This window comes from Corvus moneduloides, chromosome 20 (genome assembly GCF_009650955.1).
Source record: "Corvus moneduloides isolate bCorMon1 chromosome 20, bCorMon1.pri, whole genome shotgun sequence".
Classification (NCBI taxonomy): domain Eukaryota; kingdom Metazoa; phylum Chordata; class Aves; order Passeriformes; family Corvidae; genus Corvus; species Corvus moneduloides.
Genome location: NC_045495.1, coordinates 692622 through 1258817, shown reverse-complemented (window position 1 = coordinate 1258817; position 566196 = coordinate 692622). Strand labels below are relative to the sequence as shown.

The following is a 566196-nucleotide window of genomic DNA, read 5'->3' as shown; positions in this document are numbered from 1 at the left end:
TGTCCCTGACCCTGTCATCTGCAGTCCCCAGCACAGAGACCTCACTGACACCCTACAGATGCCCCATCACGGGCTGTGCTGCACAACCCGCTCAGCTCCCAGGGAAGGGACAAGTCTGAGCTGTCACCAGGCTGCAGAGCGAGGCTTTGGTGTGGAAAGGACTCTTCTTCCACCCGTGGGCCCCCTGCTCCGAGCGCAGCGAACGTGAACCTGGGCATCATCCAGGAAGAGATGCTCTGGGGCTGTTCAGCCTTGAAGGGGATGGATTGCAGGGCATGGATTTATCCCCATCTGGTGTCCACCGCGTCCGGTCTCACCCCCCAGGTGCACCTGGGCAGGGCTGGCAGCAGGTGGGCTGTGCTGGCAGCAGTGTCAGCACCGGGGACACAACGGGGAGCCCCCATGCTGCCCCTCCAGCCGTGTGGGTACACCCATGGTGGGGATGTCATCCCCCTGGGGACATCCATCAGCCCAGTGCCCTCACCCAGAGCCCCCACCTGGCACAGGTGGAGGAGATGAGGCAGGAGCTGGGGCCAGCACACAGAGGGGACAGGAGCCACCCAGGACCTGCTGGGCCGGGGCGCAGGGTGGGCAGGAGGACACCCGGCAGCAGCGTTTGTCTGTCACGCCGATAATTAATGTTTCTCCCTTACACTTTGCAAATAACTCGCGACTCTCTTTGTCTGGTGATAAATGGCCCCTTTGAAGTTCTCCTTTCTCAAAAGCAAAGCAAAGAAACACTTTCATAATCCGTCTTCACCTCCCATCCTGTGCTGAGGCTCTGCTGCTCTGGGGGGGCACTGGGGGGCTGGTGGCCCCTCACCTGCAGGTGGGACCCCCCTGGGGCTGCTTGGTGTCCCCTTACTCTGCCAGGGGGACAGGCAGTGGGGCTCAGGACCACCTCAGCTTGTCCCCTGCCCATGGCCATGACAATGTGTCCTTCCGCACTGGTGGCCTTCCCACCACATCCCCTCCCCAGTAGTATGCCCTCAGCCCACTCTGCATCCCCCCAAAACCCCAGACCCCTCATTTTCAGAGGCTGGGAACTTCCCTCAAGCTTCCCAGGTCTTGAGCTGGAGGGGAGGGCTGGAGCTGGGCAGCCGTGGGGTGCAGGGACCCGCTGCGGGGTGTTTGGGGCTGCAGGGGTGCGGACGTGACCCAGCACCCCCCGTGAGCCACACACAGGTCCCCCTGCAGCTCCAGCTCACACTCAGGTTCTGCTTCGCTGCCACAGCAAAACAAGTTCTGCTGGGCTATAAAAAGGCGCTGGAAGCGGGGCAGGCCGGGAGAGCGGTCGGAATCCATGCCAGAGCTCTTGCAGGTCGTCACTGGCTTACGTGTCAGGGCAAACAATGCTATCTGCCCATGGGATCGCGGCACAAGGAACACCACAACAGCGGCCCAAACCCCAAACACGGGGTCACGGGGCAGAGCCAGGCAGGCAGCGGGTCCCCGAGCAGAGCTGGGCTGCCCCGTGCCCGCGGGGACCATCCCACGCGGGGCTGTGCCCGATGGCGAGTGTGGCACTGGCCCAATGGCTTCTCCCACTGCACCCCGATGCCGGTGCCAGGCAGGGTGGCCCTGCCGGCCACCGTGTCCCCGCAGGGGCAGGCAGTGCACGGATGCCATTCTGCTTTGCCGCGCGTCCTCTGACTCTTTATTAATTTCAAGACAAAGAGGAGGGAAGCGAGCTGGAACCAGCGCGGAGGTGGGGTTGTTTTGTGGGAAAACAAAAGCAGCGTGGCCAGTGCCAAGGCCCAGGGGATGCTCAGGGTTGGAGGAGCTCCCTGAGGACAGGGCTCCCAAATTCGGGGCAGCTTCAGTGCGAGTCCCAGTTGCACTACAGGGAGGACCCAACCCAAACCCTGGCCAGCCCCACCGTCCCACGTGTCACCCCATGGCTGTGGGTGTCTGTGTCACTCGGCCCTTCGTGTGATGATGGTGGTACCAGACGTGCTCTGGGCAGGGGCTCCCCACTGGTGGCTCCCCAGGCTGAGGGCAAGAGCTGCCACAATGGAACCAGAGAAATTCAAAAAGTTCCATGAAAAGTAAAATCCAGCTCTCCGCAGGCAGCGCAGTGAGGTGCAGGTGGAAGAGGGGTTTTGGAGCAAGGAAACGCTGTTAAAGACTGGCAACAACTTCTCATTTGTGGCAAGAGCCCCCCATGGGCACAGCCGAGCTCACCCCAGCCCCTGTCGCAGGTGAGACCCCCACTCCAAGCACATTTCTCTGCACCGAGTGCCCTCCCTGGGAGGGTCCAGCCCCAGCCCCCAGCAGGGTCCCTGCCGGGCCGTGGGGGGAGCCGGGAGGGCAAAAATCAAAAGCAAATTGCGGGAGTCAATGGTGCGGAGCCGCGGGCGGCCTCAGCGGCTGCCGTGTGACTTTGATTCCCCTATCATAACCCCGAATTAAAAATTCAAGCAATTACTTGCATGGCTTCCCCCCGATTAGGCTGGGCCTCGCGTTCATTAATGCGGGCGCACAGAGAAAAGCCATTAAGGGCGGGTGGTGGGGACGGTTTCGCTGAGAACAGTTCCGCTCCAGGAAGGAGCTGGGCCAAAGCCGAATTTCACACATCTCCGAGGCCGCCCAAGCACGGCCGGGGCCCTGAAAGCCGCCTTTGTCCCCCTGGCAGTCTCTGGGATGGGTCCCCATGGGATGGGTGGCACGCAGAGGTGCATTGCCTGGGCAGGCAGCCTGGTAAAAGCATCAGCCCAGTGGCGGCAGCGGCGAGGGGACTGACCCGAGTCACGGCGATGTTTCCGGCAGCGCCGAGCTGGTCGCCCCCCAAAATATTTACCCAGCCCAACCCTGCCGGTGTGGGAGCGCACGGGGCAGCCGGAACGGGGGTGGCTGTTGAATCACCCAGCCCATCGCAGCCCTCCGCACGTGGGCCAGCGCTCGAGCAAGATGCGGCAAGCCTCCCACCCTGCAAGCCCGGGTTTATGAGCAAATTGCAAGTTCCACATAGTTTTCCCTCCCATTCCAGTGCAAACGTTTCTCCTGCTGCTCCAGGAGCGGGGACTGGGGATGTCACCTCCGGCAGGACTCCTGCCCAGGCTGTGCCCCCCGTGCCCCCGCGGGAACCCCCGCCCTGCAGCTGCCACCGTGCCAGCGTGCCGAGCGTGCCGCTGCTCCACCGCTGGGCCATCAAGGAAATCTGCTGGACTGAAAAAATACCAGCACGTCTAGACTGAAATACCAGTCTGGGCTCCCGGGGAGCCAGAGGACCCCCCCGGAGCAGCGTGGGCTCCCTTTTCGCGGGGGTGGCACAGGAAGGCATGACCCCAGGGACAATCCTGCTCCCCGGGGCTCTCCAAATCCCTTTAGAATCTCTGTCCCCATCCCCGCTTGGCGCTGCGGTGCCCAGAGCCTTGGGGTGCCCACGGTTTTCTTCCACACTCCTTTCCTCCTTGCCCACACCCCTCCTGCTGGGACCCCTCCTGCAGCAGGCTTTAGCCCCCGGGAGGAGCGTGGCCTGGGAGCGGAGGCTGGTGTAACAGCCAGGTCAGGCCACCGAGGGTCGGGCTGTTCCCAGATCCCCTCGCCGGCCGCCGCCTCCTCCGTGCGGGCGCTGCCGGCTCCATCCATCAGCCCGAGGAGGAGCGCCGGGAGGCTGCAGAGGGGAGAAAAGGAAAACAGACAGGATAAAAATCACCGAATTAGCGGGTCCCAGGGAGGGACGGGCTGCGAGATAGCGCGGAGCCATTTTTTATGGGAGAGACAGCAGGCATGAACTGAGCATCAGCCTCTTCCCTTTGACCCCGCCACTGGAAGTCACCTCTGCCTTCGCCACTCCATTGCTCAGGGGCCGATGTCGCTGACACCGGAGCCACAGCCCCGGGGGCTGCGCGGAGGGAGCACCCGCCTTCCCCGGGGCCAAAACCACCGGCCCCAGCCGCGGCCGCGCACCGGGAGGGAAAACCTTGCGTTATCACCCGGGGAACGCGCTGTGCTCGGATCCCGGCGCTGCGGCGCGGCCTGGGGGAGCACGGGCTGGCGGCACCCGTGTCCTGTCGGGGGACCCCCGTACAGCCTGCCAGGGGACCCCGCGACCGCACCGAGGGGACAGCCAGGACCCCGCCGAGGACACGGGCAAGCGGAGCCGCCGCTGTGGCCACCGGGGCCGCGCCCGCCGTGCCCGGGGACGTGGTGCCACCTCGTGGCCCTGTGACCGGGGCCGCTCCCGGGCCCGCCGGACACGGAGGCGGCTGCCTTGGGATGCTCAGGGCGCAACAGCCGCAGGGTCTCCAGTAAATCAGTCTTTGCTCCCCGGTCGTAGACACAGTTGTTGGAGTGAAGGAAAAAATTAATTTAAAAATAAAAATAACAATCAAAAAAGCTCGGTGCAGGCGAGGGGGGTGTTTAACAGCCCCCAGGGACGCTGTAAGTGACCCACTGGGGTGGTCCTTGCTGGGTTGCCCAGGGCAGAGCCCACCACCGCAGGTGTCCCCAGGGGAACCCACGGGGCTGCAGGTGGGCGACAAGCCCAGGGAAATGCTGCCTCGGGGGCTGCTCGGCCGCAGGAGACATCCCCGGGCTGGGCACTAAAGCCCTTTTGTTTTCCCCACCCAGTGACCCCGCGGAAGAACAGGCGGATTGTCTTTCAAACGGAGCCGATGCGGAGCTTGAATGTCCCTTGCCACCTTGGCTATAAATCATCCTGCATGTGATAAGGTAATTACCTTCTCCTTGGAACTATTCATAGGAAAACCTATAAAGGGCCTGGCTTGTAAACACAACAATAAAGAGGCAGTACAATAAAACCTTGGCCGGGGTGGGGAAGGTGCTGCCTTTCCCCGGCCCCGAGCACCTCGTGCCCCACCAGGCCCCGAAGGACAGAGGCTGTGTCCAGCCCTGTGGCCCTCACTGGCAGCAAGGGGTGGCACAGGGCACACACAGCCCACGCTGCTCTGGCAGGTACCAAACAGAACATCTGACACTGAAGGGACGTGTAAAATCATCACTGACCTCCAAACCAGGCAGGAGAGCACAGCCCCAGCTCCCCCAGAAGCAGCTGTGGGGCCATGGCCAGGCACAGCCGAACCCTGTAACTGACCCCACACAGAGGCTTTTTATTTGTTACCCAAAGAAATTTGGCCTCACTGCCACACCTGCCCCCTCCACGTGTGTGTCCCCAGCAATGCTCCTGTGCCACACAGCTCCTGATGGAAGGCAGGTGATGTTTATCTCAGCTTCAGAAGATGCTGACTGGAGTTAGTTCCACCAGCCAGAGCACAAACCAGCTCCTGCCTCTCTGCTGTCCCCTGGACCTGCACCCCTTTGTCCCTAGAGGGTCACCTAAGGGTGATGCTCTGCTGGGAGTCACAGCAGCTCCCATCTGCATCCTGGGGTGCATAAAACCAGAGATTCCTCCGTTCAGAGAACACCCTGACACTGGATGGGGCTGCTGGAGTACACTCAGCTCAGGTACACCCTTTTCTCAAGTCCCACAGCTGCCTCAGGACCAGCATCCCAGCTGGTACAGGACAGAGGCAGCTCTAGAGATATCAGCAAATTGGGAAAGAAATCCAGGTCGAGTTGTGCTTTCAGTGGCCATGGGACAGATTTCTCCCCAAGGCAGTGGCAGGTGTGGGAGCTCAAAGACAGGTACAGGTACAGCTGCAGCAGCCAGAGAGAAAAGGAGCAAATGAAGCTGAAGTGCAAATGTGTCACTTGAAGCAGCGTCAGGACAGGGCCCAGCAGGGTTGCTCAGCTCTGCCTCCATCCCAGGGTTTCCCAGCACTGGCACAAGCCTGTCTGCACACACCAGGCTGGGGCAGCAGCAGAAGTGATCCCTGGCAGAGAACTGGCCCCATCCATCCACTGAAAAAGGCTCCATTACTCTGGGAAGTTGAGGATACTCTCAGCACTTGAGGCCTGCTGCAGCCAGCGTGACGGTGGAAGAACAAAGCAGATGAATTTTGTATCCCCCAGAGGTTTTACGACAGGCAGGGCTTGCCCTGAGCTCTGTTCAAACATCCAGCCCGGGGTTAGGACAGCAGGCACTTAACTCTGAGCGCCCCAGAGCCCTGCTCATTCCTGGAGGTGCCGATTTGTCCCCAGCAACATCAGAGAGCTCAGTGCTCCCCCGGCTATCAGCAGAGTAAGCACAGAGCAAACACAGAGTAAGTAACAGCAGAGGGAAGGAATGGAAGGGGACAGAACTCCAGAACCAGAAACGAATCCATGTGCTGTTAGAACATCACTGCACCTCCCACAGAGGTGCTTGAAGAGCCAAAATTCCAGCCTTGGAGAACCTACTTTGAATTTTCTGCCTTAGGCAGCATGGTACCATCCAGCTGGAAACAAGGAATTTTGATTTTTTTTGGAAGACAGGATGAGTGGAGGCAGCAGGGAGGCAGAGGCCAGGTGTATGACACCAGGAACACAGACAGGTAAAGGCAAAGGGTGTTTGCTCTAAGCTGTTCTTCAAATATTGGAGTATTTGGGTTTATTGCAGGAACACAAGAGTGACAACATTTGCAGTGGCTCTGAAAAACAAAATTCTTCCAGCCCCCTGCTTTACAAACATGATTCTGGATCCTGCAGCAATAGGAACAAAATGCTTTGAGATAAGCTGAGGGAACAGGCAGCTTTACAAAACACACAGAGGAGGAAAAGGCGTTTGTTTTCCAAGTGGCGATGCTTTGACAGCGAAGTGCACAAACCAACCCCGGGGAGGGCAACGGCAGAGTTCACCAAACACAACAATAAAAAATGATAATAATATAAAAATGATGTCCTAGAGGCATTATTAATAAATTCTGAAATAAAGTATTTAACATCAGCAGCAGGAAGCTTTTCCTCTGGATGCCCTGTGCAAGGGGACGCAGTTCGGCGCTCCCTGTGGAAGTTTTGGTCACTGAAATGGGCGTTTCCTTCAAGCTTCTGTCAGTTCCGTGGCATTGGTGTGGTTTGTCAGGACATCCTCCAGGTACAGGGACACTCTGACCCTCGCCTTGCCCTGCAGCTCTCTCTCTATCCCACTGAGATGGTCGATGGCTCCCTGCAATCCTCGCTCCCTCTCCCCCAGGTCCGTGTGCGTTCCCGCTTCGCTCTCCTCCCCTGAGGACCTCAGGTACTGCAGCACGTAGGGTTTGATGGCCTCCCCGTGGTCCCTGAGGCTCCCCCAGATGAGGGGCAGGTCCGTGCTCCTCGCCAGCCGCAGCAAGTGCAGCAGAGCCCGGCAGATCTGGGTCCTGAGGCTGGAGCTGTACTTGAACTCCAGGAAGTCCTCGGCGTCCTCGCTCCTTTGCAGGGCCACCACCAAGGCACTCCAGATTTGGCAGAACTGCTCCGTGGAGCCGTAGCATTCCCTCTTGCTGGGGATGGACAGGGCCATGGCTGACTTGATTCGCACTTTGAAGTTCTTGCAGGACTTGACTACAGAGGAAAGGGCACTGAAAGCTTGCGTGGCCCAAGGAGCCTCTCCTGAAAAAAAAAACCAAAAAAAACCCCTTTTTAATCAGCCAAAATATGCAAAACTATAAATGTCTCCTGAATATTTAATGAACTGACATTTATTGAATTTATTGTGGTTTAAATGAGAGAATCAGGGGTCATGAAATGAAATATGAGTTAAAACAGTTAATCTCCTGAGGTTTTACAAGAGGACATTTGGCATTTATTCCCATCTATAATCCCACCCTCACACTCTTGCCTTACATGGCAGATCCAACTGAACACAGCAGTTACACCTGCACTGGAAGGAGCCGAGTCTGTTCCACTGGGAAGAGTCCTGGAAAGCTGTGAACCCAGACTCAGCTCCACTGGCTTCCCCCCTTCTTCTCTACCCATTAGGAAACGATCTGATCAGAACCACAAGAGCCGAGGCAGCCGGGGCAGGGGAGCAGGCTCTCACCGAGAGGCAGGGCAGGGTTCTTGAACACGTTCCCCAGCGCGTAGCACGCGTTCCAGCGCACCTTCATGGTGGCCTCGCTGCCCACCGTGGCAATCAGGGCCTGCAGGGACTCCTCGATGGCTTCCCTGAACCTGGGGTTGGCCACGTGGCAGGGCTGCAGGAAATGGAGCACATTCCCAAGGGCACGGACAGCATTGCTCTTTACCTGGAACACACAAAAACCTCCCCAGTTTTCGGGTTGTGGGCAGGTCTTGTCGAGCCTGCTGTGAAATCATCTCAGAGCCAGCAAGGAGCACAGCTGAAATCACACTGTGTCTTCCTAAATGCCACCAGAAAGATCATTCTCTGCAATGGCCACAATCCAAACCACAAATCCCTATGTTGTGGAAAAGCCCACTCAAATTCCCTGCAATTCAACCAGCCCAGGAAACCTCCAAGCACCAGCCCCCAGGGGAGGATCTGAGCTGCAGCTCCCCCCAAACGTTGGGGCAAAGAGACCCAAAGTGCTTTTTCCTTGTGTTTTTTTTTTAAATCCAAGAGTTAACTACACCAACTCCACCCTCCTTCCCTTCACTCTTACCTTGTCTCTGTCCTTGGATGCTTCTGTTGCAGACCGTAACAATTTCAGCAGCAGCAGATCAGAAAGTTCCTCCTGGAAGCTTTGTCCCATGGTTTCCCTGGCAGGAGAATCACCCTGTGAACACCCAGCTCGGCTGCTCCATCCCCAAAGATGTGATACAACCCTTTATAAAGGCCCATGAACAAACAACCTTCACTCTTTAGAAGGCTAATATGTAAGACAGACCTTTCTGCATGTGACCACTATGTTTATTAATTTAAAACCAAACTATCAATGCAAGAAAGCTGGTTAGCAATGGTTAAGTCTGTAATAAAAAACAGAGGGCAAGGAATTGCTCAGGGGCAATTCTGTAGCAGGAATATATGATAACTATTTTCCTGTTAAAAATGTAACAGTAGGTTAGGCTTCCCTCAGTCTCTGGCTTGAGGAAGGGTTAAATATTTATTAATTTTACTTCTGTGTTACGTTGAAAGTAAAGGAACCACGTAATTACACCAAGCAACACACAAGAAGTGGAAAACTGAGAAGTGAAAAGTTTTAAAGAGCCTCTCCTTAGAGTGACAGGACAAGGGGGAATGGCTTCAAGCTGAGTAGGTTTAGAACAAATATTAGAAAAAACCTCTTCCCTGTGAGAGTGCCCAGAGAAGCTGTGTTGCCCCACCCGTGGAAGTGTCCAAGGCCAGGCTGGATGGGGCTTGGAGCAACCTGGGATAGTGGAAGGTGTTCCCACAGGGATACAGGATGCTTTAACAGTGTCACATACTGGCAGACACACAGGCAGAGGGTGGTTAAAAAGAAGTATCAAAGCCAAATTCTGGCTTTTTTTAATGTTAAGTATCACAGAATCATTTTGGTTAGAAAAGCCCTCGCAGAGCATCGAGTCCAAGCTGCGCCCGATGCCCCCCTTGTCCCCAGCCCAGAGCACTGAGTGCCACCTCCAGCCCTTCCTTGGACACCTCCAGGGGTGGGAACTCCAAACCTCCCTGGGCAGCCCCTTCCAATGCCTGACCACCCTTTCCATAAAGAAATTGCTCCTGATGTCCAACCTGGCACACAGCCTGAGGCTGTGTCCTCTTGCAGACCAGTAGGTCTGGTCTGTCTGACGCTTTGGGGCAGGGAGGTGTCACCCCAGGGCAGGCTGTGTCACGTACATGTTGATGATCAGGGTGTCTGTGAGGTTGCCCAGGGACCAGGCTGCCTTGGCACGGACGTTGGGAGACTTGTCATGGAGGGAGTTCAGAATGGCATTTGCTGTGTCCGCCACAAACATCACATCCTGTCAAAGCAAAAAGTGCTGCGAAGTTACAAAGTTCTCAAAACGCAGGTGATTTCCTGAGTAACACATTCTGGGTTTTGCAGGGAAAATGAGACCGGGACCAGCTCTATTCATTTACTCTTCTTTTCTAGGTGACACCTCTTAATGAGCTCATGGTGCTCTCTGCAGCTTTGCCTGACCTTTAATTAACAGTCCAAGCCTGAATGCTGACCAAGTCCACCACTCTTGGGTAGCTGCTGCTGAAAAGCTCCCATGTATTATTTAATTCCATTGGTGCTTTAGTTACTTTGGATTTTAACATAATTACATGGACTGCCAACCTTACACTCATCAAATCCCACTCTCGAAGTAATTGCTTCTCCAAACTCCCTGTTGAGCTGCCTGTCTAATCTTCTCTTCTATGGCACACTACATGTGCCTATGGTGAAGAATTTTCTTTCCAAATATTTTGGAATTAAACTCCAAAGTCAGCTACTGCATTTTTTTTTTAATTAAAATCATTCACTTAAGGTTACATTGTAAAAACTAATCTTCCAGCTCAGCCAAGCTAAGATGATATTTTGTAGAAAAAAACCCCAGCTTTTTTTGTCTAAATAAGCTTTATTTCTTGGCTTTAAGCAAAACTGAAGGCTTCACATTAAGAACTTGTTAAAATCATAGAATCCTGAAGGTTGGGAAAGACCTCTAAGACCGAGTCCAACATTAAACTCCAGAGAGCACTGTACAGCTCATCCCTCCATCCCAGCTCCACCTCACCTCTCGCAGCTCCTCTGAGCCAACCTAACCCCTCCAGCTTCCATCCCTCAGAGCCTGAGAAGATCCTGACCTCCCTCCTTTTCCTCTCACTTCTGCTTCACCTCCCTGCACTGATTCTGCTCTCACACAAAAGGCAAGAGCAGGTCTGGAGCCAGGAAGGAAATATAAATACACTACAGACCAAAAGTAAAGATAATTAATTTCAAAAAAATCCATGTTTCACATCTCATGGCTCACCAAACCCATTATTAAATGGCTCAGAAGAAGGGAATGAGCTGGCTCTGACCTGCCTGAGGCACGGGAAGAGGATGTAGACTCCCAGGGCACGGGCAGCAGCAGCTTTCACCAGGGGGTTCTCGCTGTGGTTCAGGCCCAGCAGCAACGTGACACACAGGATCTGCTGGTCACCCTGCAACGAGGAGCAGAGTGGCCATGGGGGGACTGAGGAGAGCTCTGTTCCACAGGGACACACGAGTACTCTGACAGACCCTGTATCTGAAGGAGCTTCCACTCAGAGCGTGCTCTAAGTGAACTGAGTGGTGTTTCAGGAGCCCACCCAGGGACCAGGAACGCTTCCAGCACACAGGATCTCACTGCTGTTAGGTCAGACCACGAAGGAAACCAAGATATTAACTCTGATCCAAAGCAGAAGGAATGGCCCATCAGAGGGAACACAGAGAGGATGGGCTGCTTTTGCCTTCCCCCCCTCTCTGCCCCTCATTAACCAGGACAGGCAGGGTGAGCTCAGCCTGGGCAGGTTGTCAGTTCACCAGCCCATGACAAAGGGTCAGAGTGGGCACTGACTTGACCCCATGTGGCCACAGGGACAGGAGAGTGGATGGGATCAAAGTACAGGGGGATGAAGTACACGCTGTACTTGGAGAATTCCAGAGATACTGCTGGACCAGCAATTCCTGGGCAAATGAGATCTGGCAGAGCACTCCCCAACAACGGCACAGTGACACAGAAGGAGCTGCACAATGCAGGGGGGATCCCCTGCCAAGGCTTTCATGTTTAAAAGCATGTTTCATGTTGCAAAGGGGAAAAACACACATGCAAATGGGTGCACAACATCAGGCCCTGGCTGTTGGCTCAGCTGGCTCTTCAAAGAATTAACCAGCAGAATAACAATCCCCCAGCCCTCCCTCATGCCATGAAATTCTTGTCCTCCATCTCCTGTGCATCATTGCCAAGGCTGGGTATTCATGGCAGGGCCAAACAGCTGCTGTGACCCACAGTTTAATTGTTCTGACAGGATGATTACTCCCAACATTGCCTTTCCCAGCCTTCAACAGTCACAATGTTCAAGAATGTAAAGGAAAAGAAAAAATTCAGTGAGGTTTCCTTACTCTCTCCTGGTAAGTTTTAGGAAGGCTTTACACTGCTGTGATGTGGAGGACAAGGACAAAGCCTCAAAGGTAAAACCACCACATTTAAAGGTGTGTTCTCTTACCTGCAGGAGGCTGAAAGCCTCTGGTAAGATAGAGGAGAGGGCATCACAGGCACTTGTCTGGAGAGTGGCGTGGGGGGAGTTCTGCAGAGTGCCAGGTAAAGGGCCATTTAACATCATCGTCCAGAAGGTCACAACCTGCAGGAGAAACAGCCAGGTTTATCTTTTAAACCAGCAATTACGCCTAAGTTCTTGTCTTAAAGATGATCATCTTTAAGAAATACTTAGAGCAGGGAGCATAATCACACATGGAAGGCGTTACAATTGTTTGGAGCCTAAAATAGTTAGCATTCAGAAACATTTTAAAGACATTTCAGTACTGCTATCAAGTAGCTGTTCACTGAGTTATTTTTGTTTCCTTCTCAAGGCCACATACCCTGAAATTTAAACTGCACTAAATAGAGTTGTAATCCCACTCCTGAATCCACACAGCTGAGTGTTTTCATTTGCCTGACAATTTACCTTCATAGAGAATAACAGGAACCTGATGCTACTGAACACATTTCCTGGCTTGTAGGCTCAAAACTTAGCATGAGCCAAAACAATGTTTAAGCTTGCCTTCTGTTCACAGAAGCAAGACTTAAACAGGCCTGTATTACTCAGCTTCTGCAAACTTAACCAACAAACAGCTAATGAATTTTTCTGAATTCACATATATTGTGGTTCTGGCCACTCTCCTCCCTGCACTTGTGAGCAGCCAGAAAATGTAGGTTGGTTCTTTAACAATGCAAATTCACCAAAATTCTAAAAGTTTTATGCAGCAGTAATGACACATGCAAAATCAGTGCTGTTCTTCCAGCTCTCTGAGCTACAGCAGGCTGCAAGAGCTGGGAAGAGGAGAGGCAAAGAGACAGGGCTAACATCATGTAAAAGAAATAAAACCCAACACATCTGTCTACAGGCAGGAACAACTGCCAAATTACTGCAGGAAATCTACAGAAACTGTCCACACTGGCATCCATAAAGCCACAGTCTGAGTCCCTTCCTGCTTCCCTGCAATTATTTATCTGTGTCTGTGCCAGTGGCTTTGCAGAGTCCAAGGAAGGAGCTCACTGAGGTGGAATCTCACACTTACCACGCTGACAGGCACCCTCTGCTCAGGGGCAGTGGGGGAGTCGGGTTTGTGCTGCTGCAGGACACCTGTGCCCAGCTCCTCCAGGAGCTACAAAGAACAAAAAGCAAGGAGGTTTTCATCAGGGGTGACTCAAGGACCATGAACTACAGAACCTTCACCTAGGACTGCATCTACTCACCCAGGGAACAAAAATAAAAGATTCAGTACTGGTCTGGACTGTTCTGTCCCCGCTAGGACTGAAATCAGAGGAAAAGCTTTTCCTACATAAAGTCTCCAGCTAGAACAGCATAACAAATTACTGCACAAAGAGGAAACCTTTGGGTCACAGAGTCCAGTCCCTGCACCAGCTGATGCTCAGTCAGGGAAGGACCAGTGTTGTAGTCCTTGCATTTCCCAAGCTTCCTGGTGACTCAGCAGAGCAACAAAATTCTGCTGAGACTTCAAGACTGGAAGCTGAAGGTGCATTTCTCCAAGTGTCAGGGTACTGCATTTCTACATCACACACACAGATGCTCTGAATATTCATCACCACTCATCTGCATTTGCAAAGCACACAGACAGATAAAACTGACTTGGTAAAACAATGTTGATGTGTCCTCCTGCTCTTACTTTGGCTCCATGGAGCTGAATAGATGGATCCATTTCTTCCATGCATCTGCAAGCCACTTCTCCAAGTTCTAGGAAATAGCTCTGAGCCATAGGGAAATAACCTTTCACAAGAAGAGCCAACACCTAAACGCAGACAAAAGAAATTCCATTCAGCATTTTCCCCTTCTACCCAAAACACCCCAAATACACACTGAAAGGATGTTAATGGGCTAATCAACCCTGGCACCATATAATGAACTCTGATGTAACAGATACACCTTGCAGCACAACTTCCAGAATACTAGAGCTGATTAAAAGCCTCCCTGTTCCATTATCTTGTTCAAAGAAGAGCCAAAGAAGCACTATCAGATAGCAACACCATGAATTATTTACTGCGAGGGCTCCTGTAGCCAAAAAAACTAAGAGCAAGACATTCTGTACCTCCTGTAAAACTGCTGCTGCCTTCTGTGAAGCCAGATTTAACAAGTATTTAGTGTTCCAGAAAGAGTGAGACTTCTTGGGATGCATGTTTCAAAATCTACCCTTTGCTGTGGCTACATGAATTAAAACAAGGCATCCACAGGCTCTCCTTGAGTTGCTCCATAGCTCCTTGCAGACTGTTCTCTGACTGCAGGGCTCTTCCCTACTGTTTTCCACCAAATCGTTCACTTGGATTCTGTATGGAGTAGTTTGCATGGGGAAGACTCATAGTCTGCCAGCACACACCCTCAAATACTACTTAAAAATACTGAAGATAAAAATCAGAGGCAGATGAACTTGCTGCAGCAGGCTTGCAGCAGGACAGGCATGCTGCAGCCAGGGAATCAAAACATTTCCCTTTGAGCAGCTCAGCCCCACTGCACCAGCAAAGGCTTCAGCCTAAATCTCCCTGAGAGAGCAGGGAGCAAAGGGAACCCACGACAGAGGGAGGCAGCTGGATGCTGAGCCAAGCCCCCCGTGCATCCGCCCCACCTGCAGGGACTCCAGCCGGAGGGGACACGGCTCGTAGACGCTGGACAAGGACGGGAAGTTGGCGTCGCTGTCGGAGCAGGAATCCTCCCTGGGCAGGACAATGATGGAAACGCACAGGCGGAGCAGCCAGCACGGCTCTGGAGCCGCACACCCTGCTGGGCTGTCCAGAGGGCTTTCCCACGGCAGTGCTCTCCTGCACTGCTCCGAGGAGACGAAGCGCCGAGGGGTCGCGCTGCCGCTGCTGCTCAGCCCCGAGGAGCTGGGCTGCTGCAGAAGCAGCTGCACCTCTGGCAAAGGTGCCTGGACAGAAACTATGGCCCCCAACAATGTGAGGCTGGAAACTCGAACGTTAACATCTGCAAGAGACAATGGGGGGGGAAGAAAGAGCAAAAAAACCTCCATTAGAACCTCACTGACAGCCCAGCATCCTCCCTCAGCAGTTTTCAGACAAGATAGATTGCAACATATGAACAGCCACTGCTATTGAATTATGAATTTATGGAGCACAGAGGAGGGGAGGAATATAACAGAGAGAGGATGCAAACCTTTGTGAGAGATGTAGGGCTTGATCTGGTTCCACACCCTGGTGAGCAGCCCAGGTTTCAATCGGCTGTAGGGTGCATTGGAAACCAAGTTTGCAAGGCACTGAAACACAGAGAAAGGTGCTGGTTACAATGTCAGCCTGGCCTCCAACAGGTTTGTTTTTACATTTGTAATTTAGGTCACTCAGGCAGCTCATTATCTGAGGGCACCTGAAAAAAAACCCACCCCAATTATCTGCTGTGTGAACACTGGATACAAACTTGGCTCCTAAGAGCAAGGATTTAACTACTGTGACTTGGCATAAAGACCAAGGAATTTCGATAGCCCATGGGAGGATTTGTCAATTTGGATCGCAGTTTTAAAGCCAATGTGAGCCTTCAGAATCATTTCATAGGTTAATTCAGCTTCAGAAAGACTAAAAAAATGCAGGAGAAAGAGAACTGTGCTGAAAAGAAACCCCAAGACTCTGTATGGAACTCTGAGGAACCTGGTCTGGTGGAAGACGCCCCTGGCCACAGCAGGGTGTCAAAACAAGGTGATCTTTAGGGACCCTTCCAACCCAAACCATTCTGTGATTCCATGACTCTGCAGGATGACTCAGCCAATGAAGCTCTGGGAGATGACAAAGGTCTGTTTGCCACCACCACCACCTCGCTCTTCAACACCAGCTCTGTGCAATCTTTCTTCAGGACTTAATCTAGAGACCAATGTCACCCCTTGGGAGCACGTGGCACATCTGCAGTGCAGTTACCTTGACGATTTGTGTCAGTGTCTGAGAGGAGGACTCTGCCACCAGGGCCAGCAGCAGGCAGCGGTGCAGCTCCCGGATGCTGGAAGCAATAGTGACAGAGAAGGGAGTAAAAGCTCTCTTGTGGTCATTGGCATCTTCAGCCACAGAGAGGAAGTGCTTAGAACCTTCCAGGAAGGCTGAGAGGACTTGAAGAGCACAGGCACGTGTCTGAAATGATAAAACACTTATGTTACCTTTGAACAGATGGAGAATTTTAAAATATATTAAATCCTCTCTAGAAAGAGAAAATTCAACTCTAACTTTTTTTCATAACTTAAAGCAGTACAGAACCAATCCTTAGTTTCCTTAGCCAATGCTTCCTGTTTATTTCTTGGGGTGCAGTAGCCAAATACTTATTGAAGGACAGAGAAGACAACTCCTAAGATTAACAGAGGAAAACACAACACTTTTTGTACTCAGAAGTGCCTCACCTTTGGAGAAGGGTCCTTTAGAGCAATTGTCATCAGGGACACGGACTGGGGGCTGCCAATACCAGGGGCATCAGGAACAAATGCTGACCAGTAGCCATAAAGAACTCTCTTTTCTATTGACTTTATAGTGGAGAGGAAACAGGCCAGAGCCCCTTGGCGAACATTGGCTTGGTAGGACCTTAAACACAAACAAAAAGATTAATGAAAACAGCAGCGACAAGGGATGGACTCCACCTCTTTTACTCGTATTAGTGGTTGGCTGTGAGAGGAAACCTTTTAGACCAAGAACAGGAAGAACAAATTTACTTCCAAACCAACACAAACTACTGCCTTCCAATTTTCTTGTATCATCTCATAAATCAAAAGGGAAAGTGATTTCCTCAGCAGTTTTGATGAAGAACAAAGGGTCCTGTGGAAGTGTTTTATGGATCCCCATGTTTTATGTTTATGTGCACAACAATCACCTCACTTTGCTCTGTATTCCACCCTCGGCGTCGGAATACTCCGACTCACTGCTGCTGATGCGTTTCCAGCCCGTGGGATGTGAGGACAGGGGATCCTTCCCAGCAGACACATCCGATGCACGAGCCCGAGGATCCGGACAAGGGCTGCTCTGCACATCCCCCAAGTGCAATTTCAGCATGTCTGCTCCCAGGACTGACTCATTTCCTGCATCCCCCGAATTGTCTCTTCCTTCTTCCCCAAACTCTCCCTTCTTTTGTTTCCCTTTGGACTTTTTTCTTCGGTTCTAAGAAAAAATTGATTTTTTTCTTTAGTCAATACTTAACAAATACATAAATGCAGTTACATGTCTGTGCAATACTCTACACACAGAAACAGTCTGTGTACTCTCTGGTATCTGAATTTTTAAATTCTGCTTATTAGTAGCAACAGTCACAAATTTTCAGTAATACTGAAGTAAGCAGTTTATAACTGAATAGCCTCAAAAACTAAGCTTTGGCTTCTTCATTGGTAAAATAAAATATATCCAAGGAAACTTTTATCTAAAAATCATATTTCACACTAAAGTGATTAAAGAACAACACTAAGTACTTCTGTAGTTCTTTCAGATGTACAGCAGGTATTCAACACCTAAAAAAAAACAAGTCAACATGACTAGATAACTTTATTTTCTCTAATGTCTTTCAGACAATCAGTAATCCAAAGTATTTATAGGGTTAAAAAATAACCTGTAGAAGGGTTAAGGAGAACAGATGAGGCAAGAAATCAGTCTTAAATGAACTTGACTTCCCTAAGAAAGAGTCAAGTGTTAGGAGAGAAAACGTAACTTATAAAATCAAAAGCTTTGGCTAGTTTGCACGCATCAGTCCCGTGCCTGCAGGCCAGGAATTCTTGGCTATGGATGAATAATTGTTGCACAGAGCTAAACTTGGGAAAGCCAAGCTCTGCAGAGCCATTTGTTCATGTCACCAGAGTCCCCAAAGCAATTTTACTCAGTGCAGAATTTATAATCAATACCTTTGAAGCAAAGAATTAAATGTACCACATGCTCAGGACACGAAGAGCCACCAATATCACGACAGGTAAGACACAACCACAACAAACACACTGCAGAATCAGCTTACCCCTGTGTGCTTAGAGGTGGCTGGTTCTGACTGCTCCTGCTTGACAGGTGACCTTTTATCATACTGAGGTAAGGGAGCAGGGTACAGGGCTGTGGGCACCTCTATGCTCAGTCCTGGCAGCCCATGGAGCATGCATTTCTGCAACAGGAACACAAGTGTTAGCATTCTGTCCCTTTCCTGTGCACAGATTTACTGTACAGCCACTCAGGTGAATTCACCAATTTTCAGTTGTGCTCCTTCCCCCAGGTCTTGCCTCTCCCATATGTAAGGCTATGCAACATCTGAAATACATCTACATCTAGAAGGACTTCAAGTATGTCAAAAAACACCAAGTCTCCCATCTTCCTCTCACATTCCTCTGTGGGAAGTGCAGTGAAGATGCTGTGAGAGAAACTCAATATATTTTTCTTTACATCTCACACTCCATTTCCCCCACACTCAGGGTTCTCTGCTCCCTCTTGCTCATCCCACTGTTTCCCACTTAACAGCATCTGGAACCTCCCAGTGTCTGCCTCTTTCTTCAGGTGGATTTACCTTTAACACTGCCAGAAGAGCTCCAATTTGGTCAGTTTGCATCAGTTTCATCTTCCCACCGTTGAGAAGCGACTGGACACCTTTCAGTGCACTTTGCAGTAACTGAAAACAAAGAATTACTTACTTTTCCTTCCCAAAACGCTGCAGGTTCACATCTTCCGAGCAACTTTCTAGGCAATTACAGTTTTGCTCAACTGGGACAGTAATATGATAAATTGTAAACTGTTAAAGCAAAATCTCAGTTGACAACATTCCAAATTCCACATATTCCAGCAGCTCCATCTCCTAATTAGAGTATTTTAGACAATTAGACTGACACTTACCATGCAAAACGTGATGTCATCCACATCAGAGGTTTTTGAAGACTGCAGAACACTTAGGAAAGTTTGAAAACAGACACTTCTGTAGGACTCATCCAGGTATGGCTGTCCAGGGACACTAAAATTAGACCAGGAGGAGACACAAGGTTGGTTTACAGGTTCATAAAGTTACACAAAGTCCCACCCAAGCCCTCTGTCAGCCTGAAGAGCCCCAGATAGATGGATGGCTGATTGAAAGGGGCCAGTTCTACCATACAGAGAACAAAAGGAAACCTTCTGCACAAAAAATTAGACAGCACAACAGCTTTTCATTTCCTCCCTCCACTAACCCCCGTAACATTATTTCTGGAAGACTGAGAGTTTATGGTTTTATGCACAGATATCTTGGAACACTAAAGCTCTGCATTTCAAATTCATGGACCTACACCTTGCTGGCCCCGTGCTGGCAGACACACATTCTCTAAAGCACCTGCAAAGGCTGGTACACACCTGAGACACAGGTTTGCCATGCTGCGCACAGCCGCCCTCCTGAGCTCCACGTCTGGCTGGGCAGGGTCACTGAACTGCAGCAGGAGCCCAGCCTTGCCCAGCAGGTCCGGGAGATACTGAAACAAACCACTAAAAGTCATTAGGGGTCAGTGCTCCTCCCTCAGCCTCCTGGTTCTTGTGTTTGGGAAGTGGCTGGAGCCTGGCTGGACACCAGGTGCCCACCAAAACTGCTCCTCAGATGGGCAGGGCAGAGAAAATATAAGGAAAGGCTCATGAGCTGAGATAAGGACAAGGAGAGGTCACTCACTGATAACCATCACGGGCACAGCTGACTTGAATTAGTGAAAGTAGTTGGATTTATTACCAGTCAAAAATCAAAGCAGGATAATGAGAAATAAAACAAACCCTAAAAATTGTCAGCTGCAATTTCAGATCCCAGAGACAGATTATGTTTATAAAAAACAACATAAAAAATCTTAATTCCTTAAGTCCTCTTATTCTGTATTAGGAAAGGACAGGGTTGAGCTCAGCTGAGTCCCAGTTTATGGTCTCTTCCCAGACATGAAGCTAAGCTAGGAACAACTGCTGCACCAAACTGCTGCCACTACATGGGCTACAAGCCCACACAAGCTGGCAGCTCCCAAACTGTGAGCATCACCCCCCCATGCTCAGCCCAACAGCAGAGACTGCTTTGCAAGCTGCCACGAGCTGGTGACAGCAGGAGGATTCAGCATTTCAAACACTGTCAGCTGCAGCAACAAGGAGCTGCACACAGGATCGATACCCGAGAGCCTCTGCTTTGAAATGGCGCTGAGCTAAAGCCCTGATCTGGTTACAGGATGGATTTCAGGATCCTCAATGGAGCCTGTGGAGTTATGTGCAATTTGAAGCTCCCCATGTTCTTCCTGCCTGAGGCACAGGGTGGTTGGTCTGCAGGCTAAGCCTGTGCCCTTCTTTAATGGTGATCACTACAGCTGCAGCCTGCAGGTACAGAGTATTCCACATGGGAATAATAATTATTAATACACACAACTGAAATTCAACTTTCCCATAAATATCAGCCACTATTTAAATGGGATCTAATCTTAGCACTAAAGGTAACACAACTTGAGAACTTTTTATTCTTTCTTTCAGGAAAAAAAATAAAGTAGAAACAGCAGCAGTACAAATATTTTTGTTGTTACTTTCCCTTAGTTTGTAAGCTCACCTTCTGACACTTAGGCCCATTATTGTAAACAAGAGCTGCTAAGGCTTGCAGAATTTCAACATGTGTCCAGGAGCTGCACTGCCTCAGAGCAGAGATGCAGTAGGAGAGAAGGAAATTCAAGTTCTGCTCATCAACCATCACCTGTCATAACAGAAAAGGCCAAGGTAAACATCATCATGTACTGCTGCAGTCAATAAACCCAGAGCTATTGGTCAGATTCGGGTGATCTGGCTGTTAAAATCACACACCAGCAGAGAATCAGCTGACAAAAAATGGATACATCTGCACAAGTGTCCTAAAATCAAGAGTACTTCCCATGGTGAATCACTTCTGACTGAGAGCTGGTTTTATGAGGAACCATGCTAGAACCAGATCATAGCCTCAGCTGCCCAAAAATAACTAATACTGTGAAAATCCAAGAAACTTTGCCTGAAGGTCGGCTCCACAGCCCTGGAAACGACAGAGCTCCCCTGGCTTAGTGAGGAACAGGAGGGACATGGCCAAACTCTTCCTACCTGATATCTGTTGAGTAAGTGATGGATAAGCTGACAGACTTTGCTGACAAGATGTTCCTGATCAAGGGGAACCAACTGACAGGCTTCAACAAGCACAGCACAAACATCCTGGAAGAGAAAGCCTCCGTTTATTATTTAGGGACTACAAAGACAATAATAACGGCTCAAGGAAAATATTAAGTTAGATCAAGGAACAGAAGAGGATTGCCCAGAAATCAGTTAATTCCAAAGTGCAAAGTAAGCCTGCTTTGGAAATAAAATGAAAACAAGCCAGTGTAATAATGAAGTACTGTGTGTTGCCAATGGAGCAGCATCTATACTGCACATCTAGAGTGCTCAGCTTTGAATGGCTTGCTTTAAAGTTTAAAAAATTACTATTTTTTCAACATCAGACTATGAAAATTGCCACAGTCCCACCTATTGGTGTCACCCACCACCTCCACCCGGCAGCGCTTTGGCACAGGGCAGCAGAGCTCAGTCACCAAGGAGCCGGAGAAGGGACCCGGGCGTGGGCGGAAGAGCGTGGAAGGTGTGCGGGAACATGCTGCCCGGGGGTGGGCACAGCGGGAAAAGCACCGACCCCGCGTGTCCCCCACACCGGCACCCGCTCACACCCGCCACGCGTGCGCTGCGAGACGGGCACGGGCACGGCCGAGGCCGCCTCCTCCTCCTCCTCCCACGCGGGCACAGCCCCGCGCCGTGCGGGCGGCGGCAGCCCCGGAGCCGCCGGAGCCCCCATCCCCGCGGTACCTGCGGGCCCGGCGCGGCCGCGGGCTCGGGCCCGCAGCTCTCCGAGATGAGCTGGTCGAAGAGCAGGTGCAGCTCCGTGCGGCGGCCGCCGTCGGGCCGGGCCCGCAGCGCGCCGAGCCGCGCCAGGCAGCGCCGCAGCGACCCGGCCGGGCCCGGCTCCGCCGGCTGCCCCGGCCCCGGCCCCGGCCCCGGCCCCGCCGCCGCCGCCATGTCTCGCCGCCCCGCCCGCGCCGCTATGGCAACCGGAGCCCTTCCGGGGCGGCCGCGGCTACGGCGGCCGGGCGGGCCCGGCAGTGCTGAGGGCCGGGGCGGGCAGGGCAGGGCCCGCGGCAGGTGGCGGTGCCCGCCCGCCTGTGGGACACGGCCCCGGCAGCGGGCCCGGGCTGTTGGAAACAACAGCAAATGTTCAACAGCAGAGTCACCCAGGGTGAAAACGCCCCCCGAGAGCGACCCGGCGCTGCCAAGGCCGCCACTGAGCCGTGTCCCCAAGTGCCACATCCACGTGGCTTTTAAATTCCCCCAGGGATGGGGACTCCACCACTGCCCTGGGCGGCTGTGCCAGGGCTGGACAACCTGTTCCGTGAATAAATTTTCCCGGTATCCCGTCTGAACCTCCCCTGGCTGTAACCCGAAATCAGGGCTGCTGTGCTGCTCCTGTCCCGCAGCCCCGTCCCAGCTCTGAGCGAACCCAGCTCAGGCCAGACACAGGACTGCCATCGTGCAGCACTGGGGACACTGGGAGCGCTGGGGACACTGGACCACTGGTTGTGAACAGGAACCCACTCCCCTTAAGGTCATTAATCAGATGGGATCTTCAGCTCACCGGCATGAACATCTCGCTGACAGGTAACATCAAATGAAGCTAGGCTCCTGCCTTTCCCTGTGAGCAGCATCTGGGAAGAGCAGCCAAGGACTGGAAAGGCCTGGTTGATGGGGACATTCACTCGAACGGGGCTGAGCCAAGTGTTCCTGCCTCGCTGTATGTACATGGACTGCTGCCAACACTGCATCCACATCACCTGGGAAGGAACAGGAGGGCTCCAGGGCCAGGACACGGTGCCTTTTCCTTCCATGTCACATCCAGGCAAAGCCTTACCTCTGGTTTACCTTCCTTCCATTTCCTTATCACACTGACCACCTTGAGTAAGAAAAGGACGTTCTGTGTCACCAGTGCCATGGCCTTGGCATCCTTCTGTGCCCTGGGCTGGCTGGTTATGGGTAATTGCTCTGCTCCTTCCCTTTATCGTTCCATTTATCCTGTGCTGTTTGTTCCTCAAAAGTCCCTGAAGGCCTCTGAGGCAGGCACATGGAAACACAGTGCAGAGACAGCCCCAGGCACGTTATTATTGTGCAGGGATGATTATCATAGAATGACAGAATATCCTGAGTTGGAAGGGACCCACAAGGATCATCAGAGTCCTGAGAGATTTTAGAGAGCTCTGTGCCAGCCCAGCCCGGACATTGCTCCAGGGAGAGCAGCTGCTTGAGATCCTGTGAGTGCTCTGAGAGGCAGCATAAGAAAGTGATGTGGCCACCTTCACTATTGATTTGAGATTTCAAGCCCAGGAATGTCAGTGTTGCCTCCCCAACTTCTCTACTCTGCATAAATTCATACCAAACTCACACTCAGGGACCTTTTTAAGTTTTGTTTCTTTTGTTACCGTTTTATTTTGTGATTTATTATTTTAAAAACTTCTTAATACATATTTAAAGCTCGCTCTTTCTTCTTTTCCTTTTTAAAATGGTGCTGAAATGTGCATTCTGACAGCAGTCCCCGCTTTGTGAGGCCCCAATAAATCCACGGCTGACAGTGTCCCATGGGTTGTAAAGCAACAAAACCAGCTGAGAGCAGGGTAAGGACACTGTGGGTTTGGGGAATAACTCCACTGAAGCCAGTAATGTTACACGAAGACATTTTTTGCCAGTACCTGGCAATGTTCCGGGTTTACTCACCCCTCCAAATCCCCCAACTGCAGCATTCAGCAGTGGCCAGGAGGGAAAATAGCACAAGTCCTCCACTGTTAAACGTGCAGTGCTACTATCATGCAAATCCATCTGGTTCAGCAGCTCTAAGCAGACTTCAAAGGACAGAGAAGTCATTAGAATCACAGTTCAAAGAAAAAAGTGAGCAGCTGGTCTAGGCCATCTGGTAGGGGACATAAAATGGTCTCTTTCTTCTCCAGTCAGTCTATGAAATTTTCATTAATTGTAGGAACATCTTCCAACATTAACCAACATCATATTGTTAAAAATGTAAGTCTTAATAAATCATCAAAACGGATGTCTTAGGGAAGCAAGGAAGCTGCAGTCTGCTGGGGTCTTCCCTCCGCAGCAAGACACCAGGCCGTAATTACAATTTTAAGTTGGTGTTTTCAAAGCAAATTAGTGGGAATTAGATTCCTCAGCGCCTTTGAAGGCCTCAGGGAAGAATGTGGACAGGGTGGTTCCCTAGGCTGCAGAGGAATCTCCTTCTCTATTGATTTCAGGAGCCACTTCTGGCATAAAAACATGGAGAAAATGTCCACCCTGGGCTGCATCGCTTGGGCTGGATCCCAGTAGCTGGGATGGGGGCCCACCCCAGGACACCTGAGCCCCTGAGGAAGACCAGGAGAAGTTTAAACAACCCCCAGCTCCCTGCACCCCCAGCAGACACCCTGTCCAAGAGGAATTCCAGCTCTGGTGGGGTGAGCACAGCTCAGCACAATCCTTGTAGTAGCTGCTCTGATCTCAGGGTCCTCCAGAGCTCCTGGAAATTGATATTCCTGTTGAATATATGGATGACTTCCCTGAAATTCAGGCAGGTGGTTTGAAAATGCAGGGATGGTGACAGTTGCCACAGGGAAGCCAAACTGAACAGGAACCACAGGACAGCTCCAGGAAGTGGCAGGGCCCTGCTGAGCCTGAAAACATGGTGACCTGGAGCTGCTGCAGCTCTCCTGGCCTCCTCCTTACCTCTCTCACTCACCAGCTGTGTCCTTTCTCCAAAAGGCAAACTGGAGAGTTCATCTTAACCTGACCACTCTGGGAGCACAACTGGCCCAAAACTCAGTGGGCAGTTCCAGGGGTTTCAAGCCCAGACTTTCCAAGATGCCTCTTTCCATTAATTCTGCCTTTGCTCCTCTTTCCTGTGACTGCCTAAATTCACTGACTTTTTACTCCCTACCAGCTGGATTTCAAAGCAGATGGGAAACACCTGAATGTAGAAAAATCCCAATCCTCTGAGGTGTCCCAGGGAGGCCCTGGGGTACCCACAAAGGTGCACACGCAGGTACCCCATCCCTGGCAGGGGGGTTCAGCCGGTGCCTCTGCCTGCACCATGCTCCACATTTCCCATTCTCCAAAAGTATGTGCAAATTCAGCCCCTGGTACTTAGCTGGGTGTCTCCCACTGCCTTCCTGGCTGTTTTCCCAAGCTTTGGGCCAGCTGACGGGACAAACAGCACTGGCTCCAGCCTTGTTTGCCACTGAACAACAGACACAAATACTTGAAATACTTTCCTAATCTCATTTTCTCATGCAAACAACTGCTGGGATGTCAGATATGTTAATCCAAGGCAACAGCAGAGATGGTATGTGCAGTTTGGTGACGGAAGAACCGGGGCCAGGGAGCATTCACAGCCCCTCAAGCCTCCCTACACACATGGCCCCATCACAGGAAGGTGCCCTGTGCTCACACCCACCCCCAGCCGGGACCCCACACCTGGGTGCAGGTGCCCTGCTGACTTAGCCAGTGAGGATAATTCCCTCCTGCAATGAGGGCCATTGAAATTCCTTACACATGGAAACATCCATGGCCTGGGGTCACCAGCCCTCCTGGGAAGGGGGCTGAGGATTCCCAAGCAGTTTTTCCTGGAAGGATTGCTGGCTTTACTTGACTGTGAGCTGGGATTGCAGTCACATCTGGTGAGATTTTGGAAGCCCTGCTACTGCCTTCCCCTTGCACTTCTCTCCTGGGCTTATCTCCCCAGAGCTGGCAGAGGCTGAGATGTTTCCATGTGTGCCTTCCCCAGGAGATGGTGGGGACCTGGGGGACACTGTTGAAGCCTGGCTGGTGGCAGCACAGCCTGCAAACACCTCCCCCTCTGTACAAAATAGCGCAGACCTGCTTTTTTAGCGTACACCCAAATCTGTTTTTATCCATTGTGTTTACAGAACAGAGGCATTCAATTAACAAAGAAAAGCGACCCACCCAGCCCGAGAGGGGTGCAGGAGCAGGGGCTTCCATCGTTGCCGGGGGGCTGGATCCCCAGGAAGCTCCGTGAGCCCTTGGGAAGCGGCTGCCATTGGAACAGGGACCACGGGACCCAGAGCTGCAGTGACCTGCTGGGAGCTGGAGCGCGCTCTGCTAGCACCCTGCCAGGGATGCACACCAAACATGAGCTAATCCGGACAAAAATAGGAGTGAAATCATAATTCAGATGCATAATTCATGTGCATAATTTTTCTTGCTGTATATTCTCCTGGGATGTATTCTAGAAACTGCTTTCTTTCCCCTCCCCTCCCCTGTCCTTCCAAAAAGTGCCGTAGATGCAAATCATTGGAGGCAGCAAGAGGTAGTAGCTTTGCTGGGTTACTAAATAAATGCTAAATTTGTCTGAGTTTCTAGCCTACATCTTGGCAAGTGATGCAGATTGAAGCTGGTGTAGAGACACGCAGCCTTGTGATAATCACAGGATTTTAATTGCTTTCATTGTGAGCCCTGGCTACTGATTGTATCTGCATGGAAAACTGTAACAGTTTGCACTTGCAAATGCTAAAAATGTTAAACAATAATGGCAATTAAGAGATAATTATAGTTATTTTGAAGCAAGGATTGTAGTTAAGACTCCAAGAAGACATCCCAAACGAGCAGGAAGCGTTGCCCTGTTTACTGCACAGGCTTCAAGCTGCTTTTTGTATGATGTGAGATCCACCAGATTTAATTGCTTAATGATTTTCTATAAAATATTTAAGTACCACGGTATCTTTAGCCAGCCCAGGCTCTGTCTGAACTGCATGTGTCAGTCTTGCTGGAGGATGGAGGCAGTGTCCGAGCCCTGGTCTGGCACGCACTTGCTGAGTCACCCAAAGCTTTTCTTCTGCTAATGACAGCACAGAAAAGTTCCAGGGGCTCCCCCCCAGCACCCCTGGGTGGGCAGCCTGTGGAAGGGGCCTCATGGGTGCCCACCCCTCGGTCCCCCATGGTTTCAGAGGGAGCCCTTGCAACATGGGTCAGGATTTCCTCCATCCAGGCTGACCCACGGAGCAGCAGATGCTTTTGGCCAGGTCACTTTGAACCCTCTGAGAAAGCAGGGCTTTGAAACCCAGCTTTAGGAAGAGGTTGTGTCCTTGTCGGAGCGTTCTGGGCTTTCCTCAACAACAACAAAGGCATTTATTTTTTTCCAGAGCCATGTTCTGGGCCGGGTGCCAGCCGGCTGTGTGCAGGCTGCGGCGAGGCCCGGCCTGGCTCCGTGTCAGCCCCCGGCCCTCCCCGCCGGAGCGGCCCCGGTAGCCGGGCAGGCAGCGGGCGAGCAGCGGCAATCTGCGCGGGATGGGCGGGAGATCACACCCCAAACCTGTAATCAAACCCTGCGGGGAAAGGGAGCCCTGCAAGAAGGGATTTCCATCCCTCTGACTCAGCTTAGGCAGCACGGGGCTGAGGCTGGGGTCACACACGCCTGGCTCAACCAGTACAGCCAGGGGAAGCCTTTCTCCAGTGCCCTGCTCACCCTGGCCAGGGTAAAACGTGGGAAAACCTCTTCCCGAGGGCCTCAGTGCAGCGTGGCAGGCAGTGGGAGCACACGTCCAGCGCTGCAGATTCCAGCCCCGGTCGGAGGGTGTGTGGGACTCGGCTGCAGGAACAAAGGGCGTCTTTCACTGGCTCACCCCGCACAGGGCCGCCGAGGCGAATTCCTGGGATGCTTTTACGGGCTGCTACCAATGCACAGGCAGAGCTGGGCTCCCAACAATCTCCTCCCCCTGAAAGCACTTCATTCACAGCCGGGCTGGAAGGACGTGAAAGAAAAGGCCGTGCACATGGTTAAATGCAAGGGGGCCCGAATGCCGGGGGGTCAGAGCGCTCCCCAGGAGCCTCCCTGCCCCAGGCTGGGAGCGAGGGCACGGAGCCCAGGGGTCTGGACAAGCAGCCGGGCTGCAGCCAGGCTGCTCCGCAACGGCCATAAATCATGGGAGAGGCGTTAGCAAGGGAGGGAACAAAGGACATGGAGAGATGCCATGGCATCTGGCAGGGAAGGACCGCGGCGGCTGCACCAGAGGATGGCGTCTGAGGAAAGCCTCTGAGCCAGCCCAAGAGCGTCCCGGCCCCAGGAACGAGAGCCGGCCCTGCTCTGCCTCTCCCCAGCCCAGCCCTGTCAGCATGGGGCATGTGGGGACATGGGGGATCATAGCCTCCCACCTCACCCATGGCCCCACAGCGCTCCTGGGATGCCTGTCCAGCACTGCCCTGGCCCACTGCTGATTTTTCTGTCGGGCCACAAGGAGCTCTGGCACACTGGCTCCAAGTCCCCACCACCAGGACGGAACAACATGGCCTGCAAAGGCCACTACAGCAGCCTGAGTCCACGGGCAGTAGGGAACATGCTGCACCAGGCCTGGATAAAGCTGTTCCTTGAGCTTAACCCAGGGCCAAAGCCTGCTGAGCAGCAGCTCAGGCTGCCACAGGGGAAGGGACAGGAACTGGAGTGGGGTCTTCTTACCCCCTATTCTGGGTGCTGAGCCCACCAGTACTCAGAGCACCTGCCACCACAATCAGAAGGGCTGGCAAAGGCACTGACCTGATGATAAGCAGTTATTTGTCTCGTTGGTAATGAGTTATTACTCAGCCTCAGCTAGACACTGCCTTAAGGAAGGAAACATCTGATCATCTTTTAATAAACACAGTTGGCTCCTGCGAGGCTCCTGCAGCTCCTGTATCTATAAAGTGCTCCAAGACACATGGCTTCTGCACAGACAGAGCTGCTGTGAGTCACCGTCTGGGAAAGGGTGTCAGGATCCTTGCTCAATAAATAGAACAAAGGAGGGAAACCTCGGGTGGGCAGGGATGGCACTGCCCTGCTTCCTTCACTGTGTGCCACCGTCCTCCTCAGGATTTACCCAGCACAGGCTCAAAGTGAAATAAAAATGATTTCCATGTTCTCTCTCTTCATCACTAATCGCCTGCAAAAGCACTGGGAGAAGGAACAGGTCCACTGGGTACTGGGCTTTCCAGCGACAGGCTCTGCTTCCACGTGCCCGGAGCGTAACACTGCAATGCAATGCTGCAGGCTGCTTGGGAGGGAAGGACAGCACTGAGCTGCAGCCTGGGTGTTCCCACAGGAGCAACTCCCAGGCCTGTGCTGCCACTTGTCCCTTCCCAGAGTCCCAGGTGGTCACAGAGACGGGGAAGAACATTGTGCCAGGCAGGCAGGGAGCAAGGCTGACACCTTCTCCCATGGCTTTGCACCATGCTCACTCTGCAGAAGAGTGAAGCCCAGGCAGTGTCTAGTAGCGATGCCCACAGAGCACAGCTCCCCAACCCCAGCCTCTCTGCTCTCCAGTGCCACACAGCGCTGCTTTTATAAGGCACTTCCACATCTGGAAGAAATACTCTGCATGAGAGATTGAATGACTTGGCTGGTAAGAGAGAAAACAATGTGACACTCTCTCTCGCCAGCCACGAACCACACTGTTCCCTGCAGCAACTGCACATCTGCAGGCACATCTGCACCCAGAGCTCACCCACAGCAGCAGCCTCAGAGTCCTCTGCACCCAGGCACTTTCTGAGCGCTTGTGAGGCAGGACAACATAAACTGAGTTTACATTTCAATAGCATTTTTGCCCAAACACATCTGGAAGCAGTTTCTTCCTCCAGATGTTCCCCCTGCAGATACATACCTTCCACTCGCTGTCCCAGATCCAGATGTTTCCAAATAGCTTGAAACTGAGCAGCCATCCTGGGAACAGGCCCTTGGTCTCTCCAGCACAGAAACAGTTAATGCTCCGAGGCATCATCCAGGACACCTGTGCCTGGTGGAAACTGGAGACAAAGTGGAACCCAGCAATGGAAAAAGTCAAAGCCAAGAGCCTTGTCAGCTGCTGGGGAGCGGGAGGGGAGGGAAGCGGGACACAGCTCCATGTTCAAACCTCCCCCTGCTCTCAGCTGTGTAGAGGGAAGCACTGCTCAAATTTAGGCAGTTTGTGTCTTCCAGGACCCCAGTGCTACAAGGAAGATGGTTTAGGGGAAAGACTGCTCTGTTTCACTGCCTAGTTCCTGAATGTGAGCTACAGCTCCTTTTCCTCAGCCTGAAGCAGGATTCCTACTGCAGTGACACATCCAAGGAAGCACCAAGCCCACTTTGTACTTGTGTGTGTCAGCTCCAGGGCACACCATCCCTCCAGCCCTGGCAGGGCCTCCCCATCCCACCAAGGACCGATTTTCAGCAGTACCACAGCCCCTGGATACATGGCTGGAATGGAGATTTCCCAGCTGAAACTCAGGCTGGAGAAGTGTTTCACAGCAGGTTTGGATCAGCAGCCTCCTGTGCTGCAGCTGGGGTTCAGGAGCCAGTTTCTCTGCCTCTTGCTTTGTCAAAGGGCCCTGTATACCAAGGGAGCTCGACTAGCCCAGCCCCACATGGCTGCACATTTCCTTGGAGCCACAGTACTGACCCAGCCCGAGCCAGGCCTGGAATGCAGAGCCCCAGCACAGCCCAGCTGGCACTCAAGCCCAGCAATTCCACTTCCAGCTAAAAGGCTGGGGCTGCTGAGAAAAGAGCATCACTGCCAGCTCCCCTAAAGTAGAAACCACCCCTGCTCTGGGGCAGTGGCAGGTGCAGGCTGGAGCAGATGGCCCGTGTGTAACAGCCGTGCTGCTGCCTGCGTGGAGGGGCTCGGCGTGAGTCACGCTGCTCACGCTGCTGTTACTGTGCCACAGCAGAGCTGTTACACTGCTGTGCTTGGGAAGAGCCCACAGCTTTTCCAGAATATCACGGAGGCCACAACCCCAAATTTAGGTTGCATCAGGAGCAAGATAACAAGCTGAGGGGGTTGTTTAAGGGTAAGCCTGCAGCCCCCACACTGTGAGAGGCATTAAACACATCAGATGCAGCTCTCAGCTTTCTCTCCAGCACAGGGAGGAGGCCTGAAGGGAAAACCTACTTTCGTGGGAAGCAGGGAGACACCTTCCTGTGCAGGAGCCAGGACACCAGCTGCTGTACCAGCCCCTGGCTGCCTGAATCCATTAAGAGGTCAGCTCCAACCCATTCAGATCCAGGTTACTCAGCACAGAGCATCCCCTCAGGGTGCAGCAGGACACAATTCCCTCAATCCCTCCCTCTGGCTCAGCCTTTGAGTAGAGCTGGAGGTCAGCACCAGCACAGAGGGGCCACCTAAGCTCCTCCGGTCATTTTTCCCTCCCTGACCCTGCCTTCTTTGGGTCATCAGCATCTTCCAAGGCAGAGAAATTGCTGCTCACCCTCTCTGGACAAGGACAGGCTTTGCTCAGGACAGCTGGTAAGGAAGAAGAAACCAGAGGCTGTTTAAATGTGTCAATTCACCTTTAATGTTTGAAAAAAAAAAAATGGTATTTGAGCAATTGCAGTTATGAAGGGAACAGATCTTGCTCCACGAGAGACCGTGAACAGACTCACATTAGACTCATGCTTGGAAAAAAACAAACCCAAAACGTTCTCCTTTCAGACCCAGAGTGGAGTTCTGAAGAGACAAGACCACACGAGTGCCCCAGAGAGTCCAAGGCACATTACCCCAAGTGCAGACATTTCCATCAACATGAACTTATGACAGCTACATTCTTTCTAGTTACAACTTTGTTCTATCCATAATACAAAATTAGGCATACTTTGGATTTTGCACAGAGACAAGAAGGACTTTTACTTCAGGAAGTCATCAACCTGGGTCACCAAATCATTTCACAAAGAGCTCCCTTCACTCTGCCCTTTGCCCCCAGCAATGATTTATTCCCAACAGCAAATTAATCTCAGAGACACAAGCTGGGCTCACCAGCCCAGTGGTATTGCCAATGCATTAGTCAGCAAACCAATAATCAGAGCTTATAACAAGCACCAAGGATTTACTTGCCATCACACAGCATTTCTCCACACCCAGATCAGAACTTCCTGCAGCGTAATCCCGAGTCAGTACGTACTAAGACAACATCACTGCTGAACCTATTGGAGACCAAGACATTTGTCTGCCTTTGAAGCAGATGTCACATGAGTTTCCTTCACACAAACATCACATGTAAATTTAACTTCTTGGTACTGTGCTTTAAGAACAAAAGCAGATATCAGAACATGGAGGACAATCCTCCGGAAATAGCTTATTAGCTACAGAAAATAAAATAAAAGAAAAAAAAAAAAAAAAGGAAAAAAAGAGACAGTGGCCACTTACAAGTCTTCCACACGACTAGCTTGCTTTAAGGAGAGCATCAAGTTAAGGCAGTGTTGAGACAACTGGCTACAAACATGCCGAATAGAGCTGTTGTCAGTAGTCACCAATTTGATATCCCACTCCGTTGCGGGGCCAGGCCACGTGGCTTTAGAGCTCAGTATCAAGGTCTAAAGACTTCAGCCACAGGATGCTGCTTTCTGCAACAAGCAGGAACTCAGAGGCTGTTTTTGAAGCCTTCCAGACCAGGCTGAGTTGCTTACTCAAGTCTAGGTCAATGTTTCAGCAGAGCCAAAAATACAGCGAAGGGCACTGAGCAAGAACACCGAGGGGTGCCAGCTGCAAGCCTGTATCACAGTCAAAGGTGGAGTTCACCTTGGGTGTGGAAGCCACGTCACCCAGAGCCACCCCACCAGCTTTCAGGAAAGGTCTAAGACCTGCCCCGAGGGTACTGGGAGAGCCAGCTCTCTACAGTCTGCAGGGTGGGACAGAGGCTCACACTGGCTTTGCTCCTCTTTGCAAGATTAACAGTCTAACAGGACTCAGTAAGGAAGTCAGGGGCTTTTGGCCTGCCCAAAGAAGTTTTCCCAGCCTCAAAGAAGGAGTTACCAGTGAGGGAGCTGTTGTGGAATAGTTTTATTTCTTCCCACGTAAAGGCCATTGTTTAAGCATTTACAGGTTTCCTAGTGCAATACAACCAAAAAAAGCAGTAACAAAAAAATGCCGCCTTCTTCCCAGGCAACTAAACAGAAGTAGATTTTTACTGCAACATATACACATTAAATATAGTATACAGTCCATGCAGCGGCATAGCCATGTTAGAGGGAGTCGTGGCTTCAGCCATCAGTGCATTACAGTCCAAATTTCAATCGCTCCTACTTCCTATCCAGACTTGAAGAGAAGAATTGCAACCTGACCCAAGTAAAAATAGATGAAGTGCTTTGTCTCGTGTGTTACATAGCTGCCAAAGTTTCTGCCAACAATGCAGTGCCAAGTTGGGTTGTATTTCTTGTCAAATTCCTGAAGAAAGAGAAGAGAGGCATTAAGGCCAAGAAAGCCCACATGAAAATAGTTCTAAGCACAAATTCCGAGCTGGTTCTGTTCACACACTATCACCTCTCCTCCCACCTGCAGCATCTTGAGATTCCCCACTGCAAGACACTATTAAATTAAGCAACCAAACCTCTGCACTGGATTGTTTGAAGGATTCAACACAAGCAAAACATCTTCTGAGCCTTGGAGCACCATCAGCCCTGGGCAAGAAGAGCAGATGCAAGAGCTCTCCTTGGTACAGCCCTGTGTGTAGGCTAATCAGGGGAACAATTCTCCTCTCCCATTCCAAACCCACTCACAAAAAATGAAAAAAGGTTTTGGCATGTCTGCTCTAGCAAGGCATCTGAGCTTAAAGGTCACCTAAAAAAAAAAGGAAGGAGGAAAAGCCTGGCTTCTGCTATTTGGGACTTTTGTACACAAAGGGGAGAAAATCCACATTGAAAATAAGCAGGCAGATTCACAGGCCAGAGAGCACAGAGACCCTCTGACAAGAGGTCAGAAGTGAGGAAGCTGACTGCTGGCTCAAGAATCTTCTCCTACTTAGCATGCAGGATAAAGACCATTTTCCTCCCTCTGATTAACACACCCAAGAACACCCTCCCCTCCCCTGAGACAGAGCCAGAAGAACAGACTCAACATCCAAGATTAAAGCCAGTTCTAGTTCTCAGACAGCAGAAGAGTTTGAGCTCTTTGCAGGTAACCTTTGAAGTAAGGAAAAGGCTTTCTTGCCAGGTCATGAAGGTGCATCAAATTGCTTCCCTCCTCCCAACACACTCATGAAATAAAGGCCAACTTCTTTTTGGATGCCTTCTGTTGCACTCCCTCCCTTTACAGGCTGCATTGCCCCAAGCACTTAGAGCTAAGTCATGCCTCAAAGAGATCTGAGAAGACAGGAGACACCTTTTAGTCCTTTGCCTTCAAGCTTAGATTACAAGTAAGGCCCAAACACCAGCCGAAGTGCCAGGACTCCACTGCCTGTGAAGTCACATTTCCCTCCTCTAGAAGCACTTTGCCTGACCATTCTGAGAAGCTGCTACAAGGGGAACCAACAGCTCCCCAGGTACCATCAAGCATAAGACTTAATTAACAGGCTCCTGCAAATGGGGAGACAACCTCTTCACCAGCCAGGGCAGCTGCTTGCACTGTTTCTATCAAAGCCGCTTCCACAGCCCCAGCACAAGGCCCATCCTCCTGCACAGCACCCATCCCAGAACCACACGTGCACTGCTGCCCACCAAGTGAAACATCAGGATGATCCCACCTGCACTGGTGCTGCAGCTCTGTGGAGCAAGTCCTAAGCAGAGGCAGCAGCCAGCCCTTTCCAGGCTGGCAAATCCTGAGGGACAGCACTTGCAGTTTGCTCAGAGCCTGCCAGAGCTCTGCCATATCCCTCCCCTGACCTTGGAGAAGTCACTCCATCCTCTTGAAAACAGCAGTAAAGCAGCCAAGAAGCCAAGTATCTTCTCCCTCCCAGCACGCAAGCATGAAGCCTCAGCCACTCAGCTCCTGACAGACTCGGGAGCTTTGGGAAGTCGCAGCCAGCACAGCACCCTCATCCCGGAGTTACCTTCTTGATATATGCTGCAATGTCCTTTTCTATGTTGTACTTCTCCATGGCCTGTGTAGCACAGTCTACAGCATCCTGCTGCATGTCCTCGGACATGTCCGCATTCTTGATCACGGCCTTTCTGTCAGACATCGTGAACCTAAGGCAGAACATAGATTCCTTTAATCCCTTCCCAAACAGGAGATGCTTCCTGTGCATTAGAGGTTGTCCTTTCCGTGCAGGCTGCGTCACAAGCCGATACTACAAACCCCTGTTATGGCCAGAGTGAGTTTATCGGGGTTGCCTACAGCACCCCCAGGCCAAGGTGCCCCTCACAGCCAGAGCACCAGTACTGGCTGGAGGTTAGATCAGAGACACTCCAGCACCACCACCTGCATTAACCACACGCAGGAAAAGCTTATGTGTGGGAGGAGACGGGATCTGCAGAGAGCCACAGCCCTCCTGTACATTAACAGGCTACAGCCAAGTTTGCCTTCCAGGTGTACCAGTGTTTTGGAACATCCTCCGCTCAGAGCCTTGCAAGCAACAGATCCCAGACTGTCTGTCACTGGCACAGAGGCTCAGGAAGCACATTCAGAGCAGCAGTGCTTTTATTCTACCCCATCCCAGGTGTCACAGTTCCTGCTGCTAGTTTAGCCTGGAAGAAGCATTATTCCACATTCAGCCGTCATCATCCCCTCAACTCCCTGCCGCTCCGCCATGAAATCCAGCCTTCAGCTGCTCCCACAGGACAGAGCCAGTCTGACAAGCCAGAAGCAGGTTAACACCACACCGCAGCCTGGAAACAGGGCAAGTCCCACCAGAGAGCCAGAGCTTGGCAAAGCCCTCCTTTTCCTGCCCCCTCCTCACCCAGGAACCACAACGCAGATGCCAAAACCAGCATGCTACTGCAGCCCAGGACTTGTAGGAAACTGGGAAGTGCTGTTCTGGAGTGAGGTGTGCAGCCCACTTCGCTCTCAAAGTGCTTTGTACCAGCCACTGCAGCCGTTAGATCTGACATGGCCTTTCCAGTGAGGTGTTCAGCACTGGGAGGTTTCCAGCACAATTCATATTATCCTAAAAAACTGGGATTTGACGATTCCAGCACCGCAGTTTTCCTTCAAGCCCTGGAAAAGGAGCACCATGAAAGTCCTGCTCTGGTCACCACAGCCCTCATTCCCGTTCCCCACTCAAGGGCTGGGGAGGCACATGTTACCTGGGGATCCAGGTGATTGCACCAAGAAGGACACAGCTGCTCACCTTGCAGCAGCTCTTACCCCAGCACATTAAAACTTCGTGGAAATAAGCTTCTTAATGGCAAGGAGTGCCTCCAATCAAGCCTGCTGAGCACCATTAAGTTTCCTAAATCCTTTTACAGCACTATAAGTCTTGAGTGATACTACCAAGCATGTTTTGAAACAGTGAAACTACACATTTTTAGCTCTGCTGTGGAGTGAAAAAAATCTGCTGCAATGATCACTTCCTGGAAGAGTCCCAGAAAACTGAAGGAGTAGCTTTGTTACAGCAATTAAAGGAGCTTGCTACCCAGAGAGAAAGAGAATCCAGTTACATAATTGCAGCCCTCTATTACAATACTTCAATTCTTCCCTCTGCCTTCGCTTGAAGACTTCTATTGCCACCTTAATTTATACAATTTAGATGTAGTGTTTAATAGAGCACTGCTATTAACACACACTAACAGCATCGGGAGGAGTGACAGGAACTGAGCTCCAATGCCAACAGAGAGCACATGCCCCTATCACAGCGCTGGAAAAGCCACTTCCTGGCCGTTTGTTCCTTCCCATGCTGTGGCTACAGCCAGTGGGGGTTTGCCTGCAGCCCAGAAGCCGAGGGAAGACACAGCTCAGAACAGTCCAAACTGCCTGTAGATTTGGATTCACCACCCAGGAATCTGACAATCCCTTGGAAAAGTCTTCTGGGTGTCCAGTCCACAGGAAGAGGGAAGCAGCAGAAATCCACTTGTGGGTCATTCTTCCAGAAAAGCTTCTTTAGGAAAAGAGAGCAAGCAAGCCCTCACACACACCAGGCCTTCACACACCTGCACTGCTCAGAGAGTTCAGAGGGCACCTGCAATTGCATAACCATGCACAGAGTGACCTGCAAAAGGCACCTTTCCTCCTCATTGTTTAGGCGAGGACCATCCCAGTGCAGGCCTGTGCTGCCACGGGCGACAGCGCCAGAGGAAAAAATGATTATCCTTCAGAAGGGCTGCACGCGCTGGCCAGGAGGCCTTCCCCAGCATAGCACCCTCCCCTGCACTGCTCCAGGGCACAGCATCCCCCGTGGCCAACCACAACAGGGGCTGGCAGTGGCTGTGCTGCTGGAGGGAGGGTCTCCTGCACCTGCCACAGGAGTGTCACACCCTGCACCCAGCTGAACACCAGAGAGCAGGGCCCCAGCCTCTGCTCATTCCCTGGGGGGTTACAGGGCCCACCCTCCCAGGCAGCCCAGCAGCACCACATACACATCATAACTCTAAACCACAAGATCACAGGTGGCCCTCGGGGTCTTGCCACCCAGTCTGGCCCTCTCCGAGGAAAACCACAAAGCCCCAGCACCCATCTCAGGGCAAGATGGGCCTAGGAAGGGGTAACAGTACAGCTTCAGCAGCCACTCCTTCTCCCCAAGGGCAGGATGTGGTCTGTGAGGACGAAGACCACAGCCCCAGCTACCACTCCAGGGCAGTATGAGGCCTCGGGAGGGAAATCAGGGCCAAGCCAGCACCCAACCCTTTTCTTATCAGGATAGGATGAGATCTTAAAACGAGCATGAGTCCCAAGCCCAGTACTCCAGCAGGACAAGCTGGGGCTTTGGGAAGAGCATGAGACACAAGCCCCCTGGTAACCACTCCTTTCCTCTCCGGACAGGATAGAGCCCTAGAAATGAGATGGGGCTGAAGCCCAGCATCCACCACCTCCCCCATGAGGACAGCATGGATCGCGAGGACGGGAGCAGCCACCGCTCCCCCACCAGGGCAGCACAGATCCCACGGCTCGGAACGGGGCCCAAGCCCAGCACCCACCGCTCCCCCACCAGGACAGCATAGATTTCGCGACTGGGGACGGGGCCCAACCCCTGCACAAACCGCATCCGCCACTCTGGCCGAAAAGGGCCCCTGGGGGGGGTGCGGCACAGCCCCTTCCCCCACAGGACTCCCGGGAGCCGGAGCCCTGCGTGACCTTCACGGGGGGAGCTCCAGGGCCGCCCGAGGCCGCGGTGACCTTGCCTGGAGCGGGGCCGGCTCCGCAGCGGCGAGGACCCCTAGGGAGGGGCGGGCTCCGATCGCTCCCCAGAGCCCGGTCGCGCCCGGCCCCGGCAGCGACCTCCGCCCTCGGGGCGGTCCCGCCGCCACCCCGCACAAGGAGCGACCAGTACCGGGCGAGGCTTGGAGACCCCCGGTCCAGCGGAGGCATCGCTCACCTTCACAGTGACAGGGCCACCCCGGGAGGGCGAGGCACGGCACCGAGGAGGAGGTGTGAGGAGGCCCGGCCGCGCTGCCTCAGCCCGCTCCGCTCGGCTCGGCGCCCCGCGCGCTCTGCGCCCCGGCGCCGCGCCGCGCTCAAATACCGCCCCGCCCGCTGCGGCGCGCGGGCCGCCGCCACCCCATTGGCTGCGCCGCCCCGCGCGCCGCGCACCCATTGGCTGCGGCGCTGCGCGGCCCGCCGCGCCCGGCCCGTCCGCCCGCGCTGTTCTGCCTACATCCTGTTTCATCCCACAATGCCGCGGGGCGGCGCGCGGCGGGAGGGGCGGGGCCGGGGGGGCGGGGACGCCGTGAGGGGCCGGGGCCGGTGTGAGGGGCCGGGGCCGTGGCCGGTGTGAGGGGCCGGGGCCGTGGCCGGTGTGAGGGGCCGCGGCCGGTGTGAGGGGCCGGCACCGGTGTGAGGGGCCGGCGGTGCCCCGGGGGCTCCGCTCCTCGGGCCCTGATCACCGAGGGGGGAGAGCTTGATCCCCTGGAGCGGCTGATCCCTAAAGGAATCTTTGTTGCCATAGAGGGTCATGATTCCCCTGCGGGGGTCCCCTCTGCTTTGGGGACCCCGATTCCCGGCGGGAGCCTGAACCCTCCTGAGGGGAGCTCACTGGGTTGGGTCACACACCAGAGTGTTCTCGGTCAGAGGGCTCAACCTCGGTCAAACCCAGTCCTGTCTTGATGATGAGTTGCAGCTTTGCACCTCAATGGCACCTTTCACCTGAGATCTCCAACCTGTGATGGTCATGGATCTCCTGAGCCTTGACACGTCCTCCCACAGCAGCACATATTTCCAGCTGAAGGGCACTAGCGGGAGAGAGGGACCTGTGAAAGGTCCCTGAGGTTGTTAGCACCCCATTTGGGACAGATCCATGTTCCCTGGAGCTGGGTGACATACCCCAAATGTCTAGGTTTTCGGGTCACAGCAGGCAGGTGCTCAGTGTCCCCCACAGGACTCAGCATCTCCCCAGGCACATTTCCCACTCCTGAGCACATCAAAAGTGTTCCAGTGTTTCTTGGGGTTTTCTTACAGTGAGCAAAGCCTCGGGAATGACCAGCTTTCACTAAACTGCCAGCCCCACATCCTGTGAGAGTCACCGCTTTTCCCCTGGGATGTCTCAGGGCATCCTGCCAGGTCCTTTTCCTGCCAGCCTTGTTTTGTGTGGGAAAGCTGATAAAATCCCAAACCCTGGTACTGTGCCGCCGAGAACTGTGCCTGCACACCCAGAGGCTGGGGTGACGTGTGGCTCTTTGAGCTGCTTCACCGTATGTTCGCCCTGAGAACCTGTGATGTTCCACAGACACGTGAAAGCCAAGAGGGGAGAACAAAACCTCTCTGTTCACACACCTGCCCATGAGCTCTCGGGATCCTGTGCTGGGCTCGGCACTGAGGGATCACCAGCCCGGCAGGACTCTGGCACACAGGTGTGACCCCGATGTTTTGCACACTTGGCTTTCCTGCCCAGGGGTCCCGGCACACAGGTGTGACCCTGGCATTTCAGACACTTGGCTGTCCCACGCGGGGCTCCTGCCCTCGGTAGCCGTGCTCCAGGCACACGCCTGGACCCCGCTGCTCCCGTGCGCCCGTCTGCCAGGCTGGCCGCCAGCCAGCTCCCGTTTTGGTTGCTCCATTTCACTCGAGCAGCAGTGCCAAGAAACCCTTTGTAGAAGCTACCTGAAGAAAAACCCAGCAAATCAAAAAATCCTGATTCCCGTGCTGCCCCCATTCTCATTATGCAGTGAGAGGGAGACAGCGCTGCCCAGGCTCAGCTGCTTCTTAACAAGACCAGTTTTAATTGCCCGCATGGCCTTGAGAACCAAGAAAACCATTCCAGGTCCTGAAACCTCCCTGATTTGATTGCTGAATGAAGACAAGCTTACAGCTGGTAACAGCACCCAGGGGACAGGCTGGATTCCTTCCACGAGCCAGCAGCCCCAGAATGGGCCGATCCCTTTTGCTAATGAAATGGGTATTTCCTGGTGTGACCTTTGCAGCCTCTGAGATACTGGTCAAAACTCCCAACAGCAAATAAAATATTTACTGTTCCTTAATGGGTCCAGACTTGAGTTCCTGCTTTAAGAGAGAAGTCAGCAGCACAAAAGCAAGTGAGGATGAATGAACACTGCAGCACCCAGCACTGAGGTTGTACAAGCACGGGGGGGACAAGGCCATGCCCGGGCAGGTGACACAGTCTTGTCCTGCCCGGCCAGAGTGGGCCAGCTCCCCAGACCATGCTGCTGGCCGTCGCCACACGGCTCCCGGAGCGCCTGCCCACGAGGGCAGCCGGCTCTGCTCAGGTTCGCTGCACCACGCTTGGCTGGGCTATTTATAGCTCTGCCGAGTCTCTGTTGAGGCAGCAGATCTGAGCCTTGTGGATCTGTTTTATGAGCATCCCAGACCGGGCGGCGCAGAGCCTTGGAACGGAGCCGCCGTTCGCATCGGGGAGGTTTGTGCTCTACTCTCAGTGCTGAGCCAAGGCCCGGCAGCTGATGGGGCTCGGCAGGTTTTAAGGCCAGAGGCAGCTGCTGGGCGATGCTTATCCTGTCTGTCCCACCCAGTGGGAGCCCCGGGCTTTCCCATGAGGACTCCCACTACAGAATACCCTAAGTTGGAAGGGATCCACAAGGATCATTGGGTCCAACTTTTAACCCTGCACAGGACATCCCCAAGAGTCACACCATGTGGACCTCCTGGTATTTTCCCAGTGCAGAACCAGCACTTCTCTTCATCCTGTCCTGGAGAAGCCCATGGGCACCTTCAACCCAGGGCAGGAGGCAGCTGCCCTGAGGAGCAAAGGGACAAGGTATCAAAGGGTGGCCCTGAACCCAAATGGTGACAGTCTATAGTCCCCAGAGCTGGCTCCAGAGCTGGTGGCTGCTTCTGTAATCCTAGTGTAACCCTATCCCAGTTACATCCTGCCTCCTCCCAAAGCATCTGCAGCAAGAGGAGGTGGAGGAGCCCTGCTCCTGCCTGGCTCAGTCCTGCTCCTTGCACTGGAAGGAGTGTGGCCTTGACAAAGAAAGTGCTTTGAGGATAGATGGAGGGAGATGCGTTCCTGAAGAGTGACAAAAGGCATTTGTTTATAAATTCCTCTGAGTGGACTGTGTAAAACACTTCACAGAGATTCACAGGAAAAGGGCCTGGCATGACAAGCAGTTTGCCATCTAAGGCTGTGCTCCTCCTGCCCCGTGGCCACATGTTTCCCCCGGGATGTGTTTCCAATCCCAGGCAATTACAAGTAAAAAACCACAGACTTTGTGCCCATCTGCCACAAGAAATGCAGAGGTCTGACATCTGAATGCAGGGCTGACAGTGTGAGTGTGGCTGCAGCATTCCTTCCACCAGCTCCATGTCCATGCTGTACCTCTACAGAAACATCCCCCACAGGAAATTTTTCTTATTTAACCTGAACTCACTTTGATATGACTCAGCCCGTTACTTCTGCTCTGCCCCGCTATGGATGTGGCACACCGACTTATTTTATAGCACAGATCCACAGCAGACAACAGCTGAAATGTCACCTTCATCTCCTGTCCCTGCAGGAATTCCTTCCCTCTCTTCTCCTCCCACGTGTCTCCTGCACCTCTGCTCCCCTCCCTTCTCTAGGCTCCACCATCAGTCACTCTCTTTGCCAACAATCAATAAAAACAACAGCAGCAGTAAAGCACCTTCTATTAATTCCCCTCTGGGTGGAATCGAGGGTGTGGGCACCCTGGAGCAGGACTGCTGCTCCATCCCAAGGGGGATTTGGCCATTTCATCATATCCACAAAAGCCCTTGCTCATGGCTGCAGCCCCCCACCAGCATTGTGACTGCTGGAGCCGGGTCCCTCCACGGCACAGCCCCCCAGGGCTGCCCCATGTATTATTTTTTACCAGGAGTCAATTGTTTTGGCAAGTGTTTTGCAAAGCGCATTCCGGAGGGTTTGCTCTCCATCCTGGGCTGCTTTGATCAATCTTGTTTGCGAAGCAGTTTCCAGGGCCCTGGTTAATGTACGTTATTATCTCCCTGAATCCCTGCTATTGAACCTGATAAATCCCGTGGAAAAAGAAATAGCCCTATAAAAGGAAAGGCTCTAAAACCTCCCGCGGGAGCTGCCACCGCTGACGCGGAGGGTTTGGACACTATGCATGGTCCTTTAACAGCAAGAGCAGCCCCAAGTCCCCTGATTTATTGCCTGATCTGCAAAGGCTTTCATCCCAACGTGAGACCAGAGCGCAGGAATGCCAGACCTGGGACTGTCCCCCTGGTTTCCCAGCTGGGAAGAGGCTGCATCCCTGTAACTGCTGTGGGAGCAGCTGGGTAGTGGGTGCAGAGGTTGAGGTGTCCCTGCCCAAGGAGAAATGCTTCTCTGTAGGGCTGGATCACACACTCCCCAGCAGCATCACACACCGGGGCTCTGAAACCCCAACGCTGTCCCCAAAGCCAGCACGGCCTTTCCCTGGCTCCAGCGTGCAGGGAGCCATCGCTCCTTGTCTTCCCAGGTCTGTCCCGGAGCAGAGGCAGCTCTAGTGTGGCACCACGGCAGGGCAGCCTGGGCTTATCTCCAAGGCAAACGGGCTTAAAAATGCGACAGGCTATAGACGGCTTTTTGTCTAAACCCTGCGTGCCACAAGGCAGCACGTTCCTGCCATCCCACAGGCATGAGAGAAAACACTCCACGACTTGTGAGCCTTATTAATATGGATTCAGGTCAGCTGCTCTCTGCAAGTTTTTGCGAGTGACTCGCGGTGTGCAGTTCATGCAGGATCCATAAATAAGGATGTCTCTCTGGAACCTCGGCAGGGTCGCATGAGCACAGGGATGTAAGAACTGCCTTAGTGTATGCAGGGGGACAAGGGGTAAGAAGCCACCCAGTCCTCTGTTCCCAGCTCTCACCACCCTAGCCCAGGCTCCTGGACCGGCTGGATGCACTGAGGGCTGGCAACTTCCTTTAATCTGATCTCTTCTGAACAGAAAAACAGGTTTGGAGACAACATAAACACCGAAGGAAAGGTCACATCAAAGCCACATGCTCTGTGACCATGTCTTGTGGCTTCACTCCCACAGTGGGCTGTGCAGGGCCCCGAGTCAGCCATGGGGCAGGGGTTGGGGACACAGACTCGGTGCTTGCAGGGCCAGGGCCAGGCTGATGGGTAACTTTACTTTGAGTTTCTCCATTTTTCTTTTTCTGTGCTCCCTCTCCTTGGGCTGGTGCTCTGGCACAAGCCCTACACCCAGCGTGGTTTATCTGCAAGGCGTCCTGCCTGCACATCAAAGGCTTCCTACATTTTTAAGGCTGGAAGGGCTGTTGTGATCATTTACTCCACCCTCCTGTGAGCCACAGCACTTGCCAAAGCTGGGTTCCTGTGGTCACACAGAGCACGGTGCTGCCGTCAGAGGAGCTGGGAGGTGCCAAGACATGCTGGTGGCTTTGGGCTGGCTGCAGGGTGGGGGTTCCTGCTGCCCCACCTCAGCACATCCACGTCAGCCACGTCTCCGTGCCGCACTCCCTCCACTCTGCCATACTCCTTGCTCCTTCTTCCAGCCACGGGCTGCAGTCCCCAGGGCAGTCCCTGCTCCGGGAACACACTGGGTGCTCACCAGTGAACCTACTGGGAAACCATGTGCAAACCACTTAGTGCTCATGCATGCAATGATTGAGCAGTCATGCACAGGCTGATTGGGCATTTGTATGCCAAATAACGGGCGGGAACTGCCCGGGTGCTCATGCACGCCCTGATCGGGGCTCATGGGCACGGGAATGAGCCATCCATGGATGCGCTGACCCAGCTTCTCTGCAGGACTGACCCTGCACTTGTGCAAGCTCTAAGTGTGAACCTGTGCGTGCTCATGCAGGGTCAGTTAGGATGCTGATGCACGGCCTCCTTGGGTGCCCAAATGCAAATTATCTGGGCACTTGTGCATTCCCTGATTAGGCACACATGCATGAATTAATTAGGCACTGCACTGCGTGTTCACTGGGAACAAGTGGAGCCCAGCACAGCGACAGCCCCACACAGGGCAGGGAAACCTGCCAGCACCGAGCACGGGATGGTGTGGCACCAAAAATCTCTGCTGGCTCCCCCAGCGTGTGAGCCGGTGGCTTTGCCTCCCCAGCAGCCTTGCTGGCATACGCCAGCCGATCTCACACCTTCCCCCGAGCTCCCCAGGGCGTAGGAAGGAGCTACTGCTGTACAGACAACTTAAACCCTGTTCTGGCGCAGCTTAAATACAAGAATCTCCAAAAGCAGGAGACAAGGTCTCCACTGTGTAGAATAATTTAGGTCAGTCTCACTTCTGCAATGATTTATTTAAGCTTTAGCAGTTCCTGGCCCAAGTGAGGGAAAAAATGAAGGAAAAAAAAATAGAATCCCCCGTATTTACACTATTTTTCTGTAATGTTTATCTTGTGGAAGCTACAGCCTCATCTGCCAGCGCTGCTTTAATCCAGGCCTGCAGACATTTCCACCACACACTCACATTTCTTAGGATTGTGCTTCAAATTGGAGCAACTTGCTGAGCACAAAATCTCAGCTGTAAAAGCTTTCGAGTGGTTGCTTCTCCCTGGAAAGTACGTCCCATCCTTCGATCACTCTGAGGCTTTACCAGGAATGCTCTTGCCTTCCTGCAATCGAAAAAACAGCCATCTGAGTGGGCTCAGAAGCAAAGCAGACAGAAACAGCCCCACTGTGGTACAACTCCACAAACCACAGCCAGGGAGTGGCCTGGGAAAGCAGGGCCCGCATGGGTGTTGGGGGCAATGTGTATTTCAATGCATACAAATGTGTTTATGACTGTATATTAGCAGGTGGGTGCTCACGGGCTCACCCTGGGCTGGCATCACTGAAAGCTCCAGCCAAACCCTCTCCCATCCTCCTCACCAGCCTGGTTGTGTCGATGCTCTCACCGAACTCTACAGAAGGTGCTGCAACAGTTGATCTGATCAATAAATACACATTTTATACAATCCTTAAGTCTGTAATATCTCTCTGTATATAAGAGGCCATGAGGGATTTTGTTTTAATTAGAGGAATACTTAAGGCTACTCTGCCTCCTGCTTAATTGGCCTTGGAAATGCAGCAGGAAGGGCTGTCCTTGTGCAGAGCACTTCTCCGAGCCAGCACAACCCAAAGGCTCAGGAGGGCACGAGGGCAGGAGCAGTGAGAGAGGGGAGTATAGCCCATATCCACCTCCATCCAGCATCTCCAGAACGAGCCAGGAAAACTTCTGTCTGGAGCTGCAAGTGCACCCCATCCCCTGCTTGACACCCCCAGGGTGGAATTACTGGGCAGGGTCCAGCCCCATCCCTGGTCTAAGGAGATCGTTATCGTGGATACACGGGGAGAGGTGTCAGGAATGCACTTCATGGCCAGAAAAGAGCAGAGGCTTCCAGCCAAATATTGCCAAAGTTTGCAAAGGTGGTGGTTTTCTTACGGGAATGTCACAACTGCTTAGGTCCCACGGCCCGGAAATATTCGTGGGAGGAGAGCACAGCTCTGCACAGACATGTGGCCTTGGGAACAGCCCTCGGTGCCCTGGGACAGCTCTGCCTCCGTGCTGGGATCCAGGCCAGCCTGTGGTCAGCCACCAGCAGACACACCTGGCTTTGCCATGGAGCACCCAGAAGCCAGTGGATGCCAGAGACATCCAACGCCATGCCCTCAGCGTAAACCACCAATGTAAGGGTCTGGAAGGCATATTTCCAGCTCATTCCAGTCCCACCAGTGCCCAGGGGCACTTCAGCCCCAGTCCATCACAGTGCTCAGCTCGCATTTAACTCCAAGCAGACATGCAATCAGTTTGGGAGCAAAGCTGTCCTCTGCCTGGGAGGATAGGGAGGAATAAAAAGGGGAATAATAAACAAAAATGAGCCCTAGAGGGAAAAAACTGCTCACTGACAGCATTGATGCTCTCGGAGCAAACAGAACGGGAGGCGCTGCTTTGTGCTCGCCCTCGGCCCGGCAGCACAGGTATTGTTTGCTGCTAACAGCAAAAAAGCCTCACAGGGATGCCACACGTGTGTGTGCGTGTGGTGAAACCCTCCGGAATGGGAAGACGAATGACAAAGCAGTGAAGTCCTTGGTATGCCAGGACATTATCCAAAGCCTTGGATTTATGGTTAACTGGTTCCCATGGAGGAACTGCAGCTTTTACTGGTGCTGCAGCTCCCTGCCCTCGCCAGCCCAGCTGTCCCAGGCTCCTCCTCCCAGGCAGCTCCTGCTCTTTCTCACGTGTGATGTTTCAGAGGATAAAAATGTTAATATGCTTCTTGGGAAATGATCAAATTAGTATCCATCGTTCATGCTCTAAATGACAAAGACCTGATATTCCTATTTACAGCCCTCAAGAAACTGCACCTAAAAGGCCTATTAGGAAAAGGAAAAAATAGGTTGTATTTCTTGTTTAGTTGGGCTACTGTGGTACCAGCAAGTCCAGTATCACACATAAATCAAATTGTCTTGTTCTTTCTTTGCCCTGCAGAGCAGAGCGCAGGACAGCTGCTGCTGGGCCTCCACTCCTAATTTCTGACAGATCTTTTAACCTGCTCATTCAAAAGCACTTACTTTGCATCCTTCTCCTTAAGAATTAATGGGATATGAACCATGAGGTTTCCTAGATTAGGAATGTCTGGATAATAAAATGCTGTGGAACAGGATTTCCAGTGGGAGCAGAATTCTTTCAGCAGCACCTGAGCACTGGGATCAGCAAACTGCTCCGGACCTTGGTGGCTGCTCCCACCCTGGGCCTTTTGTAAACGTTGAGTTTATTTTTCATCGTTTATTTGCCTTCCATTGAGCTCTGACAGGAAAAATATATGGCTCGATGTCCCTCCCACCCTAGTCTCTGTGAGTTTTTGTTTCACATGGTTATCACAGTCCCTCGCCTCTTCCAGTGTTTACATAAAAGTTACAGCGCCCATGAAACAGCTCCAAAATCTTTTATTTGTATTTAAAAATATTCTGCTTGAAACCAATTTTAATGCATTTCTCTCTCGTTGTAGTTCCTTGCGTTAAATAAAACCAGCAAGCCCACACTGATACCACAGGGGCTGCATGGTGCTGAAAGCCCCAAGCCGGGGAGGGAGCGGGGACGTCGGCACCGCTGCCAGCGGCTCTCCACGGAAAGCTAATGGAAAACCTCCCTTTAAAAACCACTCAGGCCTGGCAAATTTGGGTTATTTTTGGAGAACAAAGAGATCCAGCTCTATCCATGCTCCCGAGGCTTGGCTCAGTGGCATGGCCCCCACAGAGACATCCCTGGGATGTGTAAGTGCAGAGCTCCCACTGCCTGTGGCTGAGCCATGGCCCTGCGGTGTCCTGGTGGGGACAGTGACAGATGCCACATACCAGATAAGAAGCTATCAATACCTCTAATGGACAAACCCTGTTTCAGTTCCCTGTGTCAGGATGGCACCGTTCACTCCGAGTTGGAACACAGGGGGTGGGAAGGGAAGTGCCAGGAGGAGCTGGTGAGCTCCCGTTGCCGGTGCACTATGGCAGCGGCTCCTCGCTGGATCCTGGTGTGGATGGCTCAGCCGGCTGTGTGCCACATGCCTGGAGTGTGGAATGCATCGAGGGGAAAGGAGGCAGCTCCAGGAAATGCACAGGGAAATAAAAACAGCAAAAGGAAAAGGAGCAGCTGCGGGGAAACACTCACTGCCCAGACCCTGCCAAACCGCGAGGTTCCCTCTGGAACGAGCAACCCAAATGGATCTGCTCCTTTCCACTTATTTATTCCTTAGCAGGAATAAACGTTAGCAGGTTTATTTACACTGACAGTTTGCATTCATTTTCCTCCCTCTCCACGTCAGGCCTTGGAGCATCCCACCAGGCAGGGAGAGGGAAGAGCAATGCAAGCAGCTGCTGCGATATTCGGTGACAGCAGGAGGCAGGGAGCAATGGCAGAGCTCTGGATGAACAGAAATATCTTCCCAGGGAAATAAATCCATGTAAATGGATTGGGGGGGCTCATTGAAACTTTCTGGTCCGTGCTAACTGCTGCCCCTCTCCCTCCCAGCCCCAGCCATGGTATGCTGGCATGTGGGAATCACTGCAAATCCAAGTAACATGAAAACAAGAGAGCAGAAATCACAGCAAACCCATGATTTTTATTATTTTTAATTTTTTTAAATGAACCTTTTATTGCTACCAACCGGACAAATAACCACACGCAATTTAAATGATTCTGCTTCCCTGTGCCCCGTGACTCTGCTCCAGGGACCCTGGATCTGAGCACATCGGGGGGCCAGCTGTATGGCGTGGCTGTTCTCATGAAGGAAAACAGCAGGGTTTTGGAAATTAAAAAAATGAGCATTCCCAATCCACCTGGGACGATTTGAACTCCGGTGGTGTTACCGCTGCTTGTCTGGCTTTTCTCCTTTAAGTCTCCACCCGTGTGTGTCCTTTTGGGCTGGCTTCCAGGAAAAATTCCCACTGGCAGTGTGCTGTGTTTTCCGTTTGCATCCAGACATGCCCCAGCATGTGCAGAGGAAATCTCTTTGCTTAGAGATAAATCTGCATAAACAGAACGAGCTCTGTCACCATCCACTGCTATGGGAATTATTTTCAAGCTTACACACACTTTCCTTGTCTTATTTTAAACTCAGAGTTTCTCTGAAAAATCAGACTGGTATTTCTGCATCTTTTTCCTACATGCAAAACAGTAAGTTTGATAACTTTGAGGCACTATTTAAAATGGAACACACACACACACACACAAAATATCAGCTTTGTATTTCACCTCCAAAGACACAACCTGTGTGGTTTCAAGTTACTGGTGAAATGCCAAGGAAACCCCTCCAGCAGCAGATTCCAAACGACTGTTACAGGAGGGAAATGGCAAGTTTGGACAATTCATTGCTCAGTTCTCAAAAAAAACCCCAAGTTACAGCTTCAGATGCCTCTTTAAAAAATGACCATTTTCTCCCAAACAATCTGAGCTTTGATGAACTGTTATTTTGCAACACAGTAAGATTAGTCAGGACTAATCCCAGCTGGATAGCTCTGTAGTAAGGATTAGGAAAAACAGGTTCTCTGTGGCAGAGCTGGGCGATGACAGGCCGTGGGCCACAGCCCCAGCCCTGCAGCTCTGCTTGGGAAACCTCCTGCTTCCCAAGTTTCATCAGGAAGAACAATAAGCAATGATGTTACATGGGTAATATTTGCGTTATTCACCAATATTCTCCCCTGGACAGCCCTGGTTTCTGCTGCTCCCATTTTGAGAACAAAACCTTGCCATTTTACAGTAGTTGGCTTCTTATTTTTTTAGCAAGATTATTTGCCTTTGCCTTACCAGTAATTTATTTTCTACATAACTTATTAATTCCCCACATATGTTTTGCTAGAAAGCCAAAAATGACTCGGAGAAATAAGTATTCTGCAGTATATCCAACTAAACACTCCACTGATAACACAGAGCTAAGGAAGGTAATGAGGAAGAAAACATCCAATACTTCTATAAAGAGACACTTCATTAAGGTAATTAAGAGACTCATTTAAAGCAGTTATGAGGATTATTAAGACACAAAAGAAATTATGCAACAGGGTTTCCACCAACCAAGCAGACTTACCATTGGTCTGTGATGCCTTTAAGAATAACTTTCAGTGGTTTTAATAAGTTTTTGAAAATAGACGTTCATTTCTTGGCAAAGGATGGAGTTTCCCTGCACCTGGGAAAAGCATAATCAGGATCTTTGTGGGTTTTTTTTTTTGTGGGGAGAGGACTTGTTGGGTTTTTTATTTGCATTGGGAGGGGCCTTACAGCTCACCTGGTCCCACACCTGCCATGGGCAGGGACACCTTCCATTATCCCAGGTTGTTCCAAGCCTTGGCCAACCTGGCCTTGGACACTTCCAGGGGTCACAGAATCCCTGAATCGTAGGTTGGAGAAGACCTCCCAGATCACTGAGTCCGGTCCTTGGCCCCTCACCACCACCCTGTCACCCAGACCACATAACTGAGTGCCGTGTCCTGTCATTCCTTGGACACTTCCAGGGTTGGGAACTCCAAAAAGTGTTTCTGCTGAGCTGGCGAATAACTGAACAGCTTGTTAAATTGTGAATAGCTTGTTAAATAGTCCAAAAACTCCATTATTTCCCCCAAATCACCCAGTGAAGTCACGTAGAGCCGTGCTGGAACTGCAGGGGCCGCAGTCACTGCTCGCTCACCGCGTTGTGTTCCACTACAAAGAGAACTGTGAAGCCCTAAAACTCTGTCACAGATGCAGAACATCTGCAGGCAGTTGGGAATTTACCCTTTGCCATCCACTCCTGGTGAAGATGGGCTCTCTCACCCCACCTCTCTGCTGTTATTTAATCCCTTGGCGGCTCAACAGGGATGTTCCTTGTTCAAAACCCTGGAGCAGAGGCATCGCTGCCCTTCCACCTTGAGAAAAACGAGCAGCATTTGTAACAGTCACACCTGTCATGATGTTACACTAAAAACATTTCCCTGTCAGCCACCGATTGCTGTTTTTCCAGAGGAATATGCATTTTTCATTAACGTGAAAAATGAGGGCAGCGTGATGGGCGCCAAGGAAGAGGCAGGAGGCATTTTTCACAATCCCTTAATTAACTCATGAGCCTAAAAGGGTTTCCTCCACACTCCAACACTGTTTTAACCCCTCATGGTGGTTTCAGTGACTGAACCTCTCCAGCACCACGGAAGTCTCCTGTGCCGATACAAACAACATTCAGGGATCAATGAGAGACACCTAGATTGCATAAGATCATTTATTTCAATAGTTTTTAGCACAATCTCACCCACCTTTTTGTATTATCTTGTGGACTGGGGCACACTGAAGTGGTTTCTCACTCTAAAGCTGCTTTAACACATCTGTGAGGGCTTTGTGGCAATGCAGAGTACTCCACTGGTTTTTAAAGTGGCTTTATTTAAATTATAATTTTATAAACATGACATAGTTGGATATTGTTGCCTTGCTTCTTTTGAGTCTGTTTTTGATGTGACCCTACATTAAACCTTCACGAATGCACTATATAGAACACCCTTCTGCAGCAGCACGAGGCCCTCAGCAGTGTCCTCAAATGTATCCACCTGGGATGCGACTTCGCCTCAATTTCTAACGCTGTTTGCTCCTCCGCTTTTATTAACTTACACACCAAGTCAAGGCCATCCTTAGAGTTTGTTTCGCCCAAGCTCACCGTGCTCAGCTGCGTCGGACGCAAGAGCCCCCAAGATCCGTCATACGGGTTCAGCAATGGGAAAGCACACCGTGAGCGAGGGAGAAACCCCAAACCCAACTGATTTAAACCCAAACTCCAGTTGCTGAGGGAGATGTGCGAGCTCGGTGCCCACCTCGCTGAGCGGCTGCTGCCGCTCCCTGTGCCCCCGGGGCGGCCATTTTGGGTCAGCCGCCGTCCTACCCCCGGGGAGCGGGCAGAGCCCTTTTCCGCACCGTCTGCGAGGCACGGCACAGCGGGACGGAGCCGTGAGCGCGTCCCTGCGGCCCCTGAGCCGCGGCGGGGACACCGAGGGGACATCGGGGGGACACCGGGGGCACAGAGCGCGCTCCCGCCCCCGCCGCGGTGCACTGTGGGACGCGCCTCGCGCTTGGCGCCAAGCGCCCCCGCCGTCCCGCGCAGGGCATTGTGGGGCGCGCCCTCCCCGGCCGGGCCTAGAGGCGCGGGACGCCGCACCGGACGTGACGTCACGCAGCCGCCGCCGGTTAAGCCGCCGCCGGGAGACGCGTCTTTCACCTGCCGCGGGCACGGGAGGTTTCCCACGGCATAACTGAGCTCGCCGCGCCCCCGCGCCCCACGGCGGCGCCACCCGCACGGACTCGGCCTCTCCGAAGCGGCAAGAACCGAGGGACTATTTTGCGGTGAAACCGCGCATGCGCGGGGCGGAGGAGTGAGGGCGCGGCGGAAGACGCGTGCGCTGCTGCTCCGCCGTGAGCGCGGGTGGTGCTGCGGCTGGTGCTGCGTCCCGGGGTGAGATCGGTGCGCGCAGAGGCAGCGCGAGCGGAGCCGCGGGCGCCATTTTGAAGCGGCGGTCGGGGGAGGTGACGAGCGCTCCGAGAGCCCGGCCCGGCCCCGCCACCGCCGCCCCGCGCCGCCCGCACCGCCCCGCGCCGCCGCAAACATTGCCGACCTCGCCATGTCCGGCGGCGGCGTCATCCGCGGCCCGGCCGGCAACAACGACTGCCGCATCTACGTGGGGAACCTGCCCCCCGACATCCGCACCAAGGACATCGAGGACGTGTTCTACAAGTACGGCGCCATCCGCGACATCGACTTGAAGAACCGCCGCGGGGGCCCGCCCTTCGCCTTCGTCGAGTTTGAGGACCCCAGGTGAGACCCCTGTGGCGCTTCGCTGGGCTCCCCAGCCCCGAGGGAGCCTCCGCTGCCCGCCCGGGAGCAGCGCCCCGCGCCCTGGGCCGCGCTAACGGGGCCGCTGAGGCGGCGGGCGGGGAGAGGCGGGCGGGAAGCGGGAACAAAGGCGGGGGGTGCGGCGGCCGCGCTCACCGCCCGCCCCGTGCCGCCCGTAGGGACGCGGAGGACGCCGTCTACGGGCGGGACGGCTACGACTACGATGGGTATCGCCTCCGCGTGGAGTTCCCTCGGAGCGGCCGCGGCACCGGCAGAGGCGGCGGCGGCGGCGGAGGGGGAGGAGCCCCCCGGGGCAGGTACGGCCCCCCGTCCCGGCGCTCGGAGTACAGAGTGATAGTCTCGGGTGAGTCATTGCTCTCTCTCTCAGCCTAAGTACTCCCCCAGGGTCCTCCAGGCGCGGTGCTGCTGCGAGCTTCCCCTTAAAAAGCATCGCCCCGTGTGCTTCGGGAGGGGAGGAGTGGTGTCTCCCGGATGCTGAGCGCTCCTCTCCTTCACTGTGCCGCTGCTGCTGTAACTACAGGAGGTGAAGCTCTAATCCGGTTTTAAAGTCACGTTTTGGTTTTTCTGTAGGGCTGCCTCCAAGTGGAAGTTGGCAGGATTTAAAGGATCACATGCGTGAAGCAGGTGATGTATGTTATGCTGATGTTTTCCGAGATGGCACTGGTGTCGTGGAGTTTGTGCGGAAGGAAGACATGACCTACGCTGTGCGAAAGCTGGATAACACTAAATTTAGATCTCACGAGGTAGGTATCACACTTACTTTCTTTGGCCAGAATTGGATACAAGGGGCTTAACAGTAGGATTTGAAGGTAAGGAACGTGTGGTGCTCACTGTTTGGTTACAAAGCAGCTAAATAAGTGTGTGGTCAGGCTGGAGATAAGACGTGTAAGCTCTGCTGTCTGTCCCGGCCGTAGTAACGCTGTCTGCAGTCTGTCAGCATGCCTGAAACATGGCCCTGAAGCCTCGACGTTTCAATCGAAAGTTCTGTCTATTCAATAGGGAGAAACTGCCTACATCCGTGTTAAAGTTGATGGCCCAAGAAGCCCAAGCTATGGAAGATCTCGGTCCCGCAGCCGTAGTCGTAGCAGGAGCCGTAGTCGAAGCAACAGCAGAAGCCGCAGTTATTCCCCAAGAAGAAGCAGAGGATCTCCACGCTACTCTCCCCGCCACAGCAGATCCCGATCTCGTACATAAACATCACTAGCTCTGATCTTTTTGTAGAACCCCATGTTGTACACAGTTTTCCTTTACTTAGTACAGTCTTTCATTATTTTTTTTAAAATTCCAACTGTTTTACTCGAATTGGCTGAAGTGTTGAATTGCATTCTTGTGTAAAATCCCTAGTGAGTATTTGCTCCTCGACACCGACATTCCCCTCCTGTCTTTGGTAAATTGTATTTTAATTGCTGTCAGTCAGGATTGTTCCGGTTTAGTTCTAGTTCAATACCAACATTCTTGGAGCTGTGGTATTGCTGTGTAAATGTCTCAGTGTTCCGCTGTGGTCGAGACGAGCTGGGGATGTTGGGATGTTTGTGGCTAACTTGTCTCTTCTGGGGGATCTTACATTTTATCTTGCCTTTTCGTGTGTCTTTCTGTAGACATATCTGAAGAGATGGATTAAGAATGCTTTGGATTAAAGGATTGTGGAGCACATGTCAATCATTTTAGGATTGTCAAAAGGAGGATTGAGGAGGATCAGATCAATAATGGAGGCAATGGTATGACTCCAAGTGCTATTGTCACAGATGAACTTGGCAGTATTGACCTTATACTGAGAGACAGGGGAATTGAGGCCGAGCACATACGTGTCCCCACGTGTCGCTTCAGGCATGTTCTCGTGACCGCAGGCTGCGATTGCTCTTCTCTTTTAAAACTTCATTTTCCGGGGGGGCAATTGTGGCCAGATCCCTGCTTTTGTAATTCTCTATTCCATTCTAGTTTTTTAAAGGAATAACCGGGGCCGGGGGGGGAGTATTGGTTTATTTCGTCCCACAGCGTTTGGTTACAAGTGTCCATGTCCGTAGTATCCGTACACTTGTAGTAGAACTTGCAATCAGAGTATAATATCAATACTGCTAAAATCTGCATGTCCTCTGTGTGACTGATACAGCGTGGCTGTTGCATTTTTATAAGTACCAGAATGAAAGCAAAATAAAAATGGCAAACCTAGTGGGGAATAATTTAAGTCTCAGCCCTGCCCCCTCAGACTAATTCACGATTGACTCACGATCCGTGTGAAAACACCGATTGTTAACGTTCCCTCCAGCTGGGAGTGCAGCTGTAGTCCAGCCATTCCATAGTAGGTGGATAGACCGAGCAGTTAAAGCTTTTCCAGTTTAGTAAGACCATTTTTTACAACCACAAAACCTCGTACCCACCAATGCGCTGAGTATGTTGGCATTTCCAGTTGACATATTGTAAATATTTACAATGTTTCCTCCAAATAGTAATTAACATTTCTAAAGAAATTATCTGAGCATCACCATTGGAAAGTTTGTTTTGGGGAATTGATAGTTATTACTGTACATCTGAATTAATTGATGGCAAACATAACTGATCATTCCCCAGAATCCTATTTTTTCATTACAGTATCTAACTTTTTGCCTCCTCTTTTTTGGTTTTGCTGGTTATAAAGGTTTGGATTGGAGAGGGCTCACTGGATCCCAATCCTTGGAGCTGGATCATTGGATTCAAATCATAATGTGGATAGGATAGGGAGGCTGAATTACAAGGATTCATGGAGCGGGATCAAATTACCAGGAACATAGGAGTGGATTCCTGCCCCAACCAAACCGCATTCGTGTGGATTTTTTTATTCAACTCAATTGGCTATTCCAAAGATATTTTTTTTCCTATTTTTGACGATTGGAGCCCTTAAGATGCACGATGGAGTTTTGCATTTTTTTGGTAAAAGGAGCAAAGCGAGGACCTGGAGAGGTACGCTGGAGCAATCTCCTTGGAAGGATTCAGCACGAGTAGATGGTAAACCTTAAAGGGGAAAAAGGGGGGTTTGTTTAAAAAAAAAAAAAAAAAAAAAAGTAAATAAGTCATTTCTCTAAATTTAAAGACCAAAATTGGAGTTAAAGATGGCGTAGGTTTCAATTGGCAATTGCTTTTTTTTCTTTGACAAATAAAATTTTTACAAAAACACGCCCCGTGTCATCGTTGGTCGCGGAGTCTCGTCCTCGCCCACCGCCCTTGCGTTGGGGATCCGGACAAAAGCCTTTTGTGTGGAACAGAGCCGGAGTGTTCCACAGGAAGCGTCCATGTTTGAGCTGCTCCTCAATAAAGGATCAGTTCCCTGGGAAATGGGTGGAATTTAGTAGTTGGGGAAGGGAAAAGAATGAGTTCTCCATGCTTAGAGGGAGTGTTAATATGAGGGTTGGTGGGAGATCACATGGGGAAAATGGGAGATTTATGGGCTTGTCCTGAGGATGAATGGGGGGCAGAACTGCTCTCTCTGACCACGACTGGTGTGGGGGGAGGAAACTGAGCAGGAGCTGGGATCTTGGTGTCATCCCTGAGCCGTGGGCACTGGGAATTGCACCCCTGTGGCAGCCGTGGCCCGGCTGCACACAGCGCCTTCCCAGGTGGAAGGGGATGGATGCCCAGAGGAGGCTGGGGCCCTGGGGACCGTGGGGTGACTGCTGCCAGAGAAGTTTGTTGGGATGTGGGAAACGAGGGCAGTGGGGGCTCCAGGGCACACGGGTGTGAGCTGGGAAAGCAAAGGTGAAGTTTGACTCAAAAACCCCAAACTTCTGGGAACTGATCTGTTCCACCACCGGTGGTGAAGGAAGGTGAAAGCGATTTGGAAGGGTACAGGCGTGCTCAGGGTGTTTCATGAAGGGAAACCTGCAGCGTTAGGTGTGCCAGGACTGAGGTGGAGTTTGGAGAGGATCACTCTCCAAAGGACCCACGGGGAGAAGGAGTGAAGGACCCCAGGAATCACCATCCTCACTTTGAAATACAAGCATTAGTTCTGACCCAGGGAGTCCAGGCAGAACTGGTGGCTCTAAGCAGGTTCACCAGGAGCTCAGCAATGTGTGGAGCACCAATTTCAGGGGTAGTTCAGCCAACTATGATGTGGAAGTCCCTGTACAAGGTGTGTGCTGGAGGTGCAGAAGGCTGTAACTCGGATTTCCCTGTACAAGGTGTGTGCTGGAGGTGCAGGAAGGCTGTAACTCGGATTTCCCTGTACAAGGTGTGTGCTGGAGGTGCAGAAGGCTGTAACTCGGATTTCCCTGTACAAGGTGTGTGCTGGAGGTGCAGGAAGGCTGTAGTTTGTCAAGCCTGGTTCTGGCACCAGGGAGCCAGTGGGTGCAGGATGTGCTCCAAGTCTCACCTGTGTGTGGATCAGCTACTGGAGCAGGAAATACCTGAGGATTGTTTGCTCCTGCGATTATCTCAGTGGTTTGGATCACCCTGTGGCTGCCCCGGGAGGACACTGACTCCCAGGAAGAGGACCTGGGAACACAGCGTTCTCTGTGCTGGGATTTGTGGAGTGTCACCTTCCTGGAAAGCTTCTGACATGGAGTGTCACAGAGCCGGTGGGGACCACACCTGTGCCAGAAGGCTGCCATCCTCCCCGCAGAGTGGCAAGGCTGCCTTTCCATTTCACCTGGAAAATGGAAGGGAATGGAGCACTCCTGGGTTCTCTCTCTCATTTTGGCTTCCCCCCCCCCAAGGGGAGAGCTCGGGTCACTCCAGCAGAAGCTGCTGGTCCTGTTCCTGCCCCAGCATCATCCACTCACTTTGTTCTCTGTGTCCCTGCTGTGGTGTTTGTGAAGCACTTTGAGATCCTGTAATAAACCTGTTCCCAGTGTGGAGCCCTTGTGCTTTCCACCTTTTTTCTCCTAAAATTGTCAGCCAGCAAACAGCCAGCCAGGCAGTGCTGGGGCAGGGAAGCCACAGGGTGAAGCAAGGCTTTCCCCAGGTGCCCTCTGTTTTAATTTCAGATTCTGATCCAGCGTGTTCCGCCATCCTCGGGGGGAACATCATGTTCTCTGATTGACATAAAATAGAGGAATTAAATTAATATCTCAGAAATGTGCTGTGAACCAGGTTTGACAGCGTTAGGAGAAGTTAACTGGAGGAGGCTGTGCCTCCTGACACACTCTCAGTTTTTAATTATACCACATCATGAGTTCATTAATGTTGTGACAGAGATGGTGAGGAGTCGGTGAGTTTTGGGAGCAACACTCCGGCCTGGCACAACCCGGGGAGCTCGGTGCCATCTCTTTTGCCCTTCAGCTTCTCCAAGGGTGAAAGTGAATCTGAGTAAGTGCCTGCTTGACTTCCCCCGTGGGGAATCTGCTTCCAGGCAGGGCCCTGGGAGCCATCCGCTCGCCCGGCTGGGGCTGGTGGGTAGAACTGGCATTGATTTCAATATCCTCGTGCATTAGTGGGAACGGGCTGGCTGCAGGCAGGCAGCTCTCGGTGGCTGTTCCACCAGCACGTCTTCCGGGAAGGTATTTGCTAGGATTTCAACAGATGCCAACCAAGGCACCAGGTGTCTTCTTTATGCATGTGTTCTTCCTGAAACTTAAGAGTTTTGAGAGTCCATTCTCTCTAAAGAAGGTGGAAAGGGGTAGGGAAATTGAATTGCCTTTGTTAAAGCAGATGGGGACATCCAAATGTAACCCCCTCTCCTAAATAATTTTTCCATCCAGAAGCAGGCGAGTTTCTGCTGCACAGCGAGCAGGCAGCGTTCCCTCCCCGGTGCTTCTACTCGGCAGCACTGGATGAGCTCCGCCATTCCTGCAGGGAATCCGCCTGTTCCGACGCTCCTGCGCTTCCGATAGTGCCGCTTTGTTGGTACAACTGAGGGCGATTGTGCGCCCCGGGGCTGGGTGGCCTCTCTGTGCCGCCCTCGGCCGCGCAGCTGCCCGGCAGCCCGGCCCGATACTGCCTTCTTTGTGCGAACACTTCGGGAAGCGCCGTGGAAAGAGAGGGAATCTCTCCTCCTTAACTGCACATCGTCCCGATAGCCCGTGCTTAATAAACTCATCACTAGCTCCGAAATAGAAACGGTTAGAAAACTTGTGGTTTCTCCCAGAAACCACAGTTTGGGGTTTTTTTCTGTTGTTTGGTTGGTTGTTTTTTTTTTTGTTTCTAACAAGAGACTTCTGCTTTAGAACAGGGGATTCTTTCATTGATCTGTTTGCGTTGGTTGTGCCGTGAGGTTTCTTGTCCTGATACCAGCAGAGTTTTTAGCTGTGCAGCAAAATCAGAGTCATTTCTAGATTGGCTAAAAACAGCCCCAGCTTTGGTGAGAGTCCCCCATGCCGAGTGCAGAATGATCCTCACTGCACCTGCACGGGAAGAGCAGTTCATCTGGAATTGCAGTTGGAGTGGTTTCAAATAGAAAGCTGAATTATTAGGAAAAATGAAGATTCCAGGCAGCTCCCTGTGTAATAAACTTTCCCTAAAATCCCTCTCCCGCACACCTGAAGGTGAGTCAGCGCTGTACCCACCCGCACTGCGTGGTCCTTGCAGTGCTTTGTCCTAGCCCGGCGGAGCTGCGGGATGGGATGGGCACAGAGCCTGCCAGAGTCATGGGACAGAACGGGCACGGAGCCTGGCAGAGCTGCGGGATGGGCACGGAGCCCGGCAGAGCTGCAGAACAGGACGGGAATGGAGCAGGGCAGAGCTGCAGGACGGGGTGGGCACCGAGCCTGGCAGAGCTGCGGGATAGTCCTGGAGCCCGGCAGAGCCGCAGGATGGGCACGGAGCCCAGCAGTGCCGTGGGACAGGCGTGGAGCCTGGCAGAGCCATGGGACGGGCATGGAGCCTGGCAGAACTGCGGGACAGGACGGGCACAGAGCCGGGCAGAGCCGCAGGATGGGCTGCAGCCTCTCCTGGCCTTCCCTCACCTTGCTCCTGGGTGCTGAGGGGGACCTGGCTCACCTCTGCGTCCCCTCCCGCCGGGCGGGCTGGGTGGATGTGCCGCTTGCAGAGCCATTAACATAATTTTATGCACTAATTTGTGTAATCATTAAAGAGTCGAGCAGGGCATTGTTCACATGAGTAATTACCTCTATATTCTAATAGCTCTAATTCATCCCTTTAGTGAGTTTCGTGTTTCGGTGACTCAGCCACGATTCACGCTCAGGGTCGTGTATTTTTTTAAGAAATGCCCGTTTCTCGCATGACTTGGTTGCCCTCTGCGCAGATGATGACGTGACAGATCCTGACGAGCTCAGACCACGCGGATGCCGACCTGGGAAGATTTGCCAGCGTGGATCCGGGGCTCTGGGGCCGGCTGGATCCCACGGGGTGTTTGACTGGCTGGGAAGCTGCAGAGAGCAGCTGCCAGCGGAAATTTAAACATGAAAAACTTGGCAGTTTGCTGAACTCTTGGTATTTTCCTTCTGACAAAGGGCAGGGCTGTATTTTTGTAGTGATTTTTTGATACCAGATGAAACATGGGGAAAAGAATTCCGCTGTGCAGACTCTGGATCCATTGATTCTCCATCCTCGCACGTGCGTGTCTTTACAGTACACAGGGTGCAGGCAGAAGGGAAGGCACGGCGAGCATCATTTTCTGCCTGATTTGCAGGATGATACAGGATATTTTCCCGAGGGCACCCAAATTAATTTGAGACAGAGCTGCCTGCTACCACCGAAGGTTTTGTTTCCCCCTTGGAAACACAGAGCAAAGTTGGTTCCTTGGCCAGTGAGAGCAGGGATGCTCTGCCTGAGGCTCCTGCCAGCGCTGCATGCTCATCCCTGTGGGATCAGCTGAGCGATGCAGATGAATGCACAAACATTGATTATTTTGGAGACAATCCATAACTGCCAAATGAGATTAAACACCACCCAGGTCCTAGAAAAAAATAAAAGTAAATAGCAAAGAATAAAGAAAATGGGGCATGGTGTTGGCAAAGGGTCCTGGGGGACCATCCAGCCGAATATTAATCCCTGCCATCCCCATCCCTGAAGGATTTCGGAGCTCTCTGCTGCTATTAATCGCAGCAGCCCTGCAGGGAAGGTAATGCAGCATTATCCGTGTTTTCCAGCTGTGGCTGGGGAGGAGGGAAGCAGCCGGCTCGGCTGAGCTTTGCCGTGTGTCAGTGAAAGATCAGGGATTAGCGTTAGGATTTCCTCGCTGGCTCGGCTGCTCTAATTCAGTGGTCATGTTTTTCCCTAAATGCACTGACCTTATGTGCCTGCTGCTGTACATCCCGTGCCCGGGAGAAGCCGGGGCAGATGGTGGAAGGGGAGCAAGGCAGGAGCGGATGTTTCCCTGCAGTCCTTGGCCCCGCAGGAATTATTACTAAAAATGGTCACTGGTGATTAACCGGAGCAGTGCGCTGCTAAGTAATTGGTACAGGCTCTGGCTCGGGAAGTTTTTAAATCAAACTGGGAATGTTTTCCTGGAGAGCAGCAGAGTTCAGCAGGTTCAAAGGCAGAGTGCTGAGGGCAGCGCGGGGCAGGGGGTGAGCAGGGGTCGGTGAGCACCTGCCAGGAGGGCTCTGAAATGTTCCATATGAGACAGAAAAAGCTGCGTGTCTCCTTGTCTCTGTGTACACCATGTAAATCATAAGGACACAGAGGAGCTGTGGCTGCCCCATCCATCCCTGGAAGTGTTCAAGGACGGAGCTTGGAGCAACCTGGTCTAGTGGAAAGTGTCCCTGAGCATGGCAGGGGGGAGGAACTGGATGATCTTCAGTATCCCTTCCAGCCCGAACCGTTCCACGATTCTCGGATTTGATATTAAACGCGGGCAATCCCCACCATGTGACATCAGTGCCCAGCCCTGCGCACCCCCGTGTGCGGCAGTCCCGGGGTGTCCCCCGCGTGTGTCCCCACAGTGGCAGCGGCAGAGATGATGAGCACGGGCAGTGACCCTGCGGGCCGCACCAGCAGCATCCCCGGCGGGGCCATCGAGGGGCGGCTCTTCCGTCGGGGCGCAGATGACAGCGGGCGTTCTATGGGAAAAAAGTTGTGGCGAAGATCACTAAAATAACAACAAAAAGCCGCTGGGTGCCGGCGGCGTGGGGCAGCTGCGGCGCTCAAGGTGCCAAGCAGAGATTAGCCCAGGCACGGCCGAGGACAAGGAGGTGGGAAGAGATAACGGCACTTCCCGGCGTGCGGCCGCAGGGCTAAACATAGCCCAGGGCTCGCTGTCCCTCCCCGCCGGAAGCTCCGAGCGTCTCCTGCCCGGCCACGGCGTGTGCTGGGCCCCGACGGGGCGTCCGACGCGCGGGGGAAGGCGGCCAGCCCCGTGCCCAGCCGGGGAAGGCGAAGCTCAGGCTGCCGGGAAGCGGGAATCCGCCTGCTGCGGCACCCCGGGGACAGGAGACACTGATGGATTCGCAGGGGTGGCAACGATTAGGGAGGATGAGGAAATCCCAGGAAGGCAGGAAGGGTTTCCCATGGCAGGTGCGGCAGCGTGGCCGAGGGGGGACAGGGGGTGTAGGAGGTGCAGCAGGGAAGAAAGAGTTCGGGAGCACTGCAGGGAAGGGAGTGACCATTGCCGGGCAGTTTGCCATGGGAGTGCTTTCACCAGGGGATGCTTAAAGCATGGAGTAACCGTGAGGCTTTTCCTGCCTGGAGGCAGCACGGGCATGGCCCGGTCCTCGGGGAGCCCTGGGATGGTGAGTGTGTGGTGGGAGCTGACACCCAGCTCCGGACAGACCCAGAAGTGTCCCTGCTGTCACAGCCATGTGTGGCCCTGGCACCACAACCCCACTGCCCTGGGCATCCCTCTGGCTTCTCCAGCTTCCCTCCCTCCCTCCTCCTGACACATCACTGCAGCAAAGCACCTCAGAGTTGGGGGCTAAAACCAGGAAAGCAGAGCAGGGAGCAGCACTCAGCCATCCCTGCTCAGTCCCACTGACAACGCTCCTTCCCCTGCAGCAGCTCCTCGCTGCTTCCCCACTGATCGCAGTCCTGCCTCTCAGCGCTTCAGCCGAGCTGGCTGGTAATTTCCTGCATTCTATTTCCCTCCTTTGAAAAGTGGAGCGATCTTTCAGATGCACTAATTACGAGAAGGCTCCGGAGCTCTCGGCAGTGGCAGCGCTCCCGCCGAGCCCCGGGGCTGGCTGGCGTGGTGGCCCTGGCATGGCACGGGCAGGGCAGGGCAGGGCATCACTGCCATCCGCGAGGGTGGGATGGAGGCCGTGACTGTGGGCAGCCATCTGGCAAGAACTTTCCCTTTCCCTTTCCCTTTCCCTTTTCCTTTCCCTTTCCCTTTCCCTTTCCATTTCCCTTTCCCATTCCTTTTCCCTTTCCTTTTCTGTTCCCATTTCCATTTCCCTCTGCCTAGTAAATGGGTTGCCTGTCCCTGCAGCACCTTCCACCCTCATTTTCCTGCAGGTCAGAGATGCTCATCCAGCAGGTTCTGGGCAGTGGGAGACCGTGGGATGCTCTTCTGAGGCTGCTGGATCATCCCACGGTTCCTCCCAGCAGGAACACTCTGCTTGCACACCTGCTTCCCGCAATGCAATTCACTGTCTCTGTTTAGTGTCCCTGATCGCTTTGAGAGGGAATTGAGGCTGCAAAGAGAGAAACCAGAGAAGACAGAACTTGGGAAGCAGCTGAAGGGAAATTGCCTGTGGGGAGCACATTCTCAGTACCACCAGCGCAGCTTATTTACACTCTCGAGGGCTCTCCAGCCCCACAGAGCTGTGAGATTCAAAGCCCGCTGTGTCACTCAGAGCATGAACAGAAAGGGGTTCCTCTAAAGCTGCAATATTTGACCACAGTTTCTATTCTAAGTGATGCAAGCACACGCTGGCCCAGCAGAAGTGGAGCAGGGACTGTCAGCAGGGGCTGGGGCACGCGTCGTGCTGGCATTGGCAGAGCACGGCTGTGGCACCGGGGGCAGCTCCGGTGCTGGCCTGTCCCTGGGAGGCTCCTCACAACCAGCCTCGGCACTGGCACTGGAGGCAGGAGACACCCAGCAGCATTCCCTTCTTTCCTAACAATGTGGGAAGTGCCAAGGCAGAAGGAGGGAAGATTTGAGCTTGAAAAGGCAGAAAAGCGCAGCCTCGGGACGGTGGTAAATGGGCCACACGGTTCCCAGTGCCCTAGAAATTCCCTGTGCGCCGCACAGCAGGGTGGCTGCTGATGCTATCGCTGTCCCAGCTCCATGACTAAGGGAGCTGGAAGGTATAAATTAAATAACACAACACTTCAAGCCGCCTGTTATGTGGGTTTGTCCTAAGCAGTGCTGCTTTAATTAAGATGGAGAGCTTACAAATCTAACCTTTGTTTATTCTGCTTTGGGGCATATATAATGTAAATATGTGTTTTCAAACACTGCGGCTTTTTAGACTTCCAGTTATAATTCTGGGTAAAGGAAAGTTCGTCAGGTTTGGCACAGACTTGCCCTTTCTAAATAGAGCTCCTGCGAGTCCTTCCCCCCGGGGACTCCCAGCGCCTCGGCTCGCTCTGCTCCCAACCCAGCTCTTGGCTGCGGGATGTGTCGGGGTAAGAGAGGGGCTGGGAGGGCCCAGCCGGGCACTGCCGAGAGGGAAGTGGGTTCCAACTCCATTTCCCTCTCGTCTGGCTTAGCTGTGAGTCTCGCAGGTTTTGTTCCTGTATCCCCTCTTGGTCCTTTAGCTGTGAAAACAAGAACAGAGTTTAGCCGGCTACGTGCTCGTCGGGATTTCTCCGATGAGTCAGTGATACGCTTGGGTAGTTTTCTTAGCCTTTAATTGAAGTGAGTGTGAGCCCTTAACAAAGAGCTCTCCCAAGTCTCCCTTAATAAGCGTTAACAAAAATAACTGAGCGACCGGGAGGGAAATAACCAGGGGCGGCAGTGGTGTCCCCTCTCCTCAAACGTGGGGTTCCTCCGGGCTCTCCTGGGGGCAGTGCCGGGGTCGGAACGCAGGGCAGCACAGGGACACCCTCCGGCTCAGCACACGGGGTGCCGTGGGGGTGATCCAGCTGGTCCCACACCACGGCTGGGAAAAACATTTGGGATGAGCAGAGACCATCTCCAGGCGAGCTGGGCTGGTGGAGTGCTGCACTGGCAACCCCCTTTGGCTCCTTTTTCTGGTCTGTTTTTCTCAGTTTGGAGCTTCTGCAGAGCAAGGGCAACGTTTTGCAGTTTCCAGTGCTGTGCATCAGCACAGAGCTCTACTGTGGTGCAGACAGGGGAGTCAAAATCAAGCAGGCTCCAAATTCCCTGAGGCAGATGGACCCTTGGAGCTGCAGGTGCTCCCAAGCAGGCTGGGCCGCTCCAGGCAGCCAAGCCCCTGGGCACGTAGTCACAAACTTCCCTCTGGGGTCACAAGACTCAGAAACTTTTTTGTTTCAAATGCAAACACGTTTTGACATAACCACTTGACTCTGGCGCTGGAGTTTCAAGGAAAAAGCCTGAGAGGCGTGAAAGAACCGCAGGCATCTCTCAGAACAGAACAACGACTGTTTTGCAACGCTCTCGGAAGGTGAAGAAACGCCTCGGGAGGGGCGAGGACCAGCCCTGCAGGAGCCAGGTGACCTGCCCAACGCTGCTCAAAGCCACAGCTGAGCCGGCGGGTAGCGACCCCCGCTGAGTGTCCCCTGGTCCCTGCTCTGTCCCCACCGTCCCTCCTCCCTGCTGCGCTGGGTTTCCCCGAGCTGCGGCTTCAGGACCGGCCTTTGCATTATCTGTAACAGGAGACAAGAAAAACCACCCGGGTGTCCCACACGGGAGGAAGTCACAGGGGCCAAATTTAGCCCTGCACGCTGCAGCCAGGGCGCCTCGGCTGCTTCTTCCCACTCCCAGTGCTGCCGAGGCCTCGGATGCTCAGCGGGGATCCGAGCCTGAGCAAAGAGGATTGACCAGAGCTGGGGGAAAATAAAAAATAAAGTGCTGTAAGCCTGTTCTCATCTCCCGAGTGCCAGGGAAGGCGAGGGGAGGTCGGGATTAAAACCCCCCCTCCTGTGACAGTGTTAAACCTGCCACACTCAGGTGTCAAAGAAACGCTGGGTGTCCCTCAGATGCCACCTGAGGCAGGGCACAGATGTCCCCTGCATCCTTTCCTGTCCTGGGAGCACCAGGGAGGTGCACGGAGCCGTCCCTGGGCCCCGTCCTGCTGCCTGTCAGGGACGTGCTTGATGTATGTAAACACATAATTAACGGTACGTATGTATTTAATTGCTCGTGGCTACGATTTGCATGCGTGTGCTGCGCCGAAGATGCCTCAGGTACGGGCGAATCCACTCAGCCGGACCGGTGGAGGTGTGCGGGGCTGCGCAGGGTCACCGCATCGCCCGAGACCCCGCGGCGGCAGGGCCAGGGGACACGGCCCGGCCCGGGGGAGGCTGCTGGGGCCCCGGGCTGCGGGACGGTGACGGGCCCGGCCCTCCTGGAGCCCGGCCAGGCGGGGTGCGAAGCAGGGCCGGCCGGGGAAGGCGGCAGCAGCCCTGGAGGGATGAGGGTGAGCCCGGGTGGGCTGAGGGCGAGCCCGACTGTGCCGAGGCGGTGGCGGCGCCGGGCGACCCCCGGGGCGACCTCGAGTTCACACCCCCCCCCCTCCGCCTCCGGCGCTGCCGCCCGCCCGCACCCGCGGGCGAAGCCGCCCCCCGCCGCCCCCGCGGCTCCCTCCCTCCCTCCCGGCGCGGCAGGCGGGGGCGGCGGGCGGGCGGGGAGGGGAGAAGGGGCGGGCGGGCGGCTCGGCGGCCCCGGGGCCGGGCCGGGGCGGGCGGCGGCGGCGGCCCCGGACACCTCGGCCGCTCCTCCATCTTCTCTCGCCACAGCTCGGCTTCCCCAGCCCGGGACCGGCCCATTGCCAGCCCCGCGGGGGGGGCGGCCGGCCCGCCGCGCCGCCCCGGCCCCGCCGCCCGCGCCGCCGCCCCGCCGCGCCGCCCCGGGCCCGCCGCCCGCCCCGCGGCGAGGGGAGCGGCGGGGGCGGCGCCGCGGCCGCCCGGGCCATCGCCGCCCCGCCGGGGCGCCGCGCCGCCGCCTCCCCCCTCTGGGCCGCAGTGGTGCAGCCCGAGGTTAGCGGAAGCGGCCGCTCGGCGCTGCCATGTTGAGCCGCCGCCGCCGCCGCCGCTTTGTTGTCGGCTCCATGTAGCTGCGGCCCGGGGGAGGGAGCGACGGGGGGACCGCCCGCCGCAGCCGCCGCCGCCGCCGCCCGGGGCCGCGCCGCCCCCGCCATGGAGGCCAACTGGACCGCGTTCCTCTTTCAGGTGAGGCCCCGCGGCGGCGGCGCTGCCCGCGCCCCCCCTCTCTCCCTCCCTCCCTCACGGCCGCGGCCCCGCCGGTCCCCGCCGGGCCGGGCTGTCACTCAGCGCGGCCGCCCGGCCCCCGCCCGCCCCCGGCCCGGCCCGGCCCGGCCCGACCCGGCCCGCCGGGCAGCGCCTCACCGGCCCCGCGGCTCCGCTTCTCCCTCCTTCCCTCCTGCACTTTCTCCCTCCGCCGCCGCCCCGCAGCGCGCTCCCTTCCCGCTTTCATTGCAAACCACCGATATTCATATTTATATTTTATTTTTATTTTCCCACTGTAAAACATGAGATCGCGCTTTTTGGGTTTTTTTGTTTGTATTTTTTTTTTATGTTTGCTTGTTTTTCTCTCCCCCCCCTGCCCCCCGCCCAAAAAGAAAAACAACAACAACAGAAAAAAAAAACCCCAACCAAAAAAAAAAAAAAAAAAAAAAAAAAAAAAAAAAAAAGCAACCCCAAGCTTCCACCGGGCTCCAACAAAACCCCGATGGAACAAACGCCGTGTCTGGGAGAATAAATTAATCCCTCTTTAAACAGCCTGACTCAGGGCCGGCTGACGAGGGAGCTTGTTTTCTTTTAAAATAGGACGCGAGCGGGCCGGATTTCTGTAAAAACTGGCGAAATCCTAACGGGAATGGGGAGGAATAGGGACGGTGGAGCGTGCAACCCCTCCCTTTGCTAACTGAGTCACAATTTTCCCCCTTTCTGTCGGTGAAAGACTGACTTAAAAACACCGCTGTTTATGTAATTCCGAAGAAAATCCAATGTACCAGAAAAAAAACTGAAAAAAAAAATTCCTCGCCTGGCTTTTGTGAGGCTCGCGAGCCCTTTCACGCCAGATTGTTTTCTCCTGCTTTTTTTTTGAGCTGGAAAGCATAAAATGTGTGATTGCAGCAGCAGCAGCGGGGGGGGTGGGGGGGGGAAAAGCGCCCAGCACATCACCTTTCTCAAGGTAAAATAATCCTCTTTGCACATTCCCGGTCGCGGCCGCTCGCTTTCTCACTGTCCTCCTCGGAATTAAACCCAAACCCAACCCGTGACACGAGTTTGAAAACCTGAGTTGAATGAATAAATCCGCCAAGAGCGAGCACCATTCCTTTAGAGAGGAAAAATTCGTCCCTTGCAAGTACCAAGGGATGAGTCACTCGCTCGGGTTCTCTGCCTCCGAAAACACGCCGGGAATGTTCCGGGGAGCCGGTACCGGGAGCTGGGCTCTGGGTTTTCCGCCTTTTCGTGATGGATGCGGGTGATGCCATCGAGTTTGGCTGAGGTCTGGTGAATTATTTCTCACTCTAGTGGGCAGTTGTGATTCGCACGTAGGAAACTTCACGCTAAGAAGTTAATCTCCTTAGTTGAGGGCCATCTCCCTCCGAGCCGGGGCTGGTTTAGTGCCTTGCTGCCTCCCAGCTGAGTGTTTTCCAGGGGAAATTTTTCCTAGGCTGGCAGGACTGTATTGCAGCAGGCTGAGAAATGCCAAGTAATGCTTTCAAGTACGTGTCCAGCTCCTCGCTGTTCCTCCGTGTTTTTTTGAAGGTGCTGAGTTTTGAAGTAGTGATGTCACTCGCTGATTTAGGAGTCGGCTTTGCTGCTTTTAATTAAGGAGTCAGCAGTTCACTTTCCGAACGTGCGACTCGGAAGCATCTTCATAAAACTGTGACGTGGAAATTTTCCTCTGATTTTTTTTTTCCCTCCCTAAATAATAAAGCTTTCAGAGCTCATGATAAATGCTGAATATTGTTTCTTGAGTGGTTTTGTTAAAATCAGTGATGTGGGGTGTGGGCATGCCAATGCACCCAGCAGAAAGCAGCACTGAGGTAGTCCTGATGTGACTTTCGTTTTTCTTCTTCCCATTCCCACAGCAGCATGTCAGCCCTGATCCAGCTGATTAGTTAAAACTAGTTAAAAAGCGTGGATTTAAAAGCCTCTCCCTAGTGTCAGTTAAATAACAAATGGAAGTGGCTGAATATTCACACTCATTCTTCCTGGGGGGAGTGTTAAACCAAGTGTGTGTTCCAGCTGGGACAGGATTCCTAAGGGACAGCTTAATATGTGGAATATAAAGTTGTAATTTTTAGCCAAATGTTTTTAGAGGAGGGTTCAACGTTTTAATTTTAGTCCTGTAGCAGTGGGCTGTGCGACTGTAAATCGCTCCTTCCAAATAAAGTTGTTTGATTGTTTTTAGGTGGCATCTTGATGAATTGTATCCCTTTCTAAAGAACCAGTCATGCTACTGAATAAGGAGTTCTTGTTTGGATCTTCTTAGTCCCCAAAATGCATAGTTTGAAAACCACTTTTAGTATCTGCTTGGGAAGTGAAAGTTGTATCTGTTAATGTGAGGAGGACTCATCCATCAGATGGAGTGTTCAAGATATGACTCATGCTAATTTGTTGCTCTCACATTAAGGCTGGAGTACAAAAATATTTTAGCCTCTGGCATTGGAAGTTCACAATGCCACATCCTACACTCCGGGTCACGAATTGCAGGGTTTTTTTGTTTACTGCCCCCCCAGGAGAGAAGGAATTAGTGACAGAACAAGGGGATTTTGCACGAGAGCCTGTCCCAGGCCATCAAAATATCCCCAGATTGTTGACGTGACGTTAATGCTGGGTCAAGTAAAACCATGGTTGGAGCCTGGATAACTGCGCCTGCCAGAGGCGTGCAGCAGGTGCTGGCTTCCCTTCTCCAACAGGGAGTTAAAAAAAAATGCTGCCTGATCCTTTTTTAAAAGGCTTTAACGGCCCTTGGAAACTGAGGAACACGGCTCGTGGCAAAGGGGCTGCGAGGAGCACGGCACTGCTAATAACGCCGGCTCCCTGGGAACCAAGATAAGCAGACTTACATAAGCAGCAGCACCATAGCCTGTAGCTTTGTGGATATACATTGTTTTATGTCTGCTGTCTCCATCGGATCTGTAGGAATAAGTGCATCATTACCTTGAAGTGCTGACCATTCTTTGAGGCTTAAAAATATCCATAAACTGCCCAAGTTTGAACCTTGTCCAAAGGATTTGGGCTCTCCATTATCCGATCTGCTAGCTCTGCCTTTGAAATTGTATCTCTGGAACTATCATTAGGTGCTCTGCAGTGTCTTCTGGTGCAGTTTAACATTGTTTAACGCTGATTTGAAGTTGTAAAACATTTCAGGTTTTTTTTTAAGTTAAAATTGTGTTGAAGTGCACAACTTGCTCAGTATTGTGCTGTCAGTGTGTATCATGCAGACTCTATTTTCATGCAATGCAGAAGTGTCAAAACCTCTTTAAAAATGTGGAAAATAAATAGTTTAAAAATCCAGAATTGTCACTGAAGTCAGGGAAAAGTTTAATGGAGCTGCTGGAGCTTGTGCCATGCCCTGATTTAGTAGCGTCGCCTCCAGGAGAGTTCTGGATCCAGCTCTTCGGCAATCGCTCCCTAAAATAAACCAGCCCCTTGGGCTGTTGTTTGAGGTGGCTGCTGTGGCCAGGCAGGTGTGGTAATATCCAGCCTACCTGTTGCATCCCGAGCTTCGGCACAGATGGATCTAAAATGCAGATACTGATGGACAGCCTGGCCTGGCTCCTAATGATTCCTACAAGTTTTGTCTCCTGTTAATGTTCGGAGTCCAGGCTTTCTCCTGTAAACTGTTTTCCTGTCAGATAGACTTGGAGTGTTCGGGAGCTTGTATTCCTTCCCACGTGGGTTAGTGTTGGTATCCACCCATGGCTTTTATCCAAAGATCACCAGCATCACGCTCCCAAAAAGTGAGATTGGAGTGATGCAGGGCTTGTGTGGGGCAGGAGCTGCCCTGCAGCAAGGGAGAGATGCTCTGGGGGGGGCCTGTAGTCCGTGCTGCAATCCAGACAGGCAAAGCATCCAGGGTACAACTAGGAAAAAGGCCCAAAGTGAGCTTCTAGAAATACTGGCTTGTCCAAAGGACGCGTTGAAATGGATTCCCAAGGGAAGAGCATTAGCCTGAGTGCACTTCCTAGCACTGTCATCCCCAACAGATGTAAAAGTAGATAGGTCGGGGTCGTGCACCAGCACAGTGTTTTATTCAGCTCTCGCAGCTTTGAGTCATGTTATTTTGTGAGGAAAGCCATAGGAAAAGAGTCCTGGAAGGCTGCAGTACTGATCTAATGGGAATGCAAGTTTCCCCAAACTCAGCTTCAGGCCTGGCACGCTGCGTTAATAACGAGCCTGATTTAAAACTGGTCTGATGAGACCAAGGCACATCTTGAATACAGATGCACTTAAACTGGCTTAAGGTGCTGGAGTGATTTATTTTAATGCTCCATTAGGCTGAATTGGTCTGTGTGGTTTCTAAACCACATTAAAATTGTATCTGCCAGGGTTTTGTCCCAGTCTGACTGGATGAGTTTTAATAACAGTGTTTCTGCCTTAGAATAACCACGCGTGGTGCAGCACAGCCCGTGGCAGGCAAGCTGCAGCTCAGCTGAGCGGTGCTGGCTGCAGGCCCCCCCTTCCCTTCCCTGTAGCTTCTGCCACTGATTCTGTAGTGCAAAGTTAGTTGGTATTGGCTGCTTTCAAACAGCTCTCAGGGTTTATTCCAAACACCCCCGAACCGTGTTCTCCAGCATCTCTAGACATCTCCCAGTGTGTATCGATCAGCTTCTCTTCCCAGCACAAAGTAGCTGCTGACAAAGAGAAAAAGGCCGTGCCGCTATTCTTGTTAGTTCCAGATGCAGAGAGCACAGTGGTCAGTGGATAAATGCATCAGGAACCTGCTAAATATAGAGATGTGGCTTTAGACAGCTCCCGATTCAAGTTGCTTTGGTTTCAGTGCTGGCACAGGGGTATGAACACACTGTTTAAATAAGACGCCTTATCACATCCTGGCTCTCTGTGGCTGCAGTTCAATTCACTAAGCTCGGCTTAAAGGTGAGGCATTATTTTGCAACTCCTGTCAGCACCTTCATCCTCTCCAGAGATAGTCCTGAGATGCCATCTGATACGATCATTAGCAAAATGAGTTATCTGTTATGTAAAGATGAAATGCTGTTACTAAAAGATCTGACAAGCACCTAGTCTTCCATGAAAAGTTGCCCTCCAGAAACTTAATAATTCTTAATAATTGTTGCACTGTGTCCTACACTTACCACAGGACCTGCACAGCCAGGGCATTTACAGCGTGAGCGGTTTATCTTGTCCAAAACCAGTGTTATGTAACCTTCTCCTGTTGTTCCTTCCATGGCTTTTGGTCTAGAATGTGCTTCCCTGTCGTTTGTAAATGTTCTCACCAGGCCAGAGTGAGCACCCATCCAGAGAATTTAAGTGTGAATGTTTGGTTTTAGGCACACGAAGCCTCCCATCACCAACAGCAGGCAGCACAGAACAGTTTGTTGCCTCTCCTGAGCTCTGCTGTTGAGCCGCCCGATCAGAAGCCGATTCTGCCCTTACCAATAACGCAGAAACCTCAGCCTGCACCAGAAACATTAAAGGATGCTATTGTTGGGATTAAAAAGGAAAAACCTAAAACCTCCTTTGTGTGCACTTACTGCAGCAAAGCTTTCAGGGACAGCTACCATTTGAGGCGTCACGAGTCCTGCCACACAGGGATAAAGTTAGTGTCACGGCCAAAGAAAACTCCCACCACAATGGTGCCCCTTATCTCGACCATCGCTGGTGACAACAGCCGGAGTTCACTGGTTTCGACTATCGCAGGCATCCTGTCCACAGTCACTACGTCTTCCTCTGCCACGAACCCCAGCAGCAGCGCCGGCGCCACGGCGATGGCAGTGACGCAGACAGTGAAGAAGCCCAGCAAGCCCGTGAAGAAGAACCATGCTTGTGAGATGTGTGGAAAGGCCTTCAGGGACGTCTACCACCTCAACCGGCACAAGCTGTCCCACTCCGATGAGAAACCCTTTGAATGTCCCATTTGCAATCAGCGCTTCAAGAGAAAGGATCGCATGACCTACCACGTGAGGTCTCACGAAGGTGGCATCACGAAACCCTACACCTGTGGTGTTTGTGGAAAAGGCTTCTCAAGGTACCATGTAGCAAATCCCAGGCATGCTCCACTGTTGGCTTTTCATGAGCAAGGAGAGGGTTAAGCTATCGTAGTGAGGGGCTGGGAGAACCAAACCTCTGAGGAGATTGGTGAGGAGATGAGGAGCCTTGTCTGCCTTTAGGGTGAGAGAATCTCCATCTGAGCAAGGTCAGCAGTGGCCAGAAGTGGTCCCTTTTTTACGAGAGTTGTTTGAAATGGTTTCTTGACCTCATCCAGGTCCCGTAAGACGTGTGTCTGTGTCACTGGGGATGTGCACAGAGCCCCTTTGCCAGCCTTTGCCATGGTCTGTGTCCGAATGCAGCAGGGCAGGTAAACTGTCACCTGATCTTACAGCAGGGTGGAGAGCACTGACAGAGCACAGGGGGGCTTGCATTGCTGCCGGCTCTGTTTGTACCTGTGCTTGCAACAGAGAAAACTTCAACCTTTAGAGCTGTTGCGCTCTCACCTTTACACAAGGTGTGACCAGACGTGCCATTTTCAGGTGTGTGAGGAGAACAGAGTTAAGTTTTAAACTGCAGGTTGTTTTTAAGCTGTGAGGTGTTGCAGGTGAAGCTCGTGGTAGGTGAGGGGAAGGGATTTATCCTGGCTGTCAGAGGGATGGGGGCTGCAGGGAGCAACCAGCGCGGTGTCAGCACTGCTAACCAAGGTGTCCTGACTTTGTGTTTGTAACTGTGTGCACTTTTCTCCTGTTCCTCTCTTTCTTGCAGGCCTGATCATTTAAGCTGTCACGTTAAACATGTTCACTCAACAGAGAGACCCTTCAAATGCCAAGTAAGGGCTAAAATGGTTTATTAAGAACAATACCTTATTGTGTCAGTACAGCTCAGGTGAATCTTTCCAGAACCATATTTGCTCCTGGACTTTTGAAAAGCAAGTTTAGGAATAAAGCCACATCCTCTACCTCACCACAGCGCTGGAGTTACGGTGGAACTTTAGAAAGATGCTGTGGCTGCTTTTTTTAGGAAGATTAGAGGGTTTTTGTTTTCTTGGAGAACAGCGTAGTTGCTCTGTTTTACCATATGCTTAACTTAGTAGTAGGATTGTAGCAGCATCCTCAGCTCAGTGCTCATTTCTGGGGTAGTGTGTGCAGTGTGTTTCTCAGCATGTTCAAATCAAATCTCTTTCTCAGCACATCTATTTAAAATGGGTGGGAATGGTTGATTCTGGATCTGTTATTTTGCTGGAAGGGGAAAGCAAGTTGTCATAAGTTGATGACTGAGTCTAGGAAAAATAATTTGATTGCCCTTGAACAATTAACTGTTTTGCTTGGAATATCCATGCTTATTCCAACCTGTGTTTTAGTGACTCATCTTATTAAATAAAAGCCTTGGGTAAAAAGAATAGCGTTAGGAAAAGGTTTTGTTTCCTTGTTCTGGATGGGAACAGAAGTACTTGAGCAGTGTAAGGTACCAAGTTCATATTTGTACAGTAAAATTATATTAGAAACCAACTTTGCCTGTTGTAGGCATTTTTATAAGCTCCCTCTTGCATTGGTGGGTAAGGCAACCCGCTGTTTTTAGAAAGTTCAAATAGTACAGAGTATGATTTTTGTCCTGATTGCCTCAGAAATGAGTTCCATTCTCAGTCTCTGCTGAGCAGTTTGGTTTCTCTATAAATACGGGTAAAACTTAATGTTGTCAATGCACTTAGGATACCGTTAGGACCTGCAAGGTAACGTGGGCTCCCAGTGGGCCTGTAGGTGATGCTGTACTGCTCTGTCTGCACCTCAAGTGTAACTGTTGTCCTTCATCTAGACGTGCACTGCTGCCTTTGCCACCAAAGACAGACTGCGGACACACATGGTGCGCCATGAAGGAAAGGTATCGTGTAATATCTGTGGTAAACTTCTGAGTGCAGCATATATCACCAGCCACTTAAAGACACACGGGCAGAGCCAAAGTATCAACTGTAATACCTGTAAACAAGGCATCAATAAAAGTAGGTGAACGTTTTACAAACATTTCTAATAACAGTGTGTTTGCGAAGGGAATTGCCTTTGATGACATTAAAATTCAGCTATGTGTCTGTCAGTTTGGGTGGTCACACCTCTTAAAAGTAGATATTTAGTAACAGAATCTGCTTCAGCTCAAGAATTGGCATGTGTGGAGTTGGTTTGCTGCTACACTGTGCTCTTATCCCTTAGGAATGCCCTGCAGTTCATGACAGTGACCAATCTCTTGAAGAAAAGAGTTCCAAAATTTTCTCACCTTTTAAGTTTAGTACTACCTCCTGAACTGTGCAGGCCTAAAAGTCCAACAGATAGTTTGGTGATTTTAGACTATTTAAGAACTGCTAAGACCTGCCAGGTTTCAGGTCTGAAGCCTCATCTAAAGCTCATCAAAATCAGGAGAAAGATTTCTCTTCTTTCTCTGGGTTTTGACCCTGGGGCTCAGTGTTTCCTCCCTCAAGCTGTAGCTGACAGGAAAAGGATTTAAATCCAGCCCTGATATGTTTTAGGCATCGATGGCATCTGACTGGTGGTGTGCAGGAGGTCAGATGAGATGTTTCTAATAGCTCCTTCTAGCCTTAAACTCTGTGGAAGTGCTGCGGTCTGGGCCTGGGAGTGCCTAGCAAGCAAATGAAGACTTGACTTTCAAATTTTCCCTATTAAAATACCTGTAACTTAAGTTAACCCACATGGTTAGTAATATAAAACGGGTTTTCAGAGGAATCAAGAGGCAGAAGTAAGGAATGTCTTTGGAAACTGTGTCCTTAAAGCCTTTTAAACTGTATTAATTTACAACATCTTTGCAGTTCCTGTTACTCCTGGATAATCTGAAGGTACTGGGAATGTCTGAAATGCCTGATTGTTGAGCTTAGTAAGAAATTTGGATGTGAAGTATTTTTCAAGGTATAAGGTTACAACTCTGGCTTCCCAAGCCAGTTTGGTGGTGCTAAGCCAGTTCACATGAGGCATTTAGAGCAGTTGTTAGACGTGGAAATGATGAGCTGTGCTGTGGCCAGAGAGTAGTGACAGGCTGTTCTGTGATGTAAAGGTAAACTGAAATTTTTAAGTCATACTTGCAATAGGAAGTAAAAAGGCTTTTCTATTTTTCATTTTTAAGCTGGAGCTAAAGTTTAGAGAAAGTAGAATCAGCTTGAGTTATAGAGGACTCATTGGAGTTTTTAACTTCATTCTTCCTAAATACAAATACATTTTTGGCAGTTAAAGTAGATGTTCTTGACTTACATTTGGGTTTTTAGCTCTTGGAAAAGTAGTTTTATAAAGCACAGAATTAATGATATTGTTTTAAACACCTCTGTGGTTTCGTTCTTGGAATCCTGTGAGATTCCACATGCTCTTTGTAGAAGTTGCCTTTGTTATCTCAGCAGAAAGCAGAGTAACTTTTCAAGGTGAATTTGTGTTCTTACTTGATTGGCATAGCATGCATGAGTGAAGAGACCAGCAACCAGAAACAGCAACAGCAGCAGCAGCAACAGCAACAACAACAGCAGCAGCAGCAGCAGCAGCAGCAGCAACAACAACAACAGCAACAACAGCAGCAGCAGCAGCAACAGCAGCAGCAGCAGCAACACGTAACAAGTTGGCCTGGAAAGCAGGTAGAGACCCTGAGATTGTGGGAAGAGGCCGTCAAAGCGAGGAAGAAAGGTAAAACAAACCAATATTGACGCATTTGGGTTTGTGAGGTAGTGGAGTTTACAGTCATTTGGGGAGTTTAAGGTGTCAGGAGGGATGTCTTACATGACAGTTTCATTCTTAGAAGTCACAGCTAAGGAAGAACAGGAGGAAACAGGCCCCAGATCAGGCTGTTAAATGACTTGCTCATGACTTGCTCCCTTGGTCTCTGTGCTTGCCTGTGTCCTTGGAGCCATCAGTTACAGAGGGGAGCTTGTGTCTGCTCCAGGGCAGGAGTGTGGGCTTTGACTTGCATGTGGCTTTTAGCTGTCTTGGTGCATATTTGCCCTTGTTCACTTGTGTGCACACACATACACACACCCCCTGTCCTTGCATCAGCACCAGTGTGCAGCTGTGTGCTTTCTGTGTCCTATTCATCTTCTCTCTCCCAATTTATTCCATCTGCTCTATCATCATATAACTGTATAGTTTTCTAGACTTCAGATAAGTTTCTTTCTCTGTTGCTTTTTTTTTATTACAAAATGAGCTAATCGGTGATCCTTTTCTCATCAGTGCTGGCTCACTGCTCACCTCTACCTGTGCTGCTGTAATTGAAGTGGAATTGCTGTTGTTGGTCATTGTGTCAGTTTGTAGAGAACAGTTCAGTGGTTTTAGGATATAGTAGTTTAAACTCTTCTGTTTCTGCTGCTTATTTGTTTCACAACAGTTTGATTACTAATGCCCATCATGTGACTTCATGGATTACATGTTTTAGAAGTTCTTAGTGACCACTGCTTATTGTTTTTCACTGGCTGTTTTTAGGAATGTTTTTGACTCACCTTATTTTTTTCTCTTCTCCTAACCTTCCTTTCAGTTTCTTCAATCTGTTTTTGTTTTCTAGGTTCTTGTTTGTGTTTTAGGCTGCTTGCTTCCTTTCCCCTTGTTACGCCAGTAATTGAATTCTATGATCAGACAGTACAGAAACAGCTTATTCATGTTAAAATGTAGTGATAACAGAAACATTACATATCATCAGGCCACTAAATAGATAAAGGAAATGGTGTCAGATTTAGGAAATCACTGAGAATTTTTTTCTGCTTGTTCTTCCCTGTGTCTTGTTTCCTTTTCCTTTCTTATTGAGAATGTTGAATATGCTTTAACTTAATAGTGTTTTGGGGCAGGATGGGGAGTGAGGGAGGTGGGTGGGTAGCAGTGGTGTCAGACTGGTGCTTTTAGCTTAACTGAATTGGGGAAGGAGCATGGGTGGGATGTGTCTTTGGGTGTGACTATGCTTGAAGGTGAAGTTAGACCAGTCAGTGCCATACCTGAGCTGCTCTTTCCATGCTGGTTCTCCTGTGCTAGTTCCACTTGTGGTGGCTTTACAACACTAGATGGGATTTTTTTTAGTCTAGTACAATTTATTTTCACAATTTTTATTTTTTTTTTTTTTTTTACTCTTTCCCTTCCTCTCCATCCCTCCTAGCTATGGACTTTGAAGAACCAACAGTAACCCTTGAATGGGGCTAATGTTGCTTTCAAAGTTACATTTGCATTGCCCCAGTGGCAAAGTGGACTCTTTGCTCCTGGCTTACCTCTGACACGTGGGTGTAACTGAGCTTGGGGTCCTGCCCTGCAATTGTGGAATCAGACACGGCTTAGTAACGTTGTTGTAGAGCGTATTTTCCCCGGTTTCTTTAGCAGCCAGCCCTGCCCTGTTCCCTGTTTCCGGAGCCTCCCGGTGTGGGTAGCCGGCAGGTGGTGCTGATGGATGTGGAGTGATTCCCGTCCCCCCCGCGTCCCCCCGGCCGGCCCCGCTCCCCAGCCCCGGCCTCCTGGGTCTCCCTTGCTCTGCACTTCAGTCCTGCTTGCTGCAAACCCACCCCAAAACCCCCCAAACCAACATGGTGTGGAGCTGTAGCTTATGTGAAAGCTGAGGAGCTGATGGGGGTTGAGGGATGTGCTGCTGGGGTAGCCTTGAAGTAGAGGTACTGTGAGCAGTGGAGCAGTTTAGTAGCAATAATTAAGACTGAAATAAGCAGGTAAATATTGAAACGAGCTTTGCTTATCAGTCCCTAATAATGACTTTTTAAAACCTTCACAGAATGTCAGTTCACCTTTGAGAAGGCTATAGAGTACGTACCATTCGGTATGTACACTCTCTCCTCTATTTCTACTGTTCCTCTTGGGAGGATTTTTTTGATTGTACAGTACTGTTTTTATGAACATGGAAACCCTCTTGCTAAGACAACCTCACTTGACTTCTCAGGAAAAAATACTGAATTGAAATGACCTGCATGAGAGTTTGTATTTCCTGTAGGCTATAGAATGTTAACAGTTTTAACTTACTAATAATACCTAAAGAAAATTATTCCAGAATTTGTACCTGTTCTTGTTTGGTTTTTGGGTTTTTTGTTTTGTTTTGTTTTGTTTAAATCTTGTCCATGGTTTTTTTATGTGTTAAAAACTTTTTGTCTTTTTTATGTCTCATTTTTAGAAGCTGCTAACTTGTGCCAAACCTCCACTGCTGCTACTACGCCTGTGACTCTTACTACTCCATTCAATATAACGTCCTCTGTGGCTTCTGGGACTATCACAAACCCAGTCACAGTGGCAGCTGCAATGAGCATGAGAAGTCCAGTAAATGTATCAAGTGCAGTTAATATATCCAGTCCGATGAACTTAGGGCATCCTGTAACTATAACCAGTCCTCTGTCCATGACCTCTCCATTAACGCTCACCACCCCGGTGAACCTGCCCACCCCGGTAACCGCTCCAGTGAACATAGCGCACCCCGTCACCATCACGTCCCCCATGAACCTGCCCACCCCCATGACGCTGGCTGGTCCCCTCAACATAGCCATGAGACCAGTGGAGAGCATGCCTTTCCTGCCCCAGGCCTTGCCCACCTCTCCTCCCTGGTAAACAAGTTCTAAACAGTATTAAAAAGGATTAAAATGGAATCCTTACCAGCAGTTCTTTTTTGGGTTTTGTTTGGTTGGGGTTTTTTTTTTTGTTTTGTTTTGTTTTGTTTTGTTCTGTTGGGTTTTTTGTTTTGTTTTGTTTTAGTTAATAATAAATTCAGACTAAGACACTGGGGCAACACCATCAGAGACCACAATAGCATCTTCCCCTTGATTTGGCTCACATGGTTCAGGCTTGAGTTTCACTGGAGCACTTCATTTAAATTAAGTTTTACCTTGTAGCTGACTGATGCTGAATTAGAACAGATACTTATTTGCCAGAGTTTAAAAAAAAAAAAAAAAGAAAAAAAAAAGAAAAAAAAGGTAATTAAAAAAAACAGTTTTATGTTTTATCCCCTCAAATTATAACTTAGAAAATTATTTTAATCTGAACACTAGCAAAGACCCCTCTGTATCTGTGACAGGGTGGATGGCTCATTTTAACCTGCCAGGCAAGTCCACTGTTTCTGAGCTAGTGTAGAACCTTTGTCTGTGTTGATGTTTTTTTTTTTTTATTTTTTTTAATGAGTAAATGCATTACAATGTTGTCATTAAAAAAAAAATGCATTTTTGGAGAAAATATGCATTTTACCTTTGGGAATATGGTAATTTCAGGCAGCATTCCCTATGGGAAAGGTGATACCAGCTCTGATATGCAAAGCATATGATAACTTATCATTCTAACTTCAACATATAATAGGGATTGTGACCTGATATTTGGAGATGTAAATATTACCCAACATATTACCCTAAGGGAATAGAGCATTGTAGTCAACATTTTTTAAAAAAAAACTGTTATTGTTTGGTGAGAAACAGCCATGGCTGACAGAAGAGGAGTCGAAATGTATGTAAACATGGTCTCTGAACAGTCAGACCCCCATGGGACTCTTATCTAGGAGCAAAAGGAGTGCTTGGAAACTTAAGGAAAATTGCTTTAAGCTGGAAGATTCTGGAGGCCCTGGGTGTGATTTTTATGCCCTCTGCCTCCCAATCAGAGCCTGCTGGTGTTTCAGCAGGGGACAGACGTGTTAGTTGTTCACTAGAAGTTTTGTCTTATATTAAATTGTATACAGTTTTTATTCTAACCACTAACTAGGTAGGATGCCCCTCCAGGACAAGCAGAGAACGTCTTTTAATTTCTCCCCTATTTCTTAATCAAGTGTTGTGCAAATCTGTTCAACTTTGTAAATATTTGCAAACATCATCATTTTTACGTTATTCTTCTATTGTGTTAACACATTTCTATCAATTTGTGGGAGTTCTGGGGTGCTGAGCTGTCCAGCCCAGAACTGCTCATAAATGGTCACACATGTTTAAGCTACATGTGCTTTTTTTTCTTAACCTGTTTATCTGTACATAAAGTAGAAAGCAAAGTCTAGGGAAACAGATATACTTTTTAGACTATCATGTCACATATTCACATTTTTAAAACTTTGTTTAAAAAAAACAAACCACCCTAAACCCAAGACTCTACATTAAATAAAAAAAAAAAAAAAGAGGAAAAAAAAAAAAGAAATTACAGTTGAGATGTTTTTATCTTTATGAAGTTGAGAGCTCTGGAGATTAGCGTGTGCATTTTCACAGAGTGCTAGCAGGACTGACCAGTCACACTGGACTGCTTCCGTTCCTCCCCGGCCGTGTCCGTGCGAGCAGTGATTGCCAGGCTGCTGGCTCAGGTGACAGGTATCTGTATCCTTACGTGAAACTGTTCTAGGGGCTTGGACTACATAGTAAAACAAAAACAAACAAAAAAAAAAAATAATAGAGCTTAGTGTAAAATAATTTTATAAATGATCTTTTGTACTTTAGGACATCAAATTGTACAACTTTTGTATATATAAAAGCTTAGGAACTTTCTGTTTAGCAGAAAGGAAACACATTCCTACACTTTTAATGTATATGTTTGTTATAATGTCCATGTAAACATATGCCCTATGTTTGTGCCTTTTAATTAGTTTGTCTCAATAAACAAAAATGTAGAGAAGAATATGTAGCTATGACTTTGTTACCACTGTTCTCACTCCAGGTGTGTAGAGGTCTTTGTTTTGGCCCTGTGTAGAGCCCGGCGTGCATGGCCGGCCCGCCAGCGCATGTCCCCAGCCCCGCTCCCCCGGCCCCGCTGCCACCACCACCACACCGTCCTGCATGTTGGGACCTGTAGTTCCCCAGCCATCTCTGTCACCCCTGGCCACCACACCACCTCGCACCAGTTTCCCAAAGTAGGTATAGCCTTCTGGGTCCGGGTAACCACAGTGATGACCCTTAGATGAAATTTGGGTATCCCTGAGCTTACAAAAAAAAAAAAAAGAGAAAAGCATTAAAAGCCAGTATGAAAATGTGTACTAGAAGTGGTTATCTATGAATTACTTACAATAAACAGGTGTGAGACTTAATTGTATGTTGTCAATTACTGCAGTATTGACAGTGGGTCCCTTGTACAGCCAGCTGTTATTTTTATCCCAGCAGTGTAGCAGTAGAATAAACACCGGCAAGGAAATTTTTCACCGTGACAGAGGCTTCCCAAACCACTAACCACGGTGCTCTTAGCGTGGCGTAGGAAAAGGGCTGTTTCCTTTCTATTTTATGTTGGTTCTGCTCGACTGTACCTGGTTTATGTCCACAAAGCTGCATTAGCTAATTGTCGACCTGTTTCATTTGTACTTGGGTAAACATTTGCTTTGTACCGTGTATTAATGGGTCCGAGGTGTGCTCCTCCGCTGTCTCAGTGCGGACATTGACTTCGCTCTGTAACGCCATCCTTCCAAATACATTAAGCTGTTTTTCTGACAAACAAAAGCTACCTGGTCAAGTGGTTTATACGACGTGCATGCTCCCTGCTAATCGATGTCCGTGCCGGTGCCGGCGCGGCCGGGGATCCGCTGGCACCTCGCAGCGCCGCCGAGTTAAGGCTCTAAGAAAATGGTGGATGTGAAGAACAGATGCTCCTGTTACACCGAGTTAGTTTCTATGCAGCTGATGCGCTTAGCCTAGTTTATTTCATGGAAACTTTTAAGCTGGATCAAATCCAACATCCAGGGAAGCCTATTGCTGCCGCTGGTTCGAGTGGGGTTTATATCGAGCCCATTCAGGTCTCCGATTGCAAGGAGTTCAATAGGGGGTTTATTTTTTTTCCTTCTGAAGTTTCCGTAAGCATTCAGCGTGAGGTGAATGGCTTAGCACCGGCTGAGAGTTTGAAAGTTGAATTTTGCCTTGGAAGGATATGTGCCGTGGAAAGTCAGAGCAGTCAGATGGAGGGCACGGGAAGGCGTCCTCCGGGCAAGGAGAGCCGCGGGGAAGCGGCCACGAGGACGTAAGTATTCCAGCACAGCCACCCATGCTGCCAGAAATGGTGCACATGGTATAAAGGGGCAGTTCTTCTCTTTATTTGGAACACCCCAGCACTTCCAGAGAGTATTTGAGGTGAAGGGAAATTTGGGATTCAACCTTTTTTCAAAGAGTTACACCTGAGTATTGTAAATTGGGCAGGTTCTGTTCAGTCAAGATAGATCAGAGAGAAACACGTTTTAGTCTCAGTATACGAGTTTAATTCTATTAGCCCTTGTTCACAAATAAAACATTTTTTTTCCCCTCTTACAACAATTTTTTTCCTTAGAGAGGCAGAAGAAAGAAGTATTTAATGTGTTTGCATTTGTCCACAAGAGGTTTAAAGAAAACCACCCAGACCCCAGTAAGCCCTTGAGCTGCAGCAATCCCAGGTTACATAAAGGGGCCGGGGCTGCCGAGGATTAGCCGGGGCATTCCGGGTGCTGATAAGCCTCCAAGTTCTCCTCGCTCTTCCCTCACTTTTATTTTACAAACAGCCACTCTGAGCCGTATCCTGAAAACTGCCTGGGGTTCATTTTCAAGGCTGTCGGGGTTAGATTCCCACCAAAGAGAGAAAATTGGAATTTAAAGGACCCTCAGGTTTTTAAAGCATCGAGCAGTGTGGTAGTTTTTATCTCAAGGTCCCTGTACAGGAGGTGAGTTTTTGAGAAATGAACGACAGTTTCTCACTGCTGGGCCCTTCCAAAAACTCCTGCCCTGCTTCACTGGTAGCTTAGTTTATCCATCTCAAAAATAGATTTAACAGTATTTTCAAAAGGCAGCTATTAAAAGCACTTCAAGTTTTTAAATGCCATTGAGGTTTCAGTGCTTAAGTGGACCTTTTAACCAGTGCTTTTTAGGAGAAAAAGTGTAAAAATAAATCTCTTTGTCTGTCAGAGAATAAAATAAATTAAACCTGATCCCCTTCTACGTATTTGTATAATTCAGCATGTTTATATTTCTTGCTTATCTTTGGATTGTTCGCTCACAGCTCCCAGCGCAGCAGCCAAGGGATGTCAGAGGAACTACGTGCTAATTTTTATGTCAAGAATAGCTTTCACCTTTAAAGGCACACAGCTCAGTGGCTGTTTTCTAATTACAAAAGGAATGCCAAAGCTTCTCCCACGAATCCATTTTACAGCTGTGTTCAGATTGGACTGTCAGCCCCTGGTTAAAATTGAGTGCTGAGGTCCTGACCTAGAAACAAACCTTTTTTGGTATTGGTTTGGAAAGAGTATTTCAGTGCTGGAGGAGCTGAGCTAGGCTGTCCAGCCAGCTCCCTCCACGCGCCTGGCCACAGCCTCGCACCGTTTCATCCGACTCTGCATCACCCCGAAGCCAAAACCAGGACCACTGGGCAAGCCAGGCTTATGATTCTTAAAAATAATAGATATTTTTGTTGTCGTTCTTCAGGTTTCTGGACTAGTCTAGTGGAATGTGTCCCTGCTCTTGGTGAGGTCTTAGAATGAGATGAGCTTTGAGGTTCCCTTCCAGCCCAAACCATTCCATGTTTCTATGATTTTTAGAAGTCCCAGCTTTTCCTTTAGGGAAGCATCAGGGCTTTTTAGAAACCAGACGTTTGGCATCTGCAGTCACTGGTTGTGTCAGAGCACAGACGTGTGCTTTCCTTGCAGAGCCTTTACAATCACTGCCTCGCAAACCAACCCATTTAGTAAAAAATAGGGCATTTTCAGGATGCGTGAAACATTTTGTTTTCCAGAGAAGTCAGAAATACTCCATTCACCTTTTCACCCAGTTGTTCTCACCAGCTGTCAGGACAAAACCATTTCTGTTCTGTGTTTTCTGTGCAAGGTTTGTTTTCCAGGGAATTACCAGTTTTGTTGGAATTGGCTGAATTAAATTCACTATTTTAATTCTTCATAGTTGTGTATTTCTATGCCCATTTCTTTTTAGCTCCTAGCATCATTAGCAGCTAAGACCCATATCAAAGGGATGTAAAATTGCCTGTTTTCCCTGAAACAAGCCTGGATTAGGAGGAGATTGCAGCCACCAAAGCTCACTGCAAGGCGCTGTGCCTCGGAAGAGTCTGATCTGCGCTAACTTGGGGAAGAGAATGATGTGGCACATGTTCGGTATGCGCTGAAAACCGAAGGTTTGCCTCCAGTATTTCCACTCTTGCTCTGTTCCCTGTCAGAGCCTTCCAGATCTTTACCCAGGATCGCTCAGCTCCCAGACACAGATGAAACGATGGAATGGGACAAATCTCAGCACGAAGAGCTGTCCTGTGAGAGCTCTGGACCATTCCACACATGTGCTCAGGCTCCAGCACCCACAGCTGTGCACCCAAGCAGTCTCTGGCTGTGGCAGGGTGCTGGGGGAGGCCGTGGTGCCCAGAGGTGTGGAGTTCTTCCCGCAGCACGTCTGGAAGGTTTGGAGAGCCACGAGGGAAGTGGAGGCTCTGACCTGCTGCCGTTCGCGGTCTTTGGTCTCTGTGGAACGGGAAGTGTTTGCCCAGTGTAAACGGGCTCCTGTAATTTGTAAGACGAGATCGCTTCCCGTCCTGAGCTGTCAGCCAGAGCGTGCTGTACGGGGACGGCTGTTTTCTGTCTGCTCCAAGTGATGCTTGGTTATAACCCGTCTGGGATGTTCAGCTGTGGGGCAGCAGTGCTGTCTCCTCTTCCTTACCACGGGACTGGAGGTCCGGGCTCCAGGAGCCTGGAACACTCCAAAGGTGTGGAAGAGGCTGAGAGCCAGCCTGGAGAGCTGGGATCCGTCCGTCCGTCCGTCCATCCATCCATCCATCCATCCATCCATCCATCCATCCATGGGATGCTGCTCCCTCCACACTGGCCCCCATCCATCCATCCATCCATCCATGGGATGCTGCTCCCTCCACACTGGCCCCCAGGCCACTCAGGGCCGGAGGTGCCGACCCCAGGGCTGGAGGCGTTGGGGAAGCCTGGGGACAACGGGGGGACCCCGACCAGGGCTGTCTCACCTCGGCTGGCGGCGGGGCGCGAGCGGTGCCGCCCCTCGATGCCGCCGGCCGGGCCGAATCGAGCTCCGCGCGCCGCAAGGGGGGACTCCGGCCCGGGGGAGACAGAGCAGTCCCGGGGGAGACACAGCAGTCCCGGGGGAGACACAGCAGTCCCGGGGGGACACAGCAGTCCCGCGGGGACACAGCAGTCCCGCGGGGCCCCGCGCACCCCCGCCCCCTCAGCCTCTCGGCGCGGCCCCGCTCGGCCCCGCTCCCCGCGCCCCCCCGGCCCGGCCCGGCCCCGGCCCCGGCCCCGGCCCCGCCGCGCCGCCCCCCGCTGCCGGGCACGGCCGCCCCCGCCCGCCCGCCACGTACGTCTCCCGTCCCGGCTCCTTTCCATGGTTCCCGGCGTGACTGGAGCCGCCCGCCGCCGCCCCCGCAGCGCGGCGCCGACCGCCGGTAAGGGGGGCGGGCCGGGGCTCTTTGTGCGCCGGGCCGGGCCGGGCCGGGCCGAGCCGAGCCGAGCCGGGCTGGGCTGAGCTGGGCTGGGGCGGGCGGTGCCGCTCGGCCTGCGCGGGTCGGGCCCGGAGCCGCGCGGGCCCCACCGGGGCTGGGGGGGAGCGGGGGCGCCGCCGGCTCGGCCTCCACCGGGGCCCGGGCGGAGCGGCGGCGGGGCTGGGGCCGGGGCCGGGGCCGGGGCCGGGGCCGGGGCCGGGGCCGGGGCCGCGCCTGTTGCGGCCGCTCGGCCGCCCCTCCGGAGCCGGGCCGGAGCGGAGCGCTGGGGGCCGCAGCCCCGGCACGGCCCCGCCGCTGCTCCGGCTGCTCGGCTCCGCCGCGGGCCTGCGCCGGGCTCGGGAGGGTCCCGCGTGCGGAGCCCGTGGGCCGGCGTGGGGCCAAGGGTGCCTTCCCCGCCTGGGGCCGGGCGCGGGCCGGCAGACTCGGCCGTGGGGCAGCACCCGCGTCCCGCTCAGCCCCGGAGCATCGCCGGTCCCCGAGCGTGACCCCTCCGTGCGCTGCGGGTTTGGTGGGTTCCTGCTGCTGGACATCGTCCCTGTCCCCTCCGCCGCCTTCATGGAGCAGCACACCTTACGCCCCACCATCCCCGCCATCCCTGCCATCCCTGCCGGATGGGTCATGGCTTGCTGCAGGAATTGGCGGGGCCCTGGGTTGCCACAGCAGTGGTGGTCACCTCCTGGGTGACCAGGGTCATTTGTGAGCCCCCGATCGGGTGCCCAGCTCAGCCACATATCACATCCTCCATAAGGATGGAGGGCACCATCCTGCCAGGCTGATCCTCACCTGGGGTTCCCATCCAGTGGGTTGTGGACAGACAGCAATGGAGAAGGAGTCAAGTGCAAGTCACCACTCAGAGCAGTGCTCTCCTGCACTGTCTCTCAGGCGGGTTGGAAAGGCTCTTTTTTTATTATTTTCTTAAAAAGCAGTGGAGTCGCACCTCCTCCTCACACCTCCTCCTGCTGCTGCCACTGACAACAAACACGGGGGCTGGAGCCGTAAGGATTTCCATGAGAGAACCACCATCCTGGGCTGACCCCGGAGGCTGCCGCTGGGGCTTTGCTGGCGGGGCTGCCCCGCGGCTGGGGAAGCTGTGGCTTTCCACACATCCTCCTCCTCCTCCTCCATCTCTAAGAACACAGGCTGAAGCGGCATCTGCTCCGCTGAGAAGCTTTTTGTGGTTTTCACAGAGGTTTTCCTGTGGAAGTGCTCAGCAGGAGTGCAGCACTGGGGCAATGAGACCCCAGGGGAGCCCTCTGGGAGTGGAGATTGGCTGGTGCTGGTGGTGGTAGTGGGAAGCTTTTGGTGGTTGTCATAGCAGAGGAGACCCTGCCATCACCTCCTGGTAGTTGTGCACTTGTGGCTTTTCCCACAGGTGGGTGGTTGGTTATCCAACCACCCTGTGGTGAGGATGTGCCTCATGCTGGCAGAGCCTTGTGCACCAGTCCCTGGCTGTCAACAGCCCATCCCTGGTGTCAGAGCATCTGATAGCCAAAATTGTTTCCGTCAAAGGTGCCCATCCTCTTCCCAGCCACAGAGTTCCTGGGAAGGCTTTGACTTTTCCAGAATTTTATTGAAAATGAGCTTTCAAATGAGAAAAAAAACGAACAAAGCACACCGACACCTGACCGTGTTGGTGGCGTGGCCGAGCAGCTTTGCCATGGCGTCCGTGCTGTGGTTCCCTGAGCCCTGGGAACAGCAGCATGATAGTGAGTGCTGGTGCTTATCTGCCTGCAGCAACACCCTCTGCGGGGGCACAGATAACCAGACATGCTGTGGCTGCTGGCATTCAGAGTGGGATAGCCAGGAGGGGATCCGGAGGGCCATTCATGGTCAGGGTCTGTGCTGTGAGGGTAAAATCCTGGAGTGAGACCTGTGGGGAGGGGGCTGCTGCCCTAACCCTGTGGGTGCACTTGCCTGTGGGGTGCTTGTGGTCAGAGCCGGGAGGCTTTGGGGCAGCACGAGGTGATGGTGGGGATGGTAATTGATAACTGTAAAATACGGAAAAAAAATTGAAATAATAGCACAGAGCTCCTCACAGGTGTGTGAGGTAGAGATGGGTCCCTCTGTGCCGTGGCTGTGGTGGCAACATCTCTGTCACCATGGCCAGGGTGATGGAGGGACACTGGCTGGATCCTCACTGCTGCTCGGTGGCACTGGGCTTGCAGCAATGGTGTGGGGACCAGGGTTTGGCTGTTCTGCCAGTTCCCTGGGGTCAGCACGGGCGCTGGGTGGGCACAGCAGCGAGCGAGACGGTCCCTGAATGGAGAGAGAAGTTGGAAGGACAAAGCCACCCACCCAGTTGGGTGGAAAGCTGGCTGAAAATAACAGGAAATGAGAACAGGGGGAACATCTTGGTCCAGCTCTTGCACCACTTCCGACGGGCGCGGAGCAGCTGCTGCCTCTGGGCGACAAGCGGCTGCGGCTCCACTCCTCCGTCAAGCAGCCTCACCAGCGGCGTGTCCCCACCGCTGGAACCGCGGGTGTCACCGCGCGTCGGCCACCAGCCACCCGCTCGCCCTGCCCCGGGGTGCCCCGGTGCTGGCGGTGCCGGGGGGACAGGCTGCGGTGCCCCGTCCGCGGTGCCCCCGGCCCGCCCCGCCGGCCGCCTTTGATGCGGGTGAGTGGCAGGTCCATTGTGGCCCCTTTGTGCCTCCCTCGGTTCTCCAGGTCTGCACAAAACCTGCCATGGAAACCAGAGCCAGCCGCTGCCCCAGGAAACCCGCAGGCGCAATTAGGTAATGCAAATAGGAATGCAAATTCCTGCCTCGACTTCCAGGGCTCGCAAAGTTGTCCCTGGGCCACCGATGTCCCCAGGCCACTGATGTGCCCAGGCCACTCGAGTCCCCCCCATCTGTGGGGATGGGGAAGGTGTCGGGGCAGGGCCTGACAGGCAGAGAGAGGGGGAGTGAGCTGCTTTTGGGGTGCCTCACGCCCTTTTCCGTCTCCCCGTGCTCGGTGGCAGCAGAACCGGGGCATCTCGACCCGTGCTGAGCTGTGACTCATAGGTGACAATATGACATTGATATTTTTTCCATCCTCTCTGTTGCTCAGCGACAAACAAACAAACAAGTGTGTCTTAAAACCCAGAGTAACTGCCTTGCAGGAGCTGTCCCCCGGCTGGTCCCTGGGGTCTGCCGGGATCTCCAGGGGTTGTTTTGGGGAGGTAGAGCTGTCTCACACCCCTGCTCAGAGGGTGTGAGCCTGGCAGAGGGAAGGCAGGCTGCCTATGCAGTGATGAGGACCCTCCTCACCAAAGCACACCGGGAATAGATGGGAAAGGAGATGACATCCACCCACAATTAACTCCAGGAAGCACAAACTCTTCAGGTCTTCCTTTCTAGGTGGCATTTACAAGCACTGGAGACTCTGGCTCTTCCTCAGGTCCCCAGAGCAGTGTGTGTGTGGAGTGGGGATAATGGGGCTGAGGAAGATGGAGAGTGGAGCAGTTAAGGGCGGATGCTGATCTGAGCTATTCCCCTCCCTGGAAGGAAGCAGTAAGGTTTTCTTTTCCATCTGCTGGAGGAGCCATAACTCAGAGCCAGGAGCCAAGGTTGGCACGTGGAAGGCATCATCCACAGCAATAATCCTGTGTGGGGAATGGCAGATCCTTTATGCCCTGATCTGGGCCTAGTCTACAGCTGTGCTGCTTAAAACCGAGCCTTGTTGATGGCTTTTATTTTTCCAACCTACAGCCCCTGGGTGCTTTGCTATCGGTGGCTGGAGTGGTGTGGGATGTGCATTCCCATTAGTGGTACTTTTTTGCAGCCTGCTTTTATTGCTGGGAAATGAGCTCTGACTCCTGGAAGTGGTATTTCTTCCTTCTGCCTGACAGCTGGTCGATCCCTGCCCTCGCTCTCTCTTCCCCAGGGAAGGCACACGCAGATGGGCACACAAACACTCCGGGATGGAGCCTGGCCGCTGTCCTTGGCGTAGGAAAGCAGGGCTGAGCGGGGGAAAATAGGGAGATAGCCTCCAGAAAATGGAGAGAACGGTGGCTGGAGCTCTGCTGATGGAGATGGGTCACTGGGATCATGTGCTGGGGCTGTAAGGCAGCAGTGGGGATGGGGGACAGTCTTTGGGGAGGATTCCCAGCTCCTGGAGCCTAAACTGTTACTTCTGAAATCCTGGTGGCTTTTAACCTCCCTGGCTGGTGATTACCACGATCAGTGCAAATCAGCTGGGATGGGATGTACCTGAATTAGTAATGCAAACTTAAAAATAATGAAAGAGAAGCAAGATGGGATTTTGAAGAAGAATGTGACCCGTTGTGGTGGCTGGGTCCAGCACGTGGCAAAGGGGCAAGGAGCAGAGCCACTGCTCAGGGCCTGGTCCCTTTGCCACCCAGAACACGGCTGTGCTGGCACAGGGGTGACTCTGCTGCTGAGGAGACTGAGAGCTTCTCTGAGCCTTGGCCTGGCTTCAAATCCAGGTTGGTGTCCCGTGTAATTTCTGTGATGTGCTGTGACGGAGCAATCTCTACATTCCTCCTTTCAGGGCTTTTCTCCGCCCCACAGTCCGGATTGTGCCGGGATGGAGCAGCCTGTGCTGGTTGGCAGGAGGGGTCTGATGTAGGGCCTTAATTAAATACCTGTCCCTGGTGAGGTGTAGCCTTTCAAGCAGGTTCTCCTCTGCTGAGCAATGTCACCCGGCACGAGGGAGGACAAAAGCCTGGCGCAATTACAGTGTGACACCGTGTCCCAGGACAACGAGGGTACAGCAGCGCTGGATTGTTGGCTCGGCACTTTCCCGGGGTAGCTTGCATCAGCCATATGGCTTAGTGACTCATAAAAAAACCCTCCTCTGTTTGTGACTTAATTAGTCCCTTTCTTCCCTGGCTCTTGGCTCGCAGTGGTGAGCACGGTGCTGAGAGGCTCTGTGGGATGAGCGGGGCTGCGGCTGGTCCTGCCCTCACAGGCTCATCCTGGGTGCCAGGGATGGCTGACCACAGGGTGGCCGGTGCATGCCAGGTGGACACCAGGCAGTGACACTTTGTGCCATGTATTACTGCCATGCTGTGGTGCAAGGGGCTGGGAGTGGGGGAAGCAAGGCGGGAAGCCCTTGTTCTGTCCCTGGGGACCCCAGAGGCTGTGGACACGGTGAGGGAGGTGCAGGACCTTCCCACCACGCACATGGTGTGGAAACCCAGGGCCTTTCGTTCTCCCTGGTTGTGGTTGGGTCCCCCAGGGAAGGGGGATCACAGCAGCCACTCTGTGATCACCTTTAAATCTTCTCAGCAGCCCCTCTGCCCAGGGGCCTGTCCTGGTGAATAATTCACCGTGTGCCGGCAGGGAGAGTTTTACTCCACTAATTTTGTTTCCATAGAAACTCGTGCGGTCTGTGCTCCAGAGCTTCGGGTGAATCAATACAGGATTTTTCCTTTGCACAGTGAGTGCCGGCCCTTAAACCCTGATGGCAGGAGAGCAGCCACCGGAGATGCTGGAGGCTGGGCCTGGTCTGCACCGCCTGTCCCTGCCTGTCCCTGCCTGCCCCTGCCTTTGTGGGATGCCCAGGGCCAAATCCTGCAGAGATGCTCTGCACCAGCCTGGGGCAGAGTCAGCCCAGCCTGATCCAGTATGTTCCTGCTATGCAGAGAGATGGAGGGGAAGGAACTGCCTTTACTCAGGCTTTTTCTTCCTTTTTCCCTCCCATCCTTTAATTTCCGTGACTCTTGACCTATAATGGCAAATTAGCAATTGGAATCAGCCACACTAATTATCCAGGGAGCGGGGTTGGCCCTGCCCCCAGCCTGGGTTCATGTTCCCCCACTCCCCTTTATCACTCACTGCCCAAACCTAACCCAAAAATTGCCCAGCAGCGAGTCCTCCACATGCCCTGCCCTGAGCCCAGTCCCCAGGGAATGCCACACACCTTTGTCTCCACAGGAATTTTTATTTTCTTTCACTCCCAGCTGCTTCCCGGCGCTTTTGTGCCGAGCTGGGAGCACAAAGGGAGAAGAGGGATAAGCAGTTAAGGATGGGTTTGCGTGACATATGGCGCTAGGGCTTTGCATGGCGACTGTGGCGAGCGCCGGGGGGACACCAGCGGCCACAGGGGTGCCTGGGCTTCCCTCCTGCCAGCCTTGGGATGGGTAAACTGAGGCAGGAAGTTTGGGATGGGCGCAGGGCCATCCCGTGGGACGGAGGCAGTGCTGGCATCCGGCCGTGGCGCGGTCGCGTGCGCCGTTCCAAAGCTCTGAGCCGATCGTTCAGCTGGGCCGTGTGTGTTTGATGTCGGCGGTGAAAGCCAGGGGAGGAAAGGTCACCGACTCCAGCCACCTCCTGGAATAATCTTATATCAGCCTCTCTGCTTTGGGCAGCCTCTTGGATCTAATTTATTACATGTTGGTGCAAGATAGAGTTGAACAGAGTCGCAGTTAAACCGTACAAAGGGATGCTGGGTCACTTTAATCGCTCACACTTGCTTGACCTATTTTTTTTTTAATCCCTTCCTGGAAACCTTATTTCATGTTTGAATTCCCTCAACTATTTTAGGAATGTCGTCCTACCAAGATCAAATTACCTTCAATGAAACCAGTGCAAGGCGGCCTCGCAAGGCAGGCGACTTTTGGATGAGGATCTAGTGCTACCTCATTAATGTGGGCTTAGTTTGGGGCGGGGGCTGTGGTCCTGCCGTGGAAAACGTGTGAAAGCCAGGGATTAGCGCTGCACAATGCCGAGGGGCAGGGGGGTGGCTCTGCCTCGCTTGGCACAGGGGACTGGGGGCACCAGGACCCCCTGGGAGCCCTGCAGATCCCTCTGCATCCCGGCACTGGCAGGGGGAAGGTGGGTGCTCTGGGTGCTGTGTGAGGGGTCCCCGGTGCAGCCCTGCCTGGCTCTGTGGTCCCAGCTGAGTGTGTCCCCCCCAGTTTTATCAGAGTGTTGTTGTTTTAGGATCCAGCTGGGTGCTGTGGAGGGCCGAAATCTGGTCGGCTCACAAAGGGCTCCTATAAATCTGTCCAGGAGGAGGGCATGGCCGGCCGTGGTGGGAGAGCAGTGGGTGCCCCGAGGCAGCGGCAGCCACTGCAGCTCTGAAACGTGGATATTGAGTGTTCAGAGTGCTGCCGTGTCCATGGGCTCTCCAGTAAAGCAGTCGGTGGAGAGCGCCTGGGCAGGAATGCTGACGGTGCCGCGTTGGGCTTGGGATCACTCCATGGCTCTCCCGGTTCCTCCGCACTTGCTGTGGAGCCAAGAGGGGAATTTCCTGTTGCAGAGAGGTACGTGCTGCACAGGTTCCCAAGCAGGGCTTACTTGTGCTCGCCTCCCTGATTGCTTTTGCTTTTGAAAAGGGCTTAAACCCAGCCATTTTAATATGCGGTAGAACAAGTATTAAAGGAGATCCTCAGGTGCTTATTTGTTTCCATGAAAAAGGATTTGCTCAGAGCAATTTTCCCAGGCTGCAGGCCCAGGAGGGGTGCACAGCATCCCCTGAGGCAGAGAGGAAGGTGACAAGAGGATTTAGGAGAGACTGGTAGGGACCCATCCTGCACATCCTTGGCATGTTTGGTGGTAGAGAATAACAATTTCTGTTCCTGATCATTTACTTTTCATCCCAATTTCAGTCCTGTTATAATCACACCTGTAGCTGCCAAGCAGTCACGTTCCCAGACTTCTCGTTCCCACATTGAGCAATCTCTTTGCAGGGGCCTGGCTGCAGCAGAACTCAGCACATCTGCTCTGGACAGAGCCATTATTTCTGGTTTAACATCCCTAAGTTTTGAGACTTCTTCCAAGAGTCTTCCCTCCAGAAACTGGGGGGGCTGTCAGCCGTTGTCTCCAAATAATCCTGTGCATGGAAAGGCTTCTGCACATCTGCTGTGCATCCCCAGCTGAGGCACCAGAGGCCTGGGCTTGCAGCCACCACGGGATGAGTGGCCTGAGGGTTGGGGAGTGCAGGGCTGGAGGGACCCAGCAGTCGGTGGTGTCACCCCCATGCTGGCTGCAGGGCGGGGTCCCAGCTCCAGCGTGTTTTCAGGGGTGATCTATGAACACAGCGTGGCAATAGCAGGGGAGAAGGGGCTGGGCAGTGTTTGAGCAATCCCATCTGCTGTCTGAGCTGCAGCAGACACTGGGGAAGGGAATATTCTCGTTTGCACTTGGTGCCAAGGCTCTTCCCTGAGCAGAGAGGGCTGCAAGCGATCAGTCCCAGTGCTTTTCCAGCTGCTGGCTCCTCCGGTTGGGCTGTGCTCCTCGCAGAGCCGAGCAACTGCTGCTTCCAGCACGACATTACCGGTCTGACCGACCCCCGGGATTATCCAGCTGCTCTTCCCAGGCAGCTGAGGGCTGGCAGCCTCCTCTTTACACCGTGCCTGCTCCCAGAGCTTCCCCTCGGGCCATCTCTCCATGGGAAGAGCCCATTTCTGGGAGGTACCGAGTGCCTGCTCAGGGGCTGGGTGAGAGCAGCCGTGCCCAGGAGGGATGCCAGGAGCACAGGAGGATGTGCCTCCCAGGCTGTGAGCATTATCCCTCCCCAGGAGCCTGACTGAGGCGTTCTCCTGGCTCTGGTCTTGTTCTTGGCTCTGGTGAGGGTGGATCTGAATTGTGCAAGTCATTGGCAGCTTGGGTGGGAGAAGAGCAGGGTGAACCCCTGGGCGGGCAGAGGGGACCTGCCTCCCAAAGTCAGCTTGTGTTTGGTTGTATTTTGTGGTTTCGAGGGGTGACCTAAGGGCAGGAGCTGCAGCCAAAGGTGTGCCAATGCCTGAGAACAGTGTGCAGTGAGACAGCAGTCATGCAGGTGTGTGGGAAAGTGTCCTGTGCTGTCCTGGCTACACAGTGACACCAAAACACAGCATTTTCAGTGCCAGCCCTGTCCCAGGGCATGAAAGCACTTGGATAAAAGCTGGTGTGGATGTGGCATCCTGGCAGCCCTTCCTAACCCAGTGCTGGCTCTGTGCCTGGCCCCAGCCTGGCACTGGGATGTCACATGGCACTTTCTCCGTGGTACAGGTCAGTGCCAGCACAGCCACCACTGCTGGATGTGGAGGAGGCTCAGCTGGGGTGAGCCAGGACAGGAGGATTTATCCTGTGCTGCCAGGGCTGGTGGGGCACGGGGATGGTGCCAGGCACACCAGTGTCCCCGCTGCTGACTGGCTGCTCTCTGTGACCTGTGGGACAGGGACACATGGACCAGGAGCTTGCAAAGCCTTTAAGCTCCTCCTGTGATGGAACAGCAGAAGGGCGAAGGATTATGCCTGTGCCTGGGTTTGGTGAATGAATAACAGCATTCAGGGTCCTTTTTGCAGGATAACAGGGCAGGAGCTATTGTCAGACAGGGAGAAAGTTGATCAGGCAGCAGCCATAAGAGTCATCACAGCCTCACTCTGCAAATGGGGCACGAGGGGAAGAGGAGCCCAGCCCGTGCCCCAAGTGCGCCTGTGCCCGCACATGGGCTGCAGACACCAACTTCTTCTTTCCTTTTTGGGAAATCCAAAGGATTTTGCTTTTCCTGGCATCTTCCCAGGCCCTCACTGACATCACAGAAATAAGGGCCAGGAACATGTTGAGCCCCTTCCCCAGCTGTCACAGAGGTCTGGCTGCTGTCCCCACTGCTCACCTGAAGACGCTGCTGCAGACATGCAGGAACTGGGGAGGATCCTCGGAATACAGCTACCTGTTGATCTTTTAAATCAACTCCTGCCAACAGGACCACTTGCTTTTCCCTGGATTTTAACTCATGCTGATGTAGTGATTTGCACTTCTCTGGATGAGCAGCAGGACTTTGAAAAAAATAGGTTTAAAAGCCTTCAGGGCACATGAACTGCCCTGGTCTGTGCCACAGCACCTGCAGCACCTTCAGCTGCACCTTCGCAGCAGCCCCTGCCAGCCCCAAATTCCGGGTGTATCTCAGGGCAGGGAATGTCCCAACACATTCCCTTGGGACTGTTTGAAGCCAGATGTGCAGCAGAGCCTTTCTGGTGTATAAATGTCTTGTTCCCATCCCTAATTTTGTTGGTCTTCTGACCAGAAGATTTCCGTGGCTCTGCACGTTGCTGTGCTCAATCACACTACCCAGCACTTCCAGGGAGTTGTCCCTCTCGTGCAGTGTTGACTAACACCTCCCCAGAGTCAGTGTTGGCAACAGGAGCCCAAAGGGCTGGCAGGGGGATTGCCAGTGCCTGGCACAGCCATGGCCCTCGTGGTTACAGGGGAGATATTAAATACACACTCAAAGGTCAAATGCTGGGACACAGAGATTCCCCAGCCACAGGTACTTTGGTTACTTTATAGAGATCTGGGGATTTCCAGCCTGATTTTGAGGGCTGATTTTGCTGTTTGAGGTTTATGGGCTGGCACAGCATTGCTGAGCCAACAGTTCTCCACAGAAACTCTCATGCCCATATGTGCATTGTGTGTGTGTTTGCAGTGTATCCAGTATACGCTGTGTCCCCGTGGGTGTCCAGGCTCGTTCTCCATCCTCTTGGAGTAGCCAAATCTCGTAAGGAGGTGTGTACCCTGTGAATGTGTTACAACTCAATTTAATACGTGACTAAACCAGCCATGCAATATTGCAATTAAAGTATAATTCCAGAGGTGTGAACAATGCCGGCTCTTTGCTGGGAATGAGTCAGGGGAGCGGAGGAGGAACCAAGCAGCAGTGTTTTATTAATTGACTCCAGCGGATTTATTTGTCCTCAGTGAATAGAGCCGGGCAGAGCTGTCGGAATTGTTCCTGCTTCACTTGCACAGTGCTGCTCCATGCCTGGCTCCTGGCAAGCTGGAGCAGATCCTGGGGACTGAGAATTACTGGGATGGAGACAGTTCCTGGCTGAGTGACCAGTTAAATGGATATTATTAGTGAGCAGGAGCAAGCTGGGGGCTCCCAGTGCTGTTTGGAAATGGCCCCTTGTGCCTGACAGCGATTCTCCTGCTTCTTTTGTACGGGTCCTGTCCTGCGTGGGAGCAAATGCCACGGGAAGGTGGCACTGGATGGCCCCTGGCACCATCCTCAGCCCGGGGACCGAGGTGCAGCAACTGATTGGGTGCTGGTGTTTGCACGGGGCTGCTGTTGTAGTGCATCCAAATGCAAATGCTTCCAGGATTACAAAAAAGCCAGGGAAGGAGAGCAGAGCGTGCCTGGAGCAGGAATCATCCCCGTGATTCCTCTGGTACCGAGCCAGAGCAGTGCTGTCCCTGGGGATGAAGTTGGGGGTTAAGGAGCGTGGCAAAAAGTGAACTTCTCCCCAAGTTCCTGCTGAGCTCTCCATGTTTTACAAGTGTGTTTCACTCTCAGCAGCCTCTGGGAGCCCCTGGAAACCCCTTGGAGCAGCTCAGGGCTGTGGGCTGGCACAGGGGCCGAGCACTGGGGACATGGCTGTCACACACGGTCTTGCTGGGCAGGGGAGAGCCTGGGTGACCTTCAGAGGTGACTGCTCCTCTTAATGGCTTGGAATCTGATTATGCCATTTTGCTAAGAAATGTGCTTGGCACGTTCTTCTGCATTAAATACCATTTAGGGACAGTTATCCTGACCTCTCTGCCTGCTGCTTAGGAAAAAGCCTTTGAAAATGATATTATGGATCAAAAGTGTTCCTGGGGTAATTCTGTTTCAAACAGTGGAGTTAATCCAGAACTGAATTTGGCCCTGCATTTTCAAACGAGAAGCAGTAGCTGTATAATCTGTTTATGGTTTTAAAGTGAATGTTAATCTTGGATTTGTTGGCTTTTCCAAAGGGTTGATTTGCCGTGCTGCAGAGCATTTTAGCCCCCTGCTCTGACACTCTCTGAGCCGACTCCATGTTTTATTTTAAAGAGTGATTTTGCTGTGTTTATAAATACATGTCAAACCTGGAAACGTTAAATCTGGGCAGCCTTCAGCAGTGGAAGTAATGCCATTTTTCTTGCCTTGCGTTTTGTTGGTACAGCTCCCGGCACGGCACATCCACGTTCCGGCGTGCCGCGCCCGCTGCGGGGGATGGCACAGTCCCGCAGGGATGGGTGGGATGGAACCGAATGTCCCCTGTTGAGACGGGGGAGCCTCTGCGTGCTGTCCCGTGGGTGACTTTGTCCCGTGTCCCCTCCGCAGGTGGGAGGATGCTGCCGTGCGCCGGGGGCTGACGAGCGGAGCCGCCGGCCGCGGGGAGCGGGAGCCCCGCCGCCCACCCATGGTCCCGGCTGGCAGGAGGGGCAGCCCCCCGTGAGGAGGGGCACGGGCACAGCCGGGACCGTGGGCGCCGAGCCCCCGCAGCCGCCCCGCCATGACGAGCCTCTTCCGCCGGAGCAGCAGCAACGGCGGCTCCCGCGGCGGCTCCTCCGCCCAGGAGCTCAACAACAGCCGCCCCGCCAGGCAGGTGCGGCGCCTGGAGTTCAACCAGGCCATGGAGGACTTCAAGACCATGTTCCCCAACATGGACTACGACATAATCGAGTGTGTCTTGAGAGCCAACAACGGCGCCGTGGACGCCACCATCGACCAGCTCCTGCAGATGAACCTGGACGGCAGCGGCTGTGACGACAGCTCGGACTCGGAGGACAGCATCCCCCCCGAGGTAACCTGCGTGGAGATCCTCTGCTGGGCTCTGGCTTCCACAGCCGGGTCACCGTGAGTGGGCACCTCAGTCTCATCCTGCCTCCTCCTGCCTCCTCCTGCCTGGGCACAGTGCTGCTCGACTGCTGCAGGCAGGCAGAGGTTTGAGTGCCCGGTTCAGCCAGGCTGCTGCACCCAAGATTGTCTTGGGCAGAGCTTCAGGCTGAAGCCAAAGTGCTCTCCCACCTCTCTCTCATCCCAAAACCCAACAGAGACCCTTCTGCTGCAGGCAGGCAGAGGTTTGAGTGCCCGGTTCAGCCAGGCTGCTGCACCCAAGATTGTCTTGGGCAGAGCTTCAGGCTGAAGCCAAAGTGCTCTCCCATCTCTCTCTCATCCCAAAACCCAACAGAGACCCTTCTGCTGTTGTCAGAAGGACTCCCCAGGGCTGTGTGCATCCAAGGATAGCACCTTCTTCCCTTGAAAGCAGCACCTTCAAACTCCACCAAACCCTGCTGAGTGCAGGAGGTCCAGTGCCAGGAGGTTGCCCGTCCTCTCTGCAGCAGCATTCAGCCCGTGCCATCCCTGCTTTGCTGCTGCACGTGGGGCCCTGGCCCACTGCGGAGCATTTCCCTGTCCTGCCCTCACCCCATCCTCTCACCCTGCAGATCTTGGAGCGGACCCTGGAGCCGGACAGCTCAGACGAGGAGCCCCCTCCTGTGTACTCCCCTCCCGCCTACGAGAGCCAGGCCTTGGGCAGCCGCTACCCCCGTGCACCGCCCACCCCCCCGCCCAGGTGAGCCCCAGCCCCGCACAGCTCCCGCTCCTGGGGCACCCTGTGCCAGCACACGGGGGGCAGGCTGCCCTCAGCTGGCCCTGGCACACCGTCTGGCCCCAGTTCGTTATAGGGTCGAGTGAGACAAAGCCAAGGGAGATGAATGAAGCTCACAGCTGGCTCAAAAATCCCTGTGAGGGCTTAAAACACGAACAGCTGAGGGGCCGGAAAGCCGCTCCGGCAGCATGTGGAATGGCAAAAATCAGCTCCTGGGGGCGGGGAGCGCTCGCCTCCACTGGAAAACACCAGGTGCTGGGTGGCCGGGCCCCGCGCCGGCTCCTCACCGCACACCTCGGCTGGCTTCACTTGTCCCCTGGCAGCACCGCTCTGGCTGTAGGTGTGGGGCTGGGGGACAGCAAGTGTGAGCCCCGGGCACCTGTGTGCCAGCCCCTGCCCTCTGTGCAGGCTGGGTGTGGCATCTGGTGAGAGGCGTTTGTCAGTTCCGTAAGCAAATCCCTGCAGTGCTGGGGCTCCACCGGGCTGGGTTTTGGGAGTCTGAGTGAAACAAGGAGGAGAAGGAAAGCCCAGCGTGCAGAGTTGCAGGGCAAGGCTTGAAATGCAGCTCCCAAAGATTCCAAACGCTTTAGGAAAGCCTTTTGCTCTCCAGAGCTGATGCTAACGCTGCACATTCGGGGATGTGCTGGGGTTTCCTGGTTCCCGAGACCACTGGTGGAGCTGGGCAGGCTCTGCTGTGCCAGGCACTGCTGTGCCAGGCCCTGTGCCCCGCTGCCATGGCAGGTGTTGGTGGGTTTCTCCCTCGCCAGAGGTGCTGCCTGTGCTTGCCCCGCAGGACGGACGTGCCAGGCCCTGGCAGCGCCGCGGCGCCCGCGCACTACAGGAACTGGAACCCGCCGCTCCTGGGCAACCTCCCCGAGGACTTCTTGCGCATCCTGCCCCAGCAGACGGCCGGCACACAGGTGAGGCTCGGCCACCCCTTCCAGCCTGGCTCCGTGAGGTGGTGTGGAGCACCATCCCAGTCCTCAGCCACCCTGAGCCTGCAGCATCAGCACTCTGGAAGCATCTGGGTACCAGGTGTGCACTAAACCGAAAGTTTTGGAGCGTGTCCTGTTCAAGAGACTGAAGTGGGCAAGGTGTCAAAGATCTCTCAGCGAGGCTTTGGTTTTTTTCCTGCCATTATCCCAATGATTAGTGCCAGAAATGCCACTTGCCATAAGCACCTTATATTTTCAATTATTTGAAAATCTTGCCCACTGCCCTGGTGAGGAGCAGCAGGACCAGTAATGCTCCTAAGGAGAGCAGCACTGCCAGGGCACTTGAGGGCTGCTGCAGTGGAATTTGGGTGGGAAACCTAGTGCAAGCCAGTGGATTTGCCCCTGGGAAATCAGAGTCCACGTGTACTCCATGGTGGTTTTAAGCCACAAGGTTTGCGTGCCAGCAGCATCCCATGGGGAACAAACAGCCCCAACACATGCTGGGCACCCAGCTCAACTCCAGGCAAGCCACAGTTTGGGGCATCCCTTGGCCTTTTGCTAACACAGGAACCCCTAAATGGGTCCAGCACCCTCCTGCCATGGTGAGGGGCTGGGGGGCCTGCAGGCACCCTGATCCTCCCTCCCTTTTCGTCTCCAAAGGCAGCCTGCCACGTTTTCATGAATGATTGCCCTGCAAGTTGAGCTTCACGGGCTCTATTACCTTTCTGGGAATAGGAGCATGCCAATTCATTTGGGCTCAGGGGGAGGAGAAGAGCAGCTGCCCTTTTCTTTCCCCAGTAATTGTGTGCTTTTGCTTTTTATGGCTCTCTGGGAGCAGCTACAAATCAGATAAATCTTGTAGGCAGGGATGAGGCTGTGCTGCAGCGTGCGGCTGTGCTGCTCCCCAGGTGCGAGGCGTCACGTGCCTCGTGCAGGGATGTTTGTCAGCGGGACATTGCAGACTCTGCTCTTTGGAGAAGGGAGATAGAGCAGCGATGCTGCTGAGAGCCTTCTCTTACCTCCACACCAGGTTCTGCCGTGGCACAACCACATCCTTTAGAGTTAATCTGTGCCAGCCTGTGCTCTGCAAAAGGAGCTCCAAAAGTTTGACCCATGGGATGTCCATCCCCTCCGCCCTGTCCCCCTTCCCAAGGGGCAGAGGCGGTGGTGCCCTGTCCCCCTTTGTCCTTTTTGAGGGCAGTGCCCTGGGCTGTGGGGCAGAGGAGAGAGGGACCCCTCGGGGGAGCAGCAGTCGGTGGCCATCGGGGCTGGGGGAGCTGCGCTGTAACAGAGGGGCAGAAGGCCGAGCTCAGCCCGAGGTGCTGCTGCAGGGACCCCCGAGATCACCACCCAACCTGTGCCATTTTTGCCTCCGCAGGGCTCCCACGGCTGCCGGCAGCCCGTGCCACGGGGGCTCGTCCCTCGGGGCCAGGGCTCCCTGGAGCAGGAGCGGCGGTGGAAGCAGTACCTGGAGGACGAGCGCATCGCGCTCTTCCTGCAGAACGAAGAGTTCATGAAGGAGCTCCAGAGGAACCGGGATTTCCTCCTTGCCCTGGAGAGAGGTGAAAAGTGCCTTCAGAAACTTCTGCTTTTTGGGTGTGTACCCTGCTGTGACACTGGCTGCTGGCAGCACTGCCCTGCCCGTGGGATCAGGGCTTGTGCCAAAGCAGAGCCAGTGCAGGATGGGGCCAGGCTGGTGGTCCGAGCTGCCCACATGCCCAGACTCCTGCTCTCCTCCCCCTGCCCACCCCTCTGCAGCACGTGTGGCAGAGCCCAGCAGAATCCATAGCAAGGGGCTTTGAAAATGCCCCCTGAGCCCTCCACAGCTGTGCACCCTCTCCAGGTGCTGGCAGGCCTGAATTGGAGAGCAGTTTTGCCATGATTGCTCCTTCCCTGTCACCACACTCCTTCCCAGTGAGCTGGTTGTTCGTCCAGTGCCACGGGAAGGGCTTGGGTGTGGATGGTTTTACTGCCACTGAGCACAGAGCTGCCCTTCCCTCCTTCTGAGCCTTCTGGCCAAGGGCCCAGCTCCCTCAGAGGTGTCGCTGGTGCTTTGCAGGGTCCTGGCAGCACCATCACTGCAGGTGGCAGGAAAACCACGGGTGTGCTCGTCATGTGCTTGTGGTGGGTGGGCAGTTCCTCTGCTGCTGCGGGCTCCCACCGAAGTGCTTGTGGTCGCTGTGCTGAAGCAAAGCCCCAGCTCCCTCCCTTGCCACCAGCCTGTCCCTCGGCAGCCACGGGGCCGTGAGGGGAGAGGGGAGTGGAGCCATGTGCTCTGCCTCGAGGGTCTGATCGAGCGGGCGCTGCGTTTTTTCTTTTTCAGATCGATTGAAATACGAGTCCAAAAAATCCAAGTCGACCAGTGTTGCTGTCAGCAACGACTTTGGTTTCTCCTCCGTATTATCAGGTAACTTCCAAGACACACGGGAGCATTGTCTCTCCGCAGCAGGATCCCCCACAGCCCCTGCATTCCCATCCCTCTGCCCAGCTGCCTCCAGAGTGCCTGTGGAGGGAGGAAACTGGCTGATCCCTCCCTGCTGCCCTCCCAGCACGGGAGAGGAGCTGGTGGGTGATGGGTGCTCCTGCCCTCCCCACGTGGAGGTGCTCCTGCATCCTGCCTCCATCCATCCCTGCCCTCCCATGGCCGAGCTGGAGCAGAGGATTGTGCCTGGAGGCATAATGACTGTTCCCGGGTAATCCTGATTAACCTTGGGAGCAGAGCAGCTGCCCAGAGTCAGAATTAGAGCCGGTGTCTGTCGATGGCCCTGTGCAGGGTCGGGTGAGTCGCAGGGGCTGGGCAGCCTGGCAGGGCTCCAGCTGGGCTCACGGACCCGGGGAACAGGGACGTGGCTCTGCGAGTCTCTGGTCCTTGTCTCTGCACCCCTGGTCCCAGGGGTTGTGTCCCCATCCAGAGCCAGCCCCACGTGCCAGTGCTCTCATCCCACCTGCTCTCTCCCAGCTCTGCCCTTTGCTGGTGCTGGAACTGGGTCATGGGAGTGACTTGTCCTGAGCCCCCCCTCACCATACACGCACTCCTGGTGACCAGGTGTTTGCCTTCCAGGTGACGTAGCTCCCTCTGTAACCAACGAGGCCGGCAGTGCCGTGTCCGATGATGCCTTATTCCGAGACAAATTGAAACACATGGGAAAATGTGAGTCGGTGTGCAGGCCCCGTGCTGGCAGCAGGATGCCTGGCAGGGCTGGAGGGCAGCTGGGAGTGGGGTGGGCAGGGGGAGATGGCAGCAGTACCTGGCACTCTCCCAAACTCATCCTTTTCTCTGGGAAGTCACAGCCTGCTTTTGCCACCACAAACTAGACCGAGGTCCTTGGGCAGCCTGAGCTGGGCTGCAGGCAGGGGTGACAGTGGGAGGGGTGGGTGAGGAAGATCGTGAAAACCCCAGCAAAAGGGTAAAAGACCAGCACCTCCTGCCAGGGACCAAGGTGTCCCTGTCTCCCTCTCCGAATCTGGCAAACCCAGGGCATCACCACAGGGTGCCAGGGTGTGGGTGGCTCTCACACCCCTGGCCCTGCCCATCTCCTTCCCATTGCCCGTGGCAGCTTTGGGAAGGGTTTTTGGGTGAGACCCTCACCTGGCTGCTTCCTTCCAGCCACACGCAAGAAGCTGTTTGAACTCGCCAGAGCCTTCTCTGAGAAGACAAAGATGAGGAAATCAAAAAGAAAACACTTGCTGAAGCACCAGGTGTATCCTGAAAGGGGCTGGGGAGCTGTGGGGCAGGGGGGCCTCACTTGGGTGCTCCTGGGGGTTCCCCAAGGGCAGCTCTGTGGCTGGAGCGTGGGCTGGGAAGGGCGATGGTGGTGCCACGGCCACATCCTGGCTCCACAGCCGGTTTTCCTTAGCGGAGGGCGCAGGATGGGGACGGCGGCTTCCACGGCAAATCTTCTCGACGATGTGGAAGGACATGCCTATGGTAAGGAATGCTGTGCTGGGTGTGCTGTGCTGGCTGCCGTGGTGCCTGGCCCCAGATCACCGCAGGGCTGGCTCAGGTGTGAGTGCCTGGCAGAAATGCCCCTGTGGGCCAAAACCTCCGTCCAGTGTTCTCAGGCGAGTTCTGGTAGAAACTCCCCAAGTCCCACTGGGAATTCTCTCTCTGAGCAAGGAAATCCCTGCCCTGGGGAAAGCTGGGCTGCCTCCCCTGGGGCTCCTCCTGGAGCTGGGACTGAGGTGCAGTGGTGTCCTGGTGTGGAGGTGGCTACAGCCCCCGCCTGCCTCTGCCTTTCAGATGAAGATTTCCAAGCACGGCGGCAGCAGCTCCAGGAGGAGGAGGAGACGCCGAAGGAAGGGCAGTAAACGGTGAGAGGCACCTGGGGATGGATGATAACTTCTGTGTGAATGATCCAGCCTGGCTGGAGGAGGGGCCACGTGCTTTGGGCTGTGTCCAGAGTGTGTCCTGGTGGGGACAGGCCCCATCAGTGGCCATGGGTGCCATGGCTGGGAGAGCCCCTGGTGCTGTCACTGTGTGGCTGAGGCTGAGCACATGCTGTTCTCCTTCCCTCCCCTTCCCCTCCCTGCAGGTCCCAGCACTGGGGTTTCTTGCTGGCACAGGATGTGCACGAGGCTTCATCAGGAGATGGCTGGAAAAGGAAAAACCCACCCAACAAATCACCCAGATTTTGGCTGTTCCCCCTCTGCTGCTGTACTCCTCTGAAGTACAAGTACTGAAGTGAGGCACAATGTTTTCTTACCAGTGGTTTGAAAACAACTTTTCCTATCGAGCAAATCAGCCAAAAAGGAAAAAAAAAAAAGGAAAAAAAGCAGGCAGCTGCTGCGAGCGGCTGCGGAGGAGCCAGTGGAGCTCGGGCTGGGGAAGAGCAGCCCCGCCTGCTCTCTCAGCCGGGCGGCGGCGCAGGAGGAATGAAATCAGTCGTACTAACGAGGATCCATTCACACGTGGGGTCTGCTTGGCCGGAGCACTCCTGAACATATCTGTAGTGGTCTGATGTAACTTTACTCTGCGCACACCGGAACAAAAACCACGTGAGAAAGGGAAGCTAACAGCCGTTGTCTATTATTGCTAGGAGTAATGAGCAGAGATTCAGATCAGGTAATAGTCAAATAATATAAATTGTTTATAAAGGAAAGGCCTTCTTTTCCTAGGCGTTTCACTTTGAATTAAACCTTTGCCTTCGGCATTGCTACAACTGCCTTGAAGTTGGGACGCTTTGTGCCGCCACAGGGCAGCACCAAGGGCTGGATTTCACACCGGTTTAACCCTCACTGATGGAGCAGGACATGTCCCGCCGGGTGTGGGGTGCTGGGGGTGGTCCTGGAGCCTGGGAGCTCCAGGGATGCCCCCGCTGTAGGTAAGAGGCAAAGCCCAAGCCGGGGGTTGGCAGGGCTGGTGGAGGTGTTTTCAGCACGAGAGGCTGTACAGGGGCTTGGGGGCACTGCTGGGTTTGGTGCAGGGCAGGAGCAGAGCCCCTTCCTCGTTCTCGCAGCACCGGAATCCTGCAGCTCGGGGAGATGCTGTCAGGCTAAAAATAATTACATAAACAAATTCCTCCGCTGTGTAAGTAATGAGTGACGAGCGTAAAGTCAGAATTCGCTCCCGCCAGCACATTTTCTTCTCCTTTATCGGCACAACGTTCCCTGCCAAATGCAGGAGGTGGCTCTAGACGTGCCTGTTTCACTCTCTGGCTCCCGCCAACCAGCACAAATGTTGCAGGATTGGAGCTGCGAAGGCGGCAGACGCAGAAGCCCCAGCCATCAAACACTCACGCAAGTGTTTTCCCTGCCTCTCCGCAGGGTTTGGTAACAAAAGTCCCCATTGCAGGCGCTGGCTCCCGACAGGCTCCTCTTCAATCCCAACGGAGCTCGCGTGCCTTTGAAGTGGACGCCAAGATTTCCTCCCCCGCGAGCGCTGCAGCTGCTGCACCTGTTGAGCGCTGCTGTCGTCCCCTCGCAGCCGTGGTGGGGATCGGGGGCATCCCGTGAGCTTCACTTTCTCCTGGCTCCTGGCCAGGGGCAGGGCTGCTTCCAGGTGTCCGGGGCTGCAGGGTCTGGTCTGGGTGATGTCTCCATAGCACAGACGGGGCTCTCCCGCAGCACCAGTACTCAGACAAGTTCTGGGGTGCCAAGGACCAGGGCAGGATGCACTGGGCTTGGAGCACCCTGGGATGCCAGCAAGCTTTGGGTTCCTAAAATCAAAGCATCAAAATTCCCACCCCACCCAGCCCATACCAGTTTTGGTGTCCACTCCTTTGGATTGAGGAGCGTGCCCTGAGTCCTGGCAGCCCAGTGAGTGACAGGTTAGGGCCATCCCAACCACGCTGGCTGTCGCACACCATGGGCAGCACCCCTGCTCCTGATAGTGTGCCTGGCTGCCAGGAGGTGCTGGAAGGGCACAGGATGTCCTGGGCTGCTCTGCCCTGCCCAGGGTAGGATGTGGGTCTGGAGGAGCACCTGCCTCAGGGTGCAAGGGGCTAAGGGTTAATTGGGGAACGGAAAATCCTTTAGTCCCTGGGTGGGACTTTCATTCTGAGGGTGGTGGAGAGAAGGAGGGGCTCCTTCCCTACCCTCTGCTGGCCCTGGGGGCCGTAGGAGGCTGCCGTTACTCCTTCCCAGCTCTGCATATTTGGAAGAAAATCAAACTTGGAAGCGGATCAGCTTGTCACCGTTCCAGCTCCTCTTAGCTACCGAGGGCTTCAGTCCCAGCGAAGTTTCCATGAGCGCAGGAAGCACCAACGGGCGGGAAGGGAATTCTGCTCTCCCAGACGAGGAGGTGCTGGCAGGAGGGCTGGCCCGGCCCCGGCTCTCGCAGCACCTGCCGTGCAGGGTTTGAGGACGGGCTGGGTCGTGCCGTGGCTGCGGGGATGGGCTGAGCTCTCCTGGGAGGCTGGCACAGGGCCACAGCTCAGTCCTGCTGCACTGCTGGCTTCAGCAGCAGCCGGGGAAAAGAGGGGACACTGTCCCTCCTCTCAGCCTGCTCGTTAAGTGACACGTCCTGAGTCACCTCTGTAACCCAGCCAAGGTTTGCTGGTGGAGCAGTCCCAGACCAGCAGCTGCCTCTGCCTTCTGCCTGAGCACATCCCCGAGGTGCCCGGCACCCTCTGCTCCCACTGAGCCTTGAGAAAGGGACAGCAAGGAAGGGTGGCCGGGGGCTGTGAGCTGGCACAGGGCCCTGGGCACGTCTTGGCCACCACCACCCAACAAGTTGCCCTTAAACATCCCAGGCCAGGCACAGCCTCTGGATGATGTCACTCTGTAGCCGTGTCAAAATATCTTGGAGGCACAAAGTATCATTTTAATGGAGAGGGAGAGGGGTTGTTTATATGTCCTGTAAAAAACAAAAAGTCAGGTCTAAGGAGTGGAAAGGCCACAAACCCGGCTTGGGAGCCAAAATGCATTTCTTACATAAAAATGTACAACTCTCAGTGATGTTTGTATCATTTCTCTACAAAAAGGTTTAAAAAGAACAAAACAAACTGATCTGTGATGTTTGTGAGTGTGGCTATTTTAGAATTTATTTCCATACGTGATTTTTTTCTTAAAGATGTTTAATAGTATTTCCTATAATAAAGTCCTGTTGTACTCTTAACACTGTATATTTTTTAACACTGTGTATTTTTCTACTCTTTACAGGGGGAAGAAGAAAGAAAGGGGGCTGGGGAGGGAAGGGGCAGCTCTAGCCCAGCTCCAGCTGTGCCCCTCAGATGCAAATGCCCCAAATCTGCCCTGGTTTGCTGCCTCCCTGCTCCTGATGGGGCTGGATTTGTGTCCAGTGATTTCCTCAAGAATCCAGTGACCCATCACTGGGGAAGCAGTTCCTGCTGTGGGCAGCCCTGAGGGGCAGTGGCAGGGCCGGGGGGCACACGGAGCATCCCCCTCCCTTGCAGGGATGGGACAGAATCCACCTGTCCTGTGCCAGCTCTCCGGGAGCAGCTTTCATTTCCTGTCAGGATTGGAGCTTCCCAGTCTCACGTGTGGCTTGGAAACCTTCCGTGTGAAAGAAGAGCCTGGAAAAAGTCACGGCATTCTCGCCTTAAATATCAAAAGCATGGAAATGCTGGAGAAACCCTGGCTGCTGCCTTGGTGCCGCAGGGAGCGCGGCGGGGAGCCAGGGCTTCCCGAAGGGCCGCAGAGCCCAGTCCTTGGAGCAGCTCAGATGCAGCCCTGGAGCAGTCCCAGCCACTCCCTTTGGAATTCCTCTCCTCCACAGGGACGGGGGTTTTGCCCTCAGACCAGCGTTTTAAGGAAGGCAGCGGCTGAGAACAGCGCAGGGCTGGAAAGCGGTCAGCTGAGGATGGGGCTGGAGATGTGCGAGCCCGGGGATACCTGCTGGCTGCCAGTCTGCCGTGGAAATTTACTGCCCCCTTCCTTCGCCAGGCTGGAAGATGGAAGCAGAGATGTGTTTTCCTTCCCTTCAGCTCATTCTCAAGCTAAGGGCTGCACCTAGTGCCCAGGGCTGCTCCCAGCCGGGAAAGGCTGCCTGCAGCAAGGCTGTTCACACCGGGCCTGGGGGGAGCCGCTGGATTTTATAAACCGAGGTTAAAAGCACACGGCGGGACCCTGCGGTGGCCACGCCGTGTCTGCTGCAGCCTCCTGAGCCCGGCGGGCAGGGCTGGGGCTGTCCGGGGCGGGCTCCGGCCACGGGGCAGCCCCAGACAGGGCCTGTGCACACCCCACTGTCCACTCGCCGAAAGTGCTGGACTTGGTGAACCTCGAGGTCTTTTCCAACCTTGATGATTCTATGACAAGGATCACCGAGGCTGCCAGAGCTCCAGCAGCGTTCGGACAGCGCTCTGAGGGGTGCCCAGGGCGGGGCTGTTGGGCTGTCTGTGCAGGGACACGAGCGGGGCTCGACCGTCGCTGTGGGTCCAGCTCGGGATGTGCCACGATCCCGTGAATCCGTGACATGGCGGCAGCAGCCAACAGGAGACGAGGCTCCCGCGAGCCCCGGGACTGCTGGCGCTGCCGAGGCTGGGGCTGAGGGTGCCGGGGCGCGGCCGGGACGGCGCCGGGGCGGCCTTAAACCGACGGGGCGATCCGCCCGCGCCGCCGCTCGGCCAGCGGCTGCCGCCGCCTGCGCACCTCCTCCCGCTGCCGCTCGGCACTCGGCCGCGCGCCCTGGCGGCCGCTCCGGTTCCGGTTCCGGTTCCGGCTGTGGGGCAGCACCGGGCCGGGCTCGGGGCGCTCCGGGGGCCCGTTCGGCGGGGCCGCCATGGCCGGGAGCCGCACGCAGAAGATTGGGAGCGTGTTCAGCCGGTGCGGGGAGGAGGGTTCATCCGGGGCGGGGGCCGGGGGATGCCGGCGGTCCCGGTTCTCCCGTGAGCGCGGCGTCCTGAGCACCCCCCGCCGCCGCTTGTCCCCCACAGGGCGCGGAACCTGGTGCGCATCGGGATCATGGAGAAGCCGCTGTGGCTGGACGTGTACGCCGCGTTCCCGCCGCTGCGGGAGCCCCTGTACCGAGTGCCGCGGCCGCGCTACGGGCGGGTCACGGACGCGATCCCGCCCATCCTCTACCGGGAGGACCGAGAGCGAGCGTGAGTCCGGCCCGGGCGCCGCCGATGGGCCTGTGCCCCTCCGGCCCTGCGGGCAGCGCAGAGGGCTGTCCCCGGTGTCACCGGGAGGGGACGATCCGCGTTGTCCCTCGGGGAGCGCTCCCGAATCAGCGGCAGCCTTCGCTTCGTGGTTCGCGGGGCTGTTTGAAGTCAGTGGGGTGGGGTTTGTGCTGTTCCCTGTGTGTGCAGTGGCTGCTGGAGGCTCCTCTGCGGTGGGAAGGGCAGATCCCTGTCGGGCACGGAGCTCCAGGCTGGGTTACCCCGCTGAGAGGGAGCTGCTCCGACCCGCTGCTGCTGGTGGTGCTGCTGGTGCTGATTAACTGGGCTTTATTAATACAGTAAAAAAGCTGGAACAAACTTCTGCAGAATCCCAGACTGGTTTGGGTTGAAAGGGACCCTCAAACTCATTCAGTCCCACCTTCCACTATGCCAGGCTGCTCCAAACCCTGTCCAGCCTGGCCTTGGACACTTCCAGGTGTTCATAAAGGTTCTTGTGAAAAGGAGAAATAGTGTGAATGCTCTTACTGCCCACTAAATTAACTGACTGTGCTGTTGTCTATTTACTCTTGATTTAGCTGCAAAAACCAAACTCTTTCCTTTTCTGACCAGGAGATTTTACAAAGTTTATGGCAATGGCCCAAGACCTTTTGACCTGACACGGTTAAACTTCAAATCTACTTGCCAGAGGTAAGATGATAATTAAACCAGGAATATTTCTGAGACTGTCTCTTTCTCCCTGTTCATCAGTGAACCAGAACATTACTTGTGAGTGTAAAAAAGCAATTTTGCAATCCAGGTTCATTGAGAAATACAATGAACTGAAGGAAGAAGGGAAGATTGAAGAGGAGAAATTGTTTGAAGAAACAGGAAAAGCCCTTTTGGCCAGTGGGATCATTTTACAGAGAAGAGGAACAGATAAAGTGAGTATTAAATATCCACAGAGTTGCTTGGCTGGTGGATGGAGAAAACTCCACTCCCAGGCCCTTAACGGTGTGTTGGTGTGAATTAAATCTGCAGCAAGGCAGTCACACACTTTGCTCTTGGCCATGAATGTGTCTGGCCAAGGTTAAGGGACCTGTGGGTCAGGAAAGATCTTGTTCTGGTGATGAAATGGATAATCATTCAAACAATCCATGGTGTATCTGTAGAAACCTTTTGGAACTTTGTATGTTTGTTGTGGCATTGTGAATTTTCCCATCTTTTAGCTCAAGGTCAGCAGCCTCTCTGGGAGTGTCCTGCCCTGGTGACACTGTGTTGTACCTTCATAATAATCTCAGCATGAATTAAACTTTTTCTGGGCACACAGAGGGCCGTTGCTCTCCTCAGGCACTCTTCAGAAGCTTTTCCCACCCTGTTTTATGTGTTTTTCTGTCCTTCCCTGCAGGTAGCACAGCAGGAGCAGCAGGATGCTGCATCCAGGGATCCTGCCCTGCACCTGCAGCTCCAAACTGTGCTGGAGGAGCTGCAGGAGAAGAGGAAGGATGGGGAGGAGCAGCCACCAGAGCTGGCAGGGACACAGAAGGAGAATCCCTCTCCCTCCTGACAGCCCTGCTGTCCTGTGTCACCTGCCAGGAACCAACCCCCACCCCTTGTTTTGGGACATTTCCCTCAGGGAACACACCTGAGCATCCTGGTGCCCTCCAGGCTTGTGCATGTGACACATCCTCCCCTCTGTCCAGCTCCACATTGACAGAGTCACAGATAACTCTTATTTTTTTTTAGGGTTCATGACGGTTTTCTGAAGTCAGGTTGGAAAATATGAGTGAAAAAGTGGAAAATTAAAAAATTTTCTTTAAAAATTGGAGGTTCTGCCTGTTCAGGTGTTTCATTTGCAGTAGCAAAGATGTTTCCTGCTGTGGGAATGGCAGATCCTGTTTGATGTGTTCCAGCAGCTGTCTGAAGTGTCATCTTTTTATAGCTGATTGGGGAAAGGTGCTATTTATAGAAATGGCATCATATGCTCTTCCCATTGCATCATTTGCTTAAATCCAGAGCGGGATGAAGTGTGGCAGTACCAGATAATTGGGAGCTTTGCAGGTTTTTAGTGACTCCTAATGAAATTGGTCACCTTTGAAGTGTGAAAATGGGATGTTCCAGCTGCTTGCTGAGGGAAAGGTGATGCTGCTTAGGAAACAGTCACTGGAAATTTGGCATGAGAAAAACATAAGGAAATAACAACCAATCTTCCTGGGATTTTGAGGGAGTTCTTCCCATGCCTGCAAATCCAGTGGCTGGCTGATCTTTCATTAAACATTTTGGCTTGGGCTGTGTGAAAGACAAACACTGTTTGTTTTGCCTCTTTTCATTTCTGATTTTTTTGTGTTTTTCTTCTGTCTGTTATTCTTTAAAATACCAAACTGCCACCCCCTTCCCAGCAGGTGTAAATGATGTCCAATCTCTCCCTCCCTGCCCAGTTCAGTGCTGCTGCTGCTGCTGTGTGTGATGTAGGAAAGCTCAGTGGCAGGGAAAAGCAGGATGTAAAAATGCTCGTGGTTTGGCTTCTGTGGTCAAACTTTATTCCTAGTTCTGCACTGTAGCTCAAGAGGAGTGCAGGTTTTCTTACAAAGAGCAAAAATCCCTCTGTTTTAGCAGTGATCCATTTCCAGATTGAGCAATAACATGGAATTTAGAGCCCTCACAGAGCCTCGGGCTGTGCCCTGAACGAGTTGCTATGCAGAGCAGGTGAGGAGAAAGCTGGAATTCGTTTTATTTTGTGTTGAAAAAAGTCAGGGGGGTGGCTCTGGGGGCAGATCCCTCCCAGCGGGACCGGCCTCCCTAAGTGGGCTCAGCTGGGAGCCCTTGGATTTGCCCTCAGGCACAGCTGAGGCCTCGGAGGGGTGGAGTGAGAGACCCCTCAGGCGTTTTTCCTCCCCTTTAACACCTGGGAAGTTGATGGTGACCAGCTGCAAACCATTAATTACCATGACCACAGGCGATGACCACAGGTGAGAGGGTTATAGGGTGATTGCCTCGTGCCCACGGAGCCCAACCACGATTCGGGAAGTGCAGAAAGCCTTGGATTTGTGGAGCAGCCCCGTGCTGGGAGGGTGCAGCGATGCTTCAGCTCCTGCTCGAGCAGTTGTGCCCTTCACTGGCGGGTGCACCCCGTTGTTCCCAGGCAGGTACGTGGCCAAATGTGCGGGAGAACCTGGAACTCTGTAAGGGATCCTCTGTTTTCAGTGGAGGGGAGAGAGAGGGGGAGGAAGGAGTCTTCCCATGGTGTGAATGTGGGAATTCCCTCTTGGAAGCTCCAGGGCAGAGCCAGCCCTGGGCCGGGCAGGGGCAGGCCGTGGTTGGAATGTTTAGCGCCGCGGATTTGTTGTGTCTGGTGGGTGCCAGGGAGCCCACGGGATAAGGGATGCGAGCCGGAGTGTTTGGCGCAATTAACATAAAACCAATTAAACCCACTGAGTTCGAACAGCGTTTGACGGGCTGGGAGGGAGGTGCCGGTGGTCGGGACCTGCTGGAACTCAGGCACTTTAATTAAGAGGTTCTGGGCAGCAGCCGGGGGCCGATTCGGCGCTCCCGGGGCGTTTCCCCGGCAGCAGCAGGCGGTGTGAGGGGTCGGTGCGCAGCCCCGGCCCCCGGCGCTCCCCGCTAGGTGGGAGCCGCGCTCCGCGCTCCCGGTGCCGAGCGGCGGCCGCGGCCCCTCCCCGAGCCCCGCCCGGCAAGGGGGGCACGGCAGCACCGCCGGGCTCCCGCAGGAGAGGGAGAGAGTCCGAGCTTGCACCAGAGAGTATTGGAGAAAGCATCGCGGCTTCCCCTGGGAGCCGGGGGAAGCACCGAGGGAATTGCGGTGATGGAGAGCCCCGGGGTGCGGGGATTCCTGCCCTGGGGAAGGCAGAGTTTGCTCCTGGGCTTTGCAGGGCTGTGACCCTCTCACTTGCCCTCCGCAAGGACGGCTCCTGCGGTCCGGTAGCGGCCCCACAGCCGGCGAAGCCCCGGCTGCCATCGGAACGCTCGGTGGCTGCTCGGAGAGAGGCGGTCGCTGCCATCCCACATCCCGTCCCAGAGTGTGACCTTTCCTGGGCGAAATTCCTGACCTTCCTCCCGCGGGGCGAGTGCTGCGTGCGGCAGCTCCTCTCGCTGATCGCCCGGCTATTTTAAGTGACAGTAAATGCCGAAGTATTAGTTACACGGTGCCTTAATTCCTGAGCCATCAAAGACGAGACAAGCGCCGGCAGTGACACCTTCCTCAGCTCTGACTGCCAGGCTGAAGGTTTTCCAAGGCCAGTTCCTAAAAACATGGGCTTCACCTGAAAGTTTTAGGGTGAAGAACTGCCTGCCCTCCAGCAGAATGCAGGTACATTGGTGCAATGGATGAGTGGAGGAGTCTGCTGGTGGTGATGCAGCATTCCTTAGACCGATGTTTTTTCCCAAACAGTGCCAGTGCAGGATGTGTCCTGCTGGAACGAGCACCTCCAGGCCCACAGATCAGGGCTGCAGAGCCGGGCTCTGAGCTTGGGCACTGTTTAAGCCCACAGGCAGCTGCCCCCAGAGCCGTGCTCAGCCCCTTCACGTGCTCCTGGGTAATGGATTATCCGCTGGTATGTGTTGATGGCAGGGGAACTAAGGATTTAGTAGGATCAGGTCTAATGTCTGGAGCAGCCAAAATAATTCATCAGCTTTGCTGGAAAAACAGGTGATCTGACCTTGCCAATGCCAAGCTTCCTCGAGGCAGATAATAAAGGGTTTAATGTTTAAAGAAGGCTCCACGTAAGATATAAAATTATTGGTATTGCTACTCTGTAGAATCCTCTGGGATTTGCCTCTGCCCAGCCCTGCCTGCACACACACATTTGGTCTTCAAACCTGCCCTGTTTTGAGCTTTGGAATATTCCAGAGATCTGTATCTGTTAGAAAAATGGATGTGGAATCAGAGCAGGGTGCTGGCTCTGATGTGCTGTGTTTCCACACTGAAGAGGGGATGGCGCAGAGGTGCCTCGTGCTTTGCAAGACCTGGGCAGTGTTGGTTCTGCCACCTGCCTGGTTCTAAATTAGAGCTTTTTAATGGTTTGGGATTGGTGCTCTTTGCAGTGTTTTTCTGTGCAGCCCCAGCAATGTCCATGGCACAGTAATTCCTGGCCCAAGAATTCTGGGATGTGTAAGATGCAGGACAAAACCCCTGGGGAGGGTGAGAACAAACCAGTGAGAACAGTGGGTTGAGCTCAGCAGTGGCTGAAGAAGCTGCTGCTGTTTTACCAGTAAATGTTAAGTACTGGCAGGACCTGACCCCCTTGTTGGTCAGTTCTGACCCAGTGACGGCAGCCACGGCCAGTTTGGCCAGGTCAGCTGGTGGGGCTGAGTCCCTGAGGGATCCCAGCTGCGGGGCGAGTTCACTCTCGAGCACTGCAGTGCATTTAATGAACATTTTGACAATCCTTCCAGGAAGGCCGGGCTGTGCTGTGTCCCACAGCTCAGTCTGGCTGTGAGGGGCCCGCTCTGGAGCGTGAGGGCTTTGCTGGCAGAAAGGGATGTGTCGCCCCAAGAAACCCCTGTGGCCCCATCCCGATGAGCTCTTGCCTCGGTGTCTGCAGTGGCGCTGCTCCCCTGGGGCCAGTGTCACTCCATCAGAGCCAGTTGCTCCCCCAGCTGCTCCCCTGAGCCAGGGATCTGAAATCTCCCGTGGACACAGCAGTGATTTGGGATGTCCCCCACTGCTTCGAGGCCCGGAGCATCAGCGATGCTGGAGGGGTCCCCGCAGGAGCCCGGTGGCTCAGCTGCCCTTGTCTCTGTCTGTCCCTGTGCTGCTGCTGCCTCTCTGCATATTGCAGGCTCATTCTGATGTGCGCTAATGTTATTATCCTCCAGAAATTGAAATCAAGTCTGAACCTATAATGTTTCACTGGGAGGGAATTGGGGTTATATATTCCTGTGTACAGCAGCATTCTATTTCAGTCATAGCATTTAATTATGATTGGTGTGTTAGTGCCCACCAGAGCATAACAAATTGTCATTATGTTATTCTGCTGAGTCTAATTTAATTGGCAAGTTGTCACAAAAGCAATTATCCATCATTTATTTTGTTGCCATAACCACATCTTGGAGAGCACCTGCTGTCTGAAGTGGAAAGGCTCTGCAGTCTCTTGGTCCTGGATTTCTTCCACTTGCCTGACACAAAGACACCATTTCCTCTTATTTAAAAATATGTTTCTCATTTCCCAGCGTGGGCTCGTGTGCAGGGCTGGAAATGCCAGAGGAAATGCTGTGTGCAGGTAGTGCCCTGTTGGGACATCCTGGGGCATCGATGGTCCCCTCTGGACACCTTGGAGCCCACCCAGGGCAGTGTCTGGGGGTGGTGGTCAGGTGTGGGAATCTCTCCTCTTCTGGAGAGCTGGGATGAACTAAGGAGAGAAAAGAAAGCTTGAAATGAGGCACTCCCTGCCTGGAGTAAATAAAGCTCGTGGCTTCTTGCAGCTCATTTTGGGGAAAAAGGGAGAGGGGGGGAAAAAAGGCCCCTGAACTGCTGGTGGTTTATTTTGGTGTATAAGTGGACAGAGGTGGGTTGAGTGTGCACAGAGGTGTTTGGAGGAGCAGGAGGGCTGCAGGGGCTCAGCCCTGGCACTCGGAGCCTGGCTCGTTCTGGAGCTGCTCAGTTATGGAACAAGCACCTGATGTTTGACATCGGTGGTGTCCATCACCAGACTGCTCCCACCCCGGCCGTGTGCTGCTGAGGGCAGCCCCGCTGGCTGGCATGGCACAGGGCACCCTGTGGCACCTCAGCTCCCCTGCCTGCCGTTCCCTGGCTCCCAGAGCTGCTGGAATCCGTCCCAGTGCCAGGCAACCTGGGCTGCTCTCCACTGAGCAAGTTTCAGATAAGGCATCTGGGCTCCCAGAGAGATTAGAAGGCTGGCGAGGGAAGATTAGTGGTTTCTCATAATCCAACAGGCAAAGCAATATCAGACTTCCCGAGACCAACCCCAAACTGCTGATTTTCTCCTTCCTGAGATGGCACGTGGCTGTGACCTGTTCGCTTTTCAGATTTTGGAGATTGCATCCCAAAATCCTGCAAGGCTAATGCAGACTCATGAACTCAAAGCCTGTGACTCACTGTGATAAATGAGTAAATAAATGAAAATCTATTCTGATGTCTGTATTTCTGTGAGTTACTCCCCTCTCTGCCCTGTCTGTAATCTCTTCCCCTCTGGTAGTTCTGATTAGCTGCTAATGGGGAAAGATGATTTTGTAGTTAAAGCACAGAGAGAGGGTTTTGTTCCTAGTTCTGCTTTTTTTTTTTAATTTTCCCTTCCATGCCTTGATTTCCCAATCTGTGGGCCCAGATACTGTTGATTTAAGATGGATGGTGTAAAGTTAAATTAATCCATATTTGCAAGCCAATTTGTTTCAAAAGGAAGGTACAGTGACTTGGAAAGGAGGAATCATAAATTTTCCCTCCTGGTGTTCTTGAAGTTGAGCGCTGTCCTTGTCTTGTTTCCCAGCAGTGACATCCCAGTGTTGACCAAGCACTTTGCTCACAGTCACCAGGAGAAAGTCTGGGGGTCTGCAGGTGTCCCTCCTGTGCCTCTCTGGTCACTTCCCAGTGCTGGAGCTTCCCCCTCTTCCCAGGGCTGGCTGTCATTTAATCCAGCAGTGGCTCTCAGCAGAGCCTGGGAGCTGCTGGGGCAGGTGAAGGGTGCAGGGTTAAACTTGCAGCGATGCCAGCAGATATTTGTGTGTCTGATTTATGGGTGAAATTCCCCGGGATGGAGGAGGCATCGTGAAACGGCTGAGTGTGATAAATAACTCATTGTAATGTATTATTTAGCAAATTATAATGAAAAGCAGAAAATACACAGAGGGGAGCAGACAAATGCGTTCCCCAGTTGGCAACTTACTGATGGTTTAGAGCCAGGAAACGGATATTTAAGAGGGTTTGGGAATTTCCATGGCTTCCCCTACAGATAAATCACCCTTCTGCAGATGTATTTATTGGGTGCCCTGCTGCTGGGTTTGATGCTGGGGGAGGAAATCACTCCAAGAGCTGGGGAGAGGAGGGGACCCGAGCTCCTTGTCCTGCCATAACCAGCAAGAGCTGTTACCCACTTGTTCCCCAGGAGGGAAATCACCTCGATTCCCTTGATCCTGAATCCTAGAGCTCCTGGATGCTGGCAGGAGGGACGGGGACGGTCCCAGAGCAGCGCGTTTCTGCTCGGAGTGAGGCAGGAGCGCTGTGCTGCCTCTCCGGAGCATCCACCCGGGTGTGTGTCCCTGTGGGTCGAACCCCAGGTTTCCCGGGCAGTGTTTTCCCAGCCCGCTGGCTCTCCAGGTTTCCCGGGCAGTGTTTTCCCAGCCCCCTGGCTCTCCAGGTTTCCCGGGCAGTGTTTTCCCAGCCCGCTGGCTCTCCAGGTTTCCCGGGCAGTGTTTTCCCGGCTCGCCGGTGCCGGCCCCGCTCCGGCGCGGTGGCACCAGGGGGTGCTGCCTGATCGCGCTCGGCGCTGCCACCGGCACAGCAGCGAGAAGGTGACTCGGGTTTACCTGTTTGTTGTTTTTTTCATTATTATTTCAGTGTGGTTGCTCCCATCTCCTCCCCGGCCGTGACAGTGCTGTGGCGGGGGGTTTCCCGTGGCTGCGTGCGATGCTCTCTCTGCTCCGTGCTGTTGAGATATTTAAAAATCTGTGGTTTAGTGAGGGGAAAACATCCCTGTGTGGATGACGTGTGCCTGCCGGCCTGGGACCACGGCAGGGCTTCTGGCTGGCTCAGACCCCTCCACTGGAGACATCCCGGGAGGTCCCCGCTGGGCTTTTCCTTGCAGGGAGCAGCTGCCCTTGGCCCCGTTATCCCTTGGGTCTGCAGGAAGCCCCAGACGCTTTTCCAGCCGATCTGGAGATGCCTTGGCAGGAGCCAGCGCGGGGTTTGAGCGCTGAACTTCCAGCCGGTGCCCAGCCTGGGGCTGCCAAGGTCTCCTTTGGGCCGGGGCCGCCGGATCAGCGCGATCTGTGGATTGCCAGGGCCGGCGTTATCGGCAGCACAGATAGTGTAGGGGCCTTCAGTTGTACAGAGAGGAGGAGATAAGAGACTTGGAAAGAACTTGACTGGGTGACTAAGATAAATTTACTGTACTACAGGAAATCGAAATGTGAAATAAAGATCTCAAACAACTGAAATATTTAAAAAGATACAGAAGTTGGGCGCGCGTGAGAGCCATTCCGAGCGAGCCGGCTCCCGCCGGGACCGTCCCTTATCAATCCATCACCGGCCTGGCTGAATTTTATAAAAGATAATAGGGTGGAGGGAGAATTGAAATAGAAACTATCCATTACCGGCGGCTGAATGACAGGTTCTCTGTGCAAAATAAGATCATAATTAACAGGAGGTAGGCTGAAAGTTTTCTGCTTTCTGCTGCTATTTGTTGTCCTTGCTGGCTCTGCGGGGCAGGGTGGGCACACGGGGGGCCCTGGGGGAGTGTCCATAGTGCCACAGCCTCTCCTCCAGGTACTTTCCGTGTGCCTTTATTGAGAGCCTCTCCAAAACAGCAGTTTTAAGAAATGTGCTCGATTTTGCAGTTCCTTGGGTTAAAAAGGTTGCTTGGGCTCCACCTTCTGCTGGTGATGGCTCTTTATTTTCTCAACACAGGACCCCAAAAATACAGCCGAGATGACCAGCCCCACTCTGTGGGACACAGGGAGGATTGGAAAAGTCACATCTTCTTAACCCCTTTCTTTGCTCTGCTCCAACCCCCGTTTGCAATTTCTCATGATTAAATCCTCATGAACATCAGCAGGAGCCAGGTTATGTTCCCTGCCTTTAAAATGTCCTTCAAACCATAAAGGCTCGGCTGAAAACGTTTCCCAATGTTTTTCCTCCTGGCTCATTTAATTGGGAAGTAGCGGCAGGAGCGCTGCTGCCGTTACACCCAGTATTGAGCAATGTGAAATTGCAACGCAAGGAGAGGAATTAGTGGAGCACTTGGAGTTGCAATGAGCATAGATTGGGTGGATTGGAATGCTGGGAAGCTGTGAGCAGGCATGGAAGGAAGCCTGACAGGGAAATCATCTATAAAGGCTAATGGAAGACCTGAGAGAAAGGGAATAGCAAACCTCAGGCTTGTGATGCTGGGAAGGAAATCATCCTCATTTGCCTGTGTTTAGTAACCCGAGACGTAATTAATGACGTGAGAAGGGACATTTGAAGGAATGTATCTTGTGCCTGTTTCGAAAGGGTTCCTCCCTGTGTGTGCTGTGTTATCCTACAGCTGGAGGCTGGGCTCCAGAACCTGCTGCAGGTTTGGGCAGCACACAGAGCAAACTAAATCTCCATCTTCCCGGGGTTTTGCCTCCCCTGTGGTGTCACAGGAGTTCAGAGGGTGTCAGGCAGATCAGTGAGAGAAAGCTGGGGTCAGTCCATGACCTTTGTTCCTCCCTTCCAGGGAGGAATCCAGATGGTTCCAGAGGGTTGGAACTAGATGATCTTTAATGTCTCTTTCAACCCAAACCATTCGGTGATTCTGTGACCTTGAAGCAGAGCAGTGATGGGGTCCCAGCCTGTCTGGTGCTCCACGAGGTGATGTGTGAATACAGCCCGCCATCTGCCCGTCGCTGAGAGGGCCCAACAGGTTGTCATGCAAAACGCTGGAAATGGCTCATTTCTGAGATGAGATGACTTAAAAATGCCCAAGGTAGAGAAAATGGATACATCATTATTGCTATCTCCATCTCTGCCATCACCCTGTGCTGGAATGTGCTCCAGGACTCGGGGATCAGTGCAGATGTGTGGGGGGAGCTGCCGAGCTGCCCGGTGGCATTCAGGTTTGGAAATGAGGCAGACAGAGCTGGTGCTGCTCCGGCACATTAATTGGGTGGTAACCTTTGCATAACCTTCAGAAAACCTTTGGCTGTGTGAATCCACAGCCCAGGGCACACGTCCTCCCGGGATGCGTGGAGCATCACTTGGGGTTTAGGTCCTTGGACTGGGGGAGATGCAGGGACCTGTCCCACCCAAAAACTTGTGTGACCCCTAAACTGTGCTTCCACATAATGGTCTGGTTCAGTTCTGCTTCCCGGCAGAGCCGGGGCTGGGCAGAGCCGGGGCTGGGCAGGGAGACCCCCGTTCTCCCGCAGCGCTGCGCTGGGGCTGAGCGCTCTGCTTTGCGGAGGGCGCAGCTGGGGCTGCCCAGCCCGGAGCGCTGCTGTGGCAGGAGCCTCGGGCCCCCCCGGCTGAGGATGCCCCGCTCCGGCAGCCCCGGGGGTGCGGCCCCCGCCCCTCCTCGCCCTGGAATCAATCCCAGCGCCGCCGCCGCCAGATTGCCTTGTCTGTTCCAATGATCTTTAACTCCGCTTTTCCCCGAGCAATCAGAAGCATTTTCTCTTCGTCCAGGTGGTCTTTTCCCATTTTGCTCTCTGCAGTCCCAGCACCCAGGGCAGTCACATCTCATCACGCCTTTTCTCGAGCCATTTGTACCTCCAGGTTTTTCTGTTGCCATCAATTTAGTGGCAGCCTCCTGCTCTGCTCCCCCCGTGCCAACCGCAGCTTCTGTGGGGATGAAACTCAACCTTCAGAGCCTCAGCAGAAGCAAATGCAAATCCCCTGCAGCCCGTGCCCACCTGCTTTTCATGCAGATGGGAGGGCGGCTCCCCAGCTTCTTTTGGGAGAGTCAGTCCCTTAAAAAAACTTTTTGCTAGAGAGACTGTTAGAAAGCAGAGGAAAATGTGGATTTTTAGGAGTGGCTTAGTGGCTGCTGAGGAAGTAAAGACTGTAAACCTGCAGTAATACTGCTTTCCCAAAGGTTGGATAATAATAGTAATAAATGGATATTAGGAAGGAATTCTCCCTGTGAGGGTGGGCAGGCCCTGGCACAGGGTGCCCAGAGCAGCTGTGGCTGCCCCTGGATCCCTGGGAGTGTCCAAGGCCAGGCTGGATGGGGCTTGGAGCAGCCTGGGATAGTGGAAGGGGTGGCACTGGATGAGCTTTAAGGTCCTTTTCAACCTAAACCATTCTATGATGATATGATAATGATAATATGTTACATTAAATATCAGGCAGCATCCTTTGGCTGCCTTTCCAACTCCCCGTGTTCTGCCCTGCACACTCTCTCCTGCTCACCTCTAAGCACGGTGTTCCTGCTCATCCCTGTGTGCTGGAGGTGATCTCTGTCCCCTCCCCATCCCAGGGGAAGACATCCCAGAGCCCCTTCTGCTCCCAGCCCCTTCTGAGGTCCGTGTGAATTAAAACAACAGCTTTTTTTTGGTCCTCAGCTTGTCCAGGCTTCACCCTGGACTAGAAATCGTTCAGCAGGAGATTGCAAAACACAGGATTGTCTGTGCTGTGTATCAATAAAAAAGAAAAATATAAGGATATGGGAATAAAAGGTCACTTAATTGGGAGTGCACCCTGTCGCCCTGCACTGAGCATCGACTCAGCAAAACACTTTAAGTGTGTGATTAAATATAAACTCTCTCTTCAGCCCCTCGCTGTTCAGTGGAGCAGTTTAGCGAGTGCTGAGGCATTTGCTGAGCAGGGCTTTGCTGTCTCCCTGTTTTTCCTTGGGCAGAAGAATTAAACACACGTCAGTATCACCTATTAATAAGGCAGCAAGTAGCCACAGCAGCCCTTGTGCAGCGCAATCGAGCTCATCATTTTTCTATATAGGAGCAATTAAGCTGCACCAGGAGGCCGATGTCTTTATATCATCACCTAATGGCACTGCAAAAGTATTCCAGGGAAGGAGAGGGGGGAAAATCACATCCATATTTAATTGGCAAAGTTATCACCTTTGCTTCAGAGCCCGAACTTGCAGTCCTTGTGGCCAAGTTCCAAGTCAGATCTATTTCCCCTGGCTGGAAAGCAAAGAAAGTGTCCTTATATTATGCTTCTGCAACAAAATACCGCTTGAAAGCTCGTGAACGTGCTCCCAACTGCAGTAAATAACTGATGGTCTCTGCTCTTTGCAGCAAATGAAGATATCTTTGAGCTGTTAGACTCCTTTCGGGTTTTTTTAAGGAAATTATTTGTCTTATTATTATTCTCCAGCCCCATGCTTGCCTGTCAGATTACATTTTTTTATTGCACTAAACCGCAGAGCCATCTGGAGCCCCTCACATCCTGCTCTCGGTGCCGGAGCGCGGCAGCGTGGGCCTTCCAAGCTCTTTCTTTTTATGGCAAATTGTCCAGCCCGTTGTTTCCATCCAGGTGTCCCCTTGGTGGTGATCCCTTGGTGTTTTGTCACACCCTGTCCCTCAGCCGTGCGTCCCCGGGGACAAGGAGCAGCCGTGGCTGTCTGCCCTCGGGTGGGGACATCCATCGCCCTCCCAGGGGACTGGCTCTCCTCGGCCAAATCCTTCATTTTCCAGCTTCTTCATTTCATTCTGTGAGCCCTGAGGTCTCCTGTCGGGTTGCACTGAAACCTTTTATTTCCTTCTGCCCTTCTCTCCTCACTCCTCAGTTGAGCTGAGCCCCGGCTGGTAATGGAGCCGGCTGGGTCCTCAGGTGCCACAATGTGCCTCGGGACTCCTGAGCCACCTGTAAGTGCCAGCAGTGTCTGATGGCTTCTTCCAGGGGCTGTCCCTGTGGCTGTGGTGGAGGTGAGCTCCAGCAGTGACAGTGACAGACTCACAGCCGTGGTGGCAGAGCAGGTCTGGCCCTTGTTTGCTGACATTGGGAATAGTTGGTGGAAAAATATCACCAGGAACGAGTGGCCACCTGCCCCTTCTTGGCTTGACCACCAGCCCTCCTAAGCTTTGCCGTGCCCTGTGGCAGGGGGATGTTGCCTCACTGTGTTCTGAAGAGGCAGAGAAAGAGGAAAAGAGAGAAAAAGGAGAGGAGAAATATTGATAACTTCCATCTCCTCAAGCCCAGTAACTAGTTTTTGTCACTTCTCTGCCACTCCAGCTTCACAAAGCCCCGTCTCTGTGAAGATTAATTGATGTAGGCCACTCAACCTATTTTCAAATCCCTTTCAGTTACCATTTAAAACCTTCTGATTTATTTTTTTTGATAAAGTCACCGAGGCTTTTTATGGATTCTCAAATGATTGTCCAGCTTGACAAATTGGATTCTTAAAGCTGGTTCTTTCAAGAAAAGGATGTGGTTTGACAAGACAAGAAACAGCTCATCTTTGAGACAGGGGGATAAATAAAAAAAAAAAAAAAAATCCCATTCTTCGAGTCAGGTGCTGCTCAATGGGTGTCTTGCTCGTCACTGATAATCTTATCTGGCTGTGATGGGAAGGGACCCACACAAAGGGGCCCGGCCGGGCTGGAGGGCTGATATGCCGCTGATTAATAGGTCTGTCCAGGCGTGCAGAGCCTCAGGAAAGGTGATTAATGCCACGTGGGACGAACTCCGACCCCCTCCCCTCCCCGGCACCGCTCCGGGGGCAGCTCCTGCCGCCGGTGATGGATCGGCTCCTGCTCCTGCTCTGAGCCCCGTGCGGGGCGGGGGGCTGCCCCGGCTCGGGCTGCGGGTTGTGATGTCGCGTCGCTCCCCGTGCGGGTCTCCCTGATGGAGTTTTTGCTGTCCAGGTTCTCCTGGGTGTCCAGGGACTCGTGTCACCCCAGGCTCTGTGAAGTTCACATCTCTCGTGGGGACGGGGCAGAGCAGCTGTGGAGGTGAGCAAGGTGCTCCTGGATTTTATGACCCCAAACAGGGATGTGCCTGCAAGGCTCTGCGTGGGGCTTGGTCCAGCGGGAGCCGTCCCTGTCCTTGGCAGGGCACACGGAGTGAGATGAGCTTTATTGTCCCTCCCAACCCACCTCGTTCTCTGGTTCTGTGCCTTCCAGACCTGCTGGCAGTCGCTGTCAGTGTCGCTGGGAGTGCAGGGCCACCGTGGGCCGTGGTGGCAGCACGACACGGTGCCACCCTGCTGGCCTTCGGGAAGGACAGGGGAGGAGCAGGGACCTCCTCGGGGCTGCCAGGAGCCAGAGCACACGGTCGTGGCAGGCAAGATAAGATGCAGTCCCTCTCTGTTTTAGTAAGGCTTTTCATTTTTTAATTGACTGCCTTCACTTTGAACATTTCCCACCTGGCAGTTACTCTGAATAATGGAAATGCATCACAACTCCGACCCGCTCTCTGCATTGAGCCACTCCAGGTGATACTTTATATCTTATTATGGTTATTTATTATGATGTCCAGTTTGGTTCTGTAGCAGAGGGAGATCATTAACCTCTCCTGCAGTAAAGAGAACTCGCTGTGTTGTTTTCAAAGCCATTAAAGCTTTGAAAATGCCTCTTTAAAAAAAAAAACCTGAAGAACCCACAGGGCTGCATAACAAACTGCTGACACAGGCTGGTGAGTGCAGGGGGAGCACAGACCCTCCCGCTGGGTCCCACGGAATTGCAGACGGAGCTCGGAGTAAGGAAAAAGTTATTTGCTTGTTAGAAAACACACGTGAGGTGCTGGGAACCTGGAGGCAGATTCTGATGGTGCTGAGAGAGGAGGAGGTGGTCTCAGGAGGGGTGGGAGATGCCACCTGGGGTCTCCAAGGACACATGTCCTGGGCTGTGTGTCCCCCTTTCCACAGGGGCCAGCAGCTCTTTGGGCTGATGCAAATTCCCTGCTCCTCCACGAAGGCCCATTAAGTCCCCCAAGGGCTACTCACACCTCGGGGTGCTGCTGTTTCCTGCACTGCTTTTTGGGGGCTTCTTCTCTGCCATGCCTTGATGAGAGCCAGGAGCCTCCTGTACAGATTGCTGCTCTCAGAGGCTGCATATGGTCCCTTAATATCTGTTTTTGGTCACTTAACATCTATTTATGTCCACCTAATGCCGTGCCCAGATGTTGCTGCTGGTGGGGCTGGGGGAAGCTCTCTGTTTTCCATGCCTGGCTGAGGTCTCAGCTCAGACAGGGCTGATGGCTGGACACACAGCTCAGCTCGCTGGGAGCTTTCATCGGTCATCTGGGGAATTTATCTGGAGAGAGATAAAAGCAGATGCTGTGTCTCCCACCTGGGCAGGCAGCATGTCCCTGCTGGAGATGTGTATCCGCTCTGGAGATGTGTTTTGCTCAGGACCTGGAGTGATCCTGATCAAAATCCTGTCTGCAGCGGGAGGGATGCTCACGTCCCACAAAGTCACCTTGTCTCCCGTCCACGCCGTGTTCCTTCACACCCAGGAGATCCTGAAATAAGATGTTCCCCATCTCCATGTAACCGCAGGCTGCTCCAGTGTGATGGCTGCTGGTGATAAAGCCCTCGTAGATGTCCCAGTTTTTGGAAGCACATCGTGCTGGCCATATGGCTGGGGAATACGGAGGCTGCAGACATGATGGGATGCTAATGAATCAGTGGTGTTATCTGGCCTGTCTGTGCCTCTCAGAACCAAGAAAAAATTGTTCATTAAGCTCTTGTTGAAGTGCCATCACGGAGAGAAAAGCATCTCTGGATTAAAAAAAGTGCAGCAATTCCTTGTTGTTCACTTCCTGGGTCTTCCAGGTGCAATTTGCTCCATTGGAGAGCCAGGAGATGGTTTTCCCGATGGCTCTAAGTACATTGCTCATGCTCTGGCTGCACAAAGTTGCTCCTGTAGCTGTGATGCACCTCGGGGAAGGTGAGTGTTTGCTTTTCTACTACACACGCTGTGACCCGAGGCGATATTGAGAATTAAGTGCTGTTTTCACCTCCCCCAGGCAGCTGTAGCTCCACTACCAGCTTGTAGCACCTCCATCCCTGCACCCCAGGAGTTCTTTCCCATGTCAAATGCTGCCTGAGAATGAGTCTCATCACAGGCTGAAACGTTTTCACCCCACCACAGGCATCCTTGGCTGCAGGAGTGTTTTTGGCTGATGCACCAAGGCACTCTGGGTTTGCAGAGACCCCACTGGATGGTGTGGAAGCTGAGTGACCCCTTTTTTCCCCAGGAGCCTTCAGCCTTGGGTGCTGGGGCAGGCTGGGGTGGCGCTGCTGCTACAGGGGCTCACGGAGGGGAAGAACAGGAGCTGGAGATGAGAAAGGAAACTAGGCCAGAAAATGCAGCAGATAGTTTGCAAAAGGATGATCCAAGCAGCTTTGATATGGATATGTTCCCTCGCAAAGACACAGCGCTGGAGGAGCTCTTTATCAGTGTCAGGAGATGACAAACGACGGCGGGGGAAAGTCACAGGGCTCGCTGCAGCTGCAGCACCTTGGAAATGATGCAGGTACCGGCACTGCTCGGGCCCGCTCCGGCCTTAATTAATCACGGAGAGAAAGGATTGTCTTCTCCTCCGGTCTTTTTATAGCACGATAAGCGAGGGAGGGAAGATGAGGAAGAGGAAAATTGCATGTGGGCACATTTGGGGAGGATCATCCCCCATCCCTGGCAGTGCACCCGGGACAGCCCTGCTTGGCTGGCAGATTTGTTGGGAAAAGCAGGGCCTGCCCTTGGGTCAGGTGGGGAGTGGGGCGAGGAAGAGGAGGGGAGGCAGCAGCAGTCGAACAGGCACTGGGAGCTGGAATTGTCCCTGCAGGTGCTGCCGGAGCCCAGGGTGGCACAAACCAACAGGGCAGGTTAAAAAAGAAATTTAAAAAAGAGGAAAAATCAAACCAGAGTTTCTTACCGTTACCTCGTCCTCTGGTTTGCTTTTTTTTTTTGAAGAGTTCCCTTGAAGCCTTGTCTATATAAATGTTGAATTATATGGTTCTTTGACTCTTTACTAGAAATTGCTCTGAATTACTTTTTTTTTATATAATCTGTTCCATTTCCAGCACTCTGCCATATCTTGCAGAGGAATATCTGGAGCTGTTGACTGGCTCATTCTCCTGCTGCCAGGCGGCCTCTAATAAAGTTGCCCTCTGTTCCACTGCAGGGCAGCAATCTGTAATGAAAATTTTATACGAGTGGATGGGAAATGGAGTTGGAATCTGGGTTTCAAGTATGATTTCGTAATACTCCAGGCATATACATATATATATATATATATATATATATATATATATATATGCACGATGGGGGATCTGGAAATAGAAGGGAATACTTCCCAACAATCGTGTTTTCCTTAAACCCCTTCCCGATGGGATCACTGGGAATGCTGGTGGTTCAGACCTCCCCCTTGGAGCCCTCCTGTGATGGTGTGAGTTTGGGAAGCAGAACAGCCCTGATGCTGTACCTTGAGTTTCTTGGGCATGCACTCATTGCTCCCATGGAGTATGGTTGGAGCTGGTGTCCTTAGAAGGGGAGCACCAGCGCTTGTCTCCTTCCCCTCCCGTGTCCGTGTTTAAATATTCCTTATGGTGCTTCAGGCACTGTCCATCCGTGCCAGGCCCTTGCTGGGGATGCTTCCTTGCCCTTCCCTGTGTGTTTCCATGTGCTGGTCATCCAGGCAGGTTCCCTGGGAATGGGGTCCCTGCTGGGATGGGGCAGCACCAAGATGTGCCCTCATGGTGATGCTTCCCCTGGAGATGTCCCTCCCTCCTGGCACGGAGCGATCGCCGTGACCGCGTCCGAGGCCTGGGCTGGGATCTGGGCAGACTCTGCTTCCCAGCCGTGGCTGTTTGAATATGGCACATCTATGCTAAACACGCAGCATCAGCCCTCTCTGGGGCTGATCAATATTTAATGTGGAATTTACAAAGATTGACTTGAGGATGCGTTTAAAATTGGAGCTTTAGCCGTGGGTGGCAATTTCCGAGTCGCAGCAGTGGAGTTTGATTATTTAGAGAGATGGCATTTTGCACATTTAAAATAATCCTCAGGACCGCGGGGCTGTCGCAGCCCCCTCTTCCCCTAAACTGTTGACTTTCCAATTGTTTTGTTTGTTGATGTTCAATATTAATCACCCCGGCTGCTCGCTCGGCGCCCGGCTGGGCTGATGGGCTCAGGCAGCCGGTGCTGGCGGCTGGGGCGCAGCTCTTTTGGGGTTTGGTGTTTTGCTGCGGTCCAGGAGGAAAAGGGTTTTGGGAAGGGAGACCTGTGGTGTGTCCGGTGCGCCCTGGCTGTCCGTGCTCCATGTTGGCCGTGTCTGTGTGCTCCAGGCTGGGAGCCAACACCCTGCACGTGCCCCTGCAGCACAGCTGGAGTGTGGGGACTTGTCAGTCCATGGGCTGGAGCTGTGAATGATGGATCCATGGAAGCTGAGTGTCCAGGGGTGCAGGTGCAGCCAGAGTTCCCCTGCCCTTGGCTGTGCAAAAAGCAGTTCAGGCTTTCTCTTGAGGCAGTCACAGAATTGACCCTGAATTCAGCCAATCTCTGCAGTCCTTGTGAGGAGAAGGAAACTCTTGTCATCGTTCATATGGAGGGTAGAATATATTTCCTTTCCTCCCCATTATCTAATTGTTCTACTGAGACTTTGCCCTATTTGATTAAAAAGCTTGAAAGCAGCTTGTTTCATGTATGGAAAAGAAGCACAACATACGGGAGTGACAGAGGTGTTCACAGATCTGAATGTTTTTACATTAAAGAAAATTGAAGTGGAAATACTTTGCTAAATGCACAGGTGAGGTGTTGGTGAGGAGCTGGGGGCACCCATGGGTGAGACCTCAGTGTCCAGCCCCGCAACCATGCGAGGGCACCAGATGTTTTATTGAGAACTTTAATGTTGGTGATTTTCTTCTCAGCCCCAGACCCCCCTCACTGCCTGCACACCCCAGACCCCAAATGCCACCACCAGCAGTGGGACTGGTGGGATCCAGCCACGGGTGGGATCCCTGTGGGTGGGATGCTTGCTCTGATTTCCTGCAGCAGGCCCCTGCTTTCACACCAAAAATAACACGTGCAAAAACCCAAGGACTTATTTCCCTTCTCCTCCCCCTTCAGATGGAAGCACAACTATGACAAGTGTTCTGATGAAGGCTGAGGGCGCCCCGAACATCTCTCCCCGTGCAGATTACTATGTAAATCAGCCACTTAATATCTCTGCTTCCCTCTGCCGCGCTGTGTGCCGGGCTGGGGACGTGCTGGGTGACAGCCCTGGCCCGTGGTGGGTCACACCCTGCCACGTGGGCCACCACAAAGACGTTCCCATGGCGTGTGCAAGGCCTGGCTGATACAAACCTGGACAAACGAGGCACTTATCGGCCTTTTTAATAGTGAATTCTGGTTTTTTTCCAGCACCTCTTGCCCGAAAAACCAAGTTGCCAGAGCTGGGTGATGAAGGCAGCATCCATGGGGATGCTGGGGACAGGAGCTGTGACATCTCCGTGGGCTGACACCAAAGCGCTGCAAAGTTTGTGATCAGCACTCGCTGCACATCTCTGCTGTCCTGGAGGAGGAGATGCTTTTCCCACTGCCATGGAAGAGGAGGCGCTTTCCCCCCTGCCCTTGCACCGTAAAACTCGTGTTTCCCAGGTAAGAGGGATGCTGCTGGCTCTGGGTGGCTGCAGGGGTGGGAGCAGGCTGGGTTTGTCCCTGCCCAGCTGGCACCTGAGCTGTCTGTGCACACTTCCCTTCCCTGGCTCTGGAGATGGAGAAGGAGGGAGGGTTTGATGGATGAGCAGAGGGAAATGCAGATTTATGACATGTGTGATCTCGTCTCCTCTGGAGCTGGGACTGGAGCAGGAGCTGTTGGGGCTGGGGTTGCAGCGCCAGAGGTTCAGCTTTGGGATGCTCCCAGCAGCTCCCATCAGAGCCAAGGGTGTGCAGCCCCTCCAGCAGGACCCCACCTCAGGCTGCCCAGGTTATTGAATGTCACACCTCTAATGAGAGCCGTGCATGAGGTCACTGGACCCAGCTGGTCTGGGCGGTCCTGGGGTGGCTGTGGGGCCAGCGGTGCCTCCGGTGCCATCCTGGCACAGCCAGCTCAGATCTGGCCTGTCCCCCCTGCCTGGGGTCCAGGCATTAACACCCCCTTTAACACCCCTCATCACTCTCCCAAGCAAAGGCCGTTTGTTTCTGTTGGGTTTTAATCTCCCTTATTTTGCTGCTTGTTCTGTGAGAAGATTGAGGCAGCAGCGCTGAGCTGCGCTGGGGTCGTTACTGCAGAGCCGTGATGATGGAAATGGCTTTGGAGTAAAGACATTATTAATGAAGATGATAAGCAAGGAAGGAACACCACGCTCGTGTACCTGAGCTCGCCTGGGTTGTACTTGGCCAGCACATCCATCTCCTGCTTGTATTCATCCATTTCTTTAAATGCCTTCACGGGTGATGTCAGCCTGCCTGGCAGTTCTGTGCCATTTAAAAGAACCAAAACAAATTAACTCTAAAAAGTTTACGTCTGAAATGGTGCTGCTTCCCAGCTCCTGGCTCTGAGCGAGGGGGAAAGCACTCCTGGGGATCCTGAGAGAACTGCTCCTGGCGGTTCAGCCGTGATGGGATGGAGCTGAGCTCCCGCTGCCCTCCCAGGGCACATGGCACGGCCTTGTGCCCACCGTGGGGGCCAGGATTGCTGCTTGTCCAAGAGAAATGCAAATACGGGACAATCAGCCTCTGCAGCAGCGAAGTGGGATGTGATGAAATCCAATCAGTTAATAACCCTTCACAGCCCTGGGAGAATTGCAGATGAACGTGCTTTTAAATAACTTTTTTTTCTCTCTCACCAGAATTACTCCCCCGTGTTTTTTTCTGAAAAAAACCCTCATTTTGGTTTGTGCCGGGCAGAAAGGGCCACCGGCTTCAGAGCCCAGAGCCAGGGAATCTCGGCAGAGCTCTGCCATTGCATCCTCCCGCACCGTTTTGCCTCCTGAAAAGGCACCTCCCTCCTTCGGGGTGGCCCCCTGAGCCTCCAGCTGCTGAAGGGGGGTCCCGTGAGGTTCCCACCTGCAGCCCCGGAGCTGCTGCCCCATGGAAAGCCGCAGGGAGCTCCAGCGGCTGACGCGGGGATGAGCGCTGCAGGAGCAGAGCAGCTCAGCAGACTGAGCTGATGAGCACGAGGAAGAGGAGGCTGTGAGACCCGGATAGTAATCAAGGCTAATTTGTTGATTTGCCATCCGGAGTAATTTCTTGCATTATTTTTTTCCCCCTATACAATTTGCTGGGGGAGGGGGAGCGCGAGCTCTCCATCCTCCGCCGAGCCCCGTCTCCCTGATTAGGGGCTGTCGGGATGATTGATGGGTTCTTGCCGGGGAAGGTGAGTCCCTGCCCCGTGACAGCTGGGTTGACAGCCCGGCGGAGACACGTCCCCACCAGCACCCTCCTCTTCCAATAGCTGCACGTCCCCAGCCTGGACGGTGCTGGGCTCTGGCTCCAGTAGCTCCTGCCAAGGTCACATCCTCCGAAACGCCGGTGTCCTCCCCAGAATGGCCCCTTCAATCCCCTGGACAAGGATGGAGGAGGAGGAAGGGGCATCTCCTGGGCAGGTGTGGGTTTGTGTGGAGGTGCTGGATGCTCCCCTGCTGTGCAAGGGTTGTGGAGCCACGGTGCTGCCGGGAGAAAATACCATAGACTGGGAAAAAAATCTCACTTAAGTCTTTGCAAAGCCACAGATAATGCACTGTGAGAGTGAACAACCAGGATGAAAAATAATTGCACTCCTATTTTTCTCCAGCTTCTCTTATCAACGACTTTATCACCTTTGGTTTTATTTTACACCTTATTTAGACTTTACTGTAATCCCAGCTATTTCACCATTGACACCTCCTTAATACCTTGTCTAACACCTCTGACACCTCTGGCTAATGCCCAGGCCCTGCTCCAGCACAGAGCAGGAGCAGAAAAGAGCCGAAATGGAGAGAGGGAAAAATTATTTACTACCCAGACTCTGTGAATAATAACCTCTGAGGAGGAGGTGGAGGCCAGCCCTCCCCGTGCAGCTGAGCTTTGCTATCTGCCACATCCGTCTCCACCTGCCCATTCCCAACCAGCGGTGCCGTGAGTGTTCCGCAGGAAGGAGAAGTGAGAGGACTTACTGTTCCTGGGAAACAGCAGCCTAGAAAGGCTCAACTTAGTGAACTGATGCAAATTAATTCCTCTCACTTGGACACCCTGTGCCAAGCCCAGCCCTATTTGAAATATTCCATCTCTGCGGGTCCTGCTGGCATTGGCAGCTCTGCTGCCAACCTGAGTGTCCACTGCTGGTCCACTGGGTCTGTGCACAGCAGTGGGGCTGGGGCTTCAGCCCTCATGGACAGCCCCGAGGGTGCTTTTTGGGGCTGATTCTCCTTTGGTGGCTGGGGAAGGTACCCACTGCTTTGTGGGGACCCCTCCTTTGCTGTGGGAGCTGCTAAACAGGTCTCATCTGTTCCTGGTTTTCTGGTGGAAATGGTGAAGGGGCTGCTGGGGCTGCTGCTGGGGTTGCCAGAGTCACAGAATCACGGAATGGTTTGGGTTGGAAGGGACCTTAAAGATTATCCGCTTTCACCCCCCTGCCATGGGCAGGGACACCTTCCACTATCCCAGGGTGCTCCAAGCCCCGTCCAACCTGGCCTTGGGCACTTCCAGGGATCCTGGGGCAGCCACAGCTCCTCTCGGATACCTGTGCCAGGGCCTCCCCACCCTCACAGGGAGGAATTTCTGCTTAATATCTGACCCAGTGGTTTCCAAAAAGTTTGAATTTCCTGACCTGGAAGAAATCTCACTGAACTCCAGTGCTGGGGATAACACAGAGCTCTGCTGAGGTTTTTCCTTTCCCCTCCTCTCCAAGCCTAAAGACCACAGCTACATTACCTAGATTTAACTACCCATTACACAAACTATATCTCTAAAGCGAGGGATATGGCAGCTTTATTATAAGTTTATTACATGCTAATTCAAGCAAATAAATTTGCTCCAGCTGTGGAGCAAAGGAGATTAATAACCTCGAAGATCACTTCGCTGCTTTGATGAGTTTCTTGAACAGAGTGGAGTATATTTAGGAAGAGCAACTAGATTAGTCAAAAAACCCCTTTAATTATTAGTGACACTGTGCAAACTGCTTCCTATGAGTGGAATACCAACTACTTAACTCCCTGACCTTATTATTCAAATAAACACTCCTTATTATAGCGACATGACTTGCTCATCAACACATCAGATCAGCTGCCTGGGTGGGGATCTCGGGGTCCCCGCTGTGTCGGCAGCCACCAGCTGGGCTGAGTGAGGGGTATAACGACCCAAAAGGGTTTAAAGAACTTCATGTGCCACACAATGAGCAGAGAAATGGCTTTGCTGGAATGCTTTTGGCTCTTGCTCCTTCCCCTGCTCAGGATACTGGGTTTTGTTCTGCAGTTAGTTTAGATTTTTCTGGAAGTGTTTAAATCTGGATGTTCTGAGCTGCCTCAGTGTTGCTGATGTTTGAATGTGTGGTTTGTAGAACAGCCTTGGAGGGGACAGTGGGGTTGTTCTTGTAACTGTTGGTCCTCTCCCAGTGGTCGTTGCCCTCACGTTTGATGGGATCTGGTGCAATTCTGCATTTACTAGTTTGTCTTCATTGGTGGCATGCTGGAGCTGGGTGAGGATTTTTCTGCCCCTTTCATAGACAAAAAGGCCAAGAAGGGCTCCCAGAAATTACTACAGATATTGTGAAAATATACATGGGTGTTTGTCAAAAAGCAGGTAATTGTCAGAGAGACCTCCGAGTGCAAGGGGTTTAACCCTGGAAGTTTTTCTGGGAGCAGGGAGCTCCCTGGGATGCTGCAGGATCCTGGAAATGGTGGTTTGGAGAGGAGCAGAAAGCGAGGGCCGGCACAGCTCTGCAGCACCCGCGGAGCTGTGGGGAGTTTGTGCTCCCACTGGGAATTTGTGAATCCCACTCTTTCGGGTGGCAATCGTGCAGTTTCGCTCATGGCCACTTGGTAGCTGGAGAGGAGGATTTGTGACCCTGTGCCAAGGCCGGGAGGGATCAAAAGGCACCTTCTGCCTTCTCCCAAGCGGAAGCATCCCCGGCGCCGCCTCCCGCGCCCTTAAACCGCAGCAGCTGCCCTTGAGCCTGATGGATGCGGGCGGCGGCTCCGGCGGAGCAGAGAGGACGTGGAGCAGTGATCCGCAGCACGAGTTGCTTCCCTTCATTCGCTCTGGTCCTGCTTTAGCCACGGGCCCAGCCGGATTCGGTGGATGCTCAGGGGACTCGGAGCCCAGGGGTGTCTCTTTGTGGGTCCCCAGGGTCTGTCAGCCGTCTGGGGAGGACAGTGTGGGTCCAACCGCTCTTACAAAGGCAGCAAATCCAGAATATTCTCCTGCTCCTGTGCTTCCCGCTCCCCTGTCTCTCTCCCCCAGCCCCTCTGCCTTCAAACAGTTTCTATTCTATGTAGAGCAAGCAAAAAATGATGTGTTAAATACAGCCCGGGCTGAAGCTCTGAATCAAATCAATCAATTCCTTTTTGATTCTCCGAGCTTTTGAATCCTCAGCCCTGCTGGAGGATTCTTAGCACAAGAATGGGGCTGAAGGAGCAATCCTTTCGCAGCGCTATTGACTCAATTATTTAGCCTCTTGATTTTCTATGAGCGGCCGCGCCGATATTCTGATTGCTAATGGCAGAGCATTGTTCGTGCGGCTCCGGGGCTCGGCTGAGCAGCGGCGGCTCGGGCTGGGCCACCGCCGCCTCCCCCTCGCTCCGGGTGGCATCGGCGCCTCGTTTTATTGTGCCGGATGCGAACCGCAGCGCGCAGGGATGTGCGGGGCTCGGCGTCCCCCCGTGGGGACCCTCCGCTGGGTTACGGCTGTGGCCGGGCCGGGATGCGCCGGTGACCTTCCCGTGTCCGCCCCGCTGTCATCCCCGCTCTGGGATGCTCCCGGCGCTGCCGGATCGATGGGGCCGGCGCGGCGCAGAGCGGGGAGGCTGCGTTTGCACCGGGTCAGTGCTGAGAGCCCGGCCGCGCGTCCTTCGGGCCGGCGGGTGCGGGTTCGTGATGCCCCGGCGGCTCCGGGCCAGGGGGTGATGCTGAGCCCGGCCCTGGGTGCTGCGCCCCTCCACCTCCCTTCAGCACCTCAGCGCAGCATCCTTTGCTGTGTAACTCAGCCACTATTGGGGCAAAGCAGGACAGGGGCAGGGACGGGACCTGGGTTCGGCTCCACCTCTTGTCAGGAGGGTTTGGAGCCCGCCGCCCAGCCAGGCTCACTTTTTCAAGATTAAAGAAGAGGAATTCCCCACCCATCAAAAGGTTGTGAAAGGACGGATAGGAAGCACTTTGGATCTCTGGATGAAAGGGGCTGAGAGGAACAAACTGCTGCCTGGCTTTGAAGAGGCAAAGCCCTGTATAAATCCTGTGCAGTTTTATTGGTGGCCCAAATGCGTTGCGGGCTTAGAAAAGGCAAAAGCAGGAACTTATTCCTGCTTTTTATTCTTGCTGATGTTTATGTCACATCAGAGCCCGCGCTGGGTGCTCTGTAGATGCAGGAGGTGACAGATCCCTGCTGGGTGTCACCAAGCGATGGAGACACTGCAAGTGCAGATTCCGTACTCGCTCCCGTCTCTCCGCGGCTGGCGCGGGCCGGGGTCACCCGGTTAATGCACGTTTCAGTCTTCATTGGCTTTTTAACTAGTTTTTAATCAGTAATTATTAGCGAGCAGGAGCGGTGCGCGGGCTCCTTTCACCCCTCCCGGGGCGAGTGCCGCTCAATGTGTCACAGCAATTAGCACCCGGTGGCGGCAGCAGGCTAGGGGCTGGACACTGGCACCGGGACCTCGGCTGGCTCCCAAGCTGCCAGAAATGCAGCAGTGGGTGGGAATGTGCCCAGGTTTCAGCAGCCCTGGCCCTGTCAGGGTTGTTAATGTTGGGAAGGTCAAGCTGGGGACCTGGGCTTGCTGCCTCCGAGGGATACAGTGGCTTTGGGGACCAGGCTCTTCCACCCATACTGGAAAGAGACTTTAATTTCACAAGGGCATGCAGTGATAGGACAAGGGGAATGTCTTCAAGCTGAAGGAAGGCAGATTTAGATTGGATATTGGGAAGAAATTCTTCCCTGTGAGGGTGGGGAGGCCCTGGCACAGGCTGCCTGGAGAAGCTGGAAGTGCTCAAGGCAAGATCGGATGAGGCTTGGAGCAACCTGGGATAGAGGAATGTGTCCCTGCCCATGGCAGGGAGTGGAACTGGATGGTTTTTGAAGTTATTTCCAACCCAAACCATTCCATGATTCTCTGATAAGCTCTGTTTGCCCTGCAGAGCAGTGGATGCAGCCAGCCCGGCCCGTGGGAGCTGCTCCGTGCTAATTCCAGCCGTTGCCGTGGAGGTAAATAGCAGGAATCAGCCTTTGCCTAATGCACAAACGGAGTCAAGTACTGCTGCCCTTTGCGAAGCGCTAATGAATTGCAAGTGTCTCTCCTTACCCAGGCGCTGCCACCACCTCGTGACCAGCTGAAAACTGCAGCCCTGCGCCCTCGACATACGGAGCTGCTGGAATCGCTCATTTCTGATGGTATTTGACATAATTGAATACAGAATGGTAAAAAGGGGTGGGTTTTTTGGGGGTGGGTTTCATCACCATCAGGGTTTCAGTGCTCTCAGGCTGGGTGGCATCTGGGCTCGTGCCACCACAGGGACTGGTACCCAGTGGAACAAATGAGCTTTAAACCCCTCTAATTTATTATTCTTTATTAATAATGAGGAGGCCCTTGTAAATAGCCGTGAAAGGGAGTCCTTAAGCTCATAATTAATAAATGCTGGCTTGGTTTCTCCTGCTGAACTGCAGTCTCGAGATGTGTGATGGGGGATACGCGGCTCTGCTGAAGAGCAGAGGGTGCTCGAGTCCTCCAAGCAGGTTAATAAACCCGGGATTTACTCCGAGATTCGGGACAGCCAGGACAGCTACCTGTGGCGTGGGATACGGCAGAGCCTGGCGGACAGGACTGGGGGCTCCTGGGGCAGGGGTGCAGGATTGGGGGCACAGGATGGGATGTGGCACAGGGATGCAGGAGCTCACCTGCCCCGTGGGTGCCACAGTGGGGCTTGGTGCCCAAAGACCCCCCACCTGGGCCACTCTGCACAACCCCAGTGGCCCCAGCTGCCTCCTGAAACTCACTGTTACAGCTCGGCCATAAATGTTTATGTCAGGAGGGAGAGGAAGTAAATCACATTTATCTCCCTTGTTTTCTTTATCGGGGCACTAATTTGACAAGGAAGGAAAATTTTTGCTTATTTTACAACTCTGATTTTGGCTGCAATTTGATTTCAGTAGCTGGGAGGCGAACACAAAATCTTATTTTTATTCCAGAGCTGGTATAAAAATTTACATTTTGACACCGACCCCCACTCCCATTTCAGTGCTGCTACAGCGGGCCCGCGGGCTCTGCACAAAACACATCACCCACGTATAATACACTCATAATTCACTAATGTTTGCTGAATGACAGGGTTAAGTGGCTGCTATTCCCGGCCTCCCACCACACTAATGTACTCCAGACCCGCGCTCCTTTTCTTCTGGATTGCAGTCAAATCGTTTCCTGCAGCCCTCGCAGTGGAAGCTCCTTCCACCCCGAACAAACATGACTTCCGAAATTATTTTCATTTGTTTTTCTAATCTAATTTTCCCCTCGGTGCTCCACTAATCATCAATCCCATTAAGGGCTTGATGTGTTGACTGCTTTCCAGAGAGCCCGTCCTGCATCCTGCCGTGTGCTGACCTTCACCGGCACCGGCCGGGCTGAGACCCCCGGAGCCCCGGCACGGCCGGACGCAGGCGAGGGAATGCAGTGGGAAGGTTTGTTGGTGCTGCTGGGGCTGGAGCATCCCCTCCATCCCTGCCCAATCCCACAGCCCCATCTCTCCAGGAAAGGGACCTGTGTCATCCTGGAACACTGTGAGTATTTACAGGCTAAAGGAGGGGTGGGGGGAAAGTTGGCTCCGCTCCAGGCCAAGAGCCAAAGGGAAACAGCCTCTGGTGGAATATCTGAGCTGAGAGAGGGTGTGAAGCCACAGAGAGCGTGTCACTCCCATGAGGAAAATACACAGCAAGGATGGGGGGGACTGGGAATTTATCCAATGGGATTGGGAGCACATGGCCACCCACTGCCCCTCCTGGAAATAGGATTAGTGCTGATGATGCCAAAAATGTGCCTGGCAGGGCACAGGATGAGGGATCAGCCATGGGGAACTGGGCAGGGGGACAGGGACAGGGCACGGATGTGCTGCCCACGCTGTGGGAGCAGGAGGAGTGACAGAGGGTGATGGGTTTTGGGGTGATGGAGCTGAAATCACCCCCCAGGAATAAATAATCCCCCCTGACCCCCCAATGAAAGGGACTCCATGGATCTGTTCAAAACAGTTTATTGTATTTTTTCGTCAGACAAACACATTGATTTCTGGACCACAGTAGAGGATGGAAACCTTTCACAAACTTATTTATTTGAAAATACAAATATAAAATTATACTTTCCACATCTGTGATGTGAGAGACCCCCATCCACATAGTATTTTACAACAGGGCTTCAGAAAGCCATACACAGAGACCTGAAAGATGCTTGATATATATAGATACATATATATATGTATATATATAAAAAAAAAGTCACTACCAAAGTTCTCATCAGTTCATACTAAAGTATAAAAGGAAGGGCTAGGCCTGCCACTGTGCCATAGTTTATTTAGGTACATTTATGACCACCTGAAATGCTCACTTGCATCCTAGTACTGATGGGAGTTCAGACCTCGTACGACAGAGAATGACGGGGGGTTGCTACCTACGACGGTCACGCGACAGACGAGCCCAGGCGGGGTCTGGGGCCGACCCCGCTGCCCGCCAGGCCCGCCCCGCTCGGACACCGAGCTCTCCACACAACACAGTCGGACTGCTGGGGGGCCGACAACCGACCACGAGGATTTGCTTTCTCAAACTACTTTTTTTTTTTTTTTTTTTCCTTTTTTAAAATTATTATTATTTTGTGGTTTTTTTTTTTTTTTTTTGGTAATTTTATTACAGTATTAAAGTATTGCTTAGCTTACAGAATCTCCTCACGTAGTGTTCGCACGCGGCAGCGGGGTCGACTGGATTCTGTACGTAGGAAACTCTACAGTGTCTGTGCGCAGACCGGGATCTGCCGGTGTGTCTTCGATGCATCCTGTCTCTTCGCCCTAACACTAACCTCAGTTCTCCCTCTCTCTCTGAACTATGTCGCTTTAAAAAAACAAACCAAACCACTAAAAAAAAGAATTCAGAAGATTCCACCCAAGAGACATCGCTATAGCATAAAAGACAGCTATGAGTTAGTGTTGGTTTTTTTTGTTTTTGTAAACAGTTTCATATGCAATATCATACAGAACCATGGCTGGCCTTCAGTAAAAATGTAGTAAACTATATTGCTTTATTATTGATTATGTTGCATTGAGTGAATGGCAGAAACGAAACAGGAAGGGACGTGTGGCTGGAGTCGCTAGCCCTCATTCACACTACGGATGAAAGCAGCATCCTAGGCTGCCCAGCAGGGAAGAAAAGAAATCCCAACACCTTTCAGGTCGTTATCACCCACAATTACCCAATGGTTTAACTAAGCCTAGCAAGATGTGTGACATTCACCAGCAGACACTGCTGTACAATGGAAAAAAATCAACTTACAGCAAAGAGAGCCATGCTACCTTAAAGTCCAAGCTACAAATTCAACTCAAAATGAACATTTATGAAGTGTAAGAAAAAATAAAAACCCCAAAGGACAGATCAGGCTTCGCTTTAATCAAGCCGATCACAAAGGACTTGGGTTATTCGAAGGGGGAGGGTCCCAAGCTCTTGTGGCTCCTCCAAAATGTCCCTGGTGTTTGGGACATGGCCCGTCCCACAGCACAGCCGGGCAGGAGTGGCCCTGCGGGCCCTTTGGATGCCCAGGTCACCCAGCGTGGTGGAAATCCCTCGTTTTGGCCACCCCGGGGGTAGCGGGTCCGTGTGAGAGATCTGGAAAGCAAAGGGCACCGTCCCTCGGGGTGCCCGCACAGGCTGTGGGCTCTCCATCCCTGGCAGTGCCCAAGGCCAGGCTGGACACTAGGGCTTGGAGCAGCCTGGGACAGTGGAAGGTGTCCCTGCCATGGCAGGGGTGGAACTGGACGGTCCTTAGGGTCCCTTCCAACCCAAACCATTCCATGATTCCACGATCCTTCGCTCTCTGGGCTTGAGCAAAACAAAGGTGCAGCTGAACCTTTGTGCTGAAAAATTTACAAAAAACCCCCAAACAAACGAAGAAAAAGAAAAAAAAAAAATCCTCCAAAATGGATTTCTAGATGAGTGGGGGACTAACGTGAACCTTAGTCTAGGTAGCCACATCAAAACATCTTGGATTCCACGACATTTGTGCTATGGGCCACTGGGACTTCTCAAAAGGTATATAAACATCTAAAACATATTCACACAGATTAGCAATTTCTTCTGAGCATTCTTAAAAAAATATGTTTTTTTTTTTCTCTTAGTAAAATCGTTTTAATATACCGTGCCTCCCTCTTTTAAAAAATAAATTAAAAAAATCCAGTTTTGCATATCTAGCATTAGCATTTAAGGTAGTATGGCACATCCCCTTTCCAAAGTCAAGGGTGGGGATCTACAAATGCCTTAAGAGTTTGCCAGCATTTTTAACATTGTGAGACCTTTGGTTAGTTGAAACCGCATCAGATCAGCAAAAGAAAAATAATAAACAAGAGAAAAAAAAGCACAGAAAGAAAAAAAGAGAAGAAAAAAACAAAAGAGGAAAACCTTCCCAAAATTATTAGCATTTTTTTTTTTCTTAAATAAGAGAAAGTTCTATCCTTACTGGTCCTAAATCTGAATAACTACATCTAAATTTTTAACCTTAATTACGATACACCTACCAATATGTACTAGAAGAGGAAGAGAGAAAGAGGGGGGGAAAAATTCACTACACTACCATCAGGACAGCACTCTTACAAGATAAGCCATTTTATACACTATTAACATACAACAATGATCAACAAAGAATATTCTATGAGGTGACAGGGAATGGAGAGGAAAACCAACTGGTAGTACAGTACATCATCAACATTGACAAAATAGCAATAAAAAATTCCCTGACGGCACATTGAATCGCAGGGAATTTGGTTTGTCTTTTTTTTTTTTTTTTTTTTTACCTTTTTATTTTTTAAAGAATTCGGTTTTATTTCTTTTATTACTTGATCAAGTCTCAATATTTAAAAAGCGTCCAGCATTTTGCTTAAACCTGGTTGTTCTGAAATAAGAAAAAAACCTAAAACATTACATAAAAAGCATGATTTTTTTTAAAAACAAGAAAAACAAGGTTTTCTCCTTTCGGTTAGCAGTATGGTGCCTTGTTTTGTTAAAGATGCCTTGCTCTACCTTGTCTATTGAATGTCTACATTAGTCTACTTGTTAGTAAAATTTACAAAAATAGGAGTGCAGCAGCTCTTTTTAACAAATGTCGCATTCAGTGTCTTATACTGGCTGTACCTAAAGTACCAAATTTATAAACGTAACAATTTAAAAAAATATTAATAAAACTTGTCAATATTACGTTAAAAAAAGAAGAAATATATCCACACTACAGTATGTTCTTAATGCCACCTACCATGTTGTACTTCTAGTTTGCTGTTGCAGGCCTATTTACCAATATTAAAAAAATTAAATTAAAAAATATCCTTCATAAGTTTCCTCCCCCAACAGAGGACCATATATATAACAGCCAAATATTAAACATGTGCAAATAGGAAACTGTCAGTTTTTCCCCTACCAGTCACAGTGCAATGATGTTTTATACTTTATTTCTTTTAAATTCTGTTTACAACTACAATAAATTAAAATCTTCCATTGCTTCTAGGGTGAAACTTGTAGCACTGAGGTATTCCCAAAAAAAAAAAAAAAAAAAAAAAAAAGAAAACAAAACCAACCAAAGTTGCTTTCTAATTTGTTAATACAGAAAGTGATGGATAATAAAGGAAATCATGCAAGCTGGACACTGCTCTGCCCACACGGGGTGCCCAGAGCAGCTGAAATGACTGGACAGCAAGTTGATCTAGTTTAAAACAATGACCAAAAAAAAAAAAAAAAAAACAAAACCAAACAAAAAAAACCCAAAATAAAGGTGTGCTTTGAACCGTAAATGCGTTGAGTAGGAAAAATCGTAGCTTCTTGATCAGTTTTGGGAAAAGCAGGTTTTAAATTAAAATAAAAATACCACTAGACTGTTCCTTTGTAAGCTGTGCACATCTGAGAGCGAAGCTGCTGGTACGAACTGGGCGAGCTGGGAGGGTCCCACAGCATCACAACCCCCCTGGCCAGCTCCGGCAGTCGCTCTGAAAGGCTACAACTTCCTTGTCTTTTTTCATCCATTTTCATAGAGAAACTGCCTTAGGCTGACTCCATCACAAAAATAGGTTTGTATTTCTCTTTCTTAATAGTTTCTATGTAGTTAATGGAATTGTATTTACAGCATTTTATTATTTTTTCTTTTTTTTTTTTTTCAGAATTCACAATTTCAAAAAACCTTATATCACCTCTTTCAACAAAAAAAAGCACTTATATAGAAAAAGGACGCGCAAAAAGTTTGTCGCCCTCGCCTTATTGCCGAAAATAGAGAGAATTAGAGTAACCAAGACGCCACAAAGGAAAAGAAGGGCCAGAGAACCTGTTGCTCCCCCCTCCCCTGCCCTGCCAGCCCCCCGTGCTGCACCCGCCGCCGGCTCCGCTCCCCCCGCCACCGAGCCGGGACCGGCGGCCGAGGCTCCTGTCACCATCTCAGCATCCTTTAAGCAACAACAACTACGTAAAACAGAAGGGAGGAGGAGGAGGGGAGGTGGGAAAGAAAAGCAAAAGAAACCCCTTAATATAACAGTTACACTATGGTTAGGCTCTCGCTACATACACAAAGAATTCTGACTACGTGGCTACGAGACTATGTCAAAAACGCTACGAAAAAATGTGGGTTTGGAGAGCTTTAAAAAGAGGGGGGGAACCCATCGAGAAAATAAAACGAACAAGAAATGGGTTTTATATACATACTTTTAAAAGCTGTTGTTTTTATAGTACAGCAGATTCATGAGATGATGAGAGAGATTTTAAACAACCCAAGTCCTTCGAGTGCCACCTCCAGTTTGCGTTGGCGGTGATGATGATGATGATTATGATGATGATGATGTAGTGCTCAAAGTCTGATGAGATCACCCAACCGTGGGCCCCTTCAGAAACTTCGCCCCGTCTTGCCCGGACATCCAGAGAGACTCTGCGTGAGGAGAAGGTGGACACGGACACGGGAGAGGGACAGTTAATTGAGGCCAATTAGGATTTTTAACAAAAAAACCCCAAAGCGTTTGCAAACACTTTGCGGCCGCAGCCTGCTCCGATCCACCCCGAGGGAGGATGAGGAGGGACTGGCTGGAATGCTGAGGTGTTCCCAGGACGGCCCCCATGGGAGAGGGGGTCTCATGTATTCCCTGCTCTTATTTCCAGCTCCATCCCAGCTAAGCCTAGACTGGGGGCTTAGCTGAGGGCTGGGCTGGTTTAGGAACAGTAAAATGTGACTGGATACACAGCCAGGACAAAAACTGTTCCTCAGGCATCTGTTACGCCAGGAATTTACACAGCTTTGGTAAAATGAGTTTTCTCTGAAGTACCTGGAAGGTGACAAGTTTTACCTGGGCACACTGCGGAGGCCAGGATTTATTTTATACCAGAGCTTCAGCCTCCAATGCTCCATCCCTGCTGCTGCCTGAAGCTGAGATACATAATGTATACAGGGGATATAAGTATTTAGGGCTTGGTTCTGCAGGCAGCCGCTCGCGGGGCCGGCCGGGCAAGGATGCTCCCTGGTCATTTTGGGATGACTTCCAAAACCCATCCCCAAACAGCCGTGCTCAGGGTGAGGCCCCACCAGCATCCTGCAGGGATGTGGGAACTGATCCCTGCCCCCAGAACCTGCACCTCAACCAAATCCTGCCCTGGGGATGCCGGGACAGCTGGGACCAGCCGCTGCCACAGGAATTTCAAACTCAGTGTTCCTTGAGGAATTAATAATAAGGCTCATTTCCTCCTCTCAAAATCTATTTTAATTAGTAATGAGCAACATTAAAAGCACTTTGTTTTTAAGTCGTTAATGGTTTGAGTCTCAGCGCTGGCCAGTAACTGATGGCTGCAGTGATGGGCTGTGGTAAGTGAGGAGTGATTACAGCCCATCAATCTGGCGGGGCTGCCGTCACCGCGCGTTATTAGCCTGAGTTATGATGTTCTGCTCAGGCTCCAGCTGGCCTCGGGTACCACCTCACTATTCCAAAGGCTGACGGCCCAGGAAACGTGAAGGATTCTGACAAATTGATCGGTGAACAGACACCGCTACGTGCAAGTAATAGCTGGGATTAAGCAAGAGTGCTTATGGCACTTTTTTCTTTCCCATAAAAACCACTCCTTGGAGGAGCAAATCAATTGACAGAACAATTTCAGGTAATCTTGGGGGTGTGTGTAGAGATGGAGGGTAAACAGAAACCCCCTTTATCCACTAGTGTTGAGGTGTAAATCTATTTTTATGTAGTTTAAAGTCTCCAAATGTTTTCCAGTTCCCAGCCCCTTGATTAACTTTAATTCTAATTTCATAGACTGATTTTTGAACGCAAATGATGTGACACTGATCATGTAGTGCTGGGCAAGAGGCAGGGAAATAAAATCTGTCACATCCATTCCATCTGCCTGTCCGGGCTCGGAGCTCTGGAGGTAAACCCATGCCATTTAATTGGGCTAACTTCTGTTTTTCATTGCATTTTCTAATCTATTCCATTCCGAGTGTTAAGAATATTTGTTTGCAAAGATGAATATGCCAAAGGCCAAATAATAATAAAAAATAAAAATTAAACATTTAATTAACTCGAGCTTAGTTCAAAGGGTAGGAAACTGGCAGTGATCCAGGGTTGCGGTGCTCAGGTAATGTCTTTAATTTAATTTGCTCAGGTTTAATTTTTTTTTAATCTTGATAATTGCTCTATGGTTACAAGTTACAATGTTATCTTTTAGCTGTAATATTTGGCACAGCACTTAATTAAGAATGATGGTTTCTCAGTAATAAAGCAGTGGGGCTCAGCTATTTTTAAACCAGTGCGCTGGGAGCAGATCTCTGATCCCACTGGGATTCTGGCTGCTGGCACTGGGGGTGATTCCCCACAGCTTTCTGGGTTTTCTGCCTCTTCAAATTATTGCATGAAGCATCATGAAGATGACAAAGTGACTTTTGGGGGTTTAGCTTTGGATCTGTCTTCCAGTTTCCAACCCGTGAGGTTGATTTGAGTAACACAAATCACAGAAAGGAATGATTAAAGGCCAAGGAAAGACGAAATGAAGATAAAAAATTGTTCACTTAAAGTAAATATAGGGGAGATGGTAGTTCAGCACAAAGTACAAATGGGATATACTGTAATACCTCCAAGTGAGATGGCAACCAACCATGTGTAACGTTTCAATGGTATCCATTTGTAAAAGCCGTTGCAATCAAAGGTCCCTAAAATTGTACAATTGTTAAGTTCATCAGTGCTCTATACATGGGAACAGCTGATTATTAATTTTGCCAAGAAATTATCAAAGGACTTGAAAGACTGTGTTGCCAGCATGAATAGGGATTTCCGAGAGCTGTTCTGGTCACCAGGTGTGCTCAACCCTATGGTCACCTTTCCAAGACCATCATCTTCTCATTCCCCCAGGTGCAAAAATAAGCTTTGGGGTTTTCCCTTCTTTGTTTTTAAACCAGGGTTAGTAAATGGAGAGTGTTAAATAAATATATATGTAAAAAAAGCTATGGGGTTCTTTGCAGTTATTGGGGGAATTAAGAGGCTGCCAATCTGCAAGTCAATTATAAAATGGTTCTTTGGGAAGTGTTAGTGCAGACAAATCTGGATACCCAGGCTTGGACCTGGTGTCCTATCACTTGAAAAATCAGGATGTTGCTGAGGCCGAAGTGCCCAAGTTTTCAAGCACAAACAGGTCTTCAGGTGAAAAATAAAAATAAGAGGTGTTTTAAGTAGTGAGAGGTGGCAGTTTGAACTGATGTAGCTCCTTGCAGAGCAGTAATATTCCATGTTTGTGCTAGAATTGATCCACAGGGATTGTCAAATCCATGGTGTGACCACGGGAGGGGCAGGCACAGGATGGGAATTGAGCACACAGGCACGAAGGGAGGCAGAGGGTTGGTTTGTCTTTTTTGCAATGAAAGTAACAGTTTCAGGAACTTTGTCTGCACTACACTCCAGCTCCCCCCATCCAATTCCATCAGGGAGTGAAGTTTTCTTGGTTTGAGGGACCTTCGGGGGAGCCTCTGCACTTCCTCATCGTACAGGAGATAAAAACCAACTCCTGCCCGTACTCCAAAAAGGGCAGGAGCCCCCGCTGCAGTCTGTGCTGGGGTGACAGCGGGGCGGAGGCCAGCCCCATTCATGCTCACACACAGTGACACAGCCACGTGCAGCCTTGTTAAGCCAATCTCTGCCCCTCATTAGTGCGATCGCAGACCCAACGCGGCGTTAGGAGGCACCTCCCGGTGACCCGACAGCCGAGCGGGACACTCGCTCGGAACCTGCGGCTCTGAGGGACGGGCAGGGATGCTGGAAGTGACCCCAAAGGTCAGCAAACAGGTGAAGGGGAGCAGGACATGTCCTGTCCCCCTGCTGGGGTCCCATCAGCCAAATTAATGAGTTCATTTTGCTCGTTTAGTGGGAGCACGGACTGCTGCTCCGTCTGCCAAAGGGCGCATCAGCCAGGAGGGGGAGCTGGGCCGATATAAAGCCCATAGGGATAAGCAGGGATTTAAATCCCTTATTTATTAAATATTCCCCTTTGAGACATGTCATGTCTGGCTGCAGATGGTTCCAAGGGAATGTCTGCACCAAGAGAGGTTCAGGTTGGCTATTAGGAAAAATTTCTTCACTGGAAGAGTGATGAATCTTTGGAATGGGCTGCCCAGGGCAGTGGTGGAGTCACCATGCCCAGAAATGTGGCAATTTGTGATATGGTCTGGTTGACAAGGTGGTGATTGGTCAAAGGTTGGACTCGGTGATTTTGGAGGTCTTTTCCAACCTTAATGATTCCAGCTGGACTGTTCTGGTAATCAGTGATGACTGACTCCGTGATTCCAGCTGGCAGCGGGAGCGGTGGGTCGGGCGTCGCTCGCAGGTTCCGGCAGCGAGAGGCCGCGCTCGCCGTCAGGCCACCACCCCCGAGCCCCCCAGAGCCCCCTCCCACCCCCAGCAAGGAGCCCCGGCCGAGCACGGGGTACTTACGGCGATGCCGTGTCCGAAGCCGGAGCCCGGCTGCGGGCTGGCGGCGCTTATGTAGTTACCCACGCCGGAGTCCTGGCTGGCCGTGCCGTAGAGATCCGCGACGGGCCCGGGGCTGTTGGCCCCGGGGAAGCCTCCGGGCCGCGCTGGGTTGGAGCCTGCCGGGGAAGCGGGTGCGCCAAAATTCGGTTGAGCACTGTAGCTATTCAAGACTGGTGTGCAGAGAATAAAGCTGGGTATGAGGCCAGACGCCGGGCATGCACCGGTATTACAAAGCCAAACACCAGAATAAACAGCCTAGGCCCAATTCTAACACTTAACCAAGGCCATGCGAGAGGAGAGCAAGTACTGGAGAAGAGTCAGCCCGGACTACTACGAAGCTTAGAGCTCCAAAAATATATATATGGATATATATAAAAAAAAAAAAGAACAATCATTCAACACACTACTGCAACCAGAGACTGGAGGTGCTCATTTTCACCAAATTATCACAAAATATAATAGGTATTTTTCAACATCTGACTTGATGCTCATGCAGTAGTAACAAGTTCTCTAGGTCTGGGCACGCCGAGACAGCATTCACATCCCATGCAAACTACAAAGGAACTAGTTTGAGACTACACATTGTGGTAATATTGATATTAAAATGTTGACAGCAAATAACTTGAATCACATCTAGGAAAATCGTTTTTTGGATCCATTCGATACTTTTGGAAAAAACCTGCCCTTTTAGATCAGTAAGCTGTAGAAATAGTTCAATAGTTGATTTTTTTTTTCTTTAAATGATATGGAATGGAACAGTTTGGATTTTTCTCTTTTAAATATGACCAAGGAGAGTGTTGTTTTATTTAGTTTTTTTTCCTTTTGATTTGGAGAGCGAAGACCTACCTTCGTCTCCAAAACCATGCTTGGGACATCAACCAAAATTAAACAAATTAAATAAAGATCAAAAGCAAAAAAGAATTCCAGAGGGTGGATTACAACTCACCTCCTAATGTGGAAGTAAAAGAAAATTTAATTTTTTTCCTCTCTTATTTTTTTTTTTTGAGAAAGAAAAACAATGTAAATAAGAATGATACTGAAGAAGAAATTTAGATATCAAAGCATGTTAGATGGTCAGGCTTCTGGCATTTCTCACGGCTGCTCTTGGATGTAGAATTTATGAGGAAGAAGTTTCAATGGGAAAGAAAAGTCAGCGGACTGGGAGGAGCTGGATGGAGATGGCTGCGGGAAGCTGGAGCTACACCTGGGTGGTACCTGCAAGGTCCCTGGGGAGCACAGGGAGCCTGGTCTGCCCACACCCACCGGTGCCTCACCGTGTCCCCACCGCGGGCAGCGCCGGGACGCAGCGGCCAACGGGGCTGGACGTGGGCCCAACACCGCAGCCTGACCCAGACCCCACCTGGGCACCCGACCCCACCACCTCCATCTCCAGCCTTCCAGGCTGCCCCAAGACTACTTCAGCCTTTTCCTCTGGCTGCAACTTCCCACGATCTTCATTAAACACTAGAATGGGTTGTGAAGTCTGGTGGCCTGGAGTGACCCCTGCCCACGGGTCAGAGCTGCATGGACTGACCCCAGGGTTCTCCTGGGCCTGGAGACCAGCCTGGAGCCAGCCCCGTGCTCTCACCGAAGCGCTGTGGTGGGCGCAGTCTGGACATCTCCTGCCCTGGCCCCTTCCCCTGCATCGCTCACCCAAGGGGTCCCCAGCTCTCGAATGAATGAATGAACTGGTCAAGCAAAGGGCACCCGGCAGCTGGTGGCTCTGTGGTGACAGGGAAGTCAGTTTTAGACAATAAATGATTCACCACAGCTCTGAACCGGCAGCAGGGGAGGGTAAGTAGGACATCTAAGCTAGCAAGTTAAAAGAAATAAGGCATGAGAGAGTAAACAGATTTTGGACTTCGCTGGCAAACAAAGAGCCTTTTTTTATTATTAAAGATTAAATGTCAAGATAACATTTGGCCTTCTCACTCGTGAAGAAAAATATCCAGCTGAGATGTTCCAAAGCCCTTTATTACTAGAAGCCAGCACTTTTCCCCCCTTTTCTTCCCTTTGGTTCAATAAAATGGATGTGAATTTTCCTGCCAAGTCACACAGAAAACCCAGTTGGCTGCTCCAAGCGACAGCAGGACACGGCACGGCCAGGGGCATCCTGTCAGTGAAACACTCCTGCAAACCCCACAGCAGCGCCAGAAACCTCCAGAACAACAAACTGAGGAGCCAGAGAGACTCTCCGTCCCCCCACATCCCACCCCAGCCACTCTCATGTGCATCTCTTAAGACTGGAAGTAAGGCTTTCACACCTGCAGAAGAGCTGGCAATTCAGGTAGGTAACGAAAAGGATAATTTTTCATCTACTGACCATGGGTTCAACACCCCACACTGCTCACAGGAGGGAAAATGGGCATACCAAAGGCTGCTCCACTGCCTGGGAAGTGCTGTGTGGAGGCTGGGACGCCCTGGCATTTCTCCATGTGGTGCCTGAAAACCTCCACAGAAAAAAATGGAAGCTTTTCCAGAGCCAACACTTCGCTCCAGACCCAATAAATGAGACAGAAAGCTCCCACAATTAGCAGGAGGCTCAGCAGCCTCAGAAAGTCGTATTTGAATGATTTGCTCAGCCATGGTTAGCTGCTAAGTATTTGTCTTCTTCCAGGAGCTCAGGTGAGCTTTACCTTTACCATCACAACAGCAAAGGGACCCTGAACAACTTCCCCAACATGCAAATCCTGATGTGCTCTGGCAAGAACTACCTGGAAACAAGTTTGTTTTACACAAACCTGGAATACCCTGAGACTAAAAGGAAGAAGGAAAAATGCCTGCAATCCTCCAGACTACAGATACTGCATCAGGAAAAAAGTTAACACTTTTTGGAACCTGTGTTGTTATGACAGAATTCCTGATGTTGGAGCTGGCAGAAGTGGTCCATGGCTGCTGTGAACTGCGGGAATTGCAGAGCACTGACATCAATTCCTTGCAGGCTGGAAGGAATTGGAGACTCTTCCCTGGCCACCAACATCCCATGGCAAAAACAGGAATTGGGGCAGATGTTTGGAAGCTCGTTGCTGAAAAACTGTCAGGGGATTGTGCTGTCCATGGAGGGGGGGGAACCACTGATTGTGTCCTGATGCCAAGACCAGGAGCAAAGCCTGACCTGCTGCCTGGTCCCAGCAGAGGCACTGGCTGAGCTGACCACGAATCCCCTGACTCTGGATCCATCAGACTGACTCAGCATTGCCTGGGAGCTGGCAGGGCCATCTTCTCCCCTTCCAAGAATTGCCAGCACTCAGGAAGCCCTGGCAGCAAAGGACCCATTTCAGGTCCCATTTCACGTTGTACAGGAAGCCATCCTGCACCGGGAGACTTCACAGCTCTGAGACTGTACCTAGGTGCCTCCAGCTCAAAGGCTTCCTCTATGCAAAATTTACAATCCCAAGTGTCCCCAGGAAGCCCTGTGATAGATCAAGGTCAGGAGAGATGTGGAAAAGATTAGATGTGCCTGCAAGTCACAGCCAACCACCTTTTATCTTCAGCCCTGGTGATCCTCCATCCTCTGGGCTGCAGAAGCTCCTTCCTTTGCCAATGGAGATCAAGGGCCAGCAGCCAGGAGCTCTGGCAGTGATGGAACAGGGCAGGTTAATGTCTTGCTTGCTTCACTTTCAATTTGCTGTGGTTTTTCTCACAGAAAAGACTCTGAGCCTATGAATTTTGATCAGCAGGTGAACGTTTGCCTGCAGGCCAGAGGGATGGGCTTTGGGGAGCCTCAGGCCTACTCTGCCCAGTGTCACAGTGGCTTGGGGAGCACTGAAAATCAGCAAAGGAAAGCAAGATGCGACACAGAATGTGATAAAAAATGTGGGTTCATAAAGCAGCCCCAGAACAGGCTTTTTTTAATGCCAATATTGGCACTGGTGGAGTTGGGAGCTGCTGTGCAGGGCTGGCACAGCAAGAGCTGGACCTCTTTAGGCAGCGAGGCTGCTTTATTACCAACCCATCCTTCAGCAGAACGCCTTTATCCCCATTTAACATGCGTGTGAGATGCCTCTCCACATTCAGCCAAGTGATTTATGTCAAGGAGCCAAGAGCTGGAACCCAAACCAGCCTGGCAGCCCAGGCTGAGGCAGGAGCAGGAGGCTTCAGGCTGAAACCAGGGATGCACATCCAGAGCCTCCTCCTGCAAACTGCCTTGCTCACACAGACCCTGCTCACACGCTAATCTGTGTTCAACAAGAAAGGTCACTGCTGAAAGATAAACTCTCCCTCGATGAACTCTTGAGAAATTTCTAAGTCAGGATTCCTGCTGACATTTGCCTTACGAGCAGCGTTACACTAACGAGGACCCGAACGCCGCCGGGCCGGAGAGCGCGGCTGGGCAAAGCACGACAAGCTGGGAGCTGGAATCCCACCCAAATAAACTCAACTCAGCCATGGATGAGGAAGGGGAAGAGGGAGGGAAAAGGAGAAGAAACATGAGGATTTTGACATTACTGTCCTACAAGGGGAACTCACACGGTACTGGGATGACAGTCAGGCCCTTAGGGACTAGTAAATGAGACCTGATGACAAAAAAAACCACTTAGGCACCACTAAAATATACTGTATTTCAAAGAAAACAAACCAGGGGCAATCTGGACAGAGGACTAAGACAGACACTGCATGGGAATCATTGTCCCCTGCACACAGCCCACATGGAGCCTTGGTGACACCATTCCCTCTCCTATAGCACCAAAACCCAAAGACTTAAACACCACTGCAGGGGACTCATAACAAATATGAGTATTTCAAAATTTAAAAAATATCCAGATGAAGAATGGTACAGAGTGTGTGTCTGCCTTCCCTGCCATAGTGCACAGATGAGGAAATCCTCATGAGGGCAAGAAATCACCACAATTCACTGGATTTCCTCTTTAAGCAGAGGCAGGATATTCCTTGTCCCCAGGCAGCCATGCATGGGGGTGAGCAGCTCTGCAGGGGCAGGGGAGCTTGGCATGTGGGGTTAAAGTAAGATTCACTGATTTTAGAAGTCTTTTCTAACATAAATGATTCTATGATTCTCATCAGAAATTAATTTCTCATCTCCTGTCAAGCACATCCTACAGCCAGAGCTGGTCATCTCCAGCCCTTTTCCCGTTCAAGACCCTCCTTGTTCCTGCCTTGTCCCACTGCCCCCAGGGTGGATTCCTGTACAAACAGGTTTCTTTGCAACTTGTTGATCCAGCGCTCTAATTTCTGGATGACTCTCTCATCTGCCATAAACAGCCACGCACAATTTGGCAGGCATTTCTACCATCAATGTTTATGATAATAACTAAACGTGCTTGAAAGCAGCAGGAAATTTTCAATATAACTATCATTAAGACAAAATGCTTTAAATCAAAGCCATTACCCACCACCAAGACTCAAAGCTCACAAGATTAGTCTGTTTTTCTATCTTTATGAAAAATTCATAGAACATGCTGCAAACATCATCTTCCAGCTCGAAGCAGTAAATGATATAATAACATCAAATGCTGCCGACAGGGATGGGAGCAGGCAGGGCATGGGGGGCACTGGGCAGGGCACTGAGCAGCCCAGCTGGGACAGGGGACTGCCCCACAGCCTGGTGGCATTTAACTCCAAAGCCAGGTTGGAGCAACCTGGTGTAGTGGAAGGTGTCCCTGCCCACGACATAGTGCTGGACTAGATGGTCTTTAAAAGTCCCTTGCAACTCGACTTGTTCTAGGATTCTATGAATCTATGCATTTGAGTCACTTGGGTCCATTTACTGCTGGATTTTAAGAGAAGACTGTCACAGAAGGAATATCACCTGCTCCCAAGCATTCCAGCCTGCTGTGCTGCCTCTGCAACCACCCAAGCACAGCTGCCAGAGAGGACGCAGAGCAAAACCACAGTGAGTGGTGTGGGGACAATCCCACCTTCCTTGGGGACCCCGAGTGTCCCAGAGCGTGGCACTAATGGCCACGCTGTCACATGCATGACTAACAGAGCAGCACTCACAGCGCGACGCTGATACTTTAAATAACCAGCACAACTTCAGCACTGCATGCAAATCTTACATCATTAGTGCTCAGAGCCTTATAAATATAATTAGCAGCACTGCACCCATGTTACAGATCGCTTGGCCAAAGCTAATTCTTTGTGCAGTCAGGGCTGAAGTTAATGGGAGTTTGTACCTTGCTTTTCAGAGCTGCTAACAACCAGAATGTCATTTACCCGGGACTGGATGTACAAATTAATTCCAGTCTGAAATAAGACATCGGTGCTCCTGGTTCTCAGGGGCCTGTTCAGGCTGCAGGAGTGCACTGGCACAGCACTGAGAAAAAAAAGCTCATATTCAGGCTCTTTTTTTCTATACCAATCACCTCAGAGAGCTCCAAACCCCTTCATTTGTGGTCAGGTTGAGCCACTGGAAGCATCGCTTCCTTGTGTCTGAGCTTTTACAGAGTGTGGCTTCTGTCGGAGGCAGCATGTGGCACACCTCGAACTCGGATCAATGCTCCAGCTCACAAACGTCTCAGAAATAATGACCTGGAAACACACAGATATTCTGGAGAATAACAAGGTACAAACAGCTCCCAACTCGCCGAAAGAGAAAGTGGGAGACAAACCAGAAAAACAAGTAACGTCACGATGAGAGGTGCCATGTTGTACATCTCTCACGGGGACCTGCGTCCCTCTGTTCCTGCTCTTCCCAAGCAGACTTGAAAAGCAAAGTCTCTAAGAACCCTGTGGCAGACACGGCTCCTCTGCAAGTGTGAAGAGCTACAGATGACAGCTGGCTCAGTCCTCACTCTGGAAAATCAAACGCGAGCGCTGTTCCTCCCCTGTCACCCCGACACGCTCCATAATGGGGAGCAGCCAGGTTGCCCCAGGTTATCCCTCTCCTGCAGCTACACTGGCCCTGCAGGGAAAAAGGAAAATAAAACAACTGTCGGGCTCATCAGCAAAATAAGTGGTGATGAGGCTGAGACACACCGAGATCTGCCCTAACAAGGTACTATTTGAACGTTATTTTCTAGCTGCAGTCACACTTTCAAAGGTTGTTCTGCCTCTGCAGCCCCTTCGGAAACGGCTTCACACATCAAAATATCGCAGGGTAATGACAGCAAGCAGTGGGTGGTGAGCTGGCTCCCGGCAATTACTGCTGGAAGTGAGTGGGAACCAGGAGGGAGGGCTGAGTGCTGCCCACCCTCCTCCAGATGGGCACAATGGGGTGATAATGGCACCTGGGATCTTGTGGCAACTGCTCCTGCTGCAGCCTCAATGTCCTCCCACCACTGCTCCTCCAGCCACGGCTCGACACAAACCAACTGCTGAACCACCTGAGATGAGCCAGGAGCAAGAGCTGGGCAGCTTCCACAAGCCTGAGCAAGATAAAAATTCACCTGGTGCAGGTGTTTTACAAACCCACTGCTGCATGTGAGCCCCTGCTTCTGCTAAGTACTGCACTTAACACATCCAAGGCATCCCCCACATCTGGAAGCTGCTGATGTGCACCAATTTGCAGAAGAAAAGACACAAAATTCAGCACATTCAAGCCCGGCTGTTCTAATTCCTGCAGTTATGCAGCAGGACAAATAACTGCACTTTGCAGCTCAGCTGTAGTTTTTTGCCAACGATCAATATTTATTGCCTAATCCCATTTTCCATACCGTGTGTTAGTGGTGTCACTTGCGCCGGGCCGAGTGCGACACAGAGGCCACACAAAGCTTCGCCTGTAGGAGCTGCAGTCAGGGAGCCAGCTCTTGTCACAGCCTTACAAAAGGATTTCCTCTCGAGCGGCTCATCTTTAATCATTATAAAAGCACAGAAGTTTAATCCATTTTTGATGTAAGCGCTAATAGCTTTGTGTCCTTGAAGTTCAAAGTGGTCTTCGTGCATGTCGCTAATTAGCCGAGCAAGCAGCCATTCAGCTTCCTCTCATGTTTCTAATTAGATCCTTAACAACAAACAAATGTCGACCTTACAAAGGCTCTGCTACGATTCCCTCCATTAGTTAAACAGTTTGGGAGGGATGCAGTTCTGTGCATCCACAGCCCCCCCAGCAGAGGATCCAGGGCTCTGGGCTGGGGTATTTGCCCATAGGAGAGGTTCTGCCTTCCTGATGGCGTTTGCCAGAGGTGCCGAGCACCCCAGGGATGATGCAGGAGCAGGTGACCACTCCTCAGCACCCCCATCCCAGCTCTGCCCTGCTCTGCTGTCCCTCCCTGCGGGCATGGGATGTTCACCAGCTGTGCTGGAACTCACAAATAAACCGAAGGGGCAGATAAACGCTGTCCTGTTGTCTTCCTAACTGGTTTCTGCCAATTTAACTGGTTTTACCGTTAATTCAAAATATGATGTGATTACTGTTTACATACTTCATAGAATCACAGAATGGTTTGGATGGGACCTTAAAGCCCATCCAGTCCCATTCCTTGTCATGGGCAGGGACACCTTCCACTATCCCAGGTTGCTCCAAGCCCCGTCCAACCTGGCCTTGGACACTTCCGGGGGGGGACAGCCACAGCTGCTCTGGGCAACCTGTGCCAGGGCCTCCCCACCCTCACAGGGAAGAATTTAATCCTAATATCCAGGCTAAATCTACTCTCATCTTTTTACTTCACATCAAATGCTTGGGACTGTTCGTTACACTCTTTTTTGTCGATCCATGTCTGTAACATGCCATGCTGGAGTCATTTCAGCAGCATCACGCTTGTCCTTGCCTGTGCTCACGTTTTTGGGCAAGTTTCTTGCTCCAGCCCTGGCATTTATCCAAGGGGGATGAATGAAGAGCTGTCTGCATCAGGACCTGCTGCTGCCGGGTTCCTCTCGGAGCCCTCGGCGGGCTGCGGGCGCTTGCTGTGTCGCAGGCGCCGACCCCAGCGCTGCTCCTGCTGTCTGTGCCTGCACATGAAGCTTTAACACTTATTACCACCCATCCAACTGGCAAATAAGAGCTAAAACTCAGATGCTGGGATATCACAGACCCCTCTGTAAGAATTTTTCCATTTAAAATGAAAGAAGAGCTGAGCCAGGTGATGCCGGCGCCTTCACCTCGCGCCGAGGAGCACGAAAGCTGCTGTTAATTTTACCATGGGCAACCACATCTGCATTAATTGTTTACCACAGCCCGGACAGGTCTTCTATTAATATTAATGAGTAAGAGGGAACAAAAGGCCCCTTTATTTTTAGCCTACTCTAATTGCGTAGTAATTACTCATCTACAAAACAAATGAGCCGAACTCCATTGCCATAGCAACAGCAACTCCGGCCTCCCACTGTACCACATTAACTGGCTATCACTCCTGTAATTTGAAATTGAAGCCTTTTGTACAATAACAGACAATACAGGAGGAAAATTAAACCAAAAACGGGTCTTTGTTTTGCTGCATAATTTAAGTCATAGTAGCAGGAGGGTCTTGCTTGGGGGGCACCTTCCTGTTGCCAATGGGCTGGGGGGGATGCTCAGGAACACGGGGGGTTACCCCAGTAACAGAAGAGGCATCCAGACTGCAAACCTCCAGTCCTGTGCAACCATCCCTTCCTGGAGGAGGGTCTGCACCAGGCAAGCTGCTGCCCAGCACATGGTGCCTGGGGGAGAGCTGGTGGCACCAGCCACACTTTTGGCAGCTGACACCTCAACCCCTTGTCAGGGCACGGGGTTTTGGGCTCTTTTAAGCATCAGGAAATGCTCACAAAGGCCCTAGCTGTGTGAGTTTATTATTTTTAAAAAGCTCAGGTTTATATACCTGCAGACTCATTTTGCATTCTCTGGCAACTTCTAACCCACTGCACTTCTCGAGCTCACACAGAGCCAGATGCACACCAACATCTGCTGCAAGGAAAAACTACTCTGCTCCTCTGGCAGTTTTCTGTTTCAGAAAGGAAAGAGGGAGAAAAAACACCACTGTAATTATGTATTTACTTTTAAAGCATTTGGGGAGAGAATCAGCATGAAAATACTGACAAGCAGTGTGTCAGTCCAATGTGCGCCGCCTCACAGTTAGCAGTTGTTCCACTAATGAGTACCAGCCTGCAACTGCTGCTGGAGAGGCAAGTTACCCTCAGCTCCGGCAGTATTTACCTGTTTAGGGACTAAAATGCATCGGACACCATCCTGTGCTCGAAGATCTCATGCACTGGAGAGCACGTGCTGAGACCCCACTTCAAACTCTGCAACAACTCATCTGCATCTTGTGGGGAGCAAAGTCTAATTACAACAGCCAACAGCTCTGTCCTCCAGCTTCTGCTGGGAGAAAGGGAATAAAACATGAATAATTGGCTGTAGTGGGGCTTTGGAGGGTACCAAAGTTGTTTCAACCCCCTGCCATGTGCAGGGACACCTTCCACTATCCCAGGCTGCTCCAAGCCCCTGGACACTTCCAGGGATGGGGCAGCCACAGCTTCTCTGGGCAACCTGTGCCTCACCACCCTCACAGAGAAGAATTTATTCCTAAATAAAACAGCTCTGGATGAGCATTCTGAGGAGCATTTTCCCGTGGAAAATAATTCTCCCAATGGAAAAGACTATTAAAAGTTACCCGCTAAATTTGCTACAGATTAACTTCAACTGCAGCTCAGAGGTGGTCACTAATTGCACTGGAGATGATTTATCAAGTGCACAAGATTTTCTATTACAAAATTATTGATTAAAGCTGATGTATTTTAACCTCAATAGACTTCAGCCCAGCGCTCTGTCAAACACCGGCTGCTGTGGCCAAGGTCGAGCAGCAGCAGCACCAAATTGTTTCATATCTACTGAATTTTCTCCCTGGCACTGCAGGAAGAAGCTCAGTCCCTCATGGATAAAGGAAGATCCAAAAGTAGCATCCTACAGTAAAACAAGACACAGAGTTTCTCCTGCCTGGAGCCTGTGCTCTGAAAAGGACCTGTGGGATTCCCACCCTGGAGCAGCACAGCACTTCTGAACTAAACAGAGAAGACCCCCCTTGCATTATTATTATTTTTATAATTTGGGGTAGTAGACAGACAAGTAACTGTAAGGCTCCCAATATTGTCAGTAACAAGGCCAAAACCACCCATGGGACTGCAGAGTGGCTCCTCCAGAGTGCATTCACCACCCAGGGCTGCTCTGTGCTGGGCCTGGCTGATGAAATTCCTGTTTAAACCAGGATGATTTTCCTTGTTTCCACCCCTCCCAAAAGCCCCCATGGTGTGAGGTCCCTGCCTGGCCACCTGCCGTGCTCCCCAGCACATGCTGCCTCTGCCAGGGAGATAAGCAAAGGATAAAATCCAATGCAGCCATTAATTTCCCAATGCATCACCCGCCAGGCTCTGTCACATAATTACTGGCAGTTCCAGTGGAGTGAGAAATTCCAGCCCTTGCTGCTCCCAAGTGGTCCACTTGTTAGGTTCTGGCTTTTGAGATTACATAGCCTGGATTAAATTTTATGTACTTTTATAGAGGAGAATAAAAAAGGGAGAGCAATTCCACCAGAGCCACCGTGCCGCAAGGGAGTCCTCCCAGCAGGCTGCAGAAATCCCAAATTGGTTCATGGCCGGATCTTTGAAACGCTCCTCCTGACATCTCCACGAGCCCATGGCAGCTCCTCTCCCCCGCACACACAAACCAATCACTGTCCCCCTTTTTATAGCCATAATTTGCTAACCTATGAGTAGATTAGATTTTGGAGCACCTTCCTTAAGTGTCAGACACGGCTTCCTCAACCCCATGCAATTTGTCGCTCTGCTGGCTTTCAGACACACTCCTCACTTCACAGGCACATAGAACAGCGGGGCCCCCGTTTCCCTGGAAGATCGAGATCCGAAGGGGACCTTATCCCTGCCTTGACACACGAATGTTCAGCTCCCCGGCAGCACCAGGGGCAGCTCAGCTGGCCTCGCACCGTGTCAGCCCCAGCGCTTGTTAGCTTGATTTACTCAATGTCCTATTAGAGGTAAGGAGCAGATAAAAATTCTTAATTACACTGGAAAGCCCATTCTGGATATTTTATTTCCTTTGAAAGCCCTTGATGCCTTAAGTGCATTAATGAGTGTGTGGCTCTGCCCAGAGGAGCAGGGAGATGCTCCCACCCAGCACAGCTGGTTTTGGGGGTGGCCAGGGCGTGGGGAGGAGGGGAGGGGTGACCACACCACGCAGGAGCTTTTCTGCTCCCATCAGGATGTTTTCTGACAAGCAGCAACCTAAACAAATAAACCAAAGCCTAATTCGGGATCTCAATTACCATCTGTTGGATTTACTGACTGCAGCGCCGTATCTGCGTTTTCCAAGTTTAGCACAGAAACCCAGGCAGGAGAAGCAAAGCCACTGCTGGCTCATGGCAGAGAGGATGAACTTGCCTCGAACTCCTCATGCTGATATTTATGAAATGTTAAATCTTCATTTAAAAATGTTCCCTTAAGCTGGGTGACATGGCAATGAGTACGACCCATCACTAGCTCAGAGTTTCTGTTGCATAATAAGATTTAAGGTTTATGACCTACAAACAATCGCTTGGTGGCTCAGGACAGGCTGCGGGGAGCCGCCTCGCACACACAGAATTATTTGGATTCCCAAATGGAGTGATTTGCGTGTGGCACATCTGGTCTACGACTGCCAACAAATGAGTCTATGGGCTAATATGGACGAGTAACAGGCTGATGGAGAAACCATGATTGTAAAATGATTTGAAAAATATCTTAAGTTCTTTGGGATACAAAATAAAAAGAAGAGAATGCAGGTATAATCAGCATTTCAATTCCTGAGGGGGGGTTAATTTGAAAAAAAAATAATGTCAGTTTTACTATCAGCATAACAGCACATGTTCTTGTACGGAGGGTGTAGGTTGCCTATAGCCAGCTTCAATTTAAACTTCCAGATAATGGGATTTAACGAATAGGGCTCTATGGATCCAAGCCGTCAGCAGCTCTCTGCTGTGTTATCCCTATGCTTTCAATCAGACTAAGGCTCTGCTTTTATCTGCCACGCTCGTTCACGTTGATGGTGCCTGTAATATCAACTCGACAATGCATGTTCTACAACTACATCTACTGCTACCAGTACGACTACTACAGTGCATGCATTTAGTTCAGTCCCACAGATACATACACTCTAAGAACAGGCAAGGGGAGATGTGAAATGTTTTACGGGACGACAGGTGTTTTGTTTTTTAAGTAAGGGAAATTAATATAAAACATCAAAAGAAAGAAAGTGTACAAAAAAATAGAGACATTTCTCAAGAGTTGATATGAGTCGTTTCTTGAACCATTTCGTCCGAACAAGCAAAAAACATGCAACCAGCTGCTACTAACAAGAAGCTGGACACTGAGAGAGGATTAATAGGTGTGGACAAACCTTCCCGCTGAGAGCGCTCAGAAGAGTGTTTGAGAGGAGGTGTGCACGTCCGAGTGTAAGAGAGGCCGGAAAGTTTGCCTCAGAGACACCCTCTCTCACAGCAGCCCCAACCAAGCAAGAGAGAAAACAACAAAACATAACTGCTCACACTCACCATCAAGGTCAGTAGCTCACGTTACGAGATTTGTTATAGCTGGCAAGTATAAAGTCCAGTAAGGGGTTGTTGGGGCACAGGGCTCAAAGGCAGCACTGGCAAGCCGGGACTGGGGCCCAAAATCCAGATGTGCCGGGGGTGGGGTGGAGAGCAGCCCCTGGTGCCGTGGCACTGTGCTGTCCCACTGCGCCGAGTGCTGCCGGCCGGCTCGGCGGGCAAAGCCTGCCCGAGGGAGCTGGGACAGGGCTGGATTAGTGTGGCCTTATGGGTTTTGTCTCCAGTCCTCAGGGAGGAATAGCTGGTAGCAACAGATTGGGAACTGGAAAAATCTCAGGCTTGTCAATGAACCAAAGAGGAAGGAACGAAAACCCTCTCCTGACAAATTTTCCTCGTCTCGTTCTCCTGCCAGATGAACCCCTCCCATGTCAAATGCAAGAGAAAAATGTGCCCCCCCATGACTGTATTTTAAAAAAAGCATTTACACGACAAAAATGTTTTACACGTAAAATATGTCAGGTGGATTCAAAAGAAACGTGACACTGATAGTGAAGTTGTCTAGGAGGAGTTTGCAGCATTCAGACTTTTAACTTTGCTCGTTTTCCATGGCTCAGGTCCCAATTCATTAAAAAAATACAAGAATGGGTGAGGTTGTCAAAACCAGTGGAGGGATTCGGCAGCACAGTCCCACCCAGAGCGAATGGATGTGGCCAGACCTCTGTCTGCTGGAAGGACCTCAGCTATCACCTCATCACTGGGATGTCGAGTGGGGACGTGATTGACGAGCAGCTCCACGGTGCTCACCCTGCCGGCACGCGAGCAGTGACGCGGGACATGAATTTATGGTGGCACTGAGCACGAGGACAGGGACACATCCCTTTCTGCTGGTTGTAGGACAGACCTGCTGTGACACAGAAGAACCTGTTTATCTAGCAAGGTCAGCTGGTGACACGCTGCCGTAGAAAAAGAAGGGGCGAGGGCAGGGAGGAGGCCCTGAGCAGGTACCTGCCCTGGTGGGCTCCTTCTGCTGACACAGCACACATGCAGGTGTCCCAAGAGGAGGAACGTCACCCCAGGGACAAATCAAGGTGGTCAGTGCCCAGGGGCTTGGAGTGAGAGGGCTGCAGCTTCCTGGGGAGACCAAGACACGCATCTGAAGGTGGATGCTCTCTGCGGGTGCTCAGTCTCCGTGCTGGCACTGATGCCAGGAAGGTGGGGAAGATCCGGCAGGACGGGGCCGGAGAACAGAGAAGGTCAATTTTGGGTGAGCTGTGGGGGCTGGAATGCTGCTGAAGAGGCAGCAGTGATGGGGGACATTGATGACATGGACTGTCATCAATGCTTTCCAGGAACCTCCTGAACAACGTTTGCTCTGTGCTGGGGCCACTCCAGCAGCCCTGGGCAGAGCTCTCCCAGTGAGCTGGTGGTGGTGGGACATGCCTGCCCAGGTGTTTCCCAGCTCTTTCCACTTCCTGGCAGAAAGGGACCAGTTAGGGCCAGCCATGCTGTGCTCTGTGCTTTGGACCAGGCACACGTGAAGGAGGGCTGTGCGAATTTGTGAAGGAAAAACAAAAACCCAACTGAAAAGGAAAGACGGAAAAAACCCCAGCCATTTTTCTTGTAATGAATCGGGCCCGTACACTGCAGCGCAAGATCGATCGGACTCCACTGCTCCTGGATACAATTCACTACCATTGCTGATGGAGTGGCAAACCCAGGATGTCCCTTCCGAAACCAGCTTTGGATGGAGATGACTCTACAGAAACCCCCCCGTTCCCAGACCACGGCTTGGTGCGGATGTGAGCGGGGCCGGTGACAAACCCACCTTCCTCCTTGAGACCTCGGGGCTGGGGGTGGGACGGGGGCTCTTTGGATTCAGTTTTGGGGTTTTGCCAGTTTTGTGCACGCAGGCAATTTTGAGGCTTGAAAAGACACTTTCAAACACCATACTGCTCTTTAAACTTGCCAGAAAGGGTGTTGTTAATTTAGGGTTAGATTTAGTTTCGTATTGCAAGTTCAAATCAAAAAACAAAAAAACCGAAAAAACAAATCAGAAAACCCAACAAAAGAGAAACCAAAAAACACTCAAATTAAAGACAAATGATTTCCAGGCACAGAATTGATCAATGCTCAGTTCAGTTGTAATGGGCACCAAAAGCACTCCGATTAAAAAAAAAAAAAATAATAATAATAATCAGGGAAGCAACGTTAATCCAGCCAAACCCTCTGTGCCTTGCTAAGGGGCAACTCACCAGGTCTGTTTGCACGTAAAACAAAACCTGAAGGGCAAAACATGAGGAAGAGGCAGAAACAATGAGGTCTGTTTTCCTGGAAGCATATGCAAAAGCAATCTTGGGTTTTGTTTGGGTTTTTTTTTTCCTCTTTGGGTTTGTTTTTCCCCCTCCGTGCCGGGGCAGTAGGAGAAGCCGGGAATTGGGGGATCCCCACAACCAGGCTGGCAAGTCACCCCTTAGGCGCTCTCTACATGCCACAGGATGGAACTGGTACAGAGAGTCCTTTGTAGCCTGCAAGCAGTGCCAGTTTGCATGGAACGGAGTTCTCCTGGTGTCTTTCTTTGGCCTCCATGGCATCAGGCTCTCGCTCGAGACACACCTGGGCCTGCGCCTACCTCCTACTCCCTCACGCAGTCAGGGCTTTTTGGGGAGAGCTCGATAACCCACCGGCACTGCCGGAAAAGCCACCGAGAGCCCCCAGCTCGGCCATGAGTGAGCTGGGAGGTGCTGCCAGCCCCGTGTCCTCTGAGAGACGCCGGGACGGAGGACACGGGGCTGGCAGCGGCTCCGTCCCGGCAGCGGCTCCGTCCCGGCCTGCGTTGGGAGCCGGGGCGGCTGCCGAGCCCATGGCTCACTGAGGGCTGCTCTGAACTCTCTCACCCGAGCAAAGTGCTGATTCACATGTTCAGCAAAATTTAAACCTAAGGCAGTAACGGCAATTGGCAATGATTTATTTATTTATTTCCCTTAAGGGGAAAAAAAAAGGAGAAGTTTTCAGAAGAACAGAAGAAAAGCTTTGTCGTTCCCCATGGAAGCAGCGGGGTTGGAGCAGGCAGGGATGGTGAACTGTCAGCCATGTGCTGGTGCTGAGGGCACGAGTGATGCCATCCCAAGGGACACAGTCCCTCACCATGGGGCTGCCCCGTGCTGGCCATGGTGGAGGAGGTGACAGTGGCTCTGGGCACGCGCAGGAGCACCCAGAGCTGCTGCCACTGCCTCAACCCAACCCCAGCTTCCTGTGAGCAACCAAAACTTTTTTTCCAAAACCACAAATTAATCTTTTTCGGGGTGTCTTTCAGAGCCTCGAATTTAAACCAAACAAATAAAGAAACCAACACAATAAAGGAATAAAGAAAGAAACAAATTGGAGTATCTACCCTGGTTTTGGCAGTTCTCACGCCAATCTCCTGCAGGTGCTCCAGCCCCCATGGCCTCTGCTTGTAGTTTGGGTTTGGGTTGGGATTGATTACTTATTTTTTCTCTAATTTTTTTTTTTTTTTTTTGATTATTTGTTTTCAGGTCCCCAGGATAAGTGTGAGGAAAATCAGAGAAATGATGGAGAGCTGCAGCCACACAGAATACCGACAGAGCTTTTACCTGACCCTGCACTCTCAGGGTTTGCTCTTCCACGGGCCCCCCTACCTGATCCTCTTGCTGCTGCCACGGCTGCCGCTGCTACTGGTCCATAAGCCGCTGCCGGAAAACCTGGCCGTGGAGAAAAGGAGAAGGGTAAAGACAGAAGCCAGCGGGTACCGCGAGTCTCTGCGGGGCAAAGGGTTCCGGAGCTCGCCATCCCGGCTCTCCGTGCCACCAGCGGCCACTGTGTTTGGGACGAACCGAGCCCTTGCCAGCTGCCCGCTGCCAGTGGTCCCTGCCAGCACAAATCCCCTTGGCACAGGAGGAATGGAGCTCCTGGCCACGGCACGCCGTGGAGCCAAGGAGGACAGGCTGGAGGCAGAGCCTGTAGCACTTGGCTTGTGTCTCCACACTCCCGCAGGAACGGGGTCAGCCTGCTCCGCCAACGACCCGGGAATTCTCTTCTGGGCTTATTTGCAAGTGATAATAATGTGCTGGTCTATAGACAAAGCAGTAATGGAAAATATGAGGAGGTCCTCATGTCAAGATCACGAATTTGCTGGGATCAAGCACAAAAAATTCAATGGAATGTGGTTTAAAAAAGAAAGAAAGAAAGAAAGGAAAAAGCTCTTGAAAGCAAACCAGCCGCAGATCAAGGAGCTCTGTGACATCCCCCCTGCTCCAGGGAACCGAGCCCTTGCAGAGGAATGGAATGCTGCCAGCAAGATTGCAGATTTAATGTCTTTACTTAATTAATATTCAGAAGATCTGCCAGAGACTCTGACTTTCAATATGCGTATTTTAAGAGGGCAATGGCAAAGTCCAGGCAATCAGCAAGAACCCCAAACCCCAAAGTCAACAACTCCAGGGAGGTTCCTGGTCTCTGGGAGCTCTGACTGCTCCTGCCACCCAACAGGACAAGCCTGGGGTGGGCACCACGACGGAACCTGGCCCTTGAGCGGGCACCAGGACCATGATCACAGCTGCTTTGCAAGGCTGAAGAACCACAGGAGAACAACTGAGGCACTGAGAAAGAGAAGAGTGAGCCTGAGAGCGAGAGTGCGAGCCCAGCACGCTACAGCCCACTACCTTCAGCACTATGGCGCAGCTACAGCTCAGCTACCACGGCAAGGAGCAGAGAACTAGGCTAGAGTGACTTGAAGCTACTTAAAACATCAATCAAAAAAAGACATACTTGCATTTAAATATGGTAATAGGGCTGTTGGGGGAAAAAAAAAAATAGCACAGGTGAAATGTATGCAGAGGATCCCCAGGCTGGTGCTCCCTGTGCACAGAGCCCAGCACTGCAAAGCCAGCCCTGGTCCTCCTGGTGAACCTGTCTGCTGGTAACTACTACAGGCTCTGTGGAGTGGGATGGGGGGGAAGCACATCCAGACTGGGGGCTGCTGTAACCAGAGTTAAACCCGAGCGTTAAATTCCCTCTTGCTGGTGACGGAGCCATCAACCCTGGGTGGGTCCCCCGACATGTGACTAGGGCTGGAGTGAGAAGACTTTAGTGTTAAGAGTCAAATCAACCTCCAAAGAGCAAGGAAAGCATCTGCAGGACAAGGGCTGAGGCTTTGGGGCTTCATTTTCATGCAGAGCCATGGCTGGGCCAAGCTCCGAGCTCTCCCCCTGCGGCTCAGGCAGGAGCAGAGCTGGCACCAGCCCCCGTCCCTCCTGCTCTGCTCCCTGCCCACCACAGCGCCCGGTCCAAGAGCAGTGTCCTCAGCGTTCCCATGGCACCTCCACGACCAGCTGGCCACCCGCAGATCTCTCATTTGGAGGCTCCAGGGGCTCTCTAAACCATCCGTACGGGATCGGAGGAGCTGTGGACTTTCCATGGAATAAAATGCCTCTGCCAAAACCAATCAAATACCCTTCAAATCACCAAGCATCCCCTGAGAACAGCACAAAAAACAGGGCTGGAAAGTTTGTTTCTCTTGTTCAGCTGCCAGGGACGCTCAGGATCTATTTGAAATGCAGGACAAAAAGTTTTGCCATGCAAAAGAAGAGTGAAATAACAAGGGTGGAGAAGGCACCCCATGGTAAGAGCCCAAACAAAGGCTCCGTTATTGCATTCCAGTGGACAGATGTGTGAAAAATTAATCCCTCCGCCCCCGAAGGAAGCTTTTATCCCAATTCTGAGATAAAAGCATCCCTGCGACATGGCACTCCAAACAGCTCAAGAGTGATCGCTGCTCGCGCACTGTGCGGGAACGCCGCAGGGGCCGCAGGCGGAGCAGCCGCAGCACAGGCTCCAGGAGCGGGAGATGGAGACAGGGATTGATTATTAACATTGGCAAAGCCCTGCTCACTGATACACTCACAGGATGGCTCCATCACTGAAGGATCCCCAAATCAATCTGACCTACTGAAAGCCATCGATCCCCTGCTAAAATGCTCTTTGCCAGGCCCCCCGTCCATCGGCTCGCTCAGCTGGGAACAGCTCCCCTGTCACTGCTGTCGAGCCACTAATGCTGTGTGACCTCCCACCACTGTGCCAGCATCTCTGTGGTACCTCTGTGGCTCTCTGCTCCTGACCCCCTCAGCAGTGATGGGCATCTGACACCATCCCACTCTGCCTGATGGGGCTCCCAGCACAGGGCACCGGGAACGCCTCCGAGAGCTGGAGCAGGGGACAAGGAGAACTTGTAACCAGCAGTGTGATAACAATGGTCCAGTGCCACTGTTTCCCCTCAGCAATGCCTGGGAAGTGCAGGCATCTCCAGGAGATGGCAGTGGCTTTGGAGACTGCTGCTGTAGGGTGCCAGCAGGCCCTTTAATCCCTGCACCTGCTGCTAAGGGGCTCTCAGGCTCCCAGTTCATTTTTAAGAAGCAGCTTGGAGGTAACTGGGTGCCACAAATGGGTGCCTGGACAAGAGTGCCTTGAAACCAATGGAAGCATTGATGGCAGCATCTCTGGATCCCACCCTGGACAAGCAGGAGCATGGCCTGCATCAGCCCCACTCTCTCCGAGCCCTCTGAAGTCACCTGGAAAATCAAAAGAGCGGAGGGAGAGATCAATTCATTCCTGGTGTTTGTTTAAGCACAAAAGATCCCCGTGCTTTGTGTGCCCGCTGCTCCCAGCTGCCCAGAGGAAACAAGCTCCCAGAGCCATTCCAAAGGCCAGCAGTGCCCACTTCAGGCACTGCAATTAGAAGGTATTTTACAATAAACGTTTTGCACTGGGCTCACACACTGTCCAGGAAAGCCCTGAGGATTCACAGCAATTTCATGCTCTCTCATTGCTCGGAATGAGCCAAAACCCCTGTTCCAAGTGCAATTTTTCACAGATAAATTTTCCTGCTTCCTGCATCAATAGTTTCACTTTAAATAGTGAAGCAGCAAGGGAAGATGGACAGATCCGTGTTAAATTCTTTGCCCTGAGGTCCCACATTTAGTCCGTGGCTGGTGTCTCTCCAATGCACAGGTGAGTTTGGGAGAAGGGGGATCCCAGGATGGCATAGCCCTGGAGCAGCAGGTTTGGGCTGGAGCACACAGCCCTGCTGTCTTGCTCTGGGTATTGAAGTGGGAACACAGGATTTAGCAGGTTTTCCAGGGGCTTTGTGAACAAATCTGGCGAGCGCGACGCTGCCTGAGCAGGGCCAGGCTTCACATGGGCTCCAGGGGCTCACCAGGTCTCTGCCCTGCTCCATTTCCTGCTCTGGTGGGATCATTCCTTCTTAAATCACTGAGTTCTCCTGCCCTCCAGCCTGGGTCTGGCTACAAGGCAACCACAAGGGAATAACACAAGAACCATTTGTCCCCCTTCCTGATGCCAGGACCCTCTTCCTGCAGCTCCGGCTCTAAGAGAAGTCACTGACTCCTTCAGTCCTGCTCTGATCAGCCTTTGAAGACCCCAAATACCTTGCATCCCCAAAGCACACACAACCCTATCCTCTACAACCAGTCAGACAATAAGAATCAACCCAAAAAAAGGGCACAAAGATCATGAAATTAATTCTTACATAAAAAAATATCACGCAAAGGATTTCCTCTGTTTAATGGCCAAAGCACTTGGGCACCTGAGGTCGCATGTTCAGACCTCAGCAATGAGCAAAGGGATTTAAAATAAGAAAATGGAAGCCGAGATGCTCGAATCACCACCTGACTTCAGAAAATAGCCAAAATCATAGAACAGGCATGGAGAATTAAATAAAAGCCATCAGGAAACTGCAACTAAGAAGCAACCCCTTTGGGCTGTGTTCACGGGGTGTTTGCAGTGCTCACACGTGAGCTGCAGACTGGTCTGTGCAGGGTGTTTGGGGGTCCTTGTGCTGAGGGGATCGAGCTCAGAGCTCCTTCACACCCCAACACTTCACCTCTTACACCCCTGGTGCTCCCCAGCGAGCTGACCTGAACCCCGGCCTTCCAGGAGGGTCACTTCATCTCCCAGGAAAGAAGTGCAAAGGCTGGAATATGAATTCATGTGCAGGCTGAGCGGGGAGAGGAGCCAGGGAGCTGATCCCCCCTTTTCCAGCGGCGCTCCCAGAGCTGATCCCCCCTTTTCCAGCGGCGTTCCCAGAGCTGAGCCCCCTTTTCCAGCGGCGTTCCCAGAGCTGAGCCCCCCTTTTCCAGCGGCGTTCCCAGAGCTGATCCCCCCTTTTCAAGTGGCGTTCCCAGGAGCTGATCCCCCCTTTTCAAGCGGCGTTCCCAGCAGCTTTGATCAGCCCGAAAAGCTGCGCCAGGCTCACAGCTGTCATTTCAGATGGGTTCTCGCTTGCATTATTCTTTCCATTAAGGCAGTGTTATCCTCTTTGGAGGATCTTTAGGCTTCATTTCAAAAGTATCAGAGACTCAAAACCATGAAGCAGAAGAGCCTGGTAGGTTTTTTGTGAAGGCAGGCAGGCGTGGGTCCAATTTACCGGGCAAAAATGTCGTCTTTAATGGTGAGCACACACAAGGGAAAGCTCCATCCCAAAACAATCCCTTTATGTTTAAAACCTTCATCTTCCAGGCTCTCTGTCTCACACTCCCCCACCCTTTCTATAAGGAAACACAAATAAGAAAGAACAAAACCTGCTACTACTCCAAGCTTTAAAAGAACAACTCAGTGCTGAATACTTAGAGAAGAACATAACACCCACAGAAATCAAATGTTCCCTAGAACTCATCAAAGATGGGGATTCTACCAAATCATTCACAACTCATTACCACGGTTTAGTAGCAATTAACTCCTCGGGATTTGATTGCAGACTCTATGAAAGCTTTCTCAAAGTCCACAGGAATGTGGGGCAGCAACAAGCCCTGCTTGGAATGTCCTGTATTTCCCACCAGTGACCCTGGTTTGTCTGTGAGGAGGTGGGATAGTGCCATCCACACCACAGCTGATGAACAGGACCCAGCACAGCAGGGCAGATCTCCAGGGAAACAGGGCAGTACTTTCCTACGGTTTTGATCAATTCTGTTAACACTTTCAGCATCTACAAGCCTGCTCCGAGTCCTCTGTTGCAACAGCCCCTTAAGTGCTTCCCTTTGTCTTTTTCCACTGTGTTACATCAACCTTGTTAAAATCTATTTCAGCAAATTAGGGAATTTCAGCCAGAACCCACCATGCATCACGGACCCTCATCCCACAGCCCCTGCATCATCCAGGGCCCAGCCACACGTGCAAGGTCTGTCCCATGCCCCCCAATGTCTGTTTGCAGATGGATGTTATGATGAGCAAATATTCCCATTGTGGAATTCCAACAGAACAATAAATCCCAAATATAGTTAACTTAAAATTTGGCACTTCCACTTTATATACAGTAAATGACCCATTTTTCAGCTGTTGGGACTCTCAGGCCGTGGGTTTTAGGATGAGAATGGTGCATTTCTGCCCAGTAATTACTTTATGCATCAGCGAGACAAAGCCTTGTCTGTCTCCAAATTATCATTCTGGGGCATTTCAAGTGCAATAACCCTTTTGCAGTTATTTCACTATACTGAAAACTGGGAAACTTCTTAAAGGCAAACAGTTTGTTCTAAAAAAACCTATTTATTCAAAAAACCACAAGCCAAGAAGCAAAAGCTGGCAGCTGATTTAGGTTATTTACTCTACTTAAAACCTGCTCCTACCCTACAGCAGCTTCAGGGCTCCACTTCTCAAATGTGCCCTATGGAAACCCCCACCATCCAACACTCAGGCCCAGTATGTAACTGGTAACGTCCCTAATTAGCAACTGGCGAAACCCAGAGAATTATGAGAGAATCAAGTGAATGGATGAAAGAGAATCTCAACCACACCATTTCCTAAAAGCAAATGGTTCTGTTTAACACGAATTGATTGCTTCCATAAAAGAATTTCATAGAACGAGAGTCACAGAATGGTTTGGGTTAAAGGGACCTTAAAAACCATCTCATTCCACCCCCTGCCATGGGCAGGGACACCTTCCACTATCCCAGGTTGCTCCACTACACCAACCCAGCCTTGGACACTTCCAGGGATGGGGCAGCCACAGCTTCTCTGGGCAACCTTTGCGAGGTCCTTGCCACCCTCACAGGTACGAATTTCTTCCCAGTATCCCATCTAACCCTGCCCTGAGGCACTTTGAAGCCATTCCTGCTTGTCCTGTCTCTCCAGGCTCTTGTAAACAGTCTCTCTCCATCTTTCCTGTAGGCTCCCCTGAAGTCTTCTCTTCTCCAGGATGAACAATTCCAATTCTCTCAGCCCTTCCTTGTAGGAGAGGTGCTCCATCCCTCTCATCATCTTGGTGGCCTCCTTTGGACTTGCTACAACTTATTTTAAAGGCCAAAGCCAAACATTTACCACAGATTTTTAATCAACAAGTTAAGTATAAAGGAAATGATGGCTGCAGGGGCAGGAATAACCCAGGAGCTCACTGGCCCCACGCTGCCTCGCAGCACAACAGCTCTGAATTTCTGCATTTCAGTCCCCTGCTGCTGGATGAACAAGGGCAGGTTAGATGGAACCACATTAAGGCACCTATTTGGAGTTCAGCAACGTGGCACTGATTTGCTTCAAGCCTCATTTCTGCTGCTCTGATGGTAAAGAAAATGAGCTATTTGGTTAAGCTGCTTGTCTCAATTTTTATGAATGATCTAAACTATCTGGGTAAGTATTATTTAAAGACAGGTCCTTAACGATGAACAAAGGCATAAAAAGAACTCGTGTCTGGAGGCTGAAGCTGGAAAAATTCAACACAAAGAGGCAACTTCATAAAAGAGAAGGCAGTAAATCACAGGACAAGGTTATCAGAGGGTGGGGTACTCTTCACCACTCATGTGCAGCTCAACCAGCACAGCCATCGCTGGCAGACAGGGACTCTCCCCGTGCCTCACTGGGCATTCCATAACCCATACTATGAAAGAGGTCAGAGGGGAGGATTGGGATGCTGAGCCCAGAAATCTTCAAGGCATTGCTGCAGCAACTACGATCACTGCACCTGGACAAGGCAGGATGCGGAAGCTCCTCAATGGCCAGCTGGAAACCCGACTACTAAAACATTCACATTTGAATGTTTTTGTGCTATAAGGAGACCAATCTTGTCAAGTTCTTTGTAACCTCAGCTTCAATTTTTAACAGCTTTAGTCAAAAATTGTCTCTACTGAGGCACAAGGCAGGAACGCAGGGGAGCTGTCATGCTCCGGCTGGCTCGGACACGGAGAATTCCTTACAGCAGGATGTGCATTACCAGACTGTGTTCCTCCTTCTGCAGGGTTATCCATGTTTTCCTCCACACACGGGTGTTTGTGTTACGCCTCTTTACTTTTGTGAGTAATTGCTCTCATTAACCCTCCCGGTCACTGCAGCTGTGGCCTGTTCAAAGCTGAAACCATCACTCTGGAGCTGCAGCATCACCCCAAAACACAAAGAGCTCTACAGACACCCGCAGGTTTGGAGGTCTCTTCCTTTTCTCTCCTCTCTGCCCCTTCAGGATCACCCATTTTCAGGGCAATGAACCTCAAGTTTTAAAGCCTCAAACTGCAGGCACAGATCAGTGAGCAGCCGAGAACAGGATGATCAGTGTTCAACGTTCAAGATGTTCTTATTTCTCAGTTATTCAAGTTGTAAGTGGAGAAAAATCTTATGAAGGACCTGGGCAGTTTTGGGCCTCAGCCAGACATGGTATTCAGGGAAACCTCCAGAGCAGCCTCACACTGAGGGGATGGGGCAGGAAAAGGGGGACAGGCTCCATTTTCACCGGCCACACTCTGCTGCCATTGACAGTGCTGGGCGCTGGACCATCAATACAGACCAACAGCTTCTCTCTGGAAAATCTCACATTAAATCTCATAACAGGATTACTTTAAGGGGTAGGGGGAAATAGAAGGTGAGAAAGGCCTTTTACACAATTCTCTGCAACATCAAAAAACTGCAGCTTTTCTCAGAAAAACTGTGCCTAAGAGGCAAAGGTGCTTCAGTTCTGCTCAGACTCAGAGAACAGCTCTAGAGACCATTTTTTCCTGCATCAAAATACAATCATCTAAGCAGAACTTGAAGGAGAACCTTCTGAGTGGAGATATATAGGCTCTGCTATATTAATTTCTCAGTTTGCTGTCTACAGTTCCAGCTGCTCCTCCCTCCAGGGATGTGCCTGTAATGGGAACGATCCCTCGTCAGCAAAAGAACACCCAAAACCTTAATTTTAAACCAGGTCCAGTCTATAGCCTGTTCTCAGGAATGGAGGCTGAAACGGAGAGGTGGGAAGGGGTAACTCAGGTGGTTCCAACAGATTCCAAATGCACTCTGTAAACCAGTGATGCCATGCAGATGCAGTGATGTGTTTAGGTGAAAACAAGGCATGCAGCACAGGGGAGAGCAGAGCAGATTTAAGCAGGTAAGAGAGGGTTAGACAAAGGAGTCAGAAACATCTCCAGCTTCGTTCCACATCTCTTGCTGTTACAAGGCTTAACTAACTGAACAATTTAAAACAGGTTTCACATTTCCTCCTTCTATTTTGCAGCTGCCACCAGGTTCTCCTTTTCTGAGTGTTACGTTTGATCATTCCAGTATCACGACCAGACAAATTTTGCTCCCATTAGTAAATGTTCTACAAGCCCTACACCTGTGTAACAGTGCTCGAAGAGTGTTTTACAGAGCTGACCCCTATTAATACAGACTTCATCTCTCCCTGTGGGTACAGAAGCCATGTGTAGGCAGCACTTTAGAATCACTTTACCTCAGCAGAGTAGGAAGTTGGGTGCTCAAATACAGGGAAATGTGGCTTGGGGTCGATGAAGCACCACACGCCCCAGGGCTGGGTGTTTCACACCAATGCACAAGGGACAGAGGGAATGGTTGGCTTTTTGGGATGCTGCAACCACACCCTTTTCCTCCCATCCCCACTGCACCCCCCTTCGAGGTTATTAATCAAGGGGGGACCTGAGCAACAGAATTTGCTTTGGGGTGTCCTAAACCCCAGACACGGGAATCTCCTTCCCTCTCCTCCTGTCAAGACACTATGACAAAGAAGCCTTAAGCATGACATAGTAATTCCCCTTATCTTTGGCACCAGTTCCTTTTCCTGACCTGGAAAACACCTATTTTCTAGTTATTACCTCCTAGGTGAGCACCACACGTAACTTTACACAGGATACCTCCCTGCCCAGCACTGATGAGTGAACACTGTGGGACTGGCTTCAGGAGAGAAACTGAATTAAGCTCAACAGAAGGTTGGTTTAAATGCTCTCATAGTAACAAACAAAGCCCATCAGTCTGAGACTTTGAACCATCTTGTGTTGCATTTCCACTGCCCCAGGCACTGCAGGAGCATGACCCAAGGCTGAGCTCATGGCCTTTGCAGCACCAGTATTAATAAGCAAATATATTTCCCTGAGCTCTGCAAAGTTTATGAAAATATTTGTTTTTCTCACCTCTCACCATATACAAAGGTTTTAGTAAGCTTTAACAAACAAGCAAACAAACCCTTAATTAAAATAAATAATTTAAATTTCTGACCTGAAGGCTTCTACGGAACTTCGACAACCCCCAAACACTCAGGTGATGATGGGAGAAAATATAACTGGGATAAAGACAGTGCAGGAACATCCTGCCACAGTGCTGGAGGACCAGTGGGGATGCTGCAATTTCCTCTCCCCCCAGTTACGAGTACATTTTGTCTTTTTTTGGGTGTAATTTTTGCTGTAAACACACCTCGTATGTAACTGTTCCTCTGCAGGTTCTTCAAACAGCGGGTCACACGCTCTGAGTGATGGTGGTTTTATTCTTTTATTCAACTGTCATTGGTACTGGTTATTTGGGGCATCCAAACCAAAATATGAAAACTGCAAGCTAAGAGAGCAGCAACACAGCAAATCCGTTGTAAACAATTTATTATTATTTTCTACCTCAGTTACTTACAGGAAAAAAGTCATAAAAAAGAAAAAAAAAAAGAAAAAAAAAGAAAAGCACAGATGGACTATTTACAAAAAATGAGAAAATTCACAATAGCTGAAATGTTTGCAAATCATGCACACTAAGACAAGTTCACAAAAGCAAAGCAATTCATAGCAAAAAAACCCAAACAAAATAATAAGAAGCCATACAGATTAAAAAAAGCTATTGCCTGCAGAGAAGTCAAAAGAAAACTACCCAAGTATTACATCAAGCATCTTTAATGAAATGAACAGCACAGCCGTGGATTGTAGAGCCTTTGACACCGACATTTTAAACAAGTGGATTAACAAACATTAAAATGCATTACAGTTCTACTGTAAGCATGCAACATACTTCTCACAAACTTATCATCAAGTGGGTAGAAACACTTCAAGAATGGCAGAATTTAAACAGAATGTGTGTTTTCTACCCGAAAGTCCAGAATCTGGTCTTGTTAAAGCCAATGGATGGAGGTTTGCAGCTCTCCTGCGATTTGGGTGGAGATGAAGAGGCGCGATGCAGCTTAAGCAGGGAAAGCTTGGCCAGAATTTAGGAAATTTGCCCATGATTTGCAAGCAAAGTTTGGAAGGAGAAGCAGCTGCAGGCAGTGTGCAGGACCATCGCCGGTCAGAGTTGGGATCAAAGAATCAGAGAAACCCAGAATGGTTTGGGTTGGAAGGGACCTTAAAGCTCATCCAGTTCCACCCCTGCCATGGGCAGGGACACCTTCCACTGTCCCAGGCTGCTCCAAGCCCCACTGGCTCTGGGAGCAAGGCAGGAATTGCTGTGGGGGGCAGCAGCTGCCTGAGCCCCTCTCTTGGTGGCATCTTGCCACGGCCCTGGTGTGATGGTGGCAGCTCCCAAAGAGCCCCCAGGCCAGAGGGAAGGGAAGGAAGGGGACACATGTGGGCCTGTGACACCACAGGGTCACACAGCTGCGGTAACTCAGCCCTGCGCTGCCAAGGGCCCAGGGACAGGAGACGCCCGTCTCGCTCCACCCTGGATGGGATTTGTGCTACTGCTGGACGTCACCACGTTAAAAAGCGCCAATCACTCTCTTTGGGGCTGTTTGTGAGACCAAATCAACCCAATCATCCTTCTTACTTCGTTGATAAAATGATTTCTAAAAAGTTTGTGAGAAGTCATGCCTTCGGAACGCCCCTGACCCCATCCTTGTGAGTTACATTCCAAGTGGGCATTAAAAACTCATAACAAAGCAGAGGAAAAAAAATAAGAAAAAAAAATAAAAAGCAAACTCAAAGCAGTGAGGATATGGAGCCTTTAAAAAAATAAAAATAAAATAAAAAGTCCAGTCAATCAAACCAGCCAGTAAGAGCAGCAATTTTTCAGTGGACATTGATATTAAACATGGACCACCCAGGCTTTCTCTGTCTCTCTCTCATTAGCACTGTAGTAAACCCCGATTAATTTGTTATGCATCTTTAAGAACTAGTTGATAAAAATTATGTCTTGTGAAATCGGCAAATAGTCTGCAAAGTGAAATAAGAACAGAAATTAATAGATTAAACTGAAAAGATAAGTCCCAGAAATTAAAAAAAAAATAAAAAAAGAAGAGACACAGAAAGGGAGTGATTGCAATTAAAATAAAAAAAAAGAGGCAATGTACTGCATGAGGAAGGGCTGGGAGGAATCATGGGATGGGAGAAGATAGAGCAGTCGCCAAAGGGTTGCGTGTCTTGCCCCTGGAGCCCGGGGCTGTCCCATGCCATAGGAAATGGTGGAGATGTGGGAGAGGATGTGGGAGAGGACATGGGACAGCCCGTGAGGGGACCCTGCCCACAGCTCTGACACGGACACGGGAATGGGAATGCAAACAGGTGCCTCATGGCATTTGTACCTCGTTTCACTTGGAAAACAGGAAATACCGTCAGGACAGTTCAGTCAGAAGGGAATTCCTTTTTCTGGCTTTAATTTACTGAAATAGTAACTGGGCAGCACAACCTGCACAGGGACAGTGCCTGTGACAGCCCTGTGGGGTGACCCCGGCCCGGCCACCCCGCCCAGCCGGTGGATGGAGCATGGGCAGGTGCAGGACACGACTGGGCTGTGACAAACGCTGCCAGAGCTCCTGAGAGCAGCCCAGAGTGTGACTGAACATCCTCTGTGTGTCTGTACTGAGGCTGCACCACCAGCGCGTTCAGGGAGGGAGGCAGAGGAAGCTCTCAGACCCGGGATGCTCCTGCAGAAACAGCCGAGTACTTCTCCCTCCAAATCACGACACTGAGACTTTAAACCTGACAACTTACTAAAAAAGCACATTTCAGATTCCCTTCCACCAGTTTGCAAGTGCCTGTCTCACACTCCAAGCCCTACCACAGGCCCCACTGAACTTCTGCAAGTGCCAAAATGCACGAGAGGAAGGGCTGGCACATCCCTGTCCTTGAGTCCTGCCCTGCTCCTGGAAAGGCTCCCTGGCACTGAGCTGTGCTCTGTGGCACTGGGCTCCCTGCCCCAAACACCTGCTTCAGCGAGGGGGGCACCCCATCCTGCTGCTGGACCATTCCTCACACCACGCCTCCGGCCAGGACGCTCCCCACCCCGCACGCTCCGCCGGGTTGTGATTCTGGAGATCAGAGCCCCAAATCACCTGAGAAACTCCCAACAACTCTGGAAAGGTTCTGATTGCTGCTAAGGAATAATTGATCCGAGCAGGAGGAGAGCAGGGGCAGAGCTTTGGGGCAGGGGAACTCAACAAGGTGAGACAGGACCCTGAGCATCTCCTGGTGCTTCCTGGCTCCCCTGGGCCCCACCATGGCCCACAGCTTTCCACATGGATTCTTTTTCCATATTCAAGCTCTGCAGGAGACTGAAAATAACCAGGCAGTAACTGGAAGTCCTGCTTTGATAAAAATAGGCCCTTAATAAAAATACATCTAAGAAGGGGTCGAGTCAAAGGGTGCCTTTTCTGTCAGCAAGCAGACACATTCACTTTTGACATGTTTATAATTAAACTCATCTAAGCTCTGCTGATTTCCATCATTAAACCTATCAAAGGTGTCTCTCCTTCAGTGCCTTCATACAATCAGCTGGCACACAGAATCGTGAGGAGTCAGAGTGTGAGACAACACACAAACACTTGCTGAAGCCTCCTCCTCACCTCCAGCTCCTGGCTGCAATCCTGCCAGACCACACTCTCCCACTGGTTCCAGCAGAACCAGAAGTGGTGTCACCTGGACCTGGGGCAGCTGCCTTGTCCCCACCAGCACCGTGTCACCCTGGCAGCTCTGCTGTCTGCCTGACGCCCCAGTTGTTTCAGACTTGGCCTGGTCCAGGTGGGAAGACGTAGCACTGGTGGGAAGAGGTGGCTCAGCTTTCGGTAGAGCCCTGGCATTTGTGACTTCAAATACACAAACCCTCACAGTGCTGTTCCCCTTGGTGTTATTGATCCTGCAAAAACCAGCTGCACAATAACCCCATCACAAGGACACTGTGCATGCTACAGGTGACAACAATCCGTATTTTCCCAAAGCAGAGTGTCATCCTAATGACCTAGGACTGAACACAAGGCTCCACATTTGCCCCAGTGCGCTGCAGGTGGAGCTAAGCGTCTGTTCACATCCTCACCCATCCTAGAGAACCTTCCTGTGAGGTGCTGGTTTTCCTCCTGCCCCTCCCTGCTCACTGCAGGGGGGTTCACTGGGTGTCCCCGTTACCCCAAGCTCCCACCCCTGTGCTGTGAGCCCTGAGGAGTGCGTGACCCTTGGGACAAGGCTGCTCAGGAATTCAGGAGTCTCCTAACCATGGTGGCCAGGTGGGGCTTCAGCCACAAACACAGCAGTGCTGCTTGGCTTGTTCCAGCTGCTTGGGAAAAACCCGGAATGAAAGAAAACTCCCTGTCCTGTGTGGTGCCAGTCCCACTGCGGAACACGCTGGAAAGGGCAAAGGCTTTGCATGGGCTTTGTTGGATGCCCCATCCCCGGAAATGTTCAAGGTCAGGTTGGACGGGGCTCTCAGCAACCTGATCTAGTGGAAGGCACCCCTGCTCACTGCAGGGGGTTGGACCTTTGAAGGCCCCTTCCAGCCCAAACCATCCTATTCTGTGGTTCTACGATCCGTTCACCCCCGAGCCCGCCGAGCGCCCCAGTCCCGGCCCAGCGCGGCAGCTCCGCCGAGGGCAGGGGGAAGCGAACCGACGCCAAAGCACAGCATCACCCCACGGCTGCTCGCTGCTCCTGGGGAGGAGCCCCCGAGCCCGGCACAGAACACGGCGAGGTCGGACTCCGCACTCCAAAAGTGAACGTTCACTTACCACAGGCCAGCACGGGAAGGTGTGTGCGGGTCCCTGTGTGCGTGTGCGTGTCTGTGTGTAGCTCTACAATATCTATGAAAGGAAAAACCCATCAAAGGGAGGGTAACAGCTCTTCAGTGATCTCTCTTGCTTTTATGTTTTAATTTAAGAAGTTTTGTTTTCAAATAACCAGTACCAATTTATACATTAGGAAAAATGTATTGAAAGTATGTCGCTATAAATGTCTATTTTAAAATAGTAAAAAAAAAAAAAAAAAAAAAAGAAAAATTGCTGTTGTGTGAGGTGCTCCCTGCAGACTTGCCTGTCTCAGCTTGCAGCTATGGACTTAAAAAAAAGGAAAAAAACAAAAAACAAACAAACAAGAAAAAAAACCCAAAAAAAAGAAGGAAAGAGGGGAAATAAAGCAAATCTGCAAATGAAATGTACGTACCTGGGAACTGATAACTGTAACTTGGGGCAAATCCAGGATATCCTCGGCCATATGTTGCAACAAAATTCGGGTAACCTTGATCACAGAAATGTAAAAAAAAAAAAAAAACAAGAGAGAGAAGTTTGAGGATTAATGAAGGGTTTTTCTGAAGGGTTTTTTTTTTTTGTTTTTTAATACAATGCACAGTGACAGGGAGAATGGGTGAGACCTAATTTTACAGAAGGTATTAAAAAATCAGATTTATTCTGCTCATGCCAAACTGCAGAGAGGTTTCATCATTATCCTGGATAGAAACATCTCGAGCTGCCGGCGCTGGCCCAGCTCTGAGCAGGAGCCCTGTCACTCTGGTAATTAACATGCACTTTGGTGTCTGGAGCCCAAGGACTGTGCATACTTGTTAGCTGGAAGAGTAAATGCCAAATGCTAAGGCTAAACACATAACACGGGTTTGCTCTGACATTTGGAGAGCTTACAATGAATGTACTTTGCTTCAGAGCTATTGACAGTTGGAGATTAAGGTAGTAGTAATTCTTTATCCCGGGAGTGTGAAGGACAACAGTTAACACATCAAAGAGTTGGAGGCAACAGCAGCGACGAGCCAGGGAGTCAAAGAGCTTTTAATTTTTCAGGAAAGTAAAAGGAAGCTGTGTGAGGTGCTTCCGAAGGCCCTTTCTGAGGCAGAGCAGCGGCGCAGCCGACCTCGGGCTGCTTTGGGAGGGTTATGAGGAGAAAAACCCACTTGAGAGCATTCTGTGAATAAAACCACCTCAGTGAAGGCACAAAGTGGCAACTCTGCTGGCTGGAACAAGCAGCTGGAATATGAGGGAGCAGGGCCCGGAGCGAGGGTGCTGATGGGCACTGGTACCAGCCTCGGGTGAAGTCTCCCTGCGCCACACGGTGCCTGTGTGCCAGGACCAGCCAGGCTGGGCAGGGGGCCTCACTCTCTTGTCTGCATGTGCTGGATGTCCCACTGGTCCCTGGCCATGCGTGGGCTGGCAGCAGCCACGGGGTCGCACACTGTGACACCCCGTGTTTTAACCTCCCCACCCTTACAGAGCACAGCCATTCTCTCTGGTCCCACAGTGGCTATTTGCTCTGACCCACATGGCCAATGTCCCGAGGTGTCCTGTACACTCAGAGGGTTTCCTAAAACTCTAACCTCACATTGATTCTCAACCTTTCCTCGCTCAGTTTTCTTAAAAACAGGCACCACCCCGTGCAATTCCAGTGCACTAAATACCGCAGAATGTCCCCACTGAGCCTCAGAGTCACCCAGGCCTCTCCAGACCAAGAAACCATCAGGAAAAGTTTTCTCCCGCTGTCTGAAGTCAGTGGGAATCTTGGCAGCAGCTGGGCTGGAGCCCGGGCACATGCTCAGCAGCCGAATGGCTCTTCTGGGGGGCTCCTATCTCTGCTTTTATTTATCCTTTAATACACCCATCCATCACCCAGCTCTTTTCCTGCTGCAGCAAGTCCCTCCATTTCCGATCAGATTTATATATACGTACAGCGTACTATTAATCATAATCTAAAACTGGAAGATAAAAATGCTTGGATGAATTCTGATTATGGGATTAAGCAGTGCCAGGCAAAGGCAGCCCTATGACGCCCGGACAGCACGTGGCGCTCAGTGATATGTACACACTGCTTTAGCCCTCCTTTCACAGCTCAACAGCTGGATTCCCTTAGAAATTAATCACCTCTGTCATTAAATCAGATCTTTCAGAGTTAAGCTTTACAAACCTTTTTTTCCTTTCCTTTTTTTTTTAACAACACTATTGATAAATGGATTGTTTGCTAAGTACATAGTGCCATTAACACCACTGAAAAATCGCTCTGCGGCGTCCGACCGCAGCCCCTCTCTCCTTGCCAAGAGGAAGAATTCAGTTTATTCTGATTCAGGCAATTCTGAAGCAGATCTGTCAGCTCACAACTGTCAGGGCACAGGGACTGACATGCTGGGCAGCACCTGAGCTCTGCAGGTGTGGTACCTGTGGCCCCAGCTGGACTGGCACAGTGGGGGGATGGCAGCTGCCCACAGTGGTTTGGATGCCACCTCTTCTGCTGCCTGCCCTGGAATGGCCCTGCCTCTGGCCCCAGGGCATGCCTGCTGCAGCCCTCCTGTCCCTGGCCAAACCTGGCTGTGCCTGATGGCCACGGCACCAGCCAAGCTGCCCGGGGGCTCTGCTGGCACCGCCAGCACTCTCGAAGTCAGGCAGATGAAATCATAAATTTGTAATACAACATTACTTCAATTTTCCTCTTCATTTACTGCTGCAGTGCCCAGCTCTGCTCAAACGACTTGAAGCCTGATCCTCGGGGGACGTTGCCTGGCTGAATATCAATGGTGCTTAACGCCACACCCACGTGGATCCTTCATCAGGCCAAATGATGGCCATGCTGACCTATCCAACACTCCCATTAGGTGCCATCCTCATCCTGCACTGGGCACCCAGCAGTTGGTTTACTAGCAATGATCAATCCCTTGAATTATCCCCTGTTGCTAGACCAAAAATCCAAGTTTTGACTGCATCACCTCCTTTAGAGCAAGACTCTCCTGTTCACGGAAGCAGAACTCAAACCAGCAACCAAACCACTTTCACACCACTGCTTCCACCCAGCTCCTGTCCAGGCTATGGAAGTGTCTTTTCATTTTAAAATTTGGTGATGGGGTAGACAAAACTCATGGTCAATATGTGGGAACACTGAGCACAGAGACAGGGGACCTCTGCAAAATTAATTCAAATGCTCCAGAAAATGCATGGAAGTTGTTGTCTCCAAGTGTTGCTCTGAGTTGCAGCTGCTACTCCATTGAACAGTGTCTGGTGGAAAAAGGAATGACTTTCTTTGAAGGGCACAAGCTTCTTTTATGCATGAGCTCAGCCTACCTAGGCTGAGCGTGTGCAGGAACACAGAGCCCTGCCAGAGACCTTCCGAAATCCGTGTTCCACCACACATCGCTCCCGCACTCTGCGGGTGTGAGCTTGGGGACTGAGTGCTCCCACCTCTGGACGGGTTTGCAAGCTAAAAGGAGCCAAATTTTAACATTAAACACCAGGAAGATGCCCATCACCAGGAGAAATGAGTGCTGTGGGGCCCAGCTCAGGGTCACCTCCAGAGCCGGGTGTCACCGCTGTGGCTGCGGTCCCAGACACAGAGAGCAGCTTCAGATGGGAGGGGAGATCTTCTCCTAATGTTGCTCCTCCGTTGCTCTCTTCTTTCCTCTCTTCAAGTTTTCAGGCACAGACCTGAACAGAGGGCAAAAAGCCGTGGGACAATGCTGGGACACCCACGTGCCCTTGGGTGACCAGGCTCCTGACCCGTGCACCAAGGCCAGGAGCCAGCGTGAGGCTCCAGGCACAGGGTGAGTTTCTTGGTCACCAAACTGCTCCACTCAGCCAGACACGTGCAAGGGGGCACACGAGACCTGTTCATGAGCATCCATGGGGCTGGGGAGCAGCTCTTCCTGCTGGCTGGGCTGACAGGGAGATCAATGGAACTGAATCTGCTCCACTCTTTATGCAGAGGGGCTCATTAGTGCTCCTCCTCTCCCTGAGATCTCCCTGAGACCAGTGTGTCCCACCAGCAGCCTGAGCCCCAGACAGCCCAGCAGCTGTCCTGGCACAAGGTTCAGCCTTTCTTGACTCTCCCAGTCAAAAAATCCTTTCAGAAGAACACTTTAATTTTGCTCCAATCAACCAAATCATCACAGAAGCGGCTGCCTGCGCACCTTTAGACCCCGGCTGCTGCAGGCTCCTTGGGGAGGCTGTGATTAATGAAAAAGACCAACTTCCTTAATAGCTTTGGAGGGAGTCGCTCCCCGCTCCTTCCTTTGGGTTGTCTTGTGCGTTCGTTCCTCCGATTCCCTCCTCTGCCCATCAACAGCAGCTGGAGAAGGTGACCTTGAGCAAGGGCCTCTGGAAACAGGTATGAAAATCCTTCCAGAGCAGCCCCAGTTGCTCTGGTTCAGCCCAGTTGCGCATGAACAGAAGGAACAGGGTAGACCTGACCCAGCCTCGTGAGACCCCATGGAACACTCGGCAGTGATGGAACTCTGTGTCTGATTATTTGATGGGTTAATTATGCCCCTCTTCCTGCAGGGATGGGCCCTGAAGCCTTTGAAACCGGGGGTTTCTGATGGCCATCCAGCAGCTCTGCTCTCCTGTGCTGCAATTTCCTTGTTCAGCACTTAATTATTTAACACAGTGCCACTGTAGCAAGCAGGAACTTGGAAGATGAAAAAGCAGCTCGAGTGGATAATGAAGCATCTGGCCTTCAACATGCATCAATCACTAGAGCTCAGCAAGTTCCCCCGATCCGAAATGCAGGGAGAGCAGTGTGGGATCGGCCGGAGCCGCACTGGTCAGGGTGACCCAGCCCCCCAGTGCAGCAGGACCAACAGGTCCAACACGTGCCCCGTCTCTTCCTCTGTGCAGTTCCACTCACTGAGGGCTTCTTTCCTTAACTCTCACAGCTTGAGATGATCCTTTTCCAGAGAGACAGCCCCAGTGGGAATGGACTCACACTGCACCCGGGGGCTGAACTTTCCCTTCAGGACACTGGGGTGGATCCAGCTCCACTCACTTTGCGCCCAGCTGCAAGGAAAAAGGCTGAGGCCATATGGTGAAGGATGATGCTGCTGTGGATTTTCTTGGCTTCCCAGGGTGACTTGGACTCTCTCCCCCTGCAGCCAGCACGGTGGCACACAGACCTCCACACTCCACCTCCACCACCCTGACCTCAGGCAGCACAGGTGGAAAAGGAAGAGAAAACGGCAGAAATCAAGTACATTAGCTCAGGCGCCCGGGGAACACACAGGTAACGAAATCACAGACTGACTAGAGCAAGATAAATATTTTAGGCATAAAAAGTGATTTCCAAACACTATGGGGCTGGGTGGCAGTGGAGCGTGGGGACAGTGAAACAGATGATCAGCTGCAATAACCCGATTACACATCCCAGAATGGATCGCTCCAGCCACACGAACAGAAGTACTATTAATTCAGAGATAAAGCAAACATGGCAGGAAGTTCTTCCGATCAAATCAAGCAGTGTCTGGTGTCAGACACCTCAGCATAACAGCCTGATCCTTGCAGGAACAGAGTCCTCTGACTTGACGCCCACCCCACGGGCTCTGGGGTCCTCCAGCATTTCAGCCAGCCCCTGAATCTGCTCAGCAGAGCTCAGGGCAACCCAGATTCCAAGGCTGGGCTTTGTGCTCAGTTTCTGTGATCATCTAAACCCAGGACAGGAAAGTCAAAGCATCCCAAAGGGGGACACTGGCCTGGGAAAGGCTCACTGCTGCCTGGGGACACCTCCAGATGCCCTCCCATTCCCACATGCTTCATGGACACAGGAGGTGACAACTGAGGCAAAGCCCAGGGACACAAAGGGAGCAGAAGGTTTAAAATATATGGTGTTTTACAAAAAAGTATTGGCAATGGATTAGCAGCGTTTTGGCCGAGGACAGAGTATCAGGGGTTGTCACATTATTTAGAAAGAACTATCTAGGCAGAAACAAATGAGAACCAATTATAACTAAATAGACCTCGTGCACAAATAGGAATTTGCCATTAAATATCATTTATCCCATTTAATTAGTATTTTCTGGACACAATACTCAGGACTAAAATACCATTCCATCTCCTTGAAACTTGTAATTATTGTTGCGACCTGTCCTGTTATGCATCCCCCCGCTTCCTCCATCCATGCCATTTAAGAACCAGCAAGATTTTCAATTATCTATGCTGAACTGTCAAAGCTACCTTTAAAAGAAGGGGAATAATGTGTGACTCAATTCCTCTAAAAAAGGGGAGAGATCATTTTTAGTCAGAATGAACACACTGCATCTTTCATCATTCTATTTTTGCAAGTAAGAGTAAAACAGGCTATTTAAAACATCCATTTAAATGCAAATTTTTTATATTCCAGGCAGGGGGGGGAGTTAATCATTTACCACAGACAGGATTATTTTCTTCACTCCACCTCTGCTAAAGTTTCAGCCTGGCACCCACACAGGTGCAGGGATTTGCTCACCCCTGTGGCTTAAGGGTTTGGAAATCAGGGAGGCAACACAGGCTCCAGAGTGGTGGCTGCAGCACTTACCCAACATTCCCATCCCTAGCATAAAAGCGTCCATGGTATACGGCAATCCACGTGCCCTTCCTCTCGTCCCTGGTGGAAACATCACTTCTTTAGGTTGTGCTTTCTTACATTCTACCTATTGAGCAGAAACATGTACAAATGAGATGCAAATGAATTCCATGTAAATGTCAAATGCAGAACTGATCTACTTAAGGGGGGGAGGTTTATTTTTAGCGTCTGCCTCCCCACACCTCCTCCCGCTCAAAGGTGAACTTCCAGAATAGCGTAACCAGATTTAAAAGAGCAAACGTGTGTGTCTCTTTAACCACCCACTGCAACCCCCCAAAGATGACAGAAGTGCTGATTTAAGAAGTTCCTTGTTCCTGAAAGGGAAACCGGCACTTGGGGGATGAATGGAGGGAAGGCTCCAGCATGGCTCCATGGCAATCGATAACAGAAAACGACTCCCAGTGATCATTACAAAAAGCTCCTTTTAAAATAGGAATAAAGAATCAATATTTCTACCCAGCAGAAAATTTCTGTAAACCCTACTAATAAAGGATCTGCATTCTTTCACTTTCAGTTACTCCTGCTGCCTTTGGAAGTTGCTCAACACCACTGGAACCACGTGGCGATTCCACCAATGCCCTGTGAGACAGCAACTCAGCCCTGCTGCCAGTGGGATCCCCAGCCACCCTCTTCCTCCCAGGGAAAAGGAGAAATACAGCACTTCTCCATGGTTTCTTGCTCGGGCACTGCCATCTCACGCCCCCAGCAGACGGCCCCTGCGCTCCCCTTGGCCCTGGTGCTACAGCTGCACCAGTCAGCTGGTTTGGAGCTAACTGGAGTCATCCCAACCCATTCCTATGTGGCTCCACAGCTCAGTCCACGCTCTGAGCAAGAGGGTGACATGCAGTGGTGCAGCCCAGCACTGCAGGGGCTGTGGGGATGCATCGCTGGGCTGAGGGCTGAATCCACAGGTTTGAGCTTTGTGCCTCTAACTTTGTTCTTCTGATTTTCAACCAGAGCGTCATTTAACAGGAGTTTGCCAAGATGACTCCTCCAGTCAAATGATGGGGGGAGCACCAGGAGTGTGTCATGTCACTTCATTTCACAACCACATCTCTTGGGAGGGCCACTGCTCCCAATGCCACGACAGCATTGGTTTACACCTCACGGCCACTGGCGCTGCACAGTCAGGATGATAAAACCCATCCAGCCTGGATGGATGGACAATTAACAGGGAAATGAAGTTTGGATTAGCACCGTTAGAAACAATAACCTGGTAATTAGCTTTTGCAACCACAACCCAGCCCACCGCTGCTCTCTGTGAGCCTGGCACTGCTTCTGATTTCCACAGCACACAGGGATACAAAGGCAATGGCAGCGAGCTGCAGAGGGGTTTTAAGCAGGATTAAAGGCGAAGAAAAAGTCACCAGTAGGAAAGAAGAATAATTCCTAAGCCTCTGTAAACAAATATACCCCATACAGAGGGCAAGAAGATTCTCCATTATCCAGACAGTCTCTCTCCTCAAGGGAAAGATGACATGTGGGATACAGGACTGGGAGCGTGGCCCTGCTCTGCTGTCTGGGAAAGGGACTGACTGACCCCAGCCCTACCAGCTCATCCCGAGGGGACTGTCACACTCCCCAGGCTGCAGTGTCAGACCATGAGGTGCTCTGGGAGGCTGCCCGTGCACCATCCCATCAGCAAACAGGGACAATGTCAGAACAGGAGTGAAGCACCACAACAGTGGATCCACGGGGGGCTTGGATGGTGCCTCTTCATCAACAGCAAAAGCGGAAAGAAAAGGGGCCTGGCTACTCTTCTGCCAGAATCCAGCCCTGTTCTTATGGGGAATGGGATGGAAATGGCCACAACCACTCCACAGCCACAGTTACTGCAAGGGGAAAACCCTGGAGGCGGCAGGGATGTCACACATGTGACAGGACACGCAGTGAGGCTTCTCCAAGAGGGAATGTATATGGATGTGAGTCAGGGCTGAGCTCCATACTGAATTGCCCTCGAGAGCTGCCCGATAAGGGTCTTTGTACACACATCTGGACCTCACTGAAACTTTCAGTTCAGCATTTCTGGGCATCTTAATAATTTCCAGATTTTTTCCACCTCCCCGTACAAAGATGTGCTGCACTTTCAGCAGCCCAACAAAGAAAGGTTTAACTCTAAGGCAAAAAAAAAAAAAAAAAGAAAAAAAAGGCAGGGAAACTAAAATTCACTATTTTTGTTTAGTCTAGTTTGGAGAATTAACCTTACACTGGGGTACTCCTGGGTCAAGCGGAGCAGTCTCAGCCACGGGAACCCAGGAGGGCTGAGCTGGGGAGTGAAAAGCCTCTTATACCCAGCACAACAAAACAGGCTGTCAGCTCTCAGCCCAGGATGTCTCACAAACCTCTGGTTAACAGCTTTCCAGGGAAATCAGGGCTATTTTGAGGAAAGCAGAATGAGCAATATCCACAATGCACAAACCCCCATTGAGCCACCCAAAGACAAGGGGACTTTGTCGTGCCAGCAACGTGTGATTCACAGCCTGGTGGGCTCTGATCACCTTGGGGACAACGTGTCACTCACACCATGGGCAAGCTACACCACGCAGCAGCAGAGAAGTTTTAAGCTTATTTTAAAAAATGCACTGAGTCATGGTTCTGTTGATCTACCAGATTATTGATCAATGACTGGGGCTCAGAACTAAAGGATCTGGAGCAGGCCCTGGCACAGGCTGCCCAGAGAAGCTGTGGCTGCCCCTGGATCCCTGGAAGTGTCCAAGGCCTACAAAACCTGCAAAATCCCACCCCAAGAAGGAGGAAGAGCCACAGGTGCTGGGCAGTGTCACGGCCTGTTCTAGAACAGCCCAACATTTCTGTCAGTTGCTCCAGAGCCTGGCATCAGACCTTGACTCCAGGCTCAGCTCATCATCTCCCTCGCCAGCACTGTACCCAGGATGAGAACTGAGTCCGCCACAGTGGGATCTAAGGGAAAATAATTACTCCCATCATGTTTCTTTTCCAGCTTTTACTTTTCCTTAGAAAAACAGGTGTCTCTCTGCAAAGCAGCCTGCTCCTGTCAAAGGAACAATAATCCGAGGACAGCTCGTTTGGGTTTATTGTCCCCCTGCAATGTTTGGAGCATCTTTGGCCTCCCACGTAAATTCCAACTTCCATTTATTAAATACCTCGCTGGCATTTTCTTTTCACTGTCCCACTGCTCGTTTAATATTACATTTGACATTCTAAGCTTTACGGATGGCAACAGAAGCAGAATGGATGAGCTAAAAATAGCCTGCCAGGGAGGCTGGAGATGGAAATAGGCTGGGGAGCAGCCACCCCGCTGCCCTTTGCTTGCCCCCGTGCCTGGGGAAATGACGGCGTTCAGGAGACGAGGAGCAGCGAGCCCAGGGTGAGCCCGAGCCCACCGAGCTGCGGATATCCCAGCTGAGCAACCTGGGATGGGCACAGGGAACTGGGTAGGGATGGGAATGAGGACAGGGCGTCCCAGCCACAGCTCACGGAGCCACTGCAAACCCCATAGCCTTGGGCTGGGGCTGCGAGAGCCCGTCCCCTCCACGGCTCAGGGACAGAGAGGGACACGATCCAAGTATGACATGACCCCAACAGTGCCCCCAGCCAGCCGTGTGCCACCCCAGGCCAGCTGTGTGTCACTCCCAGCTCCCCGTCACACGCAGCTCCCCCCGCAGGGGCTGGGATTCAGCTGCAGACACATCAGCAAGGCGATGACTCAGTCCCAAGACAGGATCATGTCTCATCCCCTCGCTCGTGGGCTGCTTTCAAAATCAGTGCTGAAGGAGTGACAAGAAGAGAACACCCAGAGATGGTGGCACCTGGAGGGGGCACTGAGCGGGCACAGGAGTGGGAAGGGGATATTTTAATTACCCAACAACAAACACCAACACCCAAAACTGCTTCTCTTGCTCTCTGTGATGTTCCTTGAGTGCTTTCACCCTGTCCCATCCTCCATGCTCCCTGTTACCCTCCTGTGCAGCCTTTCACCTGGGAAGGAATCCTCCCAACAGCTCTTCCCCATTCCTCCCCTCCCAGGGGGTGCCCAGCCTGGGGCACACCAGCACCTGCTGCTCCATCCAGCTCCCCCCAGCACAATCCTGAGCCCTGCTCCAGAGAAAAGTCTGTTGTGGGGAATAACTAAACCTATGGAGTGTGCCCTCCTGCTGTGGATAGGAAAATCCTGGAGGGGAGCTCTTCCCTCCCACCTGCCAATCCCTAAATTTACATCCCAAGTGTTTCTAATCTGTCGCTGGGTCTGTCGTGTGGGGGTGGTTGGGGTTTGTTCTGTGTTTTTGTTTTAAGGCAGACTAACAGCATTTAGTAACTACATAAAGGGAATGAGCCTCCCCCACCCCACAGGCGCTCAGGTGAGGCACTGTGGGGACAGGCAGGAGACCCCGGTGCAGGAGGGGCTGGGGGGCAATGGGACAGGGCAAAGTCCACAGCATTCATCTGAAGTGGAGCAAGAGAATTCCCACAGGAGCAGGAGCACTGCCCCAGCCCTGCCACCCCACATTTGGCCAAGGGGACCCCCACTTTTATTTCAGATGCATATTGCAGGGAGGAACAATATGAGGAATATTATTTCAGTGCCCTGGGAAAAATTAGCAAGTCAAATATTGAATCAGGCCTCCAGAATATGCCAAGGAGATTGTTTTGATCTTATCCACACTAAAAGCTCTATTATTGAATTTAAAGTCTGTGAACACGTATCAGACCAATATACAATGCATATCTGAATACACATTTGAGAAGCAAAGGATGTTTTGACAAAGGGAAAAAGAGTATTTTAGCTGAAAATATCAAAGTTACTGCAGCAATTGAAATACAAATGCCCCTTTTCATCTGGCTCAGGGCAACCCACAACCTGGGACCTGCCTGTCACTGAGGAGGAACTTCACCCGGGCTTGGCTCCTGGGCTGGGCCTGGGTGGGAGCGATTGTGGCTCCATGGCAGAGAGCCACAGGGACAGAGGCCAGCAGGCAGCAGCCACGGCAGAGCAGGATCAGACCGGGAGCTGGGCCAGAGCAGAGTTTCTGGGAGCGTGGTGGGGTGTAAGAGCCACCCCACGGCACTGCCCTCCCAAACCCGAAACATCAGGGCTCTGACTGGGAGCAGGGCAGGAGGAGGAGGAGGAGAATGGCTTCCCCAGGGCTGCTCGAGGAGCTGAACTCACACCCTCCTCAAGCCCTTTGGCTTCATACACCACAAGCTGCTGTGGGGCAGCTGCCTGAGCCTGTGGCCGCGGGGGACAGAGCAGGGGCTGGGCCAGCCATGGTCCAGGCTCAGCACCCCGTCCCCACCACCCTTCCAGCAGACACGGGGTGTGCCCAGCACCCTCCCAGAGGGGCGTCCCCCCACCCCTGGGCACGGCACACATCTGTGACACGGGGTCAGAGCTCGCTGCCACCGCTGCGCCGCGGAGCACCAACACTCACCATTTTATTATTGATTTCGTGGAAATGAATTTCACAGACTTTTTCCACCACGTCTTCATTTTCAAAAGTTACGAAGCCAAATCCTATTTAATAAAGATACAAAAAGGGGAGGGGGAAGGAAAACATTAGTTAAGTGTAACAATTTCATTTTAATAAAGCATTATTTAGCCATTGGGACTTTGGAAAACTTCCATAACAACGTGCATGTGTGACTACACCTGCTGCCTATGGAGCTGCTCCTGAGCTTATTGCAGCCTAATGGAGAGAAGAAGCATTGTCTCAGGGAAAATTAATACGGTTCTGTTCCAGCTCTTCCATAGGATTTAATGGAGAATTAAAACCTCCTTATGGATTTTTTGATCCATCCTGCAGAATTTAATGGATAGTTACACCCCAGTTACATGATGGCTCAGAAACTACAATAAGGCCGTATTTTCTTTTACACCTTATAGGTTTTTAAGAGCAATCTCTACAAAACCCAATTATATTTCTATGGAACCATATTGATTTCATCTCTTGTTTAATTCCACGAGACTTCTCCATTAGAGCTGACTCATTACACGACCCAAAAACCATAAAAATCCAGGAAGACAGAAAATGATTCCTCATTTACCCCTGGCAAGGAGAAAAACCCCAATGCTTCCCAAACACAGGGCAGCACTTTGTGTTTCCGTGTGCTCTCCCCGCTGCCGCGTGCCGGGTCAGCCCCGCTCCGGAGGTGGTTATTTGTCCCTTTCTTCCTGAATTACTTCCTCTAATACCTCATCAGGACATCCTGAGGCCTCCAGGAACCCATTACGTTTAAGGCCTCTGATCTAATCGTTCCTCTCTTCTCCACTGCTGCTTCAAAGAGCCGAGGATTTGGGCTGGTTTAGGCTGTTTGATGCCTGCTGCCTGCCTGTAGCTGTACACTGAGTCTGCTCTGCTGGGGCTGCACTAAAGGAATCTGGCAGCCCACCACAGCTACACACCGCGTTCCCTGCTCCTGCCTTAACAGAAAAACCTCAGGCTAATGAAAAAACCCCAATCTCATGTGTTGGAGAAGGCTCGATGAGTCAACATCGACACCAATTATGCTAATGAAGTCTTAAGAATCTAGTAACAGGATGAACTCCATCCCTCAAACTGGAAACTGCTGGACTCTACACCGGTGAAACTGCACGAGGCTGGAGCAGGGACAGCCCCGGTGCAGCCTTGCCTCCGGCTGAAGAGGAAAGTGCATTGCCAGGTGAGGTCCCAGCAGTTCCCAGACAGCTCTTTTGGGAGTGCACCGTACCTGTAGCCATGGGGAATGCTCCCATCCCACTTCAGACCCTCTTACCGGGAGAAAACCCACCAGGAATGGTTTCTAGCCCTCCTCCAAGGTGTAACCCATCATCCTACAGCACACCAGGCTCACAACACTGCTCTGCTTTGCACTTAGAGCAGGCAGTAGCCTGAAATTTTTTACATAACTCGAGTCTTTCATTTGCCTTCTAAATCACTCCATTTAAATCTACCTTAAACAGACCTGCAGTTAAACCTAAAATTTTTGTGGTTAACTGCCTGAATCTGGAATCCCAGGAATCCCAGAGCTGGGAGCAAAGCGTGGCCGGGATGACTCTGCCCAGCGCAATGAAATGCCCGGGCTGGGGCTACAAGTCATTAATTGTTTGAGCACCAGCAACATCTTCATCATTAGCAACTCATTAGCGAGTGCTGCAGTTGAGGATTTCTCTTTCAACTTGTGTCAGTTCTTGGTGCCAGGATGGAGGGGAGAGGGAATTTAGGAGATTAGCCCTAATATGCCAAACACCTCGAGGAAGCCGCTGCAGTCATTACACGTCTGGACTCGGAAACAAATTTCCCATTCTCATCCCACTCCATATGGCTTAAGCACAGGTTTATCAAGAGATTATTTGTCTGATTAAATCAGATGGCCACCCAGCTTCCTGCATTTCCAGACTTTATAACAATGAAATAACAATCTGTAGGTGTCAGCAGGCATTTGCAGGTTTCTGAAAGATCTGTGGCACTCGGTCAGACTGGCCAGGAGAGGAAAACCAGAGGCGATTTCTATGATGCCCAACACCTCAAACTCAGTGGGAGCAACCAGAGGATTTCCATCTGCAGGCACACAGGCACTTAAATTCCTCCCTGTGAGGGTGGGGAGGCCCTGGCACAGGCTGCCCAGAGAAGCTGTGGCTGCCCCTGGATCCCTGGCAGTATCCAAGGCCAGGCTGGACATTGGGGCTTGGAGCAGCCTGGGACAGTGGAAGGTGTCCCTGCCCATGGCAGGGGGTGGAACAGGATGAGCTTTATGGCTCCTTCCAACCCAAACCATTCTAAGATTCTTTTCTTGTTTCACTTTTTGGATATCAAATTCCGACTTTTAATAACTGCACCCACACAAAGATCCCCCCGCACACATGTTCTTATTAGTTCCCATAATGAATACACGCTGATTTTTAAATTACCAAAACTCTCAGAAACCTTCCTGGACTAAATAGACAATTATTTCTTCTGAGAGGTACTAAGAGTCAACAAAAAAATGGTTCTCGGAAAGTGTATGGAAAAGATTAACCCAAAACAAAGGCGGCTGTTGAAAACGGTGACAGAAATAGGATTCTGGTTGTCAAGGAGCACACGTTTTAAAATGAAATTATACTGCATCCTTCTGAATGAAGCTATTATTGGAAGCTAACAAGCTCTATTTAAGAGATAAGCATTTAACAGAGTCAAACGGTTGGGTTTTTTATTCAAATGAATAAAACTGAATATTCATTTGAATAATCTTTTCTGTAAAAGAAAAGACAAAGAAGAGGGGAAAAAAATAAAGTAAGAGGCAAACAGATGCCCCAAACGAGAGGCTCTGAGCCAAGCACCAGCACTAAAGGAAGCTGAGACATGTATCCATGACCTTCAGGTGAAAAACCTTCCTCTGGCATCTGCTGGGAAAAAGGAGTTATTCCACTCCATTCATCTGCTGAAAAAGGAGTCAGCCCACTCCATTCACCTGCTGGTTAATGGGCACCAACAGGCACCAAAATGATGCCAGCCCTGACACCTGACATCTGATGTGCTCTGGGCTGGTGATGAGCTGGGCATCAGGCACAGGGTGAACTCGAGGATCTTGGAGGTCTTTTCCAACCCAGATGACTCTGGGATTCTGTGAAAAACCTCCTTTGATCCCAAGCCTTGTTCAGCCATCAAAGCTGCCCAGGCCTGTGGGCAGGCAGCTCCACAGAGTCAGCTCAGCACGTTCTGCCACAGTACTCCAGAAATAAGAGAAACATTGTTCAGAGAAACTGACTGAAACCATAAAATGATTAAAATACTGTAAAAGAATAGGCAGAACCCATAAATACTATTAAGCAGCCAGACTGAAGATACCAAATGTCAGTGCTCCCATGTTCTGTATTTTGGTTTTTTTCCCCCTCAAACCAATTGTATTTCACACTTTTGTCATCACTTGAGAGTTTTTACGTCAGCCTTGGTAAAATATAGCTGAGATGACGACACCATGGCCATGAAATCCATCTCCTTTCCCTGGCTGGCAGCATCATTCCCACAGCCCCAGGTCTAGCTGCACAGTGATCTGTGTCACAGCTGTGGCTGTACACGCCGAGGATGTCACTGGCTGGCAGAATTACATGAAAGCAGATTACCCGGGTAAAGGTCTCGCCTTCAAACCTGTGCTCGCCTTACAACAAGGGAAACAAGGTGATTGCATCCCACGCCACAGAGGTTAAACCCAGGCTAATGCTGGGGTTAACCCTGGAGGGCTCTGATGGGCAGACCAGGACCCTGCCTCAGCCCCCAGCCAGAGCAATGCCACAGGTACCAGCACCTGCATCACCGTCTGGTGCCTGAGCCAAGCCCACCTCACCAGGCAGGCACAGCTCTGAGGGGCTCCCCAGCCACCTGAAAGATGCTCTGGTCGGTGAAGACACTGCAACTAGAGCCTGTTTTAAGTCCCAAGCTGTCTGAAGGTCACCTGATGATGTCGAGCAAGTCACTCAATCTCATCTGCTGTGCTGCCTCTGCCCAAGCTGTGTCCGCACAGTTGGCGAGGCTGCGGGGTCTCTGCAGCTGGGACAGCCTCATCCTGCACTTACAGCAACTACAGAGCTCCTGAAAATATTCTGGCAACTAGGGGATCACCAAGGCTCCTTTGTCTTGCACAGCAATCCCAAAGAACAAGGGCAAGAGACAAGAGCAGGGAGAGGACAAAGGAGGAGATTTACACAGCCCCCATCGCACCAACATGGCTCTGCTTAAACCTCACTCCTGCTGCCCAGCAAGAATCACCCCCAGTCGCTTGTTAGTGCAGGACCAGTCCCCCTCACACCCACAGCGTGCTCCAGAGAACCATCCTGCTCCTGCCTCCCACCCAGCCGGTGCTGGGACGAGCCCAGCCCTGGGGACCCCGATCCCTCCGGCCCTGGCGTGGGAGCCGCCCGAGGAGCGGCTGTGCTGACAGATGGGAATATCCAGCCTGACACCCGCTGCAGCTCCCAGCATCGTAATGAGGAAATATTAGTTCAGGCTGTGCTCCCCCTTTGTGTCAGGGCTCCAGACCCGACCCGCTCGCTTGCGTCTGCTCCGCGCCTCAGATCTGAGTTACTTAAGCTCTGAAACAGAGGAAGGTCCAGTCCTGCTGTGGTATTATTTATGCACCTGCTTTCTTGTTTATGCCCATAGTTTTGGCAGCTGGTCCTGTGAAAGGTAATAAAATGCCTTTCAAAAGTAAAAAAAAAATTAAAAATGAAGAAATGTGACCAGACAAGCCAGGCATAATAACATTAAAGCCCGTGTCAATTAATTTTTCCTCTTCTTGATAAACGAGCCCCATTCCATCCATTAATAATGAGGGAAGAAACAAGAAAAGTTGACACTAGTTTAATTTATTTTCTCAACTTGCCTGGTCATATTTCTCCCTGTTGCAAAGCTTTCCGGTGCTGCTGGGAATTGCAAGTGGCTCCCACACAGTCGATGCATAGATTGGTGTGAATCAATACCGTTCTACTTTATTCACACATCCCTTGTAATCAGAGAGGAAAAAGTTCCTTAGTAAGCTCCCAGCCTGCCAAGCCGCCTTATAGAAATAATAGTAATAATAATAAACTTGCGGGGGGGGTGGAGAGGGGGATGTGAAACCAAGTCCTGTGATCACTGTCACCAAATCTTGTCTTTGTAGCTAAACAGAACGCATCGAGCAGAGGAGACAGGACATTTTAATTACCCAGACAGTGAACCACGGATGTTTCTAACTTCTGTCTGGAAAGGTACTACAAGTCATTTACCCCCAGAGTCTGGGAATGGGGACCTGGGGGTTTAATCCTGTCTCAGGGAAGAGCCATTCATTCCTCAGCCCCAGAACACAAGAGCCAGGACTTGAAAGCTCAGCCCTGATGTTGCCACCTCCTTATATTGTCACTTAAATATCCCCTGTGGTCTGCATCCCCATTTCTTCCCCCTCACTTCCTTGTCCCTTCCTCTGAGTTTTCATACTGCAACTCAGCTTGTTAGAGCCAAAAACTGTCCAGGACAAAAGCTAACAAAAACTGTTATTTCCTATTATTCCAATTTCCTGCACTTCGAACACACGGAAGGAGAAGTTCTGGTTTCCAAAGGAGCAACTCTCTGCACATTCAGGGAACACAGCCATAGTCTGACACACACGTCTCAGATTTTACCTCCTTATCTCCAAGGAGGGGTTTTACTGGGGAGAAGACTGGTGACCACACCTGAAGGAACCACCTGCTCCAAGGTGAACAGGATCCCATCTCATCCTCGTGATAACCAGACCAGGAGAGAGATGCACCAGGAGATGGAAGGGGAAGGAGGAGGTAAAAACCTGTGGTCTAGGATGGAAAATATCCTCATTTAACTACAGCATGTGGTCTCCAGCCCTGCTGCTGTGACTGACACCCACCAAGACGTGGTCTGCCCGCACATCCCCTGGGCGTTAATGTACACCTTGGGTATGGAACACAGGTTCTCCTGGCAGACACAGGCAGCTCTTTAAAGTGTCAGTATATTCTCCATGACAGGAGAGTAAATTCTAAGATTAAATCAGCAGACAACTGCCTGAGCCCAGCCCCGCCCTGAGGCGCGGGCATTTCCATCCTGGCGTGGCGGGAGACCGGAGCGCGGCGGTCAGCGCCCAGCTGGACAAAGGGCACCAGCAAGATCCTCCTCTGCTTTTGTTCAGGAAAGCTGCAAGGCTCAAGCTCCTCACTCCGTCCTCCCACGGCTGCGTGGCATTTCCAAAGTGGCAATTGCCCAGAAACAGGGTAAGGCACCTCGGGGTGAGCAGGCACGTGGCAGCTGTCCTTCCGAACGGGCCAAAATCCACTCAAACCGGCTTGGGGCACGGATTTTCCTGAGGGGAGGATGAAGAGTACAGGGCCTTGTCCCCCTCTCAAATGAGCCATTCTGACCAAAGGTTTCCAGGTTCAGAGGGCACCAGTCAGGGCCAGGATGGGGTCCCAGGCAAAGCCCTGGCAGTGGCAGGCGCACCCAGGGACCCCCGCGTGCATCTCAGACCACGCTCGTGTCAGCAGCACCTGAACTCCTGGTAATAAATTTTTCATAACAACAAATCTTCATTAAAATCTTATTTTATTAACGTTCTGAAATCAAACCAAACTGCTAAGTACATAATGACTTAGACGCACACTACGCAGAGCTTACTAAATGCCACTTTTATCATATTGTTAATTAACAGAAACGATTAATGCGTTCGCAGATCATTTAGAAGCATTAGCGGTGACCTAAGAAAAATTGCGGGTACGTGTGATACATCTGCACTTTTCCATCAGAATTTTCTACACAGGAGGCCCCGAAGTTTGTTCCTAACTCAGCTTCTCTCTGTTGGGGACATCCGTGTCTCAACAGGCACAGATTTGTCAGCAGGTCAGGAATTAAAGCATCAGGCTGGAATGTGAGATACTGCAGGAGAAAATTACCTCCGCTGTTTTCTTTTTCCTCAGTTTTTGGGAGCAGCCCCACCCTGCTCCTCACAGCCTTTCACTGCTCCCTGTTATTCAGGTACAGATTTCCCAGCTGGGTAAGGAGTCAGAGGTATGGAAATGCTGAGAATGCTGCTGGGTGGAGAATATGGCAGACTCTAACAGGTTTCTTTTTGCTATCATAGAAGAAAACCCCAAATCTTTGTAAAATCCAATTAATCCATCTACGACCAGAATGGGAACCTTGTGCTTCTGTCTATTCATTAGTGAGACCTACAGATTTTGGCAGCCAGGCAGGGACAAAGGCCACCACCCTGGGTGCCAGTCAGCCCAGTCAGGCTCCCATCAGAAAATCAAGCTCCTGACGCTGCACTGCCTCAGCCACTGAGTGCCACATCCTGCCATCTTTATCTGTTTGCCCACAGGCGTCAGATACTCTCTGCCTGTCAATTCCTCCACAGTTTATTACCAAATTTCTGAAATATTACATTTTTTATTATATCCAAATTCACTTTATTGCATTTGACAATACAGATAATCACATACCATATGCTCTAATGTTTCGAACCCAATGCATGTTGACAGCAGTTTTTATTCATGATGCATAATTCCATCCAGGGCTGACAAAGGCGGTGCAGAACCCAGCCTGGTGTCAGGGTTTGGAGGCGGGGGAATCCTTTTTTCCATTTCCTTTTCTTCCCTTTAACAACAGATTCACAAAACTGGGAGGAAAGATGCTTTGCTTTCGGGAGAAATAGGAAATTGGCTGAAAAGATGGGCTTATCAAAAAGATGTCTTCAAAATATTAATAATGCGTGGGGGTTGGTTATTGTTATTATTTGCACATGAAACTTGCTGCTAATGGGGTGAGAGAAGCACAAAGGCTCAACAGGAGGGAGCAGAGGCCAGGGCAGTGTTGAGGGGCACGAGGCTGAACCCCCACTCCTCCATATCCTCCTGCCTGGCTGTGGTCACTCAGTGCTGAGACCAGCTCCTCTTGCCCAGGTGAGGGTGGGAAGGGACACCTGTGTCCTGGGAGGGCTGGGGGAGGGTCCTCACGTGAAAACCTGGGCAATCCCATATCCCAGCCTCATATCCAGGCAACAGATTCAACAACTTGAGAGATGGCCACACTGTGCAAACCAAACAGGATGCTACGTCTAAATTAAGCTGTAATGACCCGCTCTGAGCTCTTTATTAGCCAGGTAATGATCATTTAAGAGGAGGTTACTATCTTGAGCCAAGGGCACCTAATACCATTACTGAACTTGTTAAAACCTGCCAAGCAAGTCATTATTTCCAACACTATTTCTTTTTCTCTTAACACAGCTTTCTGCCTCTCCCCTTATGCTGCTTGGCCATAAATCCCAGGATCATGCAGGCTTGGTCACCCTTCCCCAGGAGGCTGAATTTAGCTCCCACTCTCCACGAGCAGGCTGGACACAAGACAAATACTGCACAAAAAGCAAGCACTGAAAACCTCTTGCTGGACGAGCTTTAAGATTCCTTCCATCCCAAACCATTCTGTAATTCTCTGATAACAAGACACCGAGATGTTCTCCTCCTTGTCCCTGTCACGCCCCCCAGGAAAACTACACTTAATCCCCCCACATCCCTTGCCAATCTCCAGTCTTGCAAAGGCTCATATAAGGAAGAGAAAAAAAAAAGAGGGAAAAAAAAGGAAAAGCCCAAAGCGCACAGGCAGCTGCTTTACAACTTTGTGACAAACTCCACTGGGTGTTGGCACATCTGATCTGCTCACTGAGCCATTGCCAGTGCCGAGGCACTGGGTCTGCCGAGGATCCACGCCCAGGGGAGAGGATCCCGCACCACATCCCGGCCACCTCAGCTGGGAAGGAGCAGAGCCGGCTGCCTCTCACAGCATCCCAGCGAGGACAATATTATGAATGACACCAGCAAGCTGCCAGCTCAGGAACTCATTACTGTCAAGGTAGAGCATGGCTGGCTGCCAGGCCCCCAGCCCTCACGCTCGCTATGCCAGAACATCCACACACAATTTAATTGCATTATAATTTCAAAAGTGCTTTTCAAACTGGAAAAAGGCATTCACTGATTAACCAGCGAAGAGCAAAATTGTTTATGAAATTGAATACAAAAAGCTACAGAAATGTAATTGGGTTGTTCTAGCACCTAATTTTCAAGCCATTTTCCCACTTATTTAATCACGAGATACAAAAGGAACTAGTGAATTGACTTCATACTAATTAGATTACTCCCTGCGATACTCCAAGCCTATATTCCAACTGGTTGATAGTGCTGCTTTAAACAGAACAAAAAATGGAGCAACAGCTTGTCTGGGGCCATAACGCATTTGTTTCCCATCAACCCTCTTCTACTGGAGGGCCATAAAACTCAGGCCAAGTTCCCCCTAACCTGCCATCGCCAGTCACCCAGAAAGCACTCACTTTCCCAAAAAGGAATGACAATCATTTGCCAAATGATCCTGGCTGCTCCCAGGTGCCAGCTCGGGGCTCCCCATCACAGTGATCACTACCAGCCACCCAGGCGGGGAATCCCTCTGAAATCAGCAGCACGTTCAAATGTCCCACGCAATGGAGGAACTGGCTGTCCCCAGCGATGGACACTCAGGTTCCCCAAGCAGGGGAGAGCCAGTGAGGGGGAGCTCTCGTTCCCACTGGTGGGTGCAGGAAAACCCCCACAGGCAGAGCTGAGCTCTGGGTCTGGCCCAGGGGCTAAAGCCACCACAGAATTACTGCCAGCATCACCAGGGCTGTTCTAAACACCTGGTGCAAGGTCACCTCTTGATAGGAAATATTAGTCCCTTTGCCAGCAGCAAACTAGGGGAGCTGCAGACACCTTATTTTACTCTAAATCAAGGCACTAAATTAACAGAAATTTTATCAAGTCTCTGGTTTCCTGAAGAACAGTATTTGAAGATCCATCTACGCCTGCTCCTTCGCAGTGTACGCTGGTAGAAGTTTTTTTAAAGCTGCCCAAGACCCACTCTGCACCTGATACAATCTGCTCACAGCTTTTCCACTAATTTTAAATGTTATTAGGTGCAACATAATTGATTATATAATCAAATGTGGAATGTACATTATCAAGATATTGTAGCACTTCACAGGCCATTTAATCAGCATATCTGGGACTGTGCCAAAATGAATTAGCCTGCATTAAATTTCAAGTACATATTATTGGTTGTATTTGTCTCCATGTTTAAGCAGGCACTTGCTCTTACAAAAGAAATCTGAAATCCTTCAATTATAGAAATAGATTATTAAAAAAGTGCAAGTATTCCTTCCCAGAGCCGTCTCTTCTGCAACCAAGATTCCAAAGTTGTCTTTTCTGTCACAAAGAGGGTGGGATGATGGATGCCCACCTGCAACGGGGCATTTGTGGGTGCCCTGTATGGGGAGGCTGGGAGGGGCAGACCCCCAGCTTGCCCCCACCCAGGCCCATTTGTGCCCCATCTCAGCCATGCTCCAATTTCAGGCTCTGTCACAGAGCACCTGCCACCAAAAGGCACCATGAATCAGTGTCCCCTGGTTGGTGACAGGGTCGTAGTTCACCCCACCCCGGTGAGCCAGTGCCCCTGAGCCTCCGAGTTCCTGGAGCTGACGACTCCCTCCAAACTAAAAAGGGATTTTGAAGATGAGTTTCTGCTCAATTTCAGCAAGTGGAGGAGAAGCAGGAGGCAGGTCCATGGTGGAGGAATGAGGCCAAAACCTGCTACTGCTGCTGCTCCTCTCCAAGCACCTGCCAAGCCCAGAACCTTCCCCTTGTTTGTGCTGCTGAAATTTAACTCCCCCACCGTGGATTCCGGGGTGCAGCAGCTGCCAGAGGTGCACCCAGAGAAGTGAAGCGTCTCCAGAACTGCCTTTGCAGGGGGAGATGTTCCCAGCAGCTGAACGGCTGCACTCAAGGTGACTCCTGCCTACCTGGATCCTGCAGCAGCAGCGGCACAGAGACAGCTCAGGGCTGGGGGGGGACAAAGCCACCCCAGATCACACACGGCCCTGGGCTCCCCAGCTGCCAGCAGAGGTTACAGAGTCCTCCCTGCAAACTGCAGAGCGTGGAAGGCAGAGCGAAGGGCACTTTGCTGGGAGCGTGCAGGTGCCATTCTCTCATTAACACACGAGCACCAGCCGAGATAAATGGGCAGGTGAAAGGCCACGCTCCGCCACGGGCTCTGAAAGTGGCGCTGGTGACGCTGCTGGCAGCTGTCACTGCAGTCCCCAGCAGAGCACCCAGCGTGGGGCTCGACCCAGCAGAGACCCCTTCCCCACTGGTGCTGCACTGAGAGGAACAGGACAGCCAGCGTGAGACTGGTGCAGCCCCGGCATCGTCGCGGGGAAGCGCCACGGGAGCCACCAACACAAAGCTCAGGTGAATGAGGACACGAGGGCACATTCTACAGGTGCACCCCCATGGAAAGCCCCCCACCTTCAACAATGTTTTTCCTCACTGTGCTTTAGCTGCTGGGTTTGCATCCCTCACCCAGGTGAAATGCTGCTGCACCAAAAACCCAGTGACGCTTCCCTGCAGCTCTGCAGCCTGCATGGATCTTACCCTCCCCGGGCTGCCTCCCAGGGCACTGCCAGCCCTGGCTGGGAAGGAGAGCACGGACTCTCCATTGCCCTACTGACTCCATATATCACAGTGCAAAGGAATAACAAATCAGGCACCAAACAACAAAAAACTATTCAAAGAATTGAAAAAATTGACTAGGGTCAAGGGAAATACCAGCAAAAATGAGCAGCTTAGCCTCAGGTTAAGCTAATCCCTTTGAGCTGTGCAGTATGACCCCTCTGGGCTAAAACTTCAGGGAGCACACAACATTCCTGGACATTATTAATATCCTTGGCCAGGACTCCATCCCTGCTGCTCACACACCGTATCAGTATTTGCCTAAGCAAACAACGCAGACTGCTGTGAGAGAGAGAGCCTGGCCAGGACAGATGCTTTGAATGCACGCACCAGTTGTTCCTTTGGATACACATGTGAAGAGCAGAGTATTTGTTCAGCTATTCCTGGAAACCAGCTCCCACCACCACGGAGAGGCCAGCACTCTGCAGCTCCCACCACCACCGAGGGTGTGAGATACAGCCTCAAACACCCCTGCAAATGCTGACCCAGCTTTCCTCTGTGTGCATGGGCTGAGAACAAGAAAAAAGTTCAAACTGCTTGGGTGTGTTCCCAGGAAAGCTCTGATAGAAGTAGAGGAGGTGGGGGAAAAACACCCTTTTAAATGTAAGCTTGATGTCTGATTTTTGCCCAGGACTACAGGTTGAGTGAGGTAACACAGATCATAGAATGGGCTGGATTGGGAGGGACCTTAAAGCTCATCCCATTCCAACCTCCTGCCATGGGGAGGAACACCTTCCACTAGAGCAGGTTGCTCAGACCTCCATCCATGGTCTCGTAGCTGGCACAGTGTTTCCTCATTAACACCAGAGACTCTCCTGGCCCCAGCTTCCATCCCAAGCTCCACATTACTCCCCTGAAACAGGGCAAACAGCTTTGCTTCTACGGTAATAGCTCCAGATAGTCAGGAGTCATCAAATTTTACATATGTCCAGGGGCAAAGGCTGACAGTGGCCATTAAAATGCATATATCAAATTTTTAACATGGCATAATCTTTTCTTTTATATGGCAGACACACTTATCCTGACACCTGTTCACATGGAAAACCCGAATCCAGCACAGAGACATTCTGGGAAGCTCAGCTCACACACAGGAGAGGGTCCCTGTCTGCCCTCCCTCCCTCTCCCCGCAGACAGAGGAGGTGACTCGGGGGAGCCGCGCCGGGCTCGGGGCCAGTCCCTGCGGGAGCAGTGACCACGCGCGTCCAGCCCACCCCATCACCCTGCAGGGACCCGACACGAGCCCAGCGCCCGCAGCTCTGCCCAACCCTCCTGTAAATTGAGGATGCTTCTGCTTTCCCAGCTGCCTGTCTCGCCCAAGGAGCACGGGCAGGGCAGCAGCACAGCGCCTCAGCCCTGCCAGAGCAGAGGAGATAATCCATTTATGGAGTCGTTTGTTGATATTACCAATCTCCCATTGAAGTGACCAGAGTAAACCTAACAGATCTTAATCATTTTTTCCACTGTTGGAAGCCAGCAATAAAAAAAAAGTAAAAAGCCACAAGTGTATTTTGGGAGCACTGTTGGAGAAGTCCCATTGTTCTTTGCTGCATCAATAAAAGCAGTTTTGCTGTTTGATAGTATAAAGTGTTCAAGAACCAGATGCAACAAAGGAGCAGAATCACCCTGGGAAAAGAAACTTTTAATAGGGACCACACAGAGCAGAGCAGCACTGTAAAAGGGATCTGCTGGGAAAGGAGAAGGAAAACAAGGCTCAGACAAGCACAAAACCCAGAGCCCTTTACTAATAATGACATCTAAATTTTAAAGTATCACATCTAAAATAGGCTTCCCAATGCTCCTCGGGTACAGCAGGTGCTTCCCTTCCCCTGCAGCCACTTTTCAAGACCATGCACAGATGGATGAGGTAAAAAGAGAGGGACTTTCTCTGCTGAGCCATCCAAAATCCATGATTTGTCATCGCTGAGTGCCTCACCACGGTCTTCTGAGTTCCTGTGACAGCTACAGCCGAGTCATTCCCTGCTGTGAATGGTTCCCTTGAAATCTTCTCCCCTCTATCTATCCCTGATCCACCCAAGCACAAGCACCTTCCTCAGCTCTGCCCAGCCCTAGGATGCCAGGGAATCACATGCCGGAGGATGGGATGAATAAACACCTATGGACAGATGGGTTCCTGCCAAAGCTCCCCCAGAAGCGCGGCCACACTGCTCTGTCATCTGCCACCTTTAGAGGTGACCTTCTCCAGCGCCTCTCTCCTGTTCGAATCCATCCCAGCCCGACTCCCAGGTGCACAGGGCCAGCAAAGCTTTATTAAAGCTTCCCTCTCCTCCCCGTGTTTTGGTGACATTGTTTTATGGATTTCCCCCCGCGCTCAACCTTTGTTCAAACCTTCGGGGAAACGCTGAAATCTTTATCCTTAAAAACAAAAGCGCCAGGAGCAGCAGTCACAGGCAGAAGAAACGGGGAACTAATTACACACCCTGAGCATTCCCCGGGGTGTTCTCACAGTGCCCAGGCCTCCAGCTCCATCCCTGTGCTCATCCCCAGCCGCCGGCTCCATCCCCACCCCTGCCGGGAGCAAACCCACGGCACTAAAAAGCAGCCACAGCCCCAGATCCAGCAAGGGCTGACTCCTGACCCGAGCCTGGGCTGGAAGCGGGAACACGTGGGGTGGGCTGGGGTGGGGGGCAGGCATTCCATGAGAATCCCCTCTGCTTCCCCGCTTTCAAAGCAGACAAAGAGCTCTCCGTGGAGGAGCGCTGTTTGTGCGATGACCTTTTCCCGTGGTCCCTGCAGGCTCCGGAGAACAAAGCTGTGGCAGAGTCTCACCGCGGCCTCTGGGCAGCGGGAAACGCGGCTGTTCCATCGCTGCACTGGAGTTCAGGAGTCAGTTCAGGGTTTCGGGGGGTTTTGGCATCATTTTGCTGAGATACTCAGCAGCACTGCTGACTGGAAACCCTCTTGAGCTCAGCCTGATGCCCCATCTCAGCCTCACACACTGCCTCCAGCGAACGGCTCAGCGTGTCTGCGGCACTCCGAGCTTTTAAGTGCCACTCTCAGACTTCCTGGCTGGCTCAAATCCCATTTTGTAAAGGGTAAAGCAACCTACAGGGATCTGTGCACTCCCAGGGAGTAGGAACTGCTCGTGATGCAGCCTGAGCACAGAGAAATGCCCCAGCCAGGCCTTCTGCAGACAATTCCCCTCAGCAGATTTACACTTGCTCAGGGATTTACTGGGTCAGAGCAGGGCACTGCCAGGACAAGGGCTCCTTTGGACCAAGTCCTTCTTGTTTCAAGCTCTTGGACTGCAGCTGCCACCAAACTCCGAGAGCACCATCTCAAAACTCTCCTCCATGAACCTACAGTCATATTTAACTGGAGAGAGGACAGAGGAAATTTTGGGGCACAGCATATACAAAAGCTGCCTGTCTTGCCATGAAACGAAGGCCTGGCCGTTCCCAGAAGACTACCCAGTGGCACAGGAGAGGTGAGAAGCCCCAGAGGAGCCATCCCCATTCCAGTCCATGCTGGGGGGCAAGAGTCAAAAAGACCAGGGGATGAAGCTGCTGGACTCCCACCTCATACACAACCTCGGGCAAATTCCTGCTGGGTAGGACCTTCACCTCCCAACCCAGAAAGGGTCTATTTACCCTGTTTGTAAAGCATCTACAGTATCTGTGGAAGGAGAAAAGAAAACCCAACAAACTACAGCGCTGTGCAGCTCAGCACAAACCCTCAGTGCCAGTCACCAGGAACAGGCTATTTATAGCTGAGGATCATTAACTGTATTAAAAAAGTTTGATGTTCTCTAACAATCTGTGTCATTTCGAAGCGCTGGCCTTCCCCCTGACGCCGGCTGATAACTGGAGCAGTGGTGCTGAATAGAGGTAATTATACACCAGTTCAATAGGCTGAGCCCCGCGCCGAATGTGAGCGTGTCCTTTCCCCAGGGCTCTTATTTAAATATTATTCCAGCTCCCACAGCCAACCACAGGAAGAACACTGCTATGGCTACTCTCATAAAACTGCATAATTATGAATAATGCTTTAGTTTTTAACAAAATAAATCACCGCACACTAAGAAAGTGCTTATTCCAGCCTAGTGCTGGAAGAGATTAAAATGCCAAGTGAAGCGAGGCATCCCACTCCTGAAACATCAACGCTCACTGGTATTTATCCATTTCTGCTGGCCAGGGTGGCTACCTGGCTGTGGAGCACGGGCAGGGCTGGCAGGATCACTGCAGCACCTGGAGCCCACCACCAGGACAGAAGACCTGGAGCAGAGGTGCTGAGAATCATCTGGAACAGCGGGTCCTGCTATCACCCTGTTATCAGCCCCTGGGCAGGCTATTCCAGCCCCGCTCCAGACGTTACCAACGTGGCACACTTGGTTCTCATCCAGCTCAAAGTTTATCAGCTTGTAAGAAATGTACCGGCGAGAAAGCAGAGATAACGCGCAGCTGATCGTTATCAGCAGGGATATAAAGCTCTTGTGATATGACACATCGAACATATGGTTTTAAAGACTTAATGTTTTGATCTGCTTCATGATGTCATTGTGGTTTCAGCCTGGTGAGGCTGCCACCCGCCTGACACCACATTCCATCCATCTATCCTAGGATGGGTGATTTATCCCGTGCCACAGAGTGCAGAAGGACTGGGAAATAATGCAGCCCCCCAGAGGCGCCTGCATGGCCACTGCTCCGGCTGGGCGTGCTCATGGCAAGCGCCAAAATCATCTCTGATCAGCCGCATGAGCGAGAGAACCCGTATGAAACCAGCTGTTGACTGTTTTGATGATTTCAACATCCATCCCCCCCAGCTGATGTCAGCACCATCCAGCTAGACCCCACCTCATCCCACGAGTCGCCCCCAGTCTGGTCAGTGCAAGGGCTCAGTGGTCGTCTGTGGGCAGAGCATCAGCCTGAGGGCTCGGGGGGACAGTGCAAACCAGGGGTTTCATGGCAGAAATCCCACTGGCATGAGCACCTCCTGAGCCCAGGCTTTGTGGGCTCTTTGCTGGGTGGTTCTGTGTTCTCACACAGAGGGTGGACACACCGTAACCCCGTGGAGCCCCACGCTGACCCCGGGTGCAGCCAGGCCGCTCGCCCTGCCAAGCCTTGTTGTGGTTTTCAGCACCTTCCCTTGAAACTCTCAAGAGTAAAGGCTCTCCTTCCAAACACTCCTTGTTTCTTGAGTTGCCACCACAAGAGAGCACTGGTTACAGTCCTTCCAGCCTGGCACAGCCTCACTCGTGCCCTGCCCCCGAGGAGGAGGAGGGAGCAGGGTCTGGGAAGGGGTGTGCTGGCTTTGGCTGCCCTGCCCGAGTTGGTAAAGTGCCTTCAATACCACTCAGAGACTCTGCAATCCCAAAGCACATCTGCTCTGAGGGGATTTTCCTGACACACTTTCCTGGCAGATCCCGCTCCCTGTGCAGAGGAAGTTTCCAGTGATCCATCCCCGTGGCTCCTGCCTCCCACCCCGCTCTCTCCAGATAAAACCTGTGCTTTTTAAAGTTATCTTTTGCCCACAGGAGACGCACGCCAGAGCAGCCTTTCTGCTGGTCACTGATGGGAACCTTCAATAGATCAGGAACAGAGATATTTCCACGTTTAAAATCAAGTTCAGAAAGACAGGTGGGGAAAGGGAAGGAAACATTCAGATAGTTGGAGGTTTTCTGACATTCTGGTAATTTTCCCATCTTCAATGCAAGAATAAAAGGTTTGGGTGTTTTATAAATAAATTCCAGCTTTAAATTCTGTATTTTTTTTCTCCCAAAAAAGCTTTTCCCTAAAGAAGAGTTAAGTCTGACCAGAAAATGCAGGGAAGTTGCTGTTACCTATTTGTTGGAGGTCAGTACCTTCTTCACATGTACCAAATAAAATACAGCCACCCCAACACCCTGCCCAGGAGATAACCTGATGCTCAAGGCCAAGGTGAGCAACGCCTGTCCTCAACTAATCAGCAGGTAATTAGTTGGAAGAATTCAGAATGAAGCTGCAAATGAAGAGTAAACCTTCAGCCACTAAATTCCATCCTCAAATAATGAGACTTTATTTTAATTTCACAGTAATAATATTGCCCAGCATCCCCTCCTCTTATTTACCTCCAGGAAGGAACATTAGCATAAAAAACATAATAAAAAATATCCAGCAAGCAGCTTTCACCAATTCCTGTGTATCACTCATCATTAAATTTGGGAATTAAGCCCTGTTAATGGACACAAACCATCATTTTGAGAGTGCAGGCAGTGTTAATATTTGAATAAGCCAACAACAACAACAAAACAGAGGACTAATACATGCACGGTCATTCTTTCGAGCAGGGAGGATTCAGTTTTCATTTTCACAGAATATTAAACCAAATTTTAATTAGATTATACCAGAGCCTCCCTAATAAGTGCTTGCAAGGGGAACTCCATTGGGCAGAAACATGCTCGGCAGTGGAAGAGAAGAACTTGCCAGTTAAGTGGCTTAATCACTGAAGAGCTTTGAGGTGGCTTCCTTGTTTTTTTCATTGTAGCCACCTCACACTTTGCCAAGAGGTGTCAGAGATGTTTAGCAGTAATAACTTCTCTGGAACAGGAGAAGTGAGCTTGACAAACAGGGGTAAAATCAGAAGAGAAGAGAAAAGGAACAAAAACCTGTCAATACCTGAAAGACATCCTGCTCCTTCCCAGTGACCCAAAACACCAAGGTTTGCTACTTCAAAACATCACAAAGGAACAGTCCCAAGGAACAGCTCGTCCACGGTGGGACTGGCGCTGTCCCCACTGGGTCCCTCCTGCACGGCTCATGAAGCTGCTCTCATGCTTGTGCGGTCGAGGAGAACTTAAAACCAAGCCAAGAAAAGCAAAGAAGGTTAAATTGTAGATGCAGCACCCCCCTTATGTAAGGGCACATCTGCCACGAAGGTCAGAGCTCCGGCGGCCGCAGCGGCGCTCGGCAGGGCCGGGCTGGGCTCAGCTGCAGCAACACCACCCCCAAACACCCCCTCCTCGCTCTGTCCCTCTTTACAGCCTGTCCTCCAGCTGGTACTGAACCTGAACACCAGACCCACCTACAACCAGCTGACCTCTCCCCTTGACAGAGTGTGCAGGATTCGAGGAGCTCTGAAGAGCAGGTTTTGAACTACATGGAATAAGGGGGTCTCTCCCCTCTCTCCACACTCCAACCATGAGGCACAGCTACTCCCTCACCTGGGCGACACCAGGGACCCTGTCACTGCTGCACAACTCCACCAGGTTGCTGTTCAAGTGCCAGCGCATCCCAGGCTCCGTATGGGATGCAGGATTACTTAATCCCTGCGGTTCTTCCGAGAAGGAAGGCGCCTGCACACCCAAGTGTCCCCAGTCTAACACGGAAGTTCTCAAACACAACCGAGAAAGGCTTCAAAAGCTGCCAACTGACTTGGCAACGAGCCGGAGCGATGAGGACACGGGCCCAGCCCTTGGGGTGTTGACAAACAGGTCCCTTTCCAGTGCCTCAGCCTGAGCATCCCAAAGCCACTGGTGGCCCTGCAGGCCCTCGGCCGCAGCTGCTCGGGGCGGTGGCTCCGTGTGCCCCGGCCGTGCAGGGACAGCAGGACAGGACCGAACACACAGGACAGCCCCAGATTTACACATTTACCTCCGTTTAAAAAAAAACCACCACCACAGCCCTGACACGAGATTTTCCAGCAGCAGAGGCCACACGCTGGACCACGGGTGACTCGGAGGGACCCAGACAGAACCAGGACCCAGCTCTGGCACTGCCAAAGTTGGCCATGGGTGACACAGCACAAAATCAGCTCCAGCTCAACGCGCTGAGTACAGGCTGCCCTATATAAAGCACATCGTCCCCCCTCCATCAGCTGCACTTGTGACCAGTGGCCTTTTTAATAAATTTTTCTTCCTTTATTTTTTTTTTCCTTTCCACTTTTTACTCAACTGGCCCCCGTGTTTACAGCTCGCTGCAGCACAAATCCTTATTTCATGTCACCCACTAGCCCAAGTTGTCCCCACTCACTGTTTCTCCTAGACAAGTTAATAAGATGGAAGGCTCCCCGGAGGCCTCGAGCCAGCGAACATTATCACTTGGAAGCAAGGCAGAAATACTGACACATCGGAAATGACTTCAAGCCTATTAATTACCCTTTCTTCTCTGGCAGATCTTTGAGAGAGAGCTTGACAAATTGAAAGGAAAGAAAGCGCATCCTCCCTGTCCCAGGAGCCCCTACCCATGCCAACAACAGCAAAACACAGACATCCCCCCCAAAAATTATTTGTTTTGTTATCAATTAAATCATCAAAAATTAGCTGAGACAGAGGCTGCCTGTCAGTGACAGATCTCCCCTTTCTCTTTGTATTCCTATTTCCAGAGGCAAGATGCAAGTCTCAGAACATGGAGCATTGGCACAGCCCTCCCACCCATCAGGGGACATGGAAAATGCTACTGCCCTGGGAAAGTTTGGAGCTTCCCGTTGCTGAATGCCAGTGATCTCCACTCATATGATCCAACCCCTGCTCCTGATGCACTGTAAAACCCCCATGAATACCTCTCAGCCCCTCCCTCAAAATGTATTTTCAAATCTTTGCTGGCATAATTGATCCTAATTATTATAAGCACTAGATATTAAATGCATTCCACCATGCAATGTGGCTTCAACTGTGGGCTTTCAGCAAAGTCTATTGTATAAATAAATGACTGGATTTCTTATTCAAAAGCTTCAGATGTGACGGTATTAATTCTGATGCAAAGTAGCCACGCAAGTCAAGATAAAGTCACTACCTGCCACTACGGCTTTATTTTTGAGGTGATTTTCATAATTTCTGGTTTAAAAAAGAAAAAAAAAAACAGCTTCCAAAATAACTGGAACAAAAATCTTCAGGCCGTTACCTAGAAAACTATCATTAAATCATTTGTTCAGTTTTTATTAGTATCATTGTAATTAAAGGGAATCATATTTCAAAAACATCTCTTCAACAGCACTTATCAAACCCCATCCCTGCAGCCTATCAATTAGGATTACAATAACCTCGCTCCCTTGCTGCCTTTGCCATTAGCATTTTGATTGAATGGCTGTTGAGAAGTGACTGGTACCAGAAGATTGTGTTCACAAAGTAACGTTTCTTTATTCGCTTCCATTGAAGCTTGTCTAGTTGTCTCCAGTTCCTACTCAAAAGAGACAAGACAGTTCCAAAAGCAGTAATTTTGATGCAGGATTATTTTTTTTTTTCTTCTCAGCGAGGTGAGATAGATTGGGTTAGGCTGGACACAAATGCTATTCAATCACCTGACAACAGATCTGGGGGCTGCTCTTGGCTCTGACCTCGACACGCTCCAACCCTCGAACTCCCGGAGAGGTGTCAGGGCAGGAATGGCCCCAGCTATGTCCCCAACACCTGGGGAACACCCACAGGCCTCTGCAAACGCCCTTTTGAGAGATTCAATAAATAATAATAATAATTTATAATGCATGAACTACTTGGGGAAGTTTTTGGCTATGTTTATTGCTAGTAGTACTGAATGTAAAAGGCAACAATTTGTCAGTCAACCATGGGCACTTTGGGAATCTAAGGCAGAGAGCGGAGTTCTCCAGCCATAATAACGGCACTAACGAAGGATGGAGCAGCACCAAATGTCATCAGGAGGGGATGGATGCATTCCACCACTGCCATGAATTATAACAATCAGAGTTCATTAAATCTACCACATTAAAATAAAAATGACCTGCCATGTCAGACAGGTCTATTTACTGATATTCCCACTGCTGATGCCTCCCCTGATAAATCACATTCCGCAGCACAACAACCAGCAGCTATCCAAAAACATTTCAATTACTTGGATGTGTTGGTAACTCCAGCAGTGCTGGGTTACCCTACCAAAACATCACAATCCCAAAGTTCAGTGGGACAGCTTCGAGGAAAAAATAAAGTGACCCCTATGGGCTCCCTCTGCTCCCCGTGCGGCTGCGGGGACAGTCACTGGGTTAATATGGAATTCAGAAGGGAAGGACGAGAGGGGAATGTTCAGAGACCTCTGGCATGGCTGGAACGGGGCTGGCACTGACCCCTGGCAGCACCTCCACCCCTGCGAAGGTGTGGTGCTCCCCAGGCCACAGCGTTCCCAATGCCAACACAGCACCCGGCTGTGAGAGCAGGGGTCAGTCCTGCTGTGCTTCCTCCCTCTCCTCAGCCTCCTCCATCCCAACCCAGCTCCTGCACTCCTCGGGAAGGCTCTCCAGAGCCTCTCTCCTCCAGCAGCTCCGTCTCTGCTGGCAGGCAGCCAGGAGTGTGTAATGGTGCCAGGTAGCAATTTCATTTTTAAAATGCTCTTATCAAAGATTTAAGGTGAAAGATAAGAAGAGCACACTACATCATCATAAAGGAAACATTGTATAAGGCATAGTATTTTACAAATCAAAACAGTTATCAAAATGAAAAGGTATGAATATAAAAACAAATGGAGCCTGTGCTGTGGAGAGGAGGGGAGGGAGCTCTGGTTTCGGGGAATTGATCAAATTTCAGGTTTTCTTGACAAGTCTCAAAGCCTGCGAAGAACGGGAGCAGCGACACTTCCACTGTCATTTTAAAACAGAAATAAAATGTCAGGTACATTTACAGAGAGCATATACACACACACTTATTTATATGACTTTTCATATAAATAGATCTATAAATATAGATACATATTTTTCATACCATTACCCACGGCTGTTGGGTGCTTTTATCAAAGTCATCTGACCTGGAAAGCATCTGTTGTTAATACCACTGTTTTATTATTTATCAAATCCATTTCTTCATAGAATGACTAATTTCATACCCACAGCTGCTCCCATCTTCCCTCTGCAGCTGCTCGTTCCCCGGGCAGCCAGGCAGGTTTGCAGCCCATCTCCAGCTCCCACCACCTTCCTGCTGCTCCCAACCCCTCCTGAACCACAGGGGCAGGTATGGAACTGGCTCTGTGCTCCTGCCCTGTCAGGATGGAGCAGAACGAAGCCAAAGGGCCAGGAGAAAACCTGTGGGATACCACCAGGTGTGGGAGAACGGGAAACAAACCCCACCTTTCTGTAATCTGATTTTTTTTTTCCTGCAATTGCACCCAGGCAGCACAAAAGCAAATATTTTTACCTTTTTATTAGTTTGGGTTCAGGGCAAAGAGGAACAGAGCTGCTAGAACAGGACCAGAAATGGCAAAAGCCAACCCCCTGCCAAGACTTAAAGTGATTTTAGCTCATCCAAACTCCCTGTGAGCTGACGGGGGAATATCTGTTGCCACAACGAAGGAAATTCTCCTGCCAGGCTTCTCCCTAGGGATCCTGCCCTAATTTCCAGTGCTCTGTGGAACACATGTGTTCACATGTGACTCCTGCAGTGGGTAAGGAGGAAGATCTCCATCACCAGGGCATTGCTGTGACTGAAGTCAACCTCTCAACTCCCACCTGACTTATACTGAGGCTGGCAACAGCCTCAGCGAGAGTAAATAGGGAGAAATGGCTTTGTGGTCAAAGTGTGAGCCACGAACCCAGCCTAGATCCATGCTCAGCATTTTCATTCCCACATCTGACCTGGGATTCCCTGGGACGACGCAGGGCTCCATTCCCTACACAGCTGGAAAGGGGTTTGGAATCACTCACGAGAGGGCGGAGGAGGATTAACGGTACTGGATCTCTTCACTCCTGATTTCCTCCCACAGCAGAGAATTCAGGAAGCTCTTGGCACTGGGAAGGTGTTTTAAAATGGGGAGCAATCACTGAGTTACTACTCTAGCTGAAGGTAGTTTTCTGGTCCAGAAAACATTCAATAAATTAAAAAGATGAAACCCACAACCCAAATGTGCCGACCTGCAGTTTTCTGAAAGAAGCCGTTTTTCAACTTATTCTATCGGATCCAGTGAAAAAAGCACCAGATGTTTTTACTTCAGCTTATATATACAAAAACCACACAGCATAAGCAAAATCACTCCATGCCAGGACATATTAATCAAACTAATTAAAGAAACCTTCAATTTCCACCCCCCTGACAAGCCCTCCTTTGGCAACAGAGTCACTTGCAGCTTCTGCCTTGCAGAAACAACCCTGGGAGCAATTGCTGCTCCCCCAGGAGGGACACACACTTGAGCACATGTTCAGGTATCTGTACACCTGTGAACCTACAGCTCAGATGAGCATCCCCCCCGAACTCCCAACACTTTTAATGTCCAGAAACAGAACCCCAGCCAGGGATGTGAGGACAGGGGAGAACAAGTGGCGGAGCCTGCTCTGATGGAGGCTCAGGGGCAAAAGCTTCGTTACCAGCGTTATCTGTGTAACCTCTGTTTCTGCTGAATCTCAAGATTTAGGGGATAGAGGATGTGTTATCTGTTTGAAAAAATCACCAGGAGGTTTTTTACATATGGCAATGACCTCGTGCAATTAAAGGCACGAGGGGCCCAGGCGCAACGATGGAGGCGACTCACTCCAGGGCGACAAACCAGCCCCTTCTCTGCAACATCCTCCTCACCTTCACTGCGAGGGCTCCAAAAGATTCATTATCAAACTCAACCAAGAGAAAGCACAGGTCTGTGAAAAACAAAAGCTCCCCCTGTGCACGCTGGAGAGGACTTGCCCAGTCTGCTCCCTGTGATCCACTGGGAGAAGGAATCAACACACCAGGGACCGAGTGAGGCAGCGTCTCTCCCCATTTTCATATCACATTTTTGGGCACGTTGCGAGGAGCTGCCTGTTTTCTCAAGGTCACCATGCTGATTTTAATTCTGCCTGTTGTATGCAGACTGCCCGTCTATGGAAATGCTGCATTTTGTTCTCCTCCCGTTTCTGGCCTTTCCTCAATTAACATTTCCAAACAGTCCCACAAGGCTCAGAGTGCTCCTTGCTAATCACTTGGCTCCTGCATTCAGGAAGCAAAAGGGGTTGGGTTCCATCAGCTGGGTAGATTCATAAGCAAGAACTTATTTGTGGCTTTTAGGGTTTCTTTCTGCTCAGAGATCATCAGGATTTGTGCTAATTTCTCTGTCACTCAAGCTGGCTGCTCGGCAGTGACACTGAGAAGGCAAACTGAGCTCGTATTAAATGACCTCACTCTCAAGGCAGCCTCAGCCGGGCACACGATGTGGTGTCTCTGACACAAGCTCACCCCCTGCAAGCGTGACAGAACCATGATCATCATTTAGAAAACTTCTGAAATATTTGCACAATGCTCACTTTATGTTTCCTCAAGAACCTTGCAGAGACCAGGTGGCTCTGCTGATTTCCTCTGCCCTCTCCAGTACAACTGTGGTTTAGCTGCATTGGTATTGATGCACTTCAGGACTAAGTGAATGAAGATTTTTCTCTTCAAGACAAAGACCATGAACAATAGTTCCATGGGAAGGAAATGCCTCATTCCTGCCCATGGTCCTGCCCTGGACACCACAGACACCTACAAGAGCAGCACTGCCCTCTCCCATCTCTGTGCCTCTGCTTTCCCACCTGCGGCATCAGGATATCAGCCTCGGATCTGCAAAACCATCCTTTACTGCACCCCAGAAAACTCAACTGATATTTGAAAAGCTGTTTAAGATCCTGTGCACAGGTGCCACAGAAGATGCTGCATTTCCCCAGACAGTTGTGCACTCTGGCTCTGAGGCTCCTTCCTGAGCTGTTCCATCCTGGGGAGGGTGAGCGCTGGGGTCTGAGCCCTTCAGCCACCATCTCCTCAACCTGCACAAGGGCTGATTGAAAGGATGCTGGATAAATCCAGGTCAGAAAGGTCAGGCTGCATAGGGCTCTCCTTCTGGGCACAGAGAATTAAGTGATTTCTTCACCTGTGATGGCCATGAAGACAAGATACAAATGAGTTTACAACCTGACTGTTCTTTACAACGTGCTTTTAAGTTGGTATTTAACGTAAAGTCTCTGATACTGGAGGTTCCAAATGAATTGTTGGGCTGAGTTTGCAGCCTTTACTGGAGGCTGGAGGGATTTTTTTTCCTAACCAGTATTACTATTGCAGTTTGTTTGTTAAACAAGAAAATAAAAACACCAGCCCCTTTCTCGAGTGCTGCTGCAAGTGGAGCCTCTCCCCTTCTTCAGAGAAAGCATCCACAGGCATCTCTTCCTTGGGTGCACCCCAGCCAGGGCAGCTGCTCGCTCCGTCTCGTCCTCTGGATGGAATTTTCATTATGGGTATAAAATTAAGCAATAAGGTCTGACAGACAGTCCAGAGCCGGGCAATTATTCCAAGCCTCAGGTGGCATTATCCAGCGTGAGGCCAGGGGCAGGATGACTGTAACCACCTGAGACGTTCCATAATCGCCTGGAAAAGCGTGGCCAGGAGCCTGATTTGCTATTCCAAACTGGAGCCCGCTGGGATGCGGGGCTCACACTGGCCTGTGTTTATTTTCACACTTCACATCAGGTGCACCAGCCAGGAAATTAAAAGACAAGGGAGATGGATCCAAGAATTGGCAGCTTTTCCTTTTTGTTTTGTGTTTATTAACACCAAAGCAGGGAGCAGGACAGAGCAGGACAGAGCTGGGCGAGCCACGGGCATGGCACTGCCCCAGAACAGCTGTCACCCTGCCCCTGGGGGACACTCACAGTCCCCATCACCTGAGGAGAGCCTAAGGGCAACAAACTGGTGCCAAATAGGAAACTTGGGAAGTGGCCCCCAGCCCTGAGAGCAGAGCAGCTCTCCTCATGCTGCTGCCATCCCAGCTCCTACCCTGGATCCCCCAGCCTGGAGAACTGGTGACACGGAGCAGAGATGTCAGGGCTGCTCTGCAGCGCTGCAGCCGTTAATGTGTTTAAGAAATGAATATTTATAAGGGGGGATGTAATATTAAAAACACACACATATAAAATATTAACATGGCACATGTCACTGCTGCAATCTAAACAGACAGGTGTGACTGATGGTGTTCACTGATAGGTGTGTAAATGGTAAATAACATTAACTAATGAATCTTCACAGCCCTCATGTGAAGTTTAGAAGCAAATATTTGCTTAAAAATTGCTCCAAACCCTCTGTGTGCAGCTACTGCTCCCCTGATCCTCCGGAGAAGATGAACACTCCTCAGCTCTGTCACCAAGGGTTAAATCTCTCCGTTGCCAGCCCCAGGTCCCTGGGATGGATTTCACGGGGAGGGAGCGGTGTGGAGCCAGAGCTTCCCGCAAAACAACCGCACTCTCTGGAGTCCCATTTATGAAGTGATACAGCTGACAGGGGAATAAAAGCCCATCTCATCTCGGAAAGCAATAACAATAACACTGCCTCCATTTATAGCTTATGTCACACTTTTCATCCAAAGCCCTTAAAGCACTTTATGTTTTAAAAAAACATCATCACCGTGTCTATGGATGCTTTTCCCCAAATCTGTGGGTCAAACCTGCTGGAGCAGCTCTCGCTCAGCCCCAGCCTCCTAAAAAGCACAATCCGTGAGCTGAGGGAAGGCTCCCTCCGACCAGTTCTAAGGATACTCGGTGCTATAGCCAGGCTGCTGCCAAGAAAAGCTACTCTCAAAATGACCAAATTAGGCAATTATTTCTATATATTTTAACTACTCTTTACTCAAAACTGCCTGGGGACGTATTTTTAAATGCACATGACCTTGCCTGACTTGAGGGAGATGGCGATAAACAAATAATTGCAGTGACTTAATTATATTTATATCTCATCTATAAAAATATCAATTATAACCTCAGAGATCAGCTCCAGAACCGAGGTCCAGACAGACAGAACACAAAAGGCTATTTTTTCTCCTCAGAAAAGCCTCCTCCTTCACCAAGGCACAGCTGATATCTCTAACAGCACCACTCCTGTCTCTCTCAATAAATACAACCACTACACCAACTGCTTCCACCTGGACAATTACTTTCATGCACTGGAATCTGCTGGATGGACATGACCCTCACCTTCCTCCTTGAGAGCGGAGCCCGTGGGAAGGATGGGAGAGCCCCTGTGCTCTGGGGTGTGGTTTTAGTGCCATGGGGGGCACCAACCTCTCAGTCTGAGCTCTGTGGGTTCAGATCAACTCCCAGCCTTGGGCACAGCAGTGTCCACGATGCCATGCGTGGGTGCCAGCGGTCTCCTGGTGTCCCGCTCAGGGCATGGTGGGCACCTCCTGCAAGGGCCTGGGAGCCAGAGGGATGCTCACCCATCACCCAGCCCCAGGCACACCCAGGTGCCCCCCAGCCCCTGCCTGGGCACCCTCCTTGCAGCATGGGAAGCAGGGAGAACTCTGCATCAGCTGCAGAAACCCAAGTGACCGCAGATCTCTGATGCCATCAGCATCTGTCTCTGGATATGGTTTAACCCCTAACACGTAGGATGTTGTCTGCACCCCACAGACAGCCTGCCTCGCTTTAATTTTGTTTAGTTTTAAGATTAAAGGACTCCAAATCACAGGCTGTCACTTCCCTCCTCTCTCTGCTGCCATCCTTAACTGTGCAAGAGGGTTAATTGATATGAAAATAACTCTGGGGGCTGGACGGCTTTGAAAAACATATAGTATTACACTCAATACCCGCAATTACAGCTTGGGGGATTCAGTCACTCAACATCTTAGGCTTTTTGCGAGTCCAAGATGTGGGGCTGCTGGGATGCAGGTCCTGGACAGCTTCTGGGGTGGCTGAAGGCTGCAGGCACCCATGGAACAAGTACAGGCTGGGCAGGGATTACCCAGGGCTGGGACCAAGAGCGTCCCACTGAGATACAGAACCACTGTACCCCCTTCTCCCGGCTTATCTCTACCTCATGCTGGGATCAACTCAGGACAGGCTGCTCTTGCACCCCTCAACTGATCTAACTGTCCCTTCCCTCCTCTTCCTCCACAAGCAGCCTGCTGGTCTGGTGCTTTTTCTCAGCTTTGCTGGAAACAACAAACCCTCCCTGGCTGCGGGATCAGGATCGCCCGGCGCAGCAGAGCCCAAGGGCACGGCCCCCACCCCAGCACACTGAAATGCTTCCTGGAGCTCCTCTCCATAATGAAGTTAGAAGGACATCATCATCCTGCCAGGCTCCCTTCACCCCCAAAGATCAATAACTAATGCTGGACTCTAGATTTTATCTGCACTTTGCAAGGGTAACAAAATAACACCACCCTCTTTTTTTTTCTTTCTTTCCAATTACTGAATCCTTTCAAGATTGACCCAGTAATTTTCAGCTCTATGAAATTTTAGGCAGTGAAGAAAGTGACAGAAGTGATCTGCCAGAATGCTGGGAGAACTTATGTGTGTGGTTTTAAGAGGAGTGCAGAAATACAGTAGTACAGAAATAGAGGATCACCAATGCTTTCTTTCCAAAAAGAAAGGGCACCTAAACAAGCTGACCCAGGGATATTTATCAAGTGCTGGTTCTCTGTGTGCCCACTGTCACAGCCAGGAGAACCCTTGGAAGGAGACATCCCAGTGATTATTGGGATTGTCTTGCCTACAATACTCCAAAATTAACCACTCCAATTAAACTCTCAGATTTTGCAGCCTGCCTTTAATACAGCTAAATAGATCAGCATGAAATGTAAGAGCTGAGTCTTATTTTCCTTAGAGAACATCCAGGAATAGCTGGACATTAACATACTCCAGCAGAGGCACAGCATGACTGGCCTGATGGCATTTTTAAGGTTATAGAATCATAGAATCGCTGAGGTTGGAAAAGACCTCCAAGATCAAGCCCACCACAGAGGCAAAGTGCTCCATGCCAGGCACGAAGTTTTATTTTGGGTGGGGTTTTCAATCCAGGGTGAGCAGTTTTGAAAATCCCTCTTCCTCTGCCTGGTTCAGTCTCTGCATTTCCACCAAGCAGAGCTGGTGCAGGTGAGTTACACACTCCCCAAATACACACACAGGAGCAACACACACGTGCCAGAATTACGTCAACAAACCCTCTCGATTTGCTTGCAAGGAAATTTATCTCGCCTTCTAGCAGTAGGGAGTGAATTTTAATCCTTTTCCCTTTCCGTGCCCACAATGATTATTCCAGGCATAGACTAACGACAGCAAACCACAGCGGATATTTTATCTGCCATTCCTCTTTCCCGTGGCTAATTTGAAGATACAGACTGCAACCCACAAGTGGTTTTAAGAATTGCCATTAACACTGTTGCTGCACACTACCGCATTTTAAACATGCTTCCAACACAATCAGAGTGTCACAATTTGTAAAATCTGGGGTGATTTTATCGGCGGTCGAGGCGGCAGAATTCACTTCATCACCACAGCCCTGAGCCAGTTCATTAGGCTGATTAGCGTAGCTACCTGTACAGAGCAGGAAAAAATGCCACAAAAGGCTGGATAAATTCAAGCGTGAAGATGAAGAGGACTCTTACTCTGCCTTTTACACTTGATTTTTCCTTCCACCTGTACTTTGCAGGGGTAAGGACCCAGAGCTCAGTCCTCTCTCTCCTTTGGCAGCTGTGCAGCCCCTCGGCACCGTCTGGGCTTCCCCAGTCGCAGGATTTTTGGCTAATCCCAGCAAACAGGCAGCATTGTCCTTCAACAGGGTAAGCCTGTTCCCTGGGATACAGCCTCTCAAACAGAGCTCACTCTCCTGGGTGCCAGAGAACTCCCTTCTTTGCCAGGAGAGGGACTCCAGCCCACCCTGTCCCCAGCGTGACAGACCTGGGTGCAGAGCCTGACTCTGTGGAGCACAGGGGAGGTTATGGGGTAACATCACATTGGCATTTGGAGCCTGCTTTGGTCCTTTGGGGCTCATTACCCAGGTTCAAACCTGCAGGCTCCCTGGCACACTGCTGCAGGCTCCCCAAAGAGCACAGAAGCGCTGAAGCAGGGCTGCTAGAGCAGAGCTCAGCACTAGCAGGGCACAGACACCACTTGCCGTGCCCTCCCACCTCGGGAAGTGCTTACAGCAGCACAGAGCCACTGGCGGGGGACAGAGCAGGGGTCACCTTGAGGAACACCAGACAAGCATCCTGCAGAAAGCACAGGAAGGGCTCACACACCACTGCTCTGCTTTAATGTCCCTGCACAGCCTCCTGCCCACCCCGGCAGCAGAGCCTGGGCAGAGCAGGCACAAGGTGGCTCACTGCAGGCACAGCCAGGTGGGAACCCAGCTCCAGGATTTTGGACATTTCAGCAAATTAAGACTACTTCCACCTGTCTCAGAGGCCAAACCTGCTGAGTACATGCCTTGCTGGGACCAGACCCCTCAGCTCTCCTTGCTCCTAGACCACAGAGCCATGGGGCCCTTGTGCCCAGCACCAAAGCTCCACATCAGGCAGCTTTTAAACGCAATAAACAACGTGCCGACATCCTGAATGGAGAAGAATATTTATGGCCCGTTTAAGGGTGACTGCGTGGAGAAGGGTGGAAAATTCCCTGGACATAAAAGAAAGTTGTCAGGGGTTGAACTTTTCAACCTAAGTAAGAGCTTTAAACAGTTCCCTGTTACAAATGGATAGGCACTGGCTGTTCACACACCCTCTGTGGCTCGGAAAAGCTGATCTTCCTGAGCAATTCTTGTGCTCACTGCTGAACTTTCCAGGGTACTATGATCCCTGACTTTGGAGAGGAATCAGTGCCTGGGAGGGAGCTGCTGGAGGGAGAGGGAGGGAATGCTATCCCGGAGGCTTGCCTGACTCACCCAGCCATCTGCTCACACTGAGTTTCTTGTTACAGCAAACATCAGAGCAGTGAGGGTTCAGAGCACGCTGGGGTCAGCTCTGCTGACCCTGTGTGGAGATGAAGGTGAGGGGAGGCGGCTGTCCCCCTCTCCCCTTCCCGGGGCTCCCATCCTGGATGGGCACAAGCTCCTTCCCACCCCCTGGCAGCCTCCCCAGACCACTTAGAGCAGCTGCCACCTCCGTGCCTGAGACAACAACCAGATCAACCCCGGGGCCGGAGCCAGCGGCAGCCCCGGCGCTGAGCCCGCGCCGTCGCACGGGGGCAGGAGCCACGCGCTGCCTCCCAGCACCACGGCAGAAAATCCATCTCCAGTGGAGGGCAGGGAACTGGGCCTTGGGGCCTGTCCCCAGGGCAGCTCCTGTTGGCTGCTCCCAGCAGAACGCAGTGCTGCCAGAGCTCAGGAATGCAGCGGGAATGGGAACAGCTCTCCGAAAGGCACAGCAGCATCGTTTATTTCCACTGAAAAGAATGGCCGTGACAGAGAAAATAATCCTCAGCTCCTCTTCACAGAGCTGTACAAGGAATGATGAAACCTCGTCTCTCTCGAGAAATACGTGCAGAGAAATTCCTCTTCTGGAGATCCTGCTTGTTTAGAGCTACCACCACCGGAGGACGAGCAGCCCTCACTCAGTTTCACAACTCCAGCACACTTGAAATCCCAGTGGATGGCTTTAGCACCTTCATTTCCTGGTGTTTCAGCTTAACTGGCCTTATGCCCAGCTTAACTAATGCCAGCCACCTCGGTACAAACCCGCTGCTTCCCGGCAGCCTCAGCACATCCAGCTCCACGGGATTTACCCTCTCCAGGGAGCCTGACAATGGTCCTCCCAAAGTAAGGTCATTAGACTGACCAGGAAAGTCACTTCTAACAAGAAAATCCGGTGCATGAGGCATGCCATGCCAAGCAGCCCCTCCCTGTGCTACCTGCAGGACAGAGGGATTTAGCACCATGGATTTGGCCACCAGCTCATCACACTGAATGCGGTTTTGGCTCCCCCATGCAGAAGCTGCCACAACACTGCAAGGTCAGAGCTCCCAACCCCTCTTACCTCTATGCCTGTTGGTCGTCTTGTCAAACATTAGCATGGCATCCTCTACCTGCAAGACAAAGAGGGGAGAGCTGTGCTTTAACATACGCTGGCAACTCGAACTCAGCACACACACCAGGGAGGGGGGACACAGCAGGAGCAGCCTGGATGGAGCAGAACTCCTTGGTTTTGGCCAGAGGCAGCTCCTCATTTTGGAAACCTGTTGCTTTCCCCCTCCCGGCCCTGGCTGACATCTGATCCTGAAGCGGAAAAGTGACCACTGAAAGTGCTGGCCCTAAACAGCCAAATATTTCAGCAGCTCTTCCATTTCACATCAGTCCCTGGCCGTGCCTCATCTCCCTTTTGCAGGGAGACAAGAAAGGGCCAAGGGAGGAACTGTGGATGCAAATCAAGCCCATGACTTCTCCAAATTAGAGACACTGTCTTGGCTGAGAATTAGGTTAAAAGAGGTATGAGCAGGGTAAAATCTGGTCAGCCAAGAAAGGTATTCAGAGGTTTTCAAAAGGGCCTTTGAAAAGCTGGAGGAGAGGGAAGAGGGAGGAGGGAGGAAGTTTAATTCGCATCAGGCTCGGCATTTCCACTTCAGAAGAGAGATGACTGATGAAATGTATTGAAGTGCAACCAAATTGCTTTCAACTTTCATTAGGATTTGCATGATTTATTCCACCTCCATTTAATCTGTGCAGCCACACCTAAAATTTTGCACTTATTGCACAAGGATATTGTGCTGGGGTTGATTTCCCAGCATTATCACACCTTGAGCTGGTGCTCTGAGGCTGCAGGAGCGGGGGCAGGTGGGTCCCGTGTGCCACCAGACACGTCCTGGGCAAGCTCTGAGATGAAATTACAGACTTGCAATTCCCTGTTGTAAACTCAGGGATGATGAAAACCTGTAACAGTGAATTGCAGAAGGTGTTGCAGGAAGGAAGAAGAACTTTAAAGAAAAGGTTTTATCCTCTAAAGGACTCTGCTGCTTGGCTGGGGGGTGTGGCTTTGGGACTTTTGTTTGAGGTTTTTGGATTTTTTTCCACCGGTAATTTTTCTGTACTTCCTTGTGCTTGCATTCTGGCTTTCTATGAATCATTTGTTTTAGCTGAGTGATTACAATGCAGTTACACGCTCTCCTCATGTCACAGTGTGCCACCGAAGGTCTCCCTGTCCCCCCAAATGTCCTCTTAGGCAGCAGACAGACATCCAGCCTATGTCTGTGAAAAATTACATCTCAACCTTGGCTGGGCAGAAGGAGTTTGGGAAGGTAGTGAAAACACAGCTTGGACCTCCTGAGTTTCTGAGGGACTGAAATATGTTCCAGGAGACAGCAAAAAAAACCAGTGCAGCAAAACTTTATGTGATGCCTAAAATTCATCTGAAAACCTGTTTCTCCCCTAAGTTGTTTGTAACTTTTTTAGTCAAAATGGTTTGCAGAAAGTGCTAGCAATGGCCTGAGAAAGTGCAGAACTACAGGTCTCCTGATACCCATCTTGGCTGAGACCTAAAGATGCTGATGCACTGAAAAACCCAAACTGCATTAAGCACAGAGCCGTTTGTCCTGCTGTCTCTGTCTTCCCTCCAAGGGGGAAAACTCACCAGGATGAGCAATACCAGGAGGCAGATAAGGACCAGGCTGCCCTTCACCCTGCTTATCTCTGCTCCAGGGTTATGTTTGCTCAGCTATCTTTATTTTTCATTCTCACAGGTCTTGGCCTCACTAGAACCAAAAATTACACGTTGCACCTGCTGCCGTTTCCTGGGGCATCGCAGCTCCCGGTGCCTCCTCGGCCCCCGCACCAGCCACACTCTGTCTCTACTCAATCCCTGATGCAAAAGGTTTAGTATCAAACTTTTCTGCCTCCAGAGCCTGGAGAGCTCTTGGATGCCCAGGAACACAGACCCAGCAGCCCAAGGAGGTCCCCTGTCCCCCGACCCTGCATGGAAGCTCTCCAGGCTGGACCCACACCGTCCTGCCAAAATGACACCTCCTCCCGCAAGGACGTTACTGAGGACTTCAAAAAGGCTGCTGTGTTGGTTAGGGGGAGAAGACATGTCAGGTGAGGCACAACATGACTCTGCTCTCACTCCAGCATGGCCACGTCTCAGCCGCTGCTGGCAGCAGCACCACAGCCCTGAACCTCTTGTGCAGCCGCATCCTGCTCCTGCAAGAGCTGCCAGGGCAGAGGAGGGGCTGGTCCCGGCACCAGACCAAGCACTGGAGGGGCGAGGGGCTCTGGGTGCAGCCCCTGGTCACACTGGGCTCTGCAGTTCCTGTCCCTTCTCCCACCTGTCCAACCCAACAGGTCTCCCCCCAGTCCTCTGGGCAAACACGGCTTTGTGCCATGTGTACCAAGCTGGAATGATGATCTTGGCAGAGACCTTTTTTATGCAAATAAATCCCTATTAGCAGTAACAAGCACAGGCTGCAGGGGCTAATCCAGGAGGAAGGTTTCCTGGGGCCCCGAGGAGCACAGGCACCCTGGAGCCGGCGCTTCCCCCCTCCAGCAGCACCAACTGCTGGGATCAGGGCCGGGCACCAGCTCCCTGAAAAAGGGTCAGCCCTGACAGTCCACATATGAAACCTGCACGGGGGGAGCATCTCTGCAGCTGAGTTCAGACGTGGCCCAAGTATGCCTTGAAGAAAAAATAATCAGTGGGGTGTTCTTTGAGCCAGCTGGTGCCCTTTCAACAATGTCTAATTGGTTATCTTTTCTCTTTCCTAAGGTCAGAACATTTTATCTCCGTCTCTGCCCTTTCTGTGCTTACCCCACCCTGCGTTATTTTTTAGGGCAGCCATTGTAGCAGAAGAATAGCCTCTTTCCTCCATAGTCCGGTGACACAATGAGACTTCTTGAAACCTCCTGAATAGATAAAGTGCAGTGGCAAAAGGAAAATTCTATTAACGCTTTGCAAAATAAAACATCTAAGAGCTGGTGAGACAAGCAGGAGAAGAAAATCAATATGGAGAGGGCAGCGCACTTAGAAAAACTTTTCACCAGTTGCAAAAAGGTGGCAAGGGTATGGGAGGGAGGGGGGAGAGAAACTTATTAATGCAGAAAACCCATCAATGGTATGGAAATCTGGCAGAACAGCAAGAACTCAAACTAGAAGAATTTGAATATACAAAGGGCTGAATAGAATGAGCAAACCACACTGCCTCACACACACAGCCCGTTTCTCACGGTTCTCTGTGAAGCAAACACAAGCGGCTTGTTCAAGTTTTCATCAAGGAGAAATAAGGGACACAGTCAAGGTAACCGGCAGTAAACCCTGTAGTAAGCAAATTGATCCCTATTTCAGGGGAAGGGAAAAAAAAACAACCCAAAGCTGAAACTCAAGTACATTCAGGGGCTGTGACTGCCCAAGTTAACCCCCTCCTCCAGCCCCTTGCTCGCCCAGTGTTTTAAAGATAAAACTGCAAGTTTTCCAGGTCTCATCTCAAAACATGCAGCTCACACTCTGCATGCAAGAGACAAGGAAGGTTTTTCCAGGGTTAGAAGCAGGACTGGAAGATGGAACTGTCACCTGCAAAGCTTGACCATCACCCATCACACGCTGCCTGCTGGACCCTCAGCCCCAGCGAAGCCCTGGAGGCATCAGCACCGGAGGGGGAGGCTGAGTCACATCCACCAAACTCCCAGCCTCACTCAGATGGAGCGTGGCTCAATATGGAAGCTTAGAGGAGCTGATTAATCTGGACTCATTCTGAGCATCAGGTGAGTGTTACAAAATGAACAGTCTTAGGGTAACTAAAAAAAAAGATGAAAAAGGCTTGCCAGTGAACCCCAGTTACAAATGGACACTTAAGGCCCCCAGACTCCTCTGTCCCAGCACAGCCCATCCATACAGCCAATGCAGACCCAGTTTCTTACATAAAGCCTAACTAATGGGCTTCAGTTTATTTAACTTCTTTTTTTTCCAATCCACTTGGGGCTCTGAGAAAAGGAAGGCCTCTACCACTTCATTACTCACTGCCTGGAAGGAGGAATAGGGGAGAATAGGAGGAAAGAAAAAAAACCTGGAGGAGCCAAAAGCTTTAATAATCCTAACAGTTCCCAGGGTTATTTAAAATATGCCCAACTAGTTCACAAAAGGCTCCACGGAGATAAATGTATTTGATTTTCTTCCACTTTAATGGAGGCATACATTTAAAGCAACAAAACCAGGGTGACCTAAATAAAATGACTATTAATTGTACTCAGAAAGGCTCTGAATTTAATGCAAGTGATCTAGCCCAGCACAAGAACACACAGTATTCTCCAGTCCTTCCTCCTACTTTCCTCTTTAGGATTTTCAACTCCTCTTTTCCACGAGGCAGCAGGAGCTGATCAGACCCAGCACAGCCCACAGTCACTCACACTGGAACCAACAGGCTGAGTGCCCTGCAAAACCCAGCAGTAGCTCCCGAAGAATCTGGAGGATGTTGCTGCAGAAACTGGAGCATGGCGCTGCCACCGAAAGCGGAAGGACCAAACCAGGTTTTTTTCTGGAAAACTTTAAGCTTCATTCTGTATCTCTCCAACTGCGCAATGCCCACATGGACACAGACCCAAGAGGTGCCCACGGACACTCCTTGTGAAGCCAACGTTGCTGTACAGGGCACCTGTGTGCACGGGAGCAACACCCGCCACCGTTCCACACCTCCGTGTTCTGGTTCTCCCATTTGAATCAAGTTTACTCGCTGAGTAAAACTTCCACAATGAAACCCCCATAACTACACTGCAGGGACACACAGCAGCCTTTATTCCCCCTCATCCAGCCCAGGGAGGCTTTTCCTGATCCAAACCCTGAGTCTCCAACACACCCAGAGCAGGTTGAGGTGTTCCTGTGCTCCCCACTAGTGCCCCCCTGGGATGGAGGGGTTGTTTTCAGCACTCCCAAGCAGATTTGGCACTATGTTCTCCATCCCTTCACAAAGAATTAGGGCAGTGTCATAGGTTAGCAAGCATCGTCCCGGAAGGGACGTCCTTGCTAAGGGGTGCTTACAGTTTCCTCTGGGAACTGATAGAACCTATCAGCTGGCCAGTTTGAATATGGACAATTCTCTAAGCCACTTAAAGTTGTGATCACCTCTGTGATCCACATTTAAGAATAGGCAAACTCCCCCTCCAAGCTCTCTCTCGTTTCCGGCGCTGGCACAGGTGGCTGCGGGCCCCGTGTGGGGGCCAGCGGGCCCGGCCAGGCCCTGCTTGGGCCGGGCCGGGCCGGGCCACGGCCATCCTGGAGCCGATGGACCTGTTCCAGCCGTGGGAACCCCCCCCACTGCCTTGCCGTGGGCAGCCAGAGCGGCTCGGCTCTCCCCCTTCTCCACTGCGATAAGAAAAATTCAACATTCCAGCTGCAAAGCTGCAAGGCCGAGGTGAGAGTAACCCTTTTATTGCTGTGAAGAGCTGAAAACCTGAAGGAAGAGAGAGAGGAGATGCTTAAAGCTGAAATTCTGTTGTGAAGCTATGATAGAGCAGAGTATCCTGTTGTAATTTCATGAAGATCTGGGGGGTGGAGTGTTCAACTCATGAGCAGAAGCACCTGCGCTGAGATAGGCAGATGCTGACGCAGCTGTAATTTCATGAGAAGTTTGGACAGGGAGAGATGAACCAGATGAGGACTTTTGCTCCAAACGGGAAAGGAGAAAACCTCAGTCCCTAGAGATGAACCAGATGAGGACTTTTGCTCCAAATGGGAAAGGAGAAAACCTCAGTTCCTAGAGATGCTCCCAGAGATAGTCCTAAAGATGAAGATGATGAAGACCCTTTGCTCCCAGGGAAGGAGAAGGGCCTCTGTTTTTGTTTCTGAATGGCTCAACCTTAAAATTGTACCCCAAAAAACTTCAAGAGTGGACCCTCGAAAGCAGTTGCGGGAAAAGCTGCAAGTCGGGGGGAAAGGACTCACACGCAGGCAGAGAGACTCCTCTTCCTAAATGGACTGAACGATATTTGGAAGTGGGCGGCTGTCTCGTTGTGATAATGTTTTCATAGCATGAGCAAGAAGAGACTTCTCTTTCTAAATGGACTGAACAAGGTTATTATGGAAGTGGTAAACAGACTGAACATCTTAAGGGTTGTCTTTTCACATTGTCAGTGGGAGAAGGGAGGAAGGTGGGGGGAGGAGGAGAGTTCTGAAGGTGGTATAATTTTTTTTCTTCTTTTAGGTCTGTTAATAAACTTCTTTATATTCTTTCAAGTTTGGTGCCTGTTTTGCATTTCTCCTAATTCTTATCTCACAGCAGATAAACACTAATGAGTATTTTGGACCAAACCACTACAGGCAGACAAATGGAATTACACCTGGAATGAAACACGGTGGCAATTCCAGCTGGGTCTGGGGAGGGAAGGAATTACTGAAGGACAACATTCAGCCCCACACAATTTGGTTGTGACTCTACTCCCTCCATCCCCGACTTGAGAACTTTACAGGTCTATCATCTCTTCTGTTCTCCCAAGAAAGGTGTGCTGGATACTCTGGTCTAATTCCTCAAATTATTTATCCACACTGCGCAACTCCTCCGATATTTTGTTTTCTGAAGCAGAAAAACCTCTTAGCTGCCAGTGAACTGTCAGGTGCTGTTATTTTAAATGCGCATGTGAAATCCAAGCGTCGGCAACACACTCCTGCAGATTTACAACCTCCCCCCACATAAATTAAGACAAATGTCTATTGCATGGCAGACAGTTTGAAATGGCTCCCCCACACCGAGCCTCTGGGCTTGATTACAACAGAATTAAACAAAGAAACAAATTATTCCCCCTCTTTCTGTCACACACGCTCCCCTCCTCCCAGCACGGCTCTGTCTCCTGCCCCAAGGCTCCCCCAAGCCCCCCTGACCATCACCCAGGCTCCTTCAGCACTGTGTCCCAGCATGGATGATCACACCAGACCCAACCCAGAGCATGGCTGGTCCCTCTGCCACCACCCCACCACGCTGGTCCCATCCTGGGCAATGCTCCAGGGAGCAAAGCGGGGACCTCCAGGCTGGGAGTGCTGCTCCAGTTTCCTGAGGTAACCCTGGCTCCCAGCTCCCTGGTGAGGGATTCACCTCCTCCGTGGACCAGGCACGATGTGGGTCCTGTTCCCCAGGGTGCTGGAGGCACAGGGTGAGGTCCTTGGCTGAGCCCTCCCCAGTGTGCAGAGGTGACAACTTCCCAACCGCGGGCTGACAGATTATGCACCATGATAACAATCAATACCATACTGTGCAAGCACAAATTCCAGTGCTAGCAATTTTTCCCCCCAGCAGTCAAGGCTTTAAAAAGTCTTCTTCAGCAATTATAGCTAATAAAACTACAATTTTATTCAACACACACATATCATTGTAACTAATTTTGCTCCATCAGGGCTGAAATTAAAACAGTCATTCAATCACGTTAATCTCGGGGCTTGCTCACCAGCCGTGACATGGCAAAGAGCATCCCCAACGCTTGCCAAAAAGCACTGTGGCTACTGTTGGACTTCAAAATGCTCCTGCAAAACACGAACACGTTACTCAACACTTACTCTACCAAGGGGGATGTAAGAATGACTAATGCTCTCCAGAAAAAACAGCTTTCCACAGCAGGACAAATTAAACATGACTTTGTAGACAATTTCTCATTAATTCCTTCTCTGGCATTAATAACATGGAGTATTGATGAAAGCAAAGCTCCCATCAAGTTATTAACTATGCGAGGACTCTTGGAGTGTTCCTTTACCTGCTGTCTTGGCTGAGAGCTTCCCTTGTGCCCCACAGATTTCTAGCACATGCTAGCTAACAACACCGATAAGGAACACAGCTTCTTGCAAAAAACCCCACCAAACCAATGAACAACTCAGAAACAAAAACCAGTTCTTTCCTCAGCACCAGGGCCTGTAGCAGAGAAGGTGGTGAGAAGAGGTAGGGAAAGAAGGAAGGCCAGTGCCATAAGGTAATGACCTCTCCAGCAGCAGAATGGCTGGGAGTGGATAAACTCCCAGGGACACTTCTCCAGAAGGATACACCCACACATCCAGGGAGAGACACTGGGGTCCCTGCAAGAAAATGGGACAAACCAAACCACCCTGGGAGTCAGCTCATCATCCTTCAGGCATGGGCAGCTCCTCTGCTGAGGAGGGGTCCCTCATGTCCCAGTTACCTGCAACACCAGGTATTCCAGGGATGCCTTTCACTATGAAAATCAGGCTGAAGACAACACAGAGAGCCAGAGCTCCTCTCTCCCAGCTGCAGGGCATGCGTTTGTTGGCTGTGCTTTTAGGGAACAGAAAAGCTGCCTCGTCAGAGCAGAGCCTGGGCGGGGGTGACTCTGCAATCAAGTCCCGAAGCCAGGTCTAATTGCCCAGAACGATCCCTGCCCGCAGCACAGGCAGCTCTCCTCCCCTGGGTCTCCTTAGCTTGACGGGAAAATAGGTTCCAGTGCTGCATCTCTGAAATGGATTAAGAGAGTCAGGAGCCGGCACCGAGACCGCGGCTCGGAGAGCGCAGGAGCCGGAGGGACATCCCTGTCCTCCTGCCCTTCTCCCAGGCCAGCAGAGCTGCAGGGAATGAGTGTCCAGCTGCAGTCCAGTGCTCTGGGATCCTGAGGGTACACATGGTACACTCAACCACCCTGCAGCAAGGACCTGAGACTCAACTCCTCAAGGTCACTACAAACTCACAAATCCCCAAGGATGGGATGAACAACCTTCCAGGTGCTGATAGAGCCCTTCACTGATGGACAACTGCACCAACAAACTTCAGATTTCACCACAGAACAGCAGTGTCCTGCTGAGAACGGGCAGGGATGTGGTACTGCCCAAAGGCTCACGGCCTCAGTCTCTCTAGGGACAGCAGCAGGTCCCAGAGTGCCACCACCCAGCACTTCCTCCATGCCTGAAATTGCTCTAGACGGTGACAGAGATGGCACATGTCATATAAGCAAACCAAGGGCTGCCACGATGACACATTTTGTACCCATCAGCATAACACACACACACTGACCTGGCCACAGACAGAGGTGCCACAGCAGCTAAAACCAGTCATTCAATCTGAAACTGGGGTTAAATCACGGAGCTCCTGCTGCCGCCCTTCCCCAGAGAGGCAAGAACAGAATCCTGTTCCAAACATCTGCTGGAGAGCATCCAGGCTCCCTTACAAACACTTAATTCACCCTGCCTCAAAACATCCTTGTGTTTTATCCATCTAACAGACAAGGAAGAGGGTGGGACTAGAAGGGAAATTGAGTTACAGGCGTTTTAGTGACCCGCACGTGGCCCCAGAGCCAAGCACCATCCTGGAACTCTGCCTTCAGTTCCCTGCTGGCATCGGGGGATCCCCCTCCCACACTGATCCTTCTCCATCTGTTTGTTGAGGCCCCCATCTCCCTACACATGTGCACATGCACATACTGTGCATTATTTTCTACAAACTTCCCCAACAACAGAACAACTTTTGGCAAGTGTTTTCTTCCGGGATCCACAACTCACTGAAGAACCCAAGCTCCATCATCCTGCTCCATGTGCCCTCCTCCCCACCTGCCCGAAGGAGCCACCACCAGATAAAAACCCGAGGCAAACCCACACAAGGGCTACTTTTTAAATGCGTGCACAATAATTTTAAACTGTTCTGTTGGGGCTCACACTGGAGCTGTCGGGTTTTACAGGTTTAAGCTTCTGATGCTGAAAGGCTGGAGAACTTCTGCTCTTTGGAAAGCAAAGGCTGAGAGCTCCATGCAACTGCATCACTTAACTGAAACTTAAATAGATCAAATATCACACGAGTCAACAACACGAAAGCTCAAAGGAGGTCAGCTCCTTTACTTCCTCGGGTGCTCTCAGGCCACATCTCCCCATCCAGGTAACTGCTTGGGGGGTGCCGTGGGGCAGGGCAGGACCCATCTCCCCCCCTCTGGCAGCGCAGGCAATGCCATCACTGGAACATTGCTCCTTCAGCATTCCAGCCAGCCAGGTGCGAGGCATTGGTGATTTTACTTTCACGGAACATTAGGCACCGTCAGCAGAAATAATTCTTCCTCCCTTCACAGTGCTCGTTTGCATATTAGTGCTGCAAAGTTGCAATCTGTTTTCTTTTCCAAACAATACTTTGGAGGTGCTGCCCACCAGGCCTGGACAGCACTGATTCTGGAAGTGCCAAGGCTGTTTCAGCCCCAGCCAGAGGAGGGGCAGCTTCCTCTCATGATGGGCTTTAGCCACACTAAGCAGTGCCACTGCCTGGAAGGCCAAATTTAAACACAGGTCCTCCTTTCTGGCTGCAATGAGAGGGATGTTGTCATTTCATTTAATCACAGCACCAGTTCAGACTCTGCCTCTCTCCCAGGCTTTGCTGCAGCCACAGCACTCAAGCCATTCTGGGATTCCATGAATAACCTGTGGGTTTTCACTGTGCCCTGAAGCCATAGTGCACAGAAACCCAGCCCAAAGCCTTCCCTACTAGTGAGAATACTGAGAAGAACTCTATTCACAAGAAACCCAGGGTGTTTTCACAGATGCCTTTGCAGCAGAGTCCCAGGGCAGGCCAGACTCAGGGACACAGATCTGATTAAGAGACATCCTGAGCAAAGTAACAGGATCGGGTTTAAAGAGCTTCCTGCTGCCCTTTCGTAAATACCTGCTGAATAAGTGTGAAGATAAGACAAGGATTGCATTACGAGGCTTCCTGATGCATGAAGGGCTTTTTATTGCCCAGATTTGAAAAAAAAAAAAAAAAAAGGATGAACAATTGCCACAGCCAGCTCCAGCTAAAGGCTCAGCTGCAGAATCAAACTGCAGTTTATTAGCAAAGGAAAACTCATCTAAGTTCTCTTTGACTGTAATGAAAAAAAGTTTCATTTTATTTCCTGCTGGATCCTTTTTCCTTTTATTGCTCTTTTCATATACTGACTTGCATATTAAGGAATATTTTTCCAGGGCTGTTTGTTCTAAGCAGAACTGTCCTCCCTTGTTTTTCCACCCCAAATCAAACACACCCTATCTTTCTACATTTAGGGATTTTTTAATTTATGGAAAAACCATTAGCAAACCAGACCCTTGCTGTGACAAGTGTCGATGATGCTGCATTCAAGAAGGCATTATTTGTTGGCCTGGGGGTCCAAGCCCACCCTCCAAGCCTGGCTTTGCAGCAAGCAGAGAATAGCGGCTGGGGCAGAGGACTCTGCCTGTGCAGAACACCCCAAATCCTCCCCCCCAGTGCAGGCTGCTAACAGGGTGAGTGGTCAGAGAACTATACTGACACTAAACTCATTACTCTGGTATTTATCACTTTTTAAAAACGACTTTCGGGCTGCTGGAGCAGAGTTCCCCCACACAGATACGCTGCTCGCTCCAGCAGCTCACAGCGCCCACGCACAGGAAGTGATTTTCCCACTGCCACAAATTAATGATAAAAACAGGAGAAGACAAGTCCCTGGCTTTGCTTTCAGAACCTGCTTGGACAGACCAGAGCTATGAAACAGCCAGAGCTGGGGATGTGGATTTCCCTGAGCTCAGAGCCCCAGCACACCCCAGCATCACCCACACTACAGCCAGTTCAAGGGAGGAGAAATTACTGACACGAAGAATTTGCTCTGATTTCTGCTGTTCAGGGGTCTGGACTCCTCTTTACTCTTAAAATACCACAGTTAGTCTTGATGAGAGGGCAGGAGCCCAAAGCACTTGAGGGATGAGTCTTTTAAGGGCAGAAATCATCATTATGGTAACTGTGGCCACAATCGCTGCCACTGCCCGGCGGTCCCGGTTTACAGAACGGGGAGCACGGGACATGAAATACCACTTCCATCACCCAGGACCTCGGGACACTTGCTGCAGCCTGGCCTTCCCACCTAAGCTCAATCAGGGCACTCAGACAGGAACACCAGTTTGGGCTGCTGGGATGGGATTTTAATGTACCACCCTTGATTCTATTCCCTGCAGCTCCACCCCTTCCCACTCTCTGGTCAGGCTCAGGAGCAAGCCATAATAAATGCTGGGAAAGGCAATCCTTCAGGAGAGCAGGCTATTAAGGCTGAATATAATATTCAAAAGAAAGCAATTAGTGGTGCTGCTGTGCTGGGCACAGCTCCTCTCCCTACCTCCCTCCCCAGCCCTCCGAGGTGCGTGCATCCCACTCTGCCCCGGTGTCATCCTGCTTGGAGAGGGACTGAACGCCCAGAACAACGGGTACTGATGGGTAAATTGAGTTTTTACACGTGTCAACAACGCCAAATCTCATCAGCTTGACAGAGCCTCACCCAGGCATCTGAAACCAAGGTTCAGCTGCAATTTTTAATTACCCCTGGACGGCACGGGGATTACAGGGTAATCACCGAAGCCGGGATCCTGGAACCACAGTGCTCCTCTTTCAAAGCCTGCTACAGAAGGAACAAGGGTTTCTGTTGTGAGAGGGTTTTTTTGTTGCTGAAGTCAATTCAACCTCCCGCAGCTACTGACATCACCAAAGTGATTTCTGTGAGAAAGAAGTAATTTTCTTTAGTTTATAAATGAAAATTTAAAAAAGAACCCTACTCCCCCACACTTATTATCTGTGTAACAAGGGTTCAGGGCACAGGCAGAGGGAGAACTGTCCGTACAAACACAAGATAGTTGAATAATGCTTTACACGTGAAAATGGCCCAAAGTTTTCCAAAGGTGCCATTTCCATCTGTGTTGAACCTGTGGTGGTCACATGCACAGGACGTGCATCTTTTCTCCTGTCTGCTCCAGACTCCCCAGCCCCCAGATTCCGCCTCCCTGCAACCCATTCCCCAGGGAAGCTCCCACCTTTTCACTCCTTTTTCTCCCCAGGCCCTGGAGAACAATACCGGCCTCCCTCCTCCCTCTCCACAGGCGCAACAGCTGCCTTTGAACGGCTTGTTTGAAACCTCTTGGCTTCAAACACTTTTTATTTCTTCCCCAAAAGCTATTTGAATGGATTATATCCCAGTGATGAATCTCTCCTAGAAACACGACAAGAGCCTCTTGAATCACGGCAAACAGGCTTGGTAAATCAAACAAACGGCAAAAACGGGCAAAGAGAGGATTTGGGTGTTAAAAATGAGGTGACAGGTCCACACATCAATCCCTCCTGACTGACAAGATGTCCTTCCAAGATGAGAGGTAGATATTTTTTAACTTCGCTTCCCTGACTCCACATTATTTCACCAAAATAACGCCAGATACAATAATTAAGCTGCGATCTCGGTGGATTGTTCACAATGATAATTCCACCTTTGTAATTCAGTTTCAAATAAACCCCCTTTGTTCTGTCTTATTACATAGATTCTGGTATCATTCAAGTATATTAACTGTAGCCTATTACTGTCACACAAAAATGCTCCCTGAGCCATAGCAAAAGGCTCCCCAGACAAAACTTTATGTCATGTTAATCCAAGCTTTAATAACGATGAGGATATATAACTGTATTCTAATTGTGCTTTGTGTTTCTGCATACAAAAACCAGAAAATATCAAAAGTGACAGAGGGCAGCCTTCCTCCAGCCCAGCACCAGCTCCTCACTGGGACGGCTCTGCCACCCTTCCCTTCTCACTAAAAACAGGGCTAAAAGCAGCGAAGAGCAATTCCAGCCAAATCCCAGCTCATGCCAAACCCGAGCCTAAGGCACAGAGGGAAAACTGGGCTGGTGGTGCTAAGTGCTGCGCCTGCTACTGCAACAGAAATTAATACCCTCTAAAATAGCACTTAAACAGGGATAATCAGTATTATGGAAATTGTACATGTTTAATTCTTGAGTGTCTGCTGAAAACATTGCGTGATGAAGGACTGTGGGAAGTAGAGCGTTCATTTTGGAGCCAAGGCTTAAAATAGGCAAAGGGAAAAAGAAGGGGTAAAGAAAAGGAGAGAAAGAAAAATAACCTGGAAACAAGCAATGAAAAGACTCACAAATTTATAATTGGGCATTTCCAAGTGGTGGCTGCAAGCTGGGAAATGGATTTAAGAGAAAGTGGAAGGCTCTCTTGCACCTGGCAAGGTTGAGGCAAATGTTCTCTACAGTATTTTGCCTGTGCTTTTGCTAACCCAGTTTTAAGTGCACTAGAAATTAGATTTATCCCCTTCCATGAGTAAGTGCTGATCTCACACCCAGATCCACGGCAGGCTAAAGCAGTCAGATTTTAACCTTGGCGTTCAGCTGGAGGACACCAGCCCTTTGGATTCCTCCTCATCTTGATACTCTGCTCATTTTCTACTGCAATCCCCCCCATCTCGTTCCTGTAAAATTTACTTCAGTGCAGTAAGCTCAAAGCTAACCCAGTGGCGTTACTGGGAGGTCAGAAGCAGCACGTGAGAGCAGTGAAGCTCTACGGGAACAGGAGAACAAGTCTGACGGATTTACCTTGGGAAATACCATACACCAAACACCCTAAGAAGTTACGTTCTCCCAGGTTCCTCTTTCACTCAGACCCTGAAGTTACACAGCTCACCATTTCCAAATCACAAGAGGCACTAAAACCCCCCCAGATCTTCAACATAATACAGCAAAGGATTCATTAACCTGCTGACACTGCAGCTTCCTGGTTCCATGTTTTGAGGGTGTTTCCTACAACATGTTTAAAAAACAAAAATGAACAGTCTTGTGTAAATCACAAGACTCCAGAAACTGAAGTATTCAGAAGAAAAAAAATACCACTGAACAGCCTGAAACTCTTGATAAATCATGAAATTTGGCAGGACCCATCTGACAATGTTTATTTTTTTTCCCCCAAAGTTGTACTATGCTCAACATTAGATCAAAACAGTTTTCTTTGGCAGACACAGGTTCTGCTCTGCACTCCCCTTCTCCCTAACACACCATATGGACTGTTCTTAATGAAATATATTTAGAGGGATAGTGAACCAGCTCAGCACTGGTGTAAGTGCTGCTTCTCTGCAAGTCAGGGACTAAAAAACATCATGCATTTTTGGAACTACTACTTTTGATTTGTAAGTCCTTAAAAGTGCAGTCAGTAAGCCCAGATTAAAATACCAAATAAAGCTCTAGTGATAGCAAACACATACACACACATACATATATAAAGTAAAACTGCTGCTATTTTTACAAATTGCCTTTAAGTAGCACAATATAAAGAGCACAGTGAAATGAGAAAAACTGGCTTGGACAGCTTCAATACAGAAAAGATAACGAGACAAGAATTTATTAAAAAGTGAGAGGTGTTTTCTTCTGCAGGGAGACAGAAAAGGCATTTCCAAGATTTCTAATATGCTCAGAGGATGGGTACAATGCAAATATATCCTGAGCTGGAAAAGAAAGCTGTACCATGACAGAGAGGTTATCTGGGGAGTGAACTGATGGGACATTTACTGGTGGATGGTCATGGGGAACTGGGGCCAAACCGCAGGGCAGCTCAGTGCAGCCTCCCAATGACCCACCTGCCTCCAGAGCAAGGCACTGGGCACCCAAACACACAAAGCTAAAGAAGGGTCTTTTTTTAGAATTACCAAGTCATCCGCCCAGAGCCCAGCGGCTACCTCGGGATTTCTATGGACTTAAAGGAAATCTGCCAGTAATCCCATCAGCACCAACAAGGCTGGAGTCTCCACGGCACAACAAATCTTTTAAGGCGCAAACTGCTTTTATTCTGGGGGAAAGATCTGTGTCAAGACACTTTCAGTTTTGCATTTCCTCTCTCCCTCTTCTTTCCTCCTCCTGGAGCAAGAGGCAGGATGGACAGGCATTATCTAAAAAACATCTTGCAGCATAATGTCAAGATCGATATGTTGACCTAACAAGTAATGCCAGCTTTAGTGGTGTCTTAATGATGTGATCATTATCTCCTTACCTGAGTGCAGCAGCACTTAGCACGTGGGCCAGCAAGAAGGCTGAGGACTACCCCAGTGCAAAAGACCACAAACATTCCCCCATATGCACAGATTCCCTGTATCTGGTGTCCCCAGGAAAAAAAAAAAATTAGCTACCCACGCTCCTGAACATCCACAGTGGGCTCAATTAACCAGGCACAGCAGAACAGGTACCACTGGTATGGAAGAGCTGTTGTTGCCCTCTGGGAAATGCAGCCTCACAGGTCATTCGTACCAAAGTCTACCAGATTTGCTTCAGTGGCTTAGAGATGCCTGAAACTTACTTGGAGCACAGAGGTAGCAGAGAGAGGGACAATGCCAGCGTGGAGCCGCCGCTCCCTGCCTCAACATACCTGGATTGGATGACTCTGGGGGGTTTGCTCTCCTTCCTCCCGTTTTCCTGGGCAACACTCCATTAAGATAGATTCACTTTCTAAACCCTGTCTTCTCTGGCTGCTGTACCCAAGACAGCTCAGAAGCTCACATTTCCCAAAAACATTGGGTCTGGAATGAAAGAGTCTTGGCCACGTTTTGAAGTGTTTTACTTCAGCCTCATGGACATCACAGACCGGTCAGCACCTCCTGGCTACCCACCACTGCTGGTGCCAGCTCTGCCAAGACAAAACAATGTCCCTCCATGAAAACAGGAGCCAGAAGAAAATCCACTTTCCACAGGCAGCTCTCGCCGGCCCCAGCAATAGAAGAGGCAGGACCACATGAGCAGGGATCACAGGATCATGGAATCACAGAGGGGTTTGGGGTAGAAGGGACCTTAAAGATCATCTTATTTCCACCTTCCACTATACTAGGGAGGCAGCCCCAAAGCTGGTGTTGAGATGCTGTGATCTGCCTGTCTCCAGGGAGAGGCCAAGCAGAGATGTCACAAAGCCAAAGCACACTTAAACAAATTTCAGGACTGAAATGTGTGATTTTTGGTCTAATTCCAAAAATCGCTACCTGGTGTGAAACACCTCTTTCAGTCGCTTGCTCTGGCTCTCCCTGGACAACAGCAGATAAAGAGGTAATTTATCATCCAGCTGAAGGCTGTGTGCCACACTCTCTGTCCTCTCCAAAGCTCCCCGCTTCGCAGGCTGACCTCCCTGCTCCACCCCGAGGTAGCATAGCAACATGAAATTAGCACACACACACAACTGCTAAATGAATAATTTACTGATTTCATAAGAACCTGACTTGCAATTTATAGTTCTATTATCTTTTATATCCACGTCTTAACTCCTTTTGTGAAAAGGCTGCAATCAAGCTAAATAACATTTGAAAATCTAATAAGCACAACCCGATTCCGTGCTCTGGGGCCAGGATGTGCAGCCTCATGTGCCCTCATGTGCCAGCTCCCACGTTCGCTGCGGGCTGTCCCCTGGTCCCCTGCACCAGGCAGTGCCAGCACCCCCCTTCCTCTCCCCCACAGGGGGATGTTCCTCCCTTCCCAGTGATTCAGGCCCAATCAAGGAAGCTCCAAGCAGCATCCAGAAGTATCTCCATCTTCCATCTCCCAGCTGTCATTTTAAGACCTACAGCCAGTGAAGGGCAGTGCAGTTCCTACGGCTGCAATGACAACCAGGTATAAAACAGATCTGAAAAGGCTCTTCCACCACTATCAGAGATGCCCTTCCAGTGACTCAACCATGTCTTGTCACTCATCCTCAATTTAAAAGGTGTTTACAAAGGCAGTATGACAAGAGATTTACTTCCGGAGTTATTTACTTGGGTGGAATAGGTTGGGTTACTGTTGTTATGTGCAGCAGGACGGGTATCTCCACTGGAGGCACATCACCACAGAGGAGCTGGAGCTGCTGCGGGTGCACCTTCCCACCCTCTCACACTGCAGAGAGGCCTCGGTGCAGAGACTGAGCATCCCCCGAGACACTGCTACCCAAACATGCCCAGGGAGCAGGACAGCTTTCCTTTGATTGCTTTGTTTTCCAGGCTCTATTCCTACTGGAGAGCTACTCCCGAGGTTTAGAAATTAAGAGCATTGCAGCTGTTAAAAACAGCCTTTCTGAAGGAGGTGGAGATTTTCAAAGATAACTTCCCATGGGGCGGGTGGGCACGAAGCCTGGGGAGGGGGAGGCAAACCTTGCCTGGGAGCCCAGCCTCACCTGCACCTCCCAAAAACTCCTCCCAAGTGCCTGGTGCTGACAGCACAGCAGGGCATGGGGTGTGGTGCCAGCACAAACCCAGCACAAACAACATCCCCCAAGAGTCCACAGGCATCCAACAGGCAAATCACTTGGAGACTGGAATTTTTTAAAAATATGGAAGAAAGGGATAGCACAATATTACTTACTTGGTGTATTACTTGGTACTTATGATCTGAAACAAAACAAGGGAGGAAATTCTCCTTCATTACACACGAGTTTTATAATGTGAGCAAAGGGCTGCGGCTGCAATCCCTGGCCATTCCCAGTGTGATCCCCAGGGATGCTCTGGAGTGCTCAGAGGAGCAAAAAAGAGACAAAGCTTGTGTGAAGAAGGGTTGAAATGGGAGAATACAATATGTAAAAGACTTAAAGCTGTTTAGCATAACAAACTGGCTCAACAATGCTTCTCTCTGCCAGATTCCCTCATTTTTGGATCAGCTGTGAAAATTAGTCACCTGCTACAAGGAAAACAACAGGGCTGGAGCAGGGACTGAGAAAGCAGCCCCCAAAAACACTGAAGACCAAATGATGAAAACTAAGTAGAAAAAATTCCCGACAGTGACCTGAGACAGTAAAGCCTTCTGCAAACATCCTTAAAAATAACATTAAACCAATAAACCAACCTGCAAACCTCTCACACGGTGTTGAACACAGATTTAATCAGTGTCAAGGAGAAAAAAGGGGAGACTTTGCATTTGCTGCATGACTCGTGGAGATGGGATTTTCAGCAAAGGGGTCCAGCTTCCCACAGAGCTGCAAGTGAACGTAGCGGATGTAAAACAGCCACCGAGAAAACGAGAGGATAAATTTGCTGAGATCCTGCTCATCACACAAGCAAGGAATCAAACAAGCTCTCAACAGTACTAGGGAAGGTAAAAAAAGCCATCATCACCTCGGCAGTACTCCAGGGCTTTTGGGAAGACCATACAATAAGGCTGCCTGAGATAGGAAAAAGCTCAGCTCTGAAGCCCCTTCCAGCATGGTGATCTCAACAGCCCATGACAACCACTATGGCCCAAGGGACCACGGGGGATTATGGGGTAAATACATTGACATGAGGCAGGATAGTCATAAAATGTCATAATTTCTTTTTCAGCACCTTCAGAACACACAGATACCCTCCACAAACACACAGAGATGGAGACGAATACATGAAAATCTAAGCAAAAACCAGTACTGTACTGAGCTGCACCGAACATACCTTGCTTGTGTGTTATTTTTACTAATACAGTTGGGACTAAAAAGCAAAATGTGTCAGACTCCAGGAACACCGGAATAGGAAGAAAAAGAACAGTTCTGTTTAAAATCTCTCCTTCCTCTCCCTGTTTATTGTTCCCATCTCTGTTGCTGTCTCAAGCCCAGCTGGACAATAGCAAACAAAGGCTGGTTAAACCCTGTTCTTAGTGTTTTATTCCCCAAATGCCCATCACCTACCAGAGAGCAGAGATAAAAGTGAGGAGTTTGACCTGACCACGCTCACAATGCAACTCCTTCCCCGTCTTCCGAACAACATAAAAAGGATGTCAGGAGAGCAGATGGATTGGAAGGGAATTTGGAAAACAACAATAACAACGCCAAAATGAAACCCGAGACCTAAAAGCTGTCTCCATCCAACTAAAGCTCCAATCCCCCCGGCTCGCAGGGCGGGCATCACAGTGCTCTTGGCAGTGGGAAGCAGGGCTCAGGCTGTCAGAGACACCCCATTGCCAGCAAAAAAAGCACTCACAGGAACTCACTGGGGTGATGGGAGCAGAGCATTTGCCACAGACACTTCTGAGCACTTCACAAACAGTACGGCAGGGTAGGATTCAATACTGAGAAGAAATCCTTCTTGTGTGAGGGTGTGTGAGGGTGGCGAGGCCTTGGCACAGGCTGCCCAGAGAAGCCGTGGCTGCCCCATCCCTGGGAGCGTCCCAGGCCCGGTTGTGGAAGGCCGGGGGCTGCAGGGGGGGCTGCCCCGAGGTCTGTGGTGCCAATTACCCACCCGGCCCCATGCTGGCAGCATCGCTCTAATGAGCTCCCACAGCACGCCCGGCGCTCCGCGGCGGAAAGGAATCCCCAGGAAAACAGGAGTCTCGGCAATTACTCTGAGAAGGCCTCGTGTGCACACCCAGTGTGAGGAGAGCAGACTGCCACGAGTGGCCACTTGACCGCAGCCCCTCTTCACTCCCGGCGCTCTCCTTGGCTGCCACATCCCCGCTCGACTCTGCCCTCGCCTTCTCCCTCCTACCCCACACTGGCACTGCTGGGCCTGACCTGCAAAGTGCAACAGCACTCCCCGTCTTCTTGGACTTCTCCTAACTCCTGAGTGCCACAAAAGGTGTTAGAACAAAAGGTTAAATTAACAACGTGGTGGAGAACTGCCTTGATGTCTGACGGTTTTAAGCAGCACTTACACTGAGCAGGACTCTGCCATCAGGCCTGGGCTCATATTTGCACCATCACCCTGACAGTGCTGCTCAGCCCCTCAGGGCTGCCCAGAGCCAGGTCCACCTGGGAGAACCTACACACCTCCAGCACATCTGTGTGCGTCCCCACCATCAAACACCACACCTGCCCTTCCTGAGCATCACTGACCCACACCAGGGTCTGCAGCACAGGACAGCACCGGCTCCCAGCCAGGAGAAGGAGCCCCAGAAAACACTCAGGAAGCAGAAAACAATGTTAATGAAATATGCTCCAGTAATGGCCCAAACCATAATACAAGAGAAACACAGCAGAATTTAAAGGAATTACTACATGGATTTAAAAAAAATATAAAATTACATAATGGAATTCTTTCATTTAAGAAGCTTCTTTGCAAAAACCAATTTCTTGCTGCTTTGATTCAATTCAAGATGCTCCAGAACATCCACATGCTGATCAAAACAAGATCTGAGGGTTTATAATCTTCGGAGATGCAGGGGATGGAGAAAGGGAGGGACAAGCCACAGGCCTAGGCTGTATTAACATGGAGCACATCCCAGTCTGGCCCATTCTGTCCCTGCTCCACAGAACACCTTCCTGCCAAGTCAGCTCGGCTGGCACCTCCTGCCACAGCACACAGGGGGTTAAATCTGCCTTCTCCAGCCCAGAAATTACAGCTCTGACAAGAAATCTATTTCTTGCAGGGGCAGCATCAGCGTTGGAGAAGTGTCTTCATTAGAGGCTCATTTCATGCCAATGAAGTAACTTCCAGCACTATGTGATGTTTGAGAAGAAGATGCAAATCACAGCCTATTGCTCAGCATGTTTCTGAGTGCTAAACAATTCCAGCTTGTTTGACAACTCTTCCTTAAGATGAAGCTAAACTGCCCTTTTGTGCCAATTAAAGACTCACCAGAACACAGTCTGAACCTGCATTACTGTTTAATAAAAAAGGCAAGGAACAATTTTCTTCCCTTTTTAAAAAAATACAAACATCTTGCTAAGGACTCTTGTGACAGGAGGTCTTTTAGTTCATTAAGACTCCCCAGCAATAACCATGATAAAAGAGTTGCTTCTCTAGGCATATCAGAAAATGATCCTCCTTCCAAGGGCCCCACATCCACACTGCAAACATCTCCAAACAGACAAGATTTCTCAAACCCAGCGTTCCAGAGGTACCACTGGTCTGGAAATCAAAACAAAACAAAGCCACCTACAGAGCCCAGTTCTGCCAACCATTCAGCAAAGGAACTCATCAGTGAGGTGGGAGGTTGGTGTGGGTTTTGGCGTTTTAATTATTGCATCTTTACATCCAGCACTCTTTATGAGAAGGGATCAGAAGTCCGACAGATCTGAAACAATGATAAAATTCTGACCAGAACAATCCTGTGAGAAACCAAATCAAGCCAAACCAAACCCAGGAGTCACCACAGCCTCTCTGTACCCCACCAGCAGCGGATGCACTGCAGTGCTGCCTCCACAAAGGGCTTCTCAGATGAAGCAGATTTAAGTGTCTTTGACATGTTGAGATAGTTTGTGCCTCACCGTGAGCACAGCTGATGATGCCAAGAGTGGTTTTTCTCTGCCACTTTATAACGAGGTTATTTCCATTCCTTTTATTTTTCTAAATTGTTTCATTATGTTTGTCTAAAACATGCTCACTGCCTTGGAAAAACAAAAGCAAGAACAAAAACAAATCAAACCCCTCAATATGTTGTTCTGGAATTAAAAAAAAGGTGGGAGAGAGGAGAACAGCAGCAGAAAGCAGCTGTCCAGCAATGAGCTTTGGCAGATGTGAAGTTCACAAACCAGAGGAGATTCTCCTCAGCCTTCCCTTAGTTCTTGTTTCCCCTTGGACACCCCAGTCCTGCCACAGCACCAGCTCCTCTGCCTGGAGCCACCGTGGCTGGGGCAGATCCTCCCTCCAGGGCCATCGTGGAGCAGAGCCCACAGCACTGCCAGGGGACAGATCTGAGCTAGGCTCTGCCTCCGGAGCACCTGGCTCTGGTCAAGGTCAGTGAAAGCACAAAACAACATCTGGAAGATGAAAGAAAGACTGTTCAGTGCTTTCCCCTTCTCTGGTACAGGATGCTGCGAGCAAAGGCAGGGGTTGCAGGCACTGCCGGGGGCAGAGCGCGGAAGGGAAGCTGGAACAAGCTCTTGCCCAAAGGGAAGGGAAAAGAGAGGAACAGAGGCTTGCCTGAGAAGGACACAACTACCCAGGAGATTCCAGTTTGACTCAAATTGTGCTCCCTTGAGATAAGGCAGCTGAAGAAACAAACAAACAAACAAACAACAAACCCGACATCACCAAAAAACTCCAAAGCCTCTTCCCCAGCCGCTCTGTCCTTCGGAGCGCGGCAGCTCTCGAGCAAACCCACGGGGCCTGTGTGCAGGCACGGCACCATCCAGGACGAGGGAGGCATTCCTGCCCTTCCTGAGCTGCAAACCACACTGACCCAACGCACATTTTCCCATTTCCCAACGAAGGTACTTCCCTGGCTCCCTGCAGCCAGCTGGGCTTTACGTAACCTCCCCACACAGCCACGGCCCCAGGGCACTGCTTGGAATGTCTGTGTGTGCCATGTACATGCATCTATTATATACAGACTTAAATATATAAAAATTCCTCCCCTTTAAAGAAGTGCCCCAACTTGGGGAATGTTTGTTTTGATTTTTTTTCCCTCTCGGTGAATTTTGCTCATGGCAATGGTTTAAAGCTGGACAGATTCCGCACAGAAGTTAACCAGAAGCATTTGTTTCTCAATAAAAAGCCTCAATTGGGAACAGGCTATGTAAAAACTAGTTTTAAAAGAAACGAGGGGAAAAAAAAGAAAAAAGAAAAGTCTTTACTTAGTCATGCAAGTCAAACACTGGGGTAGAAGAATGAAATGTGTGAAAATCCTGGGAACATGGCACTGGAAGAGACATCCTGTGTCTTATACACCTTCACTGTCTTAAACAACAGTCCATGCTATTCCTTTCACTTACTGATAGTCTTAAACTTAATTTCAACCTCCAGGCTAAATATATTAATCTTACTTCCTCTGGTTCCCTTGTTGACTCTACTCCTCAGCTAAATAATCCTCTGCAGGTGCTGAACCCCAAGACACTCGGAGAGGCATCACCCCTCTCTTGCCAGCCTAAATCACTCTTCCAGCTTCCTCCCTTTTCCCTCAACCATTTTAAAAGCTGTAACTTCCCAATTAGGATCAGTTTCTCCTAATGATCAAGTTGTGTAAAGGCACCAGCACTTCCCCTTCTTTCCCAGAAACACCCGGGCCTTTGGCAGAGACTGTTCCCCTTCACACTCCAGTCCTCCTCACAGCTTCTCCTAAAGCTATTTCTTTTAACGAGTCCCTTACGGTGTTTTAGTCCATTAATTTATCACACTTTCCTATTTCAGCCTTCACTGTCATTTCCAGCTGCTCCTGTGAGACAGCCAGATCCTCCTCTGCACTGACGATGCTCCGCAGCTCCGAGTCACCAGAGCCCCCGGCACCGGAACCCAGCCAGTGCCCCAGACACCCACGGTCACTGCCCAGCCCCGCAGAGCTGCCAGAGACACTGCTTCCACTAAAAATGCATTTAAATAGAGGAGAAGTCATAAAATAAAAACAAGTTTTGTGTTCGCACCGTGCCCTCCCCCTCAAAAGCTCCAACGCAAGCGCTGCTCCCTGGCAGTGACATCTGAGCTGGGAAGCAAAATCCAACAGTGAAATGTGAATGAAATGCAAAATGTAAACAAACAGACTCAATGACATAAAATAAAATTATCGAGTTTTTGGATGTGATCCAAACTTAATAGCACAGAAGGAAGTTTACATTGAACTTGGGGCTTTTTAACCTCAAGTGTCTGTTTAATTTAAAAAAACAGCTGCTGGCTACATATTTGTGCAGTACACTTTCACACAACACACACCCGCCTTCGAGTCTCCTGCATTTAAATAAAAGTCAGACAACCATCAGGAGAATGAAGAATCACCTTCCTGATCCCTGCCTGCTCCTGAGCCAGCTGGGGAAGCCCTCCCAAGGGACCGTGCACACACTGCCTCCAGTGCCTCTAGGAAAGGTTCTGACCCCAAGCAGTGCCAGGGCAGGTTTAAGTTTGGATATAAGGAACAACTTCTCCACCAGGAGAGTTGTCAGGCATTGGCACAGATGCGTGGATGCAGCACTTGGGGACGCACTTGGGGGTTAGTGGTGGCCTTGGCAGTGCTGTGGGAGCGGTTGGACTGGATGGTCTGGGAGGGCTTCTCCAACCTGAACAATTCCATGATTCTAAGAGGGTGTGGGCAGCAGCCCCTGCCTGTGGCAGCTCCCACCAATGGAGAGAGTGCCCAGGAATGCCTTAACCCCTTCCTTGCTCTCCTCCAGGGACAGAGGCACCACATGGAGAGAGATCTGCTCCAAAACAGGTCATTTATTCCATACCCTTGTTATTTGCAGCGAAGTATAATGGAAAAAATTGACTGTTTGCTTGGTGCAATAGGGCATGACTCTTTACACAGAAATAATAGCTAAACAGTGATGGATTCTAAATCTCCATTACAGTGAAAGATCTGAAGGAGTAAAGCAGTTAGAAAAATAATTGGTTTTCTTGTTTAGCCTTAAAAAGCCTTTACACATCGCCAAATGGAGAAGACTTCTCACTTTATTTTGTTTTTTTTCCTTTGGGGGGTGTTCCATTAGCAAAGGGAATAAAAACAACCCCAACCAGTTAGGGAAAAAGGGAGGCCTTTGACCTTCTCTGGGAATCCTGAAGGTTGAGGGCAGGGAAGCCCAGGAGATGCAGGAGCACAGCCCCATCCCAGCTGTGCAGGGCCCAAGAAGATGAACATGGCTTTGCACTCAGGCTTGGGCTTCTGCTCTTCTGGGGGCTCTCTGCATGAGACAAGTCACTGCTACAGCAAACCAGGAATGTTTTAAGTTTTCAAGGAAAAGACTTAAGCACTCTCAACCAGGCACCAAACCAGGAGAGGGAAGCAAGTGTCTCTGTCCTGGTGGAAGAGGTAGAGCCTGAGACCTCAGGAGACAGAATGGGAAGAAATGACTTACACAGCCAGGTCCAACCTAAAAATTATGCCTTCCAGCACCTCTCATTCTAAATCCAGGCTGGAAAACAAGCACCAGCTAACTGGAAATTGCATAATAATGATGAAAACCACAGAAGGCTTTTCTATAATGACAGAAAAGCAGGTGCTTATGGGTTCAGAACCCTCCAGGATCCCTCTGAATATTTCAAACACCAAAATGAGAGACTTTTTTACGTTTTCTGAAGGCAGAGACCTTTCCCCTGTGCCCAGCTCCTCTGAGGCAACTCTTTCAATTATTCACCAGCTCGCTGATGAGGTTTGGTGCTGGATGGTGGCACCCAGGGAGCGGGGTGGGGACACAGCTGCCCTGACATTTGCAGCATCTCAGTGGAGCGGCTCCGGGACTGAAGCCCACGGTCGGGGTGACCGAGGGCTCCCCAATCTGCTCTAGGTCAGCTTTGCATACAAAAGAGCAGCAGCTGGGAGCTGTTTTCCTGCAGATTGCTCAGCGGGGACCAGCAGTAGGTGCTGAGAGGGGGGAGCAGCGGTGCAAAGCACCTATTGAGGCCCCATTAATTTTTCAGGGATTCTCAGGCTTTGGCCTTTACAAAACACGGCAGGAGGAGGAAAGGGGAGAAAGAGAATCCAGGCAGGAGGAGACTCTCCCTCCAGCAGCCCTCTCCTCATCAAACAACTCTGTCAAAACAGAGAAATGAATAGAAGCTGATCTGAACTCCTCACATTCCCTAATTAGAAGGGAAAAATCCCGGGCAGTGCTGGGAGGGAGCGGTGGCCCCTCGCCGGGCGCGGGCTCACCATGCCACAGACACAGAGGCAGAAAGTTTCTCTCCCTGGTCCAATTTCTGGAAATTTATTCCAATTGTAAACCATTAGGTGCCAATTTTTCAAATCAACCTTAAGATTCCATAGCACTGGCTGCCTAATAGACTCTGAAAAATCTTTTGCCATCTCGCAGCTGAGCAAACGTTATCTAAAAACATCTTAATAAGGCTCTTGCTATTCTTTCACCTCGCTGCTCACAAAAGGGGAGACGGTGAAAGGCAGCTCCACGCAGGTGGCTGAGGGGAGCAGCACTACTGTGGGTGATCCACGCCAGCTCCAGAGGGATGCAATCACCCCTCCATCACCCCAAGGACTGTACGCTAACAGCAGCCAGAGGAGGGAGAGGTCCACAACCTTCCCTGCACAGTCCTGCCCTCTAATCCTTACTAAAGAGTTGAGGGGAAAAAACCCACCACAGTTTCTTTGGGGTAGGGAAACAGGGGCTGCCCCCCATTTGGCTCTCAGGAGATTCACGTGGTCACCACTCAGCCATGAGTTACAGCCATAAATTACAGCCCAGTGAATTACAGAAAACAAAAATCAGCACCAGTTTAATCTTAATATTCCTTGCTGTGTGTTTCAGCAGCTCAAGGTCATGCTGGGTGGGAGCAGAGCAGGGCTGTGAAGCTCAGCTCCAGCTTGAGGATGTCCCTCTCTCCAGCGCTCTCCTCCGCCAAGGGGCAGCTTAGCCAAAAGGTCTCCAGAGTTTTCGCTGTTTTTCAGGAACGTTTTAGACCTGCTATATAAAAAAAAGTCCCATTATGCAGGCTGGAAAGCTGGCCAGCAATAACCTTGCTAATTCAAAGGCCTGTGCTCACAGGATGGAGAAAAAAGATCCAATATCCTATTCTACAGCTATCTGAAAATTCAGATTATATGTCTAATGCCCCTCATGGTTTTTTCTAGCTATCCCTGGGGCACAAGATAGCCTGCATTTTCTTTATTTATGTTTAAATAAAAGTAAGTATTCCTACTGGATTCCTTTAGAAATTCCTGCACACAACTTAAGGAAATAAATGTCTCATTCCAAAGCCCACCCCCAGGCTCAGCCTATCCTCCCTGCTTTGCATGCCGTTTATATCTAATTGCCTCGGAAAACAATGCCAGGTGGGCCAGGGAAGGAGTTTGGCTCTCTTTTGTGGCAAGTTCTCATGGCTTTGCACACACACAAAGCTGCAGAACCCGAGCAGGAGCTCCCAAATGTGCTCCCGGAGCAGCGCCATGGCTGTGTGCTCTTTGAAGAATGCACGGAGAGCAGAGCGAGCACTCACTTGCCGTGCTCCCAGCTCTGATCCAAGTTTTATAACCAGGATTCAAAGCCCCAAAAGGGGGGGAAAAATTAGGCTTATAATGTTAATGCTGCCAGATTTACGTTCCATGCTAATAGAACATCTCTGTGCTCAGGAGGAGCCGGAGCCGCGCGCGATAATCAACACTTGCACAATATCCACTTGACTGTGTGAATATCCCAACTCCGCGCCTGTGAGCAGCTTACAGGAATTACAAAGGCTGAGCTAGCGAGGAGAGAAAGGATTACTGAGGGCCGCGGTTCATTCTACTTCTGCATAAACAAAATATGACCTTGATTAAATTAATAATCAAACTTAACATTCCCATTAAAGTGTTGCAGAGAGCAGCACGGGCCGGAGAGATAACCACCCGCACTGCTCCAGCCCCAGTGGACAAATGGACACCCTCAAGGCTTTCCATCTCCAGAAAGCCTAAACAACCGCTTAGCAGGATTAATTTTTAATAACTCAGCACTTTGTTTTTATGTACTTATTAAAATTTAAGACACCGAGCCAGTGACCCCTGTAATTTTTCAATTGTTCCAACCATGGAGTCTGGGCTGGGTAATTACGCTGGAACAGCTGTTGGAGACGACCTTGCGATCAGTGGGGAAAAGTGATGCAATCCTATCGGTTTGCTAAGCTCCACAACGCTTCCTCTCCTCCTCCCTACCCCGTTATCATTTTAAATAAGTTCATGAGTTAATTACACAGAATAATTCAGAGGGTTATTTGGGAAAACAAACCCTCTTGATAGACTAATAAATGACAGCCGCAGCTACATGCACATGGGGTACTTGCAAACTTCACCTTCACCGTGAAACATCCATTATTCCTGTGCCAGCCCTCCTCTCCAGCAATGCTGGAGCAGAAGCAAGGAGTCAGTGGAACCCAGATTCAAACCCTTCCACAAGGAAAGGCAGCAGAACTGTGGCTGCTGGCACTGGCTCCCAGTGCTTGGGAAGGGTCCTGCAGAATTCTGTCAGGGTGAAAATAAAAGTTGGGCCTGTGCAGCCCCAGCAGAAACCAAAGAACTCCCTGCAGCCACTGCTGCAGGAGCTGAAACGTCTGGAAACAGCCACACGTTCTCTAGAGGTATCAGCCTCCAGCAGCTTCTGCACTGTCATCAGGAAGAGGGAGAAAACAATCCCTAGAAAAACAGCTAAGAGGAATTTTCATTTCCAGGCAAAGAGAACAAATCACTGAAACACAGTAAGAGCTGGAACATGGAAAGGCAAAAGAACAGGCAATTACTGAATGCATGAATGACATGTTGTGTGTCTTATTTACCCTGGTCACCTGGGGACAGTGAACAGAGCCCTCCATCGAGCCTGCTCCCACCCACCCCTGGCCAGCTGAATCCAGAAAGACCACTGAGAAAGATGCTACAAATACAACTGGGCAATGGGAACAGGCAGCTCTGGGTACCTGGGAGCAAACAGCAGCACGAGGCAATGCCCAGCACCTGGCACCAACATACTCAAATTACATCAAAGTTTCTTGCTCTCCACAAAAAAGCCTCATAAAAATCAGAAGTCCCCCACCAAGAGCTTGAAAGTGATGATTTCTAAAGCAATTAACAGCCAGGCATTAAACAGCCTAGTTCTGGGGACCAGCCATGTGCAAGGTGTTGGGAGAAGGCGGGAGAAGGCGGGAGAAGGCGGGTCTTGCTCTGGCCTAGGACATGGAAGCATCCAGCCTGCCACATTCCCAGCTTCCTGCATTCCCAGCACAGGCAGCCACTGACAAGAAAATAAACTGCATCTGTTGGAAATATGCACAAAACAATTAAAGGTAAATTGAGCTTCCTTTGCAAAACCAAACAAAACACTGTGCTTACAATCCCCAGCGCATTCCTGGGCACATTCCGGGACCAGTATTTCACAGTGAAACCTCTGCTGGAGCAAGCACCCAAAAGTGGGGAGGGTCTCTGCTTAAATCGCTCCCACTCCCCCCATCTGTGCACTTGGGAGCTAAATGCACTTAAAAACATGAGGAGACCAAAAGGAACTTAATAGTCAACTACTGTAATCACTAGTCCAAACCCCTGACTTTGAAGTTTTCCATTACATCAGAGAGAAGAATCCCTTTGCTCACGGAGCTGCTGCAAACCCCACTTCCCCTCTGCAGACAGCAGTGTATAAACACACAGCACTGCAAAGGCCTCAGGGTTTGCTTCCTCCAAAAATAGCAATTGTCAACAGAGACACCATATTCCAGTATCATGAGCTGTTACGGATTTCTGTTAAAAATTAATCTGCACATGCTATTATTACATAGAAACCTTCACCACGTACAAACCCCAACATGCAGAGCCACGAGCACGCTGTGGCTGGGAGCGACTGCTCCCCGCGCCCGCCCGTGGCCCCGACGCCTTCCCTGAACTTCTCACCGAGTTCAGCGGCAGCCAAGCGAGTGGCCCTTCCTCTGCAGCTTTTTTTTTTGAGCTACGCATTAGCAGATGTTCTTTTCTCTTTCCTTCTTTTTGTTTTTCTTTTGGGGGGCAGGGGTGGTAATAAAGCAGAACTAAGTACTTCCAGCACGCACACGGCGGCTCAGCGCAGCTCCTCGGCTGCCCCCGCCGCAGCCCCACAGCTGCTGTGGAGGAACACGTGTGTTTGTACTGGAACAAATGCATGCAAATGTTAGTGTGTTTTCTTTGCTAATGTGCCTTGTTCAAAAGATGAAACCCTTCCAGGAGGGTGGGTTCTTCCTTTCTTCACTGTCCTGCATATGAATATACAAAGCAGAAACCCCTTGTGTCCTTTTGGTTTGCCCAGGTTCCTAGGACGCCGAGCACTCAACATCCATCAGTGCCAATCACAGCTGGGACCCCTCAAGAACTCACAGATATATGATGTGCATTTAAATTGGCGCTGAATGTAAAACTTGCAACATTGTGTGAGGTATGAGGGGCAGAAGAGAGATGAGGTGAAGCTACAGTCAGTTGTTTTCAAGTACTTCCAAGTAACTCTCCTGCAATATGCAGTGAGAAACACTTTACCGGTAAACATGTGCCCAGTGTCCCTCACAGCTCAAGTGGCTGTTAAAGAGGAGATGAGAGAGAAAAAAAGGCCTTAGTCTGCTTTTGAAAATGCATCTGTAAAATCCAAAGGAGACAGTTGGAAATGTAAACTCAGAGCAAATGAGGCTGATCCCAGAGCAAGGGGAGCCCATCCATCTCACCCACCAGCTCTGGGTCCTGGTTCCATCCCATGGCCAGAGGAGAGGTCTGGGCAGGCCAAAGCTCCTCTCAGATCCTCAAGAGCATCCCTGCAGCGATGCCAGCGGGAGTGTGGCTGCCCTGGTCACCTCTGCTGTCCCTCAGCCCCACCAGCGCTGTCACGACAGGCTTGGGCTGCGAGGCTGTGACTGCTGCAAACGAGGCAAAACATGAACTAGGAGATAAGCAAAAAGCACCTAAATCCAGTCCCCAGCAAGGGGCCAAGCGACAAGGCAGTGCCAGGCGGGGACGGAGCCACAGTCCAGCTGCTGGATGTAAGGACAGAATCAGGAATTCATTTACGTGCACTAAACAGACAATTATCAACTCAAATACAGCTCTGATGAGGAGGAAGAGCAGTATTTAACAGATCTTGCTGTGTCCCACCCTACATCAAGGTTTTCCCACCTAATACTTGATTGAAGGCAGGATACTGTTGGAAATACTTTGTTTTCTTCTCCCAAGCATCCCACCTTCCTGGCACACAAGGTGCAAGCCTTTGGCCAGCGCTGCTCCCAGGCACAGCCAGGCCACCGTGGCGGGAGCCAAGCAGGGAACAGACCTGGGCATGGTGTTTGGCTCGGCAGCACCGAAAAAGCAGGAAAGCTTCTCTGTTTGCTTTAGGAAGACTAGACAGATGCGACTCTGAGAAAACAGAGGCCAAATTCTGGCTGGTGGTTCATCCCATAGAGCCAGCGGACCTGCAGCCAGCAGCAGGAGCGGCGAGCGCAGCCCAGCCACTGGCGGCCCTCCAGGGAAATTCATGGAAAGGCAGACGCAGACAGGGGACATGGGGACACTACAGCACGAGTCCTTGGAGCAGTGAAAAACAATCCCCACCCGTGCTGCACCTGAGTTACCCAAGCAAGGTGATTTATGTGGGGAGCTTTTTAGACACCTCTAGGCTGAAATATGTTGGTACACTCAGGATGCTGCTGGGAACCCTCTTTACCCAAATGCAGCTGCCTGGAAGAGGAGACATCCTTACCTGCCTCTGGAAATCAGGGCCTCCCCAGTTACACTCAATAGCCCTATGTCTCAAAATACTTGCCAAGACCCTCTCTCTACGCACAGTTAATATTTAGTCCTGCTCACACACAAATACTTCACGATCTCCAGTGCTTTGCGCTACAGTGAAGGCAGTGACCCTTCAGCCAGATTCCACAAGTGGGAAACCGAGACAGAGAATAAATGAGTGACCTGCTCAAAGTCCCAAAGTAAAATCTGTAACAGTGTTGAGACTTGAATCCAAATATTTTTTCTAACTGCCAGGCACTTCCAAGCTCTCAGCTGGCCCTTGGGACCATTCCTCTTACCATCTGCACAAGTGAGGACAAACAAGCAAGTACCTTTTTTGCTTTTAGGCCGTGTAACAATGATGCATCGCTCCCCAAAGAATGCTTCCCAACCTTGAAAATGACCAAAAAAGCTCCTCACCAGCTGCCTCACATACTTGTTCTCGCCTCCATTTATTCTGCAAAAAAAGCTGTATTTAAAAGACTTTTTTTTCCAAATGCACTTGGAGACGACAGCTTAACTGTCAAAGGGATCAAGAGCAAAAGCTCCTGTACCTCCATTAAACTGTAACTGCTCAACAATTCTGGCAATCTGCTCTGAGGGCTCCTGACAAGGGGCACACATAAAACACTCAATCCCATATGCTTTTAAATCACCCAGAAGCAGCATGTTTCCGTGACACTGCTCCTCCTCCTCTACTAACCAGATTTAAGCGGTAATTCCATAGGAAGGGTGATTATCACTAAAGTTTTAATGAGTTGCCATCTGCACCCTCCACTTCATAAAGGGAGTGTTCCACTACCGTGCTGTCCAGGAACATAAAGTGTGGCAACAAAGCATTACAAGGTGATCTAAAGTAATACTTCCCTTCCCTCAAAATCAATGGCTTGAACTTGGCAAAGCGAAGGAAAGAAGGACCGCATGTGGAGTCCTGGGAAACCATGAGAAGGCTTTATTTAGCATCACTGAGACTCACAGCTCTTGTTTGGCTGGCACTAAACTTCAAAATACAATTATTAAGCACTAAGAAACACGATAAATCTCGTATGCCATCAGAGATGGAAACTGTGTACTGAGTTATCAAAATATGCTCAGAAACTGGCTACAGAAAATGCAATAATCTCATGGATAATCGCTTGGGTTTATGGCCAACCAAAGGCGACCCTTTTGTCCCTTTAAAGTTCACTAAGTCGTCCATCACCCAGCCTGACATGTTTGCTCCTAAAGTATCTGAACTGTTGCAGCTGTCTCGAAGGATTTAGAGAACCAGGACCCAACAAGGGATTTTTCATTAACAACATGGAGAGCAGAAATCAATGGTCCCCTGTGGCTGTGTCATTTCAATGGGGAAGGGGAGGAGGGAGAAGAAATACTGACAATCCAGGGACTGCAGGCAGGCTGCTAAGCTATGACACACTGGCTTTTCCTGCTCACGTCAGCTCACGAATGATGTGCAGAGTAATTCTTCCCACTCAATTCCCTACCTGGAATGGAGCACCACAACAGCTTTCTGTGTTTATCCGTACTTTCGCACATGCACACTGTAACAGGAGGCACCAGTAAGAAAAAGAGCAGTGGTGACATGTTCTTTCCAGGAGAGCTGGCCAGAACTCAGTGTGAAAGAATCCCAGGAGACTTTAAACCACCTCATGTGCATCCCATTGCTGAATCCTTGGAGCTGGAAATCACCTGGACAGTCCCAAGGGCACGTCTATCTGAACGGTGCCAGGTTCCCCACCTGCCACCGGGCACAAGTGAGGGGCAGCAGAGTCAGGACAGTGGAGCAGCCAAAGGAAAATCTCTTCACAGCCCAAGCAATAAAAAACTGTCAATTATTATTAGTAATTCCTGCTTTCAAGGAAAAAGGAAAAGCAGATACAGGGCTGTTTCCACTTCTGCACCAGGAGAAAGAAAAGGAAGAGAGGGGAGCACTAAGCTTGAAGAAGGGCTTAAAACTCATCCAAGTGAGCAAGAGTCAATCCTCTCTTAGGATTACATAAAACCTGTTGAGTGTTAATATATGCTGCCTCCATTCTCCAAACAGTTTATGAACACTGTAATTTTCCTCACTAAAACACTGTCTAACAGCACCAATCCCCCCTTCTAATTATAGACGTCTCTTTATGCATGATAATCTTTATACAATTAAACCCACTTAAAAGAATAAATGATTAAATAAAAAACTGTTTAAAGAACACATAAGGTTGTGATAAAAAAATGACAAAAGCACAAGAGATCAAAAACTAAAGCAGAAATTCCACTCTTAAGTGTGTACTACTGAGGGAAGGAGCAGCTTCAGCTTTCAAGTCTGAACTGGCAGCCCAAAGTTGAAACATTAAAACAGAATCGGTCTTCCATTAAAATAAAATCAAACCCAAAAAGAACCCACAACTGCCCTTACAGGCGTTGTGTATGGAGAGACATTAATCTCCCCTCAATATGCTCCTTGGAATAGAACCAGCTGGTTTCATTTCAAGTACAAGAAACTCCCTCACAAAGTCTTACTAAACCTCATGTCTAATTCAGGCAAAGGAGCCTTGAGGTACAAATATATTGAGGTAGAGTCAGGATTTGCTGGAAGGCTGGAGTGGTACCACTCCGACATCGCAGTCCCAGAACAGCCACAGGAGCCTTCTACAACCACTGCTGTTCCCAGGGGTGCTGGCTTTTCCGGCCAACAGTGCCATCCATCAAAGCTTATCTACTCTGCTGATTATTTCCACGACTGAAACACCAATTATACGTCAGGCCCAAACATGCAAATAAAACTGTGCAAGTAAAAACCAAGAATATCAATCCTGCCTGATAGGTCATAGAATTGAACTAAATATAAGCATGCAAATAACGAACAGAAAAGTCCTCAGTGCTGGACAGACAATCTCAAAGGAAACAGTCCCTAGACACACTTCCTTCCCTTTTTTTTCAAGCATATATGAAAAAATCGCAACTTTGTCCTGGGGCCCTATATAACTAAGATTTAATTGGATTAAGTTTCAACTAGGAGCAGGTATTTTATAAGCAGAGGTTTGTAAGGGAAGCAGTGGCATGAGGCCACCCACCCACGAGCTGGGCATTTCACAACAAAGGCAGGAAGGGAAAAGGCACCCAAATTGCTGCTAGGCTCCCTGTCACCCTCAGGGTCCATGCCCCACGTGCCAGCCCCAGGGCAGGTGGGAGGGTCTCCTCTGCCCACAAATGTGTGTGTGTGTATACGCCTGTCTATAAATAAATATATATACATATATACCTGAGATGAGACTGCAGACAGGCTGTAGCACTCGGGGGGGGCAGTGGACTGCCAAGGCTATAAATAGATGGGCCTATTTTTAAGTTGACCATCGCTTAGCGCAGCTGAACTTCCTCCCCTTCTGCTCCCTCTGTCATTGCTCTGGTTCACGTCCTTGCTCAGCTGCGCACGCAGGGCCAGGCTCGAGAGCAGGCTCCAGACAGAGCAGAGCAGGCAGCAAACACCTCCGAGCCAACTGCCTGGATACCAGCTCTGCCTTCCCTCTGGAATCTCCTGCTGCCAGCACGAGCCTCTCACTGAACAGCAGCACACAAATGCCCAGCTTGGAGCAGGGCCGGGGCTGTTTGTGGAGGTCCCACAGCCTCACACAGCAGCAGGGAGCCTGCGACAAACTTGAGAATTCCCTTCTCTGTAACCACATCACTGCCCTGCTGCACAACCCCTGACAAAAGAGAAGTTCAGGTTTATTTTTTGGTAGAACTACTCATAAGAGGGATTCCCCCCTCCACTCCATATTGTAGCGAATATTATATAAAACTTGAAAGGAATTCAACTCCAGCTTTTATTTACCACTGTGCATATGGGCCAATGGCTGTGGCAGGCGACCAAGTTTGCTGTCAGGCTGGCCAAGTTTGCTTTCATTACTCCAGCACTGCTGTGAGTCTCGCTCGGAGCAGTGGCTGCTCCGCGGTGATGGCAGCAGTTGGGTCAGGGCTGTGCAGCTCCGCCTGTGCAGCTGGAGGGCACCTCAGGAGGCCCTGGCACAGAGCTGGAGCCGTGCAAGGGACGGCACAGCATCGCTCACAAGGTACCCCCCAGCAGCCGACAGTGTCACCCACGTCCTGCAGCACCCAGCGGGTAAGAGCTGCGTGAGAAACTGTGAAAGATCCTCCTGAAACGACACCCAGGGCTGGGACTCGGCTGATGGGCCTAGGATTTCTCTTGGGATGGCTGGACGCTTGTAAAAGATGAATGTGACATCAACAGCTTACCCAGGCCAATCCTGGGAACCTCTTCACAGGAGCTTAATCTCCTGGGACCACCAAAATTGCAGCAGAAGAGCCCAAAAGCATCAGGCATGGGGCTGTACAGAACCTGCACAGCCCGTGCTCTGCAGAGCAAAGTCCCTTGGAGAAGGCACTACAAGAGCACTGCCAATCCTTTGGGCTTTGTATGGAAGGGGTACAACCCCAACAACAACAGACCCTAGGAGCAGCAGGGCCCTACATTGCAAGGAGACTCACAGACTGCTCCACTTCCAGTTAAATCCTTCTGTTCTCGGAGCAGGACTGTGCCACAGCAGGTAACTGGAGTCTCCCAAAGAGCTCTGGCACCACTCAGGCATCCCGCAGCTCAGCACTGAGATGCTCTGAAGCAAACAAATGCTCAGACACCACGTGCCATTCCAGACATTCACAGCCCAGCGATGAGACACCTTTTGCAGCAGCTCCCTCAAAAAAAAAAAAAAAAAAAAAAAGAGGGGGGAGCATCAACCCTCCTCCCTGATGGAGCTGATCCCACAGCTCTGTGGCAGCCCCAGCACTTCAGACCTCGCACACCAACAAATGACCTCTTCCACCCTGCACAGTAGAGTGTTCCCCTCTTCCCACAGTTGCCATGTTTCTTGGCCTGGGCAGGTTTAGAAAAATCCCAAAAAAACCCGAACCCAAAGAAAACTAAGACTGATGACCTACTGGTTACATTTTTAAGCCAAGTTGTTGTTTGCTAAATTGTTATGACCTTCCTCCTCCCCTCTCTCCCCTCCCAGTCATGAGCAATAGGAATTAAATTGATTCAGTCTATCAGTGTTCTGCATCTAAGTGATTAAATTCAGCCACTAGAAAAATCTGTTTTGTGCTGCATCTGAGGAAAAGCAGCGCTGCCATTGGATCCAGCCCGGCCACAGGAGGGAGGCAACAGCGCGCAGAGGGAAGCACAGAAGGTAGAACAGACTTGGTCATTGTGCTGGTATCATTGGCATAATCTTTTTCCCCCCCCCCTTTTTAAGCTGGATCAGTTATTAGATGTGCCACTGAAAGTGGCTTCGCAGCCACAGGCTGCCAGGGCGGCCCGGGCAGGAGCGGGCGCAGCACCGGCACAGCCACGCTGTGACCCGCGGTGTCCGTGATCAGCGCGCTATCGATCCCCGGCACACGCCAGAGTCCGCCTCGCTGACATCCAGGGCTGCTCCCCATCCCCACTGCAGCCTGTCTCTCACACAAACACAGACCAGCCCTAGTCCTAATTTATCTGGCCTGATGACCAGGCAGCGTTCCTGGGAGACAGATGCCATGCTCTCCGGGCTAGCTCCGGCCCTCACAACCAGCTGACCATCTATTTTAAGCTGCTCAGCTGGGATTTTACTTTGGGACAACCAAGCTGAGAGGAGCAGTCTTCCTCCTTCCCTTTCTTCCACATGGCAATTAGAGGAATTAAAGAGGCTGGAGGATCTCACACATCTGCGCAGCCCCTTGTTCGGAGGCTGCGAGGACGCCGGGAAGGAGGAGCTGGGGAGGCAGGGCTGCCATCTGCATCTGCGTGAGCGCTGAGCGATCCCTGAGCGGAGCAGGGGGAATCCAGCCCGGCGCTGTGCCTGCTCCAGGCCTGCTCCCGCGAGGATCCTGCGCCCGCCCGCGAGCACAGGGGCGTTTCGGCCGCTCTCTGCACTGCAGAGCACCCGGCCCCCTCTGTTCCAGGGATTTAGAGAAAGAACAAACGCACACGCAGAGAGAGAACACGCTGAAACAACTGCCTGTTCAACCCGCATCCTCCAGAAGTTCCCGGCTTCCTGCATCTGTGGGATTTCTGGCACGGCCAGTGCTCTGACCTCACCTGACCTCCCCAACTGCATCAAAGGGCCTCATCTAAATAGGTCACTCCTGGCAGAGGGAGTAAAGTTCAGAGGAAGCTAAGAGACTTACCGGCTGCCTTAATCATCACACCCCCCTCCACCACCTCTGCTGGGAGAAAAGAGAAAAAAGAGAAAAAAGAAGAAAAAAAGAAAAAAATTACATCCACAGTAGCAGAGACAAAATGCTACGGAAAAGAAAACTGGGATCTACATACTGTGGTAGCTGAATTTTAAGCAGCACCAAGTCTGAGAACACATCTGGAAACACACATGCAAATTCTTCACAGCTAAAAATAAATGTCTCTGCTGTGTATTACTCTCCAGAGTGAAAGTGCTAATATTAATTGAGGGGTTTTGTTTTATTTGGTTTATTTTATTTTTATGCAAGATCAGAGCTGATAAATCATTTCTTTAAAATCACATAGATTAAATTATCCAGATAATTTAAAGCATTATACACTTAAATTAATATTACTTATCGCAAACTATCAATTTGCCCCAGGCAGACTACATTACCAACAGTCTCCCTTTGTTTTTGTAGTCGATATCCTTCACTTTGGACTCAAGCGTCCTTCATGTCACCTCTGCAGAACGCCACAGCCTCTTTCCCCGTGTGTTTTCCAGGTTTAGGACTAGCAAATATCAAATGAGCCACACTCACAGGCAGGAGCTCTTTGGCAGTGGGCTCAATGCTGATTTACATCAGCAGAAGCTGTTGCCCTGTTTTCCCCAGCAGTTCCTCAGAGGAAAGCTTACAAACTTAATTCCCTCTTTACATTTGCTTATTCAAGTTCCAGCTGCATCTCCCCCTAACGTCCCATTAGGGCTTTCCTTTTAATTACTTTTTCATGTCATCTGCGCGTTCCTTGCAAGGTCCTCTTTCGAGGAACTTGGCTCTCTCCCTGGCCCCTTTCACCGAGGATATTTTCCTTCTCCAGTCTCCCACAAGCCCTCACCCAGGCCCTGTGCCTCCACATTCCGTATCCTGCCCGTGTCAGCCCTCAGCTCCACTTGGTTCCCACATCCTGGGCTCCCACCTGCCCGAGGTGACACCGAGAAGGGGACACAGGGCTGGGTGTGGAGCACTTCCCCCTCTCCAGCACTACACGCTTGGCTGAGGGACAACTCCACACGGTACAGACTGTCCTTGGGACTGTCATAAACCATCAAGGGGAATAAAAACAAACTCCTTAATTGCAGGCAGGTGTGCAAACCTGCTCCCTCTGCCCGCACCTAATGCCCCCTGGAAACACCTTTAAAGAACAGCAAACCCTTGGAGAGATTATGTAAGAGAGGCAATGGCCATCCGTGTGCCACGTGGCAGCCAGGTCATTCCCCAGGGAAAAACCACACTCCTTCTAGGGGTCTAAATTAATTTATGCATTAGGCTGAAATACTTCTCTAAAGCTGTGCTCATCTTTTTTTGCAGTGCAATAGCCAGAAAGACATCTTTCTTCTCTGCTCTTCTTAAAGATCATCTCCACTACCCAGACGAAAGACTAGAATTAATGTCAAGATCCACAGGAGAAATGAATTTACTCACAGGGTACAAACCATCAGAAAAGTAAATTCACCCACAGATACACAGCTGATAAACAACTACAAATTCAGGCCAATATCCTTCAAGTTTAACTACACATCACTGCAGACAAGACAGATCAGCTTTTTGGACAGCACTTGGAATATGTAAAGTGCTATATAAGTATTATTATTACCACTGGGCTGCTGAGGAAGTCTCCTAGATTTAGCATTTGGGAAAAATAACTGATTTAAACAGCCAGTCTGAGAAAGTCCCAAGAGCAGTTAACTTTTTCCAAGTACCCTCCCAATCACTCACAGATGATGCAAAATAGCAACGCTCCTTTACTCATTTCACCTTAGCTCCTAGGAGCCTAGCGCAGGATTAAGGACCCAAACTCCCAGCACTTAAGAGGACCAGGTTATTACATTTCCTCCACCTCCCCACCTGGCTCAGGGCACTGTGCCAGGAGGATCCAGCAGCAGTGGAGGCACATTTCCCTGTACAAACCACGGCGAGCATCATACCCCACTGCTCCCTCCGCCACCTGATGTTCGGTTTAAACCGGATGATTTGTTCTGCATTAATATTTCAGCAGCACTCTGAGCAAGGGAAGGGATTCCTGCCCGGGCTGTAGCACACAGGAGGCTGCACACGCTGGCGGGGCTGTGGCTCACAGCACCAACACTCCAACCCTGCTTGGAGAGGCCACAAGAGTCAGAGAACGGGACACCGAAGAGCACATGCAGACCCTTCATGCAGTGGGGACACAACCATGGAATGGTTTGGGTTGGAAGGGACCTTAAAGATCCAGTTCCACTCCCCACGATGGGCAGGGACACCTTCCACTACCCCAGGTCGCTCCAAGCCCTACCCAACCCAGCCTTGCACACTTCCAGGGACAAGGCACCCTGTACCAGGGCCTCCCCACCCTCGCAGTGAAGAATTTCTTCCTAAAGATACTGTTCCCAGCCCACACTGTTCAAAACCAAGTGTCCGACTCACAGCTCATGTGAATAAGCACAGCTCCAGTGCTGCTGACACATGGAATACGTTCACTCACACCCTGTGTGTGCAGACCAGCTCCAATTACCTCAGATTCTTTTATTTTTAGAGCCCTTCCCTGATCCCCAAAGGCCAAGACAAAACTGGCCCAGGCAGTAGCATTTTCACCCAGCATTACCACCGTGACAGGGCTGAACAGCCCCTGATGCACAAGCTGCCCTGGCCTGTTTGCACAGCTCTACTCCAGTTTGATTTACACCGTGTAAACAGAGGGCAAAAGTGAACCTCCAGTCCCAAAAGACGCATTATCTCAGCCTGCACCTTCTGTACCTTTTACAGAGCAAGTTTTTAGGTCAAGGAACAGTATATAAACCTCTCCACTTAAACAGAAAAGAAATGGAAAACAGGACCTGCAAGCCAACCAAGCACAAAACTTACTTCCCACCAGGAACCCCTATCCTAATTATTGATGAACACAGTGCAGTTCTGGCATTACAGAGGTTTTCAGTTATCCCTCTCAGCCCTTCTGAGGGTGGGAACAGGCAACATTTAGTGCTTTTTTACTTCAGAAACATGACTGCAAACTGCTAAAGATGCTGATGCCACCAAGGCATTTAAGCCTGGCTGGCACAGGGACCCCACAGTCCAAGGCCACTCTCAGGGAGGCAGAGCATGAAGGTGGGAAGTGTTTGTGTCCCTTCATCTGCTTTTGCCATCCTGAGTATTGAATCTCTGCCGCTCTTCTTTTTGACAGGATGGGCAGTTCTCTTTTTTGATTGTTTTCTGAAAGTACAAGAGGGAGAAGAGGAGAGTTTCAAACCATCCAAAAATGGTAGAATTCGTGTTACACTTAAACAAACCTCTGGCTCAAGCTGCCTGGAACACAGAATCAGGATCTGCTCTGTATAATTGGACAATGTCTGATTTTTGTTCCTTCTCTTGTTTTCCTTTTCAGAGGTTTATTTTTGAAAGAGGACTGTGTAGCAGGGCCTCTTCCATTTCAGGGAAAGTAAACAGAACCCTTCACAGGGAAGATCAGGGATGAAGGAACAAAGCCAGCTAGACTAAACTGTATGAAGGTGAATTTATTTGTCATCATTTGGTCTCAAAGCAGCTCTGTGACTTTGATCAAGGTCGTGGCAAGGTGCTGCACGCAGCCAGCTCAACCCCCTCGGAACAGCCTGCAGTTACAGCAGCAAGAGGAAAGCCACACTATTAGTCCCAGATTTTGGACAGAGACCTGAATAAGACCAAAATAACACAGCAAATCAGTGCCACGTCCACAGAGCTGAACTCCTAAACCCAGCACAAGCATAACTCCATCCTTCCCTTTATCCCTGAGCTCATCCGATGGCCACGTCAGCTCAAAACATCATCTTCCCCCAGGACCAACCTCCCTGAACTCAGCTAAACCAGCAGCAGTGCCCAGCCCCAAAGGAGCCTTTCCAGGGCAAAAAGCAACCAAGTCACCACACACAGCACATCAAGGCCTGAGCAGTTTTAGCACTAACATCCAGGTGCAAAGAAACCATAGGTACAAAGGATCTTTAGGACTTAGTTGGCTTTCTCATTTGGGATAGCTAAGGGCTGTGTGCTGCTTCCAAGACCAAGGTTGTTGAGCTTTTGATACCCTTCCTTCTCAGACCAGAGTAAGAGAGCAGAGGAGGCTGCTGAATTCTTTGTTTCATAGTCTCACAGCTTTCTTGAAGGCAGAGTTCAAGGGGGTTACATGATCAGGCCGAGCAGCAACAGCAGGCAGAAAACAGCTGCTTCTTCTAATTCTAGTTTCTTCTATTATCTAATCCTTTTCTTACGGAAGTGTGGATTATATTTGTTAATTGACCAATAAGATTAACACACGATTCCAGTTTTCCTTTTCCTAACCTATCCTGGTCTAATTCTAACAATTTTAAGTCTTACACCAGTGTTACACAGGTATTACACAGATTTGCACATACAGTTTCTATCAGTTTTTATTGTTTACGTGAACATTCTATCTAAAAAATGTGAACAGTATAATTCTATCTATGTTTTGTCTAAAGTAAAAGAATTCTGTGAGAAAGTAACACTGCTGCAGGAAGAGCTATGTTTTAAGGTCTCTGCTGCAGCTTTTTAATGTTTAAGGCACTTTTTAAGGCACTTAGCATGTATTTCTACTAAAAGTTAAAAATCTGTATTTCTATTTCACTTTGGTGTGGCTTCATGTATCTCAGCTTGTCCAAAGGTTTTAATTCAACCCCTGTGCTTTGGCTTCCCTCTGGGCCTGAGTCCAGAGGAGCTTTCACTCCAACACAAGGTCTCTGCAAGAGTTTATGTGCTACACCAAGACTAATCCCTGAGTGCAGGCATGCAGTTAAACAGAAGAAATACCAGGGGCGACTCTTAAAACCAGAGTTGGGAAAACTGAGGGAAGTCCTCTCAGTGAGGGGACTGGACCCTGCCAGAGCTGGGTTTGCCCAGAGCATTCAGGAATAGGAAGTTAAAGGGGCAGGAGAGAGGCCAGCCACTTCTTTAACCCGGTGGGGATAAAAGGCAAGCATGATAAATATTGAAGTTCCTGCTTGTTAGGAAATACTTGGCAAAACCTGTGAAGCCTGAAGGGGGTGTTCAAGAGAAGTGTATTTGGTGTTATGGGAAAGTTAATGAGATGCTGTAACCATATCATACATGGAAAACTAGGTGAGGCCCCTGTGGGCCATTATATACTGCAGGAAACTTTATGGACACTATAATGCATTATTTTTAATGATTCCCTCGCCTGCTTCAGGCCCTGGACACCAAGAAGAGCTTGCCTGGCTTCCTGGTGGTGTTTTAGCAATGACACCTTGCTTGTTGCTTCATTTCTGAGTTACTTTAATGAGAAATAATTGGGTTACTTTCTGGGAATCCACAAAGCCCAGGCACAATGAACCAACACGGAGAAAGTCGCTGCTGTGTTGCAGACTCTGCACACCCTCTCTGCCTTCCCGAGGGTTACCTCCCCTGCTTAACCATTTACCTACAAATATGCCCACAAAAACACTGGCACTTGTGCAAGTTCAAGTTTGCACTGTCATCATCCATCTCTGGGGAGAGCCAGGCCACGGAAGTAACCAGCTGCAACATCACAACGATTGCCTCTGCAGGAGATGTATATAATGAAAATTGAAAGCTGCAGGACGAACTTCTTACATACTTGTCCTTTTGGTTTATTCATCAGAAATAATTATCTGCACTCGCATTCACAGGAGCACATATTTTATGATGTACATCAAAATTTAATGGATTTTTAATAATACTCTAACTACAGCAGAAGCAGAAAAAAAAGACAGCCATTAAACCATATGTGCTGTGTTGGTGGCTAAGTGGTGTTGAGCAAACATCAACAACATGGAACCACGGTTTAGCACCAACAACAGGAAAAAGGAACTGCTACTTCCAAGATCTGAAAATGGGAGTGAGCTCTGATCCTGTGTGTTTATCTTAAAATCCCCTCAGCAACAGAAACAAACGAGCAAACCCAGTTTCTGAGTTTCAGGACCCTGCAGGTGGTACACTTGGCCTTTGACAAGCACCCAACACCCCAATTCTCAGTTTTTCCACCTCTGCAATGAGAGAAGAAACATGAGTACACCCCATGATGGCACCACAGGAACGTGCCTCGACCCTGATTTCTGTTGTGCCAATTAAAGTGCTCCCAGGATTTCACAAATCTATTGATGTTATTCCATAAGCATCAGCAGAAATTGTTGCTCCAGAAGGAGAGACTGACACTCTAAACACTCTCCTCAGCAGCCAGGCTGAGCTAACGAGTCGGTGCGAAGCATCACCATGTCACCAGTACTTGGACTGGCATCTATTTATAGCCTAAGAAATTATATACGTGGTATCCCCACCAACAGTGACACATCTTCATTCAGGCATGAGTCACCTATTCACAAGCACATTTCCAAAAATAAATCCTATTTACCAGAATTAAATTCCACATGTTCGGGGAGAAATTGTCTCCTTAACAAAAACAGGCATGTTAGAGAAGCAAACAAGAGCAAAAGGCACTGCAGCCCTCAGCCTGCAGGTCCCCATGTTCCGTAGGATCACGCTGAGGCTGGAAACGTTTAAGATCCAACAATGAAGACGGTCGTGTGTTGTCATTACAAAGCCCTGCCAAGGTCACCAGAGCGCTGCCGTCCAAACAGAATATCCAGAATATTCTTGGCACCTCACGCTTTGCAGAAATAGTGAGTATATTGCAGTTATTAGAGAGAACAGACAGAGTGAGCACCAAGTAATCCCAGAAAATGTAGTGTTAAATAGAGGGTTCAAACCACAAAGCTGTTGATGGGGAATGTTAAAAACGTCAGCGTGGCTGAAAGACATTTGCCAGCAGTGGGAGTCAAGTAGCAAGCTACTGTTCAGCAGATGCAATAAAAAGCGTGAGGGTACTTGGGTAATGGGACCAACAGTACAGTTGTTGATACAAATTATATCCAGAAAGCAGAGAAATAAATAGCTAAATAAATAAATAATGCAAAAATGGAACAAGTTCAAACTTCTTTTATAGTAATAGTCTCCAGTTGAGCATAATCACCAAAGCTATAGTGATAAGATTGCCAAAACTAGACAAACATCTGTGAGATGAATTCATCTCAGAGGGGAAGCCAACAGCTTGTTATCATTAAAGAGGCAATGCTCTCTCTGCGTTTGAACTGCAGGCGCCTTGTTACTGCGTTTGCCGAGGCAATTGCACCAGATGTTGGCAGCTTTCTTCAGATGGATGACAAGCACCTGCTGCTGGGGAAATTAAATGCTCGTCGGCCTCCTCTCCTTCAGGGGAGGGTGGGCCGGCAGGGGAAGGGGGGAGTGGTGCCGGCTGACCCTCTGAAATAAACCTATTTATGCAAAGTGACAGTAAGTGCTGGTTTGCCAAGCAGTGAAACAGAGTGGAAATTCATTGGATCTCTTCCATTGCCCCCGGTGAAATCTGCTCCCACCCTCCCAGTCCTGACAATTAACATGGCACAGATCTGAACTCGCTAAACCACTCGGCAGAGTGAGAGAGTCAACACAGGCACCTTCACCTGCAGAGCCACCACTCACACGGCAACTGCCCCGCAAAGGCGGCACAGCCAGTGGGGTCCAGGCACCCCCTGCCTCCCAAAAAAACACCCAGCACGAGCCAACAGCCCCAGGTAACACACACCCACCACACCCTGTCAGGCCAGTGGTAGAATAAACGGATGCTCCCAGTGCAATCCTGCACATGCTCGTGTTTGCTGGAATTTAAAATCAATCTCCTGGAATAGAGGCGCAAATGTGCATCCCTTTCCCCACCACGTACATTGCAGGTGCCTCACCTGGAGCAGCAGCAAATGGAACAAGGGCTAAATGGTTAAATAAAATGGGTTTAAAACTGTTTTTTAAAAAGAAAAAACAGAGCAGCTTCTTCCCTGACAAGACTTGTGAGTGCTTTCCACTTTCTGGGAAAGAAAAACTGCAAGATGTTAACTCCCCTTATACCAGCAATCATTTCTTTATGACACATCCAGTACTCCTCCGAACTCCTGCGGAGGTGACACCACAGCACAGAGGCTCATTCCGTGCACACGCTGCCAGCAGGACCCCTCAGAACCATTCTGACACCACTGGGCACTGGGGTGAACACTCCATGTTCATTCCTGTTCACCCCAAACCCCTTGTGGATGTCCCTGACACAGACAACACTTGTTTGACCTAAACTGGCCACATGCATTTTAGGTACCCTTCAGATTAAGAGGCAGTTAATCCTCATTCTGCTTAGATTATCTTAATTGGCTCTTCATTTGAGCTACTTTGCCCTTGTCCCCGTTTCTGCAGTTATATTTATAAATACATATACTGTACCACTCTCTCCCTCTCTGGGCTGGCAGGTACCAGGACTGGTAATTATTGATAGGACTGACGTGATTCATGCTTGGCCACCACTCCATTTCTACCCAAATACGTGCAGGCACTTTTTTTTTCCCCCCAAGAAAAAAACATATTAAGTATTCCTAACAGAGTTAGACGTGTACACTGGATGTCAAATGAATTTCATATTCTACTCCTGCAGAATTAACTTCACTTTAATTAAACTGGTCTCACCTCGCTATTCCATGAGTGAGCAAAACTCAGATATTTCATCTCTAGGACTGACCAATATGGCCATTCATTTCCATGTGGAAAAAGTGTTATTACATCTGCTCCCACTAACATGTGCTCTTCTCCACATTTGGAACAATTTCTATGAAGTTCTTCCTGGGCACTTTAAAAAGCCCTTTTCTTTGTGGCCCAGCCTCGGAGCCGCATTTAAAACCCGCTCACGTTTCCCATCCCATCACTCAGTGCCGGGGTATCCATTATGTGGGATGATGGCACTGATCAAACGCTGACTCCCCAATCAATTATGTTTTAACCAGCTCATTTTGGCCGTGAGCCTCCCCCACACCTGCGAGCAGGAAGGAGAGGATGGGTTTCAATTACACCACACCAAGTTTAAATAACTGCTGCTGTTTCTTCATTAGAGAACCAGTGCTAAAACATGAGTTTTCCCAAAGCCAAGCTTTGGGCCCCCTCAGCTGCAGCTCCTCAAAGATCAGAAGTGCCCTGGAGGGATGGCAGGAGCAGCACCTACACCTATAAATAACTTCTGGAGTACCCAGGAGGCCGCGCTTCCAGACAAGTGCCAAAGTGGAATCTGATGCAATTTCACAGCAGATATTGAAAATGTCCATCAGATATTTTACCTGGTTCCTAGTGCTGGGGATTAACACCACCATCTTCTGCTTTCAACCCAGCTTGCTGGGGCAGAGCTGCAGCCAGACCCACGGGACCAAACAGGGCTTGGAGATGCCACCACAGCACTGCAAACCCAAATCATCTCCTCCCAGGGAAGTTCTGCTTCTACAACCCCACTCACTGGGGCTGAATCCAAGAATGCTCCAGGGATAATGTAAAGATGTTACCAAACAGGATTAACTCATTTTGTTAGGGGTTTTATATAGCCTATTGCATTTGTATAAAATAAAAGCGGGGGTGAAAAACAAAATTGACTTCCTTGGGGTCTCAGAAAGGATATAGATAATTTCCACGGGTTTGGCTCAGTTGTAAAACTGACAAAAAGACACACACCAAAAAAAAAAAATCACATGCATGCTGGAGGAGGAAACCTGAATATTTTCATATAACTTCTCTCTCCCCAAACACAGCCCCTGAATAATGATTGATTTCACTCATCTCCCACGGGCTGCAGTGCTACAGCACGAAGCCTCCTCAGCACCTCATCAACCAGAGGAGAAAAGGAAATAAAACTGTACTTCAGACTTCTGCTAGGCTCTGATACCGCCTTCGTGCCCACAAATCCCGCCTTAACATTTCCTCTTTTCATAAAACCCAGGTAGAAACCAACATCTAATTTATAACAAAACCACTTCCACAAAGCATGTGGCTTATTACAGACCACCTAAAAACTGACTTCCTGTGTACAGCTTCTCACTGGCAGGATAAAAACAGTGGCTGCTTTGCAAGCAATGATCAAGTTTCTCAGTTTGTTTAAAAAAAAAAAAAAAAAAAAAAAAGCGCATGTGTAGGAGGGAGAAGAAATAATAAAAAGTGCTTTAGGCCATGAGGGACCCCTATATCCCAGATCCCTTGTCACATGCCAAAGCTAAAATTTAAAGGAACATTCATTATCCTTTGGCACATCATGGACATAACATGGAAATAAGGAAATGTGGAAGCACTGAAATTATAAAGCACAAGCACAGGGCAGAGGCAGCGGTGTGTAGGAGGTGGATGCTGCTCCGTGCTCCTGTAACAGAACAGCCCCCAAAATCTCTGCTTTTCCTTGTCCCAAACTTATCAGGAGCTGCAAACAATGACGTGCCTGTTTATTGCTGGTTCTGTTTTAAGGAGATGAGCAATTCAAATTATGCAACTTCTGCCAAGGTGCACGCAGATAACTTAGAAACAAGAACAGGACGAGCTCTGAGCTGTTCCACAGCAGGCCTGGAGCTTGGAGTTGCTCTGGAGGAGAACACTGACAGCAGCAGTAGGCAAAAAAAAGCCATCACATTCTCTGTTTTACTGCATTATTACAAATGTTTTGGGAACTCTGGCTATTAGAGACTACAATGTAAGTAAGAGTCCAAATTTGTCCCTTCATTTCATAAAACATAACCAATCCCCAAGTACTGAACTGGGAAATACAGTGCTGAAAAATGTGAAAGGCTAACAATCTGTCAAACCAAAAAATGACTTTTCTGCAAAGCAAATGCTTTAAGGACAGCCCATCCATGTCTCCTATTGACCGTTAAATCTACATATCAATGTCCAACTGAGGTGACAATACAATCCAAACTCTCTGCCAAGGCTAAATTAACTAAGCTTTCACTTTCATACAAGCAGAATTCCTTGCACCTCCTGACTCTGGCCTTAGCCCCAGCTCCACACAGACTTCCAAATCCCCCCAAAATGAACCCATGGTGAGAAAACCACCTTTTCTCATGCTAACAACTTTATTGTAAAAACATCTTCAGAGGCCATACTCGAGGTCTCAGGGACAAGTAAACCACTGGAGTGCTTAATACCACAGCAGTGCATTAACTCGTTCACACCCAGACAGCCTGGCCAAACAAGGAGGAGTTTTCTCTCCTGTTTTCCTGATTTATATTTTCACAGCTGTCAGGGAGGAGAGCACGGAGGAAGCGATTTATGTAAACCATCCGATTAGGCTGAAATCCTCGTGTGGATCCCACCTCCTCCCCTCCTGACACACTTAACACAGAGAAAGCAGAGGGACTTCATTACAAAGGTTATTTTTTCAAAGGTTAACTGGTTGTTATTTGCACCAGGGTCTGTGTTATAATGCAGGGCATGGTACAACCGAAGGAGGAAATTCTCATTCTCACGCTTTGCTGTTCAGAGCTTCCAGCTTTAGCTCCTTGTGAGGCAGCACCACGGGGCCATGGAGGCATGCCTGGAGCCAGGACAGGTGTGAGAAGGTACCTTCTCTCACTTGACTAAGACACTAAGGCTACAGAAGGAAGAGATGAGAAAATTACACGTTTTCAAAAGCTCAACAGTTTCATCGAAAAAAAAGAAAACAAACCAACTCAGAATCCAGATATTATTATTATTATTCCACTGATCTGCTCTGCGTCTCACAGGAAATAACAAGTGACTGCACAAAACATTTCAGATCCACAGAGGTAATTCAGAAATCCTGTCTTGTCTCAAAATTTCCAATCTTAAAAGCCATTCCTGAGGAAACAACATATTCCAAGTGAAGCTGAAACAGGTCTACGGTAGGTCTGAGAGACCTAGTGGCAAGCCAGGACAGAAATCAAAATTAATGCATACTGGTCTGGTCCAATTTCATCTGGAAATTTAAAATAAAAAAAGTGCCAGAGCCCCCTCTCCTGAAAGTCACTTTAGGATTACTGTGAAAGGAAAATTGAAGAGCCAATGCTGTCAGATTGAAAGCAAAACATCTGGGGCCACCAGCACTGACTGCTCTTCCAGCAGTCTGAAATAGCATTATGGAAAAGTATTGTTTTTTCACAAAACCACTTCACAGATCTCCTTCAAACATCACCACTCTGATTCAAAAAAGGATAAATTTAAATTTGTGTTCTCTGCTACACAAGAAAACATACAAGAACGGTCCTAGATGGGCTGATCTAATAGCTCGGGACAACTGGAACATACCTTCACCAGAACTCTGTTCCCACCCTGTTAGAAGGACACAGCGGCCTCTTCATTCCAAGGACTGTTCCCACCACGACTCACTACAGTAAGAAGGTTTTTACTCAGAATTCTCTTTCCATAATTGGGCCTGAACGTGCTACCTGGAGCCCATTATCCCATCAATTAATGGCCGCATGCAATCATTGGGATCCATGAGATCAGTGTGGTCCCGCCAGCCCCATCTCCAGCCTGGCTCAGCCCCACCAAGGGGGAGCCAGCAGCTGGGGCAGCCAAAGGGTTAAAATCCCATGTCAAACAGCAAGTCCTGGCTCTGGACCAGAAGGGACATGGGAACCAGGGCAGCTGAGTTATAAAGGCCTTATTGTAGCAGCCCACTGGATTGGAAATGACTTGTAGGCCTAATGAAACAAAACTTTGGCAGTAAAACAGAATGAAAGGAATGAGACAATAAAAGAGAGGAACAAAGGGAGCAGAGTTGTTTCAGCTTAGGAAAATAAGCTCACTTTGTTGTTGGGAAAAGCCAAAGCCGATTAGGATAAACCAATGACTAGGCATAAGTCTTCCAAACTAATTACACAGTTCGCCATGTGAAGTATAATTGCAAAGCGCAAGCGAAGGCCCGGGCTGCTCTCACAGGAGCTCTGGGCAGGGAGCAGCACCTGGGAAACACGAGCCCTCCCTGCCCTCATGGCTAGCGCCTGCAGGTCCTGAGAAGTGCAACTCACGAGCACTCACAGCTCTCCTCTGCTGCTCACAGAACTCCAGGTGAGGCTTTAGGAGTCTGTTGTGGCTTTTTCCTTTTTTAAACGATGCCTGATGCCTTAAATGCTCCGACATGTCCCGATCTCAGAGCTCCACACTTTCTACCCCTTCCAGAAAACAAGCAGACCTGCAGCCCCAGCACTGCCCACGGCTCAGGGCAGCACCATGGCCTCTCCAGAGGGGAGGAATGCCAGCCCCACCGCTCCCCCTGGATCTCCTCAGCCCTAACGCTTCTCATTTAAATTCTTTTAAAGCCTGGCCTCAGCAGCTTTTCACACCCAGCACAAGGGCGATGCTGCAGAGCCCAGACGGGTCAACATGGACAGTGAATTTATTTTGTTTGTAAGAATGTCTGAAACATCTTTGACTGAAACAGGAGAGGATCCCACAAACAACTGCATGAGACTGTCAGGATCAGGGAGTAACACAATGGCTTTTTTTTTTTTTTTCCCCCCTTCTTCTGATTGTAAATGCTTATGGCTTAGTTTGGCATTTTCCCAGTTTAGCCTTCTCAGGTCCTCCATAGATTCTGCTCCCTGAAAAGACTGGAAGGAGAATGCTTCCCCTCCTCAGCACCCAAACTGCACTAAGCCTCTCTGGGAGTCCCACAACCACTGCAAGTGCACAGGACCAGCCTCAGCAGCTCTAAGCAGTCACAGGGCTGTTCATTACACTGCTCCGTGCTCATCCTGTGATGGCTTTTGGCTTCACTCGATAATTTTTCCTGGTTTTCCTCCCAGCTTACAGCAGCTAAGGATGCCCACCTTCCCAAAAGGAAATCTGGGACTCCTGGGCTTTTTCAGAAAGCAAAAATAATCCCTATGAGAAATCTCACAAGCCAAACTTCAGGAATTATTATTACCACAAACTTTGGTGCTGTATCATCAGGCACTTGCACTGGTGAAGAAGGCAAGAGGGTTTACTAAAGCTTTTCCTTTTCTTGGAGACAAAGGTTCCAGCATTAACTTTTCAAAAAGCTGCAGTTTCAAATTCAACACTTTATCCCTCTCCTGCCAACTCCAGTTACACCAGCAAGCTGGCCTGGGCCCAAAGCTGGTGGCTGCTGTCCCCACCTCCTGTGTTCTGAGGACTACTTCTAGTTACCAAAACAACCTCCCCTGGCTGCAAAGCTCCCCTCCACAGCAAGTACAAACAGGATTTCAGGAATCGCAGCTGTCGGTAAGCAATTTTTTCCACACCAATAAATAAGCTCAGCATTTCAAAGAGCAAATCACCTGAGATGCTCTTATCAAACACGGGCGGCTCCTCACACGTTAATTATGTAATGCAATTTGCTTTATTTTAAGGAAGCTCTAAGCAACGGCAGAGCTTGCCAATCGATGTGGATCACTGTTTGCATGGTAATGGCTGGACTGGACAGCCAGGCTGCATGCTGAGCACACGCCCTGCCCCAGAGGGCTGGGGATCTGAGCAAGGAGGTCCTGGAGGGGCAGGGAAGCGGGATGGAGAAGGATGTGACTCCTGCAAGGTCCTGCAGCACCAGTCCTGGCTCACTGTATCTGAATGCAGTACCCCACTGTCCACAGTGTGTTAATGAGTCTTCTAACTAGCTGAGCCACAACTCCCCATTTCCAAGGGTCATTAACCAGCTCTGCATCTCCTGACAACCAGAGACTCAGGGAGAATCACCTCCAACACCCCAAAACCAAACTGTCCCAGCTGATAAAGAGCACTGCCGTGGGGAGAACCCAAACACCTGCACCAAGGTCGAGTCACAGTCACACAGGCAAGCAGCCTCTGCCCCAAACACCACCAGCTTCACCAAACTCTACACAGGCTGAACGGGGGACTGTGAAACAGGTCACCTGGAATGACAGGGACCAAGCCCTGCAAGCCCGAGTCCTGCAGGAGCCGAGCTCTAGTGCCTGGCTCACACAGCCTCAGCGGGACATCCCCAGCTGTGCTGACACAGGAATGGGTTCCTGTCTTGATCCCAACTCGTGCAATTTTCAGCTCCTTAATTTTTCAGCCTGAAAAATTAAGACACCTGAAAAAAACCACTTGATTTTTCCAAAGTAGTGCCTCTGGAAAGGCAAACCTCTGCTAAGCTGTCTCAAGAATGGCAGAGCATGAAAGCAGAACCAAAGCATCCTGAATCCCCAGTCACTCCCAAGACACAGCCTGGCTGCTGCATTCTCAGGGACTGTAAAATTGCAAGCATGAAACTACCAGATGGTGAAATTAAAATGACTATATTAAGACAACATCCAGACAATATGCAAAGCACTTATATTGAAACTATTATTAACTTGAAAAATACAGGTTAGTAGAGTTCTGCAATTAGAAGTAACTACAGAAGAAACATCCAAAAGCTCGTGTAATCCTTTAATAAAAGGCTCAGCAGGCCGTAAACATCCTGCCGGAATCGAAGATTATTATTGAAAATAAAATGACTGGTTTGCAAAACAACTATCAATCCAGCACAGGAACCATTTATAAACTCACCTCCTCAGCCCTCAACAAAATCCTGCCTGGCTCAGGCTTTTCAGGGCAGATGAAAGAAACATAAACTAACTACAAGGAATGGGGGCTGCTTTGCTCTGAGATACCCCGCTGTGTCCTCACACAATCTTGCATCTAAAACATCAATTGCTGCACTCCAAAAGACAGGAATCGAGCTGTTGGGCTGGAATCCATGGAGCTGGAATCCATGGAGTCCCGTGGACAGTGGGGCTGGCAGGAGTCCCCCTGGAAGGTGCTACACAAACTGCTCTCAGAGCCCGCAGCTCTGTGAGCTCGTCACCCATAGCAGCCCCAAACCAGCATCCAGAAGCCGTGGGGAGCCAGGAAGCTCCGTGGAAGTCAGTCTCACTAAGCTCCAGCCAGAGCCTGGACAGTGGGGTTTGAGCTGTTACATCACAGCAAAGACTATTCTGGCAAGGTTCAGATCTCCTTCTCTGCATAAACTTGTTTGTTTTGGGGTTTTAGTGGGGTTTTTTTGTTGTTTTCTTTTTTTTAATGATGCCAGCATTCTACACATACTTGCAGAAGGATTTTCTAGTAAGAAATTAAGTGGATATTCTAGTGACTTCCACATTACTCTTGCTTTTCACGTGGTTCCTTCAGGCATTTTCACAACTTAATGAGCTCTCCAATACGTCTATCTGCCCTTTTTGCCACTGGAATCGGGGCTAACAGAAGGCTGATTTTATGGAGAAGACAACTGTGTAATCATTCAGCTAAGGGTCAGATTCTTCCTGAAGACACAAATTCACCTCCCAACGATGCTTTTTTTCTTTAATGGAAATAAACAGTGTTGGCAATGTTGTGCACACACAAGCAACAAACAGAAAAGGAATTTCAGAGGTTTCAAGAAATGACACAGAAAGCAAAAACTTGGTGTTCTTTGAGCTCAGTCCTCAATGCACTTTTGTTTTTGAAAACACACTTTAAAAAGAAAAGGACGAAAGAAGAACTGTGTAGCGCTCACTTGGGGAGAACTTACCTTGCCAAACTGTTCAAAGTATTGCTTCACGTCTTCCACTACTGTATTAGCCGATAATCCACCTACAAATATTTTCTTTGTTCTTGTGACCATCTGTAAGAAATTACAAGACAAGCATATGGTTTAACCAGATTATTTCAAACAATATGTGGAAAAAAGAAATATTCTTCAGATCCCATCCCTAACCCAGATAATGAGAATACTTCTCTACAAAAGCAATTTCAATTCGATTTGATTAGATACTTCTTTCTCTGTCTTGTTTCGTTTTTATTTGAGAGATGGCTCAGTAAAGGCTCTCAATAACAACTGTAGCCCCCGGATATTTTTTTTTAATAAATGATTTTTATTGTGCTTCTCAATGCAAATATAAGTGAAAAAGGGGTCCGAGCATTGTCTCTTCATAGCTACTGTCTCAAAAGAGAGGTGCCTTTGCCCCTCTCCTTTTCCTACAGACAGGCTGAATGCTCTTTGGCAGGCAAAAGGCAATTACATCAAATTGAAGCGATGTGTTATTAAGTTTCCATGGGTCAGTTTAAAAGGAACTTGCACAGTTACTTTTAAAATAATCAAATGGTGAAAGACAGCCAGTGCTGCCAACGCAGCATCCTCCAGCTACCACAGCCTGTGCTTGTGGAGTCACCGTCCACCAGGGCTGGATCAGCCCCTCCAGGAACCTGTCTGCATTCCTCTGACCCCGGCTGAGCACCCAGCACTGCCTGCTGCCCCAGGTGCGCCTGAGCTTGGTCCAACAAGGCAAAGGGATGGTGCTGGATTCCCTAGGGAGAATGCACCACAGCACAACCCATCATCCATAACCTGCAGCCCTCGAGGACAGGCAGGATCAGCCCAGGGATACAAACCCCAAGGTGTCTTTGGTGGGCTGATCCCACACCACTGATCCTCATGGGCCACTGTGGCTCCAGATCCAGGACAGTGCTGTCAGCATTCTCTGAAGGGGGCTGGGGAGAGCTCAGAGCAGGCCATAGCCCTACAGCTGGAGACAGCTCAGCAGCAGCCAACCCACCATGGAGAGGTGTTGGAGTCAACACTGCCTAACTCAGGAAACCAACAAACGCCTCAGGAACAAATCCGGGCATTGAAACGCGTTTTCTCTGGAAACTGGGTGAAGCAGCCAACTTCCAGAGACTGAAGGGAAAAACGCCCCTAACTCCAGAGCCAGGACCTGCCTGGTTAAACATGGGCCAGCAAACAGAGGCACAGGGATCGACCCTGGCGCCTGAAAGCTTTATCACTTTCTTATTTCTTCACTAAAGATTCTGAGGATGCCTTTAATGAGGGCTCCTGAGGTCATGAGGACAGCCCAGACCTGCTCCACACCGAGGGTGACCCTGACCCACCACCCCACAGCGGCCACGGGCGAAGCCTCCACGGGACCGAGGCATCGGACACAAAGCTTGGAGCGGCCCCAAATCCTCCCAGCACAGAACAAACTAATCATCACTCCTGCCCCCACAGCCATGCACATCAACCAGGGCAGATATTCCCCTCAATCAGCTCCAATCACACCTTACACAGCCTCACTTTTTCTGTTTGGGTTTTTTTTTTAAGTTAGGAAGAAAAAGAGAGGAGGGAAAAAAAAATGTGTAAAAATTCAATTATTTTTTCCTGGCTGCAATCTAGGGCTCTGAAATTGAAGCCCAAGCATATATTTTTCTGTAGAAAATTGTCATTTACAAATAAAGAATTGGCTAAAGCCGACTTGTAACTAAAGGATTTTGCAGGGCTGTCAAGAGCCCTCTGCCTGCCAGCATCTGATTTAAGATCAGGCCAAGCTTCTGTTGTCATATAAAAGAGGGAGGAAAGCAATTATTCTAAAGCAGTATTTGAAATTATCATCATTTTTATATTTGACCAAGAAAGAAACAAGAGAGCTATTGCTTTTAGAAGCAAGATTGAAGGTTATAGGAAAAAAAAGACCACTTTGTTTCAATAGCTTCAGTCAAAGAAAATATTGGTAATGACAAGCAAATTCACAACATTTTAATGCCTAGAGATGTGTTGCGAGCTGGGAAACGGTTTCAGAAATACGCTCTTTGGTACCAAAGCAAAGCGCAAAATTAAGTCTGCTCTTACAATCCCCGTTTCCCTGAAGAGACGGTTCAATTGCTTTGTTACCACACTCCCCCCAGCACCAGAACAGAAAATACACAGCCCGAGCTGTGATCCCTCTGATCCCGACGTGCCTCAACAGCAGGTTTTGCTGCCTCCCTTCCACCTGTGGCACATGGCACCATGGCCTCACCTGGCCCAAGCCACAGACCCCTAGCAGCCCTGGAGATGTGGCTGCAGGACACAGGCAGGTGGGACACGGGCAGGTGGGACCAGGAGCAGCCTGTTCCCACTCAGGTGAAGGGGAAGCCCCTCACCACGGAGCCACAACAGCCACCCACGCTCAGCTGGGGTTCAGCCCGGGCCAGCCCCGGCACAGGAGCTGCCGCTGGAGCTGGAATCTGGGGCTGGAATCGCCCATTTCCCTCCCTGCCGCTCCGCCAGGTGAGCTGCTCTCCACACCTGCCGTGTCTGTGCTGGTGTGGCATCACCACTTTTCAATCGATTAGATACCGTGTGGGACTGGGACCAGCTGGAAACAGCCTCTGACTTCTGCTCTAACCTGCGCATCCTCGCTCAGCAGCCAAACAGGTGAGACAGGGCAAGGCTTCCCCAGGGAAACACGCAGAGCACGCGGCTCTGGGAGCGGAGCAAGGCACTGGACACACAGCCCGGGGACTCGGGCACATGCTGCCAGTCTGAAGTTCCTCCAGTGAAAGTCACTGAGGATCTTTATCTTTTCCTGCGAGTAAATTTAGAATCTGCTTTCTAGAGGTTGCTCACAACAGGGACACCCCCAAACAACAACGGAGTCACAGAAGCACTGGCAGGTTTGGATCCTCTGACAGCAGCTCCATCTGCCCTCTCCCGGGGTAGAACGGCAGGGTTTGGGTAATAGGAAGCGATTTGTGTGAATCAATCACAAGACCATGTTTTATTAATGACTCCAAGAGGTCTGGGTCACTCCGAAACCGCAGTACTTCCAGCTCCGTGTCTTTAGATTTCATTTGCAGTGTAATATATCCATCCCTGGCTACTGCAGAGCTCTGCAAACTGTGGCTACGAGCTGGTTTTGGAGGGTTTGTGTACTGAAGGTGTCTCTCTCTCGCTGCGGAAGGAATTGCCAGGAGAGGCAGATCCGAGCCTGGTGCGAGGCCATTAATTGTGAGCATCACAGAATTGCTCTGTTTGTATACGGTGCTGGTGCCGAGTTAATCAAAACACATGTGACTACCCCTGCGAGGAGACATTCAAGGTTACGTTCTCTTTATTGGCTTGGCTTTTGAAAAATATAATCGCCTTTGTGCTCTGAAACTGAGCAAACACTTCAGGAGGTGCAGGAGCAGGAAGAAAACCTTCCCAGCTTCAGCCAGGCAAGCCTGCCGAGCTTATGCCATTTTGTGCAAGGTTATGGTTGTAATTAGATCAGTTTGGGGCGTATCAGGTAAATCTCCTCTAAACAACAGGCTGAAGATGCAGTCTCTGGGAACAGAAGTCTTGTCCCACTTGAACATACCAATACAAACATGAGCTAAACCCAACCTACTTGGGTGAAATGAAGGAATGAGGTTTTACAGAGTTGGAGGCTCCAGCTCTGAGCCTGTGAACATCCCTTACACTCACACAGTAACGCTGCTCACTGTCTTCTTGTGGTTTTTCCTTCCCCACCAAAACTGTCTTATTATCCTGACTAGTAAAAATGAACAAAGAGGATTTTAAGCTCATGAAATATTTTGCAGGATTCCCAGAATTTCAAAATCTCAAGCGGTAAGTATCTACCATTCCTTCTAGATGAGTCAAGGCCCTGTCTACATTCAACAAAGAAGTTACATATTTGACTTCAGGGTAATGGCTTTTAGTATCATTTCCCAACCATTCTTTACACAGCCTTGTAGCTGTCCCCTGCCTCAGGATGGTGAAGTTGGAACAAATGAATGCTGACACCCAGCTGGCACAGAGAGGAGCCTGAGTGTGCCACTGGCAGGCCATGTTGGGAAGTAAAATCCATGTAAAATCCCAAAGCAGGAGACAGAGACACAAAACCAACACATGGAGCTCAAAGAACACCCTGGAAACCTGTGCCTGAACTCGGCTCTGGCACACTCCTGTGTGGAATTCATCACGGCTTTGCATCCTCAACTTCTCAACATGGTGGAAGTGGACTAGAGTACTAATAGTGAATCTGCATCGCAAATCACTGAAATTAGCATTAATTTCAGATTAAACTAATTATGCATATGTAACTGTTTTCCAGAGCACTCTCCTCTCTCTTGTATGACAGCATGTGCAGGGGTGCACGCGTATCCCAGCCTGCTCACCTCATCTGCAGTTTGGCATTTCATCACTCCTAGAGTATCCACCTTCTAAATAGGTTTATAATTGGAAAAACCAGCTTTGGTATCTGTGCTGAGCTGCATTTTATACCCCATTGTGCTGTACATTCAAACTACAGCATTACTTCTAATTAAAAACAACAATAATTAATGTAACAGGGGAAGCGATCTTGTTAACAGAACAGCCAGGCTTCTTTGGCAGAGCACGCCACCATAAGAATTCTCCAGGTTTTTTTTTAGTTTTTTGCTGCTGGGATCCTCCTAGGAAGTTCCAAAAAGCTATTAAAAACTCAACTGAAATGTGATGCAAAGACATGATGAAAAAGGCAGTATTTAGTGAAAACTGCCAACCACACTCTGTTCACAGAGAACACCCCAGAACCATCCCCTCCTCCAGGTATTTCTGTATAGCTGACAAGTGATGGAGGTGCTGTGTTCTATGTGAAGCAAAGATCCGACTCCAAGCTCCACCAGAGCCAGCAGAGCTCAATCCCGTGCACAGGCAGCGCGGCTTTACGTGCCACGTACAACATGCTTAAGTATTCAAAATAGGATTTCAGCAAGACTTAAACAGTGCAAATACCTTGTGCCTGACCCCTGTGTAAGCTCATGTCATCCTGTGAGAACTGCTCGAGCTATAGAAGGTACGTGGGAATGAAAGAGCTCTTTAATCCAAACAACCGGCACAGATTCCCAGCGGGGTAAATCAGTTCCCCTCATTTCTGGGAAAATACAGATGGGTTCTATTCTCCCAACCCCTTTGGAAACTGAACTGTTAACCTGGTCCCTGCTGTATTCCTGGCTTTCGGCTGCCCCGGGTTCCGCTGTTACTGCTGGGAGGGTGGGGATTTTTTGGGGTGGTGCATTTCCCTCCCTCGATGGCTGTGGCATCAGCAGAAGGCACAACACACAAAGTGATTTTTCCAAGACAGATTGAACTGGCAGCAATTGCCAAAACCATCCTTGGAGTTTCACAAGCAAACCTGGCCAGGGGCCAAGCAAAGCTCTTCCCGGTCCATCTTCCCAACTGCTACCGGATTGAACTCCCTCATTAGCCCCCCTGGGAGGACCAGCCCCTCACTCACCCACCCCACAGGTACAGTGAGGCGATGGCAGCCTGCCATGGGCCACAGCCACCCCCCAGAAAGGGGACCTTCCCAAAAGAAGGGTTTGCTGTCCAGGCAGGAGCATCCCATACGCCCCCTCGGAGGCGCCCTGAGCTCTCCAGGCACAGCAACACCTTTACCTGCACCACCATGCAGAGCTCCCTGAATGGGAGATCCAAGCCTGAAAATTAGCCTCAGCTGTGAGAGCTCAGCAGGTTTTTTGAGCAAAATCTGGCTTCAAGCTTCGTATCAAAAGATACAGTAAAATTCACCAGAGCCAGTGTTTCCCCCCTCCAGAGCCCAGGAATAGCTCCCGGCCCCACAGCCTCGCTATAACCAGTTATATCACATCCCTGAGGGCTGCTCCCACCTCCTGTGCTCCAGTTAACTCTTTTACAGGTTACAGGAGCACAGGCAAGAGGAGGGGAGCAGAGCAAGCCTATTTAAATCCCTCCTGGTTGCTTCAGCTCTTCGTGTACGGTGTGATAGGAAGGTAACTCTAAGTGTTCACTGAGTGCAGACAACTTATCCAACCTGCCTGCCTGATTACTGTCCAGCAGTGCTTAAAAACTGCATTAGTAAGTTTAAATGAAGATAATTATTTTTAAATTAATACATCTCAGGGCTACAAATGGAGAGCACTGCCCAGTGTGACTGGGAGGGGGGATTTTTGCAATGCCCAAGTAATGAGGGACAAAGGCCCCAGTGGGAAGCAATTAAGCCTCTGGTCCTAAATCTACAGGCTACTGGCAAAACTTCACCTTGTGCAGGAAGAGAGGGAGGGAGGAAAAAGAAAAGGGAGGGGAAGAAAGGGGGAGATGGCATTCTGCCCAGGGACCTCACAGTGGAAGCCATGCCAGAAGTACTCAGTGGGAACACAGATTAACTGACCATTACCATGTTCATCAATTCCTCACCTATGTTGTACCATCTTCTCAAAGGAAATTATCCTGTGCTATGTCCAAAATACAACCAGAAAACCTTTGTCCTCCAACAGGACATCAAATTGTGACAGCCAATGTTTCCAAGGGCATGTTCAAGGTCGATATGCAGTACAGCTCTACAGGTGAAGCAGGATGGACCAAAGTGGGGAACCAAGCTAATCAGCTTCCCAAAACACAGCCAAAGTCCTTATTTTTTAACCTGGAACAATACAAGGAGAAAGCCCCTGGCTGTGCCTGCTCTCCCAAAGCCAGGAGGGGTGTGCAGGACAGCAGTGAGGGGCACATTCCTGTACAGAGGAACAGGAAGCTGGGCCAGGACAGACCCGCGACGTCTCCAGCCTGCCCCAGGGTGAATGACAAGAGGGTCTCGGAAGCTCAGGCAAAGTCCCTTAACTCAGTGTTCAACAAAATGCAACAACACACTCTGAACTGGCGACAAAGAGGGTTCTGCCAGAATTTGTAAATTCTTCCAGCTCCAAACACTGAGGTCAGTCCAAAGAAGTTTATTGCCTCTACAGTGCAGAGAGCACAGCATAATTTAAATGCTTCTAAGTTAGTACCAACTAATTTTTCATGATAACCCTGTCAAATCAGTGATGAGAGCTCTCTGTTAAGATTCTAGATAATCTGCTAAAACAAGAAAAATTCACAGGAAGGGATAAGAAATGTGTAAAGCAATTTACCTCCTTCCCAACATACTCCAGATGATTTCTCTGAAAAGAACAAATGGAAACTTTAACCCTTAGCCTTGATTAATTTCATCTACATAATATAGATGCACATGGCAATCAGTTACCGATGAGCAGGTTTGACTTCATTTGCTGAGTCAAGCCCATGGAGCTGCAAGGAGCTGCCTGGCTTTGCACAAGGGTGAGCTTTCCCTCTGATGCGAGACCACTAAAATCTTGCAAAATGCCCAGATTTGCCTATTACTGCTGTTGAAACACTTTCACAGTTTTATGAAATGCTGTGTTTGCTTTTATCCTTTTCCCCCACACACAAATGGGCTGGTGAATTACAGGAATTGCAGCACTCCCACCTCCAGCTCACGAAGGGGAGATGCTTCCCTTGCCAGGGAGGGAACCCACCAGCCATTATTAAAGCAACATCGTTGTCACTCTAAAGCAGATCAAATAACCCCTGACTGGGGATAAAAGGGCCCTTGAGGAGCTGCACCACGAATGAGGAGTGGAAGCAAGGCAAGAGAAAACATCCATACTTTTTCCAAAGGAAGGCAGCACCTCACAGCTACAAGAGCTTGTCTCCCTTGTGTGATGTTTACTCACTCAGTGACCACAGGGCAAGTCATTTCAGTCTCCACAGCACTGATGTATCAAAGAGTTTTGGGAGAAACTCAGCTGGAGACTGCAGGGCTCAGCATTTAAGCACACATTTGAACTCACAGCATTTGGGGAAGCCTCATTAGGTTGAGTACGTTGCACAATCGAGTGCTGTGTGCCTTGATTTCCACAAAAAGAACAGAAATATATCCCCACAGCTCAATGGAGCCTGTGAGGTTTCACTCATTAAATGCCTAACCCGCTGAAAGTCTGATTTGAAGATGCTGGAATAGTGTAAGACATTGTTACTGACATTATTGTTATTAAAGGAAGAATAAAAAAATATTGTTCCTAGCTAGGAAGGCCATATCAAACTACCAAGCAAGAGATAAATCAGCCAAGGTCTCCAAAAAAAGACATTATTTCTCCTTTACTCCAACATCTTAATGTGCATGACTTTTTTTGTGCTAGAAATATATTTCTATAAATCCTCCTCTACAGAAAGCTTTGCTTTCAGAAGGGGAAAAGTAGCAGATAAAATACTACCCATCAAAATGAACTCAAGTCTCTAGTAACATAACTAAATGTGTAATGTTACAGATGTTTTATAGCCACAATGTCGGATCCATTTAGATCATTTTTACAAACCCGACAAGAAATCTCTCCCCAGCGCTGGAAACCACGCCAACAGGTCTGGGACCAATTGTTTATTCAAACAGAAATGCCACCAGGGAACAACAGCATCTACCAACCAAAACTTGGAGGGCTCATTTCTCAGCCGTGCACCATCAAAACTGAGAGCCAGAGAGAGATGCCAGGCTGAAAGAGGAGCTAGATCACAACACAGGGGCCCTTCTGGGTAGCAAAAGCTGACACATCACTGGTTTCTGCACCTGTATGTCCTGCTGAGAACAAGGCGGGCAAACACACTGTGAAACTGCCACGTGAAGCACAGCCCAAGGTGCTGCCCACGCACCCACCAACACCAGCAACGGGGCCAGGAGGGGCACGGGCACGGCTGCCTCTTGCACAACACAAGGCCATGGTCCACCTCCAACACACACCTGGGTACACAAATGGAATCATTAATGTGTCACATTAGTCCCTGTCACGGCTGCCACTGGCCCATGCTGAAGACACACTTTGTCCAGAGTTCTGCTCTCCGAGCCCATCAGCCAGCAATACCCAACATCAAAAGATTTATTACCCACAATGATAACTGCCTCACGCTGCTTTGTTTGCTAATTGTGACTAGCTTTGCCTTCAGAAGGGTAGGAGCCTAATAAATCAGTTATCTCCAGGAAGAATTTATTTAAAGCTGTTAACACTGTAAACCCGAGCACTTGGCAGGAGTTCTGCGAGAATGGATGTGTTTGTGCATCGCGTTCGGGGGCAGGACACACTCAGCAGCCAGGGTGGAAGGAAACCAGCTCTGAGCAAGACCTTGATGGGTTCAGGTTTGCCTCTCCACCACAACAGGCTACCTCTCTTGCTCCTTTCCCATTTCCCACAGGGAGCTGTGCCAGGACAACCAGCACTGTCACAGGCTTGGGCTCCCCACAGCAGCTCAGGGACTTAAAAAAAAAGAGGGAACTAAGCCCATGCCAGCCTGAGGCACACGTTGGGAGCCCACCCCCAGCCCCCCAGCAGGCACAGCCAAGCTCTGTGCTACCAACCAAGCTTAAACACCGACAGCTGATCCTCAGGATGCCCCACCACAGCCCCCTGTTCAAGGTGAGCAGCTCAGAAGTGCTGTGCAGGTGCCAGACTACCTTACAGGGCAACCCCAACTACGATGGAGGGATTCATTCTTACCTGATCTATAATATAAACAGGTCTCTAATAATAATGATGTCACTGAAAATACACATTTGGCTGGATATGCACTCCTTCCCCATCTTCCCCAGCACAAGAACTCCGCCAGTATCAAAGCCTATCGCAGCTCAATACACTCACAGACTTTCAAGTACCTAGATCACTACAACACTGCCAAAAATGTCACATAAAAAGGCCAAGTCACTGAGATGACTGGATTTCCAGGTCTGGCAGGACATGAAAAGCTGGGACAACTTCCCATGAACAGCCACTTGTGTAGTGTGACTCAAGCCAAATGTGAGCACTGTTAACATCTGCCTCCTGCCCGATCCACGGGGGCTGGGCTCCTGAGGCTGCAGTGTCTCAGGGAGCAGCAGCACCCTGCTAGCAGGGCCCCTGTCCAGAGCCAGAGGTGCTGCTGGCACTGCAGGAACAAACCCACCTCAGCCTGAACCCACAGCTGCATCCACACTGCACACCTGGCTATCTGGAGATCTGTTCCTCCCAAGAGCTGCAAGGTCTGTAACTACACTGGAAATTTTAATTTAAGTCTACAAGCCGTGTGCCTTGACTTGAGCAGACCGGGACAGGACTAAAATATTTGTAAGAACCTATGAATCATGGGAGCACCTAGAAGCCACACACACAGTGCTGTACATCAACACAGCTCGTACAGGTTAACGACCAAACCTTCCATCCCACCTCTTCAGCCTCATAGCTTTAATGCGATATGAAGTATGTGAGCGAGCTGTCCAGGCTGAATTACACACAGGAGATGTTCTCCTTTCCCATGGAGACTGACTCACCAAAACAAGGTCTCCACAAGCTGTACCTGCAGCCACATGACGACAGCTGCAAGCCAGAACCACGTCCCAGCACCCAAGAGCTGTATGGCTACCAGATATCTCTCTTGCCTCTTTCTGATTAGTGATTTGCTACCAATTGTTTTGAACCAGAGTCTGCCACTCTTGCCAGCTCCAAAGTTCTCCCTCGAAGGCAAACACGCTGCCAGCTGTGGCAAGGTTTTGATGGGTCCTCTGCAGGAAGAAGGGGAGAAGGAGGAAGCTGAGGGGCTGCAGATTGGAAAATTTGAGGTTCTCCACACAGCTGCATCTCAACAATCCTTCATCCACTGTTAAATCACAGACCACACGCTGAGAGTTAAAGACTTATACAGGACTCCAGAGACTAATCGAGGAATGATTTCAGCTTCTAACTGTGCTCTAACCAGGCACTTAGGATGCAAAGCACAAGTTCGTGATACTATTGTGCACTGCATCAAAATGACTATTTGATACATTTTTGCAAGTAACTAATAAGGAAAAGAGAAAAAAACACATCACCCTGGTATTTAACATAATTCTTCCCCTCTGTCCCCTATCCTTATACTCACATTCGTGACAAACAGCCTCTATCTTCAATTAGGCCTGTTCTATGCATGCAAGAAGACCCCAAAATATTAAAGAGCTTTTATGCAACACCAGATTATCTAATGTGCACATCTTTTGCAAAAGAGCACTTTTTAAATACCTAGTCACAGAGAAGGGGCAAAAAAACCCATTCCATTCAGGAGGAGAGAAAGGGAGAGAAGGAGAAAAAAAAAAACCCCACATAAAAGCTGCAAAAAAAGAAAGTGAATGCATTTGTATATTAAGCAATCAAGTGCTGTCACACACTGAAAACACAAAGCACTGAAGTTTAAGTGGGCACACACCAAGGGCCTTACCATGGGACACACTTTTCAGCACTACAGAAAGCACTCCCTTATCAACCCAGCACAGTATGAAGCAGGATCTCTGCCTATTTAAAAAAAAGACCCAGAGAAATAACTTCTCTTGACAGCCTGACAGCTGACATTCTTAACTGAAAAAGCTATGTGCCAAGAATTATCAGGCCTGGCTTTTCTCTCCCTGATAGATGACAGAGCAAAAAACAACAACGGCCACACACATCTCATAAATCACAACTTTTATTGAATGCCTCGCCACATAATAGCAACAGTCAAACTGAATAAAGACGCTTTTCAGTGCATGTCTGTAAAATACTGGGGGAGCACTGAGATCATTCCCAGCACCAAGAGCCTCTCCCAGGTGGAGCAGGTATTGATATCAGTGTCACTGTACTTCTCACAAAGACACCTGGAGAGTTCAGAGGGATTTTCTCTGTCATTGTTTCATTAAGAAGCACAAAAGAATGCGGAGAAGAAAACCAGAAACGGTGTGCAGGGACAGAGGTAGAAGGAAAAGCCAAAAGCTCTGAACAGGTGAGCAGAGAAGTCCTACCGCCAGCAGCAGGGTCTGAACTGAGACAGGAAGCCTGGCCTTTGGGATAAGTCACCCGCAGAGACACAACACTCGCTGCCATCACGGGCCAGGGGTTTTCCCTCTGAAGCAGGAGGGATCTGCCTGCAGGCTTTCAGGCACTGCAGAGACAGGTGAACAGAGAGCACGTGGGCAGCAGGTCGGGAGAAGGCAAAGGCGGGAGCCCCAACCAAGGGAAATCCGTGCGATCTCCCATGACCACAGTGACACCAGCACAGTCTGATCAGTCTGGATATACAGCACTAATGCTCCTTTGTTCACTTCTCAGCAGTCACCAACTGGTTCCGTTAAGATACTAATAGTAAAAATAACAGAAATAATAATAATTATATCATCTACTTTTATCTGAAATAGTGGAATATCAATAATACCTTTCATCTAAATAGCACTTCACTTTTTGATTTCAAGACAGTCCTAAAAACGCATTTAAATCTCCCCTGTAGTAAGAAAATTCCTAATACAATCTTTCAAGCACATAAACTAAAGAAAGCAGAAGGGCATTTATATATTAAGTCAATTACCAGAACTTCCCTTCCCTTCACCCAAGCTAATTAAAATTTCATGTGCTTCATACCAGTAACCGTATAGAGGATCACAGCTGGTGTTTTCAAAGTCAAATAAAATAAAAATACAAGGGGATCTTGGTCTGCAACCCTACTGCTGCAAGACAAAAATAGATACTCTGCTCTTAGTGAAATCCAAGTCAGTGCAAATTTGACACCTAACTCCTTTGAAACTTTAAACTTGAGCATAATTTCAGAGTGCCTCAGCCCACTAGACCAGAGCATACAATTTTCACCAGAACAAGGAGTCTCCAAGGAGACCTGGCCAGGTCTGGGCAAGTCACCCGTGCTCCAGGGCTCTCCGAGTTTTGCTTTGTTCTCGAGTCAGCACCGAAGCGGCCATAGCACACAGGAGTCCAAAGTGTCTGCTAAGCGTGAGTCTGACACAAGGGTCTGCTCAGGGAAACACAGAGTCAGGAAACACAGGAGTCAGCTCAGGCAGACCACGGGTTCACCTGGCCTGGCCCTGAGGGTACATCCAGAAGCACCCCCTGGACACCTGGCAAGGCTCTGCCACACTCGCCAGAACCCGGGGGTTTGAACTGCAGTACCAGGGGATCAGTCAGGCTCACAGAGAACTGACCTGGTTACTGTGACAAGGGGAGGAAAGGCAAGGCCAGAGGTGGCTGTGACAAGGGACCAGGGAGTTCGGGGTTCTCCTGCACCCCCTGTATTTGGTGTGCGCCCACCTCATGGTAACTCAGCAGCCTGCATGGAGAGTTTTCAGCTGGGATGCTGAACAAGATCCCTGTGCTCCAAACCAGAGGCCCTGACCTCAAATTCTATTGAGTGCAAAACCCTTCCTGCATCTGTTTCCAATATTGTCTTTTTTGGGAAAACAGACTGAGCATATGTTCCTGAGGCTGTTGCCCACACGGTGGGTGGGTGTGTGTTACGATCAACTTCTGTGCACGATGGCTCCCAAATGTGTCTGACTACCCATAGCGAGGATTGCTCACTCTGCTAAGTTCAGGATTAAAAGAACAGAGCCACTACCAAAGTTAATGAAACAATATACAAGCTAAGCCCGAGCCCAAGTTCCCAAGTGAGCTCGTTCTCCCTCCATCAGTCCCGGAGTCTGAAACAGGCAGAGCGACTCTGCGCCCCAACACTGCCAGGGCAGTGCTGCCGCCAGCACGGGGCCCACGCTGCACCCCAGCACTCCCTGCTCCCACTGCACAGCACAAACAATCCATGGAAGTCACGCAGGAAGATCCACAAAGAGCTGTGGTGAGAAGGGCTGTTATTGCTTTCGGAAGGAGTGCAAGGAGGCAAAGGGAGGGGGCGGGGATTTTGTTTCCAATATCCATCTGTTCCTGCTGCTGTTCTGAATGTAAAATCACACTTCTGAATCTGTGACATCCTGCCTGGTTGCTGTGGCAATCGCTATGCCGTCACCAAAGGCCAGTCCCTTTGCTTTGGGAAGGAGCAGCAACAAAGATAATGTGTTCACTTAAGTGTTGCTCTCCAGCAACCAACCACCCAACAAGCCCAGATAAGGGGAGAAGAATTACGAGGGAAAAAATGCCAACCAGAGCAGATCTGCCTCTAAACCAAATGTTGTCTAAGTTTCTCAGGAAGGCATTAGCATTTCTTTGATTTCCAGTGTTTTTCCTTTGTTCCATTAAAAACTACAAATCCACCATTAATGAAAATTCAGAAATGTCTGTGTTCACTGAGCGTGCAGCCATAAACACCAGCATGGATTGTATTATTGCTAATCTGCTTCATGGGAAGAAGACATAGATTTGTCTGAAGTGCTGCATCATTCTTTCCATACAAGGGCCCCATTACCAGACTATACTTATTTGCAAGTCAAATGACAATGCCACTATTTGAATACATTTTCAAGCCCAAAAACCCAAGCCAGTAGCTCTGGCTCTCCACAGCTAACTCGATCTGACAGCCATAGCATTGATGCCTGCCAGTGCTGATTGACTGGTGGGATATATTTAGGCACAGGAGGGGAGAAAGGGGGAAGGGAGCTGGCGAGTTCCTGAATTCAAGTATACTGTTAGTAACCAAAAATAACAAGCACTGATTCAGCTCCATTTCAGAACGGCCTCAGCTCTATCACAGAGAATCCTGCTAATGGAGAATTTACTACCACAAGGGCAATGCCAAAAAACACACATAAAAACCTCACAAGAGCAATTAGGGCATCTGTGCCCTGGGTTTACGATGAATACAATGAAACGATCATTTCCCTCTTGCATCCATCTTCTAAAATTGCTTAAATAAAGAAGAAAATACTGAATTGGAAGGTGAGCAATTTTCTTCCTTTTTCAGCAAGGGACAAACACTTATTGTGCACACAGGTGTGTGTATATCTCCATATTCCACACAGCTATTATGTGCTCTGATGCCCTTTCAACTCCCATCCTTGTTCAAAACACTACTCTGGGAGGGAAAACGCCACTAGCTTCGGGGAGAAGACCCTCTCCAGCATTAGAGGACAACATGCCAAGTGTATTTGAAGAGCTGGATTCAATCTTTTCTGCCCCTTCTCAGAAGTGCTATGCTAAACCCTGGGAAGTGAACTGTATTTACACATGGAAATCAAAAACACACAGAGACAAAATATCCCTGATGTATCTCCAGTTCAGAAAGAGGGAAAATAAAGCCTGTTTTTTGTTTTATTAAACTCTACAGGCATCCAGGATGTCACCTGGAGCTGCTCTCGAGCTGCTGCAGGACCTGGCAGACACATTCTGGGGTCCCCTCACACCAACACAAAGTGCTGGGAGCTCTCACTGACACCCAGGCGAGGGGGAAACAGAAAAGCAGCCTGGAACCCCTCCTAAAAGGATGTGCAATGTGACCCCAGCAATGAGATGTGAGCCACTGCCCCTTCCATGCCTGGTACTCCAGGGTCACCAGCCTAGCACTGGCAAAGGACTTGTCAGGCACGGTACGGAGCTCTGAAGGGTTTGCATTTGCTGATAATGATGCCCAAAAGTCGACAGACAGCTTCACGGGGCAGACAGGCAAAGGGAAAAACTTGTAAAAGCTCTGAGAGATTATGTGACTACCTGCCCCAGTAGCTACAGGAGGTCTAAATACCTGAGATTCCAGGTAAGCACCTGACCAGCAACACACCACATCTTCCCCGGAATGGAAGTCAGACAAAGAAAATAGAAGCCAAATGCCTTCTACATTTATCACAAAGCCTGCATTTCTCAAGCCAAAAAACCCAGCCCAGCTTGTTATGTTTTTGGAACAGTGAAGCAGCCTTAAAATTTTAAGGTTTTGTTTAAGAAAAGAGAACCTTTAAGTGTAAGCGGAATCAGGCACCAGAACCTTAATTTATCAATTAGACGCCATCTGTGGATTGTGTTCCTTGGAATAATTGTTAGATTTGACAATGCACTGCTGCTTTACAAAGTTTCTGCCAGCCTTGCTACCATTTAATTAAATTTCTGCACTTAACTTTGATTGCACTGAAAGCACTGCTGGTTTCTGCCGATCGAGTCCCTTAGCCACCTGCTGTGTTAGAACTAACCATGTTTCCACAGTTGTATCAAAAATTATGGGTTTTATTTTTAGTCTTTGTCTTTTCTCAGTCTTCACCAAAAGGAAAAATAATAGTAATAAAAACCCCAATGATTCTGGCATGCTGAAGCCATAATACCCAACATGGAAAGCAGCAGCAACATTCATGTCTCCCAACAAAAGCCAGACGCTTCCCTTTTTGTCTTCCAGCATGGAACAAGTGTCAGGGCATGACGGCTTAATGTGCCGCATTTTGCTTAAACAAAATGAGCTTCCTGTACCTCCTCATTATATTTGTATACATCTCTTGTATTTATATGGAGGGATAAAGACAAACACACCAGTCATTTACATACATAAATATTGCACACACAAATAACGAGCAAGCTGTCACTCTCGCTTTAGCCCACAGCACAGTTGAGGAAATAGAACTTCAATAATGTCAAATTAGCAGAGTGAAGAGCCCTAAAAGCCTACAAATATCATCAAGCATCCAACCTGCTGCTGTGAGTAACCCCAGTGTGAAGAGGAGCCAGGCTGCCAGATCCCCCCAAGTATCTCAGGCAGTGCCTCACCCACGTAGGGCTGGAGCTCCCAAGAGATCCTGGCATGGCCACCACAAACGTCCCCCTTCCCAGGCCTGTGCTCCAGCCTACAAACACACAACTGACTCCTGCAGCTCTGCTCTGGGGGTTCAGTGCTCCAGGCAGCCCTGCCATGGCACAGCAGTGTCAGGTACTCCTTAGGGGCATTGCCTTCTCCAGGGGTAAAACGTCATTTATGTGTATTTGACTGGTGAAGGTACACAAAATAAAATTTAAAATTGTAGGAAATCTGTGGTATGTATGCCCACTTTCTCAGCTACGATGACTGCTGTGTCAGCCTCTCTCTCTTCCCCTTCTGATTTCTTTTTTGTTGTATGGGACAGATAAAAACTGCAAGGATTGAGGCAGGTGGGAACGGGTTCTCCTCCCACCCTTCCAACTGTGAAATAGTGAAAAGTGGTTCCTCAACCCTGATGAAGGAGTTTGTGCTAAATCACTGCATGTGAGGTATTTTTAAATGCTTCACTCTAAGTGGTGTGGAAGTACAAAAATGTACTTTACCCACTGCAGCTTTAAAAAAAAAAAAAAAAAAAAAAAAAAATCAGACTTAATGGCAAAAGAAACTCAAAGCCAGTAAGAATAAGATGGTGTTTATGTAGGGGCTACAATTTTGGGCATTCTGATAGTACACCAAGAGAGGTCAGAGAAATGAACAAAAGCCTGCTTCTGGGCTCTGCTTAGGCCAAGGAGAGCCAGTCATTTAGATATTCAAATTATTTTCACAATCCTTCATAGAAGGTTATGAAATATTCATTAGCAACCTGTGGGACTGACTAGGACTGCTCCAAGAAAAATACAGATTTAGGCAATTTCCTAAAGTGGGCATTCTACAGCCAGCGAGGCTGGAGTAACTCTTCCATGCCAATATAAGGCATGAATAGGTTTTATGATGCATTTTATAGAAAATTATAGTTGCATAATTAAGTCTCAGTAGCAACCCTCCAGTTGCTACCTCTGATGAGGAACACTCAGCTGATTTGCTGCCAGGGATGTGGCTGTGCTGCCCCTCCATCCCTGGGCTCGGAGGGATGGAGGATGCCTGTGGCTGCCTCAGGCTTGAAAAAGACTTGAGAGAGGTTCTGCTTCACACAAAGTCGTAATTTTGTCTTCTACAAGGCTGTGACCCACCTGGATCTCTCCCACCTGTATGTTTACACAAACCTCTTCTCTCAAGGGGAGAACGTATCAAAGGCTTTTATCAATCGCAGCCATGACAAGAGCTGTCCTGGGGAAAACCTTGTTTGCATGACCACAATCCAAATTAACTTGTCACTGTTAACAATCTGCTGTGCCCAAAGTCAGCTCGAGACCAAGGTATTTCTGTACACAAACCAACTCAGGGCTCCCACTGGCACTGAGCTCCGTCCTTCACACCACACCTCAGCCCACGTGCCAAGGGGAGCCTGCAGCGCCGGGCACAGCAGCGTGTTACAGCTCCCAGGAACCAAGATCATGGTCTGTGCTCAGGCCCAGGAGCCTGGAGGTTTTCCAGGTCCTCACAGCCTGGTGCCCATTTACATCAAGACTCACCAGGGCCAGATTTGGAATCTGGATCTGGGCTGGAGCCAAACTCACCTGTCTGGACCTGACACTTTCCTGCTCTGCCCCCCCGGGTAACCTACATCACCTCATTGCTGCCCAAACCTGCTACCACGAGCTCTGCTTTAGACAAAACCATGCTGTAACATGCATGTAAAATCCTTAAATATCACAAGTTTGATTCCAGTTGGGCAAATTCCTCCTGCTGTGTTCACACTGTGCCCCTGGGCAGTTGGTCCCCTCTGAGTGCCAGATCTTGCAGAGGTATTAGGGGTCAATTACATTACAAGGAGGTATAGGAAAAGAAAAGACACTTTTCTTGGTCTGCAGTTCTGCTCCAAATTAACTTTTAATACAGAACAGAATGTCACATTTGCTTCACTCCATAATCTAAAAATTTCTCCTTATGCAGCAGCAATAAGGAGGGCTTTTAAAAATTAAAAAGACCTGAAAACCACACAAGGGTATATTTCATGGCTATAAAAAAGCATTTAAAACGTAGAGTTAAAAAGGTGTTTCAAGTGTCTTCATCAAAGGAGGCTGAAAATGGAAGGAAAATAGGATTTTAAAAATGCCCAATTTCTTTAAAAATCAGCTTCATGAGTCAGAGCACACAAAACCTTTTTGCTGCTCTGAAGATCCTGGATGTAAATCCAGTCAGCACTGCAGCCAGTTTGTTTGTTGAGAGTTACAGGGCAATTAGCAGAGACACGCACAGCCTTTTCTGCCATATTTTGTGTATTCCTGCTATATTCTGTGGCAATTGCTGGTTCTCCCCAACACCCCACGAGCTCTAGAAGGGAACCCCAAATTCAAAGCTAATCAAGGAACACTTTTTCAGGGGAGGCTTCAGAATTGTTCACATCTAATGAAACCACGAAGCAGAGAGCTCATACCTGGGCTGGCTCATCAGGCAGGTCTCAATCTCACAAACTCCCAGAGCCTTCCAGAATTGCTGCTAAAAGCTTTATGCTGGTCCTGCCTGGGGGGGTTTCCCTGCTCACATGGGTTTTTTATGCACACTGGCCCACGACAAGATTCAGTCGCATCAATGCAGCTCTACTGCAAAAATGACCCCAAACCCTCTGAGTTTAGACAGGACTCCACTGTCTCCCAACAAGTAGCTGGGAAAGAACAGACGGAATTTATTCGTGTCCCCTCCCAATATCTGTCCCCCTCCCATCTAGATTTTGTTACAAAACACAGAAGACTAATGAGCATTATCTGATACCTGGGAACTTGCACCTTTTCATCAAACCAAACCTGTGGAATCTGACCCTGTGCAGCAGAGTGCTGCAGATGTAGTGTTTGCTGAAGGCTGAAGCATCAAATGACATGTCATGCTGCTACCCAGCAGTGCCCTGTAGTGCTTCTTCCCTTCCTTTATTATTCCCTGTTAGTGAACCACAAAGTTTGTTTTCCTAAGTTTTTGCAACAACTCTTAAGTCACACCCTTCAGCTCCCTGATTTTTGATCACATCCCCCAAGCATTTCAGACCTTTACCACCAAACCTCAAATCAAGACTCCAGCTGTAAATCAAGCAGAACAAGCTCTGATTTACCTCTCACCTTAAACCAACAGGATATTACAACAAAAATATCCTGGTCTTGCTGCCAGAAGGAAGCAAAGCATCCATGTTACAATTAGCATATGCAAATCAGCATATGCTACTGCCCGGCCCTTCCCTCCCTCAAACTGAGCAAAGTACAACTGAGCAGTGCTGAAATGCAAATTACCCAGAAGAGAGTTTGGGGATGTGGAGGAAACATAAGGACTTGGAGTCTGGATGCATTCCAACGTGAGTAGTTGCAAACTAAAACAACACTCAAGAACGCTTATGAGGAAGCTTTTATTAAAAAAAGAATCTGCTCTCTTTAGTTAATAGTGGGAATGATGCAATTACAAGAGGGAGCCAGGATACCCTCAGGCCCCAAATTCTATTCTAACTACAGAGAAGGGAGAAAGCAGAATTGTTCTGCTCATTCCTGGAGCAGCAGGTGATCCAAGGCCAGGAATGACACTGGCACGGGCTGAAGGCAGAGAGCTCAGCTGGGCTCTCTGATCACAGAGCCACCACCAGACAGCAGCCACGGCCCCCACACATCCACACTGCATGCCCAGCACCCAAAGCTCACGCTCTGATGTCACTCCGGTGTCCCCACCATCAGTTCATTCACCAAACAGAGACTTAGCCATGGGCTCAACAGGTTCCACAGCCCAGATTTCACCACCAGCAGGAGGCTTCCAAAATGCCATAGAGGGGTGGATTAAGAGCAGGAGAGACTCTGATGAACTCTCTGCTGCTTTTGAAAGAAATCAGGTAGGATTTGCAGCAGAAGGGCTGCTTCTCCGTGGAAATGCTGAATCCAGGATAGTTCATGGTTTAAATATAATAGCAACCATAATTTCTGACCTGCACTGAAATGAATTTGCAAATGACTAGTAACACACAAAAGAGAAAGAGAGGGCCTCACTGACTGCTAATCCTCACTAAATAATTACATTTACATATAAATGTAAACACACATACAAACCTACATCAATAAAAAGCTGTTAACAATACAACTGTAAAGCTCTGTAATTTCTTTTAAGAAATTAAGTCCAATTCCATGTTAAAGGAAAGCCTGACTGCTGTAGGATATGTAATACAAACAGAGCAGAGAGTATCACTCACTCAAGATTAACACATACTTTTTTTTCCCTTTATAAATCATTTGTGTATTGAGACATGCAGCTAAATCAGCTAAAGCACAGATCTAATTAAAGAACCTGGAAACTGATTACTGCACTATGTAACACATCAAGAGGTTTTTCTTCCTTTTTTTTTTTCTTTTTTTTTGAAGGAAGATCTGGTCTGAAATTTTATCAGTCCCACACATGCCAGAATTAGTCCCTGCCTTTGTGTCAGATGGAAACTGTTATCTACAAATCGTCAAGCAGAACTCATGTTTGAGATGAACAGAATGCAGCTGTCTTCATCTGCCAGATTATATTCTGTGCTTTCCACTATCAGCAGACAAACTGCAGGTGTAGAGCTCCTCAGAGCCTGACACGAAGAACTAAAATACCAATACAAGTGGTTAAACTGAAAGAAGTTTCTGCCTGTTTCCCCAGGCCAGGTGTGAGGACGTGGAGCCTCTGTGATGCCAGGAGCAGACAGGCCTGTGAAGCAGAGCTGGGTTCTGTCCACCTGCACTCTGCCTCTCCAGGTGCCCCCGCCACGTCCTGGGTCCAGCCTCTTACACCAAGGGAAGCTCTAAATAAAGCTCCATTCACACTCACCTCACCTTGAAAGACTTATTTTTTGACCTTAACTGCCCAAACTGCCTAACTTTAAGGCCCCTGATCCCTGCCCAGGACACGGATGGGGAGGGATTTCATCAGGGGTGAAGATGCACATCTCCCCAGGCAGTGCCACGGCCGGGGCCCAGGGCCAGCAGGGCAGTCCTGGTGGGGCACAGTGACAGGAGGTTCCCACTCAGGTGACACCACCACCAACTCCTTGAACAGGTCACCAGGAAGGCGACCCAGCAGCCCCAGGCCCGGGGGCTCCTCCCTGCAGCTCCTGCGGAGCTCCATCTATGTGAGGCACCTTCTCAGCTCCCGGAGTGCTCAAACTGGGCCACAGGGCCTTGCTGGGGCAGAGCCCACATCCCACTGTCACCTGCTGTCACCCACTTGGCAGGGTGAATCACCAAGTGCTGGTAACTTTTCAGCACCTTCACACAGCTCCCAGCCTGCACCAAGACAGGCTTTTTCTGTCTCGTCCCCAGGAGCCAAGGAGCACCTCAGCCTCTCCCACATAAGGCATGGCAGGATTTGCTGCCAAGAAGCCTCAGCAACTCCCTCCAGAAACCCAGCAGGCTCTGTCATTTCAGCCAGCACAGTGTCAGCTCATCCCATAGAGAAGTGGCTCACTCAGATACCAACCACCCTTTTTACCTCTCAGCAAAGACACATTCCCGAGGGGAAAGCTCCCAGATCTGCTGGGGATGCTCAAGGCATCACCAAGGACTCAAGTGAAAGGCTCTGGGATGCTTTTACTCTACAAGTATTAACTACTGAATAATAAATCTACTTGCCACAGCACCACCTTGTTCTGAAGGACTGGAAATAAACATTAAAGAAACGCTTCTCCCACAGCTACACACAGCCTGTTTCCACCTTCCCCTAGAACCAGCCCCTGGTGACAGACGAGGCTCAGCAGCAGAGATCAGTGGGATCTACAGCCCTGACAGATAAAACCCCTCCTTCATCCTACCTCTGCTCTTACCTACAGCACTGGGGCAAAGAAGCTGTTTGCTCCCAATCAATGGGAAAAATGAATGGGTTTAGGGCCCCTCATTCCTCAGATGCTGCTGATTCATCTGTTCTGACTGGCTTCACACAAAAGCTGATGATGATGATGGCCATTAGGTCAGACACACTTTAATACCTTCTGTTGCTGTTTTAAAACATGTTGATGCTGCTCTGAAATAACATTTTACTCTTACACCCTAATCATTGTTATGGCTTCTGACAGGTTTTAAATACAATAGTATTAACTGCAATTAATTCATTTGGAATTAATGCGGATATTGCAGGCACTTCAGCAGGATCTCTGCTGCAATTCACCACTCATTATTGCACCATTATTTTTTAAGTGTTATCCATAAAGCAGGCTGCCAGGGCATTTGCATTTAGGTGACAGAAGTAAGAACAGAGAGGAGCAATAAATTAGCACAAAAATTAAGCAGAAGGAGCAGGAAAATTACTACAGCCCATTGTCTGAAGTTTTAATATTCCTAACGACTTCATGATTGCCAGTCTGGCAGAGCCACGGGAGCAGGCAGTGGCCTGTGCACCCCATCCCTCCCCTCGTGCCCTGAGCCCAACGCAATGGCTTTGCAGGCTCATACTTCCACTTTTTACATGCTCACACTCCTGCCCCAGTGCCCTGCATCCCCCACACCGCTCCCCCAGCTGGCTGCAAGATCAGTCCTTTGCAGACAGAAAATAAACAGGTTTTTTTCCAACATAGCCATTAAAAACAGCCAGTATGTCCGGAAGGTAGGGCAGGAATAAAGCATTATTAGACCATTAAAGGGGGCGCCCAGCAGCACTCCTCCCTGGGCAGGAAAAACCTCTTTGGTGCAGTTAACAGCTGGTTTTAGAGCATTAATGACCTCAGGTGAAAACAAACCGGTCATTAAAACCACGCTTTAAGGGGATTAGCTCTCACCAGAACAGACAAGTTACTTAAACTGAAGTAGTTCCATATGGTTAATTTATAATTTCCAAGGTATTAATCAGCGAAATTCTGATGGTTCCTAGATAAAGTGTGCAAGGGGGAGATTCACCCAGCTTCCTCAGAGCAATCTGAACTGGAAGCAGTGCTGGCAGAAGAGTTCCATTTCTCAATTTGCTGGCTAAACTGAAAACAAAACAGAACCAAAAAACCAGAAGGATGAATTTGCCTATGATTAAACAAACATGTTTTCATTTTGTTGGCAAAACTTAAAAGGAAAAAAAAAAAAGAAAAAATTCATTTTGAGTCAATCTACAACATCTTGTTTCAACTCTGAGCGGAAATACACTGCAGGTTTTTCAGTTTATTTAACTCCTTTTAAACCTTTTGCCTTTCAAGGCCACTTTTAAACATGGAGAATGCGGGAAGGGAAAAAATGCAAGTTTGTTGAACATATCAACGCACAGATAAGAGGGAACAGAGACGGGTGCTCAGCAGCATCCAGCATCTTCGAGTCTGGGTTAGGAAAATCATCCTAACAGATCAGTCCCACGCCTGGGCAGGGGGTAGCACTGGGCCTCACTGGGACACTGTGGCCATCAGCCCTCACCCTGGGTTTTACACTGTTTAGTGTCACTTACTGATATCTAAAGATAAGGTATGTAAGACATTCAGATACCCATGCTATCTAAAGCTAAAGCTTTATGACACTAAAGGGCACTGAAGCTGCAGTACAATAAACACACAGATCTTAAAGCAGGACCAAACTCGACACTGATTCGCACACCCTGGTGAGCAGCCAAACAAAACCACTGAGGAAGGGCAGGCACGTGCCCACCCACCATGAGAAGGGAGAAAAGACACCCCTGGAAAGTAAAGAAAACAAGCTGTTGCTCATTGCAAGACTGGATCCATTTAAATTACGAATACACTGCTAAATACATACTCCCCAGAACCTAAAGTCGTTTCTAAAATTGTTCTTTTTATCACTGAAACCTTGGGGGAAATTTTAGAAGTTCATCTAATCCTCGTAACGCAATGGCTCCTCCACAGTGCAATACTTTATTAAGATGATTGTATAGGGCTCTGCAGAGAACCAACAACAGGCTTGAGACTTCTTGTTCCACAGAACAACAGCATTAGCAAGTAAAACACCCTTAAATTCTCTTCAGCTGAATCTTTACTGTTAAATGTATCTCCCAGTCTAAGAATTGCACCTTCCTCCTCTGAATTCCAACCCATCCCAAATCCACTGCCTGCCCAGGGGACACGGTTCAAAAGGCTTGTCCAAAGCAAGGCTCCCTCTTGCAACTCAAGAGATACAAAAAATGTTTCTGACTTTTCAGGTTTTCACACTAAAGCAACTCAATTTCAGCATCCCAAGGAAGGATCTATGGAGGCAACCATCATCCCACCCCGATGTTGTCACCACCAGAGACGGGGCTGAAGATGAGCACAAACACTGACCAAAGAAAGCCTCCTGCGCAATTCCAGACCTGTCTTATTTCAGTTTGCTCAAGAACAACATTTGTTTTAATCTTTTTGTCAAAACAAAAATGAAACAAAAAGCCAACCAAACAAGCAACAACAACAAAACCTTTCCAAGAATGCAGAAGGGCAGAAATCCAAACCCAGTTTAGCTCAAATCTCTACTTTAGTAAAGGCTGAACTACGCATTTACTTGGGAAAAGAGGGCTAAGCTCTTTTCAAGGTCATTTCAAGGTTTTCATACCAGCGAGAGAAGAATTATTTACATGTGACAATGCATCCTGTGTGTTCAGTTGGGAAGGCAAATATGGGTTTAATAAATAAAATTTTAAAAAACCAAACCAGAAGACAAAACCCTGCCTCACAGTGCCCATTTCTGCAGCAAAATGGGAGTACAGGATGTCCCTGTCCCAAGAAGGTGTTGTGCCAACATCCCTTAGAGCTACATCAAATATAATTTTCAAACCAATTAGCTCAAAAAGCATCAACACCAAAGCAATGCCTTCCACATTCTAATTACTAGGCCATCCTATTCAATTCTTAATGAGAGAAGAGACAAAGGCAGTATATGTATTAGGGTCTACTTCAAGAATTCTTTTTCTTTTAGCAAACAGATCCTCTTTTGTTCTGGTTAAACACCAATTACTCCGTTCTCTCTAACATGCAAATCAGCTGAAAATAGGGCATGATGTATCTCGATCCTGCACCACTACAAGTTTGAATGAAGGGGGAAAATAAAGCAACCCTCTAGGGGCTTTCAATTCCAAGTACTTTGTACTCTGATAAAGCTCTTTTCAAAGAGCTTTTTGTATTATCTACAGCGGTTCCCATAAGCAGTGATTTTGCCATTATGCCAAAAGAAATAGCACATTTAAGGTGTACAATATAAGCAAGGAAAGGAAAAGTAGCCAACAAAGCTGTTTACATGTAGCTTTGAGTTGTTCCGTCCCCACCACAAACAGCAAAACTCGGGAGCGTTATGAACATCACCACACCGAGGGAAGAGTTGCAGCAGGAAGGGAAGGAGATGTGAAGAGCTGGAGGGTTTGTGTTGCTTTTTACCACTCGGAGCACCCTGGGAAAGGCTCAGTCCCTGTCAGTCAGGTGTGGGCTCAGCCCTCGCTCTGCCTCTATCGACCATCCTGATTGCATCTGACCCTAAGAGGTTTAAGGGAAGCCTCTGCTATTTTCAGGGAGACCTTACAGCAGCCTTCTGGTACCAACACGGGGCTTACAAGAAATTCTACACGAAAAGATGTCCTTTTACAACTGGGAATTTGTAGATCTCTGTAAGACGACCGGAGCCCTAAGTGTGCAATTGTGTTTAGGAGTGCAAACTGTGCCACACAGCATCACTGACGTGACCAGGGAGTGAGGATCTAAAGCTCACCCCCAAAAAACTGCAGTCCCTATTTAGGGAGAAAAAGGGAATCCATGCATGTAGTGTATGTATCGCGGGGCAGTGGTGGTGTCAGATTCCCAGCAGGAGAAAGGGCTGTAGAAACTTTTGACTTGAAACAGCCTCCCTAGACTAAAAGCCAACTAGCAGAGTCTCAAGAGTGACTGTCCTTGCTTGAAATGCCAGAAACATCCTCGAAATCGGCGGCAGAAGGCCAAGCAGCGGAGGAGGAAGCAGCGGCTTTAACTGATCGTCCCACACCATGTCCTCTGCTCTGCAACTTGGTTACAACCAACACAACCACAGAACTCAACTTGAAAATGCATTAAAAGGGGAAGGAACATGTCATAAAAAGTTTACTGAAGAGCAAACACACACAAAGCCAACTCATTCAGACCCCCCACCAGAGCTGAATGCTTCCATCCGGCTGCTCCGCAGCACGAGGTGAACCTCGGCCACAGCTTCCCTCAAGTCCCTGGTGCACCTCTGAGTTATCAGAAAAAGAGAGCACACACACACAGGAACACACCTGTTGTAAAGTCTGCAGATATATGGATCTGAGAGAAACGAATCTACATAAAAAATGATGTATTGCCAGCCCTGCAGTCAACAAGGACACAGGATTTGCTGGCTATAATCAAGGTATCTAGTGAGCATTTGCACTACAGAAATCATTTCGTAATTGAACGTTCTATATCAAAGTATAATTTAATTTATACAATGCATTAAATATACTTAACATAAATCACACACGCTAATACTTACATTATACACACACAACCACCTCTAGTGGTGTTTTAATATATAGACAGATAAAATACATAAAAATAGCTCATTTCAAGGAGATGGACCCTAGAGTATTTCACATTTCTAAATTCAGCCAAAAACCACAGCACATTAGTCTCTTCTGCCAAACATTATATACAATCTTCCAAAAAAGTTTTCATCTGGTTTGTTGGCCTTTAATATATTTTTGATTTATGACATTTTGAAACATTTTCCCTTCTGTAGCTCAAGAGAAAAAAAGCATTCTTCTGATTCCAGATTCAGGATTTCTTTAAAGAGAAACCAAAAGTAATAAATCTCAAGTGTCATGTTGCTACTGTACCACACGAGCAAGAAGTATTACAGCATGTGTTGACTGTAGCCTCTGAGCAAAAACTGTATTAAGTAACAGTATTTTCTTACATTATACATTCTTTTTCTTGCCCAAAGCATGTATTTCACACAGATGTTCTTCATACACCAATATACATGCGCAGCAAGTTGCTCTAGCTCAGGGTCTCTCCCCTGTCCTTCTCTCCTCACAACAAAGTGGTGAGGACATGGTGACCTCAATTTGGGAAGCACTAACAGCTCGTGGCTGTGTCATGTGTCCACCACCAAACCAACCTCCCCAGCGAGCTCTTCTTTGCTCTGTTTCTGCCCCAAACTTGCTACAAGCCCAAGAGCCCAAGGCAAAGCATGTGGAAGTAGCAGGGTACAACCAGCACCTTTTCAGCAGGACAGAATCATGGAATCCCAGAACGGGTCAGGCTGGAAGGGACCACAGGGGCTCACCTGGTGCCGCCTCCCTGCTCAGCCAGGGCCATCCCAGAGCACAGGGCACAAGGCACAGGACTGCAGCCAGACAGTTCTGGAATATCTCCAGCAAGGGAGACTCCACACCCTCAACTGTGTCAAACATCAGCTGCACTAAGTATAACACTCCTCTTTTGGGGTCACTATTAAGGGGAAGGAGGGTAGCCTAAGAGAAGCCTGAAAATGGAAGGAAAAATGAGCAATAATCCATGTAATGTAATAAAAATGGCAGTTAGTCTAGCGAGCCCATAGACACCAGGCTTATTTCAGTTTACCACTGAGCACTAAGGATAACTGCAGGGCACTGTAAATGTTCATTCCTTTGCGTTAATTGCTGTTAGAGTCATGGTTTAGTATATTATACCAGCCTCAGCTTGCTGTAATTCCTTATCCTATTTGCTCTGGCCAGGATACTTAAAAAAAGAGAGGGGAAAAAAAAAGAAGGATAAAATGCTTTTAATGATTACTCAAGGGAGTATGTGAAAGGCATTACTAGATGTTCTGCAAGGCAAAAGGACAGTCCTAAAGGCATCCTACTGCCACTCTGCGAGGCACAACCAGGGCCCAGCATTCGCATGCACGCGGCAGAGCCGGGGAGGGAGATCCGTGTCCCACACCCCACAGCTAAGGACTGCAAACCAGTCAGGAGCTGCACATCAGCCTTATGGAGACACAGGCAGGCACATGTTCCACGGCAGTGCCAGGGGAGCAGAGCACTGTGCCCCATGGGACACACCGCTGCATCCCCAGGTTCCGCTGCCCTTGGAAACGCGCACGGGCTCGTACACGCATCCCTGCGAACACGGCCAGCGCCGACGGGGGAAGCAGCACGGGAGGCAGCCCAGGGTTTGCCATCCTGCCAGGAGCCAGGAGAGCTGCAGCTCCCTGGGAGCAGGGCACACTGCAAGCCTGGCTATCCCTGTGCCTCCCTGCGCTGCGGAGAGGAGCACTCCTGCACTCAGAAAGGCTCTGCAGAGCTACCGAACTCCCTGACACAGATCCAGAATGCACACAGAAACAATGGCAATTAGGCCCCAAAATGAGCACTTGGATTTAAAAACAACAAACAAACAGAAAAGCCCACACAACAACAAACCACACACGCACACATAAAAGCATCCAGAAAATCAGATACAGGCAGAGCAGATCCTATCAGCCCTGGCTTCCTGTGTGATTGACACACCCACCAAGTCTCACCACGTTCCTGGAGAGGAAATACATGACCTCCAGAATTGAAAAGGTAGGCTAGGGAAACTGCTTTGAAGAAAACAAAGAAGAAGCAGCAAGCAGAGGGGAGAGCCAGCTACACTCCAGCCATGAGCCATGAACACCAATCCAATACATCAGAGCTGCCATGGCTGCGACAAATCCCTGTGCCAAACGCCAGCGAGATTCTCATTACCAAGTAACTGACGAGCAAAGCTTTGCCACCTTCTCCTCTTCATGGGAGGTTGGCCCCTGGCACCTGCAGACCTGCCTCCCCAGAGGGTTTGGTGCATGGCTTTATTTGCACGAGTCTTCAGTAGAACAGGAAGCCCGTGACCACAGGTCAGGGTGCACGCGGGGCATGGTGCCAGCGGGCAGCAGAGCAGCTCAGCACCTGCCTGTGCTGAACTCAGGGCAGGAGAAAGAACTGACGTTTTCAACACACTTCATACCTAGATTAATGTACACAATTATACAGATTACTTAATAACTAACTGCACGATAAATATATTTACCTACATACAAATCATTAAGAATCAGAAGAGAGCAAAATAAAGGCAAGTAAAAGCTTTTACAAAGCCATAAGTTAAGTCACAACTCCACAGAGAAGTTTGCTACCTCGAGACTAGAATTACAATGCACATTCATTTTGTATCCTTTTACATGAATGATATCTCTAACCACTTTATGATGTTAAATAACACACAGCTGCAGGATTTAATGAGCTGCAGCAATAGGGAAAAGCTGTATAAGGAAGTAAAAAGAAAAGATAGGGAAGCATCTGATTTTCAAGTGAAAGTTAGTGAAATGAAACAGCAATGAAGCAAGCATTACACAGGGAAATTGTTCAAGATGGCAGGGTCTTCTGAGGTAAAAGCTCTGGGAAAACAGAGCCACAAAGGAAGAAGATTCACTCACTGGTGGTTAAAACCAAGAGGGTTTCTGGAATTCCAGTAAAGGATGACATCTTAGTTGAAGGACTGGTAAGAGTATCAGAACCGAGCTTCATCACTGACCTCCTGGGGGACCTCAAGCAACTTTCTTCACCTTTCCCTGGATTTCATCTCTCCCTATTCCAGAGGAAGATGGTCTTGTTGAGCCCTATCCCCAAAAACATTTCCTGCTCATTCTATTTACCTTAAAAATCTTTTCCCCTTTACAAGCTGACCTATGAACAGAGCCTATGCCTGGCAGCTGACCATACCAGGTACAAAAGGGAATGAAAAGTTAATGAAATGGGTTAAAAATGATCCTCAGGTTTAATCTCAGGGAGTTTTTTTGACAAACAGACTATCAACAGAATATTCCACAAATCAACAAGCTGCATCGGTGCTCAGCAGTATTCCTGGACTGAAACCTCCTAACTGGTCTCATTTCCAGTATCTCGCTCGTGCACAGCTTAGGCCCTGCAAGGAGCTGGAAACGCCAGCATCCACCCTCTAAAGTCATTATTCAACAACAAATGAGTACTATATTTAGAACTTTTTCCATGAAGTAGCAGTATCCAAGGGCCATTGGGCCAAGAGGCATTCAAAGGTTAAATAAGCGGACCATGCTCTGCTCCCACCCAGGCTCCTTGTGCAGGTTACACTCCAGTTCTCTCTCACACAACCATCTGATAAAGTATCTTTGATCCAAGCAGTGAGATACTGAACCAAAATTATCCTCTCTGTTGCCTGTATCAAGGCAGTGACCTTACAATTACAGGAGCACATATACACAATTACTTCTGACTTAATTTAAAAGGCTTTGCTACAAAGATTAATTTAACACATTAAACAATTGAGAAACACCCCATAAACCCCCTACTTTGTTTTCTCTCAGCTACTTCAGTTGGTATTTCAGCTTCTCAAGCTGCTCTGTACAATACACATTCTTCATTCTTTGATTTTGTTCATATTTTAGGAAACTACTGTTAGATCATGTAGAGATTTAGATTTCATTCTCTGCAAGCAAGTGTGGCGTAGCTACAGAAACAAGCAGAGAGCAACTCGTAGCTCCACTGGAGTTATATGGAGCCCTCAGGAAATTAAAACGACTTCTAGCACCACTCATCAGCAGGGTTTGAAAGCCAGGACTTGCAGCTCCTTAACACAAAACCCCATCATGGAGCTAAAAGAGCAGCATGGCTGTGGGAGGACAGTGCTGCCCTGAACAGCCCCACGTGGGAGAAGGGGCAGAACCCAACACTTCACAGTGTGCTGCAAGGACAAGCACCCTGTGCATCATTCCTCTGCCTCCCCCTGCCTTCACAGGGATCAGGCCCTGCTACTCCTCTTCCAGAGATGACACAGGACTTGAACTGTGTAAAGCTCTTCTGCATCCTGCAATAACCAGCATAAAGACATCTCAAAGCTCAAGATAAATGCATAGAAGTGCCACAGCAGCTGCGGCCTGCTCAAGAGAAGTGACAGATAAACCAGTCTGATCACATTAATAGAAAAATATCCACCTTGCAAAGCAGCCTGAGCTAGAAAAGCAGCCTGGACCAACCACTAACGTCAGTGTCTTGCACTGCTGTGCTTCCTCCCAAGCTCTTATGAAACATGACCAGCGGGGCTGGAAGACTCGGCATCCAAGGACAAAGAATCAGCAGGCATGTAAGCACCAATATTTATGTAATGTATGTCATGTTCACAGCCACAATGAAATCATTGTCTTCCAAGGGGGTTGGTATGTTTGGAGCATTTGTTTGTTATTTCTGAAGATGCAGGAGGCAAAGCAGTTAAAAATAAAGAGGTCACTGCATGCAAAATTAATCTTTAACTGCCTACACTGCTTTAAATGACTTGTAAGGATTATGGTGCACTCCCCAAGCTGTGAGTACCTTTGTTAACAAACAACTCCTCGAGAGGAGGTGGAGGGCAGACCAGCCACATAACTCAGCTGGCAAGTTTTATCCCTTTTCTTTACTCCCAGCAGCTGCTCTTTCACTGGTTTCCTTTGGTGGGAGCTCTGCCCCCACCCTGCAAAGAACACAAGGACAGGTGGGCTCCATGAGACCCTCTCAACACTGGCATGATAAGCAGACAAGACAATGCCTTACCAGTTTCACAGCCTTGCCAAAGCCCATGCTTAAAATGGAAATAACAGCCTTTAATTAATCTTACTGCTGCAAGGAGGCAACAGAGGACTCCTTTTAAAACACAACCTGTGGCAACTAGAGCTGTGAAATGCTTAACACCATGTTATGTGCAACCTGACTTTAATGCTACATACACAGTGCAGCCCTGAAGAAGGCACAGAGCAGAGATGCAGCTTCTTCCCCTCATAGCAAGAGATGGTTGTTTAGTACTTTGTTACTGGCAAAAAAGGAACTTCAGACTCAGTTATGCATCATAAAACTCCAAAAGGAACTTAAAAACTCCGAAGAGGAGTCGCCCAGCTCACATTCATGACCCGTAGTATAAATCCACAGCAGACAGCCTGGAGAAGCCTCTTAAAGGGAGGTATTCTAAATCTACGTTGATATAAACACAGAAGCCTGTTTGAGCCTAAGAGGCGATCCCTGGATGGCCCCTGGCAGCTCTGCCCAAGTCACAGTGCCACAGTGAGTTTACGTGTCTGAGAAGCTGGAACAGCACCTTCCCGTCTCCCACAGCCTTCTGAAGATTCCTGTCTCTGAAAGCACTTCTAAACCAGGACAATCCTCTCCACGTCACCTCTGCAAGCAGAAAAGACAAAGCAGACAACTGCCGCCAGATTCACCAATTCAGAGCAGCTTCATCACAGATGCAAGAGTTGGAACCTTTTTCTTCTGAGACACACGGACTATGGATAGATACAACCACCCATTTTGTTCGCTAAGAAGTGCCTAAACCAAGTCAGAATTTGAAGAAAGCAACAGAAGTGTTAGAACTCCAAAGACTTTCAATTTTCAAGCATGCAGTCCTCTAGGTACCAGCACAGCTTTAGCTGGCATGACATTAACTGCATTGATTTCCATCTAAAGAATGAAGGTTCAGCAACAGCCTGAAGCTGCCATTGCAGCGAGTAAGAGAGAAACTATTCCCTAAGTGATCCTGCCTAGGGCAAGCAGGGGAGTATCCATATCCACAGGATTAAGGAACAAAATTAAGAACTTGCAGGAAGACTATTTGAGAAAGCAGAGGCAGATACGACGTAGTGAAATGCCCATTAAAGCCCACTCTGCGATGGCAGAGGCTGTCTCACCTTGGGCCCCAAAGGCACACCATCAACAAGACAGGAGACCACAGCCTCAAGGGGGTAGATTCTAATTCTCAGTGAAACAAACAGCAGTGAGACGTCACAGGGTTTGCTACCAAATGAGCCACACACACACAGCCTGTTTTCCTCAGGAATAACTGAGTTTAATCAAGAGGCATTACCGTCCTCTGAAGGAGATGCCACGGACTGCCAAACCCAAGGAACGAGGCCACCAGGACCTGCACAGAAAACCTTTTGCCGATGACAAGTCATTCCAAACTGGCTGGCCTGGAAAGGGACATACCCCACTGTGCTGCTGTGCGTGAGGCTGCACAGAACCACCTCTCCAGCTCCCTGTGGATGCCAGCAGAGGAGGAGCACACAGGATACTATTCACCTACCTGAAAGAATCAGGTTCAGTCACGGGTTTGCTGTACCAGCAGACTTACTCCAACTTCCTGTCAAGTGTGTCTCCCATCAGGCCCCTCAGCCTGGCTGTCATGTTTTAAAGTGCTGAAATCCATTTGCTAAAGCCAGGTAACACAAATGCTGGAGCCTCTGCTTGGTCCAGCCCCAGCTCCCTCCCAGCAGCCGGTGCCTGAACTCGTCAGGCTGTCACACCTCATTAGAGTCACCTTAACGAGATCAGCAACCTGGCTGCAGTGACCACAGCTTGGTCAAGCGAGCTTGGCATGCTGTCCTCATCCCAGGAAGAGCAGGCTTTGGATGAGACACAAAATGGAGGCCTGAGAATACAAGTTTAGGCTCATTAACCTGGAATGCAGCAGAGCAACCAGGGCACCAGACCCGGCCTGCCCAGGAGAGCCGGGTTTGCTCTGACCCTGCAGCACGCGCTGGTCAACAGCCAGGCCAGGTAAGGAGGGAGGTGGAAAGTAGTCAACTAACGTATTTCAGAAATATTTCAGAATAAAAATACCATCTTCTGTGGCTTCACTGAGGTAGCACTTCACAAGCAGAGCCATTGCTCTTCCCAGTCCTTTGTTACACATCATAAATCCATAGTGAGTATTAAATACACATGAAGAAAAAGCATTTGCTTAGTGGAAAGACACTGCAGTTCAGGCCCAGAGAAGTCTGACTTGAGAGTACTCAGTTCACTTTTTCTTCTCATTTCTATTCCCCTTGGCTTACCCCTGTACATCAGCTTCTAAACAGCCAGGAATAGTTTCCATTGTATTTCCTCATAAATTCTGCTTTGATCATTCAGATAAACATTTGTTGCCTTCCCCCTAAAACAAGCATAAACTTTTCCATTCCTGCTCATACCAAACCCAAACGTCTGACAAACAAAGACAAAAAGTAGAAAATATTTATATACCCAGGAGCAGGTATGGTTCTTCACAGCCATGGGCAACGTAGTTACAGAGGTTACATCAGAAGTTTAAGGAGGCAAGCTATAGCCTGAAATGAGCATGGAAGCCCAACATAACTCAAGATGAAATGGAAATCACCCTCTGACTAAGAGGTTTAACCAAGATTAAAATGGCAAAACGAAAAAAAAAAAAAAAAAAAAGCATTGCTCAGCTAATCTGACAACTCCCTTCAAGTCCTATCACATCTGCACTGGCACATCTGCACACACCAGTCCAGCCAGGAGCGCTAACTCAAGATAAAAGCAGATGCAGGTGAAAAAAAAAGTCCATGTGTAAGAAGACTTGCTGTGTTAAGGTCAAGCACAGATTCAACACACAATGCTGGGAGGACCACTCTTCTGTCTGTGAAAGGGACATTTCCATAACTAATGTTCAACAGGAGTGCTTTGCTTGTTAGAAGACAAAAGGTTGGCTCCTTTTGATCCTTCCCTTCATCCTCCTCAACAGACTTTTTAAAGTCGTTTTCTTTGGTGAGCCATAGATCTGGCTGTGATCCACATTCCTAGATGTTAGTGCACGGACTAGTGTCCTCAACAGGACTCTGTAAGATCCCAGGTGGGTAGAGAGGAAGACACTGTAGGATACAAAGATTTCTCATCAAGGCTGTAGGTAAAATAATAATAGATGCCGTATGTTTCCTGCTTCCTTCAAGCAACATTTCCTATGGCTATTGGCAAGTTTTACAGCTTTGTTCTCCTGTGATTACCCACAAGTCCTCCTTCCAGCAGGCAGAGTTGGAGCCTGTAATCATTAACATCTAATCCAGCAGCCCATCTAACGAGAAGAAACCGAACCAAGGGAGGGCAGGTAAAGAGCAACAGCAGAGGGGAGGGCAAGTCTCCAAAACATTTGCTAAAAAAAAGCTCCAGAGTAAACTCAGAGCAAATGGGTATCACTGAGCACCTCTATGCATGGGATGCCACTAAATGAAGGGTAAGAGACACGTTCATACACGTTTCCTGCCTGGCTCCTGTGACAATTCAATAAACATCACAAAATCCACACTTAACAAGTCAGCACCTAAATTTGAACCGGAACAGGTGTTCCGGCCCATAAACACCCTCTCAGAAGCCTTGCTCAAGGTCTTAATCCTTCAAGTCTTGCTCTGGAGGTGACAGACAAGTCTGTGGATTCGGTATTTGGAAGGTGTGGCTGCAGCAGCGGTTGGTTTAACAACCACAGCCCTGTGTGTGCACGTGCTCACCACAACGGGGATGTGCTGCGCCACGTTAAGGCACCTCCACTGCCAGGAATTTATTCACATGACCAAGCTCCTAATTTCTAAAGACACATCTTTCAAAAAAATTTAGTAACGACTCAGTTATTTTGAGGCTCCAAAAAGGGAGACTCACTAAAGCAGATAAGCCTATTCTGTTTATTTTTAAAAAGCTGCTTTCTCAGCCTTGGATCTGAATGGAAGGTTTGACTCGTGGGAAGTCTATGAAAGGAACAAACACACAAACACACATCCCACCCCAACATTAAAATGAAGTTAAGAGAGCAACAGCTACAACCAGGCCACCTCTGGATGGAAAGCCAAAGCTTCTGAGTCACTGATTCCTGCAAACCACTGCAGTTAACAGCTGAAATACACACATCATCATTGTCTCTGGATTCCTCACAGCATCAAAGACACAGCCAGCCAAGTCCTCTGAGCCCCAGAAATCTAATTAGCTAGACTAAAAAAATAAAAAAAAGCCTCAAAATACTCCAGCAAAGGAATTTTAGAAGAACTGCACTACAGTAAATGCTGCATAACCTTTTGGAGCCAAACTGTATAACCAAAACTGGATTTATTTTTCTTTTTATTGATCACCCATTAGAAAGCCAACATCCTAGGGTAGGTAACAGAAACATTTTCAGAATGTTACCAGAATAAAATCTTTTATTGCACATCTAATGAAGAACCTTCAATTTATGAGGGTGCTGATAAAAGTCAGTGGGATACATCTCTATAAAATCCCATTTCAGTGCAACATTCACAGCAAGCTGCAGACCTGACCAAAATGCTTCTACTCTTTGCTTTTTGGACAAACACTCAGCTTCTAGAGCCAGAGAGGGACAACTCCATCTTCAGTCCTTATCAAGGGCTTGGTGTCGGAGGATGAAATTTCCCAGAAAGTGTTCCACCAGCCAAGCACCCGGCCAAGGTCGCCTCACCACCTCTACACCCCATGGAAGTGGGAACATGGGAGTTCTCAACTCCTCCCGCCCTTGGGTTTTCTGCTCTTGTCCTACTCAAGGAAACACAGGGGGAAGAATCCCACAAGCCTAGGGACACAGGGAAGAGGCGTCCATGCCTGCTCCTCCTGCAAGCTGCTGTGCTTCCTCACAGCCACTGAAGAACTGAGCCTTGCCCCAAAATCAGTCATTCCTCACAAGTCATTGGCCAGTAGCCACATCAGGGCTGAGTGGAAAGGGAAACAAGATGGTGGTCATGTCCGAAGATACCAGCTTTAAAGGTTTTATTATCTTTATTAACTCTACACAGGACTTCCCATTTTTTTGGGGGCCCCAATACCCTCTTTAGCAGCCAGAAAATCCTGTTCTACACTTCCTGACCCACCACTCACACAAGTGTGGGTTTATCTCCCCTGCCTTTTGGAGAGCAACCAAGCCAAGAGGGTTTCCAAGCACTCCCTGCCCATGCCAGGGCCTCCCAAGGCGCGAGCTGAGCACGCAGCAGGGCTGCTCCGGGGGGCTCTGCCGTGGCAGGGGGTCACCACCACCCACCACGGCTAACACAGCCTTCCTTGCTGGCAAAGCACTGCCTCAGATGTTCGTTACTTTACAGCCAATTAATGAACCAGGATTTACGGGAACGTAAAAAATTCGAACAAGGAAACTTAACAAATCTCAGATAGTGTTTAAATTTACATCCAATATGTTTGGAACGTGTCAATAAAATATTTACCATTACATTGTGCCTCTCCCAACTGTTGTGTTTTCCTCTTGGCAGAGGTTAAAATGCCTCCCCCTCACCATCCTGTGTGTTATAGATACACTCTCGGAGCTGACTGCCAGTGGGGAGCAGCAAATTTGGATCAGGAGCATACTCTTTAAATTAAGCTTTCACAGAACAATTCAGATTAGGAGAGCAAGACTTAAGTGTTTAATCTTCCCCTGCAATTCTTGACAACGTTCCTTTAGGGGGAAGAGAAGCACACAGCAAATCACTTTTTCTAGTAAGCGTTTCCATCACCAAAACCAATTCAGGACATGGAAACCCGACTGCTGAAATCGGAATCCAGCTTAAGAGTAATGGAAATTACCTATCGATACAAACCACCTGCACCTCTGAGCAGCATTCCTGGTTTGGCTGGTAACACTCACCCAACAACAGCCTGCTGCTGGAATGCTAAACACCCCTGGAGAAGGACCAGGGCACAGGCCTGCAGCACACTGCCAGCATCAGCCTCGCTCTCTGAAATGCCCCTTAAAAAAAGCTTGAAACCATCCTGTACGCATGCTAAAAAAACCAAAGTACAAAAATAGACCCGATTACACGCACAAGTATACACACACGCACAAAACCAGAAAATCCCATTCATTCACGCAGGCTTTTAATCCTAAAGGATCCCACTTGCTTTCCAAAGTGAATAAACGTATCGGATGCAGCATGATCAGAGCTACACAATCATCCCCAAAGCAAAACACAACCACTGCTTTAATGAGAACCCAAACAACCAGAAAGAAAAGACATAGAGGAAGAATTTCAAGGAGGCAGATTATTCTACTGAAAAAGTAAAGAGAGGAAGGGAGGCAGCCTGAGTTTTCAGTGCCAGGACCCCCTTTACATCTTAGGCTCACACTTCAGTGGCACCAGAATTAATATTCTTCACTTATCTCCTCTGGCTAATGTCATCAGGAGATGCGCAAAAGGAAAAGGAGGACAAATATCAACCTCTTTCACCATCACATCTCAGCCTCGGCAGGCTGTGGGAAGAGACAGATCTCCTGACTGACTTCTCTTAAATAAGGCTTCTGCCTCTCTCCTTCCCCACAAGTGCCCCATTTAGAAGGAATTCCCCTTACAGGCTTAGAAAAAAAATCTGCCGGATATGACTTGAACTTCATTTTCTTTAGGCAATTTTCCTGCAAGAAAATAATAATAATATGGGAGTGTCCTGCTGAGGTTAACCACTAATGTGGGGATATAAGACAGAAGGCAAATGGTGCAAACCCACTTTGAATTCCAATCAGAAGCTGGGGGAGTATTAGCTGTCACACAGCCTGTGGCTCTCACACTGCTCCCTCCCTTTTCTAACTGCTACCAGAAGAGAGCTAGAAGCTTTTACTATTCTACATATGGCTTCAAATACATATGTAACAAAGCCTGAAAAATGAGAGGCAGATGAGCTGTCTTAGCCCAGAGGTAGGAGGTTAAAATGACCTCAAATCATAAAGTCTAGTACAATATTTAATCTTTGAAACTAGGAATGTTTTAAAAAATCAGTATCGATCAGTCCTTGCTGCCAGCCGCCCTCCTGCTGCAATGGAGGCACTTTGCTGCGAAGCAAAACCAATGATCAAAGGCTTATCTATGGCAGAGGAGGAGACCGCTGCTTGTGCAGACGTGATTTACAGAAGTCAACACAGGGGAAACATCACCCAGCTTCTCATGACAGAAAAGAAAATACTCATTTTATGGGGTAGGGAGGATGAGTGGATTCAGTCTCCTCCATTTCATGCTGGGTAGGGCTGGAACTCCTCATCCTTAGCAATGTGTGCAGAAGCCCCATTCTGGCAGTGCACCAGCCCTGCTGGTGAGACTCTGGTGCTGCACAAACAAGGCTGGAGCAAGAACAGTACAGTCACACACCAGTGAGATGGCTGAAAACGGGCAGGAACAAGAGAGAGGATACTTTGCACTAAGGCTTCAAAGTATGTTCTCACTGGTCCTGCCACCCAGCTCTCCCTGCTAAAGAACACACTCAATCACTCCTCACATTTCATTAAAACAAGATCAAGGGATTCCTTCCAGTAAGAACTTCCCTTCAAATTTCATTAACAAGAGACGGCCTTTAGGCTGCAACTTGTTCAACAATATTCCCCTCCTGATCCAGGAGGTAAACTTTCCTTCTTTGGACTACACAGCCTCATGTATGAAGGAACATCCTTAAGCAGTTGAGCAGGATGCCAAAGCTTGTGTGGCACACAGCTCTGGCAGAGCTTCCCTGCTGCACACCCTGCCATGCAGAGTCACAGGCAACATCTCAGCAGAGACCTTCTCCTTCCTGGATCCTTGCATAAGGGCTCCAAATCCCAAGGTCACTTGTGTTTAGATTTTGGCAAACATTCAGATTTCCCAGCAAAGCAGGATTTCAGTAAACATGTGGTTCAAGCATCCATTCTTAAACAAGGGAAAAGCCATAAAAAACAGCGAGCAGAGGAGAAGTTATTTGCTTAACATCACCCACACAAGGCAGCAGCTCTCGGAGCCCTGCAGGGCTGCCTGCCCACAGCACTGCCCAGCCATGCTCCCCCCGCTGGGAGAGGCAGCTCAGCATCTCTGAACCTTCCCAGCATCAGGGCACATTTGAAATTTCACAGGTTGAGCTTCCAGGAATTCAGCCACTTGATTACATCTGCTGACAGACTTCAGCAGCTCTGAAATGAGGGTCTACAAGGTACCCCAAGCCCCAGCAGCATCCAGGCAAAGCCCCTCACCCTGCATCACCAGCAGTCCCCCATGAAACTCCTCCAGGGAGTCAAAAATGCATCTTCCCCCTCACGGAGGGACTCTCTCAATAGTCAGCACTTGCCTCACACCTGGAATGCTCGGCTGTGCCAAAAGTCCTACACAGGCACAAAGGACCTGGAACCACAACCACCACCCAAAGCGTCCCTGACCCTCAGCCACAGGGAAAGAGGACTTCTCAGTGCCTGGAAAAGGAATGCATCATATTTTCCAACAGCAGTCCTGCTGGCTCAGGAAACAAGTTTTTATCTGTAGGACGGCAGCTGCAAGCAACGTCTCAAGACGCAAAGGAATGACAGTGATGACATTAAAGCTACTTTGCCTCACAAACTTTACACTCTGTCAGGGAGGAGACTGGAAGGACAGAAAGCAACATCAACATGCGCTTCAGATTCATTTTTCAGGGAAAGCAAGCTTCCCTCTCCCCTCAGCATCACCTAAATACATCAAAGTGATGGAAATCATATTATGATAGATAGATCAGTCACTATGATATATATGTTTATCATGGAAGTAGCTAATTGCAAACATTCCCTTCTCTACCTTTAACTTCCACTCCTAGATCAACGAGGCTCTTCTAAAACCTGAAATGACATCAGGATATGTCCTAAACAACCCCCCAAAACAAACAAAGCAAGCCCAAACAAACAAAACAGATGTGAATCAAAGTACATCCAACCTCTCTCAATCCCAACATCTCCATACACCAGCAGCTCTTTACTGCAGTATTTTAAAACTCCCTGCCATTTTCTTGCATTATGGATTAAACTGCCTACAATGTTTTCCTCTGGGATAAGCGGAATGTGAGTTGTGTGCGTGTCAAATGGCATTTAAGGACACTTTCATCAGCAGTGTTATTCTCCTGATGTTATAGCAGTACCCACAGAGGTCCAGGGGAGATCAGGGCTCTTCCATGGGTAGGGTACCAAGTGGAGACAGAGCAGGAGTCCCTCCTCTCATGCTCCAGGAAGCTCAGGGGAGAGCAGACAAGATAAACAGAGACAGGAAAGCACCGGAGTCACCGAGAGGACGCACGACAAGCCCCAGCTCCCGCAGGAGGAGGAGCTGGGCAGAGGCTGGGTGCCCAGCACAGCAGGCTGACCACCGACTCCAGCTGCTTCTCAGTGTTTAGGCCTACCTTAGATAATCCAGGCTTCTCTGCAAAGTAGCCAACAACTCCACCCTGTGCATCCCCGGGAGCAGTGTCCCAACGCTCCTGGAGCTCTGGCAGCCTTGGGGCCGTGCCCATTCCCTGGGGAGCCTGGGCAGTGCCCAGCACCCTCTGGGGGAAGAACCTCTCCCTGCTCTCCAGCCTGAGCCTGCCCTGGCCCAGCTCCTTAAATGAACACACACAAAATCCCACAGCAGCATAACAAGCGAGAGGGAGAACACGCCGCAGCTCCTTCGCTAGCAGAGCTTCAGCACAACCCAAAGCTGTCACTACACTGCATTACCCCACACAGCTGTCACAGCCAAGTTCTCCCAAGGATATAAAAACACCTACCAAAAATACAGAACTGCACAAACATACTCCCATGCCGAATCTTTTCCTCCTGCATGGCAACTTGCACACAGACGATATAAAATCTTGAATATGGGCAGCTGAAGGTAGCAGGCAGAAAGACACAAGTTTTTTTTATTGTCTAAAATCCTGCATTGGTCAGTAGAAGCTTAAAATAACCCCTGTCTTCTGCCCTGCTCAGTGCCCTTGCAAATAGAGGCTGAATGACCTCATGTTTTCTCCCAAGGGATGGGTGAGGCTGGCCAGAAACACCAGCTGGATCCTTCAAAGACAGCAAAGACAAAACAGCTTGCAAAACATCATTTCTGCATCAACTTCGAGGCTCAGTCATTCCCTCAGCTATCAGACAGGGAAGTAAGGTCAATCTGGGGATGCCCAAGCTATTCTGCTGTGGATTTGAACATTTCAGCTTCAACTATCCATGTTGGAATTTTAGCAAATAATGTTATGGAACATGAATTTATAGGTGAGGGGGAGGGAGAGAAGGTGGTCTGTTTGAATTCAGCCATAGCACGGGACGCAAGCTCCAGCAGCAGGGACTTCCAGCTGGTCCCTCTCTGAGCAGAAAGCAGCTCTTTGGTTTCAGTTTGACTACTCCTGAACTTTAAAGTATTGTGCTGCTTTCATAGCCAGTAACAGAGCTGAGAAGAAAACAAGAGACCACTGGATGGTTTGCAGCAGGCCCAGCACAGCTTTGATTAGCTCAAGCCATCATGATGAAGTCTATTTAACTCAACTTGGATTTCAAAACCAGGCACTCCTTTAAATACAGCTCCAGTATCAACTGTTAGGCTCTGTCCCCATCTGCCCAGCTCTGTGCCTTAGCTTCCTACATCCATGGAACAGGCAGGGATATTTCCCAGTGGAGGGTTCAATGACTGCACACAGCTTTGGAAATTTAAGACACTACAAGTGCAGCTGCCATCTCTTAATCTGACCCCCTGCGATTATTCCGGTCTTCACGGCATCCGCCTCAGCAATAACCACCTTACCGTGGCAGGGGTTTGGAACTAGCTGGGCTTTGAGGTCCCTTCCATCCCAAATCGCTCTGGGATTCTATGAATAATCCCAACTCTGACTGCACAGTCTGTGCTGTGTCTCTGTGGAAAGGCTCACACAATCCTTGTCTCCTAAAATAAAGCTTCTGACTGCAAACAGTTATTTCCTTGTGCTTTTGTAATGACTCCGGGAGGTCGAGGCGGGGACCATCTTCTCCGGCACTTATTCTTCAGCAGCTTAATCACCACTGTCATATGTAAATGGTTGCAACTCTGGCCTAGAAATTTGTTGTCAGAGCTGCCTGGGCCTCAGTGAGCAAAGGGCTTAATCCAAGAGAAAGCTGGAACAGACACCCCACACCACAGAGCCGACCTCAGAAAGAGTAACAGCCACCTGAAGGTAAAAAACAGCAAGCAGCTCATACACCACCAATTAATTACTTCCCCTGGCTGAGGTGACATCAGCCGGGCTACAGGGACACCACAAGAACCTGACCATATCTGCCCAGCAGGACATCTCCCAACAGATTAATTTACCAAATCCTCCAGGGAGTCCTCAGAGGTCTGAAACCACCTCCAGGTGAGCATGTTGCTATGGAAAACCACACAGCACCTGTATTTACCTAACAATAAGCATTATTCATGCCTTTCCCACGGAAGCTAATAACAGTCCAAGAGCAAGAAATTAAAGACTGGAGCATTCCTTGGACATGAGAGGCAACACCAAAAGCAGGGAGAGAGGGAACAACAATGCAAGCTTAAAGCATCAAAAACTCTTATTGTAGCAACTGGATAATACAAAAAAACCCCAAACATCATTGAAACATGCACATACATTTTTAGAAGCAGAATTCATTCAGCCAAGTTTTAGAAAAACAACGAAAACCCAAACAACCTACCCCTTGAAATCAAACCTTTTCTATTTTCCACAACCTCCTAAAAAAATTTGCTTCACAGATAACCAGTCATTACTCAGACCTGTAACAAATAAACTCCTTTTTAAACAGAAAAACAGCAAGAACAAAAAAACACATGTACAAAAAAATTGTATAGTTTTTTTCCCCCTTTTCAGCTGCAGTTTTACTCTCTCTTGTCCCCATCCTTCTAAACAACCGGAAAAATTAAAATCATGGCTTTGCAGAACACTGCTCCCTCTCTAAGCAGGGCTGGCAGCGCTTCCCTGCAGAGCCTGCAAGGAGAATTCCGGTTGTAGGGAGCAGAGACTGTTCCCTGCCCCAGACCCTCTGAAAAACAGAACCTCTGGCACAGCCAGAGGCCGAGCCCAACAGGCCAGGCCAGGCCAGGCGTCCCCGCGCCACAGCCCTGAGGGCAGCGGGCGCGCGCCGGGGACGTGGTGCCCGCTGAGCCCGTGCCATCCGTGGGCAGGAGCTGCCGGCAGGGCCGGACGCGGCACTGGCTGCCCATCCCCAGCCCAGCCTGGCTGCCCAGCCCGGCGCTGACAGCCCGGGAGCGTGGCCAGCGCCAGGGAGGCCGTCCGAGCCCCCAGAGCTCCCGCGGGCCCTGGGCTCCCAGGAGGTGACCGGCACAGAGCCAGCTGCCAGCCAGCGCCACCGAGCCCTCCGGCACAGCCCCACGCTGCTCCGCTTTCCTTGTTTTAATTTTAATTTTAAGAAGAAACATTTATGGTAAGTATAATGCTCTCAATCACAATGGGAACAGACTCCAGCTGGCAGGAAAGCAAAGCTGTGACTGCACACCACCACTGCCACTCGCTTTGGCAGCTCCATACACCCACATTGCAGGCTCCAGGATGGGAATGTTTGACTGGGATTCAGGATCCCTCACACCCCTCTGCCTGTCTGTGCATACACTCCAGCCCAGCTCCCAGCAACAGGCTCTCACTTGACAGGGAAGAAGTAAAATCTGACTCTTGACAGTCACTATTCAATAGGCAGCCTCGAAGAAAGGCACGTCATTCAGGTGGATCTGTCCCAAACGGCCATTTTTAAGCTGAGGAAATAAAGAGACATCTAGAAGAGCTGGTAATTGTCCCCAGAACTCAAAACACCACTACAGCTGAGAGAAATTCAACCACAGCCACAGAATAATCACCAGCCCCAAGTCAAATTGTTATTCTCCTCCCCCACAACACACAGGCTAAGTGCCCCCACAAGAGCATTTAGCAGAGGCTTGTATTTGGCAAGTCAGCAAGCAGCTCCAGCTCAACAGCTTCACTCTCCAGACGTGTTCCAAAGGCTCTCTTACTCATCCTGGCGCGTGCAGCCCTCCTGGCCAAGCCCAGAGCTCCAGCAGGAAGAAGCCCCTCTTCCACAGTGTGCTACCCCACCCTAACTTCACCAGCACATCCCCCTGAAAAAGGATTTGCAGAATTTGCAAACTGCCATTTTCAGGTTGTTTTCCTCTTGGAGAAAAAGCAAGAACTGGTATGGGTGGGAAGAGAGCAGGTCCTCGATCCAAATTGCTGTACTTCCAACCCTGCCATCATCTCCCCCTGGGACACACAGAGCACATCCATAGGTTTCCTTCCAAAAAGGGATGTGCACACCCAGCACCTTCCAGGTCACAGGCACTACAGCTGAGGGCTGTAATAATCCCAGCAGGAGCTCAACCAACTCCTGTCACCAGCCTTGGACAAAAGACAGACACTGCAGAATGTCTCTGAGAAAGGTCCCAACCTGGCAGAGCAACCCAAGTTCAAGCACATGGCTGGACCAGCTTCACTGCAACAGCTCAAGCATTTAATTCCAGACACATAAACCCTGGAAAAATGGGACTTGTTTGATATTTAGAGGGTGGGAGGGCATAGCAGCAGCCTCCATCTCGCTCCTAACAGAAGTTTTATTATTTCTGTCAATGTCATCAGATTTGAGTCAAATATCCAAAGGCATATTTACATGAAATGAATGGACTGGAAGACGAATAATTCAGATGCTGTTTTAAATAAGCATGAGAAGTACCTGTGTAAAGATTTCAAGGCTCCATCATGACACTATCCAACAGAGACGAGGGAACAAATGTTAATGTAACACAAGATGTATGCACAGCATAAATCTCCACATTCATTGTGCAGAGACAATAACATCTTCCCACAGCTTATAACTGTATTTAAAATTCATTTATGTAAATTACAATAGCACATATACGATAAAATAGTTAAAGCAGAATGTGCCCTTTGCTCAAAACAAAAGGACTGACAAAAAAGGTGTTTTTAATAGTAATAAAAAATATCTATTTCTCATTTAACTTATTTTAAAGTATGTGCTCTCAATCATGCACTATTAATTTCCCCAATTTATTGTGAAGCTAAAGGCAACAAAATGCTGTTATGGAAGCAACAACCAAAATCACCATATCAGGAAAAAAAAAAAGGAAAAAAGGCATTAAGCAGCCAGTCAAGTTTGATTAACAACAGGAATGAAGGAAAAGCCTGTGATTACGTGAACTGGGAAGTGAGAGTTCCAGCACTGAAGACAGAGAGCAGAAAGAGCATTTAGAGCCTTCCCATAAGGACAGAGAGCATACAGGCCCAGGGAAAAAAATCATTTTAAAACTAATGTATGGCTCACCTTGTGGTTAGGGCACAGGGCAGCAGAGCCCTGACACGAGTCAGAAAGGGAAGAAGGGACTTTATTGTGGGAGACTTCATTCAACTGTGTTTAAAATGGAAAATGCACAAAGCTCCAGAGATAATGCCAAGTTGTATCTGGTTCCAATCAATCTCTGAACTCTAAAGTCAGATATTAACTTACAACACACTTACCCACAACTCTGGAAACAGCAGCATTACATAACTAGAACAGGGGCGCATTATTGGCCAACGACGTCCGAACGGGCAGGACACTGATTCCAGCCACTTTAGCCAGGAACTCTCCCTTGGGAGCCGTGGAAGCCCCAACTGAACAGAGGCTCTGACTGTAATTTCTGATGGTTCTGCAGGCAGTGACAGGAAGCAACAGAACCTCAGCCCAGGCTGTCTCTAACCTTTCTCCCAAGCCCCATCTCTGCAGAACACACCCAAGTCATGCAGCACCTTCCCTTCCTCCCACCGCTGCTCCGAGGACAGATTGGCATGGGGCAGATTAATAATGACAATTACGCTCACCAGATGCTATGGAGACGTGTCTCTGAGTCACTAGACATGCTCAAAGACAAACACGTTTCCTGAAGTACCAGCTGAGGGAACATAATCAGAACTACAAGTACAAGAAGAGAATTAGTACAGCACAGAAGGGCAAATACTGGACCTACTTAGAACACAGTGTTATTTTTTTCCAAGGGAAATTAAAACATGAAGTTAGTACTCTCACTCTCAGGGCAATGTTCAGACAATTTTCTCCCCTCTGCCCAAACCATAAAATAAACTACAGGTTTCAAAAAATGCTCCAGTTTTGGTTCCAATGTCTCAGCTCCCTTCTACATCCTGACACAGAAAGTGAGCCTGGAGAGGGAGCAATCTATTTCGCAATATTTTATCATCAAACATAATTTGAATTAAAAGCAGTTTTTATGGAAGCTCTCAAGCAGCCTTATCGAATGTGACATTTCAGGCCAGATTTCTCAAAAGCACTTCACAACAGAATCCTTGAGAAGTGAGATTAATTGTTACTCTATCCATTAAACAGATAAGAAACTGAGGCATGGAGATCCTAGTCCAGAAAGTAGCCACAGACAGACAGGACTACTCAGAAAAAGAATTCTCAAAGAAGGAATAAAAGAAATTCAAGATTTTCTTTCAATGGAGCCACCAGATCAACCAACACAGAAGATGCTTTCATTTTAGTTTTCTTTTGCTTAGGAATTCTACTTATTTTGGAAAAATAATTACAATAACTCATTTTACCAAACTGCAAGGCAGCTATCCAGGGCTTTTCTTCCTACTACACCTTAATTCACAGACAACTCACTCTCTACCAACACTGAGCGCAGTCACCGCCTCTACACCAAACCCTCTACCAGGTGGCTGCAGCTATTCAGGGCTACATGGAACCATGTCCTGCTCCCTTCCCAACCTCAGGATGCTCCTGCCTCCCTCCAGACTTCCCCCAGCAGCTCCTGACAACAAACACCTTTTCAAACTTACAACTGGAGGCCCCAACTGCGACTGACCGGAGCATTGGACCAGAACGATTTACAGCAGAGCTGCTGGCCTTCTTCCCAATGGTGAGGGATAAAAAGGTCAAGTAGATGTTTGATTTGTGCTCTGAGATACCAAGCCTTGCACGCACCCACCCCCAGTCGTGCCCAGGGACACTCCCCAAGTTGCTGGAACAGCAACTGCTTCAGAGCAGAGAAACTCCAGCACTGAAGGAGGAAACCACACCAAACTCACTCATCTGCCTCCAGAAGCGCTGGGAGAGGTTTGTTTAGCACAGCGTGCAGCGGGATACATGTGCCCACATGAATGCCTGAATTAGAAAAAATTAAGCATTCATATGCATACCCATCTATTCTTAATGCATCTTCCTTCCCTGATTACATGTTCCAAATGAAGGCAACAGAGGGAAGAAAAACTTAGAGAAAAATTAATCAATCAGCTACTTGAGCCTTTTACGCTTTCACAAATAATCAAGTAATGGTGGCAAAGTATCGTAGAGCATCTCCCCCATTATCCCAGGGTGGGGATTCAGCTCGGAATCGTGATGAGCTGAGGGAGGCAGCACTGCAGGGCAGGCACCAGCCCCGCTCCAGGGAAATTACAGCAGCAGGGAGCAGAGGGAGCAGCGCCAAGCCAGGCTAAAGGTGTATTTCTATGCATACACACACACACCCCCCACTGCAACTTCTGATTTGAAAAAAGGAGCACAAGGGGATAAAAATCCCAGAAAAGTGAATATGCAGACAAGGTAACCCCAGCATGCTGCCTGTGTTCACCTGTGTGATGGAGAGGGACTTTTTATCTGGGCAGATAGAGACAGGACAAGGGGCAGTGGCACAAGGACACCGACAGAAGGCAGGGTTGGATGGGATGGTGAAAGAAATTGTTCCCTGTGAAGGTGGTGAGGCACAGATTACCCAGAGAAGCTGTGGCTGCGCCATCCCTGGAAATGTTTCAGGCCAGGTTGGACACGGTCCTGAGCAACCTCATGTAGTGAGTGGCATCCCTGCCCATGGCAGAGGGGTGGAACTGGATGATCTTTAACACCCCTTCCACCCCAAACCTTTTCAGGATTCTATGACCTGTGAGCTCTTCTACACGAGTTTCTTTCACCACAATCCCCTCTTTCCCATCTCAGATGAGGGATGAATAGAAGACAACCCACTAGAAAGCAGAGAGGCTCCAGGGAACCACAACTTCTTGTTTGTTATTTGTTCCCATTCCCAGGGTGAGATCCCACACCATCCAAGCCTCCACCCCTGCACAGCACCATTCAGTTGGCCAAGAAATGGATAACTTGCATCAGTACACTAAATTGGACTTTGTTATGGCATAAGCTGACTTGAAGTGGCTTTAATGGTTATGGAAAAATACTCCCTCCCTCAAACACACACAAGGCTGATCAGACCAATAGAGCTGTGCTTGTAATGCTGCTTATTTCACTTAAAGCCCTATTACAGCACCACAGCGCTGATTGGCTTTAGAGAGGGATGTCTTTACAGCATTTAAAAGGTCTTGTGTTTAATTAAATTAGCTGCACCTGTATATATTATGTGCAATAAATCAACTATAATTTGCTACCATAGGCAGCTATTACTCTTCCCTGTGTTATTTATTGCTCAGCATCATTAGGGCGAAGGCTCTTCTAGGATACACTAAGAAATGGCAGTTTAGGGACCAAAAGCTGTAACTCATTTCATTTTCCTTGTCCCTTTTCAGTGGTGTCAGTCACATTTCTCGTACACTTGAACAAACACGAATATGTAAGAGATTCTGGCCCCCATTACGTGTGTGTTCATACATATATTTATAGATAAAATAAAATTAATGTTCCCCACACATCTTGGTCTTGACTTTCATTTGCACATATCTACTAGCAAAATGACACAGCCCAAAAAGTACATAAATAAAAAAAAAAATAAAATTAAACAAACAAAACAATAGTACTGGATTGTTGTTCCTTGATGCTACGCAGCAGTGATGCTGTGGTACTCCAGCTATGCCACACACCATCCCTGAATACAATTTAGAGACTTACTCACTGAGGGATCACAGACTGCAATCACCCCTGTGGCAAACAGCAGCAGTGACTGTAAAACCAGCACTTTGTGATTTATTTGGGGCTTTTTTAGCCATTCAGACACGCTACTGGATTTTGCACAGTTTGGCTCACAGTCAAGAGCATGATGGCATTATCAGTTCTGCTCCATGGTTTACTCAAAGGAAGAGTTTAGGAAGTACCAGCTACTGGCATGTAAGGTGGCCAGGGCAATGTTTGCTGAGGTTTCCAAAGAAACTAAACAGATCCATCCTGCCCCCACCTCAGCTAAGAAATCATTTAAAGTAGTAAAATTAAATCAAAGGAGGAGAGTAAAACACTCCAAGGAACTCAGAATCCTGACTTGGTCCAGCACGCTCCCAAAGCGGCCACACAGAGCAGTCTGGGTACTGCACTCTGCTCTTCAAGGCTTTATTATTCATTTTTTAAACAGCTGCTACAACACACTGATGTTCACAATGCATTAAGTATCTTCCCTGCAATATTTTTCAACTGCTTTAACTGGCACAGAATGTCATGCAGGAGCTAATGTAATGGAAGCTGTCTCAGGGAATGCAGAAGTATTCCAAGGGCTTGGTGGTGCTGCTCAACCATGTTTTCTCTAACCACACCTATTCTGTGATTTCTACTTGATTCCTAGACTCAGAGCTGAAATAACATCTCAGTCCCTTCTCCCCTCTGTGTGTATGTATGCATATTTTTTAATTATGTTATTCTTCTAAATACTAAAAAAAAAAAAAAAAAATCGGTGTTAGGGCTTCTAGAGAAACATCAGCCATCAGGAGACACACATGGAATTAGCCCCAATCCTAGCAGGCGTAGAGATTACCTGCAGAGGCACCTACTTATGGAGTTAGGGATGAGGAAAAAAGCACTGGCATTCTGAATCACACAACCATTCAGCATCCAAAAATCACTGCTGCTCTGTCTCCACAGAGTTGCTGGTCTTTACTACATCCAAGCGATCAGAGAAAAACAGTGAAGAGCTTGAACTTTGTTTACAAAAGATAAAAACTCAATATAGAAACAAACCAGTTCATTTAGACATGAACAAGCCAAACTTTAAAAAAAGTTAGTGCAGCTGACAAATCTGTGCTTGCAAAGAGTAGGAGCCCATTCGGGTGGAGCCGGAGCTTGTGGTCTCTGCTGTCTCACCTTCAACATCACCTTCATCATTTCCACCACCACTGTCCTGGTCTGCTCCGACCAGGCTCTGTTCTCCCAGGCCTCACCAGCTTTGTTCATGAACGAGAAGAGCCAAATCCACACAGGCTATGACGCTGGACAGTCCTCCTGCTTCCCTCCCCACAACACTTTTTGAAAAATACCTCTGGAACTAGCAAAGAAAACACATGGGAATGGCTCCAACTGGTGGAGGAGCAGGAAGCCCAGACAGTGGATGCCTCTTAGGGCAGAGCAGTGAACTCCGAGGCATGCACAGCACACAAAGCCAGGCAAAGGGAACACTACAGTAAGAGAACTATTAATAAAAATTAAAAGGACATTCAGGAGTATTATGAGCCAGATTGGGAGCTGGCACTGGATGGGGCTCAGGGGGGCCTGACATTAAACCCAAAAGAGATTATGTAACCTAAGCTGTCCAGTGATCATCTGTTCCTCTGGTGTGGCTTTAAAGCGGCAGCGGGGCTGACACCGGCTCCAGCAGCGACCCAAGCTGGGACCACTCGCTCGGTGTCCCCGTGACTCCTGACACCTGGGCACTGCCATCGCCCTCTGTGCACCCCAGCCACTCCACAGCATTCCCTCCTCCAGGCCAGACCCTCGAACACACAGCCCCAGCGCACGGGGCAGGGCCAAGGGCAGCTGGGCTCTGCCAGCTGAACACCATCCCTGCTGCAAATCCCTGCAGCAAGCGCTGGGGAAAGCAAACCTGTTTCTCCACCTCTGAGGCACGGACTGCCCTGCACACAGCATCAGCTCCCAGCCAGATGGACACCATAAAAAACTCATTATTTCATCAAAACGCTTCAGCCAAGGCAATATGCTCCAGTTCCTCATCTGCCAAGCAAGGGGTTTCAGAGGATTTGCCCTACTCTCCTTGACCCAGAGGACCAGCACCTACACAAAGATAATGCCCATCGGCTAATGGGATCTTCCTCAGAAAGGCTCTTACTTTCCTCCTGTTTTCTCATGGTCTGGGATCAACTGCTGTTCTACATAAAGTCATCAGAAAAGCTCACCAGCCATTATCACCCCTTTCCACATCCTTCAGCGAGACTTGATCCAGCCAGGGAATGAAAAATGCCTGATGGGCGAAGAGTGGCTGGCTCAAGTGGACATGGAGAGAACACAGAGCATCCACACACATAACCCAGCAGAGCAGCAGCCTCCGGTCCTCACCTCTCCTGACTGTGCTAACTGTGGGACACAAATTTTCATCAGCCCCTGCTTCATTTTAAACATTCTGCAAGGTCTACAGCACACAGAAACACCCTCCCTAGCTGAACACAGAAGGGGAGGAAGCACATTAAAAAAAAATAAAGTAAGAACCAACTACCATGTATTTTCAGAACAATTTCAGGAGGCTGATGTCGACAGACACTGCCCAGGACTGCACTAACCAAGGTGAGCGCTGCAAAGCTGTGCCAGCACAGCTCTCTGAACACCCCTTTCCCCAACTCAGCCCCCCAGCTCTGACCTCCACAGCCCACTTCAGCCAGAAAGGTCAGTGGTATCAGCTCCGCATTCATCAAGCCTGAATACCAACAACTTTGTCACCTCTGAGAATGAACAATGTGAGTGCCCCCAACCCACTTTGTTGGTTACATCAAGGGCTGGGAGATGCTGCCCGAATCCTGGCAGAGTGGCAGGAAACAAAAGTGGTCTCAGCATGAGCAGGGACTTGATTATCTGCAATTAGCAAATCGATGATTCTTCAAGACGCTGATTTAGGCCAGCACTTCTTATTAGCAACAGTCAAGGAAAGCACAAGGGCAAATTGCATCAGAGCCAAGCCAAGCTCCCAAATACTGTCTCATTTAAAAATTAATACATAATCCTGCAGAACTCAGATACATACACACAACAGCATCGCTTCCATCAGGTACAAGCTGAACCCAACCAAGTCCCCACCACCATGGAAACAAGTATTGTTATTATTTTACTCCAAATACATGGGCACCTCGGGTAGTCAGACGTTAACAGCCCACTGTGGAGGGCACACACTCATTCTAGTGACTTTGCTGGAGTTACAGGTCTGCACCCTCACTGTGAGGTGGAAAGGCTTAGTGAAGTCCCTGGGAAGACACCCACTGGGTTTGGATGAGGCCCTTCTGTTTTTAAATACTTGATCTAATTTTGTCTCGTAACATTACACAAGAACACAGCTGTATATTTAGTCTCAGCGTTAAACCATTAATTTGCAACTTACAATTTAGTAATACTCCCCGTTAATAATGCCATTACATGGGTTATGTTCACTTTCTATCGGAAAGTTTAAACACTACATGTCTCACTCAGCTTAAAATTAAACCACTGCACCCATTTGAGATCAGTCACCAAGACAGGTATGGTATAAAATATACAACAGCAGACAGCTTCAATATACATTTTACTTTCATTTGTCTGAGATGTTTGTGCCAAGAATCCACTTGAGCCTGCTCTTCACTCGATTAGGGAAAAAATTTGTTTTTAAAATGATTAAAAGCATAACACTGCCCAGTGTCATGTCCCCTTCAATAATCTTCAATTTGTGGGACTGTCTTTGAAACTGTAGCAGAGCAGTTTTACCACTCACAGCATATATTTTCGATTTAGCAATCCCCACACTTCCAGAGGGGTTACCAGAAGGAAAAACAAATATCATTAACCCATTGATTTTAAAAAGAAAACCAACAAAAAAGCCCAACGTTTAGCTGTTTTAAGTGAGAATCAGACAGGCGTGAACGCTAAAGAGGAGTTATGATTTATACACTAAAAAAAATTTAAAAAGAGAAAATTAAAAAGGCCGAGTGGAATTCCAACACCATTCCTTCAGCAGTGCACGAACACCTCAGGACACCGTGGCAATGCTTGTAGAGGACCCAACGGACTCTGCTGTGCTCAGAGGTGCCGAGTTATGCTTTTATGGAGACAAAAGGATGGGCCCCTGCATTCCTTCCCTTCACAAACCCAGATAAATTCCAGCCCTGAAGTACAGGAAATTAAAACAGAATAATAAACTCAGAAAAATGCTTCCACCAGGGAAGGAAATCCCGACCCAGTGCTTGTGCCCTGCAAAGAGTTAAAGCCTCAGCCCCAGCCAGCCCTGCTGATCTTAGTGCAGCTGCTACCTGCAGCCATGGCCCCTCAGTAGCAACACACAAGGGGAAAGTGCAATTTTGAGCTTCTCTTTTCATCTCTATGGTGACAAAAAGCTCTGCAGAGGGAAATCAGGGTGCCTTCCACTCAAAAGATTTCTCATTTTCAATGACGGCCTTTCACAATATTTTAATTAAATCTCTGGTGGAGAAGCTTTCAAGAAAAAAAAAATTTCAGATTGTGGGGCTCATTTACAACAACAGAGTTAAGAAGGGGGGAAAAATGTATTTCTACCATTTTTAAAACAGAAAGATTCTCTAGTTGAAGACTTGAGAATAAATCTACCAGCTGCAAAGTTTTACAAAACCAGCATGTGAAGGGGCCAGGAAGTCTTTCAGTAACAAAAACACTTTCTTGCATGTAGCGTGTCTCTGGAATTTTAGGAGGCTGAAGGACCACACAGCAAAGAGCCCTTTCCCACGGGGCTGAGCACAGGCCAGGCCCGGGAGAGGCACCGATGGGATTCTGGAGAAGCCCTTTTGTCCCCCTGCAGCACAACCACCATCACATCCTGCTCAGCAAGCCAGCAGCACCGAGGGGGTGTGAAGGCTGCAGGATAAAAGCAAGGCCATGGTGTTTATCTGTGTTTTTAGAAGTCAGTTCACTGCTACCAACAAAACACAGCGACACCCACGAGCTCCGAGGAAGGGGCAGGTCCATTCCACAAACCTGCGCACACCGCAGCCAGAGGACAGCCGGCACCCAGTGCTCTCACTGCCTCCCAAAAACCACGTTTCTGTGGGCTCAGGTGTGCCCATCCTTTCTCCTGGGCCCAAGACACGCCCCAGCAGATGTGCAGTCCCTGCCACCGGCAGCCTGCACCCCAAGGTGCAGCAGGTGAGTGCTGCCCAGCTCCACAGAGAGCGCCTTCTGACACAGATGGAAAAGCCCATCTCATGGAAAAGGGATGGAACCGCCAAAGAGGCACTGGGAAGTTTGTATCGAATCACAGAACAGATCCAGAAAAGCAGCAAGTGGCTGAGCACAGGAAGATCAGCTCGGAGAGGGTGGTTCTGCAGCCCTACAGAAGGGCACCACAAGTCCCACAGACACGGCACTTGCCCACGATGCCCATTTCACTCCAAGGCAGCAGCGTTCAGCTGGAGAGGCACAGTGCGGGGAAATGATGACTCTGCAATTAAAGCCTCCACACGGCGCCAAGAGACTCAAGTGTGTTAATAAACGTAAAGCTCTGGACAAAGCACTTTGCCTCTCATCCAAGCTCCATTGTATAATGTGGGAATAATACCCCTACTTCATCTAATATAATTGCTAAAAGAACATATTCCTACTGCAAGCTGTGGTGAACTCCTTCGAAAGCAGCGCTCTGACAGCGCAGCGCTTCTAAGTAGCTTGAACGACAGGACAAGCGCATTGTTAATTTAATTTTTTAAAGTTTAACAGGATACTGAAGTAAAAAGTCTAACGAGACATGAGGAAAGAAATATTCTGATCCTCTTTTTAAACTAAAAATCAGGGCGCAGGGAGCTGCAATGACACCCGAGCCTGGATGCCCTGAATCCCAGACCAGTGCCTTTGTCACCGCACTCAATAGAGAGCACAAGGGATTCAAGCCAGGCTGGCCACTTATCCAGCATTCCCCCCGCTGGCTGGAAATTGCTATTCTAGGAGCTATCCAATCTTTAACGACTTCTGGACTAGTCTGCATTTGATTTCAGGGCAAAGGCCATGCCCAGAGGGAGACCCCTCGAGGAACTCCTCCCTCCAGCTCTCAGGTCATTTTTAAGGCCATCTGAAAGAAGACAACAAAATCGTTTAGTGCTCACACAGGCCAAATTTCAAGAGCTCTAAAATGAAATACAACCTTCTTTTCATAGCCACCAACAGGCAAAAAGTCTGTTCTCAAAAATAAAACATTGGGGCAGGGGTGGGATCATTCAGGACCAAAGGTTTCTTTTAAACTGATGCAAACAGAATTGCTTATTTTTCATGTAAATTATTAATTTTTCTAAAATCATAATGACTACTGCAAGTCCAGCTACCTCTGTACGTAAAACCCTTTCCACATACAGATTTTCCTGGGGGAAAAAAGGCTTATCCCCACAAAGGAGTATGAAATAAATTGCTTTACTGAAGGTTAATAATATCCTGTCGCCGTGGTAAAAGACTCAATTACAAAACCTTCAGAAGAGCTCCCAAGGAACTCATCTGCCTGCAGTGACAGAGGCTTAAATAGCCAAAATACACAGAAAGGCTAAGCACTTCCCAAAAGAGAGGAAAAGGGGAAAAAGATGGGGGGGTTAAGTAAAAAACCTGGAAATTGGACACTCAAGCTTATAAAAAAACCCCCAAACACACACAACCACAGTTCCTCTCTGCACACACAATTCTCTATAATCTCAGCAAGAATTATGGCCTAGGGAGACCAACACTAATTTTAGTATCAGATTTATTATGCAGCAGGGAGCAGAAATCAGTCAGGCCCGTCTCTCGGTCCTAATGGGCAGAACTGGCTCACGCTCCAGGAAGGCTCTGCTGAAGAATAGCTCAGGCCTGGTGAAAAACAAAGCCCCTGGGGCTCCCCGAAGCACAAACACACTGCGTTCTTAGAAGCCACAATAAAACACAATGATACTCATTTCTGCTGCCAGAGGATCCCAAAGCCCAGCACCCGGCGCTCCCAGCAGAGCCGCAGCCACGGGCACGGCCGGAGCTCCTGCTGCCCAGCCTGCCCCGGGCACAGCCTCTGCCGGGCTGCGGGGCTGGAACCCGGCGGCTCTCAGCCACGGGGGGCAGGCAGAGGTTGAGGCACGGAGTGCTCACCACCACAGCTCCAGCCAAACCCTGCATCCCCTCTCCACGCCCACAGCAGAACCCCGGCTCCCCAGCACAGCTCTGTGCACGGGATGCAGTACTGCTGTGTACTCACACACATAGACCTTCCCCCAGAAAGGCACCAGCACCTCTGTATTCCCCATTTCCCTTTCTTGCCCCATACCACAGGAGCCTGCTACGGGTTTGGAAGCTCCGGACAGGTGTCACACAGGCACCACGTTCAGTCTGTTCCTCTGGGCACCCACCCGTCCCTTTTAAACATCTTACAACCTTCCCCTACGTCTGCCTGTGCCCTGCTCGGACTCAGAGCACCACCTGCACCATTCTTAAGATGCTTCAAATATCCAGTGAAGCCAGGCCTATCCTCAACAACTGTTTCTAATAAGCCAGTACTAGTTACAAAAGCCTTTTGCAGAGGGTTTCGTGACTGACTCACACCCATCTCCAGTGATGCAACATCCAGGCCACTTCCACATACGGCCTCATCACCTCTTGGGGACTGCAGTTCCTCACCCAGCAGTGCCCATGGCACAGTCAGGACACCTCAGCCCCAAAAACCCTACATCTCCCCTCCTCCCCAGCACCTGGGAACACGCAGCCCAGCAGAAGCCCCAGAACACATCAGCTTTGGAATAATCCTCTCCCAAGGCACCAGCGATTCCCTGTTTCGAGTACTGCAGAACACGTGAGCAGCACTTCTGTTTTGCACATCCATAAAACAAGGGTGATGGCAATCACTTACCTCATCTCTGTGTGATGAGAACATTTAAACTAGTTTAAGTCATTTCAGCACACAAGTCTTTCGTGAAAGTAGGATGCTGATGTCTCCAGGAATGTACATCTAACTAACATTCTGAAATAAAACTTTTCCAAGAATGAGTTTTTCACTCACAGTTCACTCAAGACCAGAAACTTTCAAACCATCGCTATCTCATTTTACATTCGCATAATGGACAGGCAGGCACACGCCTCCAAAAACTGCACTCCCTATTCTTTGTCTATCTAGGCACTTGGCTAGCAGATTTCTGGTTTTGTTTTTAAAATGCCCTTGAGTGTATTAAGCAATTTAGAAGCTTTGCTTTGAGCTGCTCTAACAGAAGTTAGGGGATAACTCCTGCTAACTCCAACAAAAACAAAGACAATCATCACTAAGAAATAAAGAAAACTCCATAAAAAACATACACGATCAGGTCTGTTTTTCACCTGGTCCTAGCTCAGTGCAAAAGTAAATAAAAAAGCAGGCTTACAAGTTTTGGATTCCCCTGTATCATTTTCCTCCTTTAAAATGGCAGTCTTTTGCCTCAAAATTTCAGAAAAAAAAAGGTAAAAAAAGCATAACCAGTCTCCCACCCAACAAGTGCCTCCCCTACCCAAAAAATCATCCTCAAAACAGTTACCTTCTTATAGCTCAAACCAGCCCCGAACCATCCTACGCTGTTCGTGAAGAGACCACAGCAGTTCTGACTCCTACCTCACCTCCTCCACTGACTACCTTCACCCAGAGCACCTGACTGCAATCAGAATTAGGGGGCCTGAAAATTGCTTTCAGCTGACAGGTTTCAGGTTTCACACCTGCCTAATCAGCACCACAGCAGGAGGGCAACGGACAGGAGAGATCAGCAGACCCTCCTAACACTGGCCTTGATCAGGTAAACGCAAACCACCTGTGCCCAATCTTGGACTCACCAACCTCAGTGCAAAATCCAGAGCTCTGCACACGCTGCTCCTTCCACTGCTTCGGCTGCCCAGCCACCAAACTACCTCTTCCTCCCTCTGCCTCTTCACAGCCCAGAGCACATTTTCACCTGCATAACCAGCACCAATAATCAGCCAAGAAATTCAGGACTTGCTCTCTGATCTCTGTTCCACCTCAAAAAGTGCTTGGCAGCATCCATTTGTCTGCCTTGATCCAACAATCTCCAGTTCTCAGGAATGCAAGACAAACAGGGGCTGCTGCCCTTCTCTCAGCTGGAGCCAATTTAGAGCATTTCAAGGAAACACACCAAGGCACTCTTCAACGATGAAGGGCTGCACCTGCCCAAGACCTCTAAGAACATTAAGAAACAGCAAAAATTCATCTGACCATGTCCATGTAAGAAGTTTACCCTGTCTCTGCGTTCCTTCAGCTGCAACCAGGATAAGATTCATGAGTAATGTGTTCTGCAACAACACTTGTCCTCTCCTACCTGTTTCTCTCCCTATCACTTTCAAATGAATTGACACTTTATGTTACTTTCCACATACTACAAGAGCATAGCACCAGATGAATAATGTTCTGCTCACACTATCATAAGCTTCATGCGTTCAGATAACAGTGATGGGGACTATAAAGGCACAAAGACAGATAATCACTGCTTATGTCTGCAATTATAGTTCCAATAAAGCTTCTTCATGGCTCTTTAGCACTAAGGCTTTTGGACTGGTTACTGAATTGTTTTACTATTTTTTTCTATTCCATATTTTGTTCTTTTCCTATTGCATACACATGCTTAATCGAGAGAGAAGACAAATGCCTCTACTAAAATATCCACTGGAAATAACTACAAAAAGATGCCCAGAAATCTAAACTGACTTCTTATGGCTACCACAAAATCAAAGCCATGCTCACAAAACTTTGGGGGACTCATAACTGTGGAAGACTTTCAACTATCATTGTATTCGATCTGGAAGACTAATGACATAGTGGATGTGACTAGATGAAAAAGAGAGGGGGAAAAAATAAAAATCACACAAGATGATCACAATTCCCTCCTCACACATATACTGCCGAGCACATCACACACAGAACCTGCTGCTTCCATCCCAGTTCCTGGGATTAGGTGAGGCAGGAGTTCAGAGCACAAAAGGTGCTGCGGCAAGAGATTCTCCAGGTTCTTTTCACTGTCACCCACCCACCCCCACCAGGGTCCCAGGCAGGCTGGGGCAGGAAATGCCCCCTGACAGGCACAGAGGGGACAGAGGCTCGCGATCCCGGGGCAGCCTGTCCCCAGAGCTGCGCAAGCACATCAGGACACGCTCCCCGTCTGCACAGGACGGAGGCACCAGGGCAGCCATCCCTCCCAGCTCCAACAGGGAGAACGACAGGCACCCAGAGAGGAGCGGGCACGGCCGTGCCGCACAAAGGAGCCAGCCAGCTCCCAGGAGCCAGGCCTCGGGGGCGGAGGAGCGTCCGGCATGGCTGAGCGCCCGGCGCTGCGGGGAAGAGAAGCCAACGCTTATCTGGAGGCAGAGGCCTCCAGGACACCTGCAGTTCAGCATGCTTCCCCCTCTCCTCCTGTTACTGAGGGCACCAGGAGCAGCCCTGTGTCACAACGCGCCGCTGAGCCCACTGCAACCCTCTGCCGGGCTCCCCCCTTGCTCCCAGCCCCCGCGCTGGTTTGTAGCCATGAGACCGGCGTGAGCCATAATTCACACCACCAGCTACCTTTCACATGCTGTGGCCTCACGTCCTTATCTTGCTTCCCCCTCTCCAAAGTTCGGAAGCGCTGGCGTACGGCAGGAACCTCAGCAGTTACAGCCTCCACCACCCACCGGAGCGCTGCCACTCCAGTCACGGCTTCCCTTACAAAATTTGACAGTCAAAAGTCGTTAAAAACAACAAAAAAAACCCAGTTTAACCCCTCAAAGACAAGTCACATAAAGAGCTGGCAGTGTACAATGCTGCTCTGCCTCCCACACTTCCTCCCCAGCACCCAGGGATGCTGCCAACATCCCCTTCAGACAGAGGCAGCCGTTTACTGTGGTATCAAACCCGGTGTCAGGAAGCGGCTGCGTTCTCTGCCACACTGAGATCTTTGCATAATCCCCCGCTGCCCTTTTTTCTCTGACCCTTTATCTCCAGGCTCAATGGCAGCATCGGTACCAGGCCCACCAGGGCCTTATTTGGGTTACATAGCTACATGCGATGCCAAGACCAGAGTGACCAACAGTGACTCTGCTTCCTCAGCTCTCAACCCCAGCCAACATCGGGCCCAGGACATTTTCATAGCAGGTTTTATGAGGGTTTTTTCACCAGGTAGCATTTGAAGAGGGTACAGTTCAAATGGTTGGTGTGTATTCAGCAGGCCACCCATCCAGGGCCAGAGTCTGAGAGCTGACCTACAGAAAGTGACTGGGGAGAAAGATGAGCTGTCTGGTACAAATGCATCAATCAAAACAACCCCAAACACTTTACAGCAGAGACTTTTTGAGGAGAGGGAGCTCCTGCTCCAAGAAGCCAACAGTTTTTGCTGTAGTTGTCTCAGGGCTTGCTCAGTACTCACAGGAGAGATCTCTCAGGGATCCTGAGGACATGGCAGACAACAAGACCTGACACCACCCAACACAATGTCCGGTAGCAGCCCCAGACCAAAAGGTGGGGCAATACTCCCAATCCTCAGAAAATTCCTATCGTATTTCCCATCTCAGTATTACCTCTGGACTTCTTTTCAATGTTTTCTGTTCCCTCCCACAATTCATTGAGCACAACATGCTGCTATAGACTCTGTAGGTCTGCCAAATACAACAGCAGAAGCAGGCGAATTTCACCAGCAAAGGAACATCTTTACACTCATTTACAGCACTTTGCAAACCTTTGGCAAAAGGATAAATGCTCCATGTACATATTGAGCCCTGCACACAGCTCGGGCTCAGAGCAGGGAATCGCACCAACACAGCTCTGAACATAAATGATTGATAACACAGCCAAAAGGAAAACTAAACAGGAGTTTCACTCGTTCAGCAAGCACTGCAGAAGAATCCCTGGCAACATCCCCTTCAGCAACACCTTCTTCCAGCAGTGCAACAAACACCAAACCTGCCAGTGCTGAGGGCTTGCAGCTGGCAAGCTTTTGCCACAAACCAGGCCTCGACTTGAGCAACATCTCCCAGTCCAATGAGATTCACGGATACTTAGGACAAATGCTCAGCTCCTTGCAACCTCTTTTCACACCACACCAAATTACCCTTTGGGAAGATTTCTGAACAGTGTTTATTCAGCAATTGGGTAAAGCCTCCCCAGACTCTCTATCCAGCAGGCATTCTCTTTCCACCAGCATTCAAGAAGCTTAAAGTCTTGTCGGCACTTCACAGCTCCTATTTTAAATAAATCAAAACTTCAAAACACTTCTTCACCCTGTGCTCCTCACCTTCTCTTTGATGCAAAACTGACCCACAGAACAACATAAAGATGAGCTCTGAGTCAGGAATACTGAAACACTGATTAAAACAGCACAGCACAGGTTTGGGAGCACTACAGAAGAATTCTGTACCCTCTGGGCCACGCCAGCACTCCCAGGGACCCAGCCCTGAGCCAGGAGGACTGGAGCTGCACCAGGACCCACGTGCTCAGCCCCATCTCAGAGCTGTGTCGCACACAAGAAGGAAAATAAACCCAAGGGGACTTAACAACTTCAAACCCTGGGAACTACTTAATTCACCAGATATTAGTTTCTTTCCCCCACCCCACCATTTTTCCCTCCCACCTGTCAGGCCACCTCATTACTGTCACTCTGCATCAGTTCTTGCTACAGTAGTTTTCTTGGACCTTTGCCCCTTCAGTCAGCTTGAAACCTCTTCCCTATTGTACATCAGAGTCAATGGGAAATTAATGCAAGTCTTTGCTGGGGGAGGGCAGGGCAGAGGCAGCGATGCTTTCTGCTGCTGTCAATACTTCTTTTCCTTCACCCTTCCTGCCACGTACACTTCACCAACATATTAAGGAGCCTTGTCTGCATTTCACTGTGCTCGCTGAGCTCTCTGGGACTATTCCTCATGTGCAGAATTGCATAAGCCTTAGCAGGGTCCTTCTTTATAATACAAAGTTGCCAAAGTACAATCTTAATTTAAGCCTACTCAGTCACAACAATATACCCAGCTGCTGAAGTCCCGGCACAGGGAATGACTGAGCAGGGGAGAACAACTTCCCAACATTCTTCAGATTTTCTCTGCACTCAAAAAATAGAAGAAATACTTTCAACAGGAGAGTAGTAAAATGCCAAAGTTTAGAAGTAACTTATTAATACCGCATGCTGATCTGACTACAAAGATTCACGGTAACTTTCAAATTACTCAGCAAACCACAATTTCTACAGCAATAATATTGTAAAAATCATAGGCCATGTTGAAGACTAGAATTATTACAGAATTATTCCAGTGACTAAGGCAAACAGAATGTGTGATTTCAGGGCTAAAGACTAAATTAAGCTTCAACAATGATTTTTTTTTTTTTTTAAAGTCTGATGCTACACTGACCTTGTAATCAGTTTTTTGAGGAAACAGCAGATTAGTATTTTCTTGTGAGTGAGATCCTGTGGTGGAGGGGGGGAATATGATAGAGATGAAACTGCCTATCTCTGAAGGAGAAGCGATGGAACTGACCATATACAAAGTACTGTCAAATACACAAAGTAATCTTTTAATCTTTTTCTGCTACAGGCTTCACAGTTCAACAAAGCATTTAATAACGTGCTTTGCGTCCATGCTGATTCAGCAAAGCACTTACCCACATGCTTATGCCAACTTAAGTATATGCTTAAGTGCTTTCACACAATAGGGGCAGAGAAGATTCAGGCCCTGAGATGAACCATTTTCTGAAACAAATCATTTTTCCCTAAGATGACTGACTATTTACAGCTTCACTTTATAGCATGACCCAAAATGTGTTGAAAGAGAACACTAAAATACAACTGAAAAGTCAAGTAACTATTGGGAACAGCAAAGACTCAAAGTACAGCTTAATGAACCAGAATTGTTCTTTTTCCCTTCTCAGCACAATATGCATCTTGATGCACACACCCCACCTCACCCTGTTTCAGTAGCTCTCCTCTAAAAATAAGTTCCAAGTTCCCTTAATGCTTTGGGTTTCACAACATTTATGAGACTATCACCAGAGTCAACAGGCTAAAAAAAGAATCCATTAGCATTAACTGGCCTGTCACTGGCAGTGACAAATAAATGAATTTGATGGTTTTAGATCAGTCATTAGTAGACCTACCCCCGGGCTGATAAAGGCTCAGCACTTTGCAGAGGAGATGTACTCAATCTGGAAGCAGAGAGGGATGTACAGGGGTGTCAGCATGCTGCTCTCCTTCCATTTCCCTGACCTCCCTACCTCGGAACCTTTCCTGGCATATACAAGTGCACAAAAGTCACCTGGTAGACACCATTAAAAATAATCCAACAATACAGGAAAACAGAAAAAAAGTAGAACCTCCTTTTAAAAAAGTCCCATGTTAGAGAGTGTTCAATTTTAATTTTTAGTTAGCAGTATGTCAAAGGGAAGGAAAGTACATTAGGACTATTCTTAACATGAAAGACGTCCTTAGGCAATGAGAGTGGAAATACAGACATTTTAACAAGTACAAGACAGTCTGTGGGGATTCAGGACAACATGAACAATCTACCTGAGTGATTGGGGAGAAGAAATGAATGTTTACATCTCCAAAAAACAAGTTACAAAAATCCAGTTCAGCTCTTGTTTCTGACAGAACTCACTGCACTCCACAGAAGGCCCTGCACAGCCCCGTTCTCCTCTGGCTGCAGCATCCAAGGACACAGATCATCCTCCGCCTCAGCCGCACCGCAGAGAGCACAAACCCCAGCCCAAGGACAAGGGGTTTCAAACCCTGATCCTCCACTACCCGGAGCTGGGTTCATCAGCCAAGACTCAGACTCCGAAACTTTTCCATTGGACCATCCAATGCCAGAGGGAAGCAAATTCTAGGAGCAGCTTACCCTGGACAAGGGATTCACATCAAGGTTAGTTGAGCAAGACACCCAAACAATGGCTGTGGACCACCCAAAGAAATATCCTACACCATCTGGGAAGGACTTCATACTACTCTGCACACAGATGATACCACAATTATTATCAAGCTACACATCAATGCCTGATGCCAAGAGAAGGAAATACTTCCTCTCTTACTCCACCCAGACCTGCAAATGCAGGGGAATCTAGAAAGAATTAAAAAAAAAAAAAAAAAAAAATCATCGGGGAAAAAAGGTCTGACCTTGCCGCTCTTTACAGACTGGTGGGGAAGGAAGGGTGCCAGGGAAGGAAGAATCCTGAGTTCTGCTACTGTGTCCAGTTCACATTCTTTTGGGGAAAAAAAAAGAAACTTCAAAGTCTGCCTAGTATCTAAAACAAGATGGGAAGTAGTAGGACTAACCTGGAGGAGTTTACAGGCAGAAGCAGGGGAGGAAACAAACAGAACTCTTGATTTTCAAGGTCCATCATTTGCTTTGGAATAAAATCTCTCCCTGCTACTCTGTCTGAGGCTTATCAGACAGCCAAGGGACGCAGACACCCCACCCACAGTTAACTTAATTGGAATCAGACATCTAAATCCACTGGTTAGCTTTAAAAAAAATCCTAGGTTGGCCTGGGTGTTATTCCAAAAGGGCATGCCCTCCATTTGCTGCTCTGGAACAGGCAGCTTCACATGGCTTTAACCAGCAGCGCCTCACATGAAAGGAGAGTTGTTGACACTGCTTCTTGCCCAAGAAGAAGGACCAGATGTGCACAACTGCTCGGAGCCCACGTGCCCAGCCCAGACAGGAAACCAGGCTGGCCACGGGCATGGCTGGCACCATGCGGGTAACAGGGACTGGCTGGGGCACAGAGGGGCCAGGACAGTCCTGCACTGACCTCTGTGACAATAACACATCTAATAAAGACATCGGTGCCCTGCATCCCCAGCCCATTACCAAACAAAATACCTCCCTCACCCAATGAAGTCCTTCTGCTGTTTTGTGACCAAATGGCCACCAGTGTTCTATACCCAATCCACACAGACTAAACCCCAAATTAAAATAAGCAGTGGCCACCTGCACTCAGGGTCACCAGCAGAAAGGACACCAGACACTCCGCACCTGGTGCCAGCCCACACTAGTGATCCACGAGAGCAGCTCGAGCAGCAGCAGCTACCCTGTTTTATTCCAGGAAGGCTCCAGACCACAGCCAGCAGGGCACATCCACAGTGCTCATTATGCCACACACCTTACTACAAACAGCTCCAGCTTGTTGAACTGGGAGCAATTCCCAACCACACACATTATGCCCCTGTAGTAAGTGCAGGAAGAACGAGCACCTCAGTCCCACCCTGGAGGAACCTGAGCACAAAATACACCTCCCTGGGCAGCCTCACTAACTGTAAACTCTGGCTGAAGTTTTACCTGCCTCTGTTTCATACATGGCTCTGCACAACAAAGCATCCAAATTCCTAAACCAAGGACATTTTCATGGCCAAGGAGCTACTTCATTGACCGAGGCTGCTGTCCTTTCGCTCTTCAGGTTTGTTTTTTAAATAAATCCCTAAGGCAGAGGCGTGAGGGAGGAAATTGCTTACGTTTGAAAATATCTAATGAACATGTTAAATTGGATAAGGCTTCTCCAACCTAACAGAGCAGGTAACATCAGGAATGGCAGGCTACGTACAGTAAAAAGCCAAATTATTGCAGTCTTCAATATTCAAAAGGGGGTATAAAACTACTGGCGCCCCATCACTGCTGCTTTTTAAGGATTTTTTAAGTCAGCAGAGTTATAAATGATCTCCTTTTACAGAGTGCCTTCCAGCACTTGGAAGCAAGAGAGATTTTTATCAAGGAACAGCAGCCCCAAGGAAGGAGATATATATTCACCAGAATCCCAACGAGTTAAACCCTGCAGCAAATTTCCTAAAACAATGGCTTCAAGTCGTCCTGGCCTTCCCAAGGAGAGCAGGATTACACATCCCGGTAATCCACTGGAGGCAATCAGCGAGGATTTTCTGTGAGGGTCATTCTAAGGAAATCAGGGAAGAATGCTGGGCTGTTACAACCTGCCACTGCTTGCTCAGGAACCAATTTGCATCACCAGAGAGGTGTCAAACCACGGAGATGGGGTTTAAAAAGCCCGAAAGAAAGCGTTTTACAGGGCTGGGGTTTGAAAGGGCAGGGCTGGGCAATTACCGTGGATCAGGAGGGGAAGGAACAAGTGAGTGTGACCCCGCAGGAGCAGCACGGGCACAGGGGGTGGCAAAGGCAGTGGCAAAGCTCAGATGTGCCCACTGAGGAGTTAATCGTGCTGAGGAGGGGAAAAAGGGCTCCTCAAGGAAGGACGGGGATGGATGGAAGGAAGCCCGAGAAGGGGGAATGCACCCCCAGCCTTGCTTCCACCTCAGCCCCCATCAGTGCCAGGAAAATCACAGGAAAAGAAAAAAAACAAAACAAATCCCCATTTTGCTAAACATACCAGGAAGGAAGATTACTCAGGGGGAAAAAAAAAAACCAAAACAAAAAACAAATTCTCCCCTTGTACCTAGAGAGAGACAGAGACATTTCATTAAATGCCATTAATCTCCACAGACCCAAGCATTAGCTAGTTAATTAGACTAAAGTACAGTCACATTTTAACGCTGAGCATTCGCTATTCAACTGGGATAAATGAACAACTAAAGTCCAAAACCTTAATTCAGCATCTAATTAAAAAAACAGAAAACAAAATATCCAGATTATGAAATGCTTGCCAGAATAATACATCATAATTGATGTAAAATCTGCTCTTTATTGCATCTGATTTTCTCCAGTCTCCAAATTAGGCTGTTTTCAATCTTCAGATTTTTTTTAAGTGCCCCGTAGAAATCCCAACACTTTAGAAAGGACAAATGTGTAAAAAGTAGCAACAGACACTGCTGACCTCTCCAGAAAGAGCGAGCTCCTGCTAAGAGTGGAATTTGACGTCCATTCCAGCATTTGCCCCACACTTGAAAGATGTCTATTACCAAAAACCAAGGGAAAAAAAACCCTACGTGTAGAAAAACAAAGTCTCCTTTGTCAATACGACCTGATTTTGCATTCTTTAACACAAAAATTTAACTCGCTAGTATCCTCGATGTAAAACATGTCCTGGTTTTTTTAATTGTTAGAGAAGAAATCATATGGGATAGCTTAACGGCTCTGTTGTAAGCATTACAGACTTCTCCAAATAATACTGTAGAAACAGTAGAAACTGGCACTGAAGACAGTTTAAAATGCCAATTAACCTTTAAAAGGTATTGGGAAGGGGGATAGGGACATCAAGCACAAGATCAAAATCCTGGTAACTTTCAATTGTATATTACAGACGGCATCCATCCAACAACATAATCCAGAAGCCAGAAGCCACAAGCCCCACATGCTATAAACTCTTTGCTCAGTGCAGAAGCAAGCCAGGCACGCTATTATTCACCAGTGAGTTATTAGATATGTCCTAGGAAGAAAAGAACCTCTAAACATTTGCCCACATTAGTCTGGTTTTAAATTCTGTGAGCAGGCTATTGGGGTTTGTTCTCTTTTTTTTTCTTTTAAAGAACTCCCTAGCACCTCTCCAGTGCTATTGCCTAGGAGTTTTAAATGGCACAGGGTTTTTCCTAGATGCCTGTTTTGTGCAATATTTAACATCATGGTTCAACACACACAGTTACACTGCTTGCTTTCATGAGGGGCTGTATGCAGTAACAGTTCAGGCAGTTGGTCAGCTAGTTTCCCACCACCAACTTAAAACCACTTTTCCTTACTGACTTGCATCTACAACTTTGCAGCCTTTTCCTCCCATTTTTACCTGAAGACTGAAGTAGCCCAAGATGACAAGTGTGTACACAAGTGCCATACATCAGTTAAATTAAGTTTTTCCAATAGACTCTCAAAAACAAATTAAAAAAAGTCAACTACAAAAGTTTTCTTTCAGCCTCTGGCTTTCAAAATTCACACGCTGCAAGTTCGGCTTTGAGACTGATTTGTTTTCATTAGGCACAACCTAAAGAGCAACAGCCACTTGTATTCCACAGGCAGCTCCTCCAGGAGAAATGGCACCCAGAGGCATTTGGAGGGAGCGCACAGGCAGCAGCATCTGTGTCCCCACACGATCGCCGCGCCACTGCGAGGACTGGCCAACACCATCGCCAGAGGCCACTGCTCCAGCCAGCCTGACCAGCTGGACGCTCACATCTCACTGTTCCCCTGCTCTTGCAGAACAACACCCTGAGGCCCCCAGAGCCTCATCAGAAACTTGCCATCCAAGGCTTACACACAACTCCACACACATCTCTCGAGTTATACAAAAGAAAATTTGCAAACAATGAAGGCAGAGATATATCCCCCATCCATCACAACCACAGAACTAAAAGCTCAGCTCAAAACAAGCCTGAAGCTTGCACTTAATCCAAACACTCTTCATAAACACCAGGCACAACACCCTGCACAGAGCAGCTGTGCGGGGCTGCGGCAGCAGCTCCGGCACCGGTCCTGCCGTCCAGCCCGACTGACCAGCTCTGCACGGACACAGAGCAGCCTCCTGGGCCACAGCCACAGACTGATCCCCCCGAGAGCAGCACTCGGCTTTAAAAGCTTTCATTGCCAATTCCCCGGCTGAAACCCAAACTGCCAGGCAACAATGACTCTCTGTGTGCCTAAAATCCTATTATCGATCCTCCTACTTACCTTGGGCTGTGCTCGTCGGGGAAACGCAACTTTAGGGTCAATCTGAGGAAAAAGAAAGGGGAAATCAACAGGATAGCTTTGGTTGTCATTTTATATTATTTTGATTTTAAATCACTGAATTATTAATCCCTCATTTCTCAGGCTTGTAATTCAGCACACCAGGTCATTCAGCGCTACTCTGGAAACTATAGGTCACAGTCTGGGTTTGTCTAGGGAGTTTGGCAGGGGCAGGGAGATGGAAAGAGAGGAATAAAACATCTCTTCTGCACTTCTCCTCCATCATCATCTGGGCAGCAATCCCTCTGGGTGCTCAGGGAGCTCTAGATCAGTCTCTGGGTGCTGCCTCTACCACCAAAACTGCATGTAGAGGATTATCTGCATGCTCTGGATGTTGCACAGAAAGAGGGCCAGCATTCCTGACCAACATCTTAACTTGGTGGCTTTGACACCTGCACCTTCCTGCAGCTGGGTTGGGGGTTACTTTTTTCTGCTTTAACTGACAAGCAACACCACACAAAAAAGGAAAGTCAAAACCAAAGTAAAATTATTCCCATTTCAATTATTAAAACTGAAAACACTTGAAGGACTAGATCTCCTTCATAATATGCCAAACTGATCTGATTTACTCACTCTCAAAGAAAATATGTGATCAATGGAAAACTCCAAAGAGGAATTTCTGGGATGGGGTGGGAAGGGAGGAAAGCAAGTTACAAACGAGTTTCGTGTATGTAAAATATACAGGCATTTAAACCAGAAGAAAACAACTTCTTAAAAAAGGTTTTCCATTAAGGAGTTATTTGAACTATCCATGAATGAAGCACATCAACAGAGACAAAAAGAAAGGGGAAAAAAACCCTTGCTTTACCCCCCGCCCTGTTTTAAGATGCAGCGTTGGCTCCCCTTGCGCTGCATGAATTAGCGCATCCCCTCTGCATTCCAAAACGCTCATTCTGCACCCTCACACACAACTTCCACATAGGTCATCTCTAAAAAGGGACTCCTCTCCCATTCAAAATTACTTGAAACCAAAAAGACACCACCGCAGATGCAAAGAAATGGTACCCAGTGGTGTTTGGAGGGAGCACACAGGCAGGAGGCTGGATGTAAACAAAAACATCAGATCTTTTAACAAGTGCCCCCTCTAAATCACAGTAAAAACGCCTGTGTGCTGCTGGTTTCACTTCTGGTTCTCAGGCAGCACCTGCACACAGACATCTTCTACATAAAGGGTCTGGAAAAGGGTGTTTTTAAAAGTACTAGATCCTACCTAAACCGTACAACCTGCAACTGCTTTCAGCGTTGTCCTTGCCTGTATAACCAACTGATGCCACTAATGCTGATTGTGTTAAGCATATTCAGGAGGACAAGCTTTCTTTTAGAGTTTGGATTTGGCTTTTATTGTGTTCCTCCCTCCCCAGGCAAACCCTGATGAGGAAGAAGAGATGTTTCCATTTGGTATTGTTATTCCTGTGGTGATAAATATTCCTGTCACTGCTAAATAACCTCTCCTAAAAACCAGTTTTGCTCAATTAATTTGTCAAAATGGGAAATATCACAGATGTTTGATGTGCAACTGATAAACTGATTTGCCTCCATCAGATACAAGTATCGTATCTTTTTTAGGACACACCTGAGAAATGAGCGATTACATGCCACTTTATTGTTCAAAAAGCATAGAAAGTAAAATTATTTATCTAGAAAGCTAACCTTTTCATAGAGATTAACATTATCTACAGATATATTCAGCACTGACTAGGCATTTGTCTACTGGGGAAATACAACAGGTACGGATTTTCCACAGCGATACCCAAAGGTGGAAAAATATGCACATTTCTGTATTTGCTCCAAAACTACACGTTTTCCCACCAAAGAACACCAGGCCCACCAGAGGAACATCACTGCAAAGTCCTGCTGGTAAAAAGCTGGGAAGGCCATTAAACTCCAAAGCAACACATTCATTTTTGAAGGTCAATTCAAAGAGCATGGAGTCCTTTGCACCACAGCAACAGATTTTCTAAAAGAACGGAATTTTCCTTCCCAAAACCTTTTGGATAAACACCATCAGCCTTTGAAGAGAAACACTAGCAATGAACGTGGCAAATCCATACCTTTTGCATAACCCTGTCAACTATTTAAACAACAACCAAAAAGAAAAACAACCAAAAAACAAGAACAAAAAACCAAAAAGAAAAAAAAAAGTTCTACCAAAAAAAAAAAATTAGTTAGTTAGGTACAATTCTACTTACTGTATCTACAAGTCCTCTAGGAAATGACTATAATACTATTTCTGATATGAATGGCCATTACCTAAACAAAGCTTTTAACGTAACTGTAAACAAGAGCGACGTTTCCATGCCAATACCCAACCGATCTGCCTCCTGTGCTGAACGTTGAAACAGAGTCAAATGCCTTGTTATACTGCACAACAGTTACTACAATACTCTACAAATACACGCCTGAAAGGACCTGCCTGGCTCTGTGCTTTACTTTTAAGCTGCATTACTGATTCTAAGGTCAATTTTGTATTTGGATTGATTCAACCATTATCACACAACCAAAACCGAGGCAGATTTGCCCTGGTGAAGCTCTTCACCCCTCCCCCAGAGAAGAGCAAATTATACATTGCAGGGACTAGACTGTGATACAAGAAAAAAGCTGGGGGAGGACCTAATTATAGTCAGAAATATGACAGGGTGTCCTCCCATGTTTTTTTTTTTTAAACCCTCGTTCAAGATACTGTTTGCCTTTGTTCTTCTTATCTAAATTTATCTTTAAAAACACATAGAGAATATAGCTGTACATGAAAAGTCTGGTGAGTTTAATTTCAGGAGCACGGCTGAATCAGTTATCTTACCATATCTGATTAAACCTAAAATCAAATTATTAAGGCATGTGAAAGCATGGGCTTCGTGTTCAGGCAAGCCCAGCAGAATCTGTAGGTCAAATTAAAACACTAGATTCCACCTGCTTCTACAAGAGCTTTGGGCTTTTTGTTTCCATAAATTACATTTTTAAAAAAATCATATCCTCATGTTTGCTCCCTGCTTCTCCTTTTCTTCATTTAACTATAATCTCGCACACACAGGCACCCATGAGATGTTGCAGCATCGAGACAGGATTGCTCCTACCACCACGCTCAGGTTAAAATAAAACCCTCAAGCCCCAGAACACAGACTATAAACCCCAGTGACAGCAAGGACCACGCTCCATCTGTCCAGCAGAAGGTCTCTGCAGTTCCACCAGCACGAGCCTTCCCTTCCCAAAACACAGCCCCCTCCAGAGCCAGCAGCACCAGAGCTCTGATGACCTCTACCAGTGTCCTTCCCCCCTCCCCTCCCAGCTTTGCCAAAGCTGAAAACTACAACAAAGTAGGAGGCACAAAACTTCATCTTTTTGCATGGCCTTGATCACAGGGAGGAAACAGGGCCCAGAGCTGCACTTGCCCACTACCTTTTGTTTGACCCAACACTGAAAACACCATATCGGGGCAGGGGGTAAACTCAAGTGTGAAATTGTTTTAAAAAAAAAAAAATCAAAGAAATGTAATGTTTATTAAAAAAAAATAAAATAGATCAGCTGAATCTCATAAGCATTTTTTTCCTTATGCTATGCACTGGATACTGAGCGCAGCAAAAAAGCTCTGGAGAAACAACAACACATCAGGACTTGTGCTTCTCTACCACATCCACTCTCCAGCTCTTGCAGAGCTTCCCATAAATTACCGCGTGCATTTCGCAGGGGCCCTGCCATCACAGGTGAGGAGACCTCTCCAAAAAATGACTTTGGGAAATGACACGAGCAGCAGCTTTCACGGTTTGACAATAAGTCACTCCCACCTTGAAACGCGCTCACCAATACATAAATAATCAATCAAAAGAAGCACAAAGTTCCCTGCAGGAAGCATTCCGCAGCCCAACACCAAAAAAAAAGTTGGATTTTACTCCACAGCTTTTTCAATGTCACCGCTCAATAAAATATAAGGCCGGGGGAGGAGCCAGCGGTCGGTACGGGCGAATTCGGATTTCGGAAAAAAAAAAAAAAAAAAATAAAAAAAAGTTACCGCTTTCGGTAAGTTTAAAGGCAAAGTCTAGAAAAAATATAAAGGAAAAGCCGAGCCATGCAAGGTCCCGGTTCAATGACAGCCTGACACCGCCCGCGACACCGGCCCGAGCGGGGCTCGGAGCGCCCGGGTCGCGTCCCCGCCGTGCCGGGAAGGGCGGCCGGGCAGCCCCACGCAGCACCTACCGTCTTGGAGTCCAGCTCGTGGTGCGGCTGAGCCAGGACTTTGTCTACACTCGCCGGATCCGCGAACGTAACGAACCCGAAGCCTCTGCGAGAGACAAAGAGCGAGGGGATGGCGGGGGGGGGGGGGGGGGGGGGGCGGTGATGAGAATTAGAGCCAAAGGGAGAAGTCATAAAAATAAACCGCTGCGTCCCCCCCCTTCCTCTCCACTCCCCCGAAGCCTCCGGGTGCAGGGGGCGGCCGGCCCCGACCCCCGGCCCCTCTCCGGCTCCACCGGCCGCTTTGTTTCCTGCTCCGGGCTGGAGGGATGCGGGCGGGGAGAGCCCTCCCGCAGCGCCCCACGAGTGGGGTGGGATGCGGGGGTGGGATTTTGGGGTGGGATTGGGGGGCGCGGGTCCACCCGCCCCGACGGCAACTCGCGAAGTTTGTCAGCCCGAGCGCGGTGGGCGGCGGTTTTACCTGGAGCGCTTGGTGGTGGGGTCCCGCATGACCATACACTCCCTAATTTCTCCGAATTTGCTAAAATAGTCTCTAAGGCTGTCTGCGGAGAGAGAGCAGAGAGGGAGAGGAGGGTCAGGGATGGGGGGGCGCGGGCAGGGCCCGGCGCGGCGGGACGCGGCCCACGCGGGGCGGGACACGCGTGGGGAGGGGGCGGCGGGCGGGGGTTACCTGGTGAGGTTTGCCAGCTGAGGCCGCCGATGAACATCTTGCTGGAGGGAGAGAGCAGAGCGGAGTTGAGCGCCGGTGCGGGATCGGCCATTTTGACGGGGCAGCTCCCGGCGGGGCGGAGGGGCGCGGAGCGGAGCGGCGCGGAGCGGGGCGGGCCCGCCTGACCGCCCCTCGCCGCCGCGCTCCGCGCCCCCGCCGCCCCGCCGACTTACCCGGGGTCGTGCTGCGCCTCTCCGGGGCTCCCCGAGGTAGCCTGGCTCCCGTCCGCCTCCATGGCCGCGCCGAGCGAGAGCCCCTGAGAGAACCCCCCCCGCCCGCCCAACCCGCCCCCCCCGGCCCGGCTCCGGCTCGGTTCGCTCCGCTTGCTTTGCCCCTTTTTCCCTTCCCCCCTCCTCCTCCTCCTCCTCCTCCTCCTCCCTCCGCTACCGGAGGATCTCACTGGAGAGGCGCTGGGGCAGCAGCCAGATCCGTCACACGTGGGATCGGCTTAGCTCAGCGCCGCGCCGGCGCTCCCTCCCCCCGCCGCCATCCTCCCCTCCCTCCATCCCGCCCCTCCCTCACGGGGGCGGAGCCTCCGCCGGCGCGTGGCCCTGTGTGACGTCACCGTGACGTCACCGCGCCCTCCCCGCGCGCGGCCGCCCCTCACGCGTGTCCGTGACACCGGGGCTGCCCGCCCGGGGCCCCGACCCCACCGACCCCACCGACGGGTGGCTCTTGCGGCTGTCCTCTGCCGGCCCCCCACCCCGCGCACGCAGGCGGGCGGCAGGGAAGAATTCCACGGGCTGGAAAGTGCCTGCTAGGTGTCCAGGAAAGGAGAATTAAATTTTAGGGTCTCGGGAAGAATTCGGGCGTTACTGAGAGGTGTCATTTATGCCTTCACCAAGCCTGGGCATCGCACCCACGCTGCCCTTGGCACCGCCTGGACCCTGCGAGCACCCCGGGTTTAAACTGCAGCTTTGTAGGGCTGCTCAGAGAAGGGCGGCTGGGGCCCGGTGCTCCCTCATCCTGCGGCTGCTGCACCCCCGCGGCCCCCGGTCCCTGTCTCGCCAACTCCCGGGGCTCCTTCACATCCCACTGCCCCTGCATTCCAGGGCTTCAGCATCCCCGTGTCCCTGTTTCCTGTTGTCCCCACATCCCAAGGCTCCAGCAGCGCCACTGAACCCCTCGGCCCCACAGGCAGTGCCCGGCCAGCGTTTCCCCTCGGCTCCCGCATTTCCCACTCGGCGTTTGGCCAGTGCTTTGCAGTGTCAGGCAGGAGCGGCGGGATGGGGCTGCCAGGTATTGGTGTAATTATCTAAGGTGAAAGCAATCAGGTTCGCCTAAATTAAGGAGCGCTGGCGGGAGGATGGGCCGCCCACCCGCCCAGTGGGACTGAGCCACGTTGCCCTACATTTTCAGAGACATCCATGGATTTTGAATTCCTCTGCTTGCCCAGCACCGAGTGTCTCCCAACCAAAGACCTCCCAGCTCAGCAGCCAAGCCTGCAAGAGCTATTTTGGGGTTACCAACTATTTCCAGCTCAGGGATTATAGTATTTTTTACTGGGGCTGGGGAAGTATGTGGATGTACTTTCCAGCAGGGACTAATGAACAAGGTGGGAATGTGGATGTGTGCAGGGCTGGGATGTCAGGCCCACTGGAGAAACACTCCTCTTCATGCTGTGCTGCTGACCACTGTAAAATGGGATATAATTCCCTTTATTGGGTTTGTTTTGCCATGAAGTGCTGAACTCTGGCTCAGCAGTGGGGCAGGTTCTGCTCCTCCAGAGTGGGCAGGGAAAAGGGGCTGACCTGGCCCTACCCCAGCAGGGTGAGCAGCACCAATGTGCAAAGGAAGCGGATGGGGGGATTAAGGAACAGTCTTTTTCTCCCCCCTTTGAGCCTCCTTTAGATCTCAGCTATTTCTCGTAATAATCACCGGGAAATTACGAGTTGGGAAAGCGGTTCCTGGGGTTATATTACCCCTTTAATCTCTCTGGCAGCGGTGCAGAATTTTAAAGGGGTTCCAGAACAAGCACAAGACAGATTTTGCTGATGGACAGAAGGAACTTCAGTACAGCTGCTTATGGCTCAGAAAGAAATTTGGATTGCTATATATTAAAAGGAAATCTCCACTGTTATCCCCTCCGTCAGTGAACGTTACAGGTCAAATGGCTTTGGGAAGACTTTATCAGTACGTTCTCTCTCCACCTCCCCCAGAGCCCAGGCTGGGTTCAGGGGGGTGACCAGTTTCAATCTGTTCAGTTGGTTTTGCTCTTTCTCAGCACTCTGCTGTCACAGCAGAAGCCAAACTCACGGCAGCAGGGATGCTCTGGGGACACCCTGAAGCCCACGGGTGACAAACCAGGACCCGCTGTCCTGTTCCTTTGGCAGCAGTCAACAGCACCCAGCGCCAAAGGTGCCGTTCCAGCCCCAATCCCAGATTTTCCTCCAGCCCGCTGAGAGTTTGCATGCTTGCCCTCTGCTCTCCTCCTCGCCAGCCTCTAATGTTCATGCTAAAAATCCAAACTCCCAGTGGAATTTGGGAAGTAGCTAATGAACTGCAAAGCTGACATCTGTAACTGCCGGCCAGGGATAACGTTCTCCCCAGCTGCACAATTAAAAGTTGGAGCATTTAGTCCAATAACAAGGAAAGTTACTGCTATTGATTCAGACCAGCCCGGATCCTCCACGGCGGCTCTGCAGGACAGACGAATGCAGGACGATCACATCTGTCCATGTACTCACGCAGCACCTACTCTACTCTCATTAGCAGGTTTTAGCCTCACCGATTTCCCTTCAATTTTTACAACTCCTGTTTCATATCAGAGACTGAGATGCAGAGTTTGTTAAGATCAGCATTTATAAGGCCAAAGCGACATGAGACCCCAAATCTCCTTGAAGATACATAGGTCCTGAGAGCCTGACTTCTGAAACAAAGAGATCTTGGGCTCCTAAGCCAGCTGGGCATGGATTGGGAATGCTGTGCCAGGTAAGGAAGGTAGCAGGTCCCAATCCCCCAGGCTGCAGCCATGTGCCTTGGACATCCCATCTTTGCTCTGCAGTGATGCCGAGGGGCTGCACCCACCTCACGCTGCCTGGAGATCGAGTTCATCTATCTGGGGCTGTAGAAATCTGCATTTATGTTTTGTATGCTCTATAAATTCAGTGTCATAATAAAAAGGATCTAAATCTTTACTGAATAATTCATTTTCACGCATAGGGAAGAAATAATGACCTATATTACATTCCATCTATCATTTAGCAGGTTGTGGAGATTGATCGGCCGGTGGGTTTCGGAGGTCCCTGGTGAGGAGCAGGGCCTTGCCTGCTGCCCAGCTGTGGCTTCACCTGACAAACGTTATTTAGATACAATTCCAGGGGGTGACACGCTGGGGAGCTGCCAGGAAGTCAAAGATCATTTAAAATGCAGAATATGTCATTGCAAACAATTGGTCTTCTTGGTGCATCTCTGCCTTGGGCATTATGCCAGTGCCTGCAGCACCCCACAGAGCCCCACCAGGAAAGGGGCTGTGCCCCCCCTGCCCCGGAGGAGAAACAGCACAGGGGATTGAAGAGATCTCTTCGGGGTCTGTGGTGTCAGGCTGGTCAGGGTTGTCCAGGTACCATCCACATCTCCATAAAGCTGGGCAAAGACTTCCTATGTGTCTCTGGGATCCATAACAGAGGCTTTAAAGTGCACAGCACTCAGCAGCTTTGGTTGTGATATTTGTAGGCAAAAGTTCACAGACTTGGTGGGTTGGATATTTTTGATTCCATTTCAGGCTGTCCATCCATTAACATCCACCCGTGTTTCTTTGTGGTGAGCTCTACACCTCCTCCCATGCTGCCAGCCCCTCTCTTTGTTTCCACCTGTTCCATCACCTGAAAGGAAACCACCAAACCCAACACCCATGAGCACTGCCCAGCCCTGGGGCTCACAGCAGCCCAGGGCCAGGCAGGAAAACAAACAAAACCCACTGAGTCTGGCTGTGCAGGAGGGAGTTACTTAAAAACACAGCAGCCAGTCCCTAAACCGGAATTGGTTATCCCAGAACCAGTAATTTTAGGGAAGCAGTACTGATTCACACCTGGTGCAAATGTGGCTCTATATTTTGGGTAGACATTGTAGTTTTTTTCCTGTCAAGTTCCAGATCTGCATCAAATTATTTCAGCATTTGCTAATGAAGACATTACACTGACCTTATTAAAAACATCGTGATTTTCATCTTAACTGAGAAAACAGCGTTTTTTCAACTGTTTCAAAAGAAGAATAAAACCCAAATATTATCAGGCCCATCTATCATATGATAAGGGAGGAGGGGGAAGCTCTGCAAGGAAAGATTTCAAAGCCTGCTTTGTTTTCATCAGCTTTGAAATCAACAGACAGCCCTGAGAATTTTGTTTTTCAGAACCATAGTGTTTAATTCTATTTACTACTTCCAGGCAACTCTATATATACACACAGCAAAAAACCCAAGCAGCTCACTTTAAACAAATCCTCCTGCTTTTTTCAGATGTGTCATTCCTCCTGCGGGTAGGATTGCAGGATACAGATCAATTAAGTTAAAGCCAAAAACAAAACGGGGAGGAGAGGCAGGGGAAGAGGAGGGTTTGTGCTGTCCCTGGGCAGCTCTCCCTGCTGGATCTGGTGGGGGTGACTGTCCTGTGGGCACCTTGGCTTCATCTCAAGGAGGGGGTTAATGGGGAATTTTCCAAAGACCTTTCCCCAGCTCTGCTGTCTGATACAGCAGCTGGAAATCCAGCCTCTCATTCCTGTGCTTGGACATATCCAAGCACCCCAAGTTACTCCTTGTGTTGTCTCTTGCCCTGGGATGGATGGCATTATGCCAGAAATCCCATTTCCTTCCCTCTCCCAAAACCAGGCCGTCTACCTTATTTCTCTCCCTGATTAATTTTTACCAAAGGCCTTTAAGAGCCTCTGATAAACTGCTCCCAAAGTCCAAACTAATATTATTAACTATGAATCTCCTCCTATAAATAATTCCCAGAAGTAGATCAATGCTACCACTGAGTCAATGGATTCACTGGAATCATTTCTTCCTGTTACTCCTGGATTTTTTTCTCCCTGTCACCACTAATCAATTATGATGATAAAACTACCCTGGAACACCCCCAAAATAAAGATAAACAGTGTATATTATCAGAGGCTGGGGCTGTGCACGGCGTTGAAGATGCGTTACCTTCTCTGAGCCACATTTGTTTTCCTCTACAGACAGTTAAGGGGAAAAAAAAAGGAGACCCAGTAAATGAATGGTCTGGTGTAACACAGCATTAATTCCCTGACCTTCCGCATTGAGTGACTAAGAATCTCAATCTCAATTATTCCTTTCATGACGGAATCTAAAATAGACACAGCAAGTCCTCACATTCTTGCTCAAAAGCAGGAGAGGTGGAATGAGACGAGTCAGCCTGATCACACTGAAACCACATCCATTATCAGTTCCATGTCATTCAAAAAAATCGACTGCAGGAGAAAGCAAGAGCATCCAAGGAGAATTATTGCAAAACGTGCACTGGCAGGATCTGGATAAATACAGACACTCATTTATAGATGCACATGCACTTAAAATTCACAAGTGTGGAGCTGAATCAGGGGTAGGAAAAACAAGTCACTCCCCAGAGGACACCATCGTTCTAAATTAACAACAGGCAGATCAGAATTGATGAAAACACCCGGAGAGGTTGATAAGCAAAGCTCCCTCTCTGTAGATGGTGGGAATCCCTCACATTTTGAAGTTTGAGCATGCCTGCACCCCTGGCATGATGGAAATGGCAAACCCATCATTTCCTGCCTGATTTTAGAGTCAACTACTTAGTTTGCTTCTTTCTAGTTAATCAAATGATTCTCATTGCTGATACAGCAAATTCCGTGACCATTAAGTTCACAGCAAAGGAGACATGAGCAAGAAAGTTTCCATGAGGCTTTAGACTGTCTCAGCACAGATCTTCAACGGGCACAACATCCTCACGGTCACACTACCACAGATACTGGCTGAAGATCACCCCTTCATCCATGTATCTTGGAAGGTATTTTCCTGCAGCTGGAAAACAAGGACAGAACCAGACCCGGCTGTGGGACACTGCTGTAGGGCACCGCTGTGGGACACTGTCCGTGCAGGGGCTGTTGTCCAGCCATGCCTCTCCCCGCTGCAGCGGCACGGCCGAGTGTGGGCAGGAGCCTCACTCCCTGCACACAGGGCTGTCGCCCTGGGGTTACCTTTAATGTAATTCCCTGTAATTCACTGATTTTCCAGCAGCAGATATGGACTGAGCTCCTAAGTCTGCCTTTCCAGCCAGGGCCTGGCACAGCACGTGGCAAGGCTGCAACAAGCCCGGGAGACAAGGAGTCACACACAGCCTCTGGCCACATCCTAAATTCCAGCATTGTACGTCAGGAAGAAATGTGCCTGGGAAATGTAGCTGTAACTACATTAAAGCACCATAATTCAATTCTAACCACATCATTACGGAGGTGCAGATCAGATAAGCACGGAGAGTGAGGGAGCCGGGCTTTGCCGGCTGCGGGAGCCGCGTCCCGCCGGCACCCACAGGGTCGGGCATGTTTTGGGCTGGGACAGCATCACACTCCCTCCTCAGGGGATGTCTCACACGTTTAAACTGCAAACCACCTCTCCAGGAGGCATCCTGCACTCCCTCCCTCTGCTCTGACCCAGTGTCCAGTGAAACCCCTGCACCCCAAAGGGCAGACCCTGCACCCCTCCCCCGTATTTTGATCTCCTGTATTTGATGGACCCTTCCCGTGATCCTACACCTTCCTTCCCACATCAGAGAGGCTTCACCAGGGCGGTGCTTGCTGAACAGGGGAAGCACTGCAGCCCATGGCTGAGCTGCTGCCCTGACACCCCTCCAGTCCCCAGCCCTTCCCAGCGCTGCCCAGGGACCTGCTGGTGAGGGATGGGAGTGAGGAGGAGCTGCTGGGCCCCCCATGGCAGCCTCCTCTAGAATCATCCATCCACTGCTATCCAATGTCAGCCTCCCTCAGGGCATCAGTGCCTTGGCCAAAATCACACACAACCACAATGTCTGGCCATGGACCAAAAAACAGACTTTGAGTTGTCACCTCCTACTAGGGAATGTGCTTTTCTCATATTTAAGCCGTTCCTCAGCTTTAACCACCCTCTCCCATTAGATTTAAAGCACTGATGTGCCAACTGTCAAGGCCCTGGGTTCCTGGTCTGACTTTTGGGCAGCCATGAGATTAACTCTTCTGTTCCAAATCATTTTAAGCAGAGGTTAATGCTGAACTTGTACTTCTGCCTTTGCTGAATCAGGGCTTTGCCAACTTCCTGCTTTATTTATTTGGCTTTCTGTGATTGCTGAGCCAGGATGGCAAGGATCCTACCTTGAACCTCCCCTGGGACCTCTTGTGATGAAAAGCAAAGCCTGCAAACATTGTGGAGTCTCTGCTGCATTAGGAGAGGAGTTTCATGAAGATTCATGTCTTTCATATTGTTCTATGAAATTAAAGAGCAGAGGAAAATCACTTTTGAGGAAGTGAAGATGTACTGCAGCAATTTAGTTGTAAACATAATTAAGCAACTGGCCCTGACATACCCGTCCTTTCTTGGCCAAAGTTCAGCTGGAGTTTCCATTGATGTCAAGATCAAGCTATGCAAATAATTAGAACAGGCTTTGTCAGGAGAGTAAGAGCCAAGAGAGATTTTGGGTGACAAGGTCTGTAACAATGCTCCCCTCGCTCCTTCTGAGCTGGATCCAGATCTTTAGGTCCTTCATTTCCCTTCCAGCCTCATCCACCTGCGTAATACTCACACTGAGACCTGTATGAAAACCTGTGTGAAGCCCAGCTGACAGCCCAGCAGAAGTGGCTTCCAGGCTCCAGACACTGAAGGAAGAAAGGCTGGGATCCCACATGGAGCACTGCGCTGCAATGAAGTCACTCTGCCACTTCAGACTTATCCAAATTACATTGATGGGTTAATTTTGCACTTAAGGCTCTCAGCTGGGTCAAGCATCATCCCCCTCCCCTCTACCTCGATGCCAGATTGAGCACCACGTGTTGTCCTGGAGGTGGCACCCAGCCAGGTCAGCCTGGCACCGAGGCCTGTGTGTGCTCTGTGTGACTGTCACAGCCCCGAGGTGACATCCCTGCTCCACCTGGAGCCTTTGTGTTCCCATGGGATGAGGGAGTGGTGCAGAGCCTGGAGATGGGCTGAGCAGGACCAAACATTTAACTGACTGAAATAAGAACTGGGCACTTGTTTGTCATGACTTGCTCATGAACAGGCACAATTAAAAATGTGCAATTTGTAAGTGTAAATACTTTTACAGACTGGTTACAGTTAAGCAAAATCAGACTGCTCTTAAGCTGAGCTGAGAGCACTGGGCTTTGGTAGTGATATTTAGAGCTTTCCCGAGTCCCTGGGTGTGGAGTGGTTTTCTAAAATTGCTGGGTTTTTAGTTTTTGTTTAAAGTAAATGTACAGTCTTTGAAGCTCCAAGGAAAGAACTTGAAAAATGTGACCTTTAGAGCTTTGATACTGGATGACAAATAAAAAGAATCCAGAGGACAATCCACTTAAAAATATACACGGCTATCACTTAGCGAGCAGAGAAAGGAAACAAGGATGACGTGTTCTGCTTGGAGGCCAGAATTGACAGCAGCCTCTTATGTTATCCTTAAAATATTGGTGGGACAACACAGTGCCAGCAAACATCTCCTGCATGCACCATTGCTTGCCCAATTTTGCAGGAGCAGGTGCTGAGCTGGGGCTGTCTGCGCTGAGCCACCAGCCGTGCCCAGCCCACGGTCCAGCAGCGCTCCAGGAGGTGACATTTGCCTCGCTGGCACTTGAGCGTGCTTCAGCTTCACCTTTGCAAATGAAACTCTCCGCATCATTGGGGAACCACGCCTGGAGGCCCACAGGAGCCCAGCAGCTCTTCTTCCTGCTATTTCTTACTAGGGTGCTCTTTCAAGGGAAGGAACAACTTGGGGAAACTGAAAAATACTTAGCTGGAGTGGGCAGAGGCTCCTGGATTTGTTCTTCCTGGCCAAGGCCATTTTGGATTGATGCAGCACTAAAGCCCTGTGGCTCTCGTGGGCTTTTAGTGTGATGCACCATCAGAGCAGCACTGCTCCAGCGAGGATGGAGCGTGTAACATATCTTACACTGCACGTAACTTTATGCAGTCGTTCCCCCTCCCCTCTTTGCTCACCTCCTTGTGTGGCTGCAGTTCACAGACGGAACTCTGCTGGTCTGAATCAGCTCAGGGACAGTGTTTTGCTGTTCTGTATCAACAACAACAAAAAAATAAAATTCAAACCAACACAAACTTAGCCGAGAAAGTAATAAGAAGGGAAACTCAATTACTGCTTCGTCTGGCATTATTGTTGCTTTGCTGCTCCTTGTCAGGGACTTCTTCCAGGCAAAATTGGAGAGATTATCTTGTCTGGATGTTATGAAGTAGCTAATCCCTTCCGCAAGTGGAGGAGAGCCAAATGCTTCATGTTGGGCCAGTGGAAGTGTAAATATGGTGACAAAGTGCTGCCACTGCTCCCTGGCTCCAGGGGCCGCCTTTTCCCAGGGCTTTGCTCACTCCACATCTGCACAAGGCACAAAGATTTCCCCAAGATCACCCAAAAGATTTCCTCTTTCCTGTTCCAAAAGCTGCTGGAGCAGGTGGATTTGGCACACCATCTCCTCCACTGCTGTGGGGAACAAGAGGGAAAAGGTATTCTTGGAAGAGAGAAAGGCCACTGTTAAATGTCACTGTGCTGGTGAGCTCGCTCGGTCCCTCGACCCAGCCTCATCCCCACTCCCAGCTCTTCCCGGTGTCACCACTGGGCTGTGCAGCTGTGGGAGCCCAAGGTGTGACCCCAGAACTGCACTGCCTGCCCCCGGGACCCTGCTGTGGGTCCTGCTCCCCGCACAGCTCCTCGAGCAGAGCTGAGGATGAGGATGTTCCTGCCTTCCTCCAGCCACCCTGCAGCGGGGCCTGGAGTAGGGACCTCAGAAAGCAACAGCAGGAGAGAAATTACCCACCTGTCATGTGGTCACTTGATTTTGTATGGCACACAGAGAACTTTCCAGGGCCATTATCTCAGTAAAGACAGTCTTGTTTTCATGCCAGAAGGGCAGTTTTCTGGTCACCTCAAGGTAAGCAGGGAGAGGTTGCCTCAAACAGAAATTCTCAGAGGTCCAATCTTTACTCACACTGTACATTAACCCAGAGCAACAGGTTCATGGGAACAGCCCTGACACAACCAACACCTCTGGGCTCCATGCGAGATCTCTGTCACAGCCCTGGGAACACGAAAATCACCAGCCCTCCTGGAGCAGCACCTCTGGGATGAATCCCAGTGTCCTCCCTCTTCCATAACCACAACAGAAAGACAACACAATACCCCACCTGCCCGTGGTCCCCCATTCCCCCAAAATCCAGCAGCTCGGGTAGAAGGTATTTGCAGAGCCGGGGAAATGCCGGGCTGGAGACGCGGAGCAGCCCAGCCCGTGCGGGTGTGTCTGTGTACATCCAGCCAGGGAGATATTTAATGATAATTGCTTCTTTTCAGCAGCGAGCAATGTGCCTGGTACAACCCAAAATGATTTTGCTATTTTGACGTTGGGAAATCTGCAAGTCAAAGGTGAGGGAACAACTGCGCAGAGCAGCCAATATTAAAAATCACAATCTGGCAGCGGCGGCGCGGGCTGGCAGAGCTGGATTGCCAATCATTTTTATACCTCGGCGCTTTAAATAGCAATAATGTGTTGAATGTGAAATTGCCTGTGCTGATGAGGGTTGCTGCATGTTATTAAAATCCAAGCATTGGGACACACGTTACACATTTGTGATTCTTTAGAGACATTGTTGGGGGAAAAATACAAACTCCAGGAGAAATTTGAGGGAGGGGGGCCAAGGAGGTAAAGGGTGAGGGAGAGGCAGACAGTCAGGTCTTTGGAAGATCACCAGGCAAAAGGCAACAGAGAACACTTTAGCTCTTCTGGATATGCCCAGGAAACAGCCAATTATTTCAAAGTCATTGGAGCATTACGTGATGCAGATTATTCCCTCTAACACTTATTCCCTATGCAATTCCCATTCGGTTTGCTCTGGTTTGGCCCATTCCAGATCCACTCTTGGCCCAACACCTGAGCCCCCGTTTTGGAGCCAGGCTGCTGCTGTGCCTTCTCCCTGTACAGGGGCAAAAGCCCAGTGAAGGTGCTGCTGACTGTCCTTGTCACCAGGGAACAGGAATTGCTGTTGGTGATGCTCCAACAGCTCTGCCTGGGTGAGGACACAGAGTTGAGTCCTCACCAAACCCACTGCTTCCCATCTCCATGGGAGCATTTCTCCTCCCCAGTCAGGAGTCATTATCCACTCCAGCTGCCACATCCCTCCTTCTGGATGACTAGAACCCTTAATCCATGATTTCACAGCCCTACTTAGGTACAAGCACCCATACGCAATGCAGATCTGTATAAAAACCAGCTCTGCATAAACACACCCCTGAAAGAGGAAAAGCTGTGATACAAACACGGTCTTATTTCCATCCATCTATGAAGTTATTGTGTGATTCCTTATCTCCACCAGCTCCCTACCTGCTCCCCTCTCCTCTGTCACACCTTCCAGGTGCCAAACTCCTGCAAAACCTTTCAAGAACAGGATATTCTTAGCTCAGATGTACACAGACCATGGGTTAAAGGTGACTAAAATAACAAAACCACAAATGTCTTTAATATTCTAGGGATTACTTTTGCTGCAGCATCATGGAGTACCCTGGGCCAGGCTGGGGTCCTGCCATGCAGGCAGGTGAGACAGGAGTGGGAGGTGGAAAATTGGATGCGCACTTTTCAGAACAAAGCAGAGATTTAAGGTCCTGTCATATCCCAGTTTTATTAGTCCATTTGAAGCAGCTATCGGACTGATTTTTTAATTAATATTTTTTAAGAGAATAGGCATACGAGTAAAGTCCTAGTAATAAAAGGTGCCAGAACAGAATAAAACCTGAAGTATCTCTGTTCATTGCTCTCATGGACCTCACGCTTTTTCAACAAGGTCACACGAAACCAGCAGCTGAGCCTGTATTTCTCCAGACCCTTCAGAACTCCTCTCCTCACACACTCCAACTTTGCTCAGTTTGTCACTAGCAACCAGCAGTGACATCACCTTGAGTGGCAACATCATCCATCCATCCATCCATCCATGCCACAGCACGTCACTGCTCAGGAGGAGCCGCAGCACTGACAGCCCTCAGACCCAGACAGCCAAAGGGTACAAAACAATCAAAATAAAAAGCCTGAGAAAATGGACTTTAAAATGTTAAATGAGAAAAGCAAAGGCTCCAGGCGGGAGCTGGGGGAGGCATTGTGCTCAGAGGGAAGGCAGCCCAGCAGTGGGGGGCAAAGTGCTGTGTTCCCGGTGGCTGCGGCGCAGAGGCGACAGCGAGATATTGATTTGATAAGCAGATGAGCTGAAATTCCAAATGCATTGGAGATGCTGATAGGAAAAAAGAGGTAGATGGAGAGACAGGGGAATGCAAGAGGAACAGCTGCGTACACTGAGATGTCATGGAAAATAGAAGGTCATCGGGATCCATGAAATTCTCCAAAGAAACAGGGAAGTGGAGATCACAGGGAGACAGCAGATGTTTTTGCGCCAAGACAATGATGGAACCATAATTACAGCGACATGGAGAGTCCTGCACAGGCCCAGCAACACGGAAACAAAACAAACCCCAACCAGACACGTTTGATTGGCAAGTGGAAAAGGCTACAAAAAAGTAATAAGCATTTAGCCCTTCCATTACACAAGAGTCAGGCAAGGGGAAGAACGAGGGCACCTCTTCACTGCAGAGCCAGAACACTGCCTGAGAGGTCAAGCTGCTGACAAAAATCTGGATTTGTATGGATCTCACACATGGGAGAGCTGGGGGCTCACAAGCAGTTTTTCCCCCCATTCTCAATAACAGGGGGCACAGCACACTCAGCCTGGGGCCGGGGTGCTCAGCAGACACTGGGGCAAGAGCTTCCTCCCCATTCCTGGCCAAACCCACCCCGGGTGTCTTGCCCTGTTCAAGGGCAAAGCCCAGGCAAACAGAGCCTGGCACAGGCTGTGGCACCTCGGGGGGCTTGTGCCATCTCAGCTGCCACTGGCAATTGTCCCAGGGGTCCAGAGGAGAATGAGCATGGTCTGAATCCAGGGTCAGGGCTTGTGTATTTGGAAGCTCAGCTGTCCCTGCAAACTGCCAGCCCTGGTATGTGACAGCTCTGCCAGGAGCAGCAGCAGTGCTGGGACACCGAGGGGAGCCAGAGCTCCTCACCCAGGGGACCTCTCTTCGTGCCCCGCACACACTGTGACCATCTCAACAGGAACATTTTCCCCTGATTCATTCATTCCTCTGGCTGTTGCCTCTGTTACAATCATGCTGAACTTTGCTTTTCACTTTCTGCACTTACAAGTCTATTTTCAGTGTGAGGACAACAAACTCACTTCCTTTTGGCTGGAGGGGAAAAATGATCTTATTTGAGAAAAAAATTTATCTTGTTTCTGTGTTCTGAGGCAGCTCTGAGGGAAAGGCAGGCCACAATCACAAAACACATCCAAGCAAATTAGGGGTCTGTCTCTGTGAGTGAAAAGCAACACTCTCCCTTTATCATCTCACATCCAGACACTGTGTAAGGACAAACTTGCACAAGCAGAGATACAATCTGGACCTGCGAGCAGAGAGGAACATCTGAGGCATGTAAATCAAGGTCCTACAGACGCAGTGTATAGCTGAGATGATACATCTCCCTTCAAGGACTGCGAGCCCGAGCGGCCGCGCTTCCCCGGCGCGGCTCAGCCCGAACCGGCGGAGCGGCGCTGGGCTGGTGCTCGAGTGCCATCTGCTGCTCTGTCCTCGCCACCGGGACTCGCTTCCTCCTCTTGTCACTGCGACCAGAGGCTGCTTCTCTCCTGAGGAAGGAACAGGATCGGCGGTGGGGGTGTGGGTGTCAAGGGGACAGGGCAGATACAAAAAAAGCGAACCAAGCTTTCTCCACCACGACCCTTCCCTCACCATTTGTGGTGTCTTTCTGTCCTCAGGAAGCTTCTGGGGACAGGGTTGGGCACCTGCAGCACTTCACCCTGCCATCCCTCACCCCGTCCTGCACATGACACTGTGTCACTGTCCCACAGCAGAATTAGAGCTACAGACTTGACAGGGCAGCCAAGCATTTCTTCCTGCTCTGACAAAACAACTTTTCCAGTGATGAACAAGTATCTCCCTTAGGCCTGGGTTTCCTGGAATCCCTCCTGAACACTGGGGACAGGAAATCTGGGGGAGAACAGGAGGCTGGGGGGCTGGAGCCATGCTGGGAGATTGTGGAGCAGCCAGGGAACACCCTTGCAGCAGGCAGAGCTCAGGGGGATGTGACAGAACCAGGAGATGCTCATGCTGCCACTCGTGGCTGCAAACAAGAACAGTACTTGAGGGCCAGAGAAGTGCTTCAGGTGCACTTTGGAGAGCGACAGACAACACACAGGAGAGAAACCTAGATCCACGGATTACTTTGAGAGTGCTGCTATGCAGAATGAGGGCATCTCACTTGAAACAGCATGAAATGTCTCTTCAGCGTTCTTGAATCCAAACTGCAGAGTCAGGGCACAAAAAAAGAATAACATCCCCCAGGCAACACGCAGGGTTTTGAAGCTGGGACATGAAGTGCACAAACCAGAGTCCCTCTGATCCCTCTCCCAGGGGGAGGTTAAAACCTTGGTGCACTCACAGCTACAGCACAACTCCCTTTGCTCTCTCCTGCTCTCCACACGGATGAAGAATGTAGTCAGAAACATCCAACCCTGCTTTCAGACACTAAAACACCTGGGCAGGTGTAGCAGCTTCTTTACAACCTTGATTCCGCAAGAGGGGGAAAGTTTCCAGCATGAGTTCACCTCAGCAAAGGCTCTGCAGGGCCAGAGAGGGTGCAGGGCTCAGGGTCTGAGGGGAAGTTGGCAGCCCCCTGCTCCCACCTAGGCAGCAAAACTCAGCAGCTTGAGCCTGAGCAGAGGCAGGGCAGGAGAGGAGGCTGTGAACTCAGGGGGAGTGTGGACAAGCCACAGCAGGGCCATTACTCACCTGCCCGGGATGACAGATGAGCCAGGGAGGCTTTTGGACAATTTAGAAAACAAACAGGAAGCACTTTTTCCACTCACACATAATTAAGTTGTGGGACATACTGCCAGGGGGAGCCATGAAGGTCAGAAGGACAAATGGCCTCAAATGCCCTTACACCAACTCACAGGGGAGGTTCTCTGTGAAGACTCAGAGCCTGTGTGCAGCACCAGGCTGAGCAGTGCTGAGGAGCTGGGACAAGGGGCTGTCCGGGCAAAACTGCTCTGACACTGCCCCTGTGTCAGGGGAGCAAGGAGCCCCAGGTGTCTCCTCCAGCTGCCATCCTTGCCCCTGTTGCCCAATGCAGTCAGAATTTTTCATCTCTCGGTGCTGGGGTTTGGGTTTTTTTTTTTTGAATGGGGTGGGGATGGAAGGGGGGAGGAAGCAGAGGTGACTGAAGCCAAAACAGCCCCTGAGGCAATGAACTAAAGGCAAGACACATGTCCTCTAATTCTTGCTCAGCAGCCTCCGACACACCAGCTTCCCAGGGACAGCACCGAGGTGGGACTCGTGGAACTGTGTGATGCAGTGGAATAGAAGGCAAAATACAGCTTGCACCTCATTTTTCTTTCTTTTAGGAAAAAGCCTCTGCCAGTGAAGTTCCCATGAGAGATGTGCTGAGCCAGGCTCCGAGCTGCACCCGTGGCTGTGGGAGCTGAGCCGCTCCTTGTGTCAGTGCTCCACACACCAGTGTCAGGCAGGGGCTCCCCTTACTCTCCATCTGCTCTAAAAACTCTGCCTTCTTCCCTCCCTGAGGAGCCTTGAAATCAATGTGCCAAAGGGAAATCAGCTCCAGGCTGTGCCAAAGGAGCAGCCCTGGCACTCCAGAGGATCTGGCAGGAAGGTGCTGCTTGCCCAGGGATGGGCTCCTGATCCTGCACCCAGAGCAGGAGGACAAGGGGCAGCAGCCATGGGAAGGAGGCCTCCTAGGAAGCACCTCTCATCCATGGAAAGAGCCCAGAGAGGGGATCTGGGCATCCAGGGGCTGCTTGGCAGGGAGTGCTGGAGTGTGCCGTGCAGCCCATGGAAGCTCTCCAGGAGGCTATAAATGAGGCATCTCCAGAGACCTCATTCATTTCACCCGTAATAAAATTACCACTCTCCAAAGGGAAAAGCCCCTTGGAAGGGCTTCAGTCAAAGCACCCCGTGGGACAGCTCAGCTCCATGTGCCTGTGCTCAGCCTCAGGCCTGAGCCAAGGATTATGGGGCTGCTCAGGGGCCACTGATGGATTTATGAGCAGCACAACCCACTCCAAACCCAGCACAGCCTCATCCCTGAGGTTTGACAGGGCACAAAGCACCACTGCCACAACCTCCTCTGGGCCTTTTTTGATCTGTGCCTTTTCCAAGCAGTCCATATTCAACTACACCCTCCCCCATCTCAATAAATCCACTCACTTTTGTCCATAGTATAAAAAACCTCAAACATAAAACAGCCCCCCCATTAATGTTCACGTACAGGCTGAGAGTTATGATTTTAAAGAAAAAAGAGCTGTGTATCTCTTACCTGCCAACACCTCCTTTTTTCAGTTCCTGTCACCCTGCAATGTTCTATTTTACTGCAGTTTAAAAACCAGGCAGTGCTCAACACAAATAGGGAACAGGATGTTCTTCCACAGTGCAGGCCAGAGGAAAACAAGGGACTGGCAGAGCTCCCCATCCCTGTTGTAGATTCCTGACTTCCACACCTCTCAAAGAAGGGAAAACACCAACATTCAGACAAGCCAAACTTTGCCATGAACAATAAGCAGCAACACACCCACCCCATGGGTGCAGAGCAAGGAGCCCAGGGCTGCTCTGATGGAGGCAGGAAATGAAGGCTCTTAAGTCATCACAGTTTCATTAAGACGGCTTAAAATTTGAGCTTTAATTGAAATGGAAAGAAACATTCCAAAAGGATATATTTTTTATAGATCTGAGTTACCAAATTTAGTTTTCCTTGGATGTTACTGCAAACATGAACATTAAATCAAAGCACCGAACAGGAGAGAACCCCAAGAAAGGATATAACCATTCCCTAGCAGAGGGGATTGGACCAAAGGCTTTAGCAGGCCACTGTCCAAATGTGTGATGCCCTGGTGTGTCAGCTCACAGGATGTGAGCACATCCTTGAATTACCTGAAGCAACTTCTGAGGACTGACTACATCAACAATTTCTGGCAAGCATCTTCTCTGCCAGCAATAAATCCCAGCTCAATCCATATCTAAAATGACACACATTAGAGGGCATATCTTTAAGAGAATTAAGTCAGCTTAAATTACTTGAGCGAAATTTTAAATATATAATAGAAATCTAAAAAGGAGCAACAAAAAAAATTGAGAGAGAACACCACTGCAAGAGTAATGCCAAGTTGTTACTTTTTTTTTTTAAACAGATCTGTACAGCAACATAGCAAAGGATGCAGCGATCACAATTTCAACCAGACAGCAACCTAAGGGGACACTAATCCTCATACAGCAGAGCTGAAACACTCCCAACATTCAAGTGCTCCAAATAATTTGGCTACCCTAATGCACTCCATACCAGTTCTACCTATATAGGACATTTTGGTGTGAAAAAGTTTCTGTAAAGTTCCCTTTGTTTCCAGTGTTTTTCTTGTACAAAATATTACAATGATTTTTTTAATATATATTTACAGACTTGCACGGCTAGAAAAATATAAACTACAATTGGGCTTGGCAAGCAGTTTCTTTTCTTTAAATACATGACATTTCAGAGCAAAAACTGTAGTGGTAACATCCTGCACTCCAAGCCCCTGCAGGGAGAGCAGATCAAGCCTAAAATCCATGATTGCAGTGAGACACGGGAACGCAATTCCTCCACCTCCCGGCACAAGGAAGACACAAGATGGATGCTGTTTGTGCAGGTTACTGGCACAATACAGAAAAATCCATAACTGAACATTAAATTCCTTAATAACATCCATTAATTCCATAGGCAGGGCCTGTTTAAAAAAGGACAACCGATGCAACTTTTGGAAAAAGCAGACACCAAGTTCATGGGGCACGACACAGCCAGAACCAAAGCGCGGTTATGGTTTCGGGGGCCTTTGCCTCGAGCCAGACCCAAAGGTTTTAAGGTTTTTTCCATTTAAATTTTGAGCAGAGGCCAGGGAGGATTTTTTGCTTTAAAGCTACAGTATCTGTCATTATGGCTTTGAACACCCCCTTTCAGGAGATGAGGTATCTGTTCTAGTGAAATGGTAACAGTTGAGCAAAACATGTTTCAATGGACCACAAAACTCCGCAGGCAGGTGTAAACAGGTCTCCTCGGGGGAAGTTGCCAAACCGAATTGTAACAGTGCAAAACAAGATTTTGTCTTTTGTTTTTTCTCTGCAGAAAGAGTTGTCAAGGCATCTAGGACATTGCTAGTAGTCGAGCCACCGAGCAAACCCTCTTTCCACCAGAGTCCTGTTTATTGACACCACCTAAAGGGAGGGGGAAAAAACCCAGAAAAGAGTAGATAAGTGAACAAGCCGCAGCAACAAACATGGATTCTGCAAGTTCCTAATCAACAATAGAAGGTTTATGATTAAGGAGTTTTCAACATATACATCTATATACCCACCTCATCTCCCATCAAGTTCCACAGCTGTATCAGCGGCAGTCCCGTGACACTGTCATAATTTGTGACCTGGAAACACAGAAAAATGTGAGTGTGCAGCAATTCTGGTCCCAACTCACTTACATGGACAGCTACAGCCACTACCAGAAGCACTTCAGAAGAGGCGAGCACTACTGGACTGCAAGCAGGTGCTGCCTGCAAAAGTCCCTGGGACATCACCAGAAGTCCCAACGCAGCCTCTGGCCAGCTGGAGCTGGATCCCACATGTCCATGGTGCAAAGCCAGTGAGGACTGGCAAAGCAGTGCAGACCCAGGGGACCCCAGATCCAGTGGACAACAGCTCCTGTCGTGCTCTGTAAACCCATCCAGGTCCCCTTCCCCCTGCATCCACCAGAAACAAGAGGGGATACTCATCCCTTCCCGAGAGGTGCTCATGGAAGTCCCCAGCCCCAGGACTTCCCAGGAGCCTGGCTGGTAGGCTCTGGCTTTGGGTTTTATGAAACAGAGGGCAGGGCAGAGGACACCAGCAGTGCCACCAGCAGCAGACATGTCCTGTACCTGTGCCACAAGGACGGCACCTCTGGTCATCTCACTGACAGCGGCATCGGCTTCCGGGGAAAAGCGATCCTCGTCTGTGGAAAAAGGACAACAGAGAAAACAAATGAGGTCTTTCACAGACTTCACAGGCCAGGAAGGACTATTGAGCTAATACTCTCTGGCCTCCTACACACACTAGGCCAGAGAACCCTCATGGCCCAGCTGATCCCGTCCCTGGAGCTGTTGGTTCTCCAGGGAAGGGATGAAGAGCTTCCTATAGCCACCAGCCATGATTGTGTGAACACAAGTGGCTGATGAATCAGGAGGCTTTAAAGACAGCAAAGTACATTTCTGCAGAATCTTGGAGCTGCCATTGGTTTTTTGATCCTCAATAAACTAAGCTCAGGTCCCTCAGGGCTTTGCTGACCCTGCACATGGGGCACCACTGGCTCTGGGAACTTAAAAGTGTCTGTACCACGGGTGCCTAGCACCTGAGCAGAGCCAAGGACAAAAAAAGCAAACCAAAGTGTTTCTAGGCATTGACTGACATTGTCCCAGTGCTTGCAGGCTTGGCTTTTGAACACAGAACTTTATATATCAGTCATTTCAAGAGGAAAATGTCAGGTATTTGTCTGCAGATTAAAAACGAAGTTTACATTTACAGCAGCTCTATGACAGAAGAATTAGAGCAGTTACAGCTACTGCACCTATACCCTGCCAGTCCTGCCAACTTGCTGCTTAGGACAGTAATTAATTCTCTCCTCCAAGCAGGAAAAGGCCTGGACATTTATCATCTTTCCCCTGGATTCTGACAGGTTATGCCATGCTAGCACATTTAGAAGAACACAATACAATTTTTCCAATCCTTCCTCTTGTCACATCAGAGGCTGCACTGGCAATAGGAGTTAGAAGGTTTAGACAGAATCATGGCTTGGACACATCTGGCATCCATGGAAACCCGCAGGAGAAGGACCAACAAACAGTACATCAAGAGCTCCATTACCTGGAAGTGGCACCACATTGTCAAGTAAAACTTCTGCTCCTTGGAAAGGTAGTGTTAAAAAATCAGACCTTTTAAAGAAAAGAGGATTAGAGTAAGAACAGGGCTTTAAATCACTCCTGCATTCTTCAATGTGACATTGATTAATCAAATTGCTCTAACAGGAATTCGGTTTTAAATTAATGACAGTCAAACAAAAAAAAAAATAAAAATCAGACTATTCTCCCAGCAATTTAAGAGCAGCAATAAATTGTTTGATTAACATGCCAAGCTGGATCAGGCTCCAAGCAAAACCAACCTCCGCCAGGGAGGCTGTGCTGCCTGTCTCCCACCTCTGGGGCACAATCAAGTATTTAATGGGCTTCTGTAAGAAACCCCTGATCCAACACAGCTTTCTCAGCCAGTGGGGCCAGGGCATCAAGAATCAGGAGCTTATTCCTGGCTCATCACTCAATTACACTTTGAGGTCTCCTGAAGGCATCCCCTTCCTCAGCTTCCCCACTGAAGTGGCAGAAGCTGCCATTTCCTCTCCCCTTCCTTCAAAAAAGCCTTGCAGGAGCTTGCTGTGCTCCCAAGAACCCACACTCATTGCTGAGCTGAACTTTTCCACCATTTCCCACTTCAGCTGTGGAAAAGCCTTTAAGAATTCAAACAATACAGAGCCCTCTGATTAAGATTTGAGCCAGACATGGCCTCAGGCCATGGGAAAGGATCTACAGACCTGATTTGCCTGAGTGTGTCGACCTTCACTTTGTCATATCCTCCATAGTCCACATATTTGAGCTCCACTTCATCGGTCTCCTCGAAGTAGCTGATGACTTGAGCCCGGAGCCATGCCCCATCCAGGCCTGGAGCTGCACAGATAATACCAACTGCAAAACACCAGAACACAGAGAAGAAAGGCTCAGGATAAGTGGATTTCCAAAAACCAGCACTTCAGGCATGAGCAGTGCTGCTCAGTTATCTATGGAGAACCAACAGCATTTCTTAGGCTGCTTCCATCTTCCTCCAACACCCCTCCACACCCCCAGCAGACCAGGCCTGCAGCTGAGACACAGGACTGGTGGGTTTTACTCTCAGCTCTGGCTGCCACAACCAAGCTGCCCTACCCAGGTACCCAGTTTCCTTCCAGCCTCTGGGTAGTAACAGCAAGGTCTGTCTCCACAAAGGAATACACAACCCCTTTCCATGTGATGCTCCCTTCACTTCACAGCAGGGGCAGACACGGCATGGACACAGTGACACTATGAAGGTCTGGGAGCAGCTCCACACTTTGTCAGCAGAAATACCCCAGATGCCACATTGATTGGAAATAAGCTGAGACAGGCTTGATCTCACTCTGAATTTCAACATGCAGCTACATGGCTCGGGAGGTACTCCAGGGATGAGCAGGGTAAGGGAGAGCAGAGCAACATCTGCACTCTGGCAGTAGTTTAAAGATGAGGTGACATGTCAGCTATCACACCCTCATCCACTGGGAACTTCCCACACCTGAACTCAGGGACAACAGGCTTGCACAGGAGACCAGAACTTTCTCAATGTATGAGCATCCATGACTTGCCTTCTACCGGAGTGGGCAGGGTTGGAATTTCGGGCTGAGAGTAGCAGGCGAACATCTGCTGGTCGAGGCTGCGCAGGACGTGGAACGTGGGGTGCGTGTGCTGCTGCAGGAACATGTGCCCTGCATCCACCTGGTGTGCCACCACCACCTCCACAGTGACTCCATCAGGGAGGAACAGCTGCCGTGGGGAGGAAAAACTGTCATGAGTGTTCTTGGCAATGCAAGCTCCAGCCCCAGCACAGCCAGAGAGCCGGGACTCACCCAGGCGGACACGAGCAGGGAGTGAAGCGGCAGCGGCATCGGCGGAGGGATGGTGTAGATGTTGGTGAGACACAGCTCTTTAAACTTCTTGCCAATCAGGCTCAGGACTTTCTCTACTTGATGCGAGGTCCCTGGAAGACAAAAATCCCACGGGAACTCTGTAGCATGGACATGCTGAGGACACCTCCAGTCCTGTCACTTGAAGAAATACAACTGCCAGGATCCTCCTGCACTGCATCAACAATGTAAGTTTTAACAGGCTGGCCAGAGGAGTTTTGAAAAGCACTGGATTCAGAAGGCACTAAATCCATTTAAATTCCTTGCCCATCTAATTAAGGCCCCCAAGACACACGTTAGACCATGAACAGAGACACATTCCACTCACCTTCGATGTGACAGACTTGGGAGTCACGGAAATAAGGTAGTGTTGAGACATAAATTTTGGCACCAGACGCTTGCCTCAAGTAGCTCATAAACCTCCCTTGTTTGCCAATCAAGCGGCCAACTAATTCCTTCAGGAAAGGGACAAGAAAGCAACAGTCAGGGAGAGAAACGCAGATCAAACATTCCTGCTCTCTGTGGCTTACACCACCCACATTCTCAGTTCCTCTATCACAGGCAGGATAAATACAAGGCAGTGCTGGACCAGTGCAGAGTTCAGCTGGTCTGGGACGAGTCCAGACCAGTAAGCACAGTTCATTTTGATAATCCTGTGCTCTTAATACCTGTGTACCCTCAAAGCTTCCTGGATGCTTTCAAAGCATTGGACTCCCAGACTGGGTGGAAGATAATGGGGAAAAACAAGTTCAACAAGCACCATTCCCCTGGGTGTAGCCCTGGAGTGCTGCTTGTTTACAGTTGTGCACTGGCTCTTCACTCCTGTGAGTCCTAACGGGAGCAGAACATTCCAGTCCTCCTGGACTTGCTGCTGATCTCCCTGGGAAGGCACTGGGCCAGCACCAGACCGGGAGGACCAAGAGGTGGCTGTGTAGGGCAGGGCAGGAGGGTGAGCCGGCCAGCAGCTGGTTACCTTCGGGACCTCGATTTCCCAGATAACGAAGTCAGGCTTGCTGGATCCTCCTTCCAGCTTCGCGTTCTGGCGAGCCACTGTCTTCCTCATGGCACTGCCACTGTCCACAAAATCCACACTATTTACATCTGAACCTACAAGACAGGCAGAAGCATTCAGACAGCCCCTGTGACCCACACTTAGATTCCCACCCCAAAGAGAAGGGCTGCAGAGTGACCCCAGTGCCAGGTGTGCCCACTATGAGGGGTGGTATGGGGCTGCCTCTTGCCCAAATTTGCCCTATGCTTGAAGAAACGAGGTGCAAGAGCTGAACTGTATTTTGTTCCCAAACCAAGGGTCGATACCAGGAACATTTCTGCTTGGGAAAAGGACAAACTCCAACAGCCTCCTCCTGATCAGATCCCAGATACAGCTGGTGGCACATAAGCTTGGTCCTTCCTCCATATTAACAAACAGAAGCAGGATGATCCTCACTTGCTTGCAAGTATTCAGACCATGCAGTGAGAGACCAAAGAGAAAAATGAACCCAAGAGCTGCTTCACATTTGCCACATCTTAATGGGTAACACAGCAGAGAGGCTGAGAAAGGCCAAGAGTGCAGCTGCTGGCACTGACTGGCAAAGGGAAGATTTAAGACTCCCAGCCTGGACATGAAGGTCAGCTGGTGACCTGTTGTCCAACACTGCCACCTTACCAGCTTTACCTGCTGTATTCCCCGCTCCCTACCCTCAGGGTCTCAGTGCCACCAGGCTCCACAGCTCACTCCCGGGCCTTCCTGTCACACCAGCATTCACGACAATGCGACATCATTCTCCTCCTGGGGTTACTTTCACTAGTGAAAACGTTCTGTGGGTTCCATCCTTCACTGCTGGCAAATTCAATCCCCATGTCTTGCAACAAGCAATGCTCCAACTGCTTTGTAGCAATTACAAGAGACATCCCCAGTCATTAAGGGCTGTTGGCACCACAGGGCCCTACAAAGGATTTGAACATCCATCCCCAAGGTCACACAGGCTAATGTTTGCTCAGACAGCTTTACATGTACTGTGCCAGGCGCACATCATCCAGCATCTACAAGGGAAAAGCAACACAGACAGATGGGGGAACGCCATGAATACTGCTCCCTGTTGGGATTTCTTGGCATGCACTTGCCCTTCCAAACAAAAAGGCTTCAGAGTAATTGCTCTGCAACCAGCTGATTTTATCACAATTCATCAGAGCTCTGCTCTGTCTCCTCCAGCAGCACCTCAGAAGCTGCCTCACCTTCCTGTCAGCAGCAGCCCATAAACAGGGGTAAGCACCCAGGGCTTCCTAGAGGTCACTAGAAACCACTGGCATGAGCAGGTCTCACACCTGCAAGGTGCTCCCCAGCAATGCTTGTTCACCATGTGTTCTGCAGGATGATTTTCCAGTCCGTTACCTTCTGAATGATCTCCATCCGTCCCTGGTGCACTGCTACACTCCTGACTCAGGTCTGGCCCATCCTCTTTTAGGATCCCATTGCTGTAGGGCACTGTGCTGCCCTCGGGCAGCCCAGGAGCAGGGGGGGTTTCCCTTGGTACCAAGCTCTGCTCGGCAGACGTGTCTGGGGCTGAGGATGTGCTCAGTGAGTCCGAGTGCTGGTCTGATGTGACAGACAGCACTGTGCTCTGCAGGGTGTCCTCTACACTCGTCCCACCTCCGGGTGTGTGCGTGCTGTACCCAGAGTCCTCCATGGCCAGAGGAGACTTTTCCAGTGAGTTCTCCACGCAAGTCCGATCATCTCCTTGGGACTCCCTGCACACCTGGCTCTTCACCCGACAGACCTTTGTGTTTCCCTGAACAGGGCTGGCCCAACAGCCGTGTGATGAGCAGTTGGAATCTGTCACACCCAGACTCTGCTCCTCTGCACCGCTCCCTGCAGCCATGCTCTCATCGGCTGCCGTGGCTCCCTCCACAAGCACCTGACCAGAGGCAGCAACACTCTCCATTCCCAGAGGTGCCTCAGCTTGGCTGGCAGCGGCCTGGCAGAGCCAAGGGGATGCATCCCCTGCAGAACCCGACAGCACTTCCTCAGTTGCTGCCAAAATGACCTTGGAAATGATCTGTATTGCTACTTGCTCAATTTTCTCAACTTCCTTGTCCAAACTCACTCCCCCAATCTTCTCTCTTTCAGACTCATTTCCTTTAGGCTGTGTGTCCTTCTGACACACTGGTACAGTACCAGTGATTGACTCAGACATCTCTTCTTCCCTGGACTGCTTTGGACAGGCAGACTCCAAACTCCCTGGTAACACACTCACTGCAGAATCCTCATGACCTGATACAACTTCAGCTTCATTGAGAAAGGCTTGTGGGGCATTGGCTTCTTTCTCCAATCCCAAGCAATGGGCTGTCATAGAGCCAGTATCCGACTGCACAATTCCTGGCATCTGCTTTTCCTTAGGGGGCTTAAACAAAAACTCATCTGACTGCTCTGCGTTGCTGATGTCCTCCCTGACTCCCAAAGACTCCTGTGTTGGGGGTGGCTGCTGGCCTTGCTTTGTCCCCGAGCCTGGCTGCGGTGCGTGGCTCAGTGCCGCGCTCTGGCGACACTCGGTGCTCTCTGAGAGCAGAGGGGGGGAGGCACGAGCAGGGACACCGCTTCCCTCTCGAGATCCTATCGATTCCAGCTTTTCACTGTCGTCCTCGCGGGTGCTGGGCCCAGCTGTCACTGCCGACAGGTCTGGGAGGTCCCGTGAGAGATCCGGCCTCTCGTGAGCTGGGCGCAGGAGAGAGGGCGTCGTCGGCCCTGCGGACGGCAGGGAGGTCAGGGCTGGGCTCTGCAGGCACTCTTCTTCCGACGGAAGAGGCAGTCTTCGAGGAACACATGCTTCTGGTTTGGAACGTGAATCACTCTCTGATACTTCTTCCTGCTTCTCCCTTTGAATGGCTATTGCTTGTTTGTCACGATAGCTTGAGTGCTTTTTTCTCCAGGAATAGATCCACCAGCAGCCAAGAAGTGCCAGCACTCCAGGAATGGCATACGGGACGAAATTGCGGAAGCGTAAAGCCATCTTGCAGACCTTCAGCAGTTATACCTAGAAGCAGAAACAGAAATCACTTTAATATAGTCACAGGGAAGGTGACGGGAAGGCTGAAGTCCCATAAGTGCCTTGAGGTATTGCTATTAGCACGGTCAGGCTTGTTTTCCAGCTGGTCTAGAAATTCACATCTCTGCTCTGCCAGCACTCCACAGAAGATCCTTACCCAAGACTAGGGATATCTGGACATGTCTCATCATCATACTCCATGACTTAACCCCACCTCACCTCTGCATTTAATTTCCCCTTGTTTCCTCTGCCTCACACCTCTGCATGTCAGTCCTGCCCCCAGGACAGCCTCCAGCACAGCAGGTTCCTCCAGCACCAGGCTGGGCTCACAGCCCAGCTGGACCACAACGTTCCACAGCACAGGCTTGGCACACAGCAGGGCTCCCCAGCTCTCCCCTTGAAAGGCAGCACCCCATTCCTGAGGGTTCTGGAGTCTGATGACACACACTTCTATCGAGCCTTAGGAACCCAGCTCTGAAGTTTGTTCTACATCCAAATCCACTACACTGACAGCTGCCACTCCCCTGACTCAAAAGCTGACAGCTCTCCCTTTTCCTCTGCAAGGCCTGTGACTTCTTTCCCACCTAGACACCCAGTCATGCTCCTTCACTGGCAAGCCTCACCTGGCTGACACGAGGCAGGGCTGCCATGCCTTTCCTTTTGCTTGAGGAATGTCTGCAACTGGAATGCAAAGCTAAACTGTTACCACATCCCAAACAGCCTTGCTGCAAAGCACTTACAGTTTATATTTTCACTGCACAGGAATTAAAGCAAAACACCACGTGTCTGAGGGTGCTTACACAGACAGGCTTTAATCCAAACAGCCCTCAAGACTCTTGCCAGCAAGCAACAAAAATAAAGATTGTTTTCAGGAGATAGCAAAGTCTTAGAAATGGGAGCCACCCACTGGAAAAGAGCATTATCTGGTTCCTCTTTAGAAGTATAATATTTCTGTGACAAGAAGACAACCAAGGCAGTTGGCCCCATGCTCAGTGTGTCTCAAACAAAAAACCCCTTTCTGTTATCAGGGCAAATGCCCCAACTGCAGCTCCCAGTGCAACACTCCTTCAGGCCACAATCTCCACAAGGAGCTGATGACATTCTAGCTGAGGGACAAAACTATGCCTCCCTCAGGCTCAAACCCAGTGTCAGAGCCTCAGATAATTTAATACTCACTCCAGATTTCTCACCTCCTGCAGCTGCACTCTCCATTTCACAGGAGCATCCACACAACTTCAACCATGCTAGCTGAGACCCTGCCTTGCTTCCTGCAGGGCCCAGACACTGAGGCACACAAATGAGTGAATGAATGGCAAAGGCAGGGACTAGAAAATTGCTTGTTCAATCCCAAATTAAAGGTCAGCTGCAGACATGATTTAAGGAGTTCAGTAATATCCCCAGTACATCACAAATAAGGCATTCATGTTGTTCTACACAGGAGAATGATGAGTGTGTTCATCAGACATTTGTATCTGATTAAATAAACTAAGTAACTCAGAAGCAACTAAATCCCAGTTACTTTCAGCTGTCTGTACATAGTCAGGGAACAGGGCTCACTGCTGAGGGTGAAACCTCTGTTAATGGCAACATCTGGGATCTTGGAATTAAAAAACCAACAAACCTATGCAGTACTGTGGCTGTTCGGTGTTTGGAAGCTGGCAAACGGAAAGGGTGAATGAAGGCTGTACATTCCCAGGACAAAAGGTTCCCCTTTATGCTGCCCAGCACAATGGCACATTGTGAGCTGCAAGTGCTCACCTGCTGCGTGCCCAAGTTGTTGTAATTAATGCAGAACTACCCTACAAGCTGTCTCTCAGGCATACTACAAACCCAAATTAAAGTAGCTCACATAAGTCCATTCCCAGCAAGCATTCCCAATTAAACAGACAGCCCTATTATTATCCGATTCCCTACTAAGTTGCACCAACTGTCCAAACAATAGTCCCACACAGCTCTGCAGCGCAGGGAGACAGTCGCAGGATGCCCCACAGAGGGACAAGCCTGTCCCAAAGTCTGGCAGACAAAACAGTTCTATGAGTCATTCTGAACATTATCATCATTTAGGATAAAGATCTTCACTCCTCTGTGATACCTGGATGAGCGGGGACTACTGGATTAGCTGACGGCTCCTTGCAATGTTCATTTGATTTCATGTTTTTAATTTATTATTTTAGCCAGAGCCGCATCACTACCAGTGATAATGTTAAATGGGAATTCCACATCCTCCCATCAGACAGAACAGGCTGAAAGGCAGTGGCTCTCCACGAGATGCCAGCAGATATCCCAGAGTGCTAGGTTGGCTGGGGAACAGCTCAACACCAACAAACATCTCCTTACACAGACGTGGCAGGAGGGCTCTGGCAGCCGGATCTTGCTATGCTGGTCACAGCCTGGCTGTGTGTGATGCCTGAGGACAGTGGGTCGAACCTGCCCATCCCAAGGGCTGGGACACTGCTCCTCCTCCATTTCGTCCCCAGGAGAGCTCCCAAAGCCCACACCCACTTCCCAACCTGTCCCAGAACAGCCAAGCCATCTCCTCGCTGCTGATCTGACAGCCAGCTCAGGACTGCAGCAGCAACTGGATCATTTTAACACGTGGGGGGAAGAAAGCCTGGGATTTTCCTGCCAGCAGCAGGACAGAAAATGGCAACTTGTCAAATCACATGCCCTCAAGCACTGCCAAGTGGGAGAAAGCCCAGCCCCAGCAGGCCCCGCGCTCTCTGGGCAGGAGGAGCCAGCTGGGAAGGGCAGCAGCTCCAGAGGCTCTGGACAAGAGCAGAGCAGCCTGTAGGAGCCAGAAGCCGCAGAAAACGCTGGATCTCCAGCACCATTCCCAAGAGGCAGGGCCCCATCAGCCCTGCACCAAAAATAGTGCAGAGCTCACACACTGTGTGCGCTCACCCCAGCACCAGCCACTTCCCCTTCCCTCTGGCACGCCGGGAATCCGGCCTAAATGTCACACCTTGTACCATGGGGCTGGAGAGCTGCAGCTGGGGCATGAGACTTCTCCAACACGCTAAATAATTCCCACAGCACGTCAGGATGGGATTAACACACCAAGGGGAGAGCAGGGGTCAGTCAGGTCTCCAAGTCTGTGTCCTGACTTGATTTATGGAAAACTCCTGGTAAAGAGCAGGCAGACGAAGACAAGAAAGAATGCACGCATCACCTACCTGAGAAAAAAAGCCAAGGGGAGCCAACTTACTCTATTCGTTTGCATTAAGGTCCCAGAGCAGTTCTAAGCCACCTTGTTTCCTGGCCAGGACACAGAGCCTTCAGCACTCACAGCCTTATAAGGTCAGAAATGTTCACAGCATGAGGTTCCCGAGGACACCAGATAATTCATTCTCCAGGTCCAAGAGGAGTTCAGCAAGCACTTGCTCAGAATTTCAGGGTTTTCTACACACAAGGAAGTCTGTTCTGAGGGTGAGCTGCTTCGAGTCTCCACCAGGAGAGAGGCCACAGTGACTCCCAAGCGACTGAGCCCCCATGCTCTGCAGGGATGTACCCTCAGCCGGTCCCAGCTCCTCTGCTTCCCTCTGCCCCTGCACTTGAGAGGTTTCCAAACCCTGAAAGCTGTGGAAATCAAGGCTGGAATTAAAGCCCGTCCTAAAGGACCACAGAGCAGATTGGAAATGCAGCTTCAATAGCAAGGCCAGGATGCCTCCTGACAAACCCTGCAGTTAGTGAAGCAGCACTTGGGAAATAAATACTATCTGGGTGAAAGAGAACTGGACAGGCTGGCACAGTTCAAACTAAATGGGACCACGTGGGCTTTTAAAATTTTCTATGCTAAAAATAACTGTTAGCACATGCTCTGCCTTATAGGAGGCATAAGAACAGGAGTTAACAAAAACCTAAGAAACTGGAGGCCCTACTGTTAAGATTAAAATAAGAAAAATTGCTGCAATGAAACAGACGTAAGGACTTACATAACCCACCCTTGGCATGAGGCATATTTTCATCGAAAGCTGAATTGGCACGTGGCACTGCATTATCTAACTGCAGCTTCTTTGTGCTTCATGCAAGATGAAGGAGGCAGAACATCCACAATGGAGGGACCTCCTGCCAGGTCCTGCTGCAGCACGTGGTTCCAGCTGTTCCAGCTGCAGAGCACAGGGGGTTTTCTGCCATGCAGGTCGGCAGCACCCCCGGGGCTGAGCTTACAGGAGGGAGCTGTGAAGCCACAGCAGCCTGTCAGCCCTTGCATCACATTCTGGATCACCAGGGTGTCACTCGGCCACCAGACTCCACAGCCTCTCCAGTCCTCTTCTTGGCCAGCCTGGAGCACCCCCCATCAAACCCAACACCACCCAGAGCCAGGAGCTCAGACAGTGTGACTCAGGAGCTGCAAACACTCAGAGACAGGTAGGAGCCAGGCCAGCAAGATCTCAAACTGGGTGGCACTTACTTTAAAAAGAAGCCAACAGGGAAGTCTCTCTGTACTTAACTAATTAAAGGCAAGTGCTCTGCAGCAATTTCTGCTTCAAACAGCAGCACTGAAAGACTAGAACAGCAAGAGATACCCCTTAAGCAACACCACCTTTTCACAGCCCAATGAACACAGGCTATGAGCCCAAGGCTCCTCTGTGAATGAAAACCACCAGTGAAGTCACTCCACAACCTTAGAATATTTAAGAACAAGCAGTCTCCTATTTGCAAAAGGATAAATTGTGACTTAAATAAAAGGCTGAAAAAGCTGGTTGATGTAGAGCTAAACTAGTGCTCTGGAACAAGAAACACCACCAACACCAGGCTGTCTTTTATCTCCGAGATAAAAACTGCTTTCAGTGTAATCAGCATCAGTGCTGTTCCTACAAGAGCTCAGTCCCCACTCTCAGCTGGAGCTGCCACACTGATTGTTGGTTCTGTGTGTTTTCTCCCACTCAGCAGCCTAACCCTGGCCCAGCACAGCTCCTGTAACAGCCTTTGCATGAATGCAGGACTCAGAACAGTTCCTATTTATCTCTACACTCAGAGCTTTACAATAGAAGCATCAGCTTAGCCAACCTGTAGAGTTTTTTTAATAGATGTTTTGGAAATCATCAAGAAGCTCACAGGGACACAAACACTGACCCCCAGCAACCCTCAGCACTGCTCTCATGGACTCAGGCAGGGCCCTGAGTATTCCTGCTCTGCAGTAATGAACAGCTTGTAATTAACATTAACCCTATCAGGTTATCAAGCTCTGTACTGCACTTTATATCTTATTGCCTCCCTGCTCCAGTTGTTTCACTATTTATAGTTTCCTCACCCAAGTTAGTGTCTCCCTGTGAATCCTCTACTGCAGAGGGAGGCAAGAGAGCTTTTACCCCACTTTCCCAGAGAAGTCTTTCATATACTTCAGCAAATGTCAAAAACTGCTTCTGCACCACTTTACCAGTACCCCCACAGTACAGGCAAAGCTGCTGTTATTACCTTAATAACCTATCAACACATCACAAAAATTTGGATTTGGGAAATGTTTTATCATCTTTCATTCCTTCTGCATTTTCACTCAGGTTGGAGAATAGAACAAATTATTTTCCAGAATTTCAGAAAAAAATACATCCAATACTTAGCATTCCGTGGTTGCTTCTACACAAGGAAGCCAATGCAGCCCTTGCTATGGGCTACACAGTGTAGTGGCCACTACATGTACAGCTTATAAATGAAAATTTAAAAGCAGCCACCTGAGTCAGATGCCTGGCATCTCTATCAATTTCCACAAAACAGAGACTAAACTAACCAAGTGCTTCCAATATACTCTGCACAGGAGACAAAAAACAGGCTTGAATTTTCAAGGAGACAGAGCAGGGAGGTTTACATCAAACACACTGATAGGGCTGCAAGAGCCAGGAGCCAAGAGCAGCAAAGACCAAACAGGTCCCCAGGTATCTGGGGAGCAGCAGCAGCTCCGCTCACAGGATGTTTGCTGGGCACAGCCACGAGACCTTGACAACCAGCTTCCCAAAACAAGAGCTGGACTAGGCTCAGGCAGAAAAGCAAAAAGCAGCGGAGTCCTTTGTGCCCAAGCTTTGGCTTGGGGAGAAGTTGCAGAAGCGCCCAGAGAGGGAGGACAGCAAACAACAGTGAGGAGGGTGCCCTGCATTCACCTGTGCTGGGAGGGAACAGCAAAGGCTCACTGAGAGCTGCTCATGGTGAATGAGCAGGAAGACACTTGTGTGCATGAACAAGGGCTGTGAGGAGTGACACAGCACACTCCAACCTGACCAGAGAGATCACATCACTGTGATCCACACCACCCCAGCACCCCCAAGCCCTTGCGGGGCAGCTCTCACACACAACAGCCTCCCCCAGAACAGGGGCTGCTCCTCTCCTCAGCTTTTCTTAAAAGGCAAAGCCAGGGCACAGATCAAGTGACCTTCTTACAGCCACGTGGAGCTGGAGGAAACACAAGAAAAGGAAGACAGGTATTCCATCTGGAGAGATGGGAGCCCATCCTCAACTTGTAATACTTAAGGAAAGGGATATGCTAATTTTTCCTGCACCCCTGGACACCAAAGAATTCTTCCTAACCCTGCATTTTAACAAGAAACCGAATACAAGTCCAAGTTCATAACAAAAGAGGCTCCACTTTAAGGAACAGGAAAGCACAGGGTCACAGCCCTAAGACTTATGGGGTTATACACTACAATCCTTGTCCCAGACAAAATTCCCAGTTCCCAGGTTCACCCCCATGCAAAGCTAAGGCCCCTGATACCAGAGACACAGGAAAATCATGAACTTTTGCCAGGAACTGCTGCTATTTATACCCAGAGTCAAAAACCAGCCATAGCACATGGCAAGTTTCTCATCCTCAGTGCCAGGTGGCAGCAGAGGTCAAAGGCAACCCCGACCAGGACAGGTCTGCAGCAGTGATTTGTTTGCTCAAAAATGATTTTAAATGATCTTTTACGAAATATTCATCTCTGCTAGCAGAAGTGTACAGGAGCCAAAAATCCAGTCAGCTTCCAGCTGACAAAATGCAGGAGCAGTAAAGTTGACCAGAATCCACGTGGTGGACAATAAAAAAACATTCAGTGAATCAGCTGAAGACAGAACATTTGAAAAAGCAGTTTGGGACATGCAAATATCTCCCCTTCTAGCAATCCCCACGAGAAACAAATGCAACAGCTTCAATTTCTAGGAAATATTAAACACCTGCTGAATAAAATAGCTTTTTCTGAATATCTGAGCATGGCTGCCTGAAGTTAATCATCACTTCATGAAGTCTAACCAGCCATTTGCATTAAGAGCTCCACAGAAGCACTGCAGTTAGAAATTAGGATTTTAAAAAGGCTAATCATTAGATCAGAAACATGAAACAATTATAAGTAATTAATGCTGCAATTAATGCTTTTTATTAGTTCTAGATGTTGCTAGGGGCAACTGGGATACCAGCCCTGATTCTATTACAGGCTCCCTGGACGCTAGAAATACCTTAAATCGTTTTTTCACATCAGTTAAGTGCACATGAAGGATGAGAGGCACAGATAAGTGGGCTATGCTGCTTTAAAAGCATTATGCTCTTCAGATAACTGCTCCTGCAGAAGTGCACTTGCTCTCCAATCCTCCTGCAGCCAGCCTGCAATGTTTTCAAAGTGAAGAGAGTCTCAGCCATCACAAATCAAACTGCTGCTGGCTCTGAGAGCTTTGGCTGCACTCCTGCTGCAAACTCCTGTCACAGTTAACTCCATAGGGAATCTGCACCTCTGGGAACAGAGAAACTGTGGTGGATCTGAGCTGCAGGTCCTGTCAACTCACATCCTGAGCAGTGAGGGAATTCCTGTTACACCACTTTGGGCATTGTGAAGCGTCTAGGTTTAAGCCAAGGCTTTCTAGGCAGTTCGTAATTTTCAGTTTTAGTATCTCAAAGCATCTCCAAAGCTCCTTCTGAGGGAATCTGATTCCTAGGACGGGTTTCTAAACCCAGGGTGAATACAGAGAACACTCCTGAGTAAGAAACAGCTACTGACACACAGAACAACTGGCTCCTGCACTGCCATCCACATAGACCCTCCAACCCCAACATATCATTAGTTTCATGTCTGAGAGCAAACAGCCTGGTGTAGAAGACACTGCTACAATTGTGGTGAGAGATTGACCTGCATAAACCCCATGAGAGCTTTAAAAAGTCCTTCAGGAGCTCAATGAAACACTGAAGCAGAAGTTGAGGGACTGTCAGGTGAGCAAGACCAGGACAGCACGCGAGGCATGGATGGATTCCAGTGGATTCTATCCCACTTCAAGCACTGCTCAAGCTCAACAGGCTTCTTCCCGCTTTTCACTTACTCAAGAGTTGTCATTTCCTCCAGTGCATTTGCACTTTGCAGCACATGCAAGCACACCAGGGAACTGAGAATGAGATATACACATTGAAGCTGTGCTGCCCTTTCTCAGAGTCACAGGCCCATGGGCATCACTAGAAGACAGGTACAGGAGGTCAGGAGGTGCCTGGACAGTCCTTCACCCCTTACACAGGCAGCTCATTAAAGAATGAGGAGGTTAAATAACTTGAACTGGATCCCACAGCGATCCCAGCAGAGGAGCAAGCTCTGCTCAGCTGCTCTGTCAGCTCTGGCCCAAGTGCTCCCGAGGAGAGGTCCGGTCCCGGGGAGCTGCGTTGCACTCCCACATCCCATGTGCTCGTGGCCTGGCTGCTCTGCAGATCATTCACAGCCACAAAGCTAACGGCAGCAAAGCCAAGTTACACCAGCACTACACCTTCTCCAGCAACCAGCCACTTCCTTCCACCTGAGACAAAGTCCACAGAGCCCGATAATGCTCGGCAGGTGCAGCACGACCCTGGCAACACAGAAAGACCCTGACTTTTCCCAAACAGATGGGCTGTGGCCAAATGCAGCTTTTGGTGCTGTTTCCTGCTATTATGGATAACATCCACGAAGAGGATGCCCTTGCTGAGATGCCTGTCCTTTCTGTGATCCCCACCTCATGGAATTACTGGACTGCAATAAAGAACTTGGCACGGCACAGATCAAGTTGCCCATGGCTGGAAGAGGAGTTAACTTAGATCTCCCTTGCTTCAATCAGGGGGAAGAAGAAAAAGAGCAAACAACAAGGATTCTCCCAGAAAAGCAAGGCTACCAAAACATCACTTCCTCAGTAGCAATATAATTTAATTCCTTTGCTCCTGCCTGTATTCTGTTCTGGCTTACAAACAAAGGGAGTCACTGCAGCACATTAAAAGTTTTGCTAATAACAGTTTTTACGGCCATTACCATAACACAAGCAAGGCTTGCCAGACCAGACACACAGCAGACAGCACAAGGTGCCTTAACCTTCACTGCCGAGTCTGCACCGCCCGTGCCATCTCCCGCCCTCACGCCAAGCAGCCGCGGCCGGCCCCGAGCGGGGGAGCCACCGCCACAGCGCTCCCCTCAGAACGGGCGAACCGGCCCGGCCGCTGCCGGCCGGGAAAGCGCGAGCACAACACACAAGCGCACCGCAGGGCTCAGAGCGGCCGCTCGCCTCCCCGCCCCGGCCCCGCACGGCCCCCGCCCGCCCGTGCCCGCCGGGCGCTGCGGCACGACCGGCCCCAGCGCACGGCTCCGGGATCACCGCGGGGCCGGAGCGCTGACCTTGGGCCGCGCGGGAGCGCTCCCGCCACGGGCCGCGCGCGGGGCCCGCGCGAAGCACGGCCGGGAGCGCGGCGGGGCAGCACCCTCAGCGGGGCAGCACCCTCAGCGCCGCCGGACCGGAGCGCCGCCGCTGACAGCCGCGGCCGAGGGCCCCGCCACTCCGCCAGCAGGCGGGCAGCGGCCCAGGGCGGTACTTACGGATGTTCTGGCGCGGCGGAGGAGCCCAGAACGGTGCCGGGCCCGGTCCGGAGCGGTGCCGGTGCCGCCCCACGTGCCCCGGCCGGGCCGCCCGGCTCGGACATGCAGCGGCACCGCCCCGCCCCGCCCCGCCCCGCCCCTCTCGCGAGAGCACCGCTCCCCGCGAGACTCCCGGGCGCGCGCGCAGCCCCGCCCCGTGCCCTGAGGCGGCGGCGCCTGAGGGAGCGCTCGGGACGGGCCCGGTGCTGCCGGCCGAGATCGTTCCAGCGGCCGAGCCTCCGAGACAGTCCGGACGCGCCGCCTCCCTCCCCTCCTCCCTCTCTCCCGCGGTAGTCGCGGGACGGGCGCAGACGAGTCCCGTGCGGCCGCCGAGGCCCAGCCCGGCCCCCTCCCGCCGTGTCCCGCATCCCGGGCCTCTCCCGGCCGCTGCACTGATGCGGGTTTGTTTCCCACAGCCCCGCTCCCTGCCCGGCCTCTGCCAGGTGTTCCGGTCGGGCCTTGGGCACCTCCACAAATCGTTTGGAGTGGCTCCTGTCACTGCTGTTGAAAGCTGCTACAGCATCCTCCGCCTGCCCGGCCCCGGAGGCAGAGCACCTCATTGCCTGCTAACACAGCCAGACACGCGAGCAGTGAATCTGAGCTTTAGACAGAATTTTACACAAACGTTAGGCTGGTGGTGACACATTAGTGAGCAAATATTAGCCAGAAGCTACAGCAATGGATTGGAACTGCAATGAGAAATGCAAATCTGTGTTCAGGCAAGGTTATTGCTCAGCTCCAGCAGTACCAAGTTGGAATTAATAGAGACTTTTCACGTTGTTGTGTAATACTTGTGACATTTCCCGCCAGGGCTTTTGGCATCCTTACAGAAGATCCATTGTGTAAATGATTTCTGTGTCCCAAGGAACCTCTGAGGTTTTGGGGGGATACACAGTAGTGAAGCACGGCTGGTCAGCGCTGGCACTGCCACGCTCTGTGGGCTGTGTGACAGCAGATTCCAGGACAACTGTAGGCAAGGCACTCGGAGGAGACTCTGGGAAATCGTTGACGCTGTTCTAAGGAGGCTGGGAATTTCCAGAGGAGGCTGGTGAGAGAGGGAAAGGCCCCAGGGTGTGGCAGGAGCAGCCCAAGCAGAAGCCAGGTCTTGGGAAGAGTGTGCTGACCCTTGCAGGGCATCACTGGGAATTCTGTGTTACTGTGACAGCGGGAGGGGCTAGGCCTCCACCCTGGGTCTGTGTGGGAAGAGTTGTTTGGGAGTGGTGCATCCTCTCTCCAAACAATCCAGCGGAGTTGCATGGTAGCACACGGAGTGGCAGGAGCCAGGTGGTGTGGGTGCTGCTCTTTCCCATGCAGCCAGCCAGGCAGCTCAGAGGGCACAGGATGCTGTGCTGCTTTGGGGCTTCTGAGGAGACTGCTCTGCGTTTGTCACTGGACCTGTCTCTGTGGGGACAGGTGGCTCTGGATTTCCCAGTGGAACAACTTCAGCTGCTTTTTTAAATCTTTTGGAACTTCAGCAGCAAAGTCAGAGGGAAGCAGTAGGTCAGGGAGAGGTGGCTCATGCTTTGGGCCAGGGAGCAGCGGAGCTAGAGTGAGTTATAAACCAGAGCAGCTCCTGGGGGTATCCACTGGTGGCCGCAGCAGTGCAGGAAAGCACTTCAAGGCTCCTTCCAGCTTGAGAGCCTGAGCTTTCTGTTCGTCCGGCAGTTACGGATTAGCCCCAGTCAGCCTCCTCCCTTTGCAGTACCCAGGGCTCATCCTGCAGAGCCACTGCTGTTCCCAGAGCTCACTGGGTGTGAGCAGCACCCTCTGCACCAGGTAATGCTGCACAAGCCTGCTGCACACACCGTCACTGCAGGCACGGGGGAGCTCAGGGCTGCGCTGGCCAGGCTGGCTGAAGCCAAACCTGCCCGCTGTTTATTGACACGTGCCCGCAGCAGGCAGTTGGTACGTGAGAGTGTAAATGAGTAACTTGGAGAAATCACAGTCCTGTATAAGCAGGATTGCCCTTCCTAAATCACCGATTCGTGTAAGTATTTTTCTGTGAAAGTTCCTGATTTGCCTCAAATCTTTTTGTTTAGAGCAGTTGGGAATTAATACTAAATACCCACTTAAAAACTACAAATTGTGCCACACATAAAAGTGGAAAAAATCCATCGGTGTGGGGACTTTGCCCTTTTGATGTCACTAATCTGAGGATCTCAGAAGTTTGTCCGTTAAGAATTCCCAGCTTGGAATTCTTGGAAGTTACAACAGTAACTTGGCTGTTACTGTTGGGCAATTCCAGCATTTATGGTGCCTGGTGGTCAAACATTCAGGGATTTGTCAAGGTCACAGCCCCAGCCTGTGTCAGACACACATTGGGACCAGAACAGCTGAAGCCTCTTGTGGACCTGGCCATTTCATTGCCCCGTGTCCTCACAGCCCGAGGAGGAGGAGGAGGAGGAGGAGGGCTGGATGAGCAGATCCTCAGCGTATGCACCGTGTCTTGCTGCACAGCCAGCTCTCCTGGGCAGACCTCACTCTCCCAGTTCCTAACTGGGGGTGGAAGCAGCAAAACAGATATTTCCAGTTTGTCTGAAGGACAGTATGCTATGAGAAAAAAATATTAAAATACAATTTAATAGTTCAGGGGGGTTTTCTTGAGCACATAGTTACTCCTGGCTATTTATAGCACTGTCATTTAAATATCCCAGAAGATCCCGTCATCAGGTTTTTTCACGATTCCTTTGAAGAACAAACCCATACTTGTTTGAACAAGTCACATCATGGTAATTGTTTTTCTACGCTCTCCACCCACACAAGCCTGGGAGTGATTTTCATTTGAGAGCTTCAGCAGAGGAGCAGCCAACCGAGGAGCCGCTGTTGCAAGGCACAAAGGATTCACACCTGAAAATCCTAACTCCAGTAGCGGGGAAGGCATTTCACTGCTCTGAGAGGGACCCAGCACTGCACAGCTGCAGGAGGGCGGCTTTGGCCGTTAGTTCTGTGACACAGGTGACTCATCCATCACCTCAGAGCTGTTTGAGTTCAGGTGTTCTGTCCCCTGTCCTCAGAGGGGGCTGAGGGAGCACGGACACATGAAACGCATTTGGTAATGGCATAAGTGACCAGGCAGAATCCAATCCTATGACAGGACCTAAGGGAACAGGTATCACCCATCTCACCTGGGACAGTGCTGGGGCACCTTCACCAACAGCTCTGAGCCATCCTGGGGTCAGCCATGAACAACTTTCTTTCTTTTCCTCATTGTGCAGTTTTTAGCTCCAGAACAGAATTCATACCCTAAGATAAGTAAGTTCTGCATTTTTACTTTATTATTTTCCTTTGTAAAATATTTCAGCCGCATCAGCTGGGCAGGGGTTTTGAAGCTGTTTCCTTAGACAGAATTGCCTGCTCCAATGGTGCAATTTTCCCCTAAATACAGTTTTTCCAACTGCATACATAACTGAAATAAAACTTTCCTTTCATTCCCTCCCTGTGGCTACAGTGTATTTGTGATCTCAAGTAGCAAGGAGGCTTGACTGTCCAAAAGAGGAACTTTAGGAATGTTTTTGGCAGCAGTGATTGAGCAGGTGCTGCTCAGGGGCTGGCTCCTGCCTGGCTCCCACTCCAGGTCCAACTCAGAACTAAGGAACATTTCCTCTGAAGTAAAGAAAATGAAATTTAACAGTTCACACACTGCTGCTCTTCCACTCGTGCAGCCCCAGCTGGCACCAGGAGCACGACGGGAATCACCTGTCCAGGTGTCTGCAGGCCTGTCTGTTCACCGTGCTGGAACAATAAGATGTCTCAGAAGAAGTCAATGCAGTCACACTTTAATGTGTCTTTACATCCTTTTACGATTCACAAAGCCAGAATATAAGTACTTATACATTTTTAATGGGAAAGTAATGTATCCCCCTAAAAGAAAAATAGATGTGATTAATCTTTTGTCAGAGAAGTTGCCTGACAGCTGAAACCTCAAGCTTCTAGGCTAAAAAAGCTCAAATAGACAAATTATACTGAATTGTTCTTTAAAGACCAAGCAGCTGTTTTATTACAATATTAAATTTACATTTTAAAAAGAAATATTCTGATTTATTATTCAGTTATGATAATCTTATTGAAGTGACATGAAATTCATGACAATGGGCTTTCTTCTTCCTCAGTCACCGCAGGCAATCTTAGATCTGTGCAGGATCCCACACCCAGAGCAGCACCAGTCTGGGAACACAAACCCCAGACACTGGATTTTAACTGGAATCTTAATTTTCCCCAGAAAAAGTGGGGGTTGGGTCTGGGACTGGGCCGGATCCCTTGGTTCAGCCCCAAAAAACCCACCCAAACTTGTCCCAACAGAGAGAGGACATCGGCGTACACCACCTTCACCCCGCAGCGCCCGGGAATGACCTTCAAACAACTGGGAGCAGGTTGAATTTACATTTTACTTCAAAAAAAAGGGGGAATTACATACATGAGGGGAGAATGGGGTGAACAATAATTATCTGAAACCAGGTTTCCACCATTCTGACCCACAGCTCCCACCGGCGCTGGGACGAGCGGGGTCTCCAGGCTCACACGCTCGGTTTTACGGCATGACCAGGACTGGGATCACGGAAACCCTTTGGAAGCCGAGGCCGGATGGAAGCAGTGAGATCATACACGGGGTGAGTGTGTCGTACACAGCTTCTGGTTTAAATGATGTAACGCACCAGGAGGGAGGAGGAGTAGTTAACAGTTACTAACACTAGAATAATCAAATTTGTATGTTATACATATACAGCAACTAACTGCTTTACAAAAAAAGCAAAATAATACAATATATTGTCACATGTATTTACAGTGTAGTAAATATACTTTTCTGTCAAATTTTACACAAAAACTATTTACAGGTGAATATACTGCATAAAAAAAAAGGTGGGACCAACACTCTGAGTGACTGTCTGTGGTTTGTTGCATAACAATAGGACGTGCTTTGTGACATCGGAAAAAATTAACCTTAGAATGAAACAGAAGAAGCCCTAAAACCTACAACCCGGGTCAGAGCCAGCCCCGGCACGCGCCGGGGGCTCAGCCCACGAGACTCAGTGAAACGTTCCCTGTCCTGGGAAACCTCATGCACAGTAAAGCAGAAACATCGGCATCATTACAGGTAGGTTATGCACTATTCAAATACTACTGCGTTATCTTTAAGTCAGGGAAAATACAAACACAAACAGAATGTTAATTGTCTTTACAGTACTGAGCTGTGGTCAGTGCGGGCCGGGAACGGGCTCTGAGCCAGGGGGGGTCACACATGCTCCCCAGGAGGGCATTACATGGTCCACGTGTTCCAACTGGATTTTTCTGAATCTTAAGTTTTCATGTCAGAGCACAGGGACTCTGGGGCTGCAGCTCCAGCCCTGCAGCAGAGCCTGGAGCAGCAGCCACTGCCAGCAGCCCGCGGGCTGTCTGGAGTGCAGCGGCATTGGGGACCCTGGGATGGGGCTCCTGCGTGTCAGGTCAGGGCTCACACCCACACTGTCACCAGCAACAACCTGCTGGTCACCAGAGAACAGAGCAGCAGGTGGAGAAAGGATGGAGCAGCCCGGGATGGGAGCAGCGCTCCCAGGGATGGAATGGGCAGGGTGGAGAGTGCTCAAACGGGGAAAGAACAAAGGAAGGAGGACGTGAGAAAGAAAAAGAGGCAAATCCCAGCAGCGGCTGCTGGAGGGAGCGGGAGAGCGATGCAGTGACAGTAAGGCACTCAACAACTAATTACTGATGGGAGTTTAATCATTACACAAAGGCCATGGTTCCCTAGAGGCCAAGCACGAGCTTCCCAAGCACCAGTACTAGAAGACAATGTCCCTGTCTCTTGGGGCACACACAATCCCAAATTAAACCTTGGCCATCAGCAGTCCTTACACCCCAATTCCACCCCCATTACCTGGCACAGGTGTCTGACACCCCTGCTCTGCCAGGGCCCAGGCCCTCTCAATGAATCTCTCATACAGGGAAAACTCCAACCGACTCCCTCTTTCCAGGAAAAGAGGAAATTCAGTTTTGTTCACTGACTTTATGAAGAGACGAATTTTTCAGCTGGGACTGAGAGCCTGGAGTAGTTCTCACAGGGAAGGTGACTTTCATCCCTGTCCCCTCTGCTCTCACATCTCTGTGCTGCAGAGAACACATCAGTTCTGATGGAGGGACACTTCTGACATGGGCAATGCACAACACTGAAGGGCTCGCTCTCTGCCCAAACAAAATCAGTTGGGCAGTTCCTGTTTGCAGACCTGCTCATACGACAAACAACTGAAAACAGCACACCACCTTTACAAGAGATTCTTGTTTTCCTCCCACCTCCAAATCCTCAGGCTTCTACAATTCCTTGTCCTCAGCAAAACGGGAAGGGCTGGAACCAGCTCGACTGGGCACAACCCAGTGCAAAAACCCCAGTGACACCAGGGGTGGCTCCTCACAATCTGAGTTGTGGGATGACAATGGTTTCTAACCTGGGGACCCCAAAGCCAAGGCATGAGCCCCTGCTCTGTCCCTGAGCCCAGCTCAGCTTCACGGCCCTGCTCGGACCCCACTCTGTGTCACCAGTGACCATGTTCCTGCCCTGGCGCCTGCACCACCCGAGTGAGGGGATTTGGTTAATTGCACCAGTTCATCTTTCTAACCTGTTTATTCCATGACTGCTAATTCTAAGTTTTCCTCTTGTTTTGGCAAACTATTTGCATATGAAGTTTGTGTTCATAGTTTTTCCAGGACTGTAAACAAATTAAAGAAATTGTTATTTTATGAATCAATACAATAAAGGTATTTTTATTTACATAAATGTTACATTGTTACTGTGTGGATACATGGGAATTATGTGCTATAGCAATAAAATCGGAACCCTTAATTGTACCATTCTCTAATAATTTAGCTGTGAAGTTCGATTTACTGAAAGCCACTAACGATTGCACTGGAGGACTAGCTTTTACCTAATGGATATACTTTTTTTTTTCCTTTAAAGCCACTGAAGGATTGTTAATTCCTACCACAGCAGAGGGATCTGAAACTGGGAAGCGGATCTGGTTCTGAGCAGGAGCTGTGTGAGCCCCCAGGGACGCAGCCCCTGCCTGAACTCAGCCCAAACTCAGCCACCCTGCACGTGCCCGCGGGGCAGCGGCACCCACAGCGGGACCAGCAGCAGCCCCCGTGCCAGCACTGGGCCCCACAGCAGCACCAGCACCGCCCTCTCCCCTGCCAGCGGCGGTGCGCGTCCCCAGGCGCCGGTGCCGACTGCCACCCGCAGCCCTGACAGTGACAGCACCCCAGGCTTGTGTGACCCCCGCAGGACCCCGAACCCGCCCCGGGAGGTGACTCTGCCAGACGGCCCTGGGACTGGACACAGTGTCAGTTAATTTAAATTCATGTACCTTGAGCAATGTGGCTGTTTCTGTCCCTGCTCGGGCAGCACAGGGGCAGCTTTGCCACATACTATCCCCCAGAGCTGGGATGAATCTACTCCATTTCCCCTCCATTCCCTACTGGATATTCTGCCAGGAGCTCTGGAAGGTGTGCATTGTTGGGAAGGGCAGAACTAAAGCAGGTGCTACAATGACAGCCCAAGGGTCAGTTCCCAGGGATTTTCCCCTGTACAACCTCCTCAGGGCAGATAAAGTACAGCAAAACAAAAAAAAAAAAAAAGCTTGGGGAAAAAAGCCAGTTTGTCCAGTCTGGTCCATGTACAGTCCAAGCGTGTGAAGCCTGGTCTGGGGAATGAGGGACTCCTGCAGCCTCCTTTTCCTCTCCCCTTTATTGCTAATTACCTGAAATTTAACCTAATCACCACTTCTGTTAAGCGCCTTGTACTGCAGCTATCGTGAACTTCTCAGTGTGGTAAAAAAAAGTACACAGCTAAAATCTTACAGGTTTGGATTAAAACCAGGATTAGAGAAACTTCCCCGGCTCAGGAAGCCACTACCTTGAGGTGTGCAAACAGGGTTAAGGATCAACACTTCCCTTAGCAGGAACACCCGAGGCCAGAACAGACACACGGCGGGGCTGGGAAATGGCTTTGGATTCAGACAAGACGCGGCTTTGCAGCGCTACAGAACTCCAACCTCCCCCGGGGCACACGCGTGGTTCTGGAACACCGGCTGAAACCGAACACGGGGGGATGAAGGCGTTAACTCAGGCAGTGGGTCAGGAGTTGATCATCTGGCAACGCGGCTGGCGGGATGGGAACTGTACAGATCAAGTGCAGCATCACACCCGGTGGAGGGCCCTTCGCGAGGGGCCGCGCGTGTCAGTCAGGTCCAAAAATAAAAAATAAAATTAAAAAGCGACAATCACACGATCTTTTTGATGCTGTGACGCTTGAAGCTGCCGGCGCTTCGCTGCTTCTGCACTTGGCTGGCGGAGCCGTGGCGCATCCTCCCGCTGTTGGCGTGGCCGGCGGTGGGCGAGAGCTCCACGTTCTCCTTGTCGATCCCTGCGGAGACACAGGGGCTGCGCTGAGTCCCGCTGCCGGCAGCCTCCAGCCGCCCCAGCCGCGGGAATGCCGGAGGGGCGGGTCCCAGAGGGGGCCGGACCCCGCCGAGCTCCGCCCGCCCGGCACCGCCGGGACGTGTTTGAAAAGAATCAAATACGATTTGTGGCAGGTAAGGGCTGCTGAGCCGCTCGCCCCTGCCCTCGAGCCTGTGGAGCCAGCAGAGAGCAAAGGGAGAGTAAAACCAAGAAAACTTGGTGTCCTGCTGAAAACGAAAGTCTGCTTAAGTGAGGGAAGGAGGAAAACGCAAAACAAACCATTAAATTCACTCTTAATGAGTAAAGAAAGAGTTTCCTAAGGAGGGTCTTGACAGGAAACAGGCACAGAGGAGGTGAGGCTGGGACAAGGTCCTGCAGAGCAAAACTCTGTTATGCTTTGCTAAAAGTCTCCTATCAAACAAACCTCAAAACTGAAGTGCTTTAGTGAAGACCCCACTGGCATTAGAGCCCTCAGCAATGGCTTCGGGCACTGTCACTGCACACCCAAAGCCCCGAGCTGACCTTAGTGCACACGTGCTCCCGATCCATTGTTGCTCTCTACGCTGGAACTGCTGAGAGTTAACCCCCCTGCAGCAGCCTCTCTGTGTAGCTGCCACACTGTGTCTGTCTGGTGAGGATGCAAGTACAATCAGCAGCAAAAGTTGGGATGTCTGACAGCAAATACAAAGGTTAGAACAAAGTTCTGTTCCTGTAAGTGACATATCCACAATTATGTGCAAGAAATTGATTGGCGTTGGCATTAGTGAGAACAAAGAACACCCTGCAGAGGCTGCACCATCCTCTCCTTGTGTGGGTGGCAGCACAAAACCCCCAAACTACGCTGAGGACAGGGACAACCCATGGGCATGAGCAAAAAACCCTCTTCTGCAGCTTTCTCTTACTTCTCCACACAAGGCAGCAATGCAGAAGTGTGCAGCTCCTGATTTACTGCACCTCTGTCTGCTGCAGTTTAGTCCAAAGAACTCATGTCTGTTTGCCCGTGTGCCCCTGCAGCCAGAGCTGAGTCCTGGTGAATCTAGAGCTCACACCAAACAGTTCATTTTAGCTTCACACGTGCAGCAGAGTGATTTCCAGTATTAAGCATCCACTTGTCTGTTACCAGATTTATTCTCAAGGCTGTGGGTGACTTTGTCTGCTCTACCACCAGGTATTACTGGCATCCCCCAAGAAATGCACCAGCTTAGCACTTGCTGAAGCCATTCCCGTGTCAGAAACTGCTCCTCATGCCACAGCCCGGCCCTAACGCAGCTCAAGCAGCATTTCGTGCAAATATGATGAAAGAAGAAAGTACCTGGATGAGGCAGCTGCATGAAAACTGCAGACTTAGAGCAAGGCAGAGAAGCTTCACAGACACAGAATGAAAGAAATAAATGTAAGTGAATAATGTCCATGAGACAGGGACGGGGAGGGAAAGAAACAGAAATGGTGACAGACAAAACATTTATAAACAATGATCCTGCCTAGTTGTTTCCAGATGCAAGAAATGAAATTTTCATGTATCTGCAACTTAGTATTTGTAGCCATAATAAAAAAAATGCAGTTGGCTGAAAATGTTTCTTTTAACTCAGTGCTGCTGAACACGTGGCCTTCACACTGGTGTTTGAAATTTAATTTCCAAGCAAACAGTGCTCAGAATGCCAGTGCGTTGTTTCAGACTCACTATTAACCTGAACCAGTTCCCTAGTTCCCAACTCTGTTTGTGGAGACTCTTAACCAGCCTTTGACAAAAGCCATCTGTTTGCACAGCACTTGGAAGGAATGTTTGACGAGCTGGATTAATTCCTTCCTCTCAGCTTGTAAAGAAGAGGGAATGGAAAGTGGGGCAGAAGGAAGGAGGACATTTACAGAGCAAAATGCTTCTTTCCCTTGCAGAGAGCTCAATCCTGCACCATCACCTCATCCTTGGAAACGAACTGCTGGAGCTGCAACCCATGCGGTGTTCCAAATGGAAAGGTGCTGCCCAAATGTCCTTCTACACTGACAGCAAGGTCTGCTCCCAAAGAAACCCCTGTCCCCAAATCATTCCAACAGCCCTGCCTTACCCCTGCTGCTCCTCTGCACCCTGAACAAACCATCCCAGTGCTTGTGAGCCAGGGCAGATTCCTGCACAGAGCCAAGCCCAGCCAGCAACACCTCTGTAAAGGCTATCCCTCAGTACAAGGGGGTTTTGGCCTTCCATCAAGGTTAGAAATGAGGCAGAAATAAAAGGTTGGTTGATGTGAGTGTTCAGAACTGCAGAAGTTAAATCATCACTGAAGAAATATCCCACAGTATAATATTTATTTAAAAAGTAAAGTATTTCCTCAATATATGAGCCACCCCTCCCAAGCCACTTCATGAGTCTTCATGTAGGTTTCTTTGATATAAATTCTGTTTTCTTCCTATATTTAATTTCTCTGGCTTGTGCTGCTGTACTGAGTAACTCTTTACTCATTTTCACCCTGCAAATCTTTGCTGTTTAATTTCACCTCCGCATTCCCCTGCAATTCCCTTCTCCCATGCCAGAAGCTGGGTATTTTTATCCATTTACTGCCTCTGATGACTGTACTTTTTCTGCACACCCTTACTTCACCATCAGCATATTTCTGGCAATACAACAGTCTAAAGGACCCACATGAACTCTTTTTTCCTGGAAGGCACAGCCCGACCCCAGCGCAATGCCCGTGTGAGCACTGGCCTTGGATCACACAGGCAACTGGAGCAGTGTCAGCCCACACCAGTCTGCTGGGCACTGAGGGATTATTCTTCTCAACATATGCTACACCTCGCAGTGCCCAGATCAGCCTTTTCTCCTAGCAAATTACCTTGATTGTATGTTTATATTTATTAGTTTTTCAAGCCCTCACTGCTGCACATGTTCCACATGAAGGTGCTGCTGTTCTGATGCCCTTAATGTTCTTCCCTTCACATGGAGCGACCCAGGAGACAGCTTTTGTGATGGATAAAATCCAGGATCTGAACCAACAGGGTAATAGCTCAGGAACAGTTTAACATTCATTTGACTCCACAATGCACCAATGTTTGATGCATAAACACATCCAAAGAGCCAACGAGCCTCCTAAACCAGGAAATTCCCACATTTCCCCTACCCAGGTGGTACCAGAACAGGCACTGACCTGGAGAGTGCTGGGAAGTGGCAAGTGAGGTCATGGAGTTGGAGAGGTTGAGGTTTGCAGTGATGCTGAGCTGGCTCTGCACCGCCGGAGGATATGGAGATGTGGGGGTCAGGAGAGATTCTTCACTGGTTTCCTCATCAATTCCAGGCAAATACGTGTCAATCAAGGCATCAAGGAACTTCACTATGAGCTCAGCATAGTCTGGGATTTGGGTTTGCTGTGGGAGATGGGGGGAAAATAGATTGTTTTTTCCTTTGTACTTTCCTGTCAGTTTGAGCTTTGCTCCAGAGCTCACCCTCAAGTCCCACTGCTTCACCTGCAAATTTTTAAGAGCATTTGATGTATCTGTAATTACAAACTGACTTGAGTGATCTTGTCCAGACCAATCTAAATGTACACACTGCAGACCAGGCGTCAGTGTGACCCCAGTGCATGGGAGCCCAGGGGCAGCAAGAGGGGCTGCAGAGCCCCTGCCCCAGCCCCACACCTGGGCCACTTCCCTTGGGATGGCCGGACACATGGGCAGTGCTCCACTGCCTCTGCTCCAACACAAAATTCAGCCTCGTGGAATCATCACTTATCAAATTAACCCCCTGCCCTGTAAGATACATGTAATAAAGTGACCCTGGGAGCAGGAAAGTTGCACTTACACACCTGGCTGCTTTTACCCCGCTCTGGTAGCTTATCTATCCCAGCACCTGCTGCAGGCCCAGGGCTGAGTTTAGTCCTAGAGGTGCCCCTGACATTCTCTGTTCATTCATAAGTGAGTGGTGCTCCTTATGAGCATCTTTCCTGCAGAACCAATGTGCCCCAGAAAGGCCAGTCCAGACCCCCACAGAGCTCTTACCTTGGAGAAGGGGCCAGCAAACCTCCACAGCCCATTGAATCCAAAACCTGCAACAACAAATGGAATACCACCATAAAAGCCCAGCTCTCACCTGACAGAGCCGCCAGAGAGTGCTCCCAGTACAGCACTACTTAAAAAAAAAAAAAAAAAGATAAAATATTTACTCTGTAGATAGGACGTTTGGTATTGGGGTGGAGACTCCTCATGGTACACAACACTCTGCACAATCCCATGAATTGGATTCAACAAGTTTGGATCCTGGCACAGCGATAAAAGGGTATTGATCTTGGAATCCAATAAATTATGCCTGAGGAAAGGAGAAGTGGCTTAGTTTTTGGTCATTAAATAAAATAAACCTGCAGTTCCCAAGTGACTTTAGCAAACAGCAGTTCAGGTGGGATTTTCATCTCCCCAGTGATTTCAGAACACAATTCCTAACTCTGTTCCATGACGACTCTGATGATGTGCTCAGGTCAGTTGTGAATGCCTGTTCACCTTGACTTCTGACAGCTGGGTTTCCTTTACACACATTCACTCCAGCAAAACTACAACAGGTGTCTAAAGAAACACCCAAAGAGCCCCTGCACTAGGTTTTAAATCAGCTTTGAAACACTCGGGACAAATTAAAATCAACCAGCGTGGACAGACTGCAGCTTGTAACCTCCACACAAGCAAGTGCCTTGTAGATGCTTGTCCTGGACCAGAGACCTCTAAAGAAGAGCCAGGTACAGAGTTAATGTAACCAGAACTTCAGGTACTCACACAACAGGAAAGACCTTTGGGAAGACAACACTGGCTTCTGCTAAATACTCGTAGAGGATGCGCTGGTCGAACTCGTCCGTGGTGTATTTCACCAGCGTGGCCTGGCAGGGAAGGAGCCGTTAGTTCACCTGGGTGGTTGCAGCCTTTGCTTAAAGGTTTTAAGCTTTAAAGGGTTTAAGATTTCTGACTAGCAGAAAGCAGCATTACAAAAGATTGATTTATGTCTCTATTGAGAAACAACAGAACCAACTGGCAACAACTAGTATTTTGGCAATAAATGTATCTGGTCAGTTTTTTACACAACTGAGTCTTTCTGAATCGTACCTGGAGTGGGAACTGCAGTGGTACAGCTGAAGAAAGTGCTATCAGACTGCACCTCTATTACTAGTTAATGACTTTTAAACTGAATTATGCTGGGATTCCAATAATGCTCATTTCTTTTAAACTATAATATATCAATAACCTTTTATGATACAAAATAGCGTGTCATAAAACTCAGGCAGGAAACACTCCAAGGAACGTGTTTGTTTTGCTGGGAGACAAAAGGACATCAGAAAATAGCAAACAACACACAGAAGAAAGCTTACAAGAACTGTAAGCAGCAGTGCTTGAATTTTTGGGTCAGTCAGAACTTCTTCATCCAGGAGGACGTTTGACTCGGAAACGGAAACTTTCCGGAGGTGTGGGTGTTGCTGTGGTGATATTCTCTGGGTTTCTGCCAGATAAAAAAGAGCAACTCATCCAGAGCAAAATAAACCCAAAGCAAGACAGAATCAGGTTCTGCACAACAGAGTCAGTCATGTGCAAACCTCGGCATTCACCAGCCTTGTCACAAAGGTCAAAGCAACGACTGCGCTGTAATGCAGCAGCACTGGACCACTACATGGGATGTGTTATAGGATGGCAAACAAAAACCCCAATTTCCTCTTCAGTGAAATACAGGCCCAGGGGTGTAAGTACCAAATTCGGGGTCAGGCAGATACAAGAGAAGAACCCTGGTCTTGCATTGCAATTGGGGGTGGGGGCACAGGAAGCAGATGGGGGAGAAGATGAAGAGAGGCATTCCAGGCATCAGCTCACATTCCATCTCCTGCAGGAATTTGCAGCTGGGGCTTATTAACTTATAGAAAGCCAAATGCTATTTATTTCATTGCACTCCTGTATGCAGTCCTTTAGAGCTGCCCCTGATACTGCACCTGTAAACTGAGCAGCTCCAATGCAGCTGCCAGAGACATGAAGGCTGCACCCTGCAAAAGCCATTGCTAAGAAAGGTGCTTCTCCCTTACCATGGAGTAACCTTGGTAAATGAACACTGAATTTAGAAATAGTCCTTTGTATAGATATACAAAGCGTTTATAATTAGTATTATTCTTAAAATGTTAGTCCTGTGTCTCACCCATTTCATAATCATTTTCGGCTACTCTCCTCATTTTGGGAGGCGTTGTGATTCCAGATTCCATGTCTTGCCTTTTAGGAGCCTTTGTGTCCGATATCAAATGGTCAAAACTTTTCCTTGTACCTAAAAACAATTTATCAGGCAATTAAAAACATTAAACCTAAATCCATATTCTAACTTCTTCTGATTTTCTGGCCAAGCTACTCCCCTATCTACCATGTGTTGACAGGAATTTGGGGACCTTTTCACCATTTTCAGGGATGGGACAGAAAATACGATCACACCATGCCGCTCTCCATCACAGCTTCCAAAGTGCTTCACAATACACAGGAGGGAGCATGCAATTAGTCAGGGGGGCATGCCATGGACTCCTGGCCCCCACACACGGAATACACATGCCAGGACGTGGTTACTGAAAAGGAAGCAGGAAAGGGCTGGAATGAAGGAAATGCCCCTCTTCTTCCACCTGTGTAATGCCAAAGGGCTTCCACAAGTTCTGGAAAGCAACTCAGCTCGTTCCTCTGATACACGAGTTTGTTGTAAACATGATGCACTGAGAAGCCATGAGTAAAAATCAGATTGTTTACACACATCTGCCGTGTTCTGGGACCATCTCCTCCAGCCCCAACCACAGCACTCAATGGAGCAGCTAAATATCCACTTCCTGGGTTTGCTGGAAAGGGCTGGGAGCACAAAACTGGCACTAGTAATCTTCAGCATCTGGAATATCTTTTTTTGTCCACTTCAACATGCACATTTTGAGCATTGCTCTCGCTCCCCCCTCATAACCAAAAGTCCTCTTTAACTGTCCAGTGCCCTGAAATTTGCATTTTGCAGAAACTGCACTTATTCCTCTGAATGAGGAATAAGCCCTTAAAGTCATAACTAAAACAATTTTTCTCCAGTAACGCTTCCCAGGGTATTCTGTAGACAGACCAATAAATTAGTTATGTTAATAACCTAGAAGCTTTTTAGTGTTGGCTTGTGAAGGCTGCCCCATGTCCAAGCTCATGGATTTCCGGGTGCGAGGGCTGATCTGTCCCACTGTTGGGTAACTGGCAGCCAGGTGTCTGTCTGACCCCTTGGGGGATGACCAGGGCTGGTTTTCCTTTAGTGTCCTGCAAGTGCAGAGAAATTCAATTAAGAAAATCTTAAAACTGTGCTATTTAGGCAGAGGTTTCCCAAACAGCCAAACTATCCTTTCTTAAACCCATCTTTCCTACCAGGTTAATCTCCCCAAAATACATATTGAGAAATAGTAATTACTTTGCTTGCAAAGATGTCTGAGCTAGTGGAAACAAACAATCTGATGTGAATGTGATGCTGAAGAGATAAAAAAATAAAGCAATGAAAAGAACACAAGCAAATCAGCCTATGGGGCAAGAAGAAACATATTTAGTAATCAGCTACTCCAATCTCAATGCTAAAAAGAGAGATCCTGAGTGAAGTGCTTCCTGTTGAGGACACAGGCTCTCCATGGCACTTCCAGTTGATTTCCTGGCTGATCTCTCTGGCTGCACACAGGCTGTAACAAGGTGTCAAGGTTTCCCAGTGACACAGACAAGTATATGCCCTGGAGCTCTTAAAAGGACAAACAAAATGTTCTTCTAAAATATAAATGAGATTAAATCAGGTCTTGTAGAAAGATTTAGCAAAAGGTTTAACAGCCTCCAGAGCAGTTAAGCTCTGAAAATTAGATCAGTACAAATTCTACATCCAAATTTCTCTGTGACTCCTGATCCCAGTGTAAGGAGCAAACTGCTCATCACAGCCCATGGACTCAGTGCCATCAGTGGGGTTCAGTTCCCAGCACACCACAGATCACTTTCTAAAGGAAACAGGCTTTGCAATGTGGGTAACTCATCTAAAAGTGAGACAACCAACCTATAGCTAGTGTCACTGTGATGGATGGGGTATGTATCCATAGGAACATTTTCCATTGAGACGTCTGTCAGCAAGAGACTCTTCCTGTGCTTGAGGCTGCAGCGGCTCCGCACCTCCTCGGACACCGTCAGCAGGGCTGCAGAGCCAAACAAAGGGAGAGGAAGCTTTCCACAGCAGGAATGCAGTGAACAACAGAAACAATATTCCATCCATTTGCATTTTTTGCATACATCAGTGTTCATTTACATCAACACCACTGAGCTGCAGCTACACCTTAGGAAATGTACAGATTAAAAGCAGGTTGTTTAAAAAGAATTATGTTCCCCATCCAGTTACAATGACAAGATTTACACATTTGCCCTCACATGGTCACAATTTTTATGTCCAGATCACTAGAAACCTGAAGCTCTCAGGCACACACTGGAGTATTTACACCAAGAAACCTCCAGCCTTCCTGAAGAAGTCCCAAAGCTGCAGAGGAGGTGCTGTGCTGGCAGAGCCCTCAGTTCCCAAAAAGCCTTCCTGATGTGCCCACCCTGCCCACACTCCTGTCCACCAGTTACAAGTTTTCTTTGTGCTGGTACAATTCTAACAACCTGAACCTGAAGGAATTCCACAATAATCCACTCCTTTTCAGTCAGCCCAGACTGGAAAGCAGGTTTGGTTCATTACCTGCCAGGTAAGCCACGCTCTGGGTATTCACCTCGAACTTGTCACAGTTCCTGTGTTTGTTAACCAGAGCAAGGAGTGTGTGCAAAATCCTCACTGTTCTTGCTACAGTGGTAGGGGAAGGATGCCTGTACCCTGAGAAACAAAAGATTGTATTTAACTTTTCAATCCGTATTTATGAAGCACTAATATTCTGAAAGCATTTATAAATATTTTCCAGCACATCCTCAGACATTCCATCTCAAGGGTAAGAGAGCACAGTGCTACCAGAAATGGCACATTTAAGACTAATGCTTTCTGTCCCTCCCCTCAAAGCTGCATCATTTCAAATGTCTGTAAATACATTGTTATCTCGCAAATCAGTATGCTAAAAAAATTGGTGAGCCTGAGCACAGGCAAAGAGACACATTCTTGGAGGAAGAAGTAAAAGAGTGCAGCAAATGAAGGTCTGCACCCTGTGACAGTTCGTAACTTTCAGCAGCAGCACTAAAGACCTTCACAGAAGACTATAAAGGAAACCTGGCAAAGTCCTTTAATCCAAGACTGTTTAAATCTGTATCTACTCTGTAATCCAAATTACTTAAAATCCACCACCCAGTTTGGCCCCTTTATCCCTTGACTTGTTTTTATTCCTCAAGTACAAGTGCTCATCTCAAAGAGCAGTATGAAGTCCTACCTTTCAGGAGATGTCCCACTAGTGCAAAGTTAAAGTTGGAGTTGAAATTCAGCCCAACAAAATGATCCATCTGCTTGCAGTGCCATTCGAGCGGTCTCCTGATCTCCATGAACACTTCTTCTGGGCTCTGACCCACAAAGATAAAATACAAGAGCACCTCACTGAAAGTTACTCAGTATATCTCAAGTTTGTTGAGATTTTTGTTTAAGTGACAGAACAGTTCTTTTAAGAGGTTACAGGAAAATATCAAACACTTTCTCACAGATCACACCTGGACATTTCTGCTCCAGTTTCGAACAGAATAAGGACAGCTTCTCTCCACATCTTTGTCTGTGGATACCACCCAAGTGAAACAATTTCTAATGTAATCTTCAGGTTTAGTTGCTTAATGAGTGTTCACAAGGACAAAGTTGGGTTTTTTCCCCTTTTCTATCAGCTCTGACTGCTGCCATGAGTGCAGGCTGCGGGCTCACCTTGTCGTTGAACACACGCAGGCTGTCCAGGGTGTGCAGGTTCTGCTCCAGCAGGGCTGTTCCTGCTGAGTACAGATTCACCTCATCCAGCTGCAGCACAGCCATGGCTACCCAGAACAGAGCCTTGTGCATAGGGGAGTCCTGGGGGGAGAGAAAGAGCCACCATTTCACTTGGGAGTCAGCTCCCGCGGGTGAAAGACAACCAGGACAGAGGGGAGGGTTTGTCCCACTCGTAGCAGGTTCTGTCCTCAGCCACAGCCATTCCAAGGAAACAGGTGCTCATTTGGACCTGTTAATGCACTTCACAGGTGAACAGTAGAAAGGAAATTAATTTCAAGCCTTGTTTGCACCTCCCAAGTCATTCTTCCTCTCCTACATCCCTTGCCTGCCCACAGAGTGTCAGACCCACATTGCCCTGTGCCAGCCTGACCAGAAATGGGTCTGTTGTTCTCAGTCTGAACACGGACTGCAGCTCTGCACACAGACCTGCCCAGGCACTTCCTCGTCAAAATCAGAACTACACACAAGAGGAACTGGCATTCGACACATCCTGGGTCTCCTGAGCAGAGCTTTTTTGAGAACAAGTTTTATTCACCAGCAGGAGCAGCACGAGGCTCTTTGTTCCTGCTGTGCCCCCGGTGCGCTCTCAGACCGGGCAGTGACCCCGGCTGGCTGAACCAGCAGCAGTCCACACGTGGCCATTCCCCCAGCCCCGGCGTGCAGGGCACCAGCACAGACAGCTGCAGGCAGGACTGGAGCCTTGTGGAAGGAACGGGCACAGCCTGGGCACAGCCTCTGCCCAACTGCCAGGGCCCCGCTCTGGGAAGCAGAACAGAACGTTCCCCAGCACTTCTCAAGCCTTTGCACTGGTCCCACAATCTGCCACACTTCCCATATGTGCTACTTCCATGCTTGAGTCACAGTGAAGTGTGAACTTCAGAAACCCCAACACTTACTTGTATTTCTGAGATTACACCCATAATCACAACTTACATTCTCTGCTTATTCTAAAAAGCCAGTTATTTACCTTGTTAAGAAGAGGCTGCAGCTTGGTGAGGGCTATAACTGTGGCTTCTATTAGAACTTGGCTATTATAATTATCAGGGCCTTTTAAACAGCTCTCAAGTCCCTTTTTGAAAAAAGAGAGTAATTAAAAATACAACCATAATTACATTTTGCTTCGTAAAAAGAAGATCAAAGCTCTGCACAATAACAGTTTTTCTCAATTATTTAAAAAGCCTGAGCTCATTCTAAACCAACTCTCGAGAATTTTTCCACATGGAGATTTAGACAGCAGAAATAAAAGCATGGCTGCACAATGTGTACCCGAACAGTCAGGCTGCAGGGGGGGCATAAGAGCTGGAGAAAAGCTCTTTATCATTTAGACACTGTTAAATTAAAGTTTGTGTCTATAAAACTCTAATAAAATGCTTAAAGGACACATGTTTAGTACATTGCTCACTTGCTATGGAACACAACCTACTTTGGAATGACTGAACATCACTGTCAAGCCAGGCACCTGCTTCAAAGTTTTCTGATATAAATCAGCTCTTTACGATACTTACTCACAACACCCGAGGTTATTCACTTCCTTTGAGAAAAAGGAAGCTGTGAATCATGTGCGTGCTGGTAAATGCCTTAAGAGAAAATTTCTCATTTATTTAAATACTGACTGCTGGATCCACCTGTGTCAGGAATGTTAAACTCAATATTGAGACCTATTGATACTCTAGAAGTCACAGCAGTGATGGAACTTATTGCCACTAAGTCAATTTAAATTCAAAAGCCTGGCCTATAGAAAGTGTATTTCCAATCAGTTCTATTTAAGAATATGCTTGAAAAAACATTTATCCTAAAATTATGCCAAGGTCTGTATTTGATGGGAAGATAAAGCTAAAAATAGCTACTTTATGAGTCACAAAAGAAAACAGACAGACCCATATACCTTGCTGAGAATTCGGATTATTTGTTTTATTTGTCCATGAGACACTCGTTTACTTATACAGCCAAAGACAACCAGTGCTCTTGGCTGCAGGGAGGGGTTGTACTGGAATGCAAACCTGTGAAGAAACAGAGTACACTGCATCAAACAACATATATACAGCAACAAAAACAAAAATACATATAACGAAAAGCTGAAAACTCTGGGTGTACTGCACAGGCAGGGAGGGCTCAGGGTTTGAGATCTATGACTTACTTTTGAGCTAGTTCAGTCCACTGGTCCAGCCACTTGCATGTTGGAATATCCCTCATACAAGCCTAAAGAGAAAAATAGATTGTTTGAATGGATGTAACATGGAGAAGATGTATTTGTACAACTGGGAAGGTGCAGAAGTTTGGCTCTCAGAAATCAGCTGTTAACTTCAGCAGGGAGGAGGCACAGCCCCGGCACCGCTGCCTGCAGAGAGGGCCAGCAGTGCCCCTGTCCCTCAGGGGTCACTCCCCTGTCCCCACACACCTCCATGATCTCCAGCAGCGCCTCGGTGACCGTCTCCAGCGAGGTCAGGGCGAAGGTCTCGCGCTCGTAGGAGCCGGGTGAGAAGGACCTGTCGCGGTAGCTGGAGCGGAACGCGATCACCGCGGCCGACTTCACTTTGCTGATCCCAAACAGCAAATAAAATTTGGGCAGAGAGAACTCAGTCAAGCTCAGCCTTAAAACTTGCTTGGTCTCCTCTGTTGAATAAAGTTGTACATATGAGATTTACACCAGGGAAATTCAAATCCACATTTCCCCCCTCTGAGGCTCCTCCCCCAGGAACACCAACAGCCAAGAGGTCCCTGCGCCCATTGCAACACTGCTCCCTTTGCTACTGCCCCGAGTCAGGCACAGCAGCTCTGCTCTCCTGCCCTGACTGCTGGAACCAGGCACAAGAAATGGATTCTAGAGTCTGCTACAGAGGAACGTGTTTAAAGATGTGGCTCTGTGAGTTCTCCTCACAGTGATTCAGAAAATGGAAATCCAGAGTGTTCCTGCTCTGAAATACCAACAGAACTGGAAGTTCAAACTGCAGCAGACTCTGCCTTTGGCTCTGGCACTCACATGAAGAAAGCCACTTAAAGCAGAAGAAAATGATGGCCCTGCTCTAGCACTGAATATCTTCACAGTTCTGACCTTTCAGTTGATTTCAGTGCACTTCAAACCCACTGCGTGAGCAGGAGGCTCAGCACCCCCGTGCATCAGAGCACAGACACACAGACACCTCTGCGTGTGTGTGTGTGCACCCACTCTCCTGATGATAGGTACAGACATAAAACGAGATTTCAGATACTTAAAAAAAGGCAAGATCACATAAACGTTGAATTTTTTTTCTGCACAAAATACGGCCTGGTTTTACATTGTGCTTCTGGGGTAAGAAGTGCCAAATTGCTAATATCAATTATTTTAGGACTGCTAAAATACAACAGTAGATAAAAGACCTGTTTTAACACTGTAACTTCACAATTCCCTTATGTAATTGGTATTTTTGTTATCATGTTATGCAACCCTTCACAAGATGCACATGAGCCAGTTTTAGCACAGATGTATTTTCTCGTTTGCCTTGCCAGAAAATCACGTTACTTTCTTCTCTTTTTCTAAAACCCATTATACAAACAATTTACATTATGCACCTGCTCTGAGATATTTTTTAATTCCATACTCATTTCTTGTTGATCATATCCTCATTCTGATTTGTATTCATGCTGAACTACAACCCACTATTTTCAAACTCTCTTAATAGTTTGCAGAGAAAGACAACTCAAGTATTTGTTAAACAAATTAAGGAGCAATCAGCTTCATTGAAAATCCAAAAAAGCTCACCACTGAAGTGAAGCTGTGAACAAGTGCAAAGAGAGTGAATGATGTTGATGACGAGCCCATGAGTGGAAGCTCTGAGGGAAAGGGGCCCCGTGGCCACCAGCAGAGTCACCACGTGGAAGAGGTAGGGGAGATGTGCTGCCACGTCCAGGGAGTTGTTGAAGGAGAGCATGAGCATGTACCGTGCCAGAATGGCAATGTCATCCCACATCAGGTGCTGCTCCAGCGTGGGCGTGGGGGACAGACAGGTCTTGTCAATGATTTTACACATCCTCCCAATCACCTGAAAAGAGAGCAACCATTTTGTTCTACTCAAACGGGGAGCACAGCTCAGAATTTCAGTAAAACCCATCACCATTTAACACTGAAATTATTCTTCTGCTTGGAACCTATTTTATCAAGGGTTTTGCATTAATTGCCTGTCCTGAGTTACCAGAAAGCATCTCAGTGTCACATTAGCAAACAAGTTGAAATTATTCTATGAAAGGAAATGAAGGCAAAGAGGGAACTCACTTTGCTTGACACCAGTTTGACATTGCCAGAAGCCAATGCTACAGCTGTGTCTGCCATCACCTCAGCTTTGATGGAGCCCAAGCCCCCCGTGGCACTGGTTTTGATGAAACTGTCCAGCACTACATCCAGGAGATCTGTTATCTGACAGAGAAAAAATTCCTTTCTTACCAGTCAGATTAACTTTACTTTTCCACAGTGAACCACCCTTTACACAGCAATCATTAATTTCTTCAGCTGAAGATGCACAACTACCACAAACTGAAGCATCGCTTTTAGTGACTTGAATTCCATTACGTTTTACTCCCAATCCTTCAGAACCAGAAACTGTAATTTAGTTAGCACTATTTGTATTTTACTTCCCACATTAAAGTATAACTATTTATAAAATGCTGACCTCAGTAAGAAGAAACCTGATTTGAAGTGCAAGAAAACGTGTGTTTGTTTACAAATGCAGAACTGTACCTGTCCCAGACTCCCCCAGATCTTGGCCTGAATGGAAGGATACATCTGTTTCTCGTTGATGGTCATGGTGATGAGCTTGTCCAGGATGGCAGTGACGCGCTGGCGCTTGGCATCGTCGTTGTGCTTGCAGAAGCGCACCAGGTTGGACAGCCAGGGGGTCATGTACTCCAGGCACAGGTGCTTCAGCTCAATGCCTGCAACAACACCCACCTCGTCACACACAGCCAGCACCAGCCTCTCTTCATAAATAACTCTTCCTCAGCGCTTTTCCTTTCAGTTTTAGTGCCCAAAATAGTTACTGTCAGAGCTGGGCAAAGAACACTGGGCGATCAGAGAAGCTTCAAAAAGGCATGGCAAAAGGAGAGGGCAGCAGAGCCAGTGAGGAAGCTCAGTTGACTAAGCTAGCTCTAAAATCTTTCTAGAGATTAGAATCTTTTCAAACTCATGGTTGGCACTAACAAGCACTGGAGTTACTTACTGGATTTGCTAAATCCTGAAATACACTCCTCCAAGAACTCCAAAGTGAGGTGTGGCTCATTTGCTGCAAGAGTCTTACTGATAGATACAATAAAGAGTGTGTTGTTGGCAGGAATACACAGACCTGAAGTTTCCAGTAACTGGCCCTCAATCTTTAAATTAAAGGTACAGGTTAAGGCACATAGGAGATTATAGGCAGCAGACCTGTAACAAAGCAAACAATGTGATTTGTAAGAGTTTTCTTGTACTTTTGAACATATACATGTTATACACCACAGTATTGACATTTCAAACAGCAAATCAATGCTGCTGTAGTAGAAATTACATCTAAATCCTGAACTTTTTGCCTGGACTGGTTACAATTAGGAGAAAAAAAAATTTCTTTAAAGAAACAGAAGAAATTATTCCTCCACTTGCTCTGAACAATTTCTGCTAAGGTTACAGAGTATGTTTGAAGGGCTTTTTACTGGACTTCTCAGAACAGCTTGGAGTTCCAGGAAATTCTAAATCCCTCCAGGTGTAGCTGAGCTGCTGGGAGAGAGCCTGCCCAGGGCCCAGGGGTGCCCCTGGCCAGAACCCAGCCTGGGGGAGCCTGTTCTGACACAAATCTAAGGGGTACAGCTCCCACGTTCTTAAACAAGAAGCTCAACACCATGGAAATCAAATGTACCCAATAAACACAGAGTGCAAAGCAGAAGTATTTCCCTTATAAAGGGAAATTAAGCTTCCTTCATGCCTTCACTTCCTCTGACAGTGTGTGCCCTTCTTCACTTATAGAAACTCAATATTTAATTATTAAAAATTGCATTTTATGGAGCTGTGGCAAAAGAAGAATTCAAGAGAGAATTTCTAAGACTAGAGCAGCCCTGGGAAGGCTCCCTGTTTGTGAGCAGAGGGGCAGTAATGCCAGAGCCCTGTACCGCAGGCTGGGGTCGGAGCTGCCCAGGTTGAGCAGGGCGATGTTGAGCAGCGTCCCGGGCACGTCCTTGGGGCGGATCTTGGTGTGCTGGGGGATGGAGTCGGGCTGGGACAGCTCCCAGCGCGTGCGGATGTGGATGATGGACCTGACGATGGCTTCACACTCCTGGTGCATGAAGGTCAGTGGGGTGCCCTGGTTGGCAATGGTCAGGGTGAACTGGTTCTCATCCACCAGGCAGATCTCCTCGATCTCGGAGGCGTAGTAGATGTCATTTAGGAACACGGTCTGGCCCAGCACCCGCGTACGCTCTGCTGATGTCACCTGCACCGCTGTCGAGCCAACCTTGGGGGGACAAGAAAAAACTGCTGCAGCACCTCCTGGTAATCACATAAAGAGAGAACAGCCTGAAACTTCTACTTTTAGAAAAGATAAACAGATCAAATTTTGTACTTCCTAAAGGGGTATAGTAGAAAGTTGTGATTTCTCCTCGAGACAGGGGAGGAGAATGAAGGGACAGTAAAATCATATTCCAATCCTTATACAAATGTAACAGATCACTAGGAACAGCATTAAAAGCACTTACTTTAATAGAAACTTTGGTGTCTTTATGAGCCAGTTTGAGAGCATTGTGAAACACTTTCAAGTCCTCCTCCAAAGCCAAGGTAGCTGCTGGGAGCTTCTGCTGGTCGTGTTCGATGTGCTCTGCCAGCTTCCCTGGAGAGTCTATGAAAACAAGCCTTTTGCTCCCTTTCAAACCTGTCAAGAGCCTTTCATGGTATTTGGTGTATTCTCTGACCCAAGAGTTACAGTTATAAATAAAAACTGCTGCGACATTTTCATAAGCAAAGCCTGGAAAAACTACAAACCATTTAGAAAGAAAGTCTGTTTTAAAGCGATTACTGGGGCCAGCGTGTGTGAGGTCCACCACGATTTCATATGGCTTTGCATAGTATGGCTTCAGGGTCAGCAGCACGTGGTAGATCAGCAAATCCCCATTGATCTGACCAGTCTTGAACCTGTAAGACAAGACAGACATGGCTGGGTCACATTTGAGGCCCACAGCACAAACACCTGAGTGTCCAGGCATACCAACAGCACCCACAGTCCCGTCCATGAGCCAGACTGACCCTTCTCATGGTCCTGCAAACACCCTCGGGCCACAGCGGGGACACCACACCTGCCTCTGGCAGTTCCTCACACTCCAGCCACGTTTAGTGCCCAGGATGAGGGAGCTGGGATTTAACTCAACTTCCTCCTGAAGAGCCCCACAACTTTGTAACAACCTTAGAGATTCAAATTGTATCTATATTTGTACGTGGAAAAATGTATTTATCTCAGGAGTCTTAAGAATAATCAAACATCCACACCCCAACTTTTTCAGAGGGTCTCAGGGCCACTCCAATTACTCTGTCCTGCAGCACTCTAATGCTTGGGGGGCGTTTCTAAGAATGGTCAGTCCTCTGAGGAGTACAGAGGATTTGCCTACAAAAACAACTCTTTTCAAAAACATTCACATAATTGAGAATATTTTTTCTCACTTAAAGTTTCTCTGAATTTTGAGACTGGGCAATGCATTTGCCTAAACCACATCTCCAGAGTTCACACAGCAGACAGACTTCCAGTAGGAAGAATTAATTAAAAATAAATTAATCAGTAGCTTGTGAAAATTTAAGGTGCTTCTAAATACCTGTCACTGCTCTGAGCTGTCATTAACTCTTCCAAGGCAAACAACAGGCTACATAAGAGCTGATAAATGCTGTCAGCACAGGTGTAGCTTTAAGGGTTTTGGGACACTTCTCTCGATAGCACCTGAGTGCAGGACAACACCGGAGACAGAACACAGAGCATTCAACTGCACAGGAGATTATTCTTCCCGTTACCTCCTGTGGTTCTGAGAGCTAAGCTGGGCAAGTTGGTGTTTTTCCCCCAACGTCTCATGGTATAGCTGTTACCCAAAGGAAGTGTGTCATCACTGTGGTTTTAGTTCCCCACTTAGAGCCACATGTCATCACAGTTACAGATTTGCCTAAAAAACACCAGCACTGCCCAAATCTCCCTGCTGTACACTGATGGTTGCTTGCATCCTAGGAGCAACATATATGCACAAAGAAATCTTATTGTCAAAGGACTAAATATCTGAAACACCCATGTTCTGTTGACTACATCTTGGCAAGGTAAGTACACATTTTTGTTCTCCTATTTTAAGTTGTACTTCAAAGTTTCCTACATTTCATAGAAAATTATATGCAAAAGTATTTTTAAAGGAGTTCGAGTAACTCAAAAATAGTAACTGTAGAAATATTATCTCCAACTGAATGAGGGAAGCTGATAAACTGTATTTTAGTCATGTTAAAGGTTATTCACAGTCAGACTCCTAGGCATTAACAGTGACAGTCACTACTTAGCTCTGTTGTTCCTGCACTGCAGATCTTGCTGGGTACTGAGACCCCATCAACACCCAGACACAAAGGGCTGAACTAAAAAGAAAACCAGCTCTTTAAAGACCAGCTCATTTGCTCTCATGGTTTCAAGTGCAGCCCTTCACACCATGAGCCCACTGATTTCTAAGAAAAGCGCATCTGGTCTGGAAGCCCACAACGAACACTGGGCTCAGTGTGCCCCGGGCAGAGCAGGGAGCTGCACCCGGGGCAGGAACAGGAACACTGCATCGTGGCTGTGCTGGCTCTGCCTGTTCTGCTCAAAATAGCTGAAATATTGTTTAAAAACCCCAAGGTTTCCTGGGTTTGCTTTTCTTTTCCTTTTCAAAGTATGCCACAAGGCATCACTCAGGTGACTTCTACCATATACAGACAAAAATGATACCTGAGCTGTAGTTTGTGACTAAGATGGTTTCTAGTTCAAACTGAACAAACAGGATTCAGCTCAGGATGGAGAATAATTTTATGTTACGGGTGAACTGCAAAATTAAAGACACAGATCTTTTGTTGCTCCCTTGTCGTGCAAGGAGAGATCCCCTTACACACCAGGTGTATCATCCCTGCCTTCCCTTCATCTGGGCACACACCAGGAACATCACTTCTCTCATTTTTCATATTTACACACACACACAAGCACACTTTGTTACCTTTACAGGCAACAAACAAATTTATTCAAGAACAAACATAAAATTAACAGCGTTACTTTTGGTCATTCTCTGCAGCATTTAAATTTGCACCAAGCAGAGGGTCTAACAACCAAAGGAGACACTTGGATCTGTTACTAGAGACAGAAGAAAGACACTGGTGGGACACCAGCCTCGCCCCGGGAAGGTCAGGAGCAGCCTGGCCCAAGCAGCAGCAGTGCCTTGGTCACTGCTTGGCTGAGCTGTCACCCTTAATTTGAGGTTATTATCTTAGTATCAGACCAACCCCACTCTCACATTCTTACCCTCCAGACAAATCCAACAGGTACAGATTTGAATACCCCACAAATGTGAAACAGAACATATGAATAATTACTCTCATTTGCATAATTATCTGTGGTGTTTTAAAGAAAATGTCACAATCTGTAGCATGTTTGGGAGAAAAATACAAGAAGTACATTTGTGATAAAGAGCTTCTTGTACAAAAAAGAAGAAAAAATAAGAGAACAAAGATTTTCCTGGGCATTTTAAAGTACTCCAGACAGCTGTGCTAGGAACTAGACACAATTCACGTAAGTTACTGGTGTCACTTACAGGAACATTTTGGGTTCAAGTTTTTCCCTTGCCCATCTGTTACCTGCAGGGTTCCCCTGCCCGCCCCAGGGGAACTCAGGGAGGTGAGAAGCAGTCAGTGATCTGTAACCTCCTCATGGTCTCTCCATTCTCCGTGTAAAAGCAGAAGTGATGACTGGGTGTAACATGGGCAGCTCCAGAGAGGAGGAACTCCCAGAGTCTGCCCTCACATCACGAAGCACTCAGTAGGAAACACTTTTCTTTCTCTCTCTGCTCCATGCTCTTTTTTGATCTTCGCATGTTTTCTATAAACTTCAAACTGTCAGAAGTTTGAGACAATCTATTCTTTCACAATCTGGGCGCTTGAACTCATCCTCCTACATCCCCCCAAAATGAGGCCAAGTATTTTTCATCAAAAAGGCTGCTATTCCCCGAGAAGTCCAATCCAAACCTCTAAGAACCAGCATTTGCTAAACTAACACCATAATTTGTATTTTTGCAGGGGACTCAACAGGAAGATGAAGACCAAGAGATGCAGTAACCCACACCTGGCCTTCCCTGTCATGATCATCTTCTGCCTGTGGCTGCAAACAAGTGCAAACCACACCGGTTACCCTCAGCTCAGAGATGAAACCTGGAGTCCCATCGGCCAAAACCTCAGTGGGAGCCAGAACAGGACAGAAGCAAGTACAAATTCTGCTCTGAGCCTCAATTTCAGCAGCCAAATGACTACTTTTGAAATGAAAAGTACCCTGCCATTCTTCTCCTCCACAATGGCCCAAAATTTAACTTCCCCTGCCCCGAGTGCAGTTTCCACCACTGAAGGATTGGGGACCAGCAGCAAACCCAAGAGCCCAATGACCAAAGAAACCTGTGACGACAATAAGTCTCTCATACTGATTTGCTTCATTATCATTGCAGTTCTTGTGCTCATCTGCACCTGCCTGTTTCTGTCCACAGTTGTAGTAGCTAACAAAATGTCCTATCTCAAAAGAGCCCAGCAGGGCAAACGCAGGCCCAGGACCAATGGTGACCTCCTGGCCACCAACAGCTTATGGCCCATGGCAGCAGGAACGTGGCAGAGGATGCCCAAGGAGACAAGTGGAACTGAGCTGATAATGCAGGAGCTGATACCAGGGAGGGATGCTGTGAACCAAAGGAAAACCAAAGATGAAACTACTGAGAAACTCACCAAAGCAGCAGATAATGAACAAGACAGCAAAGAACCATCCCAGTCACACAATCCCATTTTAACCAATTTTGTAGTTGAGATTTAATTCACACTCAGGTAAAAATTCATCTTTTCCCTTTGTTACACTGTTAATGTAAGGCAAAAACATGACTTTCAAGTAACAACAAGAATTTCCCCTCAGGAAATGCCAGAGTTTAGAGTTTTTCTACTGATGCCAGTGGGAATGCTGCAGCCATGTGTGGATCCAGAAGGCAGTAAGAATGTTAAATAGCTTTCTGTAAGTAGTGTCAACACTGGTTTTACTCCTTTCACCAGAAATCAGGGTGACAGAAGCTGATCAGGATAAACCAAAAGGACAGAATCTGCCCATGCTCAAAGACCACGGAGGGGAACAAGGGACAGACTGTCAGTCTGACCACCACACTGAACACTAAGATGCTGCACAGGTATAACCAAGTTGCTTTTTAAAGAAAACCATACATTAGTCACAACTCTGATTCAACCCCTGATTCAGGATCTAGTCCCTCTCAAAATGCCCTTCTGGATTTTCCACCAAGAATGTCTTAAACCAGCCTAATTACATTTGAAGCAGACTGATTTGAACCATATTTATTGTGTTTTGACATTGTCTACGAATAAATGAAGTTTGTAGTATTTCCTAGAATATGAGAACTTGTTCAATTTGTTATCCTCAATAAACTTGCAATATCAGTTTCTAAATGACTTACGTGATACTATTTCTCCAAGTCAAAATGCTAGAAAAAACATGACCAGGCACTTTGGAATGTTATATTCCTGTAACATTGGCTGAGCTCAGTAATGGTCTCTGATGACTCGCTGTGATTTCTGCATCATGGAAATACACTCCACTTTCTCCTGACACCAATAAGAACATGCCAAGAATTTCCTCAAGCCACAGCCACTTTTATTTTCTTTATTTTCAGAGGCCTGACCGTGCCATAATTCCAGGGAGGTGCCTGTGGCTGCTCTCCCTGCAGCAGAGCTTTGCTGTTTTAAGAAACCTGAGAAGCTTTCCACAGGCTGCTCCTCGGGCTGTGGAAACTCTGTTGCGCTGTGGTTACAAGTGCTGAGACTGCACAGCGCCAAAGCTCCAAACATCCTGTGCAGCTGTAACCAACAGCTGTGACGCGTGAGATGGTTGCACGAGTTTGAGATGACCAGCATGACTGAATCCCCCACCCCAATTCCTTTAGATCAGCCATTAATTTGGCTGGCAGGGCAGCTACAGCAGCAGCAGAGGCAGGACCACAGCACTGTGGCAGCCAGAGGAGAGACACAGCTCAAAAAATGCAACTGCCAGGCTCAGAGGTGGGTTGTGTAGTGAGGAAAACGAAGCTGGAAGGAGTTTGCATTCTCAGCCTAGAACTGGGAATCAACTACAGGGGTTGAAGAGAACAGGGAGGAGACAAAGAAATCAGACAAGAAACACTGAGTTACTGTGTGAGTATGTGATCAGGATGCATGTTTGCTGCAGCAGCAGGCAGAGTGTCAAAGAAAGAGAAGCAGCGCAATCAGAAGAGAGGCACAACAGGAAGGGCAGCAGCGGAATCTGTCAGTAGCCACAGGCAGAACACAATTGCAAAATGCCACAAGGACATATCTGGTGTGGGTTTCTTTCTGCCAGGCAGCCTTTCCAGGCAGAAATGCTCCAGGAGACCAAAGAGAGCAGCTTGAGTTACACTCCATGGAATGGACAGGGACAGACGGGGGAAGCAGCTGCACAGAGCACAGCCCTCCGTAGTGATGGCAGCAGGTCCCAACTCTGTCCACAGAGAAAAACAACCGAGCGAGTAGGGACAGGCTGAGGGTGAAATCAGATTTTGCCCTCTGCCTCTTGATGCAGCTACACAACAGAGGATGTGTAAGCAGCCAGCATCCCATGATCACACAGCTTTCCATGACTCACCAAGGAGCCCGGGGTGGCTTCCCACTAACCACAGCAAACCCACCACTGGATTACATCAGCAACTCAAATCCAGCCCAAACTTGCACACTTTTTGATTCACACAGAAGAAACTCTGACTATTTTCTACAAAGACAGGCAAACAGGTATTTAAGAACTTGCACATAAACACACGGAGGTGCCACAAGCCCATGTTTATACGAGCCCAGCCGTGCTGGCAGAGCAGGAGTTTGCCCATAGAACACACGATCTCCGAGATAAAGAGTCCCCGAGCCGCCCGGCGCGGACGCTTCCTGCCAGTGTTGGCAACTTCCTCTCTCTGCACAAACTTCAGCATGAAAAGAGCCATTTTACGCTGTCTGACTCTGAGCACACTGAGCCCTCCCGAGCCTTCAAACAACAAAGTCAGACGGTGCTTGCTTGAGAGAAGATAAATGTACAGGTAAGGATCAACTTCAAGTATTAACTCTATTTTGAAAAGAGGGGAGCTGGATAAAAGCTGAATTGAATCATTTTAACCCGTTACAAATCTGACAGTTTAGATCTCGTCGTTCTCGAGTCATTAACTTACTGCTCATGTGTGTTTACACTGCTGCATTTAAAATTTAATTTTGCGTATTTGTAAACCCATAAAGACTCATGCATATTAATTTCCCAGAAATAGCTTCACAGGACTAGCACTATAGTAGCTAATGAATTAGCTCAAATTGCCTGAAAGTGACTTCAGAAGGAAAGTAGGGGACAGATTTTATAACATTTATTTCATATGGAGACATTTAGAGAGCTGAACTCCAATCAGTACAGGGGAAAAAAAAAATCTGTTTCATGCCAACAACTCAACATTTGCACAGTCTGCATGCAGGAGTTTATTTATAAAACGCTTTGCCATTAGAATGCTGTGTCATTACAGCATCAGTACTTGGAAAACTTTTGAATATTTTGCTATGCTGAAGAAAGATGAGAACAGGAAATAAAAGTTTAAAAGAATTGTAAAAGAGCCTTTCACTTCTGTCTCAGCTTCTATCACAACAAGCCATTTCTTCACTTCTGACAACCCTGTCTGTCAATGCTGCAGAGTTTGTTCCAGGTCCATAACCAGTTACATGATTGACAAAGGCTATTTTGAAACCCTGTGAGGACTGCTCTGCCAATGTCTTTTTCTGATAAGGTGAAAAAAGATGATAATAAGCCATTACCTTCAAACAAGTCGCTTAATTAATACGATCGATAATGTTGAAAATCTGCTGTTATTTGTAAAGTCAGTGACAAACCTGCTGATCATGCAGATAGGAACAGACTTGAAATGTGAAATATTGGTTAGAGCGTTATTTTCACTGTGATGGTATTAACACAAAACTGTCTGGCAGCAGTAAAGTGCAAAAATGCAGTTTGCAAGTTACCATGTTCTACCTCTTCCCTGCAATAGGAGAGGACACTTGTGAAGAGGCTGGAGGGAAATGGCCAGCAACCAGGTCATGCTGGTTCTCTTCTGCGGGGAGATCTGGAGATCCCTTTCTGCAGCAGCACCTCACCACGCTGCCATGACTGAAAGCCACAAATACACCACTGCCAGGAGTCCAAGAGCAGACAAACTCATTTTCTACCAACTGCAAGCAACTGGGCCCAGTTTATACCAGTCTGACACATCCCTGGCTGTTACAGAAACCCAGGCCTTCCCAGGAGAGAAGGATGCCGGGGATGGCAGCTGGGTAGCAGCACTGATAATTGGCATAATTTTGATTGGGATGATGCTGGCGATCATTGTAATTCTTCTGTGGAAATGCTGCATGAGGCCTGTTCTGGCCGAGTCCCATTGGGCAGGCCGGTCTCCCTTCGCGGATGGGGATACGCCAGATCTCTTCATGGACTCTGACCAGGGCACCAAGCGTTCTTCAGTCTTATTTATGTTGCCTTGGAAATTGAAACAAGGCACAAACTTGCAGGAGGACCCGACTGTCCCAGAGAACCCACCCCAGCACACTACGAGTACTGAGAACGGGCAGCTGCCTCTGCCGGCCGCGGGCTGCTCCGGAGCCGGCACGGTCCCAGCTCCAGCTCCTGCCTCAGAGCTAGCCAACACTGCAGCTGACCCCTGTCCTCCCCCAGACACGCCACCCGAGTCCTCCGACCTGCCACCACCCCCAGACTGGCTCAGGGAACCCACCGAGGAGCCCAGCTCGGATCCCAGCAAGCACTCGGCACTTCACTCGGAAGCAGAGGAACCACTGCCCCCACCACCTGAGCTACTGATCCAGGCCATCCATGAAACATTGCCCCAGCCAGAACACTCTTTGTAGACTGCCAAATTAATTTCCAGAATAATTGATTTAAGGAAAGTGTGGAGTAACTTTCAAAAAAGTGAAAAAAGGAGAAGTTGATGCAGGCAAGTGAGGCCCTAGCATTTCTTTGGCATTTCCCTGGTATTTCCCAACTTCAGCTTTCACAAGAGAGAACAACTTGCTTCTGCCTGAAGCAAATTTCTGACTACAATACAAATTGTGCCCTGTCATCACCCGTAACTAGAGATTCCAGAAGCCAGAGTACACAGCTGTGTGTGCCAGCACAGCCAGACACAGGTAACACACACATGGAGATGTCAGAGACAGCCCAGCTTCCGAGGGACTTGGCTTCTCACCAGGGTTTGCTCCACTGGGCTGTCCAAGTGAATGCAACCAATTTCAGTTCCTTTCAATAAAGCTTTCTGAGTTAAAGATGTTTTGGTCACTTAAAGCCCAACTGAATATTTGATTAGATACAGAATGCCCTCAGTTACTAACACAGACTCATTTCATGGTTCATAGATGCCAGATTCCTTTGAACTCCCAGTGTCCAAGTGCTTTACATGCTCCTCTCTGGGCCCTGAGCACAGCTCATCTCTTCCACACCAGCCTTGGCTGGGCTGACTGTTGGGTGGGAAATAGCAGGCTGGTATTAGAAGTAAATTCATTTTAATGGGTTTTTTTTACCCGTGTTAAACATTTATATTTATAGAAAGAAGCTGCTAGATGCTGAAGCTAGCTTTCCATGAGAGCTGTGCAAAATGGCAGAGTTTGGAGTTCACCTGAGGAGGGAATAGATTTGTGGATGGAGCACAGAGCACAGGTTTGCACACAATAAACTTCAAAATTTTCAAACTACCACTAATAAAGAGCAGTACATTATGCAAATGCAATTCCAGGCTGCTGTGCATACAATGGCTACAGGAAAATATATTTTCAATTTTCTTTACAGTTTACATAAGTTGTGTGATTTGGTATGCCTAAAGAATAGCATTATAATTATATAAAGATTTTTGTAAGGCTCATTGCATTACACCCTGTTAAAATTAACAGCACTATAAATGAAACATTATAAACGCTCTCACTCTCACACTGCTTTTAGAAAATCCGATAGAGATTTCCCGTAGAAATCTGTAAAATCCTACAAGCCAAGCTCTATTATACCTGACAATGCAGTGATAGCCTGATCCAAGGAACAGAAAACAGAGCATTTTAAAATTATGAAAATATATTTTGGCAGCATACCTTAAAAAAACCTTAAGCTAGGAAGCCTAAGTTCACATTAACCTCTATTACAGGAGGAGAGGTTAACAGAAGGCAAAAAGAACCCAAGTTAACCTGACTTTTCAAACAGAAACATGAAGTGGAACTGCAGCCCAAGCTGCCAGAGCCTGCGGGTGTGTTGGGGGAGCCGTGCCTGCAGGCAGCCTGTGCTCGGAAGGCAGCCGGAGCTCAGCAGGGCTGTGCAGCAGGGAGGGAGCACTGCTCCCAGCCCAGCCCAGCCCAGCCCAGCCCTGGCAGGTCGCTGGCAGTGCTCGAGGCCGGCTCTGCAGTGCCCAGAGGATCAGGTGGTTGCGGAGCCGGGCGCAGCCGTACGATGCAGCTGAGACAAGCACAGCCCCCGGCAGCCTCTGGAGCTGCTCTCCAGAACAAGGCGACCTCTAAGCTCCAATCCATCACAGAAACGATGTGCTGATACTGCAGGACACCACGGTAAGTTTGCGCTTTTTGATTTTACTCACAAAAGCCTACTACCAACTCAGAGGTGGAAACGGGAATGGAATTAGTAGCTGATGACAGATGCTTGCACCAGAAATTTGCTGCAGTGTCAGAGATTTCTTATTAACGGCAACTCGGGTTCTAAACGTGTGTTTCCAGCTTTGAGATTGTAATTAACACTGTAAAGAGGGAAAAATGCTACAGTGCATGTTAGCATGAACACTGGAATTTGGGTTTCAAGCTAAATTCCTACAATGTATTTTAACCAATTTACTTAAGCAAACAGCATGCCTGGATGGGGGGGACTGCTACATTACTGCAGAGATTTGTGAAGATCCCGTTGACAGCCATTTTTTCATCCTCTATAAATGAACACATTATTCCAAACATAATATAGGCTTGAAATCACTAAAAACAAGAAGCAGACATTGTATAACGTTTGGAAGAGACTTGCGTTTTCGGAAGAAAGCCCTCATTTGAGCTGGAGGGGGAAAGGGAGATGAAAAAAACAAGTCTCATTCTGCCAGACAACATGACAGGCTGAAGGGATGCTTTGTGAAGTCTCTCTTGAACAATTCTAAAAAGGACCGTGCCACAAAGGGGGTTATTGATATTTTTACTTAATTTCTCCTGCAAGTGGCCATTGCCAAGACAACCCTTATACAGAGATGAAATGTATTACATGGATTTAAAGGGTGTCATTTTGGTATATTTATTTCCAGGCAACAATGGAATACCACATATTGAATACATCTACCTGTCTGCTGGTCCTTCTGGTTTTCATACCCACTGGTTTGGGTATCTGTCCTTCTAGCTGTAAGTGCTCAGGAAACGACAGGAATGTGGACTGTTCAGGCAGAAACTTAACTGTACTGCCCCAGGGACTTCAAGACAACCTTACATATTTAAATCTATCCTTTAACCAGTTTGTAGATCTCGATCATCAGCTAACGAGGTTCACCAATCTGAGGACCCTTGATATTTCAAATAATTGGCTCAAGAATGTTCCTGCTCATCTGCCCAAGTCTTTATGGGAATTATATGCCACAAACAACAACATTAAAGTTCTTCAGAAACTTGATACAGCTTACCAGTGGAATCTTAGAGTACTCGATGTTTCCAGGAATATGGTGGAAAGAGCTGTCCTGATCAACAACACACTGAGCAGTCTCAAGTTTCTCAATCTCAGCAGCAACAAACTTTGGACAGTTCCAACCAATATGCCCTACAACATAGAGACGGTGGATCTATCCAATAACTTCTTGTCCCAGATACTCCCAGGAACACTGGTGAGACTGCAACACCTCACAAGCCTCTACCTGCACAACAACAAGTTCTCGTACATTCCTGACAAAGCTTTTGACCAGCTCTCCCAGCTGCAGGTAGTAACTCTGTACAACAACCCCTGGTCCTGCAGCGATAACCAAAACATCCCTTACGTGCTGCAGTGGGTGCAGGGCACAGCTGCCCATGTCGTGGGGGCCCCCTGTGCTGACCAGCCCTCGCCCTGGGCGAGCACCACGCCAGCCCCCGCCCAGCCCACGGCCCTGGACTCCAGCCCCATGATCAAAGGCACGAAGGCAGCAGACAGGGAGACTTCTGCCGTGGCACCTGAGCCCACCAAAGTGACCAAAACGCACAAACAATTTAAAGCCAAGGAAGTCACTCCCTTGGCGACCCAAAGCCACCCGGTTCTGTTCCCTGGCACAGACCGGCCCCTGCTCCACTCCCCCGACGGCCCCCAGGAGGCCGCAGCCACACGCACAATCCACGTCCAGGACCCCACCGAGGGCAACGCCAGCCTGGCCCCTGCCACGGGATCCTCCACCACTCCCATGACTTTAAGCATCACCAGTGGAATGCCAACAAACTACTCCAAGATGCCTCAAAGCACAACCGCTACCTTAAGGAAGGAGGAGGCCACGCCGAGCGCCCCAGACGCGCGCGTGCCCTCCTGCGCCAGCCGCTGGGAGATGGGGCTGCTGCTTTATCTCGCAGTGCTGCACGCCATGGCCCTGCCTGTGGACTAAGGGCTTGCACCTCGTGGAAATCACTGAGGTTATTCCTCTGATCACAGCTGGAGTTAACACATCCAGCTGAATGAAAGAAATTCAAAGTTCTGACTCTGATCTAAAGAAAGTAACAGTTCTTAAAGACGTGCACACTAATGTCTTGATACTAAGCTGCTACTTATTTTCATATGTCTTAATTGAGTACAACTAATCTATTATTTTGTTTTTAAAAATGTGCTTTTTTTGTATTTACGTTTTTCGTTTTACTTGCACAGAATAAAAACATCAGAATTTTAAGTACTGATTTTATGTATGATTTTGTCATTGAACAACTGGAAAAAAACAGAAGGCCTGTATCATATCTGCATTGTCTTGCTTGACTTGCCAGTGAGCAATTCCTGTAATATAGCAGCACAGATTCTTCGTAAGTTATGATGACATGCAAAAGAAAGGGAAAAAATAAAGGAACTAAACTGAGCTGTTTCACTAATCAGAAGTTATTCCTGAGCAAAATCGCTAGCATGTATATCTACGTTTGCTTCATATGTATTAGAGTATTTTAAATATGAAGAACAACAGTTTTGAATTTAGGAATTAAATATGACAATGCCATGATGTCTGCTAAGAGAGTGTAAACTGAGAAGGCAACATGGTCCAGCTTCAGCATGGGACAGTGGTAGGGGCTGGTATCCTTCTGCTCTGGCTTGACTTAGACACTGCAGGCAAGTTATTGCTCTCTCCATATTAAAAAAAAGAAAAAAAAAGATGAAAAAAAAAAGAGATAAAAGCAGAGAAAAATGCCAGATGTTCAATGCCGTGACACTGTCAAACACCAAGGAGTTATCTACCCAAATTAATGACCTGGAACTCCTTGACTTTATGTCAAGTGACATCCTGAAATGTTAATATGTTCTGCTTAAGAGAATACTACCACATCAGCCAGAACATAGCAAACTACTATCAGTAAAACGAAATACCAGCCCAATCTCTAACACAAGTCATGTAACAAATTAATTAAGCAATTAGCTGGCGAGCTGTCATCGAAACAATCCTGATTCTTGTGACTTCAAAGAGAATGAATTCAGTCCATGGCACTGAACATGCCCAAATCCCTGCTTTCTAAGGGCGAGCATGGAAGCTCTTCTCCTCGACATCTGCACCGTCAGCCAGTAGAAATAGCTGCACGCATGGTTCTGTCCACTCTAGGAAAATTATTTAAATTATGGCAAAGGTACTTGATATACTACAGATGAAGTTTTGCAAACAGCATGAAATGAAAACTGAAGAACAAGTTAATTGAAAAAGTATTATCCACTTAATATTACAGATCTTATACAATGTTTTCCATTCATTCCAGGCCATTTAATTTCCAGTTACTGTAGCATGAGGGTGCTGCAAAACCCAGAAAACCTCACAACTGAGACTGGAGTCGTCCACCTGTTTCTCCTAAGGTGTCAATGGGGGCTGTAGATCATTTACAACCACTGGTATCAGAGAAATGACAACTTTCCAATTGTGAACAGCATTTCTATAACCGGAAACGTGTTTTAATTTCTAACAGTAAATGTTACACAATGGATTTGTACAGTTGTTTCATTGGCATTTAAGTAAAAATAAAGTTATGTTTGTATTGAACTGAACTAGCAACTGTGCTTCTTTTCAAATAAGCAGAGTACTACCAATAAATACACAGCATTGTATTATACAATCCTGTTTAAAGCAGACATTTGCTGCTTTATCAGACCATCGTCATGCCTTATGGGGGAAATTATGGTCGTATTAAATTGCATTATTTAGATACTGATGTATCTCTAATACTGTTTAGCAATAAGCTGATGAGATGATCTCAACACTGGGACTATCCTTTCCCTTCCTACCCTTTAGAACTTTGAAACACTGAAAATGTCTCTGCTGCCACTCTCTTTGGACAGTCCTTGTGTTTGCTAAGTGCTGGCTGACTGTAACACAGCCCCAACCTAATTCCCATGCTCAGAACTCAGCCATTCCCAGAACTGCCTCATTCACATGGCCTCATCCCACGCTGTGGGTCAGATGGGCTTGCAAGGCAGGACTGATCACAAAATGAGGTGCTGTGGCTGAACTGCTTGATTTGAGGAAATTACGGGAAATACTGCATGTGCCTTTGCTGCAGAATCAGTATAGGATGCCAAATTCTATTGCCTTAAAAAAACCTATATGGAATCAACTTTAAAGGGTCTGAGAATGTTTCACCCATAATGAGATAATCTGGTGACCAGCAACAGGAAATCACTGTTTTCCAGAGGTTATTTGGGGCAAATTGCAAGCCCCCACCCTAAAGGACTTGCTATCCAGACTTCCAACTCCTCAGCATGCTAATAAAAGCCTGGAAGTGGAAATGGGGCTGTGGGGTTTTCCAAAGGCACGTGCAGGATTGGGAAGCTGGATCTCAGACCCGCAGCTGGGTATGAAGTGAGCTCCAGGGCTGTGCTCCCTCCCAAACCCTGCCTGAGCTGTGCAGCACCAGGGCTTCTCGCTCAGACTGCTTTCAGTAAGGCAGACTGGAATTTAGGCTTCCTGGTATTTTTCTGGAATACGAATGAGTCGATAAGGCAGCAGGGAGGAGGCAGAAGCGTGGGAGTCGAGCACTTGTTGCTGGGCAACTGCGCAGCCACTCTGAGCTAAGCCCGAGGGCCTGGGTTTGTAAACACGCTGCGCACTCAGACCTCCAGAAATACAAAATAATCTATTCTCGGTGAAACTGGTATCCACAACAACTATTTAGCACTTTAGGGCCATATTCAAAATACCCAGGAAAGCTCTGGCACACCTCTATTAGCTGTGTGCTCGCTCTGGAAAGGGTAAAATTGCTGTGGGGATTGCTGCGGTCTGCAGCAATAACTCAGAGGTTTTATTCCTATTAATTAGTTTGGGATCAGCTTTAAAACCTAATGGCAGTAGTTCAGGATCAATATTTATTGATTTATGGATCATTTTAGTAACAGGGTAGGGATTAAAAACAGAAGAGCACTGGCTCCAGAAGCTGGGTTGTTGCCCAGGAAACAAAATGTGAAGATAGATGACAGAAGGAATTAAATTTCACAGCACAAGAAGGACATAAACTGATCCAGATATATCAGTAAAATGACTCAACAATGCCTTAGCAACAAGATCTCAAAAAAAAACCAAAAAAAAAAAAAAAAAAAAAGAAAGAAAGAAAAAAAAGAAACTCGGAAAAAAACAACCCCAAAAAACACAAGCCCTCAAACAGCCTGGCAGCTCCAATCTAAACCATTTTTCTGCATTTCACACCTTGAGAATACAACACCTGGCTCAGAACCAGACGACAAACACCACAAATAAGCTCCACTTAGCCACATCCCTATGAAAAGAGACGACGCCAGAGCATCATCCCAGAGCAAAGCCCTTCCTGCTGGTTTGAAAGGCAGCCCCGCCAGGACGACTGAACTGTGCAGCTGCTGAAGAGAAAGGTAATAACTCACCTAGCAGCAAGGCTCATGTCAAAGAACGACAATATTTTCATTAATATCCCACACCTGGATAAAATGGTCAGAAATCTGCTCCTTCCCACTCTCTCTGAAGGCAGGAACGCTCGGCTGACTGGACCATGACGGTTTTGCCCAGGGAGGCAGCTTGGGATAAATTACTTTTTCTGCTTTTAAAGAAGAGGGAGGTGAGCTAGGCCTAGCAAACATGTGGTGCAAACTTTTGTCTTGATTTACTTCCAGAAATTCTCTTTCTCTGCAGGTGAAATAACCATTTCTTGCTCTGCAAACGAAGGAAACACTGCATGTCAGGTCTGCACAGAATACATAAGGATGCCTCGGATCACTGCCAGGCACAGACACTTTTTAAGATGGGTTATCACTACTCTGCATTTGTATGCCTAATTTCTTGTCTGAACAAGGCAGGATAACAATACAGGCATTTTGTTTTACTTGACATGAAATAAGACTCTGTCTAATGGAACAAAATGGAGAAGAAAAACGTGGCAAGCAAACAGAGGTCTTAATGAGAATTCAAAAGACTGCCTTCGCTTCTAACTCTGTGTGTAAGGGGCTTAAACATTAGGGATCTTGCTAAAAAAAAATATAAATTTTAAAGGGGGGGAAAAAAGCATCCAGGCTGCCCTTGAGCAAGCCCCTTCTGTCAGCACACCTGCAGGTTTCATGGACTGTTGTGTGACTTTTGAAGACAGAAAATCAGGACAGAAGATAAGTGATGCTACTCATCTTTCAAACCATCCAAAGAGACGAGGGTGTTGAAAATGAAGAAAAGTTTAAGGAAGGCAATTTCCCAAGCCAAAGGAGATTTGTAACTCAACCTACAGAGTAAAAAGCACTGCTGAGCCTAGTGAAAAATTTTGAAATTTAATGAAATTAAGGATCTAAAATTGTAATTAATTGAAAAAATTGCACATGCCTGTTGGGTACTACTTTCATTAGAAACATGCAATTTGAAGAGTGACTTGTTAACACATTTGTGCTGTTTAAACTGTTGGATACAGAAGAAATGCTGCTAAAGAAGTGGTTTCCTGTGCTTGTTTCCATGTTCTCACATCAACTCCAGGGCTCTGCAGAAGGTTCAGCACTGAAGACAGCCCCTCATGACAACAGGAAGTGGCCCCACCAATGCCACTGCCACCCAGGGCACCACAGCCAGCACAGAGCACAACCCACGGAGCAACCCCAGCATGCCCAGGCAGGGCTCTGCTCCCAGCCCCAGCCCAGCAGGAGTCCCCAGGGCCACAGCCCCACCTGACCGTGTCACAGCCCAGCACACCAGCTGCCAGGGTACCCGCTGGCATCACCAACCAGCGCCCACCAGCAGCAGAGGCACCAGGAAGAGCCAAAGCAACCCCAGGAGCTCTCCCAGCACTGGTGCCTCAGGCAGCTCCAGCTGTAGCACCAGCATAAACCACAGGCATAGAATGCACCAGCAATGACCAGGCCATGAACACCCCAGGGGCTGTGCCAGCACGCCAAAGTGCCTGGTGACACCAGCACTGGAGAACTCCCAGCCCTGGCAGCTCTCCCACGGCCCCCCGAGGCAAACCAGCCTCCCCAGTGCTGCCAGCACACCTCCACCAGCAGCACCTCAGCACAAAGACCAGCTTCAGCAGCTCATCCAATCCTCAGAGCTGGCTCTGACCACACCTGGGGTGAGCACAGGGATCTCCCTTTCCTTAACACCTCTAGGAATTACTCCTGTCATGGGTGTAATTACTATGAAATGACAGTTTTAGTTTAGGAAACAACTCAAAAATACTGTCAGCAAATTTTAACAAAGAAGCTATTTTCAGACTTTTGTTTGTTACCAAGCTGGTGTCTCTTATATACACTTGACACCTCTGACTGACAGGTTCATTTCAGATTGGGAAGGCAAAAGGCTTCTTACCGCCGAGCGATGTAGTAGAAAACAGGATTGCCGACTTTGGATGTCCCAGCTTGGTAGAAAATATTTAATGTTTTCAGTGCTTTGAACTCCTCCTTTTCATGAACCTGATGCCTAAAAAGTAATACATTGACAGCAACTTTCACAACTGCCTTTCAAACAAATTTTAAAAATCCCAAACCCTCTTTACTTCCATCTCTAAACAAAAGTATTGAGTTCACACAATCCTGAGCCTTCCTTAGGTCACATGTTACTGCCATCTTTGGTTCTCAATTTAGTTTTTTAATTAAAATCTACTCAGAAACCTAGAAGGTTTATGTAGCCTCAGCTTTTTAAATTCCTCTTCAAAACAGAGAGTCTTGACAGCAGAGAGTCTTAAGAACTGCTGACACCTCCTCACACGATAAAGTCTAGAAAACCACATTGTGTGTCCCCACCACAATAATCTCATTACCTTGTCATAAACTCTTCAAACTTGGAACTAGTGAGATTTAAGCTGGACCAGTGTGTATCTGCCACAGGTTTGTGCTCAGGAGGCCCCAGGTAGGCAAGAAGCGTTGCCATCTTGTCAAAAGGTCGTCGCCCAACAGCCTTGTGGTCCCTAAAACAGCATGTTCCTTGTCAGGAGAGTCCTTCTTTACTCAGCAATTCCCACTTTTTTGCCCACCAACCTTCCCTCAACTGCAACAAGCTGGATTTTCATTTTTAAAGTAAGTATGAGAAATCTTTGATGATGACTGATATTCTTCTCAGTAATAACAGAAGCATTGGAGAGTATTTAACAGCTTTAAAATGAGGGAGGGGAGATTTAGATTGGCTATTAGGAAGAAATCCTTCCCTGTGAGGGTGGGGAGGCCCTGGCACAGGTCGCCCAGAGAAGCTGTGGCTGCCCCTGGATCCCTGGAAATGTCCAAGGCCAGGCTGGACAGGGCTTGGAGCAGCCTGGGACAGTGGCAGGTGTCCCTGCTCATGGCAGGGATGGGATGGGATGAGCTTTACGGCTCCTTCCAGCCCAAACCATTCCAGGATTCTGACACCTTTCCCCTCAGCACACCCCTCCTCGCAGGCCTGCAGCCTCACCTGTTGCTGGACAGGTACTGGCCGATTTTCTCCTGGTTGTTCCAGAGCAGGCGGTGCAGCGCCAGCACGTTGCCGTCGCTGATGAAGGACAGGCTGTGGTTGACGGTGTCGCTGGCCGGGCAGTCGGACGCGATGTCAAGGAAAAACCTGCATTCCAAAGCAGGAAGAACCATCGGTGTGGGAGGGAGAGCAAAGGGCCGTGAGGGCACTCGGAGCTCTCTCTCCACACACCACAGCCCGTGTGCCGGCCCCAGGCCGTACCTTCGTGCCGCATCAAAATTGCTCTTCACAAAGTCATTAAAAGGCCGCATGTGCTCCTCTTTTGTAAACAGCACGTGGTTGGCAATACTCTGAAGGATCTAAAGGAAAAAAAGATGGCAAAAACACACAAAGGTTTAATGTATTAACTGTTACAGTAATTAACACAAATATTTCTGCCAGTGAAGTTAAACTGGCAGAAACAGTTTATTTTCACTTGTTTTCTTGAGGTTTCACAACAAAAGGCCAGTAAGTCAACTAATTTAAAACACATTCACTTTCAAAGTCTTTTCTTTCACATACTTTTAAATACTAGCAAACCAGTTCACTTGTTCATTAACTTTAAACTAGGAAAATAAATCATCTTTCAAACCACCAGTAAGTTATTAACTACTTCTCCTGGAACTTAAGACGTGTAAGTAAAAGCAGTAGCGCACCCCTATTTAAAGAAAAATACAATTTCTCAACATTTACAATGTATAATACGCACAGGCCACAGAATTTGTATGCCATCATTAAACTTTTTTTTAAATTTTTTTACAAGAAGTATGACCAAATGAGATTAAAGACAGCAAAAATTCCTTCTTTAGTAGTAGGATGAGCTTGATCAATGCTGGCTGCTGTTACCCTCATTGTGCTCACAGGAACATCAGTCTCTTTGTTTGTTTCCCAATGAGAAGTTCAAGAGAAGGGCTGGAATTCCTCTCTCTTATCCATCATTTTGGCAAAGTGTTTGTCCCCATCCATACGTTGCTGAGAGCTCGAACAATGCCACGATGCATAAACGCAGCACAGACACTGCACTTTCAATAAACGTGAAAAAAACTCCCGAGTTTTCCTACATTTTCTCATACTGGTCAAAGAGCAGTATACTGAAGCAGGTAGAACATAAAATATGGGCACATAAAAATCTTTCTGGATTCACCTTTGACATGAGCTTCAGCCCCCGCTCGATCCTGGGCGGGGGTTTCTTGTCCAGGATGCCCGCCTCGTACGGGGACACGATGGCGGGGTTGATGAAGCGCAGGAACATGGCGCTGCCCACGGCCCCGATGCTGTTCTGAGGGAAGCGCTGGCTCACCACCTGTGCACGGACAATTACACACAACAGTCCTGCATTAAGCAAAAGGCAAGGGCTGAGAAAAGCCTTGCATGGCAAGCCAAGCCTAAGCATTCCTTCCACACCGGTCATGCTCAGCGCATTGGAGTGGGACTCTCTTGCATCCCAGAGAATCAGAACAAGAGGGAAAGGAGTGGGGCTCTCCGACAGCAGCTGGCTCTCCCTCAGCTGCTGCACAGCTCCCTTGGCAGGGACATGGCTCCCAGAGCTCCTGGCCACGTCTCAGAGCTGACCCCACGCAGGGCCCTGCCCCTGGAGTGCCGCAGCCCTGGACTCAGGTGTGCACTGCCCTCCCCCAGCACAGGGAACGCCTTTCAACTACTGCGTCCTTTCTCTGTGTGTTTGTAACTCCACAACTGAGCCAGGAGCCTCTCCAGCAATAACACTGGTGCTGTACAGCTTCAGGAGCAATTTTCAATTTGTGAGGAGGAGCTATTTGCAGAAATGCCCTTCAGAACCATCATCTGTCCACAGCAGGACAGAAGGAGCCAGAGCTAAATGGCCAGTGCACTCCTCTGCCTACACACACACTGTGTAAAAGCACTGAGCAGATTTAAAATATTGTCCTTTGCCATTCAGGAAAAAAAAATAATTCTGAAGATGTTTTAAGAAATCTCTTTTCTGTTAGGAAATCAACTGTTCATTAAGAGGAGAGTTGTTCTTTGGATATCTTTCGTTTAACTTTGAAAAGTTAAAGACAGTTTCCTGACAAAAATAAAGTTCTTAGGTATGCAACGTGGTTTTACAAAACATCAATGTCTGTATGTGTATTTTGTAATGAGTAACAATGGTTAATCAAAATGAGTCAGGTTCTTCCTTTCCACAGAATAAAATTAGCAAGCTTGGTATTATCATCACGTATAGTTTAAAATTAAAAAAAAAAACTCCAAACAAATCCCAATTTAGTAAAATACTTCAAAACATAACTAATGCAATTTCAGATCATGCTGCTTAAACCAGATAAAGCCATTAGTAGAAAATACACCAAGAATCACTTTGGTTCAGTAGCAACTCCAGTCAGTTACCGTGTGATGCAATTACTGATATTTTCTTGTAAAATACTGGTTTGCCCACAGCTTTTGCATTTTAAACATGATCACTATTCTGCTCAGTTACAGCAAAAATAAGAGAGTATTTAATAAAAGTCTAAATTTCCATTCTGGTTGATTCATAGTTAATATTTTGAGGTCACTGCCAAAGAAAAGAGTAAGTAAAGAGTAAGTCTGAACTTTTAAAGTCAACATTCTAAAGCAACCCACAGATCTAAACTAACACAGCAAGTTACTTAAAATGAGAAATCTGCTTTCCTCGGGAAATAATACAAGTGCTAAAGTTGGGGTTTTCTTGCTTAATCACAAAGCAAACAAAAGAAAATGTGTCAGCAAAAAGACCCACGAGCCTCTTTCCAGTACCCCACAAATATTAATTGTTCTTTGCCCAGGATGCAAGCTCAGGTTATCTGCCAGAGTGTTAAAGCAGCTCAAACCCAGATTTTTTTTCAAAACCAAAGAAAACATTTCTCTTCCACAATTTTTTAATCTGAAGATGGTGGCAAGGCTAGAAGAGTCAGAATATTAAATACTAAGCAGTATTGTTAAAAATGTCTCATTTACTCAAATAGGCACACAGAGAATATTTTAAATCTAACTTAATTCCAGTGTTAATTGAAATGAAAGCTATTTTGTGCCAGAATTAGTAGAATGATTTTACAGTGAGGTCAAATAGACTGAAGTGAAGATATTTTGAACAAACAGCAAAAGATTTCTGTTGTGTTTTGAAAGAAATGGCTAATAAAAAGGTCTCCAAACTTACTGATTTTTTGTTTTCCTTTTTTTCTTTTACGGTAGCTTTATTCAGTAGAGAGTGGCAAGTTGCCTACAGAACAGAGATGAGCACAAACAAGTCACAGCACCAACTACATACAGCAACAAAAAACCAACGTTGACTTGTACATAAATTACACAGTAAAATGTAACAAACATAACCAACAGAAAATGAAATATATAAACTAAAGACTGATGATGGAGTTTTTATTCCACAGTTTTATTACATCTTATTTACAAAGCATTAAATACAAAACAAGCAAATGTTGAATTTCAATCATTTCTACTATTTCTGGCTAGATTAAAAGTCAAACCACATCAATGTGCTCATGATACACGATCTTGGGCCTTAAATGGTGTACTCAGCTTTCAAATGTATTTTACCATCCCCAAATAATTTTAACAGTACAAATAGTAGTGTTATACCTTTGAAATACATTACTTTTTAAATTAAATTTAGAGTTTTAAATCTTCCCAATGTTTCTCTGTGTGTCCTTCAATTTGGTTAGACCTGTGAAGCATCAGGGTTATTACCACTGTGAGAGGTAACTCTCTGGACAAAGGAAGAAAAAAGCTACAGCCTATGTTAATTTATTGGAGATTTCCAAATCAAGAGATCTGACTTGATTGTGCTTATTTCTGCATTTCACTGAGATGCAAAGGGACCCACCAAGAAGACTCCAATTCTGTCCTATTCCCGCAGGATCTGAGCAAAGCCCCAGCCCCTCGTGCCCTGCTCCCCAGCCAGAGGTGCATCAATGCTCCCGGGAGCTGGGACGGGGCTGGGCATCCCTGGGAAGCCTCCAGCAGCACCCAGGGCTGGATCCCAGCCAGCCTGCAGCACTCAGCCACCTCCAGAGCATCACACTGGCACTGGCAGAGAGCTTCCACAAGTTAAGGATGGAACAGAATGAAAAGCAAACACCGCAACCCAAACCAGCCAGTAAAACTCTCTGCTAAGCAAGGTGAACTGAAACATGTGCAGGACCTATTAATATTTAACCAGTGGCACCTCTGCCAACTTTCCCTGTGTAATTTCCAAGAGTGGCTTCTGGAGCAGTTGTACACACACTCTACTCACTGGCATACTGCAGCTAAAGGAAAATTTCCACCTTGCTTTCATAAGAAAAACCACATGTATGGTTGTGGGGATGAAAGAGCCAGCACAGATTCTCTGTAGGAGTTACTGTGAGCATGCTTGTTCTCACATCACACTCCTGAACATACATTACCTGTAAGGAGCCAGGCGAATCTGTCCCAGTAGCCAGTTATTGATGTTTCCAAAGGAAAACACTCACTGGGCTCTGTTCCCAAAACAGAAACACCAGCCAGCAAAGATACCAATATCCAGCTAAAGACACCGATCCTGTCAGGTTGCTACAGTGACTAAAATCAGCTACTGATCATTTACAGAACACACCTGGTGAGCATTCTTCACACACAGTTACTTTAAAACTCTAAGCAAAAAAAACCCCCACAAATTCAGCCTCATTTACTCTCACACTAGTGGCTTGGGATGGAACACATTCCCCTTTTTAAAAGGGAAGTTATCTTAGAAAAATCACCTATTTGGTTCTTACGATAAAAATGGATTAATGCCCCCAAATCAGATCTTGTTTGTACTTTCTTTCAGATAAAGGCCAGACTTTTCAAAACTCTCTGGAATCTTAAGTACAGAATGACTAACACTTTGTGATGAACAAACACTTGCACAGAAACCTAGTTGTTACTAGAAACAGTTAAAGTAGTAAATATTGAAGCTAAATATCAGTTAATACCACTTGTATACCTGCCAGTAAATTGTCTCTTTTGGGAACAAATTACCCTTATTACCACACACAGTAAAGGCAAGAATAAAGCCAACAGACTTGGAAAGGCTTCCATGGAAGAATCTTTGGGAACGCCTTCTGGTGAGCACATTTTAGAAATTCCATTTTACGTAGGAATTACCAATGGTTTGCACAGAAATAATTTCTACCAACATACCACTGAAATGGCAGTAATCTGATACATCCTGGTAACAGCACATAAACCTAATTCTGGGATGAGGTGTGGGAGAATGTAACATCCAATAACAGAAGGAACAACCAAGGCTGTGTGTGATATTTTCAGTAACACTCAAATATTCTTCTAGTTGACATCTGTGACACCGTGGCCATGAAAAAGACCGATCTGCCCACCTCATTTGCTGACTACAAAGACCAAACACATCAAAAAACCCCCAAGTCACTCTGCCACCAACCCCAACACAGCCACAGTCAGGAAGAGAAACCGATGGCTTCAGAGGCGTTTTACAGAGCTGTCAGAGTAGGAACAAGGCTCAGCATCTGCACACCTGGTTCAATGCAAGGGCTCACAGGAACAACCCCAGACCACAACAGTTCCAACACACATTCCTTGTTCTCACTCCCAAGCTCTGGGGATTGCAGCAGCTGCCCTGATCACCCAGCACTCCCTGTACAAATGTGACTGGGGAGGATTTTTGTTACTCATTAGTTCACACAGGTCAGAAAATCCATTTGTTTGGCTTTGCTTTAGACCTGAACACAGACTGTGGCTGGAAGGCCAGAAGTAGCTCTTCCAGAGCACTTCACTGAGATCACAGCTCCAGTATTCCACCAGGCACAGCATTTCTGTGACAGTCCTCCAACTGGACTGGAAACTGTACTCCCTGTGAGCCCCGAGGGAACTCCTACTCGGATTTTTAGCAGCAGCTGAATCCATCAGAAACACACAAGGAGACCCAGCAGGACACAGGGCTCAGCAGCCACAGGACAGAGCAGAGGAGATGGGGATGGAGGTCAGGGAACCTGGGTACTTTCAGTCACCTCCTGATTACCAACCCAAGCCTCAAAACACCACTTAGCCCCTGTGTTCAGACTTGTGTCATTTAACAAATGTCTGAGAAGAGTCTTTAGAGATGCCCCCTGTGTACAGCACAGGGGAAACTGCTGGAAAAACAAACAAACTGCTGGAATTTCACAAACCAACCCCAAAGCTTAGGTGCAGGCAACCACTGCAAGCATACCTGGTATAAACAATGGCACACACTGCGCAGCTGGGGTGGGAACTCCGAGGAGGAACTAATGATTGCCTGAAAAAACTTGTCTGTCATTTGCAAGAGACTCCGCTGGTTCTCTTCAAGGCTTTCTGTGGGCTCCAGCCTGAAACAGACCCACACAGGTATGACCAGCAATCAAACACGACACAAGCTGCACTTACATCCTTGGTAAGAACCTCATTTCATCTCTTTCTTATGAAAATACTTGTGATCTTTTACACAAAAGTTTCCATCACTATTTTAACCCACATAAGGTACAAATAAAAGGTCATGTAAAACTCAGTAAGGAACAGACAGCTGTAGGTGGGATTCTCCCAGACCATTTCATACAACATGCATACACAATTCCAACTGATAATTGCATTATCAGTTTCATGATGGTTTATCTGAAAGGAATTTTTAAGGTAGACACAGATACTTGATGGTTAAAATATCAGTTAGAAGGTCTGTCTTTGGGTAAGCTACTTAAGAGATGAATACTTATAATTTTTCTAAGGGTTAGAGATAATTTAAAGCAATAGAGCAAGAGGGCTGCAGAGGCAATTAATGTGTCTGGAACAGTGAGAGGTACAACAGTATGAAAGCATGAGAAAAATATCTGCAACAAGGAAAAAGGAATCCTATTAGAAACAATGACTGGGAATCATGTTTACAGATAAATACATTTGCTGCTCGCCCTGAATCTCAAACCTTGTTGGATCCACCTCAAAGCTGACGTGCTGCCACTCAGGGGATGTGATCACAGTCCGCAGCAAAGGTTCCAACAGCTTCTGCAAATATGTAGCACCATAGACCTGTGTGCAGGGGAAACAAGAACAGAGGCCAGACTGACACAGCAATTCACAGGAATGCCACCAAGTTCTGGAAGCTTTCAAGAGCCTGAAAACACTTGATCTGTTCTGGCATAAACCAAATTCCTGTAAAAATTTGGGTTTGCATATTATAGTCTCATCCTCTGGAACACAACTGAGATCAATTTCTACAGGTATTTTAATTAATTTCCGATTTAGAGAAAACTAACAACGATGCTAACAAGCAGGGATTCTTTCTTAGAGCACTGACTCCACACTTCCCCTCTGTTTGTACACGTTTTAAACTGAAATGGGAGCACAGACAAGACCTCAGACTTTACCAGGAACAGTCTTCCAGCTGGCACTGGCCCAGAATCACTCATATAATTGAATTAGTCAGAAAGGCAAAGGGTTAGTGCCAGGGGGATACCTACTTTTTAGGGGCCTGAGCATAAGTTATCTACAAGATTCAGTTCATGAAATGTTAAAACAGAAAAAGAAAACTACCTAAACTTAACAGATTGAGAGCTGAGACCAAGTAAAACTGAGACCCAAAGGCAACACTGTATGGTTTTCATCTAATCCCATTACTCAAGTGCTTAACCCCCTAGACTGGCAGCTTTGTATTTCCATATTACTAAACTTTTCCTGCTATTGAAGAGATCTGTAGCAGAGAAAAAAAAGAGATAATGTACCTTAAAACAGAAAGTCATTATTTTACTGGCTAAGCTGTTTCCTCGGAAGAGTGTCTGCATGGAGTCTGCCAGCTCGACCTCCTTTGAGAACATATTCCAGAGGAGCTGGTAGAGCAGGTGCCGGGAATCAAAGAGTGTGACCAGGACACGAGCCAGCTCATCCTTAGACAGAGGAGGAAGTGTTAATCTGACTCGCAGGGAACCAAGGCAAGTATAAAACCCACTATTATGACAAAACCACCAAGCAGTTCACAATAAAGCTTTATGTCTGCTATGGGCTCTGGCAGGTAAATATCAAATTACACAAACACAATCTCTCTGCAAACATCTCCTACGCTACTGCTTGTCTAAAACTCTGCCTCAGGATATCCAGCCATACAAATTCATACTGGTTATCCAGACAGACAAGCAGTTACTCTGCTGTATAACAAAGGCCAACTCCTCTTGCCAAAATCTAGAAGAGCAAATACAATTCTGTGTGTCTACATTACAGCACACACCACCTGTAACAAATAACCAGACCAGATGCATTTATTAGAATAACTGTAGATAAAATCATTCCTAGACATTAACTGAAAATTTACTATAAAAATGCAGTTTATCATCAAGACCTGAACTTAGATTTAGTAAATTTTTTAAGAACATACTAAGAAAGGCTAGCTATTGTCAGTGGTAGCTCTATTCTCTGTGTACCAGACTGTTGTGGCACTTTTTATTTCACATCTTATTATTTTTAAAAAAATGTAGGAAATAAAATGCATGAATCAACTTACCCACTGAGAACAAGGCACCACATTGGCTAAAGCCATAGCAATAGGAAGCTCCCCCTGATCACCCATCATCGTAACCAACTCCACCAATCTCTCAAAGCGATCTGCTAGCACCGTTTCTGCTAAGGTATCGAACTCTGTCCCCTGCTGCAGAATTTTGGTGAGGACTTCCATAAACGTGGCTCTCGTCTGGAGGTCTTTATGATAGCCCAAGCCTGATGAAGAGAAGCCGGAAGTACTAAGGAGGATGTAAAAGCACGGGGCACAGCGATGTGCCCGGCAGGCGGAGCCGCGCGCCCGCCGCCCGCGGGGCGTTACCTATGGAGTGCATGAGGCCGCTGTCCACGTTGGCGTTGAGCAGGTTGGACATGGCCAGCACGGTGCAGTGGCGCAGCGACGCCAGCCTGCGCGACATCCCGCGCTTGCGCCCGCCCGCCGCCGCCCCGTCCTCCTCCACCTCGCTGCAGTCGTTCAGCAGGTTCATGAACAGTGTGAAGTACCTGGGGACAGGCCCTGACGGTCACACGCGCCCTGCACGGCAGCCAGCACACAACAAATCCCCCCAAAACCTCACCACGGCAGCCAGCACACAACAAATCCCCCCAAAACCTCACCACAGCAGCCAGCACACAACAAATCCCCCCAAAACCTCACCACGGCAGCCAGCACACAACAAATCCCCCCAAAATCTCACCACGGCAGCCAGCACACAACAAATCCCCCCAAAACCTCACCACGGCAGCCAGCACACAACAAATCCCCCCAAAACCTCACCACGGCAGCCAGCACACAACAAATCCCCCCAAAATCTCACCACGGCAGCCAGCACACAACAAATCCCCCCAAAATCTCACCACGGCAGCCAGCACACAACAAATCCCCCCAAAATCTCACCACGGCAGCCAGCACACAACAAATCCCCCCAAAATCTCACCACGGCAGCCAGCACACAACAAATCCCCCCAAAATCTCACCACGGCAGCCAGCACACAACAAATCCCCCCAAAATCTCACCACGGCAGCCAGCACACAACAAATCCCCCCAAAATCTCACCACGGCAGCCAGCACACAACAGATCCCCCCAAAACCTCACCCCCGCCCTGAGAGCCTCCTCGCAGCACAGCCCAAACCTTAACTGTGCTCCAACAACCTCACTGTGTCCCAAATTCCTGGCACATTCTCTCTAACACTGGTGTACCTCTACTAACAGATGTCTTCAAAGAGAGTTTAAGTTTTGTGGATAAAAATAAATAAAAATACAGTATCAAATTGAGCTAATCCCTGCCATGACTGAAACACACATCTGCATTAAGCAGAAACAAAGCCAAATTTTCTTATTGTTTTCTAAATGAAAATAATAAACCTGCAAGGCAGAGATTTTGAAATGGGACACAGAAGAGGTAATGCCTGTTGGGATAATAAAATTATTTCTGCTGGAAGGAAAATACAGTTTGTAATAAAGGTCATATAGTGCTTCTCTTTAGAGCGATTGCATAGAGAAATAGTTAAAAGTCACTATTTACTTGAGAAATAATTGAGATTTTGCTTCCATCAACTCAACACCATCTCCTTCTTCAGGCTGGAGTGGAAGCCCAGCAAGAAGAGAGACCACTGCTTCCATACTCGCCTGGTCCAAATCTCTGAAAAATAAAATTTAACAAATGAAATATAAGTCACTTTTTCCTATAGCTCTAACTGCAGATGAAAAATAGCATTTTTAATAATAAAAAGGTATTCTACTACAGTTCTGTCCATCATGAAAACAGCTCTGATATTTTGTGTTACAGTTTCTAAACTAGAAAATGTATTAAAAGGAGCCAGGTCATTTAAGACTAAGCATTAAATATAATTTTGCTATTGCTCACCAAAGCTCCAGCTTCAGTTTTCATCTCTTCCTTATTATTGTTATAGGAAGCCCAACATGCCAGCCAATCCACGGACATCAAATGCCAGCTGGAATACTGTTACAGGTGAAGAGTGTCCCTTCTTACCTTGTCAAGCATTTCACATCCTCATCTGTTGCTTGATTAGATGTTCCCATTACCCAGTCTGTCAAATATTCCACCATTTTGTTCCTGTTACATATAAATAGATTGCTTTAGCTTTGTTGGGTTTTTTAACCAGTCTGTATCACACATTAAACTGTTGCGTGTGTTGAGTATCACCACAAACTAAATAATATTTTAATGGAGCACCAGGCTCAGAATCATTCTTGAGACAAAGACAAGGAACTACCCCTATAGCAAGAATGGTGTGACAGGGGTTTGGTTTCTTTTTTTTAACCATATAACCAAAGAAAACAACACTTGCCCACAGTACACTACTCTGGAAGTTATGTAATGCCATTCTTACCTAAATTTCATTTCTTGACAAAATGAAAGGTCATCTCTCCTTTCCATCATTACTTCTACTAACTGACAGAGCTTTGTTTTGATTTGGATGGCGTGTACCAGATTTCCAAGCACACGCACATACCTGAAGAAAAAACCAAAAAGATTAATTAAATACTTCATGCTACCTCACTTCCTCCCCCCCAGAAAGGCCCTTCATCAGTAGCAAATTTCTTCTGGCCAAAGAAGTCTTCTGTCAGTGTAAAACTGAACAGAAAGCTGCCCTTCAGCTGGTTTTTAACCACTAACACCAATGTACAAAAAAGTAACCAGGAATGCCTAGGGGAATAGGGCCAAGTTATGGAATGGTCAGTTCTTTAAAAAACAAAAGTCACTCTCCAGCAATGCACTCTATGCTACAAAACCAATCTCCGTGATTATTGAAGGTGTCAGAACCAAGAGGAGGCTCAGAAAATCAGCTGCTGCTTCTCCATGGACACAAGCAGAAAAGATATAAAACAGAAGGCTCTAATTCACTTCTTAAACATAGTGCCTGTGTATAGGAAGGGCAAGAGGGCTCCTTACCTAACCAGATTCAGCATCATTGTCTCAATGCTCGCTTGCCCAAGGTGTTCTGAGCTCCCTTCTGTGTGATTGTCAAGCAAATTCTTCATTATAGCAATGGTTTGCTCTACAAATTGTGTGTTGGTGTCAGTTAACAAGACCTACAGGAAGAAAATGTCTGGTCTTAATTTTTTACACATAAAACCAAACAAAAGAGTATTTGCCAAATATACTGCAGCATTTCAAAAATCTCATGGACAAGCATTTTTCTAGTTACCACCAAGCCAACAGAATTCCAATACATGTCAAGATTCAACATGTGAACACTGCCAGCTATAAGGATTCCACAAACAATCTCACAGATTCTGCACTCAAGAGCTCACTAACGCAAGAATGTTAAATAAAGCCTGGAATCACAACCACAATAATCATTAACACATGCTGTGATGATCACTCTGCTCACAGGGGGTGTGCACAGAACACAAACAGGGACCCATTTCGGTCACCCAGGGCAAAGACAGGACTGACACAAATGTGAATAATATATCACCACTTTACCTGTCCTTGAGAATCAAAGAACTTGCTGATGGTATTCTTCAGTTTGTTGAAGAGCATTGGATAAAGTGCTGGACTGAGCTCCAGCCCCACCAGGTCTTTGATGTTGGTCCGTATCTGCAGCCCCACCTTCTCATGGTTGCAGACCATCAGGGTCAGCAGGCGGTCGATGAATTTGCTGACCGGGGTCTCCACGCTGCCCTCGGTGGAGACCATGGAGATCATGGAGCCCTTGCGCTCGTTGAGGGGGCCCATGGGGGGGCTGTAGGTGGCCAGCCCCGCGCTGCTGCGGTGCTGCAGGCACACCCCGCCCAGGGCACACAGGAACCCCGTCATGTTGATCCACTCCTGCAGGGACTCCGTGTCCGACAGGTCGATGGAGCCGCCGCCGCTGACGTGCGACATCCGCCGCTTCACGATCGTCTTGTGCAGGCTCTCAGTCACCTGGGAGACAATGGTCATTTGCTACGGTAAAATGCAAATTCCTTAAAACAAATAAGCTTAAAGACTTATTTTGAATTTCTAAAGGTTGAACTTTTGGAAAAATTCATAGTCACCTGCCCATCTTCCATTTTGGTCTTTGGATAGTTAAGGATTAGTTTTGTAGCTTGTTCCCACTTTGCATGTGTATCCTCCCAGGCCTGAAAGAAGACAGATTGAGATTTAACTTCAAAACTACTTGTAGCAACAGTATTTTCATGTTTGCTTTTTTAATATGCACACAGAGCACATAAAGTGAGAAGTTAGTTCACCTCTGTGTTGCCTGCAGTGGGGTGTTCAATGCGCCTCAATAACGCCATCACTCTCTTCTGAAGAGCTGCTCTCCCTGCAAAGGACACAGAACATTGAACCAAGTTTTTTGGAAACCCACCTACACAAATTTGTGATCTTTGAAAGTAAATATTAAATTAAGAGGAACATATCCCCCCCTAAAGTCTTTAGAAAAGTAGCTTCTTGTTACACGATTGTAAAATCCTCCTGAGCTCAGTCACCCAAATTCCTTACACTTTCTAGTAATTCTAATATTCAAGACATTCCAGGAAAAGCCAGAGCAGCCTCAAATCAAAAACCTCAACCTGTTTAAAGAACTTAAACACAAGTAACAGTCTTCTGTCCAGGTACAAAGTTACTTACTTTAACTGACTCATGACTTACCTGTTGACATCATGTTGCTCACTGATGCAAACTCCATGAAAGTGTTGTAGTTTGGCAAAAAATTATGCACTGAGACTTCATCTACTCCACATCTGATGTCAGCCTCCTCGCAGAGGTGACGGAAGCAGGACATGGCCACCAGGACTGCCTCGATATCTGGGCTCCACAGGAACATGTATAAGGCCACTTCCAGCTTGGTCTGGGCTTGGCGACAGATTGGTGTTCCACTGCAGCCCGTGGTGCTTTCCTGGGAAACAGAATTCCCAGTTGGGGAACATTGCTTATGAATACTGCAATTTTATTAAAATTCAGCCCTGGCCAATCTGTGTTTGAAACTGCTTTTGTTCTAGTAGGAATAAGCCATCCTAAACAGGATCAGAGCTCTTAGATGTTGTCACAAGGGATGCTGTCTGCAATCCTAATAAAAAAATATTCACCAACATTTTAACTGAAAAAACGTGACTCTGTAGGTCTAAAACATCATTGTTAACCAGCATATTAAATACATACATTATTTAGGATACATATGTCTTTTCCTCCTCAGAAATTATTGATTTTATTTTCAAAAATTACTCTAAAAGTAATTTAATTTCTACTTGCCCACAGGTTTTTTTCTCAAGTGTTTAAATTAATTATCAACATGTATTACTTACCATGGAAGAATTCCCCTTCCCTTTCCTGAGGGTAGCTCCTGGTGCACAGCGTATCATTTCATCATGGTCAAGAGAAATTTGACTAGTTCCACTTCCAGAGACATCATAAAGTAAGAGGAAGTGGCAGGAACTCCTATCTGACTGCTATAAAGAGAGGGGAGGAAAAGAATATATCAACTGATATTTTAGAAGAGTAGAAGGCACAGACTTGAGGAAGGTAAAAAGCTCTTGGACATTTACACAGTACTTTTTCCACTGCTGCTGTCAGGGCTTTATCAAGTTCCTCATGTTAATGGTATCTTAGACTTATATTTCCCCTTAAGAAATACATTACTTCATACTTAAGGAATATCAGAAAGAAGGAAGTCAGAATTCTGGGACTCAGAAGAACATGAGATCCAAAAGGAAACTTTTATTTCATCCATGAACATGTGTATTTTACCATAACTATCCTCCCTTTTTCTCACCTTGGGGACTATTTCCCTGTATTAGGCAAAGAGGCACAAGGCACAGGTTTCTGTGAAACATTCATTTTCCAGGCAAGTACAGCAACCTGTGCAGCTAAAGGAAAAAAGAAAATAAAAATCCCAAACCTAACTTTGGTCACCAATTCTAACCAAGGTGCCTCACAAACCAGAGAAGAAATCAGAGAACAGAACATGTAGGAGTAGCTATTAAATCTCTTCCAATCAAAAATAACCTGGTAAATAAAGGAAGTAACAAAACAGAGAACAATTCATGTTAATGATCCCAACAGGGAGATGGTAACGTTCACTTACTTTGTTTTTTAGCAGAAATTTATTCCTGCAGATGAGAATCTCTCGCAGCCACTTGAGGATTTCTGTGCTGCTGAGTATCTGATGACTCGTGAGTTTCTTGCAGATATAGAAAAGCATTTGTGAACTGCAGCAAAATGAAATTCAGCATCAGCCTTCTGATGGAGCACCAACACTTCTGAAGGTATTACACTACGTTTTACATAGAAATAGGCACTTAGCATGAACACCCTGTGCAAACACTACCCTGGGCTTTCAGCAGTACAACAGAGAGGTGAGAGTGTGCATGGACAGGCCAAGCTCCCCTGGGACCCTTCCCAGCACCCGCGGCCTGCAGGAGCTGAAGCGCCGCGGGCAGCCCGGCCCGGAGCTCCAGCTCTGCCCAGGACAGAGACAGCACAGACAGGCCAGCACGAGTTACCTACACTGCTCTGACAACGTGTCAACTCTGCTCTGGAAGGAACACATCTAGGGATGTTCCTTCTTCATATCCAGTCAGGCCTCACACTCTCTGTTAAAACTGCCAAAGGGTCCAAATTAGTGTCAAGTGTGATGGGCTTTTCCCCCAGCCCGAAGAGACCATGAACTCCCTGAAATGACAGCCCTAGGTGTCAGTTCTGGCCCGACAAGGAGGGGCTCAGCCCAGACTGACCCACACTCAGAAGTCACGAGCCCAACCTGCTGGTGCTGGTAACCAAACTCCTCCTACACTGCTGTTTCCTTCTTCCAATCAAACATCAGCACCAACTCAGATCAGATCATCAAATATTATTTTTTAAAATTTTAATTATTTAGTTTATGTAGTTCTTAGAATTCTGAGTTTACAGATTCCTATTTTTTGGTTTAGCGTTTTGTGTAACTTTGACTTTTCTAGAACTTTATTTTCCTTCATATTTTCCAAGAAATCAACCACAACAGCTGCTGTGAAGTTATAAAAGGCAAGACAACTTTAATGAATTAGATTTCTTTATAAATATACAGGAAAGACCAGTGGAGATCACAGGTCACCTTCCCCAGGTGAGAGCTTCAGAGTCACGGTTAGCAAATCCACACTTCTGGAATTGCTCAGCATTACTCCCCCCTCAATCCCAAAAGAATGAAATATAATTTAAAAAGTAGCAAACATTTGAATGAGGGTGAAAATCTCCAGCTTTTCAAACTAATAATCATTCCTACACCTTACCATCTGCTGAAGAGAGCCATTTAAGGGAGCAGCAAAGTGTTTGTTACATTTTTGTAAATTCGTATAGTCAAGAAGATACAACTTTTCCATGAATACACATAACAATTCTGACGGAAGATTCCTGCTGTTGTTGCAAAGCTTTCCCAAAACATTCACAGCTATTTCAAAAGAGAAGACAAATCAAAACAGCTATTTCTCTCGTTTATAGAAGTTAATTTACATACCTGATCTCCCAGAATGTTTCTATAGGAGCATCAGGATTCCACAAGTCAATGCTGTCCAACTGGTGCAGAACCAGCAAGGCCTAAAGCCAAAGAGAGTTTCACTTAAAGACTGAAATTTACAGAGTACCTGAGCACAGGCAGAGAAACAGGCACAGTCATATACTCATTACACTGTTTCAAGAACAACAAAAGATATAAAACGCATTTTCTATAGAAGAGCAAGAGTTCAGTTAGTCTGTGTCAGCAGAATTTCATTTTAATCTTTATTCCACGTTCATACTGCAGACCCAGCGGTTTTCCCCGGCATTTCTGTACAAAGCCATGCTGCATGCACACACACACACACACACAGGCACAGCTGAAAGGAGAGGCTGTGGCAGTGCCCAGCTGCAGAGCCCGGGGCTGTCGCTCACCTCCATGGCCTCCTGGGCGATGTCGGGCATGCTGGACTGCGGCACCAGCTGCACCAGCCCCGAGATCAGCTCGGCCGTGCTGCCCTGCGAGTCGGGGCCCTGCTTCCTGGGGTTCTGCACGGAAACACACCAACACACGCTCAGCTGCAAAACCTTCTCGTGCTTGACCACACTACTGACAGCTACTGCAGCATTCCTGGTGCTGAACTAGGGGGATTTTGGGATCTTTCAGAGAATCTGTCATTTTATTTTTAATCCGTAACACGCCTTGCATATCATGTCTCTGACAGAACTGGAATATTTTTATATTAAACCACCACAGGCCTGAGAAAATGGAAGATCTAAGACAGTACTCATTGAAATGATGACTAATTTCCAACCCCCTTATTTTAATTTTCTTCTATTCCCCTCTCCTTCCCCCACCTTCCTCTTCAGAGTCACAGAACTTCATGGTCCCTCTCGCTGTGTTACTCTGATTCTGTAAAGTCTCCTACAGTTTCGTTTTCATTCTTTTTCCTTTAAAACCACAGGAGCATCATAACCAGAGAAAAAGATGAGTAGGAAGTGTGGCCAGGTGGCCATTAATTTTTATTCATTTAGTAGCTTCAAAAGTAAATTCCACTACGACTTGACAGTATGACAGTAGGATTTACTTACACACAGCAAAAGCTTTGGATCTGCATGGATCAGTTTCACCAAGGACAGCAGCAAGAACTTGTAGCTTCTGGTTTCCAAATCAGTAGGTTTTTCTTTAAATTTAAGGCTTGTCATTTTCTCCTTAAATGTAAGGCTCTGATGGAAGGAGAAAAATAACAGTCCTTGTCAGGAAGGTAGTCAAACATAACAGTTATAATTAAACATCTTATGAAATGTATTGCTTTTATCATCCATAATTCAAGAAAAAGCTTAAAACTATACAGAACTCAAGTATAGTTGCATAGCCTTCTACTTTGAAATTCCCTCTCTCATAGGCAATCACTTTATTATATCTTTAAAGTTCCCTTAACAATTATTTCAGCGAGCTGCATGTGGACATTAGAAAATGTTTTGCATAAGAGACAAATTGTGGTGAAAGAAAAGTGGAAAAAGGACCAAAAAGAATTACCAGGTATTTCTCTGGTGTAAGATAGAAATAAAAATAAACGTTTCCAACTCATTCTGAGTACATGAGAGGGAATTTTTTCCAAAGGCAAAATAATATCTTTATTTTCCGCAACAGCCCCAGATGTTTGCACGTTCATCTCAACAACCTCTGGAAAATGAACCTTTCAGTTCTAAAAGGCACACAGGGCATCGCTCAAATATAAAAATAATCTGCCTCCAGGTGAAAAACTAGTGAACTACTTGTAAGTTTTGAACAAAAGGAGAAAGCCTAGGTTGAAATCATCTTCAAGGTAACTGATGAGGTATGACATTGTATGATTAAATTCTACAAGAAATTAGGACCGAAATTAGGACCTCACGTTATTTCAATAATTAGTTATTGTACAAATATATGGAATAAAACCTACCACATAAAGCATCTGACCAAGAAATCAACAGCACGGTGGTAGAGGTAACTAGCTCTGTGCTAAGCCTTAGTTTGCCACAGTTCAGGGGTTTCTAGGAGAGGCATGTGGGAAAAGGCCCTGTTTCTGTGAAGCCATTTATGGCCTCCACACAGTCCAAACTAAAGAGTGCCAGTAACAGAGCCAGGCCAGGCTCTGTGCAATGCACCGACGGACCAACAGCGGCGGGACGCCGACAGACAGCACCGGACAAGGACAGACGCGGAGGGGATCAACATCCGTGTGTTCAGGCTGGATATTAGGAACCAGTTCTAAACCAGAGCGGGGGGACTGGGGAAGAGCATGGTGCTGGGCACAGAACCAACAGTGCCTTCCTGGGGGAAGGAGCTCCACTGGCGCTGTGAGGGCTCCCTGCAGCCCCCGGCCCGGGGGCCTGGCGGGCTCTGCGGGTAACTATGCACAGAAAAGTCAGAGCAAGGCAGGGCTTTTCTGCGGTAGTTACGGGTCATACTTACAGCAGCAGAGGCCCAGGGCCATGCAAAGCAGGGGCTGGCAGGCGTCTGACCACGTGGGCAACAGCAGCCAGGCAGAGGGAAAGTGAGAAGCAGAAGACAAAGCACCACCAGTCAGAGCAGGGGTATTGTCAGGGCAACTATTCTCCAACAGATGAATACACACAGGTGAAAAGCAAGTTAAACATGGTGTAGCTTTCAACCAAAAGCATTGTGCTCATTTGCTCTCCTTTGAGAAGCCCAACAGGAGTATTTTTATGTCTCATTTTAGGCTTTCCAAACCAACCCACCAAGACCACTTGCCACAGCAGGAATGTTCAGAGGAGAATGCGGCAACACAGCTGTGTGTGGACTTACTGGAAGAATTTGGATGAACTACAAATCTGTATTTACTCAAGACTTTCTCCAGGACAGCCAAGAATACTGACTTTATTTCATAATGGTTGAAAAATCTTTTACTTTGTTGCTGTCACCAAGACCAGTCACTTGCTCAACATAAAGCAAGGCAAATGAACATGCCAATCATGGTAAAAGTACTGCAGTTTTCAGTGATTATCTTCACATACAGAATGCTTTGGTTTTCCACATTAAGCAAGGATGGACATGTTAGCTGGCTACTCACAGAGCCAGAAAGCTCAAAATGGACAGTTAGCCACAGAGGACAGCTACAGGAGAAATACTTGTACGTTGCCAGTTTAAAAGCAGCAGGAAAACTGAGAGACATCGAACTACCAACAGCCAATCCCCCAACACCGCAGGGCTACAGAGCACGTATGGCTCCCTGCTGCTCTGTGCATCACCATGTTCTTCTCCCCTCTGGTTTCCAGTACAAAGGTGATGAAGAGGAGGGCAGGGCTGGGCAGCGGGGAAGGCGGGAGGGGCCCGCCAGGCTTACCGGGGTCATGCGGATGGCGGGGTGCGCCCCGCAGCCCTGCATGGCGCGGTGCAGGGTGTCGCTGAACATGCTGCGCAGCTCCACGGCGTGGCAGTACACGGCGTCGATCCGCGGCCACCAGTCCAGCGCCGACTGCAAGGCAAGGGCGGCGCTGACACCGAGCCGCGCTCCGCGGCCACCGCGGCTGCAGCGTGGCCAGCCCTCACGCCGAGTGCAGGTATGCCCACCATCCTTCTGCACGCCCACCATCCTTCTGCACGCCCACCACCAAACGCGTAACATTTAAATTCCCACCTAGCTGCTCGCTACATCACTCTGCCTCCTGAATAGGCACCAACCCTGAGCTGCTCTGCACTCACAAGAGCAGGAGGGAGTGGATGGATGCTAGAAGGAATACTTCAAAACAGCGTGCACTCAATTCCCTGTGATACACTAAACAAAATGGAAAATTGGTATTTCAAATACTTGATAATATCTCAAAAGCTGTATTACCCCACCACACACACCACCACATCTCTCACAGCATTTTCTCCCCTAAGGCTTTTTTTTTTTTTTTCAAATATAGTGTTTTCATTACAATGTTTAGATACATTAAATAGAAAATACTATATACATTAAGTGATTGCTGGTTGCTCAACACTTACTGCTTCTATTTTCATATTGGTCAGGAAAATATTTCTGAACAGTGTCAAAATTAAAGTTGTATTTTACTGACAAAGTACAATAACAATTGAAGATGAACACTGCACAGACTTTCAAAATATTTTCATTGCCCAGCACTTACTACCATTTCACACTACTTAAATCTCACTGCACCAAATCCCCGAAGACCACCACAGGGCCAACTCTACCCCAGGTCAATAGAGTGCAAGCAGCAGAAGGTGGTGCACGTCCCTGAGAGTAACTTCGGGTATCATTATTTATCATAACACCAGAGACCATACAATTCATTTGCCATTCTGTGTAAGAGAGTGATACTGGAACCCGAGCTCTCACACTGGGAATCCCCTGGTGGACAGCAGGAACAGATCTGCACCTCCTTCCTTAGTAGCAAGCAACTCTTGCTGCGTGGATACAAGAAGCAACAAGATTCGGTCTGCTATCCAAATTGTATTTACTAAGCAGATATTGATCTGAATAGAAGCCCCACACCACTAGGCTGATGAAATACTGCCAGAACTTACATTTGTGATGATTCGGTGGAGTGAATTTACCAGCACATAATGAAATGTTGATGGGGAATTCTGTGCCAAGCAGATCTACAATAAAAATACATAAAAGCCACTTAGGAACATCTTTGTCTTTGCCATCTTTCTTATCACCCTGAATAACATTCTGGAGCCTTTTTATTAAATTGACAATGCTGTCAAATCTGAACAAGAGAAGCCTAATCAGCTGTGAAAAGATTTATCAAAACATGCAGGGATTTATTACTAAGGGATATTTATACAGTTGAACTCATTTATGAGCTTCAAGCTGCTGTTAGCACAGCTTTCATAACTGACAGGTCGTCAATAGCATGTAGAGAATGACTTACCATAAGCAGTGTTCTTACCTTGAAGTGCTGGTTATTGTGAGGATTTATGCGGAAGCAGGAAACCAAGCAGTCAATCATCAGGTCTACATCTGCATTCTGATTGCCTCTTGAAAAAGGTTTGCTTGGGTTAAACAGCAAATTCTATATAATTCAGAAAAATATAAATATATAGATCAGATACCATAATTATTCTTGGCTACTTTAAATACAAAACTTTCCACTGAAAACCACTGGTATTCAATTAAGAAGAAATTGAAAGTTCACTCCATTATTTCAAAATTCAATTTTCTTCACTGCAATTAGGAAACAGACATTTTTACCTTAAGATCTACTACCATGGACTGCACTAGCAGAAAAATGACGGAATTATCTTCCCAGTTGATGTAGGTAGATGCTTTGCACAGTTTAACGCAAGCAATAGCAGCACTTTCAGTCAGCTGCCTGCTCCCACTGTGTCCTGCCAGGGCCTTCCTGAGATTGTCCAGGAACAGCTTCTGCAGAATTCAAACCAGGAATAGTTATAACCAGACACTGTGATGGCAAAAACCAACTGGATGTGGCACTCCGGAGAAATCCTGTCGTTATTAAGGACATTCCCTTGGACTGACCCGGGGGCAATCAGAACAGCACAAGAGGGGCTTGTTTGCTCTCAGCCATGATGCTGCAGCCACATCAAACCCTGCAGGTGCTGCAGGTGCTGTAACTGTGGGGCTCACAGCCCCCTGCAGACCCCAGAACCTCAGCACAGCCGTTTGCTGCAGGTGGAGGCAGAGGAAATCACAGCACAGAGATTCAAATCTCCAAGGAGATGGAAAAGTTCTGAAATAACATTGTTTGGGACAAACTATCTGTATGAATTACTGACAGTGAAAGAACATATGTAAGGTGAGAACTTAAAAAGAGTGCATAAATTTACATATGGAATTGCAGCGTGCTCTTTAAGGAGGAAAGACAAAATTAAATATCCCTGAAATACAGAATCAGCAAAACAAAGCATCCTCCAGAAACCAGAGTCAGAATTCAGATAATTTTCTTACCTTGTTCATTTTAGTTTCCTCTACCACATCCTTTGCTATATCTTGGATTATCTCTGGACACAGGACCAGGAGGATGATCTGCAGTGGCCACACTGCTGCTTTACGTTTTGTGCTCTCAGCAAAGCCATCCACTAAATCAAACAACTTCTCGGCACAATCTGCATAAAACATAAGCCCAAGTTCAATACCAATTTTAACTATGAAGAGGTAAAGAACAGGTATAAAAGAGCAGAGGGATAGTTCCACCTACACAGAAGGAAAGTTCTGGTTTGCACATTACTGACATGCTACTGGGGATCAAATGGTCTCAACCCAGTTAAAGACATGGTTTACCTGAAAATATAAATTCTCCTCTCTTTTTCACTAGAGACAAGTAAAGGTGATGTTCTCTAAGTTTTTATCCTGTATCAAGATGAAAAATATACATTTAAAGAGTCTCCATCTTTTGGGGTTTATTTGTTTGTGTTGTGAAGCACAAAATGAATCTCTTTAGCAGGGGAGCCAGGAAAGAAAAGAGACAGGAACATACCCTTGCCTGCCCTGACAAAGGGTGACAGAAATTTGCTTATTTGCAGGCTGCACGAGGAGCAAAGAGGGCACAAAATGCAAGCGAATGCATTTGGGGATGTCTGAGAAACCAACCTTGAACACTGTCATGTGTTATGCCTTACCAGCCATGTCAGTCTGGGGGGTTTGGTACAGCTTTGTGAACTCATCAGGATAGTTTTCCACCCAGTTCCAAAATGCCTGCAGATAATGGAAAACACCTTTACATTCCAGAGCTGCAACAGTTTTACTGAATTATGCATTTAAACAAAGAGCGGTTTTATTCTTACCACTCAAAATTTCTTGCAAAACATATTTGCAAAGGGAGGCAGCAACTTTTACTTTATAGTAAACTACTGAATTGCAACTATTCTTAAACTAGGAGAAAGTCTGCAAATAAGCAATGAAACAGAAGTACTGAACACTTACCTTCTCCAGACTGTTGATAACAGCTAACTGAGCTACTTTCTTAAGGGCTTTAAACTTGAATACAGTCTCTGTAAAGATAAAACATTCCTGCATTTAGAACAGAAACTTGTTCTAAAAAGCAACACAGGTTATAAAAGACATTTGAAGTGCAAACCAATTTTCAAACCAATGTTTTTATATTACTTAACTATTTTTAAATACTTCAGTAAATATATGACTTTTTAGAGTAAAACAGAGCAATAAAACCCAGATATATCAATTGCACTGTGTCATCTCTGACTAACCAGATTCAAATAGAAATATTTCAAAACACAGGGTCAGATCATACCTTGTAAGAGTCGCTTGAGTTTTGAACAATCCACACTGATGTACTGTAAAAGTTCAATATCATGGACATCAGCATTATCTTCTGAACAAACAGTCAGTTCCTGCAATCTGAAAATACATAAAGTAAATAAACTTCTACATCAGATTGTGTCAGACAGGTATGAACACACCTGTGAGTCTGTACATTTCAATAGCAGTGGAATGTGCCATCACCTCAGAAAAACTTTTCCAGATTTAGAAATAAAACACAGATCTTGAATGATAAAGGGTTAATGTAACAGCCTTGTGCCATCCTCATACTGAAAATGGAGCTAGAAAACCAGTGATGAGTCTTACAAGGTGCCAGTACCTTCTGGGGATTGACTGTGCCCAAGATTTGCCTAAATCCTCCTGTTATCCACCCTCCTGTGGCAGAAACCTTGTCATCTTTTCAACTAAACATTAAAGTCTGGACTCCTGACACCTTTAGGCTACTGCTCCTTCACAGCACAGCCTGCCCCAAGTAAGGTCTCAGAGTACAGCAGTGATTGATGGTACTGGATATCAGTGGAGCGAGCTACAACCATTCTTGGTCCACATTTCTCTGGCCTGAGCACACAGGATGAAGTTTAATCACACCAGTTTAAAAACAGCAGCATCTTTTCACACTCGTGTCTCAGAGAATTTACTCAGCATCTCCCAGACACCCAGCCACTGATCACTAAAGCGTCTGTTCCCACAAACTCAGGACTGCCACGGCTCCTTCCAAGGCTACAGATGTGTTTCAGACATGGAATGTGATTTCTAGTACTAGACACAAAGGCAGTTCTTCATGTCTTCAGTGCCAGGGAAACTTAACAGGCCTCACTGGGAATGGGAAGGTCCTCACTGCTGTGCTTTTCATGCCAAAAATCCCCCAGCTGCTGTGCAAGGCCCAGAAATATGCCTAAACAGGAAACCCAGGTCAGGGATCAGCAGCGCTGACTGGCAGCAGGCTGACCCCTGTGGAGACCAGCAACAATTGGTCAAACATTTAACTATTGCTGTACAAGCCATCTGCAAGGGAAAACAGGTTAGGGGAAAAGCACTCTGCTCCAGCTCAAAGGGATGATGGACGGGGGCTTTGGAGTTTGGGAACAAACTTTAAATTTCAAATTACTCAATCATTTTAGACTGATTTCTAAAACACAAACATTTTCCAAAGAAATATATAAATATATAAGGAAAAAATAAATCTTTGTTTCAATTAAATTGGTTCACTCACTGCTGTGTGACCATGTAAGGCTGCCCAAGCTCCACTTCTAATAAATCAAGAATGATGTCAACTGTAACACCGTGTGACAAGAGCTAAGCTACTGCAAGCACCTTTCAAAAAACATCAAAGTATTTCAGTATTAAAAAGCTTAGCACACCACTCTAAGGGACTGACAAATGCTGAAGCATCAGAAGGATCCGAAACAGAGCAAAAAGAGCAAAGAATAGATGGAAATTTTGGGCCTGTCTCTCTTCTTACTTAGAAAAGCAGAAAATCCAGTCATTTTTTACAGTAAATGTGCTGTGAAACTCAAGTCAGTCAGAAGACAAATGGGTCTTTTCCAACAACTAACAAACAGCCCAGATGTTTGTCCCCTTCAGGCATAAGACAGATTTAACATAAAAGCTTCCTAGCAGGAAAACAACCATGGGGCTCCAGCAGAGCTGTGGACAATCACCAGTTTTCATTCTAAATTTTTAAGTAAATGGATACAACCATTAACTTCTACATCCTTTTTTTTTCCAAGACACCTTGCACCCACAAGGACTTACTCAACTTTTTCCGCTGTATTATTTTCATTCCCTATTTTCACTCGTACTTTTGAGAGCAGATTAAAGAAGCAATAAATGCAGCCAGCAGTAACCCAGGATGGGGATGAAACAGGTCCATTTCACAACCTGAAACCCAAGTAAAACCCTGAAAGGTTGAGGGCATTCCTCTTGAGAACTATTCTACTGAAGAGCATTTAAAGCGTTGGCTCCTCTGAACAGCCCACAGCTGGTGGCAGACAGAGGCTGCAGGCAGCAGTGCAGATGCTGTCCCTCCCCAGGGCTGCAGGCAGCAGTCAGTACCTGGTGGAGATGCGGCTGAAGACGGCGTTGAAGTTGTTGCAGCTGAGCGAGAAGAGCACCCCCGAGGCGGAGCTGCGCAGCTCGGCCGCGTGCTGGTTCCCCTCGCGGTACGTGTGGATGAAGTGGCAGATCTCGGGCAGCAGCTGCTTCACCAGCATGGTCTCGTCCAGGCGCATGGTGTCCTTCGGTTGCTACAAACAAACAGCGTTCCCCTCAATTCTGCTCGGGATCCAACCTCCCGACCTGCACAGAGCCTGCACAGAAAGGCGCCTTCCCCTCTGAGCAATGCCCCACTGCAGCCAACCCACCCCACATCTTCAGCTGAGAAACGCAGGACACGAAGCTGATCAACCTCATCGGGCATCAAGCAAAACATCAAACCAGCTTCTGAAGCAGCACACACTTTGTTCTGATGAATGCACCCTGCTGCTCTGTGGTGAGGATCAGGACAGCACTGACTACCCTGGCTTTCACTGAGGACTAAAGGGCAAACCCCACCCTCACCTCTCTTCAGGTAGGGGCTTGGTGGCCATATTTTGACAGCGAGCGTTTTATATTAAAAAATGAACCAAAAAAAGGTGCTTCTCCCTCACTCTTGCCGGGAATTGCTCTATACGAGTCAAAAATGGCTTAAGTTCCATGCAAAAGAAAAATCTAATTTTTGCCAGTTTGCACAGTGTGAGACATAAGGAAACTATTTACAAAAGAATTCAAAGTGAAACTTTGCTCTACTAAGAGCAAGTTTTAACAGAAAGGTCAGCACTAAAGCTTTCTAAAATTCTACCAACGAATTTTCCATAGGGAATTGGGAAGTTTCAGAGACTCCCACTTAGTTGACCTGAGTCCTGTTGCCATGAGAACTTGATGAAACGTTGAGCAAGAAATCCATCTGAAGATACCACAGAACACAACACGCTTTGTACAGGGCTTTGGCTCACTCTGATTTAACATATTCTGCCTCAAACTGCTCTCATTTGAAGCGACAGAGCAAGAAACATTCAGCACAATTTAAATATCTATTTAAATATCATGACCTATCAGGAAAACCACTGTTTCAAACAATATACACAGAAGTATCTAAAAATAAGTAAATTCTGAAGTTCAAACTGTTTTTTTGACTCAACGCATCAAAACCAAAAAGTGCCAAAAAGAGGTATTTTCCTCAGCCATACAAGCTGGAAATTGAATATAGCTTAAAAATAAAATCCCGTTCTTGTTAAAAGAACAAACCACTGCAAATCTCTCTCTCAGTGAAGTCTGGCTTTGCAATTCCAGCTCAGCACAGTAAGTTGTACAACCAGCACCACTCTCCTCCCAAAGGGACCAGCAAACTGCCTCGCAGCAGCTCTGACTGGAAACTTAGGCCTGGACTCCCGGTGGACATTTGGACATGATTAACTAATGTAATCTAGGAAACACCTGCAGAAATCATCTCTAGAGTAGTGGCAGAAAAGTTTCTGTGGTATATAAGAGCACATGGAAAATTACTTCAACAAATGAAAGTTTTAAGACATTTAAAGAAAACTCAGCACTGCAGAGAACGAAGCACAACATGAAAAATTATCGTTAATGCATCAATTACATCAACTACTTGCATTCATAGGAAGTTTTAGTATTTTTTAAATGGCATTAACCTTACTTTGCTCTAAATCTGATGAGTTTTAAGTTTAGTAGCAGTAACAATAGATACACAAGCATTTGACTTGTATTCTCCAATCCATTGGATTCCAAGTTAGCAACTGCTTTTGCAAGCCTACTCACCCCTGCCAGACATTTTTCCAGTGTATCCAAGATAATCAGCTGAGATAGATATAAATTCTTTTCAGCAGTTTCTCCAAATATTCTCTAGAAGTAGAAAGGATATGGATTCATCTGAGACACAGATATTTGACTTGTAATGCACGAAAGTGAAGCAGCAAAGTGGCACAGTAAATTATGGCTCCATTACTGCTCTGGTTTGGAGTTTAGACATAAAGCCAGCAAAAATCAGATTAAAATAGGAATTAAAACCTTATCACTAAAGAAATATCTTTGTCCAGTCTGCAATGCCAAACATCACAAGGGACAAACAGCCCCTGCAAAGTAAGACTGGAGATGCCCCGCAGCCCCTCACCTCCATCAAGCCCATCAGCTGCTCAAAACGCAGGTTCCACCTTTTCAGAACCTATTTTGGTATCAATTACTGCTGACTCTTTTCCAATTACGTATTTCACTGCCAATGGCTTAATAGAATGGATGTTGCAACAAATCCCTATCAACAAGCTTATTACTGTTCCAAAATTTAGCCCAGACCACAGGAAGAAACACAGGAGAGCCTCCCAAAAGATGCCCCACTGCAGACACAGGAGGAAGGCAGGATTCCCTCGGGTGTTTCAGCCAGCACACAGGTCTGTGCCAGCAACAGGCACTGGCTCCAGCAATATTAAGACAGCAAAATAAAGCAGGAAAGATTCAGCCAAAAAGACATTGGTACAAGTGCCCACAGACAGAGCACCTGTTGGAGTCACCCAGAGAAGTTTATTTTACCCCATGGGAAGGGTGGCTCACCTAAGCCCAGGTTTCAGCTGAGACTCTTTCTGAAACCAAGACCATTATAACCGACAGTCTCTTGGACTGGTTTGTTTCAGCTACAGAAATCCTTCTGAATTATTGGTGATTCCCACAGAAGCTCAGACCATCACACATGACAAACATTCAGACTTGCTCCTAAGGGCAAAAGCTGACTTTTTAATTGACACTTTTAGCTAGGTCTTTCCTCTCAAAATCTGTGTATCACATACATTCTTTCGACTGTACAGTTTTCTCATTTATCACCCAATCATCTTGCACATCAACATGTTCCCTCATGCCTGTAGAGTTTAATTAAAATAAATTCTCTCCCCAAAGGGATTACAGGTAGCTTTAAGCAGCCTAAAATCCCTAGCAGCAGGGCAACCTATTTTCTCATTTTATCAGTCCTTTGCAGTTACAGCAGATGCACATCCCTGTACAACTGACAGCTGAGGGCTCACTCCAAAGAATCTCTCTAAAACCATAAAAAGTACTGCCAGAGCCTGGCCACTTCTGTTAACTATTTGGGGAGACTCCAAATGATCCCAAATTCCATGGATTCAAAACTCAATGAACTAAACTTTTCTCATGGCAAAAGTTCTGACTAAAATTCATCTGGTTGTTAAAAAATACATATACTTTATATACACACACAGTAAAACACCCAAACAGCCTGGAAAATTCAAATAGCCCAAGTTTTAAATCCTTTCCCTGCCCCAAAATCCCAATGCCTTTCTGTGGAACATGGCTCTGACAGATGCTGCTGGTGAACTTCAGAACAGAAAATAATTAAGTGTAAAAGGCAAGCAACAATTTGACTAAATTTCAAGTAATTCTCTGCCAAATTACTATTTGAAAAAAATCACCAAACAATGCAAAATGAGAAAACTTACCATGTTATTAACATTTTTTAAGATATTGGTGAGACCACTGATGACCAGGGAAAACTTGTACTTGGAAATGTTGATGAGACATTCCTTGTTGTGCTCCGTGCTGACTTTGGTGTGGGTATTCTGCTGGCAAGCCTTTATTGGAAGCTACAAGAGAGAACTGTTATAAGCTTTTTACATATTGAAATTTACAGCTTTAAAGATGTGTTAAAAACTTGTGACACACCAGAAACCACCTTGAAAAACATTCTATAAGAGACAACGGCAAACGCATTACTTTGTCTTCTCTACATTAATCTTCCCATTAGCTATCTATAAAACCAAGTGCTTAAGTTCACCTGTTCCTTTTTCTGAACTGAAACTAAACCTCTATTTTGTGATAAATTTTCTACAACCTGAATGTCAAAGCAATCAAAAGGAGTAGAAAAATGTAAGATAGAATTCTAAGAAAATATCCTTTATTTTAAAAATGGGCTCATTAACGACCAAAAATCATCCAAGGCTAACATCTGCAAGAAAAAAATGCATCTTGGGACCTGAAGGGAGGCAAAACCCCAGAGCAGGTGAGCAGTAACAGTTGTTCCACGCATGTCCCCTGCTCTGTCACAGGAGAGGACTGGCCAAGGAGGAACCAGCAGTGGACCTGTGGCCTCCAGGGATGTGGGTAACTTTGAGGTCCCCCCACAAACACCTTCAGTGATGAATCTCAGCCTCAAACACACTTGAAGCACCAGTGAGCCCCATGTTACCTGTCCCTGCCTAACATTCAGTGGTAAAAACCAGACCTGAAATCCATCCTTTCCCAGAAAGAGAAGATTGAGAGCAACTGCACAGCCCCGAGATGTTCCTGCTGCTGTGGGAACACTGGGCACTTTGTTTCCTGCTGTACCCAAATTCTTCAGGGGTCACAAACGAGTCACTTCCCAGGCACACACCCACTCCCCCTGCCCGCTCCGAACCACCGCTTCTGGGACACCGCTCTTCAGAAGCAATTGTTTTACCCAGGATTTATATTTCTTAAAAGCAAACAAATACAGGAATTTATGCCACTTGTAAAGTGTGACCTTGGAATTCCCTATCCATAAAAACTTGAATCGCTACTACAAGTTTTAACCAATTTTGACCAGAATTGTGGATAAAGGTGTATTCTGACAGACAGCAACAGCTCAATGGAAATGCCGTGGTGTAATGTCTGTGCATTAGAAAAGATTATCTCAGAGAGAGAGAATTTAAGAAAGGGTAAAAGAAGGATTCCAAGGAATTACAATCAGCTTTACAGCTGCAAAGTGCTTTAGGAGGCACCTCCCAGGCTGGGTGCTCTGGGAGGGCACCCTCCCCACTGCCCCCTGTGCAGCCACCTGACACCACTGTCTGCTGGGAAAAGTCCAAAGGAATGGTATTGAAGAACTCCAGCTTGGGCCTTGGAACACTTTTGTCCAACAGTTCTGAATGCAGTGTGCCTAACCCAGCCTGTCCCCTGGGAGGGAAAGGGCCTCTGACACACTGTCCTGCTCTGATGCCATGGGGTGACTCCCTCTCCATGTAAGCCGTGCTCTGGTGTGGGTTCAAGCTCAATTCTTTTGATACCATGGACCAGGATCCCTATGGACACTGGCTGGGTCTTTCCTAAGAGAATGGCTGACTCTTAATGGAGAAAAAAGCTGGTCCTAGCACTCAGGATCAGACCAAAGACCCCAGAGCAGCAGCAGGTCCCTGAGGCTCCGGGAGCTGCAGCACCGAGCGCTGCTCCCAGGATGGCCCTTCCAGGACGAGGGCTGAGACTCCACCTGCAAAGCCACCCACAGCAACAAGTTCCATGGGGCAGTCCAGGTAATTTCCACTCGAATTTGTGGCAGTTTGGACTGCAGTGCCTTATAACAGCGCGAGGTGCTCTAATGTGCTCGTTTTACCCCTGGAAAAGCAGAATAAACAGCATTTATGACTCAAGCTCTGTTTTCACTGTCAGATGTTATTTTTACAGTACATTTTTGGAAGTCATTGGTGGATGATAGATACCTTTAATTTAAAATTTCACTATTGCCAGTACATTTTATTTGAATTTTCAAGTCTCTGTGCTGACAGCAGCAGCAAAGCTCGATACCACCGAGTGCTAAAACACTTGAGAAGAGCCTCTCAAAGAAACTGTGTCATAGATCTAGTTCTGTGTGCTCCCATGCCAGAGAAACATCACATTACACACTTCTGGAGCTTCCTGCCACAACAGCCACTACAACAAGGTCACCTAGAAGTAAAACTGCTTTTTATACTATCATTTAAAATAAGAAACTATACAAAAAGGAAATATTAGCACTGTTATTTTGGGGTTTTTTAATTCTCAGCTCTTTTCTTTGTGCACTCTGACATGCTGGAACATTTTATTTCCCCTCACAGAATGTAGTGCCAGTGCTGAGTGACTAAAGAGAATCTACTTTACTTCTCTACGAATATCCATTAATCCAAACATTGGGGGGGGGAAAAAAGCTGAAATTTTACTTTCATTTACTTTGATTTTATTTTAGAAAAAAGAAATACTGACAAACGGTTTCCTGTAGAGCTATTTGAATTAGAAACAGAAATTAGAGCACAAAGCTTAAATATAACTGGCTTCAAACTCTGAACACATGCCCTGCTCTGAGCTCACCCCAGTGCAGCAAAGGGACAGTCACTGCCCCAGCTCAGCTCCTGTCACCACTGACACAGGAAGCACCAGCCAGGGAGGCTGGAACTGCACTGGGCATGCACAGCCTACACCCAGGTGGGCTCCACATGCCCTCCCCCGCCCTAATGCAGCCTGATGGCTCCTTAAGGGGTCAAAACGCCACAGAGGACAGGGAACAATGCCACTTGGGTCTAAATTTGGCCTTATTTCATGCAGTGGACAAAGACAAAATAGGTAGATGAAATCTGGAACCTTTACAGCTATCAAACTGTAAATCTTCAAGATGAAGAAAGAAAAAAGATTTACTGTGTTTGGAGGTTTTTTTAACTTTTATCCAAAAACGTTCAGTTTAAAGAATCCTGCCTTGGTCATAGATACTAATTATTTAGAAAAATGCGTGTTTTTCATGGCAGTGAAGTGATCAGCACCTGTTCCAGGTATTCTCTAGTCTGATGCAAGAAGGTCCAATCTTTTGTTAAATGAACATGGACATTGGTTTGGAGCTACCACCACTGACAGGCCTGAGTGTGTCTGTAAGTTGTGCACTCAGGCTGTTGAGAAGAGCTACATTGAGCCATGGATTTTATCACTTGTAATTAATGAACACAAATCATCTCTATTTAGTCTGTACTTAACAGTCTGGAGAAACACACAACATCTAGGAAAAAATCCCTAGTGCTGTTCTTAACAGCCCCAAAATCCACCTAAGTTCATCCTTCCAAACAATTTCTTGGAACTTTTCAGCAGACCATAATACACACACGAACTGGTGACAGAAAATCCCCACAGCACCACCCCTCCTCAGCATCAGCACTATCAGAACCAGACAAATCCCTCAAAATCAACAGGCATCTTCCTCCCCTCTATGAACACACACCTGCTAAAGAGGCACTATCCCCAAAAAGAACCTCACTGCTCAGCCTTCCCAAGAACACACAACTCTCCAAAGTTTTAAACAGGTCGCTCTAAAAACCAAGCATTTTCAGAAGGTGAACTAGAAGTTGGTGCTGTGACCAACTGTGCATTTATCCATCCTGCCAACACAAACACTGCGTTAGGTGAGGAAGGGCCATGGATCGCCTGGACACTTCCAGCAGCTCCCTCCTGCAGCCAGGTAACACCTGGGGCACTGGGCCATTCCCTGCCCTGTCCCTGGGCACCAGCCCTGTGCAGAGCAGCACCTCAGCTGCCCATCCACTGCACACACTCTGAGAACCAGCCCATCACAGCCACTGCAGGTTTCTGCTACGGGAAAGATGAAAACAGCACACCTTGAGCTGCAGGGCAGGGCTCCAGCCTGGCTCAGCCCTCAGCTCCTGGGGGAATCCGCCCCACACACAGCCGCTGTGGAAAGGAGCTGCACCTTCTGCCCAGCCCAGCCTCACCTCCCGGCACAGGTACATCCCCGGGGGGCACAGCCAGCACAACACAGGAAACGCCCCACAATACATTCCGTTACTACAAGTGATTTCCTAACAAGCCACGAGGAAAACAAGAGCTGGTACCTGCAGCCACTGCTTTTGCAGGTCTCTGATTCTGCACAAATTTCAAACATTGTGGAGAAAAATCAACAGGAGGAGGGAATATTTGCTTTAACTTAATGCCTTTTAACCAAAGTGAGAATGGAACATTACTACTGACTTTCAGTTTTTACACACTTTCTTAACTGAAAGCCATCATACCTCATGAACTGCAAATGGGGAGCCTAAACTAAAATCCACATAATAAAAGGCTTCTTTCTTTAAAGCATATCGGAACTACAGGATCACTGCTGTTGGAAGAGACCTCTGATATCATTGAGTGCAACCTGTGATCCCCACCTTTTCACCAGCACAGAGCACTGAGTGCCATGTCCAGTCATTCCTTGACTACTTCCAGGGATGGGCACTCAACCACAATAACCACTTACATGGCCACAAGTTTACAAAGGATTAATACTTTTTATTACATCTGACAGTTTTAAACCAGTCTAGATGTAAATGGTTTGGGCAGTCAGACTCCTCCAACTATGCTCACAACTATTCCAGCACTGTGCCGGCCTTCCTGTGATTTCACATTGTAACACACTTAAAGCACTATGAAAACACAACCCATAGAATTGGAAATGAACATTTCCAGGGGAAAAACAGAGAAAATTTTATTTTCCAAAGCTCTATGTCTGAAATCACAGGGAATTCCACTAATTTCCAGGCTCTTTGTGCTACTGCAGTCTAATTTTATCCTGCTCACCCCAAGTTTTGAAAAATACAATAACTAGTACTACATGCAGGCTCGGCTGAGAGCTCTCCCTGTGCTCTATGTCAGCATGGTTTGGTCTCACAGGTACCAGCAACAGCTTCTTCTGCAGCAGCTGAAGCCTGGGGGCAGCCCCAGGACAGCCCTGCAGCAGGTGAGGGCTCACTGGAGCACAGGGCAGGACTGGCAGGAGCTCCAGGGATCTATTCCATGAGCCAGGCACTGGTTAATTCACTAAACTCTGCTTGCCAGTCACTCCAGGCCCACAGAATTGTACACACAAAAGCAGATTTTGGTTAAAGCAGCATTTATAACAATAAACAAGAGCAGACCAGAGCAGACTGGTTTGTCCTGATTTCCCTTGTTCTCAATACAGATTAACATCCTCTCAGCTTGCTGTTTCATCTTTCCTAAAATGAATTCAAGCACTCAGCAAATGAATGAAAAGCCTGTCTACATCTGTAAATTTGGAGGAAAGATGGTTACACTTTCCTTCTTTGCAAAGGAAGGAAGAAACCCTGGAAAAGTTTGTCTTCCCCTGCATAGAAAAACCAAAACACAACAGACCCAAGCTTTCTCCCCCTCCTCACTCAAACACACTCCTGACATGCCAAGCAGCGGCTCCTGGTGCTGAATCGAGAGGTCCTGCATTCAGGCTGACACAGGATGCAAGCCCTCACACCTGCATGAACACCACTGAAATAATGTGCATATATTCTGTGTATTTTGATAAGACACCATGACTGTGACTGACAATGATGTATTTGATGTGTATTATCGCTATAATGCCAGTATTTCAGCATTTCAAGAATCAGAACAGCTTCCTTCCTATCCACAGAGGATTCTTCCCCTACACCTATCCGTAATCATGCCATAAAAAGTACAGAAAAAGAATTCTGTTCCAAGAAGTTCGTAACTCCTAACAGACGTTGGCAAGCCCAATTCCACAATCTACTTAACAAAGCAGAAGAGAAAGCCCAGGGCCTTTTAACACCAGTACATCAAGAAATATTTACTTGCATTATTGGGAACATAATAAATCCTATGTTTTCTAAGCTTATGGAAAAAATGATCTGTGACTCAAGGGGGAGAATAAGGTAACTATACAAATATGTCTACAACATATTGCAAAAATCTGCCTCAATTTAATGTCAAAAGACAAAGTTTGATATTTTCCTGTTCAAAACAAACTTCATATAAATGTAAAAAGGAACAGTTTGTTTTCCTTGCACCAGGCCACATCTTTCTGAAGCCCAGCAGCACTGAGGAACAGATGCAGCACAGGAACAAGGCTCAGTCTGGAGAAGCAGCTCCACGTTTTTGATGGATTTACACCAAGCAGGGTCTCACAGAGCTGGGCCTCCTGTGACACAAAGGCTGCACTGACAGTGTGGCAAAATGAGACAGACAACACAGGAACTGATCATTGAGCCTCAAGGGAGCTCCCCCACGCCAGGAAAGCACCTTGGGAGTAGGGACGGAGTGTAAGCACTGAGCTTAGCCCCACTGAGAGTCACCCACCTAATCCCAGTAAGCAGTTCCTGCTGGTGGATCAGAGAAATATAAAGTCTAAGGCCAACAAATCCCTCTTCCTTCCATTCAGAAAATCCTTCTCCAAGCTACTAGTCCTGACTTTTGCGAGGAGACGTAAATATCCACCAGTGCAATAGAAAGCAGGGGCTAGAAGCCCCTCCTCACGCCCCAGAGCCGTGCTCGCGGGGCTGGCGATGGGACTGCATACCGACATCGCCCTTGCACCGGGGGGCAGGGGCAGCACCGCCGCTGCGGTGCCTCCAGCCCTCCCAAACCTCGTTCTCGAGGCTTTGCCTCCCTTCTGGAGAGCCAGATGATGTAAAGCAAGGACCAGAATTTCACAGGAATGTCTACAGAAAGCAGAGACACTTCGGGAGAGGCGGGGGAGAAGCAGCGAAGGGGAGCCAGGCCCCTCCTCGCCGCCGCTGCCGGCACAAGGACGGATGCACCGCACCTGGAGCCGCCGGGCCCGGGCAGCGCCGGGACCCCCGTGCGGCGGCAGCGCCGGCCCCGCCCCGGGCCCGCCCGGCACAAAGGGCGCCGGGGCCCGGGGCCTCGGCCCCGGCACGGGCGGGGGGCGGCAGGAGCGGCGCTGCCACGGCCGCCCCCGCCCGGGGAGCGGGGCCGCTTCCCCGCCGCGCGCCCCCGGCCCTCCCCGCGGCCCGGGGAGGGGGACGTGCCGCCGCCCCCGCTACCTGCTCGTCGAAGCGGTTCACCACGGCCTGCACCCACTCCACGGGCTTGTGCGCCGCCATGTCCCGCCGCCGCCGCCCGCCCGGGGAGCGGCGGGTGCGCACGGGCGGGGTCGGTGTCGCGGGCCCTCAGCGCGAGGGGCCCGCCATGACACCTCACCGGAAGCGGGAGCGCGCGCCGCCCCCGCCGCCGCGCCCGCCGCGCCAGGGGCACACCGAGCCTCGCACTGCGCCTGCGCAACGCCCCCGCCCGCGCGCTCCTGGGCCTGCGCGGGGGCGGGGCCTGCGCGGGGGCGGGGCCTGCGCGGGGGCGGGGTCCGGCGGGGCCGGGGTCCGCAAAAGGCATCCCGAGCGCTGGAATGGCACAAACCGCCCTCGGAACCCCCCCCGAGCGCAGTTACCCCGCAGCTGCTGGCGCCCCCGCCCCTGCCCTGGCCGCAGGTGTCGGTGACTGTTCCACCTGCCCGCCCCGCGGAGCCCAGCGTGTCCGCGGCATCTCACAGGACCATCTCCGCTCCCCTTGCCCACAGGACCCTTGGCCGATGCTTTATCCCCCCTGCAGTGGCCACCTCCAACCGCTGTGTTTGACAGATCACCCACAGGTTTGCTGTCTCAGGCCGGAATGCAAAGCTGTATTCTACCTTTCAAATATAAACCCGAGTGTTTCTATAAATTAACTTATTCTGTTAACGTTCCAAGTCTTCACTGCAGAACTCTGACAGTAACTGCAGATCCGAGTGTGGCACCTTCGTCCCCAGCCTGGTCACCAGCCCCGGCCAACTGTTTACTCGGTGACTCAGAAAAGTAGGATACACACAAATAAACATCCACTTCCACTTTCCTTCTTGGGAATGTTAATTTGTTTTTCCTTCTGGGTAAACAGAAGCACAAAATAATGTTCTTTCATGCTACAGTACCGTTGAAATTCTGATTATATAAATAAAGATGCAGCTTGAGGTGAGGGCTCTGGAACAGCGGATTTAAAATTGGCAGAAGAACTGGAGAATCAAACGGAATTTCTGTCCCCCCACTCAGCCAGGGCCTCGATGTGACTCAGAGAGTCTTGCTGTTATCACAGCACACAGGAATTATTACCAGCAATGGCAATATCAAATTTATCCTGAGTTAACTTTCCTTGTAAATTATGAGCAATAAAAATCCTGTAATTTGGATTTACAGGACAAACAATTCCATTGCATTCTAGCATCAAATCCAGGAACTTGGGTGACAGCTAATATTGGAAGAGCAGATGTTATATAAAAAGATGAAAATCAATTGCAAATATCTTATTTAAGAAAAAACCCAATTAACTGGTTGAAGAATAATGAGTCGTTTCTGCCTGCACATGCTGCGGTTCTGCCTGTCAGGAAATGCAGAGAGCATCCCCACGGGCTCCGATGGGAGCCCAGCCCTGGCTCTGGAGTGCCCTGGGTCATGGAGCATCCATTTGCTGTGTGCTGTTGAGTGAAGCCACTGATCCCTCTGCTCCTAGGGCAGTCATGACCAGCACTACCCTGCTTCAGGAAGGTTTCCAAAGCTAACTGTTGTCTGGTGCTCCAGAAAAGCCTCCTCTGTGTTGGTTATACAGTCCTGTACCCAAATCACACCTGCGTGGTCTGTGCAGGGCTTTGTTTCATCACCAGAATCTCCCCAGGGGGAAGCTGGGGCTCTGTTCCCAAGAACTGCAGCTCCAACCGGATTTGCTGTGGGTGTGAGGACACCTGGGGCAGGGCCAGCACCAGGTGAGATCCCAGAGTCAGAGCAAAGGCTTTGTCACAGGGAGTGCAAAGGCAGAGAACACTAAACACGGACACCAAATGCACAGAGATGAACACAAAACACCCCACGGGTTCAGTGCAGCACAGCTCTTACCCAGGACGGTTTATTAACTCACAATTAAACCTAGGGGCTGGGTTTCCCTGCTGGAGGCAGAACTGACCCCGCTGGGCCCTTCTTGTCTCCTTTTCCAACTGTTTATATATTTGACCCCTCGGTGTCTCACAGTAATCAGGCAGGAATAATCTCCACTGAAGGCAATCCAGCCACAATCTTCACAGGGATCTCTACGTTCTGCCAAAAACTAAACAATAATAATTCATGTAGGGGCAGGAAAAGGGCTTCAGCTGACTGATATGGTTGTGAAAAACATGTCCCAAAATGCCAGAAAGAAATCGGGGTGATAAGATTAGATCAGAGAGAAGCATCCTGGGAACTCCTGACTGAGGTAGAAAAGGACAGGCTATTTCTTCCCTTCAAAATGTACTAAACAAAACAAACAGTGCTTCTTCCTGCTTCTGGCAGTGTTTTTCCCAAAGCAAATCTGTTCCCTAAAAGCAAACACGATTTGCTGTAGTATTCCCAGATTTTAGATGCAGGGGTTTGAATGGTGGTGTTGGAAACTCTCACAGTGTTTCCCCAAACTCACAGAAAAATTTCAGCCATTATTTAGACTGGAGACCCATTCTCCCACTGTTGCCCCCAAAACCCCACAATATCTCTACTATTAATTTTTGTGCCAGACCCTGCCTGTGGGTCCATGAACCCCCCACCTGATCCTGCCCTCCCCCAGGCAGACACAGGACAGTCTGTAACAGCCAGCTGGAGGATGAACCATTCCAAGTTCCCCAGCTTCTGGTAACTCTTGAGTTGTGCCACCATTTCTTCAGCAGTCTTGACAGCAGTCTTGACAAACTCCTGCTTGTGGATTTTTAAGGACACTTTAGCAAGAGCTTTTTTATGTTCTTCCTTAAGCTTCTATGTAAACTAAAACAAGGAATTGTAGCCTAAGGCATCCACAGAGTGTTGTCAGGTTTTGGTGTGAATGCCAATGACTTTTCGTCACTAAAAATTTCCCATCGTGGTTGTCAAAGTGGCACTAGTGGCAGGAGTCACATGGCACAGGGAAATCCCTGCCATGTCTCTATTCCCTCTCAGCAGAACTTTAGAGCCTGAACAGCCAAGGCATAAAGTGTGAGCTGGAAATCTATCTGTGTGGGAGGAGTCCCCCTCGTGAAATTTCCAGCCATGGATGTTTTTAATCCAGCCAAAAATGGCCCTTGAATCACTGCCTTGGAGGTATTCTGGCACTTCTGCTTTTTGCCTGAGTTAGAGGACGAGGAAGCAGATGAGAAGGTTGAGGCACACGGTGAAAACAACCTGGCCAGGTCTGCAGGAAAACCTCAGGGAATTCTCAGCTCACACTTTGTCCTTGCTGGGGAGTGAAGGTGCTGATCCTATGTCATAGATACCATCAGCTAACAACACCTTCAATAAAGTCCCCTTCAAAGGTAGAAGCCCTGTGGCATTTCCTTCCTTTCTGATGCATTTTACCATTTCAGATTCAGTTAATTTCTGAACATCACCCACACTGTACCCAGGAGATCTGGGCCTTTCTGGAATTACACCTGAACTGGCTCTTGGAGGTGACACTTCTCTTGGCTTCTTGACAGACAATATGGATTTTTTTTTTTTTTTTTTGCCCGCTCACATCTTTGTCTTCTGCTTTCCTCTACTTTGTGTTTTCAACTCAAATAGTTTATTTATAAACCTTTTCTTCTTCTGACTCTATTTCCTCCTTTGACTTTTTTCTCTCCATTCTTCCCATCCCAGTCTCGCATTTTCACCAGCATTTGTCAAACACTCCAGCAGAGGCTCAAATACGCTGAGTGACACTTTTCAGTTTCTATTTATCAGCTTTGGTCCAGAAACCTCCCATCCCTTCTGGAAGCATTCCTCTGTAAGGCACAGGTTTGATCCCAATTCCTGATGGATGGGGTGTCATTGTGAGGGAACTGTGCCAAATCTGCCATCAGGGTCAAAAATATTTCCACCCTGTTCTTAAAAGAAGCCAAGCAAACAAACCTAAGTAAAGGAGGAAGGCAGGGAGAAAGGAAGGGATCTCCCCGGTTTTAGTAAGAGGTGACTTAAACTCCTCAGCCACAAACCCTTAAAGGCGGGGTTTAACCCGGAGCGGGCAGGCTCCCAAGGAGAGCCCGGGGCCTCCCTGGCAGAGCTGCAGCTCCTCCCCTGCTCAGACACTTCGGTGTCTCCCCACTCTCCGCGGGCTCCGAGGACGCCGCTCCGATGCATTTGTCCATCAGAGGGCATTAGAGGCCGCTAAACCTCTCCGCTTCGGGCTGGCCACGAAGAACAGCCCGATTGTTCATCAGCGAGCGCTGGGTTCGTGTTCGCTCCGGGACTGTGTTTTACTGACTTACCCGGCACGTGCGGATACATTGCAAAACGTGAAGAAACCTTTTCTGTAGGGTAAACCACGGATTTTCCTTTGTGTGCTCTGCTTCCCAGTTCCTCCCGGACTGCAACAGGATCTATTAAACAAGAACAGAGACAGCAAATGATCTGACTAGATGAATGGTAATCACAGAATGATGGATTATGCTCCAGAGAAATTAGAGATTCTGTACAAAATACTCACATTGGAACTTGTAACCCAAAAAGCCCAGTCATCAAAGGATCATTCAAATTGTAGCACGATGTTTCACACAACTCTAAACGCAAATATTTCTGTTCCAGTAGAAATCTCATTTGGATGCAAAACACCGGGAGTTTAATCCCTGATACTTGATCTGATAAAAGAAATAGTCTATTATCAAGGCCTCGTAAGAGTTCAGATATTCTAATTGCACTTAATGGAGCAGAGTATTTTCTGAAATGGAGGCTGATGCATGCACGGGAAAGGGACACAGCCCTGTTAGTGTCTGCCCGTTTGCCTTGGAGCTATAAACAAGCTCTTTGTCGAGTCCCAGTTGAAGTTTGTTTGATCACAATCACTCCCAGTGTATGTGTTCATGTTCTAAAGACTTCAGCAGAATGAGATCATTTTGTGTATCTACTTTTCCCTTCCCCAGTGAGTAATGCCATCCCCATATACGGCAGTCATTGCAGAGGTTAAGTTACTTAAATATTATAAAGCAGTATTTTAATTGTTCTGGATGACTAATCAGCTCAGCCTAGATTAGAACATTGCCCCAAAGGATAATTCGATTTTATCACTTCCCCTCCCTGACTTTGTTTCCTTTCTTGTTTATCACACAACAGGGTCAGCAAGAGGAGCTTTCAGCTTGTTCCCAGTCCCCACCTCCTCTGCATCCTGCAGTGTTTCCACTGCAAGCAATGCAGGATTATCCATAAAATCACATTAAACTTGCCTGTGCAATTCCCATTCAGTTCAGTGACATTATTTCTCAGTTAGACCAGCTGATTTTAGATTATAATCACATAGTCTGGGAGCCAGGATTTGGATTCAGTACCATCAGCACATCCTTCAAGAATAGCCTTTGTTGCAGCACCCTGGGTCTGAGCCCTGCTGCACCACAGCACTCCTCCTGCCAGTTCAGCACTGACCAAAGGGCTGGGGGCAGAAATGGGATTTACTGTCATAGGTGGAGTCAGTGGTTGGCAAAGACCTGCAGCATTCACACATGGGACACTGGGCTTTATTTTAACTTAAACATGGATGCAGTGCACTGGGGAGAAAAGCCACTGGAGCAGCCCAGCCATCAGAGATTGCCTTTCCTTCCTCCTCTGTCTTCTTAAGAACTGGGGTGTAGGGGAGGGACTGAGGAGGGAAAGGAATTGTCTGATGGAAAGGTAAGTCTTTAACAACTGGGAGAATGTCAAGATCAGAGCTGAGTTTTCTGCTTCTTAAACAACCTCTGTGTAAGCCTGGTGTCAGCCTGTATGAATTTATGAATATAAAGAGTCTTTGTTGCTGAAGAGTTTTCCCCAACTGCTGCTCAGTTTCCTCCCCATGACTCATGCCATTAGCTGATGCTGCCCTATTTAATTGCAACTGCTGCTTAAGCCCACACAAGCTTTTCTAAAATAAAACTTTGAAAAAGCTTACTTGCAGTAGATATCCAGCAGTTTGGATGGATGGTACATGGCAATATCCTTTGGATAAAACATGTGCTGCTTTGCTGGGCTTCCAAATAATGCTGAGCAGCACAGAGGCCTCGGTCATGGTGCCTTTGAGCTGCTGTTAAATGGAGCCAGAAACTGGGGATGAAGCTTACCCTGGAGCTGTGCCCCTCTTGTGAACACCAGGGTTACATTTGCACTTTCCTGGTGAGCCCCCAGCTGGCATCCAAACACAGATCCAGTCTTTGTATTTATTTTTTAAATTCTCTGGCCACATGGGCAATGACAAGGTTGGAGAACCAAACTGCTGGCCATTAATAGCTCTCCTTGCCATAAACCTGAACCTGACCCTTTAAGGTCTCATTAACCTGCTTTGCATTTTTGGACTCGTTTTTCATCGTGGGTGTAATTTTGCAGTGCTGCAGATCCATGGATTTCCCAAATATCATCATGTGACTTAAAAGCAGCAGCAAAACAAAGGACACCACCTCTGCCTTACTTGCAGTCATAACAGGGATTAAGAAACAGCAAGAAAACATTCCAGAGCTGCAGAGGGAAGGGAAAAATGCCAAGCTCTCTCAGAGTATGCAGTATGACAGGAAAAGCAGGCTCCAACAGAAAGAAGGCAAGAGGGCAACGCTTCCAGGCTCAGTAAGGAAGGAAAGGAAAAGATTACAGCTGTGTAGCTCACAAGCTTCCTCCAGCTTGTGTAATGGAATTGCACTTTAAATATTTTCTTGTGTTAGACTGGTGGGATTCAAGTGGTCAATTCATCTTTTCCTTCCATGTATGGATCTCAATTTAAATTTAAAAAAAGAAAATTTCACCCATTTTTTGCACAGTCACGGCTGAACAGCCTTCAAATGCAGCCCAAAAAAGGGCCTGGATTGAGCCATGTGGGAGCTGGAAGGCTTTGACCCAGGAGCATGGAAGGGACTCCAACTGCAGTGTAAAGATTAGAAGCTGCATGTAGATTGAGTGTGAGTAAGTCTGCCTGAGTTGTGTAACTCGGCCTTTACTACACAACGTGCTGTTTGCACTGCAGGGGCTCGTCAGGGCTCCCACTGCATCCCAGACCCTTTGAATTAGTGCTGCACAGGCACAGATGGAAAAGCAATCCCATCCCTGCAGCCTGAAAAGATGGAACAGCCAGGCAGCACCACAGGGCCGGCCTCAGACTCCCCCAGACCAGGGCCCTTCCTGGAAACTGCCCCTTCCCCAGAGCCTCGGACAGCAGCTGGCCTGTCTCCAGCAGGATGCAGCCTCGCAGCATGGCTGCAGATTGGCTTACATGGCAGGTCTGGCAGGAATGTGCTCTCTATCCCGTCTTTGGTTCCCAGCAGCCTTTTCCCAGTGACCAGAGCATTCCCAAGCCATTCCCAGTATTCAGCTGCCTTGGCACGCCGTGAGTCCCTTTGTTCTGCAGCTGATCCCTGTGTCCGTAGATCTGAGCATGTCCAGCTCATCCCCCATTTATGACATCTGGCAGAAAGGTAAATTATGCTCCCACAAATCCTGCTTTGCTTTAGTGGGGAATCTATTAACCTTATTTGTTACAAACTTTGTGTGCAATCTGTGCCTTCTGGTGAGCTTTAATGAGAGTATAACCAGAAATCTCGTCAGCCTCTTTCAGGAAACATTTATAAACAGAGCAGAGCAGGCCCCAGTGAACCTGTGTCCTACCTGTGTACACACTGCCCACACGCTGCTTGCACACGGGACTCATTAGCTGCCAACTGCTGTATTTTCAGTGCTAGTGGCAACACAGCTTTTACTTTCCACACTACAGAGACTGCTGGGATAATGGAGACCATAATTACATCCAGCCACTCGTTAGGGCTCAAATTACAAAACCGGATTTCTGTGCCAGACCTTCAGGAAGTAAGCCATGGAAGGAATCTCACAAATAACCTGCAATTACGTTAATGCAGAGGGCAGGGCCTTCCCTTAAGAGCTCTCAGACTCACTGGAGTGACCCTGGCTGGCTGACAGAGCCAGACATGCAGTGGAGAGAAAGGTGATGCAGGAAGTGAATTAGACAGGCACAGCCCTGGTGCCTCTGTACCCAGGGCTGTTTAGGAATAGACATAAAGAAACAAAGCCTGTGGTGTGGGGCAGCCAGGCAGTGGGGTCTGTGTTGCTGTGGCTTATTCCTTTACCCTGTGGAATGGGCTGTGCTCACATAAGGCACATGCACATGATCACAGCTCCATTTGCAGTGTGAGTTTAACCGTGTCTCTTCACAGAGCGTTCTCCCAGCCCCGGAAAGCTGCGAGCAGACCAGCACTCACACCTGCACAGGAGTGTGGGGAACAGAGACCTGGGGGCAGCCAGACCTGGAGAGGGCATCACTGAAAGGCACAGCATGGCCAGCTCTGCTTAAAGCCCCCTCCCCGTGTGTCTGTGCACAGGGTGCCACCATGAACCGCTTCACGCCGGCCTCACTCTGCACACACCGGGCAAGCACAGCCCCACATGCCCAGGGTACCACAGAAGGCAAGTTCCTGTGTTCCCCCCTCACTCTTATACCTATTTACAATATTTTTACAACCCAAAAATAGGGGCTAGGAGAAGTTCACTTGTCCAACCTCCACCTTCAAAGGATGCCCATTTCTCTCAGATTCTTCACCTCCTCCATAGCCCTCTGCACATGTTCCCTGTAACAACAGGGCTGAACACAAGCTACCCAAATATTTTCAAGCTCGGTTCCACACCAGCTCAGGCCCACCTCGAGCTGTTTGATCTGTGAGCAAACACTCTTTATCTATAAGCAACCTGCTCTTTCCCAACTCCCTGCAGCAGGAATGCAGCCTCGGCTGTTTCCAGGCAGAAGCTGTCACACACAGCCCTGCAATTCCCCCACATGCTGACTTCTTCTGTCCTGATTATTTTATTGATCTTCTCTACAGAATGTAGGAAGTCTATCCCATTTGTTTTTCCTATTAAACTCAACCTGCTTTTCTATAAATTGAATTTATGGATGATTTATTGACATTTACACTGACACCCTTCATGCCGTTGATTTTCCCTCTGGACAATCATGATGGTCCAATGCCAAAATACAGATTAAAAAAAGAAGAAAAAACAACCAAAAATATTCTTTCCATTGTGAACATGTTCAGCAGTTTAATACTGCCTGCACCCCAGGTTAACAGCAACCACTGTAAAGTTCTGCCTTGGGTCATATATTAAAAAAAAAAAAAAAGGTAAACATTTCATATTAACACAAAAGCATTTGGGTTTGGAACAATTCAGAACACTCTCTGCTGTCTTGTGATCTGTACACTCAGAGCTGGCCAGGACACAGCCCTTTTTCCGACTTGTTGTGTGACTGCTTTGCATTCCTCTGGTCTTACACCAGCTTCCCAATCCCAGCTGGGTTTGGCCAATGCCTGATGGCACCAGGAGAATCGAGCAGTCGGCTCCTCAGCACTTGCAGAGGCAGCATTTTTGCTTTGAAAGGCACAACTTGTTACCCACTGAGACATTCAGCTCTTCTGGCTCTGCTGTACTGAGCAGGAGCAGGGAATGATATGCATGACAGGAGGGAGGATAAGCAGTCCAAGAAAGGCTATTTTAAATCTGGCAGACAAGGCTTGTTGCAGTTCAAATTCCCCCAGAAGGCAAAAGTTAGGAAGCAGCAAAGTTAGGAAGCAGCAAAGTTAGGAAGACAGCCTTAGTGCTTCTGATTCTACCTCCCGTGCCTTGGCCACGAGGCCACGTGGTCCCACTGGCTTTACTGGACCAGGCAAAACATTTTTAACCCTGGTTAAAGTCACAGACTTGGGGCTTTGCAGCACTGGAAATATGCAGATATAATTAGATACAATTACATTAGAGAGAACAGCAGATCCTGTGCCTGCCGGCGTTGAGCTGCTCCTCCCTGGCCCGGACACCCCTCTGCCAGCTGAGCTCACAGCAAACAGCCTGGAGAGGAACACACAAACCCAGCATGTTCCAGACAGGATGCTTTAAGGAAGAAGTGAAATAGCTGTGTAGTAGAGGCAGGGATATTGGAGGTTGTGCTGGCACACGTGAGGGTGGGAGTACATGAGCCCAGGCTAGGCTGACCTGCTTCCTCTGTAACACAGGGAACCTTCTCCCCTGCCCTTGTTTAGGACAGCTCAGAACTCTCAGTGTCACTTCAGCCATCTGAGATAAGACCTCTCATACCCTCAGAGGGTAAATTTAGCACAGATATTTCTGAAAGCAGCTCCCTTACAAGGCACTCATGGCTGTCTTACAGAGAAGGGATGGTTTGAATCTAAAAGGAATAACCCCAAACTTCTGTCTCCGTTATTTCAGTGCAGCGACTCATCATGGAAGCACTGAATTCCCCACATACACTGAGCCATCTGCTCTATTTATTATAAAAGATGTGCTCCAAAAATGATAAAATCCCCACGAGACCAAAAGAACGCAGAGAAAAATTCCCATAGTCTGATATTCCATCTGTGCAGCTTTTCCACTGTACACTCTTTTAGCAGACCTTTACAAATTAACCCCTTAAGTACCAGATGTACATCAATTTAGAATCACCTAAAATTTTTCACAAGAATCAACGGTAAATAAGTCACAGAGCAAGAGAGAAAAGGGGAGAGAGAAATGACAGCCCAGAATTCCAGAAATGGAGGCAGCCTTATCTGGTGCCTGTGGGAAAATCACACAGTTGTGCTCCTGGCTGCTCCATGATGACCCTGAGAAAGTGGCCTCATTCCCCTGTTCCTCCTCCCAACTGCTGTTTGCCTTGTCTATTTAGACTGCAAACTCTCCAGGGCCACAGTGGTGCCAATACTGCTCGAAGCCACCAGGCAAAAAACAACACGTATGTGAAATGAAGCAACAGCTGAAACGGTGCCAGGCCCAGCAGCACCTCATGGCAGGAACAACTGCAGCAAGGGGGGCAGCAGACACTCAGGGGCAAAGACTGCTGAGAGTTTTGAAAATGCATTTACAGACCACGAGCTGGCAAAGCCCCATACGCAAGGTCTCGCTCACTCTAACAGCTCCTTGCAGGGCTGGGCTGTTGCTTTATTGGTATGTCGAGCTTTTAACCCTTCAGCTTGGGGGGGCTGTCACTTGGACCTCCTTAGGATCATAGACTCACAGAATGTCCTGAATAGGAAGGGACCCACAAGGATCATTGAAGTCCAACTCCTGGCAGCACTTTCCTGTCTAACTCCCCTGCTGCTCACCATTCACTGCACTGTGAGCCCTTTTCCTCTTCAACCTTCTTTGCCCTCTCCTTCTTTCTTCCATTCTGCTTTCTCCTTTCACCTTCTCTTCTGCCTCCACAAACTGAGGCTGAACTTTCTCCATCCCCAGAAGGTTCTCAAAACAAACAGGAGCTTGTGAATTATTAACAGTGTAGACTAAAAATAGCATAATTTTTAATGGCAAGCACTATTGCACAGATGAGCTACCTTGGACTTAAGTGTGACTGGCCCTAACTGTTCCTAATTTGCCAGGAGTGCTGTACAGAATGACAACTCTGAGGAGGAGGAACATAACTTGTGGGCCTTGAGAAGACAAAGCAAAAGAAATGGGTAGAACTGAATTCACCATGTCAGAATACAGGAATGTGAAATCAGCAGATCCCGGTGCTCCAGCAGCCCAGGGAAAAGCTCCATAGCCTGGATCCCGGAAGGTATTTCCAAGACAGGCAAGGAGGACAAAAGCCCTTTCACTTGTGAAAGCTTACTGCAGTGAGTAAAGACTTGATGAAGAAAGATGGCATCAAGTTTGTGAGCTTCCCAGCTGAGCAGCCCTGTGCAGGCTTGGCAGCTGCATCTGTAAAGGAAGATAATGGAAAACCCATAAATCAGCCTGAGTCACCCGCTGCAGGCCCTGGCAGCGTCTCACAGCCTGGAGTGTGACACCCTGGATCCCACAGCTACACCTCACCCGGGAAGAACTGAACAATCATCTGAAAAATCACCCCACACACGCCACTTGCAAGGAAAATAAACACAGCAAGTCCCGAGGAAAGGAAGTGTAGCTTCTTTATCTCCTCAAGTTTAAGCTGAATTTCAGGAAGATACATTTACTGAGCAGAGAGGATGAGTTGGCAGCTTGCACCCCTCCCACTCTGGCTTCAGACACAAGGACAACGGCCCTTGCAACCCAGCCTGAAAACAGAAGGTGCTACCAGTGTCCCCAGGACAGCCTGTGACACCAAACAATTTCTAACAAGCTTGCAAACCCCTGGGGTTTTCCATATCCCAGTTTGCCTTTGTGTCCATTACACACAAAACGTGGACTGGAAAGTTCAAAGACCAGCATTTGGACCAGCATTTGGACCCCAGTGTTGTAAAGGCTGGAAATCCTCACTGTTTGAAGGTGTGTGAAATTAGATTAAATTATATTCCTCTGTTGTACAAAGACCAGACTAAATGAGCTAATTATCTCCTCTGGCCTCAAATGTACTACGCTAATGAGCAGAAAGCTCACTGAGGAAGAAACTTCAACTGTTGGAGCAGTACTTACAGGAAGAGAGACATAAAGAAATAATAAATTGCAAAATACTTTTCTTCTTAAAAAAAACGTGAGAAAGGCAGCAGTGTGGTAACACCCCTGCAAAGCTGAGTAACCCAAAGCTGCAGTTTGCTGGCTGCAAGAGCCCCCAGGGTCAGCAAACAGAACCCAGCATGTGCTGGCTCTGAGCGAGGCTCAGACCCTCTGGAGAACCCTTACGTGAGTCAGCTCAGCTCTGGGCTGGCCTGACTCAAACATTCATAACCCATGAGCAACTCCAAGCAGCATTTCACAATATTCACTGGCTACAAGTCTGCCTTGTTCCAAGGAGGTGTCCAGGGATTGGCTGCAGAGAGCTGCTCGGGGCTCTTCCCTCTGCTGGCAGTGGGGGATGGACAGGGCAGGAACAGGATTATGCTGTATCAAATAAATGCTACGATGTGCTAGGGGCATTTATACAAACCAGTGCTAATCCGTGCTAGCGTTCACATCACCAAGAAAGTCCCAAACTTCTCCCTGCTCCTTTCTTTGACATTGTGTCACTGCATGGTTTAAAAAATGCTTCACTGGCCTTGCTCACCCTGGGGTAATTCCCGGCTGTTGCTACAGCTGAGTAGCTGATCCCATGGCTATTGCAGTGCGTGTGCCAGTGAGGCCACTGCTTTGGAATGAAATCACAGTTATTATCTGCAGTTAATTATCCTGCTGGGCCCTTCTCTGAAGTCCATAGAGAGAACGAGGAAGAGTGACTTCGTCTAGAAGAGGGGCAGAACTTAGATACGCAAAAGGAGAAAAGAGGATATGGAACAAGAGAGGAGTGCATAGAGATGTTAATACAAAGTCACAGAGAACGAGGCGCTCTCAGGGCCTCTTTCTCCAGCTTGTTTGTGAACAACCTCATCAAAAGCAAAATTTTATTATAAACCAGATCCTGCTGCGTTTAAATGCTGAACTATACACGGTCAGAAAGAAACCCTAAAGAGCAGGAGACTCCTCCAGCCCCTGAACCAGGGAGGCACACGGCGGGAGGACGGGGCTGACGGGGGTCAGGCTGCGAACCGGGCCGGGACAGCGGCACGGCCGGGCAGGGGCAGCGGACGGGGGCAGGAGCGCGAACGGCTGCGGGCGGGCAGGGCCGGGCAGGGCAGAGCAGAGCAGGGCAAGGCAGAGCAGAGCAGAGCAGAGCAGAGCAGAGCAAGTCAGAGCAGAGCAAGTCAGAGCGGAACAGGGCCGGGCAGGGCCGGGCAGGGCAGGGCAGGGCAGAGCAGAGCAGAGCAGAGCCGAGCCGAGCAGGCCGGGCCGGGCTCCCCTGGCAGCGGCCCCGCCCGCCCGGCCCCGCGGAGCATTCCCCGCCCCGCCCCGCCCCGCCCCACCGCCCGCCGCCGCCATCTTGCCCAGCCTAGCCCGCGCCCGCCGGTCCCGCTCCGTGGCAGCCCCGCCGTTCCTCAGGCCGCCCGTCCATGGCCAGCTTTCCCTCGAGTGTCAACGAGAAGCTCATCGGTGAGCGGGGAGGGTGGGCGGGAGCAGCGCGGCCGGGCCCCGCGCTCGGCCCGGGCTCGGGCGGGGGTGGGCGGGCGCTCAGCCCATCCCGCAGCACAGCAGCGCGCTCGGGGCTGCTCGCGGGTAACGGGCGAGATCCCGGCGCACGGAGCCTTTCCCGGCGCACGGAGCCTTTCCCGGCGCACGGAGCCTTTCCCGGCCGCCGGCCCGTTCTCCCGGCCGTGGGCAGGCGCGGGCCCGGCGGCATCGCCCGTACCGGGTGCGGTATCGCGCACAGTGCGAGCAGTTGGTTCAACACCGCGTGTTCCCCTGCGGGGGCTCATCCCTGCTGGGTTGTACGGTGACACCGGGCTCCCTCCCGCTCGCGTTAGTCGCCGTGAGGCGGCGGGTGCCCGTGCAGCCTGCGTAAGGCGCTGCACGATCCCCCTCTCACACGGATCTCCTCTGTCCCCCAGCTCGGTCGCGCACGGTAGGAGAGCTCCTGGCCCCCACGTCTCCCTTCGACAAGAAGTGCGGCCGGGAGAACTGGACGGTCGCGTTCGCTCCTGATGGCTCGTACCTGGCGTGGTCACAGGGACATCGCATAGTGAAGCTGGTCCCCTGGGCACAGTGCCTCAACAACTTGTAAGACAAACTGCTATGGCTTTCAGTGCACCTGAAAAACAGGAGGGTTTAAAAACAGGAGATAGCTTCAAATCGATTAAAACGCATGTATTGGTCTTTTAGGCTTTGACACCTTGGGGAAAAACTAATTCCTTAAAATAACAGCTGTTTTGTCTCTTCCTGTGTGGTCAGCAAGAGGAACAACTATTGCAACCTCACAAAGCCAGTGGAGGAGTAACTTGTTAATCAATTCAGATGCTCTAAAATAAGAGGAAGTTAGAAAGAGAAGGGAATTTAGAGATGTGGGCAGATCTGGCCCTTTAAATTTCCTATCACAATGCTGTTTGGCTTTATGTTTTAGGAATTTACTTAAAGGCAGACCTCTTTCCTTATCATCCTTGTTAGAATGCAAGTGGAGTTCCAAAATACACATTTTATTGGCACTTGCAGGTTGCATGTTAGCGAAGTTGGTAGCCAGCCCCTGCAGTTCTGTAGCTAGTTACATTTCTCTGACCCATTTTTTCCCCCTTTTGGGGGTGGTTAATTGTTTTCCATGTGCTGGACACTCAGTATCTCTTTTCAGGGTTTAACACATGTAAGGGAATTGCAGAGAACTTCTCACTCATTTAGCAGAAAGTCCTAGAAATTTTTGTGGCTCATTTTTCTGTAAATGCTTTAAAACTGTTGGGTTTTGTAATAGGTTATGTTAGTGTCTTGCTCTCTACAGAGGTAAAAGCGTATACAGAATATTAGTCTTACTTTGTGTTGGAAGGTTTCCAGGTGCTGGTAATTTTTCACAGTTACAAGAAAAAGCTGCTTTTATAATTTTAAAGTAAAAATGCGCCATTTTGCGCCTCAGAGATGTACATTATGACAACTCCCAGATTTCACTACACCTTGAAGAAATGTTTGTTTTTCAAGATAACCTGCGCTTATTTTTGTGCCTTTTGTTCTCTTTGCAGCCTGTTGCACGGCACAAAGAATGGTGCGAACGCTGTCAGCACGAGGCTGCCGAGGCAGAGCAGCGAGAGCGGCCAGAAGAACAAGCCCTGCGAGCACATCATCGACTGCGGGGACATCGTGTGGAGCCTGGCCTTCGGCTCCTCGGTGCCCGAGAAGCAGAGCCGCTGCGTCAACATCGAGTGGCACCGTTTCAAGTTTGGGCAGGACCAGCTGCTCCTCGCCACCGGCCTCAACAACGGCCGCATCAAGATCTGGGATGTCTACACAGGTGGGTGGGAGAGGGGCTCACAGCACACCGGGATATCCTGAGCTGCAGGGACACGTGGGGATCGTCCAGTCCAGCTCCTGGCCCGGCACAGGACACCCCAGCACTGCCACCGTGTCCTGAGAGCGTTGTCCAAACGCTCCTTGTTGCACTGAAGTGCCAACTCTCACTTTATGCAGTAATAATATCATTAGTACACAGCAGGAATTGGTTATAGAATTGTAACTGGGAACTGAACCTCGAATACAAGTTTAAAAATATTTAAAAAAGCATGAGCTCCTGCAACCAGAAGTAACGAAAAACTGCCAAAGGAACAAGAGAGGCAGCTCATGCTTTGAGACGTGAGACATGGAAGATGCAAAATAATTAAATGTGTGCATACATACATTGTTTTTTTACTCAAAAGACTTCTTAGTTTTACCATACTTTAAAAACATGAAGTTGCTGGTTTATGTTGATGAGGACCTCTTATTTTTTAAAAAAGAAAATTAATGACTCAAAAAGACTTAATCTGAATTTAGGGACTTTGAGTTTTGCTGGTAGCACAGCTGCTAGGTTGGAGAGAACTCATTTTAAAAAATAATGATTATTGAGTAACTTGTCCTTTTAAATTGAAGCTTAGAACAGGTATGGCTATCAAAAGACAAGTCTTGCCTTATTTCTGAGATTCTAGTATATAGATTTTGTAGCTTTTCAGGGAGTTGTCTCTCAATACAGGAGAGTGAAAGGATCCATGTGCTGCTCATTGTAGGGAGCATTTCTACAAAGAAAATTGTCTTTACGTGCTGTGATTCTATATTCAATATTTATATTCAATATTTGTATCCATAAAGCATTTGGTCTAAGTACAGTCCTTCATTTTAAAGTGTGGTGTTCTCATGTAACAGGAAAACTCCTCCTTAACCTGATGGACCACACAGAAGTTGTCAGAGATTTAACCTTTGCCCCCGATGGCAGCCTGATTCTTGTGTCTGCGTCCAGAGACAAAACCCTGCGAGTGTGGGACCTGAAAGATGATGGTACATGTCTGGACTTTATCTGCCCTAATACCTGAGAGAAGTATCCATGTACTCACCTCTTTTATTGCTCTAGACTCAGTTTGGTCAGAGTTGCTTAAAAACTGTATGTTCTGTTAGTCACTCACTCTGCACTCCCCTGGAATTCTTTATCTGTCTAAACCCTGGAGGCAGGTATTGGGCTGAGCTAAGAGTGCATGAAGTGACTTTTCTGAATAGGGTCCTGGGATTAGAGGCTGCATCCCAGGGGCTTTATATCTGTGTAGGATGACTCTGCAAGACGTTTGGGAAAATAATAGAAAATTTTAGAAAGGAATAACTAATTTGGAAAAGCTTTTCAATCTGAATTTTGTAATATTTAACGAATTCTTACAGCAGTGTCTTTTGTTTAGGAAACATGATGAAGGTGTTGAGAGGCCATCCGAACTGGGTGTATGGCTGTGCCTTCTCTCCAGACTCCTCCATCCTCTGTTCTGTTGGAGCTAGTAAAGCAGTATGTGTCAGAGTTTCTTGTTCCTTAATTCTCCTGAATTGTGTGTGTAATCATTTTAAATCTAAGTAACATTAAGCTTGTGCTCGGTGTCATGAACTTCTAATGTTTGATGATGATGTAAAAGTGCATGAAATTAAACTGGCAAATGGTGCATTGAGACCCTGATTTGTGAATGGAACTTGCACTGCTTTTAGTTGAAGAGGCTGTAACTGTTGAGGAATAGGTCTCCACAGGGTCATGGCATAAAACAAAGACCACTAAAGCCAGTGTTAAAAGATACTTAGATGAATGCGTAAAACTATTTTGGTTTTGATTTTGTCCTTCCTATTTCGTGCTCAGTGAGAAAGACTTTACAAAGTCTGAGCCAGTCAGGGCACCTCCTGCTGAACAAAGACGTTTCTCCCTGTTTTCCCATACCAATAGCAATGGTGCCTAAGAGTTAGCAGGAAGAGGAGCACGCTGTTTTTGCTTCCATCCTATCCTAATGCCCTGGTAGAGAACTGAAAGCAGTGCAGGTAATGCATGTATGCCATAAGCTACTCCTGGCACTGAAGAATTAGAGCAAACCAGAAAGGGGTGTTCAGCCTGGTTCCAGGGGCTCTGTAGGCAGTTTAACAAGACTTTGAAGGCCCAGTTCAGGCACTGGACATCACCACTGTGGGAGTGCTCAGATGCACTGTCCACCTCGGTGAGAACAGCCGAGGTCTGGGGTTTGGCTCAGTAGTGGAGCAGAGGGGGATGTGTACATTGCTGTCTGGAGGCTGTGTGTTTTCCATAAGCTTCTTGCTTTCCCTGTCACAGGTGGTGGCAGCAATATTGGTGTGATTGAGTTAAGCTGGCACCACTCTGAGGAGCACAGTGGTGTTGGCGGGCAGAGAGTGGCAGCTCTGGCCGCCAGCCCGGCGAGCTGTACCGTCTGTACCGTAGGACGAAGTAACCTTGCCCTCGGCTGCAAGGGGTCCTGTACGTACGCAGGTGCTGCTCCATGTCCACTGTCTGCTTGCTTGCTTGCTTTTTTTTTTTTTTTTTTTTTTTTTTTGGTTGTTGTTGTTTTTTTCAATAATTTTCACAGCAGTGAAACACACTGACTCCTCAAACTTAGTTTCCAGTTTTATGGAATGTTGGGGTCTCCTTGGAAAAATTAGTGAACATGTTTGTAGCGGATTGTAAAATGGTTCAGAGTTAGGCCGTGTGGGAGGCACTAAGGCTGAGTTTGTTTTGGTCAAACATAAATTTATCCAAGATGTCACAATTTAGCCTGTGCAGTAAAACTGTCAAGGGAAAAATCAAGGCTGCTAATGAGCTCTTTGAGGGACATAACAGCTTTTGCTGATGACTTACATTCCTATAAAACCATGCTGCAGTACATGGATGGGTCCTATTCAGTAATTCTGCACAGTCTTTATTTTGATTATATATAATGTACAACTGCATGTAAAATCTCAGCATACTGTAACATTCTATCAATTCTTATAATACACTGTGCAATTAGCTGGGTAAATTGTAATATTAATGTTGTTTTTTACTGTTGACTTGATTTTAAATGCCTAAATTCTTTCTAATAATGTGGTTAGACTTCCCTGTTGTTTTGCCAAAGACATAACTTTTGGCTGTGAAAATTCTTTTTGCTTGCAGTATCTGTTTCTCTTCCTAGGCTGACGTTGGTGATCCAAGCAATTGTAAACAAGTGATCTTAAACTCAAAGGGATGCCACTGGAGTAACAATATGTTAACCTTACATTTTCTGTCTGTATATTTCTTAAAATTTTGGTAGTTACTGGAAAGAGGGGACTGTAGAGCTTAACCTTATTTATTTCTGAATATTTTAATAAAATAGTTTTGTAATACATGAATTTCAGTAAGCTACATGGTTAAATTGTGTTGCCTTTATCTTATATTTTGGCTTATTTTGTTAATAACATTTAACAAATTTGAGTTAGAACTTGCATGTCTGCTTTAATTATTTTTTAAAAAAACCTTGATTTTAATCTGAGTATGACACTGAGCATATTTCTTAATTGTAGTAATTCATAATACCTGATTTTAATATAATCCTAAATAAGACTAGCTATACTTAAAAAACAAATTAAGTGCTTCATTGCTTCTCTGAGCAGAGCTATAACATCAGCTCATTTAATTGCAGGTTTTCCTCTGGGATATGGATAAATACTCCATGTTACGGAAACTTGAAGGACATCACAATGATGTTGTAGCTTGTGAGTTTTCTCCTGATGGAGCATTACTGGCTACTGCATCTTATGATACTCGAGTCTATGTCTGGGATCCACATATTGGAGTGATTCTTAGGGAATTTGGGTAAGTAAAGCAGTCAAACATGGAAACTTTCTCCCAGAGTGGAGATGACTAACTGAAATTCAGTGGGTTTGTGTACATAGCTGTAAATTGGACTTGGAAAAGAGCAGTAGCTGATGGAAATGCTGAAGTGGCAGAGGCTGGAGGTTTCTCTCTCCTCTGAGAGAGAATTTACAGCACAGGTATTCTAATGTGTACCAAGTTGTTCAACAAAGCTGAAGAGCTCACAAAAGACACAGCAGTTCAGTCTGCACTCCTGAATCCATGACTAACTGGTTAAACACTGTTTGTTTGTTAATGCCTGAGCTCTGCTGTCCTGGCTGAGGGGCCCTCCCCAGCTCCAGACGTGGCACTGTCACTGAGCGTGTCCCTGTGTGTCCGCAGGCACCTGTTCCCCGCGCCCACGCCGATCTTCGCGGGCGGTGCCAACGACCGCTGGGTGCGCTCCGTGTGCTTCAGCCACGACGGGCTGCACGTGGCCAGCCTGGCCGACGACAAGTGAGTGTGGGGACAGGGCTGGTACCCCTCCTGCGTTCCTGCTCTAGGACAGGAGCCTCTCAGCACTGTCAGCTTGGGCTCCTGGCGCTCTTGGCGCCCAAGCTGTGCTCCAGACTAGTTTCTTGTGCAGCACAGAGAAAACACCAAGCAGAATTTAAAACCTACTCTGATAACTTCCTATGTTGTCCTTCCCCCTCAGAATGGTCAGGTTCTGGAGAATTGATGAAGAATACCCTGTACAAGTTGCACCTCTGAACAATGGGCTCTGCTGCACTTTCTCTACCGATGGCAGTGTTCTGGCTGCAGGGCAAGTACAGACTTCTTTTCCTTTCTAAAATACAAAGGTAACACAAAAGATTGAAAACAATGGCTCAGTGTTCTGAAAAATCTTCAGTTGTGACTTGCAACCTGGTGCTTCTGACTGGTACTATTTGTTTAAACATGCCTGGAATAGCAGTAAAATCCATCAGCTGATAAACTAATTTCTTATCTTTAAAAATAAATACATGAGAGACCCTAAACATGTGGATTGGAAGAAGCCCATCAGATAGCTGAGGGCAGTTGCTGCGTGTCAGGTGGCACAGCAGTAGCTGCTAGGAGATCTGTTCCTGTTGCATAGACAAGTTGCTTATTGTGCTGCTGTAGCTTAAAATAGGAACTGAAGTAAATCAGAATCTGGAGTAAATGAGAATCTGGAGCAGCTGGAACTGAGCACCAGCAAGTCCCCTACCTAGTCGTGCGTGTGAGTTGGTAGCAGGCTGAACTGGTCCAAGTGGAATAACCTGGAGGGTTTTGTGGGGTTTTGTGCAGGACCCAGGACGGCAGCGTGTACTTCTGGGCAACCCCCAGCCAGGTGTCCAGCCTGCAGCACCTGTGTCGCATGGCCATCCGCAGGGTGATGCCCACCAGCCAAGTCAAGAACTTGCCTATCCCGTGCAAAGTGGTGGAGTTCCTTTGTTACCAGATTTGAGTTTTTTGAGAAGAAAAAAAACCCTAACAGCTGGGAGGTGGCCCAGCTGCTGAAACTAGCTACAAACACTTTGCAGAATCCTCAAACTGTACAGCCTTTGAGCTTAAAACTCTACAGGTTTTCAAGAGCTATTTAAAGTGATAACCTAAATACTATTTTGTCAAAATGCCTGACAGGTAATTTTTTTACTATTTATAGAAAACACAGTAGAAGTATTCCTGGTGTTCTCAATTTTCTAAAATATAACTGTGAAAACATGTACATATATAGACATAAGCTGCTACATGTTATCAATGTACCTTTAAGAATTGCTTGTGTGATTTTTCATGTGTCTCATGTATATATTGCTTTGGTAGAGCCATGATGCATCTGTGGAAGGACAGCTGTTCTGGCACACTGAGGTAGGAAAACTGTTGACTTACAGAGCAGTTAAGCTTCCTTCTGTACATTGGTTGGGGTCCAGAAAGCTGCCCCCCACGTCAGACTTTGTGCTAGTTTATTTGTGAAGAGGTACAGTGTAGCTTTGTAGAGAGCAGGGTGTGGGGAAGGGAAGGAGGTTAATAAGGACTGGAGTGTATCTAATGTAACCCAGGACCGTGCCTGAGTCAGCTGAAGGCCTTATGTTCCATAGCAGCAAACCAGGTGAAATTTCAGTATTGGGCAGTGTTAGAGAACTATTTCCATACATTTCTGAAAATCTGACTACTGTATTATTGCCTGATACTGTGTCTGTAATGAGAGACATTTACAGATTCGGTTTATTATCCTTTAACCCTATAATATCCGTTTGGGGGTGATTATTGGTTAATGGCCAAAGATAAGCAAAATACTTGGTTTTGCCTTCTGTTATTTATCTGTACCTGCAGATACAAAGAATGTATGCATTGCATAAAATGCCTGATTATATATATTTTTGTTGAATTTTTTATTAAAAACTTGTATAAAAGTGTTCTGGTACCTCATCTGGTGACTGATTTATCAATACTGTCTGCCTGCAGCATTGCAGGCTAAGCTGGTGAGGCCTGGTTTGTGCTCCCAGACAGATGCTTACAGAGCTCTCTCTAAAGCCATGACAGTGTTACAAGCACATGTGAGCTGCAAATCTGCTTATTTAAGCTCCTTCATGAGCTGAGCTAAAAGCTGGGCTTGCCATGAGCCTGTTTCTGCAAGATCACTGTTCCAGCCCTGGGTCAGCAAGTAGGGCTTCAATGTGGGGTCTTGCAGGAGAGGCTTATTGAAGGGTCCCCTCAGGCTGTGTTCACCAAAAGCTCTGATTTATGGAAGTGGGGTAAGAAAACAACATCCCAGCTCCCCTTTCACCACCTCTGAAAGCTGCTTCTCCCAGCTCTGCCTGCAGCAGTTCCTCTGTTTGCTCTAACCTTTCTCCCAGGACACAAATGATAGTGTTAGACCAAGTACACAAGCTCTCCTCATTAGTGAGACTATTTGTAATAATGTACCACGTTTACAAGCCTCTTCCTGCTGTGGTGGGACACCGCAAGGTGAAGCCTGATCCCCAACGTCTCCAGGAGTTCCCATTGTGACCACAGCACAAGCCTGGGACCCTCAGCAGGGCCAGGCACACAGCTCCTCCCAGAGACACACAAATAACTCCCCGGGTCACAGTGCTCGTGTTCCTTGTAGCACCACAAAACTCAAGGGCCTTTGGGTGAGAACCAGTTTACATTTTGCAGAGAGAGACCTAGTGCTCTCCTGGGAATCTAACAGCTAAGGACTCATCTCTGATCAGTGAGTATCCTCTCTTTTGCTCACAGCAGCGCTTTCAGACAGACCTGGATCTCTGAGCAGCACAAACCTTGATATTAACATTTCCAGAAACACAGGAAACCCACAAATGACTTACAGCAGAGGAGCTGTGGCAGGCATGGCTAAGTATTGCATGGGGTTTATTGTTTCAATGCTAAATGAGGACTTCCATTGGAGCAGTTTAGAAATAGGGTGGATGAATCCCATGACCTTTTCCTTACATATTACAATAGTTTCATAAAGGACAAAGGTTGTGTAAGATCCCATGGGAAATCTGGTAGAGTTGTCAGGCAGAAACTGTTTAGCCAAGTAATTATTTCAGATTAGAACCACCTGAGCAAGGCAGGCAGGGTTTCTGTGGGATGCTGGCTTCTGCACAAGGACTAGTTTGTTTTATAAACACTGTTCCGCACCCCAATCCTGCTGCAATGAGCTGGTTCAGAACAGCCCTAATTATTGATGCACTAGAACCAAAAGAAAGCCAGAGTAAACTTCAGATAAGTCCTGATAACACTGTTAGTTATCAGCAAGGTTATGCCTTGTGTAACCAGCTAATTCCAGACAGAAGTTCTGGGGCAGATATGATTTATTTCTAACATGAGATTAGAAGCTACTCAATGCTCACTTCTATTCCAGCTGGCTGAGCTGCATCAATGAGAAAAATACTTATTTACAGGCTGTAATAAGAGTTGCTACACTGGGGTTCCCTGACAGAAATCATAATCCCCTCTCTCTCTCTGAGCTCACTTCTTAGCTTATACAAATGTTAAAGACCACTCTAGTTGCCCCCTGCACGCTAAGGGGAGGAACTTCTCTCAATTAATTGGAGAGTACTGCCCACTTCCTCAGGTGCCTGACACACAACTCCATCTTAGAGCTATGCAGCTAAGGACCGCTTCCCCCTTGTGTGTGAACCCAGGTCAGTTCATGGAGAGCATGTAATCAAACCATTAAGGTATCACTGATGCTCCTCTCACCTCCTGCTTCAAAGGGCAAGCGTGTCTTTGGGAAGACTATCTTAATCTGCTTCCTGATATAAGAGCAATTGTAACAAAAGTCTTGTACCAGAATAAATGCCAGGATGGAAAAAATGTATGGGGGAAAAAAATCTATCAGTGTATGTTATTAACAGTGTAAATTCATTCCTTCTGTGCAACGGCCCAGGAGCTGTTAGGGTGTCTTGATGATACTATTAATTATGACCAGTTCCTTGTGGTCACTGCAGAAGGAACAAGTCCAGAAGAAAGACTTAAAATATTGCTTCATCTTAATTGCATCAGAGGAAAGGAAAAAAACAAAAAAAATTCCAAGGTCCACTGCAGATAACAGTGAGAGGAGTTTGGGCAGAACTTTGATCCTGATGTGGCATGTCACAAGACTGAAGTACTCCAGCACAACATTACAAATAAAAATCTAATTAAACAGCGTCCGTCATGGGGCACTAATCTGAGCAACAACTGACCAGGCTCTAATGAAGCATATTCATAGCAAAGGCTTGCAATAAAGCAAGGGAAGTTTGACATACACACATATATCTGTGGGTTGGTGTGGGGGTGAGTGCCTCCATCCATGTGTGTCTGTGTGTAACTCACGTGGTGGTACCCAACTCAGTGCCAGGGGTTATTCTGGAGCCTGGGAAAAGCTCGGTGCTTGCACTGTGACAATCCTGCACTGGAAAGGCAGCAACTGTGAGGGCATTTACCTCCTGGGGGAAGGTACAAAGACCCTTTGGCTTCCCCAGGTTTATTGACTGTGTCCACTGGATCATGAGACATTAGAGAAGCTGGAAGTGGACTGACCTGCTCACAGGTTTGTGTTTGGTGAAGAGCTGCCAGGATGGCATTTGGCCAACACATGTTGCAGCGTCTGCTGTGTCCCTGTTGTGAAGGGGCTGGAACCCTTAACACCAGCACAGCTCCTGCCCTGGCCAGTCACACACGCACTACAGGGTCAGACACCACCCAGCACAGCCCCCAGGGCAGGGTCAGACACTGCCCAGCAGCCTCGCCCATGGTGAGGAAGGAGCTCTGTGCGGCTCAGCTGCATCAGACACAGAGGCCTCAATTCAAACAGAACTGCTGCTGTCCACACCATGGTACATGGGCCAGTTCGTGAGCTCTTCTGGCAGCAGACTGCAATAGAAATGAATTCAAGATGTCCATCTGTATGGGTGGAGAACTTCTGAAGTTACACCTTCCCTATGGAGATCTTTGCTCGAGGAAACTCAGCCAGCACCAGCCCCCAGACTCCCCTGAACAGGGATCCTTATACGTTGTCTGGGAAGACATTCTGTGCACTGTGCTGTGGTGAGAAGGGTTTCCTCTTTTTAGTATCACTTCTGTCTAGTAATTCAGAAGAAATATGGCATTGAGGGGTTTTTTTAGTCTTATTTTTTTCTTGAATCTATAATAGTTCTTGGCTTCAACAGCAGATATTAACTACTTATTATTCAGAAACAAACCAGTATTCTGACTAACCAATTATCCTAAATCATACTTTAAATAAAACATAACTCAGTAGCATTTATGGAGAAATGTAAGGATAATAACATTTGGAATATTTATGGAAACCTGGAAATGTTTCAATTATCTTCATTTGTGCACTACAGTAGCATCCAAGCCTTTAATAAAGAAGTCTCTCTAATCCAAACAACATAAGTTAAACAGACAAGAGACAAAGCTGTGAACAGAAAACATAATCCCTCACTTAGTAAATAAATGAGGCACAAAAAGGGATTCTAAAAAAAACTGTGGCCAACCTCAGAATCTGGTTTTCCTCCCTGATGCGGTCAAGACAGTCCCTTTGCCACAGGCCTATGATGCTTTCCAAACAAATGTCAAATGTAAATACAGTTCCTCACGGTCAGTCTGCAGGGCCTGCTCCAGAGGCTTTCCTTCATTCAGCACAGGTGTAGTTCTGCTGCTGCCTTTCTGCTCTTTCAAACACTGGTCTTGTGATTTCACACCAAGTACCAATGCTCTTAAAAGCTCAATTTCCAGAGCAAAGTGATCTGAGCTGAACCCCATCTCACAGCAAGAGGAGCAAAATTCTGTTGTATTTCTAGAGAAATGTTTGTGAACATTATGTCTGATTAGTTCTGTACAACAATCAAGAGGTCCCAAGGTAGCATGTTATTTTGAAGGCCACATGCCTTTACAGGCTCAGCATCTCCTAGTGCCTGGGGAGTGGGGTGGCAGCCCTGCACCAGCCCTGACCCTGCGGGCATCCTGACAAGTTTTCACTGTGCCAAGTGACCTTGGCTATGCCCTGTGCAGCTCCTCCTGGAAAGCTGCGATTGGTCTGCTGTACCCTCGTGCCTGGAGAGGAAGGCCTGGGAGGGCAGGGAGGGGAAGAAACCCAAACCCAAAATCCTTCACCGACCCCAAATCCCGGGGAAGGGCTCCGGGTGCGCGCGGGCACCTGCCGGGTGTGCGGCGCCCTCTGGCGGGCACGCGCGGCTCCGCGCCCCTGGGCACGCGCGGCACCGCGCACCTGCGCACGCGCGGCTCCCCGCACCTGGGCACGCGCGGCTCCGCGCACCTGGGCACGCGCGGCACCGCGCACCTGCGCACGCGCGGCTCCCCGCACCTGGGCACGCGCGGCTCCGCGCCCCTGGGCACGCGCGGCACCGCGCACCTGGGCACGCGCGGCTCCCCGCACCTGGGCACGCGCGGCTCCGCGCACCTGGGCACGCGCGGCTCCGCGCCCCTGCGCACGCGCGGCTCCGCGCACCTGGGCACGCGCGGCTCCGCGCCCCTGCGCACGCGCGGCTCCGCGCACCTGGGCACGCGCGGCTCCCCGCACCTGGGCACGCGCGGCTCCGCGCACCTGCGCACGCGCGGCTCCGCGCACCTGGGCACGCGCGGCTCCGCGCACCTGGGCACGCGCGGCTCCGAGCCCCTGGGCACGCGCGGCTCCGCGCCCCTGGGCACGCGCCCCGCCCCGCCCCGCCCCGATCGCGATCCCGGCGGCTCCCGGCTCCTGGCAGGGCCCTGGCGCTCGGCGCTGGCTCCCCGTGTTCTGCACGAAGGCAGAGTCGGAGGCCAGAGTGGAGAAAAGCAGCTCCTTCAGCCTGCAATAACCCCCCGCGGGAGTGCCTGCAGGGCGATGCGCAGTTTGGCCCGGGTTTGGAGGGGAGATTCCTGCAGCCCCTCCACTCTGCATCGTATCAGTCCCTTGCTTCCTGCTGCAGCTAGAATTTGTGAGCTTTAGAGAAAGAAAATGAGCTGGGTGGGATTTTCTGTCTCATCTGCTGTGCTCTCGTCAGTGGAGAGCTGCTTGTGTACACTGCAAACAACAGCACCGAGCATGAAAGAGTTCTGCCAAGGCTGGGAGACAAACCTCGGACTTCTTTTGTTTCTCCTTCTTTAATTAGGAAACAGCCCATGCATGAAACACAAGGAGTGCCAGAAAACCAAATAAATGTAAGCCTTTGATGCTTTCTTTCCCTGAATACACACCTCTGTGAGCTCTTTAGTCCCTCATCCCCTCAGAGGCTAAAGGTCAGTGGGGCCCCCTGTGAACTGCTGCCCTGGGAGAGGAAGAGGAAGGAAATGACACATTAGCTCGGCTTTCTAGGCCTGTCTTGATACACTTGTGTGAGTCACCAGAGCGTGACGGCAGTGCCTGGAGAATGGCATATATCAAGACTCGGTTTCCTCTTCTGAAGCTGTGACATCTGTAGCCGTGAACAATCCCTGGGCCTGTGAACAATCCTGCGGCTCTTTGGTGGGCTGCACTGGAGTGTCCTTTTACTGGGAGTGTCAGGAGAGTTCCAGCTAAAGCTGCTTATTTTCATCACTTCTGGGAAGACCAGTCTGGCTCCCAGTTTAAGGAAGCGTGGAAAACTGCTCTTCCAGCAAGAACTGAGGAATTGCTTTTTGAAATTGTCCCAAACACAGTGAAGCCACCAGTCACCACTTCACAGGCTTCCAGCTTCATAACAACTTCGTCGCACATAGATGACATTTTGTTAAAGAGTTGAGGTTTTGTTGCAATTTCAACATCTTGGGGTTTTGTTTTGCTCCCCATCCCCAACCCGAGCCTTGCAAATACCATCTCTCACTGCTCCGAAGCTAACAGCTCCTTTTCCAGCACAGCAGATGTGGGAAAGCTGGATTTAAGACACAGGTAACTTGATTCCACTTCCATCTCTGCAATCATCTTCCTGCTTCACATACCCTTAACCTCGTGGTGTCTCAGTTACACTACTGTCCCACTACCTTATGTATGACCTGTTAAATACCTGCACGCTTTTAAAATTTTTTTTCTGGAGTCATGAAGAATTTCCTTGTTTTTTGCTATTAAAATGAAATCTCAGGATAGCGTGAAACCATGTGACTCCTAGCGATGGGGTTTTTAAGTGAAAACACTGCAGCATCGACTGCAGGTCTGGAGCTCAGGACTTTATCTCCCATTCTGACACCACCCCTCCCTGGACCACTAAGGAAATTGTCCAGTAGCTGCTACAGGAACAACGGGTTTGCTGTTTTTCAAGGGATACCATCACTTAGATTCTGGTATCAAACACTTCCCAAGGATGGAAAGTTTAAGCTCTGGTAAGACAGGAGGAATAGGAAACACTGGCAGTGTGAGGAGGCAGTGGTAGAGCTGGCAGGGTAGGGATGCAGGGTACTGATAATGCTGTGTTTCACCCCGTGGTCATCATGACACCCACACCTGGGACAAGGGGCCTCTTCCTTGTTGACGAAGTTACCTCAGGCTCACAACATCACACCCAGCATTCATCTTTCAGAAGTCTTCTTAAGGGAGTGCATTTGGGAGGGGCTGTACTGGGCAGTGCTCACAGTCAGGAAAGCAGTTCCAGGAATAGCAGGTAGGAAATGTTGTCGTGAACCCACACGCAACCCAAGGGCTATTCTTAGGAGGAAGCCTAAATTGGAAATTTAACAGGCAATGTTTTCAGACTTGTTTCTGTTGCAGAGATGAAGACAGTTAAGTGAGCAGTGCCTGAGTTTACAGTGTCACCTGAAACACCTGAGGGTGCCAAAGAGGCTTTCTCGGTGCGGGACAGGAAAATGCATGAGACAGGGAGGGGGCCTCGGGTCACCTGCATGGTGTGCACTGAGAGTCAGGACAAACGGTGCCTGAGCACCTGTGCCTTGGATATTCTCCCCTTGCATTTACTCCTGCATGTCATGACTCTCATGGCCTTGTTAACAGCACATCTAAGCATCACCTGCTTTGACACCAGGACACCTTTGGGAGGTGGAGAAGTTCTGGAATACATTTGAAACACAGAGGAGCTGGGGACCTTACTCCCTTACATGGAGTATCACACCAGAAGTGTAAGCACAGCTTTGCTTGATCAAAACTGCATTATGGAGGTGTGCATTTTCTTTAAACCCAAAAGAAATGAGGCTGCCTGCTGGAAAGAGAAGGCAATATTTTAATGATGTCTTGTTTCTAAGCAAATGTGCTGAATATTTGGTAACCCTTAACTTGTTAATTCAGAAAAAGAATGAACAAGACTAGCTAAACTACTTAATCTACTAATAAAATGTCAAGACCTATGTAAGACACTGCTCTCCTGTACTCCTTGGCCTTTTTATTGAGGCACAATAGTGGTCTCCACCATTTTCTTTATTCCTTAGAACTTTTGTTTCTGTTCTTTTGCTCAGGACTTGCTTGCTGGGACAAGAGAGACCTGCTGTGTCTGCTGGAGGTCAGTTTCTTTAAATAAAAAAGTAATCCAGATCAATGTGGGATTACAGGGCATGAAATCTCCTCATGGCTAAGCAGGGTCAGTGTTCTTGGATGGCAAAACTGCCCTCAAGTTTTAGTTTGCAATAAAATACCTGGTTCCTTGCTGGCTGCTGTGTTCCCCTCCCAGCAATGAGCTCTCCCCAGCACTATTTGGCGTTGGACTCACCACAGCCCATGGTCCAGCCAAAGGGATGTGCTCCACATCCCCCAGGATGCAGCAGGCACAGCCCAGGGCCTGCTCAGACTGAGCTCAGGAGGAGATGCAGCCTTGGGTGCTGAGCCCTGCAGAAAATCTGGGGTTTCCTGGGTGCTGAAAGGTCAGCTGAGCACGCAGGGAGATCCAACCTTGTCCACTCGGCACCAACGCTGTCCGCAATGCTGTTTGGAGTCAACAGGGTTTCTGGTTACAGGAGCCAACTTTTGGTGTTGTGGCAAAAGATTAGGTCTTGTCTGTATTCAAAGAAATCGTGAGGGAATTCTCACTGTGTACTCAAGGCCAAATCCAGAGCTAAGTAGAGCCAGTGACTTCCAGGTAGAGGCAAATCTCATTCTGAAATTGTCCCAGCACACATAATAAACACCCCCAATTTAAGGGTCTCTATTAGGATGCTTTGTCATCATAAAGCACCTTTCCTGTGTCTTATTTGTTTTTCCCTGTTTATTTTTATCTGCCATGAAATTATCATTACCAACAGGAGCTATTTTAATGGCCTGACAGAAGTAGGAACATTTTGCTCAGACTGAGGCTCAGCAGAGACACTGTTCAAGCAATGTGTTCAGAACACACTTCAGGAAGAATCTTCCCATCAGGATTCCCCAGCACTGACACAGAGTGGGTTTCACTGCAGGATCCCCCAGGGTGCCACAGATCTCTGGCTCCACAGGAAAGGAGGGATGCCAAGAGTGCCTGGGGGCTCTGTCCACAGGACAAGTGTCCATTGTGGCTGCTGAATGACACATCTGCCTGCTACAAATAGACTCCTGCAGAGCCCTGCATGCGCTGACAGCTGGCCACCAGCCTGAAGTGATTTCAAAGAGCTGAGCTGGGCCCAAGAGGTCCAACATCCTCTTCCTCCGAGCTCGCACAACACCTGGGCTTAAGCAGCAGCCACCCCCACGAGCTCCTTTTCCTGAACAGAGACGCTCTGACCTACACATCAGGGGCTCAAGACAAAGCTGTGCCAAGAACATCAAAGTCAACTTCTACTGGCACCTGAACCTTTGAGGAAAGTAGGATATTGCTATGCAGGACATTAGCAATGATTTTAGAATAGCTGTGTTTAAAATAAAAATAACAACTTCAACAACAGGAAACAAGGAAGGGAAAACCTGAAACCAAAGTTCTCCAACAGAGACTATGTTACTGCACAGGACTCCAGCAGTAAGACCCAATTCTGTAAAACAGCCACCTGAAACAGTATTTCATCAGGGATTGTTATTGTGTAGTTGAGATGGTCTGAGGTCACCCCTCATATTTACCTCCCCATTTCAGCTCTAGGTAGGGGTGGACTGGGTAGGTGGAGGGATAGGTACCATTCCCTTCAGGTTGCTCTAAATCACTTGCAATGTATTTAATTTCGTCATGCCCACAACCAGAAACCACACACGCTCACAAACTCTGAGAGAAAGTAGATTTGACAAAGATTTATGCAATGAGTCTGTTAAGAAAGTATACACACCTCTGCTATTTTATAACACGCACAAGGATGGATTGTAAATGTTTTGGGGCAAAAATAATTTTCTTATTCTAGATCTGTCTCTAACTATATTCCTTAGTGATTCAAACAGTGGGGAGGCAGACCACGACTGAGGCTCCCAGGGCAAAGACATGAATAAATGCATAGCACAACGAAGAGCAGAATATTTAGGTTCATAAATGATAGGTCCACAGGAGATGCAAGAGGCTTGTGCAAGCAGGACTCGATGTGAGGAGAGCAGCTTGCATTTGCCCTCATTGTAAGTATTCCTTGTGCATGAAACAGCCCCTGGGCACAAGGGGCAAGAGGACAGGGAGCAGAAGGGGGTGGCTCTCAGCGTGGTTATGTTGCTGTTATTCTACAGGACTGCTTTTGATTTATGTGCATCAAAAGCAAGCGGGTCCCTTATCTGTGCTGCCCGCGGCTCAGCTAAAGAGCAGAAGGATCTGTCTGTAGGTTGTGTTTTACAGAAATCACATCCGTGACTCCTTCTCTCGAAGGCGGCGGCTCGGACCGGGGGAGCACCAGCGTGCGAAGTTAATCTAACGAAAATTAATCTAACGAAAACAGCTGTCTCCGGCAGGATTACCGATTTTCATTGCCTGCGATGCTCTGCAGCTCCGGCGGGAGCCCCGGCCCCGCTCCCCGGCCCGGCCCGGCGGCTGCAGAGGGCACCAGAGCGCCGGGCAGGTGCCGCTGCAGCCCGGGCTGCGAGGGGACAAGGGACAGCCCAGCCCCGGCCGCAGCGTGCAGAGAGGGCTGGGCAGCCTTTGGGGAGCCCCCCAGTGCTGTTACGGGGTACCCCGAGCCCTGCCACGGGGAGCCCCCAGCGCTGTTACGAAACGCTGCCTCAGCCTCAGGACCATCTGGCATTGCTGCTGCCGAGGTACCAGAGCCGGTGCCACCGCGCCAGGAGGAGAGCAGGGATTTACAGCCCCGGGGGACCGGCTTCATCTGGGTGGTGGCTGCACGCCAAAACAAATAGCAATAAACACATTGGCCCAACCAGCTCAGTTTCTTACTTAAGCAACTTCCCGGAATGGGAGAAAATGCAGAATTGCACAATGTTCCTGGGTAGCTGTTTTCTCCCTCTTGTGTCACCTCAAGGCACAGGGGATGTCACTAAAAGTGACATAAAATGCTGAGTTTGAGGTGTGACCATATCCTTTAGCTGCTGATAAATTCAGTGAGTCTGCGTCCCTCTCTGGCTCACCGGAGAATGCTCTGCATGTAATAGGGTGAGAATGGCATAAAAACCACACCTTGGTTTGGGCAGAAACAGCACTGGTTTAGAGACAAGTCAGCTGGGAGCTTTTGCAAGGCTTTATGAGACACTGGATGAAGTCCACAGGGAACAGGAAATAAGCACTACTCTATCTTTAACATCAGTCCTCCATGTTTGCAGCCTTCATAGGGAACTGGTATCTGTTCTGAAACTCCTATTACAGCACAGAAGCGTCCACACTCCTTTATCCCAGCATCTTTAAACAGCCCCATTCTGTGTGAAAATTGGTGACTGTTTTACTGTGAGTTCCGAGTGGTAAGATCTCAGTCCCGCACAACCCAAACATGTCAATATTTCAAATTTTCACCTGAGTTTAGCAGACAAGATCCTTCATCCCCAGTGACAGAAAAGGACTGCATTTTCCCTGTGGCTTCATCATCTGCTCCTTTCCTGACATCACTGCAGAACAGTTATCTGAGGAACTTGATAAGCCCTCCCCGGCTGGGTTGTTGGGGTTTATTTTTCCCACTTTTAAATCGGTAAGAACTCCACTGTTGCTACAGATAAGCAGCCATTTGGGGTTATTTGAGTGCAAGCTGCAGATAAGAGAGTGTCTCCTGACGGCTTTTGTTGTCTCTTTCTGCCAGTGGCTTTTTGTTTCTCCTGTCTTTATGTATAAGTTCTCTGAGGTTGTTCTGTGTGTGAGGGGAAGTACAGCGATCACTGCTTCAAGTGGTTGGGGAATCTCTACTGCCCTTGGGACTCCCAGCCTGAATTTGCAAGTCTCACTTCCATGTGTGAGCTAGCACAACCCTCCCACTGCAGTAACTCAGCCTTTCCCACAACTCCTGCAGAGAGGGATAAGGCTGGGCAGGTTCTTCACTGGCAAAAGCTTCTCTGCTAAAGATGTTTGGAAATCAGGATCCTTCCATGAGGAAAATGGGTCCAGCTCTAAGAGCCCTGGAAAACACTGATTTTATGAGCTTGCAGCAAGATCGATGGGAAGAGAGCCCTTCACCTTCTGCGTGCTGAAGTAAATGGATATGGAGTCTGCGATTTGGCAAAGATAAAATGGATTCAGTTTCAGTTTTAAGAATGAAATAGTACTGCAAGCTGGAGAGAAAATTTTAGCCAGCTAGCCAGGATTGATCCAGCAGGTTCTGATTCCCAGGATTCAGCCTTGTAGCTGTCACTGCACTTGTGAGTGCAAAAGGCTATTAGAACTTATCACCTGAATCATATCTTCCACAGCCCAGGTCAGGAGGATTTAATGTGTTTAATCACTTGGTTTTTTCCTCTTTGCCAAATAATTTCATCACAAAATTTGTATGAAGAGTTGACCTACAAGCATTGTTCCATGTGCAGATAAGCTTCTGTTGGAGTTGCAGCATGCTACTCTGCCTTTCATCTTTTTTTGCAGCTCTCAAGAACAGCAGGGAGGTGTCCTGACCATCCAGCACACATCTGGAGAGCCCAGGTCAGAGCCTTCTGTGATACCGTGACTGCATTCCTGTTCTTTGCTATCACAGCCCCAGGTAATAATCAGAAGGGAGTGCCCAGTCATGTGAAGGATGAGCCAGTCCAGCCTGTTTCCTGATTTTCAGGGTCAACAATTTCTTATATCATTCCAGACTTACAGAGCATTTCCCAGATGGAACAGCTGCAGTCCACTTCTCAGTTCTGCCAGTAGCCCACAGCTTCAGGCAGACACTTTCCACCCTGCCCTTCCCAGGTCCTGCAGGACTTTGAACAGCACTCATGTCTAAAGGCGAGTTTAGAGTTTGCCTACTAGGACCTCTAAAAAATTCTCTGAATAGGAGTCATCATGATAAATTACTCCTAATAAAATAACCAACCTCCTGCAAAACCTTGTGAAAGAGACAGCTAGGTAAGTTCTATCAGCCCCAGCTGACAAGGAGATCACAAGATCACCTGTGAGACATGCCCAGAGCTACATGTGGCACACAAGGAGGAGGCAGCCAGTTCTGCCTTCCTCTGCTGGTGCCGTGCTGTCCTCTCCAGAGCGCGCTGCCTCCAAACCCAGCCTTTGGCAGCACAGCCTCATTCTCCTCAGAGCCCTCTTTTCTTCGCATTTATATATTGTAGATTTTGCTTCTTTAACACATGCAGGAAGAGGCACCTGAGCTGCACCCATCTCTGAGGGGCCCATCCTTGTTCCAGGTTACTGCACCACTTACTAACCCTGCCTTGCATCTTGGTGGGGCTGTCTTAACACATCTATAATGATAACTTCATCATAGAAAATAGATACCCTGGGGGAAAAAAATCCAAACCTAGCAGGTGTTTACTATTTCTGCATCTCCTGGTAGTCTTACTATTTCTTCTTGTGGTATCTTTTTGATCTCTCTGCATGTAACTACCTCAATCCACATACCTTAGAAGCACCTATTAAAAAGCAAGGGTTAAATACAAACACTGTGTGCAGCAGATGTGCATTGGGATGACTTTGCTCAGTGTTACCCCTCTCCATTATTCACAAGCTCCTACCAATCTGCTCTCAGCAGAGATGCCGTATGTGGAATTAAAGGACAAAAGGAAACGAACCAAAGTCAGGTCTCCCTGACAGCACAGTTTATGTGCTTTCCTAATGTGCTGCTTTATTTGTCTAACAGAATAGCAATAGCTGCTGCAGAAGAGAAGCATAAATTATGCCTTAATTAGGCAGGTTTTGGCTGCTTTTCTTGTGTCCCCAGTGAGGCAAGGCTGTGTCATTCTAACTCCATCCATTTAGGAAAAAACCCCATGTACACTTAGAACCTAGACCCTTGGGAATATTCCATAAGGCACAAGCCCCTAGCATACCCAGCACACTGCAGTCCATGTGGGGATTTTTCACTTGCCCAAGGTGCAACCCTCTGTGTTCTTTTCTCAGCTCAGCTGCTAATGCATAACTTTACTTTTCCTTCCCCTCTGTAATTCCCAATTGGTTCTCTGGGAGTAAAGCTACTCTGGGAATGTCAGATTGTGCTGACTGCAAGAGCTTGGATAACCTGACTGAGGAAACAAGCAAGCTCCAAGCAAAGCATTTCTAATGGGAAAGACACTTCTGAGAACCTTTCTTTGCTGTCTATTCAGCAATGAGTTCATGCTACAGCTTGGCACTTCCATCATAAGATTATTTTCCCCAATCAGGTAGGGATTTAATTATCTAAGTATCTAATACCTTTACCCTTCTATGACATTTGTTTGAAATAAATACATAATTTATTAGGGAGTCACACAAGCTGCCTGGATGTACTCAGTATTTTCCTACAGGCAGGCAGCACAGCATGTGGAGCAGAACTCTGTGTGCCCCAGCTCTCTGCTGGGAGCACAGCCCACCCCTACCCGCATGCCTCACGCACCGAGACACTCACTGGTTTGGACTGGGAGCTGTCTGTGGAGTGACTAATGCAATCAGAAGCCAATTTGGATTAGTCCCTCTACACATCACCGCGTGGAAAAAGAAGCGCATTAAGTCTGGCCTGCTAAAAGCTGGGTCAAAATGCTTTGACCACATCACAGTAACAACGCTTAACAAGGCAAAATGTCTCCTGTCAGAGGCTATTCCCAGCCTTCCCTCACTGCTGCACTAAGCAAAGCAACTGGTTTGTTTTCCTAGCACAAGCCGACCTTCTGTGCAGCCAATATCTAAAACACATTGTCTGAGGAGCGGGAGCTGACAGCACTGAATGAAGCAATTCTGTGAGCGCACCCGAGCGTTAGCAATGCCGACTGCACCCGTCCTGCTGAGCTGGGAGTCTCGGGGCACTGGCACCGGCACATTTGGGGTGGTAATTCTTTGCAGATGGCTGTGTCTGCTCGGCAGAGGGCTGTAGGCAAACTCCACTGGGTACTCCCAACAGCTCTCTCCTGTGGCAGAGTGGAGATGTGAGCACAGAGGCACCTGCAGCCCCTAACAACTGGTGACGGTGGAACTTGCCCAGTTTGAAGGATACCAGAGGGGTCAGGATGTGGAGGAAGTACAGGGAGCATTGGCTGAGCTAAAATTCCCAGCCGTGCAGCACAGGTGAACAGCACGTTACTTTGAAGATATCTAGGACAGCCAACAACTGCTGAAATTCTACAGACATCTCATTTTTTAACAGAAATGCAGAATGGAAAAGGACTACATGGGTTCTTTCATAGCTTGAGCATCTACATAAAATTATATGCAACCCTTAACATCCTGATTATCCTTCATGAAAACACTTGGAAGCTTGTGGGTTTGATATTTCTGATTTCCCATTTTAAATGTGAATTGTTTGGGGTAAATTACAATGTTTATGGTTTGAGAAGAGATGTTTTGTTCCATGTTTTGGTAAAAGACAGGCAATACAATTGAACAAGGCTCTTGATTTTGGAAGAGTTTGCAGAGGGGGTTCATGGATGGATGGGAGCTGGAGGCATTCTATCAAATAGCTCTGACCATAGTCTCATCAAAGGAGCACCACATCAAGCATTTAAGTCCAGTATTCTAAGTTCTGACTTCACTAAGCTCAGTGAGTATGTGGAGTAACTCCACTAAACCAATGGATTCATGTTTTATTATGCCCATTGTAATGGGCAAAATCTGACCTTTTGAAAAGGGTTCTGGGAAGCGCAGATGTGGATCACATCTACCCCTTTAAACTTCTACGTTTAATTCCTAAGCGCTGTCTATGGTTTAAATAGACATATCAGACAGAGGAAACCTTCTCATCTCTGGTTCATGGGGGAGGCAGACAGATAAGATGATTTGCCCATGGCTATACTTTCTAAAAGAGCCAGGAACTGAACCAGACTGGTCCAGTCTCAATGTCTCAACCACAGGGTCATCATTCCTTGCCTTGAAACAGTTTCCAAAATCATGCACTATGGGGAATTATAAGAGACAATTGAGTTACGAGGTGTGAAACCTGCCTGCAGAGGCACACGGCAGCACAAAGGAGCACATGGCAGCACAGAGAAGCTTGGCTCCACCAGACCCTGGGGGGAGGAGGTGTCACACGGCAGACCCCTACGGAGAGGGTCCTATGGAGAGGAGCCTGCCGGGAGCTGACGGACGGGTGAACAGCGAGTGATCATCCCATGGAAGGACATAGAGAAAGTGTGTTACTGATGTGGCAACACAGGATAGGTCACACCATATAAGGAAATACTGTGCTTAGAAAAGTGTATAAAACCAACTCACTCCTTTGAATAAATGATTCAGATTCCCTGCTGGTCTGGGTCCAAGATTCAATCGCCAACAATGCACTAAAGTATGGATATGGACTTGAAATTAACTCTGTGCTTATGCAACATTCTCAACACAACCACTTTCCTGCACTGAGCCTTCTACACTTACCATGATCAAGCACTCTGGTCTTGTCAGGCAATATTCCCCCTCAGAACCAGTGGATGGACCCTGTGCATGGCAGAAGGAGCAGCCAGGGCCAGCTGCCTGTTCCTCAGCTGCTGAATTCTCCCATTTTGCACTCACAGCAGGGGTAGAACGTACAAGCTGCTGGATCAGAGAAAACTAAACTCAAGTATGAGGGAAAGTGGTAAGGGTTTACTTTGTCCCTTCCTGTTCATTTGTCTGCCATGAATGCAGAGGGTTTCCTATTTGGTGCTGTGGGGTAAGAGCCAGAATTTTCAAAACTTTGGCTCAGCTCCTGCCAGCATTCATGTTCTCTTATCTTGCTTCCGGTGCAAACTATTTCCAGGGATGGTGTTACTGAGAAAGTCAATGACTCTGATGGAAACAGAGGAAGAAGAGCGAGCAGAAAATCAGAAGGCTGAATTCAAATACAGACAAGAACTGGCCAAGACCATTCTCTCCCCAGACACTCTCAGCAAGATCAGAGGGTGCACTTGTGCAGAACTGGGGCAGCTGAGCCCTACCACACTGGCAGCTACTTCCAGAAATCAGGTAGTGAGACAGGCTGTGCTTTCTAGCATTTTCTGTCTAAGGAGTCATGATTCCATGTTTAGGAATATCATACATTATAACCCCAGAATCCAAATGGAGAGTATTACTACCATGGTATGCTTTCAACATCAGAAACTTGAGTCAACAGTTAATGTAAAAATTATGCCCATTGGATTTTATAAAGACTTTGAGTAGACTGCAGAATATGTGGCTCACTATTTTCTCTGGCATCATTGGAAAAAGGTTTATCTGCTTGTGCACTTGTTCTTGGTGAGTAGTTTGGGAAACGTCTGTCTCCTGTGTGAGAAGTTAAGCATATGCATGAAGCCCTGGCTCTTTACACTGCCTGAGCCTCCATTTAAAGGAAGCTTTGCACAGTCCTGCACAGAAAGTTTGGGCAGCCATTCTACTCCTCACACTCACGCTATGTGTGCTATTAGCTGGTTAATTAATGGGTGCACTAAATAGCTTATAAATTGTATGGGTGCCATAATCCACAGCCTGAACTGTACGCAGAGTTCAAGCAGGGATTAGGAGAGTACACGCCCTTAAAGGTGAGGTGACTTTCAAGAGAAAAAAATAAGTTAGAAATACGTGTTTGCTAAGAACCAAGGTGTACAGAAACAGCCTAAAGGTATTTTAAGGACATTTCTATTTATGTCTCTTTTACCTGACAAACTCCTGTTGGATGAAAATCGTTTACTATTTATAACATACCATCAATGAAGGCTCCTGGTACAAATGTCTAGTGACTGTCTACACCCTAATGGGATGGGAACATCATTCTGTGAATATGAACAGGACCTTGCTGGCATCTCTTCATGCCACCACAGTCAAGGCAACAAAAAATTTGCAGCTCTCAAGCACTCCCAAATCAAGACACAAACCTCCTTTATGTCACGAACTTGGCCTACAGGTTGTCACAGAATAAAAGGGGGTAGTTTTTTTCCTTTGACTTCAGAGCTAAGACTGCAGATTCTTCTGCTGCTTTTGTTTTCACTGTAGTCTGACTTGCCCTCTCCCTCCAGGCTTTGTTTTAAAAAACTGCAATCATCCAGTGGATGCTCTGTCACGGTTTCTCTGTGCCCTTCAATATTTTCCTCCTAAACTTGAATCTCAAGCCATTGGCTACCTTGAGACCTGACCCAGTTTTACACAGCACACAGAACCCTTGTTCCCTGGGACTGACGCTCACTTGAACAGAGCTCTGCACGCAGCTTGTCTTGCAGCTGTAGTCTCCAGAATACAGAATGAAAGGAAAGGGTTAAGTTTTTTAGCTAGTTCTGAAAAATAGGGTGCCACTGTGAGGCAGAATTAAAATGAGAATGATTCCAGACTGCAGTTCTTTAGGATACACAGTATTTTCTATAGATCTCATTTTGCATCTTCCCTTCAAAATCCCACTCTGTCCTTAACATGTATTACAAGTGTTATACTGTTCTACAGAATTCTCATTAAGTATAATTAAGTAATGTAATGAAATCTAGTAGATCAGAAACCAAGATTCTCCCTTTAAATATGTTTCTCTCCTAAACAACTTAGCACTGCTGTAATCACTGTGAACAAAGAAAAACTGCCAGACCCTAATCAGCACACAGCAGGGATGGGTCATGGACACATTTATCTTTCTTCTCACAAGCCTCCCCTGGATAAAGGAAATGCCCTAATACTCAAGGCATCTTGGACACCAGATGGCTGATTATTAGACATTTTATGAGAGGAAGGAAGTAAAGAGAAACAGCCTGAATTTTCATGGCACTGTAGGGATAGGGGAAAAGAAGGCGGAACAAGGACTTAATCCAAAACTTACTGACTGGGAAGACACTGATTTCAAAGGACTTTGAATCGGAAGGAACAAAAGATCTGTGCTTGCGTTTTCTTCTGCAGATTAATTCTCAACTCACCAAGAGCAAGAATGATTGATAGTTGAATAAAATTTTATATTTTCATCAATCTAAGGACTTCCCGCTGAGCCATTTTTTTGCAGGGGACAGGTTTAAGTTTCTAAATATTCTTCATAATGTTGTAAGCTTTTAGACTATCTGCAGGCTTTTCAGAGACCTGGTTTCCAAGAGCCTGACTCAGTAGAGCAGGAGCTGGCCATGAGGCCAAGAGCAGCAGCAGAATGCACAGGCAGCTGCACGCAGAATTCTACCTCCAATGAAGGAATGCCATAGGCAATGCCCATCAGATGCATCAGGGCAGTCCCTCCACTCATATCATTTGGCCCAGCCTCTTTTACAGTGTCTTAATGTTTAGAAACCTGTAGAAGTCAGCTCCTTTCATTTTATCCATTGCAGAGTTCCTGCAGCTCTTCTAAAACAGATCTGTCAGTGCATGCAGGCTCTCCCCAGGGACCACTGCGTAACTGAGGGCTACAAGACATGCACCAGAATGCTTCACAGGAAGAGATTTCTTGGATGTTTCACAAGTGGAAGATGGCAATAGCTCCTCCCAGGTCCCACCACGCACAGCAGAGGGACACAGCTACATCAAATGTGCAGATGGATCTTGGGAAGAACGCGGATATTGGATCTACTGGTCTTTGTGGTGCTGCTCCTCCCATGGAAAGGGATGTGGATTATCCAGCAGGCCCTGTTGATCCCAGGACAGCCCTCTCGCTAGGTATGTAATGAGAGACACAATGTACTGCTTGAGAAATGACTGTGGTCACCCCACTTGTGAGGCACTGCACACACACATGCAGAGGAAGGGTTGCAGAACTGGAAAGGAGGCCTCCCACAGAACAGGACAAGAGCTGGTGGTAAAATCTCCACACACAAGTAGCTGCATCAGGAGAAGTTTGGTTTGGTTTTTTTTGTTTTTTTTTCCTTTTGCCAGAAAACCTGGCATTGATTCAGAGTTGCTGACAGACGTAGGGCACACGAGTGGGAGGAGTCTGTTCTCATTTTGCTAATGAATGTAACTCCACTGGCAAAGCCTGAGTGCAGGACAAGCCTCACGCAGGGCGTGCACAGCTGAGTCTGCACCCAGGGCCTTTCCAAAGGGCTGTCACATCAAACGGGTCCGAGCGCATGGGAATAATGGGAGCAGATGATTAACCCACCCCGCTCCTCTCCTTTATTTAAACACCAAGAAAGGGCTCTGGGGAATGAAGCTAATAGCCACGTGGAGTCCCGGCTCCAGAAACATAATGATGGACCTGGAGCCTTTTCTCACCCGGATGAAAGAGGGGCTGTTGTGCTGCAGTTCACAGCGTGCTAATGACAAACACAACTAAAACCTTCAGCCTGTTTCAGACTCAGGCCTGTAATCTCCTTATGCAATACGCTTGACAAAGCTCTCTTGTGGAATATGAGCCTGCTTTTTCCACCACAGTATATACCCCCTCCCTCACCAGACTGCGTGCTACTGGACTTGATGAATTTAATTATTTATTAATTATTTTTACTCTTATAGCATTTAACAAAATAAACTGGTTATTTTGCTGCAAATAAAACAAACATTAGGAAGCTCTGCTTGCAGTGATATGCCTGTCTGAGGGGAAGAGCAGCAGCTCACCTGCTGCAGTGTTCTGAGAGGTAAAGCTGCCTAATTATTTTTTATTATCCCCGTGTTGTTTTGTTAACCAAATATTTGTCTTTTTGCCTCACACACATATCTAATGCCAATATACAAATTGCACAAGGGGATTATGCCAGCATGAGTCAATCTAGGGTGTGTTTATCCTTGGAGAGACATAAGCCTCTGTTTCTAAAGGCGGGTGTTTCTTATCCTTGTTAGACCTATGAATATCTTTTGCCAACAAAATTTGTCACTTTTCACTGTTGGCACGTCTGCTGCTAGAACAAACCCCACGGGCTGGCAGGGCTCCAAGTGGGGTGGGGGCTAAGGCCTCTGGGACTGTCATTATTGAGTATTTATATTACAGCAGAGCTTAGAGGCTTCTTGCTGAGATTCAGGCGTTGCCGTGCAAGCAGAGAGTAAAAGACTCTTCCTGCCCCAAACAGTTTATAGTCTAAACAGAAGTGACTGGTGATAAATAGCAGACAAAAAGGCAGCACTATTGCAACACAGCTAATGCTAAAGAAAGACTGCAAAACCCATGGGATTACTCTAAAAATAAATGCTGAGGGTTTTATCTGTTTTATAGACAACTAAAATTCTTACGTTCTTAAAGCTAGAAAGTTTCTGGTTGCTGTAACAGCTGCAATTCTTGTTTACTCACGTGACTCCAGAAGGTAAGATGAACACATCACTCCACTCCTCCTCCTCTCAGTCCCATCTCAAAGTTCCTTTCTGTTGCAGGGGAAGTGAGCGGGTGGCTGGTGGTGCTTGGTTGCCAGCCGGGGTTAAACCACGACACCTGGCCACAGAAAACACTGAGTGAAGCTACACAGCAGTTTCTTGTGCCCTCCACTTCTGGGGCAGAAATTCTCTTAAGATTGCCCAAGCACAACTGTTTTTCCCCACTCATGAAAATTATTTTTAAGAACAAGAGTAGTGTTTAATTTTCACATCTCTTCCTCCATTATTGTCAGCACACAGTTCAGTTTCCTGTATCTATCCCTGACTCACTGGGATCCACCACTGCCAAACCTGCGGATTTGCTGGTCCATCCCTTGCATTTGACTGTGCCATTTGACACAGACAGCTGAGCAGGAAAAACTCCATGGAAGAAGTGGCCCTAAACTAAAATTTTTCTTAAAGTTGCAGGTCATATCTTATACTTGTGTGAACTGGTTTGGCTCAGTTGCAGGCAATGGAGATATCTAAACTGGGAAATGGTGAGGATTTGTTCTGGGAACACCATCTCACCATCCTCACTTTCTCTGTATATCCTAACAAGAATATCCAGCAGCATGTTTAAAAATAGGACTTAAGTTTCTCAGCTTCCCAGCAGAGGAGCATGCCAGAGCTACTGTGTATTCCTGTGCTGTGCCGGGGAGAGGAATACTCCTATGGCTGTGTAGGAGGAAGCCTTTGAGGGGAAAATCACCGATAATAAAGGCCTCTTTTATCTGAAATACCTAACATTTCAGCTCTTCAAATCCCAACACTGCATTTTCTTAAAACAGGTCTCTATTATGTGTTAAACACATCAAATAGAGTAATTCAGTCTCATCATCTAAATTCAGTGTTGTGATAGCTGAATGAAATTGGGGCAAGCTAGCTAAAAAGGTAATAGAGGCTTTTCATACAGGCAGCATGCGAAATGCATCAGTGCTTTTCTTTCCTCAGGAATAAAAAAAAGGTCTTTTTTCCCCAGTGAGCTTATGTTACTGAGTCCAAGACCATTGCTATGGTCTACAGGCCAGGACTTCCAGGAGCACTTAGCAAGGTTAGGGCTTTATTGGGGTAGCTAGAACCTGATCTGTGTGGGCAAGAGAGATGGGGGACAGTGGGGAAGAGAAATCACCTCAATCCTTAGGCCAGTGGCTTAACCAAGGACTTAGCAGTTTTCTCTGATCCAGTTCAGGCATTCCACATTTTATGGTTGTTTTCAAAACTCTTGTTTTTTAACACAGTGGCAAAAAAGGCCACTGTACAATTCACATTGGAATCAAGTTGACAAGTGGGTATAGTTCACTCAATTCAAGAAAAAAACAGTTGTTTTCCTCTAGAGAATGCAGTTCTTATGTCCACCCCACATAAACTGTACATTAGAAGAAAAATCCTAACAAGTGCATCAATAAATGTGTAAGGTACAACATGAAATAGGTCACTTCTGGAAATCTCTGGGAAAACAGTACATTCAGCGTGCTCTCATGGTCCTTCTAGCATGGTCCAGCCTTGGTATTTCTCTTTTCAAACCATCCAATAAGCAGTGCTTTTACCCCCTCTCCTTATAGACAGGGAGCTGTGGTTCCAGACAACTGGAACCACCAGGACTGCACGCAAGGTCTGTGGTGGAACAGCAGCCTGAGCTCCTGGGAAGGCGCCAGCCCTGCAACCTGCGAGGCAGCAGCGATGCTGAGCAGGGATGGACGCACAGGCAGTGTTCAGTCAGCACATTTTTCCTGCAGGCCCAAGGGCAGCCCTGTGTGCTGGGGCTGGAATGCTGCCCACGGATGGCAGCCGGGTAATGAGGCCGGCACTCCCAGCACACAAACACTGCAGGGAATGCCAAGTATCTTGTGATGCACGGCCCACAATTTTCCTAGGTTGCTTTCTTATGCAACGCACTCGGCCTCTTGTCTATAAGCAAATGGATATTCTCAGGTGGGCATGCAGAGAATGTCTACAAGAATGGTATCTTGTTAACAACATTCCTGAGTTCCACAGTCACATGTATTTGAGGATTTCAACCCGTCAAGAGTTCTGGAAACTAAAATTTCCAGTGTTAAACTTCCAGTGCTCCTGAGAGCAGACGACGTAGATAAAAGCTTTTTCACAAGGTCAGAAATATGGAGGTAATAAGCAAAGTTACTTTCCCAAAACCACAGGACTCATCAGATGGCAAACTAATTAAACCCTAATCCAGCAAAGCTCTTACTGCGTATGAAATTTACAGCATGTGAATAATGACAATGAAATCAAATACTTAACCTGACCCACATTCTTAAGAAAATTACTAAACAGCATATGCCACACTACTTGATGCAAATCCAAACTAATGTGGATACCAGTATTTATCTAACCATGAGAAAAACAGCTCAGTGTCAGCTGCTTTGCCCTGCTCCACTGCCTCATGTCCTAAATTGGGGGGTTTTTTGGTTTTTTTCAGGAATCTCCCTTCTGTATTGCCACATGTGGCTCAGATGTCATTTAAGCTTTTAAAACCTGGTATCAATTTAGTGCAAATTAAGGAGGCTGCCTTCTTCTGTCAGCAAGGTACAACCTAACTGCCTCTCTGGATCCCTCATGTCAGATGAACAGTCCCAATTCTAATAATTGGGAGATGAGTGGTTCCTGCACTGACAGCTCAGCTCTGTGTGAGCCCATCAGAAAGGCTGGCTATGAAACCAAATGTAATGCAGCTACCTGGACTATTTTTCTCACATCTCCATTGTGAAAGCTGAAACCACAGGGATTCCACAAGGCTATCATAAAATGCCCTCCTACTCATGATATGGATGAACCCACACACCTATTGCACTCAAAGCTTATATTCACGAAAATACGTTTATCGTAATGCCCGCTCACACCTGCCCTGGGCTGGGCAGGTCCTGCTTTCTCCAGGGGCGCGGAGCAGAGCCGGCAGCGGGCTCCTCGGGGCGAGCTGCAAGCCCTGACATACCTGAGGGGAGGCTGCCAGGGCGGCGAGGGGCTGAGGCGGGCGCGGAGAGGGGAGAGGGAGGCAGCGAGACGGGAACTGAGGAGCCGAGGCGGGCGCTGAGGGGTGAGGCGGAAAATGAGGGGTAAGGGACACGCTGAGGGGAGCGTCCCGGGCCCGCGACGGGCGCTGAGGGGTGAGGGATACGCTGAGGGGAGCGCCCCGGGCCCGCGGCGGGCGCTGAGGGGTGAGGCGGGCAATGAGGGGTGAGGGACACGCTGAGGGGAGCGCCCCGGGCCCGCGGCGGGCGCTGAGGGGTGAGGCGGGAAATGAGGGGTGAGGGACACGCTGAGGGGAGCACCCCGGGCCCGCGGCGGGCGCTGAGGGGTGAGAGACACGCTGAGGGGAGCGCCCCGGGCCCGCAGCGGGCGCTGAGGGCGGCGGCGGGGGCGGAGCGGGCGCGCTTGCGGAGCCCGGCGGCCGCGCATGTACCGCGCGGTGATTGCCCGGCGAGTGCGGCGGGGCGGGGCGGGCCGGGCCGGGCCGGGTCGCCTCCCGCCCGCCCGCCCGCCTCCCTCCCTCCCTCCCTCCCTCCCTCCACCGCTCCCCCGCCGCCGCCTCGTCTCCCGGCCTCCCTGATGCCGAGGGATGGATAGAGCGGCTGCCCTGCGAGCCGCCGGCATGCTGGAGAGGAAGGAGCGGAGCGGCGGCGAGGCGGCGGGGCCGCGGGGCTTGCCGGCAGTGCGGAGCACGCTGCAGCAGTGCGGGCTGCTGCAGGACCTCATCGACATCTCGCTCTCCAACCTGCGCGGGCTCCGCACCAAGTGCGCCGCGTCCAACGACCTCACGCAGCAGGAGATCCGCACGCTGGAGGTACGGCACGGGCTGGCAGCCGCGGGCGCCGCAGCGGGGCCGCGCCCGGGGCCTGCCGCTGCCCGCCGCCCTGTCCCCTCGGCACCGGGGCCGCGCCGCGCCCGCTCCTCCCGCGGGCCGAGCGGTGTTGGCGGGGGTAGCGGCGCCCCGGCCCCGCCGCGGAGCTGTCAGCGGGCTCGGTGCTCCCGGCGCGGCGCGAGGCTCCCCGCCATGGAAGCCGCGGAGCGCGGTGCTGGCGGAGCGCGGACAGGTGCGGGGCAGCCCCGCGGGTGCCCCGGGCTGCCGGGCGGGTGCGCGGGAGCTCCGTGAGGCCGTGCTCCGTCGCCCCGCCGCGCCCTGCGGCCTGTGCCGGGCTCCCGCGTCCCTGTGGAGCGGGATGCGATGTGAGGCGCGGAGCAGAGGTGACTCGAGGCTCCCTGGCAGGAGGTGCGTCCCCACACCGCTGTCCTGACGAGCTGGGAAGACTCCCGTTTGCCTCAGGTCCTTGTTGCTTGCTCCTGATGGCTCCTGCCCTCTGCTCCGGGCCTGTCTCTCTATCCCTGGCTCAGTTTCACTGATCTAATCTGATCCTCCTTTTCTCTCTGTTGCTGTGGCTCAAACAGCATCATGGGCCGGGCTGGAGAGATGTTTTGCTGTTAAGAAAGATTATACGCAATTCTTCAAGCACAAAACATGCGCTGTTGTGATGCTCTCAAAGAAGCGCTGAATCTGTACAAAAGTCTGCATAAGTATTTAGAAAGGGAAGGTAGAAGTATTTTTCCTTACTTCATTTGACCTTTAGCTACTTAAATAACATTTCCTTTTACCTTCTGTGCAGGTAATTTTGCTCTAAGCAAACAATCCCTTCCTGTCCCCTTCTTTGATTCAAGTTTGATGTAAATGCTAAGGCTCTTCTTCTCTACCTGGTGGTGGAGACTGTGGAGCTGGATAGAGCACTGGGCTTTTTTAGGAAGAAAGATCATCACAACACTGTAACTCTAATAAACCTACATGCTGAAAAATCCATCACATGAGAAATTAAGGTTGGGAAGAAAACTGTGAAACAATAGGTTGTAGGTAGCTTTTGGTACAACCTCGTGGCAATCTATCATTCTTCCTTTATTCTTTCTCTGACATTTTTTGTGGTTTTGTTTGGTTGAGTGGTTTGTTTTGTGGGGTGTTTTGTTATGGTTGGTTCTTCCCCCCAAATTTATAGTGCTGTTCTTCCTCCTGTCACTTCCAAATAGCATTCAAAAGGCTATTCTCTGTGAAACAATATTTGTATAGCCTTTTGGCAGCCCTGCCGACGGCCTTTTTGATGCCCAAACAATGTCACTCAGCATCATTTCGGAAAATGATCATCACTATTTTTCTAGCGGACCTTTTCTAAAAGAAAACCTTTATTCACAAGGTATAAAGGCCTTCTATCATCTTGAGGCTCTTCTTAAAGCAACAAAAGCTGTTTCTAGTGATAGTTCTTGAGTGTGTGCACGCAATCCTCTTCAAACAAATGGGTGCCACATTGACTGATGATCATAAAATTTATGATCAGAAGAAAATCTCTTTGATGTACAGTCCAATATGTGATTTCTCTGGGAGTTCAACCAAGTGCTGGATGTCTGCTCACATGTGGAGCTGTGGGCATGGGTACAGACTCCATGTTCTTTGCACTGTTCAATTGCATGTACCAAAATACATGTCAGGCATAGCCTGAGTCTTGTGCTTGACTGTGCCAGGCAGCAGTCACAGAGCCAGACGGCAGGAGCTTAAGGTCTGTGTTTGCTTCCCCAAGCTGTCATTGCTCATGGTGCACCCTAGGGAGGTGGGCCCAGAGCTGTCTCAGGTACCAGGTGGAGTTCCTGTGCCCTGATTCCTGTGCCAGCAGTGCCACTGTGGCTGTGTGCCTCTGCCTGTGGGGTTGTGTCAGCACAGACACGAGCTCTGGTCCTGCAGGGAGCCGAGTACTGCTGGGTGGACTGCGTAGGCAGCTCCTGATGAGTCCAGAGTGGAGCTGGCAGCTGGGAGCTCGGAGATCTCCAGGGCCTGCTGTGCTTCCCTGGTGGCCTCAGCGAGTCACCAAATGGCTCTGTGGGTCGTGATTAGTGGCTACTGGTGGTGCGGTGCTGTGAGCCACATCTGTACTGTATGTCTGTCCTGAACTGCGAGCTCATCTAGGCTGGGGCTGAACCCTCACAGGGCTTTTTTTCTGTGCAAAGACTTCAGAGGAAAAAGAATTACGAAAACTTAGTACCATTAGTATAACTGGTAAACTGTGTAGTGAAGGTACAGAACAGACAGCAGTGCATGCTCGTGGCTATTTCTGATCCCAAGGTGAGCACAGCCCTGAAGTTTTGAAAGTAGTTGTAAGGTGAATGGAATCCACAGCCTAACACAGCAGTGCAAACTCATCTAAATGCTTGTGTTATTTTTCACATAGACACACTGGTGGTCCTTTTGCCAGGGCTTCCCTCTGTGCCTCAGGTGGCTGTAACGTATGGCACATGATTCATCATGTGTATGTCGCCAGGTCAAGAACACCAACCTAACCAAGGGCACTTGGGCTCATACTTAGCTCCCTCCCATTTACTGCAATGCTTCAAGTCCTTCCTCGTTCCTCTTGCTTGTAAGGTGTTCTCAAAATAAAGCACATGGTAGATAAGGATTTCAGACTGGACCTTGGCAGGTACAGATAAGCACTCACGGTGGCTCAGAAGAGTGCAGGGAGAACTGAGATACAGGAAGGAGGGGAAAGAAAGGGCTGTGGGAATTGTTTGCAAAGGATGTGTTGAGTGTAATGTGTTATGTGAGCTGACCCTGTTTCACATGTTGGAAGGCCGTTTCTTAGAAGGGCAGGGAGTTTCCCTGTCGTGGAAAGTAGGTTCTGTTAGTTTGGTTATTAGCAGATGGGGTTCTTTGACGCCACAAGGTCTGCTTTGGGTTTTTTAAGTTTTATATGTACTGCCCGATAAGTGCTTGAGTGTTTTTCTTTTTACCCAGTGCTGGTCTGTGCTTTCAGTTCTGTCTTAGCAGGTTTACTCACTTCTCAAGTTGACTACAAAACTGAAATGGAAAATAATGGTAATTTTAACTCATATGTAAGAGAGTAAAAAATGTCTTGCCAGGTAGTGAGCATCCAGTGTTGTTCCAAGCATCTTTGGAAAGAAATAGCTCTGTCAGTCTACCTCTGTCCTTACACTAATCCCTTGTATGACTCAAATTGGTTTTGCAAAGTTAGAAACATATTATTTTTAGCTGTATTTCTTTGTGAAAGCAGTATCTTTCTGGATTCATTTCCCTGGCTGGGAAACTGCTGGTGGGACTAGACATCTGTAGTGAAGCACATCCAATTTCCAACCGCAGCTCAAGCCAGTCTGTTGGAGGTGAGAAGGAGAACACAGTCGCAGGTGCTGGCAGCAGGAAAGGTTCCTGTGGTTTCTCAGCTGGAAACAGCTGGTTTGGTGAGCTGTGGGAATCCCCAGACTAAGTGGGACACCTTCCCCCAGCCCCCCCACTTTTGACTGCAGCAAAGGTGAGGCAGGAAGGCTGAACTGCGAGACCTAGAGTGGATTTAGACTGCAGGTGTATTTTCTTTCTAACTGGGTTCTTTCCTCAGAAGAGCTGACTACAGTGGCTCTGGCACAGCAGCTTCCTCCAAACTGGTTGTGGTGGGAGTGTCGGGGTGAGGCAGTAGCGCACATTCTGCCTGCACTTTGGGAAAGCTGTCTTCCTGGCTCTCTGGCCAGACTAGATCTGTGATAGAGACACTCCTGGCCCTGTGTGCAAAGATCAGTTTGGCTTCTGCCTCAGGAATGTCCTCTGTTCAGCACCTTCAGCAAACAGAGTATCAGATCAGAAAGCCTGACTCCAGCTGTGCCACAAATAAGTCAGTCTACTCTCCACAAATCAGTTGTTCACAGTGGCTGAATGGTACCTGTGGATTAAATCTGTCTGAACTTGCTTAGGCATTATCTCAATTCATTTGGCAATTTGTCTAGAAAAGGCTTATCTTACCAAGCAATCTCTGAGCAGAAACAAACACTTTGAAAATGGGGGGAGGCATGAGAGGAGAGGAAGAGGGATTGTAATAGTCCACACTTGCAGACTGGAAGTTGGGCATGTGGTATGCATAAGGGAAGGACAACTGTGTTTGTGAATTGGAAGTAGTGGGAGTAGTGAATTTTTCAGGCCAAACTGCAACCTGTAGCCACATGTTTATGAGCTTTGTTCAGCTGAAAAGACTTCCTTTCCCAGCAGGTCTTATGTAAGAAAAGAAGAAAGTCTCTTGCTTCATCTTACTTTTTGCATATATGCAACACATTTGTTTTACTTGAAGTGTCTTGTGTTTTTGTAGGACTCTTTTCTTAAGTTTGTGCACTTCATGTACAAAGTAGTCTTCAACAGAGATTCTGTTTGACTTGGAAGGAGGGAAGACCATATATGATTATCTAGTCTGCAGACTTCATCTTTCCTTTGTGACAGTTATGATCAGAATTTCCACATCATAATGGAATTTAGCACATCTAAATGTTGACACAAAAACTCAGCAGCAGTGTTTTCACTTACCTGGAGTTCCCAGGACAAGCTCTGGTGAGCAGGTTATCATCAATATGAAGATAGGACAAGGGACTCTTCACTTTTCTGTCAAGCTCTGTGTGCTTCTTGCCTTGGGTTGGGTTCCATGGTGCACTGATTGGGAAGCAAGAAATGAAATGTCAGAGTAAGGCTCTGTGCTGTCTTTGCCTTTCTGAGGCTACCTGTGTGGTCGCTGGATTCTGGTGACACAGCATTATTCCTGCTCATCTCCTGCAGCCAGCTTGGAGACCCTCCCAGCCCTGGAGCTGCAGTGCAGGAGCTCAGCGGAGCCTGGCTGGGAGCTCTGTCTGTCTGTGCCTGCACACAGCGACAGGAACCCACAGCCTGCAGTGCCACACAAGCCTCAGTCTCTGCATATGACTTCTGACCTTTGCTGCGTGCATAGAACTGATCTAATCAGGGAAGTAGCCAAGCTGAGCCCCAGCTGTGTCCAGCTGAACTCCTGGTTGTGACCAAGCTTGCCCAGATCCCACCTGTGCAGAACTTGGGCTGCTACTCCAGTTCAAATGCTGTGAACTGCATTTTACCCAAGGAAAGCCCCGATCGGTGTTCCAGCTGCACGGTAGAGACAGATGTACAGCTATGAGTCAGCACGGGGTACACAAATTTATCACCTGGTTTGGTCATAAATAGGAACACTTAACAAAGAAGTCATGTGACATACCAAATTATTTAGGGAATAGTTTCGCTTACAGTGATATTTCCAACTGAGACAGTGTAGTCTATCAGATGCTTGAGGGATAAACCCGCACCTTTCTTTTAAGGTTAATATTTCTTACCCTTATTTTCAGCTTAGAGGGATTTTTTTCTTTTTTAAATAAAAGGAAAATGGTACTGAAAGCAAGCCTGGCTATCTCCCACTGCTTGGGGGCTTGGAGAATATATTGGCTGGATTACTGCTGTGGTGAAAGGCACACAGTCATGTATGGATGATCCTGACTCAGCCAGCTCTCAGACTTCTCTCCTTGCTCATTTCTCACTCCTGTGGAGCAATCCCACACAGTCGACACTACCAGCAGCACGGAGTTGCCGCAGCAGGTGAATCTGGGGGACAGAGGCTCTCTGAATCTGGAAACACACCTGCTCCAAAAGAAACGGGGAATTCTTCCAACATAGGACTTGTGTGCAGTGGTGCATGGAAGTGTCATGGGCATTCCTGCTTCTTGGTGGGAGTCTGCACCTAGTCAGAGTAGCACATGATTAGGAAACAGTTTGGCATTCTGGCTTAGCTTTTCCTGCAGCCAGTCCTCGTTGTCGTAGCCCCCAGAATCTAGAACAGGATCAGTCCCCAGTTAAACTAGTTAAACTCTGCCTTGCTTGTAAGGTGGGACAACTGGGAAGCACCAAAGTTTACAGGTAGTCAGAGAGGCCTTTTGCCTTAAGCCAGAGCTGCACAGAGCTCCTGTGCCACCTATGGATCCCAGAGGCGTGTCCCAGCCAGCCCTGCTCCCACTGCACAGCTCCAAGGACATGAGGTAATCACTGCTGCAGCTGTGGTGTTCACTTGTACCTGTGCTAGGTGACAATCACCTGTTCTGTGTCCTCATTGTAAACCTGCTTTTTGCACAACCTGTTTAAAATGAGCCCTGGAGCATTCCTGAGGTGGAAACTCAAACCTTAGCTTAGGCCCTGCTCTTGGGGCTTGAGGGAATCACAGCTCAGACTGATCACAGGTATCTGGTGTTCATCCGGCTCTAAGTGCAGCACAGGGGGCTGGAGTCTGAGCTGTTGCGGTTGGAGGTAGATAGAAGATCCAAATCTCATTGGACTTACACACCTGAGCTCAAGATTGTTCAAAATCTGTCTTTAAAGTTAAAATATAGTTGTCATTTCTGTATGTATTCCAAAGTGAGCAGAGGCCAGGTCTCTCATTCCTTTTCTGCCTAGTGACAACATCCAGTTGGTTCTGAGTGCATCTTGGGGAAGCAGGTAAGGATCACAGGACACTTAAGCAGCAGAGTAAGGAATCATGCTTTGGTCGGGTCTACGGAGTGCCCCTGATAGGATGATTAGTAGTTATCCCCCATGGAAGTGCTCTAATAGCAGAGGCTGTGAGCTGCTCTTTAGAGCAGTAATTAACGTGGCACTGAGGAATGCTGCTGGGATGCAGCAGATCCAGGCTCTGATCTGGTCTGATCTGATGCTGCCAGAACAGGTCATTGACCCCAGTGTTCAGCACGCAGCCAGGAGCCTCAGGGCTGGCGCCTTGGAAATCTTCAGAAGCCTTTTGCAGTAAGTTTAGCACCCTCCTGCCCAGTTCTGCTCTCCTTATGTGCTTCTAAAACGTGGGTTTGTTGATTTATCAAAGAACTTTCACTTCTGTTTGAAGCAATCTAAATTTGGAAAGGAAGTCTTCAGCTCCTCATTGTTGCTGTGTATGGGTTATTGTTGAGGCCTGCAGGTTCCAGTGTGAGGTTTTATTTTTAGTTATTAGTGATGTTGAATAAACTGAAGAGAAGAAATAATTACTAGGTCTTACAGCTTGAGAACTACAGATTGATTTTTTGTCATCACCGCTAAGAGACATTGCTAGGAGAGATAATGGGCTTGTCAGTAAGTGCGGTCACGGGGAGACGTGTCCATGCCCCTCATGCTGCCTGCAGTGCTCTTGGAGAACCTCTCCAGACCTGGTTCCTACCAATTTTCTAGCAACATTTTTCTTCTTCCAGAGCAGTTTTTTCCTTTTATTTCTAGAGTAAGCTAGAGGACTAAATCCTGCTTTAAAATACAGTTACATAGCTCCTCTGAAATAAGCTGAAATAGGGAGATTTTGTTTTTTAAAGCTTCCTGACTTTTTTGTATGTCTCCTTAAGAACTGTTCTTTATCTGCCAAGCAAAACATCTCAGGCCTTTTGTCTTTATGAGCAAAACTGAAACTTTCCACAAAGTAAAACATTTCTTACGAAGTCTTCTAACTTTAATTTCCCATAATTTCTATAGAGACAGGTCTGAGTGGCTCATGGCAGCATCATCTAGTAGAATGAAACTCTCTGAGTGCAGATCAGATTAAGTGTTTTTTCCCCTCATTTTAGTGACTTCTGGAAGCTATGCCCTTGTCTATCCTCCCTTGTTTTAAGGAAACAATTGACTAAAACCCACAGGTGTTGTTCTGAGGAGACTGATCTGCTTGGGCAGTTTTGCACAGGCCTTCAGCCTTCTCCCTTTGGAAGAAGGAAGGTTGCAGGTTTTTCTTTCCTTTTTCCTGTGAAACACAAGGGTGTCCAGAATAGCTCTGAAAGAGCCAATGTGAGCACAAACACCAAAGACTCTTAGCATTTGTTCACACAGCTAAGCTGGGAGAAACCCCAGAGCAGATCTCAAAGGGCTTGTCAGCCCCACTCGTATTCAGACAGGATATTATGTGTGTTGAAACTGGTTTGGTCTTGCTTTGTGGGTCAAGTGTAGTATTTGTAGAACCACCGGCTGACTGCTAAAGGTCTGATTTAAGCACTGCTGTATTGGTACATTTTGTCTGGGTATAACAAGACAGAGTTTCTGTGGGATGCCTCTCCATGCAGCCTAAATTCCTGAGCCATTTGCAGTCACGGCTATGGACTGGAGTGGAATCTGTGGAAACTCATGTTTGGAAGGAGAAAGGAAAGCTACTGTGATCTGGGTCTTTAGCTATTGCACTGAAACACTGGCTGGGTTTGTGCTGAGACTGCATTTGTAGGAAATGCAGTCCTACTTTGGGAGATGTTTTCTGTAGTGATGCTGAATACACCTCTGTAGCAGTAATTACCTGTTTACCTCTCACTAAGTGGGCCTTATCAGTTCTCACCTGCCAGTCTGTAACTGGAAGGGTAGCTGACTTAGCAAGAGCTAACTGAACACTTCTGCTAGGATGACATTAATGTTCAGTTTTTAATTCTTGTGGAAACTAAATCTGCAACACCATTGTGCTGCCAAGGCAGGTTCCAGTTCCACTGATGTGTTCTTTCCTTATGTTTTTCTACTGTGCTATTCAAATTGCTTCAGTTGCCAAGAATAACTAGTTTGGGGTTTGAGGCGAAGAGCTTTGCAGCGAATGGACACCTGGCAACATAAGATTTCAAACTGAAGGCAGTGGCAGCCCTGCTGCCAGTGCAGTGAGCAGGGAGTATTCTGGCAGCAGATGCAGTGGTGGTGCAGCTCTGAGCTGGAGTCCACGGGAGTGTCTGGGGGTTCCTTGCAGCTCCTCTCTGCAGTCAGTCCAGCTGCTCTTCTAGTGAAGGGGCAGATCCTGCCTCTAGCATTTTATTAACAGATTTTTCAGTGTCCTTTTGAACTGTTGTGCAAAAACAGGACATGTTTGTCACTGTTAGAGACTACTGCTGTACACCAGAAGAGCTCTGAGCTTGCAGGGGAGCTTACAGAGACACCCATGCTCGTTTCTAGCCTTCTTCCTTATGCTAACATAGCCAGGAGTAGCTAAATCCTACTAGGCTTAACCTGCATCCTCTTTCCAGTTCTCTTAATGCAAAATGCTTCTGGTTCTTCATCTTTGCTAGGCAGGGCTCCACGATGTCCCTGCTGCCCAGTGCCTCCTGCCTGTGCCTGCAGTGGCTGTGTCCTGCCTGTCCCCACTTTGCGGTGTCTCTCCAGCTGCTCAGCTCTGCTGCAGGCTTTGTCCTCTGGCCCCAGCGCTGTGACAGCCTCTCCAAGGCCCCACAGACATGGCCTGACTCAGCAATTTTCTCAGTTCTGGCTTGATCTTTCCTGCAGCTGTAAAACCAAGGTGCAGGGGGGAAGGGGAAACACATGAGGAAACACATGGTCTGATCCCTGCCTCTCCCTTTCACTCCTTGTGGACCCTCTACATAAATAGGCTGGCTCAGCCCTTTTGGTCTTCCTGTATTCCTGACACGAGGAGCCTGGTGTGAGGTCTCTGCCATCGCAGGCATGGCCCCTTTATACTGCAAAGAATAAAGTCTCCACATTCAGGCTGTATTTTACAGGGTGGGTTAGCAGCATGGTCTGTCAGCTTCCCTGACAGAGCCTCAGTGGTGTGGGAACAGCATCAGTGAGCTCTGCAAGTCTCTGCATTGCTAGAATTCTTTAGAGTTCTTCTAAGTGCTGAGCCTTCAGCCTCTTCATGCAAGTAGCTGTGGCTTTGAGAGTTATCTAACCTCAAACTCTGGGAGAGAGAACATGGGAAGGTTGGAGAGCTACCCTGATGCATGAGGGATTTTGAAATTTATCAGTAAGAAACACTCATTTCTTTGGGAAAAATAATTTTGAGAGGTTTTCCTTTAAGATGTCCTGGTGCCACCTGTTTGCAGGGAGAGCGTGGTGTGGTTCCTGTGCTGCTGTGCAGGCCCTTGCCAAGCTGTCTGAGGATAAGACTTCCTACAGCACGTGACCTTCCTGCCCTGAAAGGACAGGCATTCTGGGAAGGGCACTTTGCGAGTTAACCTGCATGGCAGCAGTTGTGGGACCTGCCAAGGAGAGGGTCGAGTTTGGCAGTGCTAATTTCTGAGGTGCTGAAATAGTCGAACAACTTCCCCCTGCCCAGTCCCAGTATGACTGCAAACAGAGCAGAGCTTCTGGGAGGTCGGGGTGGGTACCACAGCACAGCTTTGGTCTCAGGTAGCTGCACCAGAATCATATTTAATTACTTTTCAGTATTCCCAGCCTGGAAGTCCCAGGACTCCCCTACCTGCTGGCTGCTGCTCAGCACTAGAACACACAGCAACCACCTTCTAACCTCTTCACTTAAGACATGAGGTGCCCAAATGCTGCCTGTGAAGACAGCCAGCGCTCTTGCTGTGCCTGCAGTGCCCAAAGGCAGGATGAGGGAGTAACCTCCAGAGCAGCCAGGTGGAGATCACCACAACTCAGTGCAGATGAAGGTACCTTCCTCGAAATTATTTTCCCATGTTCCAATGAGCTTCTGCTTGCCATCTGCCCTTCACACAGTCGTCATATCATGTCTGTTCTTTAAAAGACAATTCAATTAGATCTTCTTTCAGTAGGTTTTAATCAAGTGTTATGGGGTTGCTGGTGAATTATTTACAGCCATATCACTTGATCTGCTAAAGGTATCATGTAAGTGACATCTGTAGCAAAGAGTAGAGCTGGCTTTGACTGAGGACCCCACTTATATTCCTTGGGGTTGTCCAGTTGATATCAGATGAATGTCGGGTTATGTGAGCCCACTTTCCTTTACAGGAGTAGCAATTGAATGTGACTGTACTGAAAACAAGGGAGTTGAAGCAGTTTAAAACTAGGGTAAGAGCTGAATTTAGCTCTCGTCTCTGCTGGCTCAGTTCTTTTATAAGTGCCTTTCAAGGTTGAATACCTTGAACAGCATGGCCTTGACCCTCGCTTGAAGCTCCAGCTATTTAAACACAAGTACTGTTGTACTGTCTTCAGACTTGGTCTGATGTTAGTGTGTTTTGAATGAGCAGGGGAGTAAAAAACAACACTCATATAGCAAAGAATAACCAGCTGAGAAAGTGGATATTTTTAGAATACAGAAGGATTCTTTTTCTGCCTTATTTCACCTGACCCTTAAGTTGGTAGAAATTCTACAGTTATAAGATAACCTTTCTTTTTTAATCTTGTTGAATGTGTGTTTCAGCCACATTGCTCTTTTGCCAGTTCAGCTCCCATTCTGCGTGAGAGAGCCCCAGCATGAGGCTGCCATCCGTCCAAGTATACCTGGAAGTTTACAGCAATAACTGTTCAGCTCCCTCGTAGCATCCAGAACCAACACTTAAATGTTCTTCTCCCTTTTGAGCCATGTATGTGTCAAGAAATGTATTATACGATGGTCTCATCCATAACATGCAAGTGCTGCTAACCATGGCCTAAATAATACTTAGTGTTGGTATAAAGATTTAATTTGCTCACACCTATCTCTGTGCCACCGAAATGATTACAGGAATACTTTAAAGTCCAATTACTCTTAAGCTCTTTCTCTGAATTTTAAAGTGCTTGAACCTTTTCCTGGGGCTGAGAGTGAACTACTAGTACAGCTGGCAATCAAGAACTGTACGTAGGAAAGCGCCCCTACCAAGCCCAACCCATGTGTTCTTTCAGTGGGTAAGTGCAGTTGTTTGACTTTAGGGAATGATGTACAGGGAGGTCCTGGAAACCCCCCAAGAGACGATAGAGAATTTAGCAGGTCACTGTATCTCGTTGGAGATCATTGTGTGTCATGAGCCTTTTGTGAAGGACAAGACTAATTTACAATTTAATTGTGTTGAAGTCCTGGATGTGTCAGCATGCTTCACAGGCTCTTCAGAAGGGACAGTGGGGTGAGAAGTTGTGTACTCTGCAGTTCCCCATGCCTACCTCAACCCATGCTTTGATCCTTCCTCATTCTCCAGAACGACCAAAGACAAGGAGGGAGTTTTTAATGTTGGCAAGTGAAAGCTGAGTACCTTACAGTCTCACTGAGAGGAACTGAAAGCAGTCGGCCTAATCATGAGAGGCTTTTCTAACTTCTCTTGGCAAGTAGCAAGGGCAGACACATTTCAGAGAAAGTGCTTCTGGTCCTGATTTTATTTAGTGTTTGGGAGGGACATTGTGGAAGTTGGGATAAGAAGGGAATTAACTGCACCTTTATTGCACTGTAACTGTCACATTGCTGTTGCAGATGGCCTGGCTGGGAGACAAAGGGAGCTTTAGCATTGCTTATCTGGGTTGGATATCTGGAGCACACACACAGCTGACAGGTTACCTGCGAGTCTCAAGGTTCAAGTTCAAGTGACACTGTACAGTAGTTGGCTTTATAGTGGTCCCTCTCAGCTGCTGTGGAACCCACAAGTGTTTTCCTCTCTCTGCCTGCCATTGCTGTTTGTTGGTTCCATATGGCTCATCCCTGGTCCCAAGCCTTGGGCAGCTGCTGGGAGAGTCTTTGCAGCAGAAGGTGCTGCTCCGTGTCACTGAGAGCCTTCCCCTCCCCCAGGGTGGGATATTCCTTGTGCTGTGTGATCTAACCCAGAATGGCTGGGAACTGATGGTCCAGAGTTCACTTCCAGTTATTATTGTAGTAGGGACTCAGGCTAGATCGAGGTACTCATTTCCAGCACAGAACATATACCCTTTGAAAGCATAAACAACCTCTAGGTCAGTTTTACTTAGCTTCATACACAAGGGTTTCTGCTAAACAGGAAGAGCAAGCGGGAGCTGAAGCACTGCAAGAAGCTGGTTCAGCACTCATCCATACTGGACTAAGTAAGGTCCCTTTCAGTGGGAAGAGATATACATGGAGGACTAAGCTCTAAAGCAGCAGTGGAAACTCCCTGTTTTTGTCTTTTGAGCTGGTCATCTTAAGTGCAATGCCTTTTTTCTCATTATCTAGGATCCTACAGAAGCCCTTCATAGACAGGATCTAGGATAGCTTTGGTGGCAGGCACTTTCAGAAGTTGTTGCGGTCTGTTAGAGAGGCTGGAGATGAAAGGGGCTGAACTAGGTGAATCATTACCCTCAGAGAACTTGTAGTGTTGGGGAACCATGCCTGGTGTTTGTGCAGACCCAACAGCAGCAATCTGCGTGTAACTACAGCCAGGGTGGGAGCACCAAGTTAGTAGCAGTAAAGCCTCCCTCAGCTGTACTTTGCTGCATGCTAATACAGCTTTCTGTTAAGATTTGAGGCTGAAAAGACACCTTGCATAGCTCAGTATTTGTACTTGGAGATGAGCCTAACTTGTGGTGGCTGGGTCTCATTGCCCATTCCAGCTGGAATCTGTGCCGCCCTGGGAAACGGGGCTCAGGCAGCTCATGGAGCAAACTGGGGTCAGAGGCTGTTAAATTCAGAGTGCAGTAGGTCAGCACAGGCAGTGGGGAAGGGGAACCTCTGGGCTGGACAAACAGGTCACACAGGTTTCCAGACACTCTGTCCTACCTGAGCAGAGCTCCAAGGCTGCAGGAGCTGGATGCTTTCAGATAGAAGCAGCACCAGCACTTCGTAAGATCAAAGTTTAGCAGAGTTGAAGCTCCATCAAGTACTAGAGTGTTTGAACTTAGTTTAGCAAGAATCCATCAGAATGGGCAATAATCTGACTTCTTTGCAGTTAATAATTAAGTTCCTCCTACAAAGCACCACTGATATAATTAAATTTAGTTTCTAACTCAAGATTAACAGCTTCACTTTGGTCCTTGCTATAGCCTTTCCTTTAGAGAGACACCAGCTTGGATATGAGGATATGACCATTTGTGCCCTCTCTGTCTCTGCAGAGGTGACTCCTACACTCTTGCTTTTCCTGTTGCCTCACTCGCTCTGCCCATGGCCCTGCAGAGTAGGAGGGGAGTAGGAAGAACTAGTCAAGCACAAAACCTCACTGAACAGCCAGAGACACCCAGCAACTGACCAGCAGCTTTAGAGCAGAGTAGAACACAGAGCTCATGTCAGTAATTTCAAAGCAAAATCAGGGAAAAGGCCATAAATAAAACCTTTCTGCAAACACCGTCTTCTGTTTCACAGTCCTATATTTCGTGCCTCAGTGCCTGTACACAGTACTCTGGGAGCATCCTCAAAAATGGTGAGCAAACTGAAAATCTTTGATCCACTACATGGCAGAACATACCAAAGCTTTTCTTTTTCCCTCTTAAAATCTTGTGTTATAGGTTCAAAGCATTTTGAACAGAGTGGAGTTTAGTGTATTTTGTTCTTCCTGACAATCCCAAAATACAATCTCATAGCAGCTTGTTAAAATAAAGCTGTTTTGCTGTTTTAAAAGAGGGAATGTGGCAAGTTGCCACATTCCAGTTAAGCAATTTCCTACAGTTGACTTTTTTTTAATGCATGTTTTTTTCAGCCATGTCCCTACTCTTGTTTTCACTGCAAGAAGCCAAAAAAAACCCCAGACAAGACAGAAGCCCCCACCTCTGTATTAATGCTTGAAGCAAACTCCCCTTTCTGAGTCTCATCATGAGAACAGAACATGGAGCCTTGGCACAGGGGACTGTAGTGTATGTGGCAAGCTGGAATTTTTAAGAACTGTGGCTTTTTTTGGAAATAGCATTTTCCTTCATGGGGGTAGATTTGCCCTTTTTTCTTGTGGCAGCCCTCAGCAGCAGCTCAGCAGTAGCGTCGTTGGGAACCCTCCCTTAGAGACTCCAGGCTGTGCTGAGGAATGAGTGGGCAGTGGCTCTGCAGTTGGAGGCAGCGAGGCTCGCTCCAAATGCCAGGTTCCTCCTCGCTGCAGGAGGGGAGCAGGACATGCCTCGCTGAGTTCAGTGGGTGGATGCATGTCCTGCGAAATTGGGGTTTGGCAGGTGCACGTAAAAACTGAGTAACTGATTTAAGAACATCTGCTGAGTAATTGAAAAGGAAGAGCAGGCAAGTCCTCAAGGTAGTGAGTAATGCTACAGCTTCCTATTTCTGGGTGACTGTGCTCAGTCCTCTCCCTTTCTCTTTTCAGCTGAAGAAAATGATTGGCAGTGGCTGTGCTGAAGAGGCAAGACTGGACATGCAGGGGCTTTGCAGGCAGGCCATGGAAATGGGCTCCAGAGCCTGAGGGGCAGCCTGAGCAGCCAGACTGCTTGTGTTGAGCTCCCAAATGCCTGTGTTTGTAACCCAGCCCAGCACAGGGCTGAGCTGTACTGCTGGGGAAACAGGCAGTGCGGGCAGGACCTCGTCCTGCATTCAGGGAAATCAGGGCATCTGGAGGTTTCAGATAACTTCAGTGTTCTTTGAATGAGATCACGGCTGGAAAGCTAATAATAATCTGCTGCTGATTATTTGCACTTTCAAGATTATACTGTAAACGGTCTAGTTGAATTTATAAATTTCCTTTGCCAAAACACAAAAGAGAAATAAAACTATCTATGAAGGAACGATGGAGGTAGAAAGGTTGTTTTCCTTCTTTTTGTTTAAGACATTTTTGGATTCAGAAGCTGGTTCTAAAGTAAGACTGCTAATGCTTAGGGAATCCTGCTATTTTGTTTGCTCATCTCATGATGGCTGAGCAGTGTAAGTTTTGCATCTGTGGAAATCCTCAGAGCAGCTGAGCTGTGGAAGGATAGCTCACGTGCTCTATTTTCAAGCAAGCCAGATATTAGGAACGCTGAGTGCGGGCACTGACTTTTTGCCTGTGAGACAGGTAAGCAGCTGTCTGCAGCACTGCTGGATCCCTTAGCCATTTATAGGCCTTTGCTGTGTTTCTGGCCTTGTTACTCTGGAGGAGTGTTAGAAAGAATTACTCCCAGTAGTGTTTTACATCACACCTGGCAGGAGGTGTCGTAGAGTAGCAATGGCATTTAGAGTCTTCCGCTGTACAGGTGTGGCATTGCAGCTTTCTACAGCATCCTCAGAATCCAGGGTTTTCAGTAATGCCGAACTTACCCATCTTCCTTTTGGAGAGATCAAGGTGAAATACTGTAAGCAAAAGGAGTCGGACAAACCCATGAGTGATCTTTGTGTAACGATGCAGAGCTGCCTGGCTGCAGTGAAAAATCTCAACTCTTGTGGCATGAATTTGTATCCAGCACTCAGAGCTGTCCGCTGGCAGGCAGAGAAGTACAACATAGAATCCCTTTGTGTTTCCCTTGCTCTTTAGGAGGGGAGTATTTCCATGACAGAATAGCACACAGGCTGTTACAATGGCTTTTTCTTTTCTCCTCAGCAGTTAGGGTTTTGTGTGTTTCTGGTTGCTGTGGCTCAGCACAGTGAGTCCCTCCTCTGGTCTGAGCTGGGGCAGCTGAAACCCTGAACCCAGAGACTGCTCAGCTTCTCTCCAGCACATAATCAGAGGAGATACTTTAAGACAAAAGGGATGTAACCCAGCACAAGGAATGCAAAGGGCTGATGAAGAAGTGTTCTGCAGAGTATTTCCTAAAGAGCCTGTAGAGCATGAAAAGCAAAAAGAGAAGTGGAATGAAAGCAAGCAAGTGTATAAATCACTCTTTAGAAATGTTTCTTACAGGCTGATGCCCTGGGATTTTTTCTGAATTGTGGAAGTGGTGGCAAGTGTGAGAACTTTGCTGCTCTAAAGGCCTTTTTCTAATCCCCAACTGGAGCAAAAAAGTCAGGCTCAGATTTTTCACAAATTCTGCATAAAATACTTTTTGGACACACAAGCAGAATGCTTGAACTCTGAACCTGAACTGGCACATTTCCTTCCATTGTACATTTAATGTAGATTTTTATTAGAAGAATATGTTTTGACCACTTTAATTTGCTTCCATAGAATGCTTTGAAATGAGAAACTTGGTTTTAGCCAACTGTCACAATTCAGTTCTCTTAAATGAACAAAACCAAAGGAAAACCAACCCGAACCTCCTGTTCTGCTTAGGTACAGAGACAAATGTGCTGTGTGAAGTTTCTGTGGAAATTCACAAAAGTAATGGATATTGTACCTGCCTGAAAGATGCTGAGCTTGGAGCTTGTTATCTTTGTGCTCTTTTTTCAAGTGTTGATTAAAATCTTTCCAGGTTGCTGTATGATGCCAAGCTGTTGCAGAACTGTCTGGTGTATGGCCAATTGCTGCTTACCAGTCCCCTCTGTATTTTTCCTCATACAACTATTACTGGGTCAGCAGCTGTACTTTCCTCTGCTTTCTAAGTGAGCACAACATGGTTTAGGTGAAAGTCAGTCACAAGAAAAAATCTTTTTTGGGGTGGGAATCTGGGTTCAGGTTGCCTGCACTCTAAATCCTGTATTTGTATTTAATTAATGATAGAAACCCCACATGGTTGCTACGGGCAAATGTGAACCAGTAAGAGAGAGCCCCAAGGAGATTTTAGGAAAAACAAAATGTGAGCAGTGAGCCATGGCAGCTTTCTCACTCAGTGTCTGTGAAAAGAGAAATGTGACCCCAGTCCTTGCCAAAATAGCTCAATTCTTTCTAGCAGAAACCCAATAATTGGGAGCATTTCAGAGAATACAGTTTCTTAGCTGAGATTTCCCAGGGTGCAGAGACAGAACGTCTTCAGCTCCAAGAGCTGCAACCTGCTCCCACAGAGATTTAACACTTTTCTGCGTTAACCTCTTCCCCAAAGCCCGGCCCAGCAGCAGTCTGGGGAACTGTGTGTGCCGGGGAGGAGGGGAAGGTGGAACTCTTGAAGTGCTGGAATAACTGAGTCAAACAAGCAGAGGATTTGATTTTGTTGTGTTTTGTTTCCTTCCCTTGGTCTGCTAATACGCCTGAGAACAAGCTGCTAATCTGTCTCATTTCCCAGCCAGTACGTGAGGGAATGGTAGAGACTGGAGGTTTGTGCTTTTATTTTATTGAGGCTACAGAAATAGAAATGTGTAAGACAAAAGGGAGATGGTTGGGAAGGCAAGGGGAAGAAAAATGGGAAAAACCCTTTGGGATTAGGGACAGCATCCTGGGCAGTAAAATGCTCCATTGAGGGAGCTTGGTTCCTTCGGAGACCTCTCAGTTCTGTCCTGGGGAGTGTTCAGGCCTCATCCAAGGTGTTCCCCGTAGAGCTCACTGCCTGTGAAAGCTCAGGGTGCTCAGGACCTGGCAGAATGAGGCTTGCAATGAGGAAGGGGAAGTGCAGGGGACCTACAATTAGTCATTCTCTTCCTGACCTTGCTGAAGGAAGTGTCTGGCTTTATGTTGTCTGCTGTAAACTGTCCTTTATTTAGGCTCTAAGTTTACACATGCACTGCTTGTTGGTGTCTTTATTTCCACTTCCTGCACCATCAGTCGAGTATACCTGAGAGTTCTTTCAAAGATGTGTGAGAATGATTAGTGCCATCGTAAAAACTATGGAGGATATTCTCTTTAAAGGCGTTTTAAGTGCCTGAGTGGTATTCTTCACAGCAGGGTAAATCCATCGGCCTGCTCAATGGCCATGCACCAACTCCAGGAGGGATGGGAAATGTGAACAGGTCTGTAGGGCAGTTTGGAGTAAAAATATCCTTCAGGAGAGGCTTAGGGCAAGAGGAGGTTGCTGTGCTCTATATGGAAACACAGCCAAGCCTGATGAAGCGTGGCTGAGGTGAAGAAGCTCCCTGGGTGCTGGAGAGCTGTGAGCTGAGAGGAGCAGAGCTGCAGATCTGATGTGGCAGCAGCAGGGCTGTGCTCAGCAAATGGCAAGTACAGTTCTTAGTCTTGCAGAATGCTCTCAGTCATTCTGTTACACTTGTGTGTCCTTGCGTTGCAAAGGAAGGGGGAGGGCTTTAATTTTCAGTGTTCAGTGAGTGTGAAGTCTCTGATCTTTAAGCAGAGGACTGTTCCTGTAGCTGCATTAGGCTCGGATGCCTCGCTGGGATGAAATCTTTGAAGAGAGTCATGTTATGAGGCTCAGGGAACTACTTGATTGTGCAGTTTCATCTTCCCACTCTTAACTGGGAAGGCCTCAACTGAGTGTTTATAGCCTCAGTAGATGGGATTGTGAAAAAGAGAGGAGGGGATAAGAAAAGGAGTGGTATGTGGCCTCCAAGTGACCCAGAAATGATGCTGTCTGCATCATCTGACAAAGCAGAAATAACATACTGTAGTGTTTGGGCAGTGGCTATTGTGTCAGCCTCAGGCATGACTGAGGGTTCAAAGGAAAATCCATCCATCTGGTGTTCCATCTCTCCCGACCCCTCTGCCTCTCTGTGCTTGTATTTACCAGCTTCTCCTAAGGCTTCTCCCCCACCAGCACACCTTGCCTGCATGCTTTCCTGCTGCCTTGTGCTGGGTCCTGTTTTGCAGGGTTTGTTTAGCAATGCATTGAGAAACAATTTCCTTTTCTGTTACAAGCAAGGCCAAAGTCCCTCAGCAGCACAGCCGGGTCCTGCAGGAGCAGCAGGGCACCCAAGGGAGCAAAACTCTGGCTACTGTTTCAGCACAGCAAAAACCAGAAACCAGCCCTCACATTCTGGACAGGTGTCCTGCTCACTGCCATGCTTCTTGCTGAATGAGTCAGCTGGGTTCAAGTAGAGAATGTGAATTCCACAGGCTGCAGGTCAGAGTCTGATGTTTAAGTGAGCCCCTTTTCTCAGATAAATAAAAAAAACCTCAAATAAGCAAATGACTTTGCTGCCAGATATTTCTGTGCAACATTTTGTCTAATACCTATTTTACCATGCATGGCTGGTGAAAATACAGGTCACAATATCATCTTTTAGTAGCTTCAGTTCTGTTGATTTTGTGGGCATAGCCATGTGGGTGACAAACGGAGTGACCTAATTTTTTAGGATACAAATAATTCCTTGAAATGAAATGTGTTGCTTTTCTTCTTCTTCCTTTGGGTTGTGAATTTTGCTCCTGTGAAGATCCTGTGTTTGCCTTGGAAAGAGGTGATTGAGTTTCATGCTGATCTCAAGGTAGTTTGGAAGTTTGTGAGACTGTGAGACTCTCCAGCTGAATCCTGCATTATGTTACTGTTCCTAATGGAAGCACAGATGGGAAGGATGGTTTTCTATGTGGCTGAACGAAGTGTTCTATGAACAGGTTTGGATCAGATTTCACTGCAAATTGAGCATATGTCATGTGAAAAGGGTACAGACCCACTCTCTCAGTTTAACCAAGCAGATTTGGTTCTAAACCAGTCAAAACCAGGCTGTGATTCAATTCTCCCTATGCTGGAAAGGGAACACTTCACACTGTTGTCAGGTATCTTTATACCTACAGGCACAAGGATCGAGTTCTCTGAACACAGCGGGGAAATGAGAATTTCTGAGGCTGCAGTTGGTGCTCAGTGATGCTGTGATCAGATGTTGATAACAATCCAGATAGCCGGGGGCATTCAGATGAGTCAGCTGTTGAGAGCTTGAGTTCACAAAGGAGCAGCTCAGTGCTCTGTGGGGCAGAGCTGCAGACACGGTTGGGTTGTTGTCAGCTGAAGGGCCCTGCAGACCCTCACACTGGAGCAGAACTGGTTTGTGTGGTTGGCTGCACAGCACGGAGAGGCCTGTCCTGTGCCTGCAGATCCCGGGCAGAGCTGAGCCTAGATCCTGTCCTGTGTCCTGTGATCCCCCACCCACCTGCTCCTGGCACCGGGAAAACCTCGGCACTATTTCTGTGCAATGATTCCTCGGCCTTATTCTGGTCCCCTCCAGTCGGGCACTTGTCCTGCTGTATTCCTTGGAGACTCCTCTGGCCCCAGAGCAGTGTTCAGGCTCAACAGCACTCTGATCACACCTGAGATTGCCTTGATTCCTGCTTTCCAGGAAGGTTCTGCTCAGGACATGCTCAGCATCGCTCCATTTCAGTCCCAGCTGGAGAACCCAGCCAGCACTTCCACCACTTTGGTGTTTGCTATTTCCACCAGTTTGGCATTCCTACCCGGTCGCTGCGGCATCTGGGGGACTTGTTAGCTCTGTTGTACACCTTTCTCCAAAGCCCACAAGGGCAGGGCTGCTTTTGAGGCTGTTTCTGAGATGGACCCTGAGGCAGAGCAGGCACTGACCCTGTATTTGGAGTGGCCACGGTGGGTGCCTCGCACGGGGAGGGGTTGGTTCCTTGTGTGGGCACCTGCACAGGGCCTTTCTGAGCTCTCCAGGGCCCAGGCTCTGCCCCAGCTCTCTGTGCTGTATAACAGTGACATCCTGGGTCTTTCCCTTGCATGGATCAACCCTGCTGCATGCTTTTTTCACTTTAAACTGGATGACTTTGAGAAAGTGCCCTGAAGTATCCTCACATGCTGCTGCTCTCCCAATGGCTGGTGAGATCTTTATCAATTTCTCACATGGTTGCCAAGCATGAGTTCAGAGACAAATTTAGCAAGCCCAATTCTGACATTTTTGTGTTCTGTTCAGTGCTCAGGTGGCCTAGGAGGTTTTTTTTGTCTGACATTGGGTTTGTGTATATAATGGCACTGGGGAAAATAGATAAGAGTCAGCTGAAGCACTTTCACTGGATGCCTTCAGATGACTCATCTGACTTTCCCCAGTGGCCCGTGCAGGTAAACTCCAGTTCAGAAGTTTTGTCTTCTGTTTCAGGAGGCAGAAATGCAGAACCTCCCTCAGGCTTTGGTCCTCATCTGGCCAGTGCAGTGTCCTGCGGCACCAGGAGCTGCTGGGGTGCTTCAGAGAGTGCTCCCTGCCCTCTGGGCTGGTTCTTGGCAGGAGGTTAGTAGAGGAGTTCCTTGCTGATTAATTCCTGTCTGAGGCAAGATAGATGATTTGCATTTCTCTTAGCCACATGCAAGAGCTGGGCCATACATTGATCTGATCCTGTTAAAGCCTCAGCCACCAGCTGGGTAAATTGCAGGGCAGGATGTGGTTGTAGCCTTGGAAGTTTCGGTGTAAGCTCATATTTATTGTCTCCTCCAATGCTGCCAGGCTCCCTGAGATTTCATCTCTGGGCACAGGAGCAATAGGATCTGCTTTTGACCATGTGCTTGATTTGTTGATTAAATCATGACAGTTGTTTGCTTTGGGTATTGCAAAACTCCTCTTCTAAACATTGCATATGTTTCAAGTCAACAAGAAAAGTTGCAGGCTTCACTGAGCAGATTATAAGTTTTGTGGAAGTGTGAAAACATGGCATTTGGTTGTGAAATGTATGATTGAACCAAACTTGGTCTCCAACTGTTGATATTCTGACGAAATCTTGGCTAGCACTTTGGTATAGTAGAGTTCCTCTGCCTGTCCCCAAGTTGTTTAATTTATAATTATCATTCTGTAGCTTGGTTTCTCTCTTTTTTTTCCTTCTTTTTTTCTTCCTTTTTTCTTTTCTTTTCTTTTTTTTCTTTTCTTTTTTTTTTTTTTTTTGTGAATTGAAAAAGATTATTTTTGCTGCATTTATAGGGTATTTCAAGATATGTAGATTAAAAGCATGAGACTAAGCCACAGAAGGCTTAAAAAAAATGCAGGCTCTTCTAGCCTTTGCTCCTTTTCCCCTGTTTATTTGAATAAAGTGCATTGAATTCAGACTGGATTTTGACTAAGTGCAGAAGCTGCAATTGGTTTAATGCCTTTTAGTGACTCTGGAACAAGATGCCACTTTTCTAAACATGAATAAAACATACTTGACAAGAAGCTGGGGGAGAGTTACCCCCAAATGCATGAAACTTGATTTCTCTGCTTAGACACTGTAACTATTAACAATCTCTGACAAATGAAGTTAGAATGTGATTCCTGATCAGTTAACCAGAGGTCAGAAATACTTGCACTGCAGTTTGACTACCGAATTCTTTCAGCTCTTCCTTGTAGCATCTGCTGAACTCTGCACCCTGATGTCAGTGATCTGGTTTTACAGATGCTTTCCTGTGCCTTGTCTGCAGAAGTGCAGCTCAAAAACTTGTGGGCATTTGCTTTTTGTTTATTGTCCTCTAAAGTCCCAACTGTTGGCTTGAGGTCATGGATATGGGCAGACTTGCATCTCAAGAGATCTGCTGTTTATTTTGTAGAAATAAATAAAAAAGTACAATCTTGGCAGTTTTCTCCTAAACTTCTTGGACCTGCTTCTCATCTGTGCTGTAAAGGGATCTTTTAAAGGTGCTGTAAGGAGCAGCTGGCAGCATGTGCCCTTCTCAGAGCAATGAGAACTGGTGTCCTGGCCATCAGCTGCACCAGGCAGAGCAGCAGGGCTCTGCCCTGGAATCAGTGATTTCCTCCAGCTGCTGTGTATCCTGTCTCTCTGTTCTTGTCCTTTCCCATCTCTGTGGGTTCAAGGCAGTTGGAGTATTGCTGCTTCTGGTGTGGGGTTTGCCATTTGTGATGAGTAGGACGTGCCATTTAGCAAGCAGGCAGTGGGTAGCTACTATTGGCTTTATCTCTCGGTCTAGTTTGTGGTTGGAGACCTGTGTGCTTGGTTGTGGGTTTTTATGTGCGTCACTGAACCCAGAATTTTTATTATATTCTCAGAAAAGGGTTTTGCAACAGTTCAGCTATTAAAGCCAAACCATGTAGTTTAGTTAAAAGTCTGGGCAGGAAACAACAAAATGAAATTCATCCTAGGGGAGAAGCGTGGTGCATGTAGGCTGGGAAGAGAATGCAAATACACTATTTATGGGACATGGGGAAAACAGAATTGGACTTGAAGAGTAAATGCGAAGGAGTTATCCAGGAAAAACCAGCCTTGGCCCTCTGAGACACTTAGACCTGTGCTGCCAGACTGTTTGTCCATTTTGGAGAATTTGTTTTATCCCAACAAAGAAGCAAAGTTTGACATCGAAATCCGTGCTGCACAGAGTCCCTCCCAGCAGTGTCCTTTAGGAGTTTATGCTATGGATGGCACTTGGGAAGGGGAAGTTCTTGAAGCAGTATTTTTTTTAAGCAGTACCAAAACAGCTGAAGCCAGCACCTGCTCCAGGGAGTTCCTGCAGGATGGGCAGGCAGAGCTATGGGCAGGGAGAAGGGGAGGGATGAGTGCATTTGCTCCTGGTCGGACAGATCGGGTCAGTGGCAGAGCCAGGAGTGCAGCCCAGCTCTATTCTCTTACTCATGTGATGCTTCTGGTGTTACACTGAAGTTGGCCAGGAGAACTGCTGTGAGGAGTGCAAAAGCAGTGGCTGTACCTCAGCAGTATCCTGCCTCGAGCAGCGTGCTGTCCTCGTGACGCTGCACGCTGGAATTGGATAACGTGGGGCACGCACTTTCTGTATCGTTTCTTTTACATAATTTGTGATTTTTCATTTATAAATAGATGCTAAGCCCTTCTTGCCTTACACTATGCTTTTTGGAACAGAATCAGACACCTCCATTGCCTGCAGTTCCCTGCTTTATTCTGGATCTTGTGCTACTTTTAGGGCATTTGCCTGTAATTAGTGTTCCATAAAACTAAGTGTGGAGCTCTGGCTTTACAGAGTATGCTGATAGCTCATCCTTCTTCCAGGAAAAAGAAATCTTTCCTGATGGGAGATCCTACACTAAAATAACAGATTACAGTCAGACTGCAGAGCCGAGCTGCTGCTTTACACACAGGCCCATCAGGGCTGGCTGTACCAGTTCCAAAATCACTATGCAATCTTACCTCTGTCCCTAGGTGCTCTGCAACCCTGAGGCATGCCCAGGGAATGGGGATGGGTGAGGTGAGCCAGGGGCAGCAGCAAGAACATCCAGCAGTGCCCTGGGAATTCCATGTTGGGCTCACAAACACGCGCTGGCTGGTTTGCCTGGGGCTGGGTGTTGTGGTTGCAGTTTGTGTATCAGAACACATATCGTCACTGACCCTTCCCTCGAGTGGCCTCTGAAAAAAGACAAGGCTTGGGTGATTTCTGTCTTCCTTCTCTTTTCCATGACATAGCTATTGCACAGTTGGGAAGCTGTTTTTCATTTGTGTAGGCTGATTTTTGGCATGCTGGGGGCTGTTGAGTCGACAAACTTCCTGCAGCCTCTTCTTTCTGTCTTTCCTGAAGGGCCTTTGCCCATCTACTCATCCCAGCCTGCCCAGTGTCAGTGTCCATAGAGGGGAAAAGCACCCTGAGAAGAAAGAAAACTTAAACCAAGCCCTGAGCAGGAAAATACTTGGAACAGCATCTCCAAGCTCCTTTCTGCCATGGGTGTGAACAGGAGCGCTCTGTGGACCGGCTGTCGTGGGAAAGGATGTGTGACAGTGAGAAAGCAGAAGGTCAGGACTGAGGCAGCCGGTGACACGTGTGTGCCAGGGGCTGCCTGGAGGATCCGAGCTCCCGTGCTCCAGAGCCAGGGGAACTCGGGGCAGGGCACAGACGAGGGGCCGGTGTGGACAGAGGGCAGCCAGGAGCAGGTTTGGATCCCGGCACAGCCAGCAGCACAGCCAGCAGCAGCGTGTGCCCATCACACAGTGCCCAGCACATGGCACACACAGCTGGCACAGAGCAGCAGCACGGCAGCCACTGGGGCCCAGGCACTGCTGAGCCCAGGGCCAGTCCCTCCCGAGGCCAGCCCTGCCCTGCTCTGCAGTGTGGGTCTGGCCAGAGGAAGCAGACAAAGGGAGGAAAAAAAGGAAGTGCTGTCAGCCCCTTTGTATAAAAAGAGGTACTGAGAACAAGTGATTGGGATTTCCAGTTCCTTGTAGCTCTGGTGCTCCAAAGCAGTGTTGGGCAGTTGTGGTGAAAAGGCTCCTCTGGTTTCAGCAGGGTGGTCAGAGTGTGAATGCAGAGGAATGGCTGAGTTTCTAGGACATGGCAGTCTTGGATTGCCTCTCCTGGGAATGGCAGTGCTTTGCATTGCTCTGGGCATTGCAGGAGTTGGAATAACTTCGATATTTACACACTTTTTGATAAATCTCAAACAGCATGGCACTGCTGTCAGAATTCAGTGTGTGGGCAGAGACAAACTTGTTATACCTGCTAGTTGTAAGGAATCGATTGCTCATAAAACATACTAACCTCAACTAACTTCATAGGAAAGCACTTGAACTGTAAGAGGAGACACATTATAATGGTCAAAGAATCCGTGTTTGTTTTTTCCTTTACATTTTCAGTCTGATCTTGTCCCAGATGCTAAAATTTGTTGACTAAGAACATGTTTTGGTTTATAAATCATGGATCAACTAACTTGCTTTGAGGCATTGTTTTGTTAGGAAGGTTTTGAAGCTTAAGCCTGCCCCATGGGAATGTGTGTCACAGTGAGCAATCTTGGGAGAGTGTTTTCTTTTTGATAAGCAAACATAAGACATTAATAATACTCCTTTTTGCTGTTTTATTCTTCTGCGCCTAAAATAAAGGATTTTGTGTAGTGCATTTGCCATGAGATGGTCAGGTGATAAAAGCTTTGGAATAAAACTTTAGAATAGAATAGAAAATGCAAAGTGATCATCTAGTCCAACTGCCTGAATTTTTGTTCTCTTAAGTTAGCTGCTTTTAATGTTGATTTTGTAATAGAAATGCCCATCAGATAACAGGCCTCAGAGTCTTTGGGTACTTTGGCTATTCCTGCCTCAGTAACCTTATAGCCCAAATGCAGACCAGATGTAGGAGGATTCAACAAACGTACAGGACGAACAGATGAGCAGGCAGCAGTCCTGCAGGCTGGACTAGTGGTGCCCACATCATCCCAGATGAGGCTGTGTGTACGTGTGCAGTGCCTGCAAACTGACCGTAATTATTGGTTCATGTAGTTTGGATCCCTTTCATGTGTTGGCATGACACCCAGCCTCTGCACAGAACTGCTGTTGATGGGGGTTTAAAGCAGAGTCCTACAGGGAAGGGCCCTGCAAGGTCCTGCCCTCTGCTGAAATGCTGAAGAGCAAAGATGCTCTGTGTGAGGGAAATGCACTGCATGGATTTCCCTGAGAGCTCACAGGAGGATGTCACTTCTATGTCATGAGAGAGCCCCGCTCACAAACCAGCATGCCCTGTGTACAAACACAGCCTGGGAAGGGTCAGCACAGCCCAAGGAACCTCACAGTTTACTTTCTGGCTGCTGCAGGTGAAGCTGATTGACTACATCCACCGGCAGCGGCAGTGCAAGCTGAGCGTGCCCCTGAGCGACCGCACCGCCGAGCTCAACAGCTACCCCCGCTTCAACGACTGGCTGGACATCGTCAACGTGAGGAAGGAGGTGGTGCAGGTAAGGAGGGGAGACAGCCCTCACACACAACCCGCCTGTCCCTTCAGTACCTTCCCAGCTGCCTGCTGGGTCCGAGAGCCACGGCAGAACTTAATCACTTAGTACCTTCTAGATATTCACAGTGCTGTGCTGCACTGTGTTCTGTGTCCAGCATTAGCCAAAACAGGACCATTGTTGCAATCTCACACACACACACAGGTAGAGCTCAGTCCACTGACAGCTAAACAAGGCAGAAAAGGCTTTTTCTGGTTTTTTTTTCCATTTTTGCCTCTGCAGGCCATACCACAATGTTCTCATTCAGTTTCCTTTGATCATTAAACAACCAAAATTTTTCTTGGACCTCAGCAGGAATCTGCCTGGGTGAAAAATTCCACAAATTTCCATGGAAGTTATTCCAGCTTGGTTCTGATGTAACTAAGTTGTCTCTGGTGAAACAGGATGGCTTCAGGACCAAGTTATTCTTTTTATTTCCTGCTGTTCATTTTGAGTGTGATGCTGGTGTTGCCTTCCAGCCCAGCGAGATTTTGGGTGGCACAGCCAAAGGTGCAGCAGTGACAATGAGAGGACAAAAGCAGCCTGTTGCTCTGGCCAAGCTGCCAGGCTCCCAGCTAGTATTGGTTTCTAAGGTTACTGGAATTGCCTGAGTCTAAAAGAATGTCTTTGTAGCTCTTTTATAAATCCTTTGTGATGCCTACAGAACAGGGGGCAGGGAAGAGGTGAAGAAAAGGGGGGAGGGAGGTGGACAGTTCAAATCTGCCACATCCTGTTAATTCAGGGAGCAGGGAGGGTTGAGACTGCCCTTCTGTATGTGTGGTCACTAAAAGGGGTGAACAAATTCGGGTTTGGTCTAAGGCAGAAAGAATTTTCCAGCTCTTTATTATTTTGATTCGTGCTCTCTTGCTGCCCCCTCCCAAGCAGTGTCCAATTAAATCAGCTCTGTTCCTTCTGTTCTCTGGACAGAACTGTAAGAAGTGTACAAAGCACTGAAATTCCTCTGGGGTTCCAGATGTATGGTTATTTTTTAAGAGTTCTGCATCCATTTCATGCAGCTGCACTTGTATTAGCTGGACAGCAGAACTGCAACACCCCGTGGGTCATTAAAATAATTTCTGAGTAGGCATGCTGGAACAGGCTGTGAGCTGGGGGGAGTGGAAATAGCTGGGTTAATAAACTAAGTGCTCTGCTTTTGCAGTGATTTTTTTTTTTTTGGTCCTGTTATTTCACTGCTCAGAAAATAGCAATGCAGCCACTGTTGATGTTTGACACTGACATTGGCACAGTGCAGAGAGCTGTCTGGGATGAGTTACCTTTCAGAAATGTCTCAGGTATCATGGGATCATTCCTGCAGTTGTTTAGATTTCATACAGCATGTTGAACTGCATTTCAGCTGAAAGCTTTCAAAATGGAAATCACTGACAGAAGGAGCTTTAATAGGTTAGTTATTACAAAATCTAGAGTGTTTTCCCACTTTGTGCACACGGCCTGTGGCAGGACTGGGGGGGAGCCTTTGCAGACAGGGCTGAGCAGGTCACACCGTGAAAATGGGGACCCTTGAGTGGTCTTGGCTCTGTGCCTGGTATACAAGGTACACTGGAAACAGCTTCCCATCCCTCAGATACTGTTAGCTCACTGGAAAATGGAAATAGCCATGCTGGCTTTCCTTCTTAAGGCTTCCAAAAAAAGGTGCAGAGAGAAGGAAAACTGCACAAGTGTCCCAGTGTGTTCGTGTGGCACATTGCGCTCTCTTCTTGTGCCTTCTAGGCTCTGAAGCTAGTTGGAGAGGTTGCCAAGTACCTGTGGAGTCTCAGAAGAGCTGCCACAGAGCCCTGCCCTGGGCACCTCTGAGAGCTGAGCAGAACAGCAGGTCTGCCACAGGGGGAGGTGCAGTGGAGGGCTCTCTGTGCCTGCTGCTTGTCAGAGACAAATCAGGAGAAAGGCCTGAGTTCATGGGGTTTTTGCTTTTTTAAATGGTTCTGATTCCCTTTGTGTTTCTAGTGCTACTGGAGAGAGTATTTTCAAGACTGTGCTAATCTGTGACATAACACTGTTGAAAAGCAGCCTAATTGCAGGAGTTCTTTAGCTCAGCGGTGAGAGGAACAATGCTCTGTTTCTCTGTCTCCCCTCCCCTCGCTCCCCCCAGTCCTCTCCCAAATAAAGCTGCCATGCAGGGAAGCACAGAAGCTCCCAGGCTCTCCTGTCAGAAATAGAGCAGCAGCTCCAATTTAGAATATCTGCTGACTCTACTCCTGAGTGAAGACTATTTTTGCTCAGTGACTTGCTCTCGACATTGTGAAGCTCGAAAGCTCTGGTGATTATAATTGTTGGGCTCCTTTATTTCTTTGAAAAACCTATATTTAAAACAAGAATAATGACTGCTTGTAAAATCCTTTAGTTCTGGAAGAGATTATAGCAATAACAATGCACTGTTTATGGCGTTGGGCAACAGCTAAAGCTGCCGAGAGCGCAGACAGCAGCGAGCCGGTGACGCTGCGCCGAGTGCGAGGGCTGGGCTGTGCCGACCTCGCGGGCCTGCAGGTAGGTGGGCAGTGCCAGCCCCTGGGCTGGGACCCTCTTTGCTCTCTGGGAATGCACAGTTCTGAGGGGTAAGGAAACTTGGAACCCCCACCCCAACCTGCGCTATTTCTGTGGCTTTGTTATTGTTCCTCTAATCAGCTGCCAGACAGATTTTTATCATAGAAAGTGGTAGCAGGCTCTGCTTTGGAGCTGGGCTAATGCTGTGCTGTAACTTGCTATTTAAGTATTTTTCTAGGAAATGCTGGAGTCCTTGTTTTTTCTTAGGAGTTCTAGAAACTGATTAGTTCTAGAGATTGATTAATTCTAGAGACTGATTGTACGTGTAGTTTAATACCAAAAATGATGTATAAATGGTTAAATATGGTGTATTGAAAGTGAGCAAAGAGGTACTTGAACTGAGACCTAGAAAAGACAGGACAAGGAACCTTACAGACAGAAGGCATGTTTCTGCTATGAAGTCATCTCGAGTGGGTAAAAGTTGCTCTGAAAATGGTCCTGGAAGAATACATTGATCTGGATTGTCCTGCTTGCCTTGGGAGTTAGAGTCAGGAATTGGGAGGGGAGTGGGAGGGAAGGAGGATGAGAACAGAGCACTGTCCCCATTCTGAGGCTGATGGAAGAAGTCTCTTGCAGAGCTATTTACTGGATTCTGAGCTTGGAGCATGTCTGCCAAATAGAAGAGACTAAAAAAAATTCTGTTGGCTTATTTTCTTCAGCACAGAAAGCAGTTTTCTCTGCCTTTATCAATGTGCTTCACAGAAACATAACTATTGTGTTTGTTCCCACATGTAACTTGTCACTGTCTTAAAAAGTATCTTAAGAACAGAGTCATCTTCTTATCATCTTCTGAAGCATGTCTGGGCCAGCTCTCTGGCTGTGGAGCAGGGGTGCCAGTCAGTCAAGCTTGGAAAGCTGTTTTTAGAGTGGGTAACTGTGATGCACAGGGAGGGGCATATCCTGCCCCGGCGTTTGCTGGCCACGAGCAGGGCTGTGGTTGGGGTTGCTTTGTGGCTGTTCCTTTTGGGAATGGATTTGAGTCCCAGTGTGTACCCTTTTCTGTGATACCTCCTGCCTGCCTGCCTGTGAAGCCCATCTGCAGTCGGCATTGATGCCAAAGACCTGCAGAGCTGAGCAAGGCAGGGGCAGTGCTGGGCCCACCAGGAGCAGAGCAGGAAGGGCTCAGGCCTTGAGCAGGAATTGTCTGCCAAGAGCCTCGTGCTGCCCCTGTGAAATGCCCCTGTTGAGGGTGAGCCACTGGCCTGGGGTTGCTGCTGCGAGCCCGTGGCAGAGGGTTCTGTTCGCACAGTGTGCTCCAGCTCGTAGCAGATCCACTGTTGGAGGAGTTGTGAGGCATTTCTGTGAGTGCATCCTTTGGATGGGGGATAGAAGAGGCAGATCTGCCTAAGCCTATCAGGTTTCCACAGCTGTATCCTCTCATCTTTTTCTGTCACCATATCTGCATGAACAGGCCAGGAGGACTGTGGCTATTTGTTGGGGATTTCCATGAGTCTGGCAGCAGGAGCTCTGGCTGGACCGCCAGATAGCAGAGATCCTGGATGTGCTAATTGTGTGCATGCAAATTAACTCTGTCCTGCAGGTTTCCTTGAGCTAAAATTCCTTCACTGTGTTCCAGCTGAAGGTCCCTCCCCAGTGTAAACAGCTCTTGGAAAATAGTCTCTACCACTGCCAGGGCTCCCCTTCCCTGCCAAGGGATCCCTGTGCCTCTTGCAGCCTTGGGCACTGTGAACCCTTCATGGCTTGAGGTCAGCCTGAGAGATCTGCAACTGCTACACCTGTCTGCCACAGAAGAGTAGTGACAACAGGTCTCCTGTCCCCCAAGAGCAAGCTGGACAGAATGCCCTGAGCCTGTCAGCTCCTCTCCACCCTCTGCTGCAAGGTGGAACAGTGAAGAGGGTGATGTTAGGTGAAACCATGGCCTGTTTATGCTCACAGCTTAATGCAAGCTGGAAATTTCTAGTGAGAGGCTTCCCAGAATGCCCATAAAATCTCCAGGAATTTAATAATACGACAATTTTTCAGTACCTTCATCACTGGGCACCAGAAAAACCGTGCAAAATAACAACTAGCAGGCACAAGATGTTCTTAAGAGCATCTTCACATGCTTTGCTTAGAGCTGTCACTGGGAATTTAAGCACCTTATGCAATGGGCTTTCTCTTCAGCATCTGCTGCTTCACAGGAGGATGACTGGAAAGGGAATGTATTGATTTAAGAGGAGGCATTTGGAGCCTTGACAACTGTCCAGCTTCACAGGAAGAGCTGTGGCTACTGGGTCGAGGAGCAGGTCAGGCTGATTTTGCAGAGTGCCTGCAGCAGCATTAGCTATGTAGGCTTATCTGCAGGGTGGAATCTTTACCAAAAATAACCCGTCCACTGTGTTAGATACCAGCATTTTTGCCATGTTTCAGGGATTTAAGTTGGACACCAGACAAGATTAAAGACTGTTGTGAACTCTTCACCCTGACTAATTGAGACTGACCCTTGGATGGCTCCTTGGATGCACTGGTACTCACTTTTCTCTCTTCAGATGTGTACCGTGAAGTGCAGTCTGTGTCTGATAAGCAGGAGGGCTTTATGGAAAAGTCCTCTTACCTGTTGTAGGGAGGAATAATTTCCTGCTTTGGACTTTTTAGCATCCCTTCTGCTGAGCAGTGCATGGTTAGGCTTTAGATTTTGCTGACAGTTATGAGGTGCTGAAGATTGAAAGCAGATTCTTTCTTCTCCTGGCTTTTTTCTCTTTTTTTAAATCTGACCTTATTAGTAGAACACTGTCTGAATATCTTGCAGCTCTCCTTGTCAAGACAGGGTGTGCCCAGGGAGGTGGTATTGAGCTTGGCCCTAATGCAAGCCTTTAATCTTCATTTTTTAAAGCTGGTTTTTTTTAAGCCTCAGCACCCACTGAAGAAGCAGGTAATGAGAGGTGAGCTGGACTCCCATTTCTCACCCTCAGTGGTGAAGAGTGGGAGTAACCCCTGTGCAAGGGCCCAGAGCTGCACCGAGGGGCTGCAGCCCCCCACGTGCCCCTGAGCAGGGGCCCTTCTCCCCCCACAGCAGCTGAGCCAGGGCAGCAGCAGAACCTGTTCGAGAGCCACCATGAACTAGTGACCCTCCTCACTGTCACACTGCCTGGGGGGCGACAGCAGAGGCAGAGCAGGCCAATCTTACAGGGATCAGGTTGACCAGTTTTATATTAAGCCACTACATATGTGCAGCACATGAGTGGCTGTTTAAAGAAAGCCTCTTACTTCCCCTCCCTCCCCCTCTCTGAAGGCTTATTTCTTTTGTCGCGTGTCATGGGGGCTGGCAGCAGGTTCAGAAAGTCTGAGCTCTCCCAGCTCAAGGTCATTTGGATTGTTTAAATATAATCTCCTTTTCTGTACTTTCTACTTTCCTACAACTTGCTCTCCTGTCTTTCTAAAATTAAGCTGTTGAGCACAAGAGGAGCTTGGGCTTTGTGTATGGGTGCAGGCCCCTTGGGCAGGGTCTGTGGGAGAGTGGGCTGGGGGTGCAGAGCTGGGCCTTATGGGGACCATCACAGACCGGTCAGCTCTGGGCAGAGACTGTGCCCTCAAAAGGGATGAGGCAAAGGAAGAATGCCCTGACACTTCCAAAGAGCTCAGGAGCTTGGTATCTTTAAAAAATTGTTTCCTCTGCACCCGGGAAGGCTTGAATGCTTGATCTAGCTTGAAGCTTGGTTCCTGCCACAGAACAGGCGTTGGAGAAACCAGATCCCCAGCAGTGCTGCCCCTGTCCCACCCCAGCTGGGCCTGCATTCCAGCTGCCGCTGGCTGTGGTGGGGAAGCTCTGCTCTCCCGAGGAAACCTTGGTTTCTTCCACTTTACCAGTTGACTTACTAACAACTCTAATAAGTTCCTGGTTACATATGTGCATAAAAGCTTGGGAAGTCAGGGGATCCTGGGTGATGGGACTGGGGAGCTCCTGCTGGGGTCTGGAATGATGCTCCTGCCTACAACAACGGCACATAGTCTATGGTATTTTCTTAGGGGAGAATGGTGAGGGTGAGGAAATGTTTCAAGATAATTCCGAAATTACATCGCTGTAATCCCACTTACTCTAAGACCGTGTAACAGAGTGAAATAGGATAAATGTTTTTGTAAGACATTGGCTTTCCCTTGTGCTTAGCTGGGGTAAAAAGCTGTCTCCATGTCCCACTAAACCTCGATCTGTGTTTGCCCCTGTTCCTTTTAGAGCACTGGTGTCCCCTGAGGCCGAGGGCCTGGTCCTGCATGGCAGAACAAAGCTACTTCTGTGAGCTGCCAGGGAGAGGAATTCAGAGGGTGCTGGGGAAAGGGCTGACTCTAAGAGAGACTTGGTGCAATTCTGGTGTTACCAGCCCAGCTCGGCTGGGGCTCTGTATGAACAAACTGTGCTGCCTTCATGCTAGGGTGCTGGAATTGTGGAAACCCATTCCAGGTCCAGCTCTGAGCATCTGGACCCCTGGGAGTTTTGTTCTTTGAAGTGTGATAGCAGGGCAGGAATCCCAGGAGGTAGATTTTGCACTGTCTCTGTTCTTTTCTGCATTTTATCCAAGTCATTCAGGAACAAGCTTTTGGGGGCAGTCTTATTCCTGCATCATGGTGGTGCAGATGTGCAGAAAAATGAATAATACCTAGCATCAGCTGTGATGTCTGTGCTTTTGTTATTCTGCAAAGATTAATTCTAGAAAAAAAAAAAAAAAGAAAAAAAAAAGAAAATCTACCCAAACTTCATTGAACCCTGGCTCTGCTCTGGGTTCAATGAAGCTGGTTCGTGCTTAGTGCTCATTTAAATTCCTTGCCTCCCCTTGAGTCAGCTGTGTTTTGTGTTTCATCCAGTCAGGGCACGTGACAGAAGATGCAGGATGTGTTTCTTAGACTTCTGTCCTTTCTTAATTTATTCTTTTTCTTTGCTCCATGCCACAGTTACTAAAATTGGAAACTCTTTGTGTTGCCACCTACAAAGCTCCAAAGGCTGGGGCTGTTGAACACTGTCACAGCTGAAAGTCCTGTGTCAGCTCTCGAAAGCAAGAGTCTGGGTTAAGAAAGATACAATTGTTAAAGGACATTCAACACATTTCACGTTTGCTTTAGAGTTGGAAGTGGGGTTTAAGGACTAGAGGATTTCAAGCTTTTTGTTTCTCCAAGCAGTGAGACACACTTCTGAGTTTCCCCTTCAAATAGAAGTTCAAAACCTTTTATATAGCTTGATTCCAGGAGTTGAAACTTTAGAATAAAGGCCAAATATTGTGAAATTTGTGATCTCATTGTGAGAATAGGCAATAGGGAGGTTTGTTTAGGCAGAACTTTTCAGGGAAATTCCTGGGTATCTGGGCTAAGTATCCTGGTTTTGTTTATTAACCACAATTGCTGCAGACTTACACTGGAAACATTTGAATGGGGGAGGAGAGAGACACAGCTCAGTTCTGTGTCAGGAAATACCAGATCATTTTGTGCTTTCCAGGCTCTTGTATCTTTTGTGTCTGCCTGATCTGAACCTTATCACTGTGGGGCTTTGGTGTATTAAGATGTAGAAGGAGTTCTGCACAGATATCTCTCCAGGCAGGATACGGGTAAGGCTGGTTCTCTGATGAAGGAAAACTGCTTGAGGAGGAGGCCACTATCTTTGTCAAAACATTTTTTTTTGTTCAAATAAGTAATTTTCTTCACTGTTTCTGCTGTTCACTGCTGAAAAGCCAAACATCCTCATCTGACACTTCTCCAGGTTTTAGACCAGTTTTATTTCTGACTCTATTTTTAATGAAAAAGTTAAGTTTCATTAGTAGCTTTGCAAAAATTTTCCCCGAGGAGAGAAGAATATTTCGATCCCAAGGTTTGGAGCACACTCACACACCAGGCAGGGGGACAGAGCAGCTGTGGGCACTGCTGGCCCTGCCAGAGAGGGGCACTGCCAGAAGGAATAAACCGTGCGTCAGCCCAGGCAGTGAGACAGTGCCACTGCTGGAAGTACACAACAGGTGACACTCATAAATGGAGTAACAAAAACGGTCTCGTCTTGTTTTCCTGCAGAGAATACCAGAGGAGCTGACCCTGGATGCCTTACTAGAAATGAATGAGTCAAAGGTGAAGGAAACAATGAAGAGATGTGGAGCCAGAGATGAGGAGTGCTCCAGGCTCAACGGGGCCCTGAGCTGCCTGCGGAAGGTGACGGAGTCAGGTACAGACTGCCTTGTTCTGCTGTGGAATTGGTGTCCCAGCAGCCCAGCCCCCTCTGCTGCCTTCTAGGCACTGCTTGGGGATATTCTGTAACCACTGTCAGGGTACGGCTCTGGGGTGTGCACCAAGGGGCACTGATCAAATGTATGCAGAGCAGTGACTTGGGTTTGGTTTTGAAGTCAAGTCAGATAAATAAATGCATGTAGAAATAGCCTCTCCTACTCAGTAGACTATATCCTTATTAACCCATTCTGTTCAGAGTTGTGTCTAATGATCCAGTTCATTCTCTATGGGTCAGTACACATCCTTGACTTAAATACAACCAGATTCCTTGTAGGTGATGCCCTCCCTAAATATTGCCAGCTCAGAGAGAAACCTTCCCCAAGCACTTCCAAAGGCACTGTAAAATCTCTTTGTACAAGAGCCTCTCCCAGCAGACTGGTACTCACATGCACCACATCTTTCTTTGTAGCAGCTATCAATCTGTCACTGAAAGGTGATGTTTCCTGTTGGTGTTATGACAGTTCATCCATTTGCAAATCATAAAGATTAGTTAATGGAAAAAGTCAGCAAACAGCTCAGTTTCATATTTCCTTTTTTCTAATCTTTCTTGTCCCAAGCTGTCAAATATTTCCCATCCACACTGTATCAAACCAGCCATTGCTCAGGAGTCATGGCATTCACCTCTTGGAAAGAAATGGCATTTTAAAAAATCCAGATGTATGTCTCAAAAGCTCACATCAGGCCCTGTGCTGAGCTCCCCCAGCCTGGGGTCCTGCTGAGGCTCAGGGGAGAGGGTTGCCAGGTGAAAGAGGCAGCCATGGCCCTGCCAGGAACACCTGGGAGCCCGGAGCAGCCGCTGGGCTCCGTGCACTCTGTGCCCTCCGTGCACTCTGTGCCCTCCGTGCCGGGCCGTCATTAACGCTGCTCTGTTGGACAGGAGGGGAGCTGAAGGATGATGTGCCGATGGCCCTGCCCGAGCGCCGGGACAGCTCCTGCTCGCAGCCGGACCCCGCCTGGTCCCCGTGTGCCAAGGGCAGCCAGCAGCAGCCGCGCTCCGTGTCCGTGTCCACGGCCCCGCCCTGCGAGCCCCCGGCCCCGGGCCACGGGCCCTGTCCCTCGGCAGAGACCCTGCTGGAGCCGTTCGTGCTGCCCGCGGCCGGGGGCAGGCCCAGGACTCCGCACAGCATCACCGTCACACCCCCGGCCACGCCGCAGCCCAGGCGCCGGCACCGCCTGAAGCCGCCGCGGACGCCGCCTCCCCCCTGCCGCAAGGTGTTCCAGCTGCTGCCCAACTTCCCGACCCTCACCCGGAGCAAGTCCCACGAGTCTCAGCTGGGAAACAGGATAGACGAAGTTCCTCCAATAAAGTAAGTTCCCTCCCAGACTGGAGCTGGGGCTCTCCCCAGCAAAGGCTGCCCTATGTAGGCAGGAAAATACTGGCAACGCAGCAACCTCAGGAGCCTGTGCAAAGCCAGAGGTGTCTGTAAACCTGACAGCACATGCTGCAGCCAGCAGTTCCTGCTCTAGCAAAGTGTGTACCTGTCGCAGGAATATCAGTGCCTAAAGAAACGTATCTTTTTTTCTTTCTAGGTTCGGTAAGATTCTTATGGGGGTGTCTGCAGTGCCTTGCTGAAAGAGAAGAAGAACCTGTGCTTGTCAGCTCCCTGATAGCCATCCCTGGGCAGCCTCTGGAGGTTCTCCACAGGCCCTTCTATCCCAGAGCTTCTGTTAACTGAGCAGGAGCTTGGCCTGCCACAGAACTGCACGGTTTCACTTGGTCATTGTTGCACCTGGTATTTTCTGAGATGACACAAGCAAGGCAAAGGAATACTGGGGTTTGGGAGTAGGTGCTTATCTGTGACCCCAGATAGCTGGTACTGATGCCTCTTGGTACAGGAAATTTCACATGTGACCATTTAGTGGCTTTGGATATGCATTGCCCAGTGTCTCTGCAGTGAAGTTAGACAGATGCCTTTAGAAGCTCACTGGACTAAAGATAAAAAAGACTGTGGTGCCATCTATGGTCAAGTGAGGAGACTGGCTCTGAGCCAGCCCTGCTGCTGTGCTGACACTTGCACGTTGGAGTTTGCCTCAGATGTGCAATATTTCTGTGGATTTAGTTCAGGAAATAGGCCAGAATCTGAGTATTTGAGAGTTTTCAGGAAGTTACGTGCTCTCACCACTGGCGTGCTGGATTGGCATTTGGAAGTCTAGATCTCCCTTTCTGCACTTAGCAGCTAGTTAAGTGAGCTCACATGTATGTTTTATTCTTCTGGGTCATGCTGGCCCTGTGTAGAAAATTGAGATAATTTTCAGTGAAATAGAATATTCTGAAATCTACTGACACTGCAGGAAAACTGGGTGACAGTATTTGTGGTAAACCAATTGGGAGTAAACCAGTTAGGAGTAAAGTCTGACTTTCCACTTTAAGAATGGCTTAGACCTGATCAGATGGACTTCTGTAGTCCCTAAGTGTAAAACATCACGATTTATCCAATCCTTTGGAAATGAATACAAGAGCAACTTCACAGGAGGCAAACCAGTCTGAGCTGTGCTCTTGTGACACCTCATGGCTGGAGGTGCTGACCTGGGGCAGTGACTGCTCAGTTTCTGTGCAGAGTGGTGAGCACATGTGGGCAATGCTTCCCTAAACCCTCCTCTTGTTCTCCACCAGAGCTCTCCCAGGGATCGCCCCAGACGGTACGAAGAGACTTCGGCCTGGCTGTGACTCACAGGTGAGCAACCCAGGGACAGAGCCCAGCAGCCCTGGCAGGGACTCTGAGATGGGTTTGGAGTTGGGCTGGGTGTCTCAGTTGTCAAGTTCAACTACCTACAAATGTTCATTTTCCCTTGGGCACCAGCTAACCTCGCTTTTCCCTGATGTTTCTCTGTTAGGTTCTCTACAAAGTCCTGGTTATCTCAGATTTGCCAAGTGTGCCAGAAAAGCATGATGTTCGGGGTGAAGTGTAAGTACTGCAGGTGAGCACACGGGGATGATCTCCTTCAGAACAGCCGGGAACTGGACTCACTACAGCCTGCAGTAACTCATGTCTCTTGGTGCGATGCGCTTTTAGCAGTGGCATTATTTTTTCAGTTGTCCTGACCTGACAAAGGGATGCTCTGGCACAACTCACTTTTAAGTTGGCAGCCTGACACATGAATGAACCAAATTTGTTTCCCTGCCACGGGCTTCCTACCTCTTCCTGGGCAAATCTTGTAGTGGGAGCTGGATCCCTAAATAACAGCCAGGATATTAACTTTGCATCTCTCTCAGGCTTGTTAGTCCAGAGCACTGAGATTTTACTACTTCACTGTTGCTGGCTGAGAGTCAGTGAAAGTAACTCTATTAAAAAGAAATCAGATGCTAAGATATGTGTGTGGCTTTCATTAGCCTAATCACACACATAATAGGATTCTCCATACAAATGCCTGCTGCTCTGGGGCTGAGCATTCCAGAACTCCTTCTGAGATTAGCATAAGAACTACAAATTAAGGGTAGGCTTCCTCTTTTTGGGAAAGAACAAGTTGCTATTTAACATGTAATGGTTATCTTTCAGATTAAAATGTCACAACAAATGTACTAAAGAGGCACCTGCTTGTAGAATATCCTTCCTTCCCAGTAAGTAATTTTCTACAAATTCTTGGCATTTCAATGTAATTGATAGTATGGTAAGAAAAAAAAGTCTCATTAAAGCTGTTTTTCTCCCTTCTCCAACCTGTTTTTCAGTAACAAAAATAAGAAGAACAGAGTCTGTCCCATCTGATATCAACAATCCAGTAGACAGACCCACAGAACCCCAGTTTGGAACTCTCCCCAAAGCACTAACTAAAAAGGTACGAGGTGGCTGAAGTGCATCCCTAGTCCCTGGGGAGCTGCAGTGGGGAGAGGTTGGATCTTGCTGGTTGGAGCCAAAACAGCACCTTGAGCTTTCACTTCGCAGGACTTGGACATGTGACATTTTCTCCCCGTAAAACAGGGGCTGTGCTGAGCTCCAGCTGCTTACTCAGAAAAGCAATTCCACGATCAAGCCTGGGAACAACTTCCCTCTGTTGTCCAGCAGACACTGAGGGGAATGCCTCCTTTCTCTTTATTGTTTTCTAATGAGTGACTTTCTGTGCTTTGCAGGATCATCCACCAGCAATAAATCACCTGGACTCCAGCAGTAATCCTTCTTCTACAACCTCATCCACTCCTTCTTCTCCAGCACCTTTCCAGTCTTCCAACCCTCCCAGTGCGACGCCGCCCCCAAACCCATCCCCCATGGGCCAGAGGGACGGGCGGTTTAACTTCCCAGGTAAACTCCTCTCCGGCAGGAGACTCTGCAAGAAGAGGCTGACCAGGAATTCATAGGGAGTTGTAGGTTTCTGAACACATGGTTGTGCTTTAAACAAGGTGTGAAAGTGTATCTTGTTACCTGATAAAATGGAAAGGTCTTTCTTACAAGTTTTTGAGGGGTATCATCAAGATATCTTTGCAGGAAACAGATTGTTGAGGAATGTTGGTATGTTTCTTAGATGATTTGATCTATTTTCTCCTTTTCCTTTATGGAAAAGTATTGAAAAAAAGGCTATTTTTCTTCCTCCTTTCCCCCTTGTGTTGTACAATGCATGCTGCCTGCAATGTGTGCTCACTAGGGGCTTTCAGTCAGGAGGGAGGCTCTTGCTGGAGCAGGCTGTAAACATGAGAACTGGAATGAATTACTTTACCAGACCCTTCCGAAATATAACCCACAATCAACACCCATTTTTAAATCACTGACACACGACTGGTGGAGGAGAGTTTACCCTTCATGCCCTATGTATTGAGAGCCCCAGTGTGCAGCTTTTACCAGAGCTGAGAGGGGCAAGAATCTCTGACAAGGACAAAGATCAAAATAGTGAGAATAAATGTAATTCCTTTGACCTAGAACTGAAGTCACATGGTGCTCAGTAGCTGCTACATCTGGCCTTCAACACTGCTGAATTTTGCATCAGCTTCTGAACTGTGAACTCAAGTTGCTGTTTGAGCCTGCTCAAATGGAACAGAGGCAGTTTAGTGTAAGGATTCTGCTGCAGTGACTTTGTATTGGGACAAACTGCTCTGATTCACTGAAAAACTAAAAAGGGCAGATGGCTCATGAGCTTCAGCTTCTGTGGGGGCACCTCTGCAAAGCTGAGACATGAGAGCACATCACGTCACACCTGATGTGGGCCTGCCTTGCACATTCCTGGGCTCTCCCTTTGCTTCTGCCACTGGGGATCCAAGTGTGCTGCTTGCCCACCAGGCTGTTTGAGAGAGGTAGCACAGCTTGTGTTTGATACCTGTCATCTGTCAGGGCCCTCCCGAAATGCATGTGCTGAAATTCCACCCAGCAGGCTGATAATCCACTAATCTGTTCCCAGCAGTGACCTGGGACTAATTCACTGATGCACATGGGGCACTCACTGATGATCCTCTAACTTGTGTTGTTTTTTTTTTTTTCTCCTGGTATTTTTTTTGCTGTTCTGTTTTTCACAAAACCCCAATTAATTAAAAAGCTGCCTACTACCACCTTCAGCATAGACAACAGTTTATCTTCCCAGGTGAGTTGATTGTTTTAATTCTACTAACCAACTCTACTGCCAAAACTTAACTTGTTTGTAAGCCTCTGCATGCTGCCCAAGAACAATCATTCTGCTTTAAAAATCCTGTCTAAAACAATCCAGACTTCCTCTTATCTCAGTGTGTTCTCAGGCCTATCTCCCCTAATCTGAGGTAGTGACGTGATTTATGTACTGAGATGGAACTTTGAATATTTAGCTGTAGAACATGCGTTTCCTGCTGTGGGATTCTATCCACACCCATGTTCTTTCTCTCTAAGGACTCACTTTTAGGGTTCTGTGCCTGGCCAGAAGGACTTTACAGATAGATAGAGGAGATGGAAGAGGACTGGGCTTAGCCAACATGCAGGCATAGGAGAGATGAGCATAGTTTTAAATGAACAGAAGTATAAAATCACTTTGTCTATGGTTGTTTATAATTCCTGAATAAGAAACAAATAGTTGCTATTACAATGTTAAAACTTGCAGTCTGTAAGAGACTGAAGTATAAAAGATGTATCATAACTGTTTCTACTTTCCCAGAAATTCCCATTCCTGCACAAACAGCACAGCCTCCAGAAACTGCTGCAGACACTAAGTAAGTAGAGTTTTAAATCCTTTCAATTGCACAGCATTTACCTGGTAATCCTCAGATCAGTCCAGAGGTGCTGTGTTAGAGCCAAAACCAGATTTAACACCTGAGAACTTTAGTCAGCAAGGGTGATGCTGGTATTCCCAGTTTTATAAAGCTGAATATGACACTTAACTCTAAATGTCACGCTAAGGAGTTCAAAACTCGAATGTCTAGTTCTGCTTGTGTGAAGGGTCAGATGAAACAGAAGTTGGAGTTTTGTATTCTCAAAGGGCAAGGCATACTGAGCTGCAAGCAAACAGCTCTTTTAGGATCCCAACTGCAGGGCATGGAAAAGCTTCCAGCCTGCATTGCCAGCTGCAACACTGCAGGTATTTCAGGGGCAGGAATGGGAGTATCTATTCCTGGAACACGGTGTAGTAACAGAGCCATGCCACTGCCAAATCAATTCCTGCCACTTCATTATCAAGAATCACTTCAAAGTTTTTGTCCCTCATTTGCCAAAGTGAGCTTAGGGTCCTTCTCTGTTACATGGAGCAGGAATTGTATTTTTCTCTGGCCTTCTGTAACTCTCAGGATCCGTTCTGTATTGGCTTCTTCCTGCTCCCCAATGGCAGCACAGGCACCCACTCCCCAATGATTTCAAACGTTGTTTTCACTGCTTCTGTTGCAGCGCTGCCCAGCAGCCGGGCACGGGTGGAGGCGCAAGGGAAGCACAGGTGGGTTTGCTGGTTTGCCCCGGAGGTCTCTGGAGCAGCCTGTGCTGCTGGGCTGCTCTGCCCCCACGAGGGACTCCAAGCACACCTTTCCCTTCCCTTGCTACGGACAGGTGGAGGAACCAGAGGCGAGTAAGTCGGAGCCCGAGGACGATGAGGATGAGGTGGAGGATTTGCCCAACCGGCGGCCGCACCTGCAGGGGATGATCTACCGCAAACCCAGCCAGACCAGCGTGTACCTGCAGGAGTGGGACATCCCCTTCGAGCAGATCCAGCTGGGGGACCCTATCGGCCAGGGCCGCTGGGGCAAGGTCTACAAGGGCAAGTGGCATGGGGAGGTGGCCATCAGGCTGCTGGAGATTGACGGCAACAACCAGGATCATCTCAAGCTCTTCAAGAAGGAGGTGATGAACTACAGGCAGACCCGGCACGAGAACGTGGTGCTGTTCATGGGAGCCTGCATGAACCCCCCTCACTTAGCAATCATTACCAGGTAAGGAGAGAGATCTTTCTGTTAGTTCTACAAGAAATGTATTATACAGCTAGCTAATACTGTTCTCGTATATGAACATTTCCTGTAGCTTCTGCAAAGGAAGGACACTGCACTCCTTTGTGAGGGACCCCAAGATCTCCCTGGACATTAACAAAACCAGGCAGATAGCACAGGAGATCATTAAGGTAAGGGCTCATTATGCCAAGGGAGCCACTGGGCAGGGCCTCATCCAGAGCTCAGAGGCTGCACACGGGACGGGGAGCTGCTCCCTCAGCCTCTCCCCACACCTTCCTGTACGAGTCCCACAGCGCCCTACCCCCAGTTACAGCTAATCCCTGACACTGGAGTTAGGGGAGGAAATGTGTTGGAAAGCAGAGTGCGCTTGGAAGTAATAAAAATCCAAAAACATTTCCATCTCTGCTGTGTTTCCCAGGGCATGGGGTATCTCCACGCAAAGGGGATTGTACATAAGGATCTGAAATCCAAAAATGTCTTCTATGACAATGGGAAAGTTGTGATCACCGACTTTGGATTATTTGGAATTTCGGGTGTGGTTCAGGAAGGAAGGTAAGTGGAGGTTTCAGTGCTTGGTTCCACCTCTAGAATGACAAATGATCGAATAGGGAAACATTTCCTGCAGTGCATGAGGAGCGTCCGTTGGTTTAGTACACAGGCAGCTTGCATTGTGCACATTTGCTTTGTTTTCCTTTTGAGCAGAGTTCTTCCTACAGTTTCAGTAGCACAGCTAGAGAGTTTGGATTAAGACTCAGAGCACAGAATAAACAAGACTGTTAAGTCCAGGAAGGAGCTGTGAGAGTCAGTCTGACACATGCCTGTTTGTTAACATGGCAAGAAAATCAGAAACGAATCATCAGCAAAAACATTGGAGTAGATATTAAGTCAAAGCGTCAGGTGCAGCACAGATATGGCTTCCACACCACTATTTTAGTCCTGCTTCTTTCTTTTGGACTCAGGAGGGAGAATGAACTGAAGCTGCCTCATGACTGGTTGTGCTACCTGGCCCCTGAGATTGTCCGTGAGATGGCCCCAGGGAAAGATGAAGACAAGCTGCCTTTCTCCAAAGCTGCAGATATCTATGCTTTTGGGTAAGGAAGGAACACCCAGGAGCACCATGGGAACTTGCTAAGTGAGACTGGCTACAGGCCTGAGCCTTCCAGTCAGTGCTCTCCTTCTCTCAGACTCAGGATTCCAGCTAGGACACGTTTTCCTCACCTACTCCCAAAGTCACGGGTGGAAGGGGTTTGCTGCAAGGCTTAGGCACCTCCCAGAGCTCAGCTGAAGCAGCTGGAACAGTGCCAGTGCTGGGTATTTTCTCTCTCTGGAGCAGGCAGAGGCTTGACGTGTCTGTTGGCATTGCAGGACCGTGTGGTACGAGCTCCAGGTGCGGGAATGGCCGTTCAAGAGCCAGCCTGCTGAGGCTCTCATCTGGCAGATCGGCAGCGGCGAGGGAGTGAGACAAGTCCTTGCCACTGTCAGCCTGGGCAAAGAAGTCAATGTAAGTACCTCAGCTGCAGGAGTCCCTCATACAGCTGTTTATCACTGAGAGAGGGGGCTGCTTCAAGAGACTTATTTTACTCATAACTCTAAAGGGAAAGGGCAGGAAAGAGAACAGATGAGAATGGGAGACCAGGTTAGAGGCTAAGCCTGTGCCCGTAACTGTGGTGCAGAAGCAAACATCCCCAGCACGGGGCACTCTTGGATTCTGACAGTGCCCAGGCCCTCTGTGAGCAGTATCTGCCTGGGCTCACACACATCCCAGTGCTCAGACAGTTTTCTGCTCTGCACAGTTGACCTGTGAACTGAGATAATGAGCCACCACTGTCCTCTGCAGGAAATCCTCTCGGCCTGCTGGGCCTTCGACCTCAGTGAGAGGCCCAGCTTCACTGTCCTCATGGAAATGCTTGAAAAACTGCCAAAACTGAACCGCCGGCTCTCCCACCCAGGGCACTTCTGGAAGTCTGCTGAGTGAGTACCTGCTGCTGATCACATCCTTGATGCCATGCAATTTGCTGACTGATCATTTCTGAGCTTTATTTGCTTTCCTGGGGCTGTCAGACCTGACAGGGCAGGAGCACTGCTCCGCTCCTCTGCTTCTCTAGCTCCTGGGAAATGTGACTAAGCCACGAGCCTCAGACTGTTCATTTCCTACTTCACTATATTCACCTCCCTCCAGCAGCTGACTGATCCCACTGTTTGGTGTCAGAGAATATCCACAACAGCATTGGGAAGGGCCCACACTGACCCCAAAGTGGTCAGAACTTCCCCAGTTACGGTAATGGCAGGTACTACCTGAGGAAGGGAAGGACTTGAACAGGCCACTGTTTCCCTCTGAAGTGGTTCAGACTGGATGAGTTTGAAGCCACAGACACATTTGCACCCACTGCCCATTCACCATGTCCTTGGCTCAGTGTTTCTTTTCACCTCCTGAACTGCTCGTATTTACTTTCTCTTTGTTCTCATGTCTAACCAACCCCTTCCTTTCCTATAATCCTTCACCCTCTTCCTGCATCACCTGATCATAACCACCCAAACTCTTGACACAGAGACTGTCGTGGCAGTTTGATCTCTGCTGGGTGTGGGGGCTTTGGAGTTTTGGTTGAAAATTTTGCCACTTCTACTGTGTAATTCCCCCCCCCCGCCCCCATTTGTGCTGGATCCCTGACACACCAGTGATGTCCAACAGCTTTAAACTGCAGAAAGCTTCTCCCAGGCTCTGGCCTCACCCTTGCACAAAGAACACGCACTGAGCAGTGGAGCTCCTCCCACCTCACACAGAGCCTTTCACACACTGCGCTAACCCCTGCTGCAGCCTGGTCAAAGCTGTACCATGTGTAGTTCTCAAGGACTTGCTTTAAATAACTGAAAACTAACTCTCATGGTGTCTTTTTCCCTTCCCTCCCATATTTCTTTGTAGGTTGTAGCTACTGGTGCAATAACGGGCTCCACCTTGCATGCTTCCATGTGTCGTATCCTAACCGGCAACTTGGACAATCACCTTCCATTAAAAAAGCAAAAACAAACCACGAAATTAACCCATGGACATAATCAACACTTTATCCGAGTTCTCCTCTCTGCCTTTCGCTTGGTGTGGGCTGTAGCTTCAATAACCACTCCTGTCTGCGAGACCTTCCTGGCTAACACCGGGCTCCTGTGCCTCTGGAGCGCCCCAGCAGCTGTGACTCCTCCCGGGAAGGGCGCAGGGACCCGCTCTGACTGACCAGGTGCACACGACAGCCAGGGCCGGCTGTGCTGCCCGCAGGCCAGGGCTGTCCCCCGAGGCAGCCCCCAGCCCCTCCGGGGGTGTCCTTAGTGCTGGAGCTCTGCGACTGAAGGTGACAGGGGCATTGTCACAGCACTTGCACTGCACACCAGCAAGAGCTGAGGGCCACGTTGGGCTGGTTCTCCCTCGGGCCCAGAGCCAGCACTGGAGCCAGGGTCAGTTTTGTCAGGGCCAGTTCTTGAGTGGAAAGAAGGACGGTCCTTTGCCCACTGAGAACCAGGCCAGGGGCAGTGTCCAGAGCAGGCCCACGTGGGTCAGCTGGGATCAACTACAGAGCTGCATAAAAGAGGAGGAAAGCAAGAGCACCCTTCAGCTCCTCCTCCCCTCACAGATCTAGTACCTGGAATGTTACGGTTTGCTTCTGTTTACATCCCCTGGTCAGCAGAATGACTCAATGCAGGGCCTTGGCAGAGTCACACATACCACAGCACACATGTGCCTTCTAGAAAAGGTCTTTTTTCACTGGTTTAGAGCAGAGAGCACAGGGACAGAGGAGAACACACACCAAGGCGCTTTCTGCTGTCTGAGAGCAAGCTCCCACATCCATTCCCTATGTCTCCTCAGGAAAGCTCTGAGCTGAAAGTGCTTCTGGCTCTGCCAGCAGTGTGAGAGCAAGGAGAGCAACACCTTTATGTTTTTGTAGAGCCTGTGGAGGAGAAATGGGTTTGGGTTTGTTTTATTGGGGTTTTTAAACCTATTCGTGTACCTTGTCAAAACTCCCCTTTCTCTTACAAAGAAAATTCTGTCTGTCAGTTTTTCCTTCCCTCCTACTTCAAGGGAAGCAAGTGCCCACTGAAAACCCAGTGTCAGGCTTCTACCCATGGTAGAGACCTGGGAAAACTTCCTGCTCCTCTCCCTTGGACAAATCAGATTGTGCTGTTTATTCCCACTGATTAGGTTTGCATGAGTAACTTCATGTGTTTGCTGCTGAATTACTTGAGCATCTCTTGGGTGATCTGAAGTGATGCAAGAGCAGAACCAAACTCATTTCAGCTCCTTTGATAGAGTGGTAGCTTTGCAAGATGAATTTTCAGTAACTGTCTCCCCCTCCCTTCTCCTCTCCCTCCCCACTCTTTGCAGCATTAACAGTAGCAAAGTTGTCCTGCGTTTTGAAAGATTTGGCTTGGGAATCCTGGAACCGAGTAACCCAAAGCTCTAGCCCGGTGTCATTGTGACCATATTGGCTGCCTGCTCCCACACAGCACCAGAAACCCTCCCTGGCTCCTCCACGCCGAGGCTGGTGCAGCCCCACTGAAGACCATCAGCTCAGCCCCGTGTCCTGCCTGAGCACCAGCAGTTATTTAAATAATGTTTACATGATACTTTTGTGTGAACTATATTTTTTTAAACATAATAAACAGTGAATCAAGTTGAACTACAGCCATTCTCAAATAGCACTGAAAAAGAGAAGAGCTGTTCCTGGTTCCTCCTTGTGTCCGTGGTCAGTAGGAGCCACTCTCTGCCTTCAGAGCGGGTCCCAACTCGCAGCGGCACCACTCGGTGCGGAACAGCGACGTGGCTCGTGCGAGGTGTTGGCCTTCCAGAGGTCAGTTCTTTCCTGAAGGTAGAACCCAGCCTGCTGCACTGGGACTTGCCCAAACCATGCATTGTTTCAGCAGGGCTGGTCCAGCTTTGGGTCACCCTGAATTCAGCTACACCAGAACAGAGCTGCTGCGGGGAGAGTGTCTGGCCATGGGGGCTGCGTCTCAGTAAATGACTCAAGTGCTCTTCTCCACAGAATTCACACTAAAATCTGCTCCTTCTCATACAATCCCAGAGGAATTAAGAATTGCTGGCCTTAAAAAAATAAATCCATGACTTGTCACAGCTCTGCACAGGGACCAAATTAATTTGAAGTTCAGGCACAAGTTCGAGTGCAGGGAAAGGCAAGAGAGACAGGACCAAGGAAAAGCTGTCCCTAAATAATGCATTAACTAAGGCCTTGATGCACAGAGCTTCAGAGCCATTGCGCACACACAGTGTTGCCACTGCCTACAGTTGGTCACAACTAAAGCAGTTACTTTGAGGAAAAAGCTCCTTAAAAATAGCAGAAATCTTGTAACCAAGAAGGCAATATCTGGGCCTGGAGGCTCTTCCTGACCCCAACAGCTCAAACTTGTTTCACAGATTAGTTTTAAAATCAAAATCCACACCCTCCCCCCCCCTGCAGTGCACAGTGTGGAGGTTGTGGAGGTGGCAGCCAGTGACCACACTGAGGCGACAGATGCGTTATCCCCCTTGGAAATCAACTGCAGGCCCTGTTACCAGGGGCTCCCCTTTCCCCACCATCACCCCTGAGGCTCGAGAGGAGCTCCCAGACCCTCTGTGAGCAGGCAAAGCACCAGCCCTCCGTTTGGCTGCCTGCGTGAGGAACTAAGTGGCACAAAACCCGAGTTCTGTTGAGCAGAGAGCCTCCTGTGTGCAAGTCAGTTGTAGCCTCTTAAAAGTGTTAACAAAGACTTTATAAAAGAGCCGATGGGTTCGGCATGGCCAGACCCTGCAGTGCTGTCCTGATCCCCTCTCCCCTCCCACGTTAAAGGCACGGCTGTGGCACCATGCCCCGGGGCTCTGCTGCTTGTTCTCACTGACGTGTGTCAGCAGCCTGAAGCAGGAGTTGTTTTCCTCCGAGTGCTGCTTAAGTAAGAGCAGCACAACACAAACCCAAAGAAAGGAGGAAAGATGCTGCCCCTCGGCTGGAACCCTGGGTGGGTTTCCTGCCTTAGGGAAGGAAGGGCAGGAGCTGCTGGCGGATGCGGACTGGCCCTTGGCTCAGTCCGTGTCCGAGGGCAGCAGTGGCCTCGGGGTGCTCCTCACTCAGTTTTTGGGTGCATAAAGCAGGCTCCGAGAGCTGGGACACCCAGACCGTTCTGTGTGGGATCAGGGGCCGTGGTTCCCTCTGTCCCTGCCGCAGCTGCCCTCCCGCGCAGTCAGGGCCTGTCTGTGGAGCCCCTTCTGTCCTGCCGTGCCCCGGGTCAGGGCGCTGGACACTGTGGGATGTGCCCTGCTGGGAGCACTCTGTGCTCCGGTCCTGGCCCAGGGGCTTGTTCATAGCCCGCCTTTAGCGGGGAGATGCGGACTGGAATCCAACCTGACCTGGCTGGTGTGTGGGACACCCATAAATTGCCCTCGAACACAAAGCTCACCCTCTGCCCCAGTGCAGCCCGCGGGAGAGTCCGACGGCCTCTGTGGGGTCATTGTTGTTTCGGTCAGCCAGGGGCGCTCGGCCGGCCCGGCGGGGCCCTGCGGCTGTGGGGCACGGAGCTCTCGCAGCCCCGCACACCAAGCGACAGTCCCTGGGTTGTGTTTGTGTCACACGTCCCGCCCCGAGCCCGTCCCGGTGGAGCTGTCAATGTGACAATGCTGTGCAATGCTGCTACAGGAGCCACACGTCAGTAGTGAATGTAAATGGTCGTAACATGGTGAACATGGACACGTTTTCTTTTCAAATGTGATGTAAACTTTGTACAGTACAAATTTTTTTTTATATTTTCTATGAACTGAGTGTCTTCCAGAATTGCTATTAAATTAATTACAAATTGTTAGGATTAACAACAGTTTCTGTATTAGTTTATGAAACCAGCAAAAAAAAAAAAAAAAAAAGAAAAAAAAAGAGTGCGTTCTATGCTACTGGAATTCTGGATATGTAGGAATCTTTTCAGTGAATAAATCTTTGGTCTGGATAAAGCAGAGTTACTGAGTCCTGGTTTGACCTTTCCCTCCCATTGACTTATAGCCAAACTAGAACAGGAGCAGACTCCCACAGAGACCCCCCAACACAGCAGCTCCTTCTCCCCACTCTGCTCCCTGCCCTTCCCCTGAGGGACACCAAGTGATCTCCCCCTGCACCAGTCCGTTGCAATTATCAAAGTTTTCCCTCCGGATATGATGAGTCACATTATTAAATGGTTAATGAAGCCACCACTGAGTTTTCTTGAAGCACCAAACTCTTTAAGAAGCTGCTCCCCCCCCCCCCCCCGCAAAAGCACCACTTGAGTCTGTTCTGGGACCCCCAGCACCTTCCCCATCCTTTGCACAAGGTTCTGCCACCACCTTCCACCTGCAGAGTAGGGGCAGAGCTCTGCCAGGTAGACCCTGCAAAGTGCCATTACCAGGTGTTAATTAATCCCAGGAAGGTTCTGCTGCTGCCAACAGCTTTGTGCCGAGAATAACAGCGGCTTTGTGCCATCCTGCCAGGAATGGGCCAGGGCATCATAAAAGCAGTTTTACATGTCATCCATCTTATCTACATCTCACACGCAAACAAAAATCTTAAGATAAGTTAAGCTTTGTTATCTTTCATAAAGAATAAGAAATAACGAATATAATTCTCAATTATACTTGAAGGGCAGAGGTGTTTCATTTGAAAAACCAGAACACACAAACTCCAGTCCCCAAGCACAAGGTTCTGCCCTAGCTATGACTGGAGCAGTTTGACGTTTCCCTGCTCAGAGTTGTACCCCAGAACTGCCCCGGGCTGTCTGAGGCACCAACATTGGGGTCCCTCTGCCCTGAGACAGCTGCAGCAAACGGGAACAGGAGCAGCCAGCACACACATCCCAAGGGAGACAAACCCAGCACAAAGGGAGCGTTTCCAGCCCCAGCCAGCTACACTGCAATGCTCAACAGCATTTAAAACCCCCACACCAGACAGGATCATTTCACCAGCCCAGCTGGATGCTCAACAGCAAAACACCCCAGAGCAGCCACATAAACAAGGATTCACTCACAGGAGACACCAAACAACAACTCACAAAGCTCAGACTACAAATGAACTGACTGGAGCAGGATCTAGGAAAGCTGGACATACCACATCCTGGCTTCATCCTCAGAGGTCAGCCTACTCCTCCCAGACAAGGCATCAGCTCCAGCCCTGGCTCCCAGGGGGTTTACTAGGGCAGGCAGAACCCATCTGTACGTGGATAATATAACGTAGTACTACCAAAACACCAAGAAAAACAAAAAGCCTTTCACCTACCTGGCCTCGCTGTCACCAGGGCCCAGAGCTCACCAGCCTCATACATCACAGCACAGGCATCCTCTGCCACAGCCCACCCCACAGCCCTTTGCTGTCCCTTGCGAGCCTCAGGTGTCCCTTTTGAGACTCAGGTGTTCCTAACAAGCCTCAGGTGTTCCTAACAAGCCTCAGGTGTTCCTAACAAGCCTCAGGTGTTCCTTGTGAGTCTCAGCTGTCCCTCATCCCCCTGCCCCTGCCTGGCCCCACCAGCCCCCAGGTTTCCTGTGTTTTCCTGAGGCAGGGCCCGACCTTCTGCACTCATGGACCCTGTCCACATGTTGAGTTCCTTTTCCTTCAGTTAACAATGTTACCCCCTCAGTTAATAACGTTACTCCCTACCGGCCAGGAGCCTCCTCTGTCCTTACTCTCTGTTGCTGTTCTCTGCCACTGTCCACGTCCTCTCATCTGTGCTGTGTGGGATCCTATGGCTAAGGCTGTCCTGAAGCATGTGTGAAACACACTGTTCACGAGGCACTGCTGACTTTTGAGTCTCAACTCTGCCTTCTTCAGGTTCCAGCTCCTGGACACAAGGGATGACAGGAAAATCTCACCTTAAGCTTTTTTAATATGCTCATATAGCCCTGGTAATTTCAGAGAAGGGACTAGTTCTGATGTAACTGCAAGGCCTAGAAAGAGCCCAAGTCCCAATACAATGAGGGCAGCTTCAAGCCAGTCTCACTCCCTGGTGCAAACTCACACTTGCCTGGCAGTACCAAAAATGCAAACCTGATCATAGACAGACTGTGACTCCTGGAGATGGCCCTTAGCTCAGGGAGCAGTGTTGGCAGGAGCCCAAACCCACCTCATCACAACCTGAGAGCTGACTTAGTTACCTCTGCCTTTACAGGCTGGAGCCAAGAGCAAGAAGAGGTTCATGGATCCACACACTTTGTCTCATTATAAAAGCAGATTTTATTACAGCCAAATCAAGTCAAACAGAACACAGAACTCAAATGTACAAAGTGCTTTGGAATTTTTGGAACCTTTGTGCCATAGGCTGTG

At 49.0% G+C, this 566196-nt stretch overlaps 14 protein-coding genes and 2 long non-coding RNA genes across 45 annotated transcripts; 9 read left to right on the top strand and 7 right to left on the bottom strand.

Annotated features, from left to right (window-relative positions):
- Nucleotides 1–6414: 6414 nt before the first annotated feature.
- HEATR6 (HEAT repeat containing 6) lies at nt 6415–21960 on the bottom strand. Of its 2 annotated transcripts, none has more exons than XM_032130095.1 (20): nt 21727–21960; nt 20977–21084; nt 20462–20602; nt 19255–19370; nt 18769–18883; nt 18446–18547; nt 17912–18049; nt 16790–17073; nt 16326–16503; nt 15856–16062; nt 15107–15206; nt 14562–14917; nt 13611–13733; nt 13002–13088; nt 11930–12064; nt 10763–10885; nt 9596–9720; nt 8445–8541; nt 7865–8069; nt 6415–7434 (listed from the first exon to the last, which is right to left on the bottom strand). In XM_032130095.1, exons 1-20 carry the CDS (start codon nt 21934–21936, stop codon nt 6884–6886), a joined length of 3501 nt encoding a protein of 1166 aa, XP_031985986.1. In that variant the 5' UTR covers nt 21937–21960; the 3' UTR covers nt 6415–6883. The 2 variants fall into 2 exon arrangements, with proteins under 2 accessions (XP_031985986.1, XP_031985987.1); XM_032130096.1 differs by having other exon boundaries at nt 7297–7434; nt 7926–8069.
- Nucleotides 21961–31239: 9279 nt separating this feature from the next.
- On the bottom strand, nt 31240–38269 carry DYNLL2 (dynein light chain LC8-type 2). 2 transcript variants are annotated; one of them, XM_032130003.1, is made up of 3 exons: nt 38149–38269; nt 34729–34867; nt 31240–33128 (listed from the first exon to the last, which is right to left on the bottom strand). In XM_032130003.1, the coding sequence occupies exons 2-3, from the start codon at nt 34858–34860 to the stop codon at nt 32991–32993; spliced, it is 270 nt and encodes an 89-aa protein (XP_031985894.1). In that variant the 5' UTR covers nt 34861–34867; nt 38149–38269; the 3' UTR covers nt 31240–32990. The 2 variants fall into 2 exon arrangements, with proteins under 2 accessions (XP_031985894.1, XP_031985893.1); XM_032130002.1 differs by lacking the exon at nt 38149–38269 and having other exon boundaries at nt 34729–34889.
- Nucleotides 38270–48265: 9996 nt separating this feature from the next.
- Nucleotides 48266–51714, bottom strand: LOC116453968. Its single transcript, XR_004243978.1, has 2 exons — nt 49747–51714; nt 48266–48691 (listed from the first exon to the last, which is right to left on the bottom strand). It is a non-coding gene; the product is annotated as an uncharacterized LOC116453968 (long non-coding RNA).
- A 170-nt stretch (nt 51715–51884) lies between these two features.
- Nucleotides 51885–55674, top strand: SRSF1 (serine and arginine rich splicing factor 1). Its single transcript, XM_032130000.1, has 4 exons — nt 51885–52485; nt 52683–52867; nt 53095–53267; nt 53524–55674. The coding sequence occupies exons 1-4, from the start codon at nt 52292–52294 to the stop codon at nt 53716–53718; spliced, it is 747 nt and encodes a 248-aa protein (XP_031985891.1). The 5' UTR covers nt 51885–52291; the 3' UTR covers nt 53719–55674.
- A 10754-nt stretch (nt 55675–66428) lies between these two features.
- On the top strand, nt 66429–81618 carry VEZF1 (vascular endothelial zinc finger 1). 2 transcript variants are annotated; one of them, XM_032129779.1, is made up of 7 exons: nt 66434–66648; nt 71970–72667; nt 73396–73459; nt 74443–74626; nt 76074–76298; nt 78367–78411; nt 78760–81618. In XM_032129779.1, exons 1-7 carry the CDS (start codon nt 66616–66618, stop codon nt 79185–79187), a joined length of 1677 nt encoding a protein of 558 aa, XP_031985670.1. In that variant the 5' UTR covers nt 66434–66615; the 3' UTR covers nt 79188–81618. The 2 variants fall into 2 exon arrangements, with proteins under 2 accessions (XP_031985671.1, XP_031985670.1); XM_032129780.1 differs by lacking the exon at nt 78367–78411 and having other exon boundaries at nt 66429–66648.
- A 4235-nt stretch (nt 81619–85853) lies between these two features.
- CUEDC1 (CUE domain containing 1) lies at nt 85854–107788 on the top strand. Of its 3 annotated transcripts, XR_004243969.1 has the most exons (12): nt 85854–85946; nt 98022–98484; nt 99128–99255; nt 100085–100211; nt 101605–101788; nt 102550–102633; nt 103288–103377; nt 103834–103927; nt 104096–104154; nt 104467–104537; nt 104759–105288; nt 106018–107788. XR_004243969.1 is itself a non-coding variant. In XM_032129908.1 (11 exons), the coding sequence occupies exons 2-10, from the start codon at nt 98194–98196 to the stop codon at nt 104532–104534; spliced, it is 1125 nt and encodes a 374-aa protein (XP_031985799.1). In that variant the 5' UTR covers nt 85854–85946; nt 98022–98193; the 3' UTR covers nt 104535–104537; nt 104759–107788. The 3 variants fall into 3 exon arrangements, 2 of the variants coding, with proteins under 2 accessions (XP_031985799.1, XP_031985800.1); XM_032129908.1 differs by having other exon boundaries at nt 104759–107788; XM_032129909.1 differs by lacking the exon at nt 85854–85946 and having other exon boundaries at nt 92737–98484; nt 104759–107788.
- A 1529-nt stretch (nt 107789–109317) lies between these two features.
- MRPS23 (mitochondrial ribosomal protein S23) lies at nt 109318–111548 on the top strand. Its single transcript, XM_032129910.1, has 5 exons — nt 109318–109448; nt 109559–109726; nt 110354–110431; nt 110541–110664; nt 111129–111548. The coding sequence occupies exons 1-5, from the start codon at nt 109405–109407 to the stop codon at nt 111285–111287; spliced, it is 573 nt and encodes a 190-aa protein (XP_031985801.1). The 5' UTR covers nt 109318–109404; the 3' UTR covers nt 111288–111548.
- A 27145-nt stretch (nt 111549–138693) lies between these two features.
- On the bottom strand, nt 138694–352383 carry MSI2 (musashi RNA binding protein 2). Of its 16 annotated transcripts, none has more exons than XM_032130317.1 (16): nt 352290–352383; nt 352078–352118; nt 351868–351949; nt 351411–351495; nt 349496–349543; nt 347166–347207; nt 277727–277819; nt 223458–223506; nt 191264–191346; nt 185808–185922; nt 179703–179777; nt 165874–165897; nt 164700–164807; nt 147641–147849; nt 145792–145869; nt 138694–143610 (listed from the first exon to the last, which is right to left on the bottom strand). In XM_032130317.1, the coding sequence occupies exons 1-15, from the start codon at nt 352349–352351 to the stop codon at nt 145828–145830; spliced, it is 1158 nt and encodes a 385-aa protein (XP_031986208.1). In that variant the 5' UTR covers nt 352352–352383; the 3' UTR covers nt 138694–143610; nt 145792–145827. The 16 variants fall into 16 exon arrangements, with proteins under 16 accessions (XP_031986208.1, XP_031986214.1, XP_031986211.1 ...); XM_032130323.1 differs by having other exon boundaries at nt 147641–147795; XM_032130320.1 differs by having other exon boundaries at nt 164745–164807.
- A 16665-nt stretch (nt 352384–369048) lies between these two features.
- AKAP1 (A-kinase anchoring protein 1) lies at nt 369049–388130 on the bottom strand. Of its 2 annotated transcripts, none has more exons than XM_032129911.1 (11): nt 388016–388130; nt 376586–378224; nt 375167–375300; nt 374522–374648; nt 374137–374267; nt 373876–374053; nt 373036–373186; nt 372318–372385; nt 371336–371409; nt 370781–370846; nt 369049–370640 (listed from the first exon to the last, which is right to left on the bottom strand). In XM_032129911.1, the coding sequence occupies exons 2-11, from the start codon at nt 378198–378200 to the stop codon at nt 370581–370583; spliced, it is 2604 nt and encodes an 867-aa protein (XP_031985802.1). In that variant the 5' UTR covers nt 378201–378224; nt 388016–388130; the 3' UTR covers nt 369049–370580. The 2 variants fall into 2 exon arrangements, with proteins under 2 accessions (XP_031985802.1, XP_031985803.1); XM_032129912.1 differs by lacking the exon at nt 388016–388130 and adding an exon at nt 381410–381903.
- Nucleotides 388131–391814: 3684 nt separating this feature from the next.
- Nucleotides 391815–478662, bottom strand: NF1 (neurofibromin 1). Of its 4 annotated transcripts, XM_032130216.1 has the most exons (59): nt 478645–478662; nt 471787–471897; nt 460454–460597; nt 458772–458855; nt 457011–457201; nt 454927–455033; nt 454599–454666; nt 454295–454370; nt 453624–453781; nt 452907–453080; nt 452605–452727; nt 452234–452308; nt 451050–451181; nt 448792–448926; nt 448135–448248; nt 447722–447801; nt 446318–446441; nt 445539–445682; nt 444886–445132; nt 444483–444556; nt 444288–444371; nt 443734–444174; nt 443197–443336; nt 442634–442756; nt 442273–442356; nt 441805–441921; nt 440599–440780; nt 440284–440495; nt 439511–439672; nt 438715–438818; nt 437992–438127; nt 434953–435015; nt 432946–433104; nt 432024–432121; nt 431763–431909; nt 431137–431283; nt 430686–430796; nt 413091–413523; nt 412509–412849; nt 411590–411792; nt 411112–411305; nt 410650–410790; nt 410140–410419; nt 408799–409013; nt 408538–408599; nt 408286–408400; nt 407368–407469; nt 406341–406481; nt 405868–405994; nt 405195–405326; nt 404523–404658; nt 403599–403756; nt 402639–402761; nt 401830–401957; nt 401243–401343; nt 400645–400787; nt 400481–400527; nt 399634–399850; nt 391815–396461 (listed from the first exon to the last, which is right to left on the bottom strand). In XM_032130216.1, the coding sequence occupies exons 1-59, from the start codon at nt 478645–478647 to the stop codon at nt 396319–396321; spliced, it is 8556 nt and encodes a 2851-aa protein (XP_031986107.1). In that variant the 5' UTR covers nt 478648–478662; the 3' UTR covers nt 391815–396318. The 4 variants fall into 4 exon arrangements, with proteins under 4 accessions (XP_031986107.1, XP_031986109.1, XP_031986108.1 ...); XM_032130218.1 differs by lacking the exon at nt 434953–435015 and having other exon boundaries at nt 396319–396461; XM_032130217.1 differs by lacking the exons at nt 471787–471897; nt 478645–478662 and adding an exon at nt 467573–467724 and having other exon boundaries at nt 396319–396461.
- Nucleotides 414540–418077, top strand: EVI2A (ecotropic viral integration site 2A). 2 transcript variants are annotated; one of them, XM_032130223.1, is made up of 3 exons: nt 414540–414681; nt 416665–417450; nt 417536–418077. In XM_032130223.1, exon 2 carries the CDS (start codon nt 416681–416683, stop codon nt 417437–417439), a length of 759 nt encoding a protein of 252 aa, XP_031986114.1. In that variant the 5' UTR covers nt 414540–414681; nt 416665–416680; the 3' UTR covers nt 417440–417450; nt 417536–418077. The 2 variants fall into 2 exon arrangements, with proteins under 2 accessions (XP_031986114.1, XP_031986113.1); XM_032130222.1 differs by having other exon boundaries at nt 416665–418077.
- EVI2B (ecotropic viral integration site 2B) lies at nt 418974–421991 on the top strand. The gene is made up of 2 exons (XM_032130221.1): nt 418974–419720; nt 420705–421991. Exon 2 carries the CDS (start codon nt 420736–420738, stop codon nt 421573–421575), a length of 840 nt encoding a protein of 279 aa, XP_031986112.1. The 5' UTR covers nt 418974–419720; nt 420705–420735; the 3' UTR covers nt 421576–421991.
- On the top strand, nt 423057–426923 carry OMG (oligodendrocyte myelin glycoprotein). Its single transcript, XM_032130220.1, has 2 exons — nt 423057–423270; nt 423999–426923. Exon 2 carries the CDS (start codon nt 424005–424007, stop codon nt 425304–425306), a length of 1302 nt encoding a protein of 433 aa, XP_031986111.1. The 5' UTR covers nt 423057–423270; nt 423999–424004; the 3' UTR covers nt 425307–426923.
- A 2620-nt stretch (nt 478663–481282) lies between the features above and the next one.
- Nucleotides 481283–489495, top strand: WSB1 (WD repeat and SOCS box containing 1). Its single transcript, XM_032130339.1, has 9 exons — nt 481283–481423; nt 481879–482047; nt 482989–483257; nt 484142–484273; nt 484663–484763; nt 486907–487079; nt 487461–487574; nt 487774–487881; nt 488385–489495. The coding sequence occupies exons 1-9, from the start codon at nt 481384–481386 to the stop codon at nt 488542–488544; spliced, it is 1266 nt and encodes a 421-aa protein (XP_031986230.1). The 5' UTR covers nt 481283–481383; the 3' UTR covers nt 488545–489495.
- LOC116454132 lies at nt 481984–513208 on the bottom strand. The gene is made up of 3 exons (XR_004244017.1): nt 513057–513208; nt 510045–510182; nt 481984–482078 (listed from the first exon to the last, which is right to left on the bottom strand). It is a non-coding gene; the product is annotated as an uncharacterized LOC116454132 (long non-coding RNA).
- A 411-nt stretch (nt 513209–513619) lies between these two features.
- Nucleotides 513620–563869, top strand: KSR1 (kinase suppressor of ras 1). 5 transcript variants are annotated; one of them, XR_004244016.1, is made up of 21 exons: nt 513620–513905; nt 540649–540789; nt 549370–549517; nt 550457–550886; nt 551110–551114; nt 552194–552254; nt 552415–552498; nt 553077–553138; nt 553247–553353; nt 553646–553814; nt 555037–555081; nt 555622–555676; nt 556344–556389; nt 556500–556879; nt 556968–557064; nt 557313–557446; nt 557854–557985; nt 558260–558395; nt 558732–558865; nt 559815–560121; nt 561261–563869. XR_004244016.1 is itself a non-coding variant. In XM_032130335.1 (20 exons), the coding sequence occupies exons 1-20, from the start codon at nt 513681–513683 to the stop codon at nt 561337–561339; spliced, it is 2670 nt and encodes an 889-aa protein (XP_031986226.1). In that variant the 5' UTR covers nt 513620–513680; the 3' UTR covers nt 561340–563869. The 5 variants fall into 5 exon arrangements, 4 of the variants coding, with proteins under 4 accessions (XP_031986226.1, XP_031986228.1, XP_031986227.1 ...); XM_032130335.1 differs by lacking the exon at nt 559815–560121; XM_032130337.1 differs by having other exon boundaries at nt 559815–563869.
- Nucleotides 563870–566196: the final 2327 nt, after the last annotated feature.

Excerpts from the sequence above, each read along its gene's own strand:
- OMG (XM_032130220.1), top strand. The coding sequence starts at position 424,005 with ATGGAATACCACATATTGAATACATCTACCTGTCTGCTGGTCCTTCTG.
- EVI2B (XM_032130221.1), top strand. The coding sequence starts at position 420,736 with ATGGCCAGCAACCAGGTCATGCTGGTTCTCTTCTGCGGGGAGATCTGG.
- EVI2A (XM_032130223.1), top strand. The coding sequence starts at position 416,681 with ATGAAGACCAAGAGATGCAGTAACCCACACCTGGCCTTCCCTGTCATG.
- KSR1 (XM_032130335.1), top strand. The coding sequence starts at position 513,681 with ATGGATAGAGCGGCTGCCCTGCGAGCCGCCGGCATGCTGGAGAGGAAG. Across the intron at positions 553,354-553,645 it reads CCAAAGCACTAACTAAAAAG|GATCATCCACCAGCAATAAA; the intron begins GTACGAGGTGGC and ends TGTGCTTTGCAG. Across the intron at positions 558,866-561,260 it reads CACTTCTGGAAGTCTGCTGA|CATTAACAGTAGCAAAGTTG; the intron begins GTGAGTACCTGC and ends CACTCTTTGCAG.
- DYNLL2 (XM_032130002.1), bottom strand. The coding sequence starts at position 34,881 with ATGTTCTGCCTTAGGTTCACGATGTCTGACAGAAAGGCCGTGATCAAG. Across the intron at positions 33,129-34,728 it reads TTGCAGCATATATCAAGAAG|GAATTTGACAAGAAATACAA; the intron begins GTAACTCCGGGA and ends CTCTTTCTTCAG.
- NF1 (XM_032130216.1), bottom strand. Across the intron at positions 446,442-447,721 it reads GAAACATTCTGGGAGATCAG|TTCACAAATGCTTTTCTATA; the intron begins GTATGTAAATTA and ends ATTTTGCTGCAG. Across the intron at positions 411,306-411,589 it reads TTCAGGATTTAGCAAATCCA|GCATTGAGCTGAAGCACCTG; the intron begins GTAAGTAACTCC and ends GTGTTGTTGCAG.
- VEZF1 (XM_032129779.1), top strand. The coding sequence starts at position 66,616 with ATGGAGGCCAACTGGACCGCGTTCCTCTTTCAG. Across the intron at positions 66,649-71,969 it reads GGACCGCGTTCCTCTTTCAG|GCACACGAAGCCTCCCATCA; the intron begins GTGAGGCCCCGC and ends GTTTGGTTTTAG. Across the intron at positions 73,460-74,442 it reads AGAGACCCTTCAAATGCCAA|ACGTGCACTGCTGCCTTTGC; the intron begins GTAAGGGCTAAA and ends TCCTTCATCTAG.
- MRPS23 (XM_032129910.1), top strand. The coding sequence starts at position 109,405 with ATGGCCGGGAGCCGCACGCAGAAGATTGGGAGCGTGTTCAGCCG. Across the intron at positions 109,449-109,558 it reads ATTGGGAGCGTGTTCAGCCG|GGCGCGGAACCTGGTGCGCA; the intron begins GTGCGGGGAGGA and ends TGTCCCCCACAG. Across the intron at positions 109,727-110,353 it reads CGGGAGGACCGAGAGCGAGC|GAGATTTTACAAAGTTTATG; the intron begins GTGAGTCCGGCC and ends TTTTCTGACCAG.
- WSB1 (XM_032130339.1), top strand. The coding sequence starts at position 481,384 with ATGGCCAGCTTTCCCTCGAGTGTCAACGAGAAGCTCATCG. Across the intron at positions 482,048-482,988 it reads GCACAGTGCCTCAACAACTT|CCTGTTGCACGGCACAAAGA; the intron begins GTAAGACAAACT and ends TTCTCTTTGCAG. Across the intron at positions 483,258-484,141 it reads GATCTGGGATGTCTACACAG|GAAAACTCCTCCTTAACCTG; the intron begins GTGGGTGGGAGA and ends CTCATGTAACAG.
- AKAP1 (XM_032129911.1), bottom strand. The coding sequence starts at position 378,200 with ATGGCTTTACGCTTCCGCAATTTCGTCCCGTATGCCATTCCTGGAGTG. Across the intron at positions 374,649-375,166 it reads GGGAAATCGAGGTCCCGAAG|GAATTAGTTGGCCGCTTGAT; the intron begins GTAACCAGCTGC and ends CCTTTCCTGAAG. Across the intron at positions 370,847-371,335 it reads GTGCCGTCCTTGTGGCACAG|GTCACAAATTATGACAGTGT; the intron begins GTACAGGACATG and ends CTGTGTTTCCAG.
- SRSF1 (XM_032130000.1), top strand. The coding sequence starts at position 52,292 with ATGTCCGGCGGCGGCGTCATCCGCGGCCCGGCCGGCAACAACGACTGC. Across the intron at positions 52,868-53,094 it reads GTACAGAGTGATAGTCTCGG|GGCTGCCTCCAAGTGGAAGT; the intron begins GTGAGTCATTGC and ends GTTTTTCTGTAG. Across the intron at positions 53,268-53,523 it reads CTAAATTTAGATCTCACGAG|GGAGAAACTGCCTACATCCG; the intron begins GTAGGTATCACA and ends TCTATTCAATAG.
- HEATR6 (XM_032130095.1), bottom strand. The coding sequence starts at position 21,936 with ATGGCGGCGGCGGCGGGGCCGGGGCCGGGGCCGGGGCCGGGGCAGCCG. Across the intron at positions 18,548-18,768 it reads ATGACATCACGTTTTGCATG|TTACTGCAAAGTGCACTGAA; the intron begins GTAAGTGTCAGT and ends CTTTGTTTTCAG. Across the intron at positions 17,074-17,911 it reads CCACCTCTAAGCACACAGGG|AACCGAAGAAAAAAGTCCAA; the intron begins GTAAGCTGATTC and ends ATTTTTTCTTAG.
- CUEDC1 (XM_032129908.1), top strand. The coding sequence starts at position 98,194 with ATGACGAGCCTCTTCCGCCGGAGCAGCAGCAACGGCGGCTCCCGCGGC. Across the intron at positions 102,634-103,287 it reads TTTCTCCTCCGTATTATCAG|GTGACGTAGCTCCCTCTGTA; the intron begins GTAACTTCCAAG and ends TTTGCCTTCCAG. Across the intron at positions 103,928-104,095 it reads CACTTGCTGAAGCACCAGGT|GATGGGGACGGCGGCTTCCA; the intron begins GTATCCTGAAAG and ends CGGAGGGCGCAG.
- MSI2 (XM_032130317.1), bottom strand. The coding sequence starts at position 352,351 with ATGGAGGCGGACGGGAGCCAGGCTACCTCGGGGAGCCCCGGAGAGGCG. Across the intron at positions 351,496-351,867 it reads CCCACCACCAAGCGCTCCAG|AGGCTTCGGGTTCGTTACGT; the intron begins GTAAAACCGCCG and ends TGTCTCTCGCAG. Across the intron at positions 165,898-179,702 it reads TTACAGTTATCAGTTCCCAG|CCCTATTACCATATTTAAAT; the intron begins GTACGTACATTT and ends TTCCCCCAACAG.